Genomic DNA, 560,769 nt, shown 5'->3' on the forward strand with positions numbered 1-560,769 from the left:
TAATGTTTTTCGGTTTGAAGGGTGGGACAGCTTTTGTAACTATACTGAGATCTTAGAACTTATATCTCAAGATGGGTGGCGCATTTACGTTGTAAATGTCTATGAGCTCCAGTAACCACTCAACACCAGGTGGGCTGTGCTCATCCACCCATCTAAGCAATAAAAAAAGCCTAGTCTCGCCCGTGAGCTAGTCAGACGAAGAGTAATAAATAAAACAGTGACTGTTTCAAATCAATTTATTCTTAAATAGTTCTGGTTGACGTATATTCCGATGTCGTAACTCAGGCCGGATCCACGTTCACTCTTCATGCGCATATTCACGTACGGATAGCCGACACCGCCCGCAGTAATGTTCACGGTCGCCTTACTGTTGAGCGAGTCCAACGCTTGGATACCCTGAACGATAAATGTTAAGGTAAACGGGCCGTGAAACAAAATAAATAAATAATAATAAAGTTTATTTTCTATTTTTTAGTTGGATTTTCTATAAAAGCGTATTTTGTTAGTTTTTTTAAACTATTTATTATTTATTTTTTATTTGAATTTAAATTTTTTCAATATTTTTTTTAATATTGAATTGTCATCGGTCCTTAAGACCGAATGTAAATGGAAGGATCTGATTCGAGCCCTACACCCCAGCAGAGGGGTAATTGGGCAGTGGCGGATTTATCCCAAAGCCCAGTAGGCCCGGGCCTGGGGCGGCCAGATTTAGGGGCGGCCCCAATTGTGTCAAAAAACTTATTACAACGTGTGGCGGGAGGACTGCACTGCATGATGCAATCTATACCGCATAAAACTAATTTTTTTTTCTAAATTTCTAAATCTATTCAGACAAAAGTTGGCAATAAAGTAATTTCATTATGTAGTCTATATGTTGGATGCTGAGAAAGGGGCGGCTGATGGCTTGGGGCCTTGAGGCCTTGATAATGGGAGAGAATCATGAATGATGCTGATACACGAGCATCAATATATCGAAAGGTTAAAAGGTTATTTGGTTTATCATTTATATCACATTTATCTTTGTAATTAAATGTCCGGTTTATTTCGTATTAGTATCAACAGTTCGATGTTTTTAATTAAATTTCAATTGAGTATATTCCATTCAAATAGATAAAGAAGTTATTTTGTTCTGATATTCTTTCCAAATTAGTGACAAGAATGGATAAGATAAAGAATGAGTATATCAGAGGAAGTGTGAAGGTGGCCCCGGTAAACAACAAATTAAGGAGCGGACGGTTAGCGTGGTATGGACATGTGATGCGTAGAGAGAAGATGCATGTGACTAGGAGATGTATGGAAATGGTAGTGCAAGGTAGAGGGGGAAGAGGTCGACCGAAGGAGACATGGATGGAGTGTGTGAATGACGATATGAGAGAGAGAGGAGTGAGTGTTGAGATGACGGCTGATAGAAGAGAATGGAAGAGAAAAATTAGCTGTGCCGACCCCACCTAGTGGGATAAGGTGGAGAAAAAGAAGATTCTTTCCAAATTATCTATATCTATACTAATATATAAATCTACAGTGGTTTTTACGGATGTTCCGCTATAACTACTGAACCGTGCATCCGATTGACTTGAAACTTGGTATCCATGTAGAAAATACATGTACTTAATGGATAGGCTAATATTTATATGAGTGTTGGACTTCCTAATAATAATAATAACAATAAATAATAACTTTAATTTTAAATGCCCAGCGAATATAGCGCTTATATAATTCACCCCACGATATATAAATGGTTTGAGATGATCCTTTATGTTGTTTTCAATACCACCCTCTCTCGGAGTAGAGTTCATCCAACTACTTAGAACAGTGTTTCCCAACCTTTTTTGTTCCATGCCCCATTGTAACATTTCTAAAATTTTTATGCCCCCCCTACATAAAAAAATTGATTTGTTCACTTAAGAAACATAAATGATAGGTTTTAGGAAGAAATCACTATAAAACTGTTATCAAAATACAGTAAGTAATATTTCAAAACATATAATAAAAAAACTGAAGTTCGAATTCAAAATAATTTTTATATAGGTTTTCTATATTAATTTAGTGCATTGGCCCCCTGAATTATGAATAGCCCCGTGGTCCCCATGTGGGGAAACACCGGCTTAGAACCTCTGCGTCCATCCACAGTTTTCCATCCATTCCATCCAAAAAAAACACATATACTCAGAGAACGAGTGCGCTTCTCGCGTGCTCACGCGGTGACTCCACAACCTATACGAACGCATGTCGCCCATGTGTGCTTAGTGCCGCTAGAGGCGCTGTTCCAACTGCATTTTATTTTTATTTTTTATTACTTAGACGAACGAGCTCACAGCCCACCTGGCGTTAAGTTGTTACTGGAGCTCATAGACATCTACAACGTAAATGCGCCATCCACCATGAGGTATAAGTTCTAAGGTCTCAAGTATAGTTACAACGGCTGCCCCACCCTTCAGACCGAAACGCATTACTGCTTCACGGCAGAAATAGGCAGGGCGGTGGTACCTACTCGCGCGGACTCTCAAGAGGTCGTACCATCAGTAAAATACAAAATTGGGTTAACTTTTACGCTATCGAAAACGTTAAGAAACTCGCACTAAGCACACTGAGAGAAACCCAAGGACTTCCTTACAGTAACTGATTGTTGTAATCTGATTGAGACCTTAGAACTTATATCTCAAGCCGGGTGGCGCATTTACGTTGTGGATGTCTATGGGCTTCAGTAACCACTTAACACCAGGTGGGCTGTGAGCTCGTCCACCCATCTAAGCAATAAAAAATAATAATAATAATAATAACTCACTGTAATAATTTTATTATCGGCACTGCTGTAGAAGTAGTTCTTCACACGCTTCATGAAAGGTATCGCGTTGTATTGGACCAGCTTGTGATGTACCAAGGAACTGGATATATCGCCGACAAGAAAATGATAGGATTGAACACAGACGCACAAGGACAGACAGAGGAGCACGAGAGATTTCATTGCGATAGAAGACGTGCGCTTTCGGAGGAAATTCGAGTTACAATGGTAGCGCGAGGTATTGCGCGGGCTAGTAGGGTTGGGACAGATTTGACTTTATCGATGCTCCTAGTTAAAATAAATATTTACTAACAATCACGCCACGTTAACTGGTCCCGTGGTAAGTTCGTAAAGAACTTGTGTTACAGGTATCAGATAACGGAAATAAATGTAAGATTTTTATTATACACATACATATATTTAATATACATCCATAACCCTGGAAAATACATTTTTTATTTATTTATTTTATTTAATATATTTTGTACACACAGCTTTTATTTTTATCATATAAATATCTTCCCTTGGCGGGATTCGAACCCGCGACCCCCTGGTGTAGTGACCGTGTCCCTTGCCACTACACCAGACGGCCGTTTGTTGATTCGCTGGTCGCTTCGTTGGTCTGGTAATTAGTTGAGCTTGCAACTGAGCCCCGGGGATGGTACACAGACGGATACGATGCGTTTGTTATTGCATTTTGGATATTCAGTCTGGACGGTCGGACTAGCGGTAGTGTTGTAGCAGAATAGAGGCTAAAAATGACATTATTTTGTTTGGTCAGGTAAAAATCGCCGGACTTCCGCCCTTCACTGGGGATGGAGGGCGGAGCATGTCGGAGTCGAACCTACTAAAACCTCCTGTCGCTGAACAACCAACGTCCAAACCTTGCATGAGACAGAGCTCATGAAAAGGCAAAGGGGGGAAAGTGAATCGTTTAGTGCGGAGCACATCTTTCCCATCACCCTCCCCCTCGGGACGCCGGACTGGCGGTCGTCGGCGCCACGACCAGCCCTCTCGGTCAGCAGGCTATCCGAAGCCCGCCTAGATGGCGCCGGTTAGAATGGTCTATCCTACGGAATACCCCGTTGGGTTAGAACCAGCGTGGGTTGAGGATAGCCGGCCTTCCATCAACCGGATGTAAAAATGACTTAGGTAAACTTGTCCTTTTACTAGCTACTTTGGTCCGCTTAATTTTTTCTTTTTGCTGTCAGATATAGGTAAGAGACCCCGGACATCCAGCGTCATTAATACCTTCTATCCATATATTTATATGGGTAAATGTTTTCCCTTTTAAATTCCGCCATTTTTATTTCCTATATCTTAAATTTTAATATAGTGTGACGATCATGCCCTTCATTCACCATGTGAAAAGATGGCCGATATTTTAATTCCAGTGCTTTATAGTGTCCGTTATTATTCCATTCGAAGTTATTTTTTACGGTGATTGATGACAATAGCGTAATTGTTTGGTGTGTGTATTTTTTATTAATAATCACTCTATTAATTAAAAATATTATGGAATTAGCTTCTTAGCAGTCTTCAGACATTGACAAAAACATTTTTGAAATATGAAAATATAACCCTAAAAACAATTCAGATTAGTCTAGCTTTGAAAGACGTAACGGAAAGAATGGGAATTATCGCCATGGACTCGTTCCATGGGAAATGTTGGTTCGTGCTGCAACTCTATTTATCTGTAGCTCTATTTACATTCAGGGCTTTGAAGAAGGTGCCTTAGAAAACGAGATATTTAGCTCACCGGCCCATCTAAGCTATGAAAACGCTCTTTGTCTAAATCCGGAAAAAATATTAAACCATTTTATCATCGATAATATTCCAGTACATCACTAGTTAAATCACGATAAACACAAGTGCAAAAGGCTATCGCCTTACTAATACGACCTCATAATAACAAAAGACGTTTCTCAGAATTTACAAACTTGTTTTACACATTACCACAATTTTATGTCGCCCATGGTATGAAGTGACCATTTCCTGTGGAAATTATCAATGCCATGTGCATTGCCAAGGAACCGACTCCATTCTAACCTAACTTAGAGGACAATGCAAGCAACGAGGGAAGTTGATTCCAGAGTCGGATGGTGTCTGCCAAAATTATGTCTGGAAACGCATTGAGGAACGCAGTTGTGGCGTTAGAAATAAAGATGGTGTAACAGTAAAAAAGGCATAACGATTAATTTTATTAAAAAAAATTAAATAACGTCAAATATCGTTTAAATTTTTGTTAAAGACGCGAGCGGAGCCGGAGTGGGCCGCTAGTCGTGTAATAAAAACAAACCCGCAAAATTATAATTTGCGTGATTACTGGTGGTAGGACCTCTTGTGAGTCCGCACGGATGGGTACCACCACGTTCGAAAGGTGCGGCAGCTGTTGTACTGTAAAACTGAGACTTAGAACTTGTCTCAAGGTAGGTGGCGACCTCATGAGCTTGTCGGCTGACCGACGTTGATCAGAAAAACAAATGAATTATTGTCATATTACTAAATCTGTGAACAACTTAACTATGGCGCAATAATAATTACTATTCTAAGAACTTCACAATTTTAGAATAGTTTCGTGTTAATTACTAGAGATGACATGTGGCTTCGCTCGTGTTCAATTACTGATACAAAACGAATGAGTCAAGTCTGCGATTTTATCGACATTTAAAGACTCTGTCCAAAGTTGGTAAGGTGTCTTGTGAGTCCGCACGGGTCGCTACGATAACTCCTGAGTTAGATCTCATGTCGTGTTTGGAAGCGGGTGACGGATTTTAAAGTCTATGAGCTTAACTTAAACTACTAAAGTAACGGCTTAATACTAGGCGGGCCGTGAGGTCGTTCATCCTCTGCTCCTTGAGGCGCATTTCTCATGTCTGAGGGTCGTGACCGTCTCCTCCCATTATCCTTCTCTGAATTATGAATTCCATTTAAGCATAAAGTCGTCGTGGCCTAAAGGATAAGACGTCCGGTGCATTCGTATGTAGCGATGCACCGGTGTTCGAATTTTTCTAATGAAACACGTACTTAACAAATGTTCACGATTGACTTCCACGGTGAAGGAATAACATCGTGTAATAAAAATCAAACCCGCAAAATTATAATTTGCGTAAATACTGGTGGTAGGACTTCTTGTGAGTCCGCACGGGTAGGTACCATCACCCTGCCTATTTCTGCCGTGAAGCAGTAATGCGTTTCGATTTGAAGGGCGGGGCAGCCGTTGTAACTATACTGAGACCTTAGAACTTATATCTCAAGATGGGTGGCGCTTTTACGTTGTAGTTGTCTATGGGCTCCAGTAACCACTTAACATCAAGTGGGCTGTGATCTCGTCCACCCATCTAAGCAATGTTCCCAAAATCCTGTCCCTGGGTTAACTCACTGATGAACAAACTAACATACACACTTCCGTATATATGTGTCAAACTTATTTGTTGTAACAGTTAGAATTGCGATAACGAGGGCAGAGTTCCGATGATTGGCAGTGGAAACATTGAATTATTTACACGTGAATATTTTTATTACTCGAAACTTATATCTCGAGGTGGGTGGCGCATTTACGTTGTAGATGTCTATGGGCTCCAGTAACCACTTAACACCAGGTGGGCTGTGAGCTCGTCCATCCATCTAAGCAATAAAAAAAAAAAAAAAAAAAAAAAAAAACGTGAAAGGGAATTTTTTGCTTGCTCATTACACGGTGGAGGAAGATGACCAGACTACCCCGCCGCTACACCAGTGAGGGTCAATATATCAACACGTCAAATTCATAGTTTGATCTATCGCTGATGCCGAGTGGTGGTCGTCGCTCAAGGACAATAACAATGGTAAGGACATAGTCAAACACCGTGGAGGGGACAGCTGGTATGCGGCAAGAATCGTGAAAGGCACAGTTGATAGACGCAAAGGCTCGCGGTATGGATTAACTGGTAGTGCTCATGATCACATCGGCCCGATCTCGGTGACCTTGAGTTCTGCAACAGCCCATAGACATCTATAGCGTAAATGCGCCACACACCTTGAGACATAAGTTCTAAGGTCTCAAGTATAGTTACAACGGCTGCCCCATCCTTCAAACCGAAACGCATTACTGCTTCACGGCAGAAATAGGCAGTCAAGTCTCACCGACGGCACACTGCCTTGAGACACCAGGTCCAAGTCTCAGAAGCACGCAGAGTGGAGGAACCGGGCTGTACTAATCTATACTGACCTCAAATCTCATCCAAAAGCTTGCAATATTCTTGTTCCAAAACTTTCAGAGCCCCACTTGTGGACATCAGACTGATCTGCCTCCTCAGGTTACTAATGAGTCTTGTTTGTCTGTCTAATTGTTTGTTCTGCGCGCTGACGTGTGCTTCTAGCTTGGATATTTTGGCTTGGCTCGCGGACGACAAGTTCCGGGTTGAATCGCGTAGCTCCTACGCGGCGTCAATAATGACATTTATTTTCCAAATATATTATGAACCTAACGTATAAATATAATAATAACCTAACATTTTACCATCACCTCTGCTATGCATTTTTTTATTGCTTAGATGGGTGGACGAGCTCACAGCCCACCTGGTATTAAATGGTTACTGGAGCCCATAGACAACGTAAATGCGCCACCCACCTAGAGATATAAGTTCTAAGGTCTCAGTATAGTTACAAAGGCTGTACCACCCTTCAAACCGAAAAACATTACAGCTTCACGGCAGAAACAGGCAGAGCGGTGGTATCTACCCGTGCGGACTCACAAGAGGTCCTACCACCACTAATACGGTCTTCCAAAAGGATCACTAAAAAGTCTTAGTACACGACTACTATCTTACTGAGCCTTCGTTTCATTCAAAATTAAAAATCCACAATTTTCAATAAGTAATTTGATCTATTTATTTACAAGTTTTTGTTTAAGGGATTTTATGACCTGGTAACTGAGACCTTTAAGTCATATCTTATTTTAATTTACATTCATATTTTTATGAAAAATGATATTAAGGAGTGAAATGAAATGAAGATGATTAATTTGAGACATTAATCAACTGGGATGAAATTAAATGAAATGAGATGAGATGATATGGGATGAAATATAATCTCAGTAAAATGGTGGTCATTTACTAAGATTTTTTCAGTGGACTTTTTTGAGAATCCCGAGAAGTTACGTCCAATGGCTTTGTTTCATTTTCCCACATTTGTGCACTTTCACAGATATTAAACCACCATTATTGCACATTTAAACCCGAAGAAACACTAAATAGACAAAATAAAACAAATCACACAACTTAACTTCTCGCGTTCCCGCCAAAAAGTCCTATTTAAAGTTAATGTATGTTATCCATAGACTCCAAACTTCTTCCGCATGGACATTTTTTTTGGTACAAATTTTCCTTATTCGGCAAGGCAAGGGAATCTAAGCCCATACAGCCTTGTCTGTTCTATATAATTTCTGAGCAACCCCATAGACATGAATTGTTCATGGCAACCTCACACGTGAAATTTACAAGGTAAAAGTCGAGTCGAACTAACCTTTTCGTTGATCTTCAAAGTCTCAATTTGCTGCTTCAGGTTGTCGATGACGTCCTCGTGTGACGCGCACCTCGCCTCCAGGCCGACGACTTTCGTTTTGAACTTTTTAAGCTCATTGGAGGCTGCGTCGGCGACGCTCCTCTGCTCTTTGTAAAGCTTATCTTTCTCCTGCAAAAAGATCTCTTTTTTCTAAGAGAGGCTATTTCAACGTAACCTTAGCTAGTAGGTGAGCTCATAGGGCTCAAATCGCAATCAAGAGCAATGCTTCGCAGAATCTACCACCGGATCGGAAACGCGACCCACTGAGAAGATCCGGCGACAAACTCAGTTAAAACAAAGCAAGCGACGGGTTCGACGAGGACGGTGACCGATGCTTGTGGTACCTAAAAGCACTGTTAATGGATCGGGAGGATCCGTAATGACGTGTTTTGGGCGACGTCGTCTGTTTACCATTCAGTCTACAGGATCGGGTATGTAGTTTCCGGCGGCCACGACAAGAGGTTTCTCATGTCGTGCCGCCTTCTCAAAGTGCAAAGAGATCACGCAATACTATTTGTTCGCGCCCTAATCTAACTACACCATCGAAGAAGACGGCACGCCAGTGAATAAACCTTCGAATGGTGAAATTTCTTTTAAATATTGAAGCGCGCAATGTAAAGCGCAGGCCCCGGTGGGTCGTTGACGTCACCACTCTGGAGACTTTTGGTGGGAACGCGACAAGTGAAACTGTGTGTTGTTGATCGTTGATGTGTCAAGTGCTTATTAGCCGTGTAGTATCTGTGACGGTGCACAAATTTGGAAAATGTAACAAAGCCGCTGGACGACAGTTCGTCAGTTCATCGACAGTGAGTTTCCAGAGGTCTTTTTTGTCACGTGCCATCCGGCTTTGGAATGAGCTCCCCTCCACGGTGTTTCCCAAGCGCTATGACATGTCCTTCTTCAAACGAGGCTTGTGGAGAGTATTAAGCGGTAGGCAGCGGCCTAGTTCTCCCCTGGTATTACTGAAGTCCATGGGCGACGGTAACCACTCACCATCAGGTGAGCCGCATGCTCGTCTGCCTACAAGGGCAATAAATAATAAAAACCTAGCTTTTTATTGCATAAATAGGCGGACGAGCTCACAGCCCACCTGTTATTACCGGAGCCCATAAACACTTACAACGTAAATGCAGCCGCCCACCTTGAGATATGAGTTCTAAGGTCTCCGTATAGTTACAAAGGCTGTCCAACCCTTCAAACCGAAAAACATTACTGCTTCACGGCAGAAATAGGGAGGGTGGTGGTACCCACCCGTGCGGCCTCACAAGTCGTCCTATCACCAGTAATACGGTCTTCCAAAAAGTCCACTAAAAAGTCTCAGTACACAACCACTATTTTGCTGAGCCTTCATTTCATCCCATCCCATCTCTTTTAAATTAATTTCACCTCAATTGATTAAAGTCTCAAATCAATCTCATTTCACTTCATATCATTTTTCATTTAAAAGAATACAAGCAATCGAGCTCAATCGGTGTCTAAAGGTTCTCCTAGATGAAATTACAAATCGCCTCCCAAGCCCCCAACAACGCCCCCATTTTTATCTAGGTTTCTTACCGTCCCCCTTTAGAGCTACAGCCCCCACAAGGGGGCGTTATCGCCCACTTTGAGAAAGGCTGTCCTAGAGCCTCGATATTCAAGTCTCAGCTGCAACGTGTTAACCCAACTGACGTAGACCCACCTCGAGTCTGTTCTGCAGTGAATGACATTTGGCCTTCATCTCGAGCGAGGCTGTCCTCAGGTTGCTGTTCTTGTTCAATAGAGACATCCTCTCGTTTTCCAGATCAGCCAGTCTGGTTAGGTGCGCTTCGCATTGCGTTTTCTGAAACCATGGCATTTGTGTGTTTGTAAATATAGACGAACGAAGCCACCTGGTGTTAATTGATTAGTCGCAGCCTATGAAACACGACGACGTGGATCTCGTCACGCATCTTGAGAAACGAGGTTCAAAGCAAAACGCCTGCCTCACTCTTCAATCCGAAACGCATTACTGCTTTGCGGCAGAAATAGGCAGATAGCACTCCTGTTCATTATCTCGTGAATTTCTTAGTCTCCTTATACTACACTCACGGGACGAGACGGGGTGCTATTTAAGGTCATAACACAACCAGTAACGCGTGTGAAAATAAAGAGCAGCGCCGCATTCCCCTTATAAAGACATTCCGGTTCGAGGGGTAGGTCAACCGCTATACAACGGAATTTGGACCAAGCACCTGGTAGCAGTAAAGATCTGGTGTAGCCTTTCTGAAGATGACAAAGTGTCTGCATAATTTCATCATAATCAGTTTTTTTTATTGCTTGGATGGATGGACGAGCTCACAGCCCACCTAGTGTTAAGTGGTTACTGGAGCCCAATTGCGCCACCCACCTCGAGATATAAGTTGTAAGGTCTCAGTATAGTTACAACGGCTACCCCACCCTTCGAACCGAAACGCATTACTGCTTCACGGCGGAAATAGGAGGGGCGGTGGTACCCACCCGTGCGGACTCACAAGAGGTCCTACCACCAGTGAAAAGTTGAATGGGTAATGTGGAGGTGAACAAACAACTTCATATCTTGTGGAGGGCAGACTCCCCCCACCTCCCCTTCTTAACTGTGGCTTCTACACTGATTACATAAAATAATACAGAAATATAAGTTTTTGAATGTCATCTTGAGTGATTAAGTGTCGATAGGCTCACCTTACCGCTTATTGTGCTTTGTAACTTGTCAATTTGCTCTTGCAATAATTTAATTTTTGAGGACAGAAATTTGCACACTTTCTCTACCGTTATGTTATCTGCAACAAAAAAATATGTATAAATTTCATTTAAAATACTAATTACATTTCATTACAAAATCTAAAATATTACAAAATAGTAATTAGCATTTGATTGAAAATTCTAGATAAATAATGATGTTAGGACACATTGTAAGCCATGGTTAGGTATACTATGGTCTTCCCTAAAACAGTCAAATCTCCAGTGAGGTGTGGAGTGGTCTGTAAATATCATGTTTTGGATAATGATTGCCGAACTGGACAATTGTACTACTAAATCTTGCATTTGTTACTATTTATAAGTATTAATTTCATTATTATTATTGTACGGAATAGCCTGTAGGCATAGAGTTTTAGATAACCATTGCCGTACCTGGTACCGTTTTTCACTGGTGGTAGGACCTCTTGTGAGTCCGCACGGGTAGGTACCACCACCCCGCCTATTTCTGCCGTGAAGCAGTAATGCGTTTCAGTTTGAAGGGTGGGGTAGCCGTTGTAACTATATTGAGGCCTTAGAACTAATATCTCAAGGTGGGTGGCGCATTTACATTGTAGATGTCTATGGGCTCCAGTAACCACTTAACACCAGGTGGGCTGTGAGCTCGTTCACCCATCTAAGCAATAAAATAAAAAAAACCTGACAATGGTACTACTAAACCTTGCACTCGGTACTATTTATAAGTATTAATTTCTTTAATTATTATTGAACATAATCACAATATAGACAACACACCTTTTGCATACGATTGCGGTAGTAATTTATCTTTAACATGTACACAAACAAAGGCATATAGGAATTCCATATCATTAGATTTAACGTTGCAGCAGTCACACACAGTTCTAACACTATTCGAAGCAACAGTTATTTGTTGTGGGCCGTTATTCAAGTCATTATTCGATCCGTCAGCATCCATTAACCTGCTTACTTGTTGTTCAGATATTGACTTTGATATTTTTGATCTACTTTTAACATTTCTTGTTTCGTTATGTGCATGTGTTTGTGTTAATTGCTTTTGCATATCACACGAATGTTTCTTTGTTGTTGTTGTGAACTCTGAATATGAATCCGGTTTTTGCTGAAACAAAATGTAAATGCATCAAATATTGTTGAGTTTTTGTTTTAGAAATGTCTATTTTTGGGATATAGGAAGAGAATACATTGATATGATGTAAATTAATTATCGTCCAGTGTTTTTACATTCGACCTTAATCACTAACACCTCAAGATGCATTTTATTTAGTATTCCCTTTAGTCACCGCGAGGCGTTAACACAATTAAAGCCATTTTTATTAATAAACACTGGTTTATTATTGACATTAGATTATTTCCTCTGCTCATATAAGGGATATGAAAAGTTTTATCTCAAAAGAAAACTGGGTAAGAAAACTTAACACAATTAAAGCCACTTTTACGTTTTATTAATAAACACTGGTATATTATTGACATTAGATTATTTCCTCTGCTCATTTAAGGCATATGAAAAGTTTTATCTCAAAAGAAAACTGGGTAAGAAAACATTGAATTTGGGTATATAATACTAACTAATTACTAAATAGTTTTGTTAATACTAACTAATATGTAATATAATTTATTAAATATAATATAATAATAATACTAACGTCTTTAAACATACATACCCCTGTCCTGGTGAAGCTGGAAAGGCCTCCGGGCCACCAGTAATCTCTCAATCATAAAAAAAAAAAAAAACATACATACCAGTACTAGTTCTATTTGTTTCATTAAGCTCTCACTTTTCTTCTCTAGTTGTTTATTCAGCTTTTTGAACTCATCTTCACGGGCTAGTAGATTAATAGAATCCATTTTTGCTTATGAAATAAGTTAATTAAAGAATAATGAACGATATTCAGACAGTTCTCGACACTTCGAAATTGGTTGCTGTATTTCATTTGGATTTAGACATTGCAGTATGCTGCTAATTTGAAAAGTCCTTATTTATTATGTTTCACTACGATGTATACGAAATTTTATTTGGCCGTTTAACATCACAACAAACAATTTCGTTGCCATAGCTACATGGACTAGGTTGGTCAGTTGACTGTACAGGATCGTATCAATTCAAATCGTTTTTAGTCTTTTTTACCACCTTTGCCTACTAAAAAAGGTGTAATACATGTCAGTATTCTTTAAAAAAATATTTAACATAATATTTATACATTCTAAAACTATTTAGATAAGCTTAAAATTTGGAATTAGTTGATGTCAGTCAGAGTGTGCTGCCATCTCTTGATGCATTGGGAAACTGAAGCTGGAAGCTGGACTGTCAAAAACAGCTGTGAATCTAGACCAATCAGAGTATTTTGCAAATGTCAATAGATTGTTTTCTTTGTCCCTAACGCACACATACAAATATTGTTGACACATCGCTTTGTTTCCCATATGATTCAATATGAGCAAGTTAACGATTAAAGTGCTTCAAAGACTAGACTATATCACGAATAAACTAAAAAAAATACATAATTCCATACAAATATGGTGAAATATGATTCAAAATTACTGAAAAACCCTATCAAGGTCATTAAACTTAGAAAGAGAAACACCATGAGAGAGCGAGAGGTCAACGAAAATAAATGTGTGCATCACAGATTTTCAATCGATTCGACCAATGAGAACGGACTTCTCACAGCTGACATTTTAGTAATTTGACTGATCGAGCCGTGTAAGCTCGTCCGCGCGACCCCAAAAAAAACGCTGAAATATAACTTGGACAGCGTTTCCGCGTCCGTACTGCTGTCAAAAAGTATAATAATGTATTTTAAGAGAAAAAGAAACTATTACCGAAGTGTTATATTATAGCCCAGGTGTTTTATTTAGGAGTTTGACGAGTTGTATGCCGTTCGTAAAGGTGAGTAAAGTTGGTCATCTAACATATGTTTAGTTATACGTGTGTATTGCGCATTTGTGTTACAATCAAAGTTCGTATTTCCGTCACAATAATTATCACAACAGCCTGCGTGAAATATTAACATTACTTGTAACATTATAAACTTTTAAATACAGCCATATTTTGTCGAAGAGAAAGTGGTCGGAGTGTCATCATAATTAGTTAAAAAATGAAAAATCAGCTGTTGATTAGTTTTTTTTTTGCATCGACAAAGGCAAAGGAACTTTCAATGTGCGGCCAAGTTTCTTTTTTCGTTTTCCAATGAATAACGGAATCCGAATACAGGAATGGACAGGTCTATAGGGCTGCGCCATGACGTTGTCGATTAAATAAAAGTTCGGTTATTTCTTATTTTTGTTTCATTTATTTTTGATAATTATGAATTACACATTTAGTATTCCTTTTTTATTGTTACATGTTTTTATGAATATGTAATGTTAACAATGCTAATGTAATAAAGGTACATATTAAATGAATACGGAAGCAAAATTAATAATATTATAGAATCGTGTTTACAACACACCAGAATAGTGTCAAAATTTACGATAAGCTGATATTTTTAAACAATCGTAATTTTCCGTAAAGATGGTGATTTAAAATTGACAGTTGAGGCTTGGAGATTTCACTGTTGCTATTACTCTGCTACCCGTAGACAGTTTAAGTGAACTTCGCTGTCTATATTGAGGCAAAAGATCGTACTGTCAACTGCCTTGATAAAATGGCTCCAAACTCTTCAAACAACGATATCAGGAATAGAGACATGACGGCACTCACCCGTGCAGTAACATACCCTACAACTAATATTTAAGAGTATCAGAGATTAAGGAGTAAACCAAGTCCTTAGAGTACTTGTGAATTAAAAACAGTAGTCCTGCTCGGGATCTATAGCAGTGATGCTGGCGATTGTCCACTGAGTTTCTCGCCGGATCTTCTCAGTGTGTCGCGTTTCCGATCCGGTGGTAGATTCTACGAAGCACTGCTCTTGCTAGGGCCAGTGTTAGCAACACTCCGGTTTAAGCCCCGTGAGCTTACCTACATGTTAGGGCGAAGCTGAAATAGCCTCTCAAGGCTATCATCAGCTATGGAGTGTGCGCGGAACGATGATTTGAGACAACAATTCTTTGCAAAATGTACAGATTTTCGACAAGTTGGAGGTGTAAATTGCGTATTAGCCTTTCTGGAATCCGAAATGGCCGGCATTTTATAAAATAGTGTTAGTAGAGACGATAACAGTTTTTATTTTTTTATATAATTTTTTGTTACTATCTTTTGTTGCACAATGGAGTGACATTTTCACTAGGTGAATAATCTCCTTAAATAAAGTTAAAAAAAAGGCTATCAGCAAAGGTAGGGAACAAAAAGATGCTGGTGTATACGGTTGCATCGTCTGGTAGCCAAGTGTTGGAAACGTGCAAGGCAGTCATCAAGAATGCTGCTACTGACGAATCATAAGTGACATCTTTAGTTTGTGGATGCCTCGGTCGCAAAGGGCAGAGGCCCTTCGCGCTCCATAGAGATGGAGCGTTTCCGGTCCACTTTGGAGTAACCGTGAAGCTAGTCTGTCGCAAAGCAATCGTTTATTGTGTTATCACAGGTAGGGGCCATTGTGAGCACCGGTAGGTACCACCATAATCTGCCAATGAGTCACTCGGTAAAGTCTAGTAAAGTAAATCGAATAGAGCTATCGATTTGTTATGATTTTGTTTTATTGCTTAGATCAGGGGTTCCCAAACTTATTTTGTCTACTGTCCACTTTGAGAATAAATTATTTTTTAGCGCCCCTAGTTTTTCACCTACTTTAAAACCCCTATGGCGAGAGCTCAGTAGTTGTCTACGAGTCCTCCTAGATAAAATTACAAATCGCCTCCCAAGCCTCTACATAACGTCCCCTTTTTTTTCTGGGTCTCTTACCGCCCCTCTTTAGGCCTGCAGCGCCCACAAGGGGGCGTTATCGCCCACTTTGGGAAAGGCTGGCTTAGATGGTTGAATGAGCTCACGGTCCAGTTATTGTTAAATGATTACTGAAGCCCCTAGACATCAACATCGCAATAAATCTAAGTTTTAAAGTACAACGGCTATCCCGCCCTTCAAACTGAAACGCATTACTGCGTCACGGTAGAAATAGGCAGGGCGGTGGTACATATGAATGGCCACCCCCACTTTCACTCGGTCAATTATAAGCTCTTCACTAATGTATTAATTTAGATGGATCTAATTTGTTCGTTTCATTGCCTTCCTAACCTTCAATCGAAGAATAGTATAGTTGCTCCAATTCTTTGATGCGTTGAACAAGTGTAATCTGTGTCGTCGGTGACGTCATCGACTGTAGACTCCCGGTCGCTCGCGTCTTATGACGAGAAAGAAAGAAGAAACTGGATTTGCGGAACCGGAATAGTTTCGATCTCATCTTTATCTTCCCGGGTGGGGTTGGATGGAGATTCTAATTGTCTGGTTACGAAACTGGTAGTATTGTGTCCACAAAGTCTGAGCGCAGTGCTGTATCGCATCTGGTGTAGTTCTCTATCTCCATCTAAACGGAGCGTTAGAAAAGGATGGTCCGTCAAGCTCCCAACAGCCGGGTCAAGTGCAAAGCGTATTAGCGTCGGCGCGCGTCACATTTCTTGCTCGACGGATAACATGCGCCCCGTCCTTATTCGGTCGCGCCTCGTAACGTTATTGTTCTATAAAGTTTTTATTGTTGCGGGGCTCGCATTTTCGTGCAATTAAAAGTTAATTGAATTACAATTGTAAGTAATTAATAATGAGATTCGAATGTAGCATGCATACGTTTTTGACTGAGTAATAAAGTTGAATATTAACAAAGGGCAACAGGAAATGTTAACAGCTATTTATTTATTGTTGTTTGTAAGTTGTAGCTGCTGTAGCGCACTGGAAACTGCGGCGTCACTACCTCGCGGCAGAAATAGGCTGGATGGATGCATCAGCTCTCAAAGCGCGTCTTACCGCCAGTAGAACTGAAACAGATGGGAGAGAATTAATGAAACCTCATCTATCGAAGTTTTTTTTATTCTTTATGTGGGTGTTAAGTGGCTACTGGAGCTCATCCACAACGTAAATGCGCCACCCACCTTGATATATAAGTTCTAAGATCTCAGTATATGTGTAGTTACAACGGCTGCCTCACTCTTCAAACCGAAACCCATTGCTGCGTCACGGTAGAAATAGGCAGGGTGGTGTTACCTACCCGCGCGGACTCTCAAGAGCTCCTACCACCAGTAATTACGCAAATTATAATTATGCGAGTTTGATTTTATGATTCGTAACAGTTGGGAGAAATTGACATTGGCTTTGTTTTAAACAACTGTATACTTTTGAGATTGGTAAGAAAGGAACGCATGAAAAGTGTGGAACGGAGCGTTAAGGTGTGAGTGAGAGAGGAGAATACGGTAAGAAAGAGAAAAGAGATTGACAGAGAAATGCAAGATGGCGACGAAGATCGAACGAGCAAGGCGTAAAAAAGTGTCAGTTAATTTTTAGCCGACTTCAAAAAAAGAGGAGGTTCTCAATTCGACTATATTTTTATATGTTTGTTACCTCATAACTTTTGACTGGGTGAATCGATTTTGAAGATTCTTTTTTTTTTATTAGAAAGCTGACGCTGCCATTGTGGTCCCATTTCAATTTAGTCCTGTTCTGATAATGGTATCCATGAGAAAACCATATAAGTCTTAAATTTGCATTAAGTACGTGCGCGACAAATAGATGAATAAACTCAATGACTTAATATTACGCCGATCGATTTCGATGATTATTGTTTTTTTAGTGTATATTAAGTAATTTGTTTTGGAATATATATATTTTTCTATTTGAAGTCGGTTTTTGTTAAAGCATGTCTATTTATTAATTACTAGCTGACTCGGCAGACTTCATAGTGCCTCAATCAATAAATAAAAGACCTAAGCTTTTATATAAAATAAACTTAAAACAAACAAAATGAATCCGTCCGGAATATTTTTATTTTTATTTAATTCCGAGCATTTTCATATTTATCTACCTTTTAAACCTTCTCTGGAATTCCACAAATAATTCATGACCAAATTATCCAAATCGGTCAGGCCGTTCTCGAGTTTTAGCGAGACTAACGAACAGCAATTCATTTTTCATGCTAGAAGATTTTGGAAGAGAACAACTAAACTGCAAAAGTGGAATAGTTTTATTTTATTCGCCGCGATCCCAATTCAACATACATTATAAACACTATTAATCAACTAGTCCTTTTTTTAGAGAGGCTCACAGCCCACCTTGTGCTAAGTGGTTACCGGAGCCCATAGACATCTATCTACAACATAAATGCCGCCACCCATCTTGAGATAAGAGTTCAAAGGTCTCAGTACAGTACAACGGCTGCCCCCTCTTCAAACCTAAACGCATTACTGCCCCTCCTTCAAACCTAAACGCATTACTGCCCCCTTCAAACCTAAACGCATTACTGCCCCCTTCAAACCTAAACGCATTACTGCTTCACGGCAGAAACAGGCAGGGTGGTGGTACCTACCCGCGCGGACTCACAAGACCTCCAACCACCAGTAAACCGATTTTTTTTTAATTTTTTTTTATTGCCTTTGTAGGCAGACGCGCTTACGGCCCACCTGATGGTGAGTGGTTACCGTCGCCCATGGACTTCAGCAATGCCAGGGGCAGAGCCAAGCCGCTGCCTACAACAACATTAACAATTTCCGTTCAAACTAGTGTGCTTTATCCTTCATACATGAATTATTGAGTTTTAGAAATATTCTTTTAAACTATTATAACTCATATGGTTAAAGAAATAAAGTTCATTTTGTGTGACACACAAAAATCATGCACAACTAAAAGATTTATGAAAAGATACGTAGGTACAAAAAGTCAAATTTTTTATTTTTTTTAATCACGCCACGTTAACTGGTCCCGTAATAAGTTCGTAAAGAACTTGTGTTACAGGTACCAGATAACGGATATAAATGTAAGATTTTTATTATACACATGCATATATTTAATATACATCCATAACCCTGGAAAAGACATTTATATTTATCATACAAATATCTTCCCTTGGCGGGATTCGAACCCGCGACCCCCTTGTGTAGTGACCATGTCACTTACCACTACACCAGACGGCCGTTAAAATGTGAATGTAAATTTATGTACATATATACTTTTCATTTATCGTATTTCTTGATGGCGTATAACATGCAAACATAGTTATGGGAGCTCCAATGGTATAAGAATCGACGCTCTGTCCCGATTTTGCAATGCGTGATTTGTGGCCGAAAATCACACAGGACAGTTTTGCGAACTAGTGCTGAGCCATAACGTCCTAAGTTTTATCGATAGTAGAGATACGGCAACACGTCACTACAGAAATGATTCCGTTTTAGTAGCTTCGCGGGTCGTATCAAGCTTACTTTCACTAGTCGTGGAACTGGCGATATTGTTTTTTTAGGAATTAGCTGTAGCTATGTAACGGAAGAAATACGTACAAACCGTGTATCGTGCCAGCGACATATTGAAGATAATCTTACCCTAAATACTAGTACTAGCGGTACCCGTCCGCTTCGCTGGGCATTTAAAATTAACATTATTATTTCTCACCCCCACAAAGACTATCATCATTAACGCCCCCGCAGCTGGTGTAGGGAGTCCAACACTCATATAAATATTAGCCTATTCATTAAGTACATGTTATTTCTACATGGATACCAAGTTTCAAGTCGATCGGATGCACGGTTCAGTAGTTATAACGGAACATCCGTAAAAACCACTGTAGATTTATATATTAGCATAGATAAGAGAAGCTGTAGAGCATCATCATTCACTCGTTGGAAGCTGTTGCCTTTTGTTGTTTTTAACGAAGAAATATGGTATAACGCCTTCAGTTTCGGGATAGAGATCGAACCGGTGATAAAGTTTACCAAATCCACTGAGTTTCTCGCTGGATCACTGCTCTGGCTAGAGCTAGAAATGTTCTGAGCCTGAGCCCTGTGAGCTCACTTATCCAATGAGGTGAAGCCACATTAGCCCCTTTAGGCTACCGGCAGATTAGGTTAAAAAAACAGTTTACCATTTTTTATTTATGAGTTATTGGGTGTGGGGTTCAGCTAGCAGTACCCAACGCCAAGACTGTCCATATCTCGTTTTCGTCAAGTTCACAGCTGTACTTCAAAATGTTGAGGTTAACAAACTTTTTGAACGGTTCGATCCTGTTCGAAAAAGCTTCCCTCTGCACCGTGACGATGGAAATATCGTTATAACGTAAATAAAACTTCCTCTAAACTTTCAGAGATCGCCTGTTAAATTTTGAAACTCCGCTTAGCAGACTGTCGCCTGACTTATGTTTAGACGGTCCCGGAACACCTTATTTTTTGTGAGTTTAATTTTTATCGCACGAAATTATTTCATCCTTTACCGGCGGAAGAGGTTCGTTAGCATGTGTTTAGGCATGTTTCTAATTACAAAAATTGGTTACCCGTCTGCGGGATTCGAACATTGGCCCAGTCGCATCGCTCGATATGAGTACACCGGGCGTCTTAACTTTTAGGCCACGATGACTGGCGAACAATTGATGCCAAACGTTCTTCTATCTGAAGCCAGTTGTTATTGTTCTCATTGCCTCGCATACGCAACGCATGTTATAGGATATGATGATTCACTCGCGAATAGTTCATTAAGAATGACAAATAGCGCAAAACATTATTGTGTTTGCACAAACATAATTATTGATAAACAGGATGGGCATAATTAAGTATCGACGGCTCGTAAGTGGCCACCGGTGACTGTCATTGTCATTAATCATGTCGAACAGACCGATAACAGCGGGCCGGTCGTAAACTACGAAACGCTAACGTTTCATTTATTGTTATTAGGTTAAGTAAGCAGGAGAGTTCATAGTTAAACTCTGTTTACTCCCATATGCGGCCTTGGAATAAGCCGAAGAGATGCTAAGCTCATGAGCACCACAACTTAGCGGCCACTTTCGCGTGTCCTAACACAAAATCTATATATTAATACGTGAAGCAAAAACGTTGTATCCCTTTTTACGAAAACTAGCGACCCGCCCTCGCTTCGCTTCGGAAACATTAAAACACACATGAAACCGAAAAAATTAAATAATTTTTTTTTAAAACAAAGTAGCCTATGTTCATCAGGGACAACGTCGGCTTCTAATGGAAAAAGAATTTTTCAAATTGGTCCAGTAGTTTCGGAGCCTATTCGAGTATGAAATTTTCCACACTTATAGAGAATATAGAGAAGAAGTGCACAATGCTAATATTTTATTAAAAATAATGCATAAAAGATACATTAAATCAATAAAGAAAACATTACACACACTACATACCATGTATTTGACGCACACACGCATGCATACTATTTATTGTCAAACTTTTGTTCTTGACGTCTGTTGTCAAATTGAGAATAGATTAAATATTGTTTGTCTTTTTATAGTGTAGTCTTGGCGAAATTTGTGATTATAGAAGTATAAAATACAATCATAATAGTGTACAAACTTACAATTCCAATTAATTATAGTCGAATTTCGACTACTGCGGGACCTCTAGTAAGCTCAATTGCGTCAATAACATTAAATAAACATACGGAAAATAGTCAGGGGGAACCAGAGACTAATAAACATATATACGTTTGAATATATACATATTGATCACTGAACAAACAAGAGTGTTCGTCGCATGAATTTTTGCCGATAGTGGGAATCGAACTCACGACCATCGATGTTGTAGTGGGGTGTTAACAAGTACTTCGCCATGGGGTCAGTCAATCAACATCCTTTACTCTTTCATCTTCATCTTTGTCTCCACCTTATCCCACTTATGGGGTCGGCACTGCTAATTTTTCTGTTCCATTCTCATCAATCAGCCCTCATCTCAACACTCACTTCTCTCTCTCTCTCTCTCATGTCGTCATTTACACACTCCATCTATGTCTTCTTCGGTCGACCTCTTCCCCCTCTAACTAGCACTGCCATTTCCATACATCTCCTAGTCCATCTCCTCTCTACGCATTACCTGTCCATACCCTTTGACCAAAATCTGGAGGTACCATTATCATAGGATCCCCTGACAAAGGCGTATGCAATTTTACCGTCACCATTGAAGCGGGTCACGCTTTGCTGGCTCTGTCGCTAAGTGTATAAAGAACATAGATCCCTTGAAGCTACTCGCGATCCACCTATTGTTCGTTAATTGTACAGGAAACTTCCTTATAGTGCCGATAGCAACAATACAATCAGAATGGGATGAAAAGGTTAGAAAATAGTAGGGGACAAATGTAACACGTAATACATTTACCATGAATAAACTTTAAATTCCCAATTCTGCCTTTTAGCCGTAATTATTTAAGAAGAATCATCGATATACAGAAGCAAGTTTGTAGGATTGTGTGTTTCTAATATTTGTGGCGGGTAGCCATCATACAACGCAAGATAATTGACAGATGCCTGAATCTCGCTTACGACATTTTCAAGATAAAGCGCATATATACAAGTTCCGAACAACAACATTCGGACCGTCGGTCTACCGAGCAAATATCACCCGCTCGGTGGAAGATCTTCCCTTTGTCGTATACATCTCCAAATATTGATTTCTTTACTTGTGGTAGGACCTCTTGTGAGTCCGCACGGGTAGGTACCACCGCCCTGCCTATTTAGTTTCGTCGAAGCAGTAATGCGTTTCGGTTTGAAGGGTGGGTTCGTCGTTGTAACTATACCGAGACCTTACTGACTGATGAACTGATGTCTCAAGGTGGGTGGCGCATTTACGTCGTAGGTGTCTGGGCTCCAGTAACCACATAACACCAGGTGGGCTGTGAGATCGTCCACACATATAAGCAATAAAACAAAATTAGACGTGTTTTTTTGAGCTTTTAAACTACATTTATTATGCACATATACATGTATTTGTTTTACCCCGTTAGAAGTGAGATTTCCAATAATCAGTCCTTGGTGGATGTTTACAATATACATAAAAAGCATAAACTGCAATAAAAGGCTCAGTTTCAGAGTTGGTGAATCACTCAATCGGTACAAGTAATTATAGTATATAACGTTGGCACAAGATTGGCTTTGTACATAATGAAACTGGTAATATCCCGTAAGATTAATAATTATCGATACGTTAACCTTTTTTCGATAAAGATGCTCGCGTCACTAGTGCTGCTGTAAGGTCTTTGACCTCGTGCTGTCATGGTTTTTTTTTTAATTTAATTTTTTTATTTGTCGCGTATGATCTTCGATTGTGCTTTTCCGTTTTATTTTTAATTATTCCGGAGGTAAGAATAATTTGCGGATATTACATTTCCGTCCGTTCCGACGGCCATCGCTGGTCTAATGCAACAACATAGGATTTGACTATGTCACGGAAATTGCTTTGTTTATTTTTATTTTTTACAGTTAAGTGTAGTTAATATCGTTTCAACATCTCGAAATTAAGTCTCTATTTAGAACAACAGACGGTTTTAAATTATATAAAAGACCTGACCTGTTGGACTTTGATATAGGCGAGATAATAGATTGGGGAAAAAGTTTCTTCGCATTTTTTAAGAAAATCCACACCGTTTTTTAATATAGTTTATTTACATTTAACTAAAGTATGTCGGTACCATTTTGTTCGATAACTTTTTGCCATTTTGTAGGTAGGGACATGATCCCATTGTAATATAAATTTTGGGGCTTCTGATCAAAATACCGCGACAATTGGTTTTGGCAGTCCTCTCGTGACGTTAATCTGACACTGCCTAAAGAATTCTGAAGAGACCGAAACAGGTGGAAATCTGAAGGTGCAAGGTCAGGACTATACGGCGGATGCATTAACACCTCCCAGCCAAGCTCTCTTAATTTTTGCTGGTAGGTTAAAGATGATTAAATTTGGAATTATCTGCTTTAAAATTTAAACTTTTAATCATACCAACACCAGCCAGATATAAATAGTATAGCCATATTACAAGACCTTTTCCCCAACCTACTATGTTGTTGTCGATATATGTCCAGAAATCGTGCATTCCCATGGGATCTCTGGTCTTCGCCCATTCGTCCTAGCCAAGTCCTAGGCAAGTCTTCTGGACCAGTTGCGATTCTTCCATTCCGAAAAAGGAATCTCTGGGTCTACGAAGCGATCGTGCCTTTAATGTATGTTCTGCGTGGTGTCATCGAACCGATGGTCCTGGATCATATCAGATATCTACTCCCTGAAACCTTTGTGCTCATTCGCGATATGTTTTCTGCCCCTTCTTCATCAATATTGCATACCGGCCGTACATAGGTGAAAGGCTATTTGGTTTAAGCGACATTTCACTTAATACGCGACAATTAGCTATGTAATTAAGGGTCCATTTTATTACATACTAGCTTTTGCCTTTGCTTTTGCTTTTGTTAGCATAAAAAACGTTATAGTGAGCCAACCTTAACATATAGACATATGCTGTCCCGGACTTTTTTTTAGATCTTTTAAAGGGGAATAATTCTGTCATACATTATGTTAGCGAAACTTTAACCGTTTCCGCAGCGCACGCAGCGGAAGCTCTCAAAAGGAAAAAAAACAACCCCGATTTTGAAACATTCTTTATTGGTGCTCCGCTTGCATTGGTCTCAGCGTGATGTTATATAGCCTATAGCCTTCCTCAATAAATGGGATATTTAACACTGAAAGAATTATTCAAATCGGACCAGTAGTTCCTGAGATTAGCGCATTCAAACAAACAAACTCTTCAGCTTTATAATATTAGTATTAGTATCAACAATTCGATTTTTTTAACTTCAATTAAGTTTACTCCATTAAAATTGCTGTTTTTTGGTTATGTTTTTTTTTCCAAATTTTAATCTTTAAATGGCTCTCCTGTATAGTTGCAAAAATGCCCTTAAAACACCTCTCATCCCTCGGTATAAGGTCAAAAACCAGGACCCGTAACAACTTCTGACAACAAGCAGGCTGTTGGTACTTACCCGTGAACCTTCACAATAAGAGACCGTAATCTTTAGTTAAAACATTCAAAGATACCTCACCCTTATACGGGTCGCATGAATAATGCAGTTTGAATTTTGAGATTGTCAATTTGAAAATATAAAATCGTGTCCCGATATGGCGTGCCCCTAAGAACAAAGGCATAGGACACATGAGCTCATAAGGATATAGGATATATGGTCCGGTAGCCACTTAATGTCGGGTGCTTGGTCAAATTGTCCTACCATGTAGTGTAATATAAGAATCCGCCTTTGTCTGCCACCTTTGTCCGGCATTCCACATAATAAGTTTCCGGTGACATATTTTTGACCAAACCACCTATCAACCAAACAGTGACCAACTGTGTTATCAACTTTTGTGAATGCTGAATGGTTTATTTTCCTACCTAGTGCTAGGAACAGGTTCTAATAGATTCACTGAAAGTGTAGAGAGTTCGCCGTGTTCATCCTAGGAGACTTTGGTAACATCTGCCCTAACAAGAGCAGTGCTTCGCTGTATCTACCGCCAGATCGGAATCGTAATGTAGACAAATTCTCATTTCTCAATTCCGGGTGTAATTGGAAGGGGGTGACTGCTAACATCCGGGTTTTCTCCGACGCATAATGTCAATGCGTTACTGGTGGTAGGACCTCTTGTGAGTCCGCACGGGTAGGTCCCACCAGCCTACCTATTTCTGCCGTGAAGCAATAATGCGTTTAGGTTTGAAGGGTGGGGCAGCCGTTGTAACTGCGCTGAGACCTTAGAACTTGTGTCTCAAGGTGGGTGGCGCATTTACGTTGTAGATGTCAATGGGCTCCAGTAACCACTTAACACCTGGTGGGCTGTGAGCTCATCCACAAATCAAAGCAATATAAAAGAAAACCACCTGCCAACTATACAAAGACATATACTGCGAATTATGATATCCTGGTAATATCGTCTTGGAAATTCTCATTTAAAATTTCTAAGTGAGGCTATTATGAGTGTTCATGATTACTCATGAACACGGACGTGATAGTTTTGAAAGTGCAGACTCGTGTTCTCGTCGTATTTTTAATATTTTAAGGACGCGCCGATCCGAAAGTGCATTGTACTCCGCGTCAACAATTTCCAAGGTTGGTTCACATGTAAGGATAAGTTGGACTTTTTAAATTATTATTTTATTATACGTTCGAGTGAAAGAGTTCACCACTCACCTGTGCGATGCAGTTACAGGAGTCCTTGGGCTACATAACGCGAACCGCGATGTTTTATGTTCAGACACGATATAAAAATCTCAGTTGTATTGTGTGGTCTGACTTTGAACATGTACTACCACAATTACACTAAATTTCAAATTATTTATCGCGTTTTAGTCCAAAGCCTGTTACTTGCTTGTTCTGAGCCCTTGCTCTTGTCTTGAAGTATACGATTCAAAAGACACAGATCCTCAAAATAATATTACATCAAATTCATCGAATTCAGCGGAATAAATGTTTTCGTTGTCGGGTCGTATGCCAAAACACATCGATATCAATTTAATTCGCTCTGGCCCGTGTGAACGCACTTTAAGAGTCTTTGGTCGAAAGTTTAATGCACCCTTAACGTGTCTCGAGTGTTTTATATAGATCGGTTTCAGGCACGTGAGTTCGATAGACTTCTCGCCTTCTTATGTGATCCTGGTACCTTATTATTCATAACTTGGTTGTCTAACGTTAAGGCAGCGTCGGTGGTATACGAGGAAGACGTCCTGTGTGTTCACGTCGTGTGATGAGATTAATTGGTTCTTTTTTTTATTGCTTAGATAGGTGGACGAGCTCACAGCCCACCTGGTGTTAAGTGGTTACTGGAGCCCATAGACTATTACAACGTAAATGCGCCACCGACCTTTTGAGATATAAGTTCTAAGATCTCAGTATAGTTACAACGGCTGCCCTACCCTTCAAACCGAAATGCATTACTGCTTCATGCCAGAAATAGGCAGGGCGGTGGTGCCTACCCGCGCGGACTCACAAGAGGTCCTACCACCATTAAAAAATCCCAATCATGGAAGGAACAAGGTTCTTCTGTTTCGGGACTTGGGGCCGAATCTTTTACTAGATCCTCACGCATAGGAGACTGAATGATCAGCGGATATTGGGAGCTCTCCTACTCTCCCAAGCTTCCGATCCTCCCGAGGCGAGAACCCTGGTGGGGTATTCAGGAATTAGTTCGCGAAATCAACGGTCGTCGCATCCGGTGCATTGAAACTTGCCTAAATACGTCATTACGGATCCTCCCGATCCATTAACAGTGCTTTTAGGTACCCCAAGCACCGGTCACCGTCCTCGCCGAACCTGTCACTTGCGACGAAGGGCTCGACGAGTGAATTAACCCATAGACGCAGTCCACTGAGTTTCTCGCCGGATTTTAGTGGGTCGCGTTTCCGATCCGGTGGTAGATTCTGCGAAGCACTGCTCTTGCTAGGGCCAGTGTTAGCAACGCTCCCGACTTGAGCCCCGTGAGCTCACCTACACGTCAAAGAGAAGCTGAAATAGCATCTCAAGGCTATCAGCAAAGACAAAAAAAAATTGAAACTGTAGTGTCTGAGCTTAATACCACGTGGGCCGTTGGCGTGTCTTCCTATTACAGCCAAAAACACCAACAAACAATCATCTAAACATAACCACCTTGTTATATTTATGTATAGACGATACCGATTTAGTTCAACTCAGTGTTTGACCTTGCCTTTTTTTTCTCAAAGTATGTTGGCACTCCTACGGTTTTTTTTGTGTGTACCTCCCAAAAAAGCCGTCACGCGTTCAGGTGTGAAGCACACTTGTAATTACAAAAACTAGTGGTCGCCCTGTGATCGAGATTCGACTATAAGTATCTATATATTAATACGTGAAGCAAAAACTTTGTATCCCTTTTTACGAAAATTGCGCGGTCGGACGAGTATGAAATTTCCCACACTTATAGAGAATATAGAGAAGAAGTGCACAATGTTAATATTTTTTTTTAAATAATGCATAAAAGGTACATTAATGGAAATGATTATGGAAGTATAAAATACAATCATAATAGTGTAAAAACTTACAATTACAATTAATTATAGTCGAATTTCGACTACTGCGGGTCCTCTAGTAATTATAAATTTAAAGTATAACTTTGAACATTATTACGGTTCTATTTCCAAATACTATACTTCTATAATCACAGGTTTCGCCAAGGCTACACTATAGATATATAATATTAATCTATTCTCAATATGACGACAGACTTTAACAATAAATAAAAGAGTAATATGCGTGTGTGTCAAATACATGGTAGTGTGTGTAGTGTTTTGTTTTTAATTGATTTAATGTATTTTTTATGCATAGTTAAAAAAAATTAAGATTTTGCCCTCTTCTAAATTCTCTATAAGTGTGGGAAATTTCATACTCCTCCGTCTGCGCAATTTTCGTAAAAAGGGGTACAAAGTTTTTGCTACACTTATTAATGTATAGATAATATTACCGGGACGCCAAAGGTTAAAAAAACTCTTGTGCCTGCCTATTTCTGCCGTGAAGCAGTAATGCGTTTCGGTTTGAAGGGTGGGGCAGCCGTTGTAACTATACTGAGACCTTAGAACTTATATCTCAAGGTGGGTGGCGCATTTACGTTGTAGATGTCTATCGGCTCCAGCAACCACTTAGCACCAGGTGGGCTGTGAGCTAATTCACCCATCTAAGCAATAAAAAAAAAAAGGACAATTTATGTACGTGAATAATGACGTCATAATTCAACAGTGCTTCCTTTTTTCTGGTGTAAAACTTATAAAGCTTATGCGCTTCTGTATGTATAGTCATTGTTGAACGTAATGATTTCTAGCTTCTTTGTGACGCAAATGAAAACGCTATACGCATGGTTTTTTTTTCTTTAGCTACAATCTACTTACTCTGTTCATCGTGTTTTGCCATCAAGGTTGTAAAATTCCGTGTAAGTGCTTCGACGACTGGTTGTTTTTTTCTTTGAAAATTACACAAATAATACTGGGGTCAATGCAAACTGGTTGTATATTCGGTAAGGACTCCTTCCTTGTTTTTAGAAGGACATTTCCATTGCGTTGAGGATCTCTGGGCAAAAATCCTCGAAAATTCAAGACTAAAAGGTCAATAGCATAATAATATAATTGGAACTGATATCTTTTATGAATCCATAATGCAAGCTCTGTTCAAAGATTTCGAAAAAGACCGAAATTGAAGTTTTTAAAATATTGCTAATTGGACTAGGAAAAAAGACGTATTTAAAAAAAAATATAGTCGATTCTATATTTATATCTTAAAATGTCATGAACTTTCGTCCTTGCAATACGTGAGAACAAAAGATAAAAGCAATGCACCGCCGGCTCCCCACCCCCCGTCTAGACGGCAGGTAGGTAGGCGACGTCCACCTGTTGCTTGTACCACGTTGCGCGGGCCACTTCAATCGCGAACGCGGAAGCGAACGCACGTCAATCGCGGACATTCTTGTACTTTTTTTACCTTTTATACAAATTTTCTGTGATGTATTTTAAGTTTAATCAGTAATGATGTTCTGTTTTTTTGGAGCTAGTAAGTATTTATAGATTTATATTTAAATTGACTTTTCCTATGCATTGCCAAGTCTAGACTTGTGAACTGGCTCACGGTTGATCTGGTCTTCGTTGCTTACCGGAGCCCACTTATATAGATAGTATAGCAGCTGCCCTACAAACCGAAATGCAGTACTGCGAAGCAGGCATCCTGGCACTGCCCACCCGCGCGGATCTGTATGCTCTGCCGTCAGTAATTACAAGATTCAGGGTCTGATTTTTATTAAACAATCACCTTTACCGTAGAAGTCACTCGTGAGCATTTGTTAAGTACGTAATAGATACATTAGAAGGATTGATACGTGCCCTCGGGATTAGAATGCCGGCGTAGTCGCATCGTGCAATGATTATATTTGAAATTGTTTTTGATAAATTTAACCGAATATTCTGTTCAATATTACTCATGTTGTTGATATATATGTATAATATATTTTAATTTTATTTGTTATGGGAAAACAATTCGCTTCGTAGCGCCTTGCAATGGTTGATAATAAATATTGTTTAAAACATTTAATTATCGTTTTCTAAGGATTTCGATTAGATTTCTTTTTATTTAAAGATTACTATTGGCCCGAAGGCCTTTCCAATTTCACCAGGACAAGTGGGCAAGCAAATGCTCAGCCAAGAGATGTGAGATTTGCTAACAACTGCCCGAGCGCCTCCGAAGGAGACCTAACAACTCAAGAGCAATTGCTTCGCGAATGAATCTACTATCGGATCGGAATCGCGACCCGCTAAGAAAATCCGTCGAGAAACTCAGCGGGCTGATGTATGGGTTAGGTTGCACGTCGATGTCTTTGTCGAGTTCGACGAGTACGGTTACCGGGGTACCTAAGCCTACTCCTTCCTAGTGTTAGAGCTGAAGGCGTCTAATGCAAAGGTTATTGGATCTGATGGATCCGTAAGGACGTGTCTAGGGCGTCGACGGTGACTGGCTCCTGCATGATCAGGATTCGGGGAGTAGTCAGCGGCGGCAACGATAAGGCGATTATCGTGACGCATCGCTTTATCGAAGTACCGTTCCGACGCTGACTTCATGTATTTCCGGATTTATTCGAGGCCCAGGTCATCGTGTAGGTCGACGTTCCTCACGAACCACGGAGCCCCGACGGCTAACCTGCAAAAGCGGGATTGTAGGGATTGGAGGGTGTCTTTGTGTGTGCGGGCCGCGTGAGCGAACACCACACTCGCGTAAGTCATGACGGGCCTTATGCAAGTTTTGTAAAGTCGATTAGATATTTTCATGAATGGCCTTAGAGTGGAGTGGAGTGGATCCCTCAAATACCAGCTACTTCCATTAAATCCTATAGAGACGAGGTTCGTTTGGACCGTTGATAATCCAGTTCTCATTTGGAACTTCTATGTCTACACGGGTGGCTTCGGTTATCTTTGCTTTTCATACTGTATCCAGTAGGTAATCCCGAGCAGAGTATATCCATACCGTGTGGAGTCACTGCGTTCACGAACGTTTTTATTTTTATTTTTTATTGCTTAGGTAGGTTGACGAGCTCACAGCCCACCTGGTGTTAAGTGGTTACTGGAGCCAATAGACATCTGCAACGTAAATGCGCCACCCACCTTGAGATATAAGTTCTAAGGTCTCAAGTGTAAATACAACGGCTGCCCCACCCTTCAAACCGAAACGCATTACTGTTTCCCGGCAAAAATAGGCGGGGTGATGGTACCTACCCGCGCGGACTCACAAGAGATCCTACCACCAGTAAAATAATCCAATAATCCTTTTAGCCTTCTTTATCCGGCTCTGTGAACTACCCTTCAAGGTGTTTTCCGAGCGCCATAACAAGTCCTTTTCCAAACGAGGTTTGAGAAGAGTCCTCAGAAGCAGGCAGCGTCTTTGCTGTACTTTTTACATTGCCGGTGTCCATGATCGACGGTAACTCCTATCAGGAAGACCATATTCTGGTCTGCCAACTACGGCAATACAAGAAATGCCCTATATGTAAGTCATATGTCACTTAATCTATACTAATGACTTGCTCAATTTAGTCAGTCTTTTAATGCACTGGCTACATAGTGTTTTTTTTAAATACACTTAAATTGTTTATGGCAACTTTTATTTCAACATTCGCTACCTTCTCAGACACAGCCAATTGAGTATCCGCGATAAAAACTTTTAATTTAATGGTTTTTATTTGGATGAGAGAGACTCATAGTGACGGGTAAAGTGGATGGAAGACGATCCAGAGGTTAGAGCCGAAAAGGAGTGACCAAGTATCCGAGTGTCTGGACATGACACTGAGCCAAGCACTTCACTGTGCCACTGAGCGACAAAAGTGACTACAAATTACAAAAAAAAAGGTCACAGGCGGGCGCATCACGATGCTCAGCAATGAGCGATCGACTGAAGGAGGAGGAGGATTTGGATAGAGAAATTATGTTGTTGGAAGGACTATCCACAAGAATTATCCCGAGCTCTTTGTCTACCAGGATTAAGTTATAACTGGTGGCTACCGGAGCCCTCATGACCCCTGGATTCTCACTAACATTTCTTCCCTATCTAATGTTTGGTATCCCAAGGAGTTACTCTAGTTACGGTTGGACTTTTAGGTGAACTCACGCCCTCACCCTGAGACCATTTGCTAACACTGGCCCTAGCAAGAGCAGTACTTCGCTGAGTCAACCACCGGATCGGAATCGCGACCCACTGAATGTATCCGGTGAGAACCTCAGTGGTTTGTGTGCTGCGAAACCTATTATTGTCTGATTTAAAATGCAAAGAGTACGTCTGTTGACTTTCGGAACAATTGAGCGGTTCGCGTCGACCTTCCAGAAACATCTGTTACAATATTGCAGGGCGATGTTGTGTTTGCGATTTAAATGCTAACTGTCCTACTTATTTTGGTGGCACACAGCAGTGTTTTGCGCTGGATAAGATGCGATGACCTCCCGCTTTCTAGTTTTCTTTCTGGTCTTTTATATTTGAACCACTTTTGCGCTGAGAGCCTCATTTATAGTTAGATTTTTTCTCCTGTCACCGTCCTCGTACTCTTCTTTTACTGGTGGTAGGATCTCTTGTGAGTCCGCGGGGGTGGGTACCACCGCCCTACCTATTTCTGCCGTGAAGCAGTAATGCGTTTCGGTTTAAAGGCCGGGGCAGCCGTTGTAACTATACTGAGACCTTAGAATTTACATCTCAAGGTGGGTGGCGCATTTACGTTGTGGATGTCTATGGGCTCCAGTAACCACTTAAAACCAGTGGGCTGTGTGCTCGTCCACCCATCCAAACAATAAAAAAAAAAATCGTCGAACCCGACGCTTGCGACTAAGGGCTCGATGAGTGAATTAACTCATAGGAGGCGAGTTTTGAATTTGACTGTGTTTCTCGCCAGATCTGCTCTCGCTAGGGCTAGTGTTAGCAAATTTTCTCAGGTTGAGCCCGTGACCTCACCTACTCGTCCGGATCTAACTGAAATAACCTGTTAAGCTAGCAGGGAATAGGTAGGGAAATAAATAAAAAACTGTGTCTCTCATTGTAAGAACAGATGTAACCTTAATTTACCTCGCCCGGGACACGAGGCGAAATTTAAAAACAGACCTATATACATTCGGCTGGCTACTGACAATTTTATATTTAAACGAATATAAAAATCTAGGTTTTTTTTTATAGTTGCTGAACATAAAAACTAAAAAAAAAAAACAAAGTATTTGACTAAAACTCTTATTCTTTTATATTTTTAAATGAAATATTAACTATTCAAAACGGTAGCAATAAATTAATGGCAAATTTGAAATCCGTTATATCCACGTCTCGTGTGACAAATTAGTTACAAGCTTTTTTTTTAAATGTCAGGAGCAACAAGATTAAATTTCGCTGCAAGATAACAAAGTTTTGTCGATTTCGAATTTGAATCCGTCATGTTGACAATGCGAGCTTTTTGGACTTGGACGAAGGATTGCTTTTCGGCAGAATACGCAGGGTGGTGACTCGGGAACATATCTTAGATATTTTGGTTTAGTAAAAGAAGCATCCGTCATGAGATTTGGAGCCCGGTGTAGTTGCATCTCTAGATACGGACACACCTGCTCATTGATAAGACCCTGATCGGAATAGATTTGGTCTGGGTCTGGAGAGGGATTAATATTCCTGGCGACATCATAATAGTAATAAAGGCATGTCTCCAGAAATCGACGTTTTTAACAGAACGTTTTTACCATCACGCCTCCCGCCATCGGAGTAGAGTTCATCCATATTATCTGGAACCGCTGCGTTCATCGACAGTGCGTTTCCAGAGGCCTTTTTTGCCACGTACCATTCGGTTAAGGAATGAGCTCCCCTCCACGGTGTTTCTCGAGCGCTATGACATGTCCTTCTTCAAACGAGGCTTGTGGAGAGTATTAAGCAGTAGGCAGCGGCTTGGCTCTGCTCCTGTCATTGCTGAAGTCCATGGGCGACGGTAACCACTCACTATCAGGTGGGCCGTATGCTCGTCTGCCTACAACGGCAATAAAAAATAAATAAAAAAACCAGGTGGGCTGTGAGCTCGTTCAGACATCTCAAAAATAAATAAATAAATCTGACTGCGTTAAAAACGCCAACTGAAAGAAGAAAGCAAGGAAAAACAATGCCTAATAAATGAGTCGACTATTATCAAAGCCGGCAATGTGACTTTTGGACAATTATTGGTAAATCAGAAAAACGAATTATTGACTTTGTATTCCATTAGCAGTCACAAAACCCTTCTGAACGACATCTTAGATAAATAACAGGTTAACTATTAAACTTTATTTAATGCAGGTTTTGAACCGTATTCTTTGAAGGAGACGATTATATTCAAATCAATCTGTATTGACATATCAATAACATTTTTTTGTCCAAATGCACAGATTGCCACCTTTGATAATAGACGACTCACATATGTATATCTCTGAAATACTGTATATATGAATTTTCAGCGCTAAAAAAATTCAAACAGGAACTCAGGGTTTTTTTTTCCAAGGAATATATTTGTTTAAAATATAATATATTTGTATATTAATCAGCATGTTTAGCGGTAAATAATCCAATTATTAACGAATTTAGTTTTAACGTCTATACTGTTCAGCAAAGGGTAGGAAATAGACTGATAATAATATAAGGCGAAGGTAAATAATATAGGTGAGGGTACGATTTCTTTGTAGTCTGAACGTTGACCTGGGATTGAGACGTCTAGACTGAATCTAGACTGCCTGATTCGGGGAGGAAGAATTATGGGTTCAAATTACGATCAAAAAAATTTTAACTTTTTTTTTCAATATAGTGTACGGCTTTTATGAGTTGTAATTCCAATAGCGGTTTATTGATAAGGGCTCGGAAGTTCGATATATACTGTGGCGGGTAGCCATCATACAACGCAGGATTATTGACAGATGCCTGAATCTCGCTTACAACATGTTCAAGATAAGCTTGCATATATACAAGTTCCGAATAACAACATTCGGACCGTCGGTCTACCGAGCAACATCATCCGCTCGGTGGAAGATCTTCCCTTCCGTCGTTTATCCCCAAAACACTTAATTAGATTTTTTCTCCAGTCACCGTCCTCGCCGAGCCCGTCACTTGCGACAAAGGGCTCGACGAGTGAATTAACCCATAGACACAGCCCACTGAGTTTCTCGCCGGATTTTCTCAGTGGGTCGCGTTTCCGATCCGGTGGTAGATTCTGCGAAACACTGCTCTTGCTATGGCCAGTGTTAGCAACACTCCGGTTTGGGCCCCGTGAGCTCACCTACAAGCTGAGATAGCCTCTCAAGGCTATCAGCCTAGGTAGGGAAAAAATCCATTTAAGGGAATCTTTGAACGTGCTTTTTAAGACCTTTAATTGACTTGAAACTTCTTACACGTGTCAACGAGTGATGACAATGCAATAATTACATTCATTACATTGCCCTATCGTGACCAGGTCAACCAGGATAAACAAATATTTATTTGCAGTCCGATTAGCTATATGTATTTTACTTGTTAATAAATCATATATTATTTTCATTGTTACAGGTGAGTGTACAAACGTTCTCAACGCTATCTGCAATGGTGAAAAGGAAAATGTATGTTCAAAACAATTTTTTATACGCATTTTTTATTGCTTAGATGGGTGGACGAGCTCACAGCCCACCTGGTGTTAAGTGGTTACTGGAACCCATAGACAACTACAACGTAAATGCACCACCGACCATGAGATATAAGTTCTAAGGTCTCAGGTATAGTTACAACGGCTGCCCCACCCTTCAAACCGAAACGCATTACTGCTCACGGCAGAAATAGACCTACCCGTGCGGAGTCACAAGAGGTCCAACCACCAGTAATTACGCAAATTATAATCTTGCGGGTTTGATTTTTATTACACGAAGTTATTCCTTCACCGTGGAAGTCAATCGTGAACATTTGCTAAGTACGTATTTCATTAGAAAAATTGGTACCCGCCTGCGGGATTCGAACACCGTTGCATCGCTACATACGAATGCACCGGACGTCTTATCCTTTAGGCCACGACGACTTCAATGTCGCATGTTCCCATTCCGACTTCGACTGAAACCCGTTACTAACACTTGATAGGTCGCGGTAAGCTATGAAACATGAACCATTGAAAGAAAGTAATAAAAACGCGATTCTCGACTATAGTAGAGTTATTTTGTCGCTGCAGTTTGGGTCATAAACAGTCGGAGTGGTGAAGCGAATATTTCGCTCTCTCTTCCACTCACGAGCCTTATGGACGGGCATAGTGATGCGCATTATTGTTGTCGATAATAGTTATCGATAGTGTATTTATAGTAAATATAAATAAATATAGTCAGTGTCGCTTGGCGTGAAGTAAAGATTCGAACGGTATCCAGTACTTTTTTAAATCAGGTTTGGGGGTAATAACAAAGGGAAGATCTTCCACCGAGCGGGTGGAGTTTCACATATTTTTTTGCCCTTTTAGGCAGACGAGAGCATACCACCCGATGGTGAGTGGTTGCCGTCGCCCATGGACTTCAGCAATGCCCACAGGAGGGCCATTTAAAGTGTTGAAAAAACGAATATTGATGTTGAATTTAAAACATCGATTTATTGATGCTAATAATACTATTACTATAATATCTATACTAATATATAAATCTACAGTGGTTTTTACGGATGTTCCGTTATAACTACTGAACCATGCATCCGATCGACTTGAAACTTGGTATCCATGTAGAAAATACATGTACTTAATGGATAGGCTAATATTTATATTAATGTTGGACTCCCTACACCAGTTGCGTTAATGATGAGAATCTTTGTGAGAATGACAAATAATAATGTTAATTTTAAATGCCCAGCGAAGCGGACGGGTACAGCTAGTAATAATATTATAAAGAGGAAACTTATGTTTGTTTGTTTGTATTGAATAGGCTCTGAAACTACTGAATCGATTTGAAAAAATATTTCACTTTGTGAAATTTGTGTCACATTTGTTTGGAAGCTACACTATTCCCGAGTGGCATAGGCTATAATCTTTTTTGAAAAAAATTAGGGATCCTTACTAAAACGCCAATAATGTAACCCAAGGTGTAAAAAAATTACCTAAAACATTCTTTACATCGCGTGCCCTGCGAAAACTATTGATGATGGAATAAAATAATGTACTACAACTTTGTAGAACACATTATTATTTACAAAAAGTGTTGCGACAGCATATGTCTAACTATTGTAGTTATGTCTTAATAAGTGTTCTTTTATTTAAAAAAATAAAACAACGTTAAATATCGTTGAAATTTTTGTTAAAGACCCGAGCGGAGCCGGAGCGAGCCGCTAGTATCAAATAAAACTGACATTTCATTACAATGATAAATGTCGCGTGTTATACGAAATATCGCTTAAGCCTTACAATAGCCTTTCTAACCTCGATATGCAATTTTGAAAATATCGTTAGCGTGAATCAGGCAAATAGCATAGCGGCAAAAGTAGGCAAACGTTCCAACTCCATACAAAATTTTAGTTAACTTTTACGCTATCGTGAACGTTAAAAAAAACTCGCACCAAGCACACTGTGATAGCTACCCGCTACAGACGTGTTTAAAAGGTATAATACAAAGAGTCACATGTGTCCCGAAAATATTACCTTCGTGTTGGGGCAATTTCATATGCCACCCAGGCGAGGGGCATCGCAAAGTCGCCATCGCCCGAAACATGTCTTGTCGAACCCCCCCGAGCTTTTAGGTAAGAGACCTCTCAGTGCTTTTAGGTCCCTCAAGCACCGGTCACCGTCCTTCGACGAGCGAACGACGATCCTCTCAGTGGGTCGCGATTCCGATCCGGTGGTAGATTTAGCGAAGCACTGCTCAGCAAGAGGGCCAGTGTTAGCAACGCTCCCGGCTTGAGGCCCGTGAGCTCACCTAACCTTTAGGGCTGGAATAGCCCCATAGGCTCCCTACTTACCAGCGAATAAGTAGGGAAAAAGGTGACTGTTGGTAGGATCTCCTGTGAGTCCGCGCGGGTAGGTACCACCACCCCGCCTATTTCTGCCGTGAAGCAGTAATGCGTTTGGGTTTGAAGGGTGGGGCAGCCGTTGTAACTATACTGAGTCCTTAGAGCTTATATCTCAAGGTGGGTGGCGCATTGGGCTGTGAGCTCATCCACCCATCTAAGCGATAAAAAAAAAGGTGTAGCCATGCTGGCGTAAATTAGCTACTCTCTCAACTGCTTATTAAGCGCGTGATGTTTCTAAAACCAAAGGAATTGGCGGCGTGCAAAAGTGAAAGTTAAGCTTGGATTCCGCTTTTAGAGGCCGAAGAGTGTTGTTTGTCGTCGGCGGACGGTGAACGGTGAATTCTGGTGTTGCCAACGTCACCGCTATGGGGCATTGCGTATTGCAACACTGTCTGTTACGTGTTGAACTGAATCTGGTGTTCCATTAATTTGGTTTTCTTCTGAGTTATCATCACCGAAAACTCACAAGTTGGCTGTACACTTATGTCGAATATAGGAATCCCAGTCTTCAACTGGTGATACAGTCCAAGGTCACTAGTTTCTCAACGCGTCTATCGCATTAGCAAACGCATTAGCCAACAGATTTCATTACAAATGTATTTTTATTAGACACTCAGTTCACAGTGCGACTGGCCAAATTTTTACCCGTTTTGACACGTAAGGTGATGATCTCAGGATGTCCTTTAGACACTGTCCTTGTGGAATGCACGGGTAGGTACCACCGCCCTGCCTATTTCTGCTTTGAAGCAGTAATTCGTTTCGGTTTGAAGGGTGGGGCAGCCGTTGTACAAGGTAATAGAGTCTCAAGATCGATAGTGCGGGGTTCTCGTCCTCTATGGGCTCCCATATCCACATCCCAAAAAAAAGCATAGGAATGCTTTGCAGCAGACAATTGCATCAAGACTGATTCTGATGACAATCCCTCCATATCTTGGTTCGGCTGCACGTGGGCTTCTGCGGGTGCCAATAATCTCCTGTTATCATCTTGCACGCAGCATCTTTTAAGTTATAGCTTATATGAGTTATCTGAAGAGATTATGTTACTATGCGATGCAAGATCCACTAAATATAGAAAAAAATCGAAAAGATAACTTTGTCACGTCAGAAAACGTTGACAGAATTATTGACACCGTTCAACACGTTAGCTGATCGCCATCTTTGTTATAATATGATGTCCAGTCGCCGCGATTAGATAAACGGAATCCAATTAAACAAAAGTTCCAAGTACCAGAGCTGCATGATTGCGTGGAGGTGTGACGTCATTCGTTCTAATTAACCTCAACGCGGGTTGATATTTTAAACGTTCCCTAATTCAATGCGAACCCGGCAACGTGATTCTTTATCTATGTATTATCTATATATTAATACGTGAAGCAAAAACTTTGTATCCCTTTTTACGAAAATTGCGCGGACGGAGGAGTATGAAATTTTCCACACTTATAGAGAAGAGAGAAGAAGTGCACAATGCTAATATTTTTTTAAAATAATGCATAAAAGATACATTAAATCAATAAAGTAAACATTACACACACTACATACCATGTATTTGACACACACATATACTCTTTGTTTATTGTCAAACTTTTGTTATTGCTTAAATTGAGAATCAAATTGAGAATAGGTTAGTATTGTTTATATTTAATATTACGAGTATTTGTCTATAGTGTAGTCTTGGCGAAATCTGTAACAATAGGACCATAATAATGTTGAAACTTATAATTTCAATTAATTATAGTCGAATTTCGACTACTGCGGGACCACTAGTATCTATACGTGAAGCAAAAACTTTGTATCCCTTTTTACTAAAATTGCGCGGACGGAGGAGTATGAAATTTTCCACACTTATAGAGAATATAGAGAAGGAGTGCAGCATGCCAATATTTATTTTAAAATATGCATTAAAAATACATTAAATCGATAAGAAAAACATTACACGCTGCCATGTATTTGATACTACACACATAAATACTCTTTTGCTTATTGTTAAAGTCTGTCGTCAAATTGAGAATAGATTATTAGTTAGTCTATTGTGTAGCCTTGGCGAAACCAGTGATTATAGAAGTATAGTATTTGAAAATAGAACCGTAATAATGTTAAAAATTATAATTTAAATTAATTAGGTTCGAATTTCGACCACGACCATCGACCATCGACCACTAGTAATGTGTTAGAACTTTAGTTAATACGCGCCAAGGTTTATTTTGTTACGTAAAAGCAACACAGAACCAGTCTAGACCGAGAGACGCCTAGCGATTGAAGCGCTTTAATAATTTAATACGATGGACGTTAATAGATTTAAAGCGTTCGCTTGAAGTATTTTCCGCTTGACGACAGCCGATCTAGGTCAGAAGGGCTCGGGGAGAGGTCGCGTGACGTCACGCTGCATTCGAATACAGTTCCAAATTCGAACACATACGCGCCCCAATAGAAAAACAACCTACCGCTCGTTCGATTTAAAGTTTAAATTCGATTATTTCATTCGCTCGGATTAAATCAACGTGTTCGATCGTATTCACAAGGTCGTAACCGCTTTAATTTTATATTGAGCCTTAAGTCGTAGAAGTGAATGTTAATTTCGTTTATTAATGGTCGGAAAACATTGGCGTACCGTGAAGGTCTTCATGGCATTAACATATAAAACTCTTCTTTAATGTTATGTCAGCCTGGTACTCTTGTTGCTTTATAATGCTGAATGTAAAAAATATATATAAAATATATCTTCTATCTTTCAGCATACTGAGGTACACTGAACATAGCCTAAGCATAGAAAAATAATAAAAATAAACAATTAGTTAATCATAAAAAAAAACATGTTAAAAAAACATGTGTGCAATACACACGTGGGAGAAGTGAAACCTTCAAAAATTTTGGCTTCAAGATAATAATGAGACGAATATAAAATTTCGTGAAGAGGATTTTTTAATTGTAGGTTTTAGTAATGATCATAGGTTTGATAATTATTATTTTACATTTTATTCGTATATATTACATAGATTTATTCAGAATTTATTATGTACGAATATTAGGTACGACGCGACGCAGAGCACAAAGAGAACCACGAATTTATGAAAACCTTTTAAATATCTGCTATCTCATTTTCTCCCATGTTAAATCTTATGAATTTAGGTGTCGTGTTTCATCGACTTTCCAATCACGACGATGCTAAAGAAGTTTTCACTTCAAAAACACTTATTTCACTAATTCACAACACGAATCATAGGACGTATTATAATATTATGTAAAGACAAAGGTCTTTGTCTTAAAACATATTGCGTCACCTACGTTTTGCGATCTAAACTAGCGTAGAATAATAATTCAAGAAAAACTCTTAAGAGCTCTGTGCTATCCATGATATCCTAGTACAACTGCGATGCGCAGTTTTGTTAACTGGTGCTGTAATGTAATTAGGAGATAAATAAAAATCAACAATTATAATTGAATATGCAACTTCGAAAAGGGCACATTTCTGAAAATGTAAAATGTTCAGGAAATAAAAAAAACTGATTATTTTCTAAAGCAGTGTAAAATTTAAAATATTAACTTTTGAGATATATGTTAGTGTTAATTAGCAATTGAAAATTATTGGAATTATTATAAAATGGTTGTAGGTAAGCCTCAAAACTACATGTACATATATGAAAAAAACGTATTTCACAAAATATGCGACATGTGCCCTTTTCGAAATTGCATATTCAATTATTTTCCGTATACATTTATTATTTTCATTACTTTGTACAACGAAGCTTAATTGAAAAATTTTGCCTTTGTGTGTGGAAAATTACGTCAACAATTAGTCAATTAATGTTTGGTCATTAGAAAGAGCGTGTGCGTGGTGGGAACATCTCGCTATCCCGCTCTCACGCGGTGGCAATCTATTACAATTTTTTTGTTATTACTAACTGTTATTTACGTCCTTATTATCCTAATTCACAATTAATTCTCAGTAGAAAAGGTTTTTGAAGTGAAAACTTCTTTAGAATCGTTGTGATTTCAAACCGGATGCAACGGAAAAAACGACAGGTAAGAGACACAAATACAAAAATGTGTAGGATGAAGCCAGCAAAGAATGAGACAGAAATATACATACTATTTAATACAGCGCCATCTGTGAGATTTTTTAATACTAACGTGTGTATGAAAGCTCTTGTAGTGAATTTTAATTTAGGATTATACGTGAAATTAAAATATCAATTCACAGAGGGCGCTACCTTACAATTATTTACTAATGACAAAATTTTACATATACTTAAGACGTTTAGGATAATTGTATTTTAATTTTGGAAGGTTTCACTTCTACCACGTGTGAATTGCACACATTTTGTTTTTTTTTAGCTCAGTAATTTATTGATATTGGATTTTAAGGGTTTACGTGCTTATTGATTTGCCAAACACCATTACGAAATACGAATAACCGACCTTCGTTAGTTTATCTAATTAAAAAAATAATTATAAGTTCATAATGCAAACAATGAAAAAGATACGTGACAATTTGGGTACGTTACAAGTAGGAACCTTTAGAAATGTTCTATCTCATTCTTTTGCAGACTAAATCCTAAATACATATTCGGTTGTCTCTCTCTTCAGTGTTAAGTTACTTAAGTCTTTAGTGTTAGTAGAAGTTACAGGAACAATGAAGTTAGGGGTGGTATACTGGTGGTAGGACCTCTTGTGAGTCCGCACGGGTAGGTCCCACCACCCCGCCTATTTCTGCCGTGAAGCAGTAATGCGTTTCGGTTTGAAGGGTGGGGCAGCCGTCGTAACTATACTGAGACCTTAGAACTTATATCTCAAGGTGGGTGGCGCATTTAAGTCGTAGATGTCTATGGGCTCCAGTAACCATTTAACACCAGGTGGGCTGTGAGCTGGTCCACACATATAAGCATTAAAAAATATATTGTGGTGTTTGAATTTCACTCTACCCTAGAACCTGCCGGTATTTGCACAATGACGTCAACGTTTAGAAACGCTCTACAAATCGATCGTACCATAAACAAACTCTTAAGCCTTCGTCAAACAGAACGCGTACTTAGCGCCGCGTACTTAACGTCGCGCTCTTCAAATTGACTAGATGAGTCCAACGCTCCTTGACGCAACGCATTCGCCAAATCATAATGCCTTTCGATAGCAGTGTGAAAATTTAAAAGTATTAAGAAATCGAGTGATTCAGATGTGGCATTGTATAAGCATGGGTATTTTCTAACTATTTATATAATTTTTTCGGGCATTATCTAGTATTTTAATACACATTCACTCGGACGCTAAAATAAAATTTGTAAAAAATTACAACGCCTGACGTCAAAGCGTCCTAACGCCGCGATAGAGCGCTGCGTACTTATAGCGCTGGGGCTCTGTTTGACGGTATGTTACCGTAGTAGTACAGCACATCTCGGCGTCATAGCGCGGCGTCAGTTTAGTGCTCTGACGCGCGCTAATTACGCGTTCTGTTTGACGAAGGCTTTACTTCGAACTAATGGCTCGCTTCTCATACATTTTATAGATGCGGTCGTTGCGCGTCTCCCCGAATCCTGATCACGCAGGAGCCAGTCACCGTCGACGCCCTAGACACGTCCTTAAAGATCCATCAGATCCAATAACCCTTACATTAGGCTCTAGCACTAGGAGTAGGGACCCTGGTAACCGTACTCGTCGAAGTCGACAAAGAGGTCGACGTGCAACCTAACCTAAACATCAGCCCGCTGAGTTTCTTGCCGGATCTTCTCAGCGGGTCGCGATTCCGATCCGGTAGTAGATTCATTCGCGAAGCCGCTACTTTTGAGTTTTGAGGTTTCCTTTGGAGGCGCTCGAGTAGCTGTCAGCAGTTTTTTTTTATTGCTTAGGTGGATGGACGAGCTCACAGCCCACCTGGTGTTAAATGGTAACTGGAGCCCATAGACACTTACGACGTAAATGCGCCACCCACCTTGAGATATCAGTTCTAAGGTCTCAAGTATAGTTACAACGGCTGCCCCGCCCTTCAAACCGAAACGCATTACTGCTTCACGGCAGAGTGGTGGTACCTACTCGCGCGAACTCACAAGAGGTCCTACCACCAGTATTCCACCCCTCCTGGCTGTGCCTTTGCTCGCCCACCTGCCCTACTGAAACTAGAAAAGCCTCTGGGCCACTAAGACTCTATCAATCATTAAAAAAATCGTAGCGCACTGTTCAACAATAAAATAAGATAGATTTTTCTGGGCCATTTAGCGGACGGCGCAACGGGCGGGTCGTGTACCTCATTGGCCAATTGACGAAAAAACCTAATTGCCTTTTAAAACGTCCGTAGCAACGCGTTGTTGGTGAGTCGTTCAGCGCATTCATCTTTGTTGTCGTTGAGTTGTCGCTCAGATAATAGCACACGTAATTATGTAACTATGTATGTATGTAATGATCTCAATGTTTACGAACGATAAAAGAATGAAATCTGAACTAATAATTGTTTCGAAGTGCACATTACGCACGCTATTGTCATTAAAATCACTGGTTAGTTCTTACGCAGGAGAAATAATAAAAAAAGTACAAAGGTATAAAATATAAATTAACAAAAATATAGTCGAATTGAGAATCTCCTAATTTAAAAAAATATAATAAGTGCAACATTATTAGCAGTGATTGTAAGTTGAATTGTGCACATGAGTGATGTTGTGATCTTATAGGTGTCATATCATTCTTTCGCGTTGAAATTAAGTAATGAATTGTTATAATTTTTAAAAAAAAAAGTGACAACGTTAAATCAGGAGTGACTTAAGCTACCTCGTAGGAGGTTAGGCACCCGGCCCGAAAAAAAAAGGCGTGACTTAAGCTATCTTTGGCCCCGAAAAAGCATGTGAATCTCACGGGAAAGTGTTACATGAAACCTTAGAAAACTAAATTGACATTATTCCTTCATCGCGCAGTTGAAGTCGCGCGTAACAGCTGTTATTGTGTAAAGCGGTAAGTGTGACTACGATGAATACGACGACCGTCCGAAAAACGCTAAGTGCGCCCTCAGAAACTACCTACAACTAATTAACTCGCGCAAAATTGTAACGTCTGCTGTTATCAATGGCCTATTGAAGCGCGGAAGACACGCGGCCGCTTCTAAATTTAGCATTCGCGTGTTTCAATGTTGATAAACATCCGCCTGTGTGTAACCAGTTGTTTGGTTCGTTTTTAAATTATAATTTTTTTGCGCTTAAATAAATTAACGTTTTTATTGCTTAGATGGGTGGACTAGCTCACAGCCCACCTGGTGTTAAGTGGTTACTGGAGCCATCGACATCTACAACGTAAATGCGCCACCCACCTTGAGATATAAGTTCTAAAGTCTCAGTATAGTTACATCGGCTGCCCCACCCTTCAAGCCGAAACGCATTACTGCTTCACGGCAGAAATAGGCAGGGTGGTGGTACCTACCCGTGCGGACTCACAAGTGGTCCTACCACCAGTAAAAACCACGTCTGCGCGGTGAGCACTGGAGCAAAAGGAGTCACCGGGGAATACGTTAATACGCATTTACTGATGGTAAAGTAAGCTCAGGCAGTACCAGCATCCTGTGAATTTCAGCCGTAAGGCACCCCTACTTATGCTGATAGCCTTGAGAGGCTATTTCAGCTTCCCCTTGACGTGTAGGTGAGCTCACGGGGCTCAAACCGGGAGTATTGCTAATACTGGCCCTAGCATGAGCAGTGCTTTGCAGAATATACCACCGGATCGGAATCGCGACCCACTGAGAAGATCCGGCGAGAAACTCAGCGGGCTGTGTATGGGTTAAATTACTCGTCAAGCCCTTCGTGGCAAGCGACGGGTTCGGCGAGGACGGTGACCGGGGGCAGCCATAACAACGATGCAACGTCCGTCATACATTTGATGCTTTGAAGTCATGTCGCAAAAGTCGCGCGGAATTTGCATTATATTATATCTATGGGCGACAGTAACCGCTTCATATAAAATGGTCCTATTGCGTTATGGTAAATGAGCGTGGACTGTATTTATTGTTTTGAGATATTTATTTGTTTTTATATGATAAATTAAAGACTTAAAATATGTATAAAAATCGATGCGTCGCTCTTGGCGGCTTGATTTGAAAGAAAAAGAGTGTCATGGCGGACGTCGCTCGCTGATATTTTGACGTTTAGAAAATAAACTGAAGAGTCCCGTGATTTGTTCCGTCCTATATCATCGATAATGAAAGAGATAAGTTTATATTTTCGTGTATTTAACGATGAGCTCATTATCGAGAGCATTCGTGAAAACAAAATGAAGTAAATTGTATTTTTGAGATGCCACCGGACGCCATGTTGTTTTTAGTTGGTCTAGGGAGCCCGCGCGATGAGAATGGCGCGCGGGCGTTTCATTGGCGGACGTGAAAATCGTGTGTGTTGCTATAGTAAAAAAGTACAAAAAAAACACAAACAAAATGGAAAGAGAATATCATTAATATCGACAAGTCAATTAAATATACGATACTAAGGATAGCTCTAAAACTAACGGTCAGATCTTGATAGATGGGAACCACATGAGAAGCACAAATTTGCAAATTAAAAAGAAATCATCAAATCAGTTCACCAAGAAAATAATCCATAGGTAAAAAACATAAAAATTATAGTCGAATTGGGAACCTATTCCTTTTTTCTAGTCGGTTTAAATACGCTCACTGTTGACTCGTAATGAGCACAAAACGTAAAAAGTAAAAAACAATGTTACTAGACCAAAAAAAATGTTTATAGATTTTAGTTTTTTTTTTAAATTTGAATGCACTAAGTATCTGTCGCAATCGGAACTTTTTGACGAGGCTGATAGCTCAAAACACATTTAGAATCGTTCTGACTAACCGGGTAAGGTTTCACAGCATATCCGTTTCGATAGAAGGAACTACAACCGGATTTGAATTCGGTGACCGGTATCAATGGCCTGTCCGTAATCGAATGTAGCATCAAAATCATATCCCCCTTCTACCTAAATGAGTCTTTAAAATCAGTCCTAAATGGGTCTTTAAAACTGCAGGTGATTCGCGATCCAAGTGAAGCGTCGCACAATCTTGCTATCACTGGGATGGGTGACCGCTACGTTACCAGACTAACCTCAAAACCCAAATAGCGAACCCGCAAATGATAAGGAATGACTTATCATAAACTCTTATCGGTAATAGTAATAGCAAGGTCTGCTCTTATCAAACCAGACATGGTTTTTATTGTATTTTCGTCAGGCGATAAGTAGGGCTTTCACGTTTTTTTTTGTTTTTTTTTGTCGCATTAATTTTTTTGTTTTTCCTACCTATGCTGATAGCCTTGAGAGGCTATTTCAGCTTCACCCTTACGTGTAGGTGAGCTCACGGGGCTCAAACCGGAGTGTTGCTAACACTGGCCCTAGCAAGAGCAGTGCTTCGCAGAATCTACCACCGGATCGGAAACGCGACCCACTGAGAAGACCCGGCGAGAACCTCTATGGGCTGTGTCTATGGGTTAATTCGCTCGTCAAGCCCTACGTCGGAAGCGACGCGACGGGTTCGGCGAGGACGGTGACCGGTGTGTGAGGTACCTAAAAGCACTGTTTATAGATCGGGAGGATCCGTAATGACATGTTTTGGGCGACGTCGACTGTTTACCAGTCGGTCTACAGGATCGGGTATGATGGCATTAATAATGTTAAATATATAATTTCGGAGCCATAGCGCTGTCGAAAGATTGCGTCAAGCCGCCGAATGCCTTCAAGATGAACTATATTTAACTCGTAACCGATCGCCCGGTCTCGGTGAAAGATTCAGATTTGATTTCTGTTATTTCCGCGTTCGTTAACATACTTATAAGCGAGATAAACGACATGTTAAGACATCTCTGGACGGCCGCCAACGCTTGGCCAATCGTATCTATACTTAATAATATAAAGGGAAAAGATTTGTTTGTTTGTATTGAATAGGCTCCGAAACTACTGAACCGATTTGAATAATTCTTTCACTGTTTGGAAGCTACACTATTCCCGAGTGACATAGACTATAATCTTTGTTGAAAAAAATTGGGGATCTTTACTAAAACTCCAATAATGTAATCCAAGGTGTATAAATATTACCAAAAATTTAATATACTTTACATCGCGTGCCCTGCGAAAACTATTGATGATAGAATAAAATAATGTACAACGACTTTGTAGAACACATTATTATTTACAAAAAATGTCGCGACAGCATATGTCTAACTGTTATAGTTGTGCCGCAATGAGTGTTCTTTTATTAAAAAAAAATAAAACAACGTCAAATATCGTTAAAATTTTTATTAAAGACCCGAGCGGAGCCGGAGCGGGCCACTAGTATGAACTAAACCAAATGATTCTATCGTCCATGGCATTTTTAAAAATGCGAATTGTTTACTGGTTTTACTGGTGGTAGGACCTCTTGTGAGTCCGCACGGGTAGGTACCGCCACCCCGCCTATTTCTGCCGTGAAGCAGTAATGCGTTTCGGTTTGAAGGTCGGGGCAGCCGTTGTAACTATACTGAGACCTTAGAACTTATATCTCAAGGCGGGTGGCGCATTAACGTTATATATGTCTATGGGCTCCGGCCACTACTTAACACCAGGTGGGCTGTGAGCTCGTACACCCATCCTAGCAATAAAAAAAAAAATTTTTTTTTTTCTTCCCTACTTATTATAGTAACTTCTAGGGGCTATAATAGGATACCCGGGTTCAGTCTGGTGAATTTGCTAACACTGGCCCTAGAAAAAGCAGTGCTTCGCTGAATCTACCACCGGATCGCAAAACGCGACCCACTGAGAAGATTCGACAAGAAACTAAGTGGCCTGTGTCTTAGAGTTAAAACGAATTGTATTTTTTTTTGCATAGATCAGTGGACACAAGCTCTCAGCCCACCTAGTGTTAAGTAGTTGCCGGAGCCCATTATTAACACCAGGTGGACCGTGATCTCGTCCACCCATCTAAGCAATAAATAAAAAGTTCGTAATGGTACTAAGTTTATTTTTTTAAGCAAGTTTTGTTATGAGGTCCAGCCGTTCTCGAGCTTTAGTGGAACTAACGAACAGCAATTCATTTTTATTTATATTATAGATTTCAACAATTTGGTACTTTTGAATTTGTAACACTTGTCAGGAATATAACGGGCGTTTTGCTCAGTAGGACACGAACGCTTTCGTTCCTCTCAATCTGTGCCAATCACCCAGGGCTACCACGTTCATAATTGACATATATAGCCATGTAGATTTATTCACGAGATTCATGAAAATCACGAAACAGCTCTTCCTAAAGCGGTCCCACAATGATCGTTACGTCACGTCCCGTCACGTTTGACCCGGTTTCCTGGGTCGCTGGGTCGGGGTGCCCGGAATCGGGTCAAGGGCTGACCCCGTCGTTGTAACTGAACGGGACAAAAATGCGACGCCGATGCATGACCTATTTTGGATCTGTGTCTTTCAAGAAGATCGTGGTATATTTCCGGAACAAAGCCTTCGAAAAAACTGGTTTTGTTGTCTGTTAAGAGGGTTTGTTTTATTGCTATAACGGAAGAGATGAGTCCACCTCTATCTGCAAAGTGGATTCTGCGAGCCAACTTGAAGTATTCGGTGTGGGATATCCTCGAAATACCCTTTAATACCAGGTGGTCTGTGACTCGTCCACTTGCGTACTTGCGTTATAGTCTAGAATATAACGATCATCTTTCTCCGTGGATGTCGTAAAATGAAATGCATCGTAAGGATATTTCCCGAGAAAGGATTGTAGAGTTCTTTCCTCACTATAATGCGATCGCACACCGGGATTTTATGGCAGGATGGTGCACTAAAGGCGCATGGTTGGATACCACCTTTTTTATTCTTTAGATGGGTCGACGAGTTCACAGCTCACCTGGTATCAAGTGGTTACTGGAGCCCATAGACATCTACAACGTAAATGCCCCACCCACCTTGAGATATAAGTTCTAAAGTCTCAAGTATAGTTACAACGGCTGCCCTACCCTTCAAACCGAAACGCATTACTGCTTCACGGCAGAAATAGGCAGGGTGGTGGTACCTACCCGTGCGGACTCACAAGAGGTCCTACCACCAGTAATTACGCAAATCATAATTTTGCGGGTTTGATTTTTATTACACGATGTTATTCCTTAACCGTGGAAGTCAATCGTGAACATTTGTTGAGTACGTATTTCATTAGAAAAATTGATACCCGTCTGAGATTCGAACACCGGTGCATCGCTCAACACGTATGCACCGGACGTCTTATCCTTTAGGCCACGACGACTTCAAAATTACTGCTTAATTACTAGCGTTTACTAGTGTGTAGTAAGTGGATCTTAATTGCAGGTATTTTATTTATTTATTCCAGATGCACAGTTGCGAGACTCTGCCAGCCCAGCCGGCGTCGGGACCGAACCTGCTTCTGCAGCTCGGACGTCTCATCATCAGAGCTAGAAGCACCAGCCCCGCCTCCCGCGCCCCCGCTGCCACCCGTGACCGTCTGCTACACGCTAAACTGCTCGCTGCGAAGCCTTCTACCTCTACACAGGTATGCTATCCTGGTACGTTTGGAACCTCTGGGTCTGCGGAGGGACTTCGGTTCCCTCTGTATTTTGTACCGTATGTTCCATGGGGAGTGCTCTGAGGAATTGTTCGAGATGATAGCGGCATCTCGTTTTTACTATCGCACCGCCCGCCACCGGAGTAGAGTTCATCCATACTACCTGGAGCCACTGCGGTCATCCACAGTGCGTTTCCAGAGGTCTTTTTTGCCACGTACCATCCGGCTATGGAATGAGACCCACCTTGAGATATAAGTTCTAAGGTCTCAGTATAGTTACAACGACTGCCCCACCCTTCAAACCGAAACGCATTACTGCTTCACGGCAGAAATAGGCAGGGCAGTGGTACCCAACCGCGCGGACTCACAAGAGGTCTTACCACCAGTAATCAGTGAATGATCTTTAGTGGCCCGTCTCGATTTTCCCTCAACATGCATAATTTTCTTCTTTGTTTTGGCAATTTTGACCTTCTACAGGGATATGTGCTCCTGGTAATTTTTTGAATGATCTTTAGTGGCCGTCTCGATTTTCCCACAACATGCAAAATAATTTCCTTCTTCGTTTTGGCAATTTTGACCTTCTACAGGGATATGTGCTCCTGGTAATTTTTTGAATGATCTTTAGTGGCCCGTCTCAATTTTCCCTCAACATGCATAATTAATTTCCTTCTTTGTTTTGGCAATTTTGACCTTCTACAGGGATATGTGCTCCTGGTAATTTTTTGAATGATCTTTAGTGGCCCGTCTCAATTTTCCCTCAACATGCATAATTAATTTCCTTCTTTGTTTTGGCAATTTTGACCTTCTACAGTGATATGTGCTCCTGGTAATTTTTTGAATGATCTTTAGTGGCCCGTCTCGATTTTCCCACAACATGGATAATAAATTTCCTTCTTTGTTTTGGCAATTTTGACCTTCTACAGGGATATGTGCTCCTGGTAATTTTTTGAATGATCTTTAGTGGCCCGTCTCGATTTTCCCTCAACATGCATAATTAATTTCCTTCTTTGTTTTGGCAATTTTGACCTTCTACAGGGATATGTGCTCCTGGTAATTTTTTTGAATGAACTTTAGTGGCCCGTCTCGATTTTCCCACAACATGGATAATTAATATTTCCTTCTTTGTTTTGGCAATTTTGATCTTCTACAGGGATATGTGCTCCTGGTAATTTTTTGAATGATCTTTAGTGGCCCGTCTCGGTTTTCCCACAACATGGATAATAAATTTCCTCCTTCTTTGTTTTGGCAATTTTGACCTTCTACAGGGATATGTGCTCCTGGTAATTTTTTGAATGATCTTTAGTGGCCCGTCTCGGTTTTCCCACAACATGGATAATAAATTTCCTCCTTCTTTGTTTTGGCAATTTTGACCTTCCACAGGGATATGTGCTCCTGGTAATTTTTTGAATGATCTTTAGTGGCCCGTCTCCCGTTTTCCCTCAACATGCATAATAATTTCCTTCTTTGTGTTGGCAATTTTGACCTTCTACAGGGATATGTGCTCCTGGTAATTTTTTGAATGATCTTTAGTGGCCCGCTTCGATTTTCCCGCAACATGCTCGAAATATCGCGACCGCGTGCCTATATTTAGAAGCTCCACATCGACATGCGTTCCTGTTACCCGACCACTGATCAGTATGCTGACTTAAAATCTACATGAAAGTACTTCATGAAATTGTTTAAAACCCATAGGTGTAGTTTCGCAACGTAACCGACGCGACCAAAATAAATTATTCTCTGCGCACAGTGCTAATACAACTCTTATGCAAAAAAGTACATTGTGTATGGCACCTTAAGTATATAGCTATAAGCTACCTGATGCCTTAAAAAAAAGACAAATTATTTTTATTTAAAAAGAACTTGAAAAAATTATTAACCTTAAGATGTTATACAGTTAACGATTTTTTAAATGATAAATCATTAAGTTATTTTGAAATTAGCTTCTTTCTGTTCTTTGTTTTAGTTTAATGATATAAATAACTAATTCTTATTCAATTAATACATTTTGTTGTTTGATATTTTAATTAATTAACATATTTAGTGACTGCATTTAATGTAAATCATTTTGAATGATATTTGCACGCCGACGCTTTTTTATAAAATAACTTTGTAAACAGTGTTTTAGCTACTGATTTTAGTCACTGGTGGTAGGACCTCTTGTGAGTCCGCACGGGTAGGTAAAATCTAAAAATAAAAATCTCACTCTTCTGCAAACACATTGCAGGTACAAACACAGCCGAAACCAGAGACAGACAAGCCCAAAAGGAATGTAGAGGCCCAGCTCAGTAGTCACGTCCACGCCCTATGGAACGAACAGATACCGGTTTGCATCGAGGTGAGGATCACACATAACACACTCTCTTTCCACCCCGATAGCTGACCAAACCCGTAAAATTAGCTTCATACGTGCGGATTAAGTTCAGTGGTAAGCAATTTGGAAGGTAGATGCTGTTGAATGATCATCAGATACGTCAGGATAATTCATAATATTTCGTCAGACTCAGAGTGAGAGGTTTCATGGTAACTAATTATGTTAACCATGTTTAACTAATAATAAACCTGGTCTGGTCCTCATTCCTCGCCGCCAATCTACTATTACGGCAAGAATGAAGAAAGAGAAGAAACTGTGTAAAAAGTCTTGTTTTTTTATTGCTTAGATGGGTGGACGACGACAGCAAATCTGGTGTTAAGTGGTTACCAGAGTCCATAGACATCTACAACGTAAATGCGCCACCCACCTTGAGATATAAGTTATAAGATCTCAGTATAGTAATTACAACGGCTGCTCCACCCTCCAAACCGAAACGCATTACTGCTTCACGGCAGAAATAGGCGGGGTGGTGGTACCTACCCGTGCGGACTCAAGAGTTCCTACCATCAGTAATTACGCAAATTATAATTTTACGGGTTTGATTTTTTTATACGATGCTATTCCTTCACCGTGGAAGTCAATCGTGAACATTTGTCAAGTACGTATTTCATTTGAAAAATTGGTACCCGCCTGCAGGATTCGAACACCGGTGCATCGCTACATACGAATGCACCGGACGTCTTATCCTTTAGGCCACGACGACTTCTAACTTCTTCTGTACCGACAGTTTTCATTGTCAGCAATCATGAGCACAGATGTTGACATTCATCAACTCCTGGCTTCTATATTCCAGGTACTCCTGGCTCCAGACTGCCGGGAATGCTTCATGTCACTAAATCGAGATGACGAAGAAGCCTCGTACAATAAGCTGCACTCACAGCCCAGGGGTTTGCTGCTCGAAAGGTGGACAATGCAAGCGCTTATCAACAAGTAAATATCGAACAATTTGTCGGTTCTGTAGCCAATCAGAGGTCAGTTTGAGCAGTGGATGTGTGATGTGAGGGAAGGGTTGTCAAAGAAGCCTGTTGTCTAGGTGAGGTGCTTCAACATCATTTGATGGTTGTCCTTCATCCATAGATTTACTGGTGGTAGGACTTCATGTGAGTCCGCACGGGTAGGTACCACCACCCTGCCTATTTCTGCCGTGAAGCAGTAATGCGTTTCGGCTTGAAGGGCGGGGCAGCCGTTGTAACTATACTGAGACCTTAAACTTATATCTGAAGGTGGGTGGCGCATTTGCGTTGTAAATGTCTATGGGCTCCAGTAACCACTTAACAGCAGGTGGGCTGTGAGCTCGTCCACCCATCTAAGCAATAAAAAAAACACTGAATCGTTTTATTTGTGTCCTCAGTGAATACTGTGAATACATCTCTACGTTAGAAGACAACACTGACACGTGTTAAAAGCTTCACGTAGTAATTGCCCTATCTGATCCCATAGACAACAAATCATTTGGGGCATAGAATCAATCAATGTCAATTGCATTGATGTATCAATGTATATGACCCATGAACATCTGTTGAATATGGCGGTCGAATGAGCGTGGTTACTGATTTTCATGGGCCACCAGACGGGCTCGGCTGGATCGCATGCAGCGTACGTACTGATAGTCTGAGTAATAAAAGCACTGACTTCCTATGAACAATTGTATTTTGTCTGAATTACAACATTTAATTATATTCAAGTCTGATTGAAGAGTACTGAAGACGCGTTCGTTCGCGTGAGAGGCGCTTGGGCAGAGAGCGAACAGAGTAGTTGAATGACAAAACTGAACATTAGCATAGATTATTACGGCTTCGTACTGATCTAATACAGATAAACAATTTCGTTTCTACAGAGTAATAATTACAAGTGAATTTGCGTGAACAAACATCCGTTACCATCGGGTTGGCTATATGCTCCAACGCATACGAAGGCGATAAGAAAATTTAGAAAGACTAAATATTTATTAATGGCGAGTCGATGAAGTCATGACTCTTGATGTGAATAGTTTTCTTCGTAACCGGAAGTTTTTAAGGGATTCGTTCTCTTTACAGAAATCACGAGTCTCCAACTTTCACGACGTCGCAGTGGCTGCTCAACGCGATCCGATCACAGCTGCACTTCTCCCAGCTCGGGGCGTGGTTGGCCCGGCTCAAGGAGACGGGAGCCGATGATAATCCCACTGAACGAAGGTAGGATTTCGCAGGACACGCCAGTGGAGTAAATTCCCTGAAGCAGTCACATTAAATCAGCGGTCGGGGAACTTTTTTAATTATTACCCCAAAATATTTTTGTGTAAGTTGATATTACGCCATGGCGAAGAACAAAAAAAAACGAAATCGCTTCTTTTTAGCATCTTTCATAATATTATAGCCCCCATGATAATTTGAAATCACGATTCTAAAGAAGTTTCGCTTCAATATATACTTTTTACTCACAAAAGTTTATTTCATTTTACCCCTATTTGGTGTAATTTACCCCGATTCCCCGACCGCTGCACTAAATCCACTAAATCATCGAATCTCGATTGTCAACAGGAGAAAGCTCAGCCGCGAAAAGTGCAATTACAAAAAGCTCGAATCGAACTGCGACGTGGAGGACCTCCCCGACGAACAGCAGAGGAAACTGAACGTCGTCTACTCCGTTAAAATACCTGGCGAGAATTACAACACGACCGAGTTCTCTAAGCCCCCTACAGACCACCATTTCCCCGTGACCGACATCGGTAACAACGTCTACTTGAAAGTAGTACTCGAGAGCCTCCCCAGGATCGAAGATATACCAAACGTCAAGTGTACCTGCCAAAAACGACAGCTCAACATAGAAATCCCCCAGAATCTGAACGAAGATTTGGTCGGGAAACTGAATGATCTCAACTTAGGCTCGAAATGCGATGCAGCCAACGTCAAGAGACCGACCGCTTCGCACCAGAGCCAAAACGAATACGTATTTATAGAAAAGAATGTCTTAGATGATAGAATGCTGACTCCGTGCAGCGAAAACGGAAAACACAAGTGCAGTTGTGATGATGAACTAGACGAGAAAGAGAAGACCAAGAGATTAGACGAGAGGAGACTGAAGGAGATAGCCAAATGCAAAAGGCGGTTGAGGAAAGAGAGCAGAACCAAGAAACAAGACGAGGAGAAGAACAGAGAGACCACGTCGATACCGATACTACAGGCCGCCAGATTCGACAGGTTCAGAGCTATAGGATGCTACAGGAATCAGACGTACCTGACCTTGCCAGCCAGCAGGATTGAGACGAGATCTCCCTTCGCGGAGACCGATTGCGTGCAGATCGAAGTCAAGAAGACCAGTACGGTTTCCACGCAGACCGACGAGCCCTTCTGCCAGTGCGGCACGATGGTGAGCCTGAAGTGCGAGGGTTGCCGTCTCGTGCGCTCAGAAGGGACCTACAACCTGGCCGTCTACCAAGACGAGAACAGCAAGAAGCACAAATGTGATGTTAATTGTGATAGTATAATTAGAAGACCGAAGCTGCGGAGGCTGCTGCCGGTCACGGACAGGATCGAGGAGGTGATAACGGACAGGCAGCGGAAGGACATCGCGGAATTGAACCTGAACAAGGACGATACGGTGTTCTGTAGCCCGCGGGACAAGAGGCAGAAGACGTATTCGGTCAGCGACGATGGGTTCGTTCTTTACGAGAGGTGTGAGTACGGGACCATCGACCGGTGTGAGGGGGAGGCGGGGGCGGAGGGGGTGGCAGGGGGCTCCCCCGTCCCGAGCCCGTCTGACGTCGACAAGTTCAAGTGGCGCCTGGACTCGGCCGCGTCTATGGTGTTCCACACGAAGACCGGCCTGCCGCTCACCTCCAGTCCGGCGCCGCTCAGAAGGGGAACCAACTGCTTCGACTTCGACGACACGATTAATGGTGTTTCCGGAATTAAAAGGTATGTTCCTGGGATTCGTAGGGGGTCAATGACGGTAGCCATTTTGGCCATGTTTGCCGCGAAGCCTGGTCTTTTTTTTTATTGCTTAGACGAAAGAACGAGCTTACAGTCCACCTGGTGTTAAGTGGTTACTGGAGACCATAGACATCTACAACGTAAATGCCGCCATGCGCCTTGAGATATAAGTTCTAACGTCTCAAGTATAGTTACAACGGCTGCCCCACCCTTCAAACCGAAACGCATTACAGCTTCACGGCAGAAATAGGCGGAGTGGTGGTACCTACCCGTGCGGACTCACAAGAGGTCCTACCACCAGTGATTACGCAAATTGTAATTTCGTGGGTTTGATTTTTATTACACGATGTTATTCCTTCACCGTGGAAAGTCAGTCGTGAACATTTGTTGAGTACGTATTTCATTAGAAAAATTGGTACCCGCCTGTGGGATTCGAACACCGGTGCATCGCTGGATACGAATGCACCGGACGTCTTATCGTTTAGGCCACGATGACTTCCAAATCGTATTATTTTGTATCAAAACTGTTATTATTAATTCGTCGCGCGTGTGTGTTCCAGTGCTCTGTTCCACCGCATCGCGCCGCGCTCGCCGACCCCCCCGGGCACCGCCTCCCCCCCGCCCCGTCCACTCCCCCCCACTCCCCCCGCCCGAACCCCGGGCGCGGCCCCGGCCAAGCTCAGGATCGGACCCAGCCGGGGACTCTTGGGTGAGTTAAACACTAGCAATACTCTCTCACACGGAATAGATAAATAAGGTTGGAATGGTAATGTAGGCGGGGCAAGCGTGCCACAGTTATGACTCTACAATCATAACTCGACCGATTCTTTCATTCACCGCATTTAGTGCGCTTCGGACTACTTGGGCGAACAGATCTCCGCTTTATAGTGCCGTGTTGTGCAATTATAACTTGTAAAACAAAAAATCAGACCTCAAGCATAGAGTAAGGAGGTATATCTTTCGATCGGTAAGTCGAAATTACCATTTAATTACAATATTATTTGTCTAAAACATAAAAATATACTGAGCATTATGAAATTCCAAACATTAACAATATTATTGCAGCAAGTTATAAAGAGCATACATTGCGCGATGTGTACTCGCCCAATGAACGCAATGACCAAGTCAGCTTCCAATGTACTACATGCATTGCGTTCTCTACACTTCAATCTTTGAAATTTCGGCCTTTGCCCTGATTGGCCGTGGTGCAGTTGTCGATAGTGAGGTGACCATGTGGTGAAATAAAATCATCGACAGAGTTCTCGACTATATTTACATTTGACATGGCTAATGCGTGACATGACTAGCGTGTATGAACATTTTTATTGCCTTTTTGCGTGTGTGAGTGTGTATGCCTACGGGTGTTTTGTGCTAGTTTGCGAACGAATATCTGTCCTGAGATTTATGTGTGGGTGTTTTTGTTGTGTGCGAAATACTTGTAATCACAGTATGTGTATGTGTAGAAATTAAAATAGTGGGGATGAAGCGGCGACACTGGTTCTAATGTAAAGAGCAAAGGCCTTTCCAACCTTATTTATCTATTCCGTGCTCTCTCACGACTTGAAAAATTAAGTTCCTACCAGCGAACAGGTAGAGAAAAAGAGACTTCAAACTCATGTCTGAAGATGCACTTTCAAGTTTTGGTGCTATGAGCTTTCGGTAGCCCTTTTACAGCGGATGGACCGTTAGCTCGTTGATCTAGACTATAAATAAATAAAAAGAGTCTCGTATTGATCTGCTTGTGAGGAAGAGCCGTTCTATGATTCTTTTTATCACAAATTGCGTTTTTAAACAATCAGTCAAGACGGTACGTGTAGACGGAGCATTAACTCTCGAAGGATTATTTGTCCCTGTAACAGATGGGTGTGTATAGGTGAACCAGATTTTTGGTCTCGAATTCAAAGTTCTAATAAAACAAGAACGTTGAGATTCAAGTGAGAACTGGTTTCTATTCATTCAAAAATTATATACAGACTAGCGGACCCGGCCACACGTTGCTGTGGCTGTGGCTTAGGTTTTTGTTTCTAAATAACTCGCGGCCGCCTATGCTAATACCAAAAATTGACAACGTAAGAACAATTGGATTTCACTGTATTGCGTTTACTACGAAATAAATTTCACTTATACTTTAGCCTCAGAAACACGTGGTGCTTATGCCATTAAATTGTAGCTTATGTGAAACGTTGGTATTTTTAGCACAGCGCCATCTATGAGATATTAAAGTCACAGTATAACAATTGTCTGTAAAAACTGATTTAAGGCGCCATCTGTTTTAGACTTATGAAACTTACAATTAATAACAAAAATCAACATAAGAAATCATTTAATTGTTAATTAATAAATATTGCGACCATTCATCGAAATAAAAACCATCCTATCTCTCAAGTTGGATCGAACTGCACATGGTGTGCGAATTTTATTATAATCGGTTAAGTGGTTTAGGAGTCCATTGAGGACAAACATTGTGACACGAGATTTATATATATTAAGATAAAACATACAAATACTAATATAGGTTAGTTTCACATTAGCAACAACAGATGTCGGTAGCAGTATTTAATGTTAATTATTTAGATATAAATTTCAACAAAAGTCTTATCCACTAACAGATTCGTGTCTTATTCCAATCCTAATAATTGATTGATACGGGTTGGCGTAGCCCATTTATATCACAGAGCAGTCAAATCTAAATCCATTGTAAGCTCCAGGGTTCTGAAACTAAGCGCTCCTATAAGCCAAGCCGTCAGCGTGATCCACGTTACATGTCTTTAAACGTATCCGTGGTAATCGCCAGGCAGCTTCGAGGAGTCGGCTCTGAAGGGTCGACTGGAGCCCGTCGCGACCGTCCAGGGTTTCACCGCCGAGCTGGGCGCGTCCGGGTCGTGGTGTCCGCCGCACCGGAGGCTGCCCGTCACCGTGTTCTTCTACGCGCCTGGAGGAACCAACGCTCCTTATATGGTGAGCTCAGTCCTCATGCTACCGGTCATCAGGTTTGAGCCCCGTGAGCTCACCTACTAGTTAAGGCGACGCTGATATAGCCTCTCAAGGCTATCAGCTTAGGTAGGAAAAAAAAAACATGACACCTCATGTAGGTCCAGAATTGTAGTAAGACGCTCGGAATTTGTATCGAGCGATGGGACTGTTTCGAGATTCTAATACCACAGACAGGCATCAGTTTATCTAATCGAATGAATGCGTACTTGATATTTCACGAATAACTCATGGAGGAATAATATTAAGAAGCTGAGAAATGCCTGAAGTCGTCGTAGCCTGAGGGATAAGACGTCCGGTGCATTCGTGTTGAGCGATGCACCGGTGTAATATTTTCTAAAAATCAATAAAAATTAAGAAAGCTTTTGTGCACCATTTGGCGCCCCTTTGTGATTAGCGCCCGGCGCACGATGCCCTCCCTTGCCGCCCCCCCTCAATATGCCACTGCGACCTGGCCGAATAAAATGAGTCAACATCGTCCCAGCTTTTGTCCAGTCGAGATTTTCTCTTCATCTCTCAAGTCACTGTCGATCACAGCAGAGCGGGCCATTCCCGATCCTGCGGACAGAATGGAAAGCAGTCGACGTCGCCCAAAACACGTCATTTCGGATCCTCTGGATACACTAACAGTGCTTTTAGGTACCTCAAGCACCGGTCATCTTTCTCATCGAACCCGTCGCCTGCTACGAAGGGCTCGACGAGTGAATTAACCCATAGACACAACCCACTGAGTTTCTCGCCGGATCTTCTCAGTGGGTCGGGTTTCCGATCAGGCGGTAGATTCTGCGAAGCACGGCTCTTGCTAGGATTCGTGTTAGCAACGTCGTCAGGTTTGAGCCCCGTGAGCTCACCTACTAGTCAAGGTTACGCTGAAATAGCCTCTCAAGGCTATCAGCTTAGGTAGGAAAAAAAAGCAGGGTGACGTATGTAAGCAGATGTACACACAACATTTAATTTATTCTTCAGGGTCACATTAACCTAGGTCCAAGCGGCTACCGCATACCTCACTCGGGGACCATCCAGGTCTCCCTGTTTAACCCTCACGGGACCCTCGTGAAAATGTTCGTCGTGCTATACGAGCTGAGCGGGATGCCCCCTTCAGCGAGGACCTTCCTCCGGCAGAGGACACTGTACATGCCTGCCGGGGCGGAGCCCCCGCGCACCAGCATGCTCTACAAGTGGCTCCGGTATCTCATACATCTCAGGTGAGAGGACGCCAAACCAAATTGAGTTCCGTTCCAAAATCTGATTATGTATACCTTTGAATGATGTATGTAAATATACAAGCAACTGAACTAAAAGTCCTGATGACCTTCGTCAAGAGATGCCAAAGTAATTATTGTATTATTATCGGTCCCTTGACCCTTGTGCACATTTTCAAGTCAATCTCACGTCTTGTAAGTTGGTGAACATCACGTTCAGAGATTCTGTTACATAGATATATAGATATAGGTACATAGATACAACGGGTTTCAAAAAGTATCAGAAAATATTTTATGTCACATATTATATTTAATTAAGGGTGTGCGACAGAGATAGCGATAAAATATGAGTATCCTATGTAGTAATTGCCTTCTAAATTCCTAATCATCCTCTTTTCTATTCTCTGCGTCGAATAACAGTACATTACACGGTCGATTCATTCTTGTCCGCTCTTGAGATCAGACGTTAGTAAGATCTCTTTCGTTCGCAGGTTCATGACCTCAAAATCCGGAAAGCTGTATTTGCACACGGACATCCGGATACTCGTGTCAAGGAAGGCGGACGTTGACACGGCGACTGTACATTCCATCTTCAGACCGATCTCGAACTCGAATAGATCTCAGACGTCCAGCCGGAGCGCCGGACCGGTGCGCGGGGAGCCGGACCGGGGCCCGAACCGTGTTTTCGGCGGTTGTGGGGACCCCGGGGGGGCCCGGTCCGGCGCGGACCCCGGTGGGGCGCGTAGGGGGGCGCGAGAGCTCGGCTACGAGAACCACAATGGGGTCGCGTTCGAACTACGCAGTTTCACGTACGCCCCTGACAACCCCAGATACTCTCCTCGCTGACGTCACGCGCCACGGTCCCCTCTCCCCTATAAGCGGATGCTGCGCTTGCGGCGTAGACTTGTATGATTAAAGATAAATATATTTTTTGTTTTTTTTTATATATAAACAAAATGCGAGTTGTCTGATTTCGTTTTATTTGAATAAAAAAGTTGCTTAGATGTGTCTTAAGTAGCTACCGGAGCCCATAGGCATGAAAAATGTGAATGCCTCATGAGTTCTAAATCTCAGCTTTATATAACGGCTACCCCACCCTCCAAACCGAAACACATTGCTTCTCGGTAGTAAGCAGGGTTGTGGCACCTACCCGTGTGGACTCATTCCCTAACACCAGTAAAAAAATACTTGCAGCAGAGCACTTTTTAACACGGGGTTCTACAGGCCATATACTACTTACTATCTTTTCATCATTTAGGGTGCCAAAAAAAATTGTGACAAAGTTTCTCTTCTGATATTGGTCTCAAATTAAACAATATCATTGATTTGATAGTGTAGTAATTAGCGCCCCGGACTGTTACGCCGAGGGTCGTGGGTTCGATTCCCACATCCGGCAAACATTGGTATGAATGAGCAGGCTTGTTTGCTCTATATCTGAGTGCTTATTATCTATATATCTATAAATATGTAACCTCTATACGATTTATCTTAAAAGAGGTTAATATGTTATAAAGATGACATAAATGAAATTTGAATATTGAAACATTAGAAGAAGGAACATTAGAAATATTTAAAACGTTTTTAAAGATTGAATTATAAAAAAAAAGTGATGAAGCAATAGCTTTAAATGTTGTTTTTCTTTATAGAGCAACTCAATTTGTGCTATAGTTTTACTGGGCTGAACTGTATTTTGATGTAAATAAAATAATATTATAAAACAACATATAAAACTATCAGTCTCTGGTGGCCATAACACAGAGAATCCTAAAATTACAGTATGGGATTTGTGAAAGAAAAAAAAACGAATTTGTCTATTCTTGAGATTTTTTTATCAAGCTAACTGTTTCTTGTTTCATTTATTTAGGTTTATCCTTTATATATATATATATATATATATATATATATATATATATATATATATATATATATATATGTGTATATATTCCTACTTATGATACCTAAGCTGATTTACTGGTGGTAGGACCTATTGCGAGTCCGCGCGGGTAGGTACCACCACCCCACCTATATCTGCCGTGAAGCAGTAATGCGTTTCGGCTTTAAGGGTGGGGCAGCCGTTGTAACTATACTGGGACCTTAGAACTTATATCTCAGGGTGGGTGGCGCATTTACGTTGTAGATGTCTATGGGCTCCCACGAGAACGCGACCCACTGAGAAGATCCAGCCAGGGACTACGTGGGCTGTGTCTGTGGGTTAATTCGCTCATCGAGCCCTTCGTCGCAAGCGACGCGACGGGTTGACGAGGACGGTGACCGGGTTCCTGTATATTGGATGTATGTAGTATATGGATCATTGGGAACTGTCTGGGTCCTAAAGGAGAGGGTCGTATCGGATGATGTCACTATGCATGTGTCATGGCATTCGGTACCCACTTGACTAGACACACGTCTGGATACAACAATAAATAAGTGGTATCGTCCGTGAATTCGACGGAGGCAAAAACAAAAATTAGGTTAAGGAGCCGATTATAAATAAAATAAAACTTAATCGAAATAATTTATTGAATAAATAAGTTAACAAACAAATACGCTGTCACACAATAAATAACACACAAACTATGGCCGCCATTGACCGAGCGTTCCCCAACGAGTATTATAATCTATTTTTGGTTCTTAGTCAAATTTATAAATAAGATTGGACCTACTATTGAACATTTCCTTACTTTACGTGTTAGCTAGCGAACTCACACGGCTCAATGTCACGGGAAATCAATGCTCACATAAAAACCGCGTCCTATTATGAATAACTTGTTGAAAAAACAACAAAAAAAAAACACGCGAATTATACCTATCTATAACAACTATCGAAATTTTTACTCAAAAACATTTCAAGAACCGATTAACTAAAAGATAATTACACAATCGATTGAGCAAGAAACACCAAACGTTAATATTCACGAATCAATACCTATTAAAAAACTGGTTAATAATTTATTATTATTGAATAACGTAATTTTCTGGCTAAACGTCAGTGTCAAAGGCAATTAATTTAATTTTTATTACAGAGCCATCTAGCGGTCTATTGGATTAATTTACAAACAAATCTCGTCTGGATTTTGTATTCTTTGTACCGTGCACCGCCATCTATCGGACGATAACCTAAGCAAACTTTATCCTTATATTTTTTTAACTAAGATCTAGATTACAATTTCGGAAATAATGAACTAAATGCGCTCTTCTCCTGTGCTCTGTACGGACTGTTGTTGTTGTCCACGTCGATTTCCACGTCGGACTCCTGTAATAAGAACGTTTTACTTATTCATTCAAATCGTTGCTCTGAGACAAAATATAATATAATACACTAGCTGAGCCGGCAGACTTCGTAGTGCCTCAATCGATAAATAAAAGACCTAAACTATTGTATAAAATAAATTTAAAATAAACAAATGAATCCGTCTGACAAGGGACGCATCAAAGGAAAAACAAAATTGTTATTTTTTTTTTAATTTCTAACATTTTCATATTTATCTACCTTTTAAACCTTCTTTGGACTTCCACAAATAATTCAAGACCAAAATTAGCCAAATCGGTCCAGCCGTTCTCGAGTTTTAGCGAGACTAACGAACAGCAATTCATATATATATAAATAGAAGATAGATTATGGATCGCGGCGCCGACGCGTTGACCGCCATTTTTAATTACGCGTTTAACCTTGAAGCTATAATGTAATAAAATTTAACATGGAATTTACAATATTATATTTTATTATAGCACACTTTTTTTTTGTTATTATCTTATACCTTTAAACGAGCAATTCTTGTATATATGTATATAATCTGAATCTTGGAAACGGCTCCAACGATTTTTATAAAATTTAGTACCTATACAGGGGATTTCGTGGTCGATAAATCGATCTAGCTACGATTTATTTTCCGAAAATGTTGTTTTATTCGTGTTTTGAATAATCAACTTTATCGATAACCAACTTTATGACTCTTAAGACACAATAACACTAAAGCTATTTCAGCAGATGGCGTTGTTGAGCCACCCGAAGCCAATGAGTGTTTGGTTTAATATTAGAGACCAAGAAAATGAATTGTTTGAAACTGAATTGAATTTTTACTGGTGGTAGGACCTCTTGTTATTATTATATCGAGGGTTGAAAACTTATTTAGTTTAAGCGACATTTCGCTTAGCACGCGACATTTATCTTTGTAATTATAATAGGTCCGTTTTATTTATTATTAGTATGAACAATTCAATGTTTTAAATTGAACTTCAATTAAGTTTACTCCATTTAAATACGTAGCTGAAGAAGATTTTTTTTGTTACGATATTTTAAGTATATCCAAATTTTAAACTTTAAATGGCTCTTCTGTAAATTCGCAAAAATGTTGCTCAAAGTTTAAGTTAAACTTTCACTCCTCGAATAAATGAGAGCGAGCTTAGAGCTCATCTGGTATTAAGTAGTTTCAAGTGTGCGTTGTACAAGTCGGTGTCGCCGCTCATGAGACATGAGGTCTTGAGGTCTCATGTTCAACGATTAACCCTTTAATTTATAAAACCGAAGACTTAACTTCGCGGCAGAAAATGCCGGTACTGAAGTATCTGGTGGTAGGACCTCTTGTGAGTCCGCACGGGTACCACCACCCTGCCCATTTCTGCCTTAAAGCAGTAATGCATTTCGGTTTGAAGGGTGGAGCAGCCGTTGTAACTATACTTGAGACTTTAGAACTTATATCTCAAGGTGGGTGGCGCATTGACGTTGTAGATGTCTATGGGCTCCAGTAATCACTTAACATCAGGTGGGCTGTGAGCTCGTCCACCCATCTAAGCAATAAAAAAAACTGTGAGGACTTATAGCGAACCCTACATCAAGCTATATAAAGAGATCCTAGTACCTCCGGGTAAGTCCTAGACCAGGGTCCCCAGCCGTGCTCGTGCTCATCTTCGTGCTCGTAGTGGTGCTGATGCTGAGCGTGCTCATAGTAGATCACCTGCGGATTAAAAAAAATTGCAATATTCAATTACCGACGCCGTGCTGTATGTGATCACAATAAGCGCAATAGGACACATTGGGACTAAGCTTGTGGTTTTGTGGCGGGTAGCCATCATACAACACAATATATTTGAATGGCCCCGGCCATTATGGGACGGGTGCAAAACCGTGTGCCTGAAGTGTGTATATATTATAGCATAGCATAGCATATATTTGATAGATGCCTGAATCTTCCTTACGACATGTTGAAGATGACATACCCGATCCTGTAGACCGAATGGTAAACAGTCGACATCGCCCTAAACACGTCATTACGGATCCTCCCGATCCATTAACGGTGCTTTTAGGTACCTCAAGCACCGGTCACCGTCCTCGCCGAACCTGTCGCTTGCGACGAAGGGCTCGACGAATGAATTAACCCACAGACACAGCCCACTGACTTTCTCGCCGGATCTTCTCAGTGGGTCGCGTTCCCGATCCGGTGGTAGATTCTGCGAAGCACTACTCTTGCTAGGGTCAGTGTTAGCAACACTCCCGGCTTGAGACCCGTGAGCTCGCCTACACGTCAAGGAGAAGCTGATATAGCTTCTCAAGGCTATCAGCATAGGTAAGAAAAAAAAACATTCGGACCGTCGGTCTACCGAGCAATATCACCCTCTCGGTAGAAGATAGACCCTTCAACGTAAACCCTTCAGCTTAATTCAAAATTACAGTTTTCTTGGTCACGATCATTCCTTGCACTGATCCGTGTGGAGCGACCTTTTTTGTGCTTGAAGAATTACTGGTGTCCCGGAGGACTTTCCAGTTTAACCAGGACTGAGCAAGCAAAGGCCCAGTCAGGAGGGGTGGGATTTGTTAACAGCTGCCCGAGCGCCTCCGAAGGAGACCTAACAACTCAAGAGCAGCTGCTTTGCGAATGAATCTACTACCGGATCGGAATCGCGACCCGCTGAGAAGATCCGGCGAGTAACTCAGCGGGCTGATGCATGGGTTAGGCCAGGGGTCGGCAACCTGTTTGTCCTTAAGGGTGCAATACTAAATTTGAAAATCACCGAGGGCGCATATTTTACAGATAATCAGACAGGTATCAATAGGCATTAAAAAAAACAGATTTTGTCTTGGCGTCTTGAAACTTGGGTGTCCCTATTTTCAGCTAATTTCTTATAATTGGGGATATATTTAGAGTTCCCGGTCCTTAAGCAATTATCTAAATGTGTGTAGTAGTAGTTTTAAGTGCACGGTCTATGCGTGGTCTATTCTCAAAATACGATCACACACTAACAAAAAATACGTGCGTGTTATTAGATGCGCTCAAGGTTAGCACACTGCTAATCTATGCACAATCCTAAACTCAACTGACTGCTTGCTGTATATCGCCGTTAGACAAGAGTTTATAAATGGCTCTGGCTTTCTTTTCATTAGACCAGCGAGGGCGCATTAAAACTCTCATCATCAATACTCATCACTTTTAATTATTATTCTCATAACCCTCTAGCTGGTCTGCCGGAAGAGATTTCTTAAAGAAATAAGCAGCGCCTTTGTACATAATTTTCCTATTACTCTGTACTATGTCTTCTTTTTTGTGTGTACATAAATCTATACTTAATATTATAATGAGGAAAGATTTGTTTGTTTGTTTGTTTCGAATAGGCTCCGAAACTACTGGACCGATTTGAAAAATTCTTTTTCCATTAGAAGCCGACATTGTCCCTGATGAACATAGGCTACTTTTTTTAAATTTATTTTTATTTATTTTTTTTGGTTTCATGTGTGTTTTAATGTTTCCGAAGCGAAGCGAGGGCGGGTCGCTAGTAAATAAATAAAATAAATAATAAATAAAAATCGATCGGGGGCGCCGCGTTGTCGACCCCTGGGTTAGGCTATACGAGTATGGTTACTAGAGTCCCTAAGCCTGCCTCTAGAGTTAAAGCTTCAGACGTGATGTGGGGCGGCTCTGCGCGTGGTTTTAAAACTTACTTTTTGCGGCTGCTGATTGTGTTTGTTCTTAATATCGATCCAGAGTCTCGCTAGGTTGATGGCCAGACCTATCAGGGCGATTATGAAGAATTTCACCTGAAAATTTAATGGAGATTTTAGTGTGTTATAACCTCAGACAAGAGTCTCCTGGTGGTAGGACGTCTTGTGAGTCCGCACGGGTAGGTACCACCACCCTGCCTATTTCTGCCGTGAAGCAGTAATGCGTTTCGGTTTGAAGGGCGGGGCAGCCGTTGTAACTATACTTATAACTTTAGAACTTATATCCCAAGATGGGTGACGCATTTACGTTGTACATGTCTATGGGCTCCAGTAACCACTTAACACCAGGTGGGCTGTGAGCTCGTCCACCCATCTAAGCAATAAAAAAAGAGACACTTAAACCCCACCCGGGACGAGTATTCTGAGTACCCCTCAACTAACACGAATTACATGTGTACTGATTTGTACTGGTGGTAGGACGTCTTGTGAGTCCGCACGGGTAGGTACCACCACCCTGCCTGTTTCTGCCGTGAAGCAGTAATGCGTTTCGGTTTGAAGGTGGGGCAGAAGGATCACACCCTCTCCCGTCCGCAGCGCTCATACTCATGATTCTTCTTCGTTGTTCCCTCATAACTGATCGCGATCACATGTATGTAAGACTTTTCACGAAAGTCGGTCCGCTTCGAGGGAGACCGCCTGTTGGATCCTGCTTCCAACTACTCATGATACACGACTGACGAAATATAGAGTTTGTCTTCTATTATTGATCGAAGGAGTTAGTAAAACTACCAGTAATTATCCTAATTTTCATTTAATGTCGACATTTGAATCGCGGACGCAATTGAAATGTCCTAAAAATAAGAATATCCTGACGCTTTGAATAAAATTCTTAAAAATATATTACAGGAGCACAATAGTGGTTTCAAAAAACGAGAACTGTAACAAAATTAATTGTAAGCGGAATTTTAACTGTGAATTTTAATTAGATTATTCTTCTTCCTGGTCGTACACTCTTGACAGAGTGGTCGTGGTCATGCATCAGTCGGATCCTGCGATACCGATGCTCTCGCGATGCGACGCCATGTGGCACGATGTTTCGCAGAGTGAGAGCAATCATTTATGTTGGAGTGAGTCACAGATTTGATGAGGTCGGTCCATCGTGTTGAAGATCGTCGGCGAGATCTTTTGCCCTCAACTTTCCCTTGCACCACCAACCGCTCAATGGAGTCCTCATTACAAGCGATGCGCCCGAAGAACTTGAGGATTTGTATGAGGACTGTTGACGATAGTCTCTCCTTGATGTTGAGGAGTTAAGTATTCTGTTGTTAATTAGATGTTAATCTATACTAATATATAAATCTACAGTGGTTTTTACGGATGTTCCGTTATAACTACTGAACCGTGCATCCGATTAACTTGAAACTTGGTATCCATGTAGAAAATACATGAACTTAATGGATAGTCTAATATTTATATGAGTGTTGGACTCCCTGCACCAGTTGCGGGGGCGTTGATAATGAGAATATTTGTGGGCTGGGAAATAATAATGTCAATTTTAAATGCCTAGCGAAGTGGACGGGTACAGCTAGTTAGATTATATTTCTTCCTAAATACAATATACCAAGACAATACGTTAAAATTCATAGCTTACAATATACGATGGTGAAGTGGCGTGCTGATAGTTAGCAAACAGACAGCCCGCCCCTAGCCGCGGTCCCCGGGGGGCCGAGATGGGGGACGGAGGGGGGACACGCGATGACGAGCACTGCAGCACGATAATGACTCACCTGGAGCTTGAAGGACAGGATCTGCAGCAGAGTACCGATCTTAGCCTTGAGGACGGCGCCGAGTATCAGTAGTTTGAGGATCGCTTTCTTCTTTTTCTTCTTCTTGCCTCTCTGTTCTAAAGTTATTGTTTGGAAGAATTAGGTAACTATATAGTGCAAGAAACGTATAGTAGTTGTTGCGAGGTAAAAGGGTGACAACCTCGAAAGACTTCTCAATTACCGGCAAAGTGGAAGGAAAGAGGCCTAGGGGACGTAGTCCCATGCGCTGGTCCGATCAGATTAAGACGACTTTGGAATCCAGCATCAATGTCGCTATCCAGTGCGCGGAGGACAAAAGTGAATGGAGGAACATAGTCCTAACAAAAGTGCTCAGTAAAGGTCACGACCCTCAGAACTGAGGAATACGACGCACGGAGGAGGATAGTACAAGAAGGTACTGGTTTTATTGGCGAGTGTGGCCCACGGACAGATGCCGTCGGTGAGGTTCTTCGCCAACAGTGATGCTTTACTGTTTGGTAGCAGTCGCAACATACAAATGAGAATTCAACCTTAAATGATGTGTAAGGTAAGGTTCATGTTGCTATGACAATGTCCTTTAGTAATCTGTCTGAAAAGGACACGTTTTTGTGGATTCTATTAATATTGCTACTAGCATGCGTGTTGTATTGACATGCCAATGTGTTGACAAACATTATTCATGATGACCTCAAAGAGCGTCCGTGCAACGAACCTGTAGCTTCTTGACTAAGAGACACGCATGCAACTAACCCACTAGTCATATAAATAGTCCAAACACAAACTATCCATGCATTGCATACTCAAAATAAACGCTAAAAAAAGTTTTTACCAAAATATTTCTTCACCTAAAGAACAGAAGCGAGATATTAAAATTAAAATTGAAATGGAAAAACGAAAATATAGTTAACTTTAACAACGTATCAAAGGGCTTAAACATGTCACTGAAAAGAATTGTATGTCAAATAACATACAAAATTCACTCGGGAATAAATAATTGATCTGGTAAAAGATTATCTGACTCTGCACATTCCCGATCCTGCGGACAGAGTGGAAAGCAGTCGACGTCACCCAAAACCCGTCATTTCGGATCCTCCCGATCCACTAACGGTGCTTTTAGGTGCCTCAAGCACCGGTCATCGTTCTCGTCGAACTAGTAAATTAACCCATAGACATGACCCACTGAGTTTCTCGCCGGATCTTCTCAGTGGGTCGCGCTTCAGATCCGGTGGTAGGTTTTTTTTTTATTGCTTAGATGGTTGGACGCGCTCACAGCCCACCTGGTGTTAAGTGGTTACTGGAGCCCATAGACATCTACAACGTAAATGCGCCACCCACCTTGAGATATAAGTTCTAAGTTCTCAGTATAGTTACAACGGCTACCCCACCCTTCAAACCGAAACGCATTACTGCTGCACGGTAGAAATAGGCAGGGTGGTGGTACCTACCCGTGCGGAATCACAAGAGGTCCTACCAACAGTTTCTGCGAAGCACGGCTCTTGCTAGGGTTCGTGTTAGCAACGTCGTCAGGTTTGAGCCCCGTAAGCTCACCTACTTGTTAAGGTTATGCTGAAATAGCCTCTCAAGGCTCTCAGCTAGGTAGGAAAAAAAATGACTCTTCAGGAGTTCCTCCACGGGTCCTTGAAGCTCTCAGGGTCTCAACGGTCGAAACACGAAACCTAGAAAATTCTATTACACACATTCCACCCTTCACCAACCTGGCGGCGAACTCTTATCAGTGACTCCATTCTCTAAGTCCTCATCCTGGATAGCATGCTCAGCCACAGAGTCGATAGCGTCCGCTCCCATGGACCATATGTCGGCTATCACCCCCCTGCCTTGCCTGAAGCTACCATCAGCCATTTCAAATGAGTCCGTTTCAGTCAAGTTCTCAATTTGAGGTAGATTTGGGTGGGACTGTACTGGGTCTGTTTGGGGCGATGTCGGGTCTGATTGGGTCAAATCAAAGTCGTCGGTCGTGTCAAGATTCCTCTCCCCAATCACCCAGCTCTGGACTCGAGCTTCGCGACCTTTCTCTTGTTTCTTCATCATTATGGGATGGAGGAGGTGGATCTTGGGCGGTTTCGGCTTTTTCTTTTTCATTTTCTTCTTTTCGCCCCCGGTTGAGATGGTGATGCTGTCGATCCCGCCACTTTCATGTTTCTTCCCTTCCAGGGATCTGAAAAGGCAAGATATTTTATGCTCAACTCATAAATTTAAAAATTTTCAATTTTTTTGAATACGTGCTCGTGGTAAGAACTTATTAAACTGTTTTTACTAAGAAACTCCTTCCTGATCCTCAATGTCCTAAAGCTTCCTCTATTATAATAAAATAATGCTTCTCTACTAAGGATCTAGCGATCCTCGTGTGTGCATTTGAAAGTAATAGCAGGATAAGGCTGTGGGACTATAAAACCAAGTCGTTCTTGCGACTTTTACATGGAAGTATATTTTTCTTATTTTTTTTATTGCTTAGATGGTTTGACAAGCTGTGAGCTGCCTGGTGTTAAATGGTTACTGGAGCCCATAGACATCTACAATGTAAATGCGCCACCCACCTTGAGATATAAGTTCTAAGTTCTCAGGTATCTTTACAACGGCTGCCCCACCCTTCAAACCGAAAAGCATTACTGCTTCACGGCAGAAATAAGTAGGGTGGTGGTACCTACCCGCGCGGACTCTCAAGAGGTCCTACCACCATTATATATAGTATATTTGATGGAAAATCTAGCATCCACTGCAGCATACCACATACTAGATCCCTTAGATAGAGATTATCTATATATTATTACGTGAAGCAAAAACTTTGTATCCCTTTTTACGAAAATTGCGCGGACGGAGGAGTATGAAATTTTCCACACTTATAGAGAATATAGAGAAGAAGTGCACAATGCTAATTTTTTTTTTAAATAATGTATAAAAGATACATTAAATGATTAAAAAGAACATTACACACACTACATACCATGTATTTAACGCACACACGCATGCATACTATTTATAGTCAAAATTTTTTGTTCAAGAACAAAAAAAATTCAAAAAATTTTCAAACGTCAAGACGTCTGTTGTCAAATTGAGAATAGATTAAATATTGTTTGTCTTTGTTAATATTTTTATAGTGTAGTCTTGGCGAAATTTGTGATTATAGAAGTAAAAAATACAATCATAAGAGTGTATAAACTTACAATTCCAATTAATTATAGTCGAATTTCGACTACTGCGGGACCTCTAGTAGAGATTATTGAGCGACTGGGTACCTTTTACTGCCTAGCTTGCGCTGGTGAAGTAAATGTCAATGTCAATTACGGGCTAGTCTAAGAAGTGTTTCGTTTCTTTATTTCCTTGGAAAGTGGACAGTTATGAATATCAGCAAGGTCCTTCGGAGTCTTTGTTAAATCTCATTGGAAGGAGTGACAAGAGAGAATGTTACATGACCGTGGAAGCATCGTCTAATACCGGAGGATTCACTAATGTATGTGATAAAAGCGAAAAGTGGAAAATTAATCAAATCATAGTGACTTTGTGTGAGTTATTTTTTTACTGTGAGAAGGCTTAAACGACAAAGGAAGATCTTCCACCGAGCGGGTGATATTTGCTCGGTAGACAGACGGTCCGAATGTTGTTGTTAGGAACTTGTAGCTATGTATATGTATATGTAAGCTTGTCTTGAAAATGTCAAATCAAATCAAATCAAATCAAATAAAAAAATCAATTTTTTTTTTATTCTACATAAATGAAAGTACATACTTGTTGAACGTCAAAAATAACTACCGCCAATTCACAAAAACTAGCCTCCGTCCTGAGAAGAACTGGCAAGAAACTCAGCAGGCATGTCTTTTTTCTTTCTTTTTTTTTTTAATATTATATATTTTTTTTAAATATTAATTTTTACAATGAGTATTATAACGTAACTTTTTCTTTTTCTCCACCTTATCCCACTAAGTGGGGTCGGCACAGCTAATTTTTCTCTTCCATTCTCCTCTATCAGCCGTCATCTCAACACTCATTCCTCTCTCTCTCATATCGTCATTCACACACTCCATCCATGTCTTCTTCGGTCGACCTCTTCCCCCTCTACCTTGCACTAGCATTTCCATACATCTCCATATTATAACGTAACAATTATTGCAATATTGAAACGCCCGGAGCGAGCAACTCATTCCCACTTTGTGCAATCTTCTAGATAATCATTGACTTTATAGTAAGCTTTATTGCACAGATGTTCTTTAATAGTTTTCTTCAACCTATGTATATGTAGGTTCTGAACATCTTGTGGAATTTTGTTGTACAGGCGCACAGACAAACACCCGAATGAATTTCGTATCTTATGTAACCTAGTCATCGGCACAACAAGCTTTTGTTTGTTCCTAGTATTTGTATCTAATACTAAGCCTACTATTTATCTGTCGTAAGCGAGATTCAGGCATCTGTCCAATATCTTGCGTTGTATGATGGCTACCCGCCACATTACATTTGTTCGAGGAGCTCTAGCAATATATTCGCGAGTGGCTTCCACGATGAAGGAATAACGTATTCTCAACTGAACCAGAATTCGGCAACTGGGTCTCGCACTTTATCAGTCAGGTTTAGGGTCAGCCCTAACAGCATCCTGAAGGCATTAACAGACCGTTATGACCCATTGTACCATGGTTCACTTGCGGACTAAATAATATTAGTAATAATAATGGTTGGTTCGAAGTAGGTATCAGCGGAATGGAATATTTGAAATTTATTCAACTGAATGCTACTTTTGATAAATGTAAATTTTTTATTTGATTGGTTTTGTTAATTTTAAGTATATTTCAATGATACTATGTACACATATGGACTTATTGTTGTCTGAAATAAAATAAATCATTCATTCATTCCTTTATCTGTCTGCCCTGAATGTGTAATGTGTATTGTGAGCATACATGAAACTCTCGCTCTTAGTCATAAATACCGGTGAAACTTGTTAATATGCAACACATTATACTTTCGTTATTTGATATAACACTTTCGGATTGCGACGAATGATATTGGTGCTTCTCAAATATGAACAACAAGCGTCCCGCTCCGGCTCCGTTCGGCTCTTTAACAAAATTTTCAACGATATTTGAGTCGTCTATTATCAAAGGTGGCAATCTGTGCATTTGGACAAAAAAATGTTTTTGATATGTCAATACAGATTGATTTGAATATAATCGTCTCCTTCAAAGAATACGGTTCAAAACCTGCATTAAATAAAGGTTAATAGTTAACCTGTTATTTATCTAAGATGTCGTTCCGAAGAGTTTTGTGACTGCCAATGGAATACAAAGTCAATAATTCGTTTTTCTGATTTACCAATAATTGTCCAAAAGTCAGATTGCCGGCTTTGATAATAGTTGACTCATTTGACGTTGTTTTATTGTTTAAAATAAAATAACACTTATTGCGGAATAACTATAATAGTTGGAAATATGCTGCCGCGGCACTTTTTTTAAATAGGGATACTAATTTTTTTTTTAAAAGATTGTATCCTATGTCACTCGTGAATAATGTAGCTTCCAAACAGTCAAAGAATTGTTCAAATCGGTTCAGTAGTTTCGGAGCCTATTCAATAAAAACAAACAAACAAATCTTTCCTCTTTATAATATTAGTATAGATGAGTCTACCAATATATTTTTTCTCCTACCTACGCCGAAAGTCTAACTTTTCCTCCCGCTGTACAGGGAAGAAAGTCTAAATTTTCCTCCCTGGGTACTGACAAGTGCGCATGCGCGTTAGTGTCTACGTCTGCTCTCACGCACCTAAAATTCTCCGCCATTGTTGTGCTCGGGTAATTTGCAATATTGTGTTTAGTGTAAAAGTTAAATAAACAAAAGGCAATAAAATTTAATAGTGAAGTATTGAACAAAGATGAGTTCATCAGACAGTTCTTATTCAATTAATAGAACTTTATTTAAAAAAAAAAACTGATAAATTGTTTTTTTATGAGTGTCTACAGAACACCCTTCGGCTTGGGTGGCAATTGTACACGCGGGAGGAAATGTCCAACTTTGTGCAACTTGGTGCACAATGTACTATTTTTCCTATCTAATCGCCGGTAGCGAGGCTATTCCAACTTCACGCGTATCGGTAGGTGATATCACGGGCTCGACCTGACAGTTTTATTTATTTATTTATTGCTTAGATGGGTGGACGACCTCACAGCCCACCTGGTGTTAAGTGGTTACTGGAGCCCATAGACATCTACAACGTAAATGCGCCACTTTCCTTGAGATATAAGTTCTAAGGTCTCAGCGTAGTTACAACGGCTGCTTAGTGTGAGTTTTTTAACTTCTCGATCGCGTATAAGTTAACTCAAATTTGTATAGAGTTGGAACAGCGCCCCTAGCGGCAAACGAAAACTTTTACGCGTTCGAGAAGCATAAAAACTCGCACCAAGCAACCCTAGGTAGCCCTGCTAAAACACGGTAGATATATTACGTTCCAAAAAAGTCCCGTGTTGGGCGAAATCGTGTTATATGAGATTAGAAGCCAATACAAAAAGGAGAGTAATTTTAGCTGAATGATATTTATTATCTCTTAATTTTATCTCACCTATGCCTGCATTTATTTTTTTATCTATCATACATAAAAAATAGGCAGTGAAATTTCGGTTATTCCCATCACTACATGGTATAAAACAAAGTCGCTTTCTCTGTCCCTATATCCCTATGTATGCTTAAATCTTTAAAACTACGCAACGGATTTTGATGCGGTTTTTTTAATAGATAGAGTGTTGGAAGGGGAAGGTTTATATGTATAATAAAATCCATTAAATAGTGGAGAAATCAATAATAAATAAGCGAAGTGAGGGAGGGTCACTAGTGTATTATATCTATATATTGTGTGTTTATAATACATAATGTAATTAATTAAATATCTTTAAACAAAAATCTCGTTTTTATGTTGCAGAAACACCGTGATAGATTTAACAGGGCTTTTGGGGAATTTATCTTTTCGTGTTATAGTGGAACCGTGTTGTAAAATACCGCGTTATATGAGGGCTACTTGTATATATATACACATAGACAGATCAACTTTCATAAATATTAATTGAACATTCCGTTAGCTCATTAAGCTTCACCCACATAAACATGCAAAGGCTCTCCCACCGTAATTGGTTTAATTACCATTTCATTCGAACAATAAGTATCATTATACCGCAAAAATATAATTATCTAGAAGTTTGATCTAGATTTTAGTCGTTTTAGTATGTCTTAAAGATCGGTCACGTCGATCTTCGACGTATATGGATATGTTGGTCTTTTTTTATGTTTGAGATATTTCTGGTGGCCCGGAGGCCTTTCCAGTTTCACCAGGAGGGGTGGGATTTGCTAACAGCTACCCGAGCGCCTCCGAAGGAGACCTAACAGCTCAAGAGTAACTGCTTCGCGAATGAATCTACTGCCGGATCGGAATCGCGACACGCTGAGAAGATCCGGCGAGAAACTCAGCGGGCTGATGTTTAGGTTAGGTTGCACGTCGACCTCTTTGTCGAATTCGACGAGTACGGTTACCGGGGTCCCTACTCCTAGTGTTAGAGCTAAATGTGTCTAATGCAAGGGTTATTGGATCTGATAGATCCGCAAGGACGCGTTTAGGGCATGTTGGTCTGTTGTGGTTGTTTATAGCGCTAGTGATGGTAGCGTCCAAGAGCTATGAGTGAACCATCAAGGACATATTATTACGCCGGTAAGAGTAACGCCATCTATCGCCGAATAGTCGAACGAATATCGAAGGATCTAGTAGCACCTGGAACGCTCGAGAAGTACAACGTCATCTATTGTCAGATAGCGGAAACACAATACTAGAGATGTGTGGAATATTCTCAATAATTCTAGGGATGAGGTATCGACTATAAAGCGTTACAGGGATGGCACGCAGTCAGTCAGTAATCGGTACTACTCGAAGCGAAACAGCGAACGGATCACCTGAAGCGAAGCGGAAGAAGCGAATTGAGGATTTTAAAGTGTTTAAGTGTTCTAAGTGTTGAATACAGTTTTTAGTTGTAGATGACTTGCCTAGAAACGGTTAGGGCTGCAGTTGGTGTACTGGTAGAGCATCTTATGAGCCCGCACGGCTAGGTACCACCACCCTGCCTATTTCTGCCGCGAAGCAGTAATGCGTTTCGGTTCGAAAGGCGGGGCAGCCGTTGTACGGTAAAACTGAGACTTATAGAACTCTTGTCTCAACATGGGTTGCGGCGTTTAAGTTGTCGACGTCTCTGGGTCTGGTAAACATTTAACATCGCGTGAGCCGTGAGCTAGTTCACGCGTCTAAGGTATAAAACCAAGCTGTTGTATCAAGGGGTTATCGAAGTGCATTGCTGGCGATTTTTTAATTTTAGTCGAATCCGATGTGATCGTCACGTGATTCTTTCTGGTCTTATTTTACTTACGGTCAGGATCATGATATTGATGCGATATTGATACGATTTTGAAATGATGTTGATATTATATTGATTTGATATTGAAATGATATTGATATGACATTGATTTTTTATTGTCATTATGAACTCATTACGGGGCAGGTTTCTTGTAGTATCTCCAACGTGTGATAGGCAGCGCGAGTATAGTATGATAGGACACATAAGAGTTCTTACACCCGGATTCACTTATCTAAATACAGTAGGTTAAGGGGAATAGGGAGTAGAAGTAGAATAGGGACAAATTTGGAATGTCACAATACTTTTGTTGTTGTTAGAGATTTAACTTTGTTGAACTAAAAATGACTTTTATTTAGTGTTTAAGAATATTAAATAGTCTAATTTAGTCATCAGAGTTTTGTAACTCATTAAATATATTAAAAAATTAATTACCTAAGGTATCTAACAACTAAATAGTACCACCCCTATCGGAAAACTCTATTAATCCCTTAAGCGACCCGATTCACCCAACCCCCGGGTGAATAGGGACCAGCGAGTTTTTGTAACTTTTGGAACGAAGTTCCTTATCGCGCGTTGTGAAAGGGGGCTAGACGGAAAAAATTCTTACGAAAAGTTGTCACGACACTTTTTAGATCCGTCATTCTGACCAATCAACGTGTAGGCGCTTATCGCGTGACATTGCTCGTATCCGATTGGTCCGCGTGATGAGTACAGTTTCTCGAGATAGCGTTTCAACAATAGTAATTTAGTTCATAGTATTGTTTTTTTCTTCTTCATAATGCCGTAATTTATTCGAATTAATTTAATCGAAAGGAACTTCGTTCCATCCGGGTGTCCCTTAACACCTCTGAAGTTTTTTTATGATTATTCTTTAATAAACTATATTTTAATGCATTATAAATGAAAGTTTTAAGCTACCGGAAACATTATGATCTCCGTTTTATTTTTACCGTAATTATAACTACAAAAAAATGATAAAAATCAATGTCGAACTTAAAAAGTGTCCCGATTCTCCCCATTTTACGGTACTTAGATAGATCATTAATCTACTTAAAACAAACTTAAGAGATTTTAAGATTGAGTACCTACTCATTGAACAAATATTTATCACTCTAGATGGGTAGACAAGAGCACTTCCCACCTTGTTATTAAGTGGTAGCTTGAGATACGTACACTTAAAACCGGACCAAGTCAAGCTTGTTCCGATTTCAGAAAAATACGAAAAGCTTAACTTAAAACCAGGCGAGCCGCGTTCCGGTCAGGCGATTTGCGATAAAAGAACATAGATCGTCATGTATCTGAACTTTAGATTTTAACTGAAGGCGGATCCTTTGCTCTTAATGGAGTGTTGATATCGCCCGACAATAAACACGAACTACCCTACAATATGGCCACTTACGATCAAACGCCACGGTCTGCATCAAATCGATTAGGAATATTTTTTTTATTAGATTAAGTGAATTCTGTAACCATCCACATCGGATTTCGAAAGTCGTGCGTGGAACTTTCACATTTGTCCGAGTTGAGGCGAAATGTTGAAAAATTACTTAAGCTATATGTTATGTATATGCATATAAATAATAATCGGAATAAGACGTGTGTTTGTACGTGTGTCTACGATGAACAGAATGCCGTCTCCTGGCTGTTGACACGAGGTCCAAATTTTCGATTAAAGACAGAGCTTACTAACTTGAACTTTTAATTATTCATAATTCACTGTACGTTAATATATTGGCATTGTTAATGGCGCGTAGGAACAGTTAAAACAGTGCGTGACCGGTCATCGTTCTCGTCGAACCCGTCGCTTATGACGAAGAGCTCGGCGAGTAAATTAACCCACAGATACAGATGAGTTTCTCGCCGGATCTTCTCAGTGGGTCGCGTTTCCGATCCGGTGGTAGATTCTGTGAAGCACGGCTCTTGCTAGGGTTCGTGTTAGCAACGTCGTCAGGTTTGAGCACCGTGAGCTCACCTATTAGCCCGGCGACGCTGACAAGGTCTCTCTAGACCATCCGTAAAAAAAAATACAGTGCGTGTGCGCTTATAAAACAATAAATTTAGTAACATTTCAAAATCTTCTTATTCTTTGTCTCCACCTTATCCCACTAGGTGGGTCGGCACAGCGATTTTTTCTATTTCATTCTCCTCTATCTACCGTCATCTCAACACTCACTCCTCTTTATCTCATATCGTAAGTAAGAAAGATTAAGCAACATTTAACAATAACAATTTTATTATAAGTCATAGGCGGAAGGGTTTTTTTTTCCCTACCTATGCTGTAACCTCGTTATACCAGCATAATCTGGCGAGTAAGTGAGCTCACAGGGCTCTAACCTGGTGACGTTGCTAACACTAGCCCTAGCAAGAGCAGTGCTTTACAGAATCTACCACCGAATTGAAGACGCGACTCTCTGAGAAGATCCGGCGAGAAACTCAGTGGGCTGTGTCTGAGGTAGCGAATGGGTATAGATTGCAGCAAGAATCTATCCAGGTGGGAAATGCGTGCTCCCACCTCCCGTTATTATGATACAAATCCTTTTTGTTGTTGTATATTATGCAGATCGATTCTCACATCTAATTGACCTTGGAGGCAGATGAATATACAACTACCTAATAGTAAGTAGTTACAAACTTCCAAGAACCACATCAATACCAAAGGCACCACAAAGCCCCAGCATACTGCCAAAGATGGGCTAGTTTTAAGTTGTTCCCGTAAATTTCAAAGTACCCATAGCGGGGCATCTTTGTGGGTCGGTGATCATTTACCATCGGCTCTCTTCTCTTAGACCAGAGGTCGGCAAAGCGCGGCTCTTTGAACTCTTGAGTGTGGCTCTGGCACAAATATCCTATGGGCTTTCCTGGCCTCTAATATTATCCGGCTGTGGACGAAAAAACCGGTTAATAGTACGTACGGTAATTTAATATCATCACCCCTGACTGATGTCGATAATTATATACTAGCGACCCGCCCTCGCTTCGCTTCGGAAACTGTAATTTATTATTGATTTCTCCACTATTTAATTGATGTTATTATACATATAAACTTTCCTCTTCAATCACTCTATCTATTAAAAAAAACCGCATCAAATCCGTATTTATTTAAATCCGCATTTATTTTATGATTTGCAATAAATAATAAATGCTTACTACATTTACAAACAGATTTGTCTTGCAATTTTTTTAAGTCGTTTTCATTTGCATATTTGGCTCTTTGGCTAATAAGTTTGCCGACCACTGTCTTAGACCATGCTCTAGTGTCTGACCAGAGATGCTTCGTCCATGATTACCTTGAAATATTCTTTTTAAGCTTATCGAGCTAAATAGCTGCCAATGTACTGTAATGATGATGACCCTCGATAAATACCTGGCCATACTTCCGTGCAGGAACTTAGTCAGGCTATTCAAGGATTCTTCCACTTCCTCGCCGATTTGTGAGGGCATCTCCTGTAGAGAGCGGCCCGAACTCCTGACTTCAGCATCAGCTTCCTCTGTGAAAGTAAATACAATATTATTTTATGGGTAGGTAAATGTTTATGCCACAAACCAGTCATGAGAGCCAGTTTCAAAGGCGGACCTATACACAATACGAAGTAGACTTAGATCTCAGGGGTTGGCAGCATTATTGGACGTCTTGTGAGCTCTAGGATAGGTATCACCACCTGCCTATTTCTGCCGTGAAGCAGTAATGCGTTTCGGTTTGAAGGATGGGGTAGCCGTTGTACTGTAAAACTGGGACTTAAAACTCATGTCTCAAGATGGGTGGCGGCATTTACGTGGAAGTCAATCGTGAACATTTGTTAAGTACGTAGGTGTTTCATTGTTATAGTATTTAACGGCCGTCTGGTGTAGTGGTAAGTGACATGGTCACTACACAAGGAGGTCGCGGGTTCAAATCCCCGAAAGGGAAGATATTTGTATGATAAATATAAATGTCTTTTCCAGGGTTATGGATGTATATTAAATATATGTATGTGTATAATAAAAATCTTACATTTATATCCGTTATCTGGTACCTGTAACACAAGTTCTTTACGAACTTAGCACGGGACCAGTTAACGTGGCGTGATTGTTAGTAAATATTTATTTATTTATTTATTTATTAAAAAAACAAAAAACAAAAGAAAAATCATCCAATTTCCCCTATAACCTTTCATCCTCTAACTCACCCTGTTAGGGTGAAATTTTTCTAATGAAATACGTCCTTAGCAATTGTTCACAATTGACTTCCGCGGTGAAGGAATAACATCGTGTAATAGGAATCAAACCCGCAAAATTATGATTTGCGTAATTACTGGTGGTAAGGACATCCTGAGTCCGCACGGGTAAGTACCACCGCCCTGCCTGTTTCTGCCGTGAAGCAGTGATGCGTTTCGGTTTGAAGGGCGGGGCAGCCGTTGTAACTATACTGAGACCTTAGAACTCATGTCTTAATGTGGGTGGCGGCAATTATCTTCTGGATGTCTATGGGCTCTGGTCACCACTAAGACGTGATTTAGTTTACTCACTAAGAACCAGAACAAACAACTGTGTTATCACACAATTTAGTTTCACACGATCGCAACATAATGTATTGTGAAAGTGATAAAACCGTGAAACTATGGAGAAAATTGTTTGTGTACGTCATTAACACTGTCATTAGCTTTCGTTCGTTTGTTTTATTGTCATCGAGTATTTAAACTGTCGCTAGGGATCTAGCTTCGTTAAAATTTTACTGGTGGTAGGACCTCTTGTGATTCCGCACGGGTAGGTACCACCGCCCCGCCTATTTCTGCCGTGAAGCAGTAATGCGTTTCGGTTTGAAGCCGGTGGGGCAGCCGTTGTAACTATACTGAGACCTTAGAACTTATATGTCAAGGTGTGTGGCGCATTTACATTGTAGATGTCTATGGGTTCCAGATAACACCAGGTGGGCTGTGAGCTCGTCCACACACCTAGGCAATAAAAAAAAATAAAAAAGTGCTCCATTTGAACTATAGGCGTTGATGTTTAACTCAGACGTAGTTTTATGAGTCCTTAGCGGTAGTCGCTCACTGAGTTTCTCGCCGGATCTTCTCAGTGGGTCGCGTTTCCGATCCGATAGTAGATTCTGCGAAGCACTGCTCTTGCTAGGGTCAGTGTTAGCATCACTCCCGGTTTGAGCCCCGTGAGCTCACCTACTAGTTAAGGTTACGCTGAAATAGCCTAGCTAGAATAGAAAATCGGTAGTCAGTTGCTTGGCTGTGCCCCTGACTTTTGCTTCTGTGACCAACAGTGATCAATCACCATTATTACTACTCTTTAGAGGTTTTTTTTTATTTATTGCTTAGATGGCTGGACGAGCTCACAGCCCACTTGGTGTTAAGGGGTTACTGGAGTCCATAGACATCTACAACGTAAATGCCGCCACCCACCTTGAGTTATAAGTTCTAAGGTCTCAGTACAGTACAACGGCTGCCCCGCCCTTCAAACCGAAACGCATTACTGCTTCGCGGCAGAAACAGGCAGGGTGGTGGTACCTACCCGTGGGGACTCAAGATGTCCTACCACCAGTAATTACGCAAATTATAATGTTGCGGGTTTGATTTTTATTACACGATGATATTATTCCTTCACCGTGGAAGTCAATCGTGAACAATTGCTAAGGACGTATTTCATTAGAAAAATTGCACCTTCACAGGGTGAGTTAGGGGATGAAAGGCTATAGGGGAAGTTGGATGAATACTATAACAATGAAATACCTACGTACTTAAGAAATGTTCACGATTGACTTCCACGGTGAAGAAATAACATCGTGTAATAAAAATGAAACCCGCAAAATTATAATTTTCGTAATTATTGGCGGTAGGACGTCTTGTGAGTCCGCACGGGTAGGTACCACCGCTCCGCCTATTTCTGCCGTGAAGCAGTAATGCGTTTCGGTTTGAAGGGTGGGGCAGCCGTTGTGACTATACTGAGACCTTAGAACTATATCTCAAGGTGTGTGGCGCATTTACGTTGTAGATGTCTATGGGCTCCAGTAACCATTTAACATCAGGTGGGCTGTGAGCTCGTACACACAGCTAAGCAATAAAAAAAAAAAAATTGTGAGTCCACACGGGTAGGTATCACCACCCCGCCTATTTCTGCCGTGAAGCAGTAATGCGTTTCGGTTTGAAGGGTGGTACAGCCGTTGTAGCTATACTGAGACCTTACAGCTTATATCTCAAGGTGGGTGGCGCATTTACGTCGTAGATGTCTATGGGCTCCAGTAACCACTTAACACCAGGTGGACTTTGAGCTCGTCCATCGATCTAAGCCCTAAACTATAAAAAAATTAAAAAAAAAAACGTGGTAATGTATCGGCTATTACAAGGTTGACTTTTGAGCTCATGATATAGGAATAGGCACACGTTGAATGAGATAATTGAAGTGGTTCACGAGGGAAAAGCAATGCCGCCGTCGCCCGAAAAATTCCTCGTTGGATACTCCGGATCCACTCTTAGAGCTTTTAGGACCCTCAAGCACCGGTCACGGCCCATTGAGTTTCTCGCCGGACCTTTATTTTTATTGCCCTTGTAGGCAGACGAGCATACGGCCCACCTGACGGTGAGTGGTTACCGTCGCCCATGGACTTCAGCAATGCCAGGGGCAGAGCCAAGCCGCTGCCTACCGCTTAATAAATTTTGAAGTTGTCGTGGCCTAAAGGATAAGACGCCCGGTGCATTCGTATCGAGCGATGCACTGGTGTTCGAATCTCGCTGGCGGGTACCAATTTTTCTTATGAAATACGTACTCAACAAATGTTCACGATTGACTTCCACGGTGAAGGAATAACATCGTGCAATAAAAATCAAACCCGCAAAATTATAATTTGCGTAATTACTGGTGGTAGGACCTCTTGTGAGTCCGCACGGGTAGGTACCACCGCCCCGCCTATTTCTGCCGTGAAGCAGTAATGCGTTTCGGTTTGAAGGGTGGGGCAGCCGTTGTGACTATACTGAGACCTTAGAACTATATCTCAAGGTGTGTGGCGCATTTACGTTGTAGATGTCTGTGGGCTCCAGTAACCACTTAACACCAGGTGGGCTGTGAGCTCGTCCACACATCTAAGCAATAAAAAATAAAAAAAATAATACTCTCCACAAGCCTCGTTTGAAGAAGGACATGTCATAGCGCTCGGGAAACACCGTGGAGGGGAGCTCATTCCAAAGCCGGATGGTACGTGGCAGAAAGGATCTTTGGAAACGCACTGTCGATGAACGCAGCGGTTTCGGATAATATCGATATATAACTAGTCAGGTCATAAGTATTGTCACACAGTAAAAACTTTTCTTTTAGAATGCTGGCCACAAAAAAAATTATTGAATTCGAATTTCGAATTGTTCATGAAAATAAAAATGTATACTTTTAGAATTTTATACTTTTTTTAAATATGGAGTGGACGCTTAAAGAAAATCGTGTTGCAGTTATTGCGTTGCATCGTTGCGGTTACGCGCCAATTCAAATTTTGAACATACTGAAAAATTTGAATATAACCAAAAGATTCGTTTATCGTACCATCAAACGATACAATGAAGACTCTAGTGTAGATGACAGGTCAAGAAGTGGTTGCCCTCGGTCTGTTAGGACTCCAGCAGTGATAAAAGCTGTGAAGGCGCGAATTCAAAGAAATCCCAAACGTAAGCAGAAACTGTTGGCCCTTCAGATGGGGTTAAGCAGAACCACGGTGAAAAGGGTGTTAAATGAAAACTTAGGGCTTCGGGCATATCGAAGAAAAACAGGACATCGTTTGAATGCTCGTCTAATGGACCTGAGACTGAAGAGATGCCGCGCTTTTTTGAAGCGGTACGCGGGAAAAAAATATCGGGAAATTCTTTTTTCGGATGAAAAAAATTTTACCGTTGAAGAGAGCTACAACAAACAAAATGATATGGTGTACGCACACAATAGTGAAGAAGCGAGCAACCGTATTCCGCGTGTCCAACGAGGTCATTTTCCATCATCGCTCATGGTATGGTTGGGAGTTTCTTATTGGGGCTTAACAGAGGTACATTTTTGTGAGAAAGGTGTAAAAACGAATGCAGTTGTGTATCAAAATACAGTCCTGACGAACCTTGTGGAACCTGTTTCTCATACCATGTTCAATAACAGGCACTGGGTATTCCAACAAGATTCGGCGCCAGCTCATAGAGCGAAGAGCACACAAGACTGGCTGGCGGCGCGTGAAATCGACTTCATCCGGCACGAAGACTGTCCCTCCTCCAGTCCAGATTTGAATCCGTTAGATTACAAGATATGGCAACACTTGGAGGAAAAGGCGTGCTCAAAGCCTCATCCCAATTTGGAGTCACTCAAGACATCCTTGATTAAGGCAGCCGCCGATATTGACATGGACCTCGTTCGTGCTGCGATAGACGATTGGCCGCACAGATTGAAGGCCTGTATTCAAAATCACGGAGGTCATTTTGAATAAACTTTAGTGTCATAAGAATCCATGTTTTGTTAAGTTCATTTTTTCATTCGTATATGAATGGTTACATAATGAATAAACTTGTTTCAATTATTTTACATTAAACATGTGACAGAATTTATGACCTGACTAGGTATATATTTTATGTTTATGGGAACTTCGGTGGACATTTTTGAAGAGCCACGCCCAGCCATTTTCTATCGTTACCTCCAGATACTAAGCGATAAATAAGCCACCATTATTACACGTTAGAGTGTCTAGAAACTCTTCTGTGTTTTCCCGCCAAAAAGTTCAGGGTTCATTATTACAATGACATAACCACAGATAATATACAGGTACTCATTTACATAAATGTAGATTTAGATGCGACAAGAAAAAGTAATTTCTGTTGGAAGTTTTCGATTTCTTTGACTGTATTTTGTAGTTTTAAAAAGAAAATTGTTTCACAGAAAAATTTGGTCAAAGTACCTACATCTATATATTAATACGTGAAGCAAAAACTTTGTATCCCTTTTTACGAAAATTGCGCGGACGGAGGAGTATGAAATTTTCAACACTTATAGAGAATATAGAAAAGAAGTGCACAATGCTAATATTTTTTAAAAAGAATGCATAAAAGATACATTATATCAATAAAGAAAACATTACACACACTACCATGTATTTGACACACACACGCATGCATACTATTTATTCTCAAACTTTTGTTCTTGACGTCTGTTGTCAAATTGAGAATAGATTAAATATTGTTTGTCTTTATTAATATTTTTCTATAGTGTAGTCTTGGCGTTGAAAATAAAATCATAATAGTGTACAAACTTACAATTCCAATTAATTATAGTTGAAATTTGACTACTGCGGGACCTCTAGTTTTAATTTAATTATAATCTCTTAGAGCATTGTAACTTTTTTTATTCGTAAATGGCATCGCGGTGTAGGTACTGCTGCCTTGACGTATGTCAGCTGTGACCGGAATTCGGACATATGTGATCTTCAGTAGTACAAAAGAAGTAAAAACCGACTTTTTTAGCGGAAACGCGAGGAGTGAAGTTGTGTGATTTGTTTTATTTTGTCTATTTAGTGTTTCTTCAGGTTTAAATGTGTATTAACGATGGTTTATTAACTGTTTAATATCCGTGAAAGTGCACAAATGTGGGAAAATGAAACAAAGCCGCTGGACGTAACTCCTCGGGATCCTCCAAAAAGTCCACTGAAAAAATCTCAGTAAATGACCACCATTTAACTGAGATTATATTTCATCCCATAGCATCTCATCTCATTTCATTTCATTTCATCCCAGTTGATTAATGTCTCAAATTAATCATCATCATTTCATTTCATTTCACTCCATATTATCATTTTTCATAAAATTAAGTATATAAATTAAAATAAGACATGACTTAAAGGTCTTAGTTACCAGGTTATAAAATCCCTTAAACATAAGAAAAGAAGTAAAAATCTGACCAGCAGACCACTACGCGACTCGAACCCATCAGAGGTTTCCCTTCAGGGCACAGCTTTCAATACACTCACCTGGTCCTCCTTGCTTCTACCCTCCACTAGTAAAAGAGAGTTAAAAAAAATCCATTCTAAGTCAACATATTGTCTTCTCGCATTAAAACTGTATAATCTCAAAACTTACTAATTTTACAGGAGAGTGTTTTAAAGGTTTGACATGTGATATTTTTAATATGAATCATCTTGGCAACATTTATTTTTTATTTTTTACCATATATGTTATCTGTTTTTTTAAAGTAAGATAAAATTATGTATTAATTTTGTTAATAGTAGTCAAAAAATAGGTAGATTAAAAAAATAAAATAAAACTTTTTTTACGCTCTTTTGACAGTATTTATGAGAAAAATACTGGTGATACCAAATGATTCCGCATATTAACTCAATTTCGAATTTTTTTGGAAAAAGTACACTTTTAATGCGAAAAAGCGATATTATACGGCCGAAAAGCCTAGTTATGTGAGCGAACAAAAAAGTATTACCAGACAGCGCGGTTAGAGTCTGCATTCGTGAACTTTTATCGTTGTTAATGGCGTGTCCATAAGTTAAAACAAAAGTAGGAAGGCTACGTGGAACTTTCACTGCGTTATGCTGTGCCTTTAGAAGTTCCCGGACTTAAATGACCGACTTTTAATGTACGGAGAAATTTTTGAATTGAAATTTACAAAAAAAAAATATGGCCGCCAGTAGATTTTGAGCCTCTGATTTGAATAATATTTATTTTCGTGTTTAATAAAACTTTCATATGATTAATTCATTATTTTTTTTACATAGCTGTAACAAGTACTTTCGTTTTTAAATATAAAATAAAATATTTAGAAACATTTTAATTAAAATTAATTATATTAACTTGCATTTACATATTTACTTTTTCAATTCATTTTATCCGACATTTTTAAGCTAACTACCATTACATTTTATAGAAGATATATATTGAAAATTACGTTTCTTTCTACACAGAAAGAACTAACAGTGTCTTTAGGGCTGGCGGTTCGTTAGGATTGCGGTTTCGTCTTCAGGATTACATTTTAATTCGTCGAAATGGCTCTTGGAGACTAAGATTGAAAATGAACGCAATTTATCCGTTTCTATTCGTTTTTATTCTGATCACATCGGATGAATCGAAGGCGCTTACTTCTCATTGTTAATAGCTTTATATCAGTATGTCAGTTATTAGATGTTAAGGACTAATCACAGCGTGAAGTGGAGATACCGGTGTGTTTAATGCGAGTTTTTTAACTTTCTCGATAGCGTAAAAGTTAACTCAAATTTGTATGGAGTTGGAACAGCGCCCCTGGCAGCAAACGTAGGTAAAGTTCCAACTCTTTACAAATTTGAGTTAACTTTTACGTTAAAAAACTCGCACTAAGCACGCAGGGCCCTATATTTTATAACACCAGCGAGGTACCCTAAGACCACAACTGCACAACATGGTACTAATTAAGTTTTTTTAGTGTCATCTTCTTCCGAGTCGGTATCTTCATTCCTGAAGGTCGTGCCTAGCTTAAAGACCGTTTTCTGACTATTATTATACTTTGAGATATAAGTTTTAATGTCTCAGTATATTTACAACGGCTGCCCCGCCCTTCAAACCGAAATCCATTACTGCTTCACGGCAGAAATAGGCAGGGCGGTGGTACCTACCCGCGCGGACTCACAAGAGGTTCTACCACTAGTAATTACGCAAATTATAATTTTGCGGGTTATTATATTACTACTAGTATGTTCATTTCATTATATTTCTTATTACGCGACATTTATTTTTGTAATTAAATGTCCGTTTTATTTGGTACTAGCGACCCGCCCTCGCTTCGCTTCGGAAACATTAAAACACACATGAAACCAAAAAAAAAAATAAAAAAAAATAAAAAAAGTAGCCTATGTTCATCAGGGACAATGTCGGCTTCTAATGGAAAAAGAATTTTTCAAATCGGTCCAGTAGTTTCGGAGCCTATTCGAAACAAACAAACAAACAAATCTTTCCTCTTTATAATATTAGTATAGATGAGCATCAACAATCCGATGTTTTTAATTGAACCTCAACTATGTTTACTCCATTCAAATTGCTGAAGAAGTTGTTTTTGTCGTGTTATTTTGTTCAAATTTTAAACTTTGAATGGCTCTCCTGTGAAGTTGCAAAAGCTTCGCTATATATAATAGCCTTTGGCATGTCGATATTGTTCTTCCAATATGCGGAGTCCGGATTTGAACGTGAAATGTGCGTGCGCGTCGACTGTATTTTTTTTTTAATAAACAAATTTTAGAAATTATGTTCCAAACCGGAACTCGTGTTGTATTAGTGGTATAAATAACCAGGACGACGGTACGAATCCGGGGTAAGCTTGTAAGTGCTTAGTGCAACTGTGCGAGCAAAAACAACTTAGTTGTATGTTAAGGATTAGTGCTTGTACCGACATCGCGCGACTGCGATTGTCGTGCGGTTCTGTATAGCATAGTGGTTTTTTTTTAATATTTTTTTTCCCCCTTGTAGGCAGACGAGCATACGGCCCACCTGATGGTGAGTGGATATCGTCGCCCATGGACCTCAGCAATGCCAGGGGCAGAGCCAAGCCGCTGCCTACCGCCGCTGTTACGCGCTGGGGATCGGTATAAATAAATAAAACTTCCACCTAAGTACAAACTAAAACTCTATACAATTCACAGAACACTTTACAATTCGTAATTCACTTCGCTTCGCTTCGCTTCAAGTGATCCGTTCACTGTTTCGCTTTTTTTATTGCTTAGTTTGTTAGACGAGCTCATAGCCCACCTGGTATTAAGTGGTTACTGAACCCATAGACATCTACAACATAAATGCGCCACCCACCTTGAGATATAAGTTCTAAGGTCTCAGTATAGTTACAACGGCTGCCCTACCCTTCAAGTCGAAACGCATTACTGCTTCACGGCAGAAATAGGCTAGGTAACTACCCGCGCGTACTCACAAGGGGTCCTACCCCTAGTAATAACGCAAATTATAATTTTGCAGGTTTGATTTTTATTACATGATGTTATTCCATTACCGTGGAAGTCAATCGTGAACATTTGTTGAGTGCGTATGTCATTGGAAAAATTGGTACCCGCCTGAGATTCGAACACCGGTGAATCGCTCAACACAAATGCGCCGGACGTCTTATCCTTTAGGCCACGATTGTATTTTAGTACTAAAAATTGTCTGCTCTTTAGTATAATGGCATTAATAGCACGAGGAATGATTATAAACAAATTTCGTGAACATTTATCAGTACTTATTGCATTATGAGTCGTAATGTAATTTGCGAAGTCTTTGTGGCCTAAAGGATAAGACGTCCGGTGCATTCGTATGTAGCAAATCAAACCCACAAAATTATAATTTGCGTAATCACTGGTGGTAGGACCTCTTGTGAGTCCGCACGGGTAGGTACCACCACCCCGCCTATTTCCGCCGTGAAGCAGTAATGCGTTTCGGTTCGAAAGGAGGGGTAGCCGTTATAACTATACTGAGACCTTAGAACTTATATCTCGAGGTGGATGGCGCATTTACGTTGTAGATGTCTATGGGCTCCAGTAACCACTTAAACACCAGGTGGGCTGTGAGCTCGTCCATCCATCTAAGCAATAAAAAAAAGGCACAAAGCCGTCGGATTTCGTCTTCTCAGTTTGTTACTGGCCGTGTTTAGTATCATTTTGCTGCATTACTAAGCGTAGGCCAGTATATTACTATGCCATCATGGTCAGAATTACCATTGTGGGTATACGACAAAGGAAAGATCTTCCTCCGAGCGCGTAATATTGCTCGGTAGAGCGACGGTCCGAATTTTGTTGTTCGGAACTTGTATATATGCAAGCTTATCTTGAAAATGTCGTAAGCGAGATTCAGGCATCTGTCAAATATCTTGTGTTCTGTGATGACTACCGCCGCATCATCATTTCGGACGGAGGCATTCAAGGGCTCCGGAGTTGCATAATCAGTTGTCACCGCTAACTTTTTTCTCTACCTATGCTGATAGCCTTGAGATGCTATTTCAGCCTCACCCTAGCGCGTAGGTGAGCTTTCGGGGCTCAAACCGGGAGTGTTGCTAACACTGGCCCTAGCAAGAGCAGTGCTTTGCAGAATTCACCATCGGATCGTAAACGCGACTCACTGAGAAGATCCGGCGAGAAACTCAGTGGGCTGTGTCTATGGGTTGATTTACCCGTTGAGCCCTTCGTCGCAAGCAACGGGTTCGGCGAGGACGGTGATCGGTCACGCACTGTTTTAACTGTTCCCACGTGCCATTAAGAATGCCAATATATTAACGGACAGTAAATTTTGAATAATTAAAAGTTCAAGTTAGTAAGCTCTGTCTTTAATCGAAAGATTGACCTCGTGTCACAAGCCAGGAGACGCTATTCTATGCTTGAGGTACCTAAAACACCACTATCAATAGGGAAGGGTCATCAAATACCTCATCGACTGAGAAGTAGCGTAAAATTTAATCGCGATCTGTCTGTAGATGCCTTTATATCTTATAGTAATAGTTGCGGCGTGAGCTGGCGGTAAATTGGCACTTAGAATGGATGACACCTGCATTTCTAGCCTCGTTACGGCACACACAGGTACAGTGTTTTATCTCAACTCAAAATGATCTCGTAAAACGAAAGATTGACTAGGTTTTATTTATTTATTGCCCTTGTAGGCAGACGAGCATACGGCCCACCTGATGGTGAGTGGTTACCGTCTGAAAGACCGTGGTGAAAAACTATTTGGTTTAAGCATCATTTCGCTACGCTATACTAGGGGTTAAAGTATGAAATTGCCGATTTGCACTGAAAATTTGAAATTCGTTTTTTTTTTCATTTAATATATATATTTAATCAAAATATCTACCATTATTATCTATACATTGCTGCCATCTAATGGGAAGGTCATTTATGCCTTTGCGATAGAACTCTGGTGATCTAGATTCTACAAACTGTGTGAAAGCATTTTGTACTGCCTTTTTTATATTTTTATTTTTATTGCTTAGATGGGTGGACTCACAAGAAGTTCTACCACCAGTAATTAGGCAAATTATAATTTTGCGGGTTTCATTTCTAATTTAAGACATACATTTCAAATCGTACATTTTATATGTTTACATTTAATGAATGCCTTTGAATCAAGCGCTTGTGTTAACGAAATCGTGTAGTGCTTGTAAATCTGGACCGTAATTATGCGAGAACGCGGATATGCGGAAGTCAGATAGCTTTCTCTGTGCGAGAGCCTTATCATCAAGCGATTTAGGTCCGATTTAGTCAATTTTCGCGAACTGTTCATGGATCACTCAGCTTTTTATCAGGAGCTTAGGGTGTCTGTAAGCTCTGAGCCTGTTCCAGGAGTGCTCTGATGGACTGCCTCAACAGTCTAGCATCAGCTTAGCCACCACCCTGCCTATTTCTGCCGTGAAGCAGTAATGCGTTTCGGTTTGAAGGGTGGGGCAGCCCTTGTAACTATACTGAGATCTTAGAACTTATATTTCAAGGTGGGTGGCGCATTTACGTTGCAGATGTCTATGGGCTCCAGTAACCACTTAACACCAGATGCGCTGTGAGCTCGTCCACCCATCTAAGCAATAAAAAAAATAGCATCAACAGTTCGATGTTTTTAATTTAACTTCAATTAAGTTTGGCCCATTCAACTAGTTGAAGTTTTTTTTTGTTATGATATTGTTTGCAAATTTTTTTTTCCTGAGAGCCTTGAGAGGCTATTTCAACGTAACCTTAACTAGTAGGTGAACTCACGGGGCTCGAACCTGACGACGTTGCTAACACGAACCCTAGCAAGAGCAGTGCTTCGCAGAATCTACCACCGGATCGGAAACGCGGCCCACTGAGAAGATCCGGCGAGAAACTCAGTGGGCTGTGTCTGAGGGTTCCAAACTATAAATGGTAACCCTCCGTACAGCAATAATGACGCTTTAACCAAATAGTTTTTTTATTATACGTTGAGATGATTTATTGGCAACAGATCGACAGGCAGACGTCATTGTTAGCTGGTTACCGGATCACAGACATCACAGCGATGCGGTCACCTTGGAACGTGAGGTCGAAGTTTGAAGAGATTTTTTACATATTATTTGCATGTGATAATTTTACAAAAACACAGTGCACAAGGATACGACTTGTATTAACTATAGTTACTATAAAATGAACATAAAAAAGCCTGTTTTTCCTTATACTTAATTTCCATTTTAAATGTGGTATTTGTTTGTTAACGTTTAGTTATGCTTTATAATGTTTTACTGGTGGTAGGAGCTCTTGTGAGTCCGCGCGGGTAGGTACCACCGCCCTGCCTATTTCTGCCGTGAAGCAGTAATGCGTTTCGGTTTGCGCATCGTTGTCACAGAATTCGACTGATGCATGACCACGACCACTCTGTCAAGAGTGTACGACTAGGAAGGAAAGAGAAGCAGTAGCTAGAGAAAAGTTTTGGGGTGAAACACGAGATATAGTCGAAATGCGAACCACCTTTTAATTATTGAAGTCGGTTAAAAGTTTACGAAAACGCTCGTAGGAATTATTAGAATTCATCTTAGTCTTACGTTTTTATTTTATTTCTTAGATGGTTGGACGAGCTCACAGCTCACCTGGTGTTAAGTGGTTACTGGAGCCCATAGACATCTACAACGTAAATGCGCCACCCGCCTTGAGATATAAGTTCCAAGGTCTCAAGTATAGTTACAACGGCTTCCCCAATCTTCAAACCGAAACGCATTACTGCTTCACGGCAAAAATAGGCAGGGCGGTGGTACCTATCGGTGCGGACTCACAAGAGGTCCTACCACTAGTTATTACGAAAATTATAATTGTGCGGGTTTGATTTTTATTACACGATGTTATTCCTTCACCGTGGAAGTCAATCGTGAACATTTGTTGAGTACGTATTTCATTAGAAAAATTGGTACCCGCCTGCGGGATTTGAACACGGGTGCATCGCTTCAACACGAATGCACCTGACGTCTTATCTTTTAGGCCACGACGACTTCACCTTTTAATTATTGATCGGTTAAAACGTTATGAACACGCTCGTAGGAATTATTAGGATTCATCTTAAGTCTTTCGTTTGTAGTAACAATCTGTCCAAATACCAAGGGCTACAGGAAGAATTAAAAAAAAATTTGGAAAATTCATACACAAACCTTTCCATTTCCTTCTCTGCTCTTGGACCTGCGCGTTCCACCCGTCAAGGAGTGTGTTGAGTCGCTCCCTAGCGCATCCCCAGAATTCGTCCTCCCCCACGCAATCCATGAAGGTCATCAGACTTGGCGCTATGCTCTTCCCGACGCTCATCATATACTCGTAAGACCTCTCCACGAGACCCGCGCTCGAGACACGTTCGTTCAAACAGAAAATCAAAATGAAAAAAGTTATAAACTTCATGTTTTAAATCGCAAAACTTCAAAATTTCCGAATGTCACGTCACTGACAAGACAAGAGAGTTCACTTTTGAAAATGGCGCGAACGCTTTTAGTGTTCGAAATGTCAGTTCGTTTTTTTTTTTTTGTTTTTTTTTTTTGGAGAAATTCACTGGCCGCGGTTCAAGGTTGCACTGAGCCCGGGTCGCGAGCGTGTTAGCATTTTATAAGATACGTATGGAGCGCCCACTTTCTTTTGTACCGGTTCTCATTCGACGCTCGTAGTGTCTTATGAATGAACTCAATTAGGATTCATCGCGCTTTTCCCTGTTCTGGTGTAGCAGAGACACATCTATCAAAAAATATTTATTGATTTAATAAAAAAAATTAAACGTTCAGGAACAAAATTTTCATATAGATATAACGTAATATAGTGAATATATTAATATATTCCTTTTAATACTGTATAAACTATTATATGTTTGTATTTATGTATGGATGTGTATATGTATATGTGATTGTGTATATGTGTGTATATTTTTTTTTTTTGTGTGTATTGGTAATTTTATATAAATTTCATTGCACCTACCACTATATTTTACTCTGCACTACCTTCGCTTGGCTGGTAGATAATGCTCTAGGCATTAAAGTCCGTCAATGTAAATTTTACATGAAGTGTAATAAATACAATAAATAAATAAACAAATAATACCTGAGCATCGAATGAAAACTAAACTGAACAAATATGTATATTGTAAACTAGCGACCCATTCTCGCTTCGCTTCGGGAACTGTAATTTATTATTCATCTTATTGATTTTTTTATTAAACATATCTGTCTGGTCCTGATAGTAACAAACAAAAAACCTAATCTTTCCTCTTCTTATATGCATTGTTCTCTATTTTGGCGTTAATGGCTTATAAATAAAAGAGATATATTCTGTCGTGGGCCTTTTTGTAGGACTCTTTATGATAAATATTTCCATTTTACCTTATAGGTATACGTGTAACTCCAACGGCTTTTGCGTTTTAGAGATGGCGGACTTTTTCCTTCCTAATTGACACTTATCATTATATATTGGGTAGTTCCCACATATCTTTGTAAATTATAGCCTATAAACATACAAACATATTGAATAACAATTCTGATGTGTAAGCTATATTATTGTAAAGTTTCATCAAAATCTATCCAGCAGTTTTTGCGTGAAAGATTAACAAATATACATCCATACATTCTTACAACTTTCGCGTTTATCCTGTGGTACAGCAGAAAAAAAAAAAAAAAAAAAGGAAATTTAACGTGACTCAAATAAAGACTAAACAATGTTTGTGCATTTTTATTTTTAGTCTACATGATATTTCCCGCTTGAATTGCAAAATAATTCTAATGAGGTAAATCGCGTTAATGGTAACCCTGAGGTTCGGGTTTTTGAATTGAAATAAATTCGAAATAAATGTTTTTTTTTTTTTATAATGGAGTTTTGAAAATAATGAGAGAAAATTCTTTGTTTGTCATACGAGATAAGATCATTATTAATTCACAAATTTCATGTCATGACGACAGATTGCATTGTACCTACTCAGCGTACTTTGCTCTAAAACACGTGGCGTGTACCTGCCCACAGTTTTACAATAAAACCTCTAAAATAAAAACCTCTTTTTTCTTTTTTTTTTGGCGCGAATTTTTTACTTGTCAGCTAAGAGTATAGTAAAATCTTTTTCTTAAAAAATAATACTTTTTGGTGCAAATTTTTACTTGCCAGTTCTACCTACTTCTCTTCGGAGAAACAAGTTGCGAAATATTTTTTTTTTTTTTTTTTTTTTTTTATGATTGAAAGTTTACTGGTGGCCCGAAGGCCTTTCCAGTTTCACCAGGACAGGTGGGCGAGCAAAGGCTCAGCCAAGAGAGGTGGGATTTGCTAACAACTGCCCGAGCGCCTCCGAAGGAGACCTAACAACTCAAGAGCAATTGTTTCGCGAATGAATCTACTACCGGATCGGAATCGCGACCCGCTGAGAAGATCCGGCGAGAAACTCAGCGGGCTGATGCATGGGTTAGGTTGCACGTCGACCTCTTTGTCGAGTTCGACGAGTACGGTTACCGGGGTCCCTAAGCCTGCCCCTAGTATTAGAGCTGAAGGCATCTAATGCAAAGGTTATTGGATCTGATGGATCCGTAAGGACGTGTCTAGGGCGTCGACGGTGACTGGCTCCTGCATGATCAGGATTCGGGGAGTAGTCAGCGGCGGCAACGATAAGGCGATTATCATGACGCATAGCCTTATCGAAGTATCGTTCCGACGCTGACTTCATGTATTTCCGAATTGATTCGAGGCCCAGGTCGTCGTGTAGGTCAACGTTCCTCACGAACCACGGAGCCCCGACAGCTAACCTGCAAAAGCGGGATTGTAGGGATTGGAGGGTGTCTATGTGTGTGCGGGCCGCGTGAGCGAACACCACACTCGCGTAAGTCATGACGGGCCTTATGCAAGTTTTGTAAAGTGTCACCTTGTTCCGAAGGGACATTTTACTCCGCTTACAGATCATGGGGTAGAGTCTACCGAGAATAAACGCGGCACGGTCACGGACTGATTTTATATGCGGGCGGAATGTCATCGACGCATCCAGGGTAACGCCCAGGTACTTGACCTTCCTGGCCCAGGGTATGGGTTGTCTAAAGAGAGTAATCGGGGGTGTGAGATTCCTCCTCCTAATCCGGGAGGAAATCCGTGTGGAGCTTCCCCTCTGAAATAGCACCGCAGTACTTTTCGCTGGGTTGATGTCTATGCGCCATTTTCGGAACCACTGTCCTAGGGCTAGGGCTGCGCTCTGAAGCTTCTTCGCGATTAGGGACTTATTTCTACTAGAATAGTAAACAGTCGTGTCGTCGGCGAATAAAGCTAAATGGGTCGGCGGCGACCGGGGAATATCGTTGACGAATAAGCTAAATAGGAGGGGTGAGAGGACAGAGCCTTGCGGGACTCCAGCTGTGAGAGGTCGTGGGGAGGAGCGGGTTCCCTCGACTCGATATCGAAAAGAGCGGTTCGACAAGAAGTCCCGTATGATGAGCACGAGACTATCCGGCACGCCCATGTTGAATAGTTTGAAAATCAAACCATTGTGCCAGACTTTGTCGAACGCTTTTGCGACGTCGAAGAAGAGAGCTCCCGTGTATAACGGTTTTGGTCGATTAAGCCCCACAAGAATGTGCTCCGTGAGGCGGTGCACCTGTTGAACGCATGAGTGATTTGTACGGAATCCGAATTGTTCATCGATAAGAATGCCCTTGGATGAGACGAAGTCTCTGAGGCGTTTGTAGAGCAGACGCTCATACAGTTTGCCTAGAGACATGAGGAGGCTAATCGGGCGGTAGCTCGTCGGATGATTTTTTGGTTTACCGGGTTTATGTATGCCGATAACGTCCGCTTCTTTCCACACCGCGGGAAAGATACAGTTCGCCATAGCGGCATTGAAAATAGATGCCAACATCACGATGAGTTGGACGGGTAGAAGTTTAATAACGCGGTTGGATATACCGTCGGAACCGGGAGCCTTGCGAGGACGTAGGTCTTTGATCAAGTCTTTAACTTCCATCGGGGTGACGGGTGGTAACGCATCAGAGGGTGGCAAGGAGGCTCTGCGTTCTACCTCACTGTCTACTAATTCTACATGAACAGGGTCCACGGATTGAGTGCTGGGCGTGCACTGGGTTTGCAATGTATCGGCCAGCAGCTCTGCTTTTTCGTCATCATCGAACGCCGCGAGTCGGCCTGAAGGGCCTACGAGGGGGGGCATAGTTACTACCGTATCCGATTTGAGAGTACGAGCTAAGCGGTAGTAAGACCTTTGAGAGGGCGCGAGTCCTTCTAAGAAATCAGACCATCTGGCATCTCGGACTTCGGTGATGCGAGACTTTACGTCGCGTTGTAGGGCACGCATTCGAATACGATTTTCCGCGGTAGGATACCTATCGTACGCACGGATCGAGGCGTTCTTAGCTCTAAGGAGTTCCCTAATATCGTCGGGCAATTTGAAGCGGTGAAGGAAGTCCTCCGCTACAACTTGCTTCGATGACCTATCTAATGTCGAGGTGATGTGTGACGTTACGATGTCTATGGCTTCAGCGGTATCCTGAGGAGACGGGATAGAGTCCGGACTAAACGGAAGCGATGGTGGATCAGATTCAGCCAGGCTGATGCCCAGCGTGTGCCAATCCACCACAGTCCTCGTGACGGGAACGGAATCGGGAGCGCGACCGAGCTTCATAACGACGGGACGGTGGTCTGAATCTAACTCTGAAACTACTTCGATCGAGTGTAAGCGCAGAGTTACGTTTTTTAATAACGCTATGTCGAGTATATCCGGGCGATGCGCGATATTTAGCGGGTAGTGAGTCGGGGTTAGCGGAGCGACGATATCGAAGGCGAGATCATCGACTAACGCGTCAAGCCGCCTGCCATTCGGGGTTGTGGTGTGTGAGTTCCACCTGATGTGTTTACAATTTAGGTCGCCCGCCAGAATGACAGAGCTCCCCATACCGAGCAGCGCCTCGATATCACTGCTTAGAACGATCTTATCCGGTGGAAGATAAACGGACGCGATAACGATCGGCGCGTGTCCCGTCAGTGAGATTCGGCACACTGATGCTTCGATATTAGCGAGCGCGGGAGGATCGAGCGGGACGCAATGCAGGGCTCTTCTATAGTAAATGACGGTACCACCACCACGGGCAGAGAGCCTGTCGTTCCTGACCATGTTATAGTTCGCGATTTTAGGGTCACGGCGCGCGGGCTTAAGTAGGGTCTCCTGCACTAAAAAGATATCAATTTGGTGGTCACGCAAAAAGTCAGAAACCTGATCACGTTGATTTGCGAGACCGTAAGCGTTAAAAAATCCTATCGTTACGGATAGGGGCTTTATTCTACTTATATACGCCATTGATTACCGGCGGAGTGAGGGGAGGACGTACGTATTTAATGACGCGTATACGTCGGCGTATTCCTGCACAACGGCGATAAAGTGTTGTGCAGTGGAGGCAGCGCGAATGGCGTCGCCCAAAGCGTTAACGCGCTCAAAGTTGATCGACTGAAAGAAGTCGATCGCTAAAGCGAGATTGTCGGACGCGGTCGGAGGGCAAGTCGCGGGAGAGGGACGAGTCGCGGGGGCGGGACGAATCGCGGAGGAGGGAGTTGTAGCCGTGTTCGTGTACGGCAGCGGTTTTGCCCAGGCCGAGACACTGGGCACCGCCGCCGGAACGAACGCTGGCTTAGCCTGCGACGCAGAGGGTGCCGAGGCTTTGATGTCTGGGCCGGAAGCTCGGAGGCGGTTTTGGCGGGCGACGCGGCGATTTATTTTAGGGGCTCGGGGGCAACCACGGTAATTCGCGGGGTGACCCTGTGTTCGACACAGGACGCAGCTAGGCGGTTCCGTCGCGGTTTTTTGGTCGCGAGCGCAGAGGGCCGTGGCGTGATCGCCCAAACACTTAACACATCGGGGGCGCGCGTGACAGTTACGGGAAGAGTGCCCGTACAATTGACAGTTATGGCACTGGCTAGGAGTGCCTTTTTTATGGGGGGCTTCGACAGCGATACCAGAGAGCCTACAGACGGTCTGTGTGTTAAAGATTTTCTTACCCTCGGGGGTAGGCTGGAGAGCGACTAGAACCATATTATATGGCTCCCTACCGCGACCGGTGTGCATACGGTGCACAGAATTCACTGGTAGGCCTTGTTCTAACAGGTCGGCTTTTACGAGCTCTACATCTAACTCTTTAGGGATTCCGCGTATTACAACGCGGAGTTCGCGCTCCTCCTGGAGCGTATACGTATGGAAACTTATACGCTCCTTACGGAGGTAAGAAGAGAGGGCCCTATGGTCGTCGGGTGTTTGAACCTTAATTTGAATGCCGTTCGCGAGGTTACGGGCATTCGTGAAATTTATATTTTTGGCCTTAAGGGCCAGGCAAACTCGATCCCAAGCTGCCTTCTCCTGAAGGATAACCGGGGGAGGGGTCTGGGTTTTATTTTGTGCCACCGGACGCGGCGACGGAGTGGCACGGGCTGGGGGCGCAACGGGAGTCTGAGGGCGGGGGCGCGACGCGTTCACGGCTTTGCTAATTTTAGCGGCCGCGGGAGCTCGAGACTCCGCGGCACGCTTCTTACCCTTCTGTACCAGGGTGAATCCATCCGTCGATGAGGCGGGGGCGAGGTCGACCTCCATGTCCGAGTCAGAGTCGGAGCACGAGGAGGCGGGTGCAGGCGACCTACGAGCAAGTGTAGGTGTTTTAGAGGGCGCGACGGAGGCCGCGGATGATCGCTCAGCTGAAACGATGGTCACGGCGGACGACGCAGCAGCTTTTCTCGCCAGTATAGGCGACACGGGAGCGGCAGGCACGACAGAGGCTGCGGTGCTCAATGCAGAAGCTCTGCACGCAGGTACAGGCGACGCAGGAGCAGCGAGCGCGGCGGAGTCCTCGAGAGGACTCGCAGTGTGATTGGCCTTGAAGGCCAAAAACTCCGAGGCGAGCTGTGGGTGGCGAAGTCGGAGGAATTCCGCGAATACAGAGTCCATGATCGCTGAGTACCCAGGTGGGGCGGCCCCGGGTCTTGAAAACACTCGCCTTGCGGCGAGGCCCCAACTTCTCGGACCTGAGCGGTTCTATTGAACACAGGTGGCAATGCAGCGCGATTACTACAGGACAAAGAAAAAGCACAACAAAACAGAAATTACGAAAAGAAACAAAACAAATAAATACTTGCAGGAAACCACTTTGTCGGCAGATGTACCACGAACACAGAAACAACAAAAGGAAACAAAACAAATAAAAACTTCCAGAAAGAGCACTTAGTCGGCAGATGTACCACAAACACAGGCCGCGCGAACAATGGCCGGGCTAACAAAAGCCGGGCGAACAAAGACCGGGCGATCGAGTGGACGATGAGCACGTCCGCACGTGACGGGTGCCTCTATCGGAATGATTGCGAAATATTACAATAGGGTTCAACATTTTTTGAACCGAATGAAAAGTAAAAGTTCCTCAAATGACTTGTTCGAACGATGTATCGATCGTAAAGATTTTCATTCGACAATCGAAAGTGGTTTTTGTTTTAGCACTAGTGCAGTCTCATGGTTATGTTTGTTTTTTTAATATATATTTTTGTGCTTTTTTTATTTATTGCTTAGATGGGGAGACGGTCTTACAGCCCACCTGGAGTTAAGTGGTTACCGGAGCCCATAGATATCTACAATGTAAATTCTGCCACCTACCTTGAGATATGAGTTCTAATGTCTCAGTATAGTTACAACGGCTGCCCCACCCTTCAAACCAAAACGCATTACTGCTTCACGGCAGAAATAGACAGGGTGTTGGTAACTACCCGCGCGGACTCACAAGACGTCCTACCACCAGTAAAAAAGCTCCAGGAGATTTCATGTAAATTTTTATCCACCTATTTTTAATTGGCTACCGGAACCCCCGGACCATTCCATGAAACAACGCTTTTCATGGCTCTCAAAACTGAAGGCTTACTGCGTGCCAAAAAATAAGCGGGTATTATTTACGTTATGGTGGAAAATAAAAACCCAGATGTAAGGTGGGAAGTCGGTGATTGCAATGGCTCGAGCAGGCAGTGTATCCACTTCCACTGGTTCTCAACCTTAAGACCCTCTCAGTGGGGGAAGCTCTGAGTTTACAGACAAACAAATATAGATCTTTTCAATAATAACAATAATATTGTTATCCGTCTATATCGCTTACAATCATTTTACCGTTCTTACATAATGCGTAATTGCATCAATAAAAATAATTTCAAGTAGATATTATTCAATTGAGAGATTACATTCGTTTGTAAAAACTTTCATATGTTGTAACTAATCTCTATTAAACGAACACTAGCGGTCCCGCAGTAGTCGAAATTCGACTATAATTAATTAGAATTGTAAGTTTGTACACTATTATGATTGTATTTTATACTTCTATAATCACAAATTTCACCAAGGCTACACTATAAAAAAATATTAATAAAGACAAACAATATTTATTCTATTCTCAATTTGACAACAGACGCCAAGAACAAAAGTTTGACAATAAATAGTATGCATGCGTGTGTGAGTCAAATACATGGTATGTAGTGTGTGTAATGTTTTCTTTATCGATTTAATGTATCTTTGATGCATTATTTAAAAAAAATATTAGCATTGTGCACTTCTTCTCTATATTCTCTATAAGTGTGGAAAATTTCATACTCCTCCGTCCGCGCGATTTTCGTTAAAAGGGATACAAAGTTTTTGCTTCACGTATTAATATATAGATAAATGTCAAATAATTATTGATTTCTTCGTTCAAGCCAGTAGCAAGTAGTTTAGTGAAGTTAAGATAAGTTTAAGATTATTTAAAAGGTAAAACAAACGTTGGTAATACACTTGAAGAAAAAATGAAATTTTAGTCAATTGGGTGGCCCTTCGGGAATGATGGGAATTGATTGAAAGTACACTGACCTTTTTGGAAGAACCTTTCAACCCGTGATTTAGTTTCATTTGAATTAATTAAGCCAACATAGTACGTTTTAAATTTGAGTAACGCTGAACTAACAAAAGACGACGATTCACAAAAGTCGTCGTGGCCTAAAGGATAAGACGTCCGGTGCATTCGTGTTGAGCGATGCACCCGGTGTTCGAATCCCGCAGGCGGGTACCAATTTTTCTAATGAAATACGTACTCAACAAATGTTCACGATTGACTTCCACGGTGAAGGAATAACATCGTGTAATAAAAATCAAACCCGCAAAAATTAGAATTTGCGGAATTACTGGTGGTAGGACCTCTTGTGAGTCCGCGCGGGTGGGTACCACCACCCTGCCTATTTCTGCCGTGAAGCAGTAATGCGTTTCTGTTTGGAGGGTGGAGCAGCCGTTGTAACCATACTTGGTGGGTGGCGCATTTACGTTGTGGATGTTTGTCTATGGGCTCCAGTAACCACTTAACACCAGGTGGGCTGTGAGCTCGTGTCCACCCACCTAAGCAATAAAAAAAAAAAACAAGTTGACATTTAATGTTCCCGCCAAAAATTATGTCATTTACATATTTTCAAAGGCTTTTTTAGTATCTCCTTATTTCTATTTCGACTATAATTGTATGTTGATTTATAAGGTACGAAGTTATTTGTTTTAAAAAAACTTAGCCGTATGACTTGTTAGATGTGTGGACGAGCTCACAGCCCACCCGGAGTTAAGACGTTACTGGAGCCCATAGACATCTACGACGTAAATGCGCCACCCACCTTGCGATATAATTTCTAAGGTCTCAGTATAGCTACAACGGCTGCCCCACCCTTCAAACCGAAACGCATTACTGCTTCACGACAGAAATAGGTAAGCTGGTAGTTCCTACCCGCGCGAACACACAAGAGGTCCTACCACCAGTTTCAGACGTGTTTATTTATATGGGTTATGATCTAAATAAAATCACCAATATTATGACCAATAAATATTTATTGTTCGGTACATAGCACTTAGTTTAATATCGTTTGAAAGTAAATCGTAATGGCGACTGCGTGCGTCTCTTCAGCTTATAATAATTGAATTCAACATATATATCCTTGGCAGGGTGGTAATACTCCCGCCTACGACTGGAGGGCGGTGGGCGGAGCAAACAGACACTATTAACAGGTTAAGGACTGAGATTTTTTGCGATTTTTGCCAAAAGTAATTAAATGCATATGATAAAGAATTACTCAAATAAGCTATGCCTACTTTTAATTTTTTGATCTATGCAATTATATTATCGAATAGCCCCCATTCAATATGTTAATAGCTACTAGCCTAGGTGAGCCATGGCGTTCCGCGTTTCTTACATATTCAATAGAAAACATGCGATCAGGGGTATTCTTGGCAGGTGAGTTGCGGCGGTCCCAAGAGACCGCTAATTTTGTTTTGGCAAAGACTTTTGCTTTATAAAGCACAAGTCCGGCCTCGCGTGGTGTACTGCTCCCATCTCTGGGCCGGGGCTCCCAAATACCAGCTTCTTTCATTTGACTCCATACAGAAGAGGGCCGTTCGGATTGTCGACAATACCATTCTCACGGATCGTTTGGAACCTCTGGGTCTGCGGTGGGATTTCGGTTCCCTCTGTATTTTGTACCGTATGTTCATGGCGATTGCTCTGAGGAATTATTCGAGATGATACCATCATTTCGTTTTTACCATCGCACCGCCCGCCACCGGAGTAGAGTTTATCCATACTATCTGGAGCCACTGTGGTCATCCACAGTTTGTTTCCAGAGGTCTTTTTTGCCACGTACCATCCGGCTATGGAATGAGCTCCCCTCTACGGTGTTTCCCGAGCGCTATGACATGTCCTTCTCCAAACGAGGCTTGTAGAGAGTACTTAATGGTAGGCAACAGCTTGGTTCCGCCCCTGGCGTTGCTGAAGTCCACGGGCGAGGGTAATCACTCACCATAATGTGGGCCGTATGCTCGTCTGCCTACAAGGGCAATAAAAAAGAATATTTACCACCCACAGGGACAACTCCGGTTAACCTGTTATGGCAGCCGGGTCAAGGGTAATACAACGTACACATAACCTTTCGGTTTTCACCATTCGTATATAGAAATTCCTGTTCGCTCGCGTCCGTGACGCGTTTCCGATAAAATTACAGTATCCAGGTGAGTAAGTACGGGTCGAGTTATCGTGCGAAGCAACCAAACATTGGGCAGAGCAAGTTTTCTCGGATATTATTGATTCGATTGATTACAAGAGGTGCGGCTTATACTTGTTTTCTAACTTTAAAGAATAATTGTTTGGATGTTGTTATGCAGAATGTAATCAATAAGGAGCATCAAGTTTTTCCTCGAGTTTAATTGTAAGATAGAATGCGCTGATGTCAAAGAGCGCTCAGTTGGCTGTTTTTTTTTTGTTCCTTAGATGGGTGGACGAGCTCACAGCCCACCCGGTGTTAAGTGGTTACTAGAGCTCATAGATATTTCAAATCAAATCAAATCAAATCAAAAAAGTTTTATTCAACATAAATGAAAGTACATACTTGTTGAACGTCAAAAGAACTACCGCCAATTCACAAGAATTAGCCTCCGTCCTGAGAAGAATTGGCAAGAAACTCAGCGGGCATGTTTTTTTTTTTTTTTTTTTTAATATTAGATTTTTATTTTTATTTTAAATATATTTTTTTTTTTAATATTCATATTACAATAAGTAATTATAACATAACAATTTTACAATATTGAAATTCCCGGAGCGAGCAACTCATTCCCACTTTGTGCAATCTTCTAGATAATCATTGACTTTATAGTAAGCTTTATTGCACAGATGTTCTTTAATAGTTTTCTTAAACCTATGTATATGTAGGTTCTGAACATCTTGTGGGATTTTGTTGTACAGGCGCACAGACAAACACCCGAATGAATTTCGTATCTTATGTAACCTACTCATCGGCACAACAAGCTTGTGTTTGTTCCTAGTATTTCTATTATGTATGTCCGACATCTTAGGAAACTCCTCAATATGTTTACGAACATACATCAAATTTTCAAAGATGTACTGGGATGGCATAGTGAGAACTTTAATTTCTTTAAATTTTTCCCTCAGGGATTCCCTTGAGTGCATGTTATAAATAGCACGTATAGCTCTTTTCTGCAGAATAAATATCATTTCTACATCGGCCGCATTGCCCCATAGCAAAATGCCGTAGGACATGACACTGTGGAAGTAACTAAAGTAAACTAAACGAGCCGTGTCCGCATTTGTTAACATTCTAATTTTTTTTACTGCGTATGCTGCAGAGCTGAGCTTACTCGCCAATTTATGAATATGAGGTCCCCACTGCAGTTTGGAGTCCACTGTTATACCAAGAAATACGGTTGACTCAACAAGCTCCAATGATTCCTCAGAAACAATTACATTACTATCTACTTGTCTCACATTTAAAGATTTAATACATTTTAAAGTAAATTTAATACATTTCGTTTTCTTACTATTCAATAATAGGTTATTGATACGGAACCAATGAACCACACACGAAATCGCATCATTCACTTCGTCATAGACTTACAACGTAAATGCGCCACCCACCTTGAGATAAAGGTTCTAAGGTCTCAGTATAGTTGTGTCTCGTGTTCTGGTGTTTCCGTGGGGTAATTTTAGTCCAGAGGAGCTCACCAGGAGTACTACTCGGGCTGCCTATTAGACAGCTAACCAGCCTGCCAGATTTCTTTCCTAGTTTGAGATACGAAATTGCCTTCATACAATTGAGAATTTGATCTCATATCTCGAGATGGTTAGCGGCATTGACTCCATGATATCTACGGACTCCGGAAACCACTTAACACCAGGCTGGCCGTCAACTAGTTTACTCATCTTAACTAAAAAAGACACAATAAAATACTGTTACGCCGGCAAGAGTAACGCCAGCTATCGCCAAATAGTTGAACGAATATCGAAGGATCTAGTAGCATCTAGAACGCTCGAGAATTACAACGCCATCTATTGTCAGACAGCGGAAACACAATACTCGAAATATGTGGAATATTCTCGATAATTCTAGGGATATGGTATCGGCTATAAAAGCATTGTAGAGATGCCACGAAGTCAGTCAGTAATCGGAACTACTCGAAGCGAAACAGCGAACGGATCACCTGAAGCGAAGCAGAAGAAGCGAATTGAGAATTTTAAAGTGTTTGTGAAGTGTTTTAATTTTTCTAAGTGCTAATACAGTTTTAAGTTGTACTCAGGTAGAATTTTTATTTATCCCGAACCCCAGCGCATAACCAGACATCTATTTTTTTATTATTTTTTTATTATTTCGATGGGTGGACGAGCTCACAGTCCACCTGGTGTTAAGTGGTTACTGGAGCCCATACACATCTACAACGTAAATGCGCCACCCACCTTGAGATATAAGTTCTAAGGGTCTCAGTAGAGTTACAACGGCTGCCCCACCCTTCAAACCGAAACGCATTACTGCTTCACGGCAGAAATAGGCAGGGTGGTGGTATCTACCCGCGCGGACTCACAAGAGCTCCTACCACCAGTAATTACGCAAATTATAATTTTGCGGGTTTTTATTACACGATGTTATTCCTTCACCGTGGAAGTCTATCGTGAACATTTGTTGAGTTCGTATGTCATTAGAAAAATTGGTAGCCGCCTGAGATTCGAACACCGGTGCATCGCTCAACACGAATGCACCGGACGTCTATCGCTTAGGCCACGACGACTTCTCGAATTCTGCGAATGATTGTAGCATTGCGCATATTGTGTGTTGGCGCCATGTTACATACGATATGTTGTATGGGCATCACTGATTTAATATGCGTGTTTGAGAATGTATTATGTTAGAGTTGATTCTGGTTATAAATCGCGGTTTCTATCTCCAATCTCACCGCGGGGTCAGCAGAAAGTTTATCTGATTGTTGTTTAGATACGTCGGTCTCGCGATGACCATTCATAAACGTTTGGGTGATTCCTGATGCAATGATACTCGTCTTAAAGTAGCTTCTTCTTCTATTGCCCTTAGACCACATGTAGCGGGGTTGGTACAGCATGTCCTTTTATCATGTTGAATAGGAATTTGTTACGAGTTGTTCAACCGATCGCCTGCCTGAAGTCGACCCTCCTCGGGTTATATCTCCAATAGTATATCGTCTATTCGTGACAGGGAAGATCGAGGGAACGAATATTCCCAGTTTGGGAACGGTTTGTATTGGTCTTAGCGCGGTGTTACATATAGCCTATAGCCTTCCTCAATAAATGGGCTATTTAACACTGAAAGAATTTTTCAAATCGGACCAGTAGTTCCTGAGATTAGCGCTTTCAAACAAACAAAAAAACTTGTTCAGCTATTTTAATGGAGTAAACTTAATTGAAGTTCAATTAAAAACATCGAACTGTTGTAGCATCAAATCAAACGCACCTTTAGGTAATTACAATGATAAAGGTCGCGTATCTATTAAGCGAAATGTCACTTAAATTAAATAGTCTTTCTATTATTTTTTTCTTGATTATATCGTCAGTGGCTGTGTTATTTTGCGAAACAGTCATGCGTCAGGGCTTGAAGGGTAGGACAGTTAATTCGCAATACATCTTAGATTGGGCCCCTGATACGCATTTTACACAAAAAAAAAACCAGTCAGGACAAATAATAAGTCGGTTTGCAGAAGTGATGTAATATATTTTCAGTCCAACAATAATAATTAGATAAAATATTTGAAAATTTATAAAAAAGGGCGCCAATGTTGTGATTGGGTAAAAAATGCACAGATAATACAAAAAATGAGGATATACGTTTCGTTTTACGCTGTCAAGATCTTGAACATCAGAACAGATCTTACTATCAAGCCGGACTCATAACATGACAGGCCAGGTACGTATCATATAGTTCTACAGGCTTGGTCAGTCGTAAACAATTTATGATAACTACTATTATCATTTACTAGCCGCACTCGCCCGCTTCGCTGCGCATTTAAAATTAACATTATTATTTATTGTCATTATTATTAGGTTGTCCAACACTCATATAAATATTAGCCTGTCGATTAAGTACATGTATTTTCTACATGGATACCAAGTTTCAAGTCTATCGGATGCACGGTTCAGTAGTTATAACGGAATATCAGTAAAAACCACTGTAGATTTATATCTAATATATAAAGTTCTCGTGTCACGGGGTGCGTGATTGAACTTCTCCGAAACGGCTCGACCGATTTTTGTGCATCTTAGCGTGCATATCGGCCAGGGTAGAGAATCAAATAACATCTATTTTTTATCCCCCTAAATATTAAGGGTGGTCCACCCCTAAATTTGTTATTTTATTTTTAGACATAAAATTGTTTTTATTTTGTCATGACTTAGAATAAAAAAATTCATATTACTCTGAATTTTCACTTTTATACGATCAACCCCTGTTTTTTCATCCCGATTTTTATTTTTTTTATTCTATGCACAGATCCGCAATAAGGTTGCAAGATGGCAATCAAATATTATAATTGTAGTACGATAAATTCTTATTCAGAGCTTAGAATTTCAAGTTCCTTTAATTATGTTTTTTTTTAAAAATTCAATTTGATCTCCCACCCTCGCCGGTCGACTACTGATCAACTATCAATCGATCAGTTAACCAAGCCAGGTGTCACTTTTCATACCCCTAAGTGATAAGGGTTGTCCACCCCTAACATTTATTTTTATTTTTGGACATTTTTTTTGTTATAAAAAGGCATTACCTAGGTATGTGGTTGAATGAGGTTTTGTTATTTTTATACTCCCTAAACGTTCACAGCGCTACATGCCTCTTTCACTCATTTACCACATCCTTACACACTTACAATTAGTTACTTTTTTTTCTACACTGGAAATTCCCTAGAAATCTTATATTTTGCCTTAAAGCAACGTTTGCCGGGTCAGCTAGTATTAGTATAGATTTTCGTCTTTTTTAATGTCGTTGTATTATTGCCGTCTAGATCCGTGTCTATGATAACTGTCATTCGCATTTGCATACGTCGGATAAAATCATAGACCTTCATACTTCAGTGGATAAAATATAATGGCAGTAAAACACGTGAGATTCAAGCGTAAAGTTAGTCTAAATTACGTATACTAAGTCCAGCAATTTGATTGTATGAATGAGACGGGTATATGTGTGTTACTACTAGGTGATGTTACTCCTTAAAAACCAGTTCGGTCATACAGACATGAATACTGATGCTATCGGATCATTCTAGTAACGTTTACATCGATACAGCGGATTGCGTCTTAAGTCAAAGTAACAAAGATTAGATTTGAACGTTACTCAAATATTTCTAAAGTAAGTTTTTATGTTTTGCGATTTTACTCCTTATTTTTTATGTATTAGGTCCGATTTTAGTATTATTCTTCTAATGATTCCGTTTATATACAGGTGGTTATTTAATTAATATTACGTACAGCGTAAATATTTTAGTGTCTTTCTGTGGCGCATAAAGAAATCGACACGTGAGTATAGGGATCAGGTCAGAGAGAACTGCGTGGGAGATCACAAGTTTTCGAAAAAAAAAAAAAAAAAACACAGCTGTGACGTCATATCTTAAATTTGTCAAATTAATTTAAGCCTCAACTGTGGAAGGAAATTTACATGAGCTCCAATTAGTGTCGGACTGGCAAGGTGTTGCGCAGCGCTGAGAGGAATGGCAACGCTTATTGTCGAAGCCCAAGACACATTTTGGGATCATAGCATCAGCGTAGTAGCAGCAATACTAGAATATTTTTTTTAGTTTATTGCTTAGATGGGTGGATGAGCCCACAGCCCACCTGGTGTGAAGTGGTTACTGGAGGCCATAGACATCTACGACCCACCCACATTGAGATATCAGTTCTAAGGTCTCAGTATAGTTACAACAGCTGCCCCACCCTTCAAACCGAAACGCATTACTGCTTCACGGCAGAAATAGGCAGGGTGGTGGTACCTACCCGTGGGGACTCACAAGAGGTCCTACCACCAGTAAAAAACTCGTAAAAATGTCTATTCGGGCCACGGCGGGCCAACAAGACAGAATGTCGTTGAAAAAAAAGCGCTAACGCACACAACACACGGTCTGACGGTTCTCAGTGGGTCGCGTTTCCGATCCGGTGGTAGATTCTGCAAAGCACTGCTCTTCTAGCGCCAGTGTTAGCAACACTCCCAGTTAGAGCCCAGTGAGCTCACCTACATGTCAAGAAGAAGCTGAAATAGCATCTCAAGGCATTTGTAGGCATTGTAGGCAGCGGTTTGGCTCTGCCCCTGGCATCGCTGAAGTCCATGGGCGACGGTAACCACTCTCTCGTGGGCTGTATGCTCGTCTGCCTACTCGGGCAATAAAAAAAAGTCAGGTATATGCGATGTGTTCACGTAACATTAGTATGTCGGTGACGCGAACCCGTAATATTTCCCCGACTAAAAAGTGTTCAAAGCGACTAAAGAAGTTTTGGCTTCATAAAAAAAAAAAAGTATGTACTATAACGATCTATAGTAAGTAGTATTTATATAAGTTGATCAAAGATAATGAAATTCGTAGAAACGATTTTTGTCATAACAATTTTGCGTATTTACCGCAATTAAACAAATGTGTAAATAGTAACTAAATGAATGTTATGTAAACATCATTTAATTACAGAATAAAATGAACTGAGTAGTGTATTGGTTGTGTGTAAGATACACGTGGAGAATAATAATTAAAAAATATATATCATTATCTTACATGCTGTATATATCTGACATTGGGTATCTACCTCCTTAATTATATCAATGGCAAGCGTCTTAACGCAATATTGGTTCAGTACATAAAATTATTTGGTTTTCATTGAAATCTCCGGTTTCAGAGGGCGCCTTCGGTGTACCTCTTTGAAAAACTCTGGAATGTTGCGATACTCCTGTCTTATTTGTAACATCAGAGGACTTTTTGGCGGGAACGCGAGGAGTGAAGCTGTGTGATTTGTTTTATTTTGTCTATTTCGTGTTTCTTCAGGTTTAAATGTGTCGTAACGGTGGTTTATTAACTGTTTAATATCTGTGAAAGTGCACAAATGTGGGAAAATGGTAACAAAGCTGCTTGACGTAACTTCTCGGGATCCTACAAAAAATCTCAGTAAATGACCACCATTTTACTGAGATTATATTTCATCTCATCTCATTTCATTTAATTTCACTCCATAATGTTATTTTTTCATAAAAATAAGAATATAAGTTAAAATAAGGCTTGACCTAAAGGTCTTAGTTACCAGTCATAAAATTCCTTTAAAAAAAGTAACATGAGAGCACTGGCTTGTAGATTTCATCGTATGTAGAGGTCTTATTATCTAAGACATGTCCCTTTTTTATCCTACCAAAGCTGGTTGAGTTTCTCGCCGGATCTTCTCAGTGGGTCGCGTTTCCGATCCGGTGGTAGATTCTGCGAAGAGCTTGTTAGGGCTACACTTCCGGCTTGGGCCCCGAGAGCTCACCTTTACGCTAGGGTAACGCTGATATAGCCTCTCAAGGCTATCAGCATAGGTAGCAAAAAATAATTACATAAATATGTTACTAGATGTATGCGTGAGGAATGTCGACTTTCACGACGACCTAAATATAGAACGGATACGTGAGTATCTTAAAGTAGCATCAAAACGTTACTTCGACAAAGCGGCGCGACAATCCTCTTATCGTGGCCGCCACTAATTACCTATACGACCCAGACGACGGGGCAACGCAAAACCGCCGTCAACCGAAACATATCTTTTCAAATCCCCTGGATCCCAAGCACTGGTCCTCGTCGAACTCGTCGATGACGACGAAGAGTTCGACGAGTGAACTAACTCACAGCCCACTGAGTTTCTCGTTGGATCTTCTCAGTGGGTCGCGATTCCGTTGCGGTAGTAGATTTAGTAGAGCACTGCTCTTGCTAGGGCTAGTCTTAGCAAATTCCCTCATGTCGAGCCCGTGAGCTCACCTACCCGACCTGCGAATAGCTAGGGTAAAAAAAAAACGATTAAAATAAATCCATTAACAAGAAAAAACATTTTAGGAAGCTTTTACGAACGAAAATGAACAATGGTAGTGAACCCTAAAACCGCAAAAACAATTTATTTCAACTCACAACATGCTTGCCTTCCGACTTAAACGCGGTTTTTAGAATTTAAAATTATAAAATCATAAATATTATTTTTAACAAATTAACAAAAGTTTCGTGCGATTTGTTAATAGTGAAATTAATTTTAATAATGTGCGAAGTTAAAATTACCGTAGAAGACAAAAATACTAGAAGTAATGTAAGGGGTTGTGGCCTAATTATATTGGTTTTAAGAACCATTTTTCATGGATTGAGTTGGTCGATACATTCCTTTGTGACTTTATACGGGATTCGTGTTGTGTTTACGGTATCTGAAGAACTAATGGAAAACCCGATGATAAGCGAAATGATAAAATTCACACCGCTTTTCTTGACCAACTGGAATTTTGTGAGTATAAATACTGCTGCTACTTTCTTTTTCCTACCTAAGCTGAGAGCCTTGAGAGGCTATATCAGCGTAACCTTAACTAGTAGGTGAACTCACGGGGCTCAAACCTGACGACGTTGCTAACACGAACCTTAGCAAGAGCCGTCTTTCGGAGAATCTACCACCGGATCGGAAACGCGACCCACTGAGAATATCCGGCGAGAAACTCAGTGGGCTGTGTCTGTGGCTTAATTTACTCGTCGAGCCCTTCGTCGCAAGCGACGGGTTTGAAGAGAACGATGACCGGTGCTTGAGGTACCTAAAAGCACCGTTAGTGGATCGGGAGGATCCGTAATGACGTGTGCTGCTACTGTTAGCTTGGTGTGTGTCTATGTTTTTTTGTTTTCTACCTATTCTAGTGACCGATATTAGATACACCGAACAAGTAGGTGAGCATAAGGGACTCAAATCTAGTCAATTTGCTAACACTGGCCCTAGCAAGAGTAGTTCGCAGAATCTACCACCGGATCGGAAACGCGACCCACTGAGAGGATCCGGCGTGGAACTCTGTGGGCTGTGTCTGAGGGCTAAGTGTCTATATTTCTTTGTATTTAACGAAATCTTTGAACGTAATTTTCAACCAACTTCAAGACATCTGAATGATTGGTAAATTTGCGCACCCATTAAAAAAACCGATGAAGATACAATAATTTTATAACTTTGCTCTAGCATAACCAGTTTAGATAGCATAAAATAAAATAAAAGATATTAATTTTAAAAGTTTTATTTATTTAAATGATAGCTCGGTTTGTTATTTGAGCGTGTTTTTTGATATTTTTAACCGACTTCAAAACAGGAGGAGGTTCTCAATTCGGCTGTATGTTTTTTTTATGTTTGTCACCTCCGAACTTTTGACTGGGTGAATCGATTTTGGTGATTCTTTTTTTATTAGAAAACCGACACTTTTCGTGTGGTCCCATTTCAATTTAATCCAGTTCTGATAATGGTATCCATGAGAAAACCATATAAGTGTTAAATTTGCATTAAGTACGTGCGCGACAAATAGATGAATAACTCAATAACTCAATATCACGCCAACCGATTTCGATGATTATTGTTTTTAATGTATATTAATTTGTTTTGGAATATCTTTTTTTTCTATGTGAATTTTTTTTTATTGCTTATATGTGTGGACGAGCTCACAGCCCACCTGGCGTTAAGTGGTTACTGGAGCCCATAGACATCTACAACGTAAATGCGCCACAAACCTTGAGATATAAGTTCTAAGGTCTCAGTATAGTTACAACGGCTGCCCCACCCTTCAAACCGAAACGCATTACTGCTTCACGGCAGAAACAGGAGGGGCGGTGGTACCGACCCGTGCGGACTCACAAGAGGTCCTACCACCAGTAAAGTGTCTATTTATAATTCTTAAACCAAAGATATTGCTGTTTAGTAAGTCAGTGCTGTGATAAATGATTTTGCAATTATAAAACTTGGGCTATTAAATTCATTTTACGGCTTTAGTATTAGTTTTTAAGGAAGCGTTAGCAAAAATCTTTAGTGGTCAAAATAATAATTAAAAATATGTACTTTATGGTTTAATCTCGGGTTTAATGTTGTTATTTTATTATATGCTACGTTTTGAATACTCTATTTATTTATTTAAGGATTACCAACAGGGTTTACAGTAAGACATAAAATAACATTGACATGTATAGAGCAATTGATAACTGCAACTCTAATTAGAGGCAATCACAGCATGCATTACATTAATATATCAACAGAGTTTATAGTTTATAGTTTAGAGTTTATAGTTTTCTTGGTCGTAGACGATTAAGGTGTTGTCCGTGGGTATTTGATTATTGTACTCTTGTCTTTTGCGTTTACACAGAAATAACTGACACTAAAGTCACAGTACTGGTACTAATTGATTTTTCAAATGCGTTCAATGCCGTCAATCACGATATCCTCCTATCTATTTTGTCCTATATTATGATCTCTCCTACAGCACTGGAATGGTTTTCATCATATCTTCTGGGACGCCAGCAGTGTACTCGTATTGATGACACCTCTTCAAGTTGGTGCAATGTCAACTCTGGCGTGCCCCGGGGCGGTATTTTGTCTCCATTATTATTTTCTATTTTTATAAATTTCTTAACACATAATCTTCAGTGTGCGTATCATCTGTATGCTGATGACTTGCAGCTTTATAGACAGACGACTGTGGAGTCTATTTCTCAGGCAATAAACCAGTTAAATAGGGATCTGGACTACATATGTAGTTGGTCAACTAAGTTTGGCTTAACTGTGAATCCAACTAAATGCCAAGCCATTATTGTGGGCAGTCCTCGTATGATCCAACGCTTAACTACTATGTCACTCCCACCTATATTCTATAATGGTACAGTAATTCCCCTAAGTTCCGTGGTTAAGAACCTAGGCCTGTACATAGACTCCACACTCGACTGGAAAGCTCAAGTATCTTACGTTGGACAAAGAACCTCTGGAATTCTTCGTGCTCTGTATCGCCTCAAGAATTTCTTACCATCAGCGACCAAGACTATGCTAGTACAAGCCTTGATCTTCCCTATTATTGATTATGGTGATGTGTGTTATTTTGACCTGAATGCAGACCTTCTTAATAAACTTGATCGTCTTCTTAATAACTGCATTCGATTTATTTTTAATTTTCGTAAATATGATCATATATCTTCTTATCGTGCTCAGCTCAAACTTCTACCGATTCGCCAGCGTCGTAATTTACGTGCACTGACGACTCTTCATTCCTTACTTATGTCTCCCGAACCTCCTTCCTATCTAACTTCCTATTTTCAATATCTTCACTCCAGCCATGAGCGGGCCCTACGTTCTCTCAATAGCCTATTAATTCGTTGTCCCACACATAGTTCTAGTTATGTTCGTAACTCTTTCGTCGTGCAATCTGTTCTGCTATGGAATGCGCTTCCTCTCGAGATCAGGACTATTACTAACCGCTGCACGTTCAAGTTAAGGGTTCGGCGAATGCTGTTGGAAAAGTTAGCGGAATCGTCATGAACTTCTTAAGATGAAGTTATTTATTAAGGAAATTTATTAATATATTCTTTTTAATACTGTATAAACTATTATATGTATGTATGTATGTATGTTTATATTTATATGTGATTTTGTATATATGTAGATATACTTTTTTTTTGTATGTATTCGTAGCCTAATATAAATTTCATTCCACCTACCACTATTTACTCTGCACTACCTTTGGTTGACTGGTAGAGAATGCCTTAGGCATTAAGTCCGCCAATGTAAATTTTACATGAAGTGTAATAAATAAATAAATAAATAACTAATGAAGAAGAAAAAATCCTCAAGTTTATTTATTTATTGCCCTTGTAGGCAAACGAGCAACCGGGCCCACCTGATGGTGAGTGGTTACCGTCGCCCATGGACTTCAGCAATGCCAGGTGCAGAGCCAAGCCGCTGCCTACCGCTTAATACTCTCCACAAGCCTCGTTTGAAGAAGGACATGTCATAGCGCTCGGGAAACACCGTGGAGGGGAGCTCATTCCATAGCCGGATGGTGCGTGGCAATGGCAAGGGCATCCTCAAGTCTAAGTAGTTTGTTTGTCTCGGGTTTTCATCCATAAAGATAATACACATAATGTTTTCATCTTCATGAGAAAAGGATCAAATGTTCAACAATTATTACTCTGTTATATAGTAAAGTTGGTCTTCGCTTCTGTCGTCTAAGTCTTGCTTTATTCTTCTTCTTAGTCGAATACTTCATTGCTGAAGGTCGTGTCCCTGAAAGCCCTTCGTGGCTCTTTGCACCATCAGCTTCCATTTCCTTCGGTTTTCGGCTTCTCTCAGGGCGGTCGCAACAGAGAGTCCAGTGGGCGCAGCTATCTGATCCGACCAACGGTTTTGTGGCCGGCCGGCGGGTCTTTTCCCTTCTACCTTGCCCACCACAATCTTTCAAGGTCGTCTGGTGGCCGCCGAGCAATCTGACCAAAGTAATCGAGAACATTCTGGTAGAAAAGCGTCGACAGTCTCGTTTCTATATGAAGTTGCTCGAGGATAGATTTATTTGTTTTCTTGGCGATCTTTGCTCTATTATTTCTTTCGAATAACTCAGTAATTTTTGTCTGGCCTCTGTCGAAAAACATTCTATGGGCTATTAGGACATTCAACAGTACCGGAACACCGAGGCAACGTTCTAGAACCTTCGCGAATTGTTTCGCGGAATATTCGAGAGATGGTATAGTCTTTTCGATATCTGAGGAATTGTTCGAGATGATACCAGCATCTCGTTTTTACCATCGCACCGCCCGCCACCGGAGTAGAGTTCATCCATACTACCTGGAGCCACTGCGGTCATCCACAGTGCGCTTCCAGAGATCTTTTTTGCCACGTACCATCCGGCTATGGAATGAGCTCCCCTCCACGGTGTTACCCGAGCGCTATGACATGTCCTTCTTCAAACGAGGCTTGTGGAGAGTATTAAGCGGTAGGCAGCGGCTTGGCTCTGCCCCTGGCATTGCTGAAGTCCATGGGCGACGGTAACCACTCACCGTATGGTGGGCCGTATGCCCGTCTGCCTACAAAGGCAATAAAAAAAACTGTTTTTGATGTCTGACAACAGATGTCGTTACTCGTACCGACTTGAGAGTGGGAAGGACATATCCCCGGGATAATTCAGTGGAAGGGCGTTCATTCTAGATCTAGATGATCCGTGGCAGAAATTTGTTTCCAGGGTCGCACTCTGGACGTAAGCAGTGGTTACGGATAGTAGGAACGAACTGGGGCGGGTTGTTGCCAAAAGGGTGTGATGGAATCACTTCAATAAATGCTCATCATCCATCTCCTAGCATTGAAATGATCATAACATGACTTACGTAACGATTACGATTCTCCGTGACATTAACGATCAATTTAAATACATTAGCATTATGACATTGATTTGATTACGTAATAGCTTGTGGATTTTCTAAAAACAAAAGAATAGGAATGTTAGTTCTTTATGAATGAATGATTTATTTTATTTCAGACAACAATAAGTCCATATGTGTACACAGTATCATTGAAACATGCTTAAAATTAACAAAACCAATCAAATAAAAAATATACATTTATTAAAAGTAGTTATCAGTGGAATGAATACCTTTCAAATATTCCATTCCCCTGATACCTACTTCGAACCATCCATTATTATTATTATTATTGTTTAGTCTTTATGTGTCCTTATTTATAGTGTCCTCTTGATACCAAGGCATCGCACCGTGTTACGAATACCAAGCCTTAGTATATCACCAAGCTGATGAATGACTTTTTTTATTGCTTAGATTGTTAGTCAAGCTCACAGTCCACCTGGTGTTAAATTACCGAAGCCCATAGACACCTACGACGTAAAAGCCGCCATCCACCTTGAGATATGAGTTCTAAAGTCACAGTATAGTTACAACGGCTGCCCCACCCTTCAAACCGAAACGCATTACTGCTTCACGGTAGAAATAGGTAGGGTGGTGGTACCTTCCCGTGCGGACTCACAAGACGTCCTACCACTATCCTCCTATGGGGTTTCCATTACGGCCGTTTGGCTGGCGACCTTTTGGTGTACATCATTCACCTTTGAGAGCAAGGGCAAGGATGCCTTGTTGCGATGAGCCTTGAGGTCGCTTCCAGCATTGTCTAGCTGAGGTTAACATACGGACTCTGCAAGTCGATCGCTAGCTTTTTGCATGGATGGATCCCATTTCGAGAAAGCGGCACGACACGAGAACCCTCTCATCGTGGCCGCCGGTAACTAAGTACATTACCGATCCTGCGGACCGAATGGTAAACAGTCGACGTCGCTCAAAACCCGTTATTTCGAATCCTCCCGATCCACTAACAATGTTTTTAAGTATTCCAAGCACCGGTCATGGTTCTCGTCTTGTCGCTTGCGACGAAGGGCTCGGCGAGTAAATTAACCCACAGACCCAGCCCACTAAGTTTCTCGTCGGATCTTCTCAGTGAGTTGCGTTTCCGATTCGCTGGTAGACTCTGCGAAGCACGGCTCTTGATAGGGTTCGTGTTAGCAACGTCGTCAGGTTTGAGCCCTATGAGCTCACCTACTAGTTATGGTTACTCGGAAAAAAAGGAGATTTGGCTCGTCAGTCTACCGAACAATCTCAGCCAAGCGATAGAAGATCTTATCTTTGTTATTACTCTCCAAATATCTATAAAGAGAGACAAAACAGCATTTTCTAAGTGGTTTGTTTAACTTAATCTTCTTTATTATCACCAACTAGCTAACCCGGTAGACTTCGCAGTGCCTCAATCGATAAATAAAAGACCTAAGCTTTTGTATAAAATAAACATCAAGGGAGAAACAAAATTGTTATTTTTATTTAATTCCGAGCATTTTCATACCTTTTAAACCTTCTCTGGACTTCCACGAATAATTCAAGACCAAAATTAGCCAAATCGGTCCAGCCGTTCTCGAGTTTTAGCGAGACTAACGAACAGCAATACATTTTTATATATAAGGCAAAAATAATTTTATACACAAAATGAATTTTAATCTTGTGCTTACGGTAGTATAAGAAACAGTATATTACAAAAATACAGAAACAGGTAGCATTGTGTTCAAATCAAGTTTCTTGTAAAGCTGTTTTTGTCGGCCTGTACTATTTATACCGAGAACTGGTTGTGCCTTTGTCTGTAACGTATTTTTTGGTTAGACTAGTCGACGAGCTGACGGCTGACTCGGTGTTAAGTGGTCGCCGGAGTCCGTAGACATCAACAACTTTAGTCTCCAGTCACCTTGAGAAATAAGTTCTAAGGTTTCCGTTTTTATAGTACATCATCTCAACAATAAATATAATCAGTCAAGTCAACAGAGTCAACAGTTACTGGTGGCCCAGAGGCCTTTCCAGTTTCACCAGGACAGGTGGGCGAGCAAAAGCTCAGCCAGGAGGGGTGAGATTTGCTAACGGCTACTTGAGCGTCTCCAAAAGAAACCTAACAACACAAGAGTAACTGCTTCGCGAATGAATCTATTGCCGGATCGGAATAGCGACCCGCTGAGAAGATAACTTGGATAAACGCCGACAGTCAGATAACTTGGAAAAAGTGATTGTGACGGGCAAAGTAGAAGGAAAGAGACCCCGCGGCCGATTACCTAACCGTTGGTGTGATCAAGTAACCGCTCTAACTGGGCTGCCAGTCGCAACCGTCATCCGAGCAGCTGAGGACCGGACGAGATAGAAACAGCTCACGAGACAGGCAACGGTCAAGTTTCAGGGACACGACCTTCAGCAATGAAGAAAGCGAAGAAGAAGAGAAGATCCGGCGAGAAACTCAGCGGGCTGATGCATGGGTTAGCTTGCACGTCGAAATCTTTGCCCAGTTTGACGAGTAGGGTCACTGGGGTCCCTAAGCCTGCTAGCGTTAGAGCTGAAGGCGTCTAATGCAGGGGTTATTGGATCTGATGGATCCGTAAGGACGTGTGTTAACACTAAACATATCATAACGGGTCAAATGACCCATTTTGAACTTATGGATTGAAAATTCACGTATCGTCTTATTGCTATTGCACATTTACTTTGACTTACCAATTAATATACAAATTTTTTTTTTTGGAGTAATACCTGTCGTATACCGTTATCTACCTATTATGGTAGAAATCTTCTTCTCAGTCGGACACTCTTGTCAGAGTAGTCGTGGTTGCGCTGACGCTGTATGTGCAGTAGGACCTGTTAGGTCGCCCATGTTCCCGACGACCGCCCTCCGGGCAATGCGCTTCCAGGTCTGGTAGAAATAAGTACCAGTAGGTGTTGGTATGATTAGTCTTAATTATACATATAGCATCCCTATCGTTGTGACCGGTAGCTGCGGTGGTGCCATTTCATTGTTACCTTAAAGTGCTGGTGTTTATAGCGTGCACGATGCCTAGTCGTTGTCACTCACGGACTAGCCCAGAATGGCATAGCTGTAATACCATAATACCAGTTCTGTTATTGGTGACTACAAGGACGTGGTTGGTTAAATGCCCTCGGTGGATCTCGTGACCTGACTTCGTAGTGGCTCGTAGCACGCCAAGAGGTCCTCAAGGTCTAACGATGATGGTCTCCAAGCAGAAATGAAAAACTATTGATTTATTTAGTACATTTAAATCCATGATTGCTTATTCCGTATAAAGTCCATTGCCGAAATGATGAAAACGTCTTATGTTTTTTTGTCTATGTCGCTTATGTAAGCTTGATGTGAGAATACACAAAAATTATAATTGAGGTGTTGATGAAAATTGTGTTTTGATTAACTAATCTATATATGTATATTCATTTTTGAATTGCTATTCGTTAGTCTCGCTAAAACTCGAGAACGGTTGGGCCGATTTGGCTAATTTTGGTCTTGAATTATTTGTCGAAGTTTAGAGAAGGTTTAAAAGGTAGATAAATATGAAAATGCTCGGAATTAAATAAAAATAATAATTTTGTTTTCCCTTTGATGTGTCCCCCGTCGGACGGATTCCTTTTGTTTGTTTTAAGTTTATTTTAAACAAAAGTTTAGGTCTTTTATTTATCGATTGAGGCACTACGAAGTCTACTCTATTGATATATTTATTTCGCCGTGGGTTTATTTCCACGTCGAATCCTTTGTCTCATTCGACAGATTCTACGAGAGCGGCGACTGATGTTTAGAGTGCCTAAAATCACCGTTAGTGGTTCGAAAGGATCCGAAATGACGTGTTTTGGGCGACAGCGACTGTTTACCATTCGGTCCGCAGGATCGGGTATGAGAGAGGGAGAGCTCATCCCTCTCCTCACCTAGCCGTCGCAGCCAGGGGCCGGAGAAGAACTTTTGCCCAACTCTGGCCTCTGTAGGAGGCGACCTCCCCCTGGAGAAGTTCACACGCGGACCTGAGGGGAGAGACAGTGCGGCGTGCTGCTCTATCAAATCAAATCAAAATTTGTTTATTCAACATAAATGAAAGTACATACTTGTTGAACGTCAAAAAAAACTACCGCCAATTCACAAACTAGCGGGCATGTCTTTTTTTTTAAATATTAGTTGTGTTTTTTTATAATATTTGCTTTTTTTTTCGCGCTGCATGTTCCACGGAACTGCTGCATAAGAGCAACCGATTGGCGGTGTGTCGCGTTCCGACCTGACAGGCTGGTTCTGATCCAGCGGGGTATTTCGGAACACCAAAGGCACCGCCTGGGATAGTCTGCCAGGCTGTCGTACCGAGACGGCCGACCTAGAGTCGTTGACTATCGCCTGGACGACCCGTCGGACGTATTTGGGGTGGCCTCGCGAGTCTGGACGAGTTGACCGCTGGAACCCCCCCACTCTGCCTGGGTTCTGAGCCGGGCGGAGATCGGACGTCGGCTGAGTGCAAGGGAAGTCGTTTGGTGGGTAGGGCCCGAAAACATCATTGGGCCCGCGGCTCTCAACTTCTGCAGACTGTCAAGTCCCACATACTCCGCCCGCCCCCTAGGCGCGGGGACTTCGGAAGGAGGTTCGGCCCCGGCCTCAAAAAAAAAAAGGAGCTGGTATCGCACATTCTTATTTGAAACACTGAAGAATTGAGTTGAATTGAGATTTAAAGCATCGTCCACTGTTTAGTCGTGTGCGTCTTTGAAATATTGCTAAGCGCTCAGAATCTCGGCAATAATTATAACTAGAGGTCCCGCAGTAGTCGAAATTCGACTATAATTAATTGGAATTGTAAGTTTGTACACTATTATGATTGTATTTTATACTTCTATAATCACAAATTTCGCCAAGGCTACACTATAAAAAATATTAACAAAGACAAACAATATTTACTCTCAATTTGACAACAGACGTCAAGAATAAAAGTTTGACAATAAATAGTATGCATGCGTGTGTGCGTGAAATACATGGTATGTAGTGTGTGTAATGTTTTCTTTATTGATTTAATGTATCTTTTATGCATTATTTTAAAAACAATATTAGTATTGTGCACTTCTTCTCTATATTCTCTATAAGTGTGGAAATTTTCATACTCTTCCGTCCGCGCAATTTTCGTAAAAAAGGATACAAAGTTTTTGCTTCACGTATCGATATATAGATGACAATAACAGACGCACGATTAAACCGTAAAGTTAGCTTCAATTATCTATACGACTCACGTAAACCGAAGAAAAAACATTAAAAAACAAAAGGCAAGTCTAATTAAAACAGTCTACGCACAGAAATAGCAGCGTGATTGTTAATTGCTTTAATTATAAACAACATAATTGCGCTACTCTGATGTATATGAAGCTGTTTCTGATTCACTTTTGAAGTCTGCTATAATTCTTTTTGTTTTGGAAACCAGAACTTCAGTCCAACATGGCCACTTTGACAGTCGTGCTGGTCACGTAGGCCGTTGACGCTGTCAATGTCTATCACCACGGTAACCTTTATTGTACTAATATATTACTGGTGGTAGGACCTCTTGTGAGTCCGCACGGGTAGGTACCACCGCCCCGCCTATTTCTGCCGTGAAGCAGTAATGCGTTTCGGTTTGAAGGGTGGGGCAGCCGTTGTGACTATACTGAGACTTTAGAACTATATCTCAAGGTGTGTGGCGCATTTACGTTATAGATGTCTATGGGCTCCAGTAACCACTTAACACCAGGTGGGCTGTGAGCTCGTCCACACATCTCGAAGCGATTGGGTTTTAAGTGATTTTTGTGCAAAAGCAGTCGAAAGAAGTAAATAATCTTCGTCCGAGAGGGGTCATCAATACATTGAGGTAGCTTAAATGTCATCCATCTTATTATTATTGTTATTTCTTACGTAGTTTGGAGCCAGTGTCGGATTCAGACTATGGGGGGTATATTTTTTTGTATGGAAGATAAAATTTGAGAAGTGTGGTCGCGTTGTGAATATGAATTTGGCGCTGGAGCAATACTCTAGTCTAATACGTTTTTTTAACCGACTTCAGAAAAGGAGGAGGTTCTCAATTCGATTGTATTTTTTTATGTTTGTTATCTCATAACTTTTGACTGGGTTAATCGATTTTGATGATTCTTTTATTATTAGAAAGCTGACGCTTCCCGTGTGGTCCCATTTCAATTTAGTCCAGTTCTGATAATGAAATCCATGAGAAAACCATATAAGTCTTAAATTTGCATTAAGCACGTGCGCGACAAATAGATGAATAACTCAATAACTCAATATCACGCCAACCGATTTCGATGATTATTGTTTTTAATGTATATTAATTAATTTGTTTTGGAATATATATTTTTTGCTATTTGAAGTCGGTTTTTGTTAAAGCATATCTATTTACAATTATTTGTGTATAAGTTTGTTACGAACATTTATTTAGGATGTAATTACTGGTCTTGTGAGCCCGCACGGTTAGGTACCACCACTCCGCCTATTTCTGCCGTGAAGCAGTAATGCGTTTCGGTTCGAAGGACAGTCGCTGTGTTGTAAAACAGCAACTTAGAATTCATCTCTCAAGGTGTGTGTGTGGGGGCATTTACCTTGTTGATGTATATGTCGTCGTGGCCCAAAGGATAAGACGTCCGATGCATTCGTATCTAGCTATGCACCGGTGTTCGAATCCCGCAGGCGGGCACAAATTTTTCTAATGACATACGTACTTAACAAATGTTCACGATTAACTTCCACGGTGAAGGAATAAAATCGTGTAATAAAAATCAAACCCGCGAAATTATAATTTGCGTAATTACCAGAGGCAAAGCCTCTTATGAGTCCGCACGGGTAGGTACCACCGCCCCGCCTATTTCTGCCGTGAAGCAGTAACGCGTTTCGGTTTGACGGGCGGAGCAGCCGTTGTAACTATACCGAGACCTTAGAACTTATATCTCGAGGTGGGTGGCGCATTTACGTTGTAGATGTCTATGGATTCAGGAAACTCATCGTCCACCCATCGAAGCAATAAAAAAGGTCACGAGGCGGTATTTTTCACGGCGCCCCAAAGCGATACTCATGTAAGTTCGGTCCTGGTAATCGCTCGGAATCTATTTTCGGTTCATGCGAGAATAAAAAACGAGTATACTTATAAAATTTTGCATAAATTAGTTAATACAACTCGACGCATTATTATTATTATAATAAAGTATTTAACACATCTGGTTATTTTAATTCGTCACAGTGTACAGAGCAAACGTGTACAGGAAATGAATATAAGAATATTTTTGTTTTAATTAATGGCGTAAATTCTTTTGAGCGGCCATTTTGAAATTTAATTTTAAGATACATTGTTCGTTTTTTATTAGAAAAAAATTGTGGTTATTAAAAAAAAAGAGTGTTTGCTTCGACTGCCATTGTGTTTTAAAAGTTCCACACGAGAACGCGATTTTAAAAATTCTCGATCCAAAACTGTTTTAAAGAAGCAAGCAATCTTGTTTTGTATCGTCAAGATGTGTCAAGTTCTTACGTGGAATCAAAATGGCGGAAGTTCTGGAAAACGATGCTCAATAGTTTTGTGTTTTCGATTCATTTTTCATTTGTTTTTTCTGTCTGTACACATAGCGGTGTCCGTTTATGGCGTGCTCATTGTGTGTGAAAACATTAACAATGAAATTGATCTACTCAGGCAAGTTTCTGTGTTTTCGTTTGGCTATGGGACCAATTGGAATTTTGTAAGTTGGTTTTATTTTTTATAATTTATTTTGTATTGCTTAGATGGGTGGACGAGCTCACAGCCCACCTGGTGTTAAGTGGTTTTCGGAGCCCATAGACATCTACAACGTAAATACCGCCACCCACCTTGAGATATAAGTTCTAAGTATAGTTACAACGGCTGCCCCGCCCTTCAAACCGACACGCATACAAATATTCTTAGTGACCGCCCTTTGTACACTGAATAAAATTGGTACTCTATTAATAGCAGTTTGAAGTTAATCTTTCGGTTATGTACTTAAACTTTAGGACCTCTTGTGAGTCCGCGCGGGTGGGTACCACCATCCTGCCTATTTCTGCCGTGAAGCAGTAATGCGTTTCGGTTTGAAGGGTGGGGCAGCCGTCGTTACTATACTTGAGACCTTAGAACTTGTATCTCAAGGTGGGTGGCGCATTTACGTCGTGGATGTCTATGGGCTCCAGTAACCACCTAACACCAGGTGGGCTGTGAGCTCGTCCACCCATCTAAGCAATAAAAAAAATAAAAAATATATATATATCACAAGTCATGTTCGAAAAAGCGCGGGCTAGTTTTGATTTCTCGGGTTATTTTTTTGACTAATCGATATCTATTTTTTAATTAACAAGTTAAGTTTGATTTTGATACGCACAAAAATTAATTCAGGCACTGAAAATTTGAATATTATAAATTATTTCAATTTTTCTCTATTCTTAAAGGCTGCAATTTTTTTTTTTAAATTCACCTCTGAAACTGTTTCACGGCAAAAATAAGCAGAGCAGCGGTGGGGTAAATATTACAACAAACAGACTATTACTCACTCAAATATAAGATATACATATTTTAAGGTTACTTAATGAATAATAATCTATATTAATATTATAAAGCTGAAGAGTTTGTTTGTTTGTTTGAACGCGCTAATCTCAGGAACTACTGGTCTGATTTTAAAAATTAATTTGATTAATTTGAATTCTTTGAGTGTTAGATATGTAATATGTATAATAAATGGGCTTTATTGAGGAAGGCTATAGGATATATAATATCACGCTAAGACCAATACAGACGGAGCACCAATAAAGAATGTTTCCACCAACAACACCGATAAAAATGTGGTTTTTTTTTCATTTTGAGAGCTTCCGCTGTGTGCGCTGCGAAAACGGTGAAATTTTTTATGAAATATTAGAATCGGTTCAAGCATTCTCGAGAAATGGGTGAACATACATAGTTAAAAAATTGTGGTCGAATTGATAGCCTCCTCTTTTGAAGTCGGTTAAAAAGCGTGATTTTAGTACCTTAAATAGCTCCTTAACATTCTATTCTCCAAAAATATTTTAACTTTCTACGTAAATGAAGAGGCGGGTGAAATTTAGCGTTATGCCAAAGTAGCTATTCCACGCGGACGAAGTCGCGGGCAAAAGCTAGTATACTCAATCTAAACTAATATATAAATCTACAGTGGTTTTTACGGATGTTCCGTTATAACTACTGAACCATGCATCCGATTGACTTGAAACTTGGTATCCATGTAGAAAATACACGTACTTAATGGATAGGCTAATATTTATATGAGTCTTGGACTCCCTACACCAGTTGCGGGGGCGTTAATGATGAGAATCTTTGTGGGGGTGAGAAATAATAATGTTAATTTTAAATGCCCAGCGAAGCGGACGGGTATAGCTAGTAAATTATAAATCAACAGAATTAAGATGTCGAATACGGAAGGTCGAACGCGCAAAACATTCGCTGCTTGAATATGCAAATATGTTCCGGCTGACAAACAATTAATCATTTTTATATATTTCATTTTTCGGAACCATCAAGATCACGACTGTACCCCGGAACTGGTACTTATAATTCCTCCGGGCCATAAATATGCATGATCGTGCTTCCAAATTCTATGAATATTGTTTTAAATAAATTTTAATAAATTTGAATTAAAAATAGTGTAAGAAAAAATGATTTTATTGTAAAAAAGCGTGGGTTGCTTTTTGCAGGATATTATCAAAATAACCTTTCAACTCATATCTGTTCATAAAATATTTATAACTACTGATACCTTGCACCCCATGCTTTTTTTACAATAATATCATTTTTTCTTACACTATTTTTAATTTAAATTTATTAAAATTTATTTCCTATTTTGTAGTTGGCTTTTCTATTAAAGCGTATTTTGTTAGTTTTTTTCAACTATTATTTATTTTTCATTTTTTAGTTGAATTTCAATTTATTCAATATTTTTTTTAATATTGAATTGTCATCGGTCCTTAATAAGTATACCAAATTTCGAGTTAATCCGACGTTTTGAAGGGGGTCAAAATCATGTTCAAAGATTCCGTTACATACTAACTACAATATTAGATTATTTTTTTAATATTATATTTTTTATTAATTATCATTTTTACAATGAGTATTATAACGTAACAATTATTGCAATATTGAAATGCCTGGAGCGAGCAACTCATTCCCTCTTTGTGCAATCTTCTAGATAATATAATCATTGACTTTATAGTAAGCTTTATTGCACAGATGTTCTTTAATAGTTTTCTTAAACCTATGTATATGTAGGTTCTGAACATCTTGTGGGATTTTGTTGTACAGGCGCACAGACAAACACCCGAATGAATTTCGTATCTTATGTAACCTACTCATCGGCACAACAAGCTTGTGTTTGTACCAAGCCTCATTATCACATTACGATATAAGTTTATTATCTAAACTACAACTAACCGATACTAGGGTCCGTCTGTAGAAAGTCGACTGATCTAAATTTATTTTATGTCTTACATTTTCTCTTTTGTTTTATTATTAATCTTTTGTAGCACTGGAGCCGTCAATAACCATTAAACAAATGTACCCATTATTACTGACAGAAGAGAAAATAGCGTTAAACTATTGTATATTTGTTTATGTTGCGTTTTTTTATTGTTTAGACGGATGGACGAGCTCACAGCCCACCTGGTGTTAAGTGGTTACTGGAGCCCATAGACATCTACAACGTAAATGCGTCACCCAACTTGAGATATAAGTTCTAAGGTCTCAGTATAGTCACAACGGCTGCCCCACCTTTCAAACCGAAACGCATTACTGCTTCACGGCAGAAATAGGCAGGGTGGTGGTACCCACCCGTGAGGACTCACAAGAGGTCCTACCACCAGTAAAAATTAAGTTAACATTGTGATTTTTTTGCGTAGTTGGGTGGACGAGCTCACAGCCCACCTGGTGTTAAATGGTTACCGGAGCCCAAAGACATACACATAGTTAATCCCGCTACCTACTTTGAGACACAAATCCCAATATTTCCCAGTACAACGGCTAGCCCTTCACGGCAGAATTAGGCAGGATAGTGCTAGCTAGCTGGCTCACATGATTACCAGTCAAATCCCTCCCTCCGGTCTTAATGTCATGGCGTTGTATAAGCTGTTCACCATCTCGCGTTTCAGTCTAAACAGTGCAAAGTTTTGGTTCGGAAGCTATCACAGAATTGTATTGACGGGAAACCGCGTGGCATAGCTTCTTCTCTCTCCTCAATACTGAGGATCGTGACCAGGAAGTCGTCGTGGCCTAAAGGATAAGGCGTCCGGTGTATTCGTATCTAGCACCGGTGTTCGAATCCCGCAGGCGGGTACCAATTTTTCTAATGAAATACGTATTCGACAAATGTTCACGATTCACTTCCAGGGTGAAGGAATAACATCGTGTAATAAAAATCAAACCCGAAAAATTTACATTTGCGTAATTACTGGTGTTAGGACGTCTTGTGAGTCCACACTGGTAGCGGTGTCACCTACCAGTGTACCTACCCTGCCTATTTCTGCCGTGAAGCAGTAATGCGGTTTGAAGGGTGGGACAGAGTCTGTTCCGGATCATTCCACGCCATTTGCTCCTATCTGTGGCATAACTAGTATCATTGAAAATAATGTTGCGTTTATCTGCCGCACCGAAATACGCCCGTACCGATTCTAGGACTTACTTCTCAAATCGCGAGGAGATAATGAACTGTTATCAAAACTGGTCATCATCGATAGATCACGCAACGCATATAACCGAGCGTGCAATTAATGTATTAATAAATACATACCTAAACAATTAATTCTTATCTCAATTAAGGCCACCTCTTGTGAGTCCGCACGGGTAGGTACCACCACCCCGCCTGTTTCTGCCGTGAAGCAGTAATGCGTTTCGGTTTGAAGGGTGGGGTAGCGTTGTAACTATACTGAGACCTTTGAACTTATATCTCAAGGTGGGTGGCGCATTTAGATTGTAGATGTCTATGGGCTCCAGTAACCACTTAGCACCAGGTGGGCTGTGAGCTCGTCCACCCATCTAAGCAATAAAAAAAAGGTGAAGTACGTTGACTTTACAATCGTAACGATATTAATGTTTTGCATCAAACTTTTAATTTAAATTAATTATGGTCGAATTTCGACTACTGGGCGACTATTTATTAATCAACTACCTGACCTGGCAAACTTCGTAGTGCCTCAATCGATAAATAAAAGACCTAAACTTTTGTAAAATAAACTTAAAACAAACAAAAGGAATCCGTCCGACGGGGGATACATCAAAGGAAAAACAAAATTGTTATTTTTATTTAATTCTGAGCATTTGCATAATTATCTATCCTTTCAAACCTTCTCTGGACTTCCACAAATAATTCAAGACCAAAATTAGCCAAATCTGTCCAGCCGCTCTCGAGTTTTAGCGAGACTAACGAACAGCAATTCATTTTTATATATACTAGTGGTCCTGCAGTAGTCGAAATTCGACTATAATTAATTGAAATTATAAGCTTTAACATTATTATGGTTATATTGTCATACTTCTATAATATGATCACAGATTTCGCCAAAACTACACCATGGATAAATAAGATTAAAGATAAACAATATCAATCTATTCTCAATTTGACTACAGACTTTAATAATAACAAAAGTTTGACAATTGACAATAAGCAAAGAGTATATTTATATGTATGTGTTGTGTCAAATATGTATTTGTAGGTAGCGTGTGTAATATATTTTTTTATTGATTTAAGGTGTTTATAATGCATAATTTAAAAAATATATATGCATTCTGCACTCATTCTCTATATTCTCTATAAGTGTGGAAAATGCCATACTCCTCCGTCCGCGCAGTTTTCCTTAAAAGGGATACAAAGTTTTTGCTTCACGTATTAATATACTGATAATATCGACGCACTAACATCGCTGTGCTATTGAAACTTGAAGTTCAAAAAGGACTGTCACGACGAAACAAGTTTCACACAGGGTCATTTCTCTGACGTTGACGACAAAAAAAATAATCATATTCATACTTAATTTTACTATTTATATACGTATTTCCTCCATCATATACTTAGATACGTTACATAATGAATGCGAATGTCACTAATTAAGTCGAAGTTGATTTCCTGTTATGATTTTTTTTTTAACCGTGGCCTTCATAATTGCGTGCGACATGCGATCACTCCGCTCGTGGCTAAGCACGTATTAGAACCATTCAGTTTCTTAACGTAAAGAAATTGACAACTTATATTTGCTGTCCATTGTCATTGTCTAGGCCTACATAGGTATTGCTGTATAGGTTTCAGTGAAAGACTGATTCTCGTAGGGTGGTTTAATGAGTAATTACGAGTATGGTTACAAATAATGTTAAAAAGGAGGAAAAAAGAATGAGAGCTTGTTCTTCTTTTTTTTCCTATCTATTCTAGTGACCTCGACAGGTTTTAAATTTACCTAACTAGTAGGTGAGCTCACGGGCTCAAACCTGACGAAGTTGCTAGCACTAGCCCTAGCAAGGGCAGTGCTTCGCAGAATCTCCCATCGGATCGGAAACGCGACCCACTGAGAAGATCCGGCGAGAAACTCAGTTGGCTGTGTCTGTGGGTTAATTTACTCGCCGAACACTTCGTCGCAAGCGACGGATTCGACGAGAATGATGACCGGTGCTTGAGGTACTTAAAAGCACTGTTAGTGGATCGGGAGAATCTGAAATGACGGGCTTAGGGCGACGTCGACTGTTTACCATTCGGTCCGCAGGATCGGGTATGTAGTTACCGGCGGCCACGATGACAGGGTTCTCGTGTCGTGCCGCTTTTTCGAAATGGTATTTTTTCTCGGCTGCGCAGGAGTCTTTTATAGAACAGCCGCGTGGTGCGGGCCGACAATCGTGACCATTGAACATGAGTGCTATCAGTGCTCAATATTAATCACAGGAAGAGCTGGGAGGAAACATAAAGCAAAGATTATCAATGTTGGAGAAATAGGTGCGGTATTTCCAGAGTGCACAGTTAGAGGTCCTTCCTCGTAAAGTCGTGTTCCTCATGTCTGACAATCGTGTCCAACTCCGTTCGCGACGTTCGTCTGTTGTGCCGTCTGTATCTTTGGCTACTTGAACAGTATTGTAAACGGTGGAAACAAGGCTAGTGCGGATCGGGCCAGACCAAACGTATTAGGCTTAATTTCTTACCACTTGGCCAGTAACCACCAGTTTTACAAGAATTTCTCCGTATTTTCTGGTGATGTGTCGGGAGTATTTTAAGATACGTTTGAATTAATTAATATTGGTTAGATGATCTGTGAACATGATAACGTGTGAATGAATTGCATTATTATAGTAAAATATTGCTGCGAAAAGAGTGTCATGAATCAAGGTGCGGAGTGAGAGGTCCCTATATTGCTGTCTCTGTTCAACGCGATGACGATTAAAATATTCTAAAGGAGTTCGGTCGGATACAAACTATGAAGTGCCTTTAATGACAGTACCCTAAGTTTAAGCTTAACCAGAAAAATGTATCATACACATAGCGCCCTAGTTCCTAAGACTCTGCTGTTAAATTAGGCACCATTGGAAGGATCGTTCACCCAAATAGTACAAATATCCGTTTAAATCAAAGGATACATTTGCATTTTTTGGTCAGGATGAAATAGTTGACTGAGAGAGATAGACGCGATGTGCAGATTTTGTACTGGTGGTAGGACCTCTTGTGAGTCCGCTTCGGTTTGTAGGGTGGAGCAGCCGTTGTAACTATAATTGATACCTTAGAACTTATATTTCAAGGTGGGTGGCGCATTTACGTTGTAGATGTCTATGGGCTCCAGTAACTACTTAACACCAGATGGGCTGTCCTGTCCATATATCTAAGCAATAAATAAACATAAAAATTAAACTTTATTTATTTCAGTTGTTCCAAACGTGCTTTCTGACTCTTTCGCTGATCTATGATGTACTGGAATGGCTGAATAAGGTGGACACAAATATTGCTACTAAAATCCAATACTACAGAGACGTGATTTTTTCCGGACTGGTCGTGCCCTTGACGTGTGTAAGTGAACTCTAAGATGTCTTATTATCTCATTAACTGCGTCGCGTTTTATTACGCGCAGACTTAAGTGGTAGATAGGAAATCATATCAAAACCTTGTAATCTAAGTATAGGGCGTTCTAGAAATTTAATAACGCCATCTATCTGGTGCTACTGTAAATTCGCTTATAAAGCTTAATAGCTTTGTTTTAAATATGTCGTAATTATTATTAAAAAAAGCTTAAGATTTATCGAAATCTGTTCGAAAACTTTTTACGCACGACAGATTTGCATCAAAATGTTATATATATACATTTTTTTTTATTGCCCGTGTAGACAGACGCGTACGGTAGAGCGTACGGCCCATTTGATGGTGAGTGGTTACCGTCGCCCATGGACTTCAGCAATGCCAGGGGCAGAGTCAAGCCTCTGCCTACCGTTTAGATAGATTAAAAGTAAATAATTGTTGTAGGAAATTTGAAGTAGAGACACTGTTTAAATTATCTTGTGATCTCAAATACTTGAAACCTCCCTTACTACAAAAATCCACAAAATAAATAGTTACGTATTGAAAATTAAATCCTTTAGGTTTATACTGTAACTGGCTTATAAAGAAAAGGTGTTCCATCGCAGATGTAGTTCAAGATGAAAGAGCCCCACCCTGAGCTAAGTGTCCCGAAGTCCATAAACATTGCAAAGTAACCATCGTCCTTGAGACATGAGGCCGGACTCGCAATTGAACACAACTGCCTTTCTTCATCCCTGAAATAAGCAAAATAGTATTCAGGTCGACCAATTCTGAATCCACGATCACCAGCAAAACCGAAGATTGTGGATCGCAAGGCGCTGTTATTCAATGCTGTTGTCAACTTTACGTTTGTCTGATGTCCGTTTTTTTGGGAGGCTTACGAACAAAACTACCCTCAAATTTACTATTAATGTCTATTAATCTATCTATCTACCCAGAGATATCCCCTGCTGACACAGGCCTCCACCAAGCGTCGCCAAAAAGATCATAACGTAATTTTAACTTTTTTTATTGCTTAGATGGGTGGACGAGCTTACAGCCCACCTGGTGTTAAGAGGTTACTGGAGCCCATAGATATCTACAACGTGAATGCGCCACCCACATTGAAATATAAGCTCTAAGATCTCAGTATAGTTACAACGACTGCCCACCTTTTTATTGCTTAGATGGGTAGACGAGCTCACAGCCCACTTGGTGTTTATTAGTTACCGGAGCCCATAGACATCTACAACGTAAATGCGCCACCCACCTTGAGACATGAGTTCTAAGATCTCAGCATAGTTACAACGGCTGCCCTACCCTTCCAACCGAAGCGCATTACTGCTTCACGGCAGAAATAGGCAGGGCAGTGGTACTTAGACGCGCGGACTCACAAGAGGTCCTACCATCAGTAAAAAAAAAATCTTAACTGCGTAGATCTTAAGTCTTAACGTAATTTAAAGTAATTAATTGTACTTTTCAGTTCATATCGTCAATGTTTTGGATCGTGTTCTCGATAGACAGGGAGCTAGTGTTCCCCGAAGTCTACGACCAGATCGTGCCATGGTGGTTCAATCACTGCGTACACACTAACATCACCATAGTCGTCATAATTGAGACGTTGCTGCAAGCGAGACGCCACCCAAGAGACTTGAAGACAGAGGTCATCATGAACGGAACTGTAGGCGTCGCTTACGCCATTGTGTAAGTAATGGTTGGAATTAGCAGACCCTTCTAGGCCACTTGTTGTCAGCGTGCTTGCAAGACCGAGATTCCATTTATTTCTATATGGCAGTGGTACTAATGGAATAGACATCTTATCGCAGCGGGTCGCCAATGGTCATCGTTCTCGTCGAACCCGCCGCTTGCGACGAAGGGCTCGAGTAAATTAACCCACAGACACAGCCCACTGCGTTTCTCGCCGGATCTTCTCAGTGGGTCACGTTTCCGATCCGGTTGTATATTCTGCGAAGCACGGCTCTTACGGGTTCGTGTTAGCAACGTCGTCAGGTTTGAGCCCCGTGAGCTCACCTACTAGTTAAGGTTACGCTGAAATAGCCTCTCAAGGCTATTAGCATAGGTAGGAATAAAAAAAAGCAGCGGGTCGCCTCACAAAAGCGTCTCTAGCCCGTCCGTCTGCAATCATTACGCTACCACCTCCTTACGCCCTTCAGTAAGCGCGCAGTCAAACTGAAACCTGTAAAAATGGAAGAGGTTCATTGAGTGCTGAGATTGGCGCCCTCTGATACCACTGCGCCCCCACCCTGCACTACAGAAAAAGCCGCCTCTGTCACTGCTTATGTATACGCTATGATGTCTAAGGACTTCAGTTGCGGCTCAAAATCTGGACGGGCTGTAAATTAGTCTGGCCATCTCCACAAAACAACTTTACACCAAATCCAATTGAATTGATTGCTATATCCGTGCGGACTCACAAGACGTCAAGAGTAGGACGTCTTGTGAGTCTGCACGGGTAGGTACCAAGGCCCTGCCTATTTCTGCCGTGAAGCAGTAATTCGTTTCGGTTTGAAGGGTGGGGCAGCCGTTGTAACTATACTGAGACCTTAGAACTCATATCTCAAGGTAGTTGGCGGCATTTACGTTGTAGATGTCTATGGGTTCAGGTAACTACTAAACACCAGGTGGGCCTTGAGCTCGTCCACTCATCTAAGTAATCTGTACTAATATTATAAAGCTGAAGAGTTTGTTTGTTTGAACGCGCTAATCTCAGAAACTACCGGTCCGATTTGAAAAATTCTTTCAGTGTTAGATAAACCATTCACTGAGGAAGGCTATAGGCATATAACATCTCGGTAAGACCAATACAAGTGTAGCACCAATAAAGAATGTTTCAAAATAGGGGTTTAAATAGCTCCTTAAAGTTCTATAATTCAAAAATATTTTCACTTTCTACGTAAATGAAGTGGGGGGTAAAATTTATATTAGCGTTATGCCAAAGTAACTATTCCACGCAGACGGAGTCGCGGGCAAAAGCTATAAGTAAATAATAAAAGAAATCCTCATTTTTAGTTCATCCCCAATTCTTTGTGCAGGTACTACGCGATTTACTTCTTCGCGAAACGCTGGTTGTACGCCGTTTTCGGCATCATGACCTGGTGGCAGGTCTGTCTCTACCAGCTACTGATCTGGGGGTCGTGTTTCGCCTTCTACTTCCTTCAGTTCCCGGTCAACAGGCTCTTCCATCGGGAGGAGGTCCCGTCCCTCCGGGAGATCAAAGATGAGAAGACGGGTCCTCCAGCAGAAGAGGATATGGACATAGATATTTTGCATGATTCAAAACTATCCCCTTTAGTTGTAAAATCTTGGAGTCTCAAATACAGGTCTATGAGGGACCAAATGGAAAATTCTAGATTATAAAATGATTTTTGTCTGTTTAAAGCTTTAGATAAATTTTTGTGTTAAGTCTTTTTAAATGTTTGAGATGCTTGTGGCAAGTGTCCACAGCAGATGCGGTGTGCCTTGTGCCATGATGTAGGGTACCAAATGTGTTAATTCTGTTGTCCCATGCCAAAGCGGATGGCAAAAGACATTAGAAATAAGGAAACTGTGTGTGTGTTTGTGTTTGTAAATATAGTCCGGTAATATAGTCCGGTTTTTTAACGATCTCGTTAGCGTAAAAGTTAACTCGATCTGTATGCAATTGAAACAGCGCCCCTAGCGGCAAACACAGGCAAACGGCAACTCAATAACTGTCGGTACTGGAAACATTGTACCATGGTTCACTTGCGCACTAAATAATAATAATAATAATGGTTGGTTCGAAGTAAGTATCAGTCGAATGGAATATTTGAAATATATTCAACTGAGAATTCCTTTTAATAAATGTATCTTTTTTATTTGATTGGTTTTGTTAATGTTAAGTATGTTTCAATGATACTATGTACACATATGGACTTGTTGTTGTCTGAAATAAAATAATTCATTCATTCATTCATTCATTCATTCATTCATTCATTCATTCATTCATACATTCACTCATTCATTCATTCATTCATTCACTCACTCAATACAAATTTGAGATAACTTTTACGCTATCGAGAACGTTTAAAAACACTCACTAAGCACACTAATTATATCTACTTGCCGTTAATGCCTAAGAACTTGCAATACTGTGATAATTGGGAAACCAATTAAAACAATAACATTAATGTGATAATATTTATCAATAAATAAATGTGATCGAATTGTCTTTATTCTCGCTTTTTTTTTTCTACCTTTGCTGATAACCTTGAGAGGCTATTTCAGCTTCGCCCTAACGTTTGTAGGTGAGCTCGCGGGGCTCAAACGGAGATTTGCTAACACTGACCCTAGCAAGAGCAGTGCTTCGCAGAATCTACCACCGGATCGGAAACGCGACCCACTGAGAAGATCCGGCGAGAAACTCAGTGGGCTGTGTCTATGGGTTAGTTCGCTCGTCGAGCCCTTCGTCGCAAGCGACGGGTTCGACGAGGACGGTGACCGGTATTCTCGCTAGCGTTATCAAAGCGTGTGAGGAATCTTATTATTATTAAATCAACGTCATTGAATGATTGTTGATACACAGCTAGACCTAGTGGAATTAATGGGGGGACTATCTACCACATTAAAACAATTGGTTGAAGTTGCATTAGTTTTTATTTCTATTTGAGAGTTTACTGGTGGCCCGGAAGCCTTTCCGGTTTTATCAGTGCAGGTGGGCGAGCAAGGGCTCAGCCAGTAGGGGTAAGATTTGCTAACAGCTGCCCGAGCGCCACCAAAGTCGATCTAACTACTCAGGAGTCGCTGCATTTGTATAACGGCTATGGCCATTGTTATTCAACGGGTTCTAATCCGGTCATCGTCCTCGTCGAACCCGTCGCTTGCGAGTTTCTCGCCGGATCTTCTCAGTGAGTCGCGTTTCCAATCCGGTTGTAGATTCTGCGAAGCACTGCTCTTGCTAGGGTTCGTGTTAGCAACGTTATCAGGTTTGAGCCCCGCGAGCTCACCTACTAGTTACGGCTGCGCTGATATAGCCTCTCAAGGCTCTCAGCTTAGGTAGGAAAAAAAAGGGTCCTAATCACGAGATGATCGGACCAAATACGATCTTCTCTGAGCATCAATTTCCACAATGCCCTTCATGAAGCAAAGGATCGCAGCAGATGGAGGGAATGCAGCGGGGGAGTCTCGACCCTCAGTAATGAGGAAAACGACGCGAGGAGGAGGAGGAATCACTATTTTCACATTCAGTAAGTTCACGATATTTCAGGGTGTTGCAAGCGTCGTCGTCACTGGTAGACTGAAGATCGCGGGATTTTAGGAGTAAACCAAGTGTTCGATCCATTCTCTAGTCCGTTTTAGTTAATACTGGAACTCGTTGACTTGCCCCGATACTAAACCTTATTAAGAATGTTAGTGAATAGGTACGCATTGAATCTTGGCTTGATATTGAATGCACAGCATTGTGTATAGATGAGTCGTCTATTATCAAAGGTGGCAATCTGTGCATTTGGACAAAAAAAATGTTATTGATATGTCAAAACAGATTGATTTACATATAATCGTCTCCTTCAAAGAATACGGTTCAAAACCTGCATTAAATAAAGGTTAATAGTTAACCTGTTATTTATCTAAGATGTCGTTCAGAGGAGTTTTGTGACTGCCAATGGAATACAAAGTCAATAATTCGTTTTTCTGATTTATCAATAATTGTCCAAAAGTGACATTGCCGGCTTTGATAATAGTCGACTCAGATGTAGCTATCTATGGTTCGTTCTTCTTTCTTCTTTCGAACGTTTGAACGGTGATGGTTGTGATGTGTATAAAGTTCGATAACCACTTAATACTTGTGAGCCATTTATCAATGCAATAAAAACACCTTAAACACTAGGCAGAATTGAGCGAAAATATGATTATTGAGATACTTACCAGCGAGTGGATTTAGCCGCTTACTATTAAATATTTCTGTTAGATCTCACCACGCTGTTTTATTAAGTAATTTTAACTGTGCGAATAAAAATACATTTGCAATTTTTGAAATTTTATTTTCCATACAAATTCCGTCTTAGCGTTAATCGACACGTACAAAATTGTCATTATCGATATCATTAACATATTTATATACACACGCTGTATCACTCGATGGGCGAATACAACAAATGAAAATTTATATTTAGACTCTGGAACACGATATTTGACAGTTCGGAACTTTCAAACGTCAAATGCAAATCTCAAAGTTACATTCGAATTAAGGCCTTCTTGTATGAAAAAGAAAGGATTTTATCACACCTGCCCATTGATTGATATCGGAATACACCTTAGACATCGGAAGACACATTCTAGCAGCAAGGTTCGTGGTCAGACAAGAATATTTTATCTTTATTCCACGTCAATTTGGATTTCGAGTATCTGACAATATAATATATTTCGTGTGAATTATCATTGCTTTTAAGATAAAAAAAAACTATTTTATTGCCATGGCGTTACTGGCTCATGGCTATGTCTTCGATCTATAGAATAACAAAAAGCTGTATGTTTTTTTGCAAGAAGACGACCATGATTTATTGTATCATAACTTATGGAAGAAAAACGGTTACGACCATTGTACTAGATTCTGTAAAGAGTGACATCTCGCGCATTTGGCGTTTGCAAAATCACACCTCGAGAATTATTATTAAAATATTATAAACGAAGAGTAAAATGTACATTCATTAAACAAATGTCATTACACAACGTACGCTAGACTATTTTAAAAAATAAATTGGCAGTGACAATGCTAGATGACAGAATGTTCTAGTTATTTTTAAATTAAAACACATTTTACGTCTAATCTTATTAATTAATTGAGTAGTATTTACGAAATCCTGTATGTTAATTGCGCGTTTTTTTTACAGTCGGCTTTATGCTTTCCTTGAAAATTTGGCAACAATAAATTTTTACGCTATTATAGGTTATGTTAGCACGAGCTTTTGCGTAGCTTTGTGATGTGATGAAACTATCGAGCTTATCTGTCGATGACCCTAGAAGCTATCAAAAGTTTTTGAAAATTTTTAGGGAGCCCAGAAAGTTTGGGACTGTCAAGAAATACAATCCACACAGCGTTTTTTTGCTTTTTCCAGACTACAATTTGAAGAAAGTCGACATTAATTAGCATACAGGTTTTCATAGACCCAGTTCTAAGTTCAATTAGAATAAATGGTCTAATTAGCATACAGGTTTTCTAATCATAGACCCAGTTCTGGGTTCAATTAGAATAGCTGGTCTAATATCCTGTAGAGTTGCCTGGGGTACCGGGTTCGGTCGTCATCTTGAAATCTCTGAGGATGGATGTAATATGACGCAGGAGTTCTTATACTAACATGCGGTCTGCTCCTCAACTGATAGTTCTTCAATTCTGATGCCGCAAACTGAGGCTCCTGGTAGTTTCTGAACCGGGAAAATGTGTAGTCTCTCTCCGGGGTCACGACAAAGCCACTTGGTATTCTGTTTAGAGGCAAAGCTGGGGAAAGGGCCTCATTATACCGAATGTCATAGTCGTTCTCCAAGGAGTCGGCCAGATTTTGTTTTATAGATATGTTTTCTGGGAGGAGCGGTGGTTTCCCTGTGGCCGTGTAAGGCTTCGATATTTCGGCCTTAATCTTCGGCTTGGGATCCTCGTAGGGCGCAGTGGTTGCTAAGTACGGTTTTATGTAATCTCCCGGTGCCAATGTCGACTCTAATTTGCCCCTGATGGCTTCGTAATTGTCGTTGTACACTCTCAGAACCTTTGTGGCTAGGTGTTTGGCTTTTTGATCTGGTGTCGTCGGTTCCGTTGTGGTTGTGGGCTTCGAAGTCCTCAGTCTGGTCACTTGGGTTGTGGTTTCTCTTTTCTTGTCGTATTCGACGTCCTCCTCGTCGTAATACTCGTATTCTTCTTCTGGAGCTTTTAACTCTTGAGGGAGTACTCTCTCCGTGGTCACGGAAGTTGTATATTTGGTTGTAGTGGTCGTGGATTTGGCTGGGGTTGTTGTAGTTTTAAGCGTGGTAGTGGGTTCAGGAGTGGTTGTTCTAGAAGTTGTGGGGATAGGTGTGGAAGTAGTAGTCGTAGGTTTAGGGGTGGTGTTTAAAGGAGCTGTCAGATCCCTGCCGGCGACGGGCTGCAACCCTCGCGGCAGGTACGGACTACCACCCCTAGACGGTAAAAAAGGACGTTTGATAACTTTTACCGTAGGTCTAACTTCTTTGACTTTCGTCTCAGTCTCTTCTCTTTCGCGTCTGTTATTCTTACTCTTGTCATCGTAGTCATAATAATAGTCATCGGTGAGCTTAGACCTGGGTCTCTCTTTTTCTCTAGAATTGGATAGTCTCTGAGATTTCCCAGTAGGTTCGTAATAATAATCGTCATCATATTCTTCTGGTCTTTTCGTCTTTCTTGGCTTGTTTACAGTTTGAGGTCTGGTAGGTTTGAATTTCTCTTTTTCAACTGGTTCCGGTCTAGGACGTTGTACCGTACTGGTCTTTCCGGAAGAAGACGGTCTTCTCGGTTCTTCTTCTTCATAATCATAGTAATCATCGTCATCAGCCCTCGGAGGTACTTTCGTGGTTGTAACCGTCACATATTCGTATTTTCCTTTTTCACTTAAAGGGACTGGTCTTTTTATTTTGGGTGGGGCCCTCGGCTGGCTGAACAAACCGTGGCCATTGGGCTTAACTAGAGCTTGACCTTCTGGTGCTGTAGGTATTTCTCTTTTCTCTTCGTGAACTTTTTCGTCTTTGTAGGGGCGGTCATCTCTATTTCTGTATGGTCGTTCATCTCTATAGCGTCTGCCTTCGGATTGATATCTATCATCCCGAGTCCTCTCTCTATTTTTCTCTGGAGTTTCGTCTCTAAGTGGCCTAGGTCTGACCTGAGATCTGGGTTCATCTCTAGGTCGAATTTCATCTCTGGGTCTTGTCTCATCTCTTGGCCGAATTTCATCTCTGGGTCTTATCTCATCTCTTGGCCGAATTTCATCACGAGGTCTTGCCTCATCTCTTGGTCGAATTTCATCTCTGGGTCTTATCTCATCTCTTGACCGAATTTCATCTCTGGGTCTTATCTCATCTCTTGGGCGAATTTCGTCTCTTGGTCTTATTTCATCTCTTGGACTGGTTTCGTCTCTAGACTTGATTATTTCATCTCTTGAATTTCCCTCATTTAGCACTTTGTCTTCAGTAGACCTCGTGTCTTCGTCTACTAAGTCTCTTGGCCTATATTCATCTCTGTTACGGTTTGGCCCATCCCTCTTAGCCCCACGTCTGTCATCTTCTAAGCTGTATCTATCATCGTCTCTTGGTCTATTCCGCCGACTCCCGCCTCGATATGCAGGTCTGCGATCGTCGTCATCATATGGCCTCCTCTTTCCTGGTCTCCTGTCGTAGGGTCTACGGTCTTCAAGGTCTTCCTCTATCGTTTCATCTCGAGGGCGCGGGCGCCGGTCGTATCTGGAATAATTGTTTTTTTAATATCCTTAGCAAACTTCGATCAGCACTTATTACAAAACAAACTTAATTCGTGTTGGTCATATGACTGCTTCGCATTAGTTTATAGGGTAGGACAATCAAAATTTTGATTTCATGCACTTTTGGACTTATCTCTTCGGATAACCACTTTATGCAAAAAAGAATGATTTTAAAAGTCACATATGGTGGGTGATCTGGTCTCAAATTTGATTTATCTGTACCAAGGAAACCCTGAGACTGGTATAAATACGAATAAATAGATAATAATATATACTAATAATATATATATAATAATACATAATAATATATAAATATCAAAAACTCAGATATAGAGCAAACAAATCTGTTCATGAGCTCACAGGGCTCAAACCGGGTGTTGCTAACACTAACCCTAGCAAGAGCAGTGCTTCGCAGAATCTACCACCGGATCGGAAACGCGACCCACTGAGAAGATCCGGCGAGAAACTCAGTGGGCTAAAATCGACGGAAAAAGCGACTAAATAAGCCCTTTATTTGTCATGTAGGTCACCGGTGCCCTACGTTGTGCACTGAAGTACTAACTATTCTTTTGTCGCTTATATGGGTGGATGAGCTCAGGTTAAGTGTTAAGTGGTTATGGAGCATCTATAACGTAAATACTGCCACCCACCTTGAGACGTGAGTTCTAAGCTTTTAGTTTTAACAGTACAACGGCTGCTCCACCCTTCAGACCGAAACGCATTACTGCTTCACGGCAGAAATAGGCAGGGCGGTGGTACCTACCCGCGCGGACGCGCAAGACGTCCTACCACTAATAAGTAATTATGTTGATTTCTGTTATTAAGGCCCAGGAATATCTAGTAGATTCTGGTTGGGGAAGACGAATCCGATTGAAACATACATTAACAAACAAACAAAGGCAAAGTTAGGCAATCCAGGCGCTTAATAACAGAAATTAAAATAATTACTTCAGTGCGCCGCGTAGGGCACCGGTGACCTACAGGACAGTGAAAGGGTTATATTCCTTGTAAAAAAAAACACGTGTGACACTCGGGGACTGCCGCGGTAAAGCTATTGCATAGCATTTTTATCAACTTATGCAGTTATAATAAGACAATAATAATTTAATATTAAAACAATAATAAAATAAGACCGCGCTATATTTATAAACATTAACTAAAACAAAACATTAACTGTCCCCTTCACACGCATAAGCTAGACCGCGCGAGAGAGAGATGGGTAGACTTTTCATGATGCGCATGCAGTGCGACGTCACGCCGCGCGCTTATTCACAAACACTACACAAGCGCAACGTGTGAATGTGTTGAACGCGAGCTACATGGTAGGCGGAGTGGGGAGTGTTAGGTTTTATTTTCGTTACGGAATTTCTTGATTCGCCGCGCTCAAAGCCCGCGATAAAAGCTATGCAATAGCTTAAAAAATGGCTGCAAGTTTCCACAGTGAAACATACCTGTCATCATCGTAATCGTCAGCCGGTCTGTTCTTTTTGACGGGCCTGGCGCCGGGACGTGGTCTGGGTCTTCTTCTGAAAACACGACGAACAGAAGTTTATTTGGAGATGAAACTCGACTTAAAAACGAAGTCAGTGACGTCAGATATTTTATGACGTCCCTAATTAATTGGTACTAGTGATGCCCTGGTAGTCGGAATTCGACTATAATTAATTGAATTAATTAAAAGTTTGTACACTATTATGATTCTATCGTCAAAGACTATTATACTTCTATAATCATAGATTTAGCCAAGACTACACATTAGACATATATTAATAAAGACAAACAATATTTAATCTATATTCCATTTGACCACAGACTATAAGCAATAAGAAAATCTTGACAATAAACAAATAGTATGCATGAGTGTGTGTGTGTCAAATACATGGAAGTGTGTGTAATGTGTTTATTTAGTGATTTAATGTCATTTTTTATGGATAAATTTAAAAAGATATTAGCGTTCTGCACTCCTTCCCTATATTCTCTATAAGTGTGGGAAATTTCATACTCCGTCCGCGTAATTTCCGTAAAAAGGGGTACAAAGTTTTTGCTTCACGTATTAATATATAGATAACTGAAAATTACTACTCGTCTAACGCGGACTGTAGCTTGGATGGCTCTGATCTCAATTTAAATTAAGGCACGCAAATCTAACCTACAGACACAGCCCACTGAGTTTCTCGCCCGATCTACTCAGTCTCGATTCCGATCCGGTGGTAGATCCTACGAAGCACTGCTCTTGCTAGGGCTGGTTTTAGCAAATTCTTTCAGGCTGAGCACATGAGCTCACTTATCCATTCGGGCGTAGCTGGAAATGCCTCTTAGGCTACAAGCCAATAAGTAGAATAAAACACGAAACACTAACCTGTCGTCATAATCATAGTCGTCTCTGTAATAGTAGTCGTCATCATAATAATCGTATCTGTAGTGGGGGCGGCGGCGGGCGGGGCGAGGCGCGCGGGGCGGGGGTGCGGCCGTGGTCGTCGTGGTGGTGGTGGGTGGTGGAGGGGGCGGGGCTGACGTCGTAGCTTTATACAAAGCTTCGTTTCTGGAATAGAGGAACACGGACTTTTTTAATGCTTATTAGGGTGGACGATCTCACAGCCCACCGGGTGTTAAATGGTTACTGGAGCCCATAGACATCTACAACGTAAATTCGCCACCAACCCTCGAGACATTTCTTGGGTTTCAGTTTTTACAGTACAACGGCTGCCCCGCTCTTCAAACTGAAACGAATTACTGCTTCACGGCAGAAATAAGCAAGGTGGTACCTACCCATGAGGACTCAACCCACAGACACAGCCCACTGAGTTTCTCGCCCGATCTTCTCAGTCGCATTTCCGATCCGGTGGTAGATTCATTGGAACACGGCTCTTGCTAGTTGTCAAGTTTGAGCCCCGTGAGCTCACCTACTAATTCGGCGAATCTAGAATAACCCCTTGAGGTTATTAGAATAGGTAGGAAAAAAGTGAGGACTCACAAGAGGTTCTACCACCGGTAAACGCGAAATCGTAATTTACAGTTTTGAGGGTAGGACAGGCGTTGTGATCAAATTTGACCTTGAGACGTCCACTCCTGGCCACAGGTCTTCCCCAAGGTTGGCCACATTAACAAGCAGATCCCCGCGACCTTTAGCAGGTCGTCAGTCGACCTCGTGAGAGGTCTATCCACGCTGCCTTTTCCTATTCCACGAGACCTTTTTGGTCCACCGTCATTACCTGTTAAAATAGTTTGGGGAGTTCTTGCAATCTACTTCGGAGACGAAGTGGCAGATGAACGTCTTCTGATCGAAAGCTGTGTAGTTCGCGCAGAGGAAGTCGTACCGGGTACCAAACAAACAGTGATGGTACACCTGAAAGCAAGATTCGAAAACAAACAGAAATATTATGTGCAGTAATACCTGACATGCCTTGGTGATTTAATTTATAAGGATACTGGCAATTGGAGTCAGTTTGTTGAAGACATGTATAAGATGCTCGGTGACTTAGTCGCTTTACTGGTGTTAGGACCTCTTACGAGTCCGCACGGGTAGGTTGTTTTTTTAAAATGCTTAGATGGGTAGACGAGCTCACAGCCCACCTAGTGTTAAGTGGTTACTGGAGCCGATAGACATCTACAACGTAAATGCGCCACCCACCTTGAGATATAAGTTCTAAGGTCTCAATTATAGTTACAACGGCTGCCCCACCCTTCAAACCGAAACGCATCACTGCTTCACGGCAGAAATAGGCAGGGCGGTGGTACCTACCCGCGCGGACTCACAAGAGATCGTACCACCAGTAGAATGTAGTAGACTCATTGAATACCTGGCATTTGTGTGGTACTGACGCGTAAAACCCGTCGTGCAGTCCGTCACACTTGAAGTCCATGGTCTCCGGGGGAGGCACGGCCTCGTAGAACGGATACTCCGAGAGGTTATAACCGTTCAATTCCCGGGGAAGGTTCGGGTCAAGTAAGTAGTCTATCTGTGGGATGCCCGATAGTTTCCTGGTCGAGTTCGTTGGTGCTTCGCCACCATCCGCCGTTGTTTCTGTCTGAAATTTGAAAGAAACTGGATTGAAAGAAACTGGAATTATTGCTATACTCGTATGGCAAGAGGAGAAATGAGTTCTAAGGTTCGGTATAGTTACAACGGCTGCCTCGCCCTTCAAACCGAAACTGCTTCATGGCATAAATAGGCAGGGTGGTGGTACCTACCCGTGCGGATTTACAAGAGGTCCTACCACCAGCCATTATACAACGTACAGTATTTATACCAAAGTCTTCTTATTTGTCTCCACCTTAACCCACTAGGTGGGACCGGCACAGCTAATTTTTCTCTTCCATTCTTTTTTATCAACTTTCATCTCAAAACTCACTCCTCTCTCTCTCTCTGATATCATCATTCACACACTCCATCCATGTCTTCTTCGGTCGACCTCTTCCCCCTCTACCTTGTACTACCATTTCCATACATCTCCTAGTCACATGCATCTCCTATCTACGCATCACATATCCATACCACGTTAACTACTACGCTACTAGTTCTGTGAATCTAGTATAAACCCTCGAGGTTACTAAGATAGGTAGGATAAAAAAGCAGGACAGAGTCTGCGGCGCTCTCGAGCTGAACATTACCTCTGCTCCATCTTCAGGTCCTGATGGCTCTTCCTCGGGTGCCGCGGTTGTCGTGCTGGTCTTCGAGAAGATCAGGGATGTGGCCTTCAATGCTGCAGTATTTGGTAGCTCCGACGCTAAGATAGCTAGGAGACAAACTGAAACAAAAGAAATGTTCATATGGTAAATTAGGCATTGTACGGTTCACAGCACATTACTGGTGTTTTTTGGAACGAAGTTCCTTATGGGACGATGCGGAGGGGTGCCCTAACCGGAAAAAAACGTCCGTAACGTAAGATTTTTATTATTTATGTATAGTCTTAGTATGATGGCTATACAGTGTCTAATGTATAGTCTACGTGATGACGGTTATTATTATTTTTATGATAGAACATCCTATCAGCCCATGGACGTCCACTGCTGGATATAGGCCTCCCCCAAGTCTCGCCACAAAGACTGGTCCTGCGCTGTCTGCATCCAGCGGATCCCCGCTAACCTCAATAGGTCGTCGACCCACCTTGTGGGAGGCCTACCCACGCTACGGCTTCCAGTACGCGGTCGCCACTCAAGAACTTTCTAGCCCCAACGGCCATCCGTTCTGCGAGCAATGTGTCCTGCCCACTGCCACTTCAATGTCGCAATCCTTTGGGCTATGTCGGTTACTATGGTTTTCCTGCGAATCTTCTCATTTCTGATTTGATCTCGCAGTGAAACTCCAAGCATAGCCCTCTCCTTTGCTCTTTGGGTGACCTTGAGCCTTCTCATAAGGCCCATTGTAAGCGACCACGTCTCAGTGCCATATGTCATCACTGGCAACACACACTGGTCAAAGACTTTCGTCTTGAGACACTGTGGTATTTGTGATGAGAAGATTTTACGTAGCTTTCCGAACGCTGTCCATCTGAGCTGGATTCGAAGGTTGACCTCTTTTTCGAAGTTGAACTTACCTAGATATATAGAACATAATTAGGCTTAATTATTATTATTCATATAAATAGCTGTTTCTTTGTATATTATTATTATATATTTTTTATAACTCATTGTGAATGAAATAAAGTTAATAACTTTGTAAAGTAGCCTTTTTTTATCAATAAAAAAATCATAATAAAAAATGTATACCCGAATAATTATTTTCTTTATACCTCGAATAGAACATAAAATTAATATTTTTATAATAAGGAACTTCGTTCCTATCCGGTGTCCCACGACACCACACATCTTTTTTTGCCTTTTCTATGCAGACGAGCATACGGCCTACCTTAAGGTAGGTGGTTACCGTTGCTCGTGGACATTATCAATGCCAAGGGCAGAGCCAAGCCGCTGCCCACCATTGAGTACTCTCCGCAAGCATCGTCTGAAGAAGGACATGTCACAGCGCTCAGGAAACACCGTGAAAGGGAGACCATTCCAAAGCCAAAGGTGTGTCGCAGAAAAGATATTTGGAACGCAGTGCTAAGCAGTAAAAGTCACAAGTGGACATCACAACCGCAATGCCGTGCCAATAGGCAAACTTTTCCCTAACATGCAGGTGTTTTGTTATTGGATGCTGCCTACTTCTGCCGCGACTGCGTCAATGTTCTGATTTGAATTCTGATTCTGGTAATTAGGCTAATTAAATTTATTTTGTTTTTAATTTTGTTATTATTGTTGTTTGTGAAACATGTACTAAGAAAGTATTTCATTAGAATTGCTGATTGCGTGATTCGAACCCCATTTGGCAGGAGTACCCCGGCCTTGTCTTTTAGCCCCGTATAACTTCAAAATGAAGTCGTCGTGGCCTAAAGGATAAGACGTCCGGTGCATTCATATGTAGCGATGCACCGGTGTTCAAATCCCACAGGCGGGTACCAATTTTTCTAATGAAATACGTACTCAGCAAAGGTTCACGATTGACTTCCACGGTGAAGGAATAATATTGTGTAATAAAAACCAAACCGGCAAAATTATAATTTGCTTAATCACTGGTGGTAGGACCTCTTGGGAGTCCGCACGGGTAGGTACCACCACCCCGCCTATTTCCGCCGTGAAGCAGTAATGCGTTTCGGTTCAAAGGGTAGGGTAGCCGTTGTAACTATACTGAGACCTTAGAACTTATATCTCGAGGTGGGTGACGCATTTACGTTGTAGATGTCTATGGGCTCCAGTAACCACTTAACACCAGGTGGGCTGTGAGCTCGTCTATCCGTCTAAGCAATAAATAAAAATGTATATTCACAGATTGGATGATAGACAAAGCGGTGTAAAATTCATCAATGATATGTTTTCAAACCAATGATAGGTTCTCAATAGCCTACGCGATAATAATTAAAAACCTCCTTCTTGCGTCGTATTCCTCAATGCTGAAGGTCATGACCACTACTGTAGCACTCGCACGATCTTTCTCCATCCGTTTCTGTCTCTGGCGATGTGGAGGGCGTTGTGAACTGTGGAATGGTGCGAATCTGGTCGAATGTATCGGGTCGCGACCCTGAGGCCTTTTCCAAACCACTCCACCGATCGCGATGAGCTTGTCGTATTAGGACCAATGAATTGGGTTGGCCTTTTCCCAACCACCCCACCGGTCGCGATGAGCCTGTCGTATTTGGACCAATCAATTGGGTTGGCCTTTTCCCAAACACTCCACCGGTCGCGATGGGCTTGTCATATCTGGATCAATGAATTGGGTTGGCCTTTTCACAAGCACACCTCCGGTCGCGATGAGCCTGTCGTACTTGGACCAATCAATTGGGTTGGCCTTTTCCTAAACACTCCACCGGTCGCGATGAGCCTGTCGTATCTGGACCAAGGAATTGGGTTGGCCTTTTCCCAAGCACTCCACCGATCGCGATGAGTTTCTCGAGGTTAAAAACCTCCGTTCTTGTTCAAATTTGCTCCGTTCGTATGTTATTGCGGTGAGGCAATACAAACACAAACCGTTTAGGATAAAGCCATTGGCTTGAAGATGTTGCAACCGATAATTTTATTGATTTTCCTCTTAACACTAACGTGTTGTAATACCCAAGGAGGCCTTCTTCGAAATATTTACGCAAAGCTCGTTCAGAGGCGCTTTTTACATGAGTCGTCATTTATACATTTAAAGGCCTCTAAACTCGAAAAATATGATGCGAAAGGTAATGTTCGAAATCAATCTGCGGGTTTTTTTTATTGCTAAAAGGGTAGACGCTTTAGGACGAGGATGGATAAGGAAATATAGTGATAATGGAAGACCGTAGCAAACCGTCATACATGTAGGTACCGTTCCGGTCGAGAAGCAAGAAGAAGTGACAGATGTCAAGTCGCAAAGGCACCGTCAAATCGCGACCAGTGTTGGCGTGGTAAAAACACAAAAACCCTGGTGGTAGGACCTCTTGTGAGTCAGCACGGGTAGGTACCACCACCACCCTGCCTATTTCTGCCGTGAAGCAGTAATGCGTTTCGGTTTGAAGGGCGGAGCAGCCATTGTAACTATACTGAGACCTTACAACTGATATCTCAAGGTGGGTGGCGCATTTACGTTGTAGATGTCTATGGGCTCCAGTAACCACTTAACACCAGGTGGGCTGTGAGCTCGTCCACCCATCTAAGCAATAAAAAAATAAAAAAAGCAGCTGCAACAGATAGGCAGCGGGTCGATGACATGTCCTTCTTCAACCGAGGCTTGTGGAGAGTATTAAGCGGTAGGCAGCGGCTGGCTCTGCCCCTGACATTGCTGAAGTCCATGGGCGACGGTAACCACTTACCATTACATGGGCTGTATGATCGTCTGCCTACACGGGCAATAAAAAGGACTGCAATAAAACAACTGCAAACTTACATTGAACTTAAAATTTACGTTCACTTGTAGTTATGTTAAATAAAGCCGTTTGCGACCGCAAAATAATGTGAAGGCGTCTTCTTAAAATAGACCAACTCGTGAAAAGTCAAGGACGCGATCAAAATTCATTATTTCGCTTCCATTATCCAACAAAATAAGTTCATATATTATGTTGAATGTGAAAATATCGAGTTGTTTAGCTTGTCCTTTGAGAAATGCCAGTACGGATTATTATTTTTATTGTTTAAATCGGTGTACGAGCTGTCGGCCCGCCTGATCTTAAGTGATTACTGGAGCCCATAGACATCTGCAACGTAAATGCTGCCACCCACCTTGAGATATAAGTTCTAAGGTCTCAGTATAGTTACAACGGCTGCCCCGCCCTTCAAACCGAAACGCATTACTGCTTCACGGCAGAAATAGGCAAGATGGTGGTACCTACCCGTGCGGACTTACAAGAGGTCCTACCACTGCCCTGGTAAAACTGGAAAGGCCTCCGGGCCACCAGTAAGCTCTCAAACACCAGCGCTGTTCACTTCATCTACTTTGAATAACATTAGCTGAGCCACCTCCTTTGGCCTTTCTTAATACGCTTTTATTAGCTTCAGACGTATGTATGTTTGTAACGGAATCTTTGAACATGATTTTGACCCCCTTCAAAACACCGGATTAACTCGAAATTTGGTATACTTATTAAGGACCGAGGACAAATTAATATTAAAATAAAATAATAGAAAAAATTTAAATTCAACTAAAAAAATGAAAATAAACTTGAATTAAAAATAGTGTAAGGAAACGTGATTTTATTGCAAAAAAAAGCGTGGGTTGCATGGTATCAGTAGTTATAAATGTTTTATGAACAGATATGAGTAGAAGGGTTGTTTTGATCATATCCTGCCAGCTCCTTTTGCCTTTTTCTTGTCTTCTATTTATCTAAATGTATTTAACTGGATTTGTGTGAAAGGCAATAAATGATTTTCTATTTATTATTTACTAGCAGCCCGCTCCGGCTCCGCTCGGGTCAACAAAGATTTCTATGATATTTTACATTGTTTTATTTTTTAAATAAAAGAACACTTATTGCGGCGTAACTATAATAGTTAGACATATGCTGTCGCGATACTTTTTGTAAATAATAATGTGTTCTACAAAGTCGTAGTACATTATTTTATTCTATTATCAATAGTTTTCGCAGGGCACGCGATGTAAAGAATATTTTAGGTAATTTTTTTACACCTTGGATTACATTATTGGAGTTTTAGTAAGGATTCCTAATGTTTTCAAAAAAGAGCCTATGTCACTCGGGAATAGTGTAGCTTCCAAACAGTGAAAAAATTTTTCAAATCGGTTCAGTAGTTTCGGAGCCTATTCAATACAAACAAACAAACAAATCTTTCCTATTTATAATTACTAGAGGTCCCGCAGTAGTCGAAATTCGACTATAATTAATTGGAATTGTAAGTTTGCACACTATTATGATTGTAATTTATACTTCTATAATCACAAATATCGCCAAGGCTACACTATAAAAAATATGAATAAAGACAAATAATATTAAATTTTAATCTATTCTCAATTTGACCACAGACGTCAAGAACAAAAGTTTGACAATAAATAGTATGCATGCGTGTGTGCGTCAAATACATGGTATGTAGTGTGTGTAATGTTTTCTTTATTGATTTAATGTATCTTTTATGCATTATTTAAAAAAAATATTAGCATTGTGCACTTCTTCTCTATATTTTCTATAAGTGTGGAAAATTTCATACGCCTCCGTCCGCGCAATTTTCGTAAAAAGGGATACAAAGTTTTTGCTTCACGTATTAATATATAGATAATATTAGTATAGATTATTATTAAAGATAAAAAAGAAATTCTGAGTGTCCCATCGCATAACCATCTCCGTTGTCTTTTGGCTAACCTTGAGCCTTCCGTCTAAAAATACACCAAATTTTACCGTTTGATGGAAATATTAAGCTATGACGTAAGATGTGAAAGATCACGTACGTCACGAGTGACGTAATCGACGTAATTCCGAGAGTGTCTTTTGCATTACATTACGTGCGTGATGAGTTCACGGTCCATATTGCCGTCTTGAGAGGTGAATTCACGCTATGATGTCTGTGGGCTTGGGTAGCCACTTGTCATCAGATAGTGACCTCGTGTCGTCGTGGCCTAAAGGATAAGACGTCCGGTGCATTCGTGTTGAGCGATGCACCCGGTGTTCGAATCCCGCAGGCGGGTACCAATTTTTCTAATGAAATACGTTTTTAACAAATGTTCACGATTGACTTTCCACGGTGAAGGAATAACATCGCGTAATAAAAATTAAACCCGCAAAATTATAAATTGCGTAATTACTGGTGTAAAGCCTCTTTTGAGTCCGCGCGGGTAGGTACCACCACCCCGCCTAATTCTGCCGTGAAGCAGTAATGCGTTTCGGTTTGAAGGGTGGAGCAGCCGTTGTAACTATACTTGAGACCTTAGAACTTATATATCAAGGTGGGTGGCGCATTTACGTTGTAGATGTCTATGGGTTCCAGTAACCACTTAACAGCAGGTGGGTTGTGAGCTCGTCCACCCATCTAAGCAATAAAAAATAATACAATGATTACATTTAAGGTAATTGTTAGAAATAATGATTAATGACAGAAACTGCTAAATAAAATCTGATAATCGTAACATTTTTCGTTTCCAAATGATTCTTTTCCACCTGATGGTTGTCTGGAAGAAATTGCTCTTAGCGATAAGACCGCCAATTGTACTTTTTTGTATTTAATGTTTTGTATTGGTTTTTTTTTGGTGTACAATAAAGAATACTCTCTCTCTTCCTCTCTCCCCCTCTCTTTCTCCTCTCATTCTTGATGTCGATCTAAACGTCACAGCACGTGACGTCATATGTGTTTAATCTTTGAACATTACTGCACGATCTGTGGTTGGCTCGTTCAAACAAAACTTGTTTGATTCCCTACATACGTTAATTATATATTTAATTCAATATGTCCGAGAATAAACAACTTTTAAATTTATTCAAAATAACATTATGACAAAGTTCTCGAAACTTCTTAACCTTGGCATTATGATGTAATATTGAAATTAAATAAGGTTTTATTTAATTTTAATGGAATAATAATTTGCAAAAATTTGAAGGTGAAACATTTAACTATTATTTACACTCACACGGTTCGTATTTTTCTAGAATTTAGAACATAGAACACACGTAAGGCTTGTTGTAAGTAAGTATTGTTGTATACATGAGCCCACCGTTGTAGACCAAGGGCAACTCCGATGAAATCCACGGGACTCCTCGTCGCTACAGTCCCCCAGCATTTAATGATGCATCTTCGATCAATCCAAGACGATGGTGCGCGCGACAGAAGTGAAACTTCTTAATTAAAATTTCTCTTGTAATTTGGAATGTTTGGTATTACGACCTAACTCACTTAGTCCTTTCCCTCTCTCCACGGTTGAGTGGCTCGCGAGATGCTCTATTTTCTCACTCTTCACACTCATAAATCATGGATTGAATTTCAATGAGTTCTGCCATGTTGTATGTTTGTTATGTATTATTGAAGAATAATAAGGAATCTCGGTGGAACCTCCATTTATTACTTGATAATCCTGTTGTCAACTTACGAAACTCAGCCTCCTGTTCTTCGACACCAAAGCTCTTGTTTCGTTATAGTTCTCACACCACACACGTTCACTACCTCATTCGACAGAAACACTTTTTCAAGGAATTCACCAACGCGCAAGGCTCTCTCGAAGGACCAAAATGTAGGGTGCGGCGTGACTTTGTTATTTAAAGATTATGTTGCTTAAAAATGTTTATTGTTAAAATATGAAGTAAATCGAAGAAATGTTAATGTTATGAATGCACCCGGGTGATAATTTTTTTTTTGTTTTTTTTTTTATTGCCCTTGTAGGCAGACGAGCATACGGCCCACCTGATGGTGAGTGGTTACCGTCGCCCATGGACTTCAGCAATGCCAGGGGCAGAGCCAAGCCGCTGCCTACTGCACTTGATTGATCGTGCACTAACGATTTGTGGAAATAAAGTTAACGCGTCACGCAAATTATGCTGACAAAGGTCTTCGGTAATATATCACCGAACACATTCTTCCTAATTTGTGTATTTTCTCTGTAGCCGTAACGAATCTGTCGCGAGTTAAATTTTACTCACAACGCGCATAAAGAAGTGTCACTTCTTAAATGCTACCAACTTAGTTCCGTTATTTTTTTTATTTTATTGCCTTTGCTGATATACCGGTATAGTATCCACCCGGTATCCAATGGTTGTCCATGAACCCCAGCAAGGCGCACAGCCAAGCCGGTGTTTTCGACTAACCTACTAGTATTCAGGGTGATCGTAAGTGACTTACCGAAGATGGTGAATCCCAGCCATCTGTGCCGAGACCTCTTCATGGTTCCAGCTTATCCTGGAGACAACAGAAATTCGATTAAAGATCATGTTACTGATACAAGTCGGATTCGGTGTCAGTTCAGTGAGAAAGCCAATATCATCCTAATACATATATTATAATGACACAAACAAAACCCTAGCCAGGGGTAGAATCTATGCTCTTCCCTTTCCGCACCGATCCGTCGCCGTCGAGCCGGGGGCCGGAGGCGGGAATACGCCCGTACGTCCCGGCCCCTGTAGGTAGCGGCCTCCCCCCGGTGAAGGTCAAGGGGCGACCTGAGGGAGTGAGGCTGCGCGGCGCGCTACCAGCACTCTAGCGCGCTGCCGTGGAGTAAATAGAGCGACCGGTCGACGGTGTATCGCGTCCCGACCCGGCAGGCTGGTTCTGGTCCAGCTGGGTTTTCCGGGACACCAGCGGCACCGTCTGGGCGGCCCGACGGGCTGCCGTACCGAGACGGCCGACGTTTCAGAGCCTTCGATTCGCCTCGAAGGCTCCGTCGGCTGGGCGTCCTTGGGGTAAGCCACGCCGTCTGGTTGTAGTGTTGACCGCGGTAGCCCCCCTACCTCATCCGGGTTCTGACCTCGGAGGGAATCGGACGTCGGGTGTAAGAGTGCAGGGGAGTCGTTTAGTGGGTGGGCCCTAAAATCCTTGGGCCCGCGGTCTGCTCACAACACCATGCAGATCGTTGAGTATCACATAACCCGCGCGCCCCTTTTGCGCGGGGACCTCGTAGGAGATTCGGCCCTCTACCCGAAAAAAAAGAAAAAAAAAAAAAAAAAGGTGTAGAATCTATGAAAACTGTGACCGGTGATTGGAATCACTGATAGCGGATCGGGAGGATCCGAATTGAATTGCTTAGAGCGACGGTGACTGTTTACCTTATGTTCCTCTGGATCGGGTACGTACTTGCAAGAAACTTTTACTGGTGGTAGGACCTCTTGTGAGTTCGCGTTGGTAGCTACCACCAGCCTGCCTATTTCTACCGTGAAGCAGTAATGCATTTCTTCACGGCAGAAATAGGCAGAGCATTTGAAGGGCGAGGCAACTATACTTGAGACCTCAGAACTTATATCTCAAGGTGGGTGGCGCATTTACGTTGTAGATGTCTATGGGCTCCAGTAACCACTTAACACCAGGTGGGCTGTGAGCTCGTCCATCCATCTAAGCAATAAAAAAAAAACGCTCAAGTAGCCATTAGCAAATCCTACCCCTCCTGACTGAGCCTATGCTCGATTACCTGTTCTGGTGAAACTGGAAAGGCCTCCGGGCCACGAGTAATCATTCATTTAAAAAAAAAGAAACTTTTATATTGACTCTTCAAGCGACTCACAAAGTTCATGTATTATATGTCGGTATGATTGAATGCAAATATTCTAATTTGAAGAAGCCATTCACTCGCACTCGTGTCCTTGCGACGACTGTGATTGTGATGTTTGTAAATAGATGGCGCTGGTATTTCGGATACAACCACGAAATATCAGAAGACTCATATATGAAGCGGTTCTTTATTTATTTTTTATTGCTTAGATGTGTGGACGAGCTCACAGCCCACCTGGTGTTAAGTGGCTACTGGAGCCCGTAGACATCTACAACGTAAATGCGCCACCCACCTTGAGATATAAGTTCTAAGGTCTCAGTATAGTTACAACGGCTGCCCCACCCTTCAAACAGAAACGCATTTGCTAAGTACGTATTTCATTAGAAAAATTGGTACCCGCCTGCGGGATTCGAACACCGGTGCATCGCTCGATACGAATGCACCGGACGTCTTATCCTTTAGGCCACGACGACTACTATGGAGGACTGGAGGAATGCATGAAAACTTATCTTTATTCTTACGGGCTGGAGTTACCTAGCTGTAGGTGCATGAACATCAGCAATACCAAAGGAGCCAGTCAGTCAAGGTACCTTTTTTTTATCCTACCTAAGCTGATAGCCTTGAGAGGTTACTTCAGCGTAAATTTAACTAATAGGTGAGCTCACGGGGCTCAAACCTGATGAAAGGTAATACGTGACAATAGTCACTCGTATTTATACCATAAACATGACAATAGCTTAGTCATGAATTCTCTAGAATATCATCTTAAACAATTGCTTACACGCCTTGGAGACTTATTATAGTTAGCCAACAATATCAATATTAAGGTAACAGTTAACTTTAACTTAGCTTAGTGTTCCGTCCCGTAACAGTTTGTTCTAAAATACATATTTATATTATTATTATTTTTTTTTTATTGTGAATAATTTTTTTTTTATTCTTTGAGTACGTAACGCGACACAATTTGGTTTATATGTATTATTCATTTCTTGTTTTTTCTTGTACTGGGTCTGCGACATGTTGTGTGTATCGGAATGCACCATTTCCGTGGGAAATGGTTCTTCGGCGCGACACTAGCGCCACCACTTGCCTGCCTGTTAGTGCGGCAAAAAACAAAAACAGAGTTTTTCGCGCGAAGCCGCTGTAGCCGCATCGGCACGCGCATTATATTTAAGTAAAGTTCCCCCTTTCATATAAAAAAACTGGAAAATAGTGACAGTGACCTATGACTACATGTGAAGGATAGATGAACTGATTCTGTCGGCAATACTCATCCTCGACCAGGAACTTCGGACGTGGTTGCGGGACGATTCACGGTAAGTCGACAGACCTAGGCCATATCCTAATCATAAATTTGGTCCATTCGAACCGGATACATATTTTCCAGTTTGTGTCGTGTTATTTAGCAGTATTTACGTACTCATTTTCAAATTGTAAAATCACGCGTTCGATTCTATAGCGTCCCCCGCCATCTTTTGTTTCGCAAAATGTCGGAAGGTGAAGAATTATCGCCGTGTGAACAAGATATTTTCGAAAGGGATTTAATTCTTGATGAACTCAAACGTATCATTCTACTCGCGAAGACGAACGAACAACAATTTCGCTCGCGTACTATAGACCTAGCGGCTCACCAAAGAAAGTTTACAAAGGTTCAGACTAAAATTGAAAAGTTTCTCATCAGATCCAAATCATTTAGCAAAGATGATAACATAAAGATTCGTAATGATTTTAATGACTTATACTACGAAATTGTCGGTCACTTAAACTCGTTAAAGTCGATGGATGAGCGTCAGCGCCGTTTCAATCGGTCAAGTAATTGTTCATTTGATGCGATAAGTAACGATAAAAGAAATTTACCTACTTTACCTTTACCTGAATTCAAAGGCGATCCTACGGATTGGCCATCATTTTATGATTTATTCAAATCGTTAGTGCATAGCAACAATGCCTACTCTAAAGCAGAGAAACTTAGATATCTTCTACTTGCAGTTAAAAACGAACCGTATAACCTGATCAAATCCATACCTATCACGGAAGATAACTACCCGATCGCGTTAGAAATATTGTTAACCCGCTACGAAAATAAAAGGGTAATTGCGTCGAAACATCTAGATCGAATTTTAGACATAGAATCGTGTTCAGATAGATCTCCGTATAGTGTACGAAAATTGTTAAATGTCTATCAGGAAAACATGAAGGCGTTAGAGGTCATGGACTTTCCGACTCATGAGTGGAGTTTCGTTCTCCTACAAATTTTACTACGTAAAATTCCGAGTAGTATGAGAAAGGGATTCGAACGTTCATTGGCCAAGCCATCCGATATTCCAGAAGTAGACACATTGGTTTCATATTTACAACATGAAATCGCCGCGGAAGAAATGGTATCTCCTAGCTCCTCAAGTACCTCCGCACAGCACGCTAACAAACAGATATCGCGGGTAGGTAATCCGCTGCCATTACAGCCGCGTAGCTACAATGTAAGTCCGAACAGTTTTGCGCCGGTAAAGCGATCGTTTGCCGCCAACGTGTCATTAGACCAAACTCGACCTACGGTCGATGGTAATAAGGTTCGAACTTGCTTGAAGTGTAACGGTTCACACATTTTGACAAAATGTGCAGAGTTTTTAAATCTTTCCCCGCAGGATAGGTATTCCCTTGTACAAAACAAAAGTGTTTGTTATAATTGTTTGAATGTCGGTCACGACGTAAAAAATTGCATTTCTAATTTTGTGTGTAGAACGTGTCATAAACGACATCATAGTTTATTACATTTTACGAATCAACCGGCTCAAGCGCTAGCGGTTGCAAGCGAAACCAAGCAACCTATTGTTGTTCCGCTCACTCCTATGCAGGAGAAGCCGACTCCGATCGCGGTACACGGAAATTGCGCATCTAACTTACCTCTCGCTCGCACTGGAACAGTGTTGTTATCGACAGCACTAGTGGATATTGTCATAGGTAATAATATGACGATTTCCACTGTTAGATGCATGGTAGACACGGGGAGCCAGGCATCGTTTATTACCGAAGCTTGTGTGCAGCGCTTAGGTCTAGCGCGCCGGCATAGCAACGTGCCGGTGTTCGGTATTGGTGACACCGGACCCGTGCATCCAAAAGGTTTAGTTTCGTGTTCCATTGCGCCTAAAGGTCAACAACAACCTGTCATTCCGGTAAATGCGTTAATTTTGCCCGAATTAATTCCAAAAATGCCAAGTGTACCTTTACCGTATACCGGGTGGTCACATTTGAAAAATCTGAAGTTAGCTGATCCGGACTTTCATACGCCCCAGCCTGTTGAAATGTTACTAGGAGCGGATATACTATCCCACGTGTTACTAGGCAACACTATCGTAGGCCCACCGGGCACGCCGATCGCTATGAATAGTGTGTTCGGTTATTTACTTTTAGGCAAATTAGATTTAGATTCTTCTGTTCCAACTTCATTTCAAGTGTGTTTTAGCTCGTTTGACAACGACAACCTTCAGAGATTTTGGGAGCTGGAATCAATACCAGAGAAGCGGAGTTACACTCCAGATGAGGAGTTGTGCGAATCCTTTTTTCAAAAGACGCACACTCGTAATGCGGACGGGCGATACGTGGTCGCCCTCCCGTTTAAGCCTGACGCACCGTCTCTCGGCGAGTCGCGGTCCATTGCGCTAGCTCGGTTTCATAAACTAGAATATCGGTTAGAACGCAACCTCAAGTTGAAGGCTGATTACCACGCTTGTCTCCAGGAATACGTAGACCTCAACCACATGGAGCTCGTCGATGATCAACCTTCAGTTAGTGAAAGTTATTACATTCCGCACCACTGCGTGGTCAAAGAATCGAGTGAGTCGACGCCTACACGTGTGGTGTACGACGCCGGTTGTCGCTCAACTAGTGGGTATTCGCTCAATGACGTTTTACTAACGGGTCCTAAGCTTCACATGGACATAGTGGACGTCCTTCTTAAATTTCGTGTCCATTCAATCGCGCTTACTGCCGACATAAAACAAATGTATCGTAATATACTTGTTCGTGAAAGTGACAAAGATTTTCAGCGTATTGTGTGGCGCACATCACCAGAGCAAACTATTCGTGACTACCGTTTGCGTACAGTCACATTCGGTGTGAAATCGTCACCTTACCTCGCTCTGCGTACAATAAAACAACTCGCTCAAGATGAGGCCGAGCGGTTCAAACTCGCGTCGCCCGTTTTACTTAACGATGTTTTCGTTGACGACGTCGTATCTGGCGAGGACTCTGAAGTCAGCGCACTCGCGCTACAACAAGAGCTGATAGGTATTTGTGGGGCGGCTGGGTTTGAATTGCGCAAATGGCACAGCAACTCACCAGCGTTACTCGCTGCGGTGCTGCCATCAGAGTCTCATGGTGAGCGGCCGGAGAACGTTCTCTTCGCTGAAATGGAGATCGACAAAAAGGTTAAGGTTCTGGGCTTACAGTGGAACCCTAAATCTGATTCATTCAATTTTAAAGTCCAAGTTTCATCGATTAAGTGTACAAAGCGTGTCATTCTTTCAGAAATAGCAAAAATATACGACCCCCTCGGGCTATTATCACCGGTCACATTGTTTGCCAAACATTTGATTCAACTCTTATGGATAGCCAAAGTCGATTGGGATGAGACGCCGCCTGTTGACATAGTAAATTTGTGGTCTTCTTTCGTTGACGAGCTCCCACTCATCTCACAAATCTCATTTCCGCGTTATATATTTAACAATACCAATCCCGAACCGATACAAATTCACGGTTTTGCTGACGCTTCCGAGAAGGGTTTCGGAGCATGTGTATATATTCGTTACAAAGATCAAGAAGATTTCATTCAAACTCACCTGATTATAGCCAAAACTCGCGTCGCACCGTTGAGTGTGCGTCTCACTATTCCTCGCCTCGAACTAATGGCGGCAGTCCTCTTATCTAAATTAATTGAAAAGGTAATGCTCACTTACAGTGGTCGTGTTCGCTTCGACCAGGTCTACGCTTGGTCCGACGCATCCATCGTGCTAGCATGGCTACACTCATCTCCGCACGAATGGAAAACCTTCGTTTCGAACCGTGTCAGTGAGATTTTGCGCCGCATACCCGCGGACCGCTGGCGCCACGTCCCGTCGGCCGACAATCCCGCCGACGCTGCGTCTCGTGGCCTTTTGCCCGCCGCGCTCGTACAGCATGACTTATGGTACCACGGACCCTCGTGGCTACATCTGGGTCAGAACTCCTGGCCGATTCAAAATCCCGTAAGAGACACGTGCGAAGAAAAACGCAACGTATCGGTGTGTTCCAGCGCGTCAACGGCGCCGCCTATACAGGATGTTGATTTTATTACGCGATTTTCGTCGCTTGGAAAACTTGTTCGTGTCACCGCACTCATCTTTCGGTTTTTCAACAAATGTAAAAAAACACAACAATCGTTTTCAAGGTACATTACCGTGACAGAATATAATTTCGCATTAAATCGGCTCATTCGAATTACGCAGCAATCCGTGTTTAGCGAAGACATAATCAATATCCGAGTGGGTAAATTACCATCAACGAATTTGCGTCGTTTAACGCCATACTTGGATGATACGGACGAGTTACTTAAAGTTGGTGGTCGAATCCATAAATCGCTTTTACAATTTGAAGCCAAACATCAATTAATTCTACCTAAAAAACACCCTTTAACTAATCTTATTATTGACGATGCACACTTATGTAATTTACATGCCGGACCGCAGTCCGTTCGCTACGCGCTTTTACAACGCTATTGGATTTTGTCAAGCCGTAACATCGTGCGGCAGCGCATACATCGCTGCGTGCAGTGCTTCCGCGCGCGCCCGCCGCACAATCAACCGCGCATGGGACCACTCCCAGCAGTTCGTGTTCGCCCCGCGCGACCGTTTCTAAAGACCGCGGTAGATTTTGCTGGTCCATTTTACGTGCGCGCCAATAAGGTGCGTAATGCAAAAATTATAAAATGTTACGTGTCGGTTTTCGTGTGTATGAGCGTTAAAGCGATACACCTCGAATTAGTTTCAGAGCTTTCCACAGAAGCCTTTATAGCAGCCCTGCGACGTTTCACGTCCCGTCGTGGTTTATGCACCGATATTTATTCAGACTGTGGAAAGAACTTTGTCGGGTGTGACCACTATCTTCAAGACCTTTACGAGTTTTTACGAAGGGAATCTGTGCAAAGCGCACTCAACCAACAAACCCTTCAACAGGGAATTACGTGGCACTTTCAACCTCCATACGCGAGCCATTTCGGAGGACTACATGAGTCTGGTGTTCGTAGTTTTAAACACCATCTTCATCGCGTTGTAGGTAATCGCATCCAAACGTACGACGAGATGCATACGTTCTTGTGTCAGGTCGAAGCGATCTTAAATTCGCGTCCACTTTGCGTTTTAAGTTCAGATGCTTCGGATCCCCTTTCATTAACACCTTCCCATTTTTTAATCGGAGAGCCCATGACAGCTCTGCCTGACGTATCATTGATAGATGAGTCACCGAATCGTCTCACTCGCTGGCGCTGGATTCAACAATCCATCCAGCACTTTTGGAAGAGATGGAGCAAAGAATATCTCCACGAACTTCAGCAAAGTAACAAGTGGCTTCAGGACAAGGGCGTCGCCCTTCGTGAAGGCACTGTTGTGGTGGTATGCGACGACCGCTTGCCGCCGTTGCAATGGAGGTTGGCGCGCATCCACGAACTTCATCCCGGCTCGGACAATATCACACGAGTTGTAACCATTAAAATGGGAAATTCCCTTTATAAACGACCCGTGGTTAAAATATGTCCTCTTCCCTTGGAGTAGTTCAAGTCATTAATTATTAGTTTTTTGAATTTATTAGTTTCGAGTAAGTTTTTTAAGCTTTACGTTCTTTCGATATTAGTTTTAACTTTTGAATATTAAAAGCAACTACGTGCTTTTAAGGTGAGCGGCATGTTCCGTCCCGTAACAGTTTGTTCTAAAATACATATTTATATTATTATTATTTTTTTTTTATTGTGAATAATTTTTTTTTTATTCTTTGAGTACGTAACGCGACACAATTTGGTTTATATGTATTATTCATTTCTTGTTTTTTCTTGTACTGGGTCTGCGACATGTTGTGTGTATCGGAATGCACCATTTCCGTGGGAAATGGTTCTTCGGCGCGACACTAGCGCCACCACTTGCCTGCCTGTTAGTGCGGCAAAAAACAAAAACAGAGTTTTTCGCGCGAAGCCGCTGTAGCCGCATCGGCACGCGCATTATATTTAAGTAAAGTTCCCCCTTTCATATAAAAAAACTGGAAAATAGTGACAGTGACCTATGACTACATGTGAAGGATAGATGAACTGATTCTGTCGGCAATACTCATCCTCGACCAGGAACTTCGGACGTGGTTGCGGGACGATTCACGGTAAGTCGACAGACCTAGGCCATATCCTAATCACTTAGTTAGGTAAATAGCAATGTTGCGCCGATATATTCTTAGTCCAGGCATAAGCTCTGTTACAAATAATTTTTTTTTAAATGAAGTAATGTAATATTATGTTGCTAAAACGAACCCTAACAAGAGCCGTGCTTCGCAGAATCTACCACCGGATGATCAAGGTACCAAAGGAGCCAATCATTAAGGACTTATCCGAACTTAGTTCTTAGAATGACTTTTGTATTGACTTTCAGAATATACTTGAGGTCAGCGTACTACGACTTCAGTCCACGCTTCTATTTGACATTCGTCTATTAAATAGCGCGTTTTAATATGAACAAAAAACTATATTGTATTTAGAACTACATACTCTGAATATTAACATTAATATTTCAACAGAATCCCCTAGTCGACGTTTATTGGTGGTAGGACCTCTTGTGAGTCCGCGCGGGTAGGTACCATCGCCCCGTCTATTTCTGCCGTGAAGCAGTAATGCGGTTTGCAGGGTGAGGCAGTCGTTGTAACTATACTGAGACCTTAGAACTTATATCTCAAGATGGGTGGTGCATTTACGTTGTAGATGTCTATGGGCTCCGGTAACCACTTAACACTAGGTTGTAAGCTCTTCTATCTATCTAGGCAATAAATTAAAAAAAAAAAACGTGTTTATGTCGCCTTCATTAATTCACTGAGTTTAATTTTTCACCGGATCTTCTCAGTGAGTCGCGAATCCGACCCAGTGGTACACTCAACAAAGCACTGCTCTTGCTTGGGCTAGTGTTAGCAAACCCTTTCAAGCTGAACCCCGTGAGCTCGGCACCAATCACAGTGAACATAAAAAAGCCTTAAACAAGTAAGGTGAGGCTTTCAAGTCGCGTAAAAGGCGAGAAAGCTCCACCAAATTAAGCATAATTTGAAAAGTCTAAATCTATTAAGGCATGCAGACTCAGTGTTTTTGTTTTTTTCTTTCGATCGCCACAAAGCCTGTTTCGCCAAAAAACACTTATATTTATAGACACATTTTGCATAATATATTTCTGCGCATTTGTAGACATTCACTGCCCACGTTGTGAGTACGTAAGAGATAAAAATATTACCCGTTATATATTAGCTAAATTAAAATAAGTGACGAACTATAAATATAATCTATAAATTAGAGCGATTTTTACTTTTATTTTTACTGATAACATTAATTTAAAATAAAATATTAACATTTAAACGTAACAGCAGAATAAATTAGAAAAATTTTAGTTCCGCGCACCGGAGTTATTATGCTTTTTTTTTTTTTTTTTCCACACGAGAAAATCGCCAGATCCCCACCCGCACAGCAGGTGGGGTATGTGGGGGTCGAACCTCACCAAAAACTCCTACCGCTCACAGCCGGCGCCCTACCCCGGACCGGGCGGGAACCCAGTCGGAGCTATTGAGACGGCGGGACAAGGTTTACGCAGAGCATATTACATCCATCCCGCCGTCCCCCAGACGCCGGACCGGCGGCCGCCAGCGACACGACCGTCGGTTCCCTCGGTCGACGGGCCAAGAGCCCGCACTAATGGCGCCGCGCTACACCTTCCCCCGGAGCGGTCGGGGGAACGCGGCCTACCACGCCGCCCCACGCCTAAGCTCCTCTCCGTACAAAGCGGTGGAGCCCGAAGCTCTTAGGGGGCCGGGTTACGGACGGGACCCCGATCCCGACCCCCTGCTCGGCGGCGGCAGTTATTATGCGTTAGGAGTGTTTCATGATTTTTGCATCGGTAAATGGCTGCTGTATGCTCATAACAGCTTATTATGGCTCATCAACTTATCTCTAGACTAAAATCAATCATGGATGAGGTTATTTAAGAGAGGTAGTCCAGAGAGAAGTGGTCCATGCCGCAGAGGATAGATCAACATGGCGTGATACAGTCCGCCGGAAGATTCTGAAATCCCACAGAGGTCACGACCCTCAGCATTGAGGATTAACGATGCAAGAAGGAGAAGGATAGAAAACTATAGCCGATCAGTAAGTAATCAGCTGAGCAAGAGCTCAGAGAGTCGGCAACCTTTTTTTTATTGCTTACATGGGTGGACGAGCTCACAGCCCACCTGGTGTTAAGTGGTTATTGGAGCCCATGGACATCTACAACGTAAATGCCGCCTTGAGGCATGAGTTCTAAGTCTCAGCTTTTACAGTATAACGGCTTCACGGCAAAAATAAGCAGGGTGGTGGTACCTACCCGTGCAAACTCACAAGACATCCTACCACCAGTAATTACACAAATAATAATTTTGCGGGTTTAATTTTTAATACACGATGTTATTCCTTCACCGTGGAAGTCAAACGTGAACATTTGTTAAGTACGTATTTCATTGGAAAAAATTGTACCCGCCTGCGGGATTCGAACACCTATGCATCGCTACATACGAATGCACCGGACGTCTTATCATTTAGGCCACGATGACTCTCCCATACCGGGTCAGTATTTAATAAGTATTAGCCCACTGAGTTTCTCGCCGGATCTTATCAGTGGGTCGCGCTTCCGATCCGGTGGTAGATTCTGCGAAGCACGGCTCTTGCTAGGGTTCGTGTTAGCAACGTCGTCAGGTTTGAGCCCCGCGAGCTCACCTACTAGTTAAGGTTCCTCTGAAATAGCATCTCAAGGCTATCAACTAAGAAAAAAAAATGTGTGCGTGTACTAGTGTACACACGTAAGAAGTGAAACTTGTTTATGGCCTTATTTTTCGAAAAATGATCTACATGCAACTTTCTAGAAATTGGTTAAATAAAGTTAAATTAGATAAAGTTTAAACAAAAGGATTTTATTATCATAGACATGAATACAAATAATACAATTATTTCACTTTACCTTTTTGCTACTAAGATTATTACAGCATTTCATTAATTGTAATAGAATTATTACTATCATTGTCATTGTCATTATATATTTTTGTAATTAATGGCTTATGGTAACTGAAATATGAAATATATGGTTTACATTCCACGAAATTTAGTGACCGAGTAAAAACTCCATCAATTGTAGTGCCAGATCTTGTTGTTGACGTTTGAGGACTGTTTTTCATGGATAAATTCAATTTATCTTTCAGAAATTCAACTAGCTTCAAAGAATTTTCCGATGCAAAATTTACATTAAAATCTCCACTTAAAATCATCGGTATTTTATAATTATTGTTACCGAGTAAAGAGGCACCTTCACTTGTGTACGGCAACAATGAATGGTGAAGAAAAAGATGGCGCGTAACGGAAAAATGTGACGCGTAACCGAAAAATGTGACGGTAAATTTTTTTCCAAAGCCGATAAAGAAGTTTCACTTCAAAAAATATTAAAAAATTATAAGCCGAATACATCGGACCGGAGTTCTCTGTAGCCAACGATATTGTTATCTATATATTAATACGTGAAGCAAAAACTTTGTATCCCTTTTTACGAAAATTGCGCGGACGGAGGAGTATGAAATTTTCCACACTTATAGAGAATATAGAGAAGAAGTGCACAATGCTAATATTTTTTTTAAATAATGCATAAAAGATACATTAAATCATTAAAGAAAACATTACACACACTACCATGTATTTGACACATACACGCATGCATACTATTTATTTATTGTCAAACTTTTCTTCTTGACGTCTGTTTTTTTTTGGAGTTCATGGCCTGGTATCTATGGACCTTTAGGCCAATTCTTGACGTCTGTGGTCAAATTGAGAATAGAATAAATATTGTTTGTCTTTATTAATATTTTTCTACAGTGTAGTCTTGGCGTTGAAAATACAATCATAATAGTGTACAAACTTACAATTCCAATTGATTATAGTCGAATTTCGACTACTGCGGGACCTCTAGTTAATATTATGATTCGTTAACTAGAATATTCTATAGCAGAACGTAATACGTGAACTCGCGCGAGTAAAGCGTGTCTACTTTCACCGGACTAGCCTTGTGCGACACAAAACTATTTCACATCGCACAGAAAAGGTGTACAGCCGATTTAGTCATTACACTATAAATGGTAATTTTAAGCCTTCGTCAAACAGAACGCGTACTTAGCGCCGCGTACTTAAGGTCGCGCTCTTCAAATTGACCAGATGAGTCTAACGCTCCTTGACGCAACGCATTCGCCAAATCATAGTGCCTTTCCATAGCAGTGTGAAAATTTAAAAGTATTAAGAGATTGAGTGATTCAGATGTGGCATTGTATAAGCATGGGTATTTTCTAACTATTTATATCATTTTTTCGGGCATTATCTAGTATTTTAATACACATTCACTCGGACGCGAAAATAAAATTTGTAAAAAATTACAACGCCTCACGTCAAAGCGTCCTAACGCCGCGACAGAGCGCTGCGTACTTATAGCGCTGGGGCTCTGTTTGACGGTATGTTACCATAGTAGTACAACACATCTCGGCGTCATAGCGTGCGTTAGTTTAGCGCTCTAACGCACGCTAATTAAGCGTTCTGTTTGACGAAGGCTTAAATGGTAATTTATCTTTAAAAACGCTCATTGGAGCGTTGGCGGACGAAAGGAGTATGCTAGCGCTAAAAATTGCCGGCTGAATCCTGTATACGTTCGGTTAATATCCAAGAATGTCTTTACGCATATTAATTGTTACGCATTGTAACTATACGTTTTTTTTTTATTGCCATATAGGCAGACGAGCATACGGCCCACCTGATGGTGAGTGGTTACCGTCGCTCATGGACGTCAGCAATGCCAGGGGCAGAGCCAAGCGGCTGCCTACCGTTTAATACTCTCCACAAGCCTCGTTTGAAGAAGGACATGTCATAGCGCTCGGGAAACACCGTGGAGGGGAGCTAATTCCATAGCCGGATGGTACGTGGCAAAAAAGACCTCTGGAAACGCACTGTGGATGACCGCAGTGGCTCCAGGTAGTATGGATGAACTCTGCTCCGGCGGCGGGCGGTGCGATGGTAAAAGCGAGATGTCGGTATCATCTCGAACAATTCCTCAGAGCACTCCCCATGGAACATACGGTATAAAATATAGATACAGACGTGTGATCTTAGAACTTATATCTTAAGATGGGTGGCGCATTTACTTTGTAGATGTCTATGGGCTCCAGTAACCACTTAACAATAGGTGGGCTGTGAGCTCATCCACCCATCTAGGCAATAAAAAAAAATTAAAAAAAAGGTATGCATTTTTATATAAATGTAGATGTTGTCTTTAATTTACAATGGTTCCTAAGGAATGTGGATCTCCATGATGACCTGGAGCTTGACTCAGTCTGTAAGTATCTACAGTCGACATCATTGTGCCATATTGAAAAGGCGGCACGACATGAGAACCCTCTTGTCGTGGTTGCTGGGAATTACATACCCGATCCTGTAGACCGAATGGTAAATAGTCGACGTCGCCCAAAAGACTACATTACGGATCCTCTCGATCCATTAACGGTGCTTTTAGGTACCTCAAGCACCGGTCACCGTCCTCGCCGAACCCGTCGCTTGCGACGAAGGGCTCGACGAGTTAATTAACCCACAGACAGCAGCGGTAGGTAGGCAGCGGCTTGGCTCTGCCCCTGGCATTGCTGAAGTCCATGGGCGACGGTAACCACTCACCATCAGGTGGGCCGTATGCTCGTCTGCCTAAAAGGGCAATAAAAAAAAAGACCCATAAATCTAAGTCTCTTGCCTTGAGGTATGCCGAGGTATTAGTTCTATGGGCTCTGAAAGCTACTTAAAGTAAGCCGTGAGCTCTATCAATCGTTTTTGCAAAAAACTAGACTCGCAAAACGTAACGTTCCCGATGACTACCACTCGTATTTCCGTCCAAAACTGCATTTGACCCCATATCTTATATCTTTAACTTTGCCTACTCATTAAAGAACATTTCTAACTCCATGACACGCAACCCACTTGAAACTAGGAGCCAAAAAGCACAGTTACTCATCAGTAATCAGAACACGAAACTCAGCTTCCCTTAAAAGGGTGACATGACCCTTGGAGACATGACGGTAGCACAGTGACCCGATAACGCAGTATAGACCTCTTAACCTTGACGTAAAAGGCAAGAGAAAGTAGTTAATTAACCCATCAAAAGGCCAGATAAGAGCTGTTTATTAGATCCATCAGAATTGCCTATTGTTTACGTATAGTTATGATGATAGACGCTGAGGACTCTGTCTATGGCGGTATTGTACGAGACATGATTCTAGAAATGTAGCTTGGGGCCAGGGCAGCAAAGGACTCTGTCTATGGCGCCATATACCTTCTTCAAACGAGGCTTCTGGAGAGTACTTAATGGTAGGCAGCGGCTTGGCTCTGTCCCTGGCATTGCTGAAGTCCATGGGTGACGGTAACCACTCATCATCAGGTGGACCGTATGCTCATTTGCCTACACGGAAAATAAAAAAAATTGGTAAGGTGGTATAGGTCTCTCAACTAGATATATGAAGGTCGGATCTGTGTCGGTTTTCGTGTAAGAAGAATTCGAAATCAGGACATAGTTACGGCGATTTAAGTCCAAGGATGGATAGGCCTTTCAATGGTATTACTTTTTTATTCTTACTTTTTACTGGTGGTAGGACTTGTGAGTTCGCACGGATAGGTACTACTACCCTGCCTATTTCTGTCGTGAAGCAGTAATGCGTTTCGGTTTGAAGGGTGGGGCAGCCGTTGTAACCATACTGACACCTTAGAACTTATATCTCAAGGTGGGTGGTGCATTTACGTTGTAGATATCTATGGGCTCCGGTAACCACTTAACACCAGGTGGGCTGTGAGCTCGTCCACCCATTTATTCAATAAATAAATAAATAAACCTATTGACCAATTCAATTATATAACCATATCCTATGTTATTATGTAGAAATGTATAAGTTAAACGGGGCACGTCTGTCAGTTTGTACGTTGTGTAACTGTAGAACTAGTTACGTGATCCGCGTATTTATATTAGGTCGATGCGGTCCGCGTTTTTACGTATATGGATAGACCAGGTAGCGGCCCGTCCGATGGAAAGCGGTAACATTGACACGATTGTTTTTTCTTGACTTGGCGGTGACGTGACTTGTCGCGACCTGGGAGCCACAGCTCTGTGGTTGATCGCTAAGTTTGTGGGGTTCGATTACCGGCCAAAGTATCTGGGCCAAATAGCTATTGCATTCACGTGTCGCTCGAGAGTTTCCGGAATAAAACAGGAGACAATCTTGCGTTGTTCGATGCGTAATGTGTTCTCCATATTGTGGCCACATAGCTTTGTGAGCACAGCACCGGTACATAAAGATTTTTTGGCTTAAAATATCTACTTTAGTATCAGGCTGGTGACAGACAGCGTTTTCTCTTCATATTTGGCCATGTAAGACCCGCAAGTAAGATTTCGTTGTTTCTTTATTGCCTAAAAGAGACGACAAGCCCACGGCTGCTTTAAAGTGGTTACAGGACATTTTTGGAACGAAGTTCCTTACGGCAGGCTTGGAGGAGATAGGGATTTTGCTGCGCGACCGAACTGAAAAAAATGTGATAGTAAAACCGTAAGAAAAAATCCGTGGAAAAAAGTGCGTGGAAAAAAACCGTTAAATGAGACGTGCGCAGGCGCGACAGTCGTATACACAAGCGAGTAGTGTATAATACCTTTCTCTTTCTCCTTCTTTCTTTTCGTTCTCTCATCCCTTCTCTCTCTATTTTGTAATTATTTCTATTTCTATGTAATTTTATGTTTTCAAACAAAAATAAAGAGACATACTTTGTTATTTTGATTGATAATTTGAATTACGATTTTATTTTTATTTTACGTAATTTATTATTTCCTAAAATACTGAATTTCCTAAATACTTTCCTGTACTTAAATAAAAACTAATCAGCAAAATTTAAGAGAAAAGTCAAGAAAACCAACATAAAATTGAGCACGATTTTTTTTTTGCAAATTGTGTCGATTCTACATTAGCCGAAGGAACTTCGTTCCTACCTGGTGTCCCACGACACCACATTTAATTTTTTTTTTTTTTTATTGCCGTATAGGCAAACGAGTATACGGCCCACCTTATGAGTGAGTGAGTGGTTACTGTCGCCCATGGACTTCAGCAATGCCAGGGGCAGAGCCAAGCCGCTGCCTACTGTTTAATACTCTCCACAAGCCTCGTTTGGACATAGACACAACAAGGTAAATGCCTCTACCTATATGGGGATGGATGGATTGAGGTCTAAATCTCAGTTTTACAGTACAACGGCTGCCCCCAGCCTTCAAGCCGAAACGCATTACTACTTCTTCACGGCAGAAATTGTTAACAACTCAACGGGCTCAAGAGACGACTGCCCTACTACCAGGTTCTGTGAATAAATGCTGAGAGGCTGCGGCTGTGTAAATGTTGGTCGATAGAATAGAAGCTTTTAGACTTTAAGTTAATAAACGGCTATACGTCAAAACGACATATTAGTGACTTTTTTGTTTCGTGATATACTTTTTGTTGTTGAAGTGAAAACTTCTTTAGAATCGTTGTGATTTCAAACCGGATGCAACGGAAAAAACGACAGGTAAGAGACACAAATACAAAAATGTGTAGGATGAAGCCAGCAAAGAATGAGACAGAAATATACATACTATTTAATACAGCGCCATCTGTGAGATTTTTTAATACTAACGTGTGTATGAAAGCTCTTGTTAATTTAGGATTATACGTGAAATTAAAATATCAATTCACAGAGGGCGCTACCTTACAATCATTTACTAATGACAAAATTTTACATATACTTAAGACGTTTAGGATAATTGTATTTTAATTTTGGAAGGTTTCACTTCTACCACGTGTGAATTGCACACATTTTGTTTTTTTTTTTTACTGGTGGTAAGACGTCTTGTAAGCCCGCACGGGTTGGTACCACCGAGCTTCCTATTTCTGCCGTGAAGCAGTAATGCGTTTCGGTTTGAAGGGTTTGAATGCCGTCGTACTGTAAAAGGTGAGACCTTACAACTTATGTCACGAAGTAGGTGGCGGCATTTACATTCAAAAATGTCTATGGGCTCCCCTAACCACTTAACCAGATGGGCCATGAGCTCGTCCAAAAAAAATAAAAAGAGGAAGGATGGATTATTAGTAGCCCGGAGGTCTTTCCAGTTTCACCAGGACATGTGGATGAGCACGGGCTCAGCCAGGAGGGATGGGATTAGCTAGCAGTTGCCCGGGCGCCCCCGGAGAATTACCAACTCAAGGGCAGCTGCTTCGCGAATGAGACTTTTGCGAGAATGTTTCTGATTTATTTATTTTTATTTATTTATTTATTTATTAAGTTGCACCAACAAAGTGATCATCAATACAAAACATTGACAAATTGACAAAAGTTCATGGCTGATGTCACCTCAATTATAGGTGCAATCGACAGTGCATTAACATCAAAAATAAAAAAAATATACAGCTAAGATTTGAATACATTTCATTCATTGCTTATGATTAATTTAATTGGGAGATGATCCGCGACAGATTTTTCCTGTAAGTAGTGAGACAATCAGAAAAAACATCTATTTCACTTAAAATAAGTTCAGCGCAATCGGACGACTCCGAAGGAACATTGACGGAGACCGCGCTACCGTGGACATTATTGTAGTCCCAAAGGATTCTGTTTATTTGTACGAACTAAGCGTCTTTCGGTGAAATTTCGCTTTTCTTGCTTCGTTTGCGCATTGAGAATATTAAAGAAGTTTACGGCGTTGCTGTTCTGAGCGAAACAGGAATAAGTAAACAAACGATATATTTAAGCTATTGCATAGATTTTATCGCGGGCCTTGAGCGCGGCTTGAGAGCGGAATCATGAAATTCCGTAACGAAAAAAACGTTCCACCCCTCACTACGCCTACTATGTAGCTCGCGTTCAACACATTCACACGTTGCGCTTGTGTAGTGTTTGTGAATAAGCGCGTGGCGTGACGTCACACTGCATGGGCATCATGATTCGTATTATTTTATTTGGGCCTTGCCATGCGAAGCGCCAAAAGCTTCTAAGTAATACGTACCTAACACATCTGTGTTCACGAATCTGATAGACTTGAGAGGCTATTTTAGCGTAACCTTAACTAGTAGGTGAGCTCACGGGGCTCAAGCCGGAGTGACGCTAACACTGGCCCTAGCAAGAGCAGTGCTTCGCAGAATCTACCACCGGATCGGAAACGCGACCCACTGAGAAGATCCGGCGAGAAACTCAGTGGGCTGTGTCTATGGGTTAATTCGCTCGTCGAGCCCTTCGTCGCAAGCGACGGGTTCGGCGAGGACGGTGACCGGTGAACAACCGACCGAATCGTATGAGGTTCGAGCAATTGTTTCTTTGTTTTTGAAAGAACAAAGACAATATCGACTTGAGAATTTATTATGGATTCGCAATAAAAATACAACGTCTCAGGAATCCGAAAGCACGAATTAGCATGTTTATCTCCATTGTTTTCAAGCGATTTAGCTCGTGGACTCTGACTATTGATTTAGGTGGACGTGCTCACGTACCTCTTTGTGTTAAGTGGTAATCCATAGATATTAAAGCTTTATTATTTTTTGTTTATCTCTCTGTTAATAGCCTTAGGGGACTATTTTGCCTTCGTCTCGGATAGTTGGCGAGTTCACGGGGCTCAGCTTTAGAGTATTTGCTACCAAGAGTACTGCTTCGCTGAATCTACCACCGGATCGGAATCTTTGCAGCGTGAACGTCATCATTTGCCACCAGATATTAGTTCGAAATGTCAGTCGTATTATTTAGAGACTGTTTCCCAAACGTAGGACTTCCTCGTAGTTGAAGTCGTCCTGGCCTAAAGGATAAGACGTCCGGTGCATTCGTGTTCAGTGATGCACCGATGTTCGAATCCCGCAGGCGGGTACCAACTTTTCAAATGAATTCAACGTACTCAAAAATGTTCACGAATGACTTCCACGGTCCATCGTGTAATGAAAATCAAACCCTGTAGTTACTGGTGGTAGGACGTCTTGTGAGTCCATGCGGGTAGGTACCACCCTGCCTATTTCTGCCGTGAAGCAGTAATGCGCTTAGGTTTGAAGGACGGGGCTGCCGTTGTAACTATACCGAGACCTTAGAACTGATATCTCAAGGTGGGTGGCGCATTTACGTTGTAGATGTCTATGGGCTCCGGTAACCACTTAAAACCCGGTGGGCTGTGAGCTCGTCCGCCTATCTAAACAATAAAAAAAATTAAAAATAGAAAAACCTGGCTATGAAAAAAAATTACCTATAAAGTTCCTCTGCAATAAATAAAAAAAACTACTCTTTACTTAAAATTACTCTTCAAGTTAATAAAATATTATAACTTAACTATATAAATTAACAATTTCAAAACGAGATTTCGCACTGAATTAGTTTTTGTAATTGCCGTTTGTAATAATTTAGTTCGGTCTTTTGTTGTTCGGTCGCGTTGTTCCGCACGACACGAGAATGACGGTCAGCTATTACGATCGCATAGAATATAGATCATTTGTCAGATATTGTTATCAGATGCTGTTAGATAAAATGACAAAGAAATATGGTACCTACCTAAATAATTAAAATTATTTCTTATTTCTGTAGTAGTAAATGTAGTAATCTATTTATATATACAGGGGTGCCGGAACATTGGAACGGAACATGATACCGGCATCTCGTTTTTACCATCGCACCGCCCGCCACCGGAGTAGAGTTCATTCATACTACCTGGAGCCACTGCGGTCATCCACATTGCGTTTCCAGAGGTCTTTTTTGCCACGTACCATCCGGCTATGGAATGAGCTCCCCTCCACGGTGTTTCCCGAGCGCTATGACATGTCCTTCTTCAAACGAGGCTTGTGGAGAGTATTAAGCGGTAGGCAGCGGCTTGGCTCTGCCCCTGGCATTGCTGAAGTCCATGGGCAACGGTAACCACTCACCATCAGGTGGGCCGTATGCTCGTCTGCTTACAGGCAATAAAAAAAAAAAACAAAATTAGGTCCCTCGTGTCGTGGGGTATCCGAATCACTCCCACGTATGTTCCGCAATTTTTGATAGTTTTCGAGGTATGATTTTTTTTCTAATTTTTCGAGAATTTTCGACATGGCCAGCTTAAAAATAAAATAAATAAAAAATTTGAAGACTTTTCGAGACTTTTTTTTGCAACAAATTTTCTACGAATTTTTCTTTTACGTATAAAATAATCAGCTTCGTAACTTTTTTGGAAGTTGTAAAAAATTTGGTGTAAAGAGAAAAAAAATTACGGTCGGTGAATAAGATTTACATTTTCAACTTTATTTTAAAAATCTAAACAGGTGATTAAACATTTTATTAAGTGATATTTTGTTTCTCGGTATATTTTGATTAATTTCTAGCATTCTCTATCGTTAATTAACCTTAAGAATGATAAAATTGCCAAAATATTTTTTTTTGTAAGACCAAAAATATTTAAGAATTTTCCACCTCGCTGTCTTTGAAGGCCTATTTTAGCCAAACTAGCCCATTAAGTACTACTTTTTTTTATTGATTATGAAAGCTGAGAGTCTAACGTATTTTTAAAAGTCACTTAGAAACTATTTAATCACCTGTTTAGATTTTTAATTTAAAGTTGAAAATGAAACTTATTGGGCTATGTCTGTGGGTTAATTTACTCGCCGATTGTACGAGGCTGGTGACCGGCTAATACACTGAGATGACGGTCCTTATTTCTACCCTCCATATTGCTGATAACAGTCATGTTGGCTGCCAATGATTAAATAAAACAAAATGTTCTTTTGGTCGTCACCTCCGTTAGATGGCGTTAACGGCGCCGCGAAAACCGTTGTACAATGAAAACGGGCATTTCACAACCGCAAGAAATACAGGTTTGAAACACGAGACCAGTTTTCGAAACGCCATTTACCGACACGAGTGAGCTGAGCTAGCTGATTCGTATTGCCAGTAACCTGGGAAGTAAAGCACCTTTTACGCCAGCAGAAGCAAGGTCCTGGCTGCAGGGTAGGTACAGTACAATCTGTTATACGAAATTGAGAAAAGATCTTTTTAGACAAAGACAAGGCTTATTATAGTGTGCAAGAATTTTTAAATGATAAGTGTTGTACATAATAAAATATTAGAATAAGAAGTGATAGAATGTAAAAATAGATAGATTTAGTAAATTTTGTGTTAGAATTAATATATAAAAATAAAATAAATTTTCGCATGCCTAAGCAGGCGAAATATATGAAACTATGTCCTATATACATAATATCTTGTAAACTATATTTCTGGCGAATAAAGATTTTCTTTCTTTCTTTCTTTCTTTCTTTCTTTCTTTCTTTCTTTCTTTCTTTCTTTCTTTCTTTCTTTCTTTCTTTCTTTCTTTCTTTCTTTCTTTCTTTCTTTCTTTCTTTCTTTCTTTCTTTCTTTCTTTCTTTCTTTCTTTCTTTCTTTCTTTCTTTCTTTCTTTCTTTCTTTCTTTCTTTCTTTCTTTCTTTCTTTCTTTCTTTCTTTCTTTCTTTCTTTCTTTCTTTCTTTCTTTCTTTCTTTCTTTCTTTCTTTCTTTCTTTCTTTCTTTCTTTCTTTCTTTCTTTCTTTCTTTCTTTCTTTCTTTCTTTCTTTCTTTCTTTCTTTCTTTCTTTCTTTCTTTCTTTCTTTCTTTCTTTCTTTCTTTCTTTCTTTCTAAAAAAGATTTGATTGATGAAATCTCTATATATAAAAATGAATTGCTGTTCGTTAGTCTCGCTAAAACTCGAGAACGGCCGGACCGATTTGGCTAATTTTGGTCTTGAATTATTCGTGGAAGTCCAGAGAAGGTTTAGAAGGTGAAAAAATATAAAAAAGCTCGTAATTATATAAAACCAAACAAATTTGTTTTTCCTTTGATGTGTCCCCTTGATGTGTCTTTTATTTATCGATTGAGGCACTGCGAAGTCTGCCGGGTCAGCTAGTGGACATATGAGTCGACTATTATCAAAGCCGGCAATCTGACTTTTGAACAATGATTGGTAAATCAGAAAAACGAATTATTGACTTTGTATTCCATTGGCAGTCACAAAACTCTTCGGAACGACATCTTAGATAAATAACAGGTTAAGTATTAACCTTTATTTAATGCAGGTTTTGAACCGTATTCTTTGAAGGAGACTATTATATTCAAATCAATCTGTATTGACATATCAATAACATTTTTTTTGTCCAAATGCACAGATTGCCACCTTTGATAATAGACGACTCATATAAAGATTTACGACGACAATGACAGCAATCGTGCCGAGTGGAATTAGGAATAGGACTGACTGATAGGGAGGATATTGTACTCTGATACCTTTCTTATTATTTTATATTATTATTATTTATCATATCTTATATTATACTAGTGGCCCCTGGTAGTTGAAATTTGACTTCGAATTCGAATAAAAAATTATAAGCTTGTAACACTATTAGGTATGATTCTATTGTCAAAGACTAATAATAATATACTTCTTTACTCACAGATTTCGCTAAGACTACACTTTAGACAAATATTAATAAAGACAAACCATATTTAATCTATTCTCAATTTGACCGCAGGCTTGCAATAAGAAAAGTTTGACAATAAACAAATAGTATGCATGCGTGTTGTGTCAAATACATGTTAGTGTGTGTAATGTGTTTTTTAATTGTTTTAATGTATTTTAATGCATAATTTAAAAAAAATATTAACATTCTACACTCCTTCTCTATATTCTCTATGAGTGTGCGAAATTTCATACTCCTCCGTCCGCGCAATTTTCCTAAAAATGGTTACAAACTTTTTGCTTCACGTATTAATATATAGATTATATAAGTGCTGATGCTATTCGGGAAAGGTGATGATGGAAGCAAACCTAGGAACCAGAGGGTATCATAACAAATCGATATTTCGACCTCGCTTCTTGACGAACGAAAGATATCGATTTATAATTAATTTATGTGCATAACAAGATTTAGAGGCGGCCAGAGCGACTCGCCGACATTCTCTTGGCGACCTTAGCTGTGAGTAAATGTTGAAGGATTTGTATATCTCTCCTTAATCGACCATGAAAAAAGAGGTGATTTTCGATTCGGTAATTATTATTTTTTATATCTCACATTTATAAATCAATACATAAACTACTTATTTAAAAATTTACAAAAAAAAAATATGGAAATTTTAAGAATTTTAACTATACTGAGACCTTAGAACTTATATCTCAAGGTGGGTGGCGCATTTACGTTGTAGATTTCTATGGGCTCCCGTAACCACTTAACACCAGGTGGGCTGTGAGCTCGTCCACCCATCTATGCAATATAATAAATAAATAAAAACTAGGGAGTTTAAAAACTGGAAGACATGTTTGATTCAATAATGAAGTTTGTTTTCATTTAAATAGATAAATAGTTTACTAACAATCACGCCACGTTAACTGGTCCCGTGATAAGTTCGTAAAGAACTTGTGTTACAGGTACCAGATAACGGAAATAAATGTAAGATTTTTATTATACACATACATATATTTAATATACATCCATAACCCTGGAAAAGACATTTATATTTATCATACAAATATCTTCCCTTGGCGGGATTCGAACCCGCGACCCCCTAGTGTAGTGACCATGTCACTTACCACTACACCAGACGGACGTAAATTATTTATAAATAAATAATTGAGAACAGATCACGCACAGTCATTCGGCCCTAATTTAGGACTGACTCGGTCGTGCAATAGTTAGCGCCTCTGACTGTCACACCTAGGGACGTGGGTTCGATTACCAGATCAGGCAAACATTCGTGCGATGAACTTTTTGCTTGGTGCGAGTGCTTTAACGTTTTCGATAGCGTAAAAGTTAACTCAAATCTGTATGGAGTTGAACAGCGCCCCTAGCGGCAAACGTAGGGAAACTTGCACTAAGCTTTGCACTAAGCTTTGCACTAAGCACACGGGTATGTTTGCTCAAGTCTGGGAGCTTATTCTCCACATATGCATTTACGCATTTACGTTGCGCACGTGGCGCATTTACGTTGTAGATGTCTATGGGCTCCAGTAACCACTTAACACCAGGTGGGCTGTGAAGTCGTCCATCCATCTAAGTAATAGAAAAACAAAAATATATATATGCATTTTGAAGCGAAAACTTCTTTAGAATCGTTGTGATTTCAAACCGGATGCAACGGAAAAAACGACAGGTAAGAGACACAAATACAAAAATGTGTAGGATGAAGCCAGCAAAGAATGAGACAGAAATATACATACTATTTAATACAGCGCCATCTGTGAGATTTTTTAATACTAACGTGTGTATGAAAGCTCTTGTTAATTTAGGATTATACGTGAAATTAAAATATCAATTCACAGAGGGCGCTACCTTACAATTATTTACTAATGACAAAATTTTACATATACTTAAGACGTTTAGGATAATTGTATTTTAATTTTGGAAGGTTTCACTTCTACCACGTGTGAATTGCACACATTTTGTTTTTTTTTTACTGGAGCCCATCGACATCTACAACGTTAATGCGCCACCCACCTCGAGATATAAGTTCTAAGGTCCTCTTGAATACCGTCTCAAACAGTTGTTGGCATACGTAAGATTATGGAAACAGTTAAATTTAACTATTTTTAGTTAGGTAAATGGCGACAGTGCGCCGACATAGGTACATTTCTAAATGCCAAATTGAACGAACTTAATTTACTTACATATAAAAAAGGTAATAATAATAGACGAGTAAGCCATTTCATACTATTTAATTTGAGGAAATTCTGGCGTAAGCCATACATCTATATCTATACTAATATTATAAAGAGGAAAGATTTGTTTGTTTGTTTGTTTCGAATAGGCTCCGAAACTACTGGACCGATTTGAAAAATTATTTTTCCATTAGAAGCCGACATTGTCCCTGATGAACATAGGCTACTTACTTTTTTTAATTTTTTTTTGATTTTTTTTTTGGTTTCATGTGTGTTTTAATGTTTCCGAAGCGAAGCGAGGGCTGGTCGCTAGTGTTTCTATAAAAGAGAACAGATGTTTTTTTATTGCGTAGATAGGTGACCTAGCTCACAGCACATCTAATGTTAAGTTAAGCAGCTACTGGAGTCCATTGAGATCACCACGTCAATGCCGCCACGCACCTCGAGAAATTAGGCCCGTCTCCCGATCATTTAGTAATTACGCAAATTACAATTATCGCGGGTTTTGGATTCTTTCTTACTCTCATTTCTTACTGGTGGTAGGACCTCTTGTGAGTGCGCACGGGTAGGTACTTACCGCCTTGCCTATTTTTACCGTGAAGCAGTAATGCGTTTCGGTTTGAAGGATGGGGCAGCCGTTGTAACTATACTGTGACCTTAGAACTTATATCTCAAGGTTAGTGGCGCATTTACGTTGTAGATGTCTATGGGCTCCAGTAATCACTTAACACCAGGTGGCTGTGAGCTCGTCCATCCCCGTCTAAGCAATAAAAAAAAAGGGTTTGATTTTTGTTACACCACACTATTCCTTCATCGTGGAATTGTATCTTATTTTAACTAAAATAAACACAAAAATGTTATACAAGACGACGTGTGAATTATTACGTATCTATTTGACACATTTACCTACATAACTCTTATTTGTTTTCTTACGCTAATCAAATTACAGATTGACAAAAAAATATATTAGGTAAGTATACCTATGTATAATAAAATTTTATAATAGTTTTGCTTGGGGTTTCGCTCGTGTTATAGTCGGAATTAAACCTATTTTTAACCGACTTCCAAAAGGTTATCTTTTCAGTCAATTCAATTTAAAAAAACGGGATTTTTTTGTAGAACAGGTACTTTTTAGACTTTTTACCGCTAATTTGTTTTTTCTGTGCCTTGACTTATGTGGAAGATACACCGGAATTTATATTATTAAGCTGTAGATTTGGTGGTAGGACGTCTTGTGAGTCCGCACTGGTAGGTACCACCACCCCGCCTATTTCTGCCGTGAAGCAGTAACGCGTTTCGGTTTGAAGGGTGGGGGCTGAACCTCCTCCGAGGTCCCCGCCTAGGGGGCCCGCGGGGTATGTGGGACTTGACGATCCGCAGAAGTTGGTACCGTATTTTAAGCCCGACGTAACTGACCCGAAAAGTAATTACACAATGGTTCATTGTGTTTTTAACAACGTCACTTTTCCCCCTTTGGACATTGCGCAAATACTTATTGTAGGTTGCAAGACATTTTGTAATGTTATTGTCTGATTATTATATAATAAGTCTAGGTCCTTGTGAAGACGGTGATATAATGTGATTGATGAGTGTGTCGAGATACGAGAACAGCTTGGTATTAGCACGTAGCTGGTTGTATTGGTGCTGTAGGTATCTCAGTGTGCTTAGTGCGAGTTTTTTAACGTTCTCGATAACGTAAAAGTTAACTCAAATTTGTATGCAGTTGGAACAGCGCCCCTAGCGGCAAACGCAGGAATTTGAGTTAACTTTTACGCGATCGATAACGTAAAAAACTCGCACTAAGCACACTGTTGGATATCGGTCTCAGCTGGACATCAGCTAGAGGTCGGGTCTGCGTCTGTTTGTGTACGAGATGAGCTTGGAATCTGTGTATACGTGCAGAGGACTGTATCTTTAGTAATGCAGCACAGAACTGGAGGTTAGAAATGTAGATTGCGTACGAGAATAGCTTCGAAACACTATAGAGTTGCAGAGGACTGTGTTTATAGCAGTGTTGTATAGGACTATTGGTACTGGAAATGTGGTTTTGAAGACGTCTTCTTAGAAATACGTGGACCGCGCACCGTACCAACGTTTCGATCCTGAAAGAGCTCAACATCAAGGAGAGACTATCGTCAACAGTCCAAATACGAATCCTCAAGTTCTTCGGGTACATCGCTCGTAATGAGGACTCCATTGAGCGGTTGGTGGCACCCTCAGAGACAGCCCACTGAGTTTCTCGCCGGATCTTATCAGTGGGTCGCGTTTCCGATCCGGTGGTAGATTCTGCGAAGCACGGCTCTTGCTAGGGTCCGTGTTAGCAACGTCGTCAGGTTTGAGCCCCGTGAGCTCACCTACTAGTTAAGGTTACACTGATATGGTCTCTCAAAGCTATCAGCTTAGGTAGGGAAAAAAAAAAGGTTGGTGGTGCAAGGGAAAGTGTAGGGCAAAAGGTCTAACGGACGATCTCCAACACGATGGACCGACCTCATCAAATATGTGACTCACTCCAACATAAATGATTGCTCTCACTCTGCGAAACATCGCGCCACATGGCGTCGCATTGCGAGAGCATCGGTATCGCAGGATCCGACTGATGCCTGACCACGACCACTCTGTCAAGAGTGTAGACCAGGAAGAAGATGAAGTATAGGACTAGAGATTACGGGTAGTTCAGTTTTGTGTCTGTTTGCTTAGTATCATTAGCGGGCTGCAACAAGTTCAATCCCTACATAGTATAAAACAAAGTCGCTTTCTCTGTCCCTATATCTGTCTGTCCCTATGTATGCTTAAATCTTTAAAACTACGCAACGGATTTTGATGCGGTTTTTTTTAATAGATAGAGTGATTGAAGAGGAAGGTTTATATGTATAATAACATCCATTAAATAGTGAAGAAATCAATAATAAATTACAGTTTCCGAAGCGAAGCGAGAGCGGGTCGCTGGTATATTATATAGATACCTGTGAACAGAGCAACTATACGTCCGGATTGTCTATACGTTTGTTTGACCTTACGTCGCATATTTGTTGAAGGTCGACTTGTACAAGTAAATCAGACTTCAGAAATCGTAGACTTGGCTCGTGAATATAATAATAATAATAATAAGCCTTTATTGCTGTTTTACTTACTAATTACTAACTAAATACATTACTTAATCATAAATAAATTTAAGTGCAACTTATAATCAATTATTCCGTTCGGCGTTCGGTGTGGTTTTAAAATCAGCTTGTCTCTCGACAAAGGCCTCGTCTAAAGATTGCCAATATTCTCGATTTTTGGCCATTCGACTCCAATGCGGGCCGGCTACGGCTACACTCTTTATATCATCTTCCCAACGTTTTGGCTATCTACCTTTTTTTCTACAGCCATCCCGTGGGTACCACTCAGTAATTATCAGGTCCATTTCTCGTATTTCTCTCTTAAGATATGTCCTGTCCATCTCCACTTCAGCTTTCTACTTATTTGGATCCAAATAAGGCTCGTGAATAATAATTATTTAATCATAAATCAATAAATGATCAGAATTTATAAAACAATCCTGTGAATCGGCTCTATATCTTTGATTGCGCTAGTGTAACCCTAAGGACTTAATGTTCCTTTTTATTTGTAATCTGCAGATAAATTAAGGGACCGAAAATCCTTTGTACTCTTGTAGGAAGATGAGCATACGGTGCACCTGATGGTGAATGGCTCTCGCCGCTCATGGGGGACAGAAATGCCAGGGACAGAGCCAAGCCACTGCCTAGCGATAAGTTACTCTCCACGAGCTTTGTTTGAAGAAGGAGATGCGATAGACCTCGGGAAACAATGATAATTTGTCCAACCCTTGCTAACTCACTTCCTTTATCTTACTTCAAGTACTAATAAGAAAACCAGCCACACTCCCGTTAATCCAATACCTACATAAATATGACGTCTTATTTCGGCAGCAAAGTGCTTGTGAAATGCGTCCTGCTGTGAACACTGGTCACCGTGCGACATATTTCTTGGGACGTAACATAAGCCATAGGTTTTAAGGCCAAACTTGTATATTTACATTCTTCATCGTTCCCTCACTGCTGAGGACCGCGATCCCATGTGACTTTCCTCCACAGTGTTCGATCATGGGCGGCATGGACCCAATGGTATAGACTACCACCAGCCGCTTCCTTAACCAGATCTGACCATCAGGCTGGTGTTCTGTCCACGCCACGCTCGCCTTCTATGCGACCCGAAATTTTATATTACTAGCGACCCGCTCTCGCTTCGCTTCGGAAACTGTAATTTATTATTGATTTCTTCATTATTTAATGGATGTTATTATACATATAAACCTTCCTCTTCAATCACTCTATCTATTAAAAAAACCCCATCAAAAGCCGTTGCGTAGTTTTAAAGATTTAAGCATACATATTTATTTTTTTTGTTTCTTAGATGGGTGGACGAGCTCACAGCCCACCTGGTGTTAAGTGGTTACTGGAGCCCATAGACATCCACAACGTAAATGCGCCACCCACCTTGAGATATAAGTTCTAAGGTCTCAAGTAAGTTACAACGGCTGCTCCACCCTTCAAACCGAAACGCATTACTGCTTCACGGCAGAAATAGGCAGGGCGGTGTTACCTACCCGCGTGGACTCACAAGAGGCCCTACCACCAGTAATTACGCAAATTATAATTTTTGCGGGTTTTGATTTTTATTACACGATGTTATTCCTTCACCGTGGAAATCATACATAGGGATATAGGGACAGAGAAAGCGACTTTGTTTTATACTATGTAATGAAGCTTGAATATACACAGAATGAAACGCTCAATGTACGATTCCCGACCACGGATCCTCTAAATCAAATAAACTTCTAAAATCACGTCCACGGATAACGAAAGTCTTCGAAAACAATTTTTTGCTTCACGAACACGAAACACCATTGCGACAGTTTAAATAAAATATTTCGCTGCGTTTTTGAGTGCCGCCTCTGCAACCCAACGAGGTCTGTGGCAACCACTGACCTTTATAAACGGCGACATTCTAAAAACGGTGTTTTATCGGAAAACGAAACACTAGGAACGAGATTTCGCGTCAAAACCGATAATTTGGTCGGGGTTTTTTTTTTTGATGAAGCGGTTTTTAAAGTTTTACGAGACAGAATGATTTTATTGATTTTGCGTTATTGACTTGAAAATAAAGGCACAAGGTCGTGTATAATTACGATTTAGAGCACGAAATGAATATTAAGAATTCTAGTTAGTTTTAATAACACTAGACGATGACCGAGCTTTGCGCGATTATTATTTTTTATAAATTGTGTTTTTTCGCAATTATATTTAAATACAATTGACATATTGATAAAATGATGAAGTATTCCAAGATCGTTTAGGCATTTTTAAGTGAACACGTGTGTTAAAAAGACAAATAATGTAAATAAGCAATCCATTTTCTTGGTCTAACCTTAAACCAAACACTCATTGGCTTCGGGTGGCTTAACAACGCCATCTGCTGAAATAGCTTTAGTGTTATTGTGTCTTTAAAGCGGTTAGTTGTTCTCATTTATGAAAAATAGTATTATTATTCGCCAATAGATGTCGGGAAGAGTCATGAAGTTGATTATCGATAAAGTTGATTATTGAAAACACGAATAAAACAACATTTTCTGAAAATAAATCGTAGCTAGATCGATTTATCGTCCCCGAAATCCCCTGTTTACTAAATTTTATAAAAATCATTGGAGCTGTTACCGAGTTTCAGATTATATATATATACAAGAATTGCTCGTTTAAAGGTATAATAAAATGTGGCGATTTTTATGATTAGTTGAATTGATCGAACAATTATTGGGTAGAGTTTGAGAATGTGACGAAATGACTTGGTCTTATGCGTGGAGGTGGACGGTGGCATATTCATGATTATAAGCTCCTGTAACCACTTAACACACGACAGGCTGTGATCTGATTCATCTAAGATAAATAAATTGAAAATAACACATGCCCATTGAATTGTGGTTTGTTTATCGGAAGACAGAAATTTACTTGGTAATCACAGCTGGAAGAGGTTTAACGAAAGCCTGAATTGAGCTAATGACATTTTCAAGATGAATTTGTGCAGAGCCATAAGATTTGCCATAAGACTGTCAGTCTACCGAGCAATTACCGTGCGCAACCTTGCTAGACAGATACATGATATGAATCGATCGATATGAGTCGATATGAATCTTTGCATATCGACAGTTTCTCCATCAAATTGGACCATTAATTTCCTAGTGGAATTACGTATTGTGATCTCCCAAGGATTCTGTTTGAAGAACGAGTAAGCTCGCAATGGACTTACATTCAAGATGTGCGACACAATGACAAGGATGTTAGCGTAGTCGAAGTCCTGGTCTAGAGTAGAAGACGCCTGGTGTATTCGTCGACTGTGTCGGTGTTTGAACAGATTAAGCCCGCAGGCGGGTGCTAATTTTTCTGATGAAATATGTACTTCACGATTTCCCAGATTGTAAAATAGCTTCGTGTAGTAAAATAAGAAAAGAAATAATAATTTACGTATTTACTTAACAATTGAGAAATAGACCTTAAGTCTCGAAGTGAATGACGAAACTCACGTTGAGGTAGCTCCGGTAGTCACTCAACACCAAGTAGACCGGGATTTCGTGGACCGGTCTAGGTAAAAAACGGTATAGCTCGTCACAATGGACCCGACGACGTCTGGTTTTGACATCTTTCTTCAATACCTGACTTATAGGCACAAACGTCAGTAGCATTGGGCCACACCGTCCCCGCGTCAAAACGCGTCCTGACGCCATTCGAATCATCGCAAAGCCAAGAATTTTCCACAAGTCTAAAACGAAAGTCGTATCGAATCATTTTAAATCGATTTCTCGATTGCGATGACAATTGTTTTACGTAATCGAGCGCTGTCGCGATTTGTTTTGTAATTGTCCAAGCAAACATATTTGAGAGTGTCTTTTTGTCCCACTTGTTGGGACCGATTTAAAGGATGCTGATGGTGCAAAGTATACAACATCGATGCCGGCTGTAAGGTTCAATATTTATATACCGCGGAAGAAAACGCAAAATGACGTTTGACGTTTAGGAACATTATCTCTGAAAGCCATCACTCACGAACTTTGGTCATAGATAATAACCACTTAACACCAGGTGGCCTGTGAGATCGTCCACCCATCTAAGCAATAAAAAAAAAACTTTTTACAAAGTTATTAATTGTTGGACTAAAACTAAAATAGAACTTTATTTCCACAAATCGACTTGTTATTTTTGCCGAACGTGGACAGTGAGTCAACTCCAGCTGGAATTTTGGGTCCTAGTTTGGTATAGATAGGTTTTTGGCTGCGTTGCCTAAAATAACCTCACTCTATTTTCGGCGGAGGGTGTCAGAAATAGCGTGTAAGGGCTTCTATGGAGTATGTGCGAGGCGTTTTCTGAATACCATATCGTGATTGAAACAAGAGTTGTAGGTCCACAAGTATGTACCACTATCCTGCCTTTTTTATGAAGGAAAGATTGCTGGTAGCCCGGAGGCCTTTTCAGTTTCACCAGGACATACGGGTGAGCACGGGCTCAGCCAGGAGAGGCGGAATTTTCAAACAGCTACCCGAGCACCTCTAAAGGCGACCTAACAAGTCAAGGGCAGCTGCTTCGCGAATGCACCCACTACCGGATCGGAATCGCGACCCGCTGAGAAGAACCGGCGAGAAACTGAGCTGATTCTGAGACGGAGCAGTCACTCCAGTAACTTCAATCCAGTTCGAAAAGCAGTTGCAGTTTTAGTGACGCTATTGAACCATGAAAGTACTAAATCCAGTTCAACCAGGAGAAGACTGGTGGTAGGTGGTACGACCTCTTGTGAGTCCGCACGGGTATGTACCCTGCCTATTTCTGCCGTGAAGCAGTAACGCGTTTCGGTTTGAAGGGTGGGGCAGCCGTTAAACTATACTTGAGACCTTAGAACTTATATCTCAAGGTGGGTGGCGCATTTACGTCGTAGATATCTTTGGGCTCCAGTAACCACTTAACACCAGGTGGGCTGTGAGCTCGTCCACCCAACTAAGCAATAAAAAAAGGAAGATACATTATTGATTTAGACGAATTTGTTAGAAACACCCGTTTTTAAAAGTCACACGTCTTTTCAAATGTCGCTGTCTAGCCCGTAACGAATTGACAAGCGCGAAGCAGTTACGAGTCTTTGCGTAAGCCGTATCTAGGCCAAGACGTTACGACCGGTCAACAATCGGCACACGAAATCATAAGTCAACAGTCAAACGTTGCATCTGTTTATTAGCTAATCAACCCTGATCTTAAATGGGCTCAAACGACTTTGCAATTGCAAGACCGTAGTCAAATCATTTTAGGCCAAATATCTCGGAAAATCGACATATCTACCCAGTATATTACTACGTTAAAACTTAGACCTTTGACCTCTGATTTTAAAACTTGCGACCATCCAATTATATGCGAGTTAAGAGAATAGTTTTAGGATGCCAAAATACAAGTTTTTATTTTTTTATTGCTAGGTTTTTACTTACAAGTTTTTATTTTTTTATTGCTAGGTCTCAAGTATAGTTACAACGGCTGCCCCACCCTTCAAACCGAAACGCATTACTGCTTCACGGCAGAAATAGGCAGGGTGGTGGTACCTACCCGCGCGGACTCACAAGAGGTCCTACCACCAGTAAGAAGGTATGTCGATTTTCCGATGTCAACCCCCAATAATAACTGGACTTACTGAACATGTCCATGTTGATATCAGATTTGAGGATGTCGCTGCTGCAAGAGAACACTTATTGGTACTGCTGGTTCTAACACTACTACGTTATATTAGATTAGTTAATGTTGCTTTCGAATGTTTAACAGCACACGGCTTAGATTAGCGAACGATAATCCGTCCATGGACAGCAACAGGACCTTAGTAAATTCACGAGAGCTCTTTTTAAATTTCGCTTAATACTCCAGTGGGTTGGCCATATATGCCATAGAATTGACGATCACTAGAGCAGACCGTTTCTCGAGCGGAGACCGTGCAGCGGAAAACGTAACGTAGCCTGGCTAGGTGGTGCGATGACCTCCGAACGGTGGCCAGCAAGAAGTGGATGAGAAGAGCTAAAGACGTTGCAGGTGTTTATGGGCTCCAGTAACCACTTAGCACCAGGCGGACTGTGAGCTCGTCCTCCTAATATGCTATGTAATGAAAGAAAAAAATCCAATAAATAGACAAGGTGATGTAGAGCCAGTATTATTAGCTCAGCTATCAGTAGCTTGGCGAAATTGGAACTGGAGTGATGGATTGATAGACTTGTCACCAAGACGGTCTGCTTTCTTCCTCCTGAATCGAAGCTTCTGAGGAGAGCTAAAGCCGGGCTCAGTGGTGTGGATTTGGAGAGGCCTATGTCCGGCAGTGGACGACTGTGGGCTGGTGATGTGATGTGGTGTTAACACGCTTACTGCTATGTAGGTCACCGGTGCCCTACGCGGCGCACTGAAGTAATCATGTCGATTGCTGTTATTAAGCGCCTGGATTGCCTAACTTTGTCTTCTTTTAGTTTTTAATGTATGTTTTAGTAGAGCTGGTGAACTGGTGGTAGGACCTCTTGTGAGTCCGCGCGGGTAGGTACCACCGCCCTGCCTATTTCTGCCGTGAAGCAGTAATGCGTTTCGGTTTGAAGGGCGGGAGAGCTATTGTAACTATACTGAGACCTTAGAACTTACATCTCAGGGTGGGTGGCGCATTTACGTTGTAGATGTTCTAACTAGTTAACACCAGGTGGCCTGTGAGCTCGTCCGACAACCTAGCAATAAAAAAATTAAATAAAAAAATCCCGAAAATATGCAAAAAAAAAAAAACCTTATTATGATCTCCCAAATAATTATGAATAGTTTATACATTTTATTTAAATTGCGTATTTATTTTAGGAAATTCTGCCGAAAAAAAAAAGGTTGGGTAGTATTTTTCACGGTACTGCAGTAGCAAGAGTTAGTATCAATAAATTAGTATAAATTTTCTCGTTAAAATCTATATATGAAAAGCTAAAATTGTTTTTGTGATGAACTTAACTTGAATCAGGTTTCCACGAAACACTACAACTATAACAATGACGTCAAATAATATCTATGTTGTAATGTTTTTTTTTTGGAACGACCTAACCTAAACGGGAAAAAGCGTCCGTAACGTAAGATTTTTATTAGTAATACACACAGTCTACAACTTAACCTTGTAATAACGTACAAATTAGTAATGCACACAGTGTACGACTTAACTTTGTAATAACGTACAAAATGTAACATATTTTTTTATCATTCATTGACCACGATCTCAGAGCGTTCGTTTGCGCAATACACTAACTCTTATGCGAACAACCGTGAATGAAGTGTACCACAATAAGTTGGCATGTTACCGAATGACCGTGGGTTGTTGCGAAACCTCCAGTTTTATTTCCTTTATACCTATAGAACTTAAAATTAATATTTATATAATAAGGAGCTTCGTTTCTATCCGGTGTCCCGCGACACCACACATCTTTTTGTTTTTTAATTCCATTCAAAACTCACCAGTGGTAAGGTTAGTCCAGAATATTCTTCAAAACGCCTTCTGTTCACTAATGTCTTCGTAACAAAGTTACGACATAACACAAAAAAAACGCTTTCCCGCCACAAAAGATTCACCCGAAATAATAAATATAATATGAGAATGTTATATAAACAATGATGGCGTACAAAGCGAATTTTAAATACAAATAAATAAACTCTCGAATGAATTCCCGGAGATTTTGGGCGAGACCCTTCTCTTTGCTATCGATATTTTTCATTTATTTCTCAAACGCCAATTGGTTTTTGTTATACCTGAAACAAATAGATGTTTTTAGTTTTATGCAAAACAAAATGTAACTATACTTGAGACCTTAGAACTTTATATCTCGTTGTAGATGTCTATGGGCTCTAGTAACCACTAAACACCAGGTGGGCTGTGAGCTCATCCAACCAACTAAGAAATAAAAAAAATAAAAAAATGGCGGCTATTGGAAACTTCTAGAATGGAGTAACGTAGTGCGGGGTTAACAGCGCGGAATCGTCCATGGGCTGACGGATGAGACGCCCGGTTTATTCGTATCGAGTGAACTGGCTATGAACTTAGTAAATAATTTTAGAATTTACCCAAAGACTTCTCCGATTAAAGCATGACATCCGGTAATTCAGTAAAAACAAAAAATTCTATGAGTAATAATTACTGGCTGTATTGTAGATGCCACCATTCTGATCACTGAGTCATAAATAACCAGTGCTATATAGTCTTCATAATGTCCATTACAAATCGATTATCGCACGAAAAAATTGCTTTTAATTTAAAAATCTATGCTTACAATTTTTTCTTTAATGAGTCATCTACAATTGTTTTATCTATAATCTATATATTAATACGTGAAGCAAAAATTTTGTATCTCTTTTTACGAAAATTGCGCGGACGGAGGAGCATGAAAATTTCCACACTTATAGAGAATATAGAAAAGAAGTGCACAATGCTAATATTTTTTTAAAATAATGCCTAAAAGATACATTAAATCAATAAAGAAAACATTACACACACTACCATGTATTTGACACGCACACATATACTCTTTGCTTATTGTCAAACTTTTGTTATTGCTTAGTCTGTAGTCAAATTGAGAATAGGTTAGTGTTGTTTATCTTTAATATTACGAGTATTTGTCTATTATATATTTACTAACAATCACGCCACGTTAACTGGTCCCGTGATAAGTTCGTAAGGAACTTGTGTTACAGGTACCAGATAACGGAAATAAATGTCAGATTTTTATTATACACATACATATTATATTTAATATTAAATATACATCCATAACCCTGGAAAAGACATTTATATTTCTCATACAAATATCTTCCCTTAGCGGGATTCGAACCCGCGACCCCCTTGTGTAGTGACCATGTCACTTACCACTACAACAGACGGCCTATAGTGTAGTCTTGGCGAAATATGTAACAATAGGACCATAATAATGTTGAAACTTATAATTTCAATTAATTATAGTCGAGTTCCGACTTTTTTTTTTTATTGCCTTTGTAGGCAGACGAGCGTACGGCCCACCTGATGGTAAGTGGTTACCGTCGCCCATGGACTTCAGCAATGCCAGGAGCAGAGCCAAGCCGCTGCCTACTGCGGGACCACTAGTACTAGTCTAAATACAAGAGAATAAAAAATAACTGTACGAGAAACAACTACATCCGACGTTATGTTACTGAGCTTGAAAAGCTAAAATCGAACTATTTCTAATTACTATAACAAATGTTCGTGCGTTTCGTGACGCACAGATTTCCTTACAAACATTATTAAGGAAGGAAATAGATATAGTTAAGTAAAGGAATTAATAGGTTAGGCATGAATGAGTTCGAATTGTGCAAGGAAATGTGGAACTTAGTGATTATTACTAAGTGCTTCAAAAATATTTACTGGGTAATCTATATTTATATCTAATATATAAAATTCTCGTGTCACAATGTTAGTTACCATACTCCTCTGAAATGGTTTGACCGATTTTTATGAAATTTTATATGCACGTTCAGTATGTCTGAGAATCGGCTACTATCTCTTTTTCATACCCCTAACTGATAAGAGTTGTCCACCTCTGACATTTATTATTTTTTTGACATATTTTTTTTGTTATAATAAGGCATGAATGAGATTTTGTTATTTTTATATTCCCTCATCGTTCACAGCGCTACATGCCTCTTTCACTCATTTACCACATCCTTACACACTTACAATAAGTTATTTTTTCTACTCTAGAAATTCTCTAGAAATCTTAAATATGGCAAAACAACGTTGGCCGGGTCAGCTAGTATTATATAAAAATGAATTGCTGTTCGTTAGTCTCGCTAAAACTCGAGAACAGCTGGACCGATTTGACTAATTTTGGTCTTGAATTATTTGTAGAAGTCCAGAGAAGGTTTAAAAGGAAGATAAATATGAAAATGCTCGGAATTAAATAAAAATAACAATTTTGTTTGCCCTTTGATGCGTCCCCAGTCGGACGGATTCCTTTTGTTTGTTTTAAGTTTATTTTATACAAAAGATAAGGTCCTTTATTTATCGATTGAGGCACTACGAAGTCTGCTGGGTCAGCTAGTCTGTATTATTTTTATTTTGCGGTTTCCAATACCGTACAAATTGAAAAACTAAATTTTTATGAATTTTTTTCGCGAGATATGTATTGGCAAATTGTTAAAGCTTTCTGACGCCAGAGATCAGGTATAATCTATGGAAACACGGAAAGCCCGGCAAAAAGGGACTTTTTGGCGGGAACGCGAGTTTTATTCTGTGATTTGTTTTATTTTGTCTCTTTAGTGTTTCTTCGAGTTTAAATGTGTAATAACGCTGGTTTATTAACTGTTTAATATCTGTGAAAGTGCACAAATGTGAGAAAATGTAACAAAGCCGCTGGACGTAGCTTCTCGGGATCCTCCAAAAAGTCCACTGAAAAAGTCTCAGTAAATGATCACCATTTTAATGAGATTACATCCCTTAACATCTCTCATTTAATTTCATTCCAATTGATTAAATTTCCTGTGTTTTTTATTATTCATAATTAAAACGGCGAATTATAAAAACCTTATCACTTGCCGCTGGCGAATGCACAAACCGTACCGGAGCCAAAAACTAAAGAAGAAGAAGAAGTAGGTAGCATTTGTTTCACGGCCGCCGACATTGTTTATGACATGGCCAATTAGCGTTTCAAACAATACTGTGAAACATGACGGCGAGAGATGTCCGTTACATAATAATTGACAGCATAAATCAGCTTAGAAAGTGACAGAATTAATATAATATCTCAGAGCGCTGCGGATATATGTCATTAATTATATAATTTATTAATTGTTGATCACTGTTTTATGCTGGCGGGGATTTGGTGATGAATTAAGGCGTTGGGATATCTACGTGACTCTTTTTTTTTTTAATTGTCTTGATGGGTTGACGAGCTCACAGCCCACCTGGTGTTATGTGGTTACTGGAGCCCATATATATCTACAACGTAAATGCGCCACCCACCTTGAGATATAAGTTCTAAGGTCTCAAGTATAGTTACAACGGCTGCCCCACCCTTCAAACCGAAACGCATTACTGCTTCACGGCAGAAATAGGCGGGGTGGTGGTACCTACCCATTATCTTACTTCTAAATTATAAATAGTACTGTTGTTTATCAAGCCAACAGTGTTAATAGATCTTGCAACAGCGTAAAAATATTGGAAACTCATCAAATCTATGAATCAACGTTTGAACCCTTCGAGTAATAAATCTTATACCTCCAGCAATTCTTGTATATTAATATATATATATAATCTGAATCTCGGAAACGGCTCCATCGATTTTCATAAAATTTAGTATACAGGGGATTTCGGGGGCGATAAATCGATCTAGGTACGATTTATTCTCAGAAAATGTTGTTTTATTCGTGTTTTCAATAATCGACTCTTCCCGACATCTATTGGCGAATAATAATACTATTTTTCTTAATTGAGGGCAACTAACCGCTTTAAAGACACAACAAGATGGCGTTATCATCATTAAATAAAAAAACCGGTCATCATCAAGTAGTATTTAAGGCATTATGAATTTGAGGTAACACATAAACCTCGCCGAATTACGGAAACCAAAAGCATCGTCCATTGTCTTAAAGTTCCACGCGTGTCTGCAGCGAATCAAACGACATCACGATTGGCGCTGGTTCGGTGCTGTCCAAAAACCCCTACATGCAGAGCCGGATTTAGACTTAATGCCGCTCATGGGCACCGGAAAAAAAGGCGCCCCAATACTGGAGTTTTATCTAAACTTATAGTTTATATATTTTATATATAAAATATTGATTTTAACTAATTTATTGCAGAAATTTTATCATAATTGTTAAACATTTATATTCAAAAAACATAAATAAATATTGTTTTTTTTTTCTATAATAACAATTATAAATTTTGCACGAAGGGTGACTCATAATTATATAACATAAAAAAAAACTAATTAAACTTCTTTAACTTCAGACAATGGAAAAATAGATTATATATTTTAAATGTCTAAGGAAATAAATTGATTAAATCATTTTGATTATTAATTTTTAGGTACCAAAAGTGCCAAGATTATAATTCACAAATAATGGATTAATTGAATTTGTTAAATTATCAAATAAACAGAAAATTATGAATTAAATATATTGAGCAATCTTGATAAGACTATAAAAATTTTTTACTTTCTACATTTTTTTGCCGCCCTAGGCACTTGCCCCGAGTAGCCCCTAGTTTAAATCCACCACTGCCTACATGGACTCAGCGATCGTATCACCCAGACCGGTCACCGGCGGCTGAACCAGCTCAACGACACTGGTCAGACTTAAATAACGCACTCGCAAATCGCGGTACAGTTCTGTCGGCGAGAAAGCGTAGGTTGAATGACATTTAGTTGCTTCAATTTTCGTGCGAAGCTGGGGGAATTGTTTTGCGCTGAGGCTAGATGATCGCATATCCGGCTATTTAAGGCTACAAGACCCTGGTTAATCAGTAGAACTGTCTTATAATATCTATCTTCTAATACTAGTGGTCGCTCAGTAGTCGAAATTAGACTATAATTAATTGAAATTATAAGTTTGAACATTATTAAGGTTCTATTGTCAAATACTTCTATAATTACAGATTTCGGCAAAGCTAAACTACAAACATTATTAACTATTGTCAATTTGACCACAGACTTTAACAATAAGCAAATGAGTATATGTGCATGTGTGTATCAAATACATGGTAGTGTGTGTAATGTTTTCTTTATTGATTTAATGTATCTTTTATGCATAATTAAAAAAATATTAGCATTGTGCACTCCTTCTCTATATTCTCTATAAGTGTGGGAAATTTCATACTCCTCCGTCCGCGCAATTTTCGTAAAAAGGGGTACAAAGTTTTTGTTTCACTTATGTGGTAGGTTCAAAAAATACCGCCATTTGCATTAATATTTTTTTTTATAATTTCAAATTGCAGTGTTACATTAAATAAGTTAGCTATGTCGTTTATGAATTCGTTTCACTTAGCAAGTTATTCGCTAAGTGTTTTGAGGGCCTGAATAGCTTAGAACAGTGTTTCCCAAACTTTTTTGTGCCATGCCCTACTGTAACATTTCTAAAAATTTTATGCCCCCGTGCATAATTTTTAACATTAAAAATTTTTGTTGTTCACTTAAAAACATAAATGATAGGTTTTAGGAATAAATCATAATGGAATTGTTATCAGAACACAGTAAGTAATATTTCAAAACATATGATAAAAAAGTGAAATTCAAATTCAAAATAATTTTAATACAAATTTTCTATATTAATTTAGTACGATTTCCCCCTTTGATTATCAAATTATCCAATTTGAGGCGTGGGCCCCATATTGGAAAACAAAGTTCCAGACTTATGGAATAATGTAGAGATACGATCTAATTGAAATGCGTGCAAACACACAACTTCAATATCCTGCTCTGTAATCACTTAGCACGAAGTTGGCTGAGACATGGGCCCGTCTTCTCGAAACCAATCAAGCAGATAAGCCGACTAGTGCGTAAGTGGTCCCCGAATGCACTTTCTCACGTCGAACGACAAGTATGAAGTTTTCTTCGCGGTCACGCTCCGATTGGCGGGTAAAAGTGTGTGATTGCACGCGATTGGTCAATTTATGGTTCGTTTTTACATTAAAACGCTATCTAGTCGTGATTTGTAATGAGTTACGCACCTTACGGGCATTACCGCCGTATTTGAAGGCACGTCCTCAAGGCGAAGTCAGAATAGCTCCCCGAGACTATTAGCAGATAGGCAGGCAAAAGAATTGGTGTCACTGAAGTTGCTATGATAGTAAAGGTTTTGATCGAATTAAACAAAATATCGGGTTTAATACATGAAACAGATTATTTTGTTATCATTCTTATCTGATCTAATTGTTCCCGATCCTGCGGACAGAATGGAAAGCAGTCGACGTCGCCCAAAACACGTCATCTCGGATCCCCTCGATCCACTAACGGTGCTTCTAGGTACTTCAAGCACCGGTCACCGTCGCTTGCGACGAAGGGCTCGACGAGTAAATTAACTCTCAGACACAGCCCACTGAGTTTCTCGCTGGATCTTCTCAGTGGGTCGCGTTTCCGATCCTGTGGTAGATTCTGCGAAGCACTGCTCTTGCTACGGTTCGTGTTAGCAACGTCGTCAGGTTTGAGCCCCGTGAGCTCACCTACTAGTTACGGTTACGCTGGAATAGCCTCTCCAGGCTACCAGCTTAGGAAGGAAAAAAATATATTTATATATATCGAATTGTTGTCGTAGAAAATTGGAAGAACTTGAAAGATTAGCTTATTAAAATCAGGAAATGTTTTCACGAACAAACAAAAAAATGACGCTAACTGTTTTATCTGCCCGTTTTTATACGTATAAATAAGAAGTGTCTGAATCCTTATCTATCTCTACAAAACTTGCATACGCCCCGTCATGACCTATGCAAGTGTAGTGTTCGCTCACGCGGCCCGCATACACTTAAAATCATTCCAAGTCATTCAATCCCGTTTTTGCAGGATAGCCGTCGGAGCCCCGTGGTTCGTCAGGAATGTCGACCTCCATGACGACCTGGACTTAGAGTCCATCAGTAAGTATCTGCAGTCGGCGTCCATGCGCCACTTCGATAAAGCGGCACGACACGAGAACCCTCTCATCGTGGCCGCCGGTAACTACATTCCCGATCCTGCGGACAGAATGGAAAGCAGTCGACGTCGCCCAAAACACGTCATTTCGGATCCTCCCGATCCACTAACGGTGCTTTTAGGTACTTCAAGCACCGGTCACCGTTCTCGTCGAACCCGTCGCTTGCGACGAAGGGCTCGACGAGTAAATTAACCCTCAGACACAGCCCACTGAGTTTCTCGCCGGATCTTCTCAGTGGGTCGCGTTTCCGATCCGGTGGTAGATTCTGCGAAGCACGACTCTTGCTAGGGTTCGTGTTAGCAACATCGTCAGGTTTGAGCCCCGTGAGCTCACCTACTAAAGTTAGGGTTACGCTGACATAGCCTCTCAAGGCTATCAGCTTAGGTAGGAAAAAAAAAAAAAACCTTATCTATATATTAATACGTGAAGCAAAAACTTTGTATCCCTTTTTACGAAATTTGCGCGGACGGAGAAGTATGAAATTTTCCACACTTATAGAGAAGAAGTGCACAATGCTAATATTTTTTTAAAATAATGCATAAAAAATATTTTAAATCAATAAAGAAAACATTACACACACTACATACCATGTATTTGACGCACACACGCATGCGTACTATTTATTGTCAAACTTTTGTTCTTGACGTCTGTTGTCAAATTGAGAATAGATTAAATATTGTTTGTCTTTGTTAATATTTTTTATAGGGTAGTCTTGGCGAAATTTGTGATTATAGAAGTATAAAATACAATCATAATAGTGTACAAACTTACAATTCCAATTAATTATAGTCGAATTTCGACTACTGCGGGACCTCTAGTTTTTACAATTGTCTAATTTTAAAAGTGGTGTAAGTCCATTTACAGCACATAAATATGTGTTATCGTTGTCTAATTAGCCAAAAACTAATTCATATAAAAAAATTAAATGTTGATAAAACAATAGAAACAATGCCAGACCTCATATGGTTTGCCTGTATTTTTAAATCAACAAATATAGTAGTAACCTTTAATTTTCTCGAAACAAAAGAAAATGGACTTACACCACTTTCAAAATAGACGGTCCAGACATATGAACGAAAAATCAGGAAATGTTTTCACGAACAAACAATAAAATGACGCTAACTGTTTTATCTGCCCGTTTTTTATACCTATAAATAAGAAGGGTCTGAATCCTTATTCAGTTAAATATACAAATGTTTTCGTATCATTGTACGTACGATACTCTAGTTGATTCGTTTGATCTTCATTAAACAAGCGTGCTTGTTCACTTTCTATTCGTTGCGCAAAACCAAAGCAAGCGTCACGCTCGTGGAATCACAAATATACTAGAGGTCCCGCAGTAGTTGAAATTCGACTATAATTAATTGGAATTGTAAGTTTGTACACTATTATGATTGTATTTTATACTTCTATAATCACAAATTTCGCTAAGGCTACCCTATTAAAAAATATTAATAAAGACAAACAATATTTAATCTATTCTCAGTATGACCACAGACGTCAAGAACAAAAGTTTGACAATAAATAGTATGCATGCGTGTGTGCGTCAAATACATGGTATGTAGTGTGTGTAATGTTTTCTTTATTGATTTAATGTATCTTTTATGCATTATTTAAAAAAAATATTAGCATTCTGCACTTCTTCTCTGTATTCTCTATAAGTGTGGAAAGTTTCATACTCCTCCGTCCGTGCAATTTTCGTAAAAGGGATACAGAGTTTTTGCTTCACGTATTAATATATAGATACTCGTATACGCGAAACGGACTCTTGTAGTCTAATCTTAACGCGATGGCTGCGTTATGCAGGCTAAAAAACCCCACATGCGACTATTCCCAGTGTGTTTAGTGAGTGTTTTTTTAACGTTCTCGATAGCGTAAAAGTTAACTCAAATTTTTGTGGAGTTGTAACAGATGCCAGTTTGCCACTAGGGGCGCTGTTCTAACTAACTCAATCGCACTAATCACACTTTTTTTTCCTACCTAAGCTGAGAGCCTTGAGAGGCTATTTCAGCGTAACCTTAACTAGTAGGTGAGCTCACGGGGCTCAAACCTGACGACGTTGCTTACACGAACCCTAGCAAGAGCCGTGCTTCGCAGAATCTACCACCGGATCGGAAACGCGACCCGCTGAGAAGATCCAGCGAGAAACTTAGTGGGCTGTGTCTGTGGGTTAATTTACTCGTCGAGCCCTTCGTCGCAAGCGACGGATTCGACGAGTACGATGACCGGATCCCAGTGTGTTTAGTGCGAGTTTTTTAACTTCTCGATCACGTAAAAGTTAACTCAAATTTGTATGGAGTTGAAACAGTTGCCAGTTTGCCACTAGGGGCGCTGTTCGCACTGAGTGCAATGTTTGGAAACGTCATCCTCCTGGCGGAGTCTTTGCTCGACCACCTGTCCTGGTGAAGCTGAATAGGCCTTCGGGCCACCAATAATCCTTCCTTCATAAAAAAATCTGATATACGAATAAAGCCAGTCTATTTAGAGAAAGACCAAAAAATTGTAGGTAAGTTTTAGAATAAAATGAGCTTTAACAGAATTTCTTCACAATGATGACATAAGATAATGCTATCGATCATCAATGGGTATTAAACAGAAAAATAATAGAATAATGCTTAAGAAAGAAGATTAAAATAATAATATATTATTGTGTAGTTTGAAAACTAAGAAAGAAGTTACTTCGATGGCTGGGTCGATGTTCGAATCCTAAATCGCTCTAATTAAATTCGCACTAAGCTCCAGTTCACATCAGAAAACATTTGTGGAGATGTTTTAAGTGCGTATCTATCTATCTATATATATATATATAAAAATGAATTGCTGTTCGTTAGTCTCGCTAAAACTCGAGAACGGCTGGACCGATTTGGCTAATTTTGGTCTTGAATTATTCGTGGAAGTCCAGAGAAGGTTTAAGAGGTGAATAAATATGAAAATGCTCGAAATTATATAAAAACAAACAATTTTGTTTTTCCTTTGATTTGTCCCCTGTCGGACGGATTCCTTTTGTTTTTTTTAAAGTTTATTTTATATTAAAGTTTAGGTCTTTTATTTATTTGAATGAGGCACTACGAAGTCTGCCGGGTCAGCTAGTATTTATATAAAAATGAATCTGACTAATGTATGTACGCCCATAACTCCAGAACGCCGTTTGGCGAAAAATTGGATAATTCTTTTTTTGTCGTGTTGATTATTGTCAGGAGAAGGTAATTATGAAAAAAAATATTAAGAAAATTGCGCGGCAAATTGGAAATTTTAAGAAAACTTAACCACCATTTTAAAGTTTGTAATGGCGTTTGACATAACATTGACAGAATGCGTGCAGCAAATATCAGATACTAATATATAAATCTACAGTTGTTTTTTACGGATGTTCCGTTATAACTACTGAACCATGCATCCGATTGACTTGAAACTTGGTATCCATGTAGAAAATACATGTACTTAATGGACAGGCTTAATATTTATATGAGTGTCGAACTCCCTAATAATAATGACAATAAATAATAATGTTAATTTCAAATGCCCAGCGAAGCGGGCGAATACGGCTAGTCAATAATAAAACATATTCCCAGAAGCGAAGTGAGGGCGGGTCGCTAGTATTGTTAGAAAAATTGGCATCTGCCTGTGGGGTTCGAACATCGACACAGTGGCATCGCTGGGCACAAATGAACCCGGGCGTCTTATCCTTTAGGCCGCGGCGACTTCATTAATATTTAGGATCTTCAACCCACATAGCAATTAACGTTCATTAGATATGTTAATTTAGTATATTAAAGTTTATGAATCTCGATTTCAGTCTGCCAAGAAGCGACTAGCTTTCTTGAATTAAAGTATTTATAATGTCAAATTTACACACGATGGTCGTTTTTACGTACATCATTAAGATAGCACGTTAATTATTGCTAGAGGTCCCGCAGTAGTCGAAATTCGACTATAATTAATTGGAATTGTAAGTTTGTACACTATTATGATTGTATTTTATACTTCTATAATCACAAATTTCGCCAAGACTACGCTATAGAAAAATATTAACAAAGACAAACAATATTTAATCTATTCTCAATTTGACAACAGACGTAAAGAACAAAAGTTTGACAATAAATAATATGCATGCGTGTGTGCGTCAAATACATGGTATGTAGTGTGTGTATTGTTTTCTTTATTGATTTAATGTATCCTTTATTCATTATTTAAAAAAAATATTAGCATTGTGCACTTCTTCTCTATATTCTTTATAAGTGTGGGAAATTTCATACTCCTCCGTCCGCGCAATTTTCGTAAAAAGGGATACAAATTTTTGCTTCCCGTATTAATATATAGATTAACTAGCTGACCCGACAGACTTCGTAGTGCCTCAATCGATAAATAAAATACCTAAACTTTTGTACAAAATAAACTTAAAACAAACAAAAAGAAATCCGTCCGACGGGGGACACATCAAAGGAAAAACAAAATTGTTATTTTTATTTATTTCCTTCATTTTCATTTTCATAATATGTATAATGATTCTCGGGATCCTCCAAAAAGTCCACTGAAAAAATCTTAGTAAATGACCACCATTTTAATGAGATTATATTTCATCCCATATATCTCAATTCATTTCATTTAATTTCATCCCAGTTGATTAATGTCTCAAATTAATCATCTTCATTTCATTTCACTCCATAATATCATTTTTCATAAAAATATGATTAATTTAAATTAAAATAAACACTTGATCTAAAGGTCTTAGTTACCAGGTCATAAAATCCCTTAAAAAAAAAAGAAATCTGTGATTATAATTAGAAGTATATTAAATAGCCTTTGACAATAAATAATAAATAAATATTTACTAACAATCACGCCACGTTAACTGGTCCCGTGATAAGTTCGTAAAGAACTTGTGTTACAGGTACCAGATAACGGAAATAAATGTAAGATTTTTATTATACACATACATATATTTAATAGACATCCATAACCCTGGAAAATACATTTATATTTATCATACAAATATCTTCCCTTGGCGGGATTCGAACCCGCGACCCCCCTGTGTAGTGACCATGTCACTTACCACTACACCAGACGGCCGACAATAGAACGATAAGAATGTTCAAACTTATAATTTCATTGAATTAGTCGAATTTCGACTACTGAGGGACCTCTCTAGTTATGATAAATGTGGAAAAAATTTATTGGTACCAGTGGTAGTACGAGGGTGACGCGAATTGGACCAACGTCAGCGACTTATCAATAATTACGTAAGACTTCGCAATGAGTTGGGCAAGGCTCCGTGGAAAGTTTGCCGGGCGCTATCAAGGCTGCGTACCGGCGATTACTTAAACGTAACTTGCATTTAGTTTAATAGACAATTTTAACGAAAACAGAGCGTTTAGTGCGAGCTTTTAAACGTTCTCGATAGCGTAAAAGTTAACTCATATTTGTGTGGAGTTAGAACAGCGCTCCTAGCGGCAAACGTAGGCAAACGTTACAAACTCCATACGAATTTGATTTTTTTTACACTACCTAAGCTGATAGCCTTGAGAGGCTATATCAGCGTCGCCTTAACTAGTAGGTGAGCTCACGGGGCTCAAACCTGATGACGTTGCTAACACGAACCCTAGCAAGAGCCGTGCTTCGCAGAATCTACCACCGGATCGGAAACGCGAGAAACTCTGTGCGCTGTATCTGAGGGCTAATTTACTCGTCGAGCCCTTCATCGCAAGCGACGGGTTCGACGAGAACGATGACCGGTGCTTAAGGTAACTAAAAGCACCGTTAGTGGATCGGGAGGATCCGAAATGACGTGCTTGGGGCGACGTCGACTGCTTTCCATTCTTTCCGCACGATCGGGAATGTAGTTACCGGCGGCCGCGATGAGAGGGTTCTCGTGTCGTACCGCTTTATCGAAGTGGACCTGAATTTCAGTTAACTTATACGCTATCGCGAACGTTAAAAAAACTCGCACTAAGCACATCATTTCAAAGGAGACTGTCTTTACTTTTTTCGTCTATAAAATTTTGACAATTTGTTTCAGTGAACAATGAGCTATTCCTTTGGCTGATTTTAATCTTAACAGTGATATAAACAGAATCAGATGTCCAGTGACATCTTCATCTTTTATTGTAAGATTTAATTTCTATTCTGTAAGGTAGATATACTGTGCCTCCTTAATCTAGGAGTTTGACAATAAAAAAAACATGTGTGCAATTCACACGTGGTAGAAGTGAAACCTTCCAAAATTAAAATACAATTATCCCAAACGTCTTAAGTATATGTAAAATTTTGTCATTAGTAAATAATTGTAAGGTAGCGCCCTCTGTGAATTGATATTTTAATTTCACGTATAATCCTAAATTAAAATTCACTACAAGAGCTTTCATACACACGTTAGTATTAAAAAATCTCACAGATGCCGCTGTATTAAATAGTATGTATATTTCTGTCTCATTCTTTGCTGGCTTCATCCTACACATTTTTGTATTTGTGTCTCTTACCTGTCGTTTTTTCCGTTGCATCCGGTTTTAAATCACGACGATTCTAAAGAAGTTTTCACTTCAAAATTTTGCCGCCCTAGGGCCAGACCTCACGGGCCTAGACGTAAATCCATCACTGCATACCAGCGCGCGACAAGAAAAGAAAGAAAACCCTCACGAGAAACAAACAAAACGAATCCAATTTAATATAAAGAACACGCGAAAAACGAAAATAAATACCAACCATCAACAATAAATTACGAAACACTTAAAAATAAAGTTTATTAATTATATAAAAACTCTAAAAATAAAAGTAAAAACTAATTTTGTCGGGGTACCGAAGCGATACTAATTGTTTAGCGTTAGATTGTGCTCACGGGCAGACGCGTTAGTATTATCTGACGCTTACCTTAATTATAAATATCTGGGTTCTGTCAGCTGGGTTCGCACCAATATTACTGCTTCGTTGAACTAGTCTATACTAATATTATAAAGAGGAAAGATTTGTTGGTTTGCTTCTATTGAATAGGCTCCGAAACTACTGAACCGATTTGAAAAATTCTTTCACTGTTTGGAAGCTACACTATTCCCGGGTGACATAGGCTATAATCTTTTTTGAAAAAAATTAGGGATCCTTACTAAAACTCCAATAATGTAACCCAAGGTGTAAAAAAAATATCTAAAATACGTCGCGTGCCCTGCGAAAACTATTGATGATAGAATAAAATAATTTACAACGATTTTGTAGAACACATAATTATTTATAAAAAGTGTCGCGACAGCATGTGTTTAACTGTTCTTATATTTAAAAAAATAAAACAACGTCAAATATCGTTGAAATTTTTGATAGAGACCCGAGCGGAGCCGGAGCGGTCTGCTAGTTTTTGATACGCTTTTATTAGCTTCAGACGTATGTATGTTTGTAACGGAATCTTTGAACATGATTTTGGCCCCCTTCAAAACGTCGGATTAACTCGAAATTTGGTAGACTTATTAAGGAACGAAAGAAACCGAACAGTGAAAAAAAAAATTGAAATAATTTCAATTCAACTAAAAAATGAAAAATAAATAATAGTTTAAAAAAAACTAACAAAATACGCTTTTATGGAGCATACGGCCCACCTGATGGTAAGTGGTTACCGTCGCCCATGGACTTCAGCAATGCCAGGGGCAGAGCCAAGCCGCTGCCTACCGTTAAGTACTCTCCGCAAGCCTCTTTTAAAGAAGGACATGTCATGGCGCTCGGAAAACACCGTGGAGGGGAGCTCATTCCATAGCCGGATGGTACGTGGTAAAAAAGGATCTCTGGAAGCGCACTGTGGATGACCGCAGTGGCTCCAGGTAGTATGGATGAACTCTACTCCGGTGGCGGGCGTTGAGATGGTAAAAACGAGATGGTGGTATCAAGCCTTATATTGTGGTCTCTAATCCTTTTAAGGCGATTTTGAGATAATAAGTCTAAGCTCTTCTATTCGTCTCCTATCGTTGGGATAATAGTGGAATTCACATTAGCAAGTCCGCTAGGGTTGCCAGGTTTTTTTTTGTGTAAATACAGGATATTTAGATAAAGTTTAATAGAGTTTTTTCTTTTACAATTAGTTGAAGCTTTTGACAATTTTCAAAGAATATAAACGTTTTTGGGTTAGTATTCAATCCCTCGAAAGCTATATTTAAAATCAAACTTAAATTAAATTAGGAAATTTTTATACCACGAGCGTCAGGGCTGTGAAGTGTTCTGTGTAAGAACTAATAGTCCAAGATCCCAGGGCTCCCAGACGTCACGTATTTTCTCACGAACGAAATGTGGCCGATTGCGTAGTGTTAGTATGTACTTAGAAAGCATGCCTACCTGCTACCTTGCTTAGACGGCCAATTTTCAGGTATCAGGTACTCAAGGTACATAAAATCATTACCTACTTCACGTATTTTATGAAAGCTGATTTTTACGTATATTTTAGGCAATATCCTTAAAAATAAGTCGCCAATACTCCCGGACACTTTCCGTCGGCCGAGTTGCTTTGCAGACGCTTTAAAGGGCCAATCATCCCCTAAATTCAATTTATTACCTCTGTGGGTAAGAGCGCGAGGGCATTATCCACGTGCATGAGACTGAGTGAGACATGTATTAGGATATATTGACTTCTCTGTCTCTCTGTCTCTCTATCTCTCTCTTACAGTTGACACATATCAATTAATTATTAATATTAAAAGAAAATCAGTTAAAAATTAAATAATCAGGTAAATAATTAATCAAATTATATATAGGAATTGGCCCTATTGGATACCTGAAAATTGGCCGTCTAAGCAAGGTAGCAGGTAGGCACGCATTCTTAGTACATACTAACACTGCGCAATCGGCCATATTTCGTTCGTCAGAAAATTACGTGACGTCTGGGGGCCCCGGGATCTTACTCTATAAAACATGTTTAGGCAAATCTTAATAGCATCGTGTTCACAATAGATTGAAGCTTTTGACGCTTTTCCCAGAATATAAACGTATTGGTTGAAGGCTCCGAAAGCTTTGTTTGAAATCAAACTTACAATAAATTACGAATTTTTTATACTTAATAATTAATTATTGTTTTTTTTTGTTGCATCTCTAGAATCATACAAATAATGATTTCTCTGTAAATACTGAAGTAGGATCAAAGAGTAGACATAATATAACAATTTAACAAAAAAATATTGTATTATTTACATATTGTTTTAAAATGGAAATAGTATTTTGACTAGTGCAATTATTTTTGTTAATAGTTAATAGCACATGACGGAAAAACATGTTAACCTTGTATTTGTCAATAATATTTTAACTCGCAAGTTTTATTGCGTTATTAACAGTGGTATTGTTAACCCAAAACACGTCATTACGGATCCTCCCGATCCATTAACGGTGCTTTTAGGTACCACAAGCACCGGTCATCGTCCTCGTCGAACCCGTCGCTTGCGACGAAGGGCTCGACGAGCGAATTAACCCACAGACACAGCCCACTGAGTTTCTCGCCGAATCTTCTCAGTGGGTCGCGTTTCCGATCCGATGGTAGATTCTGTGAAGCACTGATCTTGCTAGGGCCAGTGTTAGCAACACTCCGGTTTGAGCCCCGTGAGCTCACCTACACGTTAGGGCGAAGCTGAAATAGCCTCTCAAGGCTATCAGCACAGGTAACCTGAACGGGGAGTACCAATATCCTGCCTATTGCTGCCACGAAGTAGGGTGGGTTTCCAAAATCCATCCATCGACAATGAGATTAAGTTTTTCTCCAGCTACACAAACATATAGTTACTCGCACGTAGCTGACGACAAGTAATGTAGACATGTAGACATTACTTAAGCCAATTAACGTACAAATTATTGGTTACCCTATTCTCCGGGCTTCGTGGGAAAAACGACAGGTAATAACTACCAATCCATATTGGCTTTCATTTCGATTTCTAGCACGCGTTGAATTTCTAAAACTGAGCGTTTTATTGGCTTACTCCGGCCGAGGAAACTTTTGTTCTTGTCAATAGCATCGTCAATAAACAGCTGTCAGATGTCGGAGATTTTCATAATAGTGATATAGATTGGGTAATCTGATATAGCTTTACGATAAGTTTTTTTTAAATAATAAACGCTTTAGTATTAACAAAATGTTCACGAACACGATTATTGACAAATCCGTAGTTTCGTAATAACAATCATACTGTAACCTCAATTCAAACTCAAACAGGTTCTCCTGCTCAAAGTGCAGTCAGCGCTTACTAAAAAAAAGTACACAAAAAAAGTTACGTAACAACGCATAACGAGGTGGCGACCTGTGCCTCGTTAATTAAAAAAAAAACAAAATAACTGTCATTAACGTCACTTGTCAAAATTAAGAACGCGTTGCACGGATCAACTCACTTTTTCCGAATTATTTTCCTGGTTTTCCGTCGGTGCACTCGCGCGTGAGGTCTCTTTGAGGTTTTTCTTTATATATATATTTTTTTTATGTAACAGAGCCACGGCCGATCGTCGTGAAGGCTCTCGCGGACTGAACCGTTCGCTTTTCGAGTCAGCGTAGACGCAATCATAAAGGTTGGGTTTAGATTGGAGATTTTTTTTTTGCGACTACTAAGCAAATTTTTTGCTTATTTTGTTTTATTGCCCTTGTAGGCAGACGAGCATACGGCCCACTTTTTTTTGTTTTTTTTATTGCTTAGATGGGTGGACGAGCTCACAGCCCACCTGGTGTTAAGTGGTTACTGGAGCCCATAGACATCTACGACGTAAATACGCCACCCACCTTGAGATATCAGTTCTAAGGTCTCAGTATAGTTACAACAGCTGCCCCGCCCTTCAAACCGAAACGCATTACTGCTTCACGGCAAAAATAGGCAGGGTGATGGTACCCGTACCACCCGTGCGGACTCACAAGAGGTCCTACCACCAGTGATTACGCAAATTATAATTTTGCGAGTTTGATTTTCATTACACGATGTTATTCCTTCACCGTGGAAGTCAATCGTGAACATTTGTTTAGTACGTATTTCATTAGAAAAATTGGTACCCGCCTGGGATTCGAACACCGGTGCATCGCTCAAAACGAATGCACCGGACGTCTTATCCTTTAGGCCACGATGAAGACAGAAGTGATTATGATTATAAAATTAATCAATAGCAGTGTAATTGATACTTGAAAAGCGCGTTTTCTTGAGCCCGTAAATATCAATCATAAAATGAATGCGTATTGAGACATATGAGAATTAAAGGTGTAACTTCTAATAGCTTGTAGTACTTGTAGCTTTCTTTTTTTTGGCTAAGAGGTTACCGTCACCCATGGACTTCAACAGTGCCAGGGGCAGAGCAAAACTGCTGCCTAACGGTAAGTAATCTCCACAAGCCTCGTTTGAAGAAGGACATGTCATAGCGCTCGTGAAGCACCGTGGAGGGGAGCTCATTCCAAAACCGCCAAAAAAGTTATCTGGAAACGTACTGTCAAAATCAGGTCGGTGGTTATTAAGTCAAACATTATTGTTATGATTGAGATGGAAACAAATAGTATATTGTGCACCGAGGGAGAAAAGTAAGGGTGGCAAGCACGCGGGATGAGATGTCCTACTTTTTTCCCGCAGTGCACATACTATTTTTTCTCCTATCAGGCCGAAAGTTCGTGGAGTACCGAGCCGGGGTCCAGGGGCGAAGTCTCGGTGGGGTCCCGGGGCGGAGCCCGGGGTGGGGAGGCTCATAAAAAAACAATTTAAATGTTTTTTAATTGTTACATAAACTACTACTAATTGAATAAGAACTGTCTGATGAACTCATCTTTGTTTAATACTTCACTATTAAATTTTATTGCCTTTTGTTTATTTCACTTTTACACTAAGCACAATACCTATTGCAAATTACCCGAGCACAACAATGGCGTAGAATTTTAGGTGCGTGAGAGCAGACGTAGACACTAATGTGCATGCGCACTTGTCAGTACCCAGGGAGGAAAACCGAACTTTCGGCGTAGGTAGGAGAAAAAAACTCTTGCGAATGAATCGCGTAAAATATTTCACCAATCGAGACGCGTCTTTATGTGCATACCGCACGCACACAGCCGCAGCTAATACGGTGCACGCACACATAAATCTGTGAGAATGCATTGTCAATACCAAGCAATACGAACCAACTGTCTTTGTTTGCGGCCTCAAGTACTTTTTTTGTGAATTGTGCTGTGATTTTATTGAATTTATGTCACATTTTTTAAATAATTCTATTCTTGTATTAATTACTAGCGGCCCGCTCCGGCTCCGCTCGGGTCTTTAACAAAAATTTCAACGACGTTGTTTTATTTTTTAAAATAAAAGAACACTTATTGCGGCATAAATATAATAGTTAGACATATGCTGTCGGGACACTTTTATAAATAATAATAATATGTTCTACAATGTCGTAGTACATATTTTTATTCTATCATCAATAGTTTTCGCAGGGCACGCGATGTAAAGAATATTTTAGGTATTTTTTTACACCTTGGGTTACATTATCGGAGTTTTAGTAAGGATCCCTAATTTTTTTCAAAAAAGATTAAAGCCTATGTCACTCGGGAATAGTGTAGCTTCCAAACAGTGAAAGACTTTTTGAAATCGGTTCAGTAGTTTCGGAGCCTATTCAATACAAACAAACAAACAAATCTTTCCTCTTTATAATATTAAGTATACTTAGTCTGGCCATAAATACTGTTACAATTAAAAATAAACAAAATATTACATTTGAATTTGGAATCTGTCATTTTGATATGATTGCTCATTGAGTTTTCTCATTTTGGCGCCAATACATTGTACAATATTTGGCGATATTAAAATGGAGTGGGGTGATAAAGAGAACCGAATCGCTGTGATTGCATTACACAAAGTAGGTATGGAACCAAATGCAATTTTTAAAACTCTCCATACGCTTGGTATTAGTAAAATTAATGTTTAATATAATTTAATGACATTTTGTTTACTATACATAATTTAATATAATGTATGACCCCCCTTCATAAATTATACCGTCGTGGCTCGGTCTATCGTACCTACGTGGACATGTCATTGTTTTCAATGGAATTTATGAAGCTCTCTGGAAAGCTCTGGAAGAGATCGCTTTTAGCGATAAGAGCCCTGTACAACTATATCTGCTTGTTGATTGTTTTTTTAAAAAATGTAAATTGTGTTTTGGTGTGCAATAGAGTGTATTCTCACTCTCTCTTTCTTTTCCGTCTCTTTCTCTAACAGAAGGTTTTGTTCATCAACAATTAAAACAACACTTTGCGAATAAACAATATTTTATTATGTAAGTATATTGATTAAGTCGTATTTACATTAAAAATCTTATCTAAAATTAATTTATGGCGAATATTATCTAAGTTTTACACACATTTTTTGTTGTCACTCTCGCTTGTGGGCTCACAGCCCACCCGGTGTTAAGTGGTTACTGGAGCCCATAGACATTTACGACGTAAATGCGCCACCCACCTTGAGATATAAATTCTAAGGTCTCAAGTATAGTTACAACGGCTGCACCACCCTTCAAACCGAAACGCATTGCTCAATACCGTCTTTACCATAAGGGCACCTGGGGCCCGTGCCCAGGGCCCCCATTCTCCGGGGGCCCCGAAGAACCGACAATTTGGTTACCAATTGTAGCCGAGAGCGGTCATTTTCGCAGCTTAAGAGAATAAAAAATGAATTGCGAACAACAATGTTACAAGAACGACTGAGTAATTTGTCAATTATGGGCATAGAAAGTGATATCCTTAAAAAAATATACTTTACAGATATAATGGAATTTTTTGCTCAACAGAAATCCCGAAAGAAACCATTATCGTAATCGTAACCAAAAAACCAGCAGCATTCTAATATCATTAATATTATTATATCATACTGTATTTGATTACCTATAATAAATGGTCATGCTCAGTAAAAAAATGTTATTATAATTCGCTTTTTTTACTTTCCCAAAGGGCCTCAAATCCTTGTGTGCCCAAGGGCCCTGAGCCTAGTTTAAGACGTCCCTGGCATTGCTGCTTCACGGCAGAAATAGGCAGGGCGGTGGTACGCGCGGACTCACAAGAGGTCCTACCACCAGTAAAAGCTAGCCAGTAAAAGTTTGCTAATGCTATTGCTCACAATATCAAGTTTCACAACTATAATAATTAATATTCGTCGACACAGCATTTTTATTTTTCGTGAACGGCGTACTAAGGTCCAAGGCGAACGTTGGTCGCGCTCCCGACGAACTTTATACGTTAATTGAATATTAATTGATTACTTTAAAGTTGTCTTGTAAAAGTTTTAATATTTATCGAAACAATGAGGACTGACATGTCCTTCTTCAAACGAGGCTTGTGGAGAGTATTAAGCGGTAGGCAGCGTAGGTAGCATCTCGTTTTTACCATCGCACCGCCCGCCACCGGAGTAGAGTTCATCCATACTACCTGGAGCCACTGCGGTCATCCACAGTGCGTTTACAGAGGTCTTTTTTGCCACGTACCATCCGGCTATGGAATGAGCTCCCCTCCACGGTATTTCCCGAGCGCTATGACATGTCCTTCTTCAAAACGAGGCTTGTGGAGAGTATTAAGCGGTAGGCAGCGGCTTGGCTCTGCCCCCGGCATTGCTGACGTCCATGGGCGACGGTACCACTCACCGTCAGGTGGGCCTGTCTGCCTATACGGCAATAAAAAAAACACAAAATTAAAAATGTTTCGATTAGCTTTGACGTCGTTTTATTTTTCAGCGAGCTCAGGCTGGAGTAGCAACACAATTTTTTTTATATAATAATATTGCTTATTAGTTTTTTACACTAAAATCATATTTTCTTACACTATTTTTAATTCAAATTCATTAAAATTTATTTTCTATTTTTTAGTTAAATTTGAATTTTTTAGTAAAATTTGAAAAAAATTGAATTGATTTCTTAGTTAAATTTGATTTCAATAATAAACCAGCGTCCCGGGCGCCATTAAGCAGGCCGAATGCAGGCAACATTGGAGGAAGCTGGTGCAAAAACTGGACCAAGGTGGTCACGACCCTCAGTAATGAGGAAACGACAAACAAGAAGAAGAAGAAGTTAAATTTTCTATAAAAGCGTATTTTTTTAAACTATTATTTATTTTAATAGTTTTTAATATCAAACGTAACAATGAAACGGGTTTAATTAGTTCGACTCATGACGACTCCGTAATGTAAAGCAAATTCAAAAAACAAAAAAACACCGAAAACACTGGGGTCAGCGAACTCTTGTGTCGCGGGGGGGGGGGGATCATGCACAAACAGGCTACATTGCTGGCTGGGTGTACAATCAAATAAACTTGCCGCAAAAAAAGTTCCTCCGTCTTAACATATTCAGCCAAGAAAACGAATTTTGCGTTACGCCTTCTGAAGTCTTAAGTTCGGACGCGATTTTTATTTCATCTTTAGCAATATTAAGCTTAACCAATTACGATACCATTTGACATTGCAATTCGAACTGATCATAGCTATAGCTTAAATATGATACAACACAAAATACACTAAAATAAACACGTAATTATCATTAAAAATATAAATGTCAAACACTAAAGCTACAGTATACATTAATACAATGGTAACATTACAAGTAGACTAAAATTTCTACTTACTAGTATTGAATCTTACATTAGTACAAACATTGACGGGTCTGTTACATTGCGATCTGGTCGACCGATGGTAAAGGCTTGAATTGACTTTAAAAAATACAGCTGAAGGCAACCTCATTTTAGGTGACGTCATTAGAGGCCAAAATCGAGGAACCAAACGTATAACGTATAACACTAGAACAACGATTAGCCTCATATGACGTCACGCGTTGCAATTTGACTCAATAAGTTACTCTAGATAAAATATTAAAAATAACGCTTTAGCGTACCAAGGATATATTTCTCTTTATCCTGACGATCCTAATAACACCAATGAAGCCTTGAAGTCGATAAAAATGACACTAAAAGACATCGTTACATAGATATATAGAGACAGGACGTGCCAATAAAATTGTAACAATACTACAGTAGGTAATATTTATTTGAGTCAAAACATTATTAGCATTTCACAAAAACACTGACCGAGTAATGATTTTAATTAAATTAAATTAACAGCTTTAGCAGCTTTTGAAGTGAAACTTCTTTAGGCGCATGAGGGTAAAATTTTTACAGATGTAACGTCACGCAGGTATGCAACGGAAGTGTCGAAAAAGAGAGAGAGAGCGATCGAGACCGATTGAGAGAGAGTAAGACAGGGCGAACGTAGCACGAAGCAACTAGCCATGAGAGTAGGGACCAAGCAAGTGAGAAAGATCGAGAGAAAAAGTGAGACAGAATGCTTAGTTCCTACATACATTAAAACATACGTATAAAGTATTTTATTTTTAATACAGCGCCATCTGTGAGATATTTTAATACTGACGTGTGTATGAAACCTCTTGTAGTGAATTTTAATTTAGAATATACGTGAAGTTAAAATATCAATTCACAGAGGGCGCCACCTCATACTATAAAAGGTGATTTACAATTATTTACTAATGACAAAACTTTACTAATAATATATACTTCGACAGTTAGGATAATTGTATTTTAATTTTTGAAGGTTTCACTTCTAACACGTGTTTTGAAGGTTTCACTTCTAACACGTGTTAATTGCACACATGTTTTTTTTTTTTTTAATTAACGCTTAGCAATTTTTTGTTCTTTTTTTTTTTGTATTCGCGTATAGCTTTAACTTTTAAGTTGAAACTATAAATTAATAACAGATAGTCAGTCAGTCGTGTTATTTGCCGCTGATGTAGTTTCCTGCTTCATCTTTGTAAAGATCTTCGTTGACTCCGTAGTAGGCTGGAGAGTTCGGACAGTCGACCTGAGGGAGGCAATGGCCGGCATTGAGGCGGTTATGAGGTCAGTCTCACGCGTGATGCACGATAAGACGCTTTATTTCAATTGACGTAGAGCAGGAATTCCCAAACTGTTTTGTGCCAGATACCCATTTTCCAAAATAAACTTTTATCTCAGATTACTGATGGTAGGACCTCTTGTGAGTCCGCAAGGGTATGTACCACCACTCTGCGTTTCGGTTTGAAGGGTGGGACAACCGTTGTAACAATACTGAGACCTTAGAACTTATATCTCAAGGTAGGTGGCGACCATTTACGCTGTAGTTGTCCATGGACTCCGGTAACCGCTTAACACTAGGTAGGCCGTGAGCTCGTCCACCCACCTAAGCAAAAATAAATAAATAACAGATGCCAAATAACCAAATTAGCACGAAGATGATAGAAGTGTTGTTAGCACTGGCCCTAGCAAGAGCAGTGCTTCGCAGAATCTACCACCGGATCGGAAACGCGGCCCACTGACAAGATCCAGCAAGAAATTTAGTGGGCTACTCTCTTAGAGGCATAGTACAAATACAAATAGAGATCAGTAACCTTATTATTTATTTTGTTAAACTTTGAAAGAGCTGAAGTCTGTACTAGGTTCAAAGACCTGTATTACTGGTCTCCAGGTTCTTGGGATAGATTAGGTTAGGTTAAGTCGTGAACAGATGTCGAGGACTAGTATTGAGAGATGGACTTTTTGGCGGGAACGCGAGGAGTGAAGTTGTGTGATTTGTTTTATTTTGTCTATTTAGTGTTTCTTCAGGTTTAAACAGTGGCTTATCAACTGTTTAGTGTCTGTGAAAGTGCACACGAATGTGGGAAAGTACAACAAAACCGCTGAACGTAGCTTCTCGGAATCCTCCAAAAAGTCTCAGTAAATAACCACCATTTTACTGAGATTATATTTCATCCCATATCATCTCATCTCATTTCATTTCATTTCATGCCATGTTTCATATTAATCAACTTCATTTCACTTCATATCATTTTTCATAAAGTGCAGCTTTCATTATAATTAAAATAAGACTTGACCTAAAGGTTTTAGTTACCAGGTCATAAAATCCCTTTAAAAAAAGTGTTGAGAGACCATTAGGTGTTATCATTTAAGTAGGTGGTTGTGCGTGTGAGTGTCTGTGTATGTGTTTGGGTAAGTGAAAAACTGCGTTAAACTACTAAATACCTTAAAGAAATAGTCGCAGACCCTCGTTCTCTGGTTGAAGACAGTCCCGATACCGCACAAGAAGGAATACTGCTGGTTGCCACCGATGCCTGGCACGCACCAATGCCACACCTGGAAAATAGGTCTGGCTCGTTGCAGTGACGGCAGAGACAAGCAATTCCCCACAACTTAAAGTCGACTAAGACCCAGTTGAAGAAGAAGTCATGTTTATATAAAACTATTGCTTCAGGAACTTTAATTTATGGACGATCTTATTGAATTTTGACGACAGATTTTTTGGTTCTTAATCGAAACTTATCATTATATTTTGGGTAATTCACACGATATCTTTATAAATTGCTATAGCTTGTGTTATTCTGATGTGTAGACTATATTAATAGTAAAGTTTCATCAAAATCCTTTCAGTAATTTTTGCGTGAGAGAGTAACAAATATACATCCATACGCGTTTATAATATTACTAGCGACCCGCCCTCGCTTCGCTTCGGAAACATTAAAAGACACATGAAACCAAAAAAAAAAAATAATAAAAAAATTAAAAAAAGTAGCCTATGTTCATCAGGGACAATGTCGGCTTCTAATGGAAAAAGAATTTTTCAAATCGGTCCAGTAGTTTCGGAGCCTATTCGAAACAAACAAACAAACAAATCTTTCCTCTTTATAATATTAGTATAGATTAGTCTTTAAACACCTACAGGTATGATGTTAGCAAAGTGTTACCAAACGAATTAGTTATCATAAGGGGAATAATGGAGCTTTTTTTTTCTCCTACCTATGCTGATAACCTTGAGAAGCTATTTCAGCTTATCTTTGACGTGTAGGTGAGCTCACGGGGCTCTAACCGGGAGTGTTGCTAACACTGGCCCTAGCAAGAGCAGTGCTTCGCAGAACCTACCACCGGATCGGAAACGCGACCCACTGAGAAGATCCGGCGAGAAACTCAGTGGGCTGTGTCTATGGGTTCACTCGTCGAGCCCTTAGTCGCAAGCGACGGGTTCGACGAGGACGGTGACCGGATAATGGAGCGATATTCAACTAACTTATACTATTAATTTTTTCTTGAACTGAAGGCAAAAGAGAAAGAGAGAGAACTCGCTAATGCTCAGCCTTGAACACTTGAAGTTACATGAACAGTTTTTCCACATTTGCAGTTTTAATTGGTGTTATGAGCATTCATGAGTAGGCACTCACCATCATGGATTCCGTTGTGATGCAAACGAAACTTTTAGTTTCATAATGGGACAAAAGTTGTACAATATAATTGAGACGGCGACCTCACGTCTCAAGGTAGCTTGAGACATGACGACAATTGGGCTCTAAAGTCTATAGGCTCTATGACTGGGTTTTTTTTAATCTACAGCATCAACCAGGACTATTATATTTCAAACGTTGCAATCGTATGCAGAATCGAAGACACATCTGTTTCAAAGCTGTTCATCCATTATTATTGGGACCATCACGCTTTAGTCGTAAGAGAGACTCACAGTTCACTTGAACGTCGCTTAGAGATGTATGGTCCATTAATAATAGCTCCCCATACTTTCAATAGAGGTCATACTTTTTTTATGTTTGTTAAGTTACTCGTGGCTCTGAGGCCTTTCCAGTTTTACCAGGGCAGATGGGCGAGCAAAGGCTCAGCCAGGAGATAGGCTATGACCTTATAGGTTATAAGACGCTATAAGACGCGCCAATAAAGAAACGAATCTAAAATGGCGGCGGCGATCATGCGCTCTCACTCTAAACTATTGCTGTCTATAGTCGCACACGGCGCGTACTGCATGCAAAAAAAAATATCAGTTCTGACTTTGTTGTTGAGTTCGAGTTTTTTCACTTAGTTGACTGGCAGCAAAAGTGTCTACGCAAGTTGCATCCCAGATGAGACACCTCCCCCTCCGCCAGGGCACAAAGTAAACTACATTCACATTTTTTTTTTTTATATTTTTTTACAATAAACAACTTTTTCTTTCTATCCTTCTTTTTAATTGTTGACCCTACCATCTGTCAGTGCAGGTACGTAGACGCCATTTTCGATTCGTTTCTGTATTGGCGAGACTTATACTAGGGTTTCTAATGTAGAAATAAAATGCTTATACCATTAAGAATTCTATCTGCCTATTTCTGCCGTGAAGCAGTAATGCGTTTCGGTTTGAAGGGTGGGGCAGCCGTTGTAACTAACTATACTGAGACCTTAGAACTTATATCCCAAGGTGGGTGGCGCATTTACATTGTACATGTCTATGGGCTGTCTATGGGTATAAAAGAGCTGGACAAGGCTGCCTAGCACAAGTGCTTTATATATGGTCCATGACCAGCTATTAACTATTACTCACTTGGCAATTGGTTTCAGGATCTGCGTAATATCCCGGTATCTTGTCATTGCAGGTGAAAGACAGACCCTTTGGGACTTCCGTGAAAGCCGGGTAGTCTTCGCCCGGCACGTAATCATCAATGGCTTGCTGAAGATGTAACAAAAGTAAGCAATGTACTTGGAATCCTCGATCTGAAGACTCTTGAGAAAATTGTCATGAAAAGTCCAAAGGGCTTTAACTTTGAGGACTTTCTATACCTGATTTATCTATCATACTATTCAAAGCCATTTCTGTATGAAGAGACGTAGCTTTCGGTGAAGTTAAAGGAATTTTTTATTTTTTTATTGCCCGTGTAGACAGACGAGCAGAGGGCCCACCTGAAGGTGAGTGGTTACCGTCGCCCATGGACTTCAGCAATGCCAGGGGCAGAGCCAAGCCGCTGCCTACCGTAAAAGCAGCTGCCTACTGTATTACTGTTGCGTTGTGGGTAATTGAACGTGGACTGACAAATTAACGCCCTAATATTTATAAGAAAACTATAAAATGGATAGATTTGGAGGAGACCTTTGTCGATTAGCAAACAGATCTACAGAAAATAAGTAAAATTCAAATAAGTTATTTCTGCCGTGAAGCAGTAATGCGTTTCGGTTTGGAGGGCGGGGCAGCCGTTGTAACTATACTGAGACCTTAGAACTTATATCTCAAGGTGGGTGGCGCATTTACGTCGTAGATGTCTACGGGCTCCAGTAACCACTTAACACCAGGTGGGCTGTAAGCTCGTCTTTGCAATTTGTTTTTTGCCTCAATAAGACAAAAAAAACAAGTTGGCACTCGGAGACTGCCGCGGTAAAGCTATTGCATAGCATTTTTTTTCAACTTATGCAATTATAAATCGACTATAATAATTTAATATTAAATTTAAAACAACAGTAAAATAAGACTATAAACATTAACAAAAGCAAAACATTAACTGTCCCCTTCACACTCATAACCTAGACCGCGCGAGGGAGAGATGGGCAGACTTTTCATGATGTGCATGCGGCAGTGCGACGTCACGCCGCGCGCTTATTCACAAACACTACACAAGCGCAACGTGTGAATGTGTTGAACGCGAGCTACATAGTTGGCGTAGTGGGGGTGTCAGGTTATTTTCGTTACGGAATTTCCTGATTCAGTCGCCGCGCTCAAGGCCCGCGATAGAAGCAATGCAATAACTTAAAAAGTTTGATGTAACTAAAACTAATTCGTAATTACGGCAACGTAAATAACAAACTCATATTACCTGTATAGATTTGTCTATTAAATACAGAAATACGGCCAAGAATCCTACGTTCAGTTTCATCCCGCAGAATCTTCTATACGGCAGCATTTCGCTTATAATTTTATTGTCTTAAAACAATAGAGTCTGTAACAGAATGAAACACGATAGTGGGTTAAATAAATAATAGTATAAAAAAAATAAAAAACACGCTTTATATAAAATTCAAATAAAAAACAGAAAATAAAATTTTAATAAATTTAATTTGATTATAGTGTAAAAAAAATTATTTATTTTTCATTTTTTAGTATTGAATTTCAATTTTTTTAATTTTTTTTCTTCAAATTTTTTTTTTTTAGTATTTAATTGTCATCGGTCCTCGATAAATCTACAAAGTTTGAATGAAATCTGGCCGTTTAAAGTGGGTCAAAATTGCACCTAAAGGAGTCAGTTACAAACATACAAACATACGTACAAGTGATGTTAATATTAAGCGTGTAAAAAGGCTTGTTTTCTTACTAATGAAACATGGTAACGCATTCACTATCACTGAAGATATTTATTAAAACCACATAAACGCGGTACTCTGAGAGAAACCTCTTAAATACTAAAATATGTAAGTACCAAGCGTCATTGCAGTCGGTGCGACTTACGAACGCACAAAATACATGACAGTTTATTTTAGGCTATTCAGAAGACTAAGGTAACGCGTTATTGGTATTAACCATCGCTAAATCTATGAAAAACGATATATTTTTTATATTACTTTGATGATTTTTTAATGATGGTAGGACGTCTTGTGAGGCCACACGAGTAGGTACCACCCTACCTATTTTCACATGAAGCAGTAATGCGTTCCCGTTTGAAATGTGGGTAGGTAGAACTTTTGTCTCAAGATGGGTGACTACATTTACCTTGTTGATGCCTAAGGGCTTCGGTAACCATTTAACACTAGATGGACTGTGAGCTCTACATCTTGTGCTTTACATCAAAGCTTGTTGATAATCACAGCACACCGATATGATACCCAGACAGCGCGGTTGGTCATTCTTAGATGAATCCCTTATTCACCTTTGGACATCCATGAGTATTGGCTGGTTTTCCATCACCGACACGACATTTCCAAAAATAATATAGATTTCTTACAAACATAGCTAATTGAGTCGACTAGTGGTCCCGCAGTAGTCGAAATTCGACTATAATTAATTGGAATCGTAAGTTTGTACACTATTATAATTGTATTTTATACTTCTATAATCACAAATTTCGCCAAGACTACACTATAAAAAATATATTTAATCAATTCTCAATTTGACAACAGACGTCAAGAACAAAAGTTTGACAATAAATAGTATGCATGCGTGTGTGCGTCAAATACATGGCATGTAGTGTGTGTAATGTTTTCTTTATTGATGCATTATTTTAAAAAAATATTAGCATTGTGCACTTCTTCTCTATACTCTCTATAAGTGAGGAAAATCTCATACTCCTCCGTCCGCGCAATTTTCGTAAAAAGGGATACAAAGTTTTTGCTTCACGTATTAATATATAGATTTATTACAGGCATAGCTAATTGAGTCGATATATTATCTATTGTCAAATGCCGCGCGTAAATCGCACGTGAAGTCAAACAAAGCGAAACAGACAATGCAACGGAATACAATTAATATCGGAAAAAAACTGTCAAACAAACACAGACAGTCGGGAAAATCACATTTCCTATGCATGAGAATTTTATTGGTAAAATAACAAAGTCTGGTAATTTACGGACTTTTGTAAGACAGTTTTTTATTTATTGCTTAGATGGTTGGACGAGCTCACAGCCCACCTGGTGTTAAATGGTTACTGGTGCCCATAGACATCTACGACGTAAATGCGCCACCCACCTTGAGATATAAGTTCTAAGGTCTCAAGTATAGTTACAACGGCTGCCCCACCCTTCAAACCGAAACGCATTACTGCTTCACGGCAGAAATAGGCGGGGTGGTGGTACCTACCCGTGCGGACTCACAAGAGGTCCTACCACCAGTATTTCCTATGCATGAGAATTTTATTGGTAAATTAACAAAGTCTGGTAATTTACGGACTTTTGTAAGACAGTTTTAAAAGTGCCTTTATTTCGTGTAGTATTAGATGAAGGTGGACTTTTTTATCTATTACTAGCTGACCCGGCTGACTTCGTAGTGCCTCAATCGATAAATAAAAGACACATCAAGGGGACACATCAAAGGAAAAACAAAATTGTTATTTTTATTTAATTCCGAGCTTTTTCATATTTGTTTACCTTTTAAACCTTCTCTGGACTTCCACAGATAATTCAAGACCAAAATTAGCCAAATCGGTCCAGCCGTTCTCGAGTTTTAGCGAGACTAACGAACAGCAATTCATTTTTATATATATATGTAGATAGATTTTTATTTATTTATATGTATACAGAGTATTTATCTGGAATCGTGTTAGGGCTCTGATGCGGTGGAAATGTCCCGATGAAAGAATTGGCGTTTCATTCATTTCATTTCTCATTTTTAGTACTGTCATATCGGCCCGCCACGGTACTTTTATCTGGTGGGGACGAAGATAACTATGTCCCTCTCGCTGATACGGATCGACTATTTCAGATGTTTGTAAGAGTTCTAGTTCTTGAGACGTGTAAACGAGCTCACAGCTCAACTGTTGTTAAGTGGTTACCGAAGACAGCGTAAAATGAATCCTTGAATGAGATTGCTATCGAAAGGACACGGGCCACTCTCCATACATTGCACGGCCCACTAAACGAAGTTCAAGGACAGTAATGAAATTAAGTTTAATTATCAGACTATATATCCCTTTTGTTATAAAGAAATTAAAATCAATATTGTTCATGGGGATACAGAGATATTTAAAAAATAAGATAAGAATTTTAGGTTGTATCATATGATTTTTTCTATAGATATTTCATTAATGACCTCTAGAGCACGGGTAGCTGGGCCGAAAGTGACCCATGTCCTTTCCAAACCTTTATTAATTTTAACGACGGTACTTTCTATTGTGTGATCAAAATATTCTATTCGAAGTAGATTTTGAACTAACATCTCTTCCAGCCCAGGTCACTATTAAGCTTTTTCTAACCTACCCAAGCTTTTAATACGATAAGATTATTTCTTACCATCTTAATAAACCTCATCATTGCGAAATTGTTAATCTAAATAAAACTCCCGCCAGAATAGTAATAGGCGTTTTTAGATTAACTATTTCTCAAGAAGTGTTTCTGTAATTAAATTACGTAATTTTAAGGCCGTTTTTTTTTTAATGTAATTACTATTGTAATTTTCTATATTACAGTTGTTATAAATGTAATAAGGTGTTTTGATGAGGGATTTTTGTGATTTCTGTTATCTAATATATTTATCCGGCTTTGGAATGAGCTCCCCTACACTTTTTTTTATTGCTTAGATGGTGTACGAGCTCACAGCCTACCTGATGTTAAGTGGTTATTGGAGCCTATGGACATCTACAATGTAAATGCGCCACCCGCCTTGAGATATAAGTTCTAAGGTCTCAGTATAGTTACAACGGCTGCCCCTCCCTTCAAACCGAAACGCATTACACCTTCACGGCAGAAATAGGCAGGGTGGCGGTACCTACCCGCGCGGACTCACAAGAGGTCCTAACACCAGTAACAAGTACACGGTGTTTCCCGAGTGCTATGACATGCCCTTCTTCAAACGAAGCTTATGAAGAGTATTAAGCGGTAGGCAGCAGCTTGGCTCTGCCCCTGGCATTGCTGAAGTCCATGGGCGACGGTAACCACTCACTATCAGGTGGGCCGTGTGCTCGTCTGCCTACAAGGGCTATTAAAAAAAAATCTTCGGGTTGAAATATGTCGTAGATTTTAATCCGAATTCCTGAAATATGGAGCATAGCTGATCGTCGGATGACAATATTGACAATCCAGGAAAATGAAGAGATAGATTCTAAATATTAAAGATGTGATTTGACTGACTTGATATTGGAAATGAAATACCTACATGTGGTGTGCGTAGCGCTTTTTTTAATACGCTGTTATTAGCTTCAGACGTATGTATGTTAGTATGTAACGGAATATTTGAATATGATTTTGACCCCCTTCAAAACGTCGGATTAACTCGAAATTTGGTATACTTATTAAGGACCGATGACAAATCAATATTAAAAAATATATTTAAAAAATTGAAATTCAACTAATTCACTCATTATTTTTATGAGTGAGGTATTACTGGCGGCCCGGACGCCTTTCCAGTTTCACCAGGACAGGTGGGCGAGCAAAGACTCAGTCAGAAGAGAGCACTTTCTATGACACTGCCAAATATATTTAAAACTAGCGACCCGCCCTCGCTTCGCTTCGGAAACATTAAATGTTATTATTGATAGGCGAGTCCCGCCATGTTGCGCGCGGTACGACAATAACTGCGGGTGACGCCGCGGGTCGACGCTAGTCTAAAAAAGTAGCCTAAGTTACTCCTTATATCATCAGCTACCTATTAATGAAAGTCTCATCAAAATCGGTCCAGCCGTTCCGGAGATTAGCCGGAACAAACAGACAAACAAAACCCATGTTCGATAAGCTTAAAAGACTTGAAGAGTCGTTTGGTAATATCGGGTTTTTATGTTCGATGACTTTTTTTTTTTTTTTTATTGCTTAGATGTGTGGATGAGCTCACAGCCTACCTGATGTTAAGTGGTTACTGGAGCCCATGGACATCCACAACGTAAATGCGCCACCCACCTTGAGATGTAAGTTCTAAGGTCTCAGTATAGTTACAACGGCTGAAACACCCTTCAAACCGAAACGCATTACTACTTCACAGGGGAAGGAATACAGGGGATTTTGGGGGCGATAAATCGATCTAGCTACGATTTATTTTCAGAAAATGTTGTTTTATTCGTGTTTTCAATAATCAACTCCTCCCGACATCTATTGGCGAATAATAATACTATTATTCTTAATTGAGGGCAACTAACCGCTTTAAAGACACAACAAGATGGCGTTATCAAAAAAAAAAACCGAGCAAAGGTTCATCATCTAGTTTATTATTTATTTATAGGAGACCATGCGTTTCTTTGTAAGCCAACTGGATCGCAAATATGAACCGAAAACGTAACGGTGATTGTATTGCACAAGCGAATTGCGACAATAACCCAATGAGATTACAGAGCGTAGGCATTTACCAAACAATGTGGGAAAAAATACGAAGAAGATAAAAATCTTAATTTTTTTTTGTTTTTGTTTTGTTACATTCAAAATTATTGTATAAAGGTTTTGTAATATTACCGCTCCCAGATGTAAATTTGTTTGACACGGTTTCATATTTTGAGGTTGTGCGAACTGGCCCTTCGATCATGACTTGAGGCTGAGACGCGCTTACATACTAATTGGTGATTGGCAATATATATGGCAATATACATACGTATGCAGTACTAGTACGACAGTAGACGCGGGATAAATTTTATTGCATAGGTTGTTGGACGAGCTCACAGCCCACCTGGTGTTGAGTGGTTGCCGGAGCCCATGGACATCTACAACGTAAATGCCGCCACCCACCTTGAGATATAAGTTCTAAGGTCTCAGTATAGTAACAACGACTGCCCTTCAAACCGAAACACATTACTGCTTCACGCTAGAGATAGGCAGGGTGATGGTACCTACCCGTGCGGACTCACAAGAGGTCCTATCCCCAGTAACTACGCAAATTATAATTTTATTCCTTTATCGTGGAAGTCAATCGTGAACATTTGTTAAATACTTATTTCATTAGAAAAATTGGTACTCGCCTGGGATTCGAATATCGGTGCATCGCTCAACACGAATGTACCGGACGTCTTATCCTTTAGGCCACGACGACTTATATTCATTCAAATCTATCCCTCAGTTTCCTCCTATACCAGCGACATTGGAGCAAACATTTTAAAACTAAACTATACTAGCGATCCGCCTGTAATTTATTATTGATCTATAATTATTGATTACTAGCCGTACTCGTCCGCTTCGCTGGGCATTTAAAATTAACATTATTATTTATTGTCATTATTATTAGGGAGTCCAACACTCATATAAATATTAGCCTATCCATTAAGTAAAATATTTGAGAAAAAACAAAAAAAAAGCCCGCTGAGTTTGTTTCGCCGGTTCTTCTCAGGACTGCGGCTTTTTTTGGAACCGGTGGTAGAGTTAACAATGGTTATTAATATTTTGACATTCAACAAGTGTGTCATACTGACATCTTAAGTTGAAATAAATGATTTTGAATTTGAATTTGACATGTATTTTCTACATGGATACCAAGCTTCAAGTCAATCAGATGCACGGTTCAGTAGTTATAACGGAACATCCGTTAAAACCACTGCAGATTTATATATTAGTGTAGATTACACAACACAAAATATTTCTGTGATTTTGTTGCCTCCTCATGGCATCATGTTCCTCAGTGCTGAAGGTCGTGACTTTTAGGAAGCATTTTTTTGGACTATGTTCCTCCATTATTCCTTGTCTTCTGAGCAGTGGATAGCGACTTTGATGCTAAAGTCCAATATCCTTAATTTGATCAGACCAGAGCATGGGACTACGCTCGCCTGGCCTCATTCCTTCCACTATGCCGGTGATGAGTAGTTTTTCGAGCGCTATGACATGTTCTTCTTCAAACGAGGCTTGTGGAGAGTATTAAGCGGTAGGCAGCGGCTTGGCGCTGCCGCTGGCATTGCTGTCCATAGGCGACGGTAACCACTCACCATCAGGTGGGCCGTATGCTCGTCTGCGTCGACAAGGGCAATAAAAAAAAAAAAAAAGATTATCACCCTTCTTCTTCGCAACGTGACCGAAAAATTGGAAAATCCTACGTAGGTGGAGAGTCTTGTGGAAACGCCGAATTCTACCAGTATTCATGCGTTGGTCCGATGTGCCGTCCAAGAAATTCGCAGCATCTTCCTCTTGCACCACATCTTAAACGCACTGACCCAACTACGAACAACCTGGTTTCACTGGTGGTAGGACCTCTTGGGAGTCCGCACGGGTAGGTACCACCACCCTGCCTATTTCCGCCGTGAAGCAGTAATGCGTTTCGGTTCGAAGGGTGGGGATAGCCGTTGTAACTATACTGAGACCTTAGAACTTATATCTCGAGGTGGGTGGCACATTTACGTTGCAGATGTCTATGGGCTCCAGTAACCACTTAACACCAGGTGGGCTGTGAGCTCGTCCATCCATCTAAGCAATAAAAAAAAACCTTCCTTCCCATATAAGAAAATGGTTTTAGCGATTTTGAAAATTTAACTTCAGTCGTAACGACTCCGAAAATGGAAAAAGTATCCAAGGATCTTGTGGCGAAATATTTTTCACGTGACAACGTCTTATAATTCGATGGAGCCGGCTGCACGCACGAAAAAACATGACTCATGCGGCGTTACCGCGCTCTGAGGCGTTCCATTTAAGGCTTGAAGTGCAAGCGAGAGCGCGCAACGAGCGACAAAGAGGCACAATCGGCCTCCGCGTTCGGCAGCGTTCGACATCTGTCTCTCTCCTACTTGAGTGAGCGATGCATCCGCGTGGACAGCTGCTATACAATAATACATTTACATGTTTTCGTCAAGTATGAAGTTCAGTGAAAAGTGAATGCGGTGTCAATTGTCCATACAAAATATCTATCAAACAAATAAAATTAAAATTTTCTTTTGAAAAATGAAACCATTCCATCAGTATGTTCTTATGACGTTGTCACGTTCAACTATCGTCAGTAAACCGACTTTACAGACAACCGATTTGTTGATTTCGTAAATAGGCTTTCCGCTTTTCGTCTGGTTACGTCGGTTAAGAAAGAGATCTCGGTATCCGATGCCTTTGTAGATATTCGATAGTGTATTTCTCAATCGGTGTAACACACTGCGGCTTCACACGTGCGGCTCAATTTGGCAATACACAATAGACAACGACAACAATCGAAATGGGGTTATTCTCTTCGATTTTCGCTAAATGTAAACACAATTGAATCTACAAGCTTTTTTTTTAATGCTCAGATGGGTGGACGAGCTCGCAGCCCACCTGGAGTGGCTACTGGAGCCCATAGACATCTATAACGTAAATGCGCCACCCAACTTGAGATATAAGTTCTAAGGTCAACTTATATTTCAAGGTGGGTGGCGCATTTACGTCGTAGATGTCTATGGGCTCCAGTAACCAGTTAACACCAGGTGGGCTGTGAGCTCGTCCAACCATCTAGCAATAAAAAAAGACACTACAATGTGAAAACTACCTACCTACCTACCTACCTACTCCAAGAGAGGAGGGGAAGCTCCACCAGACTGTATGACAGGTATCCCAACTCTAAAGCCGAAACACAAGACGGTTTCGTAATGGAAATAGCCACCAGTGCTTCTTTTTTTATTGCTTAGATGAGTGCTCACAGCCCACCTGGTGTTAAGTGGTTACTGGAGCCCATAGACATTTATAACTTAAATGCGCCACCCACCTTGAGATATAAGTTCTAATGTCTCAGTATAGTTACAACGGCTGCTCCGTCCTTCAAACCGAAACGCATTACTGCTTCACGGCCGAAATAGGCAGGGTGGTGATACCTACCCGTGCGGACTCACAAGACGTCCTACCATCAGTAATTACGCAAATTATAATTTTGCGGGTTTGATTTTTATTACACGATACTATTACATGATATATTATTACTGTGCGGCCTTACAATACCCACTTACCACCTACCGTGATGAAGTAAATTATAATATACTAGCGGCCCGCTCCGACTCCGCTCGGGTCTAACAAAAATTTCAACGATATCTGAGGTTTTTTTATTTTTTTAAATAAAAGAATACTTATTGCGGCATAACTATAATAGCTAGACATATGCTGTCCCGACACTTTTTGTAAATAATAATGTGTTCTACAAAGTCGTAGTAAATTATTTAATTCTATCATCAATAGTTTTTGCAGGGCATGCGATGTAAAGAATATTTTAGGTATTTTTTTTACACCTTGGGTTACATTATTGGAGTTTTATTAAGGACCCTTATTTTTTTCAAAATAGATTATAGCCTATGTCACTCGTGAATAGTGTAGCTTCCAAACAGTAAAAGAATTTTTCAAATCGGTTTAGTAGTTTCGGAGCCTATTCAATACAAACAAACAAATCTTTCCTCTTTATAATATTAGTATAGATTGATTTTGTTCATGGAAGTAATTCATTAACCCGCGTTAAGTACGTATTTGATTTGAAAAAAGCCCCTTAAGCTCCCAGCGAATAGATAGGTACAAAATTAGAATAAATAATAGATTAAAAAACTAAAAAAAAAAAACGCTTTTATAGAAAATCCAACTAAAAAATAGAAAATATATTTTAATATATTTGAATTAAAAATAGTGTAAGCAAAAATGATTTAATTTAAAAAAAAGCGTGGGGTTCTTTTCAGTATATTATCAAAATAACCCTTATCTATATCTATATCTTCTATACTAATATTATAAAGAGGAAAGATTTGTTTGTTTGTTTCGAATAGGCTCCGAAACTACTGGACCGATTTGAAAAATTCTTTTTCCATTAGAAGCCGACATTGTCCCTGATGAACATAGGCTACTTTTAAAAAAAAAAAAAAAATATTTTTTTGGTTTCATGTGTGTTTTAATGTTTCCGAAGCGAAGCGAGGGCGGGTCGTTATACTCATATATGTTCATAAAATATTTATAACTACTGATACCGTGCACCCCACGCTTTTGTTACATTTTTATTACATTGTTTTTTTAAACTGTTACTTATTTTTCATTTTTTAGTTGAATTTCAATTTTTTCAATTTTTTTTTAATATTGAATTGTCATCGGTCCTTAATAAGTATACCAAATTTGGAGTTAATCCGACGTTTTGAAGGGAGTCAAAATCATGTTCAAAGATTCCGTTACATACTAACTTAGATATGTTTGAAGCTAATAAAAGCATATTTAAATTTGTATCTGCTTGCGGGATTCGAACACGGGCTAAACCGCGTTGCTCGATACGAATAAGCCAGGCGTCTTATCCTTTAGGCCACGTCAACTTGGAATTAGTTAAAATGTAGTTCAATTTTGTTGTAATTGTTTTAACTTTAATTGTTTTGTTAGGTCTCTTCAATTACCAAACTTTGTAAGGCTGAACTCCAATTACAATTCATGATGTCATATTATGTGGTTAATCATAATGTATCACATACGATCATTGATTTATTTCATGCTCAACTAATTTCCAAATACTAAATTATACTCTATCTATCTATATATACAAAAATGTATTGCTGTTCATTAGTTTCGCTAAAACTCTAGAACGGCTGGACCGATTTGGCTAATTTTGGTCTTGAATTATTTGTGGAAGTCCAGAGAAGCTTCAAAAGATAGATAAATATGAAAATGCTGGAAATTAAATAAAAATAACAATTTTATTTTTCCTTTGATCTGTCCTTAGTCGGACGGATTCCTTTTGTTTGCTTTAAGTTTCTTTTATACAAAAGTTTAGGTCTTTTATGAATCGATTGAGGCACCACGAAGTCTGCCAGGTCAGTTATATTATATACTAGACTAAATATTGCCGGCGTTTTAAAAATGGTGAACTCTTTATTCACCTACTGTTTATCAGTATTCAAATTAGTTATAAAAAAGCACTTGAGAAAATTGATAAAACAAACACTTATATTAATTATTATTATTATCGTCAATTACTGATTTACATTTGACAGATTTTATATTTCATATCCCAACATTTTTACGCGACGCGTGGTTCATTAAAAGCATTCCAACGAATTAACAAACAAATATTTCTAAAATATATCTTTGTTTTTCATTCTAGAATAGTATTTTTAGAACAATATATAGACAAAGGATAATTCTTGTTCCTGTCAAATTGAAGCAAGAATAATCACAGGACACGTGTATAAATATCACATTATTTTACAGACTAACCATCAACCAGTCTACAGACTATTGTCATTGATAAATGCGCGTATGGTAGGTATTTTTAATTATATTAAAAGTCACGGTTATAAACTTTTTGGGTCACCCTATTGTCCGTTTGAAGTCCTTGGTTTTATAAAATTGTGGATCTATTAATTAGTCGAAGCGGTGTGGAATAGAAACGAAGGCCAGTTGGATAGTTAAGGGGGTCCCAGTTCGATTCCTAGTCGGAGTCGATGTTTGGAAAAAAAAAACAGAAAAAAACACTCGGGTTTTGCTTAAACATAGCTTTAAAGTAACAAACCACCTATTTAAGGCATTTCATCTATCTCTATATATAAAAATGAATTGCTGTTCGTTAGTCTCGCTAAAACTCGAGAACGGCTTGACCGATTTGGCTAATTTTGGTCTTGAATTATTTGTGGAAGTCCAGGGAAGGTTTATAAGGTAGATAAATATGAAAATGCTCGGAATTAAATAAAAATAACAATTTTGTTTTTCATTTGATGTGTCCCCCGTCGGACGGATTCCTTTTGTTTGTTTTAAGTTTATTTTATACAAAAGCTTAGGTATTTTATTTATCGATTGAGGCACTACGAAGTCTGCCGGGTCAGCTAGTAATGAATAATATTTATTCAATTTTTGATTGATAAATGAAAGAGCGCACGGTTAGCGTGGTATGGACATGTGATGCGTAGATAGGAGATGCATGTATGCATGCATGGAAATGGTAGTGCAAGGTAGAGGGGGAAGAGGTCGACCGAAGAAGACATGGATGGAGTGTGTGAATGACGATATGAGAGAGAGATGAGTGAGTGCTGAGATGACGGCTGATAGAAGAGAATGGAATAGAAAAATTCGCTGTGCCGACCCCACCTAGTGGAATAAGGTGGAGACAAAGAAGACTTTTGTATAAATAGTGCAATATATTTAAAATATATTTCTTTTGCTTAAATCGGCTGTATTCACGACCTATTGTTGGAGCCAATTGATATCACAACGCCATAACCCCGATTTTTATTGCCCTTGTAGGTAGACGAGCATATGGCCCGTCTGATGGTGAGCCGTTACCGTCGCCCATGGACCTCAGTCATGCCAGCGGCCATCTAACGTAAGCTTTCTAATCGAGACGCGGCAAAAATGACGATTATTATTCAATAGACCAAAATTGATAATAAAAATACTTTACATACCAAAATACGTGATAAGCAAGCACAGCACCCACGGTCGGATAACTTTAGCAACTGAAAACAGAATGTGGGTTTATTTGCGTTTTATACGCGCCGCTGGACTATACATGGATGTCCCACAGTGACAATGGCACACCGATACACTGGATACTACGGTGAGAAGAGATTTAAAACGGTTTTATTTATTTATTTATCAGTGTTCATGAAAAAAATCAAAGATCGAAAACGTTGATGAAGTAAATGAAACACCAAAAGAATAAAGAGCAAATTCCCGTTATATATATTTTTATTGCTTAGATGTGTGGAAGAGCTCACAGCCCACCTGGTGTTGAGTGGTTACTGGAGCCCATAAACTTGTACGACGTAAATGCCGCCACCCACCTTGAGATATAAGTTCGAAGGTCTCAAGTATAATTACAACGTCAGAAATAGGCAGGGTATATGACACTATGATATATTACTGATTTACTGATATACAACCATCAGATTCAATAACCCTTGCATTAGACACCTTTAGCGGTAACAATAGGAGTAGGGACCCCGGTAACCGTACTCGTCGAACTCGGCAAATAGTTCGACGTTCAATCTAACCTAAACATCAGCCCGCTGAGTTTCTCGCCAGATCTTCTCAGCGGGTCGCCATTCCGATCCTGTAGTAGATTCATTCACGAAGCAGCTACTGTTGAGTTGTTAGGTCTCCTTTGGAGGCGCTCAGGTAGCTGTTAACAAATCCCACCCCTCCTGGCTGAGCCCTTGCTCGCCCACCTGCCTTAGTAAAACTGAAAAGTAACAACAAAGTATCAACAAACTAAATGCCGCCACCTTGAGATATGAGTTCTAAGGACTCGGTACACTACAATGGCTGCTCCACCCTTTAAAGCTAAACGCATTACTGCTTCACTACAGAAATAGCCAGGGTGGTGGTACCTACCCGTGCGGACTCACAAGACGTCCTACCATCAGTTTTTAATATTAAAAACAAAGTATTATCGTTGCAGAGGGGGGCTATCCACGTTATGCGAGGACATTTCTCACGCGCTTGCGTTGGTCAACTAAGACTATGAAATTACATGTTTTTGCATTCAGTAATTAAATTATATTAAACGCGAACCTACTGTGTGTAGTTAGCAATGCTCTGACGTGTGAATACGTGGTATACAAATGTATGTCATTACAGCGAGAAATATCAGTACAGTATAGGGACCTTCGCATAGATATGGGTCGGATCTGCGTCTTTATGTGTATGATAAGAACTCCCGGTGCCCTAGACACGTCCTTACGGATCCATCAGATCCAATAACCTTTGCATTAGACGCCTTTAGCTCTAACACTAGGAGCAGGCTTAGGGACCCCGGTAACCGTACTCGTCGAACTCGACAAAGAGTTCGCCGTGCAACCTAACCCATGAATCAGCTCGCTGAGTTTCTCGCCGGATCTTCTCAGCGGGTCGCGATTCCGATCCGGTAGTAGATTCATTCGCGAAGCAGCTACTGTTGAGCAGTTAGGTCTCCTTCGGAGGCGCTCGGGTAGCTGTTAGCAAATCCCACCCCTCCTGGCTGAGCCTTAGCTCGCCCACCTGTCCTGGTGAAACTAGAAAGGCCTCCGGGCCACCAGTAATCCTTCATCATAAAAAAAACCCGGTAAAGAGCTGCAAAGGACTTTGTTTTTAGTAAGGTAGTACAGAATTCTAAGCTAGATTTAGGTCAGATCTGCATTTATTTGTGGATAAAAAGAACTTGATTTCTTAACAGGACTGCAGAGGGCGATATAGGCCACATATGTACGTAATATAGTCTTGAAGACTACAAATATGCAATCGAAGAGCTCCCTGACCTTTAAAAGGCTATTTGGACAATTAGTGCGTTCTCCAAAGTTGACATTTAGAACATAGATCGCTCCGTGAGAAACCGCTTTAAGCAAATTCAGACAGTGAATTGAGGTAATGAACGGTTGATAATGCTGTTTCATTGTAAGATTTAGTACCGTCGTAAAACCTTAAGGCTCAAAGCGGGACCTCTTTGTCCTCGGACCTCTGAAGTCGTCGTGGCCTAAAGGATAGGACGTCCAGTGCATTCGTGTTGAGCGATGCACCGGTGTTCGAATCCCGCAGGCGGGTACCAATTTTTCTAATGAAATACGCACTTAACAAATGTTTACGATTGACTTCCACGGTGAAGGAATAACATCGTGTAATAAAAATCAAATTTGCAAAATTATAATTTGCGTAATTACTGGTGGTAGGACCACTTGTGAGCCCGGACGGGTAGGTACCACCGCCTTGCCTATTTCAGCAGTGAAGCAGTAATGCGTTTCGGTTTGAAGAGCAGGGCAGCAGTTTTAACTACAGTGAGACCTTAGAACTTATATCTCAAGGTGGGTGGCGCATTTACGTTGTAGGTGTCTATGGGCTCCAGTAATCACTTAACACCAGGTGGGCTGTGAGCTCGTCCACCCATCTAAGCAAATTTCAAATCGTGTAACCCCTGACTCAATATTCAAACCGAAATGCAGTACCTAGCTATACCACGCGGTACCACACATCCCACCTCTAGTAAATCCAATCTTATCCCGATATCCACAGAGAGACAATATCTCGCCATAATTCGTACAGAGCTTAAGGAATGCCGCGGAAAGGAAAATGAGATAGTTTCGTTTCTTATGATCAAGAGTCGCGAAGGTCGTTGGTACAGTTGCAATGAGGCTGGTTTATCTCCCAGAGTTCCCACAAACATTTTGCTTGCAATCCGAAAGATGCTTGTGTAGTGCGACAAAGCGGTTTCGATACTTACATAAAAAAATAAAATGCGTCATTATCGTTTTTTTTTTTATTGCTTAGGTGTGTGGACGAGCTCACAGCCCACCTGGTGTTAAGTGGTTACTGGAGCCCATAGACATCTACAACGTAAAATGCACCACCCACCTTGAGATATAGTTCTATGGTTTCAGTATAGTCACAGCGGCTGCCCCACTCTTCAAACCGAAACGCATTACTGCTTCACGGCAGAAATAGGCAGGACGGTGGTACCTACCCGTGCGGACTCACAAGAGGTCCTACCACCAGTAAATAAAGGTGGACGATAGTTATAGAATTTATCAGTAAGGATGTGGGAATCGATCACACGACCTAATAGTGAGAGCCGCGGGGCAGTCTAATACTGCTAGTCTAAGTCTGCAAGTTATTTGAAGTCGTCTTGGCCTGAACGATTAGACGCCTTGTGCAGTGCTGTTTGAAAGTGCCCGTGTTCGAATCCAGAAAACAAGTCAGAATTTCTCTCTCTGTCCCTCTCTCTATCTCTCTCTAACGAAATACGTAGTTAGCACACTCTCACTAATGACTTTCACGTTGAAGAAATAATCATCATGATATTATAATAAAAATTAAAACCGTGAAAATTAAAATGCTCGTAATTACTATTAAATTTGAATATAAAAAAATTATCTCAAGGCTCAAGACGAGCATTCGCGCTGTGAGATCGTGCAAAAAAAAATAAAGCACACAGCTTTTTTTTAAAAACACAAAAAAAAAGACAAGTATCAAGACTGTTACATCCGTACTCGATTACAAAGGCCGGCTGAAGTAACAGAACAATTACGTTCGCCTTACGACAGGTCGACCCGCAAACACGGGCCAATTACGTACCAAAATATGACCATTCATAAAAATACTCATAATATTGTGAGTGCGTAATATGTATTTTTTTCTTATTGTTTAGATGGGTGGAAGAGCTCACAGCCCACCTGGTGTTAAATGGTTACCGGAGCCCATAGACATGTACAACGGAAATGTGCCACCCAACTTGAGACATAAGGTCTCAGTATAGTTACAACGGCTGCTCCGCCCTTCAAACCGAAACGCATTACTGCTTCACGGCAGAAATAGGCAGGGTGGTGGTACCTACCCGCGCGGACTCACAAGAGGTCCTACCGCCAGTAAAATGTATTATATTATTGTGTATCATCACCTATATTATTACTTCGATGAACGAAATCATGGCTTACTTGTTGTTCAGAGGATAGATACTGCGATGGGCATTGCTGACGTCCATGAGCAACAGTAACCACTCACCATCAGATGGGCCGTACGCTCGTCTAATAAAGCAATAAAATAAAGAAATAATCTTGAAAGTTCGTCGTCAAATCTCAAGATAGGTACACGTGATTGACGATTATGGGTTTCGGTAACCACTTAACGCCAGACGGGCTGTGAGCTACTACACCATTTTACATAACCCAAAAAAAAAATTACATACTTACATTTACAAATAATCACAGAGTGTGCCTGAAATTGTATTGTGTGAAAAGAAAAACATTAATAATTTGTACCCTATTTATAAGCTAATTAATCTTTATATATATATACTAGTGAAGCGCCCTCGCTTCGCTTCGGAAACTGTAATTTATTATTGATTTCTCCACTACTTAAGGGATGTTATTATACATATAAACCTTCCTCTTCAATCACTCTATCTATTAAAAAAAACCGCATCAAAATCCGCTGCGTAGTTTTAAAGATTTAAGCATACATAGGGACAGAGAAAGCGACTTTGTTTTATACTATGTAGTGATGAAATGTTTACATCAAAAGAGCAAAGTTACTTGTAATTTATTTTTGTCTCTCTTTGTATGCGTTTCACCGGGATTATTCAACAATGAGAGATCATATCCCGGGCTGTTATCAAAAATATCCAGAATACTCCAAACTACACCTAATCTTGCGTTCGTGTCGAAAATAAATCAACCGAATAAAATTACTAACAGATCTGACGTTTAAATTCCCGCCATTTGCATTTAGTCGTTTTTTTTTTAAATTAGAGTAACAGGTTAGACTGCGGGATCGAGTAACCATAGTCCTAAAACAAATCACAAACAAAAAATATGAATTCAACTTAAGGAAAACATCCTTACCACGGCTTTATAATGAAACAATTCCATCTAATTATTCCCCTATTGTCTCTGCTTAACACGTGATAGGTGCTTTTAAACAAAAACAGTCACGTGAACACTCTAATGGGCATCGGCTATTTACAAGAATTTTAATTGAATCATTATACGTCATTGCAATTCTTGTATTTTATGTAAAAAGTTCGACGAGTTAATTAACCCATAGACGCAGCCCACTGATTTTCTCGCCGGATCTTCACAGCGGGTCGCGTTTCCGATCCGGTGGTAGATTCTGCGAAGCACGGCTCTGGCTAGGGTTCGTGTTAGCAACGTCATTAGGTTTGAGCCTCGTGAGCTCACCTACTCACTCGGTTACGCTGACATAGCCTCTCAAGGCTATATGATGCGTTGTGGTAAATGAGCGTGGCTGTATTTATTGTTTTGAGATATTTATTTGTCCATAAATGACAAATTAAAGACTGAATACAAAAGAAATATAAAATCGATGCGTCGCTCTTGGCGGCTTACCAGCTCAGGTAGGAATAGATAAATAATAAAAATAATGCTCAATCTAATGAATCTACTGTATATCAATTTATTTCAAGTTAAACTTTATAAAGCACTGGACAATAAGATTTACAATAAAATGATTTAGCTCCTGAACAAAATTTACTAGCAATTAAATAATTGCTATAAATATGTAACAGGTACCACCCAATGCACTAGTTTGAGGTCTATCTAATATCACTAATTCTTCTCGTATGTAACAGATAATATCCGACCTATACCTAGCCGGAGAGCCTTAATTGCATTTCTGTAGATAAAGTCTGCGTGTTTTTTTTTATTGCTTAGATGGGTGGACGAGCTCACAGCCCACCTGGTGTTAAGTGGTTACTGGAGCCCATAGTCATCTACAAAGTAAATGCGCCACCCACCCCGAGACAAGTTCTAAGGTCTCAAGTATAGTTACGACGGCTCCCCCACCCTTCAAACGGAAACGCATTACTGCTTCACGGCAGAAATAGGCAGGGTGGTGGTACCCACCCGCGCGGACTCACAAGAGGTCCTACCACCAGTAAACGTGTCTCTACTGATTTCAAGGAATGATTCTACATTCTGTATACATCCGACCTACATCTAGCCTCTAATGCTAAACTACACTCTCTACAAGACCGACCCTTAAATCGTCTCTCTCTACAACACTGACTCTTAAATCGTCTGGCACACACTCACAAACCCGACCTACATTTCAGGACTTATTACAAAGCTATTTATGTATGTGAGTCGTCTATTATCAAAGGTGGCAATCTGTGCATTTGGACAAAAAAAAATTATTGATATTTCAATACAGATTGATTTGAATATAATCGTCTCCTTCAAAGAATACGGTTCAAAACCTGCATTAAATAAAGGTTAATACTTAACCTGTTATTTATCTAAGATGTCGTTCAGAAGAGTTTTGTGACTGCCAATGGAATACAAAGTCAATAATTCGTTTTTCTGATTTACCAATAATTATCCAAAAGTGACATTGCCGGCTTTGATACTAGTCAACTCATGTATATGTGTGACTCAGAAAAAACCTAAACCGGGCATCGAACCCCGGTCCTGCGCGTTTCTAATCGCTGAACCATAGAGTTACGTGAACCGTACGTGCAAAGTCAGTTAAAACCGAGTAATAAGCTTTGGTCCGTCGTGCGTGGAAACATTACCGGTGCAGTGCGAACCGTATGAATGATGCTCTGCAAACATTTATAATGGTGAGGTTTTTTTTTTTTATGATTTTTGAAGTGTGTTTAGTAGCGTTGAGCATTTTTTGGGAGGGAAAAATTTTGAGGACCTCTTGTGAGTCCGCGTGGGTAGGTACCACCACCCTGCCTATATCTGCCGTGAAGCAGTAATGCGTTTCGGTTTGAAGGTTGGGGCAGCCGTTGTAACTATACTTGAGACCTTAGAACTTATATCTCAAGGTGGGTGGCGCATTTACGTTGTGGATGTCTATGGGCTCCAGTAACCACTTAACACCAGGTGGTCTGTGAGCTGGTCCACCCATCTAAGCAATAAAAAAAAAGAATTCGCGTCACCGACTTGTGTAATAGAAGTACATAACATATCTATAGCTATACAAGTGACGTATTGAGCAACATTACTACCGTGTATATCATTACAAGTAAAATTCAAAAAGTGATTGTATACTATAAATACTGTACGGTACTGAACTGTAAATACGGCCATAAATACTGTTATATACAAACTTTTCTTTTTTTTAACGTTTTAATTATTTTGAATTTGGAACACGTAAAACATGGCTTTTACTGTCTCGATGGGTATTTCATCAAAACCTACAGCCTTATTCCGTTTAAGGTGCTTGATGGCTGCTCGCACCTCGTTTTTTAGAGGCATCGGCTCCATTTCATTGAGATCCTTGTAGTGGTGTCAGCAAACAGAGACGTGCAATAGTCTTTCCAAGCGCTAACAATATTTTTGATCTCAGTGACAGTATCTCCAGACGCATTCTCAATAGCCCAACTCTTTGGTTTAAATTGACGAGTTTATAAGTCTGATTTTCAGGTGTAAATCTTTTGTTTGCAAATTTTGAGAATGTCTTTCAACCTCTTCACATATTGATTGTAGCGCTAAGCTTCGGTCATTGCCGTGCGGATCCGGCTAAGAATAGTTCCGCCCCCTTATCTTCCCAGGGGTGTCGTAAAAGGCGACAGGGGGATTTTAAGCGCAAACATCCAGCGACTACCCGATTGGTAGCGGGCAATCTACCAACAAAAGCATTCCCAAGGAGGGTTGACGTCAGGCAGGCGGCCGGTCGTAAAACTTTGCCAAAACCTTCACAGCTATGAATACGAGGGAGGGTATGGACATGTGATGCGTAGAGAGAAGATGCATGTGACTAGGAGATGTATGGAAATGGTAGTGCAAGGTAGAGGGGGAAGAGGTCGACCGAAGAAGACATGGATGGAGTGTGTGAATGACGATATGAGAGAGAGAGGAGTGAGTGTTGAGATGACGGCTGATAGAAGAGAATGGAAGAGAAAAATTAGCTGTGCCGACCCCACATAGTGGGATAAGGTGGAGAAAAAGAAGCTAAGCTTCGGTCACGACGGCAAGAAGCCTGCATGGTGGAACTCATGACGTACAACTCCTGAATTCTAGCACCGCCAGCCTTAAGCTCTCTACGGTTCTCAATTAAATCTCAGGTCTCGGTAGACATCCGATGGTGCCTTTTCTTGGGTTTCTTATTGGGCTGTGATTCGTGCACGAAATCTTTTATAAATTACTATATCACTAAATAGTATAAAACAAAGTCGCTTTCTCTGTCCCTATATCCCTATGTATGCTTAAATCTTTAAAACTACGCAACGGATTTTGATGCGGTTTTTTTTAAATAGATAGAGTGGTTGAAGAGGATGGTTTATATGTATAATAACATCCATTAAATAGTGGAGAAATCAATAATAAATTACAGTTTCCGAAGCAAAGCGAGGGCGGGCCGCTAGTTTTATATAATCACCAAACACCTTACTCATCATAAACCCTCTTACAATGATTTCATAAGAACATACCAGTCTCTAGTTCGGGTCAGATATTCATTGAAGTGGGACGTTTACCTATTTTCCTCAATATCTCTAAATTCTTTTAATTAGTAATTCTTTATAAATATTTTGTAGTGTCGAATAAATGCTTTTTTTTTTAAAGATTGTAGCAAAACGAAGTAGAGCATCTTTCAAAGTGGCGTTACGGTTCGCCCGCTCAACATAATGCTGTATGCACACTCACACATGTTGCACGTAACAGGTGGGCACGCACACATATGAGCGCGCACATGAATACAGGGTGTTATTCTAATAACTATTATAAGAAATAGATGGTTTTTTTTCTAATTATTATTGTCTTGCAAACAGGAAAACTCTGTCGCGGATCATATCCCAACTAAATATAACCTAATCATAATTATGCAAATATAATTAAGTTTCAGTTTCTAATAAGTGTAGATATTAAATAATTTGTTGCTTAGTGACAAAGTACTATTATTCTGAATCTCATATTTCCAACGTTGTCAACTATTTCACTGTCGATGGCACCTATACCTAATTGAGGTGACATCTGATTTGTACTTACTGCCAATTTGTCAATGTTTTTAGATTGATGATCGCTTTTTTGTAAATAAATAAATAATATATTTTTGGCACTGGATGCATGAACTAACCCATCTGGTGTTGTATAGCCGATAGACATAAAACACCATCATCTTGATTAGAAGAATTTTACTGTACCACGGCTTTGAACCTTGCTCATTTTAACCATGACTTCGCAGAAGTAGGCAAGAGGACCTTCGGTGCTTAAGACCTGAAACCCTAACGAAGGTATCTAAGGACATTCCCACATTGATCCAACTAGCCCGTCTCCCGACGTCAAAGAAGATATATCTTCGGATGACATTACCCAGTAGACCGACGCGGCGACGCTCATAATGCTGATGTCCAGAACTTGAAAGTCGCTTAGATTATTGTCGTTACCGCGATTCATATATAAGATTGTTTGACCCTAATTATCTATATCCTAATCCTATTTACATTTTATTTTAATACAAAAATATATTGAATAATTTACACAATAAATTTCAATTTCAAACCCCCTGTATTTCTTATCACAACTGACTCCATTGTACCGACAAACAACAAAAATAGGTTTTTCTTTTAGTTGTTAGGAAAATAAACTTTAAATCGACAACAGTAAGAACTACATCAAAATTCTCAATAGCAAAACACACCTGTACGCGTCCTTAACGATGTCCAATATAAAATGACCTACCCCTATAGCCTCGCATTGAGTATTCGCAACCGAACATTACGACCGTACGAGCATCGGCAGGTCTAAATAAAATGGGTGTTCACGTTACGATTTTTACGAAAAACCGAATCAGATATTCACTTTTGAAATTCGAATGACTTCGGACGTTACGTTGTTCGAAAATCGAATAAACTTTTAAAAAATCGTTCCTAAAGTTTTACGGTTTTCTTAACTGTGTGTGTGTGTGTTTGTGTGTGTTCTTTTGTTAATATTGTGTTTGAAAATGGAAGGAAAATAAACGGCGCGGAATTGTTTTGAACAATGTAAGTGGAGCATTACGTCACATGTGTGTATTTAGTGATAAGACTAGATTAGATAGGGAGAGAGCAATCTTTTATTAAACCTGTGACCCCATTGAAATAAGCACTGTCTTCACAACCCTTGAAGGGTCAAGAAGTTGTGGTTCGAAGCGGAACTGCTTGTCAATAAAAAAGGTAGGAAATTTATTCAAGAAATTCCCACGAGACGACAGCAATAACCAGAGGCTGAAGTCAGTCACTGATATCCTAAACCAGATTATCTATTATCCTCTGAAGTTGCCAGTAAATATGTCCATTTAACCCACTTTTATTGGCTTGACTTTTATCTATACATGTGACGAAAGAGTTTGAATTTCGACTAATTTGAAAATTTACACACGTTGCCAAAGACTAAACTTTTTTTTTTTTAACTGTGACTCAATATAAGTAGCTAGAGCTAAAAAAATTTAGCATTTAGTTTGATTTGCTCTTTTATACGTGTTTTTGACGTGACGTCTTATAATTCGATGGAGCCGGCTGCACGCACGAAAAAACATGACTCATGCGGCGTTACCTCGCTCTGAGGCGTTCCATTTAAGGTTTGAAGTGCAAGCGAGAGCGCGCAACGAGCGACAAAGAGGCACAATCGGCCTCCGCGTTCGGCAGCGTTCGACATCTGTCTCTCTCCTACTTGAGTGAGCGATGCATCCGCGTGGACAGCTGCTATACAATAATACATTTACATGTTTTCGTCAAGTATGAAGTTCAGTGAAAAGTGAATGTGGTATCAATTGTTTATAGCAAAGATAATTATTATTGCGATAATTGAAAAATGAAACCATTCCATCAGTATCTTCTTATGACGTAGTCACGTTCAACTATCGTCAGTAAACCGACTTTACAGACAACCGTTTTTTTTTTTAATTTTTAATCATTATTTCCTTATTTCAATGGATATATCTAATTCCCTTTATGTTCTTATCGATATCATATTAATGATAAATATAATCAAATAATCACACATCACACTTTTATTACCTTATAGTACCTAACACACAGCCGGAAGCCAATAAATAAAAAATCGATTGAATTAAGAAATGAATTTAGAATTATTCTTAAATCCATAAATAAATAGGCAAAAGCAAATACCGTATTCTAGTCTGTATGAAAATCGATTCCATAATTGTTTTATAATCGATAGAAAAGAAAAAAAAAACAAATAAAATTGTCATTCCTCGGACTTTTTGGCGGGAACGCGAGGAGTGAAGTTTTGTGATTTGTTTTATTTTGTCTATGTAGTGTTTCTTCAGGTTTAAATGTGTAATTCTTCTTCTTCTTCTTCCCGTGCCTCTTCAATCCTGAAGGTTGGCCGTTAGCTTCCTGTATTCATTTCTGTCAGCAGCCAGCCGGAACAGTTAGTTAGTTAGCTTCATGGAAAAGTCAAATGTGTAATAATGATGGTTTATTAACTGTTTGATATCTGTGAAAGTGCACAAATATGGGAAAATGAAACAAAGACGCTGGACGTAACTTCTCGGGAACCTCCAAAACGTCCACCGAAAAAATCTCAGTAAATGACTACCATTTTACTGAGATTATGTTTCATCCCATATCATCTCATCTCATTTCATTTCATCCTAGTTGATTAATGTCTCAAATTAATCATCTTCTTTCATTTCACTACATATTATCATTTTTCATAAAAATTAGAATATAAATTAAAATAAGACATGACTTAAAGGTCTTAGTTACCGGGTCATAAAATCCGTTAAAAAAAGAGCTTTGCCCGGGAAATTTTGACTTTTAGGCGAAAACACGAAGAGAGAGTTTGTGTAAATTATTTTGTTTTGCTTTTTGAAGTTTAGATATGTAATAATAGTGGATTATAAAACCGGATAATTTAGAAAACTGGATGTAGCTTCTCGAGATCTTCTCGAAAGAAATTTCGGTATAATCGAATTTAAAAAAAGCCTCCTTTATTAAGTTAACATCAAGGGGCCGTCCCCTCCTGGCTGAGCCCTTGCTCGTCCACCTGTCCTGGTGAAACTGGAAAGGCCTCCGAGCCACCAGTAATCCTTCAATCATAAAAAAACATGGGTCCGTACGTAGGTTCACTCGTCTAAAAAAAATATAATAAACAAAAACCCCACCGTCTTACTGGAAAATAATTTCACGGTTCCGTCGATTTCACTCAATTTCACTACCATAGAATTCAATACAAACTTTTTTGATTACCTATCTACTGCTGGTAACCTCAAGGGGCTATGCCCCAGAGGTCTAAGGCAATGCGAAATTCCATTCTAATATTAATTATTTTTTTAAATTACTGCCTAAGCTGATAGCCTTGAGAGACTAGTAGGTGAGCTCACGGGGCTCAAACCGGAAGTGTTGCTAAGACTGGCCCTAGCAAGAGCAGTGCTTCACAGAATCTACCACCGGATCGGAACCGCGACCCACTGAGAAAATCCGCCGAGAAACTCAGTGGGTTGTGTCTATGAGTTAATTTACTCGTCGAGCCCTTCGTCGCAAGCGACGGGTTCGGCGATGACGATGACCGATGCTTGTGGTACCTAAAAGCACCGTTAATGGATCGGGAAGATCCGTATTGACGTGTTTTGAGTGACGTCGACTGTTTACCATTCGGTCCACAGGATCGGGTACGACATTTTAATCATCACTTATTTATCAATCAAACGATCTCTCGAAAACGGAGGCACTTCCAACGAGCCGTCCGCAGTTTTATCTTTAAAACCACGCAACAAGATAAACAAATTATCTATTCGTTACAACCGCTTATTAAGTCAGCGTCTATTTTAATATGAAACATGCGAAATGTCATTCGTTGTGAAAGAGCGCTTTCACATACACATAAGATGTTGCAGTGTGTGTGTTAATTTGGACGCGTTTATACGGGAACGAGCAATGCTATTCATGTTGAAACGTGGCGAGATCTCACATCAGTACCGTGAAGAAGACATTTTCATTAGCGCAATTTCGATAATCAAAAAAGTCAGGTCCGAGTCAAGAAACATTAATCCTAAATGCATGGTGAAGCTACATATTATTTATGAGAATTACATATTACCTAAACGTAGTCAGACTACACTGGATTCTACTGTGTTCCTAACTGTTTCAGTAGTAATGGCTCAAAAGGCTCACAAATCCATTACTTTATGTTTAATAAATAATAGTTTAAAATAACTTAAAAAATACGCTTTTAGAGAAAATCCAACTATTGCAAAACTAATGGGGTGCTTTTCAAGATATTATCAAAATAACCCTTCTACTCATATGTGTTCATAAAATATTTCTAACTACTGATACCATGCATCCCACGCTTTTTTAATAATAAAATCATTTTTTCTTACACAATTTTTAATTCAAATTTATTAAAATTATTTTTTTATTTTTTTATTGGATGTTCTATAAAAGCGTATTTTTTTGTGTTTTTTTAAATTATTATTTATTTTTCATTTTTTAGTCGCACTTCAATTTTTTCAATTTATTTTTTAAATATTGAATTGTTATGGGTTCTGAATAAGTATGCCAAATTTCGAGTTAATCCGACGTTTTGAAGGGGGTCAAAATCATGTTCAAAGATTCCGTTACATACTAACATACATACGTCTGAAGCTAATAAAAGCGTATTAAAAATGAGCTCAAATTCAGCACTCATAAAGCCCATACACAAATTTAATACATAATAGTAGTAATGTACTAAAAGTCACGTTGAGATCGCGACTTTTATATCCGAACATGAATTAGATTTATGCTAAAAAAAATGTGAAATGCTACCCGTAACGTGACCAAAGAAGAGAAAATAAGTTCTCACCACAAACAGATTTTAATATGAAGTTATTAATCAATCACAGAGCCATCGTGAATTGTGTTTGAACCACTTATAAATTTGATGTGAACAAAATAAACAATCGAAGTAATAAATTGATTTAAATAATTTTTTTTATGGAAACTAGCGACATCTTGTAGCAGATACCCCTAAACTTGTATGTTGTTAAAGTTAAGGCATTTAATTATTGCACAACTAAACACAGAAAATAAAAACAAAAAAATTCATATAAGTCTTTATTTGTTATAGACAAATTGATTAAATTTTATCAATTTGTGGTTTCTGAAAATTGACAAAATCCTTCATTTAAAATAAAATATAGGATAGGTAATATGTTACTGCCATCTACAGGAGCAATGAGAAACTAATCGAAGCGAAGCCATCTAGTGCCTGACGCCCGTAAGCATTTTTGTTGAGTGCTTGAGTTGCTTATCTATAACTAATTCATGTGTATTATCTATGGCCACTTTGTCACTCTTTCAAACGTCCAGGGAACACAAATTAAATCGATCATAACATTAAATAAATAATAATTATTTGTGGTGGCTGCATCGCGCATAACACCGTTCGGATCGTTGCAAAATGTTCGATGTATATATTAATATTCTTGTTGAATTCGATTTTCGTTTAAGCTAATAACTATACAACAATAAGATAGCGCGAATTGCATTGACTCGAATAGTCGACATTGATTGTAAAGATGTATTGACTATTTATTCGCTTTAAGTGGGCAACATTTTAATAAGTAAAGGCAAGAGGACTTTTTGGCGGGAACGCGAGGAGTGAAGTTGTGTGATTTGTTTTATTTTGTCTATTTAGTGTTTCTTCGGGTTTAAATGTGTAATAATGGTGGTTTATTAACTGTTTAATATCTGTGAAAGTGCACAAATGTGGAAAAATGAAACAAAGCCGCTGGACGTAACTTCTCGGGATCCTCCAAAAAGTCCACTGAAAAAATCTTAGTAAATGACCACCATTTTACGGAGATTATATTTCATCCCATTTCATTTCATTTAATTTCATCCCAGTTGATTAATGTCTCAAATTAGTCGTCTTCATTTCATTTCACTCCATAATATCATTTTTCATAAAAATATGAATATAAATCAAAATAAGACACGACTTAAAGGTCTCAGTTACCAGGTCATAAAATCCCTTAAAAAAAAATAAAGGCAATAAATCGAAAAGAATGGAGTTTGAGAGAGCATTTGAAGAGATCTACACTCGGTTTCCGATCCGGTGGTAGAGTTTGCGAATCACTGCTCTCGCTAGAGCCAATGTTAGTAACACTCCCGGTTTGAGCCCCGTGGGCTCACCTACAAGCTAGGGTGAAGCTAAAATATCCGAGCCAGCTAAAATAGTAGAGCTCGACGCTATCACAATAGATAGGACAAAAAAAACTCTGGATGGACACGGGTTGAAAAACACTAAGAAAATAATAATTTTAACGTAAATATGAGTGGTATCGATTTTAATCTATATATTAATACGTGAAGCAAAAACTTTGTATTCCTTTTTACGAAAATTGCGCGGACGGAGGTGTATGAAATTTCCCACACTTATAGAGAATATAGAGAAGAAGTGCACAATGCTATTTTTTTTTTAAATAATGCATAAAACATACATTAAATCAATAAAGAAAACATTACACAAACTACATACCATGTATTTGACGCACACACGCATGCATACTATTTATTGTCAAACTTTTGTTCTTGACGTCTGTTGTCAAATTGATTAAATATTGTTTATCTTTGTTAATATTTTTTATAGTGTAGTCTTAGCGAAATTTGTGATTATAGAAGTATAAAATACAATCATAATAGCGTACAAACTTACAATTCCAATTAATTATAGTCGAATTTCGACTACTGCGGGTCCTCTAGTTACTGTAAATATGTCGTCGTTACGAATAAGTAATCTACAGTTTTCACACCAAAGCGTTAAGCTTCTACACTTTTTTTTTTTTTTTTTGCTTAGATTTGTGGACGAGCTCACAGCCCACCTGGGGTTAAGTAGTTACTGGAGATCATAGACATCTACAACGTAAATGCGCCACCCATCTTGAGATATAAGTTCTAAGTCCTCAAGTATAGTTACAACGGCTACCCCACCCTTCAAACTGGAACGCATTACTGCTTTAATTTACTTGTAAAGCCCTCCGTCGCAAGCGGCGGGTTCGGCGAGGACGGTGACCGGTGCTTGAGGTACCTAAAAGCACCGTTAATGAATCGGGAGGATCCGTAATGACGTGTTTAGGGCGACGTCGGCTGTTTACCATTCGGTCCACAGGCCACAACAAGAGGGTTTTCGTGTCGTGCCGCATTCTCAAAGTGTATATTTCATCACTACACTAAATATTACAAGTAACATTCAACTTAATGACACATTGTTACAAAACGACGCAAGATAACACTTGTGTAAGCCGTTATTGTTCGATTTTATCTCGTAACGCCGCGACCTTGGCTCGATCGAGACTCAGGTGTAATTTACTAAAGCGATTGTTCAATATTAAAGACTTTACTGGTAGCAGAGAATCTTGGCATAGCACGGGTAGGTACCACCAGCCTGCCTATTTCGGCCGTGAAGCAGTAATGCGTTTCGGTATAGGCGGGGCAGCCGTTGTACTGTAAAACTGAGATCTAGAACTTCTGTTTCGAAGTGGGTGGCGACGTTTAGGTTGTTAATGCCCATGAACACCAGAGTCTCGTCTAAAAGAGCAATAGTCCTAGATACGTTCTTACGGATCCATTAGATTCAATTACCTTTGCATTAGTCGCCTTTAGCTCTAATATTAGGAGCATGCTTAGCGACCCCGGTAACCGTACGCGTCGAACTCGGTAAAGAAGGTTGACGTGCAATCTAACCCATGAATCAGCACGCTGAGTTTCAGATTCAGATGAAATTATTAAAAAAAAAAGAAAACAAAAATTAAAAAAAAATTAAATTCAACTAAAAAATTAAAAATAAATAGGTAATAGTTTAAAAAAAACAAAAAAAATACGCTTTTATAGAAAATCCAATTGAAAAATAGAAAATAAATTGTAATAAATTTGAATTAAAAATAGTGTAAGATAAAATGAATTTATTGTAAAAAAAGCGTGGGGTGCATGGTATAAATATTTTATGAAAAGATATGAGTCGAAGGGTTATTTTGATAATATCCTGAAAAGCACCCCGTGCTTTTCACTACATAGTATAAAACAAAGTCGCTTTCTCTGTCCCTATATCCCTATGTATGCTTAAATCTTTAAAACTACGCAACGGATTTTGATGCGGTTTTTTTTAATAGATAGAGTGATTGAAGAAGAAGTTTTATATGTATAATAACATCCATTAAATAGTGGAGAAATCAATAATAAATTACAGTTTCCGAAGCGAAGCGAGGGCGGGTCGCTAGTTTACAATAAAATCATATTCTCTTACAAGGATCGCGCCTAATTTTTATATTTGTTTCAGATGTCCGAGATCTTTAAGACAACCCTATATCGAGTTATGTGAATTTTACGTGGAAAATGGCTGAGAACGAAGGTCCTGTGACGGTAGATGATCTACCATTGACGTTTCAGGTATGGATGGCTTCTAGAGAATTCGATTTCAAGAAATCACACCCCACTCTAAAGGGTAGGGCAGCCGCTGTAACTATACTGAGACCTTAGAACTTATATCTCAACGTGGGTGGCGCATTTACGTTGTAGATGTCTATGAGCTCCAGTAACCACTTAACACAAGGTCTTGAGTTCGCCCACAAAAAAACTATTGTATAATTTAATAGCCATTTAAATGCAGTATGATGCTTTAAGGAATATTTGCAAGTGGAACCCCAGCTTCGCGGATGTCAGACAACCTCTTAATTTGCTTTATGAGTCACTCTACCAAGAGCATCATTTGACCTTTTAATCGTGAGGTCAATTGAAGCAGATCGTCCCACAAACGGGTCATTCATTTAGAGAACCCGAGGTTATTCTCGGGAGGCTTGACCCTTTGTCTGGCATTTAGGTCACCGGTGCCCTACGCGGCAAATCTCGGCAAATCGCGACGACTCGTCAATATAATGATAATACTCGTAGTAAGCACTAGATTAAAATATAACAATAAGTATTTTTTACTGGCGGTAGGAACTCATGTGAGTCCGCACGGGTAGGTACCACCACCCTGCCTATTTCTGCCGTGAAGCAGTAATGCGTTTCGGTTTGAAGGGTGGGGTAGCCGTTGTAACTATACTGAGACCTTAAAACTTATATCTCAAGGTGGGTGGCGCATTTGCGTTGTAAAATGTCTATGGACTTCAGTAACCACTTAACACCAGGTGGGCTGTGAGCTCGTTCACCCATCAAGGCAATAAAAAAAAAAAACGTATGTAATCTCGATATGTAATGAAACATTTCATAGAACTGTTCGTGTCCTAATATTTCGACAGTCCTTTTCGAATAAAACATTTTAAAATATAGATAGACAGAAAATGGACAATGCTAATGTATGGATTTGGAGCGGAACGCATGCCATTTTGTAACGGATGTGAGGTCACCTTATGAATACAGAATACGCGTTTGTTCATCCAGTGTGCTTAGTGCGAGTGTTTTAACGTTCTCGATAGCGTAAAAGTTAACTCAAATTTGTATGGAGTTGGAACAGCGCCCCTAGCGGCAAACGTAGGCAAACGTTCTGGCGTCGAGAGTAATTAACCAACAAAGGTAATATTTGATACCATTCTCATATGATAGGCAGCGGCTTGGCTCTGCCTATTTTTTTAATTTTTTTTTATTGCTTATATGGGTGGACGAGCTCACAGCCCACCTGGTGTTAAGTGGTTACTGGAGCCCATAGACATCTACAACGTAAATGCGCCACCCACCTCGAGATATAAGTTCTAAGGTCTCAGTATAGTTACAACGGCTGCCCCACCCTTCGAACCGAAACGCATTACTGCTTCACGGCGGAAATAGGCGGGGTGGTGGTACCTACCCGTGCGGACTCCCAAGAGGTCCTACCACCAGTGAGCATTGCTGAAGTCCATGGGCGACGGTAATTACTCAACATCAGGCGGGCCGTACGCTCGTCTGCCTACTAGGATAATAAAAAAATCCAGAATAGATATTATTATTATGAATTAAACATTAACAAAAGAAAATTCGTCGTTGTCAAACCAAAATCTGCTATGTGCTAATTTTTGAGATTTTTACTTTTTGACCTTTTCGTATAGTTAAAAAAACTTATGTATCTATAGCTTTAATATTTATCTATAGCTTTCATTGGATATATAAAATAGTTCTTAAAAAATCACTTTCATATAAAATTTTATAAGAAAACTAGCTGACCCGGCAGACTTCGTAGTGCCTCAATCGATAAATAAAAGACCTAAGCTTTTGTATAAAATAACCTTAAAACAAACAAAAGGAATCCCCGTCCGACGGGGGACACATCAAAGGGAAAATAAATTTGGTTTTTTTATTGAATTCCGAGCATTTTCATATTTAATCTACCTTTTAAACCTTCTCTGGACTTCCACAAATAATTAAAGACCAAAATTAGCCAAATCGGTCCAGCCGTTCTCGAGTTTTAGCGAGACTAACGAACAGCAATTCATTTGTCAACGGCCGTCTGGTGTAGTGGTAAGTGACATGGTCACTACACAAGGGGGTCGCGGGTTCGAATCCCGCCAAGGGAGGATATTTGTATGATAAATATAAATTGGATGTATATTAAATATGTGGTATGTGTATAATAAAAATCTTACATTTATTTCCGTTATCTGGTACCTGTAACTCAAGTTCTTTACGAACTTATCACGGGACCAGTTAACGTGGCGTGATTGTTAGTAAATATTTATTTATTTATTTATTTTTATATACATATATAGAAGAAGAAGATATATGTTTTTACTCGTTAACTCAATATAAAAGTTTTTGCACATAGTATAGATTTTGGTTTGACAGCGACGAATTTACAATTTTTTAAATACGGTCGGACCTTAAATTTCATCTTGTCTCCAACTTAACCCTTTTTTTTATTGCCCTTGTTTTAATAACCTTGTATTATTCTAACTTCTAGGTGAAGTACCTTGGACAGAGCGACGCGCGAGGGTTGTGGGGCATCAAGCACACCAGGAAACCAGTGGATCTCATGGTGGCTGCAGCGAAAGCTTTACCTCCGGGTAACTGAACATTATTTGACCCTTACGTCCTCCCCAGTCCATTATTTATTTATTTATTTATTAAACTTCATGTAAAATCTAGATTGGCATGCCTAAGGCATTATCTACCAGTCGACCAAATAGTCGTAGATTTTTTATTGCTTATATTGGTGGACGATTTCACAGCCCACCTTGGGTGAAGTGGTTACTGCAGCCCATAGACATCTACAACATAAATGCGCCACCTACCTTGAGATTATAAGTTCTAAGGTCTCAGTATAGTTACAACGGCTGCTCTACCCTTCAAACCGAAACGCATTACTGCTTCACGGCAGATTGGTGGACGAGTTCACAGCCCACCTCGTGTGAAGTGGCTACTGGAGCCCATAGACATCTACAGCGTAAATGCGCCACGTTGGGATATAAATTCTAAGGTGTAGTAACAACGGCTGCCCCACCCTTCAAACCGAAACGCATTACTGCTTCACGGCAGAAATAGGCGGGGTGGTGGTACCTACGCGTGCGGACTCACAAGAAGTCCTATCACCAGATTACAGGAAGAGCCATTAACAGCGTGTTAACAATATGGACTACATAACCATTTTAATTAGACTCGGTTTTGTTTGCCCCGTCGCCTATTCAAAGTGCCTGGTATTGTCCTAAAGATTACTTTATTTCAGGCCAGATCCTGCCTCTGGTGAAACTCACGATCACTCCTGACGGAGTCCACTTGGAGACCATAAACCATGGCACAAAACAAGACGACTTCGAACATATGGCGGTATTCTTTAACATCGAGAGCATATCATATGGCGTCCAAGACCTGGTCTACACGAGGGTCTTCTCCATGATCATCGTTAAGGATAACGCTGATATTAAAGGACTGAATCCTTTCGAATGCCACGCCTTCGTTTGTGAATCGAGGTGAGATTCTCCACTGAGTTTCTCGCCGGATCTTCTCAGTGGGTCGCGTTTCCGATCCGGTGGTAGATTCTGCGAAGCACTGCTCTTGCTAGGGCCAGTGTTAGCAAATTCTGTTAGGTTGAACCTGTGAGCTCACCTACCGGTGCACGTAGCTGGAAAAAAGTAGACTAAAGGATCGTTTTAGGCATCGACAAAAAAGAGAAGGTTCTTTCTCGACTGACTTGCACATATATATTTTTTTTATTGCTTAGATGGGTAGACGAGCTCACAGCCCACCTGGTGTTAAGTGGTTACTGAAGCCCATAGACATCTACAACGTAAATACGCCACCCACCTTGAGATATAAGTGCCAAGATCTCAGTTTATTTAGTTGCAACGGCTACCCCACCCTTCAAACCGAAACGCATTACGGCTTCACGGCAGAAATAGGCGGGTTGGTGGTACCTACCCGCGCGGACTCACAACACGTCCTACCACCAGTAATTACGCAAATTATATTTTTGTGGGTCTTATTTTTATTACAAGATGTTTTTGTATTTCTAAAAAAAAATAGAGGTCCTGCAGTAGTCGAAATTCGACTATACTTAATTGGAATTGTAAGTTTGTACACTATTATAATTGTACTTATATAATCACAAATATCGCCAAGACTACACTATAAAAAATATTAACAAAGACAAACCATATTCTATTCTCAATTTGACAACAGACGTCAAGAACAAAAGTTTGACAATAAATAGTATGCATGCGTGTGTTCGTCAAATACATGGTATGTAGTGTGTGTAATGTTTTCTTTATTGATTTAATGTATCTTTTATGCATTATTTAAGAAAAATATTAGCATTGTGCACTTCATCTCTATATTCTCTATAAGTGTGGAAAATTTCGTACTCCTCCGTCCGCGCAATTTTCGTAAAAAGGGATACAAAGTTTTTGCTTCACGTATTAATATATAGATGACATGTGCCAACATCAAACCTCTGATTGAATATAGGTTGAACAAATAAAGTAAAGACAGTTATTACGGAATTTTACGTTTATCACGATAAGTTATCTGAAATCTGGAAAGTGTTACGTGAGAAAGTTTTGATGACGAAGTTCAATCTAGATAAAGTTGCACGCGGCTATTAGAAGTATTTCTGATAGGGGGTCGCCGGTTCGAATCCCGCCAAGGGAAGATATTTGTATGATAAATATAAAATGTCTTTTCCAGGGTTATGGATGTATATTAAATATAATATGTATGTGTATAATAAAAATCTTATATTTATTTCCGTTATCTGGTACCTGTAACTCAAGTTCTTTACGAACTTATCACGGGACCAGTTAACGTGGCGTGATTGTTAGTAAATATTTATTTATTATTTCTATTTTCTGCTAGAATTGGAACAGGTAGGCCGTGACCTGACGTTAAGTGGCTACCGGAGCCGATACCACGTCCGGTTATGAGCCGCAAGTCTCCATTATATTCTCAATTACTCCATCCTTCGAATCAGATAAGATTACTATTCCGCGATAGAAATAGGCAGAACGGCCTATCCATTAACTAAATATGATTTAAGCGACACCCAAAAGTAACGATAAAAGACTAAACTAAGCTGCATTCTTTGTATTTACTAGTAAGGTTCAAAATGCTTCTATTAGCCGATAGATGTCGCTATCTGCACTTTTTATTTGTCGATAGATGTCACTACTGCGATTCTTTTAGTGATCACACAGTTTAATGAACACAGCGAATACTATATTGCCGTTTGATCCATTAACGTTGCTTTTAGGCACCACAAGCTCCGGTCACCGTCCTCGGCGAACCCGTTGCTTGCGACGAAGGGCTCGACGAGCGAATTAACCCATAGACACAGCCCACTGAGTTTCTCGCCGGATCGTCTCAGTGGGTCGCGTTTCCGGTCCGGTGGTAGATTCTGCGAAGCACTGCTCTTGCTAGGGCCAGTGCTAGCAACACTCCGGCTTGAGCCCCGTGAGCTCACCTACACACGTTAGGGCAAAGCTGAAACAGCCTCTCAAGGCTATCAGCATAGGTTTAAAAAAAAACAAAAAAATATATATTGCCAAACCAATTTCCAAAGACACCATTTTTAGTTCTATCTCGAATAGGGCTCGAAGAGATTCACTTGTAATGGCCTCGATATAATTTCAATCTGATTTTGTTGGCAGGAACGCCGCTAGAAGATTGACTTATTCCTTGGCAGCCGCCTTCCAAGATTACTCGAGGCGGGTCAAGGAGATGCAAGCGCAGCCGGGTTAGTTCATAGATTTTATTAACATCAAGAATAAATAAAACCTAAACTATTTACCACAAAGCAAGTCAATATTCAACTGCATATTATCGATTTTTTTCCCGAAAAAACTTTCTTAAAACCACTGGCATCTTCATTCATTAAACTTTACAAAGCCCTTCCCGTTTCAGAGATAGAAGACAAACTGCCGACCATGAAGAAGAGGTTCGCCATAGACCTAAGAACACCAGAAGAGATAGAAGCAGAATTAGAAACGGAAGCGTAAATCTTTCGATACTCAAAGACCCCGTTCATATTGTTACCGGTTGTGTTACGTGTGACTATTTAGAATAAAGCCGTGTCTGATCGTCTCAAACACTAAAAGATTATGTAAATACAGCAACCCCACTAAAATATATCACGCTGTTTTGCCAAAGTCATTTCATAACAGTAATATCTGTCAAACTTATTAGGTACGTGTGAGCGAACTTAACAGGTCCGCGCGACTGTGCCAATTTTGTAACAACTACGAATAAAATGTTTTAAGAACAAATAATTCATAGGCTTCGATACTTTTTGTCAGAAATTTCTCCGATTTCTGTTAGTGTCAGATCTAAAGTTTTTGAGGTCTGTGAGCGGCGGTCATTACTTAACATCGGCCTTAAGCCTTCGTCAAACAGAACGCGTACTTAGCGCCGCGTACTTAACGTCGCGCTCTTCAAATTGACTAGATGAGTCTAACGCTCCTTGACGCAACGCATTCGAGTGATTCAGATGTGGCATTGTATAAGCATGGGTATTTTCTAACTATTTATATCATTTTTTCGGGCATTATCTAGTATTTTAATACACATTCACTCGGACGCTAAAATAAAATTTGTAAAAAATTACAACGCCTGACGTCAAAGCGTCCTAACGCTGCGACAGAGCGCTGCGTACTTATAGCGCAGGGGCTCTGTTTGACGGTATATTACCATAGTAGTACAACACATCTCGGCGTCATAGCGCGCCGTCAGTTTAGCGCTCTGACGCGCGCTAATTACGCGTTCTGTTTGACGAAGCTTTTAAAGTTCGTCTGAAGACATGGGCGATAAATAATGTCATTCCAAAGTTTTAATATTATGTGTTTTGAAATGTAATATAACGTAAATATTATAAATATAGATTATAATTATGTATACATATATATAGAGAGGCATAATAATTATAGTTTAAAAAACAATTTGTGAAATTGTGATTTTAGTATAGATTTTACTATAGTATAGGTATTTTAGAAAATAATAAATAAAGTTTGCTGTTTGAGTATTTTTGTTTCTCTATTTCATGTGTTCAAGATCTTTACAGCGTGAAACGAAACGCATATCCTCATTTTTTTTATATTATCTGTGCATTTTTCACTCAATTACGACTGGAGACTTTTTGGCGGGAACGCGAGGAGTGAAGTTCTGTGATTTGTTTTATTTTGTCTATTTAGTGTTTCTTCAGGTTTAAATGTGTAATAATGGTGGTTTATTAACTGTTTAATGTCTGTGAAAGTGCACAAATGTGGGAAAATGAAACAAAGTTGCTGGACGTAACTTCTCGGGATCCTCCAAAAAGTCCACTGAAAAAATCTTAGTAAATGACCACCATTTTACTGAGATTATACTTTATCCCAAATCATCTCATTTCATTTCATGCCATTTTTCATAATATTCAACTTTATTTCATTTCATAATATCATTTTTCATTTAAAAAAGTTTTCATTCAAATTAAAATAAGACTTGACCTAAAGGTCTTAGTTACCAGGTCATAAAATCCCTTAAAAATCACGACTTTAGCGCCTTTTTATAAATCTTATGAAATCTTCATATATTTTATCAAATTACTGTCGGACTAAAAATAAAATATAACTTCACTTCTACAAACTGACCTATTATTTGTTCGGAGCGTGGACAACTTGTATCAAAATATTGCAAGGAGATTTTCTTATCCTACCTCTCTTGAGAGGCTATTTCAGCGTAACCTTAACTAGTAGGTGAGCTCGCGGGGCTCGAACCGGAGTGTTGCTAACACTGACCCTAGCAAGAGCGGTGCTTCGCAGAATCTACCACCGGATCGGAAACGCGACCCACTGAGAAGATCCGGCGAGAAACTCAGTGGGCTGTGTCTGTGGGACAAGGAGATATAGTACGAACAAGTAAACTAAAAAAAAAAGACTTATTATATTTATATTTTTTTTCATTATACATGCAATTAATATTTTCTGTATTAGTGCGTGAGTCGCAAACAAAAATTATCCTTACAATTTACTCTAGTCATTTGCAAACGACGGAATTAATGTCGAGGGGTGAAAAACTATTTGGTCTATTTTTTTTATCTTATTTTTTTATTGCTTAGATGGATGGACGAGCTCACAGCCCACCTGGTGTTAAGTGGTTACTGGAGCCCAAAGACATCCACAACGTAAATGCGCCACCCACCTCGAGATATAAGTTCTAAGATCTCAGTATAGTTACAACGGCTACTCCACCCTTTGAACCGAAACGCATTACTGCTTCACGGCGGAAATAGGCGGGGTGGTGGTACCTACCCGCGCGGACTCACAAGAGGTCCTACCACCAAGCGACATTTCACTTAATTCGTGACATTTATCTTTATAATTAAATAGCGACCCGCCCTCGCTTCGCTTCGGAAACATTAAAACACACATGAAACCAAAAAAATAAAATAAAAAAAATTAAAAAAAAGTAGCCTATGTTCATCAGGGACAATGTCGGCTTCTAATGGAAAAAGAATTTTTCAAATCGGTCCAGTAGTTTCGGAGCCTATTCGAAACAAACAAACAAACAAACAAATCTTTCCTCTTTATAATATTAGTATAGATTAGTATAGATAAAGGTGCGTTTTATTTGGTATTAACAATTCAATGTTTTTAATTGAACTTCAATTAAGTTTACTCCATTCAAATAGCTGAAGAAGTTTTCTTGTTATGATTTTTTTTCCAATTTTTTAAACTTTAAATGGCTCTCCGGTAAAGTTGACAAAATGTCACTTAAGCCAAATCTTTGACCACTTCATGTAATCTATATATATAAAAATGAATTGCTGTTCGTTAGTCTCGCTAAAACTCGAGAACGGCTGGACCGATTTGGCTAATTTTGGTCTTGAATTATTTGTGGAAGTCCGGAGAAGGTTTAAAAGGTAGATAAATATGAAAATGCTCGGAATTAAATAAAAATATTTTGTTTTCCCTTTGATGTCCCCCCCCCCCCGTCGGACGGGGATACATTTTGTTTGTTTTAAGTTTATTTTATACAAAAGTTTAGGTCTTTTATTTATCGATTGAGGCACTACGAAGTCTGCCGGCTCAGCTAGTAACAAATATAAATGCGACATTAAGACGTAAAATAAGCTTTAATTTTGCAGCTTAAAAGTTCGAACAGTGCGTATGTTGATGCCCAGGCGCTTTCATTATAGTCATTTTTGTTTGTTTTACTGTCTATTGAAGCATTATATTATATCTAACACATTGCAAGCAGCGCAGGACTGATCTTTGTGGCGAGGCTTGGGTGATACCTATGTCTAACAGTGGACGTCTTGGAATAGAATTGTCAAAAAAAATCTCTAAATAAACCCTAACAGTAATAAATTTATTAATTTTTTATTTTATTTAATATATTTTGTACACACAGCTGTTAGAAAAGACACGTCAATAAGGATACAGAGTACAAGGGCACTAGTTATTTCATGCTGAAATCTCTTCCAGTAGGCCCGCAAAAGGAAAGAAGAATTAGGAACACGAACCTAGTGCATACAGTAAACATTACATATAATAATATATACATATTACAAGATACAAAACAATATATATACATACAAATACACACACACACACACACACATATATATATAACATACACACATATACTTACTTTTTATAAATATTAATTTGACCTAAATATCGCTATGTCTTTCTAGCTATTTAAAGTATTACAAAATCTTCAATTTGATAAACTTTCGCAATAATTTCATTAAAGTAAGGTAAATATTGACTGTGTTATTGACGTGCTCGCCGTGATATATCAGGTAGCTCTTCGAATCCTCGTTGGCGCCATTTTGCAAGCCCTCTTCGACTAAATCCACAAACTCATTCGCGAATATATGAACGAGAATCTCTAGTAATTGTTTCTTAGTATTCCTTATGTATAGCTCTTCCAAGTTCTCATACCATCTCTGTTTGTTGGATTTTGTCACGATCGAAATGTATTTCAACGCGTCGTGGAGCTGAAATTTTAGAAGCGGACAAACCTTTAAATTCGCTATTTGATACTAGATGGCGCTATATGTATATAAAATAAAAATTGTGTTGCTTTCCGTGAACAGAAAAGCGGTAATGTATTTGAAGCTCTACGAATTATGATGATAAGAGATAAGATTGTTAATCTTGTCCTTTTGTTTGAAATAAAATGTTTACACGTTGCTCATTGCTGATAATTTCAGCATTACAAAAAAGGAATATGCTGTTCGCAACTAGATGGCGTTTTTTTTATTTATTTATTTATTTTATTATTATTTGTGGTCATAGTTTAACAAAGATTAATAAGCTAATATCGATAAATGTATCACTATGTCCTGCTAGTAAAGCGTACAAATATTAGGTGTAAGTTTAATCTACACAAAAATAAAAAATAAAACTTAAATTATTCTACTTTATCATCTAAAGTTATCGTCTAAATATTCTGACATACTATAGTATAGGTACCATCACCCTGCCTATTTCTGCCGTGAAGCAGTAATGTGTTTCGGTTTGAAGGGCGGGGCAGCCGTTGTAACTATACTTGAGACCTTAGAACTTATATCTCAAAGTGGGTGGCGCATTTACGTTCTAGATGTCTATGGGCTCCAGTAACCACTTAACACCAGGTGGGCTGTGAGCTCGTCCACCCATCTAAGCAATAAATAAATAAAACTTACGTCATACAAAGAATTTGCCAATAACCCCAGAATGTCTTTCAATTCATCGACCTCATTGCGATCCAAGAACACGCTCTGTGCTTTTTGCTTCACCATGCCATTACTATACGCTTGTGGCCGCCTCGGAAAACCATTTTGAATATTATGTTGATTTAGCGAACGATACAGCATCCGTATTTCGGATAATAGTTCTGTTTTCGCTCTATTGTGTAATAAGAATATGTATTTTAACATTTCAAGATCACTCGAATGTATCCGCTCGTTGTTTTCCAACGAACTCCTGTGAATTAAGAAATGGAAAGACGAATTAATGCTCTGAGGAATTGTTCGAGATGATACCGGCATCTCGTTTTTACCATCGCACCGCCCGCCACCGGAGTAGAGTTCATCCATACTACCTGGAGCCACTGCGGTCATCCACAGTGCGTTTCCAGAGATCTTTTTTGCCACGTACCATCCGGCTATGGAATGAGCTCCCCTCCACGGTGTTTCCCGAGCGCTATGACATGTCCTTCTTCAAACGAGGCTTGTGGAGAGTATTAAGCGGTAGGCAGCGGCTTGACTCTGCCCCTGGCATTGCTGAAGTCCATGGGCAACGGTAACCACTCACCATTAGGTGGGCCGTATGCTCGTATGACGACAAGGGCAAAAAAAAAAAAAAATTTACGTAAACGCAAGATAAAAACCGATTCAAAATAATTTATTTCAACTTAGATGTCAGTATGACCCACTTGTTGAATATCAAAATATAAATAACAATGTTAACTCTACCACCGGTTCCAAGAAAAGCCACAGTCCTGAGAAGAACCGGCGAAACAAACTCAGCGGGTTTTTTTTTAAAGGTTTTTCTCCAAAAAAGTTTTTTTTTTTAACTATTTCGATTAAACTATTGAGTTTAGTCGGCATTTTATTCTTCACGAATATGTGTGTGTGTGAAATGACCCCATAAATGAGCCACCCATCTTGAGATATCAGTTCTAAGGTCTCAGTATAGTTACAGCGTCTGCCCCGCCCTTCAAACCGAAGCGCATTAATTACTGCTTCACGGCAAAAATAGGCGGGGTGGTGGTACCTTCCCGCGCGGACTCACAAGAGGTCCTACCACCAGTTCACAAAAGGTCCTACCACCAGTGTCACAAGAGGTCCTACCACCAACTACTTGCCTTGGACTTGCCTAAAGTACAAATAAAATTCAACTTACAGAAGACTTGACAGCTTCATCATGGCTGATCTCAGTTTGACTGTACTTCCTAACCAATCATATTTCCTCAGCATTCTGTTTTTAGTGATCATCATATCGTTCAGAACTGTAACATAGGCATCTACTTCATCGCCTCGACCTTTTGAATTACCGCTAAATTCCTTTAAATAATCATAAGCTTTTAATAAATCCTTCAAACGTATATATTTAGTTGTATCCGGAATTTTCATCTTCATTCTATTCTTTTGACTCAACAGAACAGTCCTTGGGTGAGGTAAATTTTCTCCTTTCGTTGAGATTCGTTTTAATATCGACCAGTCCGCGATGAATTTCTCGTTCTTATGATCTGATTTAAGTGTTTCTCGCAATACCGTCTTGTCGGTAGGGCTACCAGTAAAATTTTCACTTACGTACTCAAACGACTTGTCTGGGTCCACGAAACCGAAGCGTTGCTTCTCGTAGAGTATCTTCCTGACGGCGCTAAGGCCGTCCTTTAAGCCGTTCATAGTGCTATACGAATAGAAGTTTTCATTCGTATCGGGAATGTAACTCCGGTATGGGTGGACAGATGACAAGAGCTCAGCATCATCGTTGTGTTGACTGGCGTAAATAACCTGCGGCATCTCTCTGCCAATAGCACCGTTTCCTTTCCCAGCAATTATGGGTAATTTCAGTTGATCTCCGACTTTATATCCGTTTAGAATTGTATTTATTTGTTTTATTGTATCAGTTATGGCTTCTTTGTTGTCGTGATTCGGTCCGTTGAGGTTCTTGGGATTGAAATATGCGTTTTTCGATGAGTAATCATATATCGGAACGTAGTGTGGTTGTTCCGCGTTGGTAATGATGCCTTTAGCGGTGAATGGTCGAGTCGGATCTGAAACAATGATTTAATTGTAATCGCATCGATACTAATGTACGGTAATATTGTATTTTACGAGCCATAGAGGTTTATTAGGTAGGTATTACAAAAAACACAGCTATGTGATTATGGTCTGGTATAGCAACGGTCAGTTTCTTCCCGTGTGTGATGTTCAAAGAGGATTCGTTGGAAAACTGGTGGTAGGACCTCGTGTGAGTCCGCACGGGTAGGTACCACCACCCTGCCTATTTCTGCCGTGAAGCAGTAATGCGTTTCGGTTTGAAGGGTGGGGCAGCCGTCGTAACTATACTGAGACCTTAGAACTATCTCAAGTATGTCTCAAGGTGGGTGGCGCATTTACGTTCTAAATGTCTATGGGCTCCAGTAACCACTTAACACCAGGTGGGCTGTGAGCTCGTCCACCCATCTAAGCAATAAAAATAAATAAATAAAAATTGAGACATAACATTCTCTCTTTATAATACCAGCATACTGCAATCTGCAGTTAAGACGCATGCCCCAATTTATGCTGCAAAGCACCCATTAATTTTGAACGAGGTCACGGTCCACTTGGTGTTTAGTGATTCTCGGAGCCTATAGGCATCTACAACGTAAATGCCGCCAACAATCTTAAAGCAAGAGCTCTAAGCTCTCCATTTAACAGTACCACGGCTGTTCCACCCTTAAAACCGAAACGCCTTACTGCTTCACGGCAACAATAGGCAGAGTGGTGGTAATGTACCCATGCGGATTCACTCTAACCACCAGTAAGGCATTCCGTTCTAATTAACGGATCGGAGTAAAAAAAATTCGATTGCTACTGCGATTTCGACTTTCTCGGGAATAACATTAGCACCTATATTGTATTTATGTCCCTTTGGACTACGGTAGCTCCTTTACTTCCAATAGGACGTGATCCCGCCTAGCCATCTAGAATTAACTGTAAATGAGGCCATCGCAATTATAGCATTCAAGTGAAAAATATAATCAATAACTTTTTTTTTTAAATCAGCTTACCTATTTCATACACAGCATAACTTTCTCGTTCATTCTTCGGTTTCTTTCTTAAGCGTGGTCTTTTCTCGTTTCCGTAATCACTCAAATTTTCATCCAAAGCATTATTATTATTATCTGCATCTGAATTTTCTTTTTTGGTTTTCATGTCATCATTCAGCACCTTATTGTCTTTACTAAAACTCAGCGAGACTCTAGATCTTTCTACGTTGTTTTTAACGTTTAGATTATTTTTGTATTCAATGTTATTATTAGTAGTTATTTCAGAATCATTTGCCGTAGAATTTGTAGTGGTACTTAGAACTATACTGTCAGTTTTATTAACAAGAATACTGCTATAATTATTATCACTTTGACTAACTGATGCCTCTGTTACTGTATTATTTGTGTCTATGTTAGTCGGAGTGTCTTGTGCAATTACTTCCACGCCTTCATCTGTAATGGTTGGATTACGAAAATCATTCGTAGTCGCCTCTATAATATTTATTGGGTAAGTCAAATTTTTATCTTGCGATATCTCGACTGTTAAATTAGAGTCTAATCTAGCTTTTAAAAATATGTGTGTTTCATTTAAAAAGATCTCGGGTTTTTCTGTGATTTTTATGGGTGTACCGTACGTTGTCGATAACATGTCATCAGTAGCTGTTGTTTGATTTGTTTCGTCGTAATTGTAATTAACAGTATCAGTGCTAGCAATGTCTTCTTCTGGTAACGGCTTGATTAAGATTATTTCAGATTCTTTACTATCTGTGTCTTTTTCTTCTGATACAGTATGGTTCTTAGAGCCATCATATAATTCTATATTCCCGTCTACGTTGGTATCAGCGACATTGCCCGAAACCACTTCTTCGTTAAAATCTGATCTTCTTTCTCTTTCTAATGGTTTTACTTTAAATCCATCGTCTTGGTCGTCTGCCTCGTCACGTCTTGCATTCGTAGTTTCCTCTTTAAGGATTTTGTTAACGAAATCATCATGCTGCTCCAACTGTTCATCATGTAATTCTCCGCTTACTTTAGCTTCAGCATTCGCTACATTGTTTTCCTCGAGTATCCTTTTAGCAATACGTTGGAGAAAGTTCTCTTTCTCCTCTTCGGGAAGCAAGTCAATGTATTTAGATTCGTCGCTATCTTCGCCTCCAACGATAACTTTACCGGATATAAGAAATAATATTACGAGGAACATTTTTATGACATATTCGCGGAGCCCGCGTTCGTATAAGTTAGTTTCGTTATCAATCGTCCGATGCAATCAGGCGTGGTTATCGCAATTAGATTCGGCTATTGTTGCTTTTTCCATTTTCCCCCCTTTATTGCTGTGAAATTCGATTTTTAATTAACTCCACGTCCTGACGACTTCAGCGGAAACGTGTCAAATTCGAAATGCGTGTAAATGTTTTGTTTAGATCGTTTAGGTCGATGCTGTGATTTGCGTTTAGGAATCTTTGTCTAGTTTTTTTTAAACTTATTTTGACTTCGTTGAGAATATAATTAAAACTAGATTTAGAACCTACTAGATAACTAGATTTAGAAACTAGATTCATTTGGCGTTTTTTTATTATTATTACTGCAGAATTGGGATCGTGGTGCATAAATAAAACTATTCGACTGTTGTAGTTTTATTGTTCTCCTCTCAAATCTTCTCTGTTATCTCTATATATAAAAATGAATTGCTGTTGGTTAGTCTCGCTAAAACTCGAGAACGGCTGGACCGATTTGGCTAATATTGGTCTTGAATTATTTGTGGAAGTCCAGAGAAGTTTTAAAAGGTAGATAATTAAGAAAATACTCGAAATTAAATAAAATAAACAATTTTTTTTCCTCTGATGTGTCCCCCGTCGGAGGGGTTCCTTTTGTTTTTTTAAGTTAATTTTATACAAAAGTTTTATTTATCAATTGAGGCACTACGAAGTCTGCCGGGTCAGCTAGTTATACTTAAAAATTAGCTGACACCATTTTTACGCTTGCTCATTCAATCGACTACGCCATCTTGCTTTTCTCTGTCATTCTCCTTTTCCTTTCTCACCATTGTCTCCCACTCACATCTTAACGCTCTATTCCAAACTATTTTGTTACGTTCTGTTCTTAGCAATCCTAAATTACATTATTTCAAATATGTCACAGCTCCCGTGGTCGCAGAACGACTAAGGTGCTATGACATTTGAATGTTATTCTAACTACCGTCTAATTTTCTTTAAAAACCTATCTCATATTTTACATTTCTTTTCACAGAGAACGAACTAGCAGTATCTTGTGATCGGGCTGTTTGCTTATTTCGCATTTCTATTCGAAGCATAGCGAGCGTGTTTTTTACCCACGCTTTTAGTCCCTCGGGAATGAAGCTCTATATTAGGCCAGGGGTATAGGAAAGTACAGATGTTTGAATAACATAGATATGTCTTTTAATTGAAATTATATTTTAATGTCTTGTCTAACTTACCATAGATTTGTACTCCGTTGTAAGTTTTGGCCTCAAATGACGTCACACGCAATGAAGCTGCGTTCTTTTTCTTTATTGCTTAGATGGGTGGATGAGTTCTCAGCCCACCTGGTGTTAAGTGGTTACTAGAGCCCATATACATTTACGACGTAAATGTGACACCCACCTTGAGATATAAGTTCTAAGGTATCAAGTATAGTCACAACGGCTGCCCCACCCTTCAAAGCGAAACGCATTACTGCTTCACGGTAGAAATAGGCAGGGTGGTACCTACCCGCGCGGACTCACAAGAGGTCCTACCACCAGTATTTACGCAAGTATTTCTGCTGAGTGTTGTTAAGTTCACGATGTAGTTTCTAATAAAGAAGAGTGTCTTGGTTCTCTATTGCTTTATTCTCTTCGATTTTTATACCTTAAAAGACTTATTAGCCTGACCTACTCAATAGAAACTAAGTAAGTCACATTACATACACATTACTACATTTGCCCACTCTTTAACTCAAATAACAACAAAACTATCATTCAAAGTTTTATTTCTCCTCGTGGAAACAATTCGAAAATTTCTATTTACAAAATCACAAAAGACGCACCCGACTACTCAATAAAAGTAAATTATACAATAAAATTATTACTAAGAGAAATTGGCACATATCCGCTAAATGAACTTGCAGTATCAATGACAGTAACACAAGCTAATGTCTTCAAAGGTTCATCACAGTGGTCCAACGAATGGGTTTTGGTGTACAACTGCTTACGGACGCAGAGTCAACACCGCGCTGCCTAGGAATATTGTGGATCTTGTTTGAAAAACGACATATCTATGAAATCCAATCCAATCCAATTGTTCCAATCGTGCTCCTCACTTATGAGGTGATAACCTACATCCATGAATATCGCCCTCATGATGTTGTATCACCTCGTCGGGTCTTCGACTACTTAGAGAGCATTGTAGAGGTTAGAATTTAGGGTAGGTCGGATCTGATCAGACCAACCCTGCCTTGTCAACCAACCGGATCTTTGTCCTTTCACTTTGCTAGTAACCACCACTTTATCAAGATTGTCTTTGTCTTTGTAACGATTTTTGGATGTTATTGGTAGTCATCTGCGTCACACATATAACCCATTAATTGGCCACAGCCGAGTGGTATTTGGAGAGTTGTCCTTTGATAATCCATCAGCATTATGTCCACCAATCGACTCAAGCGTCAGCCCTAAACCTGAAACTGCCTCGGTCCAGTTTCCTGCCCACTCGTCGCTCCAAAGCTATCCGCCCCTCGGCTTCTTCATCAGAAACCGCTGCTCCATCCTCAAGCCCGAGTTCCTCAGGTATTTCTGGACTATCTGGTATATCATCAGTGTGCTGCTCAGCGAATCCAATTAGCTTCTGTCTCAAGTCATCGTTGACGACCTCTTTCATGAGGCTTTCAATGATCAGGCTCTGTTTCCGTTTGTTCGGTGTCCTCCTCTGGTTGGTAGCAGGTAAGGTTTCGGTTTCCTTCTGTTGACTGCTGCTTTTCGCTGGTTGTTGGGCGTTGACAGGCGGCTGCTCTTCAGTTTTGTTCGGCACCTTCCCTATTTCCTCGTTTAGATCGTAATATAACACAGAATCCTCGCATTCGATCGCGTCTCTGGGTCTGGTGCAAGTTAGAACTTCCTGAAAATGGAAATTGGATAGGAAATTTAGTTTATTTAGTACATGAAAAGTCGGATTAATCACAGACAAAATGACGGAAATCGCCTTAGATGGTATGGCCATATCATGAGACGGGATGAAGATCATGTGGTGAAAGGTCGCATTAGGCTTGCCATGAGACGGATGAACTCAGAAGCAGCTCTGCTACCAATCATCATAACCAGCCCACGGTCGTCCACTGCTGGACATAGGTCTCTTCCAATCCACACCGATTTGCTACCAAGGCAATGTTCAATAGTCATCAAAAGCACTATTGGATCGCAATATAAGATAAGCTCAGCACCTTAAAACATAAAACGGAAATGTCAATTATAATGATTAAAAGTTCAATGTTCAAACTAAATAGCTGAGCTTGGCTATTTAGTTTGTGTAGTTTGAGTAGTTTTGTGGCTTCATAAATGCTGATTGCATCATAAAAAAGCGTAGGACATCGTTCGATAGACACATTTAGAATGAAGATAAAGTAAGTCGAAAACTCTTTCGTCTTAGATAACAATAAACAGCATCCTGATGGTGGCCTTCAGATACCTCTTTGCTCATCTTAAGTTAAACTGCTCCCGTGAAATATGCTGTTAAAATTATTTTTGAACGTTATTCGTGTTATTGGTTGCAAGCGATGGACCTTAAGGTAATTATCAGACGCGCGAAATCTGAAGTCATGAAATCTTAACTTAATAATGCATATATGGGTGAAGGAGCTCACGGCCCGTCTGGCGCTATGTGGTCATAGTAGTCCGTGGACAGCACAATGCGAATGCCGGTTGGACAGTTAAAGTCTCTATAAGATAGCATAAAGGCCGTCAAACCCTTGGAACCTGAGCGGTATAAGCAGAATGGCGGTACCTACCCGTGCGGGCTTACAAAACGCCTTACCATGTTTACTGGTGGTAGGACCTCTTGTGAATCCGCATGGGTAGGTACCACCACCCTGCCTATTTCTGCCGTGAAGCAGTAATGCGTTTCGGTTTGAAGGGCGGGGCAACCGTTGTAACTATACCGAAATATCTCAAGGTGGGTAGCGGCATTTACGTTGTTGATGTCTATGGGCTCCAGTTGCCTCTTAACACCAGGTGGGCTGTAAGCTCGTCCACCCATCTGAGCAATAAATAAAATTAAGTAGGTCATTCTCGTCACAAAATCTCATATAGATCCCCATACCTGATTGAACACAGTTTCGGATGGACAAATAAAACTGTATCTGTACGTGACGGCTCGTCCAGACGGGGTCTGAGTCGGTAGACACACGTGGAACACTTGACAGTCATTGTCAATGTCAGCATAATAACCATACGTACGGTTCTCGCAACTGTAAATAATAAAAGTTTCGTTGAATTCAAATCAGAGGTCTAAGGCCAAAGTTTTTAGAGGGTGTGTCTGGTTAATAATCAACGAATGCCCACTGATTTTCTCGCCAGATCTTCTCAGTGGGTCGCGTTTCCGATCCGATGGTAGATTCTGCGAAGAACTGCTCTTGCTAGGGCCAGTGTTAGCAATACTCCCGGCTTGAGACCCGTGAGCTCACCTACTAGGTCGGTGAATCTAGAATAACCCCTCAAGGTTACTAGAATAGGTAGGAAAATTAAAAAATCAGCGACTTAATATCCCAGATCTGCTGAATCTTCACACAACACATTAGCGTTGAAGTTCCAGTTATGGAACAAATAAATAAATAACTGGGAACAAATCACGGATGGTCATCCGTCCCCAAATTAGGATACCCTGTGCTATGGGCACCAGAGACTGACATATATGTTTTTGTAAGGGATTTTATGACCTGGTAACTAAGACTTTTAAGTCATGGCTTATTTTAATTGATATTCTTATTTTTACATATACGTTTAAATATTGACATATAGGTATTCTTATATTCTAATATATAAAAATGAATTGCTGTTCGTTAGTCTCGCTAAAATTCGAGAACGGCTGGACCGATTTGGCTAATTTTGGTCTTGAATTATTTGTGGAAGTCCAGTGAAGGATTAAAAGGTAGAAAAATATGAAAATGCTCGGAATTAAATAAAAATAACAATTTTCTTTTTCCTTTGATGTGTCCCCCGTCGGACGGATTCCTTTTGTTTGTTTTATGTTTATTTTATACAAAAGTTTAGGTCTTTTATTTCTCGATTGAGGCATTACGAAGTGTGCCGGGTCAGCTAGTAGATAATAAACATCCAAACAAGAAGCCAACAAGCATGTTCGTCACACGAATGCCTACTCGATGTAGAAATCGAACCCACGACCCTACAACAGTCAGGGATGCTAACTTCTGCACCACAGTATCAGTCAAAATGCTTCAAGCCAGAAAAAGGCATGGCGGTCCCCACATCTGAGGGCTTATACCTTAACATCATTCATAGCAGATTGGTGATCATAGTATACTGGTACGCTATTGCCAAATTCTCTTTTAAATATCTTCCACGAAAGGAGATGGGCTGATGCTATTCCACGCCGACACCACACAGCCAAGTCATTGGTTGCGCTAAAGCAATTAATATTCCACATTACCTAAAGGTATCGGTGATGTTCTCTCGGATAGAGGTGGCGTTCGCTGGCAAATTCAAAGTGTCAGCTTTTGTTTGATTCGCCATGTCCTGTGAACATATTCAATAGATTTGAAAAACTGTGAAAAATAATACTAATAAACCTAACTTGAGATGAAAGATACAAATTATGGTCGATTCAATATTATCTGTGTGATTGTAATTTTTTGTAAAAAAAATTCAATGTTACCAAGAAAAGATGTTTAAAATAAATCTATACTAATATATAAATCTACAATGGTTTTTACGGATGTTCCGTTATAACTACTGAACCGTGCATCCGATTGACTTGAAACTTGGTATCCATGTAGAAAATACATGTACTTAATGGATAGCCTAATATTTATATGAGTGTTGGACTCCCTAGACCAGTTGCGGGGGCGTTAATGATGAGAATCTTTGCGGGGGTGAGAAATTTAATATTATTAATTTTAAACGCTCAACGAAGCGGACGGGTACAGCTAGTTTAATTTAAAATTAGAAAATATTATTACACAGTGTGTAATAAAACATTTTGTTAACACACAAAATTTATCGGCGTCGATTTGAATCGATTAGTTCGACCAAGTTGCCAATCTTATTAGTTACATATTATTCATTAAACCATTCAAGAATACAAATCCAATAATATAGAAAATTATATAGCCGCTATTGGCAGTGTCCACAGCCCGAACCACAAGCGCTTGGAGTTCCAAAGTCATTAGAACCGAAAGCCGATAAAAGTTTTTGACGGTTTATTAAAACCGACATAATTGGCCTCAATAGCTTTTTGCCTACCTGATCGTTGGTAGATTAAGGGGCTTTTTTTGGGACTGCAGACCCAAAAGGAATTTAGGGCCATACCCACTAAGTCACAGAGAAGGGGGGCTCAATACTACAACGATATCCCGCTGGATCAGAATCAGCCTGCAAGGTCGGAACGCGATACACTGCTGACTGAGCTATTCTTTAACAGTATGTCCAGTGATGGCAGTGACGACAGCATTGCGGATTGCAGAGGCGTCTTCCCTTCCTCCTGGTACCAGCGCGCTAGAGTCACGGTAGCTTTTGGCCCAGCCTCCACCGCATCAGATCGCCCCATAACCACCACCAAGGGAAAAATTCAAACTACACCCGGCTTGGTAAATGAGCTCACGCATCTTAACCTAAGAGGACTTGTTAATACAAGCCCTAGCAAGGGCAGTGCTTCGCTGAATCTAGCAAAGGATAAGAATCGTAGCCTAATGTGAAGATCCGGTGAGAAACTCAGTGGCCTGTGGGTGGGTTGCGACGGTTTAATCAACATTATTCGTCTTACATTTAAAACCGTACAATTTCGACTTACCCTCAATATTTTGAGCATGATATTTGTATCAGCTTCCACGTCTATTTCGTCGTAAGACATCACGAGGCCTCCGCACATTAATATCAATATTAAATTCGAAATAATTTTGTCCATGTTCGCAGACCTGGAATTTTTTTATTATATAGTATTTTGTCCTCTGTATACGCAAAGGTTAATCAGACAGTAGCTTTTTTAGGAGCCCATAGACATCTACAACGATGCGCCACCCACCTTGAGATATAAGTTCTAAGGTCTCAAGTATAGTTACAACGGCTGCTCCACCCTTCGAACCGAAACGCATTACTGCTTCACGGCAGAAATGAGCAGGGTGGTGGTACCTACCCGTGCGGACTCACAAGAGGTCCTACCACCAGTAATATTACACGATGCTATTCCTTCACCGCGGAGGTCAATTGCGAACATTGTTAACGTGTTTTTAAAATACTTCTTTTATTACTTAGGTCTGTTGGCTACTTAATAGTAACGGGAGCCCGTAGACATTAACAACCTAAATGATGTCATAGACATTGAGACATGAGTCCTAAGTAGGGTCTAAGGTACAACGGCTGCCCCACCCTTCAAAAGCATCACTGTTTTGAGGCAGAAACAGGCAGGGTGGTGGTACCTATCCAAGCGTACTAAGAAGCCGTCCTACCACCAGTAACTTTCGTCTGAACGTCGATACAGACAACAGTCTGCCAATTTTTGTATGTATTTTACAAATCAGTGATCTCTCGCACATAGAAATAACAAATCGAGCAATGAAAGGGTATTTAAATTAAGGTAAGGGACATTTATCTTAATAATTAAAGGTGCGTTTTATTTGGTATCAGCATCAACAGTTCGATATTTTTAATTGAACTTCAACTAAAGCTTAGATAGCTGAAGAAGGTTTTTTTTTTTTGTTATGATATTTTTTCCAAAATTATGAACTTTACAGGAGTCTCCTGTGAAGTTGTGAAAATGTCGCATAAACCAACCCTTTCACCCCTCTATATAATAAGTAACAATAACAATATCTTAACGCTGAGCCCGTTTGACTCACAGGGGTCCCAATTTTCACGTTATCAATTTTCGTATTTTACTATTCATTACACATCATGTAACTATACTGAGACCTTAGAACTCACATCTCAAGGTGGGTGACGCATTTACGTTGTAGATGTCTATGGGCTCCACTGACCAGGGCTGTGAGCTCGCCCACCCGTCTAAGCAATAAAAAAAAGCATCTTCATTGTCATGCCCTTCTCCCAGTCACCTGGGGTCGGCGCAACATGTTTTCTCCTTCCATTCTCCTCTATCATATACCATTTCTTCGCTCACTCCCCTCTTACCCATATCGTCTTTCTTATTATTGATTGAGCGACATCATATATATCATAGATCTTTCGCTCCCCACGACGGATGCCCAAGAGTCAGGTCGGGGTATTGAGGGGTGATTTCGCGAACTATACATAAAATCTATGAGTAAGTTTTAATTACAAACTAATATTGTCTAGTACAATATTTATTAGAAATTTTAGAACATAGTATTTCGTTTGTTTTTTTTTTAAACTAAATTAAAATTGACTCACCAGTGTGCGACGAACACAAAAAAATTAAAACACAAAAGTAGCGTTAGAAAAAAAAATATAAATAAAAAAAGTAATCACAATTGTTTAAAATCTAAACTAGGATTTTATGTACTTCTGCTTTCCGCCGAAGGCTCGACAATGCGAAATTTAACATGTCAGATCACTCTTTTATAAACGCGCGGATCATCAACCCGACCGGCATGCGAATTCGCAATACGACAGGTACCGTTTGCAGAACAAATCCGGAAAAACATTAGAGCGAATACGTTATTGAAGGCACTTTGACTATTTCATATGTTTCGTGATAGATAAAGTACAAAATTTGCGATTAACGAAGAATCATTGCAAAATTTATTTATTTATGGATTTATTGGGTTTAAGGTGAAGGGAAGATCTTCCAACGAGCGAGTGATATAGCTAGGTAGACGACGGTCCGAATGTTGTTCGGCACTTGTATATATGCAAGCTTATCTTGAAATTGTCGTAAGCGAGATTCAGGCATCTGTCAAATATCTTGTGTTGTATGATAGTTACCGCTACATTCTTTTTTTCATCTTCAGCCCCTTTGTTGCACTGTAATGTTCGATAATCCATTCTTCCTATTGATCCTCATTCTCATCAACATTCGCCTCAGCTCCCCAACTTCCTCATCTGTCCCCCGTGCCATACGTCTTCCGGTCTTCCTCAATGACTCCGTAATGTAATCCAGGGGGCTATTACTTTTTTTATTGCTTAGATGGGTAGACGAGCTCACAGCCCACCTGATGTTAAGTGGTTACTAGAGCCCATAGACATCTACGACGTAAATGCGCCACCCATCTTGAGATATAAGTTCTAAAGTCTCAGTATAGTTACAACGGCTGCCCCGCCCTTCAAACCGAAACACACTACTGCTTCACGGCAGAAATTGGCAGGGTGGTGGTACCTACCCGTCCGGACTCACAAGAGGTTCTACCACCAGTAAAAAAACTTACTAGCTATTTATTACTATATAGGCGTGAACATCTCCTGTTAAGGTTCAGTTTCGCGTTTTTTATTGTCACCACCTTTATTATTCCTGACGTATCAAACACTTAACAGCTACCGTGGTCACGAAAGACTAATTAGTCTTCCGTTAAAGACACTTTAATTAGCTAACCCATAGACACAGCCCACTGAGTTTCTCGCCGGATCTTTATTTATTTATTTACATAAGTACTGCCACATCACAAACATCTAACATTGAAAATAAATTTAAACTATTTAATTTATGGTTTGATGCATGTGACAACAATGATCTTCTCAGTGGGCCGCGTTTCCGATCCGGTGGTTGATTCTGCGAAGCACTATTCTTGCTAGGGTCAGTTTTAGCGTCACTCCGGTTTGAGCCCCGTGAGCTCACCTACTAGTTAAGGTTACGCTCTCAAGGCTATCAGCTTAGGTAGGTAAAAAAAAAAAAATAATTAGGTTTTTTTCTAATATAGCTTAAATGAGTTCACATAATCAACTTACCTATTAAGTATAGTAAAATAATAACTACGCAACTTGTGAAGGAAAAAAAAATTTATGTGAAATAAATTATTTGAAAAAAAAACTTGTTTTGTCGACAGTACCGATTCCGACTTTGGCTCGGTACGGGCAGATCCTTCACAAAATACTAATGCCCATCCCGGCTCGAGACCTTGAACACGGCCTCCCGGGCAGCACAATGCCAAGGACATTCTTGCACGTCAGATGATCACTAATAAAAAAAAATCGTCTGATAATAAATATGTAAATACATCACCGAAAAACATATGAGTGTGGAGTATCGAAAGTGTTGAATGGTGGAAACTAATTGCAACTTTTTAGCTTCAATCCAAATCTGTGGAAGGCTCACGAGCGCTCACGGATTGATTGTTGGTAAAGTATTGCGTAAAAACGAACCCTATGCTGCTAGAAGTGACTTCACTACGCATTGCCAATGTCAATAAGCTACAGCGATCACTTTTGATGTAACAGCTATCCTATCATTCAAACCGGAACACCCTTCGCGGCAGAAATTGGCAGATATCATAGAAGTTGTTCGTGACCACGCGCTAATTGCCAATTTCCTTACAATGCTTTTCTGCCGCACAGTTTCCCACGTCATTTCGGATCCTCCTGATCCACTAACGGTGCTTTTATGTACCCCAAGCACCGGTCATCGTCCTCGTCGAACCCGTCGCTTGCGACGAAGGGCTCGACGAGTAAATTCACCCTCAGGCACAGCCTACTGAGTTTCTCGTCGGATCTTCTCAGTGGGTCGCGTTTCCAATCCGGTGATAGATTCTGCGAAGCACGGCTCTTGCTAGGGTTCGTGTTAGCAACGTCGTCAGGTTTGAGCCCCGTGAGCTCACCTACTAGTTAAGGTTACGCTAAAATAGCCTCTCAAGGCTCTCAGCTAGGTAGAAAAAAAAATCCGCATTGCCAATGTCAATAAGCTACAGCGATCACTTTTGATGTAACAGCTATCCTATCATTCAGACCGGAACACCCTTCGCGGCAGAAACTGGCAAGATATCATAGAAGTTGTTCGTGAGCACGCGCTAGTTGCCAATTTACTTACAATGCTCATCTGCCGCACAGTTTCCCACGTAATTTAGGATCCTCCTGATCCACTAACGGTGCTTTTAGGTACCTCAAGCATCGGTCATCGTTCTCGTTAAACACTTCGCTTGCGACGAAGGGCTCGACGAGTAAATTCACCCTCAGGCACAGCCCACTGAGTTTCTCGCCGGATTTTCTCAGTGGGTCGCGTTTCCGATCCGGTGGTAGATTCTGCGAAGCACGGCTCTTGCTAGGGTTCGTGTTAGCAACGTCGTCAGGTTTGAGCCCCGTGAGCTCACCTACTAGTTAAGGTTCCGCTGATATAACCTCTCAAGGATATCAGCTTAGGTAGGAAAAAAAACAGTTTCAAAATAAGAGAACTTATGACTCATTGTCACTTACCACAGGACCATCGACCTTTTTTTTTTTTTTTTTTATTGCTTAGATGGGTGAACGAGCTCACAGCCCACCTGGTGTTAACTGGTGACTCCACACTATCCTTGTTCATTCAACTATGCTCACAGAATACATTTAACTGTTATTCCAAAGATACATATATTCCGTTCGTCGAAGCTAATGCGCGATATATCAAAATAATACAATTTATGGTAAAATTATGCATAAGCTTGTTGAAATATGTTTTCAACTAAAACTTATCTGAGCTTAATAAATTACGTGTTTTTAATTTTTGATTTGATTTAGTGCTTCGGTCCTTCACGGACTTCGCTCGGTCTATGTGGAGGATGTAAATGACCCTCCTCTAAGAAATGAACCTCCGAAAGCCGTCTTGCTTTTAAGAAAAAGACGTCCGGTGCACTTCTAAAAGCAATTCCAAGCCACATGAAGCATACCAAAGTTGTTGCGGGTCACGATGAGGTCTTAATGAGCACCGATAACCACTTATTTATTATTCAGAAGGGCCTTTTTTATTGCTTAGATGGATGGACGAGCCCACCTGGTGTTAAGTGGTTACTGGAGCCCATAGATATCTACAACATAAATACCGCCACCCACCTTGAGATATGAGTTATAAGGTCTCAATTATAGTTACAACGGCTGCCCGACCCTTCAAACCGAAACGCATTACTGCTTCACGGCAGAAATAGGCAGGGTGATGATACCTTTCCGTGCGGACTAACAAGAGGTCCTACCACCAGGTCATGAGGGCATCATATTATCAAAACTCATCATTGGTCGGTTATCAAATCGGTCTTATCATTGATTTTGTGCGTGTAAATCAATACAAACACTCCAAAACAACGGTTTGTTTCATTAAGTTTATGTCAAATGAGCAAAATAAGCACGAGATTGAGTCGTAAAGGATTGCGTCTTTCTGTTTTCATTCTCTTTTCGGGGCTAAGTGCTTGCATGTACCCAGAATTTGATGAATGAACGAATTAGAAGTCGCCGTGGCCTAAAGGATAAGACGTCCGGTGCATTCGTATGTAGCGATGCACCGGTGTTCGAATCCCGCAGGCGGGTACCAATTTTTCTAATGAAATACACGTACTTAAAAAATGTTCACGATTGACTTCGACGGTAAAGGAATAACATAGCTATAAAAATCAAACCCGCAAAATTATAGTTTGTGTAATTACTGGTGGTAGGACGTCTTGTGAGTCCGCACTGGAAGGTACCATCACCCTGCCTATTTCTGCCGTGAAACAGTAATGCGTTTCGGTTTGAAGGGTGGGGCAGCCGGTTTACTGTTAAAAGAGAGACCATACCACTCATGTCTCAAGGTGGGTGGGGCATTTACGTTGTAGATGTCTATGGGCTCCAGTAACCATTTAACACCAAGTAAGCCGTGAAACCGTCCATCCATATAAGCAAAAAAATAAAATAAAAAAAGAATTTAAGACAGCTCGCAATCCTCATACATAGCAAGGTGTGGAGAGCGTTGGTATGACCCAAATACACTGGTGTTCTCAAGCGACTATCCTGAACAAATAAGACAATAAAAAGACTATAACATCTACTCCAGACACGCAAAAAAAAACGGTCGTGAGGCTAATCCCTCCACACGTGAAGGCTTACAAGGAATCGGAGCATCTATAACAGTACTTTTGCTTCGACTATTCCAATTTCTGGGAACGTCTGTACGCGATAAACATCTCAGTGTAAGTTCAAAGATCGTTTTGGAAACAGGGCCGTATTCAATGCGTTATGTAAAATTAAATAAAGGCTCTTTTTTTTTGTTTGTTTCCGATGAGTATATGGACTGTGCTCACCTGTGATCATGGACGACGAGACGAGGGGCATAGGTAAGTCGCTGCTTATCCAATAGAAGTGCCTTCAAACTTCGTTTGACGAAGGATAAGTGACCTTCCTCTTCTTCTAATTATTCGCTCACTGCTGATGATCATGATGCACCCACGTGAGACCTTATGTCGGTCAAGTCATGGTGTACCGAAGTATTGCTTAGATGGCTGGACGAGCTCACAGCCCACCTGGTGCTAACTGGAGCCCATAGACATCTATCTACAACGTAAATGCGCCACCCACCTTGAGATATAAGTTCTAAGGTCTCAGTATAGTTACAACGGCTTCCCCACCCTTCAAACCGAAACGCATTACTGCTTCACGGCAGAAATAGACAGGGTGGTGGTACCTACCCGTGCGGACTCACAAGAGGTCCTACCACCAGTAAAAAGTAGTACGTTGGTCTGGTGTCCAGGTGCTCGGACACTTGATGACTCCGTCTTTTCAGGCTCCGAAGATAATAGGTAATATTTTTTACCTATGTATCTATACTAATATTATAAAGCTGAAGAGTTTGTTTGTTTGAACACGCTAATCTCAAGAACTACTGGTCCGATTTGAAAAATTATTTCAGTGTTAGATAGCCCATTTATTGAGGTAGGCTATAGGCTATATAACATCTCGCTAAGATCAATACAAGCGGAGCACCAATAAAGAATGTTTAAAAATCGAGGTTTTTTCCCTTTTGAGAGCTTCCGCTGCGTGCGCTGCTGAAACGGTTAAAGTTTCGCTAAAATAATGTATGACAGAATTGTTCCCCTTCAAAAGATCTAACAAAAAATCCGCGACATCATATGTCTATATGTTAAGGTTGGCTCACTATAACGTTTTTTATGCTAACCAAATTTGTTCTAAATTAATGCATTATTTGTGAACTATTCCACGCGGACGAGGTCGCGGGCAAAAGCTAGTGTGCCATAACACGGTTTTGCACAGCACGGGACTTTGTAGGAACGTATCTACCTTGTTATAGGAGGGTTACCTGTATCTAAAACATTATCGTGCTAGTTCCCGCACCGTCCTAATTCCAAAAGAAAAGACGGGCATATTTTAACAGACTTTCCTGAAATTTGGAAATCTAATGAGGCCTTCGGTAATCACAATTCAAATAAATAAATAATAAAAAAGTAAAGAGCAAATTGAACATTAAAAAATGTTCACTGCATTATCCTGGCGTTACTTGTCAGGATATTAGGCGAAAATATCCATTTTTTTTTTTAATATTAAATTTGAATTAAAGATAATGTAAGAAAAAAATATTTTTTTGAATGATTGAATTTTTAATTTCTTAATTTTTATTTTTCTTAATATTGAATTGTCATCGTTCCTTAATAAGTATACCAAATTTCGAGTTAATCCAACGTTTTGAACGGGATCAAAATCATGTTCAAAGATTCCGTTACAAACATACATACGTCTGAAGCTAATAAAAGCGTATTAATTAGTACACTGTCATGGGTCCTTGACATATTGAGCTCAGTCCACTGACTGAGTTCCTCGCCGGATCTTCTCAGTGGGTCGCGTTTCCGATCCGGTGATAGTTGCTGCGAAGCACTGCTCTTGCTAGGGCCAGTGTTAGCAACACTCCCAGTTTGAGTGCCGTAAGCTCACCTACACGTCAAGGAGAAGCTGAAATAGCCTCTCAAAGCTATCAGAAAAGGTAGGGAAAAAAAAGTTAAACCCGGTGAAAATTACGCAAAACAAATCCATCATTAAAAACGTAATAAAAAACTCTTCATAACAATTTCTCATGAAAATACAGCTCTGTGGTTTCTCTGTATGTAGAATTAAAAAAAAAACAACGTACAACTCAACCATTGTTTACAGTTAGACTTTTTATCTGGTCCACTTTAGAGGTAAACGCTAAGAGATCTAGATTCAGAGTGCAGGCATATCCTGAAATCAGTGCACAGGTCGGACATCTTACTAAACAACAGGCAATGCTTTTGAAGTCTCTTGTTACTACAGAAACTAAAACGCAATACAGCACCGTCCGCCTCCAGATATGCGAACGAATCTTATCCTCGCGGACCATAACGTACAGAAATAAAGTTAATTTTGACACTGGTGGTAGGACGTCTTGTGAGTCCGCACGGGTAGGTACGGGTGGTGGTTTATTTCTGCCGTGAAGCAGTAATGCGTTTCAGTTTGAAGGTTAAAGCAGCGGTTGTAACTATACTGAGACCTTAGAACTTATATCTCAGGGTGGGTGGCGCATTTACGTTGTAAATGTCTATGGGCTCCAGTAACCACTTAACACCAGGTGGGCTGTGAGCTAGTCTACCCATTTACCTATATTATGTGCTTACCAGGGAGTTACTAGAGATATAGGCGAAGGTAGGCGAAGGCATAGACCACAGACACAGCCCATTAAGTTTCTCGCCGGATCTTCTCTGTGAGTCGCGATTCCGATCCGGTGTTAGATTCTGCACTACTCTTGCTAGGTCTATTGTAAGCAAGTTCTCTCATGGTTGCGCTCACCAACCCATCCGAGAGAAGCCGGAATAGCCTTTTAGGCTACAGTAAATAGGAAGGGGCAAAAGTATGGATTTGACTCATAACGACGTATGCATTGAGTGTGGTGTTTGCTCGCGAGGTCCGTGTCCACACCGAGTCCTTTAACATAATCCTTCTCTCCTTTAATAGGAAGTCAGCCAGGAGTCCTTTAACACAATCCTTCTTTGTCTTAGATATAGTTAGGGAACTGTGGTACGAAGGACGTTAGGATGAAGGTCTCGAACCTATTCGTGAATATTTGATTAGAGCATTAGAACAGGTTTAGGTTTAGGCAGCATTAGAGAAGGAATTGCGCCAAAATCACCCGCTTGTCTTTGCCGCTGCTAACTGCAATTTGACTCACGGAAGAGCCAGCCATCGCAGACGCTTTAAGCCCGTGTGATGGTTCTATCTGACCCGCCCTGAGTGCAGTTGAAGGCCACTCTTTATAACGCTAGCAGGAACCACTGGTGGTAGGACCTCTTGTGAGTCTGAACGGGTAGGTAACACCACCGTACCAATTTCTGCCGTGATGCAGTAATGCGTTTCGGTTTGAAGGGTGAAGCCGCTGTAACTATACTTGAGACCTTAGATCTTATACCTCAAGGTGGGTGGCGCATTTACGTTGTAGATGTCTATGGGCTCCAGAAACTACTTAACACCAGGTGGACTGTGAGCTCGTCCACCCATCTTCTTCTTCTTCTGAGTCGGTCTCTTCATTACTGAAGGTCGTGTCTAATCTAAAATGTGGACCACTCGATGCACAATGCTTCCAGGCAATAAAAAAAAAAACGTGTTACAGGTTACCATACGCATCAAACGCATGGAAGCTCGGCCTAGCCTATAGCACTGGCTGAGCTATGACAGATTTCCTTTAGAAACATTTGGGCAGTTGTTAAGACCCTATCCCGGCCGAGGCGTCCGGTTCTTGCACCTAGGCTGAAGTACTCAGAAAGGCCACAAAAAATCCCTCCATGCAAAGAAGGCATTGATGCTGGTGGCGGACGGTGAAGTCTGTCCTTCGGTGACTGCTACAACCGGGCTCCTTACCCATCTTCAGAAAAAAATCCCCGAAGAAACATCATACGCTTGGGGTAATCCCATAACGCGACTAATAAATCTTCAGTAACAGTAAAATGTGGTGACCGTTTGCCGAAATCTGACCCAAAAATGCGGAGACAACGTGTAATGAATAAAGTTAAATTTTAGTAGATACAAATACATTCACATACTTGCACTACAATATGTCGGGCAAGCAAAGTGGCTTGGTATTTAATTATTATTTTTTTTTTGGAAAGAATTATATAAATTTTTTTTATTGCGTCGATGGGTGGACGACCTCACTGCCGACCTGGTGTGCAGTGGTTACTAGAGCCCATAGACATCTACGACGTAAATGCGCCACCCACATTGACATATAATCCTAAGATCTCAAGTATAGTTACAACGGGTGCCCCACCTTTCAAACCGAAACGCATTACTGCTTCACGGCAGAAATAGGCGGGTGGTGGTACCTACCCGTGCGGACTCACAAGAGGTCCTACCACCAGTAACTGTCAGCAGACAGTCGTAGGTACCTGTGGATAGAGAACGGTTATTGCAATAGTTAATGTTTCGACCTCATGTCTACAGCGTGTGAGTGCCTGAAATCACATTACGCTGTTTCTGAACTCCGATAGTAAACAGCAAACGAACCATCCGCGTCAATAAAACCGTAACATGTCGTAAGCACAATATGTTGTGTTTTTTTCTCGTTCATTCAATGGTCTGAGAGTATGTTGGAATGCCGGTCGCATTTTCAATAAGACAAACGGTATTTTTAGGCGATTTTTAAACTTAGTCATCGATAAACAAACTTCGGCATTTACATTATGTATTATTAATAATCGGTGGGAAAAGGTGTGGCTTGGTGAAAATGCTGTTGTCATTTGTAGATTTACGTGAATAGATATTGTTTTAGTGAGAAATGACAATGAGGTCTCTATTATTAGAACGACTATTACAACTTCGGGGCTGCTATCATCATCATCATCATCATCATCAGCCTTTATCTGCCCACTGCTGGACATAGGCCTTCCCCAATGCCTTCCACATAATATGGTCCTCCGTCTTCCGCATCCAACGACTTCCCGCCGTGCGCACTAAGTCGTCAGTCCACCTGGTTGGAGGACGCCCCACGCTCCTTGTACCCATCCGTGGCCTCTGTGCTATCATCGGGGCTGCTATGCGCAGGTGTAATGGTGCATCATCGAACCATCGTGCATTTTGCCATACCCGATCCTGTGGACCGAACGGTAAACAGCCGACGTCGCCCTAAACACGTCATTATGGATCCTCCCGATCCATTAACGATCCTTTTAGGTACCTCAAGCACCATTCACCGTCCTCGTCGAACCCGTCGCTTGCGACGAAGGTCTTGTCGAGTAAATGAACCCATAGACACAGTCCACTGAGTTTCTCGCCGGATCTTCTCAGTGGGTCGCATTTCCGATCCGGTGGTAGATTCTGCGAAGCACTGCCCTTGTTAGGGTCAGTGTTAGCAACTCACCTACACGTCAAAGAGAAGCTGAAATAGCCTCTCAAGGCTATCAGCATAGGTAGGGGGGGAAAAGTGCATTTTGGTGTTGACCAACAAATTGCAGCGACAATGACTCATGGACTCATTTAGCGTTACGTACATTAAATTCACGACCTCAAGTTTACGAGGTGCACGATCTTGCTGAATAATTACTCTCGTGACTCGTTACTCGTCCAGGATTACCTGTCTTTTGCGATGAATAGACGAGGAGGATTTAAAAACCGGTCACAAAGGTATTTAAATGGTTACCTTATAACAGAGACATCACCGCCGGAATGCCGTCTCCCTCCTTGAGACATAATGTCAGGGCGTCGATTGAAAACGCGTGACTTCCCGGTAAAAATAAGGAGGCTGATGGTATCTACCAGCGACCTCTCAGCATACGCCCCACCCATTTGAATATGAAGTCTCTCCTACCATTTACTAGGACGCCAGTCAACTGGCCCCCTGATTTATTCTAGAAAAACACATCGTATTCCAAGGCTTAGGTATAGTCCACCAGCATTTGTAAAAAGCCATTATGATCTAACCCAAACCCTGAAAGAGCTTTTACTAATAACTACTCTCCAAGCTTTTACTAATAACTACTCTCCAACTGATGTTAATTATTGGACATCTACAATATATTATTATATGCCTTCAAGACATGAGTCCTAAGACCCAGTTCAATAATGCCCCACCCTTCAGAACGGAACGCTATACTGCTTGGCCTCCAAAACAGGCGTTATGTTAGTTGGTAACCTACCCGTACGGGCTCAAAAGACGGCCTACCACCTACCTACCACCATTTTTATTACACAATCATATTCCTTCATCGTGGAAGTCAAACTTGAGCATATGTCAAGTACGTATTTAAATCATTAGACAATTGCCGATTTGCCTGCGGGATTCGAATACTGGCACAGTCGCATTGATCGTCAGGAATGCACAAGGCGTCTTATCTTCTAGGCCACGACGCCTTCAGAGTGCCGAGGAAATCAAAACCGCCCAGAAAGGCTCTGGATGAAGTTGAAGATGCTATCTGTTGCGGTGTCGAGCGCTACGGAACCAAAGCCTCAGATCCAATTCCTGGGAGCGCAATTTTCTTGCGGAAGATTTTAATTTTAAAAATACATTCATAGCTCAGGCGATTTAATCAATAGGAGACATCGTTACGATGTTGGCACCGTATTACATTACCGCTTTGAATTGAATACAAATTGGATGTTACAACTAAAGTCACTGACCTAATGCTTGCAAACCTTTTACATAATATTCGTTTATTTTTATTGTGTACGTATCCAATCGTCATTATAAGTTCTTCGCATCACCGTACTGAATCAGTGTTATGCCCCTCCATCAGATCCAATAACCTTTGCATTATACGCCTTCAGCTCTAACACTAGGAGCAGACTTAGGGATCTCGGTAACCGTACTCGTCGAACTCGACAAAGAGTTCGCCGTGCAACCTAACCCATGAATCAGCTCGCTGAGTTTCTCGCCGGATCTTCTCAGCGGGTCGCGATTCCGATCCGGTAGTAGATTCATTCGCGAAGCAGCTACTCTTGAGCTGTTAGGTCTCCTTCGGAGGCGCTCGGGTAGCTGTTAGCAAATCCCACCCCTCCTGACTGAGCCTTTGCTCTCCCACTTATCCTGGTCCAACTGGAAAGGCCTCCGGGCCAACAGTAATCTTTCAATCATAAAAAAAAAAAAAAATTATGCCCCTTTTTTTTCGGGTAGGCGCCAAACCTCCAACGTGGTCCTCGCGCAAAAGGGGCGCGCGGGGTATGTGAGACTCAACGATCTGCATGGTGTTGTGAGCAGACCGCGGGCCCAAGGATTTTAGGGCCCACCCACTAAACGACTCCAGTGCTCTTCCCCTAAACTGGTACAGATCCGACCTACATCTATTCTTTAGTTCTATTCTACAACACTATAGATAGTTCTCCTCAGTTCCGTACTTATATAGAGTTCTTCTCCTGAACAGACACAGATCCGAACTTTTTTTTTTTTATTGCTTAGTTGGTGAACGATCTCACAGCCCACCCGGTGTTAAGTGGTTACTGAAGCCCATAGACATCTACAACGTAAATGCGCCACCTACCTTGAGATATAAGTTCTAAGATCTCAAGTATAGTTAAAACGGCTGCCCTACCTTTCAAACCGAAACGCATTACTGCTTCACGGCAGAAATAGGCAGGGTGGTGGTACCTGCCCGTGCGGACTCACAAGAGGTCCTACCACCAGTAAGTAACCTACCTACATCGAGTCTCCAGTCCTACAAACACTACAGACAGAGTTCTCTGCAGTTTCGGTACTTAACCCGGGTTCTTCTCGTACACAAAGAGATGCGTCTATTAGTCCCATGCAATAGGTTAAAGATAGTCTTCCAAACTGGATATTCCCGATCCTGCGGAAAGAATGGTAAGCAGTCGACATCGCCCAAAACACGTCATCTCGGATCCTCCCGATCCACTAACGGTGCTTCTAGGTACTTCAAGCACTGGTCACCGTTCTCACCGGGCTCGACGAGTAAATTAACTCTCAGACACAGCCCACTGAGTTTCTCGCCGGATCTTCTCAGTGGGTCGCGTTTCCGATCCGGTGGTAGATTCTGCGAAGCACGACTCTTGCTAGGGTTCGTGTTAGCATCGTCGTCAGGTTTGAGCCCCGTGAGCTCACCTACTAGTTACGGTTACGCTGGAATAGCCTCTCTAGGCTACCAGCTTAGGTAGGAATAAAAAAAAAAACCAAACTGGAAAACAACAGTGGAAACCAACCGAAACTATTTGCAATCTAGTCACGCTGTGTCTCATTTCAGAAAAACATCTGGATGTGTATAAAATCACGGAGAATTAGTTTAATTTATTTACGCTGTCATTGAGTTATGTGCGAACGTTAAAAGCGTATATTGATAAAAGGAAACAAGTAACATGTTAATATTTACAGGAATATAGACCGTAAAATCGATCAATGTCCTTGATTCGAAAAGAATATAGCAGAAATATCACTCGACTATGAAACAGATGGTTATTTGATTAAAAGATAAAATTACGGCTTTCTCTTTTAAGCAACTTATACAAATAAATACTCTTTATATAAATTGGCAAAGACAAAAAAACATATACTATTTTCTGCTCAAAAACTCCCCGTTATTTATTTCCGGAGATTTGTGCTAACAAAATAACAGTGAGACGAACGTAAAATAATTATAAATAAGCGGCTTACGTTCTAATACTATTATTTAGTTTTCGCCGCCATTTTTATTGACTTGTCATGACTTTGACATAAGCTATGACGTATTCCTCATTAAATGCCTATTGTTATTACATTATGAATTTTCTTAGACAAATTTATACTTCCCTCTGAATTCGAACACCGGTATAGTGGCATTTGATTACGCTAATGTTAAATTGAGCCCCGGATCCGAAATGTTTTTGTTTTATTTACATAATTTAAAAGAATTTTGTGAAAGTTTCATAAATATTTCGTAAGTGCTTATAACACGACACGCTGATCTGGCGATAGTTAAAACGACACGTCTTCCATACGTACATCAAGATAGTAATTACGAAATAATTAAATCTTAGAAGTTATCCTTGCGAGAAGCATCAGTACGTGTCGTAAGAATACATTTTGGGTACAGATGTTCTGATACAGTTGACATTTTAATATTTTTAAATCTTGTCACACCTTTTTTTTTTTTGATTGCACTGAATATTTTGACGATCTTACGGCCCTGATTTTCGGTGATCAGTAGAGTCCGTGACCTACATGATTTTGGCCTCCCACCGAGGTGAGTTTTTTTAACAAAACACCAAGGCTTTGTCTATTGAGGTCAGCGTCTCTATGTAGGGCTGTACAATTCTTCTTACCGGAAGATATGACTTCATCTCTGTAATTTTTTCCCTATAGATTCACTAAGTCTATTCCAGCTACAAGCGGACGGGTGGGTGAGCTCACGGGCTCAACCTGAGAGAATTATACATATTATAAAATTATAATTTGCGTAATTACTGGTGGTAGGATCTCTTGTGAATCCGCGCGTGTAGGTACCACCACCCTGCTTATTTCTACCGTGAAGCAGTAATGCATTTCGGTTTGAAGGGCGGGGCAGCCATTGTAACTATATTGAGATCTTAGAACTTATATCTCAAGGTGGGTGGCGCATTTACGTAGTAGATGTGTATAGGCTCCAGTAACCACTTAACACCAGGTGGGCTGTGAGCTCGTCCACCCATCAAAGCAATAAAAAATATGTAAAAAATGCTGGCCTCGGCGCTAGGAAATGCAGTGCTTCGCAGAATCTAACACCGGATCGAAATTTTGCTAGAAGATTGCACAAAGTGGGAATGAGTTGCTCGGTCGTTACGTTATAATACACATTGTAAAAGTGAATATTTTAAAAAAAATCTAATATTTAAAAAAAATTTAATAGGTATTAAAAATAAAAGAAATGCCCGCTGAGTTATGCAAATAAAATGCACTTTTAATCACAAAGATAAGGCTAAGTTCACATGACCGCGCGGTACCGCGCGGAACTGCTCACCGTGCGGTACAAGATCAATTTAAGCAGTATTTATTGTACACATAACAGCGCGCTGCCGCGCGGTAACGCGCGGTGCGCTGCGACCGGCGCGCAGGTTCTTGTACCGCGCGTGGCGCGCGCGGTACAAGTTCTGCAAAACTGTATCTACCTGTTCAGCTGATCCGCGCGGTTTGAGACGGACAGACGCATAGATCAAAGAAAAATGAGTACCTAGCGAAGACGATATCGTGTCTATCGATTTTAAATAGTTTTCAACGCAATCATATAAAAATGAAAAGATGCAACTGACATCTTAAACTAGGTAGTAAAAGAATTTTATTCGTGTAGTCTCAGGTCGGGATATAAAGTTACAAAAAGGCTTGAAGAAAGTCTTTCGATTAAAATAGGATGCACCCAGTATCGCCTTTGTCTTCTTCTCCGACGTCTCAGTTTTCGGTATAAAATTAATAAGCAAATTGCTTCCTCCACGTCCATTCTCAATCAATGTTGATGCCAGACTCTCGCGCGTACATTCTGTAATGTGAACGCTACCACCGCGCGGTTACGCGCGGCACCGCGCGATCATATTTTATTATGAACTTAGCCTAAATGTCATGTATTAAGGCTAAGTTCACATGATCGCGCGGTACCGCGCGTCACCGCGCGATTATGTGAACAATAAGCACTGCTTAGATTAATCTTGTACCGCGCGATAAGTAGTTCCGCGCGGTACCGAGCGGTTATATGAACTTTGTCGCTTAAACCAAATAGCCTTTCACACATCTACATTAATTCCGTCGTTTGCAAATGACGAGACTAAATCGTAAGGATAATCTTTGTTTGCGACTCAAGCACAATACAGAAATTATTAATTGCATGTATAATGAAAAAAAAAATGTGTGCGTGTACTAGTGTACACACGTAAGAAGTGAAACTTGTTTATGGCCTTATTTTTCGAAAAATGATCTACATGCAACTTTCTAGAAATTGGTTAAATAAAGTTAAATTAGATAAAGTTTAAACAAAAGGATTTTATTATCATAGACATGAATACAAAAAAGTTAAATTAGATAAAGTTTAAACAAAAGGATTTTATTATCATAGACATGAATACAAAAAAGATGGCGCGTAACGGAAAAATGTGACGCGTAACCGAAAAATGTGACGGTAAATTTTTTTCCAACGCCGATAAAGAAGTTTCACTTCAAAAATATCTTATACCTTTAAACGAGCTATTCTTGTATATATGAATAATCTGAATATCGGAAACGGCTCCAACGATTTTGTTAAAATTTAGTATACAGGGGATTTCGGGGGCGATAAATCGATCTAGCTACGATTTATTTTCAGTAAATGTTGTTTTATTCGTGTTTTCAATAATCAACATTATCGATAATCAACTTCATGACTCTTCCTGACATCTATTGGTGAATAATAATACTATTTTTCATAATTGAGAGAAAAAAACTGCTTTAAAGACACAATAACACTAAAGCTATTTCAGCAGATGGCGTTGTTAAGTCACCCGAAGCCAATGAGCGTTTGGTTTAAGGTTAGACCAAGAAAATGAATTGTTTATTTGTATTATTTAACAAACAAAAAAAATATATCGGTCATCGTCTAGTAAATATTAATAAGTCGATTTTTTTTTTCGTTTACTTGTTCGTAGTGCATTTATTTAAATCACCTTGCAACACTTTGATACAAGTTGTCACGCCTGGCGGCTCGATACAAGTTGTTCATGCAAAGCTTAGAATTATTGTATGTATTACAATATATTCTTTTGTTATTGATATTTATGAATAATTTTAAATTGCTATTTCCAAAAAAAAGATGATTATATCATAAACATAAACTCAATACTACACTACTATACTAGTAATGATAAGCTATTTTTTTTATTTAATTTTTTTATTGCCATTGTAGGCAGACGAGCATATGGCCCACCTGATGGTAAGTGGTCACCGTCGCTCATGGACGTCAGCAATGCCAGGGGCAGAGCCAAGCCGCTGCCTACAGTTAAATACTCTCCGCAAGCCTCGTTTGAAGAAGGACATGGGATGGGAGTTCATTCCAAAGCCGGATGGTACATGGCAGAAAAGATCTTTGGAAACGCACTATCCATGAACGCAGCGGTTCCAGATAATATGGATGAGCTCTGCTCCAATGGCGGGAGGTGCGATGATAAAAAGGAGATGAGGGGATCATCTCGAATAATTCCTCAGAGCATTCCCCATGGACCATACGGTATAAAACACAGAGAGAACCGAAGTCCCTCCGTAGACCCAGAGGTCCCAAGCGATCCGCGAGAGCGGGACTATCGACCATCCGAACAGCCCGTTTCTGTATGGAGTCAAATGGAACAACTACTAAACAAATTAAAAGAATTTCGATTGACAAACAAACCAAAATGTTCATTATTGTTTTAGCTTGGCCTAATTACATTTATGGATAAATATTTTCATAGATAATTCTAGAAGGAACAAATTTAACATATTTACTGCTATTGCTATCAGTGCCATCTGTTTTTAATAAGCTTACCGCAGATTCGAGAGCAAATTAGTAACATCTTCGAAAATTTAATGACAGTGGGAGGATATTCCACCAAACGGATGCAATTGTTCGGTAGACCGACATTCCAAATATTGTTGTTGTATTCGAGTTTTCTTGAAATTGCCATTAACGAGATTCAGGCATCTGACAAATATCTAGTGTTCTTTTAAGCAATATACAAATATTTTTAAATATTTTTCATCGAATAATAATATCAATAGTAATAAAATTATGATATTTTCGAACCATTTTAGTTCTATACAAAATGCATAACAATAATATAAATCCGACTGAATACTCTCATAATACTTTATTATTCAAATTCTGTTAAAAATTTAAGCAGTAACAAAGGTTTAGTTGGAAAGTTAACTGTTTTTTTCTTCTAAGCTCGCAGCGCTTCCTAGCAATTAAATGCCACAACTAATATATACACACAAATATGCGCCTTAATTGTTTAGTTTAAGTAATTTACATCATAATTTTAACTTTTTTTTATTTTATTTTACATAATTTCATTGCATTTCAATTGATTTTGCCCCTTGCCTATTAATCTTTCTTAAACAAATTATGCGGCATAACGGGCATTATTCCTTATGTTTGTCAAACTGACAAAACCAAGACAAAACAAAAGAAGTTTGACATTTGACACTTTTGACAGCAAACGTAAAAAATTACGGAAATGCTGCATTGTGTTTCATTCTCAATATCATATCAAACTATTTGGTGTAAATATTATTACAGTAAAAATGACCGAAGAGAAAAGCTATTGCAGGCTTTGCGCTGAAGCGACTTCGAACAATCAGCTTTTAGCCGCTGAAGATGTCGACGGAATAAATTTTAAAATATTAAAGAAAATGCAGTGGATAAACGTTGATGTTTCTAACGATTTACTACCGAACGCTATTTGTTTCGCGTGTTTCGACTCCTTAGAACGTACGTGGATATTTTTGCACAACGTCAGAGCGGCTCAAAAGAAATTGGCAAAGATCTTTTCTTGCGATAACAATGTGCATACAACGAATGAGGACGTTGGTCGACCTGTCGATTGCGACTGGGAGGTTCTGACCGCGGCCAACGTAAAAGAAGAATCCGAGGTGCCCACAAATAATTTCGAAAATGAAAGAGCCGCTGAAAAGAAATTAGCACATATCCTTTCTTGCGATAACAGAGTGCATACACCTAATGAGGACGCTGGTCGTCCTATCGATTGCGAGTGGGAGGTCCTGACCGCGGCTAATGTAAAAGAAGAATCCGACGAGCCCACAAATAATTTTGAAGATGAAATGCTCATAGAAATCAATGAAATAAAAATCGAGAAGACAAGTGACATTGAAACTGACAGCGACATACCATTGCTACAAACAAGGGTGAAAAAGAAAAAAAAGAAAAAAAAACTAAAAAACATTGTACACATTACATCGGAAGATATAACCTGGGATGATTACACGAGCCTCTGTGCAAACTGTGACGCCCAATGCATGACCATAGCAGCCCTACGATCACATTCTTTAGAGAAACACGCTCGTTGCTTTGTATCAAAATGTCTGATCTGTGCAAAAATATCTTCTAATTATCGTTTATTAATAAACCATGCCCGAAGTCACAATCAAATGTTAAATTACCACTGTGAATACTGCAATAAATATATACCGTCAATCAGTGAACTAAAGAAACATAGGAACACGGCACACCAACATGTTTACAAGACTTACTGTCACAATTGTGGTGAGAAATTTGATACGCCGGAATCTTTAGAAGATCACATGATCGCATATTCAAACTCTTACAAAAAATGCGGTAGGAGATCGACAAAAATTAGGCCTCACAATCTTAAATGTGATATGTGCAGCAGAGACTTCAAGTCATTAAGTAATCTAATTCAACACAAAAAGGTCCACATGGAACGAACCAGAGACTTTGGCTGTCACAAATGTGGTAAAATGTTCTTTACGAAGGGAGCCCTGGTGAACCATTTGGCGATTCACGAGGAAGTGAGACCGCACAAATGTGAGTACTGCCCTCTGGCCTTCCGGGCTCGGGGGAACCTGCAGGCCCACCTCGTGTTGCACTCAGGATCGAAGCCGTTTGTGTGCGAACAGTGCGGGAAGAGTTTCCGTATGAAGAGACACTTGAAATCTCATTCCATTATGCATACAGATTTGATGCCGTATGCATGCGAGTTCTGCAATAAATTGTTTAGGTTTAAAACAAGATTGAATCTGCATTTGAGACAGCACACCGGAGCCAAGCCCTACAATTGCATTCAGTGTCAAAGAGACTTCACGAACGGTTCAAATTTCAAAAAACATATGAAACGTAGACACAACATTGATATATCAAAGAAGAAAAAATATACAATAGTAGATAAACCTGATGAGAAAATCGAAAGTGAAGAAGGAAAGGCTTGATAATAGTATGAAGAATAGTCGGTGTAAATAATTTAAAAAGTATCTTGTTACAACTTGTAAAGATCATTCCGCTGTGTTCTCATTCATCTACACATTGAACGGCCCTGTGGTAACATTTTCTTGTATAAAAAAAAAACCAGGCCCTGAATAACTATGACACCCTTCAGACCGTACAAAGTGATCAAAATGTACAACGAAACATCTTCTTATGAACATCCAATCCAATGTTTATATGAAATTTCAGTCACAATTATGACTTACTAAGTCTTGCCATAAATATTGTAACGAGGAAAACAATTTATTTCATAGTAAACAGTTACTATTGCAATAATTTCTGAAAGCTTAAACAATATCAACCTAATTCAAAAATTATCTCGGTTCACCTAAATACAATTATTTTAATTGAGATAGCAATTAAAACACTATTTCATCATTGAATTTGTCATTATCGATTTTATGATTTAGGGTGTAAATTATAATAGTCATAATTATCCGAAATTGTAATATTTAGAGAATGCCGAACTATCTAATAGAGACTACATTATAATAAGGGGCCTGATCTAATCTGATGATGTCAAAAGCAATTTCTATCCAGCTTCACCTATGAGGATTGTATTGTTTCTGAGTAGAACATTCTAGAGCGTGATAAGCGCATTCTTTATTATGGATTATGACGCTTAACCACCTCCTCAATTGTATCTTCACATAAATATGCCAAATGGACCAATACTTTATTACTAAAACTTAGCCCATTCAATCCTTGAGAAACGAAAATCCTATGCAGTCTCCTAAGCACTGGACATCATTTGGAGAGGCCTATGCTGAGCAGTGCCCTCGCCGGATCTTCTCAGTGCCCTCGCCGGATCTTCTCAGTGCCCTCGCCGGATCTTCTCAGTGCCCTCGCCGGATCTTCTCAGTGGGTCGCGTTTCCGATCCGGTGGTAGATTCTGGTGTTAAGTGGTTACATCTATAACATAAATGCCGCCATCCACCTTGAGATATGAGTTCTAAGGTCTCAGTATCACAGCGGAGCATACGCTCGTCGTCTGCCCCGCATGGGAGGGGTGGCGCCGTGACCTCGTCGCAAAAATAGGAAACAACTTGTCGTTGCCGAGTGTTATGGCATCGATGCTCGACGACGAGTCGTTGAAGGCGATGCTCGACTTCTGCGAGTGCACCATCTCGCAGAAGGAGGCGGCGGGGCGGGTGAGAGGCCCGCCGCCGTCGAGCGGGGGCTAGGGAGGCGAATCTCGCCCAAGCTCTGGCCTTCTAAGTGTTTCGGGTCCCTCTCACATGTCGGTCTGGGGACCGGCAAGGAGGGCCTAAGAAGGACGTGCAAGCTGCTCTGCACGCGTTTTACGCAAGAGCATCCGGGTGGTGGAAGGCCAGCTATCCTCGACCCACGTTGGTTGGTATTCCGTAGGATAACTCACTCTAACCGGCGCCATCTAGGCAGGCTTCGGATAGCCTGCCAACTAAGAGGACTGATGGTCGTGGCGCCGACGACTGGCGGTCCGGCGTCCCGAGAAGGAGAGTGATGGGAGAGATGTGCTCCGCACTTAACGCTTCACTTCCCCCCTTTGCCTTTTCATGAGTTCTGAGTCATGCGAGGTTTGGACGTGGGTTGTTGAGCGACAGGAGGTTTTAGTCAGTTTCCGACATGCCCCGCCCTCTATCCCCAGCTGCTCTTGCTAGGGTTAGTGTTAGCAACGTCGTCAGGTTTGAGCCCCATGAGCTCATCTACTAGTTCTGTGAATCTAACCTCTCGAGATTAATAGTATAGAAGAAAAAAATTAGTTCAGCAGTAGCAGGCTGAGATAAAAAAAAAAATCAAATAACTAATGCGCCTCATATATTCTCCAAGCACTAAGCCATTTTTTTAAATATCTTGTAAATGTGGTCTCTAATAAAATATCTTGGGACAGATTTTCATTGGATTTTATCCTCTACAGTTATGATTTATGTTTTAACATAAATTCTTCATCATCAATCCTTATCGCCCAACTCTATTTTAATATCACAGAAATATTTAACAAAGATTGGCGGGAAAATTTCATTTCTTTGAGTATGACGGATTCAAATGTTAAAATTGTTGCTTTTTTTTTAATTGTAACAATGTTTATGGCCAAACAAAAATGTAACGTTTTGTAAAATGACACAAACAAAGGTATAAACAGTTGTATCTTCAAAATGAATTGGCCGGTTGCTCTCAACCTCCGACACATTGGCGGTTCGCAAGCCACAGAAGGGTGTCCTACGATTTGCAATTATGATATTTTTGTCTAAGGTGAGCGAGGGAATCGCGTCTGTGGTACACATGAAGTGAATATGAGTCGTCTATTATCAAAGGTGGCAATCTGTGCATTTGGACAAAAAAATGTTATTGATATGTCAATACAGATTGATTTGAATATAATCGTCTCCTTCAAAGAATACGGTTCAAAACCTGCATTAAATAAAGGTTAATACTTAACCTGTTATTTATCTAAGATGTCGTTCAGAAGAGTTTTGTGACTGCCAATGGAATACAAAGTCAATAATTCGTTTTTCTGATTTACCAATAATTGTCCAAAAGTCACATTGCCGGCTTTGATAATAGTCGACTCATATACAACTGTTTACTATACAACTACGGTTAATACATGATTGGTATGTAATTTAGACCTCTACCTACACTTCGTGTTAGTATGTAAGGGTGTCGCGTATTTGTAAAGACTGTTATCGTCGCTGAGTTAAGAAGTTTTAAAGCCAGCGTTACAGACTGTAATGCTAACGTGTAAAATTGCGAAAAGACTGATTATTTTAACGATTAAACATTGTAATTCATAGACTTAAGTATCAATGATCCGAATGTCGACCATCAAGTGTACTGAGAAAGTAGGTACATATTTTTGTTTGTTTACATAAGGTGACCCAACTATTTTTTGTTCAAAAAGAGTAGGTACACTTTGCAAGTATTTCATAGGTAATTTTGACGTTGTTAGAAAAAGAGGTCTGTAGTATCTATCTATCTAGGGTACATAATACGGCCTCCCAATTGCGCCGGAAACTACAGCAATACGTGCGCGCGAAATTCAAATCACTGTCAAAATAATATTAAATATTTAATGAATATTGAAATAAATTGTAACAAAATAAAAAAAAAAGTTTTAGAAATACAAATTAGTATAAAATTATACAAATGAGTACTTTCAGAGTACAGGATTTGAAAAGAGTACGGTTTGCGAAAAAAGAGTACAAAACTCAGTATAATGAGGCCGTTTTCCAATTACAGCACAAGAGCGCATTAACATTTAACATTTAACGCAATTAACCATTACTTAATGGTAGTTTTCCAATTACAGAGCATAATGCGACTCAGTGACGCACAATGCCGAATTATGCTGAAGCTTAGTTGAGCATTATGCCGCATAATGCGCTCTTGTGCTGTAATTGGAAAACGGCCTGAGTTGGTCACCTTAGTTTACATAAATGTTAAACATTTTATATCGATATTTAAAATCGATTATTTGGATAAAACTACCCACAGTGACCCGCTCAAATATTAACACCCGTGCAAACAGGAAATTGCGAATTAGACGAAAAAACTATCTATTGTTGCAGCTAACCCTAAATGCAGTACTTACATTAAACATTAATTTATTACGTTGTTTTCTTGGGTTTTTCCCGAGCCTTAGACATAATTTAAACCACTTCTGAAGTCGTCGTGGCCTAACGGATAAGACGTCCGGTCCATTCGTGTTGAAGCGATGCACCGGTGTTCGAGTCCCGCAGGCGGGTACCAATTTTTTTAATGAAATACGTACTCAACAAATGTTCACGATTGACTTCCACGGTGAAGGAATAACATCGTGTAATAAAAATGAAACCCGCAAAATTATAATTTGCGTAATTACTGGTGGTACTGGTGGTGCGTTTCGGTTTGAAGGGTGGGGCAGCCGTTGTAACTATACTGAGACCTTAGAACTTATATCTCAAGGTGGGTGGCGCATTTACGTTGTAGATGTCTATGGGCTCCAGTAACCACTTAACATCAGGTGGGCTGTGAGCTCGTCCACACAGCTAAGCAATAAAAAAAAACATCAAACACGTTCCGCAGACGATAAACTTGGCGGAGAACGAGATAACCGTGATCGAAGCCCAGGCTTTCACGGACCTATATCTGGCGACGGTGAACGTCTCCCACAACCAGCTCTCGAAGATCGAACCGAAGGCCTTCCAGAACTGCAACAACCTGACCGTGCTGGACTTGCGCTACAACAACCTGACGGTCATCGATAGGAGCGCCTTCGACGAGAACACATACGCGTATGAATTGAACGTCGCCCACAATCACATCACGGATTTCAGTCAGGTGAGTTTGAATAGAGACGGAAATGTAGCAAATAGGCAGAGGTTTGACTGTCACCCTGGCGTTGCTGACGCCCATCAGTGACGGTAACCACTCACCATCGAGTGGGCCGTACGCTCATCTGAGGATCTGAGGAGTACTGAGGATCTCGAGTGCACGTATGTAAGTCTTTCCATGAGGATCGATCGGCTTTTGGATGCTATGTCCAACAGTCCTCTCAATAATGTCTGATCATCTTGTTAGTGCTCTGCCTTTGGCTATTTTCTTCTCCGCTCGTCAGCTTACTAAGGTAATGAAAAAAAAAAAAACTTAACGGTACTGTTTTTGCTTGTTTAAAGACTCACCGAAATAGCGCTGTGTGTGATGGTTTGAGTCTACTGGTGGTAGGACCTCTTGTGGGTCCGCGCGGGTAGGTACCACCACCCTACCTATTTCTGCCGTGAAGCAGTAATGCGTTTCGGTTTGAAGGGTGGGGCAGCCGTTGTAACTATACTTGAGACCTTAGAACTTGTATCTCAAGGTGGGTGGCGCATTTACGTTGTTGATGTCTATGGGCTCCAGTCACCACTTAACACCAGGTGGGCTGTGAGCTCGTCCACCCATCAAAGCAATAAATAAAAAAAACTTACCGTCAAATTTCGCGTTTTTTTAATGATTGAAGGGTTACTGGTAGCCCGGAGGCCTTTCCAGTTTCACCAGGACAGGTGGCGAGCAAAGGCTCAGCCAGGACGGGTGGGATTAGCTAACAGCTGCCCGAGCGCCTCCTAACAACTCAAAAGCAACTGCTTCGCGAATGAATCTACTACCGGATCGGAATCGCGACCCGCTGAGAAGATCCGGCGAGAAACTCAGCGCGCTGATACATGGGTTAGGTTGCATGTCGACCTCTTTGTCGAGTTCGACGTGTACAGTTACCGGGGTCCCTAAGCCTGCTCCTAGTATTAGAGATGAAGGCGTCTAATGTGTTGCAAATGATGTGACAAAAAAAACCAACAGCGTAACGACAAGTTCTTTTATTTGTGCGAGAAAGCAGAAAGCAGGTAGAAATGGCCGGCATGGCTTGTTTTATTAACACTATCCCCCCTTCGTTGGCTTTGGCGGAAGGGGGCGTGTTAACATGGCTTGGCGGCTTGGCTGGCGGCAGGGCATGACAGCTGACGTCACGTCCGTTACAAATGCAAAGGTTTGGAAAGGATCTGATGGATCCGTAAGGACGTGTCTAGGGTGTCGAGGATGGCTGGCTCCTGCGTGATCAGGAATTTTGCGTTTACTGGTCTATACGAAAACTAGAAACATTCGAAACAACATTAATGTTGAGACGAAAATAGCAATCAAAAAATTACATCGTAATAATATTGATGGATTAACTTAATTTTCGAATGATTTCTATTAATTTAGGAATAAGGCAGAATAATTCTGCCGTGAAGTCAGATGGTCCGGTTTCAAAGACATTTGAATTTAATTGAAAGTTTGACCTCATGTCCGAAGGCGGTGGCCATCGGTCGACTCAAGTTACTTAGGGTACCTTGTGGCTTCTATATGCTTTAGCTGTACAATTTTGGCACATATATTGGATCGTAAGTATTCCTTTTAGCCCCATCAAACTTTTAAGTTCCAGTAAAGCCTTCTATTGCGTCTCTGAGTCATACCAGACTCATATTTGATCATAATGTTCAAAGTAGTGGCGGTAGGACCTCTTGTGGGTCCGCGCAGGTAGGTAGCACCACCCTGCCTATTTCTGCCGTGAAGCAGTAATGCTTTTCGGTTTGAAGGGCGGGACAGTCGTTGTAACTATACTGAGAACTTATATCTTAAGGGGGTGACGCATTTACGCTGTAGATGTATAAGGGGTGTAGTAACCACTTAACACCAGGTGGGCTGTGAGCTCGTCCACCCATCTAAGTATACAAAAAAAGTTCACGATAATCTTTCGAATTGTACAATTGTGTTTTATAAATTGTGCCATATGGAGGGAGAGGGAAGGAGGATCATCACCAACAGCAAGTTGCTGTTGGAAGACTCACCGAAATAGCGCCAGTGTAGGAAGTGGAAATTATGTGAATATAGCAGTTTTAAACAGAGTCAAGTTGGATGGGTTGAAGTGTACTATGGTAATTTATGGAGTTGTTTTTGGAATCTTTCCACTTGCGACTGTGGCGCCACCTTAATTGGCTCCCTTTGAGCGGACACTGTTTAATATACTCAGATGCTGCTCCTTCTGCCATCTATAATTTACCACGTGGAAATAAAACATTGAATTGTCTACGATTCGCAAACGTGTTTGTTGCCACGCATTGCATACCAAATATAAGTGTTTATATAAATCCATTTTAGACTGGAAATAATAGGATCACAAGAAACCGATTGCCTTTCATAAGAAGAAAAAAAGGCGTAGAATATAAGCAAACGATACGAAAGACTTTTTACGAAAGGCAATTAATTCATGCTAAAGCTTGGACTCTTCACACAAAGAAATTATAATCGTGGACAAAAATAGACAAGATACTGGTACCAACCCGTGCGGGCTCACGGCTTTTTAGATATAGAACTATATAACCTCAACTCGCGGGAAAGTTAGACTGAAAATCCTGATTGGAAGTCACCGGAGAGATAAAGAAGCATTTTGTAAGGAACGTGACGTCAGCTGCCATGTCCTTCCAGCAGCCATGCCGCCAAGCTTACTGGTGGTAGGACCTCTTGTGAGTCCGCACGGGTAGGTACCACCGCCTCGCTTATTTCTGCCGTGAAGCAGTAATGCGTTTCGGTTTGAAGGGTGGGGCAGCCGTTGTAACTATATCTCAAAGTGTGTGGCGCATTTACGTTGTTGATGTCTATGGGCTCCAGTAACCACTTAACACCAGGAGGGCTGTGAGCTCGTCCACACATATAAGCAATAAAAAAATAATAAAAAAAGCCCTGTCCTATTTGTAGTGAATAGTTTTTCACACACAGCACTAGCAACGGGAGACATCCCTAAGAAAAAAGACAGGCTGTCAGAGGGAGAGATAAACGTCATGATAAAAATTGCGTTCTACCTTTTAAAAGGTTCAAAGATATAAAAACCAGTTGATTATTAATGTCTACGATTTTAAGGTGCGTGTGGAATAAATAAGTGCTTCCTATACTTCAGTTTGAGTTCAATTCGCAACGACGACAGATGACAGCATATTTCCTAAATATTAACACGCCTCTTTCCGCCACTGCCACTCTTCTTCGATATAGCGAAGGCGTTCGACAAAGTCTGGCACAACGGTTTGATATACAAACTGTATAACATGGGAGTGCCAGACAGACTCGTGCTCATCATACGAGACTACTTGTCGAACCGTTCGTTCCGATATCGAGTCGAGGGAACGCGTTCCCGACCCCGTCACGTCACAGCCGGAGTCCCGCAAGGCTCCGCCCTCTCCCCGTTACTATTTAGTTTGTATATCAATGATATACCCCGGTCTCCGGAGACCCATCTGGCGCTCTTCGCCGATGACACCGCCATCTACTACTCGTGTAGGAAGAAGGCGTTGCTTCATCGACGACTTCAGACCGCAGCTACCACCATGGGACAGTGGTTCCGGAAGTGGCGCATCGACATCAACCCCACGAAAAGCACAGCGGTGCTCTTCAAAAGGGGTCGCCCTCCGAACACCACGCTGAGCATCCCTCTCCCGACTAGGCGCGTCAACACCCCCGCCCCCGCCGTTCGCCCAATCACGATGTTCGACCAGCCCATACCGTGGGCCCCGAAGGTCAAATACTTAGGCGTCACCCTCGACAGTAGGATGACATTCCGCCCCCACATTAAGACGGTACGCGACCGTGCCGCCTTCATTCTAGGACGTCTCTACCCGATGATATGTAGGCGAAGTAAAATGTCCCTTAGAAATAAGGTGACACTCTACAAAACTTGCATACGCCCCGTCATGACCTATGCAAGTGTAGTGTTCGCTCACGCGGCCCGCATACACCTAAAAACATTTAAAATTATTCAATCCCGTTTTTGCAGGATAGCCGTCGGAGCCCCGTGGTTCGTCAGGAACGTCGACCTCCATGACGACCTGGACTTAGAGTCCATCAGTAAGTATCTTCAGTCGGCGTCCATGCGCCACTTCGATAAAGCGGCACGACACGAGAACCCTCTCATCGTGGCCGCCGGTAACTACATTCCCGATCCTGCGGACAGAATGGAAAGCAGTCGACGTCGCCCAAAACACGTCATCTCGGATCCTCCTGATCCACTAACGGTGCTTTTAGGTACTTCAAGCACCGGTCACCGTTCTCGTCGAACCCGTCGCTTGCGACGAAGGGCTCGACGAGTAAATTAACTCCCAGACACAGCCCACTGAGTTTCTCGCCGGATCTTCTCAGTGGGTCGCGTTTCCGATCCGGTGGTAGATTCTGCGAAGCACGGCTCTTGCTAGGGTTCGTGTTAGCAACATCGTCAGGTTTGAGCCCCGTGAGCTCACCTACTAAAGTTAGGGTTACGCTGACATAGCCGCTAGGGCTATCAGCTTAGGTAGGAAAAAAAAAAAAAAAAAAGCCACTGCCACCAGCCAAAGCCAACGCAGGGGATAGTGTCAATAAAAAAACGTTGCCAGCCATTTTTACCCGCTTTTCCCATGAAATAAAAGAACTTGTCGTTACGCTCCTGGTTTCTCTATCGCTCATTTATATTATTATTTTTATAGTTTTACCTGACCGTTGTGCTTAGTGTGGGTTTTTTATCGTTTGATACCGTAATAGTTAACTCAAATTCGTATTCAGTTGGAATAGCGCCCCTAGCAGCAAACGTTCCAACTGCAAACATTGCTAATTTACAAAAACAATATATCTTACTATAATCCCATTACCCGAATGTGTCGTACCTATAACGAACTGGCAAGGTCGTCACCTGAGTTAGATATTTTTACTTGTAGGCTGGTTACGTTTAGAAAAATGTTCAAGGGCATCCTCCACTTTATTAATAGGTAGGTTAATGTAATTGTTTAATGTATTATATTGTGAATAATTTTTTTTTTCCTTACATTATTCGTTAGATTAGTTTTTGTTATTGTGTTGTTTTGTCATAATTGTAAGGAACGTTGTTATACAAATTCAGCACTATATGTCTTGTTTTGTCGTGCGCACATAACTTATGTTGCAAGCCAGATTTTGTTTCTTTTTGTTTGTGTTTTTTATGTATCTGTCAGCACGCGTCAGGGATGGCTGAGCGGTAGTTTCCGTCATCGCTCGTATTCGATTGAACTCAGTTTAGTCAATAAAACTTTTCAATAATAATTATTGAAACTCAACACACACAACTTTCACAATGACAGGATAAACCGACAGTTTCGTTGCACATACCGACAGACCGACTGACTGACTGACTGAGACTCACTGACTGAGACGGACGGAATTACTGTCTGACTCGGAAAATGCCACGACTCTGTCCACGTACCGCCATTTTATACTGTGGCGTTACGTAGTCTACCCTTCATTTTGTGATATTTATCAAAACAACATCTCATCATTTAAAATAATAATCAAAACCACCGTCTTAATATTACTAAAAGTCGTTATCCACGACAACTAAAAGTCGTTATCCACGACATATCTTTAGCTTGTGATGTGTATTGTGAGCCTAATAAAATAAATAAAATAAAAATAAAACAAATTTGAGTTAACTATTACGCTATCGACAACGTTAAAAAACTCGCACTGAGCAAAAAGCACACCTGTATTAATACATAATAATTATCTCTGACCTCCGACTTTTAGAAGTCAACATTATATTTTTGAATCGTAATTATCATAGGCGCGTCCCCTCAATTCGTTACGCGCCATTGCCTAATCGATTTTTAGATGCGTATTCAAAACAGACGCATTGAAATAGTTTTGTGAAACAGTGTTTTTAGTGCGAGTTTTTTAACTTTCTCGATAACGTAAAAGTTAACCCAATTTTGTATGCAGTTGGAACGCAAACGATCCCATCCTATACAAATATGAGCGAACTTTTACTTTTACTACTTAACCTTTTTTTTTCCTATCTAAGCTGGTAGCCTAGAGAGGCTATTCCAGCGTAACCGTAACTAGTAGGTGAGCTCACGGGGCTCAAACCTGACGACGATGCTAACACGAACCCTAGCAAGAGCCGTGCTTCGCAGAATCTACCACCGGATCGGAAACGCGACCCACTGAGAAGATCCGGCGAGAAACTCAGTGGGCTGTGTCTGAGAGTTAATTTACTCGTCGAGCCCTTCGTCGCAAGCGACGGGTTCGACGAGAACGGTGACCGGTGCTTGAAGTACCTAGAATCCGTTAGTGGATCGAGAGGATCCGAGATGACGTGTTTGGGGCGACGTCGACTGCTTTCCATTCTTTCCGCAGGATCGGGAATGTAGTTACCGGCGGCCACGATGAGAGGGTTCTCGTGTCGTGCCGCTTTATCGAAGCACGCTGTAGTATAGGTAGTTTGAAAGTAAAGTCTAGTTTGTTTAAAGACAAGCCCGCTGAGTTTCTCGCCTGATCTTCTCAGTGGGTCGCGATTCCGATCCGGTAGTAGGTTCATTCGCGAACCAATTACTCTTAAGCTGTTAGGTCTCCTTCGGAGGCGCTCCGGCAGCTGTTAGCAAATGCCACCCTTCCTGGTCATACAGGCTTGTCAGCTCTTTCACCAGTGTACGAAATAAAAATAAAACATCGATTTCCCAAACAGTGTGTTACGTTAATAAATGAATAAAATCCATTGACTTGGAAAACATTACGTGTAATGATACCTACATCTAGCAGCTCTGTCACAGGTGGCCAATACCGCACACACACACGGTTTGGAAGTCGCGGCTTAAAACCACAAAAGCAACCAGTATGTAACAGCTCAAGTATCTATACTAATATTATAAAGAGGAAAGATTTGTTTGTTTGTTTGTTTCGAATAGGCTCCGAAACTACTGGACCGATTTGAAAAATTCTTTTTCCATTAGAAGCCGACATTGTCCCTGATGAACATAGGCTACTTTTTTTAAAAAAAATATTTTTTTTTTTGTATTCATGTGTGTTTTAATGTTTCCGAAGCGAAGCGAGGGCGGGTCGCTAGTAATTCATATAAAGGCAACACAATCCTCGGATGCGGCCCGAATACTCTCCATTGTTCACAAACTAACCTGTTTGACTACAATAGATTGTTTCAACTAGTTTTTTTTTTTTAATTTGTATTGTGGCTCAAGTGGCTAAAAGGTACTTGCATAATGAGATTTAGGGATTTTTTTGGATAAAGCTTTACGTCACGCGGTCTTGGACTTAGCAGGACTTTTGAAGGCGTCGTGGCCTAAAGGATAAGACGTCCGATGCATTTGTACGTAGCGATGCAACGGTGTCCGAATCCCGCAGGCAAGTACCAATTTTTCTAATGAAATACGTACGTACTTAACAAATGTTCACGATTGACTTCCACGACGTAACTAGGAATGAAGATAATTCAAATGAAATGTATGAGGAAAAAAATTATGTTTTTTTTATTTATTTAAAAACTAGCTGGACCGGCAGACTTCGTAGTGCCTCAATCGATAAATAAAAGACCTAAACTTTTGTATAAAATAAACTTAAAACAAACAAAAGGACTTGTTGTTATTTTTATTTAATTCCGAGCATTTTCATATTCATTTACCTTTTAAACCTTCTCTGGACTTCCACAAAAAATTCGAGACCATAATTAGCCAAATCGGTCCAGCCGTTCTCGAGTTTTAGCGAGACTAACGAACACCAATTCATTTATATATATATAGATTTAGATGCGTACCGGTTTTCATGAATGATTCAGTCGTTATTCATCACGCTGTGGTGGAGATGGAGTCTGGTAACCACTCAATCTGCTGAATGGAGAATACGTTCACTAGTTCATACAATAAATAAAGAATAGTTTAAAAAAACTAACAAAATACACTTTTATAGAAAATCCAACTAAAAAATAGAAAATAAATTTTAAAGCGTAGGGTGCTTTTGAGGATATTATCAAAATAACCCTTCTGCTCATATCTGTTCATAAAATATTTATAACCACTGATACCATGCACCACACGCTTTTTTTTACAATAAAATCATTTTATCTTACACTATTTTTAATTTAAATTTATAAAAAAATTATTAATAGCCAGGATAGGAAAATTCCTTACTGCCCCAGTTGGCTTATCCTCCCCAAGTTCCCGTCTGGATTCGTGCAAATCAATTAATCAGTGACATCTAAACGAGCAGTGAATCATAAAAATTTACAAATAATGATGACATGTAAATCTAATTACGCAAATAGTATGTGTGTTTTGTAAAAGTTTTGAATACACTTAAACGGGAAGAATGCGATCGTAAATCTTCAGTACATCTCGACGGGTGATTAAAATGATCGTATCACAGATTATGTATCGTCGTAGATGTGTCTGTGCTTGAATCATTTGGTTTTTTCCTACCTAAGCTGATAGCCTTGAGAGGCTATATCAGCGTCGCCTTAACTAGTAACCTGATGACGTTGCTAACACGAACCCTAACAAGAGCCGTACTTCGCAGAATCTACCACCGTATCAGAACGCAAACCACTGAGAAGATCCGGCGAGAAACTCAGTGGGCTGTGTCTGAGGGTTAATTTACTCGCCGAGCCCTTCGTCGCAAGTGGCGGGTTCGTCGAGAACGATGAACGGTGCTTGAGGTACCTAGAAGCACCGTTAGTGGATCGGGAGGATCCGAAATGACGTGTTTGGGGCGACGTCGACTGCTTTCCATTCTGTCCGCAGGATCGGGAATGTAGTTACCGGCGGCCACAATGAGATGGTTCTCATATCGTGCCGCTTTATCGAAGTCGATTATTTGTAATGACATGCTATGATAATGCCAAAATAATTAAAACCGCGTTTATGGTTTAATCTCGTCATGGCCGACGTGGGTCTGATTTGGTGGGTCTGGTTTGGTCTGGTATACACCCTACGAAAATTCTAGAGGATAGTAACGTTCCAAATTTCACTGTAAAAACTCTGGTTGTAAGGATTATTTTATTGATCTTCTACGCAGACGAGTATGCGACCCACATAATAGTGAGCAGTTACCGTTGCTCATGGAGCTCAGCAATGGCAAGGACACAGCCAAGCTACCGCCGACCACTCAGTACTCTCCACAAGCCTCATTCCTCCTTTTTTCTGGTGGTAGGACCTTTTGTGAGTCCGCACGGATATGTACCACCAGCCTGCCTATTTCTGCCGTGAAGCAGTAATACGTTTCGGTTTGAAGGGTAGGGCAGCCGTTGTAACTATACTTGCGACCTTAGAACTTATATCTCAAGGTGGGTGGCGCATCTACGTTGTAGATGTCTATGGGCTCCAATAACCGCTTAACACCCATATAAAAAATGTAAAAAAAAGCTGCCCGAATGCATCTGTGAGGTTTAGTGATGTTGAGGGTTTATTGTGTGCTCTCCTCCGGAAACCTCATCGGAGTGGTCAATAAAACACTGAGTATGATTACATGTTTATTCGCGTCAGCGACCGCGGTGGATCGCTACACGTTAGCGTCAGCGACCGCGGTGGATCGCTACACGTTAACCACTGACTGACTAACGTACATTGCTCAATACTACAACTGCATAGTAAGCAACTAAGGGGGCCGGGCTGTCATTCCCCTACACTACACCCCCCTATATTTGAAAAAAAAAAACCGGATCGGAATTGCAACGCACTGAGAAGATCCGGCGAGAAACTCAACGGACTCACATATTTGTTGCTGCCGTAAATCAGTTATATAGTAAACTTTACGCTGTAACCATTAATAAAATCACACGAAATCACTTTTCAGGAACTGCCCGACGTTGATGCAACGGAGTTTTTTTAGGATTATCGCATACCAAACTTCTAAAACACATAATAAGTATAGTCAGATATTCTAATTAAAGAAAACTTAAAGCACCCTCTGTATTATTATTGTCAGAATACATCGCAGTATGGAGCACGCGACCGTGTGCCGCACGCGTCTGATCCACAAGATATTCGAAAATCTATCTTGAGATTTATACAATAATATATTTTTACTAACAGCAAACAGGTGCAAGATATTCGCGACATTTGTTGGTTATTAGTAAACTTTCTATTTAAGTGATTACTTTTTAGATATCTATATATTAATACGTGAAGCAAAAACTTTGTATCCCTTTTTACGAAAATTGCGCGGACGGAGGAGTATGAAATTTTCCACACTTATAGAGAATATATAGAAGAAGTGCACAATGCTAATATTTTTTAAAAATAATGCATAAAAGATACATTAAAACAATAAAGAAAACATTACACACACTGCATACCATGTATTTGACGCAGACACGCATGCATACTATTTATTGTCAAACTTTTGTTCTTGGCGTCTGTTGTCAAATTGAGAATAGATTGAATATTGTTTGTCTTTGTTAATATTTTTTATAGTGGCGAATTTTGTAATTATAGAAGTATAAAATACAATCATAATAGTGTACAAACTTACAATTCCAATTAATTATAGTCGAATTTCGACTACTGCGGGACCTCTAGTCTACACAAATTGACCCCGAAATAAAAGATGTGTAGGTATTTATGTTCCATTTGAAAACAGAGAAATACTCAAATAAATTTCAAGGATTTTGCGGTGAATGTTAAATAGCTTTTTAATTCAAAGACCTATGCCTGGATCAAAAATAATCGCAAGACTTTTGTTGTCTTACGTACACCGACACGTGCTCATCAAACCGTGTAGAAAACAAAAGCAACGGAAATATTACTACAGTCGACGACAAGAAAGCGAACGGGAGACAGATTTCTCAAACTTCATTACGTCGTAGTAAAGTTTTGGGTGTACCTAGTACGGACATATTGTTATCCATTTGTCAATTACTGAAAAAAAAAATTGTACTGTCAAATTTAATTTGGCGGGAATTTTATTATTCGTTTTTTTTTTAAATAACCAATTAAAACTCAACTAAAATTGACCAAAAATAGGTACATATTTTGTAGAATAAAATAAATGTATCTTCTAAAATAATAAATTAGTAATATAGTGTAATAAATGTTTTGTGTTGAATGATCAATATTTAATTTTTAAAATGGGAACCAAAGTCGCTACGACGTTGTGCCTATGTTTTGCTTTCTACACACGACATGTGAAAACACAAGAATACTACAGAATGGTAAGTGAAAAATCTATAAGAAAAGTACTCAGATAATTAATTAACTATACGCTTGCTTGGGTTTAGCTGTTTGCTATAAATTTTATTAATGGTTTTCGCGGCTGTCTGCAATAGAACCCTATGCATCTATGTAGCAATAAAAACCGATTATAATTTCTTTATATTCTAAATTAAAAAAATTGTCTTAAACTATAAAATGAATCAGTAAACCTTTCTAAGATAATATAAATGTATTTATCAAGTGTTCACAAACGACCTCCATGATAAAATCTTTTTCTTAATCGCGAAACCTTATCGTCAGATACGAACTTTTTTATTTTATTTGTGGCCCACCTAGTGTTAAGTCACCCTGACACATGAGTTCTAAGGACTCACCTTTTTATAATACACCAGCTGCCCTACCCTTTAAACTGAAACGCATTACTGCTTCACGGCAGAAATAGGCAGGGTGGTGGTACCTACCCGCGCGGACTCACGAGAGGTCCTACCACCAGTAATTACGCAAATTGTAATTTTGCCGGTTTGATTTTTATTACACGATGTTATTCCTTCACCGTGGAAGTCAATCGTGAACATTTGTTAAGTACGTATTTCATTAGAAAAATTGGTACCCACCTGCGGGATTCGAACACCGGTGCATCGCTCAACACGAATGCACCGGACGTCTTATCCTTTAGGCCACGACGACTTCAAATTCAACTTCTATGTATCGTACAATAGAAGATATATATATTGTGAAGAAAAATCTGAATTGTCCTAACAATATTTACATGAAACGTTCGCATGAATACAATTTTCAAACAATGTCTTTCGGCTGTGCGTTAGTCTGCTAAATAAAACCTCTGCTCAATGGAAGACACGTCGGTGATGAGTTCGACGTGCAACCAAACCCATACATCAGCTCGCTGAGTTTCTCGCCGGATCTCCTCAACGCGTCGCGATTCCGTTCCGGTAGTAGATTCATTCGCGAAACAGCTGCTTTTGAGTTGTTAGGTTCTCCTTCGGAGGCGCTCGGGTAGCTGTAGGCTAATCCCACCCCTCCTGTCTGAGCCTTTACTCGCCCACTTGTCCTATTGAAACTGGAAAGGCGTCCGGGCCACCAGTAATCCATCAATCATAAAAAAGGGAAGACACGTTCGCCTTGCGTCCCTAATCGTACCATCGGTTTCAGCGTGTATGATAATCTAGCATATTTCTACCGCAGAGTAGTCGTGTGATTGATATTCAATCGAATGAGAATTCGAACTCATTTTTGAAGCCATTAAGGCTGTGATTTATGTAGACTCCAATAACCGTTCTCTGCCCAACGAGAAGTCTCTGTAGTCGTCGTGACCTAAGGGATAAGACGTCCGGTGCATTCGTGTCGAGCGATGCACCGGTGTTCGAATCCCAGGCGGGTCCAATTTTTCTAATGAAATATGTACTCAACAAATGTTCACGGTTGACTTCCACGGTGAAGGAATAACATCGTGTAATAAAAATCGAACCCACAAAATTATAATTTGCGTAATTACTGGTGGTAGGACCTCTTGTGAGTCCGCGCGGGTGGCTACCACCACCCGGCCTATTGCTGCCGTGAAGCAGTAATGCGTTTCGGTTTGAAGGGTGGGGAAGCCGTTGTAACTATACTCGAGGCCTTAGAACTTATATCTCAAGGTGGGTGGTGCATTTACGTCGTAGATGTCTATGGGCTCCAGTAACCACTTAACACCGGGTGGGCTGTGAGCTCGTCCACCCATCTTAGCAATAATAAAAAGAGAACAATACAATAACTATCATTAAATTCATTATGTCGTCTAAATCCAACATAGTGCGATAAAGCACATTATTATTATAACAATATAATCGTTATGATACCGACGATTTCTGCTGAAAAGGATATCCGGTAATCTTCTTGAAGGTCAAGCTTTGGAGAACTTTACGACAAACACGCGCTTTGAAGCGTGCAATATACAATCTGGTCTTATAGTCGCATAACTGGTCTTTTTGTCATGAAGCAGTCTCCGTACCAAAGACGTATTCTTATTAACCTAAGAGGATCGGCTCATGATGTCCAGAAGCCGTTAGCACGTTTCAGGTTCCGCCATATTAATGAAAATAACAATATTTTGGAACGAAGTTCCTTATGAGACGATGCGGAGGGGTACCCTAACCGGGAAAAGCGTCCGTAACATAAGATTTTATGTTTGTTACCTCATAACGTTCGTAATTTTTTACACCTTGGGTTACATTATTGGAGCTTTAGTAAGGATCCCATTTTTTCAAAAAGATTTTAGCCTATGTCACTCGGGAATAGTGTAGCTTCCAAACAGTGAAAGAATTTTCCAAATCGGTTCAGTAGTTTCGGAGCCTATTCAATACAAACAAACAAATCTTTCCTCTCTATAATATTAGTATAGACTAAATACGCGATATATATGAAGAATCCTAAACTAATTTACGGACAGTATACTGGATCAGGTCGTTTTTATAATCAACAAACATCGCCAATGGGGTGGGATGACTTCAGCGAGCCACATAATTGACGCGGTGTCTTTCACGCGACGTCTATAAAGACAATTTGAAACGCAAAAATCGTGCCTCCGTTCCGCTGTGAGGCATCAAACGCCAAGGCTGCACGAAAATGTCGCAGTTACTTCGCTCACATAGCGGAACCAAGTATTATTTTAAACTTATGTATGTACTCGTATGGTACACGAATCAACAATTTTCTTCGCTTTTTTGTCAACGAATAAAAGCCGCGTTTGACGCTTTAGGCATGTGTAAATGGACCACCAACTCACGATCTACCTGGTGCGGTTGTGTGTTGATGCCACTACCCAGCCTGCAACATGAGCTTGAAGTCTCTGTCTCTGCCTTGAAACTGGAAAGCAAAACTGGCTCGCGATAGGAATAAGCAGGATGCTGGTATGGTAGGTACCTATCACGGCGAGCTTGCCATACGCCCCACCACAAATAAAGAGGCAAAATAAATTCCAGATACGTGTTACAAAATTCAGGCATTTTCGAATGAACTCCCCTCCACGGTATTCTGTGATCGCTATAACATGTCCTTCAAAGGTACTCCGAAAAGAGTCCTTGATTCCTTTTTTTTTTCCTACCTAAGCTGATGATCTAGAGAAACCATGTCAGCGTCGCCGGGCTAGTAGGTGAGCTCACGGGGCTCAAACCTGACGATGTTGCTAACACGAACTCTAGCAAGAGCCGTGATTCGCAGAATCTACCACCGGACCGACCGAAACGCGACCCACTGAGAAGATCCGGCGAGAAACTCAGTGGGCTGTGTCTGTGGGTTAATTTACTCGCTGAGCCCTTTGTCGCAAGCGACGGGTTCAATGAGAACGATGAACGGTGCTTGGGTTACATAAAAGCACCGTTAGTCGATCGGGAGGATCCGAGATGACGTGTTTTGGGCGACGTCGACTGTTTACCATTTGGTACGCAGGATCGGCTGTATAGTTTCCGGCGGCCACGATGAGAGGGTTCTCGTGTCGTGCCGCTTTATCGAAATAGTCGATTCCTCCATCTAACAGCTGTTTTTATAGTACTTCTCCTCTTCCAGGGTACAAACACGAACTCGGGAGAAGCGATGCAGTTCTTGAGAGAATACGACAGAGAAGCATCCGGAATGTGCTATAGGTGAGTCATATAGATCTTATATAAACCATTCCCCGTCAAACCTAAGTCTGTTCTCTAAAATGCATTCCTACACGTTTTGCGTCAAGACTCAGCACACACCATCATTAGCTCGACCCGCTTTTGTCTCTGACGTTGGCCAAGGACTTATCCGAAGGCCCGCCATGCGACTCAAACCTGAGTGTGTGGCCTGGAGATAAGACAGCCAGTGTCAAATCCCGCCAGCAAATATCAATTTTCCTTATGAAATGAATACATACTTGAGTATTTCATTCGTGAAAGTTACAAATTCCTCCAAATGACATGATTTCGCAAGGATAAAAATCAAACCCGCAAAAAATTTAATTATCAAACAATTGAGACATATCTCAAGAAATATTGACTCCGCTAGTGACTTCACTCTAGTTGAGCCATGGAATCGCTCAGTTGTCTACGTAATAGTTCAACGAGTACACATACAAAACAGTGGAAGACCACAGCGACTTGTTGCAACTGTTACAAAACCTCAAAATTCAAAATTCAGAGTCACAATGGCCCAGTGGAAGTTCGTAACCAACATAACAGAACATAATCGAAGACCTATGATGGACGAGCTGGCTCTGAGCTCGAAATTCGAGAGGCTATCTTGGAGAAAGGCTGCGGCCTATGACGCATCCAGGGTCTCCGATCCGCTGGCGAGGAGACAGCTGACTAAAATCTTACAAAGCAGCAGGGCCAGTTTACCCGATGATAAATTTTCTGAGGTATGACTTTACAATAGCTAACTTTCATGATAAATCACTATTATTCGTCTCGATCGTTCCACTCTTGACAGAGTGGTGGTGATCGTCGTATACTGTTGGAGGGGGCAGACCTGACGCGTCTCACGATATCCCACAATCTCTCCCTGCTGAAGGCTATCCTACTACACTAATTAGGGGACCTCCCAATGTAATTTTCATTTGGGTCAGCCCACCGCAATAAGTAAAACCTCTTTGAAACAGCCGTTGGAGCTGAAAAGTTCTCGAATGGCGACCGCATTCCGGAAGACGTAGCGTGGGTAGACCTCCCATAAGGTAGACGGACGATCTGTTGAGGGTTTGCGGGAATCCGCTGCATGCAAGCAGTGCAGGACTGATTGTTATGACGAGGCTTGCGGGAAGCCTATGTCCAGCAGTGGACATATGTGGACTGATAGAAGAAGAAGAAAACTACATTTATGGTTTTATGACACAATCTCCCGGCTATTTTTTTTATTGCCCTTGTAGGCAGACGAGCATACGGCCCACCTGATGGTAAGTGGTTACCGTCGCCCATGGACTTCAGCAATGCCAGGAGCAGAGCCAAGCCGCTTCCTACCGTTATTATTTTAGACGTCTCGGATAGATGACAGGGCTCGTGGTCACAGATAGCTCTCATGGTATCCATCGATATTTAAACATCATGCAAACTACTGTCTAATGTTATATTTAAAAAAACCGTAAAAGTACTTTCGCAAAAACCGAAGAAAATAAGCTAATACAAATTTTCAGCTCCAGCAACTCATAGCAGAGATGAAAGAGATATACAATTCAGCTAAAATCTGTCCGTACAGACAGAAGCCCTTCGATCCTCACATACCCAGGGTGTACTCGGACCTCACAAACCAGGGCTACACATTAGCCAACCAACCGTACCAACATTACCAGCCCTACACGGAGACCTCCGAATATTCCCAGTACTGCAACATGCAATTGGATCCAGAAATTTCCAGGATCCTTGCACATTCGAGGATCGAGAGTGAGTTGCTGTACGTGTGGAAGAATTTTAGAGAGCAGACCGGCCCGAAACTCAGGAATCGGTACATGAGATACGTTCAGCTGGTGAACCAAGCGGCGGTGAATGCAGGTTTGTAAATATTTTCCTCAAACTCTCGAGTTCGTTCCTTCTCTTGGAGTCACCATAGCGCTCTAACAGAGTACAATTTCTTCTCTAATTATAATCTCTTAGCAGAAGTGATCTCCATAAAAAACCTCTTAGACCACTACACATTTTTTACTGCTTAGATGTGTGGACGACTCACAGCCCATCTGGTGTTAAGTGGTTACTGGAGCCCATAAACATCTACAAAGTAAGTGCGCCACCCACCTTGAGATATAAGTTCTAAGGTCTCAGTATAGTTACAACGGCTACCTCACCCTTCAAACCGAAACGCATTACTTCTTCACGGCTGAAGTAGTCGGGGTGGCGGTACTTACCCGTGCGGACTCACAAGAGGTCCTAAAAAATATCTCCAGAGATATAGATGTCAAAGTCAGCAAAAAATTTCAGTCCACAAAATCTTGTCATTCCCTAGGGTTCAGAGACGCAGGGGAACAAATGCGGGCCGCATACGAGGACCAGTCGTTTAGGGCCAACGTCGAAGAGATCTACAATCAGGTCGTGCCACTTTACAAGCAACTCTTCACTTACGTCAGACGCAGACTGTTCCAACGATACGGGGATGTGGCTCTCAGACCCGACGGGCCCATACCGGCTCATTTATTGGGTAAGTTACTCGTTACCGTATCAAAACTTTTATTTACTTATGAAAAGGCGTGTTTTAAACCCGTGCGGGTGGGTCAAATCAGCCAATGCATCACCAGGATCTACCGCGATGCACTCTTGCGTTCCGTCATGTAAGTTCGATCTTTTGTCTCAGGTAAGTAGTGACATTCACCGTATGATATCTATGGACACCGGTTCCTATTCATTACTATCCCACAGACGTCCACTTCTGGATAAGAGCCTTTCTCGAGGTTCACCATAATGACTGGTACTGCCCTGCTCAAGTCCAACAGATTTCCATGTTCTTCCACGGGTTATCGATTCACCTTAGAGCGACCCACCCACGTTCGCTAACTCCTTAATTATCTTCAGAACGTTTATGCAAGTCTTCTAAACAGTTTCTGAAACAAAAAATTGTTCATCTTATTTTTAGGCAACATGTGGGCGCAGAATTGGAAGTCCATCATGGATTTAGTTATGCCGTTCCCGCAGTCCCCAAACGTTGACGTCACGTCGGAGATGCTCAGAAAAGGATTCACTCCACTAAGGTAAGGCGGGCTCCGCCATCTCCATCGACAGTTCACGGTCATTCACGGCTGTACATAAATTACATTCTATTCCACTGATTAACCTTAACTCCTCATATAATATTAGATCAGAAGGTCGAAGTATACTTTCTGACCCTTTTAGACCCTTTTAGATCGCCATAAATTCACCAACAATTCGGAATCCTGCTTTAGCACCCAGAAGAATCCACGCGTAACATAGAACTTGCTCTTTTCTAAATCCTCAACATTCAAAATGACCAAACCAGTGCAGATAATAAAAATGACTTGAACAGCATATAGATCCAATCTCCATCCTCCTCGAGTTGATCACGATACCAGTACCTCCTACTTACCGTCTGTCCTTGATACAGTTCAAGGTCACGAACCACTACATCAATGAAGAAATAAATATGTTACCATTGTGGTTTTAGTGTCACGAAATGTACGCGCTTTATTATAAGCTCCAACGAGCTTAGTAGATTAACTTTAATCTGACCTTCTGAGTTTCTTGCCGGATCTTCTCAGTCGGTCGCATTTCTGAACCAGTGGCAGATTCTGCTCTTGTTAGGGTTCGTGTTAGCAACGTCGTCAAGTTTGAGCCCCGTGAGCTCACCTACTAATTAAGGTTACGCTGAAATGGTCTCAAGAAACCATCAGCTAAGGTAGGAAAAAGAAAAAAGATTTTTTTTTGGATAAAATCGCAAATCATAATATCCAAGTATTTTATCGGTAACTATGAGAGTGAAATTTAATAATTTCATTAACTTTGAACTTTCCAGAATGTTCCAAATGGCTGAAGAGTTCTACACGTCTATGGGCCTCAAGCCAGTCCCTCCTGAGTTCTGGCGAGGGTCGATGCTGGCGAGACCACAACAGCTGAGCGTGCAGTGCACCGCCAGCGCATGGGACTTTTGCAACAGAATCGACTATAGGTATGTCTCGAAGGCCCCACGGCTGACCCTTTGGAATCTCTGTACGTATGAACAGAGGTACCTTGATTCTACGTATAACCTACTGTATTTTCCATGTCGAGTCTTCTAAAGAATTCTTCGAAATTATCCTTTCATCTCCTTTTTTTTTCCTACCTAAGCTGAGAGCCTTGAGAGGCTATTTCAGCGTAACCTTAACTAGTAGGTAAGCTCACGGGGCTCAAACCGGAGTGATGCTAACATTGACCCTAGCAAGAGCAGTGCTTCGCAGAATCTACCACCAGATCGGAAACGCGACCCTCTGAGAAGATCCGGCGAGAAACTCAGTGGGCTCTGTCTGTGGGTTAATTTACTATTTACCGTCGCCTGCGACGAAGGGCTCGACGAGAACGATGACCGGTGCTTGATTTCATCTCCACTTAACCATTAATACTACCAAGAACCACTGCCCTGGAAAGAACTATGTTTCAGAAGCGTTATGAAAGGTCTTGCTTTAAAGGGTCCGTAAAATGCGCATATCTCGGGTGCACAGATACAGTTCCGACCCTTCATTCCAGGATCAAACAGTGCACCGAAGTGACGATGCAGGACCTTGTTTCCACTCACCACGAGATGGCTCACATACAGTACTACCTGCAGTACGCTGATCAGCCCCAGCTGTTCAGGGACGGCGCGAATCCTGGTGAGTCTCGCGTTTATTGAATACACTTCGAATATTTTAGCAAATAAGACAGATAATGGTCTGGACTTAAATATCTGATTTCTTAATGCGTTGTGTTAATCACTCAACAAATGTTCACGATTGACTTCCGCGGTGAAGGAATAACATCGTGTAATAATGAACAAACCCGCAAAATTATAGTTTGCGTAATTACTGGTGGTAGGACTTCTTGTGAGTCCGCCCGGGTAGGTACCACCACTCTGCCTATTTCTACCGTGAATCAGTAATGCGTTTCGGTTTGAAGGGTGGTGCAGCCGTTGTAACTATACTGAGACCTTAGAACTTATATCGCAAGGTGGATAGCGCATTCGCGTTGTATATGTCTATGGGCTCCAGTTACCACTTAACACCAGGTGGGCTGTGAGCTCGTCCACCCATATAAGCAAGAAAAAAAATAAAAAAAAACTTCAATACAGTAAAAATTGCAATTTTAAACACAAGAGGATCTTACGTGTGGTAGTTGACCGGTTTTTCATCAGATGATGTATCATCATGTCAACATTCCGTGGCCATGATGCCTTTCTGTGACATGATGTCTAGTGAGGCGCCCCCTGGTGGTGGGACGTACTGTTGTTTCACATGAGACACCACCGTCCTGCCTATTTCTGGAACAAACCATTCGTGATCTTCGATATAAAGCTGCGATATGATGATCTGATCCCATTGACACTTCGATGTCCTGTCCCAAAGCGGGTGCAGCATCTTTAAATCACCTTACCACCTTGGGACTGGTATTATTGTGAGTCCACCCGAGGTGGTCTTGGCTGCCGTCATCAGTACAGTCCAGGGTCCACTGTTGCAGCGTTCCACGAGGCCGTGGCCAACGCGGCGACGCTGTCCGTGTACAACTTGGTGCATCTACAGCGGGTCGGGCTCTACCAGAACAAGTGAGTCTCGGCTCAGAGACATAACGTCGCATGTACCGTGTCCGGGGCTAGAAGTGTTGATAAACTGTGGATTTCTAACGTAATGGCTCTAAATTCGCATGCTCTTTTGGAAATGAATCGTTTTTATTTTTAATGTCATCATGTCAAATGTCAATTCAAACTTAACGTAGACGCCCCTTGGATAGGTGGTGCGATGACCTTCGAAGGGTGCCCAACAAGGGGTGGATGGGGTGCCGTAGATTGGGCTTAGTTGTGTGGATTAAGAGAGGCCTATGTCCAACAGTGGACGACTGTGGGCTGATGATGATAATGTCAAGGTTTTATTGAACTTATCATATACAACGTCTTAATACCTAATAGATGTAATTAACAACGTACATTTCCTTTTTGTAAGATTGAAAATGGCATTATCCTCAATCAATTGTACATTAACGAGGTCATTAGTGTTTCGATATTGCGGGTAGTTGTGGTCAGATGTTACTATCCTTCTCGCACGTCAGTACCCCGGTTATAGTTTAAGCATTCCTGGTCGATAATCATCGTGGCCTATTGGGTGAGAAGCTCGGTGTTCTCGTATCGAGCGATGTGACAGTGCTGAGGTTCAAATCCCGCAGAAAGGAACCCTTTTTTTGTAATACGTACTTAGCGCTTGTTCATATATATCTTTTACGATGAAGAAGTGACATCTTGTTCAAATCCATTTGCATGGTGGTGCCTTGACAACAGCTATTACCATTGAGTACTCGTCGAACTCGACAAAGAGGTCGACGTACAACCTAACTCATGCATCAGCCCGCTGAGTTTCCCGCCGGATCTTCTCAGCGGGTCCCGATTCAGATGCGGTAGTAGATTCATTCGCGAAGCAATTGCTCTTGAGTCGTTAGGTCTCCTTCGCAGGCGCTCGGGCAGTTGTTAGCAAATCCCACCCCTCCTGGGTGAGCCTTTGCTCGCCCACCTGTCCTGGTGAAACTGGAAAGGCCCCCAGGCCACCAGTAATCTTTCAGTCATAAAAAAAATACCGTTGAGGCTTCGATCTCAAGTCTCGAGGTGGATAGCCGGGCCCTGGTAACATCTTGACCTGAAAACACGATTCGGTGTCGTCAAATATTGATGTAATTTCGCAGGAGTAGTGATCCATATGAAGTCAGCATAAACTTCCTGATGACGATGGCGCTGGAGAAGGTGGCCTACCTACCATTCGCTTTTATGGTGGACCAGGTAACAGTCGCGTGAGAGTTGAGAACGTGATGTGTGAGATGACAATATACCATGTTATGAAGGGGAAAATCTGGTGTTAAGTTCGAAAACCGGCTTTCAATAATTCTGTTAATTTCTGCTCCTTCAGACCTCTCAATGGAGCGCGAAAGAGTTACCTCTATATATGCCTCGTATATCTCATGCTGCCTCCTCCGAAACTGGCCAGATGTGTTTTAGAGAGGAAAGAGAGAGAGAGAGAGTATGCTTTATTGTACAGCAAAATTAACATATACAATACAAAACATTAAATAATTATAAAAGTACAATAGGTGGTCTTATCGCTAAGAGCAAGCTAGACAACTATCAGATGGACAGAAATCACTTCAGGAAATAAATTAACCGTGGTGTACTTATCGCTTGGTATCTGATGAAGGGATTGCTGGTGGCCCACAAGTTCTTCTAGCTTCACCACTCCGGTTGAGCGAGTTGGAAGACTCAACCTGATGAGGGGCTTTGAAATAAATAAATCGGGTCGATCTCCAGCTTCATAATAATATGAACTTCACTAAGTCGTCGTGGCCTAACGAGCGATGCGCCGGTGTTCGAACCTCAGGCGGGTACCAATTTTTCTAATGAAATACGTACTCAACAAATGTTCACGATTGACATCCAAGGTGAAGGAATAACATCGTGTAAAAAAAATGAAACCTGCAAAATTATAATTTGCGTAATTACTGGTGGTAGGACCTCTTGTGAGTCCGCACGGGTAGGTACCACCACCCTGCCTATTTCTGTCGTGAAGCAATAATGCGTTTCGGTTTGAAGGGTGGGGCAGCCGTTGTAACTATACTTGAGACCTTAGAACTTATATCTCAAGGTGAGTGGCGCATTTACGTCGTAAATGTCTATGGGCTCCAGTAACTACTTAACACCAGGTGGGCTGTGAGGAAAAAAGCTCTAGATTTGTTGGTCACATCTCACTTTAGAGGTGTGTTCCTTTATTTTAACGTATAGTGTTCTCAGTGGCGCTGGTGGGTCTTCGAGGAGGGTGTGGAGAACATGAACAAGCGCTGGTGGCAGATGAAGCTGCGGTACCAGGTAATATAGGAGGGCTCATGCCGTCTGCTCTGATATTGCTGTTACCTTCCACAATCCACACCCGTTAAATGAACGTTAGTCAGTAGCTTTTTTTTTAATGCTTAGATGGTTGGACGAGCTCACAGCTCACCTGGTGTTAAGTGGTTACCGGAGCCCATAGACATCTACGACGTAAATGACGCCACCCACCTTGAGATATAAGTTCTAAGGTCTCAAGTATAGTTAAAACGGCTGCCCCACCCTTCGAACCGAAACGCATTACTGCTTCACGGCAGAAATAGGCAGGGTGGTGGTACCTACCCGCGCGGACTCACAAGAGGTCCTACCACCAGTAATTTCACACCCATTTAATGAACGTTGGTCAGTAGCTTACTGAATACATTTCTAAATAAAGATTAAACAGAGAATATCCCTCAACTAAAACACCAAATCTCAAGACCCACACACAGCATGGCTTTTTAATACGCTTTTATTCAGCTTCAGACGTATGTATGTTAGTATGTAACGGAATCTTTGAATATGATTTTGACCCCATTCAAAACTTCGGATTAACTCGAAATTCGATATACTTATGACAATTCCGAAGACAATTCAATATTAAAAAAAAAAAATTGAAATTCAACTAAAAAATGAAAAACAAATAATAGTTTAAAAAAAGTAACAAAATACGCTTTTATATAAAATCCAACTGAAAAATAGAAAATGAATTCTAATAAATTTGTATTAAAAACAGTGTAAAAAAAAATGATTTTATTGTAAAAAAAAGCGTATTTTATTCGTTAAAAGCGTATAAAAGCGTATTTTATTAGTTTTTTTAATCAATTATTTTTAAATCAAGAGTCTTTAAATCCATCTTCAGAATAACCAATTCCACTTTCATCATATCAGACAAAGTCATTTAATTTTCAGGGTGTGATTCCGCCCGTTCCAAGAACCGAAGGTGATTTCGACCCTGGATCTAAATACCACATCATATCTGATCAGGTGAGTGACAGAAGCGAAGCACAGCCCAACGGGAAGACGGTCGATTGGGGGGTGGGATTTGAATTCCTATCCCAAATTTAGTTTCCATGATACCAAGTGAAAACTGCAAGACCTCTCGGGTCATCGTCCTCATTACTGGTGGTCGCGACTTCCCTGATGAGTGATCAAATTCTCTTCAATGTTGCTCTTCCATCTGTCTGTGTCGTTGGCGTCAGAGGAAACAGGGAATGAAATATAAAGCACCGTTACTATATTCACGCAGGAATACATAAAGTACTTCCTGGCGACGATCTTGGAGTTCCAAGTGTTCGAGCAGTTGTGCCACGCGGCGGGGCAGGGGGGACTCCTGCACGAGTGCGACGTGTACCGCAGCAGGGACGCCGGGAGACTGCTCAGGTACCGACACGCGGAGGGCCCTTTGGTATTCGCGAGGCAAAGTCCTGTAAGGGCCCGGTCATCGTTCCCGTCGAACCCGTCGCTTGCGACGAAGGGCTCGGCTTTTTTTTATCCTACCTATGCTGATAGCCTTGAGAGGCTATATCAGCGTTACCCTAGCGTGTAGGTGAGCTGTCGGAGCTTAAACCGGAGTGTTGCTAACACTGGCCCTAGCAAGAGCAGTGCTTCACAGAATCTTCCACCGGATCGGAAACGCGACCCACTGAGAAGATCCGGCGAGAAACTCAGTGAGCAAATTGAAGCACTGCTCTCACTAGGGTTAGCATTAGCAACGTCCTACCAGCTTACGTAAGAAAAAACAAAAAACTGCAGAGACTACATTTGCATCCATATTTATTTATTCATCTACACGGACAGACGATGTCACAGCCCCAATAACTATCATATCACCCTCATTCCTTGAGATGGATTTGCAATATTTTGAAGCGGCCTACTTAAAGTCCATTAAAGAGACTAGCTAATCCGCGCCCCCGGACCTTAGCGACATCATGCAGCCGGGCTCTTCGAAATCTGCTTCGGACATCATCAGAACGATGACCAGGGGGAAAACGAACAGGATATCACCAGAAGCTCTGGTTAGGTACGTATACAGTTCTTTTATGAGGTTTCTAGATGTATCTCTTTTTTTTCTTCTTATTCTTAGATGGGTGGATGAGCTTACGGCCCACTTAAGGTAAGTGGTTACCGGAGCCCATAGACATCTAGAAAATAAATGCCACCTTGAGACATGAAGGGCGGGGCAGCCGTTGTAACTATACTTGAGACCTTAGAACTTATATCTCAAGGTAGGTGGCGCATTTACGTTGTATATGTCTATGGGCTCCAGTAACCGCTTAACACCAGGTGGGCGATGAGCTCGTCCACCCATCCAAGCAATAAAAAAATGATGTTCCAGATACTTCCGACCTTTGGAGTTGTGGCTCAGAGTCCAGAACAGGGAGGAGCCATTGGTGGGTTGGAACACTTCTCCCAGGGACTTGGCACTGTTCTCCCACTCAACGGATTCTGCAACAACTCAATTACTCTCGCACTCACTTCTGTACCTCTCATTAATAGCTAATGTTATGTTTTATTAATAAAATAAACTAAGTTTTGTTGATTGATTGATTAATGTTGTTTTGTTTTAATTCTTCACCCAACGACATTCTAATTCGCTTGAGCTCATCCGAATTAAGTTACCATGAAATAATTTTGAAGTCGTCGTGGCCTAAAGCCTTCGTCAAACAGAACGCGTACTTAGCGCCGCGTACTTAACGTCGCGCTCTTTTCATGTCACACAAATTGACTAGATGAGTCTAACGCTCCTTGACGCAACGCATTCGCCAAATCATAGTGCCTTTCGATAGCAGTGTGAAAATTTAAAAGTATTAAGAAATCGAGTGATTCAGATGTGGCATTATATATCCATGGGTATTTTCTAACTATTTATATCATTTTTTCGGGCATTATCTAGTATTTTAATACACATTCACTCGGAAGCTAAAATAAAATTTGTAAAAAATTACAACGCCTGACGTCAAAGCGTCCTAACGCTGCGCTGCGTACTTATGGCGCTGGGGCTCTGTTTGACGGTATGTTACCATAGTAGTACAACACATCTCGGCGTCATAGCGCGGCGGCAGTTTAGCGCTCGGACGCGCGCTAATTACGCGTTCTGTTTGACGAAGGCTTAAAGGATAAGACGTCCGGTGCATTCGTATGTAGCGATGCACCGGTGTTCGAATCCCGCAGGCGGGTACCAATTTTTCTAATGAAATACACGTACTTAACAAGTGTTCACGATTGACTTCCACGGTGAAGGAATAATATCGTGTGTAATAAAATTAAACCCGCAAAATTATAATTTGTGTAATTACTGGTGGTAGGACCTCTTGTGAGTACGGGTGAGTAGGTACCACCACCCCGCCTACGGCAGAAATAGGCAGGGTAGTGGTACCTACCCGTGCGAACTCGCAAGAGGTGCTACCACCAGTAAAGAGTAGCGTAAAGTAGAGCTCATCCATACTACCTAGAGCCACTGCGGTCATCCACAGTGCGTTTCCAGAGATCTTTTTTGCCACGTACCATCCGGCTTTGGAATGAGCTCCCCACGACGCTGTTTCCCGAGCGCTATGACATGTCCTTCTTCAAACGAGGCTTGTGGAGAGTACTTAACGGTAGGCAGCGGCTTGGCTCTGCCCCTGGCATACCTGAAGTCCATGGGTGACGGTTACCACTCACCACCAGGTGGGCCGTATACTCGTCTGCCTACAAGGACAATAAAATTTTTTTTTTTTAAAAAACTCGACCAATTATGAAAATTATCAAACATATTGTCCAGGGTATGAAGACCGGGTCTCGCTCAAATTTTTGTCTCCACAATCGCGAGCGAAGTCTTTAAAGCTAATAAATAACTAATATTTCTAAATTTAAAGAAATTAAAGTTCTCAATGTGCCATCCCAGTACATTTTTGAAAATTTGATGTATGTTCGTAAACATATTGAGGAGTTTCCTAAAAAGTCGGACATACATAATAGAAATACTAGGAACAAACACAAGCTTGTTGTGCCGATGAGTAGGTTACATAAGATATGAAATTCATTCGGTTTGTCTGTGCGCCTGTACAACAAAATCCCACAAGATGTTCAGAACCTACATATACATAGGTTTAAGAAAACTATTGAAGAACATCTGTGCAATAAAGCTTACTATAAAGTTAATGATTATCTAGAAGACTGCACAAAGTGGGAATGAGTTGCTCGCTCCGGGCATTTCAATATTGTAATAATTGTTATGTTATAATTACTTATTGTAAAAATGAATATTTAAAAAATCTTATAATATTGAAAACAATAAGACATGCCCGCTGAGTTTCTCGCCAGTTCTTCTCAGGACGGAGGCTAGTTTTTATGAATTGACTGACGGTAGTCAATGATTTTTTATACAACAGATATGTTATCTTCATAGTAACTGACTCTTCAAATCTGATCGCGCCATATATATCTACATACCTACCGATATAGTGCACACACATGTTGACAAGTAGCATTAATGAAAAGTACAAAAGATGGGATAAGCGCGCGAGTAAAAAAGATAGCTATAATTGTAACGATTGCACTGGTTATATTATTATTGCATTTGTTTTGACGCGACTAAAGACGAAACGTCCCGATTGGCCTGTTTTCGAGTCTTCACTTGACGTGCGCTTGAAACATATCTGCTTCTTTTTACATATAAAATATCATTGACGGTAGTTCTTTTTGTTTGACGTTCAACAAGTATCTATATATTAATACGTGAAGCAAAAACCTTGTATCCATTTTTACGAAAATTGCGCGGACGGAGGAGTATGAAATTTTCCACACTTATAGAGAATATAGAGAAGAAGTGCACAATGCTAATATTTTTTTAAAATAATGCATAAAAGATACATTAAATCAATAAAGAAAACATTACACACACTACATACCATGTATTCGACACACACACGCATGCATACTATTTATTGTCAAACTTTTGTTCTTGACGTCTGTTGTCAAATTGAGAATAGATTAAATATTGTTTGTCTTTCTTAATATTGAAGTGAAACTTCTTTATCGGCGTTGGAAAAAAATTTACCGTCACATTTTTCGGTTACGCGTCACATTTTTCCGTTACGCGCCATCTTTTTTGTATTCATGTCTATGATAATAAAATCCTTTTGTTTAAACTTTATCTAATTTAACTTTTTTGTATTCATGTCTATGATAATAAAATCCTTTTGTTTAAACTTTATCTAATTTAACTTTTTTGTATTCATGTCTATGATAATAAAATCCTTTTGTTTAAACTTTATCTAATTTAACTTTATTTAACCAATTTCTAGAAAGTTGCATGTAGATCATTTTTCGAAAAATAAGGCCATAAACAAGTTTCACTTCTTACGTGTGTACACTAGTACACGCACACATTTTTTTTTTATAGGGTAGTCTTGGCGAAATTTGTGATTATAGAAGTATAAAATACAATCATAATAGTGTACAAACTTACAATTTCAGTTAATTATAGTCGAATTTCGACTACGGCCGGACATCTAGTGTACTTTCATTTATGTTGGATAATATATTTTTGAATTGATTTCACATATATATTTGAGCGGTGTATTTAATGTATGTACTTCAAGTCCCCTTTTAATTATATTTAGATTGTTTAATTTTTTGCGCGCGGTTCCGGTAAGATTCTAAACATACAATCAACTTCGTGATTGCAAAAAACGATAAAATTACATTGTCAAATATAGTTCGGTGTAACACATTACCTATTCATCCGATTTGCGGGAACTTTCATTATTAAAATTGACAATAAAAAGTATCCAAGCGGTGGTGTTATTATCAACGCGGCGACTTCTAACTTGTTTGTTTTAAAGAAAATGTCGAACACGATATTTTAAACTTTTGTAAGATAAAGAGAGTACTCTTACCACAAGTACTTTTTTTATGAGCGTATTCATTTTTAATATTGCAAACATTTTTGTTCCCTTCCATATTAGGTCATAATTTTATAACTTAAGAATGTTTATGAATGGTAAGAAATTAGTATTAACAAACAATATTTATACTATTTTTGTATTTTTTCAAAAACAGTTGAAATTTTTTATTCCCAATTGTTGAGGTGCCGTTAATCGACTCGCTGAAAAAGCAATAGCCAATAGAACCGATCAAGCTCAATAGCGCGTATTCTAAGAGGCCTTATGGTCTCTTTTTTTCCTACCTATTCTAGTAACCTCAAGGGGTTATTCTAGATTCGCCGGAAGAGTAGGTGAGCTCACGGGGCTCAAACCTGACGACGTTGCTAACACGAACCCTAGCTAGAACCGTGCTTCGCAAAATCTACCACCGGATCGGAAACGCGACCCCCTTATTAATACATTAAATAGAGATCTTAACGATATTGAAATACAAGCTACTTTGCCAAAACCGCGTAGTTGCTCGACGTCATAATATGCATGCCATAAGCAGAACGAAATGAAAATATAATAATGCATTGTCGTTAGAAAAAAAAAATCGACATGTGAACATTATATCGAACGGCTTCCATAATAAAACCACGTGTTAAATTTCCGTAAACAAAAAAAAAAGCGTTCTTGAAAAATGACTCCATTTTTAACACAAACGCTTTCTCCGGTCACCTCAGGAATTTGATACTGGACAGCTTCTAGAAATAGAATTTAAATTTGCTGAAATTTCATCTACACCGCAAATGATGTATGAACATTTTATATACATCTGGTTTGATGTGCATTGTTTTAACATAGAAATGCTAAAGATTCTGTTTTTTTTAGAGTCTTGAGAGGCTATTTCAGCGTTACCCTGACATGTAGGTGAGCTCTTAGGGCTCAAACCAGGAGGCATCGTTAACACTGGCCCTAGCAAGAGCCGTTCTTCGCAGTATCTACCACCGGATCGGAAATGCGACCCACTGAGAAGAGAAACTCAGTGGGCTGTGTCTGAGGGTTAGTTTACTCGCCGAACCCTGCGCTTGCGACGAAGGCGAAGAACGGTGACGGGAGAAATTCTGTTAGTTATTATTAATGTCAACATTTTCAGGGTGATTATTCTTCCCTCTCAATAACTAACTAATTGCTAATAAAACTAATTAAAAGTTCTCTAGTGGCAACCGCGTCCCGGAAAGCGCGGCGTGGGTAGGCCTCCCACAAGATAGACTGACGATCTGCTCAAGTCGCGGGAATCCTCTGGATGCAAGAGCTGCGCAAGACCGATTAATGTGGCGAACCTCGGGGAGACCTATGTCCAGTGGGCGTGTGTGAACCGAAAAAAAGCCCGGCACTATTTTTTTTAATTTTTAACCGCGTAAATACAAATTAAGTTTTTATTTTATTTTAATACCGGTTCTCGTCATATTTTCCTTAATACTTTAATCTAATTTGTGAAGATGTTTTTATGATGCTAACAGTTTATCGTACTTACTCGTATCGTATTTACTGGTGGTAGGACCTCTTGAGAGTCCGCGCGGGTAGCCTGCCTATTTCTGCCGTCAAGCAGTAATGCGTTTCGGTTTGAAGGTCAGGCAGCCGTTGTAACTATACTAAGACCTTCGAACTTACATCTCAAGGTGGGTGGCGCATTTTTGTTGTAGATGTCTATGGACTCTAGTAACCACTGCACACCAAGTGGGCTGTGAGCTCGTCCACATATATAAGCAATAAAAAAAAAATGACGTTATGACCAGCCAAATTCGGGACGCGCTATTTTCCATCGGGCCACGACCAAGTTGTTTGTCACGAAATGTCAAATACATCTTTAAGTGGAGTGCATTACTCGTGGCCACTTAAAGAGTCGTTTACATGAATCCGGTATGGGAATTGTGTTATAGAAATTCAAATAGCTTTGACAATCATTCGTAATCGTCTGAGGCTCAGCGTCAGAACGTTTCACGTCACGATAACCCTCTCCCTCCCTCCTCCTCGTGGGCTGCCACTAACTACATGTCCGACTCAGGCGACATAAAGCCAGCCTCGCCCAAAAACATGTTTTACTGGTGGTAGGACCTCTTGTGAGTCCGCGAGGGTAGGTACCACCACCTTGCATATTTCTGCCGTGAAGTAGTAATGCGTTTCGGTTTGAAGGGCGGGGCAGCCGTCGTAACTATACTTGAGACCTTAGAACTTATATCTCAAGGTGGGTGGCGCAATTACGTCGTAGATGTCTATGGGCTCCAGTAACCACTTAGCACTAGGTGGGCTGTGAGCTCGTCCACCCATCTAAGCAATATTTTTTTTAATTTCATTACTTATTATTAATTTTACAAGTCCAATTGAAAGTTTCTCCTCGGTACACATCCGCTAAGTTACATTTACTAGACATCCCTTTCATTTCTAGACAACGATGAGAAGCCACACGTTTTGAGAGCTATCAAAAATCATCTCGGACGCAAATCAGGCGAACTCAATCATCGACGCGGTAGATATATTCCGAAAACGGATCTCAATTCGGTTCACTGCGTTTTCGGAGTTGATGCGTGTGGACGTTATTGTATACGAGAAAAATGTCTAAGAACTTAATCTTCTTGTTGCTTTTGATCAATTTAGTGAATGTTAATTGCCAGAATGCAGATCTATTCGGGTTTTTCTTGTCTTTCTTCGATAATACTGTCGAAAATCTGTTGAGTTTTTTCAAAGGGTGGCTGGACACTAAAGGAGATGCGAGCGAAAATCCTGAAATTGGGAGGTACTTCAGTCCGCGGATGGAACATTCCAGTGAGTTATTTTTCTTAATTACTCCAACACGTTTAATAAATATATTTTATATTTTTTATTGCTTAGATGTGTGGACGAGCTCACAGCCCACCTGGTGTTAAGTGGTTACTGGAGCCCATAGATATGTAAATGCGCCACACACCTTGAGATATAAGTTCTAAGGTTTCAATATAGTTACAACGGCTGCCCCACTCTTCAAAACGAAACGTATTACTGCTTCACGGCAGAAACAGGAGGAGCGGTGGTACCTACCCGTGCGGACTCACAAGAGGTCCTACCACCAGTAATTACGCAAATTATAATTTTGCTATAGACCTAATGCCAGTGAACAACTAAACATACGAATTGGTGATTTATTTACGTTGTAACAAAGGTTATCTTACTCTTTAATACCGGAGCGCTACCCTGCTTTTCGGCAAGTAGGATGTCCGGTAGTAACCACTGTACGGCCTAGGAATACGCCTACACGATTTATTAGTCATTAGGCACGCACGGCTTAAAACTCACTTTTACTGGTGGTAGGACCTCTTGTGAGTCCGCACGGGTAGGTACACCGCCCCGCCTATTTCGGCCGTGAAGCAGTAATGCGTTTCGGTTTGAAGGGTGGGGCAGCCGTTGTAACTATACTGAGACCTTAGAACTTATATCTCAAGGTGGGTGGCGCATTTACGTTGTGGATGTCTATGGGCTCTAGTGACTATTTAACACCAGGTGGACTGTGAGCTCGTCCACCCAACTAAGCAATATGAAAAAAAACGTACGAATTTAAGCCATATACGGTCTCAATTATGTTCTTCCTACACCATGGAAGTCCACTGAGTCTTAGCTCATACGCGTCCCCCTAACAGAAAGTTAATCAGCTCGCATCAATTCTCAAGTCTGCCAATACAAACTCTCATTGACAGAGAAAGAGATAGATTTAGTTGTAATGTAAGCCTGCACGTATAGGCTTGCCCTTCTGCCCCCGCCTTAAGTCAGAAATCTCCCGGTATGAAGGATAAGTCCATTGGTACAATGCCATTTCGACTTCACGTCACGGCGACATTCGTTTTTTTTTATTTTTATTTATTGCTTCGATGGATGAACGATCTCACAGCCCACCTGGTATTAAGTGGTTTCTGGAGCCCATAGACATCTACAACGTAAATGCGCCACCCACCTTGAGATATAAGTTCTAAGGTCTCAAGTATAGTTACAACGGCTGCCCCACCCTTCAAACCGAAACGCATCACTGTTCCCGGTATGAAAGATAAGTCCATTGGTACAAAGCCATTTCGACTTCATGTCACAGATTAGCGGCGACATTCGCGTTGAAGTGTCTATGGGATACGGCAACCATCCAAGACGATTGGACTGTCGTGAGCTTGTCTACAAATCACGGCAGGATAATTTTTTTTTTTGCATAAATAATTTTTTTTTTTCTTTACATGGGTGGACGAGCTCACAGCCCACCTGGTCCTAAGTGGTTACTAGAGTCCATGGACATCTACAACGTAAATGCGCCACCCACCTCGAGATATAAGTTCTAAGGTCTCAAGTTTATTTACAACGGCTGCCCCGCCCTTCAAACCGAAACGCATTACTGCTTCACGGCAGAAATAGGCAGGGTGGTGGTACCCACCCGCGCGGACTCACAAGAGGTCCTACCACCAATAATAGATCCTACCACCAGTAAATTACAGTCATTACAGTACATATCAGCTAAATCGTACATATTAGCTGGATTGCAATCTAAATAGTATGTGCACTCAGAAAAACCATATTAATGTGCTTTGGCTATTGAAAACCAATTTAAATTAAAAATATTGATAACTAGCCATTGTTAAATAGGATATCCTTCACACATTTGACAAATCCCCTGAGTCTAGGTTCAAAGATATCAAGGTTACCTTGACATTTAAGATATTAAGATAATAACGTTGCTTTTTTTATGCTTAGTTGGGTGGACGAGCTCACAGCCCACCTGGTGTTAAGTGGTTACTGGAGCCCATAGACATCTACAACATAAATGCGCCACCTACCTTGAGATTATAAGTTCTAAGGTCTCAGTATAGTTGACGACTGCCCTACGGTGGTGGTACCTACCCGCGCGGACTCTCAAGAGGTCCTACCACCAGTAAATAAAAGTTACGAAAGTTATTTCTTAAGAAAGTTATTCATTAAGCTTTTACGAAAGTTATTTCTTCACAGCGAGTAAAAGTTTAAAGAAGATGGCCCTCCCGCTGCTGCCGTTGATATTCCATGTCGGAGCCACGTCGACTTGGATTATTCTGACCGGTTTACTGGCCGCGAAGTCTGTGGCGATCGGACTGGCGATACTGGTCTTCAAAATAGCCGTCAGCTCAGCTAAGGTAAGCGCTGTGCTATTACTTACGCAGCCGCAGAAGAGTCTAAAAGGAAACTGTTGTCAATGCAGAAGAGCTGAACAAAGGCAAGTAGTCCTTGGTAGTCATCATCGCCCATTAACAGCAACAGTTTGGCAAAGCCACGGCCGTCTGGTGTAGTGGTAAGCGACATGGTCACTACACAAGGGGGTCGCGGGTTCGAATCCCGCCAAGCGAAGATATTTATATGATAAATATAAAATGTCTTTTCCAGGGTTGTATATTATATATATGTATGTGTATAATAAAAATCTTACATTTATTTCCGTTATCTGATACCTGTAACACAAGTTCTTTACGAACTTAGCACGGGACCAATTAACGTGGCGTGATTGTTAGTAAAATATTTATTTATTTAAAAAAAACATAAGTTATCACCAACATTGGCGGGACAAACGAAAAACTTCTCTCATTTGCTAAAATCTATTTCCACTTATCTTCTTCTTCTATACGCAAAGCTACTAAATCTAGACCAGAAACATTACTAGCTCACTAGTCACATTTAAAAACCAAATATATTTCGCATGACCTTCCACAATAACGCCCAAATACTTTAATTTGCCTAGCCGGGCTGAAAAAACTCTATTATTATCGACCAATTTCTTTATAAAACTTCTTTATACAAATTTAACTACCGTTAAAACATCAGACTCATTTGAAACAGGTCAGAGAACAGTGTCTAGACTTAATCAACGTCTCGCGTGACTTGAATCTATTTCGTCGGTTATTTTTTATATCACTAACTCTAACGACTAATCTGCGGTCTTTGAGCGGCTGTAGATTGACAGACGATTTTGAAGCTACATAATCCGATAGTCAGTTTTCTAGGCTGAAAGCTAAACTTCAGATAGGTCCTTGTTCAGCTGCAGAGTTGGGCAATGAGAGAACTTCAGATAGGTCCTTGTTCAGCTGCAGAATTGGGCAATGAGAGAACTTCAGATAGGTCCTTGTTCAGCTGCAGAATTGGGCAATGAGAGAACTTCAGATAGGTCCTTGTTCAGCTGCAGAATTGGGCAATGAGAGAACTTCAGATAGGTCCTTGTTCAGCTGCAGAATTGGGCAATGAGAGAACTTCAGATAGGTCCTTGTTCAGCTGCAGAATTGGGCAATGAGAGAACTTCAGATAGGTCCTTGTTCAGCTGCAGAATTGGGTGGTAGCTGGTCGTACTAGTCTTCAGTCACTGCAGTTTGGACGGAAGATGACCATTGGCGAGGTTTTACTGCAAATAAGTTCATGGAAAAAAAAATTTTTAGCTCATCGAAACTGAACCATGATGATGTGATTGTGGATGTCTATAGTTATCATAAACCAACTTCTGTACATAAATTCTGTAAATTAATATATATTTATTTATTGCTTCAATGGGTGGTTTGGTGTGAAGTGATTACTGGAGCCCATAGACATCTACGACGTAAATACGCCACCCACCTTGAGATATAAGTTCTTAGGTCTCAAGTATAGTTACAACGGCTGCCCCACCCTTCAAACCGAAACGCATTACTGCTTCACGGTAGAAATTGGCAGGGTGGTGGTGCCTACCCGCGCGGACTCACTAGAGGTCCTACCACCTGTCTCCTGGATGAGAGAATCCGAGGATCGTGCTCAGTGACGTGCAATTGGATAGACCTATATCCAGCACTGGACTGGTATAGACTGATGATGAGGAATGGTGATATACAATACAGTATACAGTTAAGACTTAGACATTATGTTTAGAGGTAGAAATTTACGTTGTAATGACTACGCAATAAACAATAATAATAATAAATCTCTCTCTTTCTCTTCCTAGCTAGGAAACGGTTCTATACATGATGATGTAATTGTGGACGTCTTCAGACTCGTCGAACTCCACAAAGAGTTCGCCGTGCAACCTAACCCATGAATCAGCTCGCTGAGTTTCTCGCCGGATCTTCTCAGCGGGTCGCGATTCCGATCCGGTAGTAGATTCATTCGCGAAGCAGCTACTGTTGAGTTGTCAGGTCTCCTTCGGAGGCGCTCGGGTAGCTGTTAGCAAATCCCACCCCTCCTGGCTGAGCCTTTGCTCGCCCACCTGTCCTGGTGAAACTGGAAAGGCCTCCGGGCCACCAGTAATCATTCAATCATAAAAAAAGGACGTCTTCAGTTTTAATAAACCAAACTCTGTACATAGAATCTTTAATCTTTCCTACGTATTTTTTTAATTATATTGCTTAGATGGATTAGATGGGTGGACGAGCTGTGAGCTCACCTACCGGTGCACGTAGCTGGAAAAAAGTAGACTAAAGGATCGTTTTAGGCATCGACAAAAAAGAGAAGGTTCTTTCTCGACTGACTTGCACATATATATATTTTATTGCTTAGATGGGTAGACGAACTCACAACTCACCTGATGTTAATTGGTTACTGGAGCCCATGGACATCTACAACGTAAACGCCGTCACTCACCTGCTAGAATCCGCCAGTTTATCTATTAACGTATACAATTTTCAATGTAACCAATTTAACTGAATCAATTCAGTTTTTCGATTAGATCGTCAAATAGATTGATTTTTTTATTGATCACGACACGTCAGTTAATCATTTAGTTCTTTTTTTCTTTTCTTATTTGTCGAATGAACACAACAACTCATCTATACTTATTTTTTTTTATTATATCTATACTTAATATTATAAAGCTGAAGAGTTTGTTTGTTTGAACGCGCTAACCTCAGGAACTACTGGTCCGATTTGAAAAATTATTTCAGTGTTAGATAGCCTATTTATCGAGGAAAGCTATAGGCTATATAACATCACGCTAAGACAAAGCGGAGCACCAATAAAGAATGTTTCAAAATCTGAGTTTTTTTCCCTTTTGGGAGCTTCCGCTGCGTGCGCTGCAGAAACGCTAAAATAATGTTTCCCCTTTAAAAGATCTAAAAAAAGTCCGTGACAGCATATCTAAATGTTAAGGTTGGCTCACTATAACGTTTTTTATGCTAACCAAATTTGTTCTAAAATAAAGCATTATTTGTGAATCATTCCACGCGGACGAAGTCGCGGGCAAAAGCTAGTTTAATAAATTTTAATAAACTGTGGTTGTTTTTTTTCTCTAAGTATTTGAATCTTTTGTTATAGGCTATGTATGTCTAGTGGTTTTTTTTTCACAAATTTTCCGAGAAAACTATAAACTCAACACTCGACATATGGCCGAAATTTTACGCGTTATTACCTACCATGGATCGAACGAATACAGTACCCGGCGATAAATGTTGCATGACAACGAATTTCGGCTTCTATATCGGGAGCACTATCATTGTCGTCACTGAACCCTTTTTTTTTGAAGTGAAAACTTCTTTAGAATCGTTGTGATTTCAAACCGGATGCAACGGAAAAAACGACAGGTAAGAGACACAAATACAAAAATGTGTAGGATGAAGCCAGCAAAGAATGAGACAGAAATATACATACTATTTAATACAGCGCCATCTGTGAGATTTTTTAATACTAACGTGTGTATGAAAGCTCTTGTAGTGAATTTTAATTTAGGATTATACGTGAAATTAAAATATCAATTCACAGAGGGCGTTACCTTACAATTATTTACTAATGACAAAATTTTACGTATACTTAAGACGTTTAGGATAATTGTATTTTAATTTTGGAAGGTTTCACTTCTACCACGTGTGAATTGCACACATTTATTTTTTTATTGCTTAGATGTGTTGGACGAGCTCACGACCCACCCGGTGTCAAGTAGTTACCGGAGCCCATAGACTTCTACAGCGTAAATGCCGCCACTCACCTTGAGACATGAGTTCTAAGGTCTCAGTGTAGTTACGACTGCCCCACCCTTCAAACCGAAACGCATTACTGCTTCACGGCAGAAATAGGCAGGGTGGTGGTACCTACCCGTGCGGACTCATAAGAGGTCCTACCACCAGTAGACTCAAACCATCACACACAGCGCTATTTCGGTGATTCTACCAACAATAGCTCGCTGTTTACAGAAGGACACTTTTTCAACTTTACCCCTATACAAGATAGTCCTCCTTACCTCTACCCTTTATAGTATGAGTTGCGTATCCTATAGGTGGCGTCTTTCTTCACATCCTTCAAGGCGAAGCACTCGAGTCACGGTCAAGAATGGTCACCGTCGTGGTCACCGTCATGGTCACCGTCGCCGCACGAATACGGTAACACGATTTTTTTTTAACTCTTTGACTACGGTGTAGGCCACAGGTGTCCTACGCGGCGCACTGAAGTAATTATGTCGATTTCCGTTACAAAGGCGTCTGAATGTCTAGTTGAGTCTGAGATGAATCCGAAGATATTGAGAACGAATCTATTTATAAGAGACCTAAAAGACTAAAATATTAACGAGTAAACGAAGACCAAGTTAGGCAATCCAGGCGCTTAACCACAGACATAGTTACTTCAGTGCGCCGCGTAGGACACCGGTGACCTACATCGCAGTCAAAGGGTCAATTTGAGGGAATCCATATACCTACTCACTTCTTTATTTCGCCGTAAAATCATGTTTTAGGTAATTAATATCACAGTTGAAACAATAGGAGTTTTATTGTTGTAGCGGCATAAATAATTCTAAGTTATTATATTATATTCGTTATTATAAACATTATATTTTATTTTTCGTTTTTAAATTTTCGGCTGTATTTTTTTTAAGAGATTTTATGACCTGGTAACTGAGACCTTTAAGTCATGTCTTATTTTAATGTATATTCTTAATTTTATGAAAAATGATATCATGGAGTGAAATGAAATGAAAATGATTAATTTGAGACATTAATCAACTGGAATGAAATTAAATGAGATGATATGAGATGAAATCTAATCTCAGTAAAATGGTGGTCATTTACTAAGATTTTTTCAGTGGACTTTTTGGAGGATCCCGAGATGTTACGTCCAGCGGCTTTGTTTCATTTTCCCACATTTGTGCACTTTCACAGATATTAAACGGTTAATAAACCACCATTATTACACACTTAAGAAGAAATACTAAATAGACAAAATAAAACAAATCACACAACTTCACTCCTCGCGTTCCCGCCAAAAAAGTCCTTTTCGGCGGTAAAAAGGCCCCGTGTCACAGACTATCTTCTTTTTCCCGCCTCTCGTGCGTTCCGGCTTACGCGTCATAAAAAGGTGCATTCTTAAACGCCACAAATAAAAAAATGGAGCTAAAATTTCGTGTCTTAGGTTTTATTTAGTAACTTTTTCACTGTATTCTAATTAAATACTACATTTAAGAATTAAGTTCGCTAATGTTAAATGTAATCGAAATTCGTTTGCTTACTCTAAATGTCGAAAAATATATCGCACTTTTAAAATTGAAGAAGTGACTTAAATACAAAATTCTTGTTTTTTTTTTTTGGTAGGTAAACACCAAAAACGTAATTGAAGAATTGTATTTTTTTTAGTTTTTCGGTTTTAATACGATTTTAGGTGCGCGTGCTTGATTTAAAAGAGACGGAAATATTACGTTTGACTTTCTATAAACTAAAAGCCGGTCATCGTTCCCGTCGAAACCGTCGCTTGCGATGAAGGACTCGACGAGTAAATTAACCCACAGACACAGCCCACTGAGTTTCTCGCCGGATCTTCCCAGTGGGTCGGATTTCCGATGGTAGATTCTGCGAAGAACGGCTCTTGCTAGGGTTCGTGTTAGCAACGTCGTCAGGTTTGAGCCCCGTGAGCTCACCTACTACTAATTAAGGTTACGCTGAAATAGCCACTCAAGGCTATCAGCTTAGGTAGGAAAAAAAATTAACTAAAAGAGACTGTTTAATTTTATAAATCAATAGAATACATGTTTATAAATCGTTCCTAGTATAAAACTCACTTTCTTAATGCTTTTAGTTAAGCCACATCAATTCTAAATATCCGATATAATAGATTAGAAATCACGAGACGGTTTGTATATTAAATTGTATTTTTTTATTCGTCAGGTCAAGACAGAAGCTACACGGATAATGGTAAGAGCTAAACTGACATTTTGTTAACATCTGTAAGCTTTTGAAACTCCAGAACACAATGGCGTTTCGATCTCTTTAACCAGTAATGCAAGAGGCACATAACAGAGTTATCGTATTACTGGTGGTATGACCTCTTGCGAGTCCGTACGGGCAGGTACCACTACCCCGCCTATTTCTGCCGTGAAGCAGTAATGAGTTTCGGTTTGAAGAGCAGCGGTTGTAACTATACTGAGACCTTAGAACTTACTAGCGATACTCGCCCGCTTCGCTGGGCATTTAAAATTAACATTATTATTTATTGTCATTATTATTAGGAAGTCCATATAAATATTAGCCTATCCATTAAGTACATGTATTTTCTACATGGATACCAAGTTTCAAGTCAATCGGATGCACGGTTCAGTAGTTATAATGGAACATCCGTAAAAACCACTGTAGATATATTAGTATAGATATCTCAAGGTGGGTGGCGCACTTACCTTGTAGATGTCTATGGGCTCCAGTAATCACTTAACACCAGGTGGACTGTGAGCTCGTCCACCCATCTAAGCAATAAATAAAAAAATCAGTACTCCAATACGTATTTACTGATCAAGGCATCCAAAATGGCGTTTCCTTTCCAGGATTGCGACCCTACGAAGACAGTTATCAACCGATACGGACCCGCCAGCCTCCGACTTACGAGATACCTTTAAAAGGCAACGAAGGATCAGAACAAACATCCTTAATAGAAGAACGCAGCAAAGAATCAAAAGATAAACTGTAATTGTAGATATTGATAGTGGATACTATATTGAGACCTTAGAACTTATATGTCACGTGGGTGGCGCATTTACGTTGTAAATGTCTATTGGCTCCAGTAACCACTTAACACCAGGTGAGCTGTGAGCTCGTCGACCCATCTAAGCAATAAAAAAATAAAAAAGATTTTTACTCTCCGAAGTGAAAAAGGTTTTATTAGAACCAGTATTGTGGATCCAAAGAGCGTTCAAATACTGATTTCTAAGTACATCTATTTTTTTTAAATAATGCATAAAAGATTATAACATTAAATCAATAAAGAAAACATTACACACACTACATACCATGTATTTGACGCACACACGCATGCATACATTTATTGTCAAACTTTTGTTCTTGACGTCTGTTGTCAAATTGAGAATGGATTAAATATTGTTTGTCTTTGTTAATATTTTTATAGTGTAGCCTTGGCGAAATTTGTGATTATAGAAGTATAAAATACAATCATAATAGTGTACAAACTTACAATTCCAATTAATTATAGACGAATTTCGACTACTGCGGGACCTCTAGTATAAATAAATATAGAAATAGAAACTGCATTTATTAAGTGTATAAGGTAATATATTTCATTTTTTTAATTAATACAAAATAAAAAATACAAAATGGACGGCTTAGTTTCATTTAACACATATTTTACATATTATTATTATATATTTGTATATAAAAAAAAAAAATTTACAAACAAAATATTCGTTGGAATAATTTGAGCGGAACGATCACAGAAAGGACATACTTAGAGTAATAATTTCAAAAACAAAAGATTAAAGCTTCAAACTTGTGCTTTTTTTAGTCTAGCAACATTTATATCGAGGAGTGTAAGGTTATTTGGTATAAGCGACATTTCGCTTAACACGCGACATTTATCTATATATTAATACGTGAAGCAAAAACTTTGTATCCCTTTTTACGAAAATTGCGCGGACGGAGGAGTATGAAATTTTCCACACTTATAGAGAATATAGAGAAGTGCACAATGCTAATATTTTTTTTAAGATATTGCTTAAAAGATACATTAATACAATAAAGAAAACATTACACACACTACATACCATGTATTTGACGCAACACGCATGCATACTATTTATTGTCAAACTTTTGTTCTTGACGTCTGTTGTCAAATTGAGAATAGATTATAATATTGTTTGTCTTTATTAATATTTTTCTATAGTTGTAGTCTTGGCGAAATTTGTGATTATAAAAAGTATAATAGTTTTTGAAAATAGATTCTTAATATTGTACAAACTTATAATTTCAATGAATTATAGTCGAATTTCGACTACCGGGCGACCACTAGTCTTTATAATTAGAGGTGCGTTTTATTTGATACTAGCGGTCCGCTCCGGCTCCGCTCGGGTCTTTAACAAAAATTTCAACGATATTTGACGTTGTTTTAGTTTTTTAAATAAAAGAACACTTATTGCGGCATAACTATAATAGTCAGACATATGCTGTCGCGACACTTTTTGTAACCAATAATGTGTTCTACAAAGTCGTAGTACATTATTTTATTCTATCATGAATAGTTTTCGCAGGGCACGCGATGTAAAGAATATTTTAGGTGATTTTTTTACACCTTGGGTTACATTAGTGGAGTTTTAGTAAGGATACCTAATTTTTTTTCAAAAAAGTTATAGCCTATGTACCCGGGAATAGTGTAGCTTCCAAACAGTGAAAGAATTTTTCAAATCGGTTCAGTAGTTTCGGAGCCTATTCAATACAAACATACAAACAAATCTTTCCTCTTTATAATATTAGTCTAGATTAACATCAATAGTTCGACATTTTTAATTGAACTTCAATTAAATTAACTCCATTGAAAATAGCTGACTAATTTTTTTTTGGTTAAGATATTTTTTTCAAATTTCAAACTTTTAATGACTCTCTCCTGTAAAATTACTAAAATGTCGCTTTAACCAAAGAACCCTTCCCCTGTCTATATGTTGTACATACATACGTTTAAATAATAAAATACTTTTTATTTTTATCACACTGTCTGCACTACTACATACTACATAGCGTGAAGGTATTTCATTCACCTCAATATTTCTTGAAAGATAAATCGCATATTGGAGACAATCATTGTTTACATGTGTTTTTTCGGTACGCACGATTCTGGGTGCCGGCTATTGACAGTGTCAACGGGCAACACCAAAAGGTAATTTTGTTGAATTTTCCTATAGCAAGAAACAAATCGTGTATTGTGTCATATTCAATATTTTTTTGGAATGTGCTCCATTTACCGACATCATTCGCCTGACTACGTCCGACTTGCCGGTAAGGCCCCGGACGCTCGACAAGCCATCGGACTCTTGAAACTACAACGAATTGTAAGGTTTGATCTCGCGTACGTCAATTTTAAGAATTGGGACATCAAGTCGAAATTTCAAAAGAAAAAATTTTTTTTGAGGGTAGTTACAATTTTCATTTTTCGACGAACAGCGGACTTTTTGGCGGGAACGCGAGGAGTGTAGTTGTGTGATTTTGTTGCTGTGCTGAAGTCTGTACTAGGTTCAAAGACCCGTATTACTGATCTCCAGGTTCTTGGAATATATTAGGTTAGGTTGAGTCGTGAACAGATGTCACGGACTAGTATTGAGAGACGGACTTTTTGGCTGGAACGCGAGGAGTGAAGTTGTGTGATTTTGTGTTATTTTGTCTAATTAGTGTTTCTTCAGGTTTAAATGTGTAATAACGGTGGTTTATTAACTGTTTAATATCTGTGAAAGTACACAAATGTGGCAAAATGAAACAAACGCTGCTGGACGTAACTTCTCGGGATCCTCCAAAAAGTCCATTGAAAAAGTCTCAGTAAATGACCACAATTTCACTGAAATTATACTTCACCCCATATCATCTCATTTCGTTTCGTTTTCATTTCATTTCATGCCATGTTTCATAATAATCAAATTCATTTCCGGCTATGGAATGAGCTCCCCACCATGGTGGTTCCCGAGCGCTATGACATGTCCTTCTTCAAACGCGGCTTGTGGAGAGTATTAAGCGGTAGGCAGCGGCTTGGCTCTGCACCTGGCATTGCTGAAGCCCATGGGCGACGGTAACCACTCACCATCATGTGGGCTGTATGCTCGTCTGCCGACATGGGCAATAAAAAAAAATCATTTCATAATATCATATTTCATATAAAAAAGTTATAATTAAAATTAAAATAAGACTTGACTTAAAGGTCTTAGTTACCAGGTCATAAAATAAAAAAAATAAAAAATCAACGAATAGCAGCACTCTTTAGCCGAAATTAAATTAGAAAATCGTCATAGTCATCGAAATCAGTTGGATTTGTATTATTGAGGGCGATCTTCGGATCGCCGGTCGAATCTTGGATAGCATTAGGAACCACGCGAGAGACCATCAAATAAATTAATAAAAACAACAAAAAATCCTTTCTTCACCTAGAAAAAAGATTTGAGACACGTCACAATAAATACAGTCGAATTGATAACCTCCATTATTGAAGTCAGACGCAAACACGAGGTTCAGCCGTGGGAGTAGTCCCGGTCTCATAGCTCAACGTCGGTTATCTTCAGACAGACCCCCAGGAATATGCACAGCGTGATCAGGATAGAGTCGCTGACGAGTCCCAGGACACTGCTAGTGGCGCGTCCCCTGGGCCGGGACAGTCTCCGCTTATCCACGTTTAGCGTCTTGGGCCATAGGTGGAGACGCCCGTTTATTGGTTGGCACTGCGAGGGGTACCAGCGTCGGGGCGCGCCCGCTGACGTCACGGCTTGCACGCACAGCGCGCCGCCTCCCCCCAACGCCCCTCGCACCCCCGCGTCCAGGGGGACGGTGTAGGAGCGCGCGGTGTAGGGGGCGCGCGCGGCGTGCAGCACGTCCCCCCCCTGCCCCCGCACGTATAGCTGCGTGTCGGCTACATCCCCCGCCGACCTCACGTACCAGTGCACGTAGATCGCCTCCTGGGAACTGGAATGTTCATCGTCAAAAGAACTCGAAAGTCGTCGCGGCCTAAAGGATAAGATTTCCGGTGCATTCGTATGTAGCGATGCACCGGTGTTCGAGTCCCGCAGGCGGGTACCGATTTTTCTAATGAAATACGTATTTAACAAATGTTCACGATTGACTTCCACGGTGAAGGAATAACATCGTATAATAAAAATCAAACCCGCAAAATTATAATTTGCGTAATCACTGGTGGTAGGACACTCACAAGAGGACACGCGCGGGTAGGTACCACTGCCCTGCCTATTTCAGCCGTGAAGCAGTAATGCGTTTCGGTTTGAAGGGTAGGGCAGCCGTTGTAACTATACTTGAGACCTTAGAACTTATATCTCAAGGTGGGTGACGCATTTACGTTGTAGATGTCTATGGGCTCCAGTAACCACTTAACATCAGGTGGGCTGTGAGCTCGTCCACACCTCTAAGCAATAAAAAAAGCTGTGTTAACTCACTACTGTATGTCCCTGAAGGCCAAGTCTGGTTCCGTTATGAAATTGAATGACTCGTCCGCGGTGTTGCCATATTCTTTTATCTTCTCGTCGGTCTCAATGTTGCCAGCGCACAGCAGCCTCTCCTCGTCCACGTCCAATATGCTCACGTTCTCCAAGCTCGGAGGCTCAGCGCAGCTCACGTTTGAGTACTTAGCGTCGCCGCGCAAGTACGTCTGGGACAGTTTGTTTAAGTAATGCTTCAGGGGCCGAACGAAGCAGTCGCATAACAAAGTGTTGCCTGAAATTGAAAATTAAGAAATAATAGAGATTTTATTGTTTTCCTTTAAAATTATCTAAAATAGAAAAATACTTTTTGGCAGGAACGCGAGTAGTGTAGTTGTGTGATTTGTTTTATTTTGTCTATTTAGTGTTTCTTCAGGTTTAAATGTGTAATAACGGAGATTTATTAACTGTTTAGTATCTGTGAAAGTGCACAAATGTCGGAAAATGAAACAAAGCCGCTGGACGTAACTTCTCGGGATTCTCCAAAAAGTCCACTGAAAAAATCTCAGTAAATGACCACCATTTAATTGAGATTATATTTCATCCCATATCATCTCATATCATTTCATTTAATTTCATCCCAGTTGATTAAGGTTCTCAAATTAATCATCTTCATTTCATTTCATTTCGTTTCACTCCATATTATCATGTTTCATAAAAATAAGAATATAAATTAAAATAAGGCATGACCTGCAAGGTCTTAGTTGCTAGGTCAAAAAATCCTTTAAAAAAAATATTGAAAAAAGATAACATATAAAAATCCGATTAGAATGAACTTCCAGTAGAAGTTAAATAATGAAACGTCACAGCTATTTTTTTCTTATTGCTTCGATGGGTGGACGAGCTCACAGCCCACCTGGTGTTAAGTTACTGGAGCCCATAGACATCCACAACGTAAATGCACCACCCACCTTGAGATATAAGTTCTAAGGTCTCAGTATAGTTATAACGGCTGCCCCACTCTTCAAACCGAAACTCATTAATGCTTCACGGCAGAAATAGGCAGAGTGGTGGTACCTACCCGCGCGGACTCACAAGAGGTCCTACCACCAGTAAAACGAATGTCCCCTGTGAATCAGTGCTGCTTCAGGCGGGACGGTGGCGCCCTCCCACGAGGTCCCTCTATATTGAGAACGACAGTAACCTTCAAAGTAGACCTGCAAGCCCCGGTCTCGGACCCTCGCGACCAGGCGGGGGTCGAAGCTGGTTAACCGGTTGCCCCTGACGTCCAGCACCGTCAGTTTGTCAGCCTTCATCAGCTCCTTGATCGGGAGATCCTCCAGCTCGTTGTCATTCAGATACAGCTCTGTTATGTTCCCGGGGAAAGAGAATTTCATTTCCGCTATAAAAAAGAAATTAGTATTTTTTACTTTTTTGTATTTATCGTCTCAGCCGAGTGGACGAGCTTAGACCAGCTGCTCGGACTTCGAGAAATACACCTTAAATCAATGGATTAAAATCGACTTTTAAATAAACATTTGTGATCTAGTTTTTGGGGTGGCTCACTAACAAAACGAAAACGTAATAGACAATAAATAATAGTTTAAATAAACTAATAAAATACGCTTTTATAGAAGATCCAACTAAAAAATAGAAAATAAATTTTAATAAATTTGAATTAAAAATAGGGAAAAATGATTTTATTATAAAAAAGCGTCGGGTGCTTTTCAGGATATTATCAAAATAACCCTTCTACTCATATCCGTTCATAAAATATTTATATACATATTATTATATTACCAGGCACCCCAATTGTTTATCTTTAATATTATTTGCCTATAGTGTAGTCTTGGCGAAATCTGTGATTATAGAAGTATAATAAATAGTCTTTGACAATATAACCATAATAATGTTCAAACTTATAATTTCAATTAATTATAGTCGAATTCAGATTACCGCGAGATCACTAGTCAGTAATGGAAGGGTGATGTTTTTATACAATTCAGACGCTGGAAGTGGTAACCACTTAATACCAGACGAGAAATGAGCTCGTCCTACAACTACGCACTAAGAGTACTCACATGTGCTGGCGAAAGATGCTAGGAATTTTCTGGACAGCATATCGCATCAACGTGTCGATCCTCCAAGAACTCCAGATAAAGAAGAGGCTTTCTACCATCTGCCTACGTAGAGTTCTGGAATACTTTTGCCACATTGCAAGAAAGGATCACGGCAGCTTAGAGAAGCTAATGGTGACTGGCAAGGTGAACGGAAGAAGACCACGAGGTAGAGGCCCGACACGTTGGACTGACCAGATCCGCACTACCCTCGTCACCACAGTTCATGATGCTCTACACTCGGCGGCAGATAGAGGCGAATGGCGTGGATCGCAATAAGCTCTTGTCGCGAGGAGGTGGTCACGACCCTCAGTATTGAGGAAACCGAAGCAAGAAGAAGAAGTACTCACATGTTTTAGACACTAAGTCCTTGAGGTTGTTCCGCGAAAGGTCCAAGGTCTCCAGCGAGGTCAGGTTGCCCAGGACATCTGGCGCAAAGACAGATCGTTAAACTAATTGTTAACAGATGTTTTTAAGGCTGAACCAATTCTGATGAAAATCGGTACAAAAGTAGTTTGAACCCTGGTATATGTGGTACCTTTGGTCCCACTGCTGGGCATGGGGCCGCCAATTCAGGAAACCTAAGCAAATTTGATGCCTAAGACATTATCTGTCGATCGAAACATATTAAGCTCAGAAAGGGAAGGTTTAATGATATGCCATTATATATCTGTGGTCCGGCGCCAATAGGGCCAATATCACTAATCATTGTGTTTTGGTATTTAGCATTCAAGAAGACAATAAGCCAACAACAGCAAATAGTACGAAGGCGCACCTCGCATTGAACTTTTTTAGGTGGCAGCTTTTGAAAGATCTTCGCCGAAGTTTAGCACAAAACAATATCATACATATAATGATACGACCCGCCCTCGCTTGGCTTCGGAAACATTAAAACACACATGAAACAAAAAAAAAAAAAAAAGTAGCCTATGTTCATCAGGGACAATGTCGGCTTCTAATGGAAAAAGAATTTTTCAAATCGGTCCAGTAGTTTCGGAGCCTATTCGAAACAAACAAACAAACAAATCTTTCCTCTTTATAATATTAAGTATAGAGATATTGGATACTCCGAGTAGATAAAAAATAAAAGGCTTAATTGCGTTTTCTTTTATATGTATGTAATGAGAAAACAACATTTAAAGCCCTTAATCTAATAAAATTAATATTTTAAGCAAACTGACCTTTCTTTTTACTGAATTTCACACTTCATTGAAAGACATAGAAGAAAAATCCTTTTTAGAAAACTAAAGAGTTCTTAGCATACATTTTCAAGATATATATGATTTTGGCCCTTTTAGTTCCAGGCCATAGATCGAACTTAAAGCGGATAAGAGGAAAGGGCTTTTAGTGTGAGATACATCTGACGTTATGGCTCCTCTACGCGCAGCCCGTCACCGTTACGTACTGTTCCTGATGTCGTTGATGTAATTGCCGGCCAGACTCAGCCTCCGCACGCGCCCCGCGCCCACCGTTATGTCGTGCGTGACGACCGCCAGCGAGTTGTGACTCAGGTCGATCTCCGACAGTCTGTACGGGATCCAGGGGCTCGCCGGGAACATCTTCTTCGTTAGGAAGCCGATGTTGTTGTGACTCAAGTTGACCTGAGAACGGGACTTGGTATGTGCTTTGCGATGGCGGCTACGTAGACCAGCACAACGTCTAGGTAGAACAACTTTTACGTCTTTGGAGGGGTCCGGAGCGAGGTAACGAAGAGGAAAAGGAAGAATGAAAGACGACAGTGAGAGAAAAAGAGAGGTGAGGAAAAGCCGCATCACAGTATTTAATTAAAGTGGATGAAGGGTCTTTAGCGGGAATACAATGGATTTGCTTGTTTGCACTTGGGAGATTGAGGTCATCGAGACTCCGACTTCATTAGGGCGGAGAGGCTCACTTCATGATGCCTGTGGACCACGGTAACACCAATTAGGCCAACATACAGACGGTAATATTTGAGGAAGTGTGCAAGGTCGTTGACCCCGTCCGCCAGTGGACTTTGAAAATTTTCTTTTATTTTAGTGAAAGAAGAGACGGTAGTAGTGTCGCATATGTAACGGTGTTGTAACGACTGCGCAATGATGAGCAACATAAATAAGTACGTAGTTAACTAGAACAATTTGTGTCTGGCAACGGGAAAGACACGATTAGCTCGGGCGTCGTGCTCAATAGACCCTCGTTACGAATCCAATGAGCAGCATATGCGGTCGCCACTCGAACTCCCGGTCGGCAGCCAGCAATGTACTCGAAACTCCTATAAACAGTGTACAAGCGCTCACCGTCTCCAAGGACAGACAGTCATCCAGAAGTCCGTTCGTTTTGTTGTCGATCTTCTCCAGTAAGTTGTGAGACAGGTCGAGCTTCCTGCAAGCGAGGTGAAAACTTGAAGGCAACGTGAACATATACGGGTGACGATATGTTGGCTACCGGACGGAGAGTAGTTCTGTAGTCGAGGTAGCTGGGGAGGTCTGGTCGAGAGCCCACAATGGACCAGGGACATGGACATGGACCAGGGTTCTACTGAACTGTGAATTACATCATCATCACTCTCCTCCCCTTCTCCCAGTCACCTGGGGTCGGCGCAACATGACTTCTCCTTCCATATTCCTCTATCATATAATCTTTCACGCAATCCATCCATTATTTCATAAGTCTACCTCTTCCTCTAAAGCCTTCCACATACATAGCTAAAACTCTCTTAACAACCTCATTTTCATTTTCATTAGACTATGCATTACAAACACTGCTAAAAAGCCAGTACGCATTACAATATAAAGGTACAACATGATTGATGAGATACTATTATAACCAGCTTGGCGTCAACGAAACAGGTCGACGCGATAACTTTTCTCCCGTACCTAACCGCTGGGTGGCAAGTCGAGCTTTTCACTAGACGAGAACGGTACTTGGAGAGCCTAAAAGCACCGATAGTGGATCACGAGGATCCCATAGGACCTATGGTGTCCGCACCTGAGCGCTACCAGGCCCTTAAAAGCCTCGTTGGGGACGTGCTCCAGTTGATTCCCTGACAGCCTGAGGTCCAGTAGCTGCTGCAGGCCATTGAAAGCGCGGCGCTCCACAGAAGCTATGGCGTTGCGCGACAGGTCCAGCGCGAATAGCGTGGGCAGGTTTCCAAATGACGACTTGCTTAGTGACGTCAGATTGTTATCCTGAAAATACCCTTATAGCATTCTCTACGGTTTCCGAGAGTCTACTGTGTTTAGTGCGAGTCTTTTAACGTTCTCGACACCGTTAACACTAAACATACCTTAAAGGGTCAAATGACCCATTTTGAAGTTTTGTTTGCACTTATCATCTTATTGCTTTTGCACACTTGACTTCATGACTTTTTCTTACCAATTAATCGACAGTTATTATACTTTTTGTTGTTGTTTTATTTTGAGTAAAACGTATGTCGTATACTATTATATACCCACTATAGTAGAAATATGTACCAGTAAGGGAACGTACCCATACTACGTGACCTATTTTTTTAGTTTTTCCGACCTCTCCCTCCCCTCGGTGATCGCTCGTAGTATACGCCAAGACCCCCCTCTCCCCTTTTAGTTTTCACGTAGTAATTCATAATTATGATTTTTAAACATTTCACAGGCAAAAATTGAAAAAAAAAATTTGGTTCATACTTGTCTTTATTGGATAAGACTGCATGCACACTTAAATTACTAGTGAATTATGTAGTGTGAGTTTACAAAGCGCTAAACACTGCGCGCTATATTCGAATATAGGTCGAAAAAATACGAGATTTCTCTCACTAAAATCGACTACGTGACAAAAACCTGAGCCACCCCCCCCCCTCCCGCTCCTGTGACTGACCGTAGTATTTTAAAGACTCCGCTCTCCCCCCTAAACGGGTCACGTTGTATGGGTACGTTTCCTAAGCGTTGGTATGATTAGTGTTGAAGTTAACTCAAATTTGTATGGAATTGGAACAGCGCCCCTAGCGGCAAACGTAGGCAAACGTTCTAGTTACATACAAATTTGGGTTAACTTTCACGATATCGAAAACGTTAAAAGACTCGCACTAAGACACTGGATACAATTAGAAAATACTTTTACGGTTTAATCTCGTTTTTTCTATTGACATGACAATGATAACGTCTGGAGCTCAAAATAAAGAAAACTCTTCAGCGAAATTCTGAATAAAACTCAATTTTGTTATTACGACATTCAAGTTAGCAATACTATACAAGCTACACTATCGCAATTCCTTTATTTATGTATTTTTTTATTTTATTGGTTAGATGGGTGGACGAGCTCACAGCCCACCTGGTGTTAAGTGGTTACTAGAGCGCTACCCACCTTGAGATATAAGTTCTAAGTCCTGCTCCTAACATTACTGACATCCACAAGCAACGGTAATCACTCACCGTCAGATGAGCCGTATGCTCATTTGGCTATAGGGCAATAAAAAAAATCACACCTGCATATATAAATACTGTAAGCTCGTCAGACTGCTCAGGGCCTCCCACGGCGGTCTGGTGAGCCCGTTCGATGATAAGTCCAGAGTCTGCAAGGTCAGCAGACTGGAGAAGCTGTCGCTGGCGAGCATGTCGCCGAGCATGTTGGCCGACAGGTTGAGACGCAGCAGAGCGTTCATCGAAGGCCACGTGTTCGATTTTATCTCTCTCAGATTGTTATGCGCTACGTTCAATTCGCTGGAACGGACAAATCTCAATGTACCCACATAAAGCACCTATCGAACGCCGACTAAACAACCTGATACAGTATGCCGGTTGAGTTTCCACATCCAAAATTGGCTTCTATGGTGAAGGAATAACATCGTTTAATAAAATCGAAGCCGCAAAATTATAATTTGCATAATTACTGGTAGTAAAACGTTTTGTGAGTCCGCGCGGGTAGGTATCACCACCCCGCCTATTTCTGCCTTGAAGCAGTAATGCATTTCGGTTTGATGGGCGGGGTAGCCGTTGTAACTATACTTGAGACCTTAGAACTTATATCTCAAGGTGGATGGCGCATTTACGTTGTAGATGTCTATGGGCTTCAGTAAAACCACTTAACACCAGGTGGGCTGTGAGCTCGTCCACACATCTAAGCAATAAAAAAGAGAAGAAAAATAAAATTAAAAATAAACCTATGTCAACTACTGAAAATAAAAAGTGTCAACTACTAAATCTATTTGTTTTCACTAGGTGTCGACTATTAGCATAATACCTTTATTTTATTAAAAAACTAGCGACCCGCCCTCGCTTCGCTTCGGAAACATTAAAACACACATGAAACCAAAAAAAAAAAAAAAAAGTAGCCTATGTTCATCAGGGACAATGTGGGCTTCTAATGGCAAAAGAATTTTTCAAATCGGTCCAGTAGTTTCGGAGCCTATTCGAAACAAACAAACAAACAAATCTTTCCTCTTTATAATATTAGTATAGATAACATAAAAATACACATTAGTTTTATTGCTACAATTCTTGTCACATTCTGGACCTTAGTACTCATAACGCGGAACCAATCTACCGTGTTATATGGGAGATTATTAAGTTATATTATTGGTCCCCTCAACGCAATATGAAAACGATTTTACTGATATGGTACTTGTGAAACTTTAATGGTACTAATTAATTACTTCGCTAAATATAATCTATTAATATCCAATAATGTCGTCGTCGTGGCCTAAAGGATAAGACGTCCGGTGCATTCGTATGAAGCGTTGCACCGGTGTTCGAATCCCGCAGGCGGGTACCAATTTTTCTAATGAAATACGTACTCAACAAATGTTCACGATTGACTTTCACGGTGAAGGAATAACATCGTGTAATAAAAATCAAACCCGCAAAATTATAATTTGCGTAATCACTGGTGGTAGGACCTCTTGGGAGTCCGCACGGGTAGGTACCACCGCCCTGCTTATTTCCGCCGTGAAGCAGTAATGCGTTTCGGTTCGAAGGGTGGGGTAGCCGTTGTAACTATACTGAGACCTTAGAACTTATATCTCGAGGTGGGTGGCGCATTTACGTTGTAGATGTCTATGGGCTCCAGTAACCACTTAACATCAGGTGGGCTGTGAGCTCGTCCATCCATCTAAGCAATAAAAAAAAAAAAAAAAAAAAAAAAAATTAAAGATCGCGTCAAGCCAATCGCAATACATGACGTCATATGTGGCTACTGCTACTAGTGAACCAGTTCTTGAAATAGCTATTTAATATATTCCTCTCTTTTATCCTATTTAGATTATTGAAATTAAATCTTATTTTAACGATTGCCTCTAAATTATTTATGAACTAGCTGACCCGGCAGACTTCGTAGTACCTCAATCGATAAATAAAAGACCTAAACTTTTGTATAAAATAAACTTAAAACAAACAAAATGAATCCGTCCGACGGGGGACACATCAAAGGGAAAACAAAATTATTATTTTTATTTAATTCCGAGCATTCTCATATTTATCTACCTTTTAAACCTTCTCTGGACGCCCACAAATAATTCAAGACCAAAATTAGCCAAATCGGTCCAGCCGTTCTCGAGTTTTAGCGAGACTAACAAACGGCAATTCATTTTTATACATATAAATAGATAGATTATTAAACTCTCAGACGTCAACCTTGCAAAAATTATGTCAATATGCTATGCGATTTTCGACTTTAAGTTGTGACCAATACGAAACAATTTCGAATAACAAAACAGACGCTCACCCCAGACTGATGGGTATCTGGAATATCTTCTCCAGTTGATTGTGGCTCATGTCCAGGAGGCGGCAGCTGGCCAGCTTGGCGAGCCCGCCCCTCGACACGTCACTCAGCAGGTTGTGCGACAGATCCAGCTCCAAGACGGTGGGTAGGGTGCCGAACATGGCGGGTTTTATGCGCTCCAAGCTGTTGTGGCTCAGATTCACGAATCTAAAACAAAACGCCGGAACCAGACTGCGTTATTCGCTGTTTTATGCGGACTATTCACGTGCATACGGTTTTGTTTTATTTTTTTATTGCTTATATAGGTGGACGAGCTCACTGCGCATCTGATGTTAAGTGGTTACTGGAGCCCATAGACATCTACAACGGATGCCCCACCCTTCAAGCCGAAACGCATTACTGCTTTACGGCAGAAATAGGCCACTTAACACAATTAACCCACAGCCCACTGAGTTTCTCGCCGGATCTTCTCAGTGGGGCTTTAAGTCGTCGTGGCGTGGTTAAGACGTCCGGTGCGTTTATATTGAGCAATGCACCGGTGTTCGAATCCCAGGCGGGTGCCAGTTTTTCTAATGAAATACGTATTCAACAAATGTTCACGGTTGACTTCCACAGCGAAGGAATAGCATCGTATAATAAAAATGAAACCCGCAAAATTATAATTTGCGTAATTTCCAGTAACCACTTACCACCAGGTGGGCTGTGAGCTCCTCCACCCATCAAAGCAATAAAAAAAAGCTTCATGTCCTTCGATTGAAACTTCGATAGCTGAGATTGGGTATCGACCGTCCCACCTTTTAAACCAAAACGGATGACTTTCGGGACAGAAATAGGGGAGGATAGTGCTGTCCCCACATGTGAGCTCTCAATACGCCCCACCATCGCTGCTTCGCACTACACACCTACCGCGGAACTACCTGGGACTACTGACCTCAAGGAGAACAGGTTCTGGAAAACCGCATTGAAGATGTCGCTGATGTTGTTGTGTGACAGATCGACGGTGTGGAGCTCGTACAGTTTGGGAAACGCCGCTTTCGGTATCCCGGTGATCTGGTTGAAGGTCGCATTCAAGATCCTTATGCCCGTCATGTTCTGTATGGGGATCTGTCGGGGGACAACAGTACGGACTTTGAATTCGTGTTGTTTAATTATAGTTGAATTATTTTGTCCGTGCAGTTTGGGTCATAAAAAATCGGAGCGGTGAAGCGAGTATTTCGTTTTCTCTTCCACTCACGAGCCTTATGGACGGGCATAGTGATGCGCATTATTGTTGTCGATAAGCGTTATCGATAGTGTATTTAGTTTGGTCATTTTGTGGGTTAGTGATAAAAATGAAAGAAAGAATCACTAATCAAACACTTACGCCACATATCGTCGCAGCAAGTTAACGAGAACGGCAGAAATTAACGCTTTTTAACTTTTCGGGATTTATTCTTACTTCAGTGAAACATTTTAACATATTGTTGATAACAACACGTGCAAATATTATTTTGAATAAATTCTGCCGTTTTGATACAAAACAAAGGAGTAGCCATTGTGTCACTAAAGAAATTCAGAGAACGAATGCATAAAAACACATTACTCTTCGACATAATGTGACTTCGACAAATAACTCTTAACATAACAATGTCTCACCACCAGTCGTATACCGCCCCGCCGCCGTGTACCTGCCTTCGATGACTCATTTGTTTTTATCGATAAATGGCGTTGCGCCCGCGCAACATGCTCACCGCCCTAGCCGGGCTATGCTTTATGACCCAAACTGCACGGACAAAATAATTCTACTATAGTCTATACTGCGCGTTAAATTCTGGGGTACGCCTTGAGGCTTGAGGTCGGAAACGATTATTCTACAGTTTTGGTTGCTGGAAACAGAAAATATGACCCCGACCGAGACGCAATGGTAACCGTAAGGAGTGTCCTTAGGGGGTTAGGAGGGTCCTTACCATTGATTACAAATTAAATCTTTAAACAAGCAAAAACAGTACCGTTAAGTTTTTTTTTTTTCATTACCTTAGTAAGCTGACGAGCGGAGAAGAAAATAGCCAAAGGCAGAGCACTAACAAGATGGTCAGACATTGTTGAGAGGACTGTTGGACACAGCATCCAAAAGCCGATCGATCCTCATGGAAAGACTTACATACGTGCACTCGAGATCCTCAGTACTCCTCAGATCCTCAGATGAGCGTACGGCCCACTCGATGGTGAGTGGTTACCGTCACTGATGGGCGTCAGCAACGCCAGGGTGACAGTCAAACCTCTGCCTATTTGCTACATTTCCGTCTCTATTCAAACTCACCTGACTGAAATCCGTGATGTGGTTGTGGGCGACATTCAATTCATACGCGTATGTGTTCTCGTCGAAGGCGCTCCTATCGATGACCGTCAGGTTGTTGTAGCGCAAGTCCAGCACGGTCAGGTTGTTGCAGTTCTGGAAGGCCTTCGGTTCGATCTTGGAGAGCTGGTTGTGGGAGACGTTCACCGTCGCCAGATACAGGTCCGTGAAAGCCTGGGCTTCGATCACGGTTATCTCGTTCTCCGCCAAGTTTATCGTCTGCCGAACGCGTTTGGTGTCAGCTGCGGGAGCGACTGGTGGTAGGACCTCTTGTGGGTCCGTGAAGCAGTAATGCGTTTCGGTTTGAAGGGTGGGGCAGCCGTTGTAACTATACTTGAGACCTTAGAACTTACATCTCAAGGTGGATCTCGCATTTACGTTGTAGATGTCTATGGGCTCCAGTAATCACTTAACACCAGGTGGGCTGTGAGCTCGTCCACCCATCTAAGCAATAAATATATACATTTCAATAATAGTATGGTATGGAGCCAGTATGAAGCGCAGTACCAACTATCTGAAATGCAGGAATCTACAGTATGCAAGGTGTCGAAGAAGAGATCCTTCTAGAAGCTGACTCGCGCTAACAGCATTTACAAGATAAAATCGCGTTGGATCTCTGTTTCCTGGACGACATTTTATTCGTAGGCAAAACCGTAAACAGCGCGGAATCTGTGGGCTCCTCCCGTGTCCATCAGTATCAGGAGTCCCAGTGATGGGCATATGTGACATCATCCCCTACGGAGCTGAGCACCCCTAGACCAGACGATACTCACGTCAGCAAATTTGACCGATTGAAACATTTGATAGTCGACTTTCTTGATTTTATTCCTCGCCAGGTCCACGGTGCCTATTCTGGTCACGGCCGAGAAGGTCCCCCTGCCTATATCCGAGATCTGATTGTCTTGAAGGAATAAACGCCTGTAGAAGCAATGATTTAGTAAGGATCACCGAATTTCGGGTGTGCCTTAGAATAATAGTACCGACATCAACTCTTCTGACAGACGTGATGAAAAGCAACTAATAGATTTTGAGGTCATCGTGGCCTAAGGGATAAGACGTCCGGTGCATTCGTGTTGAGCGATGCACCGGTGTTCGAATTTTAGACGGATAGCAATTTTTCTAATGAAATACGTACTCAACAAATGTTCACGATTGATTTTCACGGTGAAGGAATAACATCGTGTAATAAAAATGAAACCCGCAAAAGTATAATTTGCATAATTACTGGTGGTAGGACCTCTTGCACGGGTAGGTGCCACCGGCCCGCCTATTTCTGCCGCGAAGCAGTAATGCGTTTCGGTTTGAAGGGTGGGGCAGCTGTTGTAACTATACTTGAGACCTTAGAACTTATATCTCAAGGTGGGTGGCGCATTTACGTCATAGATGTCTATAGGCTCCAGTAACCACTTAACACCAGATGGGCTGTGAGCTCATCCACCCAACTAAGCAATAAAAAAAAGTTTGACCACTTCATATATATTAGTCCCGGGGTGCCCTTAGAACGAAGGACAGACCCGCGTGACGGTTTATCGCAATTTCCCTGCGAAAACAAAAACCCGTACCTCAGAAACCTCATTCCTCGGAAACTATTCGTGTCCAATTTCTTCAATTTATTATTATCCAAATGCAGGACTTTCAGTAGATTGTTCCTCGCGAACATCCCCCTGGAATAAACAACGAAATAGCTCCGTGAACTCCCAAGGACTTAATCCTTTCAAAGGCTTACCCTTGATACCAGACACAAGACATATACATGGGTCAAAGAACCTATTGGGAACATTCGTACTGTTAGGCATATTATAAAGTCAGTGGTCACTTAACAGACGGTACGGTGCGGGAACACGAGGCTTGCTCCGGATCGCCTCATTCAGTTATTCCTATTGGCAACTTATAATGTAGTGTTGATATACGTTTAAAAGAACAAGTTAGATTAGGTCACGCCATGACGTTTTGTTTCGCCGGATCCTCCCAGAACTGTGGCGCTTTTGTTAGAACCGGCCTCAGAGACAACGCGCTGTGAGTTCCAACTGGCATGTTACATTGCAGATCAAATTATTTTGCCAAAACATTCCCCTTATAGTGACTTAGTTAAAATTTTGTGGGTAAGTGCCATAAAAACCAACCAAATAATTAGGGCAAAGTAGGGTGAGTGGCTCGTTTTTTGTCGCCGCATACTTTAAGTAAAACATTCGAGATGAAACATAAGGTTGGTCTGTTGTTTTTGTACTTTAGTTTACCCTGTGATCTGTATCGTGAGTTCCATGGATTGGTTTGACAACCCCATTGGGATGATTGATACCTTTGTCTCCGTTCTACCCACCAGAGAGCCTCGTCACTTCAACCTGCCCCCGCACCCCATCCAGCAGTGGGGTCTCCACTCCACGGTCGCAGCGCTGTCGGGTGCTTCTTCAAGTGAGGTTTGTAGTATATATAAGGGCAGCCGCGTCGCTACGATCTATCAGCGATGGTAACCACTTACAATAAACCGAAAAGTAATATTGCCCTCAATAGCCACAGAATAATGACAGTATACATTTTCTGGAAAAAAATTATCTGAAAACAAGTTAGGCAGGGAGATTATAGATAGAGATAAGACAAAAAGAAAAGTGATTTCTGTAAATTACAGATTGTGCCTTATATGCCACCGTTGGCAACATCGAGTAGTGGAATCTCTCAATTGCTTCAGAGCAACGACCACCCTGCAAACGATGGTGGATGGGCGCTCCGCGATTTTTAGCAATGGCACCGACCCCGGTCGGTCCTGTCACCAATGAAGCTGTACCACTCTGTGACAAACTTTGTTCTTCATTAAAAAACTACCACACAGATTCACAGAACTAGTAGAAGAGCTCACGGGGCTCTAGCCTAGTGACGTTGCTAACACTAGCCCTAACAAGTTCTTCGCAGTCGGGTCGGAAACGCGACCCATTGCGAAAATCCGGCGAGAAACTCAGCGGGCTGTGTCTGTAGGTTAATTTATTCGCCGAGCCCTTCGTCGCAAGCGACGGGTTCGACAAGAACAATGACTGGTGCTTGAGGTACCTATAAGCACCGTTATCGGAGGGTCAGCAATGACACGTTTAGGGCGACGTCGACTGTTTACCATATCACCATCATAACGATTCACGCATGGATGTTGCATACACATCAATATCAAAGATATAATATTGACAATAAATATTTTTAAGGTAAGGTAGGTACACTAGGAAAGATTTTGTTTTGTAAGGAGCCGTAACATCGTGCAACTTTTGGTTTCTATATTAATTTACAACGGCTATTACTGTGTAAGTAAATGCACATATAATAAATACTTCGGCAAGCTCATTTATCACGAGCCCTCAATATACATAATATGTACGTATCAATGGAACTTTATTATACATTGCGAGCTACAAAAAGTATTAGCAAAATATATTATTTTTGTTTTGAAAATTCTTGAACGTTATCAGATAAGCTATTGTATGTATGAATGTGCGTGCGTGCGTGCGTGCGTGCGTGTGTGTGTGTGTGTAGATTGTACTCAACTACCCACTCATATAAAGCTTTCCTTCTTTAAGAACGGTTAGCTGGTAGATAACTCAATTGTTGAGTTAAGCTCGCCATTTTTTATATCTTATCGCAATTACTGTATTATATTAACTGTGTATACAATAAAGAATAAAGAAAATTTCATTGCACCTACCACTATTTACTCTGCACTACCTTCGGTTGACTGGTAGAGAATGCCTTAGGCATTAAGTCCGCCAATGTAAATTTTACATGAAGTGTAATAAATATTAAAATAAATAAATAAGTAATAAAAAACTACTATTATGTACTTGTAATACGAAATAACAATTGATGTTGGAAGCGAGCAATGGTAACCGAGACATCTCGCCATCTCTTTCACGCGCACCCGAATGCAGTGACGTCATGAAATTAATTACCTAAAATACTATATTAGACAAACTACTTATACTACTATCCCTATATTAGATCCGGCATTTCCGCGGTCACGGATGACCGGGGTGTCGCGGTCCTCAGCGGTCCCCTGTGCCGGGACCGGCGAGGACCGTGTGCTCAGTGCGAGTTCTTTAACGTTGTCGATAGCGTAAAAGTTAGCTCATATTTGTATGTATACGTTATAATACTCATTGTAAAAATGAATATTTAACAAAAATTTAATATTAAAAAAAAATATTAAAAAAGAAAAAAGACATGCTCTCTGAGTTTCTTGCCAGTTCTTCTCAGGACGGAGGCTAGTTCTTGTGAATTGGCGGTAGTTCTTTTGACGTTCAACAAGTATGTACTTTCATTTATGTTGAATAATTTTTTTTTTATTTGATTTGATTATGTAACGGGATCGTTTGCGTACGTTTGCCGCTAGGGGCGCTGTTCCAACTGCATACAAATCTGAGTTAACTTTTACGCTATCGGGACGTTAAAAAACTCGCACTAAGCACACTGGAGGGGACGCCGCGAGAACTTACCGGGGTATTTCCTTGATGTCGTTGTGGCTGACGTTGCACCAGCCCAACTTGGTCAGGTCCCCGATGTGAGTGCCGTCCAGCCTCGTGATATTGTTGTGACTGAAAATTGGGACACAATTTTTTTTTTGCTTAACATCAAGTGAGCAGTTTGCCCGTTCACACCTTTATACAACAAAACCTATCTATATATCACCTCAGATCCAAGACATCGGTGTCCCGGAGTCCCTTGAACTGATTCTTCTTCAAGGACACAAGCCTGTTTCCGTGCAGATCTAACTTTTTTAACTTACGCAGGTTCTGAAACAATATCATCATTATCATTAGTCCACGGGCCACTGCTGGACACAAGCCTCTCCGAATTTACACCAATGACCCTGGATCTGAAATTATAATTTGCGTAATTACTGATGGTAGGACCTCTTGTAAGTCCGCGCGGGTAGGTACCACCACCCTGTCTATTTCTGCCGTGAAGCAGTAATGCGTTTCGGTTTAAAGGGTGGGGTAGCCGTTGTGGCTATACTTGAGACCTTAGAACTTATATCTCAAGGTGGGTGGCGCATTTACGTTCTAGATGTCTATGGGCAGTAGCCACTTAACACCAGGTGGGCTGTGAGCTCGTCCACCCAACTAAGCAATAAAAAATAAAAAAAACTTCGGCCCCCTCATCTATTTCTTGATGGCTACCTTTTACAAGTCATCCTGATATTGTGTTGTAAATAAAAACACCAACAAATATCATACTCACTGGTGGCAGGGCGTTATCCCACCATGGACACCACCATCCTTCCTATTTCTGTGGCAATGCAATCCGGTTTCAAAGATAAGACAGTGGTTTGGAGGGTTTTAAATGTCACTTAACTTCACATCTGTACTAATATTATAAATCTGAAGAGTTTGTTTGTTTGAACGCGCTAATCTCAGGAACTACTGGTCCGATTTGAAAATTCTTTCAGTGTTAGATAGCCCATTTATCGAGGAAGGCTATAGGCTATATAACATCACGCTAAGACCAATACAAGCGGAGCACCAATAAAGAATGTTTCAAAATCGGGGCTTTTTCCTTTTTGAGAGCTTCCGCTGCGTGCGCTGCGGAAACGGTTAAAGTTTCGCTAAAATAATGTGTGACAGAATTGTTCCCCCTTAGAAGATCTAAAAAATAGTCCGCGCCAGCATTTTTTTTTTATTGCCTTTGTAGGCCGAAGAGCGTACGGCCCACCTGATGGTAAGTGGTTACCGTCGCCAATGGACTTCAGCAATGCCAGGAGCAGAGCCGCTGCCTACCGCTTAATACTCTTCACAAGCCTCGTTTGAAGAAGGACATGTCATAGCGCTCGGGAAACACCGTGGAGGGGAGCTCATTCCATAGCCGGATGGTATGTGACAAAAAAGACCTCTGGAAACGCACTGTGGATGACCGCAGTGGCTCCAGGTAGTATGGATGAACTCTACTCCGGTGGCGGGCGGTGCGTTGGTAAAAACGAGACGTTGATATCATCAAAACGATATATATTATGTCATATGTCTATATGTTAAGGTTGGCTCACTATAATGTTTTATATGCTAACCAAATTTGTTCTAAAATAAAGCATTATTTGTGAACTATCCCACGCGGACGAAGTTGCGGGCAAAAGCTAGTTCATAAAATAAAACAGCAAACCTGAAATGCTTCTATGGGTATATCAGATATTAAGCCGTTAACAAGGTGTAATCTCTCCAGTTTTCCCACAGCTTCACTGCCTGCGAACATGTCCTTACTCAATTTAGTCATTTGGTGTCCATCAATAGACAATACTGAAAGGTTGCCCAAGATCTGAAACCGCAGAGAGGATTTTTATTAGAGATGTAAAAGACAGCAGTTTAGAACTTATATCTCAAGGTGGGTGGCGCATTTACGTTGTAGATGTCTATGGGCTCCAGTAACCACTTAACACCAGGTGGGCTGTGAGCTCGTCCACCCATCAAGCAATAAAAAAAAACTGAATGCAGCATCGGTCATTCGGTATCATAAAACTGTTGAATTTGATTCGAAATCAAATATTTTTCCGGGAATAATTTTATATACGATGTCTTAGATAAATCTGATATAAGTATTTTTTTTTATAATGCTAAACATCCATTTTCTTTTTTGGTAATCTCATTCCTGAACCTTTAAATGTCTTTTGTAATAACTTTGGAGCACTTAGGAACTTGAAGATTGTAAAGTATAAACCTTTTATTTAGGTGTATGTGACTGTCTATGTATATAAAGCTCAGTATCAGTACTTAGCTGTGTAGTATATGACTTGATATGGATTGAATCTGTCTTTTTGTATAGAAAATCTCTAGATTAGCACAGAACTCTAATAAAAAATATTTAAAATAGCACGGCACATTTGAATACAGAATCATACCTTAAAAGCCTCCTTAGGAAAATCGACAAGCTTGGTATTTGTCAAGTATATCTCCTGCAATGTTCTGTTTACACCAGCAAAAGCGTACTCTTCAATGCTCGTAATAGGTGTGTCCACTATCTCCAAGATACGTACAGTCGATCTATGGAGTAATGAACCAAAGAGGTTTGCTGTAATAGACAATTAAATTTTATTGAATATTTTATTTACTTGCATAGGAAGGTGAATGGAGAAAATAATACGACGTAAAACAATTTTTTTTTTTTTTTTTTTCCTACCTAAGCTGATAGCCCTAGCGGCTATGTCAGCGTAACCCTAACTTTAGTAGGTGAGCTCACGGGGCTCAAACCTGACGATGTTGCTAACACGAACCCTAGCAAGAGCCGTGCTTCGCAGAATCTACCACCGGATCGGAAACGCGACCCACTGAGAAGATCCGGCGAGAAACTCAGTGGGCTGTGTCTGAGAGCTAGTTTACTCGTCGAGCCCTTCGTCGCAAGCGACGGGTTCGACGAGAACGGTGACCGGTGCTTGAAGTACCTAAAAGCACCGTTAGTGGATCGGGAGGATCCGAAATGACGTGTTTTGGGCGACGTCGACTGCTTTCCATTCTGTCCGCAGGATCGGGAATGATGTAAAACAATATTGTATTCCACAAATAGAAAAATTATTTCCTTCACATTTAAAATCTCTACATTCAATGGTTTAGCGTTGTCTGTGAATTAATCTATTATCGAAAAATTTGTTAAAATAATGTTCAAACCGTAATACGAAACTTACTAAATTTGCATTCCTTCAGCAACAGTCTCTCTATTGGCAACCCCATACCAGCTATGTTGCCAATTCCCACACTGATAAGAGCCAAACCTGCATTTTCACAACGTATATACAGCCCTGAATCTGTTCCTTTCTCACAAATACAGGGATACAATAATGTTGTCTCCTTCGGGCATGAATATGCAGGACCGGGTGGAATGTATTCTGAATTCAAAAGTGGCAGTGTTGCTAATACAAAAAATACAATTGTGTAGACCATTTTGCGAGGAGTATTGTAATCTGTAACAAACAAAAACTATACATAATAAAACTTAGCGGATGTGTGTTTGCTAGAAATTATAAGCATTTGTAATTTAGAGTTCTAGCTTACCAAATTGAACATTTTGTATTTTAAGTTAATTTAATGTAAAATATGTATTTGACCTTTTTTTAGAAAAATATATTGAACGGTAAAACCGGTAACCAATTTAAAAATTATATTCTCAAGGAAAACTAATAAATAAAAAAAGATTGTAATTTTATTTTTGCAAAAAAAAGTAGATCTTTATCCATTTTATATCAGGAAAAATATTAACAGCTCTGCATAATACATATATTATGCATGCATTTAAAAGTTTTCTATTTAAATTCTAATTGGCGTATTTTTTTAAAGTTTATGAATTAAAAAAGAGTCATTTTCAAACTTTAACTTTTCCCATTAGCATTTTAGCTTCGGGATTTACTCATGGGATAAGATTTAAGCGTAATTTAAAAGCTTAGACTGAATTTAAAATTTCATTCAAAAATTACGTACAAAAAGTAAATATGATATATTTTTTTACAAGCCAGCAAAAGTAGAGCAAGTTTCTTAAGCAGGAACAAATAATAAGAACTAATATTCCAAGGTTGATCACGTACCAAATCGAGTTTCGATTGAGTTTAACTAAAGTTAAGGTCAAAAAAACCTGTTTTAATTTATTGTTTACGCGAAATTTATATTCCACATATATTTATTTCATATTTAGAAATATTTTTACAGATAAACAGTGATTATTCATCGTTGAAATATAAGGGAAAACCCTTGAAACACAGTAGAAACGGAACATAAGTTAGGTATTATAATTTAATACTTTCACTTTTTATAAAACTTATGTTTAAATCTGACTTACCCGCCAATAAAAGCCAGTAAATCGTTGTAACAGGCAATTCGTGCAGTTAATGAAGTTATTTACGTTTCTATCATAATAATCACGTTAGAAGTACGTAGTTTTGTTATTATTTTAGAAAAACTGCATTACCCCCCTCATGGTCAACACGCAACTGAAGAAAAATTGTTATGTTTTTTTAATTTCTATTTAAAGGTCTAGAAACTAGTCTTTTAGCCAATTTCATATTTTTTTCTTTTATCAATCAATTGGAACAAAATGAATTTGATGTTGATTTTCCTGAAATTGTTTATGAAATGAAACTAAATAAAACAAGTTGAGATACAATTTATTGTAAGTAAATTTCAATTTCCCAGGAAAATTGCGAGCATACTGAGGCTTCAGTTGACTTTTTCAAAGCACCCAAGAAGTAACATTCGGCAATTTTATTTCACCGTTCCCCACTTTACTTTCATGCTAAATGGTTATGGCTCAATGCTAAATGGCTAAATGGTTTAAAAGTAACCAATGCTACACATTTAAATAAAAATAATAATTATAAAACAATGCGTTCCTTAGCATTCCCGCCAAAAAGTCAAATGTTGGAAAGTAGAAATCATAATTGGTAATGCGATAGTCTGTGCTACCATTTTTCTATCTAGAGAAACCAGTAGGTGTGTACTGTGTATTTATTAACAAAAAGGTCTTTAAAAATTACTAAAATTGAAGAACGTGAAAATTAATTACCTTTAACAACTATCAAAACAGTAAAATCATCAAATTTCAATGGTTTTTTAATACTTTAGGTCCATAAATAAAGCTCACGGCTTACCTGATGTTATCTAATTACCAAAGCTAACAAACATTTTGAATGCTGCTACCAAGCTCGAGTCATGAGGTCGATGTCTCGATTAGATTATAATATATCAGTTGTCCTACTGGCATGATTGCTTTGTGGCCAAAATGAGCAGAATAGTAGTCCTTACCAGAGCGGGCTCGCAAAACATACTATATACCTACATGTAAATTTAACATGATATAAGGCTAAATTTGATGAAATTTTATTTTATTATGGATCTATTATAAAGGTCTATCATTATAACATGAAATTAGATGCGTATATTAGATACTTTGAAAAGAGTTCAGCTGAAATACGGTTTGAATATCTGTCCACTGTGTAAACATTTTAAGCTTTTACAGGAGGAATACAGGACAGAAGGATTATTTAATAGTTAATCGTGCCTCGAGCTGTTGTGTAAACTTCAACGCCCGAAATAACAAAGTTTTAGGCTACTGTGGAAGTATTACGTCAATAAAAGAGCATGGAAAAACCAATGCCCCTTTTAATGTGTTTCATTAGCACTGTTAAAAAGAAACATGAAAACAGAACATGAACTAAAAGTTTCTCGACTTTAAAGTAAAATAGAAAATGCATTATCTTTAAATTAATTAAAAAAAGACAACTTTGATTAATCACATCAAATGTCACTGCTTATTCTTAATTTCAATGTCAATAGAACCAACAGCTCATTTTCAAAACTTATTTCGTTAATATTGTAGATATTTTATAACGACACACAGTCACAATGGCTCCGAAAAAGAAAAAGAAGAAGCGAGAAGAACGGATACGATGTGACGAAATTGAAATAGAGCGTTTTCACACGCAAGCCGATGATGTCTTCCGATATAACTGGTGGGAAGTGTTTTGCTTCCCATATATATTGTGTGCACGGTTTTGGGAATGCTGTGTATCGCTCTGTGCTGGAACAAACCAGTGCCTCGTGTATTGGATGATGATACAATGGCTCGTTTGTAAAATCACGAAGATCACCACACCGAATCCGATCATATTTCCTTACTATTTCTACCTATTCTGTCAAGTTATATTGCTGACGCTTGTATTCGTCATGTTATGGGTTTGGTTCGGTAAAACTATAGTTATACCATTTTTTGTGACTTTTTGGGAAGTTCTTACCGACACTGAACCGCAGGAGACTCGTAAAAACATTACAAGGTTGTCTTTCAGAAGGTATTGTTTTAGAAAAGGTGAAATATTCGATACTACACTAGACTCTGGGTCCATTCGTCATGGCTCAACTGTAGTAAATGTTTTTGTGTTATTTTTAAATATATTTATTAAATAAAACAACTTCGGTTTAATTTGTAAAAATGCGAATTTCTAATAGTTAGTATTACTTTACAATTAGCCAACGGACACTCACCACACATCGTATTGTAATGAAGTAAGCATAACACAAGAAACCAAATTTATCGCAAATAAACACAAATGGGATGACAATGCAGACGAAATGCTATGAAATAATAGCTACTAAAAACAAAAAAATTAGTAGGTTTTCATCACGGAAGAATCGATAAAAACCGGCAACATTTAAATATTTGAAATAGTTAGTTTCTTGTAGTTTTGCTCAGTCCACCCTGGCTGAAAATGTCGGGCGGTATGCTAGGTTGTCCGTAGTGTAAAGTTTTTCACGTACTACATTTTTTATTTGTCTTTTATTTATTAACCATCACTTCAACACATCCTGAAGATAATTGGTGGTACAATTTTACTACAATTATTTACCAGGTGAGCGATTTTTTTTAAATATTTATAAATAATAAAAAAGTGAAATCACTCACGTAACAGATGATTTTTGAAGGTAAAAAGACACAGTTCACGAAAATGATCTTGGGCCTACTTTAAGTAATAAAGTTAAAAAAAGAAATTTCAGTATTAGCTAATTAAGTTACGATAAATCAAGATTGAATAGCAAAATCATTTCTATTATATTTATTCTGCAGAAATTTCAAAGGTAAAAACGTTTTTCTTTAAAAAAAATATTGAGTAAATTGTCGGATATACCATTTTACGGTCATTATGTATATTGCTAAAGGTATTGTGTACTAGAATTAACAGTTGAAAAGTTCTTGATGTATATAAACAAAGCCAATAACTTCTTTTTGAATGACCCCGTTTATTGACACACTTTTCGATTGATAACATCGAATCTTTATGCTTTAAGAAACTAGTACCTATTAAGATTTTGTGAATCCAAGATCTTGTGCATTCCAAGTGTATTGGTTAAAGTGTGATTATGGTATTGTCTTCGCTTTTCCGGAGTCTTAGACATATTTTAAGTATAACTATTTTTACAGTTAGTATTTTTACAGTTCTCACGCTTTTTACTGTCGTCATATTAATATGATTTCAGATTTTTCGATTAATTTAGTGTTTTTCGTGGTTACAGAAGATTGATGTAATGACAATAAAAATGCGAGATTAAACTGTGAAAAATAATCTAAATTGTATGAATTTTAATTATTATGGACCAAATTAATTAAAAAAAAAAACATGACAATGGGTTATGTAATAGGATGTAAGGTTTTTTATCATTGTTGTAATTACAAAAATTACAATTTAAAATGCCCTTCAATTATTTTTATTGAGGTGGAATAAAAACTAATTTTCATGATATTACATTTATTATCAATATTTTAATATTGGAGGAAAATAATGATATTTTATAATAATGAAATTAGCATCATACTGCTTTACATAGATTGAGAGTTGGTTTAATCTAGTAAAATCTACACTCTTTTTAAGCATCTGTTGAAAACAGCCATCAATGCCTTATTGAAACTTATATCCAAACTACAAACTTATATTACTATATTATACATTGGTCGGAAGGTCTGGGTACTGCTCCGAGTAACTCTCCAAGCAATGTGGTGGTCCTGACACAAAGTCAATCTGTTGAAAGCTTACATGTAAATGTATTACAATGTCCGAAAAAATATGCCCTTTTTAATGATCATGGTTTTGAAATTGAATTTACTGGTGGTAGGACCTTTTGTGAGTCCGCACGGGTAGGTACCACCACCCTGCCTATTTCTGCCGTGAACCAGTAATGCGTTTCGGTTTGAAGGGTGGGGCAGCCGTTGTAACTATATTTGAGACCTTAGAACTTATATCTCAAGGTGGGTGACGCATTTACGTTGTAGATGTCTATGGGTTCCAGTAGCCACTTAACACCAAGTGGATTGTTAGCTCGTCCACCCATCTAAGCAATAAAAAAAAATACATGATCAATTTAACAGAATATGTATAAACTCTCTGTTGAAGTTAATTATGACCTCTGAGAGCTATGAACATCAAGTTTTTGAATAACGTCTTCAAAAGCATCGGTGGCTACTACAATATGTGTTTATGGTAGGAAGCAACTTGGTTGTGCCCAAGGCATTGCTGTCGTCAATGAGCCACGGAAATCATTCATCACCAGATGAACCATATATTCAATTGTCTACAAAGCAAAAAAAAAGATTAACCTCATAAGCCAATATGTTTTTTTTTTTATATCTGAATTGGGCGGACGAGCTCACAGCCCACCTGGTGGTTACTGGAACCCATAGACATCTACAACGTTAATGCGCCACCCATCTTGTAATATAAGTTCTAAGGTCTCAAGTATAGTTACAACGGCTGCCCCACCCTTCAAACTGAAACGCATTACTGCTTCACGGCAGAAATCAGGGTGGGGGTACCTACCTGTGCGGACTCACAACAGGTCCTACCACCAGTAAATAAAGTTATTATGAGAATAAGCCTTATCACCAAAATCAGCATAAATATCATTGATATGACAATCATTAGTCTCCAAATAAATTGATACATTGTAGATAGATAGATATAAATAGTTACAAGATATAACACAGAGGTAAATGTACTGTTTATTATTTTAGTTATAATTACCATCATACAGTAAGTAATAGTCATCATTATTAGGAACTATTTATAGTTCCTGCTGAGATAGCATGAATCGTAAATGGTTATTTAAGTGTTGCTAATTAATCTGTCATACAAATTGTGTACAATGATTTCGCCTTTTCAATCATAATAACATTCATGTTTATTTTTTACTGTCATGACTGAAGCCCGGAAATATTTATAGAATATCGACCAAACTGGCATCTTCCTTAATGAAATTTTGGTCTACATGTTGTTCAGACTATGTATTGTAAAGTTGTTAGAAATTTTGTTGGATGGTTAAATTTGAGGGAATTGGGTTCTGTAGGTGAGGGGCTATTTAAAAACACTTGCTTGATGGTTAATATAATTATATTGCAATTACTTTGTATATACCATTATAATATTTTATTTTTATAAAATCCTAAGATGTTGCGCTGTCCTTGTCTAGATGAGAAGTCATTGTCTTCACTGAAGAGAAGACAATCATCTGTTTTAAACATTTAAATAAGCATTCCAATATTCGAAAACTGTTACTTCACCTGTGACAAGTGTTGCCTGCCATTACTTTCATATTCAAACTCCAAAAACATTTGATAACGGCCGTCTGGTGTAGTGGTAAGTGACATGGTCACTACACAAGGGGGTCGCGGGTTCGAATCCCGCCAAGGGAAGATATTTGTATGATAAATATAAATGTCTTTTCCAGGGTTATGGATGTATATTAAATATATGTATGTGTATAATAAAAATCTTACATTTATTTCCGCTATCTGGTACCTGTAACACAGGTTCTTTACGAACTTATCACGAGACCAGTTAACGTGGCGTGATTGTTAGTAAATATTTATTTATTTTATTTATTCATTTGTTTGGCAAATATCTTCAATTGTATGATTACTATCACTATAGATATCGTACTGTGAATGTCATTTCCCACATTGAGGAAGATCGTCAAATTATATGGCTGGGCCACCCTTCAGACGGAAACCCGTGACGGTTCCAAGGCAGGCTCAAGTACATCATGCTTATAAGGGCTCACAATACCTCCTACGGCTAGTAAGCTATCTTAAATGTAAGCAGTAGCTCATGTTCTGGTTTTACGAGCAGTTGTCTGTATGGTATCAATCTTCCTTGTGAACGTAGGCCACGATAGGAATTAGTTGAAGGGTTTTTACCTAATGGTAGGGTGTCTCGTGATTCCACACGGGTAGGTACCACCACGCTGTCTAAGTATGCAGTAAGTAAAGCAGTAATGCGTTTGGGTTTTAAAGGTGGGGCAGTCGTACTATAAAACTGAGACTTAGAACTGGTATCTCAGTGTGTGGTGGCATTTAAGATGTTGATGTCGATGGGATCCAGCAACTACTTAACAGCCGGGTGAGCCGTGAACTCCTTCACCCATGTAAGCAATATAAACTATATCGTCCTACTTCTATTACGGGTGGAAAATAGGAATTTGGGAAATTTAGAGTCATATACTCATATTAGTCCTTAAAAAGTAATCAGGTAACTAGAGATCCTCGACAGCTATCTTCGGTTTAAATTTAAAAAAGAAAAAATATATTTTTAAATTTAAATTCCAATAAATTAGATTTCGGAGAAAATCTCAAATTAATGACATGTTTATCAAATGTATACATTAAATCGAAACCAGTGATGTTGTTATATTATCCAAAGAATACATATAATATTCAAACCATCAAAATTTTCGTCTATAGAAGGAATACGTCTGTACGTACCCTGATGTAATAATATCGAGCATTGCGACTACTGGTGTTCAGATCCCGTAGACAGGTACAGAAGTTTCAAAGGAATAGAGAACCATTCAGCAATTTATGATAATTACCGGTGGTAGGTGCATAGGCGAATTGTAAGCCCGTACGCGTAGGCCTAACCTACCTAATCGCCTACCTAAATCTATAACGAAGCAGTCATAATGCAGCCCGGTTTGATGGGTGGAAAAACCAATATACAACGTACTTAGAGTAAAGTCAAATAATTTATGGGTTAAAGCGGAGGGAATAGGCACGGCTCCTCACTGACTTAGCAATAGCCGAGCTCATGTATAATCAGCAATTGGGATTTTGAAAAAAATATTATCGATTTTTTATTGTATTTCAAAACTCTATTATTAATAATCTGGATATTTAATGCAAAAAACTAAAAAAAAAATTTCAATTAATTATAAAGAATTAAAAATTATAGAATTTAAAAAAAACCACGTGACTTATAAACGCGCCATAATGGCGGTTTATAATATATATGATACTATGGTGACGTCATAATGTTATAGCTATTTAATAACAGTACAGCGTTTACGGCTAATACACATGACTAGACAATAATATAAAAAATTATTATTATATAATTATTATTGTTAAAAAACGAGTTGTTATGACGATTAGCTATGTGCGATAAAGGATTTATTAAGGCAAAATCTGATATTATTAATCAAAATCAACACCAATATTTTCAACAGTATTGGCTGATACGGCATCAATGTTTAGTTCTTGAGAATTATCAATTTCCATATTTTCTGACGATTCACTTAAAATTTCTTGGATAATTTGTCGTCTCCGTCGTTTTTCTGCAGCTGATCTAAGAACCGTTGTAGTGCCTTGTCTTTTACGATTAGGTTGACAGTCAAACTTGTGTGGTACCACATCAATTTTAATCTTTGCTTTACCTCCCATCGTTGTGTATAATAAATATAATTTTCCATAACATTTTTCAGCTGGAATAATAAAACAGAAATCATAAAAATTATTTAAATGTTATTTATTACGACAACAGAAAAACCATTATGACATAAATTTTAAAGAAAAAAATCTAGTCAAATACATAACCTTGAACGTTATAAAATTATAAATATATCAAATTAAATTCAATACTCAATCAATAGATAAAAATACATGAATTTGTAAGCACTTAAATTATCAAAAAAAAAAGTTTTATTCTATAGTTTTATAGGTAATGATTTGGGAGTCCAGTTAAAAAAAGTTGCGGATAATAACATGTACTTTTAGGTTAGGAATATTGTGTTCTTTTTTTTTTAAATAATAAATAAAAGTTTTATCATTATATAAAAAAATAAAATATTAAACTATAAATTAAAAAATTAAAGAGCTACAGTGTTAAAAAAATATTCACTGAACTCTACTTGAGTATAATAATAATTATTTTATTTGTATACTTAGATAAATAATAATTAATAATTAAACAATGATGTTAAGAAATACTTACGTCGAAATGATTTTCACAACAAAAAAAACGATTTTGTTTTAGGATTATCACGGTGCACTGCTTGAAACAATTTATTTCGACTTTTGTTATCTTGGGAAACATTTAAAAACATTTTTTCAGGAGTTGTTTTTGTAGTATTCATGCATAATGGTGCAATACAAGAACGATCGCTTTTGAGATTCGACATCTATCTATCTATATATATATATAAAAATGAATTGTTGTTCGTTAGTCTCGGTAAAACTCGAGAACGGCTGGACCGATTTGGCTAATTTTGGTCTTGAATTATTTGTGGAAATCCAAAGAAGGTTTCAAAGGTTAGATAAATATGAAAATGCTCAGAATTAAATAAAAATAACAATTTTGTTTTTCCTTTGATATGAGTCGACTATTATCAAAGCCGGCAATGTGACTTTTGGACAATTATTGGTAAATCAGAAAAACGAATTATTGACTTTGTATTCCATTGGCAGTCACAAAACTCCTCTGAACGACATCTTAGATAAATAACAGGTTAACTATTAACCTTTATTTAATGCAGGTTTTGAACCGTATTCTTTGAAGGAGACGATTATATTCAAATCAATCTGTATTGACATATCAATAATTTTTTTTTGTCCGAATGCACAGATTACCACCTTTGATAATAGACGACTCATATGTCCCCCCTCGGACGGATTCCTTTTGTTTGTTTTAAGTTTATTTTATACAAAACCTTAAGTCTTTTATTTATCGATTGAGGCACTACGAAGTCTGCCGGGTCAGCTGGTTTTCAATATAAATATTTGAATATTTAACAATGACAACAAAATTAAACAGATCAAAACACTACGTATTATTTCTATATGAACTGCAATGAGGCAAAACTAACATTATGTCGTCACACGCGCTCGGGTTTGATTGGGAGCTGTCGGCGTGTCTTCGGAACTGGATTCAAAAATTAATTTTTATTTTGAAAATTTTTGAGTGACTGCGAAAAAAAAAAAAATTGTTTTGTTATAAAACTAATTTATGATCTTTCCATTTATCACATTTTTTTTAAACCCCAATTATTAGTGGCAGGACTGGCAGGTTATACTTGACTTCTGCGTAGGCATAGATCTGAGTGCATCCGTCTCATGTTCTTTAACTGGTTTAGGGTAAAAGTATCGAAAACGGGGTCAGAGAAAACTTGGAATACTTTGATCAGATTTGGTTGCATCTTTGCTTTCGAGGTTCAGTTGTGGATGATGACAATCGGGGTACACGCTATGCACATAACCCAAACAGTGAGAACAGTTTTAACGGCGCCATGAAATTGTAATTCTCATGCCTTATCAACAAGGTTGGATCGCTATGGTGATCAGACAATACGCGCATATGACACCGACCATCCGTAGCGGCTGCAATAACTCATTTGTAGTACCAACATATATCTCCGCAAATATCTCCATTGAGAATTGTCTCCTCTCATTCCTCAGAGTACGGCTTGTTTTACGTCAACATGTGTGGATACCACCATTTCTGCCACGAAGCATTAGCGCGTGCCGGTTTGTGGGGCAGGTCTAGAAGCGTAGTCCAAGTCTGCGTCATCATCTAAGTCGCCAAATTAAGTGACAGTCTCAATAGTATTGTAAATTGTGAGCTGGACATTGACATTATGGTCTCTACGGATTGCAGAGACCACTTGTTGGGTCGCAAACTATTTTCGGTGGCCAATTTAGAGTAGTAAAGATGTCCCAAAAATGACGTGGGCCGCGTATCCTCACTCATCAAGTCCAGACCTTGCAGACAATACCGACCAAACACTAAAGCTCGCTCGCTTTCAAGTAATGATGTTAAGTGGAATCCAAAGCTTTCACAACTTGAATACCGCCAAGCACTAAGACGTGATATCGATGTCTTGACTACGTTCGAATAATAGTTCTCCTACTATAAATAGGAGCGCAGGACTTGCGTTGCTAAAACTAAACAACTTGAAGCCATTAGCAGACAACATACAAGCGTGCGTACCGAAGCGTGCGAAAGTATTTTTCGTAACATTGCATTCCTCTGTATTGGTGGTGCATTTTTATTATTATCATTTTTATAGTTTAGATGGGTTGACGAACTCAAGGCCGACCTGGTATTAAGTGGTAACTGGAGCCCATAGACATCTCTAACGTAAATTCCGCCACTCACCTTGAGATATCCGTACCAATATCTCAGTTTTTAGAGGACAATGGCTGCCCCTCCTATTGAACCGAAACGCATTTCTGCTTCGCGGCTGAAATAGGCAGGGCAGTGTTACTTACTGCTTGGGCGTGGTTTATGGGTTTAATTCTCGATAGCATCTTGTATAATCAGCTCCCACAGAACAGGGGATTCTAGTTTGGGGCTATGTGACCACGTCTTACTTGCCCCAGATTGTGATTATTATTGTTCCATACACATTCATTATTGCTATCCCGAATCAGATCACAGATACCGTCATTACGACACCGAACAAAGAGGTGTACCGTTTATTTTTAAACCGCTCCATAGCGACGAATCCCCCTTAGTTTAATGTGACCACACGTTTTCCTGTAGGTATGCTTCATTATAAATATAGACAACAATCTTTATGCACGCGCGTACGTGGCTTCCTTCCCGTTTTGAATAACAATGCATGTTGTGTTGGGCTGCGTATTATTTACGTCATGTTATTAAGTGTGGATGTCGGTCGCGACACTCTCCGATTCTAAAACGAATTGTATATTTTTACCGAAACACGTACACAAATGCGTCTTATTTCTTAATAGATCAGTTCGACCAATGAATGGCCTAAATGCAATAGGCTGCCGACTATGAATGAACGCGATCCGTAGGCACAAGATGTGAAAATGAAATCGTCACAACATCACAGATATCTCGACCGCTTACAAACGCGTAAACGGAATTCCCTACTTTTTTTTTGCTCCAACGTATGCTGATAGCCTTAAGAGGCTATTTCAGCTTCGCCTTGACATGTAGGTGAGCTCACGGGGCTCAAACCGGGAGCGTTGCTAACACTGGCCCTAGCAAGAACAGTACTTTGCAGAATCTACCCCCGGATCGGAAAGGCGACCCATTGAGAAGATCTGGCGAGAAACTCAGTGGGCTGTGTCTGTGGGTTAATTTACTCGTCGAGCCCTTCGTCGCATGCGTGGGTTCAGCGAAGACGGTAACCGGTGCTTGTGGTACCTAAAAGCACCGTTAATGGATCGCGAGGATCCGTAATGACGTGTGGCTCTACAGTATTAATTGACGGGCGCTACAAATGAATAAATAAATAAATAAATATAAATATAATAAATAAATATTTACTAACAATTACGCCACGGTAACTGATCCCGTGATAAGTTCGTAAAGAACTTGTGTTACAGGTACCAGATAACGGAAATAAATGTAAGATTTTTATTATACACATACATATATTTAATATACATCCATAACCCTGGAAAAGACATTTATATTTATCATACAAATATCTTCCCTTGGCGGGATTCGAACCCGCGACCCCCTTGTGTAGTGACCATGTCACTTACCACTACACCAGACAGCCGTATAAAAGAATATAAGTAGCTTAATTAAACAAGTTCTTGATGTTGAGCAAAGACCTCTCCCAAGCTTGTTCAGCGTTCCCGATTTAAAATATGGTATATACATCATCATCATCATCATCTCAGCCTGTCCACTGTCCACTGCTGAACATAGGCCTCTCCAACTGATGTCCAGTGCGGCCGGTCGGTTGCCACCTGCATCCAACGTGACCCAGCAATTTTCACCAGGTCGTCGGTCCATCTGGTAGGTGGCCGTCCCACACTGCGTTTGCTAATACGTGGTCTCCACTCGAGGATCTTTCTGCCCCATCGGCCGTCCGATCTTCGCGCTATGTGACCTGCCCACTGCCACTTCAGCTTGCTAATCTTACGGGCTATGTGAGCAACATGTACATGGTATATACATATAATGTATTATTTTATTTACATCAAAATAAAGCTTAGCCAAGTAAAACTATAGCACAAATTGAGTTGCTCTATAAAGAGAAACAACATTTAAAGCTATTGCTTCTCCACTTTTTATGCTTTTTATATTTCAATATTCAAAAATGCTTTATTATTCATAATGTTCCTTCTTCTAATGTTTCATTATTCAAAATTCCATTTATGTCATCTTTATAACATATTAACCTCTTTTAAGATAAATCGTATAGAGGTTACATACGTATATATTTTATATTTGTATCTGTAAGAACGAGGACCTTTAAAAATTGCGCGCTATCTTTAACCGGCAAAATATATATAAATACCCTTTCGAAAAACGATTAAATGAGGGTATACCATTAATAATTAATTAATTATTATTAATAATTTCATAATATCAATAGATTTACTTCCCATTGAAGAGATATCTTTCAGGCCTATGCGAATTACTCGTACTTACATCCATTATTGTCGAGCTTGCGTAGTGTCCTGTCAATTTTAGGTTGATGTTTATCTAACTGAGAGCCTGTTAGTAATTTATTTACATTGCCACGTGCTGAGCATATGTGACGAAAATGTACTTAGACGATCATTTAATGAATTCAAACAAATATTTGCACGACTCTTGGCCTTTACTAGGACCGGACGTCGGCCTTGAACCAAAATATGTGCTTAAGTTTACATAAGAACCGGCTAATGATATAAATTAGGGTTTTTTTATTGCTTAGGCGGCTGGACGAGCTCACGACCCACCTGATGTTATAAGTGGTTACCGGAGCCCATAGACATCTACAACGTAAATGCGCCACCCACCTTGAGATATGAATGCTCAGAATTCTCAATTATAGTTACAACGGCTGCCCTACCCTTCAAACTGAAACGCATTACTGCTTCACGACCGAAATAAGAAGGGTGGTGGTACCTATCCTTGCGGACTCACGAGAGGTCCTACCACCAGTAATTACGCAAATTATAATTTTGCGGGTTTGATTCTTACTACACAATGTTATTCCTTCATCGTGGAAGTCAATCGTGAATATTTGTGGAGTACGTATTTCATTAGAAACATTGGTACTTGCCAGCGGTTTTCTAACACTGGTGCATCGCTACATACGAATGCACCGGACGACTTATCCTTTAGGCCACGACGACGACGGCATTGCGAGTAAAAGAGAAACCGTCCACTCAATCGTAAGTTATATGGTTCTAAATTAGAGTGTGCCCTTCATAAGCCCAGTTAGTTATTCGGCTTCTTGCGAAAGTCACATAGCTTCAACCGGTATTTTAGTTTGCAGTCAATGATATTTTGAATGAAAACCAGTCTTGTACTTATTGATATAGATTTCACAATGCTTCGATGAATGGGCCTCAAATTAATTTCGTTTGAGAGAAATGTCTGTGTCAATTGTTAATACTCTTATCCAAAAGTCAGTAATTGGTTTTCATGTCAGACTGCTTACAACTAGGCCTTCAAAATTTCAAAAATTAGCTCATTCAGCTACTCTGCGAAGGGATCGGAAACGCGACCCACTGAGAAGATCCGGCGAGAAACTCAGTGGGCTGTGTAAGGGCTCGACGAGCGAATTAACCCATAGACACAGCCCACTGAGTTTCTCGCCGGATCTTCTCAGTGGGTCGCGTTTCCGATCCGGTGGTAGATTCTGCGAAGCACTGTTCTTGCTAGGTAAGTGTTAGCAATACTCCGGTTTGAGCCCCGTGAGCTCACCTACACACGTTAGGGTGAAGTTGAAATAGCCTCTCAAGGCTATCATCACAGGTAGAAATTTTTTTTACTAAAACTTCGCAAATCTGGGTTAATTTAGAACTAAACTATAGAAAGTTATGCTTCTAAGAAGTAAATAGAATTTATAAACGAAAAGAAATCGTCTATTTGTTGAATCTTGTTCCGATTTCGCGTCACATGACTGTCTGTCGGGCGCGTTTTGAAAGCATTACGCCATTTTTTACGCCATTACTCCATTTGCACAGAAACACTAATGGTTTGTGCATATAGGGCCAATTCTTAGAGGAAGACCTTGTATTGTATACAGTAAACCCAATTCCTCCGGTTTCATTATAAGCAGTGAGACAGATTCTTCGAAGAGAATCTTTATTTATCGATCTTATTAGATTGTTATCTTTGGACGTTTACAACATCAAAGACTCATACGAAAAAAGAAAACCTTGAATACCATTCACGTATAGTACCGACATAATTAAAACTACTTTTACGATTCGTCCTTTACCACGAGAAGCATAAAGTATCCGAAATATCGGAAACAATATAGAGACCAGAAAAAAACAAGAGATCACTCCTTTAAAATTAATTTTCATTACCCTTCATTACCAACCAGTCGAGTAACAACACCGGTATGTGATTGAAAAGCAAACTATTGTGGACACAGTTATATGGTCGTTCCGAAACGGTATAATTAATTCCGCACGTTCAATGTATACGGTTTCTATTTGACGTCACGTTGTTTCTCGAGAGTAAAAGTAGGTACGATAGGTGTATGATGAAGATTCGCACATGTGCGAACGATAACATACGCTGTGAATGCTTAAAATGATACAACAGATAGCATTGGAACTAATCGTGGGAAACTTTTCTAATAAAACTGGTTTATTATTTGGTATTGTTTTGTTTTTCGTTCTTATTTTAGTTTAAGGCAAACGATCACTGTGCTTAGTGCCAGTTTTTTAACGTTCTGGTGTTCTTCTCATAACTTTTTTTTTTATTGCTTAGATGGGTGGACGAGCTCACAGCCCACCTGGTGTTAAGTGGTTACTGGAGCCCATAGACATCTACAACGTAAATGCGCCACCCACCTTGAGATATAAGTTGTAAGGTCTCAGTACCTATAGTTACAACGGCTGCCCCACCCTTCAAACCGAAACGCATTACTGCTTCACGGCAGAGATAGGTGGGGTGGTGGTACCTACCCGCGCGGACTCACAACAGGTCCTACCACCAGTAAACACCATTTGTATGGAGTTGGAACGTTTGTCTACGTTTGTCGCTAGGGGCGCTGTTCTAATTGCATACAAATTTGAGCTAAGTTTTACTCTATCAAGAACGTTAAAAAACTCGCACCAAGCACATTGATGGTGAGCTGTCACATTCACTTATTGACATCAGCAATATCCGGGGCCCAGCCAAACTGCTTACTGTCTATCACACGACCCTAGAAACACCCCGAAGGGAATGTCACTTCGAAGTCGGATGGTACGTGGCCCAAATGATCAAAAGAAACTTACTGTAGACGAATGCAGTGGTTCCAGGTTATAAGAAATGTACTTCGATCGTAAGAAGAAGATGAGGGGATCACTTCAAAACGACTCCTCAGAACACATCTCGTGGATCGTACGTTATAAAAATCGATAATTGACACTCTAAAACGTGTATCGCCGTCAGTGATATTCGTCAGTTCATATGATATTTATTTAATAAAACAATAACAATAACCTCTTTCGTTTCAGATATCAGAAAGAAAAAATGAAAGTGTGGGGAGCCCACGGGGAATTCTGCGCCAGACATCAATGGGAGGTCATCGTAGCCACCCTGGCTTTACTAGCCTGTGCAGCTAGTGTCGAGCGACATGGCCCAGGGAACAGATCTGAACACTGTGCTGGTTGGGCCCGAGCGTGTCCCGGTCTTGAAGCGGAGTATCAAGCAGCCGACGCGGTTATCATGACTTTTGTCCGCTGTGCCGCCCTGCTATATGCATACTACCAAGTTCTCAACCTTCACAAAATAGCCTCGAAGTACCTCCTCATCATAGCCGGGGTGTTCTCAACGTTTGCCAGTTTTATATTCACGTCGGCACTCGCTAGCCTGTTCTGGAGCGAATTGGCTAGTATAAAGGATGCGCCGTTTCTCTTTCTGTTGGTGGCTGATGTCGCCAGAGGTGCTAGGATGGCGAAAGCGGGGTGGTCGGCCGGTGAAGACCAAGGGAAGAGGGTTGGGAGGGCCTTGTCGTTGTTGGGACCAACTGCAACTCTAGACACACTGCTCGCCATATTATTGGTCGGCGTCGGAGCTTTATCCGGTGTTCCCCGTCTCGAGCATATGTGTACTTTTGCTTGCCTAGCCTTGTTGGTTGACTACATTGTGTTCATAACTTTCTACCCCGCTTGTTTGTCATTGGTAGCAGATTTCGCAACGAACAGAAAAGAAATAGCCCACGACAGTCCATTCTCGGAGGAGGACTTGAAACCCAACCCCGTGGTGCAGAGAGTCAAAATGATTATGGCCGCCGGCTTATTGTGCGTTCATTTGACGAGCAGGTGGCCTTGGTCTGCTAATCACGGCATAATTGAGGGACCAATTGATGCATCCATACCTGTTCCCCACGACAATATACTCCTCCATTCATACGTGAAGTGGTTCTCTGTGAGCGCAGACTACATCGTTATAGCGACGCTGCTCTGCGCTTTGATTATAAAATTCATTTTCTTTGAAGAGCAACGTAACTGGGTTTATGATATGGACGACATGACTGTAAAGGAAGTGATAAATGACACCGATTTCAGCCGTAAACCCAAGTTTTCTGTCGGTGACGATTCCAACTCTGAAGTATCCACACAGACCGACGAGGCTGGGAATGTAGAGGACATGGAGTGGCCCACTTTGTCCCCAAGCTCCTCGGCCTCTAAATTGAACGCCAAAAAGAGGCCTATGGTCGAATGCTTGGAGTTATATCGATCTGGTGCTTGCACTTCTCTCAGCGACGAAGAAGTCATAATGCTAGTCGAGCAATCCCATATACCCATGCACAGATTGGAAGCTGTGCTGGAGGATCCCTTGCGCGGTGTGAGACTGCGCCGGCGAGTGATCGCGTCGAGATTTAATAACGAAACCGCAATAAAACAACTTCCCTACTTAAACTACGATTATAGTAAAGTCTTAAACGCGTGCTGTGAGAATGTGATTGGCTACATTGGAGTTCCCGTCGGATATGCCGGCCCGTTGGTGGTAGACGGGAAGCCTTACATGATCCCGATGGCTACGACCGAGGGAGCTTTGGTGGCGTCAACAAACCGCGGAGCCAAAGCTATAGGCAGTAGGGGAGTGACGAGTGTCGTCGAAGATGTCGGCATGACAAGAGCGCCGGCTGTCAAATTGCCAAACGTAGTGCGAGCCCACGAATGCCGACAATGGATCGATAATAAAGAGAATTACGCTTTGCTCAAAGAAGCGTTCGATTCGACTTCAAGATTCGCCCGGCTCCAAGAAATACACGTCGGAGTTGATGGAGCTACTCTCTATCTAAGGTTCAGAGCGACAACTGGTGACGCTATGGGAATGAACATGGTCTCGAAAGGCGCGGAAAACGCTTTAAAACTATTAAAAACCTTCTTCCGTGATATGGAAGTTATTAGTTTGTCAGGGAATTATTGTTCGGACAAAAAGGCAGCGGCGATAAACTGGATCAAAGGTAGAGGTAAAAGGGTTGTCTGCGAGACTGTCATATCCAGTGAAAATTTGCGCACGATCTTCAAGACTGACGCCAAAACTCTGTCCCGGTGCAACAAAATCAAGAATTTATCCGGTTCCGCATTAGCCGGGTCTATAGGCGGCAACAACGCGCACGCGGCCAACATGGTTACCGCTATTTTCATAGCTACCGGCCAAGATCCGGCTCAGAACGTCACTAGCAGCAACTGCTCCACAAATATGGAAGCTTACGGAGAAAACGGCGAAGATTTATACGTTACCTGCACCATGCCCTCCTTGGAAGTCGGCACAGTAGGTGGGGGGACAGTTTTGACGGGTCAGGGAGCGTGTCTAGAAATCTTAGGAGTCAAAGGAGCGGGTACGCGACCTGCCGAGAACTCCGCCAGGCTGGCGTCCCTAATATGCGCTACGGTTTTAGCTGGCGAGCTTAGTCTAATGGCGGCCTTGGTTAATTCGGATCTGGTGAAATCGCACATGCGTCACAACAGATCGACGCTTAACGTTCAAACTGCCAATGTCGAACCTTACACGGTGGCACTCAAAGTACCTCCATCATAACGACGAATCCGGTCGCGAGAGATTCCATGAGGCTTCACGACAATCTTCGACCGCACGTAAAACAGTTGCGTGCAATAGAAAACAAGATGTGAGCAATATTATGCTATGGACATACGATTGTCGGTTTTAATTATTAGGGAATTAGATCTACAATTCGAATTGCAAGGAGGCAGAGTATTAACCAAAACATATTTTAAAATATTAGGGAATGTGACCAAAGCTTTTGTCGTGCGACAGGCAATAAAACAAATAATTTCCTTGCATAGCACAGGGAACAGTAATGATAATCGCTTTTGCATTAATTTTAAACAGTTTCATTAATGCTCACCGGTCAATTTCGTTCCGTTGACTTTATGAACGATATTGTGAGACTATATGTGCTTTAGAAATTAAAATCATGAACACTTAACTGTCTGATGAAGGCGTAATTAGCCACTACCTCATTTGTCACCTTGCGGCGGTAGAAAACGCAACGTTGTTCCCTCAAAAGTACTGCGTGGGAGTTCTCTCTCCTTACCTGCTACTGCTAACCATAAACATAAGTGTCATTAGTGTATTTGTCGAACTCAAGTGTACGGTTGGCATCACTGAATTCAATTCAAAGGTGAATGACCTAACGCGTACTATACGTTAAAATAAAATTAGGGTATATTTTAATGTAAACGCTCGAATAAAAAGTTGGTTTTTCTATGTGATGATATTTTCTTATTTAAAACTTAATTATTTGGGCATGAAATGATTAAAATGTGCTTATGAGATATATCTTTATAAACGTGTTGATTTGTTGTATTGGGTGGGATGTAGGTGTGGGTGTAGCATATAGACTAATTGTAACAAAATGTATAGATAACTTATTAGTGAAAATCGAAATATGATTAAATTTTACAATATCGGGGGTGAAAAAGGTTATTTGATTAAGTGACATGTCGCTTAATACGCGATCTCTGTAATTAAAGTTCCGTTTTATTTGGTATTAGCATCAATAGTTCAATATTTTTATTGAACTTCATTCAAATAGTTCAAAAAGTATTTTGTTATATTTTTTCCAAAATTTAAACGTAAAAAAGTTGCAAAAATGTCGATTAGACCAAATACCCTTGCACCCCTCAAATTATGATTAGTACTAACAAAAAGCAAACGTGTGAATGCGCTCCAGACAAAAAATGCTATCTTGACGAAATTTGTCTGAAATAAAAAATGTCAATTGTATTGAAGACAGTTACAAGGGTAGTTGTAACTTTCGCTTATGGAGGGTAGAGCTAAGAAGAACCGTCTCATATGGGAGAAGCTTGAAAAACTTGTCCCACTTTCAGTACTAAATAACAGTTCAAAAATCCTCCAGAATGGCGCTAGCATAGGCACAGAGTATGATATGAATTGAGCAGTTGTTAACTGATTGAAGTGTGCTGAGTTAAGAACTAATATAATAATGACTAGAGTAGTTAGTGACAGTGTAATATACAAGACCTCACATGTTTACGTAGTCAAAACTAATTTCGTCAATATAACCTAAAACTATTGCTGTGGGAAAACGTGGAGACATCGTTTGCATTTTCTTATCAGCTTTAAATAAGATAATTTTTGTGATTTTGTAGTGCTTACAGTTCTTTCGTCCTTTTTTATTTCTCGTATCTAATTCTAATGACTTTCAGCGCCTTTTTTTAAATTTACACGGTTGCTACTGTAGCGCCACCCTTATTTAGCAAATTTTAATGGACGCTTTTTACACACAGACGGTTCTCCTTACCACTACCCTCCATGATTCGTCTAAAGAAATCCACAGAGTACTTCGAATAACAGAGTAGCTTCCGCGACTCGACAGTAAGAGAAGTGTCTTATTGTTTAGACATAAAACCGAAAATCTGTGCCTAAACTGAGTAAAAATGTTCGAATATAAAGAAACTTTTCTAATAAAGTTATAGAAAAAGTGTAATCAGTTTTTTTATTATTCGAATCTAATCTTGAATTCATATCACTCTCTAGATTATAATCAAAATTATTTACAGCATTTTGTAGCTAAACATCTAAGTTGTCACGTTTGAGACATCAAAGATTTTTAAATAAGCTTTATGGATATCGACACAGCCTTGTACTGGTGGTAGGATCTCTTGTGAATCCGCGCGGGTAGGTACCACCACCCTGCCTATTTCAGCCGTGAAGCAGTTATGCGTTTCGGTTTGAAGGGCGGGGCAGCCGTTGTAACTATACTGAGACCTTAAAACTTATACCTCAAGGTGGGTGGCGCTTTTGCGTTGAAGATGTCTATGGGCTCCAGTAACCACTTAACACCAGGTGGGCTGTGAGCTGGTCCACCCACCTAAGCAATAAAAAAAGCCCTTTTGGAAGATGATGAGCGCATGAACATTCCTGATATTAAGTGACTACATGCCCATTATCAATGCCGCCAACATCCTTCAGAGAGTCTTGTTATGACCCTAGAATTACTGATATCCATGAGCGAAGTTGATGACTCCCCAACAGGTGGTCTGTCTTCTCCTCCGTAGTGCTAATAAAGAGTAGGTAACCAAACTTCCTTGAAGCGTACTACTAAAAACACTGGCAGTTATGTGAATTCGCGAAAATTTGATTTTTGTGTAAAAATAGTCCGTTTTGGGCACATGAGTATGGGGCACAGCCGAACTGAATACATGGCTGTCTAAAGGTGGACCAGACTTCATGTCTCAAGCTGAGTGACGACTTTTTAACATTCATCCTGGTTTCCCCTCTGGCGCCAACTCCAATCATCATTCTCCTGCCCTTCTCCCAGTCACCTGTGGTCGGCACATCATGTCTTAATCCTCCTCTATCATATACCATTTCTTCGCTCACTCGCTTCTTGCACATATCGTCTTTCACGCAATCCCCCCATTTCTTCTTAGGTCTACTTCCTCTATATCCTTCCACATTCATAGTTAACACTCTCTTATCATCCTCATTGTCATTTCGTCTCATCACATGTCCATACCATCCCAAGCGCGCACTTCTCAGCTTCTCTGTCACAGGTGCCACTTTCAGACTTCCTCTAACATATTCATTCCGTATTCTATCCATTCTCGTTACTCCACACATCCATCGCAACATTCGCATCTCTGCTGCATGCAATAAATCACCTTTCATGGCGCCAACTCCAAATGGTAGATAAAATAAAACAACAAAATAAAAACCAATTATTTATATTTTATCAAATTTATCACACAACATAAATCTAAAAGATACATTTGTAATTTGCTTTCACGAGTCTCAAACAATCAAAACAATGTTTTACGATAAAATAGCTTTACAAATCGTAAAATTAGTTTGAATGATACGTCATCGACATTCGCCGTTACATAACAAATTGAATTACAAATATTTCGACGCTCATCATTTACGCGGGAATTACAACACGGCCCTATATTGTATTACAGATCACGCGTCATTAAGTACCTACCCGCCAAGAATACCAGAGAGTAATATCTGTTACCGAATCGGTATTCAAAATTGATGTTTCACAGACAACATAGTACTTCTTAAAAGGATTGGCTACTGTGGAGAGTAGAAGCAAGGAGTACCAGCTGTGTTGTACCAGTGTTTTAAAAGATGTCCGCTCAAAGGAAGCCAATTAAGGTGGCGTCATTGTAGCAAGTGGGAGGATTTTAAAACAGCTTAAACTACCACACTTCACTCTAAAACTGCTATAATCATATAATTTCCAATACCTACACTAGCGCTATTTCGATGAATCTCCTAAAAATAGCTTGCTGTATACAGGCAGACACTTTTTCATGCCCTTATACAAGATGGTGCTCCTTACATCTACCCTCCATATTGGTTACGCAAAATCGTTCCACAGATAAAATAACTTTTTTTTTTTACATTACAAACAATGCCAAAGCCCAGTTTTTTATAGGTTCAATGCGACCAATCAGACGATACGCGTCCTTACCCTGTATAATGCCTAATGACTCCCTCGGTAGCCTGAATAAATATGTATACATAAATATATTTTCCTTATGGTCCTGATTTAGTCCAATAGATAATGTGTATACTAATCACAACCACTTTGATTTGAATGTTTGAGAGAACAGAGAACATGCCACTTTGTGTCCAAATTATTCTTAAAGTTTCATCTCGCGCTTATTGTCAGTGACCGCATAAGCTGTATGGTTCAAAACCATTACTAGTGCTAAAAAAAAACTATAATCTACCCAAAACAATCAATTTGGGAATGTAATGGCGTTTGTAGTAACATCTAAAAAAATTTAAATACTAACCCAATGAGGGCGATATGCAAATATCGACTATGAACTTCACCACACTGATGATAATTTTATCAAAGTTTGCTGATATAATTAATTGTCTTTACCATAATCAAGTAATCACAGATTCCGACTACACATTCACAACATGTAAATACAATGCGAATGCTCATTTATTTTTGTTAATTACATATTAATACTCAAAATGAAACAAGAATGAATTTTTGTGACACACATTCACCTGTATTTTTTTTTCAATATACACATAACAAAAAAAATTATAAATTACATTTTTGTAAGTCGAATAATAAACTCAATTTTTTGTATCAGATAAAATTGAATTTCATCTAATACAAAAAAAAAAATAACTGTAACACCAATTTTAGAGTGAAATATTCACTATTAAAATTTCAATTGTAAAAACCAAAGTAATTCCTTTCGTAATTCGTAACACTGGGAACAAACTCTGACAATGGGAGGGGGCAGAGAACAATTCTTATTTAGAAATGACGTCACCCGCCCAAACGCGACCTACCTTCACTCCGGATGACGTCATAGGGCAAAAGTGGCTAGCTAACTATAGAGTACTTATACTCTAAAAAACGCAGTCATTAACCATGAAATCATATCGACGGGTGAAAAGCTAATTGGTTTAAGCGACATTTTTGCAACTTTACAGGAGAGCTATTTAAAGTTTAAAATTTGGAAAAAAAAATCATAACAAAAAAACTTCTTCAGCTATTTATTTGAATGGAGTAAACTTAATTGAAGTTCAATTAGAAAAATCGAACTGTTGATGTTAATCTATACTAATATAAAGAGGAAAGATTTGTTTGTTTGTTTGTATTGAATAGGCTCCGAAACTAGTGAACCGATTTAAGAAATTCTTTCACTGTTTGGAAGCTACACTATTTCCGAGTGACATAGGTTATAATCTTTTCTGAAAAAAAAATTAGGGATCCCTACTAAAACTCCAATAATGTAACCCAACGTGTAAAAAAATTACCTAAATATTCTTTACATCCCGTGCCCTGCGAAAATTATTGATGATAGAATAAAATAATGTACTACGACTTTGTAGAACACATTATCATTTACAAAAAGTGTCGCGACAGCATACGTCTAACTATTATGTTTGTGCCGCAATAAGTGTTCTTTTATTTAAAAAAAATAAAACCATGTCAAATATCGTTAAAATTTTTGTTAAAGACCCGAGCGGAGCCGGAGCGGGCCGCTAGTATCAAATCAAAACGCACCTCTAATTATAAAGATAAATGGCACGTATTAAGCAAAATTTCGCTTAGACCAAATTCTCTTTCACCCTTCTATATATAGTGATCGCTTTTAATAGATGAACTGATATGTGTAATTTTTTTATTTTATTTTTTTTTATTGCCTTTGTAGGCATACGAGCGTACGGCCCACCTGATGGTAAGTGGTCACCGTCGCTCATGGACGTCAGCAATGCCACGGGCAGAGCCAAGCCGCTGCCTACCATACTCTCCGCAAGCCTCGTTTGAAGAAGGACATGTCATAGCGCTTGGGAAACACCGTGGAGGGGAGCTCATTCCATAGCCGGATGGTACGTGGCAAAAAAGATCTTTGGAAACGCACTGTCGATGAACGCAGCGGTTCCAGATAATATGGTAATAATAATTGATATGTGATGACAGTTTTAAGTCAATTAACAAATAATTTAATTAATCACTAAGAAAACTATCTGAATACCTCAAAGACCTAAAACACAAAACTAATACAAGGCACTGCGGAAGACACGTGTAGAGTAGTAGTACTACAATAATAATGATAATAAACTTCAAACATATTTCAGTTAAAATATATTTTTATTGAAACAATTATTTCGGTTAGCTCCGGATTAATTAAGCACAGAAGATTATTGAGTCTATCAAAACAAATAAAAAAGCTTTGTCGAATATAATAACTAAGTTTGCTACAGAATTCAATTACTTTTAACTTCATTATCACTGAAAGAAATTCAATTATTTAATAGTAATTTGAATTCATTATGATTACATTTTTATGGATTAATCATGCAATTAACATTACATGGCCTATATGATGTGACTGCGGCCCGTGGGCATCTTCCCTGTAGTCTAACAGTGAACGGACGTACACAAGTCTGCTTAATATTTAATATCATCGAATTGTAAACCTTTGTATTTAGTACTGTCCAGTCAATTATGTATGATACATTGTCTATAGTCAATTGTGTATGCTACACTGTCTATAGTCAATTGTGTATGCTACACTGTCTATAGTCATTTGTGTATGCTATACTGTCTATAGTCAATTGTGTATGCTACACTGTCTACAGTCAATTGTGTATGATAAACTGTTATAGTCCATTATACATGATACATTGTCTACAGTCTACTGTCTACAGTAATTTTTTTCCACAGACCATATTGTTTTCGCTTTATTTGCAGATAAATAGTATTGTCTATTAACCATTATCACTATTGTACTAAAATAAAATCAGCTGCTTCAGTTCAGAGTAAGTTCCAACTTCAATGAATGTTTAAATTTTATGCATGTCGGTACGTAGTATGTGCTCTTAATTATTTATCAAATTGAAAATTTATGCGACTGTGGTTGGCACTACGGAGAGAGCTTGTAGAGACTCACGCTAGATGGCGCGCGGGTAGTTTTATTTTGTTAATGCAATGCTCCTTTGAGATTGTTTATAAAGTATATTTTAACTGAAATGAGTGTAGTACCGGCGCCGTGGGGCCTAGAGCTCGTCCCTGATGTCGTCGCCGAAGTCGTCGGTCTGTTGGTCGGTGTCGTCGTAGTCCTCGGACAGGTCGGGATGGGCGGGCGGCGGCACGCCCCCAAAGCCGTACGGGTCCGGCCCGTGGACCTGGGACACAGGCGACGTGTCACTATGGGAACAGGCTAGCGGTTCTAAACCGTTGTTTTTTTTTACATACCTATTCTAGTAACTTTTAGGGTTTATTCTAGATTGACCGAGCTAGTAGGTGAGCTCATGGGGCTCAAACCGGGAGTGTTGCTAACACTGGCCCTAGCATAGAATCTACCTCCGGATCGGAAACGCGACCCACTGAGAAGATCCGACTAGAAACTCAGTGGGTCGTGTCTATGGGTTAATTTACTCGTCGAGCCCTTCGTCGCAAGCAACGGGTTCGGCGAGGACTGTGACCGGTGCTTGTGGTACCTAAAAGCACCGTTAGTGGATCGGGAGGATCCGAAATGACGTGTTTTGAGCGACGTCGACTGTTTACTATACGGTCCGCAGGATCGGGAATGTAGTTACCGGCGGCCACAATGAGAGGGTTCTCGTGTCGTGTCGCTTTATCGAAGTGGGGATAGCGTAAAAGTTAACTCAATTTTGTATGCAGTTGGAACAGCGCCCCTAGCGGCAAAAGTACGCAAACGATCCTATTCCATACAAATATGAGTTAACTTCTACGTTACCGTGAACGTTACAAAACTCGCACCAAGCACACTGAAAGTGGCACCTGCGACAGAGAAGTTGAGAAGTGCGCGTTTGGGATGGTATGGACATGTGATGTGACGAAATGACAATGAGGTTGGTAAGAGAGTGTTAACTATGAATGTGGAAGGGTATAGAGGAAGAGGTAGACCTAAGAAGAAATAGATGGATTGCGTGAAAAACGATATGTGTAAGAGGGGAGTGAGCGAATGGTATATGGTGAGGAGTATGGAAGGAGAAAACATGTTGCACCCACCCTAGATGACTGGGAAAAGGGCAGGATAATGATGAGTTCAAGTCGTCGATGATCACGTGTGCCCACGGACGCACCGGCTGTGGTCCGGGGACACGTGTAGCGAGGAAATGCTACTCACCTTGACATACTCCTCCTCCATTTCTCTGGTCCAAGTCGTGTCCTCTTCAGTGGGTAACATCCACTCCTCGCAATACTTGGCGTGGTTGAAGCATATCTGTGAAATAAACACTCGTTAACAACTGATTTCTTAATTTAAGATCCACTAGTTAATGAATGAATGATTTATTTTCAGGCAACAACAAGTTCATATGTGTACATAGTATCATTGAAACTTAAAATTAACAAAACCAATCACATAAAAAAGTTACATTTACTAAAAATAATTCTCAGTTGAATACATTTCAAATATTCCATTCAACTGATACTTGCTTCGAACCAACTATTATTATTATTATTTATATTTATTTAAAATATAAATAATAATAATAATTCGCGCGAGTAAGTACCACCGCCCTGCCTATTTCTGCCGTGAAGCAGTAATGCGTTTCGGTTTATTATTATTATTATTATTTAGTCCGCAAGTGAACCATGGTACAACGGTTCAAGTACCGACAGTCATAACGGTCTGTTAATGCCTTCAGGATGCTGTTAGGGCTGACCCAGACCCGGCCAATCAGGGATGTGCACCTTTTCCGCATGGTCGTAAAGAAACAGTCGACTCGTGCCTCGGCGAACATTCCCGACGCGCTACAGAACCGAAGCAGCCCCAACAACACCCTGAACGCATTGTTGTATTGGACGCGTAAGGCGCTGTACTGCTTTTGACTATAAACTGGTATTTTTTAAAGTTTTTTGTTTAGTAATTATGTTTAAATACGAATTACATATTGGTAAAATGATGAAATATGAAATAATACTTTTCGATCTTACCGACAGAATAATAAAAAAAATATGAACTGGTTAGTTAAAGAAAAAATCAAAATTATCGATAAAGTTGATTATTGAAAACACGAATAAAACAACATTTTCTGAAAATAAATCGTAGCTAGATCGATTTATCGTTCCCAAAATCCCCTGTATACTAAATTTTATGAAAATCGTTGGAGCCGTTTCCGAGATTCAGATTATATACATATATATTTATGTACAAGAATTGCTTGTTTAAATATATAAGAATAACCTCTCCACAGTGTGGTGTGTTGGTGATGATCTAAGTGCTCGGTGTATTTCTTTAATATGAAAATGCATCTTTATTGTGAAAAAAAGCTTGTAAGTGAATTATTTAGAGCACTGCCAAGTACTAGCGTCAACTTTATCCGCGTGCTTCTAGTGGAGTACAGACACCTCAATGCTAGAGGTCACGTTTGAGGTCGACTAGCGCTTACTGCTGCTGCCATCTATTGACAAACAGTGAAAACAATTACCATATAGGTATCACCGGATGTATCTTACTAATCCGCTTCTATGAGCTCATCCTTTATCTATATATTTATGTATCAAAATGTAAAATGTAAGAAATTCAATGTAATTACTGGTGGTGGGACCTCTTGTGAGTCCGCGCGGGTAAGTACCATCGCTCTGCCTATTTCTGCCGTGAAGCAGTAACGTGTTTCGGTTTGAAAAGCGGGGCAGCCGTTGTACTGTTAAAAGTGAGACCCTTACAACTCACGTCTCCAGGTGGGTTGCGGCATTTATGTTGTAGATGTCTATGGGCTCCGGTAACCACTTAACAACAGGTGGGCCGTGAGCTCGTCCACACATCTAAGCAATAAAAAAAAAGACTCGGCTGTATAGACAGATATATACAGGGTGTTAAAAAAAACCAAAATTCATTGCCAAGCAAAACCATTAGGGCTACCCGCGTCTTAAAACACGAGCTCCCAGTATCGAAAACGTCACCCCTTACAGCGGTGACGTCATCACTAGTAGCGACTCACCTCGCGTTCCGCGTCCGGCATGACGTCATCGTCGGGTCGCTTCACGTACAAAGACGTGATCTCGTCCTCGTTGTCTTCAAACATACGTTCGCACTGGAACGTGAATGATAAACCTATTTAAAGAGCATCAGTGTCTATGGAGGGTGGAGGTAAGGAGAACCGTCTCTGTGCGTGAAAAAGTGTCCGTTAAAATCTGCTAAATAAGGGTGGCGCTACCGTAGCAACGGGGTAAATTGAAAACTTTTTCTATAACTTAAAATAACTTTTTCTATAACTTTATTAGAAAAGTTTCTTTATATTCGAACATTTTTACTCAGTTTAGGCACAGGTTTTCGGTTTTATCTCTTAACAATAAGACACTTCTCTTACTGTCGAGTCGCGGAAGCTACTCTGTTATTCGAAGTACTCTGTGGATTTCTTTAGACGAATCATAGAGGGTAGGGGTCTGTGTGTAAAAAGCGTCCATTAAAATCTTCTAAATAAGGGTGGCGCTACAGTAAATTAAAAAAAAAGGCGCTAAAAGTTATTAGAATAAGATAGAAAAATAAAAATGGACGAAAGAACTGCTAGCACTATAAAATCACAAAAAGTATCTTATTTATAGCTGATAAGAAAATGCAATCGATGTCTCCACGTTTTACCACAGCAATAGTTTTAGGTTATATTGACGAAATTAGTTTGGACTACGTAAACATGTGAGGTCTTGTATATTACACTGTCACTAACTACTCTAGTCATTAAATATATTAAATTTCCTAACTCAGCATACTTCAATCAGTTAACAACTGCTCAATTCATATCATACACTGTGCTTATGCTAGCGCCATTCTGGAGGATTTTTGAACTGTTATTTAGTGCTTAAAGTGGGACACTCTTTCAAGCTTCTCCCATATGAGACGGTTCTCCTTACCTCTACCCTCCACATCAGTGTCAAAATCAAACAGATAATCCATATCAATGTAGGATTGGTAAGAACGGAACGTATGAAAAGAGTGTGGAACGGAGCGTTAAGATGTGAGTGAGAGAAAGCTATGGAGGGTAGAGGTAAGTAAGGTAAGAGGTAGATAAGGTACATTAATTTCTAAATTATTATAACAAGATTTTGGAACAGTGAAAATTTTATTTTATGCACTGCGATCCCAAATTCTACATCTATATGCAATTTTTTTTCCCTACCTAATCTCTGGCAGACTTAGTAGACTGGTAGACTATGATGAAGTCTTTAAGTCTAGATTAAATCAAACTGAAACATTGGGTCGAGTTATGCTTCCATTTATTTTTGTTAGCCTATTCCAGCTACGCCCTAATGGGTAGGTGAGCTCACGGGCTCAACCTGAGAGAGTTTGCCTAACAAGCCCTAGCAAGAGCAGTGCTTCGCTGTATCTACCACCGGATCGGAAACGCGACCCACTGAGAAGATCCGGCGAGAAACTCAGTGGGCTGTGTTATGGGTTAATTTACTCGTAGAGTCCTTCGTCGTAAGCGACAGGTTCGCCGAAGACTGTGACCGGTGCTTGTGGTACCTAAAAGCACCGTTAATGGTTCGGGAGGATCCGAAATGACGTGTTTAGGGCGACGTCGACTGTTTACCATTCGGTCCACAGTATCGTGTATGCTCTCAACCGGCTCGCGAGATGTTTGTTAGTATAATATATTTATTTAAAACTAGCTGATCCAGCAGACTTCGTAGTGCCTCAATCAATAAATAAAAAATCTAAACTTTGGTATAAAATAAACATACAATAGGAATCCATCCGACGGGAGACACATCAAAGGAAAAACAAAATTGTTCTTTTTATTTAATTCCGAGCATTTTCATATTTATCTACCTTTTAAACCTTCTTTGGACTTCCACAAATAATTCAAGACCAAAATTAGCCAAATCGGTCCAGCCGTTCTCGAGTTTTAGCGAGACTAACGAACAGCGATTCATTTTTATATATATAGATAGATTGCATTGTACACGTGAATACACAGCTGTTCTATAGTTTAGCGTTGTGTAGTTTAATAAGTGAACCTACACCTACCCTCATGGCGACTGTTAAAATAAAACAAAAAGCACCGTTAACGGATCGGGAGGATCAGTAATGACGTCGGCTGTTTATATAGAGCTTTTTTATATAACTCACGTAATACTCCAAGCTTTTGTTCAGGTCGTCGTCGGTGACGAATTTGGTCTTCGAGAATTCAGGGTTCATGCCGCCCTCCTTGGTCATCAGCTGCATTATCGTCAGTTTACCGGTCGACTTGTAGTAAACGCGGACGTAGTCATCCATCTTTTTGCCTGTAACGCATCGATGACGTGTTCAATTGTCGACGAGTAAAATCTTCTGCGCGGAAAGGAACGTACTTTTTTTTAAATGGGATTTTATGACCTGGTAACTAAGACCTTTAAGGTCATGTCTTATTTTAATTTATATTCTTACTTTTACGAAAAATAATATAAAGTGAAATGAAATGAAAATGATTAATTTGAGACATTAATCCACTGGGCTAAAATTAAATGAAATGAGATGATATGGGATGAAATATAATCTCAGTAAAATGGTGGTCATTTACTAAGATTTTTTTAAGTGGACTTTTTGGAGGATCCCGATAAATTACGTCCAGCGGCTTTGTTTAATTTTCTCACATTTGTGCACTTTCACAGATACTAAACCACCATTATTACACATTTAAACCTGAAGAAACACTAAATAGACAAAATAAAACAAATCGCACAGCTTCACTACTCGCGTTCCCGCCAAAAAGTCTCCAAAGGAACGTAAGCATCAAGAGTTCGAGTGGAATTCAAATTTTGATACTTTTTAGTGAAAACGTGAGGAGCGAAATTGGATGAACGGTTTCTTTTTTTTTTATTGCCTAAATGGGTGGACGAGCTCACAGCCCATCTGGTGTCAAGTGGTTACCGGAACTCATAGACATCTACAACGTAAATGCGCCACCCACCTTGAGATATAAGTTCGAAGGTCTCAAGTATAGTTACAACGGCTGCCCCGCCCTTCAAACCGAAACGCGTTACTGCTTCACGGCAGATATAGGCAGGGTGATGGTAATAGTAGTTGTTTTGTTAATTTAGTATTTCTTCAGGTTTAAATGGTAATAAGGTAAGGTAATAAGTAATAATAGTGGTTTATTAACCGTTTAGCATCTGTCAAAGTGCACAAATGTTCGGAAATTATACAAAGCCTCTGGAATTAGCTTAAGTACGTAGGGTTTTTCAAAAAGTCAACTGAAAGAGTTTGAGTAAATAAATATAATACTATTTTACAGAGACTTCGTTTCATCCAATATTATATCGTTTCATTTAATTCCCCTTCCAATAATAATTGATTAAAGTCTCAAATTAATCAACTTCAATTCATTTCCCTCCATTTTATTTTTCATGAAACAGAATATACAAAAGATTAGGTCGTATTGTGTGTATACCTTCGCCTTTCCAGTTTTAAAAATGGAACTAGTACTACTCAAATTTTGATAAATAAACAATGCATCAGACATCCATAAGTTGCAATTTTGTGTTTCAAAGTAAATTCATGATGACATTTGCGGTTTATTTGACATTCGGAGACGCGCGCGATGGAAAATGATATAAATAAAATATTTAGCCATTACATTATTGACGATTTCAGAGGCACGCAAAGGATATATATATATATATATATAAATACTAGCCGTACCCGAACGCTTTGCTGGGCATTTAAAATAAACATTATTATTTCTCACCCCCCCAAAGATTCTCACCATTAAGGCCCCCGCAACTGGTGTAGGGAGTCCAACACTCATCTAAATTTAATATTAGCCTATCCATTAAGTACATGTATTTTCTACATGGATACCAAGTTTCAAGTCAATCGGATGCACGGTTCAGTAGTCATAACGGAACATCCGTAAAAACCACTGTAGATTTATATATTAGTATAGATATAGATTAACTTAAGTAAAAAAAAAAAAAAGCGCAAACATACAGATCTCATCAATAAGTTCAGAAATGTAGACCGCAGACCGATGAGCGGGCACTTTCTGCTGCATTGTGTTGCCATCTTTGTCCATTCTGAAGTTGCCAACCTAAAAATAAAAAAAATTATAAATTTCGTATTAGATTCTATTGGCAACATCACTGGCGTTAATGTACAGAGGGACTTTTTGGCGGGAACGCGAGGTGTGAAGTTAAACGATTTGTCTTATTTTGTCTAGTGTTTCTTCAGGTTTAAATGTATAATAACGATGGTTTATTAACTGTTTAATATCTGCGAAAGTGCACAAATGTGGGAAAATGAAACAAAGCCGTTGGACGTAACCGCTCAGGATCCTCCAAAAAGTCCACTGAAATAATCTCAGTAAACGACCACCATTTTACTGAGATTATATTTCATCCCATATCATCTCATTTCATTTCATTTCATTTCATCCCAGCTGATTCATGTCTCAAAACAATCATATTCATTTCATTTCTTTACATATTGTAATTTTTCATAAAAATATCCCCTCATCTCATTTTAATTCATTTCATTTCATGCTATGCCATTCAGCTTCATTTCATTTCATGCCATGCCATTCAGCTTCATTTCATTTCTTAATGTCACATTTCCAAAAAAATATATATATAAGATTAGGCTGTATGGTGTGATACCTTCGCCTTTCCATTTGGAAAAATAAAACTATGTATATATCTATCTATCATAATGTACAGAGAGAAAATAAACTGTCCTTGAGGAGAAAGAGAGAGAAAAAACCGTTCCTAAGAAATGCTGTATGTACCGCAATCTTGTAAACGTTTGTCTAATGATATTTATTTATTTATTTATTTATTGCATATATGGGTGGACGACCTCACAGCCCACCTGGTGCTAAGTGGTTACCGGAGCCCATAGACATCTATAACGTAAATGCACCACCCACCTTGAGATATAAGTTCTAAGGTCTCGGTATAGTTACAACAGCTGCCCCGCCCTTCAAACCGAAACGCATTACGGCTTCACGACAGAAATAGGCAGGGTTTTTTTTTATTGCTTAGATGTGTGGACGAGCTCACAGCCCACCTGGTGTTAAGTGGTTACTGGAGCCCATAGAGATCTACAACGTAAATGCACCACCCACCTTGCGATATAAGTTCTAAGGTCTCAAGTATAGTTACAACGGCTGCCCCACCCTTCAAACCGAAACGCATTACTGCTTCACGGCAAAAATAGGCAAGGTGGTGGTACCTACCCTTGGCGACTCACAAGAGGTCCTACCACCAGTAAGAAAGTAGTTACTAGCGGCTTTTTTAACCCTACCTAATCATTGAGCCTAAGAGGCTATACCAACTTCGCGGCGAGAAATTCAGTGGGCTTCGCTTCCATATTCAAGAAAACATTGAATACACAAAGAAAATCCAATTTCAGTAATCGATGTGCAGAGGTTTAAAAGCTAAAAATAACTATGCAGACACGAAGAACGTACAAACATCCTGTTACCATAGTAACACTTACAATACCAAACGAATCGCAATCTGATGTGTTACAAAAACGCGTCAATTAAATTAATTTATCTACATAAGCAACAGTTCCATCAAAAGACACCTGGAAGCTGCTAAAGGCTGAGCGTCACTGCCCATTCCTGTCTTTTGCTGCTGATTTGAATTGTCCTGGACATGTCAATACCGATAGTGGCTAATTCACCTGTCAGAATGTAACACACGACAACGTTTTGCCAGAGAAATGCCACAAACCGGCATTTGCATAGGCATTGCAACATGAATTGTCTAATAACAAGTCGTGCTATACTATTCCTAGAAAAAGGATGCCTGCATATCCATATCTTCCTTAGTCAAACTCACGGCGAAGAGATCGACATGCGAACTAACCCATAGACGCAGCCCACTCTGGTCGGATCTTCTCAATGGGTCGCGATTCCGATCCGGTGGTAGATTCAGCGAAGCACTGCTCTTGCTAGGGCCAGTGTTAGCAATTCTCTCAGATTGAGACCGTGGGCTCAACCGGTCCGTCCATAGTTGCAATGGGCTTAAGAGTCTACAGGGTCCCAACGATTAGATAGACGAAAAAATCCACATCTTTACCATGGTGTCACGAAACATACATCAACATTAACAGTGCCAGTGGGCTCCATTCACTATTGATAGCCACTGCAGAGCACCCAAACGCAGGGATCTGGTACTTTCCACAATGCAAGACAAAAGACGATATTTGAAACTACCATGTTCACAACAAAATCATATTTAAGTTATTAAGTAACATTTGGTTTATCTCAAGATATAGGTTCACTTATCTGCGACGAAGGCACACGTAACGTTATGTTATCACCGATTTTATGGTAGCATTAACGTAACCTTGCGATACACATGTGGCGATTACAATTTTTCTTTTAGTACCCTTATGAATTGCATGAACAAAAAACCTTGTCATTTCGTCCAATACTATCCGGCTGTTAGTGGTTTTAGTCATACAAAATTTATCGTCGCTCCTAACTGGAGGAGGGTTGCTAAAGATACGACAACAATGGAAGATGCTATAGGAGGCCTTTACCAATAGACACACTGAACTGAGAGACATTCTCTAAAATATACAAAAATTAAATCAACAGTCCTAAAAGCTCAGGATAAAGGGCTCATTAACTGATTTACAAGATGCAGGGTGAGAAGGAATCCCCAGTTGGGAAGGCAAAAAGGCTTGACGGTGGCCTAAATACAATTTTGACAAATAAGGTTAAAGAAATCTGTTAGCACACTTCACACAGCAATGAACAAAAAGCTAGGAGCTGGATGAGGTGGCTCAAGGCGTGCCTTACGTGCAAGGCGTGATTTAGTGCCGCAGGTGGGCTCCCATGCCATTTTTTGAATAGCAATGCTTTACTCTATTAAGGCACACTGTTAAGGTGGTACCGGTCCTTGCAGTTTTACAATATACTCTATCTACAGTAAAAACATTCCTTAGAGGATGGATGGAGAGGATAACTTCTTAGAGGATGATGTAGTTGCAAGGCATCGACCCCAAACTAAATGTGTTGATGAAGAGCATTTCGATATTTTTGAAAATCCTAATGATGATATCAGCATGTGTGATATTTAACATGTGTGTTTATTGATATTTTGAGTTACACTTCTTCTTTTTTTCCTATTACACTGCTGGGGTGTAGAACTCTAATCAAATCCTTCCCTTTACATCGGTCTTGGGCAGTCTGTTCTAGCTCCTCCCACGTCATGCCCAAGACGGTTAGCTCCTGCTCCACCAAGCGACACCCAAGTTTTTCTGGGACGGCCTCTCTTCCTTTTGCCAGACACTTTCCACATCAGTGCTCTATTGGATAGGTGGGTATTGGGCTTTCTCTATATGTGGGTATTCAGTATTCAGTTGGTATGGGTTGGTATGAGTACAAAGATGAGGTACGATATGCCTGAATTGGAAAAGAGGATATGCTGCCACAATACTATTTAATCAGGTAAGAGCAAAAAGAAGAAAACAGGAAACACAACAGGCACAGCATAAGTTACTACCGCATATCCCACACAGGCATGTTGGATATATGTTTTTATCAGTATTAAAATTAAAATCACCTCAGTAGCAAAAGTATGGTATAGTCAGCTGCTATGTACTTGACGAATGTGTTAGTCAATATTCTAAATATGTTTGCTTGTCTTGAATCAAAAACGGTTGAAGTTTTGAGTAAAATTGAACACATAGATAACATTACCTACATTAATATGTAGGACAATGTGGGAAATGACATGATCCAGTTAAGGCTCAATATATCTTCTAAATAAATATTACAGTATATTCTCTTGTGGTTCGTGTTTTAAGCCAACTGGTTGTTTATGGAACAGAGAGTGACACAAGTAACTCTTTATCCAAGGAAAATGCTATGTAGTTTATTATTTCTGGATTACAATGTGAATATTTGGAAAAATAAAGCTCATAATTATTCATTATACTTCATTTTGAAACCACACTTTGTACTGGAGAAAGTTATGACTATTTTAGTGTGACTGTCAACATTTACTTGAAATATAGTTATAGTGAAATATAGTAGAAACAAGTTATAATTAAATTATTTTTTTCGTAATAATTTTAACTGTCGTGCTTAAGTTTTTCTCATATTTTAGATGCTAAAGGAAAGATTCATGTTAAATTTGTATAAGATTATTTGAAAACATACAAGCAAAAATTTTTAAATGTTTAACAAATTAAATCAATCTTGAAAAATGTAAAAGAAAAGTTTTAGATGCAGATTTTTTATATTTTTATTTTAAAGTTTAAAATTACTCACATCGACTCTTTTCCATTTATCTATGCTTTTTATCACCTGGTGAAGCTCCTCAAACGTCGTCCGACAAACTAGAAAAATTATATAATTTATATCAAATAAATATTAAATTATCATATTAACAAAATAATTAAAAAAAACAGAAAACACGTAGTACACACCCAAACATTTTAAGTTTTTAGGGTCGATTCTTGCTGAAACAACACTGAATAAAATCACAAATGCAAAAATTAAACTATTCAATCTCATTTTTGTATTAAAAGTTCTTGAATTCTTCTTTAAATTGCGACGAATTAACGATAAATGCGATGAAAATTACAGACGTGTGTTAAAATTAATCTTTTTTTTGACAATTACACGATCTTTAATATTATTGGCCAGTAGAAAAAAATCAGACCGTCCGTATTGGTCGATGAAACTATTAAGCAATCAATTACAAATGAAACATTTTCGGTATTGTTGGCCTATGGAAAAGGACTATCATATTTTACTGCATTATCTTCTAATTTTTCCTTATTGAACTTAATTTGTCTTCAACATTGATTGAAGAAAACAATCAACGATGACAATATATTTGGTGATAAAGGTGTCAATCTACAGTTTTCGTAAAAATATTAATTTCCTAACATTAAAGCATACAGAATAGCTGCTTAACGTTGCGTCAATATTTTGAAGACTATACATAGTTTATTACATTTTGTAGATATTAGTAGGTATAAAGTATAGGTATGTAATCGTTCTACGGCAATATACTTAAAAAAATGGCAATTAAAAATTTGCCTATCGATTACCTACTACATAAAATATATCATTCATACACAATATGTGTTTATATAAGTACTCAATATATATTATTGTAGACGTATATTTACAAAACTATCGCTTTGCACAGGTCCGCGTGGGTGCAACAACCTGCACTAATGATTTTTTCAAAAACTTATATACCTACAATAGAACTCTTCAGACAATGACATAATTTAAATGGTACAACAGAATTGGTTGATTTTGTGTACGTTTTTTTTCATTAGTAATAACGCGTTTACGTTTCTGAGTTCTCGATCGTCCGTTCTCCGGTTTTGCGTCCTCCCCGCGGCCCTCTGTCCTAGCCCCGGGCGTCAGCCGCCAACCCAAACCAACAAAAACCAACAGTTCGCATTCGGTCTCTGTCGACGTAGGACGTTTGCTCAACGTAATGTTAAATTATTCTATGCATTTGAAATTCTTTAAAATCTTAAAGATACCTTAAAAACGTTTGCTATTACGTCGAGAAGTGACGTTCCTGTGATTTATTCGTAGAAAACCGAGAAATTCGAGCATCCAAAGAGGTGAGTGACTGGTTGTCAGATTGCGTCTGCCATTCAAAGCTAATTGTCTATACCATTTATCTATTTTGTTTTGCTTTATATCTCACCTTTTATAGAAATATACCTACAAAGCACCCTTTGCAGACTAGTTATACGCATTGGCCCACACCTGTTCAGATACCATACGTTAACCTTTTGCCGCACGCATAATTAGACCAATGTAACTTCTATTTATGTAACGTTGCAAAGAATTCTTCTTATCACTTGAACGTGTTATGTGCAGTTAGAAAATCTCAATTTCATAATGGTAAATGGCGCGCTGGCCAGTTTCAGACGACCTGGCAACATCAAGCGCGCTAACTATAACAGAAATAAATATCTAGATGTTCTTGTTATTATCATGTAACCGGCATTTCCCTTTGTTTTCCGTGTGAAATCCTCCTTTGTCCTTCGGTAGGGAGCGCTCGATGCGCGAACGTAAAGGAATTTCGACTCTAGAAAAGCGCCATAATACATTGATGATATTGATATACATTATTAGGTTGGGCCATTCGCTCGCGTCGTCGTTCTTACAGCGCCTGTGTTTGTGCGTATCTACGTGGAGGACGTCAGTGTGTTCGTGGTGTAGTTTGTTTATACAGATAGCTACGGAATTCTCGTCTTTATCCCGTTGGCACGTAACATGAAAGTCGAGCGCAGGTCGGCGTCCTCGTCGCTGTTTGTCTATCGATCTCTGCGGTGGCCAATGGCACATGTCGGTACGGTCGTGCGCGGCCGCGCCTCGGTGAAAGCCGGCCGTTCGCTCGACATTTTACAATTTATGTATAAATTCTACATTAAATCAGCTTTTCAACACTATACCTAATATCTTATCGTTTCATGAATTGTTACGTTACATGCATTGCAGTCACCACCCTTCCCTCTCCATATACAGAAAACCACATGATCTACATTATGTTTTCAAATAAGAAAAATACGCGGGACTGTATGATGATAACATTATAAGATAGATAGTGTTTTGTGGAGCCTTGCTTGGAGCTCGAGCGTCACGGCGCTGCGGGGTGGGGGAGGGGAGGGAGGGCCTGAAATAGAAGCGCGGCTTGGAGCGTGCGACGTGGCAACGTCGCCTCTGCGACCGAGCTCAGTGTCGGTTCAAAATGGCGTCTGTGCGTGATCAATACTGTGATATTTGCGTTAAAAATGTGGTGTGTGTGGTCGCAGGACGGCATAAATGCTACCCTGGATCCTCAGGGTGTGCACCCCACACCCAGCCCGGGCTGTCACCCAGCTCACAGTACGTATTACAAACATATTGCGCCGACACTCATCGCTTCATGTATCTAGGTATGACTACCCATATGATTCGTATGGGCAGAGCGACTGTACTACAATCATGCAGTATATTGATAATACATACACAGCGCAAGCCTTAAAGAAGTTCCTAAATATTTTATTATATTACGGTTATAAATGCCTAGACAAGCAAAAAATGTGTCATCACAACGAAACGAATTGCACCATGATGAGGCATGATGTTGATTACGTAATCCCAGAATAATTTATATTGGACCATGTGCTCGTATTGGAAAGGAAGGTTTGAAAGTAGCAAATTGAGAACTTTATAGTGTTTCTTATAATCTTTTAAATTTGGATTACACAGGTTTAAATATAAAACAAAATGGCGGCATACGTGTCCGTATTTAAGGCGTAGTAGATTAAAGTTGGCAACGTCGCATTTCGCGCGCGCCCTCGCGGTGATTGTTAGTAGGCATGTTGATTCGATAAGAAGTTCCAAGGCTAACAGTTTTCGTATTTCCAATGTTTACAACAATGGATAACTTGAATGCGTGATAATAAACGAATAAGTATGTATTCTTGACGTTAAGAATAATTTATTTAATATCAGTAAAACATCGTCCTACGTATAATAAACACGTTAAAAGGTCAAATACTAGTGAGTATAAGTGAGTAAGTAGAGCAAGAGTATAAGTACTAAGTAGAGTATGAGTATACAAACTAAGATGATTCACTATTTATTAGTTTGTGATGGACTGCTTTTGTTCTTAACTGAGAGACTCTTAACATTCTTAATTTTGACCATAACCTGAACAATATAATATGCTTCTTCAATAAATTAGTTTCTTAATTGTAATCACTTAATTTACAAATGTGTTTCGGAATAAAAACTTAAGGATGAACCTTAAAAATTAAGGAAATCTTTTAACGTTACTGGTTTAGGTTTATCAAATGAAATAAATTAAATCCCTGTGATAGTTATTATCTTAGGCTGTTCACCCAATACCTTTGCCTTTAAAGTTAAGTTTAGGCAGTTAAATAAAAATAAAAAAACTTCATAACAAACATTTGCTTACGCACCGCTTAAATTAAACTACATAGTTATGGATTTCAATCGAAAAACAGACTACACAGTGGCTACCAGTAAATCGTTAAAGAGACTATATTCGATTTTTTGAATCGACATTCGTTATTACGATGTACTTAGAAGTCTGTCACCACTTCGATAAAGAGGCACGACACGAGAACCCTCTTATTGTGGCCGCCGGTAACTACATTCCCGATCCTGCGGAAAGAATGAAAAGCAGTCGACGTCACCCCAAACACGTCAATTTCGGATCCTCCCAATCCACTAACGGTGCTTTTAGGTACCTCAAGCACCGGTCACCGTTCTCGTTGAACCCAGCGCTTGCAACGAAGGGCTCGTCGAGTAAATTAACCCTTAGACACAGCCTACTGAGTTTCTCGCCGGTTTTTTTTCAGTGGGTCGCGTTTCCGATCCGGTGGTAGATTCTGCGAAGGACGGCTCTTGCTAGGGTTCGTGTTAGCAACGTCGTCAGGTTTGAGCCCCGCGAGCTCACCTACTAGTTAAGGTTACGCTGAAATAGCCTCTCAAAGCTATCAGCTTAGGTAGGAAAAAAAAGTCTGTCACAAAAAACAATAAAAAAATACAAATATCTAGTCAAGATTCACTAAGAATTAGGTGGTTGGCTGATCTCATCTTCGTAATAACCAAAAGGTTTAGTGTGGGACATAATATGGAAAGAGCATTGGAGATACAATTCAAATAGGTTTTTTTTTGTCCTACCTACTCTGGTAACATAGGGGCTTATGCCAGCATAACCGGGGAAATAACAACAGATCGTGTACCTACTATGTACTGGTTTGTGCAGCGAAATGTAAATGCGTCGTTGCCATATTAAAAAAAATAGTTCGCGCGGTCTTGCATGAAATCACGTTAATAACTTCCTTATTTCCAAACATAATTTTTGTTTTCATCAGTTTTAGGTGTAAAAAGATTGTTGTGTTTTTAGTCTCGTTACAAGCTTGAAGTATTGCGAAATTGTTATTTAATATGACCCTTTTCTTCGATGTTTTCTCCACAATTGTTCTTTATAACATAGCACTGGTTTTTTTCGACAATTAATGCACAAATAGGGAGATATCCTTCAAGCGGGCTGATGAAACAGGCCCGGTTGCGTTACCACTCAATTCACGTATGTATTTTGATATTTGAGGTCATCAGCGCAAAAGTGGCCTAACCCACATTTTTTTTACATTCAAGCATATATGACGTATATTGGAGTTTATTTAAAATATAATAAATTTTTATGCAAGACCGGCCTATCCATAGTTTCGTCCATAGATAACAGATAGCTTTGTAAACATTATTTTTGCGCGGATTGTTTTCTTGCTTACTCAAATTTAAATTCATGAAAATTCAAACCTAATTGCCTCCATACTAACTATGATAAGCTTAGGTCACTTTTGCGCTGACGGCCTCATTTCTACCTTACTTAAATGCACCGATCTGGTCCGCTGTGCTGGTCGACCTATGTTCAGACTGAATCAAACAAGCCAAACTTCAGAGGAACTTCCGCTAGACCAGTGGTCGGCAACCTGCGGCTTTTCCGCGATATTTCAAACACGAAATATTACTTATTATCTTTCCTCGTAAGAGACCGGTACACATTTTTCAAACACAAGGCTATAAAAGCGTAAGTTAAAAATAAGGCTTTGAATAAATGTTCAATTGTGCATTATCTATATTTGTCTCTTATAGTTGACAAGGTCGCCCACAACTGGCCTAGATCGATCTGAAAATTTCATCAGCCGTTACGGAATCTATGAGGAATATACACCGATTTATATATATCTATACTAATATATAAATGTGCTATACTAATATATAAATCTATACTAGTATATAAATGTGCGCTAAAGTGGTTTTTACCGATAATCCGTTATAAATAATGAACCATGCATCCGATTGACTTGAAACTTGGTATCCATGTAGAAAATACATGTACTTCATGGATAGGCTAATATTTATGAGTGGTGGACTCCCTACATCAGTTGTGGGGATGAGAAATAATAAAGTTAATTTTAAATGGCCAGCGAAACGGACGGTGCTGCTAGTTTTTAAATAAAGATAACGAAGAAAATGTCCGTGTGACATTTCGACTTCACAGCATGTTGTTTTTATTTATTTATTTATACAGCAGGAATAGATTTGTTTTTCTGTTACGCATTTCACGTTTCGATGAGTTTAATACTCTTTATCACTCATTGTTATGACGTGAATGACGATGGATGATGTCAGCTTTGGCTGAGAAATTGCGACTCTGACATCTGCGTACCTCGTATGCAGTTCAATTACATACTATTCAATTAACCTATTTACTGGTGGTAGGACCTCTTGTGAGTCCGCACGGATAGGTACCACCACCCTGCCTATTTCTGCCGTGAAGCAGTAATGCGTTTCGGTTTGAAGGGTGGGGCAGCCGTTGTAACTATACTGAGACCTTAGAAATTATATCTCAAGGTGGATGGCGCATTTACGTTGTAGATGTCTATGGACTCCAGTAACCACTTAACACCAGGTGGGCTGTGAGCTCGTCCACCCATCTAAGCAATAAAAATTCCTTCGCTCTGATAGGTTCTACTCAGCGATCTTTCCTTGAGATTTTTTTTCTTAGCCTAGGGTCCTTTCCTAAGGAGCTATTACAACTATGCGTGGTGAGGTCATGGACTCAATCTGAGGAAATTGCTTATTCTGAGCACTGCTTCACTGAATCTACTATCACCGCATCGGAATCGCGATCCACACTGAGAAGATCCGTCGAGAAACTGGTTAATTGTAGATGTCACTTGTAAGATACTGCCACAATTTTTTTTTATTGCTTAGATGGGTGGACGAGCTCACAGCCAACCTGGTGTTAAGTGGTTACCGGAGCCCTTAGACATCAACAACGTACCTTACGATATAAGTTCTTTCTCACAATAATTACAACATATTCTTATTTCATTGGCCGTGCTACGTACTGAACAATACACCAAAACCACAAGAATAATTAAAGCACCATTGATCATTTAAAATATTTATGTTGATAATAAAATGCGTTTAAATTGAATACTAAACCGTCGACTTAAAAAGCACAAGAAATTATTATTATGCTTAAAAGTATACAAAAGTAGCTAATTTCGATTTGACTCTGTTGATTACTATTAAAGTTGTGATCAATCTGGTGTAGTGGTAAGTGACATGGTCACTACACAAGAGGGTCGCGGGTTCGAATCCCGCCAAGGGAAGATATTTGTATGATAAATATATAAATGTCTTTTCCAGGGTTATGGATGTATATTAAATATATGTATGTGTATAATAAAAATCTTACATTTATATCCGTTATCTGGTACCTGTAACACAAGTTCTTTACGAACTTATCACGGGACCAGTTAACGTGGCGTGATTGTTAGTAAATATATTTCTTAGATTTCTATGTTTAAGTTGTCTAATAATAAAATGAAATGAGTTAAAAGTTGTCTGAAAAACGTTTGCTAACAAGATTTTGTTCTACGCCATTTTAAACAATTGCAATTGTGTTGAATCTACCTTTCGGACCAAAATTATGTACTTACCTTTTATATGAGTAATTGGGGTACTAAAAAACTATAATGCAACTTATAGGTTAACCTACATGGTAGTAATAAATTCGTTTTGATAATCGCACGCCTGATCATCTGCATAAACCGCGTGGTTCGTATTGAGATCTTTTTGAGCGCGACCAATAAACCTTAGAGCTTAGTGCCGAAGCTGATATTGTGGCTCAGTCTGTACCGCTCAACCCGAGCGAACCGGTTTCGGCAAGCGAGCTAATCCGCTCAAAACATGCCGCGCTCATAACTGTCCGCGGCTTAATAATTAAAGGTTTTATCAATTATAAGATACATGTTTCAAATTCCTATCAACGATTACGGATGCAATTTTAACGGTTGTTATCCTATTTATCTATATTAATACTAAAATCTAATTTCCTTTTGTATGTTGAGTCGCATGCGTGCAGAAAAGGCGGGAATCGGACGCGAAACGCCCGGTTGTGCTGTGCCTCTGCTCTCGGTCGCAACTGTTGTATAATTTTAGAGAAAGGAGGTTTGTTTTGGTCCACCACCTCCGCGGCAAGGAGTTTCGTGGCATTTCATATCGCGGCACGTCCGTTTCGCTCGCTATTATTCGGAGGCGACGTTGCCGCTCCGTCCCGCGGCTCCAGCTCGATTATTTGGCTCGACCAAGGCTAGTCGTGAACAGTAGAGGCGGTTCGAGAGCAGTCAGTCTACCGCGCAGCTTGGTGCGCGACGTTTGTCCGAGGGCTCCGCTAGCCGCCCTCGTCATCACTGAGCGCTTCGTATGTGCGACAGAGACAGCGTATAGAGTGAAAGAGATGGCGCAATGGCAGTGTCGCAACCTCGCCCACCTGACCGTGTTGATGCCGCGCTCAAAAAAGTTGCGCCGTAGCGCTATTTGGAAGCGCACGAATGTATCAAGTCGGAGCGTGCCGTGATATTTTATTGTTCCTGTTTCTTGAATTACAACTGTTCTTTTAAAACTCAATTAAATCTTGCGTTAAGAAAAAGAGAAGTCCTTCTTGTGTTCGTCAATAATTATAAGGTACGTATCATTGTGGAATTCTAGATACGGCACTGCTATTTTAGGCAGATTTTATCTCGTTTAGATAAACTGCGGTCACGTCTCACAATCTAGGTTAATTTTTGCTCTAATCAACGTTAAATTGAAACACAGCGGTTCGACAGATGTAATTATTGGTATTTTAGTCGCCATTTTATGCGACGGTGACGAATGCTACTGTACCGTCCTCGTTTCTAACATGCCGAACAAAACCGGACTTTACCACCTTACTCTAAAAGATGATAATCTTTTGAAACCTAAAACCAGATCCGCCAGTGTGAGTAATAATATTTTTTTAGTACATGGAATGAAGACCGTTTTATTGTATTCGAAAAAGGCGGGACTTTCGTATCGTGACGGATTAATAGATTCAAGACTTTTAAATGTAAAAAAAAATATTTCTTTAAATTTACACTAGTGAAAGAGTTTTTACTATATGCGCTTCTTGATAGATGCACAAATAAGAGCCAGTTTTTATCAACTTACAGGATCGGTTTTCAAAACCAGTGGGAGAGTTACGATTATGAGATTCGAAATCCAAACTCCTTTCATCACTTCCTTCCGTGTGTTTTAACTTAGGACGCGTACCTACCTAAATTTCAATTTCAGTTGTATACTTAATTAACAAAGAACATGGACCGACTATTACTAAGTACCACTTCACATATTACCTTCAGCTTACTAATAAATGACTTGCATAGAAATGTTTTTTTTCATAATATACCTATAATGCGTTTACATCAAATATTTACGGCCAAAGATTTTGAACTTGTCAACCAAACTCGCTCGAGCGTGACTCTTACTGGGATGTGACGTCATCTTTGTTTGACAGCCTACTGACGTTATTGACGTTTGAAAAACTATTGTCTCTCATCTCTCATGTCGCATTCGTTTCCGATTTTACATTTAGTTTTTTGGTGTACATTACTGTGGAAGTTGATGTCTCGTCCGTCTTGATCTGAGAGTTGTGTATTTTTTGTGAAACAGATAGTGGTTATTAAGTATTAAAAAGGTTCTTCTTTGTTAAAGCAGGTAAATAAATTTCAACAAATTTTTTAACATTCAAATTACCATAGGAACTTTGAGCGTAACATATTTAATAGGTTAGTACCGAGTACATTTCTCAACCAATTTGTTTGCGAATGGCATTATTTGTCAAAAGAAAATTCACATTTCATTTGAAAAAGGATTATGTATAAATTCAGAATACCTTAATCTTGTTTGTTTCAAAATTAAAACTATATCGCCTCGTGGTTTAAACATCTTGCTTTAAGATCACTAGTGTACATACTTAAAATTTATGCAATAATTAAATTGTCCTTTATAAAATAATTGGAACGTAAGTTTATAGTAAGCATAGTGAATATTGTTTACTATATAAGACCATGCAAACTTTCGATTTGGCGGCAGAATTGTATGATTGTGACGCCATGTGTTTTTAAAATCAAAACACGTTAGCTTTTTTTTTTTTGGTATTTTTACGTATCTCATCCGCCACTATAAAAACAAGTTACAGAAGTAACCTCATGCCGCGTTTTTAGGTTAAGTTTCGTTTGCCATGCCTTTTTAGCTCTGGTTTATCAAAGCTAACTCCTATTAACTTCAAGCTCTCTGATTTTTCTGTTTTATTGTTAACTGTACACTCGCAAGCTAGTTCAAGATCAGTGAATCCTTTAAAATACTTAAATTTATTCTTGCAAACAGCTTTGTAAATCCACTAAATTCTGAAACATGAACATTGATTTTTAATTAAGAAAATCTACTTTCAGCTCTTAACGTGTTCCTTGACATGATATTTGTGATTGATTAGTGTGTTGAGGCCATTTGATATTTTGACAAAATATTGTAATTGTATACAAAACAATTTAAAAAACTTGGGTTTTGTTCAACACTAAATTTTTAGAATTTTTTTTTTTTTGTAGAAATGAAAAATACAATATTAATTTGATTTGTTATAAAATATGTTTGCAGTGATTATATAAATATGACTATGTGCACTACTGATGTTCATGACACAGCATATCTACTAATAATTAAATCTATGAAAATATATAAACATTACACAATAACTTTTTTAACCTGGTGATTCTTTTCAAGATATTATGCCAAATAATAAAATAATAATTTAATATCAGTCCTTAATAAAGCATGTCCAAATTTTCAACTGAATCAGTCATCTTAATTGAAAATAATGTTGAAAGGTTTTATTGCACAGATACATGTCAAACAAAACTGTGGTAATCCCCAATTTCCCGCTGCTAACTTCCATAGGTTTGAGCAGCTGCGTACAAGGGGTATATTATTGTTGCATTCGACAATCATGATTCAATGACACTGTGGTCTTAGGATCTGTCGATGTTACTACATTCAAAACTAGGAATTTCACGGTTCTTCTTGCAATTTGTATAATTTAACACTAGGGAATGCTTTGAGGAATCATTTGAGATGCATCTCTTCGAGATCATTTATGGGGGTACCAAGTAGCTCTGAAGTAAACGCTCTGATAAATCTTAAGATTGCAATCAAAATGTTTTATAGTAAACTAGTAATGTCAATATAATATGTCAGTCACAAAGCTTGTTTATTTACATTTCTAAGTAATTGTAAACTTCACACATGATTATCAATTTCATTCCCATATTCTTTCATACTTGTACCATTTTATTTTCATTACAAACTTCCATACTTCTTTGTAACAAAGGCATTAAGTGGCATGAACTTGAGCACAGTAAAATAAAAAAAAAAAATTCTTGTAAATTTTAATTATTTTAAAGAAATTAAGACTAAGTTAGATGCTATACTTAACTCATTGAACTTCCCACTATAACCTCTTAGCACTTCTATTCCTAAGGCAGATGTTAGCAAATTTTCTCAGGCTGAACCCGGTGAGATATCCCACCAGTCATAGCAAAACCAGAAAATCCCCCTTAAAACTACCGGCAGAAAAGTATCCAAAAAACCTTCTTTGTTCGTAAAATAAAAATTAATCGTTATTATTTTGCTCATAATTTGTAATTTTAATAACAGGTCTACCTACAATCGGTGATGAGTGGTAAAATCTCAATTGTTTTGTCGTAAACAATTTATTTGGGACAATTTTGTGCTTTTTTTTATCAGTGTTCGATGCTTATCTAGAGCAACCAAGCATCTAAATTAAAGCTTTGTAAAGCGCACTAAAGCTTAAAGCTTGGCTGTAGTGAAATGCTGAATACATGAAATATATTTCCTTCTGACAAAAGTAGTACATAACATAACTGAAATAATTCAACTCAATGCTCACATAGAAAAAAATTTCTATATTTTTTTTTATTGCTCATGTGGGTGGACGATCTCACAGCCCACTTGGTGTTAAGTGGTTACCGGAGCCCGTAGACATCTACAACGTAAATGCGCCACCCACCTTGAGATATAAGTTCTAAAGTCTCAGTACAACGGCTGCTCCACCCTTCAAACCGAAACACTTTACTGCTTCACGGCAGAAATAGGCAGGGCGGTGGTACCTACCCGTGCGGATTAACAAGAGGTCCTACCACCAGTAATAATGATATTGTCTCTAGATGCCTTTTCCTGTGAAAATGTACATTGTGATGCTCACCAGGTTAGAGCCCCGTGAGCTCGAAAATTGTGATGGTTGATGATGGAGAAAAATTGTGATGATTAAAACCGTTATGTTTCGTTTCAGGTGATCGGGTGATGGCCGAAGGCTGATCGTTCGTGAAGATGATGAAACGCACGGGCGTACCCCGGCTCGGTCCTGATGAACCGTCACCTTTGCAGGCCCAGAATGCAGCCCAGGTAAACTTAATCTGATAAATAGTATAAGTTTTTTAAAACCGTGATCGACAACAAGCAAACGGTTTTAAGGGTGCAGCCGCCTATGCCGATAACGACGTCGGAACGGAGGATTGGTCATTGAGGCTATTAACCTCGTCACCGTGATGCCCAGGTTGGGTTCTAGGTCTTTGTTAAAGAAATTACTGGTGGTAGGACCTCTTGTGAGTCCGCACGGGTAGGTACCACCACCCCGCCTATTTCTGCCGTGTAGCAGTAATGCGTTTCGGTTTGAAGCGCGGGGCAGCCGTTGTAACTATACTGAGACCTTAGAACTTCTATCTCAAGGTGGGTGGTGCATTTATGTTGTGGATGTCTATGGGCTCCAGTAACCACTTTATACCAGATGAGCTATCAGCTCGTCCGCCCATATAAGCAGTAAAAAAAAGAGATAATGGCATTTGGTATATAAGTATTTGTATGTTTTGGCACTGCATAACGTCGTCGCATAGGTTTGAGAAATAAGCTCCGGGTACTATGTACCTATTGTAGAACTTGCCTTATTCGCATCTTTTTTTCCTACCTAAACTAAATAGCCTTGAGAGGCTATGTCAGCGTAACCGGGCGAGTAGGTGAGCTCACGGGGCTCAAACCGGGAGTGTTGCTAACACTGGCCCTAGCAAGAGCAATGCTTCGCAGCAACTATCACCGGATCGGAAACGCGACCCACTGAGAAGATCCGGCGAAAAACTCAGTTGGCTGTGTCTGCGGGTTAATTTACTCGTCGAGCCCTTCGTCGCAAGCGACGGGTTCGGCGAGGACGGTGACCGGTGCTTTTGAGGTGCCTAAAAGCACCGCTTATGGGTCGGGCAGATCCGTAATGATACGTGCTTAGGGCATTATTTGCATTAAAGTTACGCATATTTCTTGGAAATGTTATGGTTGTCCAAAAATATTTTTTTAATACACCGTCGTATAATTTAAGCAATGAATAACAACACCCCTAAATTTTAGTTCTAAGATTGAAGTAATACTAAATTGACTTTCGTTATTTATTTAGCTCCACTATGAGGTGTTACAGGATTATCCATTCTTTCTGGGACGCTCTGTATAGTAATGTAGCGAAATGAGTCGTGTATTAATCGACTTTGTTTTCAAATGCAATAGATAGTTGTGGTTTTTATCAAGTTTTTTTTTTTTTTTTGTGTTTTTTTTGCCCTTGTATGCAGACGAGCATACGGCCCACCTGATGGTGAGTGGTTACCGTCGCCCATGGACTTCAGCAATGCCAGGGGCAGAGCCAAGCCGCTGCCTACCGCAAAACAGATTTACAGCCTTTTAAAATATCTTAAAAACTGGACGGTAAAAGTCGCTAATTTTTTTCTTCGCTGCAAATTATAGTCCGGTCAATTTAGACCAAAAAATTAGAGTGAAGATACATAGAGTTCCAACAAGCTGAAAATCAGTAAAATTATTCAAAACATAACAAGTAATATTTAAAAGTTCCCCATCATTCCCGTGTATGGATTTTTTTTTTAATTCAGGTCAAAGATAAAAAAATGAGCTTTTCGCGATTTTCAGCAAAACGGTAAGTTTTATCATAAAAGTACCTTAGGCAAAAATTGTAGATCATAAAATTATCTATAAAGAATGTGTCCTATGAACCATGAGATCTAATTATTAACAGTTCTTATAGTATGGCTGGCCCGCCCTTCAAACTAAAACGCAATAGGCTCGCGAAACAAAAACACGAGTATTTGATAAAACTAGAGGTCCCGCAGTAGTCGAAATTCGACTATAATTTCTATTATATAATATTATGATTGTATTTTATACTTCTATAATCACAAATTTCGCCAAGGTTACACTATAAAAAATATTAATAAAGACAAACAATATTTAATCTATTCTCAATTTGACAACAGACGCCAAGAACAAAAGTTTGACAATAAATAGTATGCATGCGTGTGTGCGTCAAATACATGGTATGTAGTGTGTGTAATGTTTTCTTTATTGATTTAACGTACCTTTTATGCATTATTTAAAAAAAAAATTAGCATAGTGCACTTCTTCTCTACATTCTCTATAAGTGTGGAAAATTTCATACTCCTCCGTCCACGCAATTTTCGTGAAAAGGGATACAAAGTTTTTGCTTCACGTATTAATATATAGATAACTTTATCATTTATTTATAGATGAATTAACGAGCTCACGGCCCACCTGGTGTTAAATGATTAACGGCCCATAGACATCCACAACGTAAATACCGCCAACTCAATTTCTTCTATTGACTAATCATGTCGTTTTCTCTATTCTTCTTACTAAGGCGCCGGAATATCTGGTTGACTCTGAGAAAGACGATTCCGAAGATACTTAGAATTAATATATTTCTAAGGGACTAAAAGACTAGACAAAGAGTCAATTCAGGTGCCCGTAGTATCAGAAATCGACATAGTTACTTCAGTGCGCCGCGTAGGACACCGGTGACCTACACGACAGTCAAAGGGTTAAGGATAAGTTTAACAGGCGTGTTAGAATACAATTAAATAAAACTAGCCGTACTCGCCCGCTTCGCTTGGCATTTAAAATTAACATTATTATTAGGGAGTCCAACACTCATATAAATATTAGCCCATCCATTAAGTACATGTATTTACTACATGGACACCAAGTTTCAAGTCAATCGGATGCACGGTTCAGTAGTTATAACGGAACATCCGTAAAAACCACTGTAGATTTATTTATTAGTATAGATGAAAACCTAACAAAATCGTTTTGCACGTGTTTTGATATTAAATAATTGATATATATTTTATATATTTATAATAATTGATATATAAATTTTTTATGAAAGATTTGATTTAAATCCTCATCATTATTTATCATCGCACCTCCCGCCATCGGAGCAGAGTTCATCCATATTATCCGGAACTGCTGCGTTCATCGACGGTGCGTTTCCAAAGATCTTTTTTGCCACGTACCATCCGGCTTTGGAATGAACTCCCCTCCACGGTGTTTTCCGAGCGCTATGACATGTCCTTCTTCAAACGAGGCTTGTGGAGAGCACTTTATGGTAGGCAGCGCCTTGGCTCTGCCCCTGGCATTGCTGACGTCCATGAGCGACGGTGACCACTCACCATCAGGTGGGCCGTATGCTTCGTCTGCCTACAAAGGCAATAAAAAAAAGAAAAAAAAAAGGTGGATTGCCTGTTTGAATTGTCGCCAGAAAGCCGGCGGTATTGTGTGATCTGTGTCGTTTTATGATTCGACGGCAGAAATATTATACCTAACCTAAACATCAGCCCGCTGAGTTTCTCGCCGGATCTTCTCAGCGGGTCGCGATTCCGATCCTGTAGTAGATTCATTCGCGAAGCAGCTACTCTTGAGTCGTAGATTTCCTTTGGAGGCGCTCGGGTAGCTGTTAGCAAATCCCACCCCTCCTTTACTGTTGGTAGGACCTCTTGTGAGTCCGCACGGGTAGTTACCACCGCCCTGCCTATTTCTGCCGTGAAGCAGTGATGCGTTTCGGTTTGAAGGGTGGGGCAGCCGTTGTAACTATACTGAGACCTTAGAACTTATGTCTCAAGGTGGGTGGCGCATTTGCGTTGTAGATGTCTATGGGCTTCAGTAACCACTTAACACCAGGTGGGCTGCGAGCTCGTCCATCCATCTAAGCGATAAAAAAAAATCCTGGCTGAGCCTTTGCTCGCCCACCTGACCTGGTAAAACTGGAAAGGCCTCCGGACCACCAGTAACTTCTCAAACATAAAAAAAACATTATCTGTAATCGCATTCTAAACACAGTGATACAGGATAATAGGAAACTGCTTCGGTCGCGGTGGTGGGTGTTTTGAACCGTGCTATTGGGATTTTACGATGCTAATACATTAGATGCGAAAAACTGGTTTAATTCTATGCGGGAGCTTGGTGCTCTGTATTTTGCATCGTGTGCTCCCTAGCGAGTCGAATCTTTGCTCGAAGGATTTTTTTTTTATTGCTAGATGGGTGGACGAGCTCCACAGCCCACCTGGTGTTAAGTGGTTACTGGAGCCCATAGACATCTACGACGTAAATGTGCCACCCATCTTGAGATATAAGTTCTAAAGTCTCAGTATAGTTACAACGGCTGCCACGCCCTTCAAACCGAAACGCATTACTGCTGCACGGCAGAAAGAGGCAGGGCGGTGGTACCTGCCCGCGCGGACGACAAGAGGTCCTACCACCAGTAAATTGTTTGAGATGAATGCGCGCGTCTTCCAATATCCGCTGAACGTAATTCATCGTTACTTCGAAGAACTGCGCTCATTCTGTGTATATTTCGCCTGAAAATGAAAATTTCATTTTGTCATGTCTCATCCAAACAGCTCTTTTTTTTTTTTCAAATTCATTTCCTTGAACGTCCTCGATTGTAGACACCGGCTTAGCTACGCCGCTTTTTTTTTTCTCGTACCTATGCTGATAGCCTTGAGAGGCTATTTCAGCTTCACCTTAACGTGTAGATGAGTTCACGGGGCTCAAACCGGAAGAGTTGCTAACACTAGCCCTAGCAAGAGCAGTGCTTCGCAGAATCTACCGCCGGATCGGAAACGCGACCCATTGAGAAGATCCGGTGAGAAACTCAGTGGGCTGTGTCTATGGGGCTATGCCACTGTCATTGTTGATGACCATGAGAAACAGGGCCATTGTATAAGAGGCGAGCTGAACATACATCTCTTGAAAGCTCTTGAAAGTAGTAAAAAGGATGTAGATAACCTTCCTTCGTATTCTTGACATCCGTTATACAACTTAGGCTTCATTGAACACTAAGTTTGAAGAGGCCAGTCTTCCCACGGATGGCATTCAATAACACGTAACCAATAAAAAAAAATCATTACGCAATTTGTTCGTGGATTTAAATGAAGTCTAAATTACTTAGGCTCTTACTTAGTCAATCTTTATAGCCATATAATTATAAAAAACACAACGGTTTTAATTGATCTTTGTTGGAGATATTGTCGAAAATAGACGTAAAGACGAAGTTTAAGAAAATAAGTTAAATTCAGTAGAAACAGTGTAATATTATGTTACTTACCGGTCGGAAACGCGTTGTATAAGATGGCGCCATTACCAAAGTGTGTAGTAAGTTTATCATCGCTACATAGTATAAAACAAAGTCGCTTTCTCTGTCCCTATATCCCTATGTATGCTTAAATCTTTAAAACTACGCAACGGATTTTGATGCGGTTTTTTTTAATAGACAGAGTGATTGAAGAGGAAGCTTTATCTATATATACGTGAAGCAAAAACTTTGTATCCCTTTTTACAAAAATTGCGCGGACGGAGGAGTATGAAATTTTCCACTCTTATAGAGAATATAGAGAAGAAGTGCACAATGCTAATATTCATACGATGTATTTGACGCACACACGCATGCATACTATTTATTATCAAACTTTTGTTCTTGACGTCTGTTGTCAAATTGAGATTAAATATTGTTTGTCTTTGTTAATATTTTTTATAGTGTAGTCTTGGCGAAATTTGTGATTATAGAAGTATAAAATACAATCATAATAGTGTACAAACTTACAATTCCAATAATAATTAATTATAGTCGAATTTCGACTACTGCGGGACCTCTAGTACGTATAATAACATCCATTAAATAGTGGAGAAATCAATAATAAATTACAGTTTCCGAAGCGAAGTGAGGGCGGGTTCGCTAGTTATAATATATTACCCTAAAGCCCTGGGGGAAGATTGCTTGCGAGTTTGTATACGCAGTTTTCCCGCGTGTCTCTCGCACTAGAGTTTAATAATAACGCGATACGACAACAAAAACTAAAGCCGGTGACTAAGCGTTTTATTTTAAGGAACAAGATGTCTGAATATATTCTGTGATACGTGAGATATTCTGTTTGCGAATACGTTTATATATATTTTTATTGCTTAGATGGGTGGACGACCTCACAACCCACCTGGTGTTAAGTGGTTACTAGAACCCAAAGACAACGTAAATGCGCCACCCACCTTGAGATATAAGTTCTAAGGTCTCAGTATAGTTACAACGGCTGCCCCGTCCTTCAAACCGAAACGCATTACTGCTTCACGGCAGAAATAGGCAGAGTGGTGTTACCTACCCGCGCGGACTCAGAAGAGATCCTACCACCTGTGGAGCTTATACTATAGTGGTATTATATATATTCTATGGTTTCCGCTAGTTTTAGGACTTGATTAAAACCACTTTGAGGCTTTATCTCGCTTGTTTGTTAACATTATATCGAGAGGTGAAAAGCTTTTTCGTTTTAGCGAATTTTTTTACAAATATATAATACATGAGAGCCATGTTAAAATTTGGAAGAAATATAAAAAAAAACTTTTTCAGCTAATTAATTGAGTGGGGTAAACTTAATTGAAGTTCAATTAAAAACATTGAATTGTTGATGTTAATCTTCTATCTTCTTCTTCTATCTTCTATATATATAATAATGAATTGCTGTTCGTTAGTCTCGCTAAAACTCGAGAACGGCTGGACCAATTTAACTAATTTTGGTCTTGAATTATTTGTGGAAGTCCAGTGAAGGTTTAAAAGGTAGGTAAATATGAAAATGCTCGGAACAATTTTGTTTTTCCTTTGATGTGTCACCCGTCGGACGGATTCCTTTTATTTGTTTTAAGTTTATTTTACACAAACGTTTAGGTCTTATTTATCGATTGAGGCACTACGAAGTCTGCCGGGTCGGCTAGTAAGTACCACATAAAACTCACATTTAATTACAAAGATAAATGTCGCTTATTGAGCGAAATGTCGCTTAAACCAAATGACTTTTCAGCGCTCGATAATGTTATATCCGACGTTTCCAATACTTAAGATTTTCATGTTCTCGTGGTCGCGAATTACGTCATTGAAATAGTAGTAATTGCGTTTTAGTAGTTTTGTTAGGTGCAAAAGAATATTAACATTTTGTTGTTTCGTTCGTATTTCTGTCGTCCGCTTACTACGCTGTGTCACGTCCTTACGGATCCATCAGATCCAATAACCTTTGCATTAGACGCCTTCAGCTCTAACACTAGGAGAAGGCTTACGGACCTCGGTAACCGTACCCGTCGAACTCGACAAAGAGGTCGAGGTGCAACCTAACCCATGCATCAGCCCGCTGAGTTTCTCGCCGGATCTTCTCAGCGGGTCGCGATTCCGATCCGGTAGTAGATTCATTCGCGTTGCAGCTGCTCTTGAGTTGTAAGGTCTCCTTCGGAGGCGCTCGGGCAGCTGTTAGCTAATCCCACCCCTCCTGGCTGAGCTTTTGCTCGTCCACCTATCCTGGTGAAACTGGAAAGGCCCCAGCCAGGGCCATAAAAAAAACTGCTGTGATAAATAGCCTTTGATTTGCGGACCAATCCGATGAACGCTGCAATAAATGTATCTTTTGTTTTATTTATATATGTAAACAGTGTAATTTCCACGGTTACCTGTGACTATCTGACGATTGAATCGTAATGCGTATTGTTGAGAGACGATTCGCGAAGCATTCAGAGTATTATTTAATTTGTGTGCGTTGAAAAAGGAAATTGACGTATTTTTCACGGGTTTTCTTATTTGCACGATTTAAAAACTAGGAGCAAATTCTCCCTACCTATTGCTGGTAGTCTAAGGGGCTATTCCAGCAATGCACAGACGGGTAGGTGAGCTCACGGGTTCAACCTAAGAGACTGCCAACACTAGCCCTAGCAATAGCAGTGCTTCGCTGAATCAATCGGAATCGTTGAAGTTGTCGTGGCCTAAAGGATAAGACGTCCGGTGCATTCGTGTTGAAGCGATGCACCGGTGTTCGAATCCCGCAGGCGGGTACCAATTTTTCTAATGAAATACGTACTCAACAAATGTTCACGATTGGCTTCCACGGTGGATAAATAACATCGTGTAATAAAAATCGAACCCGCAAAATTATAATTTGCGTAATTACTGGTGATAGGTACCTCTTGTGGAACCTTGGAACCGGCCTTAGAGACAATGCATTTTGACTATCAATTCTAGGAGGCTTCAACGAATTTCTGGTGGAAATAAAAGGATTTACAAAAAGACTTCTTATTGCACTGTCATCGGTCCTTGATCCGTGTGAAAATTTTCAAGTCAATCGGACTTCTTGAAATCTGTGAAAATGACATTCAAAGATTCTCTTTTTTTTATTGTGTTTGAACTCGGACGAGCATACGGCCCACCTGATGGTAAGCGGTCACCGTCGTTCATGAATGTCAGCAATGCCAGGGGCAGAGCCAAGCCGCTGCCTACCCATTACATACCATTACCTACTATAACAAACAAAAATCCATTGATGTCAAGCCAAGAAAATCGTGTTAAAAAGAAAGTTTTAATGTATGTTTTCCTTATTTACAGCTACAACAAGCAGGCGCCAGTAGTCTTCATTCGCTGGCACAACCACACAGCCAACCTATATTAAGTGAGTGATACCACCAAAATATTAGACATAGATAATACACGTAAATTGGTATTAGATAAGCACTCAACAAAATGTTTACGGGCGTCGGCCGCTAGATGGCTTCGTTTCGATTAGTTTCTCATTGCTCCTGTAGATGACAGTAACATTAACTATCCTATATTTTATTTTTATTGAAGGATTTTGTAAATTTTCAGAAACGACTAATTGATAAGATTTAATAAATTTGTTTATAACAAATAAATACATACTTGTATGTTTTTTTTTTCTGTATTTAGTTATACAATAATTAAACGCCTTAACTTTAACTTTTTTTTTTTTTTAAAAAGACTGATCTCTTATAAGCCTCGTGTTGTTTGTGTGCAGACTCGAACGCGCTGGTGTCAGTTGGAGGGTTCGGTCGGGGCTCTCGGGGGGCGGCCCCCGTGCTGGGCTACATGAAGCCGGGCGCGTTGCAGTACGCGCCCCCCAAACAACCGCCACCGCAGATGACGCCCAGGATCAAGGTACGTAATACGACCCTTGACTTCCACCCAGGCTCACAAAAAAGAGCCTTTGTTGCTGTTTTACTTACTAACTTAATAAATCTATACTAATATTATAAAGCGGAAGAGTTTGTTTGTTTGAACGCGCTAATCTCAGGAACTATTGGTCCGATTTGAAAAATTCTTTCAGTGTTAGATAGCCCATTTATTGAGGAAGGCTATAGGTTGTATAACATCACGCTAAGACCAATACAAGTGGAGCACCAATAAAGAATGTTTCAAAATAGGGGTTTGAATAGCTTCCTTAACATTCTATAATTCAAAAATATTTTCACTTTCTACGTATATGAAGTGGGGGGTAAACTTGCAGGCGGACGGAGTCGCGGGCAAAAGCTAGTTACTTAATAATAACTTAAAGTCCTACTTATAATTAAGTATTCCGTTCGGTGCTCGGTGTGGTTTTCAAAACAGATTGTCTCTCGACAAAGGCCCTCCTCTAAAGATTGCCAATATTCTCTATTTATAAATAAATAGTTGCAGTAAAGATGTAAACCGCTGTATGGAGTTTGAACGTTTGCCTAAGTTTGCCGCTAGGGGCGCTCTTTCTACTGCATACAAATTAATACAAGATAATAAAAAAATGTAGATGTGGCACTCAGTTTATTGTGTGTGTGGTGCAGGCCGTGCAGCCCCCGGTGCCGCCCGCGCAGCCCCCCGCGGCGCCCCCGCAGGCCGGCGGCGGCGTGGCGGCCCCCCCCGCAGGCGCGCAGTCCCCCGGCCCGCAGACGCAGTTCCAGCGGCTCAAGGTGGAGGACGCGCTCTCCTACCTCGACCAGGTCAAGTACAAGTTCAACACGCAGCCGCAGGTCTACAACGACTTCCTCGACATCATGAAGGAGTTTAAGAGTCAAACGTGAGTATATTTGTTTATTGAAACTAAACAGATACTAAAAAAAAACGGTGCACGTGAATGAAGTGAAACTTCTTTTTCGATTTAAATCAGATCGCTCTTGTAATAGGGAATGCGGTGTATAAGAGATGCGGCATATTCAACAATTATATGATATATTTTTTAAATTATAGATAGGAAAATAAATATATGTATTTTTTTTTAATATTGGACGCTACTCGTTGCTAACGCTCACGCTGGCCTGTATAACATGTATAACTACGCGCATGCGTTCGAGTGCCGCGCATTCACTCTCGCTCTGTCTCTTTCTATTCCATGGCAGCGTTATGCCATGTTGGAAGTCGCATTAGAAGTTTCACTTCAATAATATTTTTAAACAAATCCTTAGCTAAGTTTGCAAATTATTTCTTCTGTATTCTTCATAATGTAACTTTGTCGATTTTACCCCCAAATGACGCATACGCGGGTTTTTTTTTTAAATCCATGCCGTGTATTTTCCTGTTGTATAGTTTCTTTAAATGACAAAAACGCCGTAATGATATTATCAGTTTCTTTTTTTTTTTTTTTTTTATTGCTTAGATGGGTGGACGAGCTCACAGCCCACCTGGTGTTAAGTGGTTACTGGAGCCCATAGACATCCACAACGTAAATGCGCCACGCACCTTGAGATACAAGTTCTAAGGTCTCAATTATAGTTGTGTTGAAAAACGTAGCAAGACTGACAGAAATTGATGGATTTAATTGAATGATATTAAATGAAATGTTAACGTCGCGCGTTTAATTGTTGGTATCGAGTTTATGCTGATATTATGTTATTTTACACTTAACACGTTAATGTTGTTTAGATTTATTGATTTACATAACCAGACAAGGTCTCGACAATATTTGTAAAAAAGTCTAACAGAGGCCAATAGCATAGCCAATAGACACCACTGCGTTCATTCGCGGAATCCCTCTCTGACTCTATCCATTAGAACAAACTTACTATGATTCGATTCTGTTCTATTCTTTCATTTTTATTTACATAATTTTCATTCATGATGAAAACAATTACCATTTGATTTTAAATGAAAAATCTTCATGGCTGCATTTTATAAATGTATCTGATATTATTATTAGCAATTGAATTGGCAACGTCACCAAAACTTATCTAATATTGTAGTTTTGTTTTCAGAATCGATACGCCGGGAGTCATCACCCGGGTATCGAACCTGTTCAAGGGGCATCCGGAGCTGATTGTGGGCTTCAACACTTTCCTACCTCCCGGGTACAAGATTGAAGTTCAGAGTAATGGCCAGGTTGGTGTTCTTTCTTTGTTCTTGACTGAAACAGACAGTTCAATTTGCTCAAAGCTTAAGTGGTCAGAAGTACTTGTGTATTGTACTCGCTAAGTCCAAGGTCAGTGATTAGAATTGCATTAGATTATCTTTTGCAATGTGGAATGAATGTTGTTTTACTGTAGTGAATCTGCTATATTATATCTCAATAACTGATGCTCTTCTAAATGCCCTCATACTAGAAAAATTCAAGGTATTCTATTTTGTATGTTATTTTGTTGAGAAGAATGACAGTTTCACCATGGGAATCAATGTAACCAATAAAAGAAACCAGATTACGTTTGCTGGCTCTCGTGACTGCTTAATAACTGGTGGATGTCGTGTGGACATGCGACAGCACATATATATATGTTTGTTGTTGCCAGGTGTCAGTATCGATGCCGTCGCCGACGGCCATTGGCAGCGGCGTCCTGCTGGGAGTACATCACACGCAGCAACCGCAGCTAGTTCACTTGTTACCTGTTCCGCAGTGAGTATATCTATTCTGATTATCTACTTATCATGAAAAATAAATGTTTCCCGATATTAATAAAAAAAATCCCCTAATCAAAGTCTCATAATAATCGTCAAGGGCACGGCGAGTAAACTAACCCATAGGCACAACCCACTGAGTTTCTCAGCGAATCTTCTGAGTGGGTCGCGTTTCTGATCCAGTGATAGATTCTGCGAAGCACTGCTCTTGTTGGTGCTAATGATAGCAACTTCGTCAGGTTTGAGCCCCGTGAGATCACCTACTATTAGCTTATGCAGGAAAAAAAATCAGTCGTTTTTGTCTTGGTCCGATCAAAACTGACATAAGCGAACGCATCTGTTTGTGTTGCCAGACGATTTGATGCTCTAAAGTTTGGTAGTTATGAAATATTTTGGTGTGAATGCTAATTGTTTGTATTGTGGCGACAGTGCAGAGGAGTGTCGTCCCGTCGGGCCGGCGCTGCAGCACCTGTCCCACGCCGCGCCCGACCCCGCCCTGCACCACGCCACCGGTCGGTACCAATGCACCTCACGTGCACACACACACAGAAATACACATCATTTGTTGAAAATTAAAATTTTATTTAAAATTAAAATTAACTTTAAAAGTTAAATTTAGAAATTAATTTAAATTTAAAAATTAATGTACATTAAAAATTAAATTACATTTAATTAATAACTTAAAATTAAAATTAGATTGTCTTAAAATTACATTGTTAATTAACAAATTTAAAATTAATATTAAATTGTCTTAAAATTACATTATAAAATCCTTAAGTTTATATCAATAAATTTATGCTACTAAACAATACCAAATATAATCACCATCTATTATACTCGCATTGTCTATAAACAAACCATTGGGTAATCCATTACAAACAATTTATTTTGTATGATGAAATTAATTACCGATTGATCATTAATGATAAAAACTTGCGGCTGCTCTATTAGAGTTCTGATAGCAACATTACACACACACGAACAAATAAAATTGAAGGCTGTTTGTCTGAATGTGAGTATTGTTCGTCCCCAGGGCCCCCGGTCACCCCGACGCCGACTGCTCCCCCCGGACAACCAGTCGAATTCAATCACGCCATTGAATACGTTAACAAGATAAAGGTTAGTTTTCACAGTATAGTTCCAGAGCTTAATATCTCTTTAATGAGTTACATTAAAGAGATATGGGGAGTGGTCACGCAGTAGTCGAAATTCGACTATAATTAATTGAAATTATAAGCTCGTGCACGTATTATGATTCTATTGTCAAAGACTAAATATTGGTGAGTTTTAGCATTATTAAGAGCGCATTATGCGGCATAATGCTCAACGTTGAATGTTCCAACTACAGCAACTCGAATCACAATCGAGCACTCTCAAGAGTACTGCTCTCGCGTGATACTCGCAATCGATACCGACTCAGTGACAGAAAATTGACAAGTGTTTTTTCTTGAAGTTGGCATTGATCGAAGTTTTGTTTATATTATCGTTAGTAATATTATTTAATGTTGAAAAAAATTGTAAGGCTTTCGTTTCGTCGTAGTTTCTTAGAAATAATCAATGTTAATTAAAACTGTGCTAACTTAGCGCACTCTGCTGATGCATTTGAAAACTAATTCACCTTCCAATTAAGCTTCAGCATAATTCGGCATTGTGCGTCACTGAGTCGCATTATGCTCTGTAATTGTGTCAAATACATGGTAGTGTGTGTAATGTTTTCTTTATTGATTTAATGTGTCTTTTATGCATTATTTTTAAAAAATATTAGCATTGTGCACTCCTTCTTTATATTATCTATAAGTGTGGAAAACTTCATACTCCTCCGTCCGCGCAATTTTCGTAAAAAGGGATACAAAGTTTTTGCTTCACGTATTAATATATAGATTTTGTTTGTCAATGGAGGTAGTACATATTTTTAGGTTATTAGGTTGGGTGTTTAACAAAAAACTAAGATAATTGTATTGATTGTGTAAGAGTGACATGACTTCTGACTTTTGCTTGAGAGTAGTAGCTATTGTATAGACTAGTGGTCGGTAACCCGCGTCTCGTAGACTCCTCGGCTACGACTCTTTCGTGAAATGTTTAGTTCAAGCACGGAGTATTACATAAAAATGTATGAAGGGCGGGGCAGCCGTTGTAACTATACTGAGACCTTAGAACTTATATCTCAAGGTGGGTGGCGCATTTACGTTGTAGATGTCTATGGGTTCCAATAACCACTTAACACCAGGTGGGCTGTGAACTCGTCCATCCATCTAAGCAATAAAAAATGTATGTTAAAAAAAAGGCTCCTTGAATAAATTTCAATTGTGTATTATCTATATTGGTTCTTTTGGGTGACTATGTTGCCGACCTATAAATTATGCCATACTATAAATGAGTAACAGACAGGTGAATTTTAACAGACTGAAAATTACACGGCATAAAAATGACATGAACTCTTTTTGTCATGACAGTCCCGTTTTTCCCGTCAACCGGACAAGTACAAGCGTTTCCTGGAGATACTGCACGCGTACCAGCGCGGACACCGCGACCTCAAGGAGCCTCAAGCTAAACAACAAACGGAGCAAGAGGTTTACTCGCAGGTATGAATTTATAAAGTTTGGTGCGTGCGATTTACCTAACCAGTGATTCATCAAGGAAGATCGCCTTTGGTCTGAGCAATTTTTAAATTATTAATCTGGTCTGCAATAATGAATGAATGAATGATTTATTTTATTTCAGACAACAACAAGTCCATATGTGTACATAGTATCATTGAAACATACTTAAAATTAACAAAACCAATCAAATAAAAAAGATACATTTATTAAAAATAATTATCAGTTGAATACATTTCAACTATTTTGTCTTAATTCGTAATGTCTGTCACTCGTTCTGCAGGTGGCTAAACTATTTGAACATCAAGAGGATCTGCTGGCGGAGTTCGGCCAGTTCTTGCCGGACGCTAAGGCCGTTACCAAGCCAGAGCCTGCCCATGAACATCATCCTGTAAGTTGGCCAGTCCATATCCAATTAATGTAATTAGACTTAAGATCGGCAATCAATATCTAGGACAGCTTTTCCCAAAGTGGGCGATATGCCCCCTTGTCGGTGTTGCAGGCCTAAAAGAGGGCGGTAAGTGACCCAGAAAAAAAAAGTTTTTGGGGGATAACATCAAAGGGAAAATTTTCCACTGAACGGTTGACATGCTCAATAGAACTATGGTTCGGATGGAAGTCTATCTTAAACTGTTATTAGCGAGATTCAGGCTTCTGTCAGATATCTTGTTCTATGGCGACTAACTTAAGTTAAGCAATACATTAAGATTGTTTTAATCCAGCATTGTTTGTTTGTTAGCAGTTTTCTCCGGGTCAACCGCCGCGTGAGGTGGAGCCCGAGCGCTTTGCCCCCGCCGTGCAGCCAGAACCTGCTCCAATGCACTTACAGCACGCTCTAGTAAGTATTACCAAAGTGTACTTACAGTAGGCGCCCGAGTTCATGTCCATCCTGACGAACGCGGTAGTGCTGTGACCTAGTTAATTATGGTAATGTCGATAATAACTACCGATTTAGTCAATAGCTGTGTCAATTTGGTTTAATGTAATTTAAGATAATTTTGCAATTCACGTAATAAAATAAATGTGTTATTAATTACTTGTTTATTTCTAATGGAGAAAAATGTTTTTTAAATTCTAATTCAATCACTGTCAAATGAAAAGACAACCGACAGATCAGAATCGGAATCAGTATGTATCTTTTTTTCAGTAGGTTTTTTTCTACCTGAACTTGTTGAAAGTGGAGTAGTCATGGTTAAATAACACAATAGCGTTAGCGTAAATTTTCGGTATCGATAAGCGCGCGTCACAACCGTCAAGGACAACACTCGACGTCAGACAAATGCGGGGAGGAGGGCGGGGGCGGGGCGAACTGTCCCCCGCGCGTCGCCTCTGGCCCCGATGGACATGACCTCGCGCGCATACTGTACTAAATGTATAACAACATAACCCTGTTCTAAAATATACACCCATATCTAATTTGATAATGATTTAGAAAAAAGACTTATCTTGTTATTTTGACTGTGTTATCTTCATTTAAAAGTAACAATTCGCCAATTACGGACCTACAAATTATTTTCTAGAGAAAAAAGCATTATGTCGTTAAAAGTTTATTGTTATATCGTTAATTGTAACTATTTTAATGTTCTCATTTAAGTGAATTAATGTAATTCTTTTGAGAATAAAAAATATCTTTAACCCGAAAAGTTTCATTCAATGTTTATATTCTTCTTTCTTTTCTATTACCCCCTGCCGAGGGTAGGGCTCGAATCAAATCCTTCCATTTGCATCGGTCTTGGGAAATCTGTTCTAGCTCCTCCCACGTCATATCCAAGACGTCCAGTTCTTGCTCTACTGAGCGACGCCAAGCTGTTTAATGTTTATCAAATAAATACTTTGTTATTTAATAATGTACTATCTAATTTAGCAACAGTTATTGTTCTTGGATTCTTGCGAATTGTAGACATAATTGAATGTGCAATTTCGAAAAGGGCACATGTCGCATATTTTGTCAAATACGTTCATATACATGTAGCTTTGAGGCTAACCTACACCCATTTTATAATAATTTCCAGTAATTTTCAACTGCTAATTAACACTTAAATATATCTCAAAAGTTAATATTTTAAATTTTACACTGGTTTAGAAAATAATCAGTTTTTTTCATTTCCTGAACATTTTACATTTTCAGAAATGTGCCCTTTTCGAAATTGCATATTCAATTAAAGCTAGTTTCACGGCCTAATTTTCCTACGCTCGAACTCAGCACAATATTCAATTGTCAACAAACAACTACTTAGTCATCCATAGTTTTTATGATCATTTATGAATAATTTTTATTCAAACCCATAATGCTTCGCACAGGTTCCAAAGCATGTGACTACCCCGCCGGCTGTGGTACAGCATCCGCAGCATCATCACCTCAAGAGATCTCCGAGTATCTCATCGACAGGTCAACGTAAGTTTCTTATGTTTCACATTGTTTCAGGTTGAGTAACTTGATGATTAGTTTTTGTTTATTTGAAATTAGTAAATGTTTAACAATCAAGCAGGGATTTATGTTTATCAAAGAGCCATTTTTAATTGTTTGTTGCATGAAATGTCCATGAATTGAGAGACCTGGTGTTTTGAACTCTTAATCTCAATTCCTACAAACCAACACATATGCAACTTCAGAACATTAGGGCAGGATGGTGATATCTATCCTCACAACATAGCTATAAATGTTTTTTATTTATTTATTTATTTTTATTGCTTAGATCGTTTTTACTTAGATGGCTCACAGCCCACCTGGTATCAAATAGTTACTGGAGCCCATAGACATCTACAACGTAAAACCGCGCCACCCACCTTGAGATATGAGTTCTAAGATCTATGGTTCCAACGGCCCCATCCACGCTGGTACCTACCTGCGCGGACTCGTAACGGGTCCTATGACCAGTAAATCAAACCAAATCAATTTTTTTTTATTTAACATCAATGAAAGTACACACTTGTTGAACGTCAAAAAGAACTACTGCCAATTCACAAAAAATTAGCCTCTTGTCCTGAGAAGAGCTGGCAAGAAACTCAGCAGGCATGTCTTTTTTTTTTAATATTAGTTTTTTTTAAATATTCATTTTTACAATGAGTATTATAACGTAACAATTATAGCAATATTGAATGATATATGTCCCAAATAACATGTTAAACTTAAAGATGACGTTCCCCACAGCGTCGTCAGCCCCGCCGCCCGCCAAGAAGCCGCGCGCGTCGTGCTTGTCGGGCGCCACGGTGCGCGACGTGTCGTACTCGGAGGCGGCCAAGCTGGCCACCATCCACGACTACAGCTTCTTCGAGCGGGCCAGGAAGGCGTTGCGCTCGCAGCAAGTCTACGATAACTTTTTAAGGTAACTACATTTATATATTACTAGATGATGACCGAGCTTTGCTCGTTTTTTTTTTTTTTATAACGCCATCTTGTTGTGTCTTTAAAGCGGTTAGTTGCCCTCAATTAAGAAAAATAGTATTATTATTCGTCAATAGATGTCAGGAAGAGTCATAAAGTTGTTTATTGAAAACACGAATAAAACAACATTTTCTGAAAATAAATCGTAGCTAGATCGATTTATCGCCCCCGAAATCAAATCAAATCAAATCAAATCAAAAAATTTTTATTCAACATAAATGAAAGTACATACTTGTTGAACGTCAAAAGAACTACCGCCAATTCACAAGAACTAGCCTCCGTCCTGAGAAGAACTGGCAAGAAACTCAGCGGGCATGTTTTTTTTTTTTTTTTTTTTTAATTAGCAATTATTATTTATTAATTTTTTAATATTACATAATTTTTTTTAAATCCCCTGTATACTAAATTTTATGAAAATCGTTGGAGCCGTTTCCGAGATTCAGATTATACATATATATATAAGAATTGCTCGTTTAAAGGTATAAGATAAGATATATGTAAGTAGGGGTAAGACCTCTTGTGAGTCCGCACGAGTAGGTACCACTACCCTGCCTATTTCTGCCGTGAATCAGTAATGCGTATCGGTTTGAAGGGTAGGGCAGCCGTTCTAACTACATTGAGACCTTAGAATCTCAAGGTGGATTGCGGCTTTTACGTTGTAGATGTGTACGGACTCCGGTAACCACCTAACACCGGGTGGGCTTTACCCACCCATCTATGCAATAAATAAATAAAAAATCTATTTTATCTAGCTGTTGCTGTTGATGTGGTGATCATTTCTCAGGCACTTTAGAGTACAAAAATAATTGTATAAACGAAATTTGGAATGAATGAAAACTCTCATTAATAAAATAACTTACTCAAAATTAATACTTTTTCTATCATCTTCCCAAAGTATTCAATTACCACGTATTGATAGATTTAAAAAATATAAATAAAAGGGTTATCTACTAAATGTAATCATTTGCATTAATTATATTATAATTTAATTTAGTTTTTTATATTAAAAATAAATCTTCGATTGATTGAAAAATAAAACATTTAAAAAGAAAACAAAATTTTGTTAGACCCACCAGTAGAAATCACTTATTGAAAGCTGACAAGTTGAAATAAATAAATTTAAATTTAAAAATCCACACCAATGTCTTATCTATATGTGTTAATCTAACATAAAACATAACATACAACTCGTATGTAAACCGGTCACCGTCCTCGTCGATCCCGTCGCTAGCGACGAGTCAATTAACCCTCAGACACAGCCCACTGAGTTTCTCGTCGGACCTTGTCAGAGGGTCGCGTTTCCGATCCCGTGGTAGATTCTGCGAAGCACTGCTCTTGCTAGGGCCAGTGCTAGCAACAATCCGGTTTGAGCCCCGTGAGCTCACCTACTAGTTAAGGTTACGCTGAAAGAGCCTCTCAAGGCTATCTTAGGTAGGAAAAGAAAAAAATCGTATTTAAAAAATTTGCGTTAATGTATTATTTCACCATAGATGCCTGCTCCTGTTCACGAACGAAATAATATCATCGTCGGAGTTATTGTCAGTGACGAGTCCGTTCCTGTGCCGCCACCCGGAGCTGCAGCGCTGGCTGCACGACTTCGTGGGCCCGCCCTCGCCGCCGCACACCCCCACCCACACCCCTAATACGGGTAACTATCTATCTATAATATCTGTACTGGTGGTGTAATCTTTGTACTGGTGGTAGGACCTCTTGTGAGTCCGCGCGGGTGGGTACCACCACCCTGACTATTTCAGCCGTGAAGCAGTAATGCGTTTCGGTTTGAAGGGTGGGGCAGCCATTGTAACTATACTGAGACCTTATAACTTATATCTCAGGATGGGTGGCGCATTTATGTTGTAGATGTCTATGGGTTTTAGTTATCACTTAACACCAGGTGGGCTGTGAGCTCGTCCACCCATCTAAGCAATAAAAAAATTATAAAATAAAACTATATATCGAGGGGTGAAAGGCTTTTTATTATTTTATGCTTACTATTAAACTTTTTGTCGAGCATAAAATCATTGTTTTCGATAAAAATTTGTCACGCTGTTTACACAGGCTACCCTTGGACCAACCCTATACCGGTGGAGCCCCGCCCTCGGTACGAGAGTGTCGGCGCCCTCGGGGCACAGATGCGAAATGATCGCCCCCAAGGAGACATGGCAATGGATATTGGTATGTGTATTGTGATTTACAATTATCAAGTATCTGTTGACTGAATAGAATAGTTTCACTAAACTGTATTGCATCTTTTATTTAATTCATTATATGGTCTACACAAACTCGCTGTTCACATGATAAGTTGTTACTGAAATTGAATAAGTGAAAAAATCGTTTGCAAGAATATTGGTATATAGATGGCCTTCCTTCAAATATCTTTCATATAGCTATCTTTTCTACAAAGAAATCAAACACTGCCAGTGAAACAAAAGTATATGTGTTTGTGGAGTTTTGGAAGAAAGGAAAGGGAAGTCGTTTGATGTGGAAGGCGGAAGACCGCATTATGTGGAAGGCATTGGGGAAGGCCTATGTCCAGCAGTGGGCCGATAAAGGCTGATGATGATGATGATGATGAACTGTAAATAAAATTGAAATTTTTTTCTTTATTTTCCTGATCGTTTCTTGTTTTCTAGTATTATCTAATTGATTTTGTTGTGCAGATCTATCGACGTGCAAGCGTCTCGGCACGTCGTACTGCGCGCTACCTCGCGAGGCGGCCGCCAGGAAATGCTCGGGACGGACGCCGCTCTGTAAAGAAGTAAATATAAAATTACACTAGTTCTATTCTAGGCGGGAGATTCCTGAAATATAAATTAATATCATTAAAAAAATAATGGAAAAACAAATACAATGTTTTCTTACTCTATGAACTAACCAGAAAAGGATATTTGATTAGTTTATATCGGTGTCGTACTGGAAGTGTTATAGCTTTACCTCGGTTGATAAGGTGATCTCTACTAAATAAAAGATTTTGACCTGTCAATAACTGCCGTAAAATCTAAATTTTTTACGAATATACTAAATTTGTCGAGTTAGTGCGAGAAATGTAGAGAATGGTGGTAAGCGTAAAGCACATTAATAGGGTAGCAGCTGGTCTGTTGTCATTCCCAAAATTCCTCAATCAGCAACATTTTAGACCTCCGGCATACCAATAAGGTGAATCCATGTGTTTTCAATTTCTATTCTAAGTAAGAGTCTTTAGCGATAAATATAATTGCTTTAACTCTGATATATGTATTATATATACTACTTAGTATTTATGCAATCAAGCATGACTTCTTGCTCTTTTTGATTTATTTAGAAATGTTATTGGTAGACAAAAATGTATATATTGCTTTACTGTTTGTGTACAGGTACTTAATGATACATGGGTGTCGTTCCCGACATGGAGTGAAGACTCGACATTCGTAACATCAAGAAAAACCCAGTATGAAGAATACATTTACCGTTGTGAAGATGAGAGGTTTGAGGTTAGATATGTTTTTTTTTTACTATGCTGTCTATGTATTAAAGTCCTAACAATTTTTAAAAAGCGTTCAAGTCGTTTTTTTCTTGAAGTACGTGTGAAAACATAGCTGCTAACGCGATAGTTAATTTCGATTATAATTACAGCTGGACGTGGTTATAGAAACAAACGCCGCCACCATCCGAGTGTTGGAGGGCGTGCAGAAGAAGTTGTCCCGCATGTCGGGCGAGGACGCGGCGCGGTACCGGCTGGACGACTGTCTCGGCGGACACTCGCCCACCGTGCACCAGAGGGCGCTGCGACGCATCTACGGCGACAAGGTGGTACGCGACGACGCGCTCCTAGCATGCCGCACACATCCGAACTCACTCACACGCACGCACTCACACAACCGCACTTGCACACCCGTACTTACACATCCGTACTTACACATCCGTACTTACACACTCGTACTTACACACCCCTACTTACACACCTGTACTTACACACCCGTACTCACACACCCGTATTCACACACCCGCATTCTCACACCCGCTTTCTCACACCCCCACTCTCACACCCCCACTCTCACACCCCCACTCTCACACCCCCACTCTCACACCCCCACTCTCACACCCCCACTCACACCCCCACTCACACCCCCACTCTCACACCCCCACTCTCACACCCCCACTCACACCCCCACTCTCACACCCCCACTCTCACACCCCCACTCTCACACCCCCACTCTCACACCCCCACTCTCACACCCGCACTCTCACACCCGCACTCTCACACCCGCACTCACACCCCCACTCTCACACCCCAACTCTCACAAACGCACGCGCTCTTACATATGCACGCACTCACACACGCACGCTCTCTCTCACACGCACGCTCTCCCTCTCTCTCACACACGCACGCTCTCCCTCTCTCTCTCACACGCACGCACGCACTCACCCGGACTCTCTCACACGCATACATTAATCACAGGATTTTTCTAATCGAAATACTGAGCTGACTTCATTACATTACATGTATTCCGAATAGAGAAAGCTCTGAGTTTCTTGTCATTTCTTCTCAGTAGTGAAACACATTCGAAACATTTTAATTTAACATTATTGTAATTATCAAACACAAAGCCTCAGCAAAACACTTTTATATTAAATCAAAATGACTAAATTGATTTATTTAACTGACACAAAACAACAGAAACAAAGCAATAGAGAAATTTGATTATATTATAAGCTTTATAGTTTTAACCTTTATGCATTTGATGTCAAATTGAATAGATCTTAGTTTAGTGTGCACAAGTGAATATATAAACTTATGATCTAGAGTACATTGGTGCATGCTTTGTATTTATTTCAAGATATGTCTAGGTTTTCATGGATGCTTAAGTAGTTAGATTCACAATCTTTTGGAAGGCATGTTTTTAGATTTAACCATATGTCTTTGAAAAAAATATTCAAATATTTTGTTATTATTGCCCATAGGCAGTGGACATCATTGCAGGCCTAAAGAAAAACCCCGTTGTCGCTGTACCTGTTGTACTGAGGAGGTTGAAAGCTAAAGAGGAAGAATGGAGAGAGGCTCAGAAGGTAATATTTTAATAGTCAGTTTGTCATTCAGTGACCCCTCTCACGGCTCATCTGGCGTAAAGTGGTTTCTCGACCCCATAGGCATCACGACGTGAATGCCACAACCCATCTTGAGACATGAGGTTCTAGTCTCAATTGGATTGTATAATGGGTGTCACATCCTTCACATCGGAACGTCTACTTCTCTGGGGAACTAGGTAGGATGGTATTAATTACCTGTGCAGGCTTACCATATTACTGCCACCAAGACAAGCAAATTGGCAAATCATAGTACTCTCTATGCAAGTAATCGCCTTTTAAGACAACCCGAGGGAGAGATAGGTGGTGCTTTTCCAAGATCATACGTCTATGGGCTCCAGTGACCACCTCACACTAGTTGAACCCATCAGTCTGTCTTCAGCAGACAAGACTAGAAGCATTGGTCTAATAATTTGTTTTCCGCAGGGCTTCAACAAACAGTGGCGCGAACAAAACGAAAAGTATTATTTGAAATCTCTCGACCATCAAGGGATCAACTTCAAGCAGAACGATCTGAAGGCGATGCGCTCGAAGACTTTGTTCAACGAGGTAGAGAGCGCCTACGCGGCCCGCCGTCCGGGGCCGCACCTCGTGGTCGACTACAACATGCAGAGCCGACAGGAAGGTACTTGATTGTATTTTTTTTTTAAGGGATTTTATGACCTGGTAACTAGGACCTTTAAGTCATGTCTTATTTATATTCTTATTTTTATGAAAATTAATAATATGGAGTGAAATGTAATTAAATGAAATGAGATGAGATGATATGGAATGAAATGTAATATCTCAGTAAAATGGTGGTCACTTACTGAGATTTTTTCAGTGGACTTTTTGGAGGATCACGAGAAGTTACGTCCAGTGGCTTTGTTTCATTTCCCCGAATTTGTGCACTTTCACAGATATTGAACAGTTAATAAACTACTGTTATTACACATTTAAACCTGATGTAACACTGAATAGACAAAATAAAACAAATAACACAACTTCGCTCTTCGCGTTCCCGCCAAAAAGTTGGTACTTAATTGTATAGTTGTTGTCGACGTGCGGACTCGCAATACGTCCTACCATCAGTAAAAAGTGCTGCTGAGGGATCACACTAGCGTTAGGTGTTTATCAGAGCTCAGACGTCAAGCTGCCTGCTTGATTATACCCACAAAAGCGAACTTCAAATACACTCAACTGTAACTGGTCTAGAAATATTTGTATAGGATTAAAAAATGTCACAAAGTCACTTATATAAAGACAAATGATGAAAACACATGCGATGTGCCTTTAACAGAATGTTCTGTGTTGATACAGCATGCTGCCTTCCTACTGATGTCTTTCTTATATGCTGAATAAAACCATATTAGTTATCATATCGTCGCTATCAAACCAAAATCTGCTATGTGTAAAAACTCTATTTTGAATTAAAAAAAAACTATTTTGAATTAACGAGTAAAAACATTTTTGTATAAAATTTTATATGAAGGTGAATTTTTAAGAACTATAATCAAATGAAAGCTGTAGATAAATATTAAAGCTATATAGACCCATAACAGTTTTTTTTTATACGGTAGATAGGGCTGTGAACTATACGAAAATTTCAAAAAGTAAAAATGTCAAAAAGTGCACATAGCAGATATTGGTTTGACAACGACGATATTTTACATAATATTTTAAATAAATATTATATCAAGCTTGCATTATTTCTTTCTTTTATAAATGAAATAAAATTTATTTAATTGTAGATATCAACAAACCATTTTCAACATCAAATTCTATGTTTTTTAGCAATAAAAATTGTTCGAGACACCGCGGAGCTCCTTATACATCACGCCAGGAGACAAACTGCTATACAGAAGGCTGAGAAACGGAGAATCAAACAGTTGTTAAGGCATTTCCTACCCGATCTCTTCTCGCATCCACGGCAGCCGCTATCTGATGATGAGAAGGATGAAGGTACTTTTATTTCTACTAATTTAACATAATGTTGCAGAAATAAGAGAAAGGCTAAGTTATCAATCATAGAAAAACGTAGAAAATTATTTAAGCTAATGTTGTATTGTGTTATTACAAAAGGGCTCTATTTGTATCATTCTTACATATGTCACATCATGCCCTATGTTCTATTATATCTTAGGTTTTAGGTGTTAAGCAAATAATTGCCCACAGCTTTGACTATTGAAATCTTTTGTTATTCGCCTTATCGCCAAACACTGCCAACATGAATCCTGCAATAGAGTTTGAAGATGAATCCAAAAAATATCTCAGTACTGTTAACAATGTCCCAAGATATTCATTCTTGTCCTTGCATGACGTTTCTAATTAATATTCACTTAGACAACCACAATAGCAGATTCTGAAATGTTTAGATTTATTCTTATCAATATCAAACACCATTGGTATTGTCCTAGAAGACAAGGAGGATGCACCGAGCCCGGAATGTCCAATCGATCAACAGGGTCAAGAAAATGACAAGAATAATTTAAAACAAGAAATAAAACAAGAGGTATGTTCTTCAAATCTAGTTTTGATTCTAGATCGCCTTAGGGATAATTGACACAAGTAATTTACGAAAATTTATAACTCTTTATAATTAAACTAGCCGTCCTTGCCCGCTTCGCTGGGCATTTAAAATTAACATTATTATTTATTGTCATTATTATTAGGGAGTCCAACACTCATATAAATATTAGCCTATCCATTAAGTGCATGTATTTTCTACATGGATACAAAGTTTCAAGTCAATCGGATGCATAGTTCAGTAGTTATAACGGAACATCCGTAAAAACCACTAGATTTATATATTAGTACTAGCTGACCCGGCAAACGTTGTGTTGCCTTAAATAAGATTTCTAGGGAAATTCTACTGTAGAAAAAAAAACCTCATTTAACCACATAATACTTCATTGTAAACAAAAAAAAATATCCAAAATATAAAAATAAAAAATAAATGTTTGGGGCCGACAACCCTTTTCACTTAGGGGTATGAAAAATAGATAGTAGCCGACTCTCAGACCTACTGAACATACTATTGATACACAAATAAAACCAAAAAAACATGGCTGAAAAATGTATAGTATTGTATAGCTCTCAAATATATTAAGTGTATAATCTATGATGTATAGTGAGTAAGTAAGACAGGAGACCGGCTTCGTCCTCATCCCTACTACGTGATGTTTGCTGGATGAGTGGTGACACCTGGCGGGGATAGCTGATCGATTGATAGTTGATCAGTAGTCGACCGGCGAGGGCGGGAGATCAAATTCAATTTAAAAAAAATGATAATTAAAGGAACTTGAAATTATAAACTCTGAATAAGAGTTTATCGTACTACAATTATAATATTTGATTGCCATCTTGCAACCTTATTGCGGATCTGTGCATAGAATAAAAAAAATATTGATCGGGATGGAAAAATAGGGGTTGATCGTATAAGAGTGAAAATTGAGAGTAATATATTTTTTTTTTATTTTAAGTCATGACAAAATACAAACAAAATTCTCGCAAAAATTTTTAAAGTTTTTTATTAGCAAATAAAAAATAAGGGTTGATCGTAGAGGGGTGAAAATTGAGGATTGTATGTATTTTTGTATGTTGTATCATAAAAAAATAGAAATTAAAAATTTTGTCTAAAAAATAAATTAAAAAATTTAGGGGTGGACTACCCCTAACATTTAGGGGGATGAAAAATAGATGTTGGCCGATTCTCATTGATACCGGATAAGCACAAAAAATTTCATCAAAATCGGTCAAGCCGTTTCGGAGGAGTATGGCAACGAAAACTGTGACACGAGAATTTTATATATTAGATAGATGAAATGATGATAGAACATGCGATGTGCCTTTAACAGAATATTGAATGTTGATACAGCATGCTGCCTTCCTACTGATGTTTTGACCACACTAATATTTGGTAAAATATAGCACAAACAGAAATATAATTAATTTATTGTTTTCAGTCATCTGAATCTGATAACGCGTCAGACAAGAGCGGCAAGAACGGAAAGAATAACAAAGAGAATAAACCCAAAAATAATAATAATTTGGAGAGCAATAAAGGTGAGTTTTACATATTACATGGTAATAAATGAATGAATGAATGATTATTTTATTTCAGACAACAATAAGTCCATATGTGTACATAGTACGAGGGCGGGATGATAAGTAACTAGCCTCTGCTATTCAAAAAGTTAAAATTCAAAAATTAAATATGTCATTTGTAAATTCGTCTCTGGCCACCTGTGTTCTAAATTTCAATTTGGTGGCGTAAACATTTTATTGATTTTTTGTCATTTGAAAATATATTTCGTCAAGTGTTTTCAAAATGGATAAATTTGAACAAAGATCGGTGATAAAGTTTCTTCATATGTAGAGCATGAAGGGGAAAGATATCTATGACGAGTTAAAGAATGTTTTGGGTAAATGTGCTCCTTCTTATGCCACAGTAAAAAACTGGGTGGATTAGTTTAAACGCGGTCGTACATGTGTCCAAGATGAAGCCCACCCCGCACGTCCAAAAAGCGTCACGACACCGGAAACGGTCGTGAAAGTACATGATATGGTTTTAACAGATCGACGATTGAAGTTATCTGAAATAGCTGACACTACAGGTATCTCAAAAGACCGGGTACATCATTTCCTAAGTGAGGAATTAAATATGAAAAAGTCATCGGCCCATTGGTTGCCGCGATTGCTTACGCACGATCAAAGTAGGATTCGAGTGCAAAACTCAAAAGAATGTTTGGACCGTTTCAGAGTAATAAAGCCGATTTTTTACGTCGATTTGTAATAGCAGATGAAACATGGGTTCATTATTACACGCCAGAATCAAAAATTCAATCAAAACAGTGGACGCAATCGGAATGGTCGGCTCCAAAAAAGGCCATGGCTGTAAAGTCGGCTGGATAAGTCATGGCTTCCGTCTTTTGGGATGCAGTTGGGATCTTGATGATAGATTACCTTCCTAAAGGTCAAACAATTAACAGAGAATACTACACTAATCTTCTAGATAATCTTCATCAATGTATTCAGTAAAAACGGCCAGATTTGGCGGAAAAAAAAACATTTTCCACCCTAGGGTCACACATGTGTTAAAGCTATGGCAAAAAATTTGGGCGGACAGAAATTTGCCACAAATGATGAAGTCATAGCCGCTGTAGAGGAGTATTTTACAGGCCTCGAAAGAAATTATTTTATGGTAGGCATTACTGCTTTAGAACGAAGATGGAATAAGTGCGTAGAGGTTCACGGAGACTATGTCGAAAAATAAAATTAATTTTATCATGGAAAGTTAAGTGTTTCATTATTAGGCTAGTTACTTATCATCCCGCCCTTGTATCATTGAAACATACTCAAAATTAACAAAACCAATCAAATAAAAAAGATACATTTATTAAAAGTAATTATCCGTTGAATACATTTCAAATATTCCATTCAACTGATACTTACTTCGAACCAACCATTATTATTATTACTATTATTTGGTCCGCAAGTGAACCATGGTACAACGGTTCAAATACCGACAGTCATAATGTAATGTCATGTATGAAAAAAAACATTATATCGGATTGGTTGTTTCTAATTTCAACATAGCAGCATTAATGGATATGAAAAAGCTATAAGAAGATAAATGGTTGTCTTTTTATTGTGGCTAATCTCTGAATGTGTTTTGTTTACAGAAAGTGTACTAACCCAGCCGACTAATGGAAAGAGGTTAAGCAATGATGATCAAATACTGAAATCTGACTTAAAGACTGAACCATTCGAAGTAGAAGATGATCTCAGGGATCACCCCCCTAATGTGAGTTCTCGTTTTTTTTTTAGAATTTAGAAGCAGGGGTAGGATCCTATCCATCTGACGAGCAATGCCAAGTCTCTGCCTACCAGAACCATTAAAATTAAATAGTAAATACAATGTATGTATTGTACACTGATATGGGGTACTTCACTAGAAACAGATCAATGACCTTGCTGTAATTCGAGATATGCGTAAAATGTATTGTAAGGTATGAACGTGCAAACAACACAAGTGAACAATATATTGTTCTATATAACAATGCATATGTGGGTATATCTCAACCTGTAATATCAGCATGTATATCAATCATCGAATGTATTGGAAACGCTTCGAATCGCCAGACCTGGAAGCGCATTGCCTGGAGCGGTCTTTAGGAGCATGGCGACCTAACGGGTGCTTCTGCACATGTTTTATTTTTATTTTTATTGCTTAAATGGGTGGACGAGCTCACAGCTCACCTGGTGTTAAATGGTTACTGGAGCCCATAGACATTTACAAAGTAAATGCGTCACCCACCCTGAGATATAAGTTCTAAGGTCTCAGTATAGTCACCACCCTTCAAACCGAAACGCATTACTGCTTCACGGCAGAAATAGGCAGGGGGGTGGTACCTACCCGCGCGGACTCTCAAGAAGAACATCAGTGCCAACATTTTAACAGTTTATTCACCGACAAAGACACACGACTTATTAATTTTGTAAATGTATGCGTGTTGTATACAGGAGGGCAGGTTCGTGTGCACGTCCTCGTGGTACCTGTTCCTGCGCGTGCACGGCGCGCTGTGCCAGCGGCTGGCGGCCGCGCGCCGGGCCATGTGCGCCGCGCCGCCCGCCCGCCCGCGGCACGACCGCCCTCCCGCGCTCGCCCTGCGCCTCGCGCCCGCACACCGTTAGTACACTCACACACGTTGACTGCTGAATGTTATAGGCTTTATATTAATTTGAATTATTTATTTCTAAAGGATCATCCACAAGGTGGACAGACTTGGTTAAGTTATCTACGAAGTGTTCCCTTACTGAGTGTACACGTACCGCCACAAATAGAGAAAGATGGAGAAGTCTCTCAAAAGCCGCAACCAAACATTAAGACATACGTAACCACGACCACTCTGCCAGGAGTGTAAGACTGAGAAGAATTTCTAAAGGCACAGACAAGTTCTCTAGTTGTCTGCTATTTAACAATAACAGAATGCCATAGACAATACGTATAGCGCCGTCTACCTTCAAGCATGACTGCAATTACCATTGCATTTAATTTACGATTATTAAAACTTTTCAAAAATGGATAACTTAAATATAATATAATGTATATGTGTATAATATATAAATGTAAATTTCAATGCACCTACCTTTATTTATTGTGCACTCTGCACTATCTTTGGGTGACTGGTAGAGAATACCACAGGTATTAAGTGCGCCAATGTAAATTTTACGTGAAGTGCTACTATTTGCCAGAACCACATATTCGAAAAACATTATGCTTTTACATTGTATTACTCTGTCACGTCATAATTAGAGATGAGCCAGAATTTCGTCGACCATTAACGCATCAGATCGAAATCTCAATACACTACACACCATTAGCAATACAATTATTGAATAAATTGAAAAAAAAAATATTTGAAAATTATGAATGTCTTCCACAGATTTGCCAGCGGACGTGTCGTCGCCAACAGAATACTACAACTTGTTGCTGGACCTGGTGAAGGGCGTCCTCGACGGCAACATGGAATCTTCCGCCTTCGAGGATGCAGCCCGAGAAATGCTCGGGATCAAAGCCTATCCGGCCTACACGCTGGACAAACTGGTGTCTATCGCTGTCAGGCAGGTTAGTATCTATGTATTGCTATATCAGACCTGAGGAAATACTCATCAGCACATCAAACATCTTGTTTGAATTACTCTTAGTATTGGATCATTTGGTAACGATAAGAGATAAATGATGAAAACACATGCGATGTGCCTTAAACAGAATATTCTGTGTTGATACAGCATGCTGCCTTCCTACTGATGTTTCTTATTGTTGTCAAGATTAACAAACTTACCACCTTTATGATGAGTAAAGAATATGTTTATGCTCAAACTTGATGACGTTGCTAACATGAACCTTAGCAAGAGCCGTGCTTCGTAGAATCTACCACCGGATCGGAAACGCGACCCACTGAGAAGATCCGGCGAGAAACTCAGTGGGCTGTGTCTGTGGGTTAATTTATTCGTCGAGCCCTTCGACGAGAACGATCACCGGTCATTTTGTAAAATTATACATATACTGGTGGTAGGACCTCTTGTGAGTCTGCGCGGGTAGGTACCACCGCCCTGCCTATTTCTGCCGTGAAGCAGTAATGCGTTTCGGTTTGAAGGGTGGGGCAGCCGTCGTAACTATACTTGAGACCTTAGAACTTATACTAATACTATACTCGGTGGGTTAAGACTACGTGCAGAATGTGTGTAGTATAGCTTGTATTGTCGTGTACAGCTGCAGCACTGCGCGTCGGAGCCGTGGTCGGTGCGCGCGGCCGAGCTGTGCGCGCGCGACATGCGGGCCGCGGCCGGGCCCTACGTGCGCCGCGCCCTCGCCGCGCTGCGCCCGCACCACGCCGCCTTCCTCGTGCGAGCGGTCAGTACCAAGACAACCCTGGCGACTGTTACATGTGCCCCTCAATAATAACTAACTAATTTATCACGAGCTTATGGATCCTTTAGATCAAATAACCCTTTCATTAGACGCCTTCAGCTCTAACACTAGGAGCCGACTGAGGGACCACAGTAACCGTGCAACCTAACCTAAACATCAGCCTTCTCTCCCAACTCTCTTCTACTCTGTAGTGCTCACTGAAGAAATGACTGTTTTTTAACGCAGTTTCTACTCAGGAACACATTTACCCCAACTGTTGTCGGTTCTCTGGCTAATACAGCCAGCCACTGCCACTTAAGCTTACTAATCCGCCGATCTTAATCAGTTCTATTATGCTTTAGGGTTTCATTTAGAGAACGCGAGCTATGGCGTGTTTTGTACACCATAGTAGCTTAAGATACTTACTTACATACTTAGCTCGCTGAGTTTCTCGCCGGATCTTCCCAGCGAGTCGCGATTCCGATCCGGTAATAGATTTATTCGCGAAGCAGCTGTCCTCGAGGTCTAGGCGCCGGGCAGCTGTTAGCAAATTCCACCCGCCCTGACTGAGCCTCTGCTCGCCCACTTGTCCTGGTACAACTGGGAGAGGCCTCCGGGCCACCAGTTAAGGCATTACTGAATGCATCGTCTCTATATAAAGACAATTTATTGTTGAAGCCCAGCGAACAGAATTGACTTGATTAGCGAAAACACATCATTTGTACTATTTATTTTATAAAATAAACTCAATGTCCGTCATAGTTTCCTTTATGCCGTTCGCAAAATAATTGAAACATCTAACTCCGATTTCGGCTTTTAGTGTCTATAGTTAAGCATTGGTGATCATCCAACTTCAGGTTGGCCTTGAGCTCTCATAAGTTATCTAATTAGAATGCTTTGAAGGAAGTGATTACCATATCAACAGGAAATTACTTAAGAAATCCTTTCTTTTGGAACCATCTTTAAGTCACTTTCAGCTGATATGCAAAACAATTGAAACATCAAACTCTTATTTTGACTTTTACTATCTATAGTTAAGGTTCAGTGACCATTCAACTTTAGGTTGGTTCTAAGCTCTCAGCCATTATCTAAATAGAATACCCCGTTTCAAGGAAAGGATCAGTAATGCAGATTATTTGTCAACAGTACGGTGGAGACGAGTGTAAAGTAACATTTGAGCTGCTAGAAAGCGCTGGAGAAGGAAGGACGTCCCCACACAACAACGACAACAGAATGTCACCGACAGCACAGGTGGGTTTTTATTTTTCAGACTCTAAAGTAAATCAGAATGTTTAGTTATGTACAGTCCGCGCGCGAGCTCCGAGGAATTTTAAGGAATGTTGACGTAATGAGCTAGTGTTGTGATTAGTCGATATTGCGCTATCGATACTAACACATCTTAAGCCTCCGTGCGAGTGTAAATTATAAAATAGTTTTATGAGGGTATTATGTACTTCAAATAAAAAAAAGCAATTGATCACGTATGAATTTAATTTAATGAACTGATACTTATTGAACAAAATGAACGTGAAATCCTATTAATTACTCTCGTAATCAGATTAATCAGTAGTTGAAGAATTTGATGTTCTATCGTCACTCTCCTCGCGTACTTCAATAATAAATGATTCGACAACATCCTCCATTAAGCCATCCCTTTGCCAGTAATGTTCCTCTAATGCTAAGACATGTTTATTATGCTAGTGCTCGCCAATCCTTTTTCATCAAATTAAATAGCTATTTGTGCAAACAAAAAGACTTATGAGTGTAAGATTATTTATATTAGAAAACACACGTAATTTATTAACACTGCTATCGCAAAATTAAAAACAACGAGTCTGTAAGCGTACTCTCACGTTAAGGTCGACACTAGTACTGGGAGAGTGCGGGGTATGAAGCGACGGTCGGGCGGTAATCACTCACCACCAGGTGGACCGTATGCTCGTCTGCCTACAAGGGCAATAAAAAAATAAACCTTAGTAAATACTAATGAAATCTACAGCGCACGAGTGGAGGTGTGGGCGGAGTGAAAAGTGTCGGCGAAGGCGAGGCGGTGTCCCGGTGCGCGGCCTGGTCGCTGTACGCCGAGCGGTTCGCCAGCAACAAGACCAGCGGCGTGACGGCGCGCGGCAAGCCCGTGTTCCTGGCGCGCAACGCACGCGCACGCGGCCTGCACGCGCCCGCCAACACGTCGCGCTGGCCGCAGCCGCCGCGCCGCCCCGCCCCGCGCCGCAAGCCCGCCGCGCACGACGCCGCCGAGTGCACGCTCGCCGAGCTGCGCTGCCGGCTCGTGGCCTGCCGCCCCTTCCGCCTGCTGCAGCGCGGAGCCCTGGCCGCCGCGCGCGCCACGCACGAGCGCCTCAGCCGCCGCCGCCGCGACCGCTTCCGGGCCTGGCTGGACGCCAACCGACCGCACCTAGACGAGCGCCTCTCTATCTAACTTCCCTTATAGCGAGAGAGAGGGGTAGATCTCAGGGGTATTTTTATTCAGTGAAACTATGAATATCGAATTTTGTCTTAACACTAATCATACCAACACTCACTGGTACCTATTTGTTCCATAGCGGATAGATAACAGTATATGTCAATGTATTACTCAAAATTAACAAAACAAAACAACAACAAAAAATTGTATGATAACTGTAGATTAATTGGTAAGCAAAAGTCATGAAGTCAGATGTGCAAAAGCAATAAGATAATGATATGTACATTTTCAATGCAAAATTTGAAAAGTTACGGTATGTTTAGTGTTAAACACAAACAATTTCCGATTTAAAACGATAATTGCATTAGGACGCGGGCGCACGCTACTCACACTCAAAACGGAAGTACCCGGAACATAGATTATACGCTTCTCTGTCAAAAGACAGATAATAAAAACTATGTATATGGCCGCGAGAGTGACGTACAGGTCGGTTTGCTATACCGTGCATTTAGCTGCCCCGCGCAGGACTCTAGGAGAAAGGACTCTGCCTAAAACACACAGTTCTACACTTAGTTTTTACGTCACATTAACCCAGTACTATTCGAATAAAATTTAGCGACATATTGTTCTAGTTAAGTAGAAAGTCTATTTCATAGAAATTCAGACAATGTAAATACCCAAAAATCTTAACGATATGTTAACGATGGCTGCCTTGTGTGGTGCAGTCCTTTCTCGACTTCAAATCGAATTAAAATAAACATCTAAATACAACAAATAAATAAGAATCCTTCCGTCTATTAGAATGTATATATACATTTCTGATGAGTGTTTCACATAATAAAATTCCGTAACAATGTACTAGTAAAGATCTGAGATTTAAATTAATTAACGAATTATTCCTCTATTGAATTAGGTGCAAAGTTATTCCATGATTGCAGAGTGTTTTATAGATTATCACATGTTTAGATTCAGCAAGATGAACAACAGAGGATTTGCCCTAAGTCGATCTTAACATCGTGTGGGCTGTAGATGTTATCAATTGTTGATTTCTTTTTTGTTGTTGAGAAATCTGATGTAATAAAAAAGTATTAAAATGTTTTTCGTGGCATTGTCGAGGCAATGTATCTGAATAATAGAACAAACCTATTTTAGTTGAATCAAAGTGAAAAACCTATTGTGTGCAATGGCGGATCCAGCTTTGGCGCCAGGAGGGGGTCACATAGTCGTGAGCAAGTTAAGAACTTATAATTTAATTTTGATAACAATAGATAATAAATAAATCATGATGTTCTTCAATTAGTTCAAGTCCTGGAACTAGCTCAGGGGGGTCATGACCCCCCCCCCCCTTGGATCCGCCGTTGTTTGTATGTGCGTCTGTGTGTCAGCAAACAAAACGCGCCACTATCGGCAGCGGCATTGTGTTGTAAATTTGTACAAATTTTAAAAACTAATTTAGGTTTGTGTGTATGTATGTATTTATTTGTAACATATGAATGTCACGTCGGTTTTGTCGAATGGCGCGCGCGGCGTGTGTGTGTCCGGTGAGATCTCTTTGTGTATGTGTATAAATGAAAGTACATAATTTGTATATATAGTTACGAGATTTAATTTTAATGTCAGTGATTCGTAGTTTTTAGTCGAGGCGATACTGTTAATTTGTAAAGAGAAAAAAAAAACAATGACTCTGTGAAAATAAATATTATTATATTTATAATAGTTTGGGGTTTCTGTTTTGTTTTGCTGTTAAAGTGATGTGAGGTGATCGTAACGGGTGTTTCGGAACTGGCGACTGTCTAAGCTTAGTGAGAGAACTTTAGCACTGGTGGTAGGACGTCTTGTGAGTCCGCACGGGTAGGTACCACCGCCCTGCCTGTTTCTGCCGTGAAGCAGTAATGCGTTTCGGTTTGAAGGGTGGGGCAGCCGTTGTAACTATACTGAGACCTTAAAACCCATATATCACGGTTGGTGGCTTTGGTAACCACTTAACACCAGGTGGGCTGTGAGCTCGTCCACCCATCTAACCGAGCTGGTGCTCAATGGTTACTGTAGTCCATAGACATCAAAACGCGACTGCCACCCAACTTGAGTTATGAGGTGGAAATCTTGAATTTTATTTTGTAATCGTTGTTATAGTCATAATGACTACCTAATGTTACCATAAATTGTCCAAACTTCAAAAATTATCTATTATGTTCGATTTTCATAGAATCTGTTTCTGCGGATTTTGAGACCCAGGTAGGCAGATTAAACCCAGTCTCGGCCTAGGTGGTGGCATTCACGACGTGATGTCTATGGGCCTATTTAACATCATATGGGACGAGTTTACCCGTCTATGTATTTCTTTTACAATCTCGTAACGATTATTAAAAAAAAACCTACCTATGCTGATTGCCTTGAGAGGCTATATCAGCTTCTCCTTGACGTGTAGGTGAGCTCACGGGACTCAAACCGGGAGTGTTGCTAACACTGGCCCTAGCAAGAGCAGTGCTTCCTAGAATTTACCACTGGACCAAAATTATAATTTAACCATATAACTGCTATTTAGATTAGGTCAAAGCAGGTGGAGTAAGTATTGAAAATTCCAACGGCTCAGGCTTTGCTTCCGGCCGAAGATCGTAGTAAGTGGAATAGGTTGCTGCAGCGGCTCCGTCGAAGACACGATTCCCATTAGTGAGGGAACGACGAGGAGGGTAGTAACGCCATCTATTGACCGACATACGATTCTCATTAGTGTGGGAACGACTTGAGGAGGGTAGTAACGCCATCTATTGGCCGACGTACGATACTCATTAGTGAGGGAATGACTTGATGGTTATAACGCCATCTATTGGCCGACGTACGATACTCATTAGTGAGGAAACGACTAGGAGGGTAGCAACGCCATCTATTGGTCGACTTACGATTCTCATTAGTGAGGGAATGACTTTAAGAGGGTAGTAACGCCATCTATTGGTCGACATACGATTCTCATTAGTGAGGGAACGACTTTAGGAGGGAAGTAACGCCATCTATTGGCCGACATATGATTCTCATTAGTGAGGGAACGACGAGGGAAGTAACGCCATCTATTGGCCTATGTGGCAAACGGGCTATAATGTCAGTATGGAGGGTAGAGGCAAGGAGAACCGTCTCATATGTGAGAAACTTGAATAAGTGTCCCACTTTCAGCACTAAATAACAGTTCAAAAATCCTCCAGAATCGCGCTAGCATAGATAGGCACAGGGTACGATATGAATTGAGCAGTTGTTAACTGACTGAAGTATGCTGAGTTAGGAAATTTAACATAATTAATGACTAGAGTAGTTAGTGACAGTGTAATATACAAGACCTCACATGTTTACGTAGTCTAAACTAATTTCGTCAATATAACCTAAAATTATTGCTGTGATAAAACGATTGCATTTTCTTATCAGCTTTAAATAAATTACTTTTTGTGATGTTGTAGTGCTTAGTTCTTTCGCCCTTTTTTATTTCTCTATCTTATTCTAATAACTTTCAGCGCCTTTTCTAAAATTTACTCGGTTGCTACTGTAGCGCCACCCTTATTTAGCAGATTTTAACGGAAACTTTTCACACACAGCGACGGTTCTCCTTACCTCCACCCTCCATATCCGGTGCGAACGCTTTTCTAGATTTTTTTAAATCTCAGAACAATTTCAAGGCAAGCTTATCAAGATCAGAACTCCTAGCCATTAAAACATATTGCAAGCGAGAACCATACTGTACTAATGTGATTAAAAGTTGAACATTTGTCAGTGCGACAAATTTAAATAAAGTTAGTAAACAAACAAACAAACAATAGTTTAAGTAAACGCTCCCAAATACCTGCTTCTTCCATTTGACTCCATACAGATGAGGGCCGTTCGGATTGTCGATAATCCCATTCTCACGGAACGTTTGGAACCTCTGGGTCTGCGGAGGGACTTCGGTTCCCTCTGTATTTTGTACCGTTTGTTCCATGGGGAGTGCTCTGAGGAATTGTTCGAGATGATACCAACGTCTCGTTTTTACCATCGCACCGCCCGCCACCGGAGTAGAGTTCATCCATACTACCTGGAGCCACTGCGGTCATCCACAGTGCGTTTCCAGAGATCTTTTTTGCCACGTACCATCCGGCTATGGAATGAGCTCCCCTCCACGGTGTTTCCCGAGCGCTATGACATGTCCTTCTTCAAACGAGGCTTGTGGAGGGTATTAAGCGATAGACAGCGGCTTGGCTCTGCCCCTGGCATTGCTGAAGTCCATGGGCGACGGTAACCACTCACCACCAGGTGGGCCGTATGCTCGTCTGCCTACAAGGGCAATAAAAAAAAACGCCACTTTAGCAGGATACGAAAAAAAAAACAAATTCCAGTTAAATTCAATACTTTTATTAAAATACGTGAGACGTAATATAAAATAACTTTATTAAGTGTATTATTGTCGGTTGTACGTGCGTCTGTTTTATGGCGCCATTTTAGTAATTATAATCGGATACATTAGTGACAATAAATTTTTCTACTAAACAAAATCACCATCCACTTTAATACGTGTCCTTCCATAGTGGTGGGGGGATTTAAAAATAGCCCCTTCCAACTCACTGGTATAAAAAGTGTTCTATTAATTTTAGATATTTTTTTATTGCCTACATCGGTGGAAGAGCTCACGGCCTACCTGGTATTAAGTGGCTACCGGAGCCCATAGACAATTACATCGTAAACGCCACCACCCATCTCGAGACATGAGCTCTAAGGTCTCAGTTTTAACAATACAACGGCTGGCCTACCCTTAAAACCGAAACGCATTACTGCTTCACGGCAGAAATAGGTGAAGTGGTGGTACCTACCCGTGCGGACTCACAAGACTTCCTACCACCAGTATAAAAGAGAATTACGTCAATATTTTATCGATGAGGACTCTTTGTGATCCTCTTTTGTGGTGGCAGTGGTAAGGAAACGCTGCTATGAGGACTCCGCTCCGGAGCTGGACGGTACTTACATAACGAGAAATAAAAGGTTATTTGGTTTAAGCCATCTTTGTAATTAAAGGTCCCTTTTATTTGGTATAGTCGTACTCGCCCGCTTCGCTGGGTATTTAAAATTAATATTATTATTTATTTATCATTATTATTAGGGAGTCCAAAACTCAAATAATAGCCTATCCATTAAGTACATGTATTTTCTACATGGATACCAAGTTACAAGTCAATCGGATGCACGGTTCAGTAGTTATAATGGAACATCCGTAAAAACCACTGTAGATTTATATATTAGTATAGATATAGATTAGCATCAACACTTCGATGTTTTTAATTGACAGTTTACGCCATTCAAATATCTGAAGAAGTCTTTTTTTGTTATGATATTTTTTCCAAATCTTTAATTATAAATGACTCTCTTGTGAGGTTGTAAAAATGTCGCTTAAGCCAAATAGCTTTTCACGTCTCGATATATGAGTCGTCTATTATCAAAGGTGGCAATCTGTGCATTTGGACAAAAAATTTTTATTGATATGTCAATACAGATTGATTTGAATATAATCGTCTCCTTCAAAGAATACGGTTCAAAACCCGCATTAAATAAAGGTTAATACTTAACCTGTTATTTATCTAAGATGTCGTTCAGAAGAGTTTTGTGACTGCCAATGGAATACAAAGTCAATAATTCGTTTTTCTGATTTACCAATCATTGTCCAAAAGTCACATTGCCGGCTTTGATAATAGTCGACTCATATATAACGTTATGTACCCAAACAAACGCACGTTTTCTAGTTTCAGAATCACTATTAACAAAAACAAGGTTATATATAAGGCCGTCAGCGCAAAAGAGGCTTAACCCAAATTTTTTTATAATCATGCTTATAATTACTATGTATATTGCAATTTATTTTGAAATATAATAAGTTTTGATGCAAAATCTATCCATAGTTTCACCCTTAGATAACAGATGGCTCTGTAAACATTATTTTTGCGCGTATTGTTTTTTTGCCTACACAAATTCAAATTCATGAAAACTTAAGGCTTCGTCAAACAGAAAGCGTACTTAGCGCTGCGTTTTAACGTCGCGCTCTTTTCATGTCACACCAATTGACTAGATGAGTCCAACGCTCCTTGACGCAACGCATTGGCCAAATCATAGTGCCTTTCGATAGCAGTGTGAAAATTTAAAAGTATTCAGAAATCGAGTGATTTAGATGCGGCATTGTATAAGCATGGGTATTTTCTAACTATTTCTATAAATTTTTCGAGCATTATCTAGTATTTTAACATACATTCACTCGGAAAAACTAAAATTTGTAAAAAAATAAATTTGTAAAAAAAAATAATAATAATAAAAACAACGCCTGACGTCAAATCGTCCTAACGCCGCGACAGAGCGCTGCGTACTTATAGCGCCGGGGCTCTGTTTGACGGTATATTACCATAGTAGTACAACACATCTCGGCGTCATAGCGCGCCGTCAGTTTAGCGTTCTGACGCGCGCTAATTACGCGTTCTGTTTGACGAAGCCTTTAAGCCTCATTGCTCCATAATAACTATGGTATGCTTAGGCCACTTTTGCGCTGATGACGGCTTCATATTATGTATGAATCACGCGATGACCCTGTAACGTTCCAGTTAAGGCAGCATTATCACTCGTCTCTATATAGCGCTGTCATGGACAATGACAGTGACAAGGTGCTATCCCCAGAATGTCCTTCGACGAGACGTAAGGGAATGTCGTTGAAAGAAATTCAGTTTAGACAATCCCAATAGTGGCGAATATGTATATAAAACTTTAATCGTAAACGTGACCAAGCCCATTATAATCAATACCGTCTTTACCATAAGGGCACACGGGGCCCGTGCCCAGGGCCCCTATTCTCAGGGGGGCCCGAAAGACCGACAATTTCTCTCACACGTTTATTTTCAAAACATTTTTGTCGGGCACAGTACACCATTTTCACAAATCAGTAATCAGAAGGTATTTACAAGGCATATACTACGCCTATAATAGAAGATTTTGCTCAACAGAAATCCCGAAAGAAACCGTTATCGAAATCGTAACCAAAAAACCAGCAGCATTCGAATACATGACATATTTTATCATACTGTATTTGATTGATAAATGGTCTCAAACTCAGTAAAAAAATGTTATTATAATTCGCTTTTTTTATTTTCCAAAAGGGCCTCAAATTATTGTGTGCCCGAGGGCTCCATCCTAGTTTAAGACGTCCCTGATTATAATATATAGGTATATTATATATACATATTATATCGATGGATGAAAGGCCGTTTGGTTCAAGCGACATTGTTGCAACTTTATAAAAGAGCCATTAAAGTTTAAAATTTGGAAAAAATATCATAGGTAATAAAAAAAATCTTCTTTAAACTTACTAAGTTAATTGTTACTAACTTAGTAAACTTAATTGAAGTTCAATTAAAAATATCGATCTGTTGATATTAATACCAAATAAAACGGACCTTTAATTACAAAGATAAATGTCGCTTAAACCAAATAGCTTTTCAATCCTCGATATATATATTTACAAGCGGCCCGCTCCGGCTCCGATCGGGTCTTTAACAAAAATTTCAACGATATTTGACGTTGTTTAATTTTTTTAAATAAAAGAACACTAATTGCGGCATAATTATAATAGTTAGACATATGCTGTCGCGACACTTTTTGTAAATAATAATGTATTCTACAAAGTCGTAGTACATTATTTTATTCTATCATCAATAGTTTTCGCAGGGCACGCGGTGTAAAGAATATTTTAGGTAATTTTTTACACCTTGGGCTACATTATTGGAGTTTTAGTAAGGATCCCTAATTTTTTTCAAAAAAGATTACAGCCTATGTCACTCGGGAATAGTGTAGCTTCCAAACAGTGAAAGAATTTTTCAAATCGGTTCAAAATTTTCGAAGCCTATTCAATACAAACAAACAAACAAATCTTTCCTCTTTATAATATTAGTATAGATGTGTCGTTGTGTGTATGTCCTCTGTAGACTTTGAAAGAGCTGAACAAATTTCGATGAAATTTTCGTATTGGCCCAAAAATTGATCCAGGGAAGTCCGGCTTCGGATCAGTTAAGTCCAAGATGGATCAGTCAGTCGCGCCATGTTTGACGTGTTGTATAACATCAATTAAATTCCAAATTACGTCAATATTTCGATTATTGTACAAATTTTATATAATTATCACAATTTATAACACATTTTAAACGGTAAGTACTATCTAATATTTAAAAAAATATATATAAATAACTAACATTTTTTTTTAAAGAATTTTATGACCTGGTAACCAAGACCTTTAGGTCAAGTCTTATTTTAATTTATATTCTTTTTTTTATGAAAAATGATAATTTGGAGTGAAATGAAATTAAATGAAATGAGATGATATGGAATGAAATATAATCTCAGTAAAATGGTTATCGTTTATTGAAATTTTTTCAGTGGACTTTTTGGAGGATCTCGAGTGCTACGTCCAGCGGCTTTGTTTAATTTCCCTACATTACTGCACTTTCACAGATACTAAACAGTTAATAAACCACCGTTATTACACATTTAAACCTGAAGAAACACTAAATAGACAAAATAAAACAAATCACACAACTTCACTCCTCGCGTTTCCGCCAAAAAGTCAATAATTAACTAAAAAACTAGAAAATACAGATAAAAACTAATATCTTTAAATGACAATACTTTTTTTAACACAACATTGCCATTAACATTATTATAATTAAAGACATAAACATAATGTCAGAATTAAAAATAAAATTTAAACTAGATAACAAAATGTCAGCTTGGATTGTGAAAATTGAACCAAATAAATTTCTTACTGGAGCTTGAAGATACCTCAATATGTCTTCAATTTACGTAGGGTAGAAAGAAAGAGCACCAACTTAGTGTATTTAAAAAGTGTCCGCTGAGAGAGTCAATTAAGGTGGCGCCACTGTAGCAAGTGGGAGAATTTTTTAAAACAGCGCCATAAGCTATTATAGTAACACATACTAAATTAAGACGGAAAAAAAAAACTTCCTACGTAAATAATAATCTATATATTAATACGTGAAGCAAAAACTTTGAACGTTTTTGTACGAAAATTACGCGGACGGAGGAGTATGAAATTTTCCACACTCACAGATAATATAGAGTAAGATCAAGAAGTAAGAAGTAAGATCAACAATAACTCTCTATTTACAGGCGGACACTTCTTCAACTTGTCCCTTATACAAGAAAGTGCTCCTTATCTCTATCCTATAGCAGTACTTCAATTGACAAGAGCAAGTTTAATAGTCCTCAGGTAATCCTCGACTGAGCTGAGTTCGAGGCTCGTCTCCTTCGGAGGCCCCTCGGCTGTTAACAAATCCCACTCATCCTGGCTGAGCTTTTGTTCGCCCACCTGTCCTGGTGAAATGCTATGACATGTCCTTCTTCAAACGAGGCTTGTCGAGAGTATTAAGCGGTAGGCAGCGGCTTGGCTCTGCCCCTGGCATTGCTGAAGTCCATGGGCGACGGTAACTACTCACCATCAAGTGGGCCGTATGCTCGTCTGCCTACAAGGGCAATAAAAAAAAAACGTGTGGCACTCAGGGATTGCCGCGGTAAAGGTATTGCATAGCATTTTTTGTCAACTTATCTAATTATAATAAGACAATAATAATTTAATATTAAAACAATAATAAAATAAGACCACGCTATATTTATAAACATTAATAAAAGCAAAACATTAACTGTCCCCTTCACACTCATAAGCTAGACCGCGCGAGAGAGAGATGGGTAGACTTTTCATGAACTTTAAATGGTTCTCCTATAAAATTGTAAAAATGTCGTTTAAATCAAATAATCTTTCAACCCTCGATATAACCAATTGAGTAACAATTATAATCGTATTGTTACGAGCCAATAGGCAATAAATGGCAATAATAATAGGTCACAATTATCAGACCCCTAAACATATCGACGCTTGACAGGCAAACGTGACCAAGCGACAATAACTGCTTTGTACATAAATGATAGGCAATAACCAATATTCGATGCGCAAAAACAAAATATATTTCTAGGTCTATTAAAATCATTTCAATCCTACAGGTAGATTCGTTAAAATAGAATTTTTTTCAGGTATTTCAACTTTAAATTAGTCTACTATAAAGTTCATTGTCGCTTAGTCGTGTTTGCCTTTCAAGCGTCGATATACATGTGGGAAAAGACATTATTTAATTACTATTTTCATTACAAAATATATTTTATTAGTAATTTTACTGATTCAATTTACGAATACCCGAAGACTTAACGTCAGACGGGCCGTTATGTTGAATCAGCGGTTAAGCCGCTCCCAACGTATGACGTCACATGTGGTTAATAGTTTCGATTTATCATTAACCAATTTCACTGATTATTGACTTAACGGGCATACAAGCACATCGCTGTGACGGCTAGCACTCACTGATGCCCCTAGACATCAGCTGAAAACTTCAGACTTTTATCACTCTCTGACACTGAATTATTAATAATAACATTGTCAATATTGTCCGCAGTTTTGCTTCGATTCGTTGGTTGGGTATTAACAGAGCCGGATTACCCGTAATTTGGGGAATTTTTTTGAAGGCTAGCAACACATGTTTTTCTGGGGTTCCCCGTGCGCTATGCTGTCGATGCTCCAGGCCGGCAGCTCCACTTTGGCGGTGTGGGTCGCGCGGTCGTTGGTTGTGCTGGCTGCCAGCGAAACGGGGGTCATATAGTCTCTTCTTCCTCCAACTTATCCCACTAAGTGGGGTCGGCACAGCGAATTCTTCTCTTCCATTCTCTTCTATCAGTCGTCATCTCAACACTCAGTCCTCTCTCTCTCATATCTTTACTGGTGGTAGGACCTCTTGTGAGTCCGCACGGCTAGGTACCACCACCCTGCCTATTTCTGCCGTGAAGCAGTAACGCGTTTCGGTTTGAAAGGCGGAGCAACCGTTGTAACTACACTGAGACCTTAGAACTTGTATCTCAGGGTGGGTGGCGCGTTTGCGTTGTAGATGTCTATGGGCTCCAGTAACCACTTAACACCAGGTGGGCTGTGAGCTCGTCCACCCATCTAAGCAATAAATAAAAAAAAAATCGTCATTCACACACTCCATCCATGTCTTCTTCGGTCGACCTCTTCCCCCTCTACCTTGCACTACTACCATTTCCATACGTCTCCTAGTCACATGTATCATGAATCATCATGTTATTGACATATACAATGACATACAGACGCGACAACGTTACGTTATTAGTCAGGCCGGGCTCATTGGTGTTAAGTGGTTACCGGAGACCAGAGACTTGAGGTCAATTTCAAACATTTTTATTTATTGCTTTTACTGGTGGTAGGACCTCTTGTGAGTCCGCGCGGCTAGGTACCACCGCCCTGCCTATTTCTGCCGTGAAGCAGTAATGCGTTTCGGCTTGAAGGGTGAAGGAGTGTTGTACTGCTATAAGTGAGACCTTACAACTCATGTCCCAAGGTGGGTGGCGGCTTTTACGTTGTAGATGTCTATGGACTCCAGTAACCAGTTAACAACAGGTGGGCTGTGAGCTCGTCCACCCAGGGTCTAAGATCTCAGTATAGTTACAACGGCTGCCCAACCCTTCAAACCGAAACGCATTACTGCTTGACGGCAGAAATAGACAGGGCGGTGGTACCTACCCGCGCGGAATTACAAGAGGTCCTACCACCAGTAAGTTGTTACCATTGTTTGGGCAGCGGCTTGGCTGCACGGCATTGGTAACCACTCACCATCAGATACGCCCGTCTAAAGACAATAGCCACTGCACCAGGCTCCCGAGTGGACTGGAACTAAGAGCCCGCGGTCAGCAGCCTCGCCAATCAAAAAGCCCATAGGTTTACCTGTTGGAATTTTCTCTTCTGTTGAATCATAGGACCGCAGCGAGGAGACCAGGTTACTGGAGGACAGTTGCAGCAGTGATATCGCGGTATTCTTGAATACTTTTTCGATGCCCTGAACAGTGAATTAGCCTTAGGTTCTGGCGGCTAAGATATATGCGGCAGAGCACTTGGCTGTGCCCCGTGAGGTCCATAGACGACAATGACTGCTTACCAGCTTATATCGCCAGGCAATATACTCGTTAAAACATATCTTGTTACTGGTGGCAGGACCTCTTATGGGTCCGCACGGGTGGGTACCACCACCCTGCTTATTTCTGCCGCGAAGCAGCAATGTGTTTCGGTTTGAAGGGTGGGGCAGCCGTTGTAACTATACTGAGACCTTAGAACCTATATCTCAAGATGGGTGGCGCATGTGGCGCATTTATGTTATAGATGTTTATGGACTTCAGTGACCACTTAACACCAGGTGGGCTGTGAGCTCGTCCACCCAACTAAGCAATAAAAAAAAAGTGCTATGTGAAATCGAGTACCTGATCGTGCAGCGCGGACGTTTCACAGTAAGCGGCCCCGATGGTGGCGGCATACTGCGTCGCCTCATTGTAAGGGACCGCTCTCAGGGATTCCAGATCGCTTTTATTGCCGACAACGGACAACACCATCGCCTCTGGAACATTGCTGAAACAAAGACTGAAGGGCTGAAATTCGTCCAGGTCTAGAGCAAGGATGAGCAACACGCGACCAGCCAGGCTTTTCTAAAATTTTGAATTTACTTTATCGACTCTTCTCTCATCAATTCATTTTTCTCTTCTTTTCTTGTGTGTGTTTTATCTTGCATTAGAATTTCTATATGAAAATCTTTCCTTTTTTTATAGTTTTATATTGTTTTTAATCTAATATAATATAAAGTTTCGTAAAATATTAATAAGAGTTAATATTAGAGGGGCTCACCAAAAAATATATATATTAAAATTGACCCATTGATTAAAAAGCTTGCTCACACCTGGTCTAGTGGATAAGACGCGAGGTCTGCTCGTATCGGTGTTCGAATCCCACGCACAGGTACCAATTACAAAGTTGACAAATAACAGGTACCAGTTACCAAGTTGACAAATGACAGATACAAATTACCAAGTTGACAAATGACGGGTACCAATTTACCAAGTTGACAAATGACAGGTACCAATTACCAAGTTGACAAATGACAGGTACCAATTACCAAGTTGACAAATGACGGGTACCAATTTACCAAGTTGACAAATGACAGGTACCAATTACCAAGTTGACAAATGACAGGTACCAATTACCAAGTGGACAAATGACAGGCACCAATTACAAAGTTGACAAATAACAGGTACCAGTTACCAAGTTGACAAATGACAGATACAAATTACCAAGTTGACAAATGACGGGTACCAATTTACCAAGTTGACAAATGACAGGTACCAATTACCAAGTTGACAAATGACAGGTACCAATTACCAAGTGGACAAATGACAGGTACCAATTACCAAGTTGACAAATGACAGGCACCAATTACCAAGTGGACAAATGACAGGCACCAATTACCAAGTTGACAAATGACAGGTACCAATTACCAAGTGGACAAATGACAGGCACCAATTACCAAGTGGACAAATGACAGGCACCAATTACCAAGTTGATAAATGACAGGTACCAATTACCAAGTGGACAAATGACAGGCACCAATTACCAAGTTGACAAATGACAGGTACCAATTACCAAGTGGACAAATGACAGGTACCAATTACCAAGTGGACAAATGACAGGCACCAATTACCAAGTTGACAAATGACAGGTACCAATTACCAAGTGGACAAATGAGAGGCACCAATTACAAAGTTGACAAATAACAGGTACCAGTTACCAAGTTGACAAATGACAGATACAAATTACCAAGTTGACAAATGACAGGTACCAATTACCAAGTGGACAAATGACAGGCACCAATTACCAAGTGGACAAATGACAGGCACCAATTACCAAGTGGACAAATGACAGGCACCAATTACCAAGTTGACAAATGACAGGTACCAATTACCAAGTTGACAAATGACAGATACAAATTACCAAGTTGACAAATGACGGGTACCAATTTACCAAGTTGACAAATGACAGGTACCAATTACCAAGTTGACAAATGACAGGTACCAATTACCAAGTTGACAAATGACAGGTACCAATTACCAAGTGGACAAATGACAGGCACCAATTACCAAGTTGACAAATGACAGGTACCAATTACCAAGTGGACAAATGACAGGTACCAATTACCAAGTGGACAAATGACAGGTACCAATTACCAAGTGGACAAATGACAGGCACCAATTACCAAGTTGACAAATGACAGGTACCAATTACCAAGTGGACAAATGACAGGCACCAATTACCAAGTTGACAAATGACAGGCACCAATTACCAAGTGGACAAATGACAGGTACCAATTACCAAGTGGACAAATGACAGGCACCAATTACCAAGTGGACAAATGACAGGCACCAATTACCAAGTTGATAAATGACAGGTACCAATTACCAAGTGGACAAATGACAGGCACCAATTACCAAGTTGACAAATGACAGGTACCAATTACCAAGTTGACAAATGACAGGTACCAATTACCAAGTGGACAAATGACAGGCACCAATTACCAAGTTGACAAATGACAGGTACCAATTACCAAGTGGACAAATGACAGGCACCAATTACCAAGTTGACAAATGACAGGCACCAATTACCAAGTTGACAAATGACAGGTATCAATTACCAACTTGACAAATGACAGGCACCAATTACCAAGTTGACAAATGACAGGTACCAATTACCAAGTGGACAAATGACAGGCACCAATTACCAAGTGGACAAATGACGGGCACCAATTACCAAGTTGACAAATGACAGGCACCAATTACCAAGTTGACAAATGACAGGTACCAATTACCAAGTTGACAAATGACAGGTACCAATTACCAAGTGGACAAATGACAGGTACCAATTACCAAGTGGACAAATGACAGGCACCAATTACCAAGTGGACAAATGACAGGCACCAATTACCAAGTGGACAAATGACAGGCACCAATTACCAAGTGGACAAATGACAGGCACCAATTACCAAGTGGACAAATGACAGGCACCAATTACCAAGTGGACAAATGACAGGCACCAATTACCAAGTGGACAAATGACAGGCACCAATTACCAAGTGGACAAATGACAGGCACCAATTACCAAGTGGACAAATGACAGGCACCAATTACCAAGTGGACTAATGACAGGCACCAATTACCAAGTGGACAAATGACAGGTACCAATTACCAAGTTGACAAATGACGGGTACCTATTTAGCAAGTTGACAAATGACAGGCACCAATTACCAAGTTTACAAATGACGGGCACCAATTACCAAGTTGACAAATGACAGGTACCAATTACGTAGAGGGGGAATAGGTCGACCGAAGAAGACATGGACGGAGTGTGTGAATGACGATATGAGAGAGAGAGAGGAGTGAGTGTTGAGATGACGGCTGATAGAGGAGAATTGAAGAGAAAAAATCGCTGTGCCGACCCCACCTAGTGGGATAAGGTGGAGACAAAGAACAAGAGTCGTGATCTCATAAACCGTGAACCGAAAAAAAATATCCTTACCTTTGCAGTTCTTTGACCCAGCCCTTGATGGCTGTGAAGCTTTGCATGCTCGTGATGTCGAAGACCAGGAGCGCCGCGTTGGCATTTCTGTAGTACATCGGGGCCATTGACCTGAACCTCTCCTGACCAGCCGTGTCCCAGACCTGCGGAAGGGCGGCACTTTGCTCAGCGTCTTTTTGATGTGAAACATCTATAGCCGCACGTAAAAACGATTTCTGGCGTGGCGACGCATACCGTGACGACGCGTCGCCATGCGCAATCGACTGTGCGATTCTCTCCCCCTCGATCCGGCGTTAAGCCGTCTCTCTCGCTACACTGAGCTCGGATGCCTATAGTGTATACTCCGTAGTGTATACAGGGTTGTTTACTACAGTACCCATAACCTGTGTTTTACTTGAAAACAAATTATTTTTTCGTAATATTTTATTTTATCATTATGACATATTTAGTTCCTATCACAATCTGCTCTTTTCTGCATATTACTTTTACAAAATAATGTCGATGCTTCACATCTGCCAGGCGTCCCGTGACGGCTCACATTTTTATTCTTAATTTTTTTTATTGCCTTTGTAGGCAGACGAGCGTACGGCCCATCTGATGGTGAGTGGTTACCGTCGGCCATGGACTTCAGCAATGGCAGGGGCAGAGCCAAGCCGCTGCCTACCGTTTAATACTCTCCACAAGCCTCGTTTGAAAAAGGACATGTCATAGCGCTCGGGAAACACCGTGGAGGGGAGCTCATTCCAAAGCCGGGCGGTACGTGGCCAAAAAAGATCTCTGAAAACGCGTCTTGCTATCGTCAGCCCTAACTAACGAGGTCGGACTCTAGCATGGATCGTATCGCGGCCGAAATAGAGACTACTTTTTTCGGTCCAAGGATAAAGCTGCTTTCAGACTACGCTATAATATAATAGCATATAGTGTATAGCTCATAGCACAACAATATCGCGCACCATACATTGTTATAGACACGTTCACACTGTACTATACTATATATTATTGGCTAAGTATACGCTGCTATACTATATGGCGCTATGGTATAGCGTAGTATGAAAGCAGCTTTAGACGTAATAATAATAATTTACTGCATCGACGGATTTTCCTGACACACACACACACAAACAAAGCCTTGTAAACCAGTCACACACACACGGCTCTACATTAACGTTATGTTACGCCGGAAGAGTAACGCCATCTATCGCCGAATGGGCGAACGAATATCAAAGGATCTAGTAGCACTTAGAACGCTCGAGAAGTACAACGCCATCTATTGTCAGATAGCGGAAACACGCAATACTCGACTTGTGTGGAATATTCTCGACTATTCTAGGGATTTCGTCTCGACTATAAAACCGTTGCAGAGATGACACAGTCAGTTAATAATCGGAACTAATCGAAGCGAAACAGCGAACGGATCACCTGAAGCGAAGCGGAAGAAGTAAATTGAGAATTTTAAAGTGTTTTAAGCTAATACAGTTTTAATTTGCACTTCGGTAGAATTTTTTTTTATTTATCCCGAACCCCAGCGCGTAACAGTTAGTTTACGACCCGGGGACCAAAAGTCGGACGGGCGTTTCAAAAGTCTGCCGCCTGACCTACCACTACACCAGCGGTTGTAGCGATGTCAATACATCTAACGGCACATTTGCGTACCACCGGAACGACAATGAATTATCAATTATTTATGTGAGTTCCGATAGCAATGTTATCAAAACATTATTCGACTCATATATTAAAGTGCAATAATTCGTGATAAGCAAATAATGACCAATACATTCGCTATTGTTGTTATATATCAAAATTTTAGTTACAAGACGGACCTTACAGAATTAATAGCATCGGTAGGCAGCGGCTTGGCTCTGCCCTTGGCATTGCTGAAGTCCATGGGCGACGGTAACCACTCACCATCAGGTGGGCCGTATGCTCGTCTGCCTACAAAGGCAATAAAAAAAAAAAAAAAAAAACATTCCCGATCCTGCGGAAAGAATGGAAAGCAGTCGATGTCGCCCAAAACACGTCATCTCGGATCCTCCCGATCCACTAACGGTTCTTCTAGGTACTTCAAGCACCGGTCACCGTTCTCGTCGAACCCGTCGCTTGCGACGAAGGGCTCGACGAGTAAATTAACTCTCAGACACAGCCCACTGAGTTTCTCGCCGGATCTTCTCAGTGGGTCGCGTTTCCGATCCGGTGGTAGGTTCTGCGAAGCACGGCTCTTGCTAGGGTTCATGTTAGCAGCATCGTCAGGTTTGAGCCCCGTGAGCTCACCTACTAGTTAAGGTTACGCTGGAATAGCCTCTCGAGGCTATCAGCTTAGGTAGGAAAAAAAAAACAGAATTAATCACTTAATGAGTTTTCTTCCAGCTAACCACAAAAGGTTCTGCACGCATAATAAAACCGAGAAAACAGTGCACAAATTTAGATAAACAATAATTATTTATATCTATACGTATAATTGTATTTTGGACTTATGTTTGTCATTGAACTGATTAGTGACGAAAAGTGGACAAAAGTCTGGCTTTGCTTTCATCCATTAGCGGCGGTGATTACTTACTATCAGGCGGGCCGTATGCTTATCTCTTTACAAAGGCAATAAAATACTAGAAATGTTACACAAATATTTGGTAAGTTTGTTTGTTGACACTACAAATTGCCCTGGTTTTTTCAGTACCGATCTATGTACTATTTAATTTTTTCTGCATGGGTAGACAAGCTTACGGGTCCATGGACAGCACGAGTGAATATCGTCGCGCTTTTTGAGATTAAAAGACGAATAATAAGTACCGTAGATTGGGGGAATAGGAACTAGAAGTAGAGTAGGGACAAATCGTGGTTGTCACAATGCTTTTGTAAGATTTAAATTTGTTGAACAGAAAAGGACTTTTATTTAGTGTTTAAGAACATTAAATAGTTGAATTTAGTCATCGGAGTTTTGTAACTGATTAGAGATATTGAAAAGTTAATTACCTAAAAGTAAGTCCCTACCCAACAACTAAACTCTTTGACGAAGCATGTTGCTGATAACTGTATTTCTGTAATCTGACGAAGCGTGTTGCGGATAATAACATGTACTCTTAAGTTAGGAATATTATTCTTTTTTTATATAATAAATTTATCACTGAATTAGGACACAACTAAACAGTGCCACCCCGATCGAAAGACTATTTATTATCCCCATATGTGACCCGATTCACCCCAAAAGCCAAGGTGAATCGGATCAAGCTAATTTTGAAGTTTGTGTATATTTTTCAATGAACTAAACAATGCATCGTATGTGAAAATTTTTACCTCCGGAACCATTTTAACTTCAATTTTATTGGTATTACCCTAAGAGAAACCGCTGAAAAATTGTGTTGGAATTGGAATGGGTCCCAATTCCCCCCAATCTACTGTATCTAGACAAACGACCGGCCAAAACTTTTGACAAGAGAAGGTACTGTTACACCGGGTAAGAGTAACGCCATCTATCGCCGTATAGTCGAACGAATATCGAAGGATCTAGTAGCACCTAGAACGCTCGAGAAGTACAACGCCATCTATTGTCAGATAGCGGAAACACAATACTAGAGATGTGTGGAATATTCTCGATAATTCTAGGGATGAGGTATCGGCTATAAAAGCGTTGCAGGGATGGCACGCAGTCAATTAGTAATCGGAACTACTCGAAGCGAAACAGCGAACGGATCACCTGAAGCGAAGCGGAAGAAGCGAATTGAGAGTTTTAAAGTATTTGTGCAGTGTTCTAATTGATAAATACAGTTTTAAGTTGTACTTTGGTGGAACATTTTTATTTATCCCGAACCCCAGCGCGTAATAGTATACTTAGTGTTAGCCAATATTATTAATACCTTACAAATGTTTTGGTTATAACTACTGTTAATTTGGGGCCATCAGCGCAAAAGTGGCCTTACCCACAATTTTTTATATTCAAGCTTATATGACGTATATTGGAATTTATTTAAAACTAGCTGACCAGGCAGACTTCGTAGTGCCTCAATCGATAAATAAAAGACCTAAGCTTTTGTATAAAATAAACTTAAAACAAACATAAGGAATCCGTCCGACGGGGGACACATCAAAGGAAAATCAAAATTGGTATTTTTATTTAATTCCGAGCTTTTTTATTTACCTTTTAAACCTTCTCTGGACTTCCACAAATAATTCAAGACCAAAATTAGCCAAATCGGTCCAGCCGTTCTCGAATTTTAGCGAGACTAACGAACAGCAATTCATTTTTATATATATAGATAGATGGATACGATAGATATAATAAATTTTGATGCAAAACCGGCCTATCCATAGTTTCACCCCTACATAACAGATAGCTTTGTAAACATTATTTTTGCGGGTATTGTTTTTTTGCCTATTCAAATTCAAATTCATGAAAATTCAAACCTCCATACTAACTATTGTAAGCTTAGGCCACTTTTACGCTGACGGTCTCATTTGTAAGAAGACTAAAATTAATTATGGTGTGAATTTCGTGACAGTGGTTAAGCTGGAATCAGTGCGTAGCGTTAACTGGTGGTAGGACCTCTTGTGAGTCCGCACGGGTAGCTCACTGGTGGTAGGACCTCTTGTGAATCCGCACGGGTAGCTCACTGGTGGTAGGACCTCTTGTGAGTCCGCACGGGTAGGTACCACCACCCCGCCTATTTCTGCCGTGAAGCAGTAATGCGTTTCGGTTTGAAGGGTGAGGCAGCTGTTGTAACTATACTGAGACCTTAGAACTTATATCTCAAGGTGGGTGGCGCATTAACATTGTAGATGTCTATGGGCTCCAGTAACCACTTAATACCAGGTGGGCTGTGAGCTCGTCCACCCATCTAAGCAATAAAAAAAAAAGTGCGTACCTGGAGTTTGACTCTTGCGTTTTCCACGCTAATGTTACACGTGAAGAAAGACGCTCCGATGGTAGGTGAGACGTGCTTCGAGAACATCTTCCCGATGTAACGCACGACCAAGCTCGTTTTGCCCACACCTGTAATTGAAACATCGGGAATTATCTAAAACTATTTATATACATTAGAAGATCTTCCATTCTTTATCTATATATTAATACGTGAAGCAAAAACTTTGTATCCCTTTTTATGAAAATTGCGCGGACGGAGGAGTATGAAATTTTCAACACTTATAGAGAATATAGAGAAGAAGTGCACAATGCTAATATTTTTTTTAAATAATGCATAAAAGATACATTAAATGAATAAAGAAAACATTACACACACTACATACCATGTATTTGACGCACACACGCATGCATACTATTTATTGTCAAACTTTTGTTCTTGACGTCTGTTGTCAAATTGAGAATACATTAAATATTGTTTGTCTTTGTTAATATTTTTTATAGTGTAGCCTTGGCGATATTTGCGATTATAGAAGTATAAAATACAATCATAATAGTGTACAAACTTACAATTCCAATTAATTATAGTCGAATTTCGACTACTGCGGGACCTCTAGTTCATTATAAATAGCTATAATATTTTTACTGTCAGTTGACGTCGCCTACCACACGTCATCTCAGATCCTCCCGATCCGCTAACGGTGCTTTAAGGTACATCAAGCATCGGTCATCGTTCTCGTCGAACCCGTCGCTTGCGACGAAGGACTCGACGAGTGAATCAACCCATAGACAGCTCACTGAGTTTCTCGCCGGATCTTCTTAGTGGGTGGCGCTTCCGATCCGGTGGTAGATTCTACGAAGCACTGCTCTTGCTAGGGCCAGTGTTAGCAACACTCCCGGTTTGAGCCCCGTGAGCTCACCTACACGACAAGGAGAAGCTGATATAGCCTCTCAAGGCTATCAGCATATACGGTATATATTATTATATACAGAACTAGCTGTACCCGTCCGCTTCGCTGGGCATTTAAAATTAACATTATTATTTCTCACCCCCACAAAGATTCTCATCATTAACGCCCCCGCAACTGGTGCAGGGAGTCCAACACTCATATAAATATTAGCCTATCCATTAAGTTCATGTATTTTCTAAATGGATACCAAGTTTCAAGTCAATCGGATGAATAGTTCAGTAGTTATAACGGAACATCCGTAAAAACCACTGTAGATTTTTATATTAGTATAGATATATACATATATATGCAGTTAGGAAACAGCTTCCGTTCGTTTGCCGCTAGGTTGAAATAGAACGGTAACAGTTCGCCGGTCGTCTTGCTCATTCGGTCGGAACGCTTCCTCGTACGCAACTCCGATAATTGAATTCACTGTCTGACCATATTATGGGCGGCTCCTACGTATAAAGCGTCATGTCAAATAACAGTACATTGTGCACCAAGGGAGAGAAAAGTAGGACATTTCCTCCCGCGTGAGATGTTCTACTTTTTTCCCGCGGTGTAGATACTATTTTTTCTCCTACCCGGTCGAAAGGTCGTGGAGTACCGAGTCGGGGTCCAGGGGCAAAGCCCTGGCAGGGGGTAGGGAGGGCGGAGCCCCTTTTTAAAAAACAATTTAACTGTTTTTTAATTTTTAAATAAACTAATTATAAAACTAAATAAACTACTAATTAAATAAGAATTGTCTGATGAACTGATGTATGACTCATCTTTGACTTGACTATTAAATTTTATTGCCTTTTGTTTATTTCACTTTTACACTAAACACAATATTGCAAATTACCCGAGCACAACAATGGCGGAGAATTTTAGGTGTGTGAGAGCAGACGCAGACACTAACGCGCATGCGCACTTGTCAGTACCCAGGGAGGAAAAGTTACACTTTCTTCCCTGTACAGCGGGAGGAAAAGATTGACTTTCGGCGTAGGTAGAAGAAAAATAATAGTTTAAAAAAACTAACAAAATACGCTTTTATACCAAATGCAACTAAAATATAGAAAATAAATTTTAATAAATTTTAATTAAAAATAGTGTAAGTTAAAATTATTTTATTGTAATAAAGCGTGGGGTGCTTTTCAGGATATTATCAAAATAAACCTTCTACTCATATCTGTTCATAACATATTTATAACTATATAGTGATACCATTGTTGTCTATCTTTAGAAAGCCCTGCTCCAGTTAGGAGGGACTGTCAACTATATCTCATCGTCCCATCTTTTTTTTTAAATGTCCGTGTAGGCAGACGAGCATACAGCCCACCTGATGGTGAATGGTTACCGTCGCCCATGGACTTAAACAATGCCAGAGCCAAGCCGCTACCTATCGAAAATCCAACCATCTCATCTATTGCTTCCACCATCTCTAGGGTACCATTCGGTAATGATCTTTCCTCCAAATTTTCCCGAGTACTTGAGAAATTGGATTGCATTGACGTCAATATTCTCTGTTAGACTTTATTGGAGCCCATTTCCTTATTGGTTGAAGTTTAGCATCAACATTGTCACGGAAGACGAGTTATCGTGGTACATCTAAGTATCCAACTTAATCCCCGCGAGCTTTACTACTTCATATTAGACGTCGCGTTATCAGCAATTTATCATTATTACAAGACCGGCCACCGTAAGCGATACGTTATCGCTGTGATAGCCGTGTAGATCTGCTCTTGACACGATAAGCCAATACAGAAGCGACTTTATAAAAGTCAAAGATTAATGCTGTTCTTTTTCAAAGGGACACGAAATATAATCTAAAATTATTGTTCTTGGTAAATATATAGACCGTTTATTTTGAAAGTGGTGTAAGTCCATTTTATTTTGTTTCGAGAAAATTAAAGGTTACTACTATATTTGTTGATTTAAAAATACAGGCAAATCATATGAGGTCTGGCTATGCCACCTACCTCTGTCAATTGGACTTACACCACTTTTATAATCGACGATTATGCAATTTTTCATTTACCGACCGATTTTAAGTTGTATAAAACATGGGATTTTTTTTAAGAAACTAAACACGGACTAGTTGTATATAAAAAAAGAAAAATGTGGTGTCGTGGGACACCAGGTAGGAACGAAGTTCCTTCGGCTAATGTAGAATCGACACAATTTGCAAAAAAAAAAATCGTGCTCAATTTTATGTAGGTTTTCTTGATTTTTCTCTTAAATTTTGCTGGTTAGTTTTTATTTAAGTATAGGAAAGTATTTAGGAAATTCAGTATTTTAGGAAATAATAAATTACGTAAAATAGAAAGAGAATGGATGAGAGAACGAAAAGAAAGAGGGAGAAAGAGAAAGGTATTATACACTACTCGCTTGTGTATACGACTGTCGCTTTTTTTTTTTTTTTTTTTTTTTTTTTTTTTTTTTTTTTTTTTTTTTTTTTTTTTTTTTTTTTTTTTTTCCTACCTAAGCTGATAGCCCTAGCGGCTATTTCAGCGTAGCCTTAACTTTAGTAGGTGAGCTCACGGGGCTCAAACCTGACGATGTTGCTAACACGAACCCTAGCAAGAGTCGTGCTTCGCAGAATCTACCACCGGATCGGAAACGCGACCCACTGAGAAGATCCGGCGAGAAACTCAGTGGGCTGTGTCTGAGAGTTAATTTACTCGTCGAGCCCTTCGTCGCAAGCGACGGGTTCGACGAGAACGGTGACCGGTGCTTGAAGTACCTAAAAGCACCGTTAGTGGATCAGGAGGATCCGAGATGACGTGTTTAGGGCGACGTCGACTGCTTTCCATTCTGTCCGCAGGATCGGGAATGTAGTTACCGGCGGCCACGATGAGAGGGTTCTCGTGTCGTGCCGCTTTATCGAAGTGGCGCATGGACGCCGACTGCAGATACTTACTGATGGACTCTAAGTCCAGGTCGTCATGGAGGTCGACGTTCCTGACGAACCACGGGGCTCCGACGGCTATCCTGCAAAAACGGGATTGAATAATTTGAAAGGATTTTAAGTGTATGCGGGCCGCGTGAGCGAACACTACACTTGCATAGGTCATGACGGGGCGTATGCAAGTTTTGTAGAGTGTCACCTTATTTCTAAGGGACATTTTACTTCGCCTACATATCATCGGGTAGAGACGTCCTAGAATGAAGGCGGCACGGTCGCGTACCGTCTTGATGTGGGGGCGGAATGTCATCCTACTGTCGAGGGTGACGCCTAAATATTTGACCTTCGGGGCCCACGGTATGGGCTGGTCGTACATCGTGATTGGGCGAACGGCGGGGGCGGGGGTGTTGACGCGCCTAGTCGGGAGAGGGATGCTCAGCGTGGTGTTCGGAGGGCGACCCCTTTTGAAGAGCACCGCTGTGCTTTTCGTGGGGTTAATGTCGATGCGCCACTTCCGGAACCACTGTCCCATGGTGGTAGCTGCGGTCTGAAGTCGTCGATGAAGCAACGCCTTCTTCCTACACGAGTAGCGACTGTCGCGCCTGCGCACGTCTCATTTAACGGTTTTATTCCACGCACTTTTTTCCACGGATTTTTTCTTACGGTTTTACTATCACATTTTTTTTTTTTTTTTTTTCAGTTCGGTCGCGCAGCAAAATCCCTATCCCCTCCAAGCCTGCCGTAAGGAGCTTCGTTCCAAAAATTTACATTAAATTAAGCATGAATTACGTGATAGCTCATTCTGTTCAAAAATGGACTTACACCACTTTCAAAATAAACGGTCCATATATCGAAGGGTTTCCCAGGTTTCTGCAACATTACAGGAGAGACCTTGAAAGTTAAAAATTTCGAAAAAATATCATAACAAAAAACTTTTTGCTAGCTATTTGAATCGGGTAAACTTAATTGAATTAATTTAATTAAAAACATCGAACTGTTGATGCTGACACCAAATAAAACCTCGAACCCGTCGCTTGCGACGAAGGGCTCGACGAGTAAATTAACCCACAGACACAGCCCACTGACTTTCTCGACGGATCTTCTCAGTGGGTCGCGTCCCCGATCCGGTGGTAGATTCTGCGAAGTGCGGCTCTTGCTAGAGTTCGTGTTAGCAACAACGTCAGGTTTGAGCCCCGTGAGCTCACCTATTAGCCCGCTTCATATCAGCTAAGGGAGGGAAAAAAAAAAAAAAAAAAACTGTCCTAAATGGGTGGATGACTTCAAGGCTCACCAAGTAGTCAATGCTCAATCTCAACACGATTGCGTCCACATAAACTCATCAAGGCTCAACTCATACACAGTAAACAAGTTGGGTTTTAGTCAAACAAAAACTTTTCATCATCTCTATGCAGAGAACTGAATTAAGGGACATGTCTTAAAGGGTTTAGGGTCTGTAAATCTTAAAGTAAACCCAAAATTGATTATCCAATAGATTTTAACAGAATTTTTATTAATGAAGCGACAACTAATTTTGTTCTTTTGAGGTCAATTAACGATTGTACTTAACTCTATTATCGTATTATTTAATTAATTTAAATCGTCAACTAACCTAGATCGAGTTCCTAATCTATACGAATAATCTATATATTAATACGTGAAGCAAAAACTTTGTATCCCTTTTTACGAAAATTGCGCTGACGGAGGAGTATGAAATTTTCAACACTTATAGAGAATATAGAGAAGAAGTGCATAATGCTAATATTTTTTTTAAATAATGCCTAAAAGATACATTAAATCAATAAAAAAAACATTACACACACTACATACCATGTATTTGACGCACACATGCATGCATACTATTTATTGTCAAACTTTTGTTCTTGACGTCTGTGGTCAAATTGAGAATAGATTAAATATTGTTTGTCTTTATTAATATTTTTTTATAGTGTAGTCTTGGCGAAATTTGTGATTATAGAAGTATAAAATACAATCATAATAGTGTACAAACTTACAATTTCAATTAATTATAGTCGAATTTCGACTACTGCGGGACCTCTGGTTAATATTAAATTGTCTGTTCGTAATAATAAAACCCCTTTTTACTACATGCATATAAATGTATATACGGTACTTTTTTTTTTTACTTTCATTGCTCGAGCAGACAGACGAGCATACGGCTCACATGATAATAAATGGACGAACATTTTAATATACTAGCTATGCCCGCGACTTCGTCTCCGTGGAATTCAACAAAACATTATATATCTAAATATATATATAAAAATGAATTGCTGTTCGTTAGTCTCGCTAAAACTCGAGAACGGCTGAACCGATTTGGTTAGTTTTGGTCTTGAATTATTTGTGAAAGTCCAGAGAAGGTTTAAAAGGTGAAAAAATATGAAAATGCTCGGTATTATGTTTAAAAAAAAATTGTTTTTCCTTTGATGTGTCCGCCGTCAAACGGATTCCTTTTGTTTTTTAAGTTTATTTTATACAAAAGTTTAGGTCTTTTATTTATCGATTGAGGCACTACGAAGTCTGCCGGGTCAGCTAGTTTTATAATAATTTTAGAATTTTTCTAAAAACAAGTAGCCTTAGTTACTCCTTATTATATCAGCTATCGGCCAGTAAAAATCCCGATAAAATCGGTCGAGCCGTTCCAGAGATTGGCCGGAACAAACAGACAGACCAATTGTAAAAAATGTTATCTTGGTATATTGGTTTAGCGGTAGGTAGCGGTTTGACTCTGGCCCTGGCATTGCTGATGTCCACGAGCGACGTTAGCCACTCACCACCAGGTGGATGGAGAGTTTCTTCACCCATCTTGAATGAATGAATGAATGAATGAAAATTCTTTATTGCACAAAATAGTGTACAAAGGCGAACTTAACGTCACGCAGGCATTATCTTCCAGTTAACCCTCGTTGATGAAGTGAATGATTCAAGAAGTACGTAGCTGTGATGAAGTTAATAGATGGCGATAATTTAAAGAATTACAGTAGACATGAGTAAAATGGACCGGGCTCAGTGGTGTAGATTGGGAGAGGCCTATGTCCAGCAGTGGACGACTGTGGGCTGTTGATGATGATGATGATGATGATGAGTAAAATGAACACTAGGTTATAAATTACATTGCCAAAACAAATACATAGATACATACAAAGATACATAGATAAGAAATATATATCACATAAAATAATATAATATAAATAATAATAAAATAATAATATAATATAATCTTAGCAATAATAAAAAAACATAGACCACGGAAACTTGTTGTTCAGGGTAGGGTCAATGGTAAAAGATTTCGTGGACGAAGCCCCATGCGCTGGACTGATTTGATCCTTACCATAGTCCCACTTAATGAGTGCGCCAAGCCTCAGTTCGCCAACTACGGAGAACTGCTGACAAGGCTTTAATAAACAAGGGTTCCACATGACCGCTACTGATCTGCCAAGAGTAACCCACTTTTTTTTTTTATTGTTTATATGGATGGACGAGATCACAGCCCACCTAGGGTTAAGTGGTTACTGGAGCCTATAGACATCTACAACGTAAATGCGCCACCCACCTTGAGATATAAGTTCTAAGGTCTCAATATAGTTACAACGGCTACCCCACCCTTCGAACCGAAACGCATTACTGCTTCACGGCGGAAATAGGCGGGGTGGTGGTACCTACCCGTGCGGACTGCCAAGAGGGTCCTACCACCAGTGATTACGCAAATTATAATTTTCCGGTTTGATTTTTATTCACGATGTTATTCCTTCACCGTGGAAGTCAGTCGTGAACATTTGTTGAGTACGTATTTCATTAGAAAAATTGGTACCCGCCTGCGGGATTCGAACACCGGTGCATCGCTCAACACGAATGCACCGGACGTCTTATCGTTTAGGCCACGACGATGATGATGAAACCACGGAAACAGTACCGTAATCTTTAGTATAAATAGCTTCTTTTTCCCTACCTATGCTGATAGCCTTGAGAGAGACTATTTTAGCTTCGCCCTAACATGTAGGTGAGCTCACGGGGCCCAAACCGGATGCTAACACGAACCCTAGCAAGAGCAGTGCTTCGCAGAATCTACCACCGAATCGGAAACGCGACCCTCTAAGAAGATCCGACGAGAAACTCAGTGCTGTGTCTGTGGGTTAATTTACTCGCCGAGCCCTTCGTCGCAAGCGACGGGTTCGACGAGAACGGTGACCGGTGCTTGAGGTACCTAAGAGCACCGTTAGTGGATCGGGAGGATCCGAAATGACGTGTTTTAGGCGACGTCGACTGCTTTCCATTTGGTCCGCAGGATCGGGATATAAATAGCAAGGTGTAGCGGACGGCTCCTTGTTTATATTTTGGGTTTTGATGAGGAAGATTTTACAATAACAAAAAATACAAAACGTGTGTGCAATTCATACGTGGTAGAAGTGAAACCTTCCAAAATTAAAATACAATTATCCTAAACGTCTTAAGTGTATGTAAAATTTTGTCATTAGTAAATAATTTTAAGGTAGCGCCCTCTGTGAATTGATATTTTAATTTCACGTATAATCCTAAATTAAAATTCACTACAAGAGCTTTCATACACACGTTAGTATTAAAAAATCTCACAGATGGCGCTGTATTAAATAGTATGTATATTTCTGTCTCATTCTTTGCTGGCTTCATCCTACACATTTTTGTATTTGTGTCTCTTACCTGTCGTTTTTTCCGTTGCATCCGGTTTGAAATCACAACGATTCTAAAGAAGTTTTCACTTCAAAAAAGATAATAAGATGCACATCTCTTAGTTTATTATTAGTTTATTGACTCTTCTCAGTCGGACACTCTTGTCAGAGTGGTCGTGGTTACGCTGACGCTGTATGTGCAGTAGGACCTGTTAGGTCGCCCGTGTTCCCGACGACCGCGCTCCAGGCAATGCGCTTCCAGGTCTGGCGGTTCGAAGCGTTCCGAGTACATTCGACCATAGTTAGGTCAGTTTATTGACAACCATAGATAAAAAAAACCTATATTATGACAATTGTTGCTTTGCAATTAAACTTTTTACGGGCGTTCCGAATACCATGTTATCGTAGAAAATACACAATAAGATGACAATCAAGTAATAGCCGAGCTGAAATTAAGCCGTGAAAATACCAGAGTAGTAGAGTGTGAGTCCGCGCGGGTAGGTACCACCACCCTGCCTATTTCGGTTTGAAGGGTGGGGCAGCCGTTGTAACTATAATGAGATCTTAGAACTTATATCTCAAGGTGGGTGGCGCATTTACGTTGTAGATGTCCATGGGCTCCAGTAACCACTTTACACCAGGTGGGCTGTGAGCTCGTCCACCGACCTAAGCAATAAAAAAAAAATTTGTATAATACGAATTACCACCTATGTGGTGATGACCATGGGCGATCTGTTAGTTTGCGGGCGAAAACAAAGCTATTCAAACGACCATTGAACTCATTATGTCGGCTAGTTATGTGACGCAATCGTGTTTAGAAATAATATCTTAACTTAATTAAACAGATATATGTAATGATATTAAATAATAATAAATCATTGAACTGTAACGAAGGCGCGAACCGGACACCGGGCCGACTCTAACATATTATGTTTTCATTTTTTTAATCCTACCTATTTTAGTGAACTCGAGGGATCATGCTAGATAGCCGTTGTAACTATACTGAGACCTTAGAACTCATATCTCAAGGTGGGTGGCGGCATTTACGTTTTAAATATCTATGGGCTCCCGTAACCACTTAACACCAGGTAGGCTGTGAGCTCGTCCACCCATCTATGCAATAAAATAATTAATAAAAAACCATAATATACGTACAATGACTCCCAAGTTATTTCGGTACAATGACGTAATATTATCTGTCATGTTAAAAAAAAAAAAAAAAAATAGCACAGATTATTATTATCAATCTTCCTAAACTTTAAATCAGGTTTATCATGAACGATCCAAATTCGATAGTAACGAAAACTAAATTATTCATTAAATTCAAATGTATTTTTATTATGAAACTGGTTTTAGACGCGAATCAATCGACAGTTAGGCTATATTGAAAGCGAAACTGCTCGTTAAATATTTTGTAATGGCGTCAGTTACGATTACGTAATTCCGCTGTCAGAGGTCAGTTATTCCCAGTATCCGGTTTAGAGAGGGTGTGGGGGGAGGTCATGTTTTATATTGAGACATCGACCTCATGTCTCAAGGCGGGTGACGGCTCTGCCAATGTCACTGACCTCGTCTAGCGATTTAGAAATTTAAATAATACACACATAAAAATCGAAAATATTTTTTTATAGAAAAATTTACGGTAGCGCAAAGAAATGTGATGTTGATATTAAAAAAAAAAACGCTGACGTAATCGGTAAAGGTAGTTCTAATTGAATTAAAAAAAAAAAACCACTGATCGCCCGTAATATTCCACCGACAAATTCATGTTTAAATAACTTTTCTGGTAATTACCAACCTTATCATCGGTTTTCAAAACTTCCGTGGACACATCACTAACGTGCGATAGATTATTTTCCATTGACAACTTTTACACACGGCTCACCCTTTTTTTTTTTTTGGGCAGGAGGAAATCCCCGGACTTCCGCCCTCCACTGGGGATGGAGTGCGGGGCATGTCGGAGTTGAACCGACTAAAACCTCCTGTCCCTCAACAACCAGCATCCAAACCTCGCATGAGACAGAACTCATGAAAAGGCAAAGGGGGGAAGGTGAAGCGCTTAGTGCGGAGCACATCTCTTCCATCACCCTCGCCCTCGGGACGCCGGACTGGCGGTCGTCGGCGCCACGACCACCAGTCCTCTCGGTCGGCACGGCTCACCCTACCCCTCTTTTTGTATTGGCTTCTAGAATACGCTTTCCATATGTCATTCTCGGCAAACGAAGATGCGGATTATTGGAAGTAATTAAACTAATTCAGTGAGCACTGAAGTCGTTGAAGTCGTCGTCGCCTAAGCGATAAGACGTCCGGTGCATTCGTGTTGAGCGATGCACCGGTGTTCGAATCCCGCAGGCGGGTACCAATTTTTCAAATGAAATACGCACTCAACAAATGTTCACGACTGACTTCCACGGTGAAGGAATAACATCGCGTAATAAAAATCAAACCCGCAAAATTATAATTTGCGTAATTACTGGTGGTAGGACCTCTTGTGAGTCCGCGCGGATAGGTACCACCACCCCGCCTATTTCTGCCGTGAAGCAGTAATGCGTTTCGGTTTGAAGGGTGGAGCAGTCGTTGTAACTATACTGAGACCCTTAGAACTTATATCTCAAGGTGGGTGGCGCATTTACGTTGTAGATGTTTATGGGCTCCAGTAACCGCTTAACACCAGGTGGGCTGTGAGCTCGTCCACCCATCTAAGCAATAAAAAAAAAACCTTTATGCGTTAATTACTTACTGAAGGAAGGCCACTACCAGCACGATCCTGAATTTTTTATAGCTAAAATAGGTTGAAGTGCCTATGGACATCAACAAGGTATATGCTGCCACCCACATAGAGGACACGAGTTCTAAGCCTCAGTTGTTACAGGACAATGAAACATTACTTAACAGAAATAGGAAGGGTGGTTGTACCTACCCGTACAAACTCACAAGACGTCCTACCACCTGGTGAAAGAACTTGCCCTGTATGGTTATCTATATATGTATTTAATATATTCATACATGCATATTAAATAGTATTATATGTATCTTCAGCAATGCCAGGGGCAGAGCGAAGCCGCTGCCTACCGCTTAATACTCTCCACAAGCTTCGTGTGAAGAAGGACATGTCATAGCGCTCGGGAAACACCGTTGAGGGGAGCTCATTTCATAGCCGGATGATACGTGGCAAAAAGACCTCTGCAAACGCACTGTGGATGACCGCAGTGGCTCCAGGTAGTATGAATGAAGTCTACTCCGGTGGCGGGCGGTGCGATGGTAAAAACGAGATCATGAGATCATCTCAAACAATTCCTCAGAGCACTTCATCACCGTTTATTTATTTAATATTTAAGTACTGCATAGTAGCAACGGCCTTGGATTGATTTAAGATACTAAAGCTACAGAGTTCAAATTTAATGTTAAATTTCACTAGTAAGTGGTTTCTTTACAAATTTGAATTTATTTTTTGTTATTAATCGCGGAATAAGTACATATTAAGAAGAAGTGATCATGTTTTCTTGATTTTTTCATTCATTTTGCTTTAGCTGTGACAAAGAAACATATTGTTTTTGACTGCATAGAACTAAAACAGACAAACAAACAAATAATAATTTTATGTGTAAAATTATTAATAATAAAATAAATAAAATTATTGTATTATTATTTATATATTAATACGTGAAGCAAAAACTTTGTATCCCTTTTTACGAAAATTGCGCGGACGGAGGAGTATGAAATTTTCCACACTTTTAGAGAATATAGAGAAGAAGTGCACAATGCTAATATTTTTTTTAAATAATGCATGAAAGATACATTAAATCAATAAAGAAAACATTAAACACACTACATACCATGTATTTGACGCACACACGCATGCATACTATTTATTGTCAAACTTTTTTTCTTGATGTCTGTGGTCAAATTGAGAATAGATTTAATATTGTTTGTCTTTATTAAAAATTTTTATAGAGTAGTCTTGGCGAAATTTGTGATAATAGAAGTATAAAATACAATCATAATAGTGTACAACCTTACAATTCCAATTAATTATAGTCGAATTTCGACTACTGCGGGACCTCTAGTTATTATTTATGTTATAAATAAAATAAAAATATGTGTAAAATTATTATTTAAATTGGTACAAAGGAAAAATACAACTATTCATTATATAAATAGATTAAGGGAAAATAATAATTGTATATTTGTTTTACATGCATACATTTTATGTAATTATATTTAAAGTATTGATATTGTGTTGTGGTCTGCAGCTGGAACTGAGATCAATATTTTCATAGATCAGATATTCTTTTTCTTTTCACAACACCTATGACTTTATGTACGTAAGTGAAAATACTTATTTTTCTAGTCATTATTACTGTAAAGTAGCATCTGTGCCTTGCACAATGAAAAGGCTATTAAGGACAATGCTCCTTTTATTATATCTATACATATAAATGAAATTCGAGTTTCTGTTTGTTTGTTCTGGCTAATCTTTGCAAAGGCTGGACCGATTTTGACAAGACTTTCACTGATAGGTAGCTGATTATGTAAAGAGTAACTGAGGCTACTTTTTTTAGAATAACCTTTTTTTGACTAGATTTTTTTAGACTATAATAAATATAATCATTTTCTTCAAAGCAAAGTGAAGGCTGGCCGCTAGTATGAAATAATTCGGCTTTGTAACACTTCGATAAAGTGATTGATGGATGACCTTTGACAGAACTTTGAAATTGATAAGATGAAATCACTTTTGAATGCTCTCTGTAATCTTGATTAGCCATCAACTTAAACATGGACTCATTTTTAATTATTGTATTTATAACTGATCAAACTCACCGCACAACTGGTGTAATTTTTTTTTATTGCTTACATGGGTGGATGAGCTCACAGCCCACCTGGTGTTAAGTGTTTACTGAAAGCCCATAGACATCTACAACGTAAATGCGCCACCCAGCTTGAGATAAGTTCTAAGGTCTCAGTATAGTTACAATGGCTGCCCCACCCTTCAAGCTGAAACGCATTACTGCTTCACGGCAGAAATAGGCAGGGTGGTGGTACCTACCCGTGCGGTCTCACAAGAGGTCCTACCACCAGTGAAAATCAGTTAAATCAGTGTAAATCAGTTAAGTACAGGAGCCAATAAGCATCACCATGCAAACACCATCCAGAAACATAAGCTTAAAGCTTCAATGGCATTGTGCAATGTTTGAAAGGCAATTTCTTTTAAACAAATATTTACATATTTTTTCAATGATTTAAATGATCAGATTAAGTTAATGGATCTATGCAGAAATCAAATCATTCAATGTTCATCTTGAAAACATACAAACTATACAAGTTTAGTGTTGTATTTATTATTAGTAAAAAACCTGCATAGTGTGAATACGTTTTTCTATTTTCATAGTATTTCAACCGATTCGAGATGCACTTAAAGTGAGGAGAATCGACAAGAAACAGCTAATATCAACAACAGAATCGAATTATTAATTATTACAAACGTAAAAGTTATTTTTCAGCACCGGAAAATGCAGTAAATTTTCAGTAAAAGGCGTCATTGGTTTTTCAAGAACAAAAGTCTCAAACCTCGCGCGATTCGTAATAGTTACGAAACATTCGATTCACCTAATAAAGTTAAACCTGTTATTGTTATATTACAAATGAATTGTTAGTAATAGCACATTTTTTTCTATTTAAGTAAGTACCTTGTGATCCAAGTACAACTATTTTGGCTTCTATAACCTTCATTTTGTTAAATAATTACACTTTCGAATAACAATTCGTCACTTTTGAATAACTTTACATGTTTTTTGAAATACACAAAACTTTCTGTAAATAAACAAAAAAAAAACACACTCGCTACAGCGAAAATTCGACATACTGTCGGTGTTGCTGTGTGTATTGGTCAAAATTTCCTTGTATAAGTTGCCCTTTGCTATACACATTTAGGTATTTTTAGTGTTGATGATTTTGTTCCTATCACAGATGAAAGGGTTTTCCAAGAGTTTTTTTTTAACGCACATGTGATAAAAATAGCACCAGTCGTCTACGGTGCCTTGCCACTCTTTAACATAAATACTTGCATTTTTTCTTAGTTCTCAGTGTATTCTGTAAGTAAAGAGCTGCAACAGAAGTAGAATCCCGTTTTTACAGGACAGCCGCTGGAGTCCCGTGGTACGTCAGAAACGTGGACGTCCACAACGACATGGACCTTGAATCCATCAGTAAGTATATACAGCCGGCATCAGTGTGCCATTTTGAGAAAGCGACACGACACGAGAACCCTCATTGTGGCCGCCGGCAACTCTCGATTATTCCCGATTTTACTCCGGTACTAAAACACGTCATTTCGGGTCCTCCCGATCCACTAACGGTGCTTTTAGGTTCCTCAAGTACCGGTCATCGTTCTCCCCGAGCCGTCAGTCACGACTCATAGCTCGGTAAGTAAATTAACCCACAGACTCAGCTCACTGAGTTTCTTGCCGGATCTTTTTAGTGGGTCGCGTTTCCGATCCGGTGGTAGATTCTGCGAAGCACTGCTCTTGCTAGAGTTAGTGTTAGCAACATCGTCAGGTTTGAGCTCCGTGAGCTTACCTACTTGTTAGGGTTACGCTAAAATGGCCTCTCAAGGCCATCAGTTCTCAAATATATTAAGTGTATAATCGATGCCATCAGCTTAGGTAAAAAAAAGAAATGGACTATGTCATAAAGAAAACAAGAACGTGTGATAAATTAAACTGATATAAACTGTGGTAATAATAACAAACACATGTGACTCAAAATAGAAATGACACAGTTTTTATATTTTAATAATTAGTGTAACTGCATAAGCATCAAAAATACCGGGTGTTGGTTTACCGGGCTTTTAGCATATATAAATATTTTTTGACATTGTCTTTTTTTAGCTAATTAATGTGTAATGTAATGATTTTAAGTAATAAGCACTTTTACCATATATCTTTTTCGGTAATTAAGGGGTAAAAATAAAACTGGTAACTCTTTAAGGAATGTCAAATAATTATTTTTGTTGCTTACGACATCTATTGTGATTTATCTTAACTACATATAAATTGATTAGATACTAGGTGAAGTAGTTAAATGTAAATGAACTAGATGGCACTTAAGGTATTTTTTATTAGTGGCCGTTTCAACTTTGCTTGAAATAAAGTTACTTCGGTAAAAATTAAGGATAGTATTAAGACTGTGATAATTGTAATTTGTATTAACATTAAAGGCTTAAATTGTTGAAATCTAATTTTAGGCACTATATTTGTATTGACGATAGAGTACCACAAATTTTAATTTTTTTTGTTGCTTATATAGGTGGACGACCTCACAGCCTACTTGGTCTTAAGTAGTTAGTGGAGCCCATAGACATCTACGACGTAAATGCGCCACCCACCTTGAGATATAAGTTCTAAGGTCTCAGTATAGTTACAACGGCTGCCCCACCCTTCAAACTGAAACGCATTACTGCTTCACGACAGAAATAGGCAGGGTGGTGGTACCTTCCCGCGCGGACTCACAAGAGGTCCTACCACCGGTAAATTATTGTAGTAGTGAGGATTCGTAAGCCCTCACAGCCTCAAGTTATGTGATTACCGAGACCCATAAATGTGAATTCCGTCAGTCCTTTAGAGAAATGATGTTGAAGTTTTAACTGAATGACAATTGTCCTATCCTTATAAATAAAAGGTATGACTCGCGGACTTCGCGGTGGAAATAGAGAGGAAGTAGGTAGGTACTTATGGGTGCTTATAACACCCCTTCATACCCGATCCTGCGGATCGAATGGTAAACAGTCGACGTCGCCCAAAACACGTCATTTCGGATCCGCCCGATCAACTAACGGTGCTTTAACGGCCGTCTGGTGTAGTGGTAAGTGACATGGTCACTACACAAGGGGGTCGCGGGTTCGAATCCCGCCAAGGGAAGATATTTGTATGATAAATTATATCAATGTCTTTTCCAGGGTTATGGATGTATATTAAATATATGTATGTGTATAATAAAAATCTTACATTTATATCCATTATCTGGTACCTGTAACACAAGTTCTTTACGAACTTATCACGGGACCAGTTAACGTGGCGTGATTGTTAGTAAATATTTATTTATTTATTTATTTTACGTACCTCAAGCACCGGTCATCGTTCTCGTCGAACCCTCCGCTTGCGACGAAGGGCTCGGCGAGTAAATTAACCCACAGACACAGCCCACTAAGTTTCTCGCCGGATCTTCTCAGTGGGTCGCGCTGTCCGATACGGTGGTAGATTTTGCGAAGCACTGCTTTTGCTAGTGCTAGTGTTAGTAACGCTTTCAGGTTACAGCCTCGTGAGCTCACCTACTCACTTGGGCATTTTTATGTCATTCCCCTGTCCTCCATTTTTCACCTTAAAGCACCACCTGGAACTAAGACTGCGAAGGCTTATACCGATAATTATCTGAGGGCATATAAAAAACCGCGTAAACTCAAAAACGTGTTTTTCTATCCCATTTATGCAGCGGATTCGAGATTTAATTATGGCGATGTAAATATTTTAGTGCCTTATTGACTTTGGCGGTTAATTTTATGGGCAGTTCCGTCGTGATCGATATTAGACGAGTCATAAATAAAGACGTTAATATTTTATTGGGATATAAAAATGAGTACTATGTTTGACGTCAGTGTCTATTAATTTATAATCTATGAGTTTGTCTATTAACTGTTTAACTACTCTGTGCCTCGGCGGATACTCGAAGATTTGCGACTTTTTGGCGGGAACGCGAGGAGTGAAGTTCTGTGATTTGTTTTATTTTCTCTATTTAGTGTTTCTTCAGCTTTAAATGTGTAATAACCGTGCTTTGTTAACTGTTTAATATCTGTGAAAATGCACAAATATGGGAAAATGAAACAAAGCCGCTGGACGTAACTTCTCGGGATCCTCCAAAAAGACAATTGAAAAAATCTTAGTAAATGACCACCATTTTACTGAGATTATATGTCATCCCATATCATCTCATCTCATTTCATTTAATCCCAGTTGATTAATATCTCAAATTAACTATCTTCATTTCATTTAATTTCACTCCATATCATCATTTTTCATAAAAATTAGAATATAAATTAAAATAAGACATGACTTAAAGATTTTAGTTACCAGGTCATAAAATCCCTTAAAAAAATTGAAGATTTGCTGTATTTTTTTGACAAGCAAATCGTATTTTTTTTTACATGTTTACAATGGTTATGTTTTTTTTTAACAATACTTTACTATATTTGAGCTTTTTATTACTATGAATATGAACAAACAAGTGGTATTGGGCGTTTTAAACGCCTAATTACCGTGCCCGATAGATATAATAATGAATAGGTACTTTGAGATAGGTATAGAGTCGAATGAGTACAGACCACAGAACACTATTACTTCTAGCGAACAGGAACTTGGTACAGACCAAGGTCTACTACTCTTTTGAGTACTAGATTGCTAGTTCGACCTGTCGCTTAGTGCGAGTTTTTGAACTTTCTCGATAGCATAAAAAACAGCGCCCCTAGCGTCAAACATCGGCAAGCGTTCCGCCTTCATACAAATTTGAGTTAACTTTTACGCTATCGAGAACGTTAAAAAACTTGCACTAAGCACACTGGTCATCGAAAATCTTGCATTCTTTCAAGTCTTTTGGGCCAACGTTTCCCTGATTTGGTATAGGTCTAAGTTTTCACTAAATCATCTAATTAACAGCTGCCTTAAAAAGATCCCTCACAGCCTGCTGTTTTTAGTAGTGTTGGAGCCTATGACATCCCTTTCTTTTAACTTACACAAATATAATACTTATGTGGCGTTTAAGAATGCACCTTTTTATGATGCGTAAGCCGGAACGCACGAGATGTGGGGAAAAGAAGATAGTCTGTGAGACGGGACCTTTTTACCGCCGAAAATTTAAAACGTAAAAATAATTTATAACGTGTTTAATAATTAATGTAATATAATAACTTAGAAATGTTTATGCCGCTACAACAATAAAATTTCTATTGTTTCAACTGTGGTGTTAATTACATAAAACACGACTTTACAGCGAAATAAGGAAGGGACTCTATATGGATACCCTCACTCATAATTATATGTACACCTAAAAGTTGTTACGCACACACAACCAATTTAACATGACGTAATATGCGATTAAAATAATCGGAAACAATTTCCGATGATTCGGAAACCAATGCTTTTTTCCTTAATGGAATCAAAGAAATCAATTCAAAATGGCCGATTTGCGATGACATTTCGGCGCCATTAAATTATTTTCGGAAAAGAACATGAATCACTTAAGACACTTTGTCGTAGTGACTTAAACTTTATAAGCAAGCGGTTAGGAATCAATTTTGGTTGTCCGTGAGCGCATTGTAATTTCGCAGATTGTAAGTGGATGCGATTGGCCGCCATAAGTCAGATGGTGGAAGAACATTATACAGATTAAACTGATATATTTATAGAGCTGTTCTGGACTCGATGTCGATAATAATTTAATTTTTTTTTCCTACCTATGCTGATAGCCTTGAGAGGCTCCCTAGCGTGTGTAGGTGAGCTCACGGGGCTCTAACCGGAGAATTGCTAACACTGACCCTAGCAAGAGCAGTGCTTCGCAGAATCTACCACCGGATCGGAAGCGCGACCCACTGAGAAGATCCAGCGTGAAACTCAGTGGGCTGTGTCTGTGGGTTAAATAATTTAACTTGTGTCTGTTATTGTACTGACTATTGAGTAATTTAAATTAAATCTAGATGTAATTTTATTCGCCTAGATATGCAGCTAACAAGAGAAAAGCGGTTTGAAAGTACATACCACCTTTAAAATAGAAGTAACTTAATCAAAAAACTTGTTTTTTACTGGTGAACGCTAAAAATGTAATTGAACATTTGTAATTTTTTTTTAATTTCCGTCTATACTTTGTTCTTTTCTAGATTAAAAGAGACTTTTTAATTTTATAAACTGATAGAATACATATTTTTTAATCATACAAATATAAAAACCATTTTCTTAAAATTTAAGTCACTTCTAATCTAAAGGTGCGATATATTAAAATTTACACTATACAATCGAAAAGTGCTGCCACTATTTATTGTATTTATTAATTAAGATACTTAGGAAGAATAGAAATTTAGTCCCGTAATTATTAAAACAGTTGACACTCAGCCCTGCAAACATTTTTGTGGATACGATATCTTGTTTTCACAAGACTTCGTATTTTGGCCGTACCTTTTTTTGGGTATGCTGTCAGACGAGCAAGAAGCCAAGAAGAATGTGCGGTCGTGCACCTTGACAGAGGCACGGGTTGGTCCTCGGGGAAAACCTTATATAAATACTAGCTGACTCGGCACACTTCGTAGTGCCTCAATCGATAGATAAAAGACCTAAACTTTTGTATAAAATAAACTTAAAACAAACAAAAGGAATCCATCCGACGGGGACACATACCTACATCAAAGGAAAAACAAAATTGTTATTTTTATTTAATTCAGAGCATTTTCATTTTTATCTACCTTTTAAACCTTCTCTGGCCTTCCACAAATAATTCAAGACCAAAATTAGCCAAAGCGGTCCAGCCGTTCTCGAGACTAATATATAGATTGTTATTAATATTATAATATGAATTATTATAAATTCAATAAATTATAAAATACCTGCCCATCGTGATATTTAAGTATTTACAATTTTATCATGACTTTTAGAAACGTTCCATTTTGATCTCTTGAGTTAGAACCACCAAAATGATAGATACATACTTTATTTTAACTACTCTATATCGCATCCAGCAATTTAAAACATTCACCCTCCGTACAAATCTCTGAATACGTAAAGAACTCGTTTACATATAAAATCTATTGTATTATCATACTAGACGCTAAACCTTCAGTGACATGACGCGATTTGTACCCAAAACCGGATTCATTTTTTCAGTATGTAGTTAGACTGAAATCTGGGAAAGTATGATTGTTGATGTCTTTGCTTTAAGAGAATGTCACAATTTACAATAAAAAAAAATTGGGGTATTTGGCGGGAACTCAACGAACGAAGTTGTGTGAATTGTTTCGATAATTTATTGTTTTTTATGGTTTAAAAGTGTAATAATGGTGGCTTATTAACCGTTTAGAATCTGTGAAAGTGCACAAATGTAGGAAAATGAAACAATGTCGCTGGACAAGCTTACTGGTTTCCTCTAAAATTTCCACTAAAGTTTCAGTATTTAACCACCATTTTATTGAGTCTTCATTTCGTCCCATCTCATCTCAATGGTTACGAGTCTCGAATAAATCAGCTTCATTTAATTTCCCTCAATATCATTTTTCACTTACCAAATTAAGACAATGTTGTACATATTTTAGAATTCCAGATTTTTTAATTAACAGATTAAGATAATGATGTATTTTATAATTCTTTATGAACTTGGACATTGGCAATAATTAAATCGCAAGAAACAAATTATGGCCTTAACTAAAAAAAGAAGAATTATAACTATATTCTTCTATTGTTGCCAGGATTGACCAAGAAGGGCTAGACCAGTGGACTGGAGTACATGGATGAGAGCCCAGGGTTAGGTAGCAATTGCCCGAACGCCTCCGCCTAAAAAATAAAGTTTCACGAATGCGTCTGCCTACCACTGAATCGATTCTACATCAGACGATATCAGTTTTTAAGCTATTGCATGGCTTTTATCGCGGGCTTTGAGGACGGCGACCGAATCAAGAAATTCCGGAACGAAAATAAAACCAACACCCCCACTCCGCCTACCATGTATACACACGCAGTTTATAAATACAGCGTGGTCTTATGTTATTATTCTTTTAATATTAAATTATTATTGTCTAATTATAATTGCATAAGTTGATTAAAAATGCTATGCAATAGCTTTACCGCGGCAGTCCTCGAGTGCCACACGTGTTTTTTTTCTTCATCTAACCCACAGCTTATGTGTAAAGGACTGTCAGCCTAAGTTTGACGAAAATGAATTAATAAAATCAATAAATAACCTTGTGATGTTGTTTAAATAAAATACAAAGGATCCTTCCAAATAATTTCGGTACTATATTCTTAACAAGGGCCTCCATTATACAATGGAAAGCGATGTATAACTCTAGCGTGTAATAAATGTGTGTAATTTAGTTAAGAGCATTCCGTGAACGAGCAAAGTGGTCGTAACAATAAAAACAGCAATAAATTGACGAAAGCGCCATCTATTAGACATGTACTCATATTATATTCATGAGCCTCGCCGGTAGATGACGCCACGCTTAAGCTAATTCGTTTTGAATTCTTCACATACATAATTATGATTTTGTGGCATGTTACATTTTAAGATAAATTGTTTATTATTGAAAATCTAACAGCGCATTAAAATTTAAATGATTTTATTATAATAGCATTGGTGAATAAAGCCAAATGTGCATTTTAGAATATGAATCATTTGATAATAGTGTAAAGTGAGACTAAAATTATTTATTTTATTTATTTATTACATTACATGTAAAATTTACATTGGCGGACTTAATGCCTAAGGCATTCTCTACCGGTCAACCAAAGGTAGTGCAGAGTAAATAGTGGTAGGTGCAATTAAATTAATATTAAGTTATTTTCTATTATTTACTAAAATAATATAAGTTATTTTGTCAGGATGTGTAGCTCTATTGTTATTTATTTATTTATTAAAGTAACCAGGACTCATCATATTACTTCGATGCCCCCAATGAACACTACGCTAACTCCAAATTCGTAGGTTTACAGGAGGAGCGTTTAAACGAAAAAAGTTGATAAAGTCTTTATTATTGCAGATATATTTATGGTTTTTTTGTGTAACTAGCTGATTTACTCTTGCTTCGAACCCCATCAATAATGATTTGTAATACTTTTAAAATAGTGAAGCGATTTGCGTGAAAAACGAAAATTTCAAATTTTTTAGTTAGAGTAGTGTCCATTGGAGGCATCGAGTTGATCTCTTAAAAGTATGATATTATATGATACTAGCTGACCCGGCAAACGTTGTGTTGCCTTAAATAAGATTTCTAGGGAAATTCTACTGAGAAAAAAAACCTCATTTAACCACATAATACCTCATTATAAACAAAAAAAAATCCGAATAAATAAAAATAAAAATAAATGTTTGGGGTGGACAACCCTTTTCACTTAGGGGTATGAAAAATAGATAGTAGCCGATTCTCAGACCTACTGAACATACTATTGATACACAAATAAAAACCAAAAAAAACATGACTGAAAAATGTATAGTATTGTATAGCTCTCAAATATATTAAGTGTATAATCTATGATGTATAGTGAGTAAGTAAGACAGGAGACCGGCTTCGTCCTCATCCCTACTACGTGATATTTGCTGGATGAGTGGTGACACCTGGCGGGGATAGCTGATCGATTGATAGCTGATCAGTAGTCGACCGGCGAGGGAGGGAGATAAAATTCAATTTAAAAAGTCATAAATAAAGGAACTTGAAATTATAAACTCTGAATAAGAATTTATCATACTACAATTATAATATTTGATTGCCATCTTGCAACCTTATTGCGGATCTGTGCATAGAGTAAAAAAAATATTAATCGGGATCAAAAAAATAGGGGTTGATCCTATAAGAGTGAAAATTGAGAGTAATACGATTTTTTTTATTTTAAGCCATGACAAAACAAAATAAAAAATTTGCCAAAAAAATTAAAGTTTGTAGTTAACAAATAAAAAATAGGCGTGATCATAGAGGGATGAAAAATTTAGAGTAACATCAGATTTTTTATTTTAATTCATGACAAAACAAAAATTAAAATGAAAATTTTGCCAAAAAAATTAAAGTTTATAATTAACAAATAAAAAATAGGGGTTGATCGTAGAGGGGTGAAAATTTCAGAGTAATATGAATTTTTTTATTCTACGTCATGACAAAATAAAAACAAAACTCTCGCAAAAAATTTGAAAGTTTTTAATTAGCAAATAAAAAATAAGGGTTAATCGTAGAGGGGTGAAAATTGAGGATTGTATGTATTTTTGTATGTTGTATCATAAAAAAATAGAAATAAAAAATTTTGTCTAAAAATTAAAAAAAAAAATTTTGGGGTGGACTACCCCTAACATTTAGGGGGATGAAAAATAGATGTTGGCCGATTCTCATAGATACCGGATAAGCACAAAAAATTTCATCAAAATCGGTCAAGCCGTTTCGGAGGAGTATGGCAACGAAAACTGTGACACGAGAATTTTATATATTAGATTATGTAGGTAAATAATTAGAATACAGAAATGCATAAATTGAATACAAATATAAAGAAATAAATAAAATTACAGAAATACATTAATACAAAGCATGTGTCTGTTGCCAGTGAAAGAAAAATATAAATATATATATATATATATATACATATTTTAAAAGATTAATTATCTGCTAGGTAGATAGATTACGCTACACTTAATCTCCATGGATCCATCAAAATTAACTACATACCTATTAGCTGTTGACCTTGGAAAAATATTTTGAGTATTTTCTATCCAATATTTGTTGTGTAATAGGTAAGACATTTGGTATATTCGTCTGATATGCGATGTGCATGGATTCGATCTTGGAGTTAGTACCAAATTCTTTTTTAAATGCACCATTGGCAAGTGGTACATAAAGCCGTGTCATTACCGTCTAGATGGCGCGAAGCAGTAGCGTCTCCCGACTTCAAGACAAGAAGATGGCTAATAATCTAGCACAGGTAATTATCGAATCACGTCTTTCACGACGACAAGGGGCCCACGAGTGGGCACTAATAATTATGATAAGTTTTTATTTTTATTTTTTTTTATTGCCTTTGTAGGCAGACGAGCATACGGCCCATGATGGTGAGTGGTTACCGTCGCCCATGGACTTCAGCAATGCCAGGGGCAGAGCCAAGCCGCTGCCTACCGCTTAATACTCTCCACAAGCCTCGTTTGAAGAAGGACATGTCATAGCGCTCGGGAAATACCGTGGAGGGGAGCTCATTCCATAGCCGGATGGTACGTGGCAAAAAGGATCTCTGGAAACGCACTGTGGATGACCGCAGTGGCTCCAGGTAGTATGGATGAACTCTACTCCGGTGGCGGGCAGTGCGATGGTAAAAACGAGACGTTGGTATCATCTCGAACAATTCCTCAAGTGACGGAAGTACTAGTTTGAGTGGATACAAGCCCACTGAGTTTCTCGCCGGATCTTCTCAGTGGGTCGCGTTTCCGATCCGATGGTAGGTTCTGCGAAGCACGGCTCTTGCTAGGGTTCGTGTTAGCAACGTCATCAGGTTTGAGCCCCGTGAGCTCACCTACTAGTTAAGGTTACGCCGAAATAGCCTCTCTAGGCTCTCAGCTTATGTAGGCAAAAAAAAAAGAAACTCTAGATGGCGCAAAACGGTAGCGTCTCCCGACTTGAAGACAAGAAGACAGCTAATAATCTAGCACAGGTATGTAATTATCGAATCACGTCTTTATGATCGCAAATGTATATTTTGATCATATGTCTAAATATCCGATGCCGGTGAGCATTGTTGCCTGAATGAAAACATGTCGTCGTGGCCTAAAGGATAAGACGTCCGGTGCATTCGTATGTAGCGATGCAACGGTGTTCGAATCCCGCAGGCGGGTACCAATTTTTCTAATGAAATACGTACTTAACAAATGTTCACGATTGACTTCCACGGTGAAGGAATAACATCGTGTAATAAAAATCAAACCCGCAAAATTATAATTTGCGTAATCACTGGTTGTAGGATCTCTTGTAAGTCCGCACGGGTATGTACCACCACCCCGCCTATTTCTGCCGTGAAGCAGTAATGCGTTTCGGTTTGAAGGGTGGGGTGGCCGTTGTAACTATGCTGAGACCTTGGAACTTACATCTCAAGGTGGGTGGCGCGTTTATGTTGTAGATATCTATGGGCTCCAGTAACCACTTAATACCAGGTGGGCTGTGAGCTCGTCCACCCATCTAAGCAATAAAAAAAAGCGATTTTCCATATGGCGATCAACGTATTAATGTCGTTATAATAACAACAAACAACAAATGACAAGGGGCCCACGAGTCGGCAATAATAAATATGTTTTAACTAAATGACATAAGTATTAGTTTGAGTGGATATAAATTGCGACATTATTATTTTTAGTAAAGTGGACATGTCCGTGGACTGCGACTAGTGCTATGAACTGACACATTCGCTTTGTATGTTTGAGACTCACAAATATAGTCTCGGGCGCTTTGAGCTACTGCGCGAGACATTACATGGATAACACAGCTCTACAAAAAAAAGTGCGTGCGTACAAAGTACACATGTCAGAAGTGAAACTTTTTTGGCGAACTAATTTATAAGTCTTGCTTATATTTATACAAATCTAAAACTTTAGATTTCCGAGACTTAGAGGAAGGGAAAAAGGAAGATATGAGTCGACTATTATCAAAGCCGGCAATGTGACTTTTGGACAATAATTGGTAAATCAGAAAAACGAATTATTGACTTTGTATTCCATTGGCAGTCACAAAACTCTTCTGAACGACATCTTAGATGAATAACAGGTTAAGTATCAACCTTTATTTAATGCAGGTTTTGAACCGTATTCTTTGAAGGAGACGATTATATTCAAATCAATCTGTATTGACATATCAATAACATTTTTTTGTTCAAATGCACAGATTGCCACCTTTGATAATAGACGACTCATATGTTCCCGCCAAAAGTCTGTCAAATGTCAATCTCAAACCTCAGTGTTGACAGGCACATTATGTTTAGATTTCTAAATTGTAAATGACTAATATTTTGCCAATTGAATTGACTAATTTAATTTCATACTATTTGATTAATGTTCCAAATTCTTTTCATTTCACTTCAATCCCTTTTAACATTTTTCACAAAAAGATTATAGAATATTAGGCTGTATGGTATGATACATTTGCCTTTCCAGTTGGAAAAATACAACAACTACTACTACTGACATTTGAAAAGTACTTAATTTCAATAGTAGTTTGATGTCACTTCCGTTGCATACCTGAGTGACGTTCTGTAAAAATTTTACCCTCATGCGCCTAAAGAAGTTTCACTTCAAAAATGTTCGTTCTTTGTCTTAACGTTTATACTAGGTTTTTTGGTTAATTATTCACAAAAACTAATATAAAATACCTTTTTTCGTATAAAGTTTGCGTTTGTGATAGTTATAGTAATAATACTCATTTTTAAATTTTTTTATAAGTTTAAATTTGCCATGTATTTTTTTCCCCGTCTAATTACGATCTAAAATATCGATATTTTATGCTTTGCAATCAAAGTAAAATTTGGTGTTGACTCGTGTAATCATTGTAATCTTGAAAAAAAACTCATTTCCGATCCTGCGGACCGAATGGTAAACAGTAGACGTCGCCCTGAGCATGTCATTTCGGATCCTCCCGATCCACTAACGGTGCTTTTAGGTGCCTCAAGCATCGGTCATCGTTCTCGCCGAACCCGTCATTTGCGACAAATGGCTCGACGAGCAAATTAACCCAGAGATACAGCCCACTGAGTTTCTCGCCGGTGGTAGATTCTGCGAAGTATTGCTCTCGCTAGGGTTAATGTTAGCAAAATCCTCTGGTTAGAGCAGTATTATAGTAAATTCCTACCTTAAATGCAGGCAGTAAAACTTATTTTGACTTATGAGCCTGGGACGTATCTTTCCACAGAACAAAATTATGCATTAAAATAGTGAGATAGCTGTTGTTACTGCACTGTGGATACTGACGTATAGTTTGTTAAGCATCGAAATTATCAGCATGCGTAGGCGGTTTGCACGTATTACTTAATAAAAAAAAAAACAATATTAGATTTAATTGTACTTTTAGATAAACAGTAATATCCACAATAATCCAGTCGTACCACAAACGAGCAATCAGCGAGCGATCGCGCGACAATACCCCCGCCGCTGCCCCCCGCGTCCCGTCAACACCCACCCACCGCTCCTTGATTCCAAATTCAATTTGCACCAATCAACGAGCGCCGTCTTCCCGCCTTTTGCGTCGTCCGACAACGGACGTGACGAATTGTTTTCATTCTCATTTTGAAAAAAAAAAAACTTGTTTTTTTTCCTCTGTTTATCTGTGTTTCTGCTATGGCGTAGGATAAATGAGGTTTTGGTCTGTTCTAACTACACATTAACTGTTTGAGTAATGATGCAATATTAACAGAATGTAGTTACGTGAACTGTTAGACAAAGTAATGTTTAGCTTTATTCTTTTTTTTTATATTTTATTGCCCTGTAGGCAGACGAGCATACGGCCCACCTGATGGTGAGTGGTTACCGTCGCCCATGAACTTCAGCAATGCCAGGGGTAGAGTCAAGCCGCTGCCTACAAAATTCCTTATATTAATCCTCTTAGATCACAATTTTTTTGTCAATCACTTTTTCTCATAGACAATAATAATGACCGGGAGGTACCTAACCAATTTCTTAACGGGACTTAGATATTTCTAAGTCCTGCGCTGCTTAGATGTTTCTAAGTCCCGTTAACTGTATTATTATACATACTAGAGGTCCCGCAGTAGTCGAAATTCGACTATAATTAATTGGAATTGTAAGTTTGTACACTATTATGATTGTATTTTATACTTCTATAATCACAATTTTCGCCAAGACTACACTATAAAAAATATTAACAAAGACAAACAATATTTAATCTATTCTCAATTTGACCACAGACGTCAAGAACAAAAGTTTGACAATAAATAGTATGCATGCATGTGTGCGTCAAATACATGGTATGTAGTGTGTGTAATGTTTTCTTTATTGATTTAATGTATCTTTTATGCATTATTTAAAAAAATATATTAGCATTATGCTCTTCTTCTCTATATTCTCTATAAGTGTGGAAAATTTCATACTCCTCCGTCAGCGCAATTTTCGTAAAAAGGGATACAAAGTTTTTGCTTCACGTATTAATATATAGATATTATTATTATACGGAGTGTGTATAGCATGAACCGCGTTGAAATTTGTAACGATTTTCGTTGGCAAAATTCTCAAGAGTCGATTTCACGCTCCGCTAGCCCCGATGCTAGAAAGAAAGAATCGTTGGCAGGGTTTTGACATTGTTAACGATGTATAAGGCGGGCGTCTTCAATTCTTTCTGGCACGTTTATTGGCAATTCATTTAATTCCACCAATGACGAATCATTCAGACCTTTCTCTCCTAAACATAATTATAAAAAAAAAAACACTACGTATTGAATGCTAAAATTTAAGAGCTAAAATACGTGTTTACTATTGTTATTCATGCTTTTTACATGTGTAGTAGATATAATTAAAGCTATTTTAGCGTAACCTTAACTAGTAGGTGAGCTCACGGGGCTCAAATCTGACGACGCTGCTAACACGAACCCTAGCAAGAGCCGTGTTTCGCAGAATCTACCACCGGATCGGAAACGCGACCCACTGAGAAGATCCGGCGTGAAACTCAGTGGGCTGTGTCTATACGTTAATTTACTCGACGATGACCGGTGCTTGGGGTACCTAAAAGCACCGTTAGTGGATCGGGAGGATCCGTAATGACGTGTTTTGGGCGACGTCGACTGCTTTCCATTCTGTCCGCAGGATCGGTAATGATTACGACTGATCGTAACGTCCGTGAATCAGGAAAACTATAAAGTATTGGAAGCTTCAGAAATAATTCAATGACAGTAACAAAGACAAGTCGTAATTAATTCGTAAAATAAGTTTTAATTAGACTGTTCCTTTTGAAGTGAAAACTTCTTTAGAATCGTTGTGATTTTAAACCGGATGCAACGGAAAAAACGACAGGTAAGAGACACAAATACAAAAATGTGTAGGATGAAGCCAGCATAGAGTGAGACAGAAATATACATACTATTTAATACAGCGCCATCTGTGAGATTTTGTAATACTAACGTGTGTATGAAAGCTCTTGTAGTGAATTTTAATTTAGGATTATACGTGAAATTAAAATATCAATTCACAGAGGGCGCTACCTTACAATTATTTACTAATGATAAAATTTTACATATACTTAAGACGTTTAGGATAATTGTATTTTAATTTTGGAAGGTTTCACTTCTACCACGTGTGAATTGCACACATTTTGTTTTTTTTTGTTTTGTTTATGACTCGTTTAATGTATACACGTTGCCCGCAGAGGTGTAGACAACTTGGAACGTCTGATGGTCACTGGAAAAGTAGAAGGAAAACGTCCTAGGGCCGGAGCCCCAAACGTTGGTCCGACCAGATCTCCGAGCAAACCAGCGGACCACTTAGCGCTGCACTACACCAGGCAACTGACCGGAACCGATGGAGGCTGGCAGTCGACAAGCTGAAACGGAGTCACGATCCTCAGCAATGAGGGAGCGATGGAGAAGAAGAAGAATTGTTCTTTGAATTCTGTCGTTGTGTAGTAATTATAGAGCAGTAAGTAAAAAAAAAAATATATCGCTAATTCTAAAATGAGGAACCATTATAGCGGAAGGTAAATTATGTAATGTAATATGTACATTTTTATTTGTATATTTTTATGGTTGTGATTAAATGTAATAATGCAGTATTATTTCACGGCCATAGAATGTGACATGAATTCATTTTAATTGGGAAGGCTTTTGTATAATGACCGAAGCTATTATAACAAAGTAATTTGTTTGTGTTTTCATATTGATTCAGTGTGTTTGTTGTTTTTCTTTGTTTCCATCGATTTATATATACATAACTAGCTGACCCGGCTGACTTCAAAGTGCCTCAATCGATAAATAAAATACCTAAGCTTTTATATATCTAAAATAAACTTAAAACAAACAAAAGGAATCCGTCCTACGGGGGACACGTCAAAGGAAAAACAAAATTGTTTAGTGTTAAGCTAATATTATCAATACCTTACAAATGTTTTGGTTATACCTTCTGTTAATTTGGGGCCATCAGCGCAAAAGTAGCCTTACCCACAATTTTTTATATTCAAGCTTATATGACGTATATTGGAATTTATTTAAAACTAGCTGACCCGGTAGACTTCGTAGTGCCTCTATCGATAAATAAAAGACCTAAGCTTTTGTATATCTAAAATAAACTTAAAACAAACAAAAGGAATCCGCCCTACGGGGGGCACGTCAAAGGAAAAACAAAATTGTTATTTTTATTTAATTCCGATCATTTTCATATGTATTTACCTTTTAAACCTTCCCTGGACTTGCACGAATAATTCAAGACCAAAATTAGCCAAATCGATCCAGCCGTTCTCGAGTTTTAGCGAGACTAACGAACAGCAATTCATTTATATATAATATATACCTAGATTACATGGTAACCTCTGACTAAAAGACGTTCGCATGAAGCACAGCCCTAATATGAATAGCTTTGTAAACAAACAAAGCGTATATATATCATTGGAAAACTGAAACGCAACAGAATAATGTAAATAGTATCTTACACCTCAAACAGAATACGCAATCGCTTCAATATCAATATTTGAACGCGACCACGCCGCGCCGCCATCAGGCTGCCGATTCGCGCCCTTTTCTGACGTTTTATTGACAGTTCTGTTATAGTATCTATATTTTTTTTTATTTTAACCAGAGGTCCCGCAGTACTCGAAATTCGACTATGATTAAATTGAAACTATAAGTTTGAAAATTATTATGATTCTATTGTCAAACTATAATGTCACAGATTTCGCCAAGACTACACTTTAGGCAAATATTAATAAAGACAAACAATATTTAATCTATTCTCAATTTTTTTTATTTTTTTTTTTTTTATTGCTTAGATGGGTGGACGGTGGTAGAGCTCACAGCCCACCTGATGTTAAGTAGTTACTGGAGCCCATAGACATCTACAACGTAGACGCGCCACCCACCTTGAGATACAAGTTCTAAAGTCTCAGTATAGTTACAACGGTTACCCCACCCTTCAAACCGAAACGCATTACTGCTTCACGGCAGAAACAAGCAGGGTGGTGGTACCTATCCGCGCGGACTCACAAGAGGTCCTACCACCAGTAATTACGCAAATTATAATTTTGCGGGTTTGATTTTTATTACACGATGTTATTCCTTCACCGTGGAAGTCAATCGTGAACATTTGTTGAGTACATATTTCATTAGAAAAATTGGTACCCGCCTGCGGGATTCGAACACCGGTGCATCGCTTCAACACGAATGCACCGGACGTCTTATCCTTTAGGCCACGACGACTTCGAATTTGACCACAGACGTCAAGAACAAAAGTTTGACAATAAATATTAGCATGCGTGTGTGCGTCAAATACATGGTATGTAGTGTGTGTAATGTTTTTATTTATTGATTTAATGTATCCTTTATGCATTATTTAAAAAAATATTAGCATTGTGCACTCCTCCTCTATATTCTCTATAAGTGTGGAAAATTTCATACTCCTCCGTCCGCGCAATTTTCGTAAAAAGCGATACAAAGTTTTTGCTTCACGTATTAATATATGATTTCGTACAAAGGAATTTATATTCATTTTAACACCGGTTATGTTCGAAGTGTAAGTTATTTTTCGGGACGGCTTTTTGAATATTAATGCATTTAAAGGTCTTTTGTATGTTTGTATGTAGTAAATACGGTAGACCTAGATAGCTTCTTTTTTATTGCTTAGATGGGTGGACGAGCTCACAGCCCACCTGGTGTTAAGTGGTTACTGGAGCCCATAGGCATCCGCAACGCAAATGCGCCACCCACCTCGAGATATAAGTTCTAAGGTCTAGTTACAACGGCTACTCCACCCTTCGAACCGAAACGCATTACTGCTTCACGGCAGAAATAGGCGGGGTGGTGGTACCTACCCGTGCGGACTCCCAAGAGGTCCTACCACCAGTGATATAATCTCTCTCTCTGATTGAAATCTGCATCATACTGAGTTTTTCGCCAGAAATTTTCTGTTCTGCAACGCACTGCTCTTGCTAGGGCTAGTCTTAGCAATAGCAAAGCTGGAATAGCCTCTTGGGCTACCAGCGAATAGAGTAGGGAAAAAACTAATTGAAATCTGATAGAATTAAATCATGAACCAGAATAGAGCTAGAGAGAAGATAAGCCATTCATTAATGCAGTTGTACAAGTGCTGGTATGACTATGAAAGCTTTTATGGATCGATACTACTGTTCTGCCTAGATCTCCGGCAAAGCGGTAATTCGCTCCGGTTTTATTGGTAACATTATCATCTAATTAAAATTTTTTATTGCCTAGATGGGTGGACGAGTCACAGGCCACCTGGTGTTAAGTGGTTTCTGGAGCCTATAGACATCTATAACGTAAATGCCTGCACCTTGAGTCCTGAGTTCTAAGGTCTCAGTATAGTTACAACGGCTGCCCCGTCCTTCAAACCGAAACGCATTACTGCTTCACGGCAGAAATAGGCAGGGCGGTGGTACCTAACCGTGCGGACTGACAAGAGGTCCTACCACCAGTACAGAAAACTGTACTACAGATATATTTACAGAACAATAAGAGACATAGAATATCAATGGTTAACGTTTAAAAACATATTTTATAATGGGGTTAATACGTTATACAATGAGATGGGGGTGGAGGGTGGTTATCTCGGCGTCTCCGTATCGACACAAACAGCGGTTTGTTTAAACAAAAGACATCAATCACCGCCGGGACACGCCCCGGGGCCGCATCCGTAGTCAAGATTTCGGTAAAAGCTTAATATAAAATGTGTTATTAAATTTTTTCACATAAATTGTCAATACCTACCTACTCTTAATAAAATTGTAAATAGACATGCTTTAACAAAAACCGACTTCAAATAGAAAAAAAAGATATTCCAAAACAAATGAATCTTCTTTTTCTCCACCTTATCCCACTAGGTGGGGTCGGCACAGCTATTTTTTCTCTTCCATTCTCTTCTATCAGCCGTCATCTCAACACTCACTCCTCTCTCTCTCTCATATCGTCATTCACGCACTCCATCCAGGTCTTCTTCGGTCGACCTCTTCCCCCTCTACCTTACACTACCATTTCCATACATCTCCTAGCCACATGCATCTTCTCTCTACGCATCACATGTCCATACCACGCTAACCGTCCGCTCCTTAATTTTTTGCTTACCGGGGCCACTTTCACACTTCCTTCTGATATACTCCAAAACAAATAAATATACACTAAAAATAATATTCATCGCAATCGGTTGGCGTGATATTGAGTTAGTGATTCATTCATTCATTTCATAAAATTTATTGAGTTATTCATCTATTTGTCGCGCACGTACTTAATGCTAATTTAAGACTTATATGGTTTTCTCATGGATACCATTATCAGAACTGAACTAAATTGAAATGGGACCACACGGGAAGCGTCAGCTTTCTAATAATAAAAGAATCATCAAAATTCATTTATCATCATTTACGAAAATTGCGCCGACGGAGGAGTATGAATTACCCACACTTTAGTGAATTTAGAGAAGGAGTGCAGAATGTAAATATTTAAAAAAAAGTATGCATTAAAATAGATTAAATCAATAAAGAAAACATAACACACACACACACATGTATTTGACACACACACACACATATACTCTTTGTTTATTGTCAAACTTTTGTTATTGCTTAAGGCTGTGGTCAAATTGAGCATAGTTATTTGTCTATAGTATAGTCTTGGCGAAATCTGTGACTATAGGAGTATAATGTATTTGTCATGTCAATTCTTTGACAATAGAATCATAATAGTGTACAAACTTATAATTTCAATTAATTATAGTCGAATTTCGACTACCGGGGTATCGCTAACCGATATAAGATCGTGACTAGTAATACGGCACCGACGAAGAAAAACAGAAGTTACAGAGCGAGAGCACGGCTTCACTCCGTCCCGCTCTGACGTATGAGGTCGGAATGTGGAATGAGTTTTTCCACAGTAATTTATACCGACGGTCGGGCACTTCAGAAAATTTAGTACTGTGACCATGATTTGAACGGATAGTGAGATTTTTTATTGAAAACAAATAACAAAGGATATGTTGGTTTGTTTTGACAGGTCTACGAAGCTTATGATCTGCCTAGACCAGAGGTCAGCAAAGTGCGGCTCTTTGAAGGCATATGTAGGTGGACGAGCTTCAGCCCTCCTGGTGTTAAGTGGTTACTGGAGCCTATAGACATCTACAACGTAAATGCGCCACCCACCTTGAGATATCAGTTCTAAAGTCTCAAGTATAGTTACAACGGCTGCCCCACCCTTCAAACCAAAACGCATTACTGCTTCACGGCAGAAATAGGTAGGGTGGTGGTACCTACCCGTGCGGACTCACAAGAGGTCCTACCACCAGTAATTACGCAAATTATAATTTTGCGGGTGTGGCGGGTAGCCATCATACAACGCAAGATAATTGACAGATGCCTGAATCTCGCTTACGACATTTTCAAGATAAAGCGCATATATAAAAGTTCCGAACAACAACGTTAGGACCGTCGGTCTACCGAGCAATGTCACCGCTCGGTGAAAGATCTTCTCTTTGTCGTTCAGCCTTCCAAACTGGTGATCCCGACGGGTTTACGGGTTTGCGTTTGATTTTTATTACACGACGTTATTCCTTCACCGTGAAGTCAATCGTGAACAATTGTTGAGTACGTATTTCATTAGAAAAATTGGTACCCGCCTGCGGGATTCGAACACCGGTGCATCGCTCAATACGTACGTACCGGACGTCTTATCCTTTAGGCCACGACGACTTCAAATTACCCTAAAAAGCATATTCCGTTCCACAGAGATTCAAATCAGAGTTTTTCCCACAAAAAATCCCTCCAAACATCATGGTCGCCGTACTGGAATTGGCGTTTACCCCCACTCTCGGCGTAATTCACTATTGTTAACGATCAGTTGTCGAGGAATTTCGGCACGTTCTCTTGGCTAGCCCGGGTCTGTTGCTTCCGTTCTTAGAGACTGTTTTATTACAAGTAACGTTTACCTGATGAGCGAATTTCGACCGTAGCTACTGACGATTCAAGATTTAAATTCGTTTTGCGTATTACGTGTTTTTTTTATATATATATATACTAGCGGCCCGCCCCGGCTTCGCTTAGGACGTAGCGCACGCGATGTAAAGAATTTAGGTAATTTTTTACACTTTTTATTTTTATTGCCTTTATAGGCAGACGAGCATACGGCCCACCTGATGGTGAGTGGTTACCGTCGCCCATGGACTTCAGCAATGCCAGGGGCAGAGCCAAGTCGCTGCCTACCGCTTAATACTCTCCATAAGCCTCGTTTGAAGAAGGACATGTCATAGCGCTCGGGAAACACCGTGGAAGGGAGCTTATTCCATAGCCGGATGGTACGTGGCAAAAAAGATCTCTGGAAACGCACTGTGGATGATCGCAGTGGCTCCAGGTAGTATGGATGAATTCTACTCCGGTGGCGGGCGGTGCGATGGTAAAAACGAGACGTTGGTATCATCTCGAACAATTCCTCAGAGCACTCTCCATGGAACATGCGGTACAAAATACAGAGGGAACCGAAGTCCCTCCGCAGACCCAGAGGTTCCAAACGATCCGTGAGAATGGGATTATCGACAATCCGAACGGCTTTGGGTTACATTATTGGAGTTTCAGTAAGGATGCCTAATTTTTTTGAAAATATAGTTTATGTCACCCAGGGATAGCGTAGCTTTCCAACAGTGAAAGAATTTTTTAAATCGGTTCAGTAGTTTCGGAGCCTATTCAATACAAACAAACAAACAAATCTTTCCTCTTTATATTAACCTTCTTCTTCTTTGTCGTTTCCTCATTACTGAGGGTCGTGACCACCTTGGTCCAGTTTTTGTACCAGCTTCCTCCAGTGTAATATAATATTATATTAGTATAGATATAAAAATATCCATAGTTTTTTGTTACACTAAAACCCGCTAATTTCTATAATTAACAAATTTTACGACTACATAGGTGAAGTCAAATCGAAGGATGACTTTTTAATTTTTTTCCGTACCTAGTCGCTGGTAGTTTCGAAAGGCCTATTCCTGATTCACCGGTTTGGTAGAAGGCTCAATCTGGAAGAACTCGCTAGCACTGGCCCTAGCAAGAGCCGTGCTTCGCAGAATCTACCACCGGATCGGAAACGCGACCCACTGAGAAGATCCGGCGAGAAACTCAGTGGGCTGTGTCTGTGGGTTAAATTGCACGTCGAAATTTTCGTTGCGTTCTACAGCTTTTTTTATTTTTATTGCCTGGATTTGTGGACGAGCTCACAGCCCACCTGGTGTTAAGTGGTTACTGGAGCCCATAGACATCTACGACGTAAATGCGCCATACACCTTGAGATATAAGTTGTAAGGTCTCAAGTATAGTTACAACGGCTGCCCCACCCTTCAAACCGAAACGCATTACTGCTTCACGGCAGAAATAGGCGGGGCGGTGGTACCTACCCGTGCAGACTCACAAGAGGTCCTACCACCAGTCAACGGTCAGTCACACGAAAGGTGACCTGTGCTTGGAGTGCCTAAAAGCTCAAAGTGGATCCAATAGGATATACTAAGGCACGGTAGCTTTTCGTCTTAGCATATAAGCCGTCATGATAAGAGAGTTATCGTGTCGCTTTCCCAAAGAAGCATTCTTATGCTCTATTCAGATAGGTATTTATTCTAATGTGAAGCATTCGCGAAGATCTACATTCCTCACTTATCACGGTGATTCGACGGCTATCCTGAAGAAACGGGATTGGATTATCTTTTTTTTTTTTTTTGGTACGAGGAAATCGCCGGACTTCCGCCCTCCACTGGGGACGGCGGGTGTTTAGTGCGGAGCACATCTCTCCCATCACTCTCCCCCTCGGGACGCCAGACTGGCGGTCGTCGGCGCCACGACCACCAGCCCTCTCGGTCGGTGATTGGGTGATCTGGAGGGATTTAATGTGGGTGCGGGCCACGTGAGATTACACTACACTTATATAACTCATTAATGTTCAGGTAACCACTTATCTCTCTCTATCACTAATTGACCACTAAGTGTTGTCGGCACAGCTAATTTTTCTCTTTCATTCTCTTCTATCAGCCGTCATCTCAACACTCACTCCTCTCTCTCTCATATCGTCATTCACACACTCCATCCATGTCTTCTTCGGTCGACCTCTTCCCTTTCTACCTTGCACTACCATTTCCATACATCTCCTAGTCCTAGTCACATGCATCTTCTCTCCACGCATCACATGTCCATACCACGATAACCATTAAGTCCAATAAAAGATGAAAATCGACGTTGTGACGCATTATGTTCCCGCGCGGGTAGGTAACAGCGACCCGCCTATTTCTGCTAAGAAGCAGTCATATGTTTTGTTTGATGTATGGAACCGGCGTCTCACAATGAGGTTAAGAACCTTATATCTCAACAACTAGGGTACAGATAAAAAAATAAATAAAATGACATTTTTTTTTCTTCTTAAAATATATTTACTAATAAATTTATATAAACAAATACTAGTTTTTAATTTTTAATACATTGTTTTATTTTCTTACAGCTAAACATACTTAGGTACTTTTTTATAACGAATTGTTTGGCATAAAGTATTATATACAGGGTGTAAATTTATCGTGTCAAAAGCCAAACATGACTACACAATGTAGTCACAAACGCTAAGGTTTAGAAAGTTGATATCGAGGCTATTTGACGTTTGATTGAAGTCGTCGTGGCCTAAAAGATAAGACGTCCGGTGCATTCGTATGTAGCAATGCACCGGTGTTCGAATCCCGCAGGCGGGTACCAATTTTTCTAATGAAATACACGTACTCAACAAATGTTTACGATTGACTTCTACGGCAAAGGAATAAAGGAAGGAAGGAAGGAAATTTTACTGGTGGTAGGACCTTTTGTGAGTCCGCGCGGGTAGGTACCACCGCCCCGCCTATTTCTGCCGTGAAGCAGTAAATCGCGTTTGGGCTTGAAGTTTGGGGCAGCCGTTGTAAGTATACTTGAGACCTTATATCTCAAGGTCGGTGGCGCGTTTACGTTGTAAATGTCTTTGGGCTCTAGTAACCACTTAACACCAGGTGGGCTGTGGTACCGCAGGCTAATAGGTAGGAAACCAAAAAAACATTAAAGACTTCCGTTACATACACACGATCGTGCATGCCGAGCTAATATTGTTTGAAATCGGCATTTGAAAAGTCACACCCTGTATATGCTATATACAAATTCAGTTTCTTAATATTATAAGGACTTTTTGGCGGGAACGCGAGGAGTGAAGTTGTGTGATTTGTTTTATTTTGTCTATTTAGTGTTTCTTCAGGTTTAAATGTGTAATAATGGTGGTTTATTAACTGTTTAGTATCTGTGAAAGTGCACAAATGTGGGAAAATGAAACCAAGGCCGCTGGACGTAACTTCTCGGGATCCTCCAAAAAGTCCACTGAAAAAATCTCTGTAAATTACCACCATTTTACTGAGATTGTATTTCACCCCATATCATATCATTTAATTTAATTTCATCCCAGTTAATTAATGTCTCAAATTAATCATCTTCATTTAATTTCACTCCATATTATCATTTTTCATAAAAATAAGAATATAAATTAAAATAAGATATGACTTAAAGGTTTTAGTTACCAGGTCATAAAATCCCTAAAAAAAAATAACATTATAATACTGTAACGTAAGATGTCTTAACACTGAGCGCGAACCGTCGATAGATCGACTCTATGTTAATGCGTATAAGTTCAAACTACTAAGACGAACTATCGATTTTTTTTAATTGCCCTTGTAGGCAGACAAGCATACGGCCCACCTGATGGTGAGTGGTTACCGTCGCCCATGGACTTCAGCAATGCCAGGTGCAGAGCCAAGCTACTGCCTAACGCTAATGACCAATTCCTATACACACTCGTATAGCCTTACAGACCTGACGAAATTGTCTCTAATAACATCGTTTGTCTCTCTCGGACGCGCGTCAAGCTGGATGCGAGCGACAAGGACATCATAGTCCGGTATGCCTATTTCATATTAGCTATCACCAAAATCATATACCAACGGTATAACTAAACAAAACCTAAAAAATTCAATGCAGGCATTTTATATTCACTCTTGATTTCCTCATAAAATATATTGTGTATATTAAAAAAAAATACTAATGGCACTCGGGGGCTGCTGCGGTAAAGCTATTGCATAACATTTTTTATCAACTTATGCAATTATAATTAGACAATAATAATTATATATTAAAGCAATAATAAAATAAGACGACGCTATATTTATAAACATTAACAAAAGTAAAACATTAAATGTCCCCTTCACACTCATTAGCTAGACCGCGCGAGAGAGAGACGGGCAGACTTTTCATGATGCGCATGCAGTGCGACGTCACGACGCGCGATTATTCACAAACACTACACAAGCGCAACGCGGGTTTGTGTTGAACACGACCTACATGGTAGGCGGAGTGGGGGTGTTAGGTTTTTTTTCGTTACGGAATTTTTTGACTCGGTCACCGCGCTCAAAGCCCGCGATAAAAACTATGCAATAGCTTAAAACGCAATACTGTTTGTCTTTTTTTTTTTAAATATAATCTACTTATAATTTATATAGGTACTTTCATTTTCATTATTATAAACAAATGTACTTCTTATACTAATCTATACACTATTCACACTCTATACAATAATTATAAAAGACTAGACTAAATCTGTATATATATATTTTTTATTAGAAGACCACTAATTTTTTTGATAACCAAAGCAATGTTTGTTTTTGTTTCATTGAAATTGTTTACTAATCGATTATATTAATGCAAAACGAATAATTGATCATATTGAATCGATTGTCGTATCTACAAAGACTCTAGGACTAGGGAACTCATCATTAATAATAAATTTAGTTTTTCTTTTGTTACCCATTCTTTTTTTATTTATTGCTTAGATGGGTGGAAGAGCTCACAGCCCGCCTGGTAGTTAAGTGGTTACTGGAGCCCATATACATCTACAACGTAAATGCGCCACCCACCTTGAGATATAAGTTCTAAGGTCTCATGTATAGTTACAACGGCTGCCCCGCCCTTCAAACCGAAACGCATTACTGCTTCACGGCTGAAATAGGCAGGGCGGTGGTACCCTCCCGCGCGGACTCACAAGCGGTTCTACCGTGTGTAGGCTAGTCTTAGTAAAGTCGCCAGGTGAAGTCAGAGCATCCTCTCCATATTTACAGTTCCAATCACCAATACAATTATCATATCTCATTATCCGTATACAGTGTAGATACAGCAGACATTCAATGGCAAGTATTGGCAGATCACGAAAATAAACAAAAGCCTTTTCTTTTGATTATCAAAAAAAAAACAGCTGGTCATTTTTTACGACTAGTATATTTTCTGGCGGACGGACTGATAATATTACATGATTGATTACCGTGTGAGATAGGAAAACTTTTAGTGTCTACAAAGTTTTAATAGTGAATGATTGTTTGTTTTTTTTTTAACATACAAGCACAAAAACATAAATTTTCGTCGAAAAAAAAAAAACACTTTCAAATTAAAATAATTGGAGGTTTGAATTTTTTTGTCAAATACCGTATTTTTTATAAAATTTAGCGCTTAGTCGAACGTCCGCCATTTTTAACATCATTACTCATAAACACGTAACAATTATTTTAATACGTCACTAATTACTTAAAAAATACTATACACAGGGAGAAACACTGTTAGATAACAAAAAGAAAAATCGTTTATTTTCATACCACGTACGGCCTGAACATGTCGATTCCGGGTCGGCTGCCATCTTGAGACATCACGACCAATCCGCGTCGATTCTCCAGATTCGAATTAAAATTAGCGGCCGCCATCGCTCTTTCTCGTTCCAGCGCGATAATTCTGTCCCTGTCGAGCATCGGCGGCGGTTTGACAGCTGTCAGATCAGCTGTCAATGTCTTCTCCGCGTCCGTCTGCTCTTTCGGTTTGTTTTTCTCGTCTGAATGCTGAGGGTCCTTGTTCTTAGAGTCCTGTTGGGCCTTTTTCGATCTTTTCCATTTCATCCTTCGGTTCTGAAACCAGATCTTTACCTGTGGACAAAAGTTTTATTTATTAGCTAACTATATGCTCGCGTGCGTGTATATATGTACATATTTACTGTTGCGACAGTCGTCAACTAAAGTGATGTATTATTAATTTTGAAAAACTTAAATAAATTTAATAAACTTAAATAGATTGAAAAAAATAAAATAACCCTTTTTTCAGAAGTTTCTAAACCACGCGATTCGTCATTTGACACTAAACATTTTCCATGTCGGGTCATGATGAATCCAATTCAAATGGAATTTCAATAGACCGCATCCTCGTTCTATCAACTAGGCTGTTAACTTTAATGTCTAATATTGCATGTCCTAAATAAAATCCATTCTAACAAATTTGTTAAAGCTTAAAACTTTCAAGAGATAGCTGGGAGGGTGATGGGAGATTCCCCCCTTTGCCTTTTCATGAGTTCTGTCTCATGCGAGGTTCGGACGTGGGTTGTTGAGCGACAGGAGATTTTACTCATTCTGACTCCGAGATGCCCCGCCCTCCATCCCCAGTAGAGGGCGGAAGGCCGGCGAATTCCTCCTGACCAAAAAAAAAGCTTAAGTGGATATTCAATCTTCAATACTTCAGGAACTCGGCATCAATCAGCGTCTATTTGCTATAGTACAGTCTCGAATGGTGGATTTCTTCGGACACGTTTCGCGACGAGATGGCCGGTCCATAGAACGCCTCGTTGTACAGGGAAGCGTTGATGGTACAAGACCGCGCGGGAGGCCACCAATGCGGTGGACCGACCAAATTAAAACTGCAGTGGGAGGTCCCCTAAATGAGTGCAGTAGAATGGCTTCGAGCAGGGAGAGATGGCGGGACATCGTGAGACGCATCAAGTCTGCCCCTTCCAACACTACATGACGATCACGACCACTCTGTCAAGAGTGACACGATTGAGAAGAAGAAAGAGCATTCAAGCACGACCGTGTATGGTCAGTAGCATGTTTAGAACCACAGTGCATGGTAAGTCAGTAATAAAACCTCACGAAACGCACTTCTTTGGACATTGGCGAACTGTTCCTAAATATTGAGTCCCGGGAATAAAGCATATCGAAGGGCGGGAGGATAATAATAATTGGTTGTAGCGATATTTTTACAGCTTTACAGAAGAACCATTTAAAGCTTGAAAGTTGAAAACAATATCATAAAAAACACTTCGGTAGCTACTTAAAAAAAGCCAACTTAATTGAAGTTCAATTAAAAACATCGAACTGTTGATGCTAATCTATATATTATTATATAAAAATGAATTGCTGTGCGTTAGTCTCGCTAAAACTCGAGAACGGCTGGACCGATTTGGCTAATTTTGGTCTTGAATTATTTGTGGAAGTCCAGAGAAGGTTTAAAAGGTAGATAAATATGAAAATTGTCTTTCCTTTGATGTGTCCCCCGTCGGACGGATTCTTTTGTTTGTTTTAAGTTTATTCTATACAAAATTTTAGGTCTTTTATTTATTCCATTGAGGCACTACGAAGTCTGCCGGGTCAGCTAGTACCTTTATTACAAGTACTTTTATTACAAAGATAAATGTCGCGTATTAAGCGATATGTCGCTTTAGCCTTACGCCTCTCGATATAAAGCACCTTTCACACTTACAGCAATTATGTCAATTTACTTAAACTATTTTGCACTATTTTTTCGCGGTAAGTACTAATTTGGTTTTCATTCCAGCTCTGAAAGCTCGTGAGCATACACATTCATACAAAATGATAGGCACGTTCATCTATATATTAATACGTGAAGCAAAAACTTTGTAGCCCATTTTACGAAAATCATGCGGACGGAGGAGTATGAAATTTTCCCCACTTATAAAGAATATTGAGAAGGAGCGCACAATGCTAACATTTCTTTACAGTTATGCATAAAAAATACATTAAATCAATAAAAAAAAGCATTACACACACTACTGTGTATTGACACACACACACGCATTTATACTGTTTTGTTTTTATTGTTTTATTTCTGTGGCCAAATTGAGAATAGATTAATATTGTTTGTCTTTAATATTATTTGTCTATAGTGTAGTCTTGGCGACATCTGTGGTTATAATAGTCTTTGACAATAGAACCATAATAATGTTCAAACTTATACTTTAAATTAGTAAAATAAAATCGAATTTCGACTACTGGGGAACCACTAGTCTGTATAGTTTCTCGAATAAAAATATTGACATTCTCCTTATTTGACAACACGAAATCCGGTGCGAACATAAAACCCGCAAAACACCTTAGACATCCCCATGCGACCCTCGACTTAGCTCTTAATCTGTCAACCCGAGTAAAACCCGCCCCGAGCGATAACATAACCTCCCCCGTAATCTGGCTACACATTTGTACGACGCAAATCCTGACATCTGTCAAAGTGACAGGTGACGTCAGAAACAATTGTCAAAGGCTTGAGGTGAGTCGAATGTAAGTGGCGATTGTTGTATGTTCGTTTTATGGCTCATTTACGAGGCACTTTTTTAATAATTTTCTTTATTGCCCGTTTTAATGGGTGGACGAGCTCACGGCCCACCTGGTGTTAAGTCGTTACCGGAGCCCATAGACATCTACAACGTAAATGCCGCCACTCACATTGAGACATGAGTTTTAAGGCCTGGCTTCATAGTCCCTGTCAACAATAAATCCCCTTTACCCTACCTGAGTCTCCGTGAGCATCAGACTGGTGGCCACCTCGAACCGTTTCGGTCTGGACAGGTACTTGTTCATTCGGAACTGCTTCTCCAGTTCCAGAAGCTGCTGAGACGTGAAGGCGGTGCGGGGTCGCCGAGTCTTGCCTAGAAGCGCGTGAGGGGCACCTGGGAACAAAAGATCTAGACTTTATTTTCTCGTAGTATTAAACATGTAAGGGTCTGTTCACACGTCTTTATAAATCTCACGGGAGCGCAATTAAAGTGAACAGGCTGGGCGTAGGGACACGGGGAACGGGGGGACCGGGGGGGGGTTGCGTTTACTTGAATCAAGGTACAGGGCTGTAACAGTATTACCGTTCAAATATTGTAATAATTATCAATATTATAAGGTAAGCACTTGACTAATATATATTTTTTTCTGACTATGCTGAGAGCCTTGAGACGCTATTTTAGCGTTACCCTAGCGTGTAGGTGAGCTCTCGGGGCTCAAACCGGAGGTGTTGCTAACACTGGCCCTAGCAAGAGCAGTGCTTCGCGGAATCTACCACCGAAACGCGACCCACTGAGAAAGTCCGGCAAGAAACTCAGTGGGCTGTGTCTGTTTGTTAAATTACGAACCGAGCCCTTCGTCGCAAGCGACGGGTTCGGTAAGGACGGTGACTGGTGCTTGAGGTACCTAAAAGCACCGTTCATGGATCTGGAGGATCGGAAATGACGTGCTTAGGGCGACGTCTTACAATTCGCTGCACAGGATCCGGTAAGACTAATATCGATTCACGACTTTCACTATGAAGGAATAACAGCGTGTCAGAAATAATAAAAGCTCTGCATTGCTAGTAGTGCCGCGCAATAGGTTCCGCTTTGAAGGGTAGGGAGTAGGTAGTGTGTTGTACAAAGCTACTGAGTTTCCGATCGGATCTCTAAGCTTGGGTAGTATTTACGCCGACTCGTCTGTGAGCACCGGTGGTGGTAGGACTTGTTATGAGTCCGCGCGGGTAGATACCACCACCCTGCCTATTTCTGCCGTGAAGCAGTAATGCGTTTCGGTTTGAAGGGTGCGGCAGCCGTTGTAACTATATTTGAGACCTTAGAACTTATATCTCAAGGTGGGTGGCGCATTTACGTCGTAGATGTCTATGGGCTCCAGTAACCACTTAACATCAGGCGCACCGTGAGCACGTTCGCTGCTACACTATCCGTTCTGTTCACGTATCAACTAAACGTATTCCAAAGTAAATCTAAAGTTTTACTTCGTAAGTGATTTGTATTCGGGTAGTGTTATTTTATTGGATACGCTCCGGATGCTGCTCTACTAAGAATATAGGATTCTGACAGGTAAATTAAACTGGATTACTGATTACAATGCTAATCTAACGCCGGCATCTAACGTACAATGTACGAATATTTGCGCGCATGTGAAGGGCCGTCAAACATTAATTCGCAAACTTAGCGTCTGTGCAAATGGGTTCGGTACTCAATTTGCGAACCCGTTTGTGCTTCCTCCTACACTTGTTTACGAATGTCTCACGAATTTCTCCTCCTTTTTAATTCGTCAATAGAACATTGAAGAGAAAAAGAGTTTTTAATTCTTTCCCAGACATCATTAACAGCCATGCTGTTTTTATGGGATTTCTTTTGATGAAGATACGCTACACAGTAGACGTCACGATCTATGAAAATAGGGAAACGTCCGTTGCCTTCGCAATCCTGGGCGCAACTGGTCACACGAATGTGTCAAATGTGTGGGAGACTACGCGAAGATTCGCGGTTCGCGCGCTTTGATGTCTGTTAAAAAACCGACCCAGCTTGGAAAACCACGAATGCAGCGAAAACTTTGCATACCTAATCATTTGCAAATGTCGTCCTACACTTGCGGGTTTGCGTATTCGTGCGAATGTGAGTGACTGGGGTAAAGCCAATTAATATTAATAGAGGTCTCGCAGTAGTCAAAATTCGACTATAATTAATTGGAATTGTAAGTTTGTACACCATTATGATTGTATTTTATACTTCTATAATCACAAATTTCGCCAAAACTACACCATAAAAAGTATTAAGAAAGACAAACCATATTCTATTCTCAATTTGACAACAGACGTCAAGAATAAAAGTTTGACAATAAATACATAGTATGCATGCGTGTGTGCGTCAAATACATGGTATGTAGTGTGTGTAATGTTTTCATTATTGATTTACTGTATCTTTTATGCATTATTTAAAAAAAATATTAGCATTGTGCACTTCTTCTCTATATTCTCTATAAGTGTGGAAAATTTCATACTCCTCCGTCCGCGCAATTTTCATAAAAAGTTTTTGCTTCACGTATTAATATATAGATATAGATGTACGTAGAAATCAGTATTTGAACGCTCTTTGGATCCACAAAACAGGTTCTAATAAAACTTTAACATTTCGGAGAGTAAAAATCTTTTTTTTTTTTTTTATTGCTTAGATGGGTTGTCGAGCTCACAGCCCACCTGGTGTAAGTGGTTACTGGAGCGGAGGATCGGAGGAGTATAAAATTTTCCTCACTTATAGAGAATATAGGAGTGCAGAATGTTAATATATTTTTTAATTATGTTTAAAAAATACATTAAATCAATAAAAATAGCATTACACACACTACCATGTATTTGAAACACACACGCATTTAAACTCTTTTGTTTATTATTAGTCTATGGTCAAATTGAGAATAGATTAATATTGTTTGCCTTTAATATTTTTCTATAGTGTAGTCTTCGCGAAATCTGTGATTATAGAAGACTTTGACAATAGAACTACAATATTGTTCAAACTTATAATTTAAATTATTTATATTCGAATTTCGACTACCATGGGACCACTACTTTGTTATAATTCCTTAAAATAGGTTAACATTTAAGAAATTCCTATATGATTTGTTAGATTTAATTCTTTTAACGCTTTTGTTGTGTTTGGGCATACGCGAAAGGATCGTTGTCTTATTTAAAAAAAAAACAGATCAGAAATTATCAGTGAGAAAATTGTCTTATCCATAGACGGTTAATTAATTTCAGCTAAAGTTCAGTTAGGTAACCTAAGTCTATAGCTATCACAGTCTGAATACGTCCACACTTATAATGACAGGCCTGCAGGTTCGCCAGACACATAATACAGCGAAACTCACGCCTATTTGCTCACCAGACAGTTCCTAACGAGAGATCGGAAGGAAACGCCCGATAAAAACAAAAGTAGAGCATATTCTCCATCGATTCGCAAAACCGGAGACCTGATTTAACGGTATTACCAGAATAAATAACTCTTGACGTCTCCCTATAGATTTAGGAGCTTAAAGGAAACTGAGAAGGATTTGTTTTGAGACCAAGGATGGCGATTAATATTTATAAAGAATGTCCTGAGCCCTGCAGGGCAATCGCAAACCCGTACCGTATGTTCCATGGGGAGTGCTCTGAGGAATTGTTCGAGATGATACCGGCATCTCGTTTTTACCATCGCACCGCCCGCCACCGGAGTAGAGTTCATCCATACTACCTGGAGCCGCTGCGGTCATCCACAGTGCGTTTCTAGAGATCTTTTTTGCCACGTACCATCCGGCTATGGAATGAGCTCCCCTCCACGGTGTTTCCCGAGCGCTATGACATGTCCTTCTTCAAACGAGGCTTGTGGAGAGTATTAAGCGGTAGGCAGCGGCTTGGCTCTGCCCCTGGCATTGCTGAAGTCCATGGGCGACGGTAACCACTCACCATCAGGTGGGCCGTATGCTCGTCTGCCTACAAGGGCAATAAAAAAAAAAAAAAAAACCTTCTTTTCTATCTTAACATATCCATTAAACAAGACTTGTAGACAAACTATACATATTTAGATCATAATATATTATTACTAGCTGACCCGGCAAACGTTGTTTTGGCATATATAAGATTTCTAGGAAATTTCTAGTGTAGAAAAAAAAACTAACTTATTGTAACTATGTAAGGATGGGGTTAATGAGTGAAAGAGGCATCAAGCGTTGTGAACGATCAAGGAATATAAAAATAACAAAACCTCATTTCACCACATAATGCCTCATTATAACAAAAAAAATTGTCCAAAAAATAAATAAATAAATGTTAGGGGTGGACAACCCTTATCACTTAGGGGTATGAAAAATAGATAGTAGCCGATTCTCAGACCTACTGAACATGCATATAAAATCGGTCAAACCGTTTCAGAGGAGTGCCTACCGTAACTAACATTGTGACACGAGAATTTTATATATAAGATTAGGCTTACATATTTGGTTATATTAGAGGAAGTCTGAAAGTGGCACCTGTGACAGAGAAGTTGAGAAGTGCGCGTTTGGGATGGTATGGACATGTGATGTGACGAAATGACAATGAGGTTGGTAAGAGAGTGTTAACTATGAATGTGGAAGGATATAGAGGAAGAGGTAGACCTAAGAAGTAATGGATGGATTGCGTGAAAGACGATATGTGTAAGAGGGGAGCGAGCGAAGAAATGGTATATGATAGAGGAGTATGGAAGGAGAAAACATGTTGCGCCGACCCCAGGTGACTGGGAGAAGGGCAGGAAAATGAGGATGATTTGATTGTATGTTCGTTTACCTGCGCGATTTTTTTTATGATAATAATGAAATGTGACTAATCTTGACTTGGCTATGAAATGCGTATGGAGGTTAGAAGTAAAGAACACCATCTCCTCCTCCTCCTCCTCCTTGCGTCGGTTTCCTCATTACTGAGGGTCGTGATCATAGCCTTGAGAAAGTTTGTTTTTTATAATGCACCGCTTTCTGTTCCTATCTGCAGCTGAGCAACACCATCTAAGCGTATTGAAAAGTGTCCGCTGAAAATAAGCCAATGAAGCTGGCGCCACTGTAGCAAGTGGAAAGATTTAAAAAATAGCGCCGTAAATTATTAGAGCAGCATACAAAATTAAGATGTAAAGAAATACTTCCTAAGTGAATAGTAGTAAAAATGAATAGATGAGATTTTAAGGCAGAAATAGGCAGGGTGGTGGTACCTACCCGCGCGGTCTCACAATTCTACCACCAGTAAATCAGCGAAACAGTCACAGATGAGCGAAGATCGCCACCCCGACCGACCCAATAAATCTAGCCAGTTAAAATAACTATTACTTCTATTTGCAAAGTGCAACATGTTAATCTCTTGTAGCTTTTATTATTTATGGGCACCAGACTCGATGTTGGGACGACATTTGTTACTTACGCACCCCGTAATGCGTCCGCGGATTAATCCCATTACAAATTGCGAGGGTACACCATGAAATTAGATCGAAAAAAATGTACATAATTTTATTTCCGATAATAATTGATTAATAATCGTAAGTGATTTTCATTACGAGGACTTTTGATTGCCAAGTTGAAGAAGAATCTTTGTTGAAGAAGATATTTGCAATGATTCAATGGAATGTGGATGGGTCTCGCCAGCCAATGCCAAATGAGCCGTTAGCTAGTTCGCTTATATCCATAATAAATTCATAAAAGTATTATTAAATCCTTAGCAATTCAAATTATTTAATAAAAAAAATATTGTAAAAATAGTCTGACTCTATAATCATGAATATTTACAGTTAAATAAGGCATGCTTTAACAAAAACCGGCTTCAAATAGAAAAAAAAAGATATTCCAAAACAAATTAACTAATATGCGCTAAAAGCAATAATCATCGAAATCGGTTGGCGTGATATTGAGTTATTGAGTTATTCATCTATTTGTCGCGCACGTACTTAATGCAAATTTAAGACTTATATGGTTTTCTCATGGATACCATTTTCAGAACTGGACTAAATTGGGAAATGGGACCACACGGGAACCGTCAGCTTTCTAATAAAAAAAGAATCATCAAAATCGATTCACCCAGTCAAAAGTAATTAGGTAACAAACATAAAAAAAACATACAATCAAATTGAGAACCTCCTCCTTTTTTGAAGTCGGTTAATTAAAGATAGATGACTTATTTTCATGAGCTTAGCGATTCATGGTGCTTATTAAATTAACTGCCTCAATCATTCATATTTCCACTGCTGAACTATAGAGTTTTCTTTTAGAACTCTAGAGTTATATTCATATAAACATCACAAAGTAATTTCATACATTATTACATAAAATCCTTAATAATTTAAATAGGTACTTATGAAAACGGATACCTTTGCTTCAAAAAAAAAAAAAAACGCTTAATGTCATTCACCAATCTGTCAGCAATAAAACTATGGCTAATAGATTCTCATAATGAATAGGTAATGTCGTCCCCTAACAGTTTCGTCGCCACCCCACGATTTCTGCCAAATTGCTCACATCCAAATCGTATGTCGTCACTTAAAGAGCAGTTCGAAAACGTTATAGTTTATAATGTACTTTATCTTTATGATCTTTCGGACTATATTCGTTTGAAAACGTATTATGAGCGACACAAGTTCGCGTTATCGCCAATTTATTTTTATTGTTCGTTAATTTGTTTGTTTTCGTGTTCGTGAAAGCGTAAGAGTTTTAATTTATTTTAATCTTTATTTACCGGGGAACGGTTATTAGGTACTTTGATCTTGTTCGTATCGATTTTCTATGATATCTATAGATCAAGTGCGAGTGCAAGTGGATAGTTTTAGTAGTAGTAGTAGTAGTAGTAGTTGGTAGGAATGACTGGAATGTTACTAGAAAACATTATTCACGGTTAATGCGTAATGTGGGGCAAGTTTTCAACTATTTATTACTGGTGGTAGGACGTCTTGTGAGTCAGAACGGGTCAAAGCAGTAATGCGTTTCGGTTTGAAGGGTGGGGCAGCCGTTGTAACTATACTTGAGACCTTAGAACTTATATCTCAAAGTGGGTGGCGCATTTACGTTGTAGATGTCTATGGGCTCCAGTAACCATTTAACACCAGTTCGGCTGTGAGCTCGTTCACCCATCCAAGGTTTTTTTTTTTTTTCAAACTTGTTCCTAATTGATCATGTGAATGATAGACGAGGATTTCCCACAGACACAGCCCACTGAGTTTCTCTGAGAGACGACCCCTCCAGGAACTGGAAAGACCTCAAGGCCAGCAGTAAGCTTTCCTTCCTTCACAAAAAAAAATCGAGCTAATAATAGCATCTTAAAAACATGCTACAAAAGTCTCTTTTTATCAACCTCACGGCTTGCGGTGGCGTCCAAGCAATTCAATTCCTAACCTAAACACCGCGAGCTCGTACCGATAAAACAAAAACACATCCCCAAAACGAAGCCGATCTTGATAACATTAGCCCGAAATAAGCCGTTTAGTAACGAACAGCATCAACGGGACTTATCAAAGGACCCGCCGGCTTCGCTTATCAAATAAAAATGATAATTATCAATTAGTTTAACAACGTTTCGCTGCGACATTTGGTATTTGTTTGCACAACCGATAATGGCGGCGCGCACATCTGTCAATCTACGCGCGAAATGTCATTTTGACGTTTGTATTTTTGTTAATGCTTTCTGTGTAGGTGCTAAGTAAGGGGCCGAGTTATTTTGTTTTGTTTCTCATTACAATACTTTCACTTTTGGCTCTGGTCAATTGTTTTTTTTTTCTTATGCTGATAGCTTTGAGAGGCTATTTCGGCTTCTCTTTGACGTGTAGGTGAGATCAAAGGGTTCTAACCTGAGAATGTTGCTAACACTAGCCCTAACTAGAGCAGTGCTTCGCAGAATCTACCACCGGATCGGAAACGCGACCCACTGAGAAGATCCGGCGAGAAACTCGGTGGTCTACCGTCAATTGTAATGATGCGAAGAATTCTCCTTACATTGACTGTCCATTCCTAGAAAAAAGTAGGTAAAAAGCGCTAGATCTGTTGTCGTTTCTTGACCTAAATTAATTGCTCTGTTTCTTTTGATGAATATCTCGTATCGAATTCATTACCGACATGCTCACGTGATTTGTGGATCCCATGAAAATTACAACGGGAATGCTATCTATCTTTAGTCATAAGGTCTAAGTTTCACTTGTCAATGATTGTCCTACTTTCAGTATCTTTTTTTGTGTAGATCCTCGTTTTTTCCCTACCTATTTGCTGGTAGCCTAAGAGGCTATTTCAGCTACGCCCGGACGAGTAGGAAAGCTCACGGGCTCAACCTGAGAGAATTTGCTAACTAGCCTTATCAAGAGCAGTGCTTCGCAGAATCTACCACCGGATCGGAAACGCGACCCACTGAGAAGATCTGGTAGGAATCATTTTTTTTAGTACTTGCATGCGTGGACGAGCTCACAGCTCACCTTTGCTCCGTTATAGACATCTACAACGTAAATGCCGCCACCCACCTTGAGGTATGAGTTCTAAGGTCTCAGTATAGTTACATACTGGCCCCACCCTTCAAACCGCATTACTGCTTCACGGCAGAAATAGGCAAGGTGGTGGTACCTCCCCTTGCTGACTCACAAGAGGTCCTACTACCAGTAAAGTAACTCAGTGGGCTCATTAGCAGAGTCATGTCGCTCGATACCATTGCTACTCAAGCCACGCACGCTTCGTTGTTCAGTGTGCTTAGTGCGAATTTTTTAACGTTGTCGATAGCATTAAAGTTAGCTCATATTTGTATGTAATGGGATCGTATGCCTACGTCATTCCCAATCCTGCAGACAGAATGGAAAGCAGTCGACGTCGCCCCAAACACGTCATTTCGGATCCTCCCGATCCACTAACGGTGCTTTTAGGTACCTCAAGCACCGGTCATCGTTCTCGTCGAACCCGTCGCTTGCGACGAAGGGCTCGACGAGTAAATTAACCCTCAGACACATCTTCTCAGTGGGTCGCGTTTGCGATCTGGTAGTAGATTCTGCGAAGCACGGCTCTTGCTAGGGTTCGTGTTAGCAACGTCTCCAGGCTGACCTACTAGTTAAGGCTACGCTGATATAGCCTCTCAAGGCTCTCAGCTTAGGTAGGAAAAAAAAAAGAAAAAGAAAATAAATTTGCCTACGTTTGCCGCTAGTGGCGCTGTTCCAATTGTATACAAAATTGGACTAATTCTTACGCTATCGACAACATTAAAAAACTCGCACTGAGCACGCTGGACACATTCGCCGTACCATTCACACGATCGCTAAGTACCGCTATTATAAATAAATAAATATAATTTAGGAACGTTCGACATGTATTAATTATACTGTAAATATCCTGTCCGCGAAGTGAGGCCCTGGTCACGTAAACCAAACACCGCGGTCGCCGGCCCAGCGGGCACCGGACCCTTGAGCACGATTTGTTTGTTCAGAACTCGTGTTGACTTTTTCATAATTTTAAAACGTTTAACTAAAAAAAAATAAAAAAAAAATATAAAATCTTGTTTTGTAGACGGTAGTTGACTGCATTTATGTATACAGTACGTAGTAAAAATCAAAACAATTCGTTCGCTTGTAATGTTAGGGGTAGATGGGTCGTTAGTGAAACGGTTTTCACTTTTTACCGAAGCATCTTATGAATGAATAATCTAATGTTAAATTACCAAGATTGCTTTTCGACAAAAATTAAAGATAAGGTAGAAACACCCCGCGCTGATTCACAATACACACTGAAAGTAGCTTTTTTTGCCTACCTACTTCTCTTTTTTTTATGATTGAAAGATTACTGGTGGCCCGAAGGCCTTTCCAGTTTCACCAGGACAGGTGGGCGAGCAAAGGCTCAGCCAGGAGGGATGGGATTTGCTAACAACTACCAGAGTGCCTCCGAAGGAGACCTAACAACTCAAGAGCAATTGCTTCGCGAATGAATCTACTACCGGATCGGAATCGCGACCCGCTGAGAAGATCCGGCGAGAAACTCAGCGGGCTGATGCATTGGTTAGGTTGCACGTCGACCTCTTTGTCGAGTTCGACGCGTACGGTTACCGGGGTCCCTGAGCCTGCTCCTAGTGTTAGAGCTGAAGGCGTCTAATGCAAAAATTATTGGATCTGATGGATCCGGAAGGACGACCTACTTCTAGTAACCTCGAGGGGTTGATGCTAGCTTCACCGGACGTGTGAGCTTACGGGACTCAGCCTAGTGAGTTTGCTTACACTAGCCCTAAGTAAAAGCAGTGCTTCGTTGAATCTACCAAAGGACTCGCGACCCACTGAGAAGGTCCTTCGAGAAACTCAGTCGCTCTGGCAGTTGTTTAGAACTATTTTTATATAATAGGTTTAGTGTTATTTTCCTATTTTCAGTTGGGTAATCGGCTATTTGCGACGCCGTTGTTGCCTTGCATTTTTTATCAACTTATGCAATTATAATTAGACAATAATAGTTTAATATTAAAACAATAATAAAATAAGACCCCGCTATATTTATAAACATTAACAAAAGCAACAAATTAACTGTCCCCTTCACACTCATAAGCTAGACCGCGCGAGAGAGAGACGGGCAGACTTTTCATGATGCGCATGAAGTGCGACGTCACGCTGCGCGCTTATTAACAGATACTACACCAGCGCAACGTGTGAATGTGTTGAGCGCGAGTTACATGGTAGGCGGAGTGAGGGTGTTAGGTTTTATTTTCGTTACGGAATTTCTTGATTCGGTCGCCGCGCTCAAAGCCCGCGATAAAAGCTATGCAATAGCTTAAAAAAAACTGAATTTTACACGTTTATGATTGTTCATATTATAATATCGCATTTTTAGAATTGAAGTGACTTAATTAAAAAAATTAAGAAAATTAGTATTAGACCGATCGATTTATAAACGTTTTTTTTTTTATTCCCCTTGTAGGCAGACGAGCATACGGCCCACCTGATGGTGAGTGGTTACCGTCGCCCATGGACTTCAGTAATGCCAGGGGCAGAGCCAAGCCGCTGCCTACCGCTTAATACTCTCCACAAGCCTCGTTTGAAGAAGGACATGTCATAGCGCTCGGGAAACACCGTGGAGGGGAGCTCATTCCATAGCCGGATGGTACGTGGCAAAAAAGACCTCTGGAAACGCACTGTGGATGACCGCAGTGGCTCCAGGTAGTATGGATGAACTCTACTCCGGTGGCGGGCGGTGCGATGGTAAAAACGAGATGCCGTTATCATCTCGAACAATTCCTCAGAGCAATTTCTATTTTTTTCCAATTTACATCAGTTTACAAAATTACTCATCGTCACACACCGTCTCTTTTAAACCAAGCGCGTACCTGAAAGTATTAAAATTGAAAAAAAAACCCAAAAATAACAATCTTCAATTACATTTTTGGTGTTTACCAAAAAAAACAATAAATTAGCGTTAAGTCGCTTCAATTCTAAAGGCGCGATATTGTAATACGAACAAGTGTAATAATACTAACGTTGGAAATTTAGTAATGCAATTTTTTTTTTCTGAACCCTTAGCAAGCCACCATTTTTATAAGATTACTAGCTGACCCGGCAGACTTCGTAGTGCCTCAACTTTTGTATAAAATAAACTTAAAACAAACAAAATGAATCCGTCCGATGGGGGACACATGAAAGTAAAAACAAAGTTGTTATTTTTATTTAATTCCGAGTATTTTCATATTTATCTACCTTTTGAACCTTCTCTGGACTTCCACAAATAATTCAAGACCAAAATCAGCCAAATCGGTCCAGCCGTTCTCGAGTTTTAGCGAGACTAACGAACAGCAATTCAAACAGAAGATCAAATTGGAATCAATTACTTATTAAGAGAATTTTAATTTCTAGTGGGTATGGGGATCAATGGTGGTTGTGGCTGTGGTCTAGCTCGAAGGTCTTGAACTGTTCGACGAGGACTTTGAGTTAGACCATAAATCTGAGTCACGGTATGCAAAAGGCAGTGAAGATTATGTTTTTTTTTTGTTTTTTCCCCTTGTAGGCAGGCGAGCGTACGATCCACCTGATGGTGAGTGATTACCGCCGCCCATGGACTCCAGCAATGTCAGTGGCAGAGCCAAGCCGCTGCCTACAGTTTAATATTGTCCACAAGGCTCGTTTGAAGAAGGACATGTCATAGCGCTTGGGTCATATCACAGAGGGGAGCTCATTCCAAAGCCGGATGGTAAACTTTGAGTTAGACCATAAGTCACGGTAGGTATGCAAAAGACTGCGAAGGTTATGTACAAAATGTCACAGCTTTTGTAGGGCATGTCATAACCATAGAGGGGTGCTTATTTCAAAGCCGGATGCTAAGTTTTGAGTTAGACCTTAAGTTTTTTTTTTATTGTTTAGATGGGTGGACGAGCTCACAGCCCACTTGATGTTAAGTGGTTACTGGAGCCCATAGACATCTACAACGTAAATGCGCCATCCACCTTGAGATATAAGGTCTAAGACCTTAGTATGGTTACAACGGCTGTCCCCTTTTCAAACCGAATCGCATTACTGCTTCACGGCAGAAATAGGCGGGGTGGTGGTACCTACACGTGCGGACTCACAGTCCTACCACCAGTAAACGGTATCACGGTAGGTTTGGAAAAGACTATGAAGGTTATGTACAAAATGACACAGCTTTTGTACCTGTGTCATAGCGACGCGGCCTCAGGCAAGAGAGGGGAGAGGGGCTAGGCGGGGCGGTAATCTAATTACGCTGATTGCCTCTGTCTTGGCGCCGGCGAACCGTGAAGTCGCTTTTGTGTCGGCTCTGCGGATATCATCACGGCCTGTCACTGTGAGGGGGGCGCGCAGGGAGATCCGTAAATGAATTGACCCGATCGAAACGTCAGTAGGTACTGTTTACATTATCTATGTATATATACTAGTGGTCCCACAGTAGTCGAAATTCGACTATAATTAATTGAAATTATAAGTTTGTATACCGTCATGATTCTATCGTCAAAGACTATTATACTTCTATAATCACAGATGTCGCCAAGACTACACTTTAGATTAATATTAATAAAGACAAACATTATTAAATCTATTCTCAATTTGACCACAGACTTTAAGCAATAAGAAAAGTTTGACAATAGTCAAATAGTATGCATGCGTGTGTGTGTTTGTCAAAGACAGGGTAGTGTGTGTAATGTTTTATTTATTGATTTAATGTATTTTTTATGCATAATTTAAAAAAAATTAACATTTTGCACTCCTTCTCTATAAGTGTGGGAAATTTCATACTCCTCCGTCCGCGCAATTTTCGTAAAAAGGGATACAACGTTTTTGCTTCACGTATTAATATATAGATTAATGTAACCTCTATACGATTTATGGCGTAAATCTTAAAAGAGGTTAACATGTTATAAGGATGACATAAATGGAATTTTGAATATTGAAACATTAGAAGAAGGAACATTAAAAATATGAAAACATTTTTGTATATTGAAATATAAAAAAACATAAAAAGTGGTGAACCAATAGCTTTAAATGTTGTTTCTTTTTAAATAGCAACTCAGTTTGTGCCTCTATGTCTCAATGTTTGCCTATGTTTGCTATAGTTTTACTGGGCTAAACTTTATTTTGATGTACCTAAATAAAATAATACATTGTAAAACTTATAGGATATATACTTCCCACACTTATAGAGAATATAGAGGAGGAGTGCAGAAACTTTTTATTTTACTTTTTTATTTTGTTATTTATTTAAAAAATACATTAAATCATTAATAGATAAAAGTTACATACACTACCGTTTATTTGACACACACGCGCATATATTGTACTCTTTTGTTTATTACATAAAGTCTGTGATCAAATTGAGAATAGATTAATATTGTTTGTCTTTAATATTATTTGTCAATAGTGTGGTCTTGGCGAAATCTGTGAGTATAGAACAATGATGATTATAGAAATGTGACAATAAAACCATAATAATGTACAAACTTATAATTTCAATTAATTATGGTCGTATTTCGACTACTTGGCGAGCACTAGTAATTTAGTTAAACCTCTATATTGATCGATATTTTTTTTTTAAATATTTGCGTAGATAAGGAGAAGTCCCATTGGTAAGAGAGACAGAGTATTCTTTATTTTACACAAAAAAAAACAATGCGAAACATTAAACACAAGTAAAGAAGTACAATTGGCGGTCTTATCGCTGAGAGCGAGCGATCACTTCCAGACAACCATCAGGTGGACAAGACTCATTTGGAAACGAATTACACGCGGTGTAGATACCAATCAATTGATTTATATACACACACAAACATATTGGTATTTCGTGTTTCATTCCGGCCCTAACTGCTGTACTTTATGCCTGTTATTAAAAGGGTTATGGGAAGAATGAAAATTGCGCGTTCATCTAAATTTTAAACTACTCTCCTAAAAGTTGCAAAAATGTCGCCTTTTACCTCGCGATATCTATTTTCGTTTATTATTTAATAAATTGTTTACAAACAGCAGTATTTTTTTTTTGTTTTGGCGCAATAATTTATTTTTTCTCTCTCACTTGCCAATTGTAGTCGCCACATTAGACACACTCATGGATACATTAGATGCACTTGGGCTAAGTGTTCGCGGATCAATGTTACCAAAAAACAAACAAAAATCGCTGCTTTCTTTTTTTTAATGTCCGAGCATTAAAATGGCCACCAATAAATCAATGTGCACCACGGAATGACCTTGGGAGACGACTGATATGCAGCGTCATCCAATTCAGGTTATTTACACCAACATAGGCGGCCGAAGGCGAGCTTGGAGTTTGCATTCTCTTTTTCTTTAATATGGTCACGAAAGTTCTCCGGTTGCTCCATCCCGAAAATTCGCGAAAATGCGAAATGCGAATCCCGAAAACAACATCACCTAATGCCAAATCTAATGTTATGGTATTAGGTATTACGTACGTATGCAGTTTCAAACCGCGCATGCGTTACCAAGACTCCGCCCCTAGATTACAGCTTAAACGCACTGCTTTTTACCTTACGACGAAGGAGAAAAGAAATGACGACTTCTGAGTCCGCACGGGTAGGTACCACCACCCTGCCTTTTTTTTCAACCTATGCTGATAGCCTTGAGAGGCTATTTCAGCTTCGCCCTAACTTGCAGGTGAGCTCACGGGGCTCAAACCGGGTATGTTGCTAACACTGGCCCTAGCAAGAGCAGTGCTTCGCAGAACCTACCACCGGATCGGAAACGCGACGCACTGGGAAGATCGGGCGAGAAACTCAGTGACGGTTCGACGAGAACGATGGCCGGTGCTTGAGGTACCTAAAAGCACCGTTAGTGGATCGGGAGGATCCGAAATGACGTGTTTTGGGCGACGTCGACTGCTTTCCATTCTTTCCGCAGGATCGGGAATGTAGTTACCGGCAGCCACGATGAGAGGGTTCTCGTGTCGTGCCGCTTTATCGAAATGGCGCATTGATGCCGACTGTAGATACATACTTACTAATGGACTCTAGGTCCAGGTTATTTCTGCCGTGAAGCAGTAATGCGTTTCGGTTTGAAGGGTGGGGCAGCCGTTGTAACTATACTGAGACCTTAGAACTTATATCTCAAGGTGGGTGGCGCATTTACGTTATAGATGTCTATGGGCTCCGGTAACCACTTAGCATCAGGTATGCTGTCAGCTCGTCCATCCATCTAAGAAATAAAAAAAAGATAATAAACACCCAGACGAAGAGCAAACGGATTTGTTAATTACATGAATGTTTTTCCGATGCGGGAATCGAACCCAAGACCCTCGACGCAAAATTCATGGCCTCTGCATAAATGATTTATTATTATTACTAGCTTTTGCCCGCGACTTGGTTGCGTGGAATAGTTTAGCGGTAGGCAGCGGCTTGGCTCTGCCCCTGGCATTGCTGAGGTCCACGGGCGACGGTAACCACTCACCATCAGGTGGGCCGTATACCCGTCTGCCTACTTAGGCAATAAAAAAAAAGTTCACAAATAATGCTTTATTTTAGAACAAATTTGGTTAGCATAAAAAACGTTATAGTGAGCCAACCTTAACATATAGACAAATGCTGTCGCGGACTTTTTTTCTAGATCTTTTAAAGGGAAACAATCCTGTCATACATTATTTTAGCGAAACTTTAACCGTTTCTGCAGCGCACGCAGCGGAAGCTCTCAAAAGCGAAAAAAAACCCCGATTTTGAAACATTCTTTATTGGTGCTCCGCCTGTATTGGTCTTAGCGTGATGTTATATAGCCTATAGCCTTCCTCGATAAATGGGCTATCTAACACTGAAATAATTTTTCAAATCGGACCAGTAGTTCCTAAGATTAGCGCGTTCAAACAAACAAACTCTTCAGCTTTATAATATTAGTATATATTTATTTATTAATTACAATTCATGTACCTACAATTTACATTAGCGGACTTAATGCCCAAGGCATTCTCTACCAGTCAACCAAATATAGTGGAAAGTAAATAGTAAAATTATTAGTATTAACTATTCTCATTTTATACTATATATATATACATTTATTTTAAATAAATAAACAGTTGATTTATTTAACTAAAGACAATGTTTTGAATGAACTTATCGAATTAACAGATAGACACTTCAATTTTTACTGGTGGCAGGACCTCTTGTGAGTCCGCGCGGGTAAGTACCACTACCCTGCCTCTTTCTGCCGTGAAGCAGTAATGCGTTTCGGTTTAAAGGGCGGGGCAGCCGTTGTAACTATACTGAGATCTTAGAACTTATATCTCAAGGTGGGTGGCGCATTTACGTTGTAGATGTCCATGGGCTCCAGTAACCACTTTACGCCAGGTGGGCTGTGAGCTCGTCCACCCATCTAAGCAATAAAAAATTAATTAATTAATAGAAGGTAGTTTTTTTTTTTTTCAGGTAGGTACCTAATCGTTTCAGATCGAGATGAGAATTCCGGGGGCAGTTAATTTTTTACCGGGGGGCGACTACGAGTAAAGCCACGCAAAAGAACATGCCGTTTCCGCAATGTCGATAAATCTGTTGTAGGTCGTTTAGCAAGACCAATATAAATAGATTCTTTGCTGAAAATCAACTGCAGTGTCCGCCGGTCGCCCGCCGGAGTAGGGACGCGAATGTTATCGATAGCTGCTTTGTCGATAGTTCAGCGACAATCTCAAATAGGAATAATAGAATATTTTTTTAGAGAAAACTAGCTGACCCGGCAAACATTGTTTTGCCATATATAAGATTTCTAGGGAATTTCTAGTGTAGAAAAAAAAACTAACTTATTGTAAGTGTGTAAGGATGTGCGAAATGAGTGAAAGAGGTATGTAGTGCTGTGAATGATGAGGGAATATATAATAAAAATAACAAAACCTCATTCAACCACATTATAACAAAAAAAATGTTCAAATAAAAATAAAAAATGTTAGGGGTGGACAACCCTAATCACTTAGGGGTATGAAAAATAGATAGTAGCCGATTCTCAGGCTTACTGAATATGTATAAAAAATTTAATGAGAATCGGTCAAGCGGCTTCGGAGGAGTATGGGAACGAACATTGTGACACGAGAATTTTATATATTAGATAAGTCCCTTTTTAACTAGATAAAAAGAGACATCGTCAATGTAGTTCAATTCAATTGAATTATGCATTATAAAGGATAATTCTAAAATTACAGGACAAAATCTTAATACAATTTAAATAGGAACATACGAGTCTTTCTTGTCGGATCTCCTCGTCCATTACTTGCATTTAAATTTATATTTAACTAGCCGTACTCGCCCGCTTCGCTGGGCATTTAAAATTAACATTATTATTTATTGTCATTATTATTAGGGAGTCCAACACTCATATAAATATCAGCCTATCCATTAACTACATGTATTTTCTACATGGATACCAAGTTTCAAGTCAATTGGATTCATGGTTCAGTAGTTATAACGGAACATCCGTAAGAACCACTGTAGATTTATATATTAGTATAGATTGGAGTTATATAATTGAAATATTTTAATTACGCCGTACAGAGAGAGAAAGAGTGTCGACATGCTAGCTGGCCTGTAAGCACAGCCCACTGAGTTTCTCGCCGGATCTTCTCAGTGGGTCGCGTTTCCGATTCGGTGGTAGATTCTGCGAAGCACTGCTCTTGCTAGGGCTAGTGTTAGCAAATTTTCTCAGATTGAGCCCGTGAGCTCACCTACCCCTGTTTCACGTAGCTGGAATAGCCTCTTAGGCTACCAGTGAATAGGTAGGGAAAAATTAATAAGATGCTAAACACATTCACATGAATACGAATATGTAGTACACAATTTTTCAAATCAGTTTGTGGAAGGATTGTCGAATAAAAATGTATGCAAAAAGAATACTGATATTTCGCTTCTAATGCCGATGTGGCCTAAAGGATAAGACGTCCGGTGCATTCGTGTTGAGCGATACACCGTAGCTCGAATCCCGCAGGCGGATACCAATTTTTCTAATGAAATACGTATTTAACAAATGTTCACGATTGACTTCCACGGTGAAGGAATAACATCGTGTAATAAAAATCAAACCCGCACTATTATAATTTGCGTAATTACTGGTGGTAGGACGTCTTGTGAGTCCGCACGGGTAGGTACCAGCACCCTGCCTATTTCTGCCAAACTAAACAAAAATGTATGCAAAGAGCATACAGATGTTTTGTTTTAAATGCCGGAAATTAACTAGACATTATATTTATTTTGGAAATTCTCATAGTTTTTAAACTAGATACAGTTTTTCTATCTTCAGAGCTCTATTAGGAACTCTTACAATGCGACATAAATCCGGAAAAGTCTTAAGCGAAGCCTCGCCGTCTTAACATCGAAGAGTTTAAATATTTATTCGTATGCAGCAAACGTTTGTTCTATAACGTGTTCTATGTCAACGCCCGAACGACGGGAATCGCTTGGCAATCGAAAAATTTTAATCACTTTTAAATGGATGTCTCGAAAATGATTTGTCAAAATATTTGTATGGTTTTTGCTGACAAGAGGCGACTGAATATTTTTTTTTAGAATTAATGTACAACGCAGCTATGTACATGGTCTACATACACATGGTTTTTTTTACCCGTTGGTAAAGGTGTCATACCACACAGCCTAATCTTTTATATTTGTCGGCACGTACCGGGGATGGCTAATCGGTAGTTTCCGTCATCACTCGTATTCGATTGAAATCAGTTTAGTCAATAGAACTTTTCAATAATAATTATTCAAACTCAACACACACAACTTTCACAATGACAGGGTAAACCGACAGTTTCGTTCCACATACCGACAGACCAACTGACTGACTGCCAGAGACTCACTGACTGAGACGGACGGACCGTCCGATACGGACTGAATGCCTGTCTGACACGGAATGCCACGACTCTTTTTTTTTTTTTTTTTTTTTTTCCTACCTAAGCTGATAGCCCTAGCGGCTATTTCAGCGTAACCCTAACTTTAGTAGGTGAGCTCACGGGGCTCAAACCTGACGATGTTGCTAACACGAACCCTAGCAAGAGTCGTGCTTCGCAGAATCTACCACCGGATCGGAAACGCGACCCACTGAGAAGATCCGGCGAGAAACTCAGTGGGCTGTGTCTGAGAGTTAATTTACTCGTCGAGCCCTTCGTCGCAAGCGACGGGTTCGACGAGAACGGTGACCGGTGCTTGAAGTACCTAAAAGCACCGTTAGTGGATCAGGAGGATCCGAGATGACGTGTTTAGGGCGACGTCGACTGCTTTCCATTCTGTCCGCAGGATCGGGAATGTAGTTACCGGCGGCCACGATGAGAGGGTTCTCGTGTCGTGCCGCTTTATCGAAGTGGCGCATGGACGCCGACTGAAGATACTTACTGATGGACTCTAAGTCCAGGTCGTCATGGAGGTCGACGTTCCTGACGAACCACGGGGCTCTGACGGCTATCCTGCAAAAACGGGATTGAATAATTTGAAAGGATTTTAAGTGTATGCGGGCCGCGTGAGCGAACACTACACTTGCATAGGTCATGACGGGGCGTATGCAAGTTTTGTAGAGTGTCACCTTATTTCTAAGGGACATTTTACTTCGCCTACATATCATCGGGTAGAGACGTCCTAGAATGAAGGCGGCACGGTCGCGTACCGTCTTGATGTGGGGGCGGAATGTCATCCTACTGTCGAGGGTGACGCCTAAATATTTGACCTTCGGGGCCCACGGTATGGGCTGGTCGAACATCGTGATTGGGCGAACGGCGGGGGCGGGGTTATTGACGCGCCTAGTCGGGAGAGGGATGCTCAGCGTGGTGTTCGGAGGGCGACCCCTTTTGAAGAGCACCGCTGTGCTTTTCGTGGGATTAATGTCGATGCGCCACTTCCGGAACCACTGTCCCATGGTGGTAGCTGCGGTCTGAAGTCGTCGATGAAGCAACGCCTTCTTCCTACACGAGTAGTAGATGGCGGTGTCATCGGCGAAGAGCGCCAGATGGGTCTCCGGAGACCGGGGTATATCGTTGATATACAAACTGAATAGTAACGGGGAGAGGGCGGAGCCTTGCGGGACTCCGGCTGTGACGTGACGGGGCCGGGAACGCGTTCCCTCGACTCGATATCGGAACGAACGGTTCGACAAGTAGTCTCGTATGATGAGCACGAGTCTGTCTGGCACTCCCATGTTATACAGTTTGTATATCAAACCGTTGTGCCAGACTTTGTCGAACGCCTTCGCTATATCGAAGAAGAGGGCTCCTGTCGGAATGGGTTTCCGCCTGTTCAGCCCTAGTAAGATGTGCTCCGTGAGGCGGTGCACTTGATGGACGCACGAGTGTCTGGCGCGGAATCCAAACTGCTCGTCTATAAGAATTTTATTCGCGGATACGAAGTTCCAGAGGCGTTTACGAAGGAGCCGTTCGTATAGTTTGCCTATCGCCGGGAGGAGACTGATGGGGCGGTAACTCGCGGTTTCGTTCTTCGGTTTGCCCGGCTTGTGTATGCCGATAACGTCCGCTTCTTTCCACGCCGCGGGAAAGATGCAGTTCGTCATAGCAGCATTTAATATGGTGGCCAACATCGTTATCAGTTGGGCTGGTAACAGTTTAAGCGCGCGGTTGCGGATGCCGTCGGAGCCGGGAGCTTTCCGTGGTTGCAGGCTACCGATCGCCTCCTTGACCTCGGAAGTGGTAATGGGGGGTAACGCGTCCGAGGGCGGCAGGGAAGCTCTGCGCTCGACCTCCCTGTCGACGAACTCGGTGTGTTCGGGGTCCGCGTGTTGAGTGCTGGTGGTGCACTGCTCTTGCAGTGCATCGGCCAGCAACTCTGCCTTGTCATCGTCATCGTAAGCCGGTGATTGGCCTGAGGGGCGTACGAGAGGCGGCATAGTGGCTATAGTTTCGGACTTGAGGGTCCTAGCTAGTCGCCAGTATGCTTGGTGAGTGGGCGCGAGTTCTTCTAAATAACTATCCCAGTTTTCGTTTCGGGCGTCGCTTAAGCGGGATTTGACCTCCCGCTGTAAGCGACGCATCCGAGTCCGGTTTGAATCTGTGGGATATCGATCGTAGGCCCGGGTTGCCGCGTTTCTGATTCTAACGAGGTCCCTAAGATCGGGGGAAAGTCTGATGCGGTGGAAGCAGTCCTCCACATCGACTTGTTTCGAGGATCTTATGATCGCCGTCGAGACGTGATCAGTGAAGATGTTTATGGATTCGACGGTATCCTCGGGGGATGGAGTTGAATCCGGGCCGCAAGGGAGGATTGGTGGAGCGGTGTCAGCTAAGCACGTGCCCAGCTTCTTCCAATCCACCATGGTCCTCGTATCTGGTTCGCGGTTGAGTGGGCGACCGAGCTGCATGACGACAGGTCGGTGGTCTGAGTCGAGTTCTGACATTGCCTCGATGGAGCGTAAGCGCAGAGTTACGTTCCTCAGCAGTGCCAGATCTATTGTGCTCGGACGACGCGCGGCGTTGTACGGATAGTACGTGGGGGTCGGGGGGTTGAATATTTCGAATGTGAGGTCGTCTATGAACGCGTCGAGACGCCTACCGTTCACATTTGTGCGATGGCAGTTCCACCTAGTGTGGTGGCAATTTAAATCGCCTGCCAGGATGACCGCGTCCCCCATACCGAGCAGTGTCTCGAGGTCACTGCTCAGGAGGGGTTTGTCAGGGGGGAGATAAACGGATGCGATGACGATCGGCTGGTGTCCCGTCAGCGCGATGCGGCACACTGACGCCTCGATATGTAAGAGCGAGGGAGTATCGAGAGGGACGCAGTGCAGGGCCCTCCTATAGTAAATGACAGTCCCGCCCTTACGGGTGGAGAGTCTGTCATTCCTAACCATGACGTACCACGACTCTGTCCACGTACCGTCATTTTATACTGTGGCGTTACGGAGTTTACCCTACATTTTGTGATATTTATCAAAACAACATTTCATCATTTAAAATAATAGTCAAAACAACGTCTTAATATTACTAAAAGTCGTTAACCACGACATATTTATATATCTTTAACATATATAATATTTATATGAAAAATGATAATATGAAGTGAAATGGAATGAAATGAGATGAGATGAGATGAAATGATATGGGATGAAATAACCGGTAACCACTTAACACCAGGTGGGCCGTGAGCTCGTCCGAAAATATATAATCTCGGTAAAATGGTGGTCATTTACTGAAACTTTTTCAGTGGACTTTTTGGAGAATCCCGAGAAGCTACGTCCAGCGACTTTGTTTTATTTTCCGACATTAGTGCACTTTCACAGATACTAAACAGTTAATAAACCACCGTTATTACACATTTAAACCTGAAGAAAGACTAAATAGACAAAATAAAATAAATCACACAACTTCACTCCTCGCGTTCCCGCCAAAAAGTCTCAGAGATGATTGTTCTAAATATCTATATCGTTTTGTTTATTTTCGTTCGTTTTATTATTTTATATCGATACAAATAGAATGGTTCCCAACCCTATTCAGCCGCACGTGGATCTAATTTGTTAAGGGCCCGGCAGTCCCTTTGTTTGTGCGTACAAATTGCTCCCTGATAATTGGCTTAAAGCTCCCGAGGGATGTGGCGCCTCTATCGGTGGGGAGTGGCACTAATCTTGATGAACGTTTTTTTTTGTTTGAAACTCTCTTATTTAGCTTAAGAATTTGAATATTTAAAAAAAGAAAAGTTGTAATGTTAAATGGTCGTCAAAGCCCTTTGAAATTATTACAAGAATGCCGTTTTCCAGCTCGAGACCCGAGGTAATAGATTGTTCCATCGCGTCCTTACGGATCCATCAGATCCAATAACCATTGTATTAGACGCCTTCCCCTCCAACAGTAGGAGTAGAGGCCCCGGTAAGCGTACTCGTCGAACTCGGCAAAGAGTTCGACGTGCAACCTAACCTAAACATCAGCCAGCTGAGTTTCTCGCCGGATCTTCTCAGCGGGTCGCGATTCCGATCCGGTAGTAGATTCATTCGCGAAGCAGCTACTCTTGAGCTGTTAGGTCTCGCTTGGAGGCGCTCGGGTAGCTGTTAGCAAAGCACACCCCTCCTGGCTGAGCCTTTGCTCGCCCACCTGCCCTTGTGAAACTGGAAAGGCTTCTGAGCCACCAGTAAGCCCTCAATTATAAAAAAAAGATTGTTCCTTATAATAACTACCCTCGTCTTTCGAATTATAACCGACCACTGCTTTACCCCAGAATTATATAGCGTGGTGGTAGACTGGCACAACGCCTCAACACCAGGGCGCTAAATTAGAAAGGTTTCCAGGCTTGATTTTTAAATTCCTTGTATTAGACACCGGCATTAATTAGTATATTCATGCCAACTACGCATTTCATTGTCTGGCATCATCGGCATTCGAACGTGGGTCCAATGGCACAGCTCGAGACGTGTACCACCCATCCTATAGGACCTTCCTAATTCACTCTCTGTCCTCTTAGGCGCTCCAAGCACCGGTCACCGTTCTAGTCGAATGGGACGTTCAACCTAGCACTCGGACACAACCCACTGAGTTTCTGGATCTTCTCAATGGGTTGCCTTTCCGATTTGGTAGTAGATTCAGCCTAGTACTGCTCTAGCTAGGGCTAGTGTTGGCAAGTCCTCTCAGTTTGGGCCCGATTAGCCCAACTACCCGTTGGGGCGCATTTGGAATAGCCCGTTAGACTATCAACGATTAGGTAGAGAAAAATAGCGGCCTAAAATAAATTGGCACACGACTTCACTAAACTTTCATAATCAAATTTAAGCTGCGAGTGTATTTTTTCAATTAAGCCCTAATGAGTGCCGTGTGATTTAATTTGTAATTACACATTTAATTACGATCTTAATTATGAAGGATTTCGGGAGTTTGCAAATTGAGTTTTCCGCCCAGACGGATGTGATCATTACCGTAGTTTGTTAAACTTTAGCTTGAAAGAATACTAGCGCTCGGTACCGTCAGAAAAACAAGCTAATGAGATTGAGATAGACAAATATTTTTAATTTATAAACTAAGATTAAGCAAGTGAAGAGTAAGCTGAAATAAAATAAATTACATTTTCAAAATACACCTCAGATAATTGGGCCAAATAATAAAATTATTGTTTTGGCAGCGGTCGTTGACGCCTGCGTAAATTTTTAAGTTAATATGGCTTCTTGAAGTTACATAAATATATAAATACGGGACGAGTCAAATAAAAGGACAGTACCAAAATTAAAAATGATTTATGTAAACCGCCTTTGTAAATATCGGTTATCATCACAGTATCCTGAGCATGATCGCAAGCAGGCTGGACTGTATATACATGGGTCGCTGTGGTGCCATCTCCCATGGGATGTTACCACAGTAATTCATTGTGATGTAAATATAACTACTAACATAGGTCTAAGTCTTATTAACAATTTATATGAGTCATGGTTACTTGAAATAAAAACATTATTATTATTATTATATAAAGTCGTCAATATGCCCTTTTTAATGTCCAACATTTGAACAATAAAAATGGATCTGTGTGTGTGTCTTACCTATATGTTTAAGTGTGGAATTATTAAAAAATTCGTTCACAATCTTCGTGGACTGAGCTAAACCATGGAGCCAAATGAGTTTCTCGCCGGATCTTCTCAATGGGTCGCGTTTCTGATCCGGTGGTAGATTCAGTGAAGCACTGCTCTTGCTAGGTCCAGTGTTAGCAAATTCCTTCAGGTATTTTTCAGAGGCTAAGCCAAGCCACTGCCTACCGCTAAAAGCCCGTGAGCTCACCTACCCCCGTCCTCTCATGTTTTTTTTTCCCTATAGTGTGAACATGAACCTTTTGTCTATAGTGTAGCCTTGGCGTAATTTGTGGGTATAGAAGTACCTACAATAACCTTTGACAATAGAACCTTAATAATGTTCAAACTAATACACTCATAATTTCAATTAATTATATTCGAATTCCGGCTACTAATTATAGTTATAGTAATTAAGGGATCTTAAGTGAGTCCTTACAGTCTTGAAAAGTGTAACAGCCGTTTTACATTACAATTAACAGACTTCCGTAGCACGTGTCAAGGTTTATTTTCGCTTAGCTAAAAAATATATGCAAAATATACAAAAATCTTTCACTTCAAAACACGTACCCCTGGTAACGTAAGAATGACCAAAAGCGCCATAAGGTTATCCAATTCGGTACAATGTTGTTTTTTATTGGGATGCTGCGTCATTAGTTAGTATTAAATATTATGGTGGGGTGAGGGAAAGGGACAAAAATAAGTTTAATGTAATTAGGAACGATTTGTTAGAATATATATTTATGTATTGACAAAGTTTAAGTGTTACTTTGCTAAGTGAAAATACTGTATTTTTTTGTTAATTGCTTAGATGTGTGAACGAGCTCACAGCCTACCTGGTGCTAAGTGGTTACTGGAGCCCATAGACATCAGTAAGTTACAACGGCTGCCCCGCCCTTCAAACCGAAACGCATTACTGCTTCACGGCAGAAATAGGCGGGGTGGTGGTACCTACCCGTGCGGACTCCCAAGAGGTCCTACCACCAGTGATTACGCAAATTATAATTTTGCGGGTTTGATTTTTATTACACGATGTTATTCCTTCACCGTGGAAGTCAATAAGTACGTGTATTTCATTAGAAAAATTGGTACCCGCCTGCGGGATTCGAACACCGGTGCATCGCTACATACGAATGCACCGGACGTCTTATCCTTTAGGCCACCGGCTGAGTTTCTCGCCGGATCTGCTCAGTGGGTCGCGATTCCGATCCGGTGGTAGATTCAGCGAAGCACTGCTCTTGCTAGGACTAGTGTTGGCAAACTCTCTCAAGTTGAATCCGGGAGTTCACCTACCGGTTTTAGCTACAATAGCTTCTTACGCTACCAGGGACTAGGTAGGGTAGGTGAAAAGATGTGTGGTGTCGTGGGACACCGGATAGGAACGAAGTTCCCTATTATAAAAATATTAACTTTAAGTTCTCTTCGAGGTATAAAGAAAATAAAACTGGAGGTTTCGCATCAACCCACGGTCATGCGGTAACGTGCGAACTTATTGTGGTACACTTCATTCACGGTTGTTTGCATAAGAGTTAGTGTATTGCGCAAACGAACGCTCTGAGATCGTGGTCAATGAATGATAAAAAAATATGTTATTTTTTTGTACGTTATTACAAATTTAAGTCGTACACTGTGCGCATTACTAATTTGTACGTTATTACAAAGTTAATTCGAACACTGTGTGCATTACTAATAAATATCTTACGTTACGGACGTTTTTTCCCGGTTAGGGTACCACTTCGCATCGTCCGAAGGAACTTCGTTCCAAAAAGTACTTCAGTCCTCCATACTTTTTTTTATGATTGAAGGATTACTGTTAGCCCGGAGGCCTTTCCAGTTTCACCAGGAAAGATGGGCGAGCATAGGCTCAGCCAGGAGGGGTGGGATTTGCAACAGCTCAAGAGCAGCTGCTTCTCGAATGAATCTACTACCGGATCGGAATCGCGACCCGCTGAGAAGATCCGACGAGAAACTCAGCGAGCTGAATCATGGGTTAGGTTGCACGGCGAACTCTTTGTGGAGTTCGACGAGTACGGTTACGGGGTCCGTAAGCCTGCTCCTAGTGTTAGAGCTGAAGGCGTCTAATGCAAAGGTTTATTGGATCTGATGGATCCGTAAGGACGTGTGACCACCATACTTTACGACTTTTTTTTTTTTTTTCTCCTACCTAACTTGGTAGTCTGGAGAGGCTATTCCAGCGGAACCTTAACTAACGATGCTAACACGAACCCTAGCAAGAGTCGTGCTTCGCAGAATCTACCACCGGATCGGAAACGCGACCCACTGAGAAGATCCGGCGAGAAACTCAGTGGACTGTGTCTGAGAGACTTTACGACAATTACGCATGTTCCAAAGCTAACTTATCGCTAGTCTGGCCGCGTAGATTAGATCTTTAAAGAACTTACTTAACCGATTCACTGAAAATCTAAAGGCTACGCTGTTTATAAGAAAAACAACAACAAGTTAAATAATACATCAAATTTAATCTTATCGTGTGCGTGTTTTTTGTGTGTTCTAAATGTCGGGCATAGAACGTTTGTGGCAGAGAATTAGATTGAAATGTCAGACAGGATAATACTTATATCTGCTGTTTGTCTAATAGAAAATAATATTGTCGGCTAATTCAGTGGACGAGCTCACGGCCCACCCGGTGTTAAGTGGTTAACGGAGCCCATAGACACCTACAACGTAAATGCTGCTACCTACCTTGAGACATGAGTTTTGAGGTCACCGTTTTACAGTACAACGGCTGCCCCCAGTATAGTTACAACGGCTGCCACACCCTTCAAACCGAAACGCATTACTGCTTCACGACAGAAATAGGCAGGGTGGTGGTACCTACCCGTGCGAAGACACGAGACAATATCTCACTCGCACGGGGCTTAGTTTAAGGAACGCCATTAATTCATAAACAAATCCAATTTAAATAGGAGAAAATAGTTATAAATTTCGATAGACATTATCGTTGTCATTGACCAAGATTTTCGCGTGAAAATTTCGACCACGACAATTTTCTCTCGATATTCATGGACAGTGTTAATAACGCCGCGGACTCGTGAAGGGTTGGTTTGCACGAGGGGTGCATCAGGCGACAAACATCGGTAGAGGGAAACAAAATCGCTTCATACATAAGCTCTGTTTCGGAGCAGTCAAACTATCGGTGGGTTGATAGATAAACAAAAAAATCGTGACCATTTAGCGTAGCAGTCGTAATATCATTTTACTGGCGGTAGAACCTCATGTGAGTCCGCACGGGTAGGTACCACCACCCTGCCTATTTCTGCCGTGTAGCAGTAATGCGTTTCGGTTTGAAGGGTTGGGCAGCTGTTGTAATTAGGTATAATTGAGATCTTAGAACTTAGATCTCAAGGTGGGTGGCGCATTTACGTTGTCTATGGGCTCCAGTAACCACTTGGCACCAGGTGGGCTGTAAGCTCGTCCACCCGTCTAAGCAATAAAAAAATAAATTATTCACAGTAATCAATATAAAAAAAATTAACACTCTTAGTTCGGTATGTATATATATCTTAAATATGTGAAGCAAAAACTTTGTATCCCTTTTTACGAAAATTGCGCGGACGGAGGAGTATGAAATTTTCCACACTTATAGAGAATATAGAGAAGGAGTGCAGAATGTTAATATTTTGTTAAATTATGCATAAAAAATACATTAAATCAATAAAAAAAACATTATACAAAATAACGCATACTATTTGTATACTGTCAAACTTTTCTTATTGCATTATAGTCTATGGTCAAATTGAGAATAGATTAAATAATGTTTGTCTATATTAATATTTGTCTAAAGTTTAGTCTTGGCGAAATCTGTGATTATTGAGGTATAATAAAATAAGTCTTTGACAATAGAATCATAATAGTGTAAAAACTTATAATTTCAATTAATTATAGTCGAATTTCGACTACTGCGGGACCACTAGTACCTATAGATAAATAGATAATGGAAGAGCTAACAAAAACGCGTTAAAGAAGTCTCTAAATTATTTTCACACATACAGCTCGCGATAATCGGGCGTACTCTGCTAATTCCGACCACGCGGATTCCGCAATGTTTGTTACGGTCAAAAATCCTTATAGCTGCGGTAGGCAGCGGCTTGGCTCTGCCCCTGGCATTGCTGAAGTCCACGGGCGACGGTAACCACTCACCATCAGGTGGACCGTATGCTCGTCTGCCTACAAGGACAATAAAAAAAAGGCACCCGCATGAGCCTAATTAACACTGCACGACATTCTTATACAGCCTGTGGCGGGTAGCCATCATACAACGCAAGATGTTTGACAGATGCCTGAATCTCGCTTACGACATTTTCAAGATAAGCTTGCATATATACAAGTTCCGAACATCAACATTCGGACCGTCGGTCTACCGAGCAATATCACCCGCTCAATGGAAGATTTTGCCTTTGTCGTGTACCTATAAGCCCACTGACCTCCTAATTCCGGTATCCTGTGATAAAACATTCCAGTTCTTGCGAGCCACTCGAGTTGCATGTGGTGCAGGACTCTGTCCCCAGGGTGGTGGAAGGCGGAGGGCATCGGCGCCCCGGGAGGTAGACCCCCGGGCTGGAGCTGTGGGTAGTTGAAAAGGGCTGCAGATTGTGCCGCCATCAGCGCCGGATTCTGTGGTATTAGTCCCGGCTTTGGGATTATTCCTGTAAGATTAGTTGCCGTTAAGTAAAGTCGACGGAGAAACTTACTACTTTTTTTATTGCTTAGATGGATGGACGAGCTCACAGCCTACCTGGTGTTAAGTGGTTACTGGAGCCCATAGACATCTATAACGTAAATGCGCCACCCACCTTGAGATATAAGTTCTAAGGTCTCAGTACAGTTACAACGGCTGCCCCGCCCTTCAAACCCAACGCACTACTGCTTCACGGCAGAAATAGGCAGGGTGGTGGTGCCTATCCACGCGGACTCGCAAGAGGTCCTACCACCTAGACCCCACCCTCACCTAGTAAGGTAAGAGGTTCCAAGATGATGTCTTAACCTCAAGACAAGCCGTCAATACGTTACAGTCGAACATATCAACGTCTTCCTGCTTATCTCCGACGCTGAATGGTCGTGGGTTCGTATCTACATGCATCAGTGACAAACAAAGTAATCTATATTCAATCGTAGCAAAGATATCAGCAGAATTTTTGGTTTATATCCGCCCAGATTATTTCTCAAATATGTGAATGATACCAAAAAAAAAAAAAAACTTCACTTAACACATTGACCAGTTTAGCTTAGATCTCAATCAATACATCCAGATTCTATAGATCCACTAGATTGTTTAACACGAGCTTTATAAATTTAAGATTGACTAGCTGTACCCGTCCGCTTCGATGGGCATTTAGAATTAACATTATTATTTCTCACCCCCACAAAGATTCTCAGCATTAACGCCCCCGCAACTGGTGTAGGGAGTCTAACACTCATATAAATATTAGCCTATATCCATTAAGTACATGTATTTTCTACATGGATACCAAGTTTCAAGTCAATCGGATGCATGGTTCAGTAGTTATAACGGAACATCCGTAAAAACCACTGTAGATTTATATATCTTATACCTTTAAACGAGCAATTCTTGTATATTAATATATATGCAGATAATCTGAATCTCGGAAACGGCTCCAACGATTTTCATAAAATTTAGTGTGCAGGGGATTTCGGGGGCGATAAATCGATCTAGCTACGATTTGTTTTCAGAAAATGTTGTTTTATTCGTGTTTTCAATAATCAACTCTTCCCGACATCTATTGGCGAATAATAGTACTATTTTTCTTAATTGAGGGCAACTAACCGCTTTAAAGACACAACAAGATGGCGTTATAAAAAAAAACCGAACAAAGCTCGGTCATCGTCTAGTTAGTATAGGTTAGACTGACTTGGAAGTTATATAATCTCCCTCTAAATGGTTCATTTACATTAATAGCTGAATTGGTTGTAAAGCGCTTACCTGGTCTATAGCTCTCATAGTCTTCACTGCTGCCTTCGACGCCGGGAGATATCGGGGGGCTGTACGTCTCCGATCGGTTTCCCTCATCAGACCCTGGACTGACGCTCCTGGGGCTGCTCTGTCCAGACCTTGGACTGGAATTATCGTACTTATTTATCGTGTTCTGTTCGATTTGGGCATCGTAATTTGCCTGGTAACGGTTGATGTAGTTTTTCGGGAACCCTGGATCGGCGCTTGGGGATTTAGGTTCCAACTGGCGGGAGAGTAAGGCGTCTATGCAAAAAGACTTCTTGGTCTGATTGAGGACTGTCTTCTCTTCGTAGTAGCTCATGTTTTTCGGGGAGTTTGATCTGCTGGCCGGGTTGGAGTCCTGGTCTATTTCCAAGGGCTTATCGTCCTCGCTCGACTGCCGTCGGTACATCGTCGTGAGGATCTGCGAAGACATCCTTACATTCCTGCGGAAGGAGGAGTTTTTGTTATCTACTAATGATTCAGATACAGGTATGTCTTTAATAACGCGGTATTTTACAACACGTTTCCACTATAACACGAAAAGAAAATTTCCTAAAACCCTCTTAAATATAACACGGTACTTCTACAACACGATAACGAGATTTTTGTTTAAAATTATTTAGAAAATTACATTACGCTCTATGAACACACAATACTCGTATGTGGAAATAACCGAATTTTTTTTATGTTTTCTTTTTTTTTTTTTTGGATGTATGGACGTGCTCACAGCCCACCTGATGTTGACTGGTTACTGGAGCCCATAGACATCTACAACGTAAATGCGCCACCCACCTTGAGATATAAGTTATAGTCTCAAGTTTAGTTACAACGGCTGCCCCACCCTTCAAACCGAAGCGCATTACTGCTTCACGGCAGAAATAGGCAGAGTGTTGATGCCTATCCCTGCGGACTCACAAGACATCCTACCACCAGTAATTACGCAAATTATAATTTTGCGGGTTTGATTTTATTACACGATGTTATTCCTTCACCGTGGAAGTCAATCGTGAACATTTCTTAAGTACTTATTTCATTAGAAAAATTCATTGATATGTATCGATGGAAAAATTGGTACCCGCGTGCGGGATTCGAACACCGTTGCATCGCTACACACGAATGCATCGGACGTCTTATCCTTTAGGCCACGACTTAACTAAATTAAGCTAAACGCGTTTTGACCGCAAAAGCTAAGAATTCTGACAGCATCTATATATTAATACGTGAAGCAAAAACGTTGTATCCCTTTTTACGAAAATTGCGCGGACGGAGGAGTATGAAATTTTACACACTTATAGAGAATATAGAGAAGAAGCGCACAATGCTAATATTTTTTTTAAATAATGCATAAAAGATACATTAAATCAATAAAGAAAACATTACACACACTACATATACCATGTATTTGACGCACACACGCATGCATACTATTTATTGTCAAACTTTTGTTCTTGACGTCTGTGGTCAAATTGAGATTAAATATTGTTTGTCTTAATATTTTTTTATAGTGTAGTCTTGGCGAAATTTGTGATTATAAAATACAATCATAATAGTGTACAAACTTACAATTCCAATTAATTATAGTAGAATTTCGACTACTGTGGGACCTCTGGTATACACTAAATACCTTATATCGTTCGTATATCATAGACTTCCTTGTGGCCATAATAAAATCGCTTAGTATTATTTAATGAGTTTCTAAAAATATATTATAATTAATCCATTTTAATGATAATTACACATTTCGAAACAGTTATCAGACCGCATCATGTCACAATTTGAAAACTCTATTAATTATTGAATTAGTATCACTGGTGGTAGGACCTCTTGGGAGTCCGCACGGGTAGGTACCACCACCCCGCCTATTTCTGCCGTGAAGCAGTAATGCGTTTCGGTTCGAAGGGTGGGGTAGCCGTCGTAACTATATTGAGACATTAGAACTTATATCTTAAGGTGGGTGGCGCATTTACGTTGTAGATGTCTATGGGCTCCAGTAACCACTTAACATCAGGTGGGCTGTGAGCTCGTCCATCCATCTAAGCATAAAAAAAATAAAAAAAATAGTAAAAAAGGTGAGACTTTTTGTTTCTTTCCTACCTAAGCTGTTAGTATTTAGAGGTTGTTTTTTTTAATTTATCGATGCACAAAACAAATTACAATTTTGGGGCTTACGACAAAGGGAAGATCTTCCACCGAGAGGGTGATATTGCTCGGTAGACCGACGGTCCGTATGCTTTTTATTTTTTATGATTGATAGATTACTGGTGGCCCGGAGGCCTTTCCAGTTTCACCAGGACGTGTGGGCGAGAAAAGGCTCAGCCAGGAGGGGTGGGATTTGCTAACAACTGTCCGAGGGCCTCCGAAGGAGACCTAACAACTCAAGAGCAATTGATTCGCGAATGAATCTACTACCGGATCGGAATCGCGACCCGCTGAGAAGATCCGGCGAGAAACTCAGCGGGCTGATGCATGGGTTAGGTTGCACGTCGACCTCTTTGTCGATTTCGACGAGTACGGTTACCGGGGTTCCTAAGCCTACTCCTAGTGTTAGCGCTGAAGACGTCTAATGCAAAGGTTATTGGATCTGATGGATCCGTAAGGACGTGTCTAGGGCGTCGACGGTGACTGGCTCCTGCATGATCAGGATTCGGGGAGTGGTCCGAATGTTGTTGTTCGGAACTTGTATATATGCGAGCTTATCTTGAAATTGTCGTAAGCGAGATTCAGGCATCTGTCAATTATCTTGCGTTGCATGATGGCTACCCGCCACACAATCATTACAGTAAATTACAAATTAACTAAATCGTATAAGTAGTACCTAGATCTAATCTGGATTGCAATCTAAGTGGTATGTGCACTCAGCAAACCCGTATTGATATAGGTACATAGTTTTGGCCATTGAAAACAAAATTACAAATTACAAATAAGAATTAAAAATTGCAAATAAAAATAAAATTACGAGATCCAGAATAAAAAAAAAACAAAAAAAACGGTATCCATATGAGTAGACAACAATAATACAACGAACACATACAATATATTGATAACTAGCCATTGTTCAATAGGATATCCTTCACACATCTATTTTAGAGGGGCTATGCCAGCGTAACCGCTCGGTTAGTGTTAGTTAGTTATTAGTTAGGAAAGACAGTGACAACTTGGAGAAATTGGTGGTCACTGGAAAGGTCGAGGGCAAGCGACCAAGAGGCAGGAACCCGACCCGTTGGACGGACCAGATTCGTGCAACCCTGGATACCACAGTGCACGATGCTCTGCACTCAGCTGCAGATAGGAACAGATGGCGGTGCACTATAAAAAACAAACTGTTTCAAGGCCATGACCACGACCCTCAGTAATGAGGAAACTGACGCAAGGTGGAGGAGTTATTAGTTAGTTAGTAAGTGCTTTTAGGTACCTCAAGCACCGGTCACCGTCCTCACCGAGCCCGGCTTACCGAGTAAATTAACCCACAGGCACAACCCACCGAGTTTCTCGCCGGATTTTCTCAGTGGGTCGAGATTCCGATCCGGTGGTAGATTCTGCGAAGCACTGCTCTTGATAGGGCTAGTGTTAGCAAATTCTCTCTGAGGTTGAGTCCGTGAGCTCGCCAAAACGTTTGGTGGAGCTAGATAATTCAAGGCTACTAGCATAGTAGGTAAAAAAAACGGCTATCCGGTGCTACAAGAGCCTATGAGATCACTACCTGAATGCCGCTGTCCACTTTGACATATTCGGTCCAAACCCCTATATAACACAACGGCTCCCACTGCAATTAGGAACGCATCATTGCTTCGTGATAAAAATAGGCAAGACATTACCAAGCTAAACGGGTTCACAACATGCTCTAACACCAGATTCTTTTACACTATTAATTCCTTTTAAGCTATTGAACAGTAGCTCATCATCATCATCAGCCTATCGCAGTCCACTGTTGGACAAAGGCCTCTTCTGCACGCCACTAAGCACGATCCTCAGCTTCTCTCATCCAGATTATGCCATCTACCCTGCATCGATCGTCACTCCATGGAGCCTAAGAGCGCTCTACACTGTCTTTGTGAATCCGCGGTCTCCACTCAATACCACAGCTATTAGTAACTAGTAAAATTCGGTTACATCCGTCTCTTTTTTTTTCCAACCTAAGCTGATAGCCTTAAGAGGCTATTTCAGCACAACTTTAACTAGAAGGTGAGCTCACGGGGCTCAAACCTGACGACCTGTTGCTAACACGAACCCTAGCAAGAGCCGTGCTTCGCAGAATCTACTGCCGGATCGGAAATGCGACTCACTGAGAAGATCCGGCGAGAAACTCAGTGGGCTGTGTCTGTGGGTTAATTTACTCGTCGAGCCCTTCGTCGCGAGCGACGGGTTCGACGAGAACGATGACCGGTGCTTGTGGTACCTAAAAGCACCGTTAGTGGATCGGGAGGATCCGAAATGACGTGTTTTGGGCGACGTCGACTGCTTTCCATTCTATTATCCGATGCGACTAGGGTCAATCATATGAAAAACATTGATTTCTTACTAATATGCCATAATATGTCGTACATGATCGCATTCCATTACAGCCTATGTGCTATATTAAAGTATAACTTTATATATTTTGGAGTATTCTTTATTTATAGCATATATGGATTGACGAGCCCACAGCCCGCCTGGTGTAACTGGTTACCGGAGCCCATAGACATCTACAACGTAAATGCCGCCACCTACTTCGAGACATGAGTTCTAAGGTCTCAGTATAATTACAACGGTTGCCCCTCCCTTCAAACCGAAACGCATTATTGCTTCACGGCAGAAATAGGCGGGGCGGTGGTACTTACCCGTGCGGGCTTACAAGACGTCCTACCACTATTAAAAAACGGAATCCGACAAATAGTTTTTGCGTGAATTAACTATAAACATCGACCCAATCTAAGCATATCTGAGCATCGATACGTAGCGCAATTCGATTTTAATATCCTCACGCACGCGACTAATATTATTAAAAAAAGAAGATAAAGAGTTTAGCGCTTTTAATGAACCGATAATGTATTTTTTATTGACACTGCCTTATCGATATATTAATATTATATTCAGTTCGAGGTGATTAATTGAGAAATCAATTTATTGCTATTCAGTATTTTTACTGGTGGTAGGACCTCTTGTGAGTCCGCACGGGTAGGTACCACCACCCTGCCTATTTCTGCCGTGAAGCAGTAATGCGTTTCGGTTTGAAGGGCGGGGCAGCCGTTGTTACTATAATTGAGACCTTAGAACTTATATCTCAAGGTGGGTGGCGCATTTACGTTGTAGATATCCATGGGCTCCAGTAACCACTTTACACCAGGTGGGCTGTGAGCTCGTCCACTCATCTAAGCAATAAAAAAATTAAAAAAATTAAGCTCCTTATTTCGTTTGAGCTTAGGACTAGTTTTCCGATTGACGGAAAAAGTTAATTTAATCTTAGTTACTGACGGCACGACACGTTTTGAGGACCAAAGCGTTGAACACAACTACCGGTTGTGGAGTCGTGCAGCTAATCCGACCTCAATGTCTCAAGGTAGGCGACTGTATCCACGCTCTCGTTAGCGTAAAAGTTAACTCAAATTTGTATGGAGTTGGAACGTTTGCCTACGTTTGCCGCTAGGGGCGCTGTTCCATACAAATTTGAGTTTTTTTTATTTTTTTTTATTGCTTAGATGGGTAGACGAACTCACAGCCCACCTGGTGTTAAGTGGTTACTTGAGCCCATAGACATCTACAACGTAGATGCGCCACCCACCTTGAGATATAAGTTCTAAGGTCTCAGTATAGTTACAACGGCTGCCCCACCCTTCAAACCGAAACGCATTATTACTGCTTCACGGCTGAAAATAGGCAGGGTGGTGGTACCTACCCGCGCGGACTCACAAGAGGTCCTACCACCAGTAATTACGCAATTTATAATTTTGCGGGTTTGATTTACATTAACACAATGTACATTACATTTTTATACATAGATTTAATGAATAAAAACTTCGAGCACCCTGCCCATTTTATCGGGTTGAGATCACAGCCTCATTTCTCAATAGGGGCTGGCATCGTTCGGGGCTAGTAAATTCTTATTGTTACTAATAAACAATGACGTCACTGTACAGCTCGTTAGCTCTCATTACCGACAATCCTACTTATTCTAGTAACCTCGTTATCCTAGATTCACCGAATTAGTAGGTGAGCTGACGGGGCTCAAACCTGACGTTGTTGCTAACACGAACCCTAGCAAGAGCCGTGCTTCGCAGAATCTACCACCGGATCGGAAACGCGACCCACTGAGAAGATCCGGCGAGAAACTCAGTGGGCTGTGTCTGTGGGTTAATTTTCTCGCTGAACCCTTCGTCGCAGGCGACGGGTTCGACAAGGACGATGACCGGTGCTTGAGGTACCTAAAAGCACCCCCACAGTCGCGTTGCTGGAGAACGCTATGTCTTTTATAACTGTTAAAAGTCTTCACACACGTACTCTTCAGGCCTATCGTAAACTAAGAAAGATAGATCTAAATATGTGATTCCGAGCAGGGACCAAAAGAAAATGTATCGGGCACCTACATAATTTAAACTATTATTTATTACTAGCTGACCCGGCAGACTTTGTAGTGCCTCAATCGATAAACAAAAGACCTAAACTTTTGTATAAAATAAACTTAAAACAAACAAAAGGAATTTTCATATTTATCTACCTTTTAAACCTTCTCTGGACTTTCACAAATAATTCAAGACCAAAATTAGCCATATCGGTCCAGCCGTTCTCGAGTTTTAGCGAGACTAACGAACAGCAATTTATTTATATATATATATATATATATAATATAGATTATTGTGGTTTATTTTCGTATATACTTTTTTACGTTTTTTTCTGACGTTACAAATTCTTTACGGTTTTCAAAAAGGTTTTGATAAAACTCTAAATGTGGTTATTAATGAACAAAAAAAAAACACGCATCATACCTTTTGCTAATGTATGCAAGTCGTCGCGGCCTAAAGGATAAGACGCCCGGTGCATTCGTATCTAGCGATGCGGTTGGGCCGGTGTTCGAATCACGCGGGCGGGTACTATTTTTTTATTTTTTATATGTACTCTTTCTGTGTAATTACTGCTTATAGAGGATATCATCGCACGGGTAACTACTGACATCATCCCTGTTTCATTGCTGAGCATTTAAGCGTATCGTTTGGAAATTGAGGTTAACAGTTAAGTTTAGACTTCGCCCTTATAATTCAAAGTGGATGGCATTCACGTTAATACAACACGTGAACCACTGCCTATTTCTGCCGTGAAGCAGTAATGCGTTTCGGTTTGAAGGGCGGGACAGCCGTTGTACTGTAAAAAGTGAGACTTTAGAAGTCATTTTGCGGTAGGCAGCGGCTTGGCTCTGCCCCTGGCATTGCTGAAGTCCATGGGCGACGGTAACCACTCACCATCAGGTGGGCCGTATGCTCGTCTGCCTACAAGGGCAATAAAAAAAAAAACTCATGTCTCAAGTTAAGTGGCGGCATTTACGTTGTATATGTCTATGGGCTCCAGTAACCAGTACTTAAAACCAGGTGGGCTGTGAACTCGTCTACCCATCTAATCCATAATTTTTTTTATCTATGTACAGATTTTAATTTTAACAACAGGTGAGCTAGTTCACCCATCCAATTAATAAAATAGACAAAATAAACTGAAGCAGGGTCAATGACCTCTCGATATTGTGTGTTACATTGCGCGTTCAGTGAAATTCAACTATAGCGACGTAGTTAGTAATTATGTTTTCCTTCGAGAATTTTCTTTTGTCTAGATTAGTGAATAAGCCCACGGCTGGTGTTAGGACTGCCATTACTCCTCTTGAGATGTGAGGTCGTTTTCTCCGTTGTATACTAAAAGGGCTTCACCCTTCAAATCGAATCAAGGGACTGTTTAGCGACATATAACAATATACCTTAACACCAGTAATTAAGTTATATAATTCCACGTTACGTCTTTTGTTATAGTACTACTGGTGGTAGGACCTCTTGTGAGTCCGCACGGGTAGGTACCACCACCCTGTCCATTTCTGCCGTGAAGCAGTAATGCGTTTCGGTTTGAAGGGTGGGGCAGCCGTTGTAACTATACTGAGACCTTAGAACTATATCTCAAGGTGGGTGGCGCATTTACGTTGTAGATGTATATGGGCTCCAGTAACCACTTAACACCAGGTGGATTGTGAGCTCGTCCACCCATCAAAGCAATAGAAAAAACAAAATGTGTGCAATTCACACGTGGTAGAAGTGAAACCTTCCAAAATTAAAATACAATTATCCTAAACGTCTTAAGTATATGTAAAATTTTGTCATTAGTAAATAATTGTAAGGTAGCGCCCTCTATGAATTGATATTTTAATTTCACGTATAATCCTAAATTAAAATTCACTACAAGAGCTTTCATACACACGTTAGTATTCAAAAACAGATGGCGCTGTATTAAATAGTATGTATATTTCTGTCTCATTCTTTGCTGGCTTCATCCTACACATTTTTGTATTTGTGTCTCTTACCTGTCGTTTTTTCCGTTGCATCCGGTTTGAAATCACAACGATTCTAAAGAAGTTTTCACTTCAAAAAAAACTTAGTAATGTTGGAAGCCTTACCCTACAAAGCGAATCACAGGACTGTTTCGCGACATACAACAATATACCTTAACACCAGTAATTAAGCTATATAATTGCGCGTAACGTCTTTTGTTCTAGACTCAGTAATGCTGGAAGCTTTCGAACTTGCGCCCGAATTTCAATCACCTCATCGACCTGTGATCTTTTTATTTATTTTAATGGCTGGACGAGCTCACGGCCGACTTGTGGTTAAGTGGTTACCGGGCCCATGGACGTCAACACGTTACGTAAATACCCATTTTGAGACTTTTTTTAATTATTTACTTATTTAGACACACCAACAGCAATACACAGAACATTTAAGCTTAAAATTAACAGGTATAAAATTAAATACTGGTGTGTAAGCCAGTTACAGGCATGTACAGCAATCTCTTATAAGACACACTATGACATGTTACAGCAATTTTACAAATTTTTCTTTCAAAAGACAATTTAAAAATTATTCTTTCCTACCCATGCTGATAGCCTTGAGAGGCTATTTCAGCTTCGCCTTGACGTGTAGGGGAGCTCACGGGGCTCAAGCCGGATGCCTTGCCAACACCTATCCGCCTAACCGCCTTGCTAATCCTAGCAAGAGCCGTGCTTCGCAGAATCTACCACCGGATCGGAAACGCGACCCACTGAGAAGATCCGGCGAGAAACTCAGGGGGCTGTGTCTGTGAGACATTGAGACCTGAGTTCTAAGGTCTCAGTTTTATAATACAATGGCTACCTAACCCTTTAAACCGAAACGCATTACTGCTTCACGGCAGTAATGGACAAGGTGGTGGTGTCAAGCCGTCGAGGGCTTACCAGGAAAATTCTTTTAAAAAACCTTGCCTTAGAAGCGAAATCTAAGATTACTTCGCTCTAGGCTAGACAGGGTTCCAATCCGTCAAGTCCACACATGACATACCAATGCCCAAAATTAAAACTCGAAAAATAACAAATAAAGCCAATACTTTAAAATCGACATAAAAACAAAAATATGTTCTACATATCCATGGGAGTTGTATTGAAAAAAAAAACATATTTTTAGGTTATGAAAAATATTCAGTATGTATCTCTACATATTTTATTGAATATCAAAACTAACCTCTTGCACACGGAATGCACTGTTGAATTTAACGAAAAAAAAAAAACAAAACAATTCACACCGGACACACACTCCACAATATACTTCGGGTCATATAGCTAAAATAGACGAGTAATTCAATAGGAAAACTTAAATTTTAGCACGACCAAAACTCATTAATTCAAACTACACGGTCAAAAAAGTTCGCCTCCCGCGCCGAGTTCCCGCCTTAACGACAGTTCCCTAACAACTGAATTATTAAAGCCGAACTATCACCAATTATCTGCCCATATTGTTCCCTTGTATGGAACAAAATGACTGGGCGGTAACTCCGCTCTCGTACAGACCTCTCGCGCTCAACGAAAACAACGAAGCGATGTTTCAAAATAAACTGGTTACCGACTTTCGAGGACCAGCGTGATATGAACCGTGCGCGAGTCGATGTCAGTTTCGACGACGGGTCTATTTTTATTGGAAAATCTCTTCGTCCCACCTCTAAAGGAATCTGGCTAACATATTCTCTATCCCTTTCTCTCTAACGCAAATTTCCATGCGATATTGTGGCATTTTCTTAAATAAGCCACTTAGTAGAGTTTCATGTTTGTTAACGAGTGCTTTTAGCGAAGCTCAATTATTTTTGGTTAAATGACTGCTTTTCAGAGAAAGAAAGAGAGAGAAACAGCGTATTGTATTTTATAAATATATGTAATTAAAGTTGAAGTTTAAAACTCCATTTAAGAATCAGTATTTTTTACTTCTATATATACCTATATCACTGCGAGAATCAAAACTGTGTTATTGGTTTTTTTTAAATGCAATTTTACAGATCTCGATTAGTATCACCATCGGACCATGTTAATGTCGATATCCTTCAGATGTGAGATCGAGCTTCGTTGGTCACGTCTCAATCAATATTGACGTGTTTACAGAAGGATTAAATTTTGAAAGCCTTTCTTTTTGGCGATCCTAAATGTACACTTATATTATAAGGTAAATAAGTCTACAACTAACATTTTAGCGTCATCAACAAATTATTAAATATGGCGTTTATTCAAATTTTTTTTCCACTTATCAACCAAAACAAGTAATGTAATTTTTTTTTCGAAATTTTATTTATGAAGGTACCTTTGAATCTCCTAAAGATAAAGTGTAATAGGTACTTAAAAGCCATTAAATTATATAAAAAAAATCTTTTTTTTGCCGCGAAAATAATCCTGAAAATTATTTAAAAAATTGGAACATTTATCATACATCTTTGAAATTGGAAAAAGAAGCAATATGATTATACGTCACAACTATACTTTTTTGTTGGACGTTCTCTTTTTAAAATTTCCCGCGAATTTAATAATTAATATTTCTCTTACCATAGAGTTTCAACGACGCAATCCTCCATGTTTGTATATTACAATTTTTTTCTCGTTCATTTGAAATGTTTATTTTTTTAGCGATATGCTTGATTTAGTTTTGATTTTAATTTCAAGTTAAAGCTTTTGTTACTTGTACGTTTGTTTGTTTTTGCGTATCTCAATACTTTTTGGTTTAATACATTATGATTTGTTAACTATAATAATTAATCTTTACGCTGTTTGTTCGTACCAAATAATTAAAATTGTTTTTTTTTTAAATATCTTCCATTCATCGCTAAACTTTAAATCATTAATATTTCCTACGGCAATTTTGGTTGTAGTTACAATACCTATAAACTTTTCTTCTATGACTACCTACTTTATTGTTTTCCACAAATCTAAGCACTTCTGTTTATTATTATATCAAAGTCGACTCTGTTTTTTCCTAAAAGTATGAAGTGGCTTTTTTTTAAATTTATTTTTTTAATTCCAGCCTTTAAAATTTTTAATGTACAAAAAAGTATCAGTATAACGGGAATACATCATAGTGACTGTAATTATATAGCGGACTAGTGTCTCGCATCTCTATCGCACGCCGCAACAATCGTATTTTGCGTCTCGTTCGTGCATTGTATTTGAGGCACGCCCCCTGAAAGACAATGGCAGTGAATTTTAAAAACTATATTCTACTCTTTCTATCTCTGTTATACGTTAAAGTCTTCATTGCGTCTAAGTATATTAAAAAAAAAAAAATTTTTATTTTTCTTTGTAGAGACGACGGGTACTCAGCTACTGACCCATAGACTATACAAAGTTTTTTTGTTTTTAATTTCGCCTCACCAACTTGAGACGAAGGTTCTAACACGAGTTGGGTAGTAAAAGACTTCGCTACAGAAATAGGCAGGTTGGCGGTGCCTATCCAGGCGTGCTTTTTATTGCCCTAATATAACAATTAAGGTAATTAGGCATCTCAAAGACCGCGTTAATATCGTTCAAGCAACACTTTTGAAGTCGTCGTGGCCTAAAAGATAAGACGTCCGGTGCATTCGTGTTGAAGCGATGCACCGGTGTTCGAATCCCGCAGGCGGGTACCAATTTTTCTAATGAAATACGTACTCAACAAATGTTCACGATTGACTTCCACGGTGAAGGAATAACATCGTGTAATAATAGTGATATCCGCAAAATTATAATTTGCGTAATTACTGGTGGTAGGATCTGTTGTGAGTCCGCACGGGTAGGTACCACCGCCCTGCCTGTTTCTGCCGTGAAGCAGTAATGCGTTTCGGTTTGAAGGGTGGGGCAGCCGTTGTAACTATAGGTATTGAGACCTTACAACTTATATCTCAAGGTGGGTGGCGCATTTACGTTGTAGATGTCTATGGACTCCAGTAACCACTTAACACCAGGTGGGCTGTGAGCTCGTCCACACATCTAAGCAATAAAAATGAAAATAAAACTTACTATCTCCCTGAATGAACGTAAAACACATTCTTCTCACGACGATATCGGAGCCCGGGAATTCGACATAGGTATAACGCGATAAAAAAAATCTACGCGATTTTCCAACAAATCAAGCAATGGAACACGTTATTAAAAAGTAAATAATTCATACTTAACTTGACGTTATCAATGACAGCTGTCAAGATTATTGGCCGGCTTGACGTTTAGTGCAGGAGGCGGACTTGTGGGCTTCTAGCGGTAGCTTTTGGGTTGATTTAATACGAAAACAAAGACATTTTTTCCCTACCTATTTGCTGGTAGCCCAAGAGGATATTTCAGCTACGCCCAGACTAGTAGGTGAGCTCACGGGCTCAACCTGAGAGAATTGGTTGTAGGACCTCTCGTGAGTCCGCGCGGGTAGGTACCACCACCCTGCCCATTTCTGCCGTGAAGCAGTAATGCGTTTCGGTTTGAAGGGTGGGGCAGCCGTTGTAACTATACTTGAGACCTTAGAACTTATATCTCGTTGTAGATGTCTATGGGCTCCAGTAACCACTATTCTTCCATTACCACCCTCCACCACCACCTCCTTCCCCTAACCAACTATTCGATATTATCTAATGGTACCTATAGCTAGCTCCTAGCCTATCTGTCATCGATCAACCGCCAAATCATCTGTAAATTACCGAATGATTCATCGAGACGAGATGACATCGATATATCTTATCGATATTATTTCAACACTAGCTGTTAGAGTCTTAGCTCAAATTATCTGTCAATGGAAGATTTTCGACGAGATAAGGGAATGTGTGTTAAAAATATATAAAAAGAAAAACAAAATACAATAAGAAAAAAAACAGCACAAAATCCAAGCTATTTTAATCTGGCACTGGTGAAATTTATTGAGTAAATTTTTTATATGGGTGGACGAGCTCACAGCCCGCCTGGTGTTAAGTGGTTACTGGAATCCATAAACATCTACAACGTAAATGCACCACCCACCTTGAGATATGAGTTCTAAGGTCTCAGTATAGTTACAACGGCTGCCCCGCCTTTCAAACCGAAACGCATTACTGCTTCACGGCAGAAATAGGCGGGGTGTAGGACCTAACCGTGCGGACTCACAAGCGGTCCTACCTTTTTTTAATCTACTTATGCTGTAACGTGTGTAGGTGAGCTCACAGGGCTCAAACCTGATGACGTTGCTAACACTGACCCTAGCAAGAGCCGTGCTTCGCAGAATCTACCACCGAATCGGAAACGCGACCCACTGAGAAGATCCGGCGAGAAACTCAGTGGGCTGTGTCTATGGGTTAATTCGCTCGTCGAGCCCTTCGTCGCAAGCGACGGGTTCGACGAGGACGGTGACCGGTGCTTGTGATGCCTAAAAGCACCGTTAATGGATCAGGAGGATCCGTAATGACGTGCTTTGGGCGACGTCGACTGTTTACCATTCGGTCTACAGGATCGGGTATGTAGTTTCCAGCGGCTACGACAAGAGGGTTCTCATGTCGTGCCGCCTTCTCGAAGTGCCGCCGTCACTATAAGTCTCTTCAGGTTGTCGGAGGGTTTTCTTGCTATATAACCAAAATACTGGAGCGTCTTAACCCTCAGACAAAGCCCACTGAGTTTCTCGCCGGATCTTCTCAGTGGGTCGCGTTTCCGATCCGGTGGTAGATTCTGCGTAGCACTGCTCTTGCTTGGGCCAGTGTTAGCGAAACTCCCGGTTTGAGCCCCGTGAGCTCACCTACACGTCAAGGAGAAGCTGAAATAGCTTCTCAAAGGAAAAAAAAACTGGAGCATTATATTCGGCATTCGGTGGATACAGCAGATAAGTAGTTGCAAAAAAAAAAAAAAACTTCAGAGGTGTCAAGGGACACCCGGATGGAACGAAGTTCCTTTCGATTAATTAGTGAAGGAATTGTAATTTTTTTTTAAAGTTATAATAATAAATTACGGCATTATGAAGAAGAAAAAAACAATACTATGAACTAAATTACTATTGTTGAAACGCTATCTCGAGAAACTGTACTCATTACGCGGACCAATCGGATACGAGCAATGTCACGCGATAAGCGCCTACACGTTGACTGGTCAGAATGACGGATCTAAAAAGTGTCGTGACAACTTTTCGTAAGAATTTTTTCCGTCTAGCCCCCTTTCACAACGCGCGATAAGGAACTTCGTTCCAAAAGTTAAAGCAAATACATAATATATTTTGAATTTATTAATATCTGAGTAATGTAAATATGAAATGCTAAACATGTTTCCCACAGTGCGGCCGTTTATCTGTTTAATATGTTTGTGTAACGTGTTTGTTTGTTTGTTTTGCCAAATAGACCAATAGCCGCGGCTTCACACGGCCTCCGAGGCGGACATTAGTTTGTGTTCGTGTTCTATATAGTAATCGATTTTTAACCGGTCACAAAAATAAATAATAGTTTTAAAAAAAAAACTAAAAAAAAACGCTTTAAAAAATAGAAAATCAATTTTAATAAATTTGTATTAAAAATACTGTAAGAAAAAATGATTTTATTGTAAAAAAAAGTGTCGGGTGCATGGTATCAATAGTTATAAGTATTTTATGAACAGATATGAGTAGAAGGGTTATTTTGATAATATCCTGAAACAATGAATAAACTATTGTATTTCTTTTTAATTTTTTAGTTGAATTTAATTTTTTTTAATTTTTTTTTAAGTACCTTTCCTCAGATTTTGTTCTGGCTGAACCGATTTTGATGGATTTTTTTTATTATTATAAAGAAAAATGAAGAACATTCGGGTACTGTGAATAAGCCGCGAATATAAAAGAGTGAATATGGATGGAAAAGCGTGTTTACAAAGGGCATTCGGTTGGATACCTACAGTACTTAGTTACCTACAGTGCAGTTTACTGGTGGTTGGACCTCTTATGAGTCTGCACGGGTAGGTACCACCGCCCCACCTTTTTTTATTTTTATTGCTTAGACGGGTGGACGAACTCACAGCCCACCTGGTGTTAAGTAGTTTCTGGAGCCCATAGACATTCACAACATAAATGCGCCAATCACCTTGAGATATAAGTTCTAAGGTCTCAAGTATAGTTACAACGGCTGCCCCACCCTTCAAACCGAAACGCATTACTGCTTGACGGCAGAAATAGGCAGGGTGGTGGTATCCAGCCGCGTGGACTCACAAGAGGTCCTACCTTGTGGATGTCTATGGGACGCACTTACGTTGTAGATGTCTATGGGCTTCGGTAACAACTTAACACCAGGTGGGCTGTGAGCTCGTCCACCCATCTAAGCCTTAAAAAATAAAAAGATAAGTAAATATTCAAATAAGAAATAAACTATAAGCTGTACATGTATACCTAGTCTTGTCATAAATACTAAGACAAAGGAAAAAAAAATCTATTGCAAATAACATTTATTACTTTTACAGTGTGTTAGTTTAATACATAAATATAAAACAATTTAAAGTATAAAAAGCTTATTCGAAGTGGTCTCCATTGGCTGCAATACAGTCCTTTAAACGTTGAGGCCAGTTATCAATAGAAGCACGAACTCTTTCCATGGGAAAAATTTTCACTGCCAATCGTACGGATTGTTTTAGGGACTCCAAATTATCATGGCGTTTAGAGCAAGCCGTACTCTCTAAAACTGACCATAAATCATAATCCAGTGATTAAGATACGGACTAGACGACGGCCAGTCTTCAGCTCTGATGAAGTCCGAAACGTTCGTTTCCAACCAAGACTGCGTACGAAAAAGGTGGTCAAAGCAGTAAGGGAAAGAATTCCAAGAAATCCTGTGCGAAAGCAAAAGATTTTATCCCGGGAGTTGAAGATAGCACCTAGAACCATGTCGCGTATTTTAAAAGATGACTTAGGACTTGCAGCCTATAAGAGACGTGCTGGTCATTTCTTAACTGATAATTTAAAAGAGAATAGGGTGGTAAAATCGAAACAACTACTGAAGCGGTACGCAAAGGGAGGTCATTTTTTTTTTTTTTTTTTTTTCCACAGGAGAAAATCGCCGGATCCCCACCCGCGCGGCAGGTGGGGTATGTGGGAGTTGAACCTCACTAAAAACTCCTGCCGCTCACAACCGGCGCCCTACCTCGGACCGGGCCGGAGCCCAGTCGGGGCTATTGAAACGGCGGGACAGGGTTGACGCAGAGCACATTACATCCATCCCACCGTCCCACGGACGCCGGACCGGTGGCCGCCAGCGAAACGACCACCGGTTCCCTCGTTCAGCGGGCCGAGAGCCCGCTTTGATGGCGCCGCGTTACACCTTCCCCCAGAGCGGTCGGGGGAACGCGGTCTACCATCACCCGGCTTCCTATTGCGGGTGAGCGTGCAGAGCACGCCACCCCTCGTCTGGGTCCCTCCCCGCACAAAACGGGTGGGACCCCTAGCTCTTAGGGGGCCAGGTCACGGATACGACCCCGGTCCCGACCCCCTGCTCGGCGGCGGCGGGTTTCTGCGTAGTGAGGAGAGCTTTCCCTCACTCGCCCCGCCGCCTCCTTCTGCGAGATGGTGCACTCGCAGAAGTCGAGCATAGCCTTCCATGACTCATCGCTGCCAAGCATCGACGCCACGACGCCAGGCAGCGACAAGTCAGGTCCTATCTTTGCGACCAGGACACGGCGCTGCACCTCCCAAGCGGGGCAGACAGCGAGCGTATGCTCCGCCGTGTCCAGGTCGTGTCCACAATGGTGACACCTCGTCGTCGGCTCAGCCCCTATCCGGCGCAGGTACTTCCCGAAGCATCCGTGCCCGGTCAGCACCTGCACCAGACGAAAGGTGAGACGTCCCTCGCCACGATTCACCCAGTCATCAAAGACCGGGTAAACCGCCTCGACGGTCCGTAGCCCCCACGTGGGGTTGGCCAATCGCCTCGACCACGACTCGAGCACGGACCGCCGAGAATGGGCCTTCCGCGCCCGCAGCTCACTCTCGGGGACACGCGCCACGCCCCGAGCACGAAGCTCGCTGCGCCACCGATAGTCGGCAGCGAGCGACTCCGCCTCCAGCTCCCATGGCGGCGTCCCCGCCAAAACACACGCCGCCTCGAAGGAGACGGTGCGATATCCGCGGATGACCCTGATGGCAACGGTGCGCTGCGGCCGGCGCAAGAACCGAGCCATAGTGGCCCGGTTGCGCGGCTCAGCCCACACAGGTGCACCGTACAGGGCCATCGATCGCACCACCCCCGCGTAGAGACGGCGCACAACCTGATCCGGTCCCCCAATATTCGGGAGCAGCCGGCTCAAAGAACCGGCCGTCCCCATCAATCGGGGGACCAGCTCCGCAAAGTGAGCACGAAAGGCCCACCGGCTGTCCAACACGAGGCCGAGGTACTTCAACTGCACCCCGACCCCTATCCGGACGCCTCCAACCACGATGTGGGTGTCAACGGGTGGCGCCCTCCGCGGCCCGTGAAACCACAGAGCCTCGGATTTATTGAGCGCCACGTCGAGACCCAGCCTCCTTATCCTTCCGACGACGAGGGCCACTCCCGCTGTGGCGAGACGGGCAGACTCCCTAAAATCATCCCCCCGGGCCACGACCAACGTGTCGTCCGCGTAACAAATAACGCGGAGGCCCGGGAGGAGGGCGCCCCTCAGCACCCAGTCGTACCCGATATTCCACAAGAGGGGGCCGAGAACCGACCCCTGCGGAACACCACGCACGACCGGAAAACGATGAAGGGTCCCACCGTACCCGGTACATACGACCGACCTGGCCCCCAAATAGGACCCAACCAGCCGGCGGAGGTAGAGGGGCACTCCATGCCTCTCCAGTGCCCCCCCTATCACGGTCCAGGGCAGAGTGTTAAATGCGTTGGCGATGTCAAGAGACACCGCCAGCGCCACCCCACCCCGAGAAACGGCCTCGTCCGAGAGGGACCGCACGCGAAGAATTGCATCCACGGTCGAACGGCCCTCCCGGAAGCCGTACTGCTCCGCCGACAGGTCAGGCCCCACCCCGACCAGGTGCCGAACGATGCGGGCAGCCAGAATACGTTCCAGCAATTTTCCCGCCTCGTCCAGCAGCACGATAGGACGATACCCGGCGGCTGTATCCACCGGGCGCCCCTCCTTCCTCAACAACACAAGTCTACCCGTCCGCCAGAGCGACGGAAACCGTCCCGACTCCAAGCAGCCATTATATAGCTCAAGGAGCCGGTCCCCCAGGGCACCGAGGGCCAAGGCCAATACCCGGCCGTGGACTCCGTCCGGGCCGGGGGCCGTGTCTTTCGCAGTCATCTTGACAACGGCCACCCGGAGCTCTGCCTCGGTAATACGAGGCACCTCAGCAGGAGCTTGGCCGTCGACGGTGTCAGACGGCCCGCCCATAGCGGGAGGGACAAAACCCTCCCGCTCCTGCGGGAACAACGCCGAAACGATGTCCCGCAGCTGCTGGGGCTGGAGACGCTCAGTCATAGAGGGGGCCCACGGGCGCAACTTGCCGCGTACCAATTTGTATGGGCTCCCCCACGGATCCGCTTCGAGCGCCTCCAAGAGTCTCTCCATGTTCTGCTCCTTGGCCCGCCTGATGGCCAGCCGCAGGGCGTCCTTCGCAGCGCGATATTCGCGGTGCAGCCGAGCTTCCTCCTCCGCGAACGCGACGGGCTCGTCGCGCCGCAGGCGGCGGCGACGGCGGTGTCTAGTGCACCGGCGGCTCGCCCGAATGGAGACCGCACGCAGTCTTGCAATTTCGGGCGACCACCAGGGCGACTGTCGCCGTCCAGAGTGCCGAGAGCCGACCCGGGGCATCGAGGCATCACATATGCGGTGCATCGCGCCCCGGAACCATTCGGCCTCGGTTTCCACATCGACAGGTTGTGGGCGCTTGGGCGCCCACGCCGCCACCATAGAGGCCTCCACCAGGAGCTCCCTGTTCAGGAGCTTCAGTGCCCACCTAGGGAATGACCGGGATGCACTCTGCGGGGGGTCAACCCCGCGGGCACCTGCAGCCGGCGTCGGCGCAGGGGCAGAAAGATCGTACCGGATATACCGGTGATCGGACAACGATTCCGCCCCCACCACCACTCTCCAGCCGAGGACGCGCCGCGCGACGGGCGAGCTCGCGAACGTCAAGTCCACGATAGACTCGCCCGTCCACCGCACGCAAGTCGCGATCGAGCCCCTATTAACGATACAGAGACCGACCGCGACCGCCCACTCCTCCAGCAGCCTACCACGAGCGTCCGTGAATGGGGAACCCCAAGCGACAGACTTCGCATTGAAGTCCCCCGCCAGTATCACTGAACGGGGAGCGAGGTGACGAGCGATCACCTCTAGCCCGTCCAGGAACCGCTCGAACTCGACGGTAGGCCGATTCGGAGAAAAGTACACCCCGATCACGACGATATTTTCTAACTGTACCGCGACGATCCCGGGGCCCCTGGTCACCATCGCCAGGGGGGGGACCATCGCGGTTCTTCTGATATGTATGGCCGCCAAGCCATCAACGTCCCCAAACCAACAGTCATCCGCTGGGGGAACGAAGTATGGCTCGGCGACCACAGCCACGTCAATTGACCACTCCGCCATGGTCTGGAGCAACATGTCCTGAGCCCCAGCGGAGTGGTTCAAGTTTCCCTGCAGGAAGCGATAGGTGTGATCCATTAAGACTGAACCACATCCATCGCTCCCCCCCCTACTCCATTGCCCCCGCTATCGGGCGCGAACGCCTCAGCGGGGGACAAAGTGCCGGCCGGTGCTCCCCCGGCCAACCGCTTCTTTTGACGCCGCTTAGCTTGGCGGCGCCGATTTCGTTCAGCATTCTTGCTGGCCGGAGGGCAGGCCTTGCCCCCGGCCCGGTGGTCAGCCTTGCGCCCGGCCGCCGCACATAATAAGCAGTGCGGCGCAGCCGAGCACACGGCCGCCTTGTGTCCCGGCTGACCACAGCGAAAGCACAATCCGCTGCGGTCAACGGCACTCGCGCATTTAGCAAGGCAGTGCCCAGTGCTGAAGCATCTGAGGCACCGCCAGGCGCGTGGTTCGAGAAGGCGCACGCGGGCCGCTATCCAGCCCACGCGCAACCTGCCCGGTTCCCCCGACGGTCTCCCGGGCGGAGGAGCAGCCAAGGAGGTGGCCGCCTCTACCGGGCAACGCACCCAAACAGAGCCAGCCCCGGTATAACCGAGGCGCAGCTCGCCTACGGTTATATTCTCCAGGGCGCAGTTGCCCCGGGCGGCAATAGCCGCCGCCACCTCATCCTTAGTGGTGCAGTCGTCCAGGCCGGTCACTCTCAATTCAGCCATTTTGACCGGCCTGTGCACTCGAACCTCCTCCTCAGGCAGAACCGTACGGAGCTTCGCCGCCAGACGCTCCGCGATGCCGGAACTATCGGCACCGGGACACTCTAGTAGCTTGGCCCCATTGGCCGTCAGCCTACAGCGGAGGCCCTCCCCCGCCCCGATCTCGTCCAGATCAATAGCCGCGCACGCCCGGGAGACTACATCTCCGTATGACACGCCCTTGGCCTCGGCGGCCGGCAGCAGCGTTAAGACCACTGCCGCCGACCGCGGCGCGCGCGTCGACTTCTTCTTCGTCTTCTTTTTCTTGGCGGCCACAGGCGCTCGACCCTGTTGGGGAGCAGCCTGAGACGCCGCAGTGGCCGGTGCTCCACCCACTTGGGGAGCTGTCGGTACGGCCCTCTTGGCACCCCGCCGGGCCACCACATTCCACCCCTCGTCCATGTTAGACGGGGGCGGGGGCAGCGGACGGGGTTGAGGCGCTTGCGATGTGCACTTCGCGTTAGCGCCGCCCCCCCGCTTGGCTCTGTCTCGCCCCGGGCCCGCCCTAGTAGCTGGAGCCTGTACGGGGGTGGAGCGGGTCACTGCAGCACCCGACACCGCGGCATGTGTAGACGCAGGCCGTTCAGCGTCACCAGCGACAATACGTTTCGCTTCGAGAGCCGCCAGCCCGCCACCCAGCCTTTCCATTACAGCCTGGACGGTGCGATCGATAATCTCGTCCAGGCTGTAGCAATTCGGTTCCGGCAGGCCCAAGATCCGTGGCCCCGCGGATCCCTGCTGCCGCTCGACGGCCGTCGCCTCCCTAGACCGCGG

At 40.2% G+C, this 560,769-nt stretch overlaps 20 protein-coding genes and 1 long non-coding RNA gene across 42 annotated transcripts; 9 read left to right on the forward strand and 12 right to left on the reverse strand.

Annotated features, from left to right (window-relative positions):
• Positions 1-222: 222 nt before the first annotated feature.
• Positions 223-3,471, reverse strand: LOC134200192 (uncharacterized). The gene is made up of 2 exons (XM_062672558.1): positions 2,786-3,471; positions 223-396 (listed from the first exon to the last, which is right to left on the reverse strand). Exons 1-2 carry the CDS (start codon positions 2,963-2,965, stop codon positions 232-234), a joined length of 345 nt encoding a protein of 114 aa, XP_062528542.1. The 5' UTR covers positions 2,966-3,471; the 3' UTR covers positions 223-231.
• Positions 3,472-6,990: 3,519 nt separating this feature from the next.
• LOC101746326 (testis-expressed protein 9) lies at positions 6,991-13,288 on the reverse strand. The gene is made up of 6 exons (XM_012689438.4): positions 12,797-13,288; positions 11,813-12,155; positions 11,003-11,100; positions 10,002-10,142; positions 8,285-8,452; positions 6,991-7,197 (listed from the first exon to the last, which is right to left on the reverse strand). The coding sequence occupies exons 1-6, from the start codon at positions 12,899-12,901 to the stop codon at positions 6,991-6,993; spliced, it is 1,062 nt and encodes a 353-aa protein (XP_012544892.1). The 5' UTR covers positions 12,902-13,288.
• Positions 13,289-13,395: 107 nt separating this feature from the next.
• On the forward strand, positions 13,396-61,889 carry LOC101746182 (atos homolog protein A). Of its 2 annotated transcripts, none has more exons than XM_038015586.2 (10): positions 13,396-13,943; positions 50,255-50,434; positions 52,671-52,781; positions 53,611-53,747; positions 54,854-54,991; positions 55,337-56,713; positions 57,289-57,437; positions 59,523-59,686; positions 60,686-60,924; positions 61,413-61,889. In XM_038015586.2, the coding sequence occupies exons 1-10, from the start codon at positions 13,929-13,931 to the stop codon at positions 61,765-61,767; spliced, it is 2,865 nt and encodes a 954-aa protein (XP_037871514.1). In that variant the 5' UTR covers positions 13,396-13,928; the 3' UTR covers positions 61,768-61,889. The 2 variants fall into 2 exon arrangements, with proteins under 2 accessions (XP_037871514.1, XP_037871517.1); XM_038015589.2 differs by lacking the exon at positions 13,396-13,943 and adding an exon at positions 44,413-44,880.
• Positions 61,890-63,423: 1,534 nt separating this feature from the next.
• Positions 63,424-95,551, reverse strand: LOC101741103 (uncharacterized). Its single transcript, XM_038017398.2, has 7 exons — positions 95,136-95,551; positions 81,418-81,541; positions 71,376-71,836; positions 69,643-69,758; positions 67,856-67,951; positions 65,781-65,876; positions 63,424-64,174 (listed from the first exon to the last, which is right to left on the reverse strand). Exons 1-7 carry the CDS (start codon positions 95,374-95,376, stop codon positions 64,082-64,084), a joined length of 1,227 nt encoding a protein of 408 aa, XP_037873326.1. The 5' UTR covers positions 95,377-95,551; the 3' UTR covers positions 63,424-64,081.
• Positions 95,552-113,926: 18,375 nt separating this feature from the next.
• Positions 113,927-138,414, forward strand: LOC105841470 (androgen-dependent TFPI-regulating protein). Of its 2 annotated transcripts, none has more exons than XM_012689443.4 (4): positions 113,927-114,302; positions 134,075-134,215; positions 135,684-135,904; positions 137,254-138,414. In XM_012689443.4, exons 1-4 carry the CDS (start codon positions 114,066-114,068, stop codon positions 137,576-137,578), a joined length of 924 nt encoding a protein of 307 aa, XP_012544897.2. In that variant the 5' UTR covers positions 113,927-114,065; the 3' UTR covers positions 137,579-138,414. The 2 variants fall into 2 exon arrangements, with proteins under 2 accessions (XP_012544897.2, XP_012544898.2); XM_012689444.4 differs by lacking the exon at positions 113,927-114,302 and adding an exon at positions 126,387-126,892.
• Positions 138,415-140,199: 1,785 nt separating this feature from the next.
• Positions 140,200-209,968, reverse strand: LOC101740962 (zinc finger CCCH domain-containing protein 13). Of its 3 annotated transcripts, XM_012689412.4 has the most exons (9): positions 209,812-209,968; positions 192,307-192,597; positions 156,421-156,477; positions 148,267-148,403; positions 147,456-147,683; positions 146,868-147,001; positions 146,015-146,197; positions 145,107-145,181; positions 140,200-143,638 (listed from the first exon to the last, which is right to left on the reverse strand). In XM_012689412.4, the coding sequence occupies exons 3-9, from the start codon at positions 156,461-156,463 to the stop codon at positions 141,424-141,426; spliced, it is 3,015 nt and encodes a 1,004-aa protein (XP_012544866.1). In that variant the 5' UTR covers positions 156,464-156,477; positions 192,307-192,597; positions 209,812-209,968; the 3' UTR covers positions 140,200-141,423. The 3 variants fall into 3 exon arrangements, with proteins under 3 accessions (XP_012544866.1, XP_012544867.1, XP_062528339.1); XM_012689413.4 differs by lacking the exon at positions 192,307-192,597 and having other exon boundaries at positions 209,812-209,944; XM_062672355.1 differs by lacking the exons at positions 192,307-192,597; positions 209,812-209,968 and adding an exon at positions 209,619-209,683.
• Positions 160,987-164,580, forward strand: LOC119629399 (uncharacterized). Its single transcript, XM_038015095.2, has 3 exons — positions 160,987-163,056; positions 163,564-163,716; positions 164,362-164,580. The coding sequence occupies exons 1-3, from the start codon at positions 160,987-160,989 to the stop codon at positions 164,578-164,580; spliced, it is 2,442 nt and encodes an 813-aa protein (XP_037871023.1).
• Positions 209,969-212,683: 2,715 nt separating the features above from the next.
• On the reverse strand, positions 212,684-233,459 carry LOC101746039 (U-scoloptoxin(01)-Cw1a). Its single transcript, XM_012689403.4, has 5 exons — positions 233,170-233,459; positions 221,071-221,193; positions 219,810-219,935; positions 217,481-217,591; positions 212,684-216,284 (listed from the first exon to the last, which is right to left on the reverse strand). The coding sequence occupies exons 2-5, from the start codon at positions 221,155-221,157 to the stop codon at positions 216,198-216,200; spliced, it is 411 nt and encodes a 136-aa protein (XP_012544857.1). The 5' UTR covers positions 221,158-221,193; positions 233,170-233,459; the 3' UTR covers positions 212,684-216,197.
• Positions 233,460-242,891: 9,432 nt separating this feature from the next.
• On the forward strand, positions 242,892-257,595 carry LOC101740674 (low density lipoprotein receptor adapter protein 1-A). Of its 3 annotated transcripts, none has more exons than XM_012689426.4 (6): positions 242,892-243,347; positions 250,459-250,568; positions 253,051-253,153; positions 253,813-254,056; positions 256,229-256,314; positions 256,482-257,595. In XM_012689426.4, the coding sequence occupies exons 2-6, from the start codon at positions 250,515-250,517 to the stop codon at positions 256,574-256,576; spliced, it is 582 nt and encodes a 193-aa protein (XP_012544880.1). In that variant the 5' UTR covers positions 242,892-243,347; positions 250,459-250,514; the 3' UTR covers positions 256,577-257,595. The 3 variants fall into 3 exon arrangements, with proteins under 3 accessions (XP_012544880.1, XP_004924999.1, XP_021202885.1); XM_004924942.4 differs by having other exon boundaries at positions 242,892-243,176; XM_021347210.2 differs by lacking the exon at positions 242,892-243,347 and adding an exon at positions 247,617-247,961.
• A 1,339-nt stretch (positions 257,596-258,934) lies between these two features.
• On the reverse strand, positions 258,935-265,506 carry LOC134200016 (uncharacterized). The gene is made up of 4 exons (XM_062671918.1): positions 264,327-265,506; positions 262,448-263,324; positions 261,247-261,526; positions 258,935-260,556 (listed from the first exon to the last, which is right to left on the reverse strand). Exons 1-4 carry the CDS (start codon positions 265,504-265,506, stop codon positions 260,263-260,265), a joined length of 2,631 nt encoding a protein of 876 aa, XP_062527902.1. The 3' UTR covers positions 258,935-260,262.
• Positions 265,507-267,276: 1,770 nt separating this feature from the next.
• LOC101740538 (uncharacterized) lies at positions 267,277-274,045 on the reverse strand. Its single transcript, XM_004924941.5, has 5 exons — positions 273,892-274,045; positions 272,318-272,441; positions 270,959-271,044; positions 269,612-269,759; positions 267,277-268,414 (listed from the first exon to the last, which is right to left on the reverse strand). The coding sequence occupies exons 2-5, from the start codon at positions 272,429-272,431 to the stop codon at positions 267,959-267,961; spliced, it is 804 nt and encodes a 267-aa protein (XP_004924998.1). The 5' UTR covers positions 272,432-272,441; positions 273,892-274,045; the 3' UTR covers positions 267,277-267,958.
• Positions 274,046-291,481: 17,436 nt separating this feature from the next.
• LOC101740401 (zinc finger protein 85) lies at positions 291,482-293,680 on the forward strand. The gene has a single exon (XM_004924940.5). The coding sequence runs from the start codon at positions 291,581-291,583 to the stop codon at positions 293,240-293,242; it is 1,662 nt and encodes a 553-aa protein (XP_004924997.1). The 5' UTR covers positions 291,482-291,580; the 3' UTR covers positions 293,243-293,680.
• Positions 293,681-307,666: 13,986 nt separating this feature from the next.
• On the forward strand, positions 307,667-322,823 carry LOC101745756 (angiotensin-converting enzyme). The gene is made up of 15 exons (XM_021347208.3): positions 307,667-308,751; positions 312,314-312,390; positions 312,911-313,130; positions 313,899-314,253; positions 314,702-314,893; positions 315,326-315,440; positions 316,220-316,372; positions 316,927-317,051; positions 317,893-317,977; positions 319,102-319,195; positions 320,198-320,272; positions 321,182-321,256; positions 321,519-321,652; positions 322,194-322,292; positions 322,608-322,823. The coding sequence occupies exons 1-15, from the start codon at positions 308,668-308,670 to the stop codon at positions 322,786-322,788; spliced, it is 2,064 nt and encodes a 687-aa protein (XP_021202883.1). The 5' UTR covers positions 307,667-308,667; the 3' UTR covers positions 322,789-322,823.
• Positions 322,824-325,781: 2,958 nt separating this feature from the next.
• LOC110385007 (uncharacterized) lies at positions 325,782-338,690 on the forward strand. Its single transcript, XM_021347220.3, has 5 exons — positions 325,782-328,947; positions 331,138-331,298; positions 335,381-335,483; positions 337,257-337,283; positions 337,907-338,690. The coding sequence occupies exons 1-5, from the start codon at positions 328,737-328,739 to the stop codon at positions 338,047-338,049; spliced, it is 645 nt and encodes a 214-aa protein (XP_021202895.1). The 5' UTR covers positions 325,782-328,736; the 3' UTR covers positions 338,050-338,690.
• On the reverse strand, positions 338,627-362,557 carry LOC101745608 (insulin-like growth factor-binding protein complex acid labile subunit). 2 transcript variants are annotated; one of them, XM_012689417.4, is made up of 19 exons: positions 362,396-362,557; positions 361,251-361,526; positions 360,471-360,640; positions 359,738-359,890; positions 358,274-358,377; positions 358,081-358,179; positions 355,174-355,275; positions 354,385-354,529; positions 353,576-353,830; positions 352,208-352,380; positions 351,280-351,483; positions 349,046-349,280; positions 347,575-347,774; positions 346,884-346,968; positions 346,016-346,211; positions 344,961-345,038; positions 343,698-343,895; positions 342,512-342,788; positions 338,627-342,026 (listed from the first exon to the last, which is right to left on the reverse strand). In XM_012689417.4, exons 2-19 carry the CDS (start codon positions 361,504-361,506, stop codon positions 341,603-341,605), a joined length of 3,354 nt encoding a protein of 1,117 aa, XP_012544871.2. In that variant the 5' UTR covers positions 361,507-361,526; positions 362,396-362,557; the 3' UTR covers positions 338,627-341,602. The 2 variants fall into 2 exon arrangements, with proteins under 2 accessions (XP_012544871.2, XP_021202882.2); XM_021347207.3 differs by having other exon boundaries at positions 341,888-342,019; positions 362,396-362,549.
• A 2,215-nt stretch (positions 362,558-364,772) lies between these two features.
• On the forward strand, positions 364,773-382,272 carry Hmg-r (3-hydroxy-3-methylglutaryl-CoA reductase). Of its 3 annotated transcripts, none has more exons than XM_038014567.2 (2): positions 364,773-364,958; positions 377,804-382,272. In XM_038014567.2, exon 2 carries the CDS (start codon positions 377,820-377,822, stop codon positions 380,337-380,339), a length of 2,520 nt encoding a protein of 839 aa, XP_037870495.1. In that variant the 5' UTR covers positions 364,773-364,958; positions 377,804-377,819; the 3' UTR covers positions 380,340-382,272.
• Positions 369,201-372,450, reverse strand: LOC134200089 (uncharacterized). The gene is made up of 2 exons (XR_009974845.1): positions 370,362-372,450; positions 369,201-369,852 (listed from the first exon to the last, which is right to left on the reverse strand). It is a non-coding gene; the product is annotated as an uncharacterized LOC134200089 (long non-coding RNA).
• Positions 382,273-383,496: 1,224 nt separating the features above from the next.
• LOC101740183 (protein seele) lies at positions 383,497-398,871 on the reverse strand. Of its 2 annotated transcripts, XR_009975001.1 has the most exons (8): positions 398,669-398,871; positions 398,511-398,578; positions 394,214-394,313; positions 392,375-392,529; positions 390,246-390,338; positions 388,427-388,522; positions 386,902-387,458; positions 383,497-386,846 (listed from the first exon to the last, which is right to left on the reverse strand). XR_009975001.1 is itself a non-coding variant. In XM_004924938.5 (7 exons), exons 1-7 carry the CDS (start codon positions 398,754-398,756, stop codon positions 387,330-387,332), a joined length of 729 nt encoding a protein of 242 aa, XP_004924995.1. In that variant the 5' UTR covers positions 398,757-398,868; the 3' UTR covers positions 383,497-387,329. The 2 variants fall into 2 exon arrangements, 1 of the variants encoding a protein (XP_004924995.1); XM_004924938.5 differs by having other exon boundaries at positions 383,497-387,458; positions 398,669-398,868.
• Positions 398,872-399,659: 788 nt separating this feature from the next.
• LOC101745746 (paired amphipathic helix protein Sin3a) lies at positions 399,660-445,778 on the forward strand. 11 transcript variants are annotated; one of them, XM_038016994.2, is made up of 30 exons: positions 399,660-399,832; positions 410,476-410,588; positions 418,936-418,999; positions 419,363-419,502; positions 420,162-420,394; positions 421,566-421,689; positions 422,094-422,197; positions 422,629-422,711; positions 423,233-423,318; positions 424,653-424,781; positions 425,080-425,187; positions 425,536-425,634; positions 427,098-427,191; positions 427,948-428,122; positions 429,672-429,829; positions 430,240-430,356; positions 430,842-430,939; positions 431,535-431,651; positions 431,794-431,970; positions 433,123-433,227; positions 433,672-433,870; positions 435,019-435,186; positions 435,642-435,736; positions 437,190-437,289; positions 438,909-439,030; positions 439,750-439,915; positions 440,673-440,854; positions 441,503-441,643; positions 442,787-442,891; positions 443,640-445,778. In XM_038016994.2, the coding sequence occupies exons 2-30, from the start codon at positions 410,514-410,516 to the stop codon at positions 444,075-444,077; spliced, it is 4,002 nt and encodes a 1,333-aa protein (XP_037872922.1). In that variant the 5' UTR covers positions 399,660-399,832; positions 410,476-410,513; the 3' UTR covers positions 444,078-445,778. The 11 variants fall into 11 exon arrangements, with proteins under 11 accessions (XP_037872922.1, XP_037872925.1, XP_062528292.1 ...); XM_038016997.2 differs by having other exon boundaries at positions 435,645-435,736; XM_062672308.1 differs by having other exon boundaries at positions 431,794-431,967.
• A 2,639-nt stretch (positions 445,779-448,417) lies between these two features.
• LOC101740050 (uncharacterized) lies at positions 448,418-468,861 on the reverse strand. The gene is made up of 6 exons (XM_038017015.2): positions 468,272-468,861; positions 464,424-464,551; positions 459,571-459,713; positions 456,435-456,579; positions 455,905-456,016; positions 448,418-454,742 (listed from the first exon to the last, which is right to left on the reverse strand). The coding sequence occupies exons 1-6, from the start codon at positions 468,786-468,788 to the stop codon at positions 454,636-454,638; spliced, it is 1,152 nt and encodes a 383-aa protein (XP_037872943.2). The 5' UTR covers positions 468,789-468,861; the 3' UTR covers positions 448,418-454,635.
• A 33,405-nt stretch (positions 468,862-502,266) lies between these two features.
• Positions 502,267-549,178, reverse strand: LOC101745466 (homeobox protein Hox-B4). 2 transcript variants are annotated; one of them, XR_009974986.1, is made up of 6 exons: positions 548,934-549,178; positions 539,206-539,660; positions 537,689-537,910; positions 508,531-508,688; positions 504,869-505,881; positions 502,267-504,658 (listed from the first exon to the last, which is right to left on the reverse strand). XR_009974986.1 is itself a non-coding variant. In XM_004924970.5 (5 exons), the coding sequence occupies exons 2-5, from the start codon at positions 539,648-539,650 to the stop codon at positions 505,555-505,557; spliced, it is 1,152 nt and encodes a 383-aa protein (XP_004925027.1). In that variant the 5' UTR covers positions 539,651-539,660; positions 548,934-549,178; the 3' UTR covers positions 502,267-505,554. The 2 variants fall into 2 exon arrangements, 1 of the variants encoding a protein (XP_004925027.1); XM_004924970.5 differs by having other exon boundaries at positions 502,267-505,881.
• Positions 549,179-560,769: the final 11,591 nt, after the last annotated feature.

The sequence above is a fragment of the Bombyx mori genome, chromosome 2, assembly GCF_030269925.1.
Source record: "Bombyx mori chromosome 2, ASM3026992v2".
NCBI classification, from domain to species: domain Eukaryota; kingdom Metazoa; phylum Arthropoda; class Insecta; order Lepidoptera; family Bombycidae; genus Bombyx; species Bombyx mori.

Bases quoted from the DNA above. Each gene is read 5' to 3' on its own strand.
- LOC134200016 (XM_062671918.1), bottom strand. From the start codon at position 265,506: ATGTTCCTCGTAATATTATTTCTTATATCCGGTAAAGTTATCGTTGGA. The intron at 263,325-264,326 runs GTAAGCTGATTT...TCATTGTTTCAG, and splicing joins TTATGCTGTGTATGAAATAG to ATCCGACTCGACCATTCACC. The intron at 261,527-262,447 runs GTAAGTTGAATT...CTTAATTCACAG, and splicing joins ATGAAGCTGTCAAGTCTTCT to GAGTTCGTTGGAAAACAACG.
- LOC101741103 (XM_038017398.2), bottom strand. From the start codon at position 95,376: ATGAAGTTTATAACTTTTTTCATTTTGATTTTCTGTTTGAACGAACGT. The intron at 69,759-71,375 runs GTTGGTGAAGGG...CAATAACTTTAG, and splicing joins TGATAAGAGTTCGCCGCCAG to AACAGAGAGGCAAGAAGAAG. The intron at 64,175-65,780 runs GTACTAGGATCT...TTCTTATTACAG, and splicing joins GGTCTAGGACTTACCCGGAG to GAGTCCGACGTGGAAATCGA.
- LOC101740401 (XM_004924940.5), top strand. From the start codon at position 291,581: ATGACCGAAGAGAAAAGCTATTGCAGGCTTTGCGCTGAAGCGACTTCG.
- LOC134200192 (XM_062672558.1), bottom strand. From the start codon at position 2,965: ATGAAATCTCTCGTGCTCCTCTGTCTGTCCTTGTGCGTCTGTGTTCAA. The intron at 397-2,785 runs GTGAGTTATTAT...TTTATCGTTCAG, and splicing joins CCGATAATAAAATTATTACA to GGTATCCAAGCGTTGGACTC.
- LOC101740050 (XM_038017015.2), bottom strand. From the start codon at position 468,788: ATGGGACAGTGGTTCCGGAAGTGGCGCATCGACATTAACCCCACGAAA. The intron at 456,580-459,570 runs GTAAGGATATTT...TCTTTGTTTCAG, and splicing joins TGGGTCAAAGAACTGCAAAG to CAATGTTCCAGAGGCGATGG. The intron at 454,743-455,904 runs GTAAACCTATGG...TTTCGCTGGCAG, and splicing joins AGAAGAGAAAATTCCAACAG to CCAGCACAACCAACGACCGC.
- LOC101745608 (XM_012689417.4), bottom strand. From the start codon at position 361,506: ATGGTCTACACAATTGTATTTTTTGTATTAGCAACACTGCCACTTTTG. The intron at 355,276-358,080 runs GTAAGTTCTCGC...TGTTTATTCCAG, and splicing joins GACATCAAGGAAATACCCCG to GGGGATGTTCGCGAGGAACA. The intron at 354,530-355,173 runs GTACGGGTTTTT...TTGCTTCTACAG, and splicing joins CGAGGAATGAGGTTTCTGAG to GCGTTTATTCCTTCAAGACA.
- LOC101740962 (XM_012689412.4), bottom strand. From the start codon at position 156,463: ATGAAGAGGTCTCGGCACAGATGGCTGGGATTCACCATCTTCG. The intron at 146,198-146,867 runs GTAATGACGGTG...CCTCTATTCCAG, and splicing joins TCCCCAAACTATTTTAACAG to AAACGAAGCTTTGTATAAAG. The intron at 145,182-146,014 runs GTTAGTGTTTCG...TCGTGTTTTCAG, and splicing joins GACTATGATTATGACGACAG to AAGAAGACCCAGACCACGTC.
- LOC101740538 (XM_004924941.5), bottom strand. From the start codon at position 272,431: ATGGACAAAATTATTTCGAATTTAATATTGATATTAATGTGCGGAGGC. The intron at 269,760-270,958 runs GTAATGTGGAAT...TATTATTTACAG, and splicing joins AACATCACCGATACCTTTAG to TTGCGAGAACCGTACGTATG. The intron at 268,415-269,611 runs GTATGGGGATCT...TTCCATTTTCAG, and splicing joins CCGAAACTGTGTTCAATCAG to GAAGTTCTAACTTGCACCAG.
- LOC119629399 (XM_038015095.2), top strand. From the start codon at position 160,987: ATGCCAAGTGTACCTTTACCGTATACCGGGTGGTCACATTTGAAAAAT. The intron at 163,057-163,563 runs GTGTGTTCCAGC...ATCGTGCGGCAG, and splicing joins AAGAAAAACGCAACGTATCG to CGCATACATCGCTGCGTGCA. The intron at 163,717-164,361 runs GTGCGTAATGCA...CACGAACTTCAG, and splicing joins TTTACGTGCGCGCCAATAAG to CAAAGTAACAAGTGGCTTCA.
- LOC101745466 (XM_004924970.5), bottom strand. From the start codon at position 539,650: ATGTCTTCGCAGATCCTCACGACGATGTACCGACGGCAGTCGAGCGAG. The intron at 537,911-539,205 runs GTAAGCGCTTTA...CTAATCTTACAG, and splicing joins CTATGAGAGCTATAGACCAG to GAATAATCCCAAAGCCGGGA. The intron at 505,882-508,530 runs GTAGGGTAAAGG...TTTTGTCCACAG, and splicing joins TGATGCTCACGGAGACTCAG to GTAAAGATCTGGTTTCAGAA.
- LOC105841470 (XM_012689443.4), top strand. From the start codon at position 114,066: ATGTGCGAAGTTAAAATTACCGTAGAAGACAAAAATACTAGAAGTAAT. The intron at 114,303-134,074 runs GTGAGTATAAAT...TATTTATTTCAG, and splicing joins TCTTGACCAACTGGAATTTT to TTGTTCCAAACGTGCTTTCT. The intron at 135,905-137,253 runs GTAAGTAATGGT...TTCTTTGTGCAG, and splicing joins GGCGTCGCTTACGCCATTGT to GTACTACGCGATTTACTTCT.
- LOC101746039 (XM_012689403.4), bottom strand. From the start codon at position 221,157: ATGCTGCCGTATAGAAGATTCTGCGGGATGAAACTGAACGTAGGATTC. The intron at 219,936-221,070 runs GTAATATGAGTT...TTACATCTTCAG, and splicing joins TAATAGACAAATCTATACAG to CAAGCCATTGATGATTACGT. The intron at 217,592-219,809 runs GTGAGTAATAGT...CCTATTTTCCAG, and splicing joins ATCCTGAAACCAATTGCCAA to GTGTGGCATTGGTGCGTGCC.
- LOC101746182 (XM_038015586.2), top strand. The intron at 52,782-53,610 runs GTGAGGATCACA...TCTATATTCCAG, and splicing joins AGATACCGGTTTGCATCGAG to GTACTCCTGGCTCCAGACTG. The intron at 59,687-60,685 runs GTGAGCTCAGTC...TTTATTCTTCAG, and splicing joins GAACCAACGCTCCTTATATG to GGTCACATTAACCTAGGTCC.
- LOC110385007 (XM_021347220.3), top strand. From the start codon at position 328,737: ATGTCTAAGAACTTAATCTTCTTGTTGCTTTTGATCAATTTAGTGAAT. The intron at 328,948-331,137 runs GTGAGTTATTTT...ATTTCTTCACAG, and splicing joins TCCGCGGATGGAACATTCCA to CGAGTAAAAGTTTAAAGAAG. The intron at 331,299-335,380 runs GTAAGCGCTGTG...CGTATCCTATAG, and splicing joins TAGCCGTCAGCTCAGCTAAG to GTGGCGTCTTTCTTCACATC.
- LOC101745756 (XM_021347208.3), top strand. From the start codon at position 308,668: ATGGGAACCAAAGTCGCTACGACGTTGTGCCTATGTTTTGCTTTCTAC. The intron at 319,196-320,197 runs GTAACAGTCGCG...TAGTGTTCTCAG, and splicing joins TCGCTTTTATGGTGGACCAG to TGGCGCTGGTGGGTCTTCGA. The intron at 320,273-321,181 runs GTAATATAGGAG...TTTAATTTTCAG, and splicing joins AGATGAAGCTGCGGTACCAG to GGTGTGATTCCGCCCGTTCC.
- LOC101740674 (XM_012689426.4), top strand. From the start codon at position 250,515: ATGGCTGAGAACGAAGGTCCTGTGACGGTAGATGATCTACCATTGACG. The intron at 254,057-256,228 runs GTGAGATTCTCC...TTTTGTTGGCAG, and splicing joins GCCTTCGTTTGTGAATCGAG to GAACGCCGCTAGAAGATTGA. The intron at 256,315-256,481 runs GTTAGTTCATAG...TTCCCGTTTCAG, and splicing joins GGAGATGCAAGCGCAGCCGG to AGATAGAAGACAAACTGCCG.
- LOC101740183 (XM_004924938.5), bottom strand. From the start codon at position 398,756: ATGAGATTGAATAGTTTAATTTTTGCATTTGTGATTTTATTCAGTGTT. The intron at 390,339-392,374 runs GTGAGTTATATA...TTCACGTTCCAG, and splicing joins ACAAAAGCTTGGAGTATTAC to TGCGAACGTATGTTTGAAGA. The intron at 387,459-388,426 runs GTGAGTAGCATT...CCTGTGTCCCAG, and splicing joins TGGAGGAGGAGTATGTCAAG to GTCCACGGGCCGGACCCGTA.
- LOC101745746 (XM_038016994.2), top strand. From the start codon at position 410,514: ATGATGAAACGCACGGGCGTACCCCGGCTCGGTCCTGATGAACCGTCA. The intron at 435,737-437,189 runs GTATGTTCTTCA...TATTGTTTTCAG, and splicing joins AACAAGAAATAAAACAAGAG to TCATCTGAATCTGATAACGC. The intron at 437,290-438,908 runs GTGAGTTTTACA...TTTTGTTTACAG, and splicing joins TAATTTGGAGAGCAATAAAG to AAAGTGTACTAACCCAGCCG.
- Hmg-r (XM_038014567.2), top strand. From the start codon at position 377,820: ATGAAAGTGTGGGGAGCCCACGGGGAATTCTGCGCCAGACATCAATGG.
- LOC101746326 (XM_012689438.4), bottom strand. From the start codon at position 12,901: ATGGATTCTATTAATCTACTAGCCCGTGAAGATGAGTTCAAAAAGCTG. The intron at 11,101-11,812 runs GTGTGTTGTCTA...TTTTTGTTGCAG, and splicing joins ACCGCAATCGTATGCAAAAG to ATAACATAACGGTAGAGAAA. The intron at 7,198-8,284 runs GTTAGTTCGACT...GACGCCGCGTAG, and splicing joins CTTTGAAGATCAACGAAAAG to GAGCTACGCGATTCAACCCG.